This window comes from Penicillium expansum, assembly GCF_000769745.1.
Source record: "Penicillium expansum strain MD-8 chromosome Unknown contig370, whole genome shotgun sequence".
NCBI lineage: Eukaryota > Fungi > Ascomycota > Eurotiomycetes > Eurotiales > Aspergillaceae > Penicillium > Penicillium expansum.
In genome coordinates, this window is record NW_015971428.1 from 1 (window position 1) to 422,802 (window position 422,802).

Consider the following 422,802-nt stretch of genomic DNA (forward strand, 5'->3'; position numbering starts at 1 on the left):
GGGACTGAGCGATTTCAATGAATTTACAGGTCAGCTGAAACTCCGATCGGCCAAGGTTCTGCTCGTTGGAGCTGGGGGATTGGGATGTCCAGCTGCGCAATATCTCGCTGGCGCCGGCGTTGGCACTATTGGACTCATCGATGGGGATACAGTCGAGGTGTCGAATCTCCATCGACAAGTGCTACACCGAACGAAGAATGTGGGAAAGTACAAGGTGGACAGTGCAATTGAGTCCTTGAGAGAGTGAGTGGATCCGCATGGGAGTACTGAGCTGGCCGCTAACCATTCGTTGTGACACTCACCAGACTGAATCCGCATCCCACGTATATTGCCCATCGAACACACCTCACGCCCGAGGCGGCATCCGCAGTATTCCAGGACTATGATCTCATTCTCGATTGCACCGATAATCCGGCGACACGTTATCTGATCTCGGACACTGCAGTGCTTCTTGGAAAACCATTGGTCTCTGCGTCCGCCCTAAGAACCGAGGGCCAGCTGATGGTGTTGAACAACCCGCCCCGAGCACCGGGTGACAAGACTGGAGGGCCGTGCTATCGGTGTGTGTTCCCGAAACCACCACCAGCTGATAGCGTGGTTAGTTGTGCGGATGGTGGTATTATAGGGCCAGTTGTTGGGACGATGGGCGTATTGCAAGCCCTGGAGGCGATCAAAGTCATCACTGCACCTGAGATTAATGCAGGCTCCGATGCGACCACAGTTCGTCCACGGGAGCCTCCGTCATTGCATATCTTCTCTGCCTACTCATCACCGCTGGTCCGCACAATCCGCCTTCGTTCGCGCCGGGCCAATTGTGCCGTGTGCTCTGCTGAGGCAACTGTCACACTGGATACAATCAAATCAGGGTCAATGGACTATGTGTTCTTCTGTGGATCCACAAACTTGCCCTCGTTACTTGGTCCCGAGGAACGTATCTCTGCTCGAGAATACAACCAGAGACACCCAAATGTCACCTCTGATTTGCCACAACTCCATACGATAATTGATGTTCGAGACGAAGCTCAGTTTGGAATCTGCAGTCTGAATAATAGCATCAACATTCCTATCTCAAAGATACTTTCCTCGGGTTATGCTGCTAGGTTACATGGGGCCGATGATGCGCAACAAGCTGCTCAGGTACCTTCTTGGTTACCGTCTGAGGTTGCCTCCTCTGAGTCTACGAACCCAATCTACGTCGTCTGTCGTCTAGGAAACGACTCACAGATCGTCGTCAAGAAAATGAAAGAGCTAGGACTAGATCAGCATGGGAAGAGATTCATTGGTGACATTCGCGGAGGACTACGATCATGGAAAGAACAGGTGGATTCATCGTGGCCCGAATACTAGATGAATCAGACTGCTATATTCACACATGAAATGAGTGTCCGAAATACATTCCTTCCTTTTCCTATTGTTACCCATCAGCCAGCTTCCAGTGCCCACTTCACGGCCAATGACGCTGTGAGAGAGGATGACAAAATCCTGGCTCTATCTATATCCACCACCAATCGGTGTGAACTCGACCCTCATCGAGGTTACCGAGTGTCTCGAAAGCACCACGGCTGACGTCAATATCAAACTCCCCACATCCCTCACAACGATCTACCAGAGTGACATCTACTCCCCTACCACCCCGTTGGATGTGGATCAAACGTCCACAGAGTGGATTGTGGTTAGGGTTGCCGTCTACATTCGCCCGGTCAAAGACAACATGAGATACGGCGCATACGTGGTCCCAATCGTTGTTTAACCAGCCGCATGCTCCAAGCCCGGTGTTATACCAGGTTAGATCACCGCCGGTGGCCTGGCCTGTGACGGGACTGTGTGTATTGTTTGACTCGCTGGGACTGTGAGCAGAGTCAGCATGGGCCTCGATAGATCGTAGATACAGAAATAGGAAGAGGAATGAAAAGGGCATCCGAGTTCGTCTCTGTTTACTTACACGCTAGGATCACGTGAAGTGATGGTTTCGAGAGGATCCATGGGAGCACCAATAGCCAATCCCATGAAGAGGAATGCCATCCTGGCTATGACTTTGCACTCGAAGATCGCGTTGGAAACCATTATCAGGTCTGCTCTTTCTTGGATTTCAGCAAAGGCGATGGTTCTGATAGTTAATTTCAGGTCAAGGTTGGATTCGTTCGTTCTTTATATCATGTTTCCGTGAAGACCTTTTGTCCTTGAACGGTGTGTATTTACGCTCAACAAAATGCCGCGGAGTATCAGAAGCAATACCAAAGAACTAAATCGGAGTATCTGAAATGACCGGGGTGAATGCAGTGCATTGATCGAATTTTTGCGTTGTCGCTCTCTGTATGTTAGCAAGGATAGGAGAGCAGCACACATTTCCACAATCTTGTTCATTCAACCATATCCATAGCTTGGCATAATATTACGTTAGAATCACTTGGGAAAACTATAGTGCAGACCTTGGGGCACTGTCGAGTTTACAATGTACGAAAACTCGGAAAATCGGAGGAAGCGATATAACCCTAATAGGAAGGATACACTCCGCAATTCATTCGGTATACAATACACTCTGTATAACGAGTCCTTTTATCCGCAATATTCCTCGGCGAAGTCACTCTGAATAACTAGCACACATCCTGTGGGAGTTTCTTTAAGGTCATCACACTTTCCTTTACTCCGGAAAATGACTTCAAATTATGTAGGAAGCTATCCTTCCACATACTCACCTTGACATAGGCACTGTATCCTGTCCTAATGTACGATCAATGATATGCAAAGGAACTATTTATTCGAGAGAACTAGCCGTATCTTATTCTACCCTTTACCTTGGAATCAATACACCCCTCTCACGGCCATCCGTAGACTATCCGCAGGAAATGACAAGGGCAGCAGCCGATATGTTCATTACAAACGTGATGCAACGATTTCCAAATTGCGTCAAGATCCTCTCCCACGCTAGCGAAACACTTCCTTTCAAGTTCTCGGCTTGCTGTCACATCTCATGAAAGCCAGCGCATTATATAGACATATAGAAAGACATATGCTAATACCATAGATGATATCCGATCGTTCTATTACGGCATTACTTTGTGGAGCTCTCCTGCTGTGATGAAGCTTCTGTTAGAGCTTGTTCCCCATGATCACATAACCTAGTTCAGAGTTCGTAACAAATTAGAAAATACTCATGGGTTTCATTCAAGGCGGACTTTCCATACGCAGATTCCGACCAAATAAGTAGATTTCCAAAAAGCCTGCACAGCTTCCCAATGACTGAATCGGGGACTAGGATGCGCGAAATGACATACTTTCAGGACACTCTGCGATTTATCTAGCTAGTATACGATTGATTCACTCATTTGAGTTTTGTTTGGTATTATCGATTTTAGTTAACCTTATCGGCTACCCCCATATTTGAGATCAATAAATATAGCAATTTTCCATTGAGTCTATCAGACGAAAGAGTTGAGTTGTGAAGAGCTCTGAGTAGTTGGCCTGATTAATCAGGCTGAAACATGCGGATTTTATATGCGGAGAGCATTCCTCCCCACATACGGTAGCCAATCATTCAAGGGCGGGGTGTACTGCAAGCGTCCGCGATCGGGACTTGAATCCGACTTCTTTGCTCTTTCATATAATCCAACCAGCCCTGGATAGTTCTCTAAATCCGTCGCGTTCTTGCCCCTCTTGCAGATCCCGTCGTTCGAAGGTCACGTGGGTGATGCCGCTTCCCTGAAGATTCGGATATTTTGTGGCTGGGCCGAGGCACATCACTGTGAGATACCGGTGAATATGGCGCATATTCGATCCCATGAGTCGGGTTCATCCTTCGGGTCGTCGCCATCGCCACAAGATGCGCAAGATGATCCCAACAAGGAGAAAACATCGCTCGTCGGCTTCGTCAAAAAGACATGGCAGAAAACGGGCTTGGACAGACCCACCATCCTCTTGATGATGAAGTGAGTTCAAGGCCAAGCTTCCAATTTTCCACAATAGGAGATTTCTAACCACTACTGTAGGGGCGGTATTCCACCCACCATAGCCGTTTCTATGTGAGTTACCGACCTTGGAAATTCTCGGTCTCGGTCTATCAGAATCACCCTGACCCTTATCTAGCTACCAATCCAAACCTGTTGCCCACGAGTACACGACTTTGGGCTATCTCGTGGCCATTGTCTCTATCCTGGGCTTTGCGATCATGCCCCGCGCGAAGTTTATCCAGATGATGATCTTTGATGTTTTGGCTGTCTGCATAGCAGCATGTTTCGCCCTGTTGACCATGTTTTGCAGTGTTAGGGCGCGCCAACACACCGCTACTAACTCTGCCGATGCATACAATTCCTCCGCATCTGCTGTTAGTGGTCTATGGCTGTTCATCCAGATCTGGATGGTTCATACCTTCCGCGCCAAATACCCGCAGTTGCAATTCCCAGTAATTATTTACGCAATTTTCGCGAATATTTCTTCGATATATGCTCCGCAAATGAAGAACATGACAGCTTCATTTAAGATGGTGAACCAATTGCTTAAATCATGCCTTACTGGCCTCGGCATCTCAACAGCAACGTCACTATTCATCCTTCCGATGACATCACGGCAGGTCGTCTTCAAACAAATGGCAGGCTACATTGGCGGGCTTCGGTCAGCCTTGAACGCACATGCCTTGTATTTTCAATCATTGGAAAGAGACGACATGTTCGGTCGCACGGAGACATATGATGACGCCCGTGAGAAGTTTGGCAAGAAGGGAAAAGTCTATAGTCCCGAGGCAGAAGCCATCCGCGGTGCGGTCCGACAGATCACAGATATACATGCCAAACTCCATGGTGATCTGACATTTGCAAAGCGTGAGATTGCATTAGGGAAATTGGGACCTGATGATCTTCAGGCGATTTTCCGTCATCTTCGCCAGATCATGATCCCGGTTGTGGGTCTGAGCTTCGTGGTAGATATCTTTCAGCGCCTGTCAGACTATAATAGATGGAATCAGCCCATTGATCTCAACGAGCCTGTGGTTCCAGAGGACATCCGAGAGCGCGTTGTCCACGAGTGGAATGATATCATGAGGGCAGTACACGATCCCTTCGCGGTGATGATTCAAACTATTGATGAGGGATTGCTACATACGTCCTATGTTTTCGGGCTAACAAAGCCACCCAAACGCAAAGCTACAACGAAATCTTCAGCTAATAATTCAACGGAGGTGTGCGAAGATGTGGAGGCCACAGCCGAGAACACTGCTCCTGGAGAAAAAGCATTTACGGAACATTTTGAAAAGAAACTTGGCGAATTTCGAAGCGCAAAACGCCTTGCTTTGCAGACATGGGCTGAGGAGAAGGGTGTCACGCTCCCGCCCGACTTTTTCGATCACCCTGCTTCTGCTGAAATGTTGAACACTGACTTTTTGGACACCTCGGCTACACAAAAAGAGCGAAGCCGACGGCAGCTGTATCTATTTCTCTATGTAAGCCTTTGTCTACTGGTGAGTCAATATTATTGAAGCTAACATTACCTCAGATGGAACAATTGCTGTACTCGACCGGTCAAACCGTACTCAACTTTGTCCGTTATGCCAACCATGTTGAGGCTAAAGGGAAGCTACTGAAGACTCGACTAGTCATCCCCGGTGGCAAGCGATTGTGGAAGTGGGCCAAGTCCTTTTTGAGTGCTCAGGATAATGAAGACGATAATATGGGTGACATTCACACACAAAACAACATTCTTCAGCTTGGCGAGGCGTACAAGCTGCGCAAAGACCCCGAGCATCTACCACCGACTACCCTTTTTGAGAGGATGGGAGACAAAATTCGTGTCTTCCCGGGGTTCCTGCGCTCGTTTGAGTCGACCTACGGCTTCCGCGTCGCCTGTGCCACCATGACTATTGCAATCATTGGGTTCCTACGCGATACACAAACCTTCTTCACTGCGCAAAGATTAGTGTGGGCCTTGATCATGATCAATCTCAGCATGTCTCCCACCTCAGGACAAAGCATTTTCAGTTTCGTGTTGCGGATTTTGGGTACATTCCTTGCAATGGTAGCAAGTCTTCTGATCTGGTATATTCCAGGTGAAAAGACACCGGGTATCATCGTTTTCCTATTTATTTTTGTGTCCATTGCCTTCTACATCCCCATCAAGATGTTCCGCTTCCGAGCTGTCGGGATTATCAGCATCATCACTACAAGCATGATCATCGGTTATGAGCTCCAAGTTCGCCGAGTCGGTGAGGCAGTCGCGACATCCAATGGACAGCCCTTCTACCCCATCTACCTCTTGGCACCTTATCGACTCGCTGTTGTGGCGGGCGGTATTGCTGTCGCATTCATTTGGACGTTCTTCCCATATCCAATTTCTGAGCATTCAGTCCTCCGTCAGAGTCTAGGAGCATCGTTGTATCTTCTCGCAAACTACTACTCCATTATTCACGAGACGATCTCCGGTCGCATGCGTGGTGACGAGGGTGAATACCTGCTCAAAACCTCTTCTGGTCGGAAACTTGAGAAAGCGCGACACAAAGTGTTCTCAAAGCAGATGCTTATGCTAGCCGGTTTACGGACATACTCTGGGTTCCTTCGATGGGAGGTTCCGGTTGGTGGTCGGTTTCCCAAGAAGCAGTATGATTCGATTATTGTCTGTGTAGAAAAGTATGTCATGTTCTCCCACATCCCTTCCAGGTACTAACAGTGCTTACCTTTCTAGCATCGTGAACTATCTCAGCTTGCTAGGCTACGCATCCGATACCCTTATGTCTATCGGTGACGGCGAAGACCCAGCGGATACCGTCTGGATGACCGATTTCCGACGGTTGATCAATACTGCCAAAGTGACGACTCATGAGGTCACATCTTTGCTCTGCCTTCTCTCTGCTAGCATTACGAACCGACAACCTTTGCCGCCGTATCTCAAAGCACCTCGTCCGTACAGCTTCACGAAGCGCCTGATGGAGCTTGACAGTGATATTCTAAGCCTCCGGCACATCGCTGAGCCAGGATTCGCGGCATTTGCAGTTTTACAGATCTCAACCCGCTGTATTGTCGGTGATATGGATAGATTACTCCGGTACGATTTTAATACCCCTTCCGTTGTTAGGCCTGGTCGGGTTTGCTAATAGTGCTCTTCATTCTAGGCTCGTGAAAGGCTTGGTTGGCGAATTAGACTTCTCTTTCCACGCTGTAACTACGGGGGAGTCAATGGCCGAGTCGCGAATGCCCTCTCGGGCAGGATCAAGAGCTGATTTGAGCGAGTACGCATCATCGCAAGCTGGTGATCGGCGCAAGCACGATTGATTTACTGTCTTTCTTTCTGGTTTGTTCACGGTTGCCATCTTTCGTGTACATATTTTGACGTGGACTGTACATAATGAGATGACTGGCATCATTCTATCGTTGGCTTCATCTGCGGAGAGTTGTACAAATTACTGTGGTTAATTTCGCCATCAACAATACCCCGCAATATACTTCTCCGCAATTGGTCTATTTTCATAACTTAGCAACCAACCCTCGGTCTCCTTACCTCAAAACTTCCATCCGTCCAGTGTAAACCAACCAAAATGACCGAAGTCAAAGTCGACCAAGCTCTGTTCTCCCAATCCGTTGGTAAAACAGTCCTAATAACCGGTGCAGCACGCGGGATCGGCGCCGCAACCGCGATCCTATTCAACTCCCACGGTGCCAATGTCGTTCTCGCGGATCTCCCCCAGCTACGACACAGTGCCGAGGAAGTTATTCAGAAGCAGATAAACTTCCCAACCCGCGCAATATTTGTTCCAGCCGATATCGTGGATTGGGCAGAGCTAACAGCATGCTTCGAAGCGGCGATTACCACTTTTGGCAAGGTCGACATCGTCGTAGCCAATGCAGGTATTATGGAATCCGAGTCCGTCTTAGACATGACCAACGTGGATGCGAACGGACGTCTTCTCGAGAGTCTGGAGGCTGGAAGGGTTATTGATGTGAATCTAAAAGGAACATTGAACAGTGAGTTTCTCCATCATCTTCAACATTTAATTTCGAGTTGAATCTCTATTTCATCTCGCTTCTATACTGACAACGTGCCTATGCATCTATACAAAGCAGCTCTCCGTTTGGGATTACACTATACGCAACGCTCCACATCAACAACTACAGATCCCCAATCAACAAAGTCTATATTACTAGTTGCATCCACATCGAGCTATTTCGGCGGGACCGGTGTAACAGCCTACATCGCATCAAAGCACGGCGTGCTGGGTCTCCTACGTGCGTGTCAGGATGTTGCACGCTCACACGGTGTCCGGGTTAACGCTGTCGCGCCGTTTTTGACGCCGACTCATATCACGGCGGGCTTTGCCCACATGTGGGACGAGGCGGGTCTTGAAAAGAATAGCCCCGATCGAGTTGCGGAGGCTATTGCGCTTGTGGCTTTGGATGAGAAGCGGGAGGGGAATTGTGTTTTGGTGAGATATATCTATTGCAAGGAGTACGGGGTTGATATGGTGCTAACTCTCTTTTGATTTGGATAGGTTGCTGGTAAGTATCTCCGAGAGCTTGAGGAGCTTAGGGCAATGCTCTTGTCTTCGTGGTTGGGGGTAGATTTTACGGACTTTATGCGTCAGGCTATGCAGTTTTTTGTCAGGATCGGGGGATATGTCTTGCCTAAGAAGTATTAGGATGTATCTATTTAGCTTTCAGTCTTTGTCTTCATTGTAAAATGCCCGAACGCTATAGAGACATTTTCCAATGCGTTTCACATTGTGGTAACAGTGTCCATATCCCTACCGATGGGCCGTCGGCCTAGGGTAAGGGCCATTGGGCTTCAGTGGGGGCCAAACATTCCGAAAAACGGGGATTCTTAAATTACCATGTTTAGGCCTCGTTTTTAGCCCTTATATTAGGGTAATATATAATTCTTCTAATCAATTGAAAATCATTTATTAGCTGGGCTTTTATATCACGTTTAGAAACGCGAGAAAACGCGTTATTCATATACTTAATATATTAGAGGTTCACCTATTCCTACACAAATTCTAAATTCCGAATTTAAATTCGATACTATTAGTAGCAGATTAGAATATAGCGATTACAAGACGCCGGTTTATAAGCGCTAAGACCCCCGCGAATGGGCTGTGGGTTGGGTTGGGCTTTGTGGAGATCTACCTGAGGGCAACATAGACATGCTGTTTTTCGCTCGCAAGGGGTGGGTGACAGGTACACTTTGGAAGAGTTTCTTCCCACGGCGCAACAATGTAGGAATGTAAGAGAAGGCCAGAGTAAAACCTCTACAAATACTAATAATCGCAAGTTTACCAACACCTACCAAATGTTGATGGAAAATGCCGGATAGTAAATTTCCACTGACTAGCAATTCAATACAAAGTACTTAAGACCTCAATTTCGACGAGTGTTGAGGTGAGGGTGATTCGTGGTACGGGGGCTATCGCTTTAGGCTTCCTTTATCTGGTATCCCGTACAGAGTATAGATAAATAGCTAGGGGGCGGCCCACAAAGTGTTGATTGAAAGGTAAATGCACTCGCCAGCCGGAACAACTCAGCGAATCACTTGTGACAGAGTTCCGGCTCTATTCCGCGACCCCTATCCGCCACTTTTATAAAGTTATCCCATTAATCCGTTGTGTTTTATAACTTCTGTAATTTCAACAAATGGGAATCTTAGGATAGCAAATGCGGGGCTCAATCAACGTCGTCCCAGATATATGCTTCTTGCTCCATTCAGACTTAAAAGAGAGAGCATTTAATCGCGGGCCTAATGGGACCCAGCTCTCACTCTTCTACTTCTCTACTGCTCCAATATCTTCAGTTCTAGGGGATATCTTGGCTTCAACCCAGCTTCCCGTAGTTTAACGCGGCAAGCAACTACCATGATCCAGGAAACGGTAGCATTTTTAAAGGACCACTGGGTCTTGGTGCTTCTCTCGACTGTTACCACGCACCTTGTCTACAATTACGCCAGGAAGGGGCTTTGGAGAATACCAGGCCCATGGTTTAGAGGAATTTCTTCCCTTCCCCGTATCCTCTCGGTTTATAACAACAAGTCCCACGATGAAGACATTCAGCTGCATCAAAAATACGGCAATATCGTACGCCTAGCCCCAAATCTACTCTCTATCGCCGATCCCGTCGAGATCAACCAAATATACGGCATTGGGACCAAGTTTTATAAATCTGGGTTCTATAACCTCTCTTCAGCATACGATGATGAGGGCTTGGTTCCGGACACGTTTGTCCTGACTGACAAAGTAAATCTCCATCGCGTGGACCTGATAACTCATACTAACTGATAAGACTCTACACACGAGAATGAAAAGGAACGCATCTAATGCGTACTCGACAAACGGATTAGTGCAGATGGAGTCATGGATCGACCCAGTGACCGAGCGACTGCTAGGGAAATTGCATCGCCAAGCAGGGGAGCCCATCGAGATCTCAAGCATATTAAAAGACTATGCCATGGATGCCGTCTTTGCGGTCACGTTTGGGAGAGACTTCAACTACATTGAAAACGGCGATGTCCTGAAGATGTACGGCATTTTGGAAACTGTCGCAGACTACATGGCAATCGTAAGCCCCGGTCTTCTTTGCAACTATTCCTCCTTAAGGTGCACGGTTCTAACCTAATCTGCAACAGTTTGGACAAATCCCCTGGATCCATAAATTTCTTCTGGGTCGGCCATTTATAGCCTCGCTCATGTTTGGTAGTGGCGGCGGCGATAAGGAAATGATGCAGCTCGCTGTGTCCCAGGTCGAGTCCGCTAAGCAGAATCCATCCGAGGGCGGCCCTTTGACCTTTCTTCAGCGATTGCTCCTAAATCAGGCCAAGGATCCATCATCTATCAACGATCGAGAGATCATGACCCATGCATTTGGAAACATTTCCGCTGGGAGCGATACTACTGCCATTGCGTTACGTTCCATCCTGTATCATATCTTAAAGGACCGCCGGGTTTATGATAAACTCTACGACGAATTTCGTGCTCTGGAGGCTCCCGTTCAATTTGCCGACGCTAACAAGTTGCCGTATTTTGCCGCTGTCATTCAAGAGGCGCTCCGGTTACATCCTTCAGTCGGCATGATGCTTGCCCGCATAGTCCCCGCTGGAGGTGCAGATTTGTGCGGGTTCCATCTCGCCGAAGGCACGGAAGTTGGCATCAACCCGTGGGTGTTGCATCGCAACCCGGAAGTGTTTCCTAACCCTGACAGCTTTCGCCCTGAACGGTGGCTGCCATCGGAGACGGATGAGATCCAGCGTACGCTTATGAACAGGTCGTTTTTCGCCTTTGGTCATGGCGCACACACCTGCAGCGGGCGTTGGATTAGCTTGATGGAGATGAAAAAGGTGATTCCGTCTTTAATGCTGAGATTTGAGATGACGTTGGTAAGTGAGGAGAATTATGGGTTTAAGAATCGTTGGTTCACGCCGCAGCATGGTCTACATGTACAGTTTATTGAAAGGACGCGATAGATAGTTCATCCGAAAAGAATCCAAGTTGTATATTCATTCGACGAGCCAAGACAGGCATGGGAATCTCACCTCCACCACGGAAGAAAGGCCGGAGTAGACATTGATTATAAAAATCCTGTTCATGTAAAATCATGTACTGAAGAAGAGTTTGATATTATTTCTGAAATTACTACACGAACACTTTTTTCTTTTTCTTTTTGGAAATTCTTCGCCGAAGGTATCAGGACAGAAAAGAAGACACTTTAGATCGCAGCGCTACGGCCGGGATAATCTCTTTCTAATGTGACTAGGCCTATCTGAACAAGACAAGAAACAGGAACCGCTTTAAAGCTGTCAATGGTTCTGGTCAAGTTCTAAATCATCCAAGCCATATGCTAACCCTGCAAAGCTTCCATTAAACTGGATAGAAAAATCAACCAAGCCTTTCGGGATACTATGAATTAGATCCCCAATAATCCGCAACTCCGGTCGAAGGTGCGCAGGTTTAGAGAGCCGCACTCGAAGGCCCTTGACAGATCCATCGACTGTGACAGCGCATGTTCTTCTTTCCGTCCGGCTATGGAGTCTGCTAATCCCACCCGGTGTGAGGTGTGTGGCTTTCGAATCTTCCTTGAGACAGGTAGCACAGATGAACGAATTGTCAGATGGCAAGATTTCTAGCCCAATACACTTTTGGTGTTGCCATGTATGACATCTAATACAGCGTACACCCAAATTCTCTAATCCAGTTCGATCGCCGCAACATGGTATAGAAAGGTTCAGCCTTTGCACGGAAACATGCTTGAACTGAGGCACTGAATCGTAATACAATCGTTCAACTTTGAAGGAAGCTTGTGCAAACGACACTGCATCTCTTGGCTCCGAGTGATGGAGAATCTCTGATAAAATCTCTGGCGGCATAGAAGAAGGCCGCTTCTCTCTATGAACGCAGGTCTCTTTCCAGCAGTCAGTAGACAGAACCTGGGCTAATACCCGGAAGCCCGGGGTGCATTGTGATGCCGAGCGGTCGGCCAGCAGCGGGAGAACTTGACTACACGCAACGGTGTGCTGGAATAATTCAACAAAAGCGATATGGCCCGGTGAGATAAGAATGGAGCGAACTTTGCGAGTTGTGCGAGCAGAACTGCTGATAAACGCTTTGGCTCTGGTGATGGCCGTGCGAAGCATAGATTGCGACTCAAGATTCGGTTGCAGCATAATGAGGAATCCATGAAACCAATACAGTTCTTCTTCAGGAAACTTCCAGCCAGGAATCGAACTATGATTGATAGGCAGCGGTGGGTCGCAATCGTAAGATACCTCAAAATCCCATGAAGCGAGACATAGGATAGCTCTGGCAAATGCATTGAATACGCGGCTTCCATAACGCCAGGTCATAGGGTCGCCAATCCAGGAGCGCCATAGAAAGACGAAGTCCAAGAAGAATTGTTGTTGGAGCTCAAAAATAGCTGTAGGAAAACAAGTCTGAATATTCAATGGTTCGAGGCTGGCCGAGTTGGATTCTGGGTCCTGATCCTTTCCGGAATTAGGAATTGAGAGAAGAGGCGATGGTCGCAAAGAATTGACGGAAATACTGGAGGTTTCACATATATCGGCAAGACTAGCTTCAAGTGCTAGGGGCATCAGAATGCGATCAACACATGACCACGTTGAAAGAATAAAGGTGCCGGCATCCCGATCGATGGTATAAACAAAATCGAAGTATGCATCTAGCGGGCTTGGAAAGGAAACTCTCTCCCACTGCTCAAGATTGATGGTCTTGTCATGTATCTGCTTGACTCTGCGTAGTGTCTCGGCTGCTTCTGGTGGGCTCACTCGAATCCGTGGATGGCGGAGGCGATACCAACAGTCTGATTGAATCCATAAGCATGTCGAGATAAATAATCAAGCATTTTACCCACCGTCCACCTGTAAGTTCCACAATCCCCTAGTTCCCATTTCGGGAGATTCGGCAGGATGTCTCCCAGGGAGACAATGCACAGAAGAAATGAAATTGCTAGCTAGAGGTTTGGAGGAATCTGATTCTAGAAGCTACAAACACGAGTGTATCTTTCTTTGGAGAAGAGGGAGTTCCGTTTCCAGCGGTGAGTAGTCTACGAGACAAGCGTGGAAGTAGGTACTGTCAGCCGTGGGGATTATACACGCGACGTCAAAACGTGAGCGTGACGTGTAAAAAGGCATCACTTCTCTGCGCATTACTATTAAAATCACTATTGAATTATTAGGTCCTTTTTCAGATGTCGAAATCTACACCTTAACACAAAAATTGGAGTTTCGAAAATATTAGCTAGCTATTTCTTAAGAATATAAGCATACTACAAGTACCAAACAAGGAGCCGACAATCAATTCATAATTCTGCAATCTTCCAATATTCTTCTTCAAATTCGAACCCCCATAATGGCTCCCCAACTACGGAGTCGCATGGATCGGAGTAAAATATAGGGAATATGGGTGATAGTCGCGTGACTGGGGGTGATTCGTACCCTGATTCTCGCCCTATCTATACTACCTCCCTCCCACCCTCCAATCCTTTTGCACCTTATAACTCTTGCTCACACATAACATGATACATACGACCATAGGGTGTGGAAAACAGGGCTTCCCGTCCGCTCAGCCGTACTTAAGCCACACGCCGGTGAGTTAGTAGTTGGGTGGGTGACCACCAGCGAATCCTCACTGTTGTATGTTTTTAGTTGTGTTCTTTTTTGATTCGTTAGGAAATCCCCTCTTGCCGCCCTACTCTTTCTTCAGTCCCTTCAGCCTATTCACCTGAATGCCCTCATCGCCAGGCATATGGTACACCCGTTCCACTAGTGCTGCTTAGACCGTACAGCTTTAACTGGAACAATCGATATCCACTTGGTTCGGAAAATTATGCCACCGCTATCCGAAAATATACACCTGAAATGCCAAGCAAACGTAAACGTGGAGCACAGCTATTGGCCTAAGCTACAAGAGGCCTCGCCCTGCACCTGGAGGTCGATCTACTCCGTAGCCCCGCGTGAGATAGGTTTGAACTGACGTAACTCGAGGTATTTTTCAAATTGTCAAAAACCTGGGACATTACTATGATTCATGATGGACCCCTTATCTGCTCTTAGTCTTGCAACCTCGGTTATACAATTTGTCGACTTCGCGACGAAACTCATCTCCAAGGGCAAAGAGCTGTATCGGAGCACCGACGGCGTTCTGGCAGACCATGCCGAGAAGGCTGCCATCTCCTCAAAACTAAGTACTTTATCTAACGGGCTCCTATCCTCTCTAGATGGAATTTCAGCAACCCAAGGATTATCTGCCGCCCAGGAAGGCCTTCGAGATATTGCTAAGGAGAGTTCTGTGGTTGCGGAAGATTTCCTAGTGACGCTGGATGAGCTGAAGGTGGTGACGCCAGGGCGAAAATGGACGAGCTTCCGCCAGGCGCTAAAGACTGTGTGGAATAAGGATAAGCTTGAGGAAAGGATGACCACCCTGGATCGTCTTGGCCAGGTCGTCATCATACATCTGCTGTTGATCCTTAAGTATGAGTTACCCCTTCTCAGTTAATTTTAAGAAATCGGGCTTATCTGCTTCTAGTGAGGACCAGATAAAGTCTCTTGCTACAACAACCAATGAGATTCGAAGCATGGAAGGCAGGGTTCGAGACACCCTTTCCGAGTATAGAAATGAAGTAAAACAAGAGCTTGGACAGCTGCTGCAACAATTAAATAGCCTGGCCAACCAAGCGCGAACCCAATCGACTTCTGAGGACGATCGGAAGAGAGATATTGTTCGCGAGAGCCTCCTGAATGAATGGAGAAATGAGAACGACGAGGTTCTCGCGAAAATACTTCAGACTCTCCAACAAAAAGCTGACTATCAGAACCGAAGATCGTTCAAACGGATGTTTTTCGACACTTTATATTTCTCGAGAATGCGTGACCGGGAAAACATGATAGACAGCAAATATGATCTCACCCTTGGCTGGGTCTTTCGCACACCTACAGACATGGGATCCATGTGGTTTGACCTACCCAGTTGGCTCTGTGAACCTGGTGGTTTGTACTGGGTATCAGGCAAGGCCGGATCCGGGAAGTCTACCTTCATGAAGTGGCTCCTCCATGAGCCGCGGACTAGGGAGGCTCTTGACGTATGGGCCGGGGACAAGCAACTTCTAATAACATCCCACTTCATTTGGAGTTCTGGTACCGAGGAACAGAAATCAGTCTCTGGGATGCTGCGCTGTCTGTTATATGAATTGTTGATACAATGGCCAGATCCAATTTGGGAGCTCTCACCCTCCAGGTGGCGCTCCTGGGATCTTGAACTCGGGCATTTCCCGGCATGGTCTGACGATGAATTGATCCACACTTTACAATCTCTCCTCAGGCGCTCGGCTCACCATCACCGAATATGTTTGTTCATCGATGGGTTGGATGAACTTGCTGGAGACGACGATCGGCTTGAGAAGGTGTTCCACCTCTTACAAGAGTCATCTCAATATTCACATATCAAAATCTGTGTTTCTAGCCGGCCCTGGGAGTTACTCAAAAATAATTTCTCTTCATATCCGCATCTGCGGCTGGAGGATTTAACGTACTCTGACATTGAACTCTATATCAACACCAGACTCCAAGCAAACGAAAGATTCCGAGCCCTCCAGCAACAAGATCCTAGAATCTGTTTGCAACTGGTCTGTGAAATGATCGAGAAAGCAAAAGGTGTCTGGCTTTGGGTTATCCTAGTTAGTCGCTCACTCTTGCGAGGGTTGACGAACCATGATACAGCAACAGATTTACTCGACCGGTTAAGGGGGGTACCGGAGGAACTGGAAGCATATTTCCTCCAGATGTTCGCCAAAATCGAGTCATTTTATCGAGTCAAGTCCCTCAAGCTTCTCACCCTGGCTTTGTACAGTCCTGGTGGAGTTTCATTGATGACATGTTCCTTCCTGGACGAAGATCACACAGCATTTCTTTTACAAACAGCGACGCAGCCTTTTAGCGAGGAGGAGGTGATCCAACGGCTACAGAGGGCAAAGAGCCGTGTTAATATATTTTGCTTGGATTTACTCGAGACCACTGACTGGGGATCCGGAAGACACGTTTTCTACCGTCAGAGTGTTGAATTTATGCATCGGACAGCGCGGGATTTCCTTCTCGAAAATACCACCCAGCATCTTTTGCAGATGCATAACATGAAAGATTTTAACGTCAATCTTTTCACCTGCAGAGCGCTGCTAGCTCAAATGCAAATGCTAGAACAACCAACGCGGCTGCTCGTGGCTGATTTTATGAAGCATGCAGCACTGCTGGAGAAGGAGTCTCCAGAGGCACTTCTCCCTCTGACAGCTCATCTGGATAAACTACTTGACAGCCAGCGGAATAAACCGTGGTCGAGTGAGTCACTACCAGCCTGTCCAGTGAAGGGGTGGGATTGCAATACCCAAGGTTCGAAACCCCTGCTTTCTCTAGCCATCCAGCACGGACTCACAGGATACGTCCAAACCTGCCTAACCTCCAACCCGAACCTCGTTTTCAAGCAGCAAGGCCGGCCACTCCTAGACTATGCACTCCGCCGGAGAATACATTCACCGTTGGACGGGCAAGCCGAACAGCTCGATTATCCAGTCGGTGGCCCCCGCGACCAACCAAACCCTCGGCTTATCCTTCTGATCCTCCAGCAAGGCGGCAACCCTAATGAACGGCTCGGCAGCTCTACCCCCTGGAAACTTTACCTTGGATACCTCAGCACCTTTGCAAAAGAACTCAATCAGCTCGACAAAAGTAGCCTACAACCGTGGATACAAACAACAGAACTGCTCATCCAATATGGAGCTGCCCGGGTTCTAGAACGCCACACGGTTATACCACAGCAATCAATGGGGCGCACACGAGTGAAACTTTCTTACCGAGATATAACTGCCTGGGATAGTTTAGCTGCGGCTTTTGGAGCGACAGAGGCTGAAAGACTATATTCACTATCCTGGAAATTAGATGCTACAGGGCAATCTATGTTGTGGAACTCAGTTCGAACTATACGCAACTTTATGCGATGGGTTGGGTGAACTACTCTAGAAAACATATGTGTGAGAATGAATTCTAGATCATAGCCACGCGCCTCATACTTTCCTTTTGTATTGGTGAGATTAGTCTTCCGCACGACTTTGTAAAACCCAGATCCAACCATACCCAACCTAGTCTAGGTTGGGTGCTGGGCCGAGACCTTCGATCCAAAATGTCTCGTGCGGAATCCTACGTAAGATAGGCACTGAGGGCAGTTTTAGTATCTTGGGCGCGCTGGTAGGGTTTAGTTTGTGTACTAATAGAGACTTAGCAGAGTACCTAGGTAGGACTATGTGATCACATACCCCAATATGTATTCCTCTTATAACCCAATCGAGAAAAGCCCTATATATTATATATTCTGTTAACCAGCTGAACAATGGTCTATAAATATAATTTAACAAATCTAGGGATAAAAGTATGGTTTAGCGATTTACTTCTCTACCCCTAGGGCTAAAAATTACCCGTCGAGAATAAGTAACTTATAATTATAACTAGATTCCAGTCATTCGTGGTAGAATTACCCGCTAGATTTGATTATTGCTATACTCTATTGGCTATGTAATTTAATGTTAATCTATGCCTAGTACGTACCTTGCTTGTGATAAAACCAGGCTAGAGAGATGAAAGCGGAGGAAAGAATAAGGTAACTCACAGCCTTTTCGATCACAATGGGCAAATGTACCTTTTGCTATATGACCTGAATACTCAGGTAAAGAATATTTAGGTGGGTGAATATCCGCCCGGAGTTCCCTAAGGAGGTCTGAATAGAGCGGCGAGCCGCCTATGCCCGAACCGTGGGCGCTAGGTGACCATGACCTTGGACTCGCTGTTGTAAGTTTTTTTATTTTTGCTTCGGAATCATACTAGCTCATCCACTTTCTTCTATCACGTTTCTATCTCAATTTTTAATACAACTTGAAGATACCACCACAAGATGAGTGACATGAAGTTCACGCCCAAAACTCCTTACATCATGCACGGAATGCTCGATGTACCTACATCACGAGAGCCAACAAGGGGTGTGGACACTGGAATGTCAACGGGGGTCAGGCCCTGGCACCCTTTAACCCATCATTCCCAGGGGTCTGGCTCTAATATTCCCCGCGATAAAAGGTTTAAATAAGAATATCCAACTCCGGACCAATAGCAATGCAGTTACTATTATCCCTTCTTTTGTGGAATCTGCCTAAACGTCTCCTTTGCAGGTTTCCCGAGGACGAAGGGGCGGAGGGGGAACTCCTATTACACAGCTCTTCCATCCCACGTTGATGTGGGTAACCTTGTAGTGCTAGCTATGATATTTCTTCCGAGAATCGCTACTCAGTTTCGATCGATGCCGTAGTCGACCTTAGATACAACAATATCCCGATTCCCGTGACGAACGACAACCTAACGACAAGTATATAATATCTTGAGAAGGCTTTAGACGGCGAGGATCAACACAAATGAGACGCCATTCAATAGCCGAAGAAATTTACGATAATGAGTCTAAAATCAACTTCGGCGTACCGGACAGCGTCCGAAGCGTGGACGATGTGACACACAACCCAGCACTCGGGAGCTCAATTCAACTATTCGAGAGCGACCCCTCAACCGAAGAACAACAAAGACGGATCGAAGTGCGAGAATGGCTGGTCTTTATCTGTATCGTCATTCTGGCAATGATGGATTCGTTCAATGCGACCATTTTGATCCCAGCCTTACCCGTATGCCACATGCAACATCCCAAGTGTTATTTTATATCTATAACAGAGCTGACCAGAGACTCGATCTAGGACCTGGCAAACACATTCGCAAAGCCACTAGCAAGCACATTCTGGGTCAACACGATATACCTCCTTTTCGGCGCAAGCAGCCAACTTTACTTTACAATGATGAGCGAAGTCTTCAACCACGGACCCGTCTGGATTATCGCCGTGGTCCTCGCGACAATCGGCACAGGAATCTGCTGCGGCTCCATGAGTCTGGCGGAACTCATAATCGGCCGCATGATTCAGGGAATCGGCGGCGGCGGTGCGATGAGTCTTTGCTTCGTGATAATGACCGATACGGCGCCTGAAGTTATGCAGTCACGGTATTCATGCTATATCCTGCTGACGCGGATGTGTGGTAGCATCCTGGGGCCCGTCATCGGAGGCTTGTTTGTCGATAATGCTGACTGGAGATGGGTGTTTTATTTGAACTTTATTTTCTGCGCGCTTGGATTGCTGGCGATTCCATTTGCTGTGGATCTGCGCGCGTTGAAATATATCCCGATGCACAAATTGCGCGTTTTGGATTGGACAGGTACGACTTTAGCTTTTTTGGGCCTTGCAGCTATTCTGGTTGGTCTATCTTGTGGTGGGAGCTCGTATCGCTGGGGGGATTGGCAGACTATTGTTCCCCTTGCGGTAGGTACTGTGATTATTGTTGCACTTCTCTTTTACGAGTCCAAGTGGGCTGCGCATCCGCAGTTTGGGAGGAGGGTATTTCGGTCGAGGATGATGGCTATGACACATCTAGGGTGCTTTTTGCATGGCTTTGTGGTTAGTAGATATTTTCTCTTCGCATTTGGTTTGCGTTGTCTGACATACCAGTCTAGGTCTTTGCTCACTTGCAATTCTTCCCGTTATATTTCATTTCAACCCATTATATGTCCGCCACTTTGTCAGGAATCACCGTGCTAGCCATGGTTGGGCTTGCGATTGCACCAGCAACTGTTGTTGGTGTTATTCTCGCGAGAGAGTTAAGATGTACCCAGTGGATCATCTCTGGTGGTTGGGTTTTGACTGCCCTTGCGAGTGGATGCTCCATCCTCTTGGATAACTCCACGCCGACCGTAGCGTGGGTATTTTTGTTGTTCACAACAGGCCTCGGACATGGTCTATTGCTTTCGAGTTACAATGTTCGCATTCAGAATCTGCCCAAAGATGGGGATGGCTCTCTCTCGACTCTGCCAACAACCATGTCATACTACATGCGAGGTTGGGGTATGGCAGTTGCAGTCCCTGTCGGCGGAGTTGTGTTGTTGAATTGCTTCGGCAATGGACTTGCAAGAGTTGGACTGGGTCGAGACATAGTAAGCTCTACCAACGGATATCTCATTCTGATGAAGGATGTGAGCATGACAATGAATCAGAGAGAGACTATCACAGTTGTTTCTGTCGCGGCATTTCAAGGGGTTTGGGATCTCGTCACGGGTGTTGCTATCCTTGGGGGAGTTTCATCTGGTTTCCTGTGGCAAAAAAAATGAATGTTAATATTAAACGTGTCAGAATTCAAGGGCATTGGCGATTACTATGTTTGTCTTCAAGGTGCACGGTCAAATAGCCTGATATAGTATAAGGTCCTGACTAGCATTGCAAGGGTAAGAAGCTAAAGCATCTATTGAACTCTGGTAAGAATAACTCGGATTTCAGGCTAAAGGCTAATTTGACATAAGAATGAAAGTCGTTGTCTCGGCTAAGGTAATGGTCGTGGCAATCAGGCTGACATTGTCCCGTGATGTTCGCTAGTCTTTCTAGCTCTCACTCGATCCGCTTGTATCCTTCAGCCTCTCCGGAACAACAAACTCTCGCCTCCCCTTGATTTTCCAGCCGGACAGTCTGTCTTTGCCAAGCATCTCTAGCGTCTTCTTCTCAACGAGACTGTATTTGGATGGATCATCCCTGTCAAACTTGAAGGGCTGCTTCAACGCCACTGGTGGATTGGTGATAACTCGTGGATGTCTCAAGCTGTTGACAGAAATCGAGTGACACATCAGAGGATGGAGAAGAACCACATCGCCCACTTTCCCAGTCATCTGGTGGAAATCGTTGCAATTCTTAACAATATCCGAGTAAAACGGAGTCTCCGTGGGATCCCCAACGGGCTCTTGGCCACGGGGATACATATATGGTGTCACCCCCTCAGGATGCTTGTACTAGAAACATGAGTCAGAAAGACGTAAAAGTGGAACAAGAGGCTCAACCTACCAGATGTTGGGCAACATATTTCATCGCCTCAGGGCAGACCATAGTGCCACCTGCACGATCTTGGATATCGGTAAACAGGGGTATAACGAGCAGGGCCTGCTCAGGCGAATCAAGAAAATGGGTAAAGAAATCGCCATCAACATGCCACCCGGGCAGATCAGCAGGATGGGGCCATGTACCCTCGGACTCGGGTGAGCCGAGATTGACGATCAATGCGTCGTTCCAAGTAGCCGATTCCGGGGCTACACGGTCTTCGCCCCCGAGAAGCTCGCAGATGGCTGCCCAGGCCTTAGGGGAGAAGGTACTGACCGCCTCTTCCTTGGTGTCTCCCATGTGGGTAATTTCGGTTGTCCATGTTGACTTGTTCGTTGGTGATACACCAAGTCTAGTCCACACATCGCCTGCCCATTCGGCTGCTTTTTCCCGAGAGAAACAGTCTGGTAGACGCACGTACCCATATTTCATGAAGTGATCAATTTGCTCTTGTGAGAGCTTGTATTTGAGTTTGGCTGGCATTGTGTCGGGGTCCTCCTAAGTGGGGTTACAGGATGAGCCCACATTTTAAGAATGAGAGTCATGGAATCGTGCACTGGTGGCAGTCACTTACTTGGGGAAGGAAGGTAGCTGTTATGTGACCAGGTCCCTTATTCTGCGGGCAATTTGGATCCGACCAATGGGAGGCTGTTCTTTCCCGCTTTAACTGGAGGCGGTTATCAGCACTTGACTAAAAGAAGGAAGCGGTGAATTCGAGTATACACGTTCTCCTATTATTTGGATATTTGTATTTCCCTTCTCCAAAAGATGGCGTTTGCTTGGAGCCGAATAAGATTTCTTGTGTCATTAACAGCCTAATAAATGGCGTTGGCCAAGATGTGAATTCCGGCTAAACAGTCAAGTCTGGCCTAGTGGATGTCCCCCGCAAATGAAGATTTTCTCCCCAACTCCCCCCCGGGTTTCTTGGCATCACCACTCATACCACCCCATTTCATTTGCCTTCAGGTGGCGTCCAGGCTAAGATGGTTACTGAATTCGGCACGGGGCGTGTTATTTGGAGCCCGAACCTCTTTGGAATACAGAAACCCCTAACACGACTCACCCAAAACCTTGAACAGGAACAGACCCAAATGCTAAAACAGGTGACCTAGGCTTATACCTCAAATAAACACGGAGGAATGTCACTTATATGCTCTTTTCCTTCTCCAGTTTTATCCATTTGTGGGCCTCGGGCCGTCCAATCCACACGATTGTGGGGAAGAACAGCATTCGTCTCGTATCGGAGAAAGAATTCTAAACACACGGCACATACCCAAGTAAGGCGGGCTAATTGCGACCATGTGACTCGGCTGTTGTAGCCCATTTGACTACACCAATCACGACTCTGCCTGAAAGTTTGGAAGCCATGGGTTTAGCCTGGGCCTGATACCTCGTGGCCCTAAAACCCGGAGCTGGGACCTTTTTGCCCTACTAGCATCCCCTTTAAGGCAAGGCTGGTCTGACATTCCACCAATCCAGCTAGTCTGCGCATAAATAGGCATTTCTAGTGCCGGCGCTGCACGAAACCTGTCCTAGCGTCTCTGTAAATACTCGAATTCTTTATTTCTATTTTCCCCAATATGTGTTTCGATCGCGAAAACTGGGGAGAGCTGTCGACGCGAGCAAATCAGCCAAGACATCAAATCTCATTCACCGGTTAATATCGCAGCTTATTATCCCAGGATGGCAAATTTCAATTGCTTAAAAACTCCAGGGGAGCCCTCCTACCTCCACATTCCTTTGCTTTGTTGTGCTACAAGTTTGGTGGACATCTCAACTTTCTACCTAGATCCTTCATACATTGCGTTCATCTAAGCAGATTATCCAGGCAACATGGGTATTGCTGTGGGAGCTTCGACTCTACAGTCCGATTTGGACGCGACTCAAGCTGCAAAGCCTGAGTTGGAGAAGGTTAACTGGTGGCAAGACCCTGGTCTGCGCAAGCTCTATTGCTGGGCTGCTGTGCTTTGTGTCGCTTCTGCTACTACTGGATACGATGGGTATGGATCATAGCTCTGTGGTTAAATGCGGATAAAGCTGACGGAGCCTCGCGCAGAATGATGCTTAACACCTCGCAAAATTTGGATGCGTGGCAGGTGTACTTCGACGCACCCAGTGGCGGTAAGCTGGGATTGATGAATGCGATTTACCAGATTGGTAGTCTTGCCAGTTTCCCTTTTGTGTAAGTTATCCTGCACTAAATACCATGGAAGCTAGCTGACTTGAATAGGCCCTTCATCGCTGATCGATGGGGTCGCAAGATTCCCATCATGATCGGATGTGTCTTGATGATTCTCGGTGGCTTGCTCGGTGCATTCTGCACAAACTATGGAAGTAAGATTAACCATTTCATATCCTCCCGACGAGGTCTAATTATTATATTTACTAATTATATTTAGTGTATGTCGCCGGTCGATTTCTCCTCGGCTTCGGCAACAGTCTGGCCCAGATGGCATCCCCAGTCCTACTGACTGAAATCTGCCATCCCCAACACCGCGGAAAGGTCACTACTATTTATAATTGCTTGTGGAATTTGGGCGCACTAGGTACGCATCTTTCTAGTCACTCTCCGGATGCCGGTGTGCTGACTGAGTCTAGTTGTCGCATGGATCGCATGGGGAACAATGTATATCCCCAACGATTGGTCATGGCGCAGTCTGACTATCCTCCAAGTCTTCCCCGCTGTCATTCAGATCGTCTTCATTTGGTGTAAGTTCCCATTTTATCTCTCTTACTGGATTAGTTCTAGGTAGCTGATCATTATTAGGGGTCCCCGAATCTCCCCGTTGGCTCGTCTCCAAGGAGCGGTACGAGGAAGCATTGGACACACTCGCCTACTACCACGGAAATGGAGATAAGAACAACGCCACCGTTCAATTCGAGTACCGTGAGATCAAGGAGACTATCAGCTTGGAGATGCGGTTCCAGAAGAACAGCAGCTACTTGGACTTCATGAAGACCAAGGGTAACCGTTACCGTTTGGCACTTTTGGTTTCTCTGGGAATCATTTCGCAGTACAGTGGAAATGCCTTGTTCAGCAACTACACCAATTTGATCTACAACAGCATGGGTATCACCGAGCAAACCAAGAAGATTCCCGTTCGTGTCCCCCGACCTCCGTCAAAGGACCACTCGCTAACATTACATAGCTCAATGGTGGACAAACCCTACTCAGTCTAGTTGTCAGTATTTCAAGTGCATTCTTCGTTGACCGAGTCGGACGACGACCTCTTTTCCTGGTTTCCACGGTTGGTACGTGCTAGCATCCTCCGCAAAAAGGTGTCAATTTGCTGACTTTCTCTCAGGTATGGTTCTCATGTTCCTCGCATGGACTGTTGTTTCCTCCGTCTTCGAAAGAACCCAGGATGTCAACACTACCGGCTACCCTCAAGTCGTGTTCGTCTGGCTCTTCTCTGTGTTCTACGCCATTGCCTGGTCGGGTCTGCTCGTCGCCTACTCGCTCGAGATCTTACCCTACCGCCTGCGCGCCAAGGGTGTTATGATTATGAACTTGACGGTGCAGGCATCTCTGGTTCTTGGAAAGTAAGTTTTCAATACATGTACCCACTCTTTGAACCAAACTAAACATTCTAGTTACACCAACCCCATTGCATGGGAGAACCTTCCTCACCACTGGAACCTGTCGCTGATCTACACTATTTGGATCTTCATCGAGCTTTGCTTCGTCTATTTCTTCTACGTTGAGACCCGGGGTCCCACCCTCGAGGAGCTGGCTAAGATCTTCGATGGTGATGATGCCCAGGTAGCGCATGTTGATCTCCAGCAGGTTGAGAAGGAGATTCAAATCACGGAGAAGGAGTCGCCTGATCATAAGGAACATGCTTGATTGTGTCGTTGTGAAAAGATATCCATGGGGCATAGTTTGGTGCCGATTGTTGCCAGACAATAATATGTTTGCTTATTACTTACGAATTAATCTGATAACGCTTTTCTGAATATCCGTTGATTCCTGCAGACGAGATGGGTGTACATGGTACGGCAGATTATAACGTAACGCTGATCTATTTGGCATAGAATGATCTTTCGTACCTATTTAGAAAGCAGACAGAAAATACCCTTTAGAAAGAGTGTTTTCATTTATTTATTTGTAGACCACAACATGAATGATATTCGGGCTCTTCTCTTCCTATCCAATGTATACCACTGAGAACTACCACCATGTTCTTTGAATTCGTTTCTCTTATATCGCGCGCTATTGCCCAATATTTTTCTAGTGACAGACAACTTATCCATACATATTAGTATATGTCAATGATGAATATGGTGATTCTAGTTCATGCCTAGGATACATTGAACGTACTTGGCCCGCAGCGCAATGGACGGGGTCTACCCAGTGTAGATTGATTTGGTCTGACTTGAAAGAGCAACGAGCTGTATGTATAAATACACGTAATGTGTAAACACGTAGAGCGCCTTCCCTGGCTGTTCCTTCCTTTGCCACTCGCCTCAACTTCTCTCGACTTCCCCCTAACTTCGTAAGTTTGTAACTTCATCTTCCACTCTTTCAGACATAATCCACTCTGTTATCATACACCATCAATACCAGCGTCTCTCATTCAAAATACTCTTCTTAAAATCAATATGCGCTTTCACATTGCCGTCCTTCTGGGCGTGGTCTACTTGGCTTTTGCCGCTCCGTTTCCGAATGTGTCGACTCACCCTCTTCCGGATGGAATGCCTAATCCAAGCCCCAGTGAACTGGAAACGATTGAGTTGAATGCCCACGGAACTTTACCAAATGGACCTCCTCCTGTTGGTATCAGCGAAGGAGGGATCATCAACCTCAAGCTTGTCGCATTCAACGAACTCTTTGAAGTTGCCTTTTTCCACCAACTGATCACAAACATCACCGACAAGGTCTTGGGCTATCGCTTCACTGATGAAGAGGATTACGACTTTGTTTTGAAAGGCTTGAAGGTGATCCTGGCTGTATGAGATGACATTCCCATGAATATCGCTTAGTGATATTTACTAATTTGGCACAGCAAGAGGAGCTCCATGCCCTGGACGCCAACAACGCGTTGGCTTATGTTGGCGTTGACCCCATCGAGCCTTGCCAGTATACCTTCCCCGTCGATGACTTCGACTCGGCCCTTGTCCTCGCCACCACCTTCACTGACGTGGTTTTGGGTACTCTGCAGGACGTTGCGGAGAGATTTGCGCTCGGCGGTGACTTCGCTCTGACACGTGAGGTTTCCTCCATTATCGGCCAGGAGGGAGAACAGCAGGGATGGTTCCGCGTCATGCAGGGCAAGGTCCCTAGCGAACTGCCTTTCTTGACGACCAGTGATCTCAACTTTGCTTTCACTGCCATTCAGAGCTTCGTTGTGCCTGGCACTTGCCCCAATATTGACTCCATTCCGCTTAAAACTTTTGCAACTCTCAACGTCATCACAGCCCCGACTGCGAAGACCAAAAACATCAAGGTTTCCTTCGAAGTTCGCGACAAGGTTGATCGAGACGCGCTGTGGCTCACCTATATCAATCAGCAAAATCTGCCGATTGTGGAACCTCTCCGAGTTGTCTCGAAGGATAACAAAACGATTACTGCAGAGGCTTTGTTCCCCTATGAGGCGCATCAAATGAACGGGTTGACCATCGCTGCGGTGACCACAACCGAGGGGCCATTCCCAAATGCATACAGTGTGGCGAATGCAACTCTCGCTGGACCTGGCCTCTTTATCTTCAACTGATTCAACCATATCCTCAACGGCCTTTGGCAAATTACTCGCGACATACGCACATCATTATTATTAGCAGCACTATGACTTGAGCACAAGTTGTACATCTCGTCAACTCGAAATAATTCTAGTCTTACTGCTCTCTCTTGTCAATAAATCAAGCTCATGATTTCCTAAACAATAACGCTAGTAGATCACATAGGTAATGTATTATTTAAATGACAGACTATAATTACAACTCTCACCCACCAGAATCACCCCCTTGCTCTGGAGTCACCTCACCCTCTCCCCTTCCTAGGATTACATCACACTCAACCCCACTTCAAAGCTTACCCTGGCCAGCATTGGCAGTGACGCTGGAAACAACAGTGGTGTAAGCAGCAGCAGAGGCAATGTTCTTTCCAGCAAAGTTGGCCAAGAATCCAGTATCAGCGCGGCCACCGAGGTTTCCGGAAGACCCGAATCCGTTGACCTGGCAGGCACGACCAAGGTTAGAGCTGCAGACAGCATTGGTGGTGGTATCGGGCGAGGAGAACAGCTGTCCGGCAATGGGGGTCTCGACGGAAGCAACAATGTTCTGGAACACATTGCCCTCAGCGAGGACGTAACCGCCGGCACCGATCTCGAAGGCGTGGCCGGAGTTCTCGTACCAGTAGTTGTTGACCTGGAGAATATATGTTAGTTATATTTCCGCAAAGAGTTTATTGGGTGTTCCACTTACGGCGTGCAGAAGAGTGTTGCCCTGGACCTTGGGGGCACGTCCACTGGTGTGGTAGATGTAGTTGCCCTTGAGGGTAACGAGATCGCTGGATCCATCAAGGTAGATACCCCAGTAGTGGTATCCGTTGCAGGTAGCGGAGTAGTCGCTGGCACCGTTGATGAAGCTGTTGGAAATAGTGACACGCTTGGAGGCCTGGGTGCCGAGAACAATGTGCTGGCGAGAGATGCGGGCAGTGGTGACGTGGTCAATCCAGACCATGTCGGCGTTGTTGATGGTGATGGCATCACCGCCCCAGACGTACTTGGCGTTGATGTCGGTGATGGCAACGTTCCTGGGTGTAGTTGGTTAGTTTTGGGGTGGGGTTTTGTATAAAGTTTTTGCAGTAATATCTGCAGGCTGAGCTCTTACTGGATGATAACGTTGTTTGCGCCGCTGACAATACGGAGACCCTTGCCCTTGATGATACCGGCGCTGCCGGAGCCAACGATGGACTTGTTGGACTGGACGATTATGCCGAGGGTACCGGCGTTGTCGCTGGGAGCGGTCAATTAGTAATCGACTTCGGGAATTGATTGGAATGATCGGGGGTTGAGTTTGGAGGTTGTACATACTACTTGACAGGGGTGGAAGGAGCGTTGGGCTCGTAGTTCTTGCACCAGTTGTCCTGGTTGATTGCAACCTGGCAAGCAGCGGCAGTACCCCAAGGGGCGCAGCCGGTGCTGGTGGTGGTTCCCTCAGAGCCGGTGAAATCGAAGGTCTTGGTCAAGATGATCACGCGGGGGGAAGAGTCACCCAGGTACGAGACCAGCTCGGCTGTGGTGCTGGGGTAGACGGGGGTGGCAGAGCCACCGCCAGTGACGCCCTTGGCGAAACCCTCTGCGGCGCCGGAGACACCGACGGCGGCAGCTCGCACTGCGAGTGCTGCAAGGATGGCTGTGATCTTCATGTTGAGATCTGGTGAGTGTTAAAAGAATGGAATGGTTGGGAATGAAGAGTTGGAGAAGACATGTTGGGCGCGAGGGATGTGATCTTATATAGGAACAATAAGCAATCCAATATACATAGCTTTCCGAGCTAATCCGGGCTAAGACACAAGCATGTTTGACAATTATATCGCTCCACCCCGGGTAATCTCCGCCATGGCAGGCCGATATTGATTCGGTGAATAAAGACCGAAGCCCGAGGCGTCTTGGCTCTGGGATGGAAACGTGAGTGCCAAGTCTTGCAATGTGTTAAGGTTGTGCATAACCCACAATTTAGCGGAGAAAACAGCCAATACTATACAGGGAGTAGATGAAAAGGATCCGGAAGAATGCACATCCGACGTGTGTGCTTATGGGAGATGATAGTACACCAATAGAGGCGCATTCGAATAACTCGTATATTCGCATCCAAGTTCCTCGGTGGCGTTATGGTCAACAATTTCAGAAGTTAAAAGCCGAATAATCCCAGTCGTAAATCAAACCGGCATTGGAGAATTGGGTCCGGCGCTTGAAGTTGTTTCACATCAAGGATGTTCCCCACATTTGTAACTGCTTGGAGTAAGCTTGTCAACTTTGTGGCCGGACTCTTTACTCGGATGAGAACGGTCTCCGAGATCCAGTCAAAATATCTCTCCTTTTTACACAAATATCCCATGAATGGTCTGTGTTTCGGGTTTCTGATTTTTCCTTGCCCTGTGTTTATGTTTTATGTTGTAGACTGAAGTTGTGAAGGAGAATTTTTCTCCGTCTTGGCGAACATAGGGATTTTCCTCTGTCGATCTTTAACGGGGGAGGAGTTCGTTATTATCGCATCAATGAGAATCATATCCTAAATTGTAACTATGTGAAGACCAGCTACCTGTCATGATCTGAGTCTTACCCACCAGAGCTATCGGATGAGATCCACAAGTTCTTCCCTTCGACAAAATTTCGGGGATTTGATGGAGAAATATTAAAAGGAATATAGGCGTGTTTCACCTAGAGACGGAGAAATAAAAGGGATGAAAACTTATAAATCAATTCTAGAATTATATTCATTTAAATTGTAATCTATGTGATGATGTGTGTTATACAACAAAAAAGAACAAAAAATGTTCAGCTATAAATATCTCCAAAGTAGATCCACTCCAATATCTCCTCAAAGAACGGGGAGAGGACGCTCCAGGTAGCCACGCCACTGAGGAAGTGCACGGTCCCACTTAGCGCCTTGGTTCTTCTTCAGGTCCTCGATAGCACTGGCATACTTGATCAAGGTGGCCTCAGAGAAAGCAGTGTTCACAAGAGCAAGGCCAAAGGGCATACCGGAGACATCGCTGACGCCACCAGGCAGAGTGATGACAGGGTATCCAGCCTGGGCGGCGATCTCAACGCTCTGAGCGACATCGGGGGGAATAAGGAGACCGTCGAGAGTAACGTTACCCTGCTTCAGAGCAGCATCGATACCCTCCTCACGGGTAGTGCGACGGCAGAACTCCAAAGCCTGGAAGTAGGTCTCATCCATGATACCCTTGCTCTCGAGGGAAGCAAGGAGACCATCCTGGCCAGAGCCGAAGGCAGGGTGGATACCGGGAAGGCCACCCTCGGAGCCGTAGTTGTCGATGTTGTACTGGACGAGATCCTCGACGGTGCGGACGTTGGTGTTGTTGACCTCGGAGAGGTAGTCGCGCAGGTTGTTGTAGAAGTCGACCTTAATGTAGGAGTATGAGGACTCGTTGGAGTAGCCACGGGTGGTGCCGTAGTCCCAGTTCCAGCCATCGGGCGAGACAATCTCCTTGTAGTGAGGCAGCTCAGTGCCGTTGATGACAGTGGCACCGGCGGACTCGATCAACTCGACCAGCTCGAGAAGCTGGGCGATCTGGTCAGCGTCGCCGAGGGCCCAGAAAGACTCCCAGGGGATACCGAAAACGGCGCCCTGAAGAGCGGTCTGGTTAGTCAGGAATTGAGCGTATCCACCAACAGGGGTGAGACCCTCCTGGGCGGAGGTGTAGTTGTCGCGAGGGTCAATGCCGTAGATGGCATCAAGGGCGTAGACGGCATCACGGACGGTCTTGCCGAAGGTGCCGACGGTATCCTGGTGGGTGGACTCAGGGATGACACCGGCACGGGAGGTCAGACCAACGGTGGGCTTAATTCCAACAATGGAGTTACGCTGAGCAGGGTTAATGACAGAACCATCGGTCTCTGTTCCAAGAGCAATAGGAATCAGGTTAGCGGCAACAGCGACACCAGAGCCAGTGCTGCTGCCACCGGGGTTAACGGTGAAGTTGTAAGCACTGCGGCATTGACCACCACGGGCGCTGAAACCTTCGGAGTAGTTGTTGGAGCGCATGTCAGCCCACTCGCTGAGAGCAGCCTTACCGAGAAGCACAGCACCAGCCTTGCGCATGCCGTGAACGACGTGAGAATCACGGGGAACGACGTTGCCAAGCAGAGCCCAGCTGCCGGCAGTGGTCTCCAAACGATCCTTACTGGCGATGTTGTCCTTGACAATGAAGGGGATACCGTGGAGAGGACCACGGACATGGCCTTCAGTACGCTCAGCATCGAGCAACTTGGCAATGGTGTAAGCATCCGGGTTCACTTGCAGGATAGCACTAGTAAGGCTGTTAATTAAAAATTCTACGACACAGATTCAACATAAACATACTTCAAGTAAGGCTGGGTCTGGTAGACACGGTCCATGTAGCACTTCAGCAACTCGACGCTGGTGAAAGTGCCATTCGCCAGCTCAGTCTGGATCTGATCGACAGTAGCCTCCTCCAGCTGAAAGCCGTGACAGGTACGCATAGGGAACTGCGCAGCACCATCACCGCCCAGACGAGGGAAGTCATAGAGGTAGGGATCGGTGAGGATCTGCGAGTCGACCAAGTAGTCGGTCTCTTGAGCAATAACGGAGCTCGCCAAGGCGAGGCCGCTCACCAATGTCTGAATTAAAGGGGCCATGATGGAAATTAGATTGAAAACTTCCGCCACAAAACCATGTGGCAGAAATGCTAATATCTTGGGGGAGCTCGTGCTGTTATACTTCCGACAATAATATACCGTGGATCCTGGCTGCCCCTTCGGTGAGTGACTAATCGGACCCGATGAACCCGCATTCCCATGATGTTTTCATTTTTTTTTCTCCGCTGTTTTCAATAGTACACACTTGCTTTAGGCTTCTTCTTTTTCAATTCTATCTGCTTTAACCAGCTTCCATATTCGGTCTAATCACATTCTTTGTATTATCTTACCCAAACCATTGGAATTGGTGGCGTTTGTTCACCAACAAACCCTTCGTGAAAAATGTTCAAAATGACCAAAATGGCCTTTTAATTCACCTTGTAATCTACCCTCGGGTATTAATTTATCTATTAATCTATGGAAGACCTTGGTGACCAGCTATGGAACTGTCACCACCTGCCTAAAGCTGCATCTTTTACTGGAACCGAAGAATCTGCCGGACCCCATCGAGTACCACCGGAACCGAGTTACGCTCCGTTCGATCGATCCTGACCCACTTCGGAGGCATTTTGATTGGCTGCCTTGCGCGCGAAGGCCGCTTCGGTTCCAAAGATCTTACGACTAGGTCAGCTTAGCTCCTCTTAGCTCGGGCATTGCGCGTTATACGGACTAGTATTTTTATTGATACAAGGTGTAATATAGCGATGGAACCTATGAGATCACAGCATATCCAGAATACTAATGCGTATGGAAAAGGAAGTTCGCTTAGCGTCAAGTCGCATGCTAACCGATTTTTTCATCCACGTGGAAGAAGCAGATCGCATTAGTTCTGCAGACTTAGGGCTCTTAATTTGGATCTTATTTAATCTTATTTAGTACTCTATATTCTTAACAGGTGGCAGAGTACGGGCAAATATGGCATCTTAGGGTATATCTTAGGTTTATACTCCGTATACAGAGTCCCTTTATCACACTTTCCCATAAGCTTTGATTGTGCCCCCAATCCCGTGGTTCCGGAAGGCTCATATGTTTGGTACGGCACTCCCGTTGGCCACTGGCGTCGGGAGCCCTTGGAATTATTGAAAGTAAGACCCGCCGTTTCCACTTTCCTTTGAGAGAATTGAATTAGATCATTTGCCTTCGGGTTCCTTGGATAAGATGCCAGACCTTACTTATCCCACTGGGAGATCCTTTTTCCTTACACCCGTGATGTGCGAGGTCTCTACTATATCTTTCCTATCTCCGATAATGTCACTCATTTAAAATTCGCAATGACTATCCCCGACGATATCCTTGCTGCAAATGCAGCAGGGAGAATACCCAGCGGGGTCTCGCTCGAATATCTAGCAGGGTCCCGCGATAAGTCCGCCATTGCGGGAATCATTTTCATGGTATGCTTCACAGGCCTGTTGATGATTGTACGTCTTTTTGCCCGAGCATTCATTGTGAAGAAGATTGGTTTAGATGATGCATTGGCCGTCGTAACATTGGTAAGATCATCCACTTTTCACCCCAGATTCTGCACTGCACTAAATGTGCATGGACATCATAACGCAAAATTGGTGACAGATAGTTACAAAAATACATAATTAGCAACTAACAATGGCTCCCATTGCAGATGCTCTACATTGCCTTTGTCATCCTCTCCATCATCCTGATCAACTTGGGAAGTGGTCGCCACATTGAATACATCCAATATGTGCTATCCCTCCCCACGGTTCGCGACACCGAAGTCCTAGATTTCATTGCCCACATTCTTTACACAACGGCTCTATTTCTATGTCGTCTCTCCGGTCTAGCCTTCTACTACCGGCTCTCAGCCCGCTCAACAAAACTCCACCTGAGCATCATCATCGCCGCCCCGCTCCTTTTCGCCGCCTACCTACCTCAGATCTTCCTGTTGATCTTCCACTGCAAACCGGTAACAGGGTTGTGGCCCTACGAGTGGCAATCAGAGCCAAAGACCTACACATGTCTCTCATGGGGACTCGTGTACTCGGTGAACTCGGCGCTATCTCTCGCCTGTGACGTGATGATGTTCGCGCTCCCGGCAGCACTCATCAGGGGACTACACGTCTCCTTAGAAAAGAAGATCAAGCTATCGATTGTGATGTTCCCCGGTATCCTGTGAGTAGCCCAATTCCAAAAACACCAAGTCCACCCAAAACTAACATTATGTAGCGTAATCCTGATCTCCGCAGTCCGCATCTGGCTCGTTGTACAGGGTCAATGGGATCCCGACGGCAGCTGGGCCTACAACCCCATGTTGTGCGTTGAGAACGCTGAGATAGCTGCAACCCTAATTGCCCTCTCGGTGCCAGCGCTGAAACCAGTTTTCGGAAGCTTGTTCGCACGCTTGACCGAGTACACATCCAGCCACACGCGCTCACGCTCGACTAAAATAACCAGTCTTGGTCACTCTAAGACCATCGGCACTGGTGCGGTCTCCGGCAATCGGGATAGCAAGCGTCTCATTAATTGGTCGAAGATTGGGAAGGATGATTATGAGATGATGCCTTCTGAGGTCTCGATTTCGAGGGATGTTCGAGGCGGGTCGAGGGGGAGTGATCACAGTGGGGATGAGGGGAAGGATGGTCCGAGGAGTCCCGGCATTCGGGTTACGAATGAGGTTAATATTGTTCGAGACGATGAGAGTATTGTTAGGGTAGTAAAGCCTGGGTCTAGAGAGAGTTAGAGGTTTGTTTCTCTGTCTTTGTTCTAATAGATATAGATATATATATTAGACTACTTATATCACGTTAATGGTATTTCTTACGATATCCTACGCGCCCATGTGTGTGGCATTGACTGTGTCTTTCTCTTTTCTTCGTGAGCACTCGCTTCTATATCAACAGATATTGGCAGACAGGCCGTATAGAAACCTGGTCATTCACTCCTTTGTCGCTGTTGCTTTGGAGTGTTAGACATGAAACAAATAGTTGAACCATTATAGATGCAGCTTAGGTTTTCCTTGGCTGAAAAGGACCTCGATGTTTTAATATTTGAGAATGAAACTCGTGATGACTCGCGATGATTTGCTCGCAGCTGTCCAACATCTAAGCGCTACTGTTGGGTCGTTCTAATATCGATAATGTTATATAGACAATTAGTTGGGATAACAGTATCTGGGACTATATATAAATAAAGTGTTCTGTCTCGACAACTATGCATCTCACCATCTTCACTCTCTTTTGTTCCCATCTAAGTTTACTGGAAGTTATTAAACTCTTCAACTTCGATATCCACCTTGTCGTCGATACCATGGCTTCAAGATCTGATCCTACCAGCCAGGCACTTCTACCCGATACTCCACACCCGCATCTCAAAGTGGATCTAGATACACCCATATATGAACTCCTGTCCTGCTATGGTGAAAGTCACATCCACTTTCCAAAAAATCTCAAACAGTATTACGAGCTCAACTCGGCGACTCTCGACCGTCTGATCGTGTTTTTCTATCAATTCCGTCCCCAAACCACAGAAACTAGACGGTATCCCACGGCTGTTGATCCATGGCTTACGTACGATTACGAAGAGAAGATTTGGTATACATCGGCAATCGATATCGAAAGCAAGCGCTGCAGGTTCGGGGAATTTACCGGATTAACCAACGAGCTTGTGGACCCTAGTCTCCCTATCCGCGGAGATTGGATGTGGAGCATGACAAGCCGAAGGAATCATCTGGTAAAAGGCCCTCCGGCGCAGCCGTTGCGCAAAAACCCAAGATAAGGTGTGATAAACTAAAGCGTTTTTCCACATGGCTTGGTTTCGGGAATGCACGGCGTTGGTAATTTCTTTTTTTTTTGTCGCTGGAGGCTTAGTTTGTTTAGTGAGACATGAAACGGGGTTCTTTTCCCCTCTGGGTGGTATGATCCTTCGGTGAGATATTGCATTGTGGAGGTCACTCTACTCCATATGTGGATATGTAATTGCGTTAAAGGGAAGAATGCTGGAAGGCGAAGCTTTCTCAGTATCCTCCTACCCTTTATGTGAAAAATATCCCAGATCCACAGTTTAAAATGATAATTCCTGAATGATCTTACACTGCCGGATACTACCGGATTTCGAGGCTAGGCTTTGTATCTCGTGATGTGGTCAGTTTAGCTTCAAACTTGAATATAAAACCGGTTGGCGGTCCCTCGGACTGAACAAAACGCGAGGCCTCGGTCGTTCGGGTGTCACTATGACTAGAATTCCTGGTCCCAAGCTGGTCCTAAGCTGGCCCCAATGTTGGCCCCAAAGCGGAAACGTTGGCATTTGTCATAATGCATGACCCAACCGCTTTAGGGTGTAGTTCAAGCTGTTGAATAATCAATTCTGGTGCTTACCAACCTGGTCAATACTCGAGATGCTTCTAATGCAAAGCTGGTGACGATCATCGAATTGTCATCTAGCGAACATCTGAGGTATAAAGGAACAAGAACACCGAGTGTTCTAGAGAATAAAATATCTTTTCCATTCACTACAATTGACTTGTCTCAGTAATCCTTGACCAAGTACATTCAATTTCTACGATTCTACAGAATGACACTCAAATACCTCATCACAGGAGCGACTGGAGGCCTTGGTGCAGGAGCCCTATCCTACCTTGCTGCGAATGTTCCGGCATCAGAGTATGCTGCAGCGTCCTCAAGAGAGGAAAATCGCAAACAATTTGAAGACCGAGGGATCGCATTCCGAGTAGCGAGCTACGATGACCCCGAGACATTAGAGGCCGCATTCCAAGATGTGGAGAACCTCTTCTTCGTTAGCACCAACACCTTCGACATCGAGAAGCGGCGCAAGCAACACGAAAACTTCGTAGTTGCAGCGAAGAAGATGAACGTGAAACATGCAAGTCATCAAACTCCCCGCGCAACCATCCCAGCTAACACCAAAGTCGCAGGTATGGTATACATCTCTCGCATTTGGCGGGTATAATTCAGACTCCAAGGCGGCTGTCCAACAAGGCCATCTGATGACAGAGGAAATGTTGAAAAAGTAAGCCAAGCTCCGGTAGACAATCCACCCAGCCTCACTAACACCAGCCAGGGCCGATATCAACTTCACCTCCATCCGTGAGGGTTTATACACAGATGCCTTCCCAATCTTCATGGGCTGGTATCCGAGCACATCGACCGTCTATCTCCCCTCCGACGGGCCGATTGCCTTTACACTGCGGTCGGAGCTAGGCGAGGCAAATGCGCGATTGATGATTCAGGGTGGACACGATCGAGAGATCGTACTGCTCACTGCGCAGCAGACTATCACATTCTCTGAGATCGTGGATCTGATCAACGAGACGACCGGCCGAGATGTTCAATTCAAGCTTGTCTCGCCGGAGGAGTTTGTGCGATTGAAAACGGCCGACGACGAGGGCGGGAAGTCAGAAGGTTTCTTCCAGGCGTTGTTGTCTTGGTATGAGGATATTTCAAAGGGGGAGACGTCCACGATCGATCCACTCATGGCGCAGGTGCTAGACCGTCAACCCGTGCCACCGCGTGAGGCTATTCGGGCGTTTTTGACGGAGAATCGGGACTATGAATGGCATCAGAACTATGTTAATCGCGGTTAGTTGGTTAGTTGATTAGTGGTTGACTGTAATGGGTCAGAAATATATGTCGTGATGTGACAATGTGGTAGTTTCCAATGGTTGGCATGTGAGTCGACCGGAGTAGCCGTTATCCCGTCTCGGCAACCAGACCGGGAGTGGCCTTGTAACCTGAGGCATTCAATTTTGTGGGTTTTGACTGGGGAAATCACTGATCAACGGAGGTTGGAGTAGATAAGATGGAAGATGGATATATTTTATCAATCGCATCACATTGTAACTTCCAATTGACCTTCATTAACACATATATAATCATGTTGGAGTGTAGTATCGGCAGTAGACAAATCCCTGATTGTCCAAGTTGACGCCGTGTCCGCCCGAGGCTTGTAAACACCTTTGATCTAATTGGCCGAGACCCGCTGATGTCAGCATCTACACACCCGACCCGTCAAACCCGAGGTTACTAGCGAAGAGACTCCTTGGACTTCATTTCGTTGTTGAGGATCTTTGTTGGTTTGTGAAACTCGACTTCGTCGTCGCTACCTTCACATTTTGAAAACTCTCCCCTCTTATTTTGTCTCTCTGCTATCAATCTCATTCTCTCTACCCTCTCCACCCTCTCTTTCCTTTTCACCTCGGTGTTTTTCACATTTCCGATCACCCGCCATGGCCTCCCTCCGTACCACTTCGCGATTGCTCGCAGCATCGCGGCCGATGTTCCGCCCTGCCTTCGCTCGCACCTACGCGACCGTCGAGCCTACTCCCTCCGAGCAGCCCAAGATGAAGACCTTCAAGGTCTACCGTTGGAACCCGGACCAGCCCAGCGAGAAGCCCCAGATGCAGTCCTACGACCTCGACCTGAACAAGACCGGACCCATGATGCTCGATGCGCTCATCCGGATAAAGAACGAACTCGACCCTACCCTTACTTTCCGGAGATCTTGCCGTGAGGGTATTTGCGGTTCTTGCGCCATGAACATCGACGGTGTCAACACTCTCGCCTGCTTGTGTATGTACCCGGCCCCGCACACGGGCAATGTCGAAGCATCCGACAGCTTCCGAATGATAGCTAACACTTTGTCTGTATAGGCCGTATTCCCACCGATACCAAGTCCGAGTCTCGCATCTACCCTTTGCCTCACACCTACGTCGTCAAGGACTTGGTCCCTGATATGACCCACTTCTACAAGCAATACAAGTCTATCAAGCCATATCTCCAGCGCGACACTCCCACTGAAGACGTGAGTTATCTTATATGGCAGCATCACCTACAAAAACTAACAATTGCCAGGGTCTCGAATTCCGCCAATCCCCCGAGGATCGCAAGAAGCTCGACGGTCTCTACGAATGTATTCTCTGCGCCTGTTGCTCAACCTCCTGCCCATCCTACTGGTGGAACAGTGAGGAGTACCTCGGACCCGCCATCCTGCTCCAGTCCTTCCGTTGGTTGGCCGATTCCCGTGACGAGAAGACCGCCGAGCGCAAGGCCGCTCTCGACAACAGCATGAGCGTCTACCGCTGCCACACCATTCTCAACTGCACACGGACTTGCCCCAAGGGCCTGAACCCAGGTCGCGCAATTGCCGAGATCAAGAAGATGTTGGCTGTCTAGATTTGTGGATATAAAACGGAGTACCGCGGAAGTTTCTTTTCTGTCCAATGCCTTTCCAGTCGCCTTTCCTCTGTTTCTCTATTTCCTATTTTCTTCTACTTTTTTTTCCCGACTACTTCACGGATGTTTCTATAGGTGTAAATTGTGGACGTTTGTTTCTTACAGGAATGCACTGGTAGTCCATTCGGCTGCATGATGATAGCGCAACCTATACCTTTGTATTGTACCAATCTATCAATCTAAATGTCTGATATTTCCATATATATCTATATATCTGCAATCTATATTGGTCAACAGCATAGTGTTTCCCTCGTAACACATGCTAAGCGAATCCCAATACACTTACCCCTGTATAGGCTAGGCTCATTCGGCTATATATTCTGCCCACACCAAGACCACCACCACGCTAAAAAGGCCACCTGGACATTGCATCCACAAATCGTACTAGGGACTCCGGTGATTACTCAACTGGGCTGTTAGCACAGTTGGTAGTGCGCCCGCTTCGCATTATTGCGAGCGTGCGGGAGGTCCTGGTTTCGATTACCAGATAGTCCACTTTGTCTTACTTTTTTTGGGCTCAATTCCCTACATTTTTCTTAGATTTATTTGGTTTGTCCACATGTCATCTGCAGCTAAAAGTGGGCTATGAATCCAACACCAAACACCGTGATTCATTGGATCGTTCTAGCGGCCGGCTCGCACGGAGGTTGGGTATATCGGCCCAGTTATCGGCTGCGCAGCTGTACCTCGTCATCAACATATCACATTACAATCCTTTCAAATCAGGGGTGACCCCATTGTCCCGGGGCTTTTGGACAAAGAGGATTGCTCGACCCGACCCTAGCGTTCGATGCGCCTGCAGCTGCACGGTGGGCGAATTCGGATCGTACTTGACGAATGACAGCTCTATATACCTCCTTAGCGGCCCGTTGGGGCGTCATAATCCAAATATGGTTGCATTGTCTAAATAAGCGTGTTGAATAAGGAAAGAGTCGATTTTTGCACTAACTGCATATGTATGCACCATGCACTATCTATGCACTACCGGCCTCGTGGGTCGTCTCTGTCATCTCTCTCTTTTTTTTTATCTGGACCCTTGTCGTCGCCCCTCTATATATATTATACATGGCCGCCCTCGCTCTTCCTCCTCGCTATAAGTGAGATAGTTTGCCTAAAATGGATTCCTTGACACTATACGTGTCCGTGCTGGCCTTGCCGCTGGGACTACTAGCCTTGCGCACTGTGTACCATCTGTACTTCCATCCGCTGTCCAGGTTCCCTGGCCCAAAACTCGCTGCTGCAACATTTCTCTACGAGTTCTATTACGATGTGATAAAAAGCGGCATGTACATCTGGGAGATCGAGCGTATGCACGAGAAATACGGTGAGTATATAGATCGGATATCAACATCAAGCACCCACGCCAACAAAAACAACCCAGAATATACAAGTCACTAACACCTCATCCAGGTCCAATCGTGCGAATCAACCCACGAGAAATCCACATCAAAGACTCAGCCTACTACGACGAAATCCACGCCAGCGCCTCGCGCAAACGCTCCAAGGACCCTAAATATGCCATAGCCTTCGGCGCGCCCAACTCTCTCGTAGGAACAATAACCCACGACCACCACCGCTTCCGCCGTGGCCTGCTGAACAATTACTTCTCCAAGCGCTCGGTGGTAGACCTTGGCCCATCCATCCACGACAAAGTCGACAAGCTAGTCGCGCGCTTCGAGCAAGCCCACCAAGCCGGTGACGTGCTACATCTGGAACTAGCCTTCGCTGCGCTGACTGCAGACGTTATTACCGACTACTGCTACGGCTGGAGCTACGGCTACCTAGACGGCGAGAAGGGGTCGAAGAGTAACGACCTCGTCGATGCTGTTAATGGGCTGATGGTTATGTTCCACATTAACCGGTTCTTCCCGTTCCTTATTTCTGTTTTCAGGAATGCGCCGCCTAACCTGCTGCGCTGGCTTCAGCCACATATGGCGGATTTGTTTGATTTGAAGGCGAGGCTTAGACAGCAGGCGGATGATACTCTAAAGAAGCAGGGTTTGCGGAAGGTCGATCCTGAGGCGAGATTGAATATATTCGATGCGTTGACGAGTTTGGAGTTGCCGGAGAATGAGAGGACGCTTGATCGCCTGGAAGATGAGTCTGCGCTGTTGCTTGGCGCTGGTACCGAGACTACGGCTAGGTCCATTACTGTCGCGATGTTTTATCTCATCCACAGTAAGGAGATCATGGCGAAGCTGCGCGCGGAGTTGAAGACTGTGCTGGCTACACCGCTGTCTAAGGCTTCGTGGGTGGATTTGGAGAAATTGCCTTACTTGGTGGGTTAATTGTTTCTGGGCGCTTTCTTATTTTCGTTGTGGATTACTGATTTTCGTCGTTCCCTGAACTAGACGGGTGTCGTCAATGAAGGTCTGCGTCTCAGTCACGGCATGACAGCTCGGTTGGCTCGTGTTTCACCGAATGAACCCATGCTCTATCAGGATTGGGTTATCCCTGCAGGGGTAAGTGCACTGACTGACTGGGTGTAACAGTCCGGTTCGGGTCCCCTTTACTGGGGAAGTTGCTGATAATTGTGAATTATAGACTCCGGTCAGTCAGTCAAACTACTTCGTCCATATGGATCCCAAGCTCTTCCCCGAGCCGGAGAAATTTGACCCGGAGCGTTGGATTCGTGCCGCGGAGAAGGGGGAGTATCTGAGTCGGTATATTGTCTCGTTTACCAAGGGGAGCAGACAATGTCTGGGAATGAAGTGAGTTGCGCTTATGCATCACCAGCGATTTGATATACTAAGGCTTTATCTAGTCTTGCCTATGCGGAGGTCTACTTGTCTTTGGCACATATCGCTCGTCGCGTCGACTTTGCACTGCACGAGACTACCACTGATAATATCTGCGTTTATCGTGATATGGGTATTGGGTGCCCCAAGGTTGGTTTGTTCGGTGTTAAGGCTACGGTGGCGGGTCTTGTGGAAGAGTAAGGTTGTGTAGGGTATCTCTGTGATGACGATCGTGATGATTATGAGATGTATGGGAGTGGAGCTTGTACTTTTTTCGACATTAGGGTCTTTTGCAGTGCCTTTTGACGTGCGTTTTGGTTATGCAGGTAACCGTATTGTGTGGGGCATGTTGCACTTGATATGTACTCAAGGTACTCCATGGCTCGATGATGATGGATATTCATTCTGGGGGGTTTTGCGGTTTTTGGGGTTTTCAATTGAAACCTAATGAATGCACTTGTGAAAATGTTCATTGTGTATGTCGAGTCAACATCTTTTGCTTTGGTGACGATTTGGAGATATATCTATGTGCATCCATCACAGAGTGAGTTATATACAGTCATGTCCTTCCTATCACAGGGGGCCAACCCTGAGCAGCGATCCTAAAGGACAGAACAAGAAAGAGAGAAATAGCAAATACGACTATCTTGGCTACCAAAAAATTTATACATATATACACAAATCGATCCTTACAACCATAATACCTGGTGCATTTCGGAGTGACTAGAACGGGTAAAAAGTAAACCGGCGGCTTTACCTGCCTTGGAAAAGACCCCGTTAATCTGAAAGGATAGTCGGAAAAATGATATTTCCAAATTACAATGGTTTACCAAAAATATAAGGAATATTCCAATGAAGCCCTAGGATGCCACCGGAGGTGCCCCTGGAAAGTTTGTAAAACTGTGGAATTAGTCCCTGCTAGGCAGATCCACTTGAACTATATATGAGAAGAATAGTCGGCCCCGTTTGCGGCCTTGTGGCGTCTTTTTGAATGTCTTTTTCGGTGTCGTTTTTATAGATATTTTACCCGCCTTCTTCGAATTCATAGATATACAGCAGAAGAAGGCGGAGAAAGGCCGAGTTTGTGAAATGGAGTTTTCTCTATCTGACTAGGCTTACTATATGTTCCTTTTCCACACGTATCTCAGTACATACGACCATAGGGTGTGGAAAACAGGGCTTCCCGTCCGCTCAGCCGTACTTAAGCCACACGCCGGTGAGTTAGTAGTTGGGTGGGTGACCACCAGCGAATCCTCACTGTTGTATGTATTTTTCTTTTTGCTACTTTAGATCAACCGCGTTTGCAGTCTTGTGATGTCTTTTTAGGTGGTCTTTTTAGATGTGTATGAAGCCGATGCAAGCGAATTTCCTATGTATAACATGTGATGTAAGCGAGATTACCGGGGGAGCGCAATTTATTTAAATTATGAGCAAATTCATAAGGTGTGGTTATACTGGCAACCGTTATTAGCCATTTCGTTAATTGTAAGATTATATCCTTACGATTATATTAAGCTGTTTATTTAAGTTTTTTCTTTTTGTATACCGCTTTTTGGTACTAAGTGTTGTTATCAAAATTAACGTTCAATAAATAAAAAAAGTAATATATTACCAAAGTTTCAAAAATACAATTGGTGTTGAGCGTTCCATATGATTATCAGAACGGTTGTCTAACAGTTCTTTGGACTCCTATCCATCTCTGATGTAACTAAATGTGAGAGAAAGGATCCAGAGGATACTACAATATGTGGGGTACTCTGGAAAAGTCTCTGAACGCGTAAAGAAGAGAGAAACTATCTACAAGGTACTAGACCAATGTAATGGGAGAAACCAGAGAAGTCATATGACTATTAATAAAATAATCGTATCCTTTTATGATAAGTATACATCGTGGTGCTAACTTTTAGCCAAGCGTGATGAAGAGCTCAATTCGAAATAATGCCAAGAAACAGATGCATTATATTCACTCGTCTTTGATATTAGAATTGTTCACTTTTCATACAGAATAGATTAAAGAATACTAATTTATCCCTCATGTTGCCTACCTATGTACATATATATATATATATATATATATATTATAATAGAAATACACGAAACATTCATATATCATTGCAATATTGCTCGCTACTGCGGTCTCTTTTAAAATTGACTCTAGATGACCGACATTGGAAATCCGTCCCCACGTCCCCACGTCCCCAAGTGATGACTTGTTGAATTGAATATTCAATGAATTGAGCAGTATATGTAATATGTATCATTCAGTCTCTGCCAATATTAGGCAGGCCATAAAGCTAGTGTTATTAGCGGGATCATGCTCGATGCAACCCAACAGACCACAACACTGTATGCACGATCAAATCGAAAGATGCGGATCAGATCTGACGCGATCCTACGAATATGTGAGTACAATGCAGCAATAAGATAAGTCAATATAACCAGTCGCAATGCAAATTAAGCTCGTACATATTATAGTCCGATTGGCTAGCGCTGCAAGGGGTTGCTAGGGTTGCTAGGGGATACCTCCTGCGTGCCAGAACATCCCCTACACATTCATCGCCCTTTGAATCAAATTTTGATAGGATCTGATCGCATTTTGTGTACTCCGTACTTGGGCAAATGTACAAAGTAGACTTCCTGAAGGAAGACTTTGTTCTATACTTAGTGTAGTACTAGTATACAAGTAGTTTCTTCTTCTTCTTCTTCTTCTTTTCTTCTTTCTAAGGACCATAAACCAAACAAGATAGAGCCCGTGGGCCAACTTTAAACACAATCTAGTTACGAAAGAGAATCGCACCTAGTGATCCCGGCTGTAAAATTTACGTACTTTTGACTCTCATCCAGGAAGGATCTCAAAGAAGCTTTATGTGCATCACGATGTCACATTGCCTCCAATGTCATCAGCCGTTGAGTTTGAAAGCTTTCTCTACCTAAAATGTTGATCGTTAGATTTATCCTCCAGCATTTGACGCATTTGACAAGCTTTTCTCTTTCCTGGGCAGGTCCACGGGCGATCATTCCACAGGAATGGAGCATATGTGGTACATGGAGCCCTTTGCAATCCTCCGATAGGCATAGGCTCCCTGTTATGTGGTCGTCATCCCAGCCATGTTGATCCTTATCAATAAGAGCGCGAAGCATGGGAGACGCAAAAACAGCAATCACAACAGTCCATTCAGAGCCCTATGTCGCCTACATAAACGCCACTGTAACCCTTTCTCCGAACCACAGCCAGTCCTTCATTTGCTTTTTTGACCATCTATACTCTCATTTATTCCAAAAACCTAGGTCAATATACCAATAAAAATGCACGTCTCATACATCTCGCTGGCGTTCTTCGCCATCGGCACCATCGCCGCCCCCGCCGCCCCCGTCGCTCCTGCTGTCCCCAAGCCTAGCAACGACTTCGGAGACGTCATTGGCCGCTTCCCTTTCAACCCAACCGGCTCCTCCACCATCGATGACAACGATGATGGATTCGACGACTTCCCTTCCGCCCTCGACGCAATGCACCAGGCCTTGGCTGAGAAGCAAAAGTCCGCTGAGGCTGCTCAGCTCGCGTCGACCACCCACGCCGTGTTAGCCAAGCCCACTTCCACCCACGGAGTCACAAACTTCCCTGCCCCCGTCGTCTCCCAGGCCTCAACCCTCTCTCACCCCACCCCTTTCGCCTCGCAGCCTCCTGTCATTTCCAAGGCTGCCCCCACTGACCTCCCTACTCCATCCCACGGCGTCATCCCCACTCCCGTCGGCGGCAGCTCGGCTTCTCCTTCAAGCGCAACTCCCTCCCCTAGCGCACCTGCCGCAACTGCCGCCCCTGGCCCCCTTGGCCACCTTGTCGAGGGTCTTCCCCTTGTTGGAAATCTCGTTGCTGGTCCCATGGATCGCCTCGGTCTCCGTCGTTAAGACCAACATCTACCTGATGTGGTTTTAGTGCGGTGTGGACCCTTACCTTTATGTGTCAAATGTTCATGTCGGTCACTTCCGCTCTTTTTGTACTTCAGTATCCCTGAAAATGGATCTGTGGCGCTATTCGTTTTTTTTCTCTGGCAATCGTTCATATATCCAATGACTTTAATTTACTGAATCTCTTTTGGCACTTCAAACATTCTTGAATCTATGACATTGTAACACAGAATTGACCTCAACACATGAAACATAAAACACTCCAACATCATCTCCCTAACTCGACGGGTATCTCTCCCCAGATCCCAACCGATCAATGCATCCCTCAACAGCCTTCTGCATAGCATTGGTCGCCTCTTCCAACAACGTCGTTAAAGGCACCTTCCCAGCCATCTCCGCCTGCACCCTCACATACTCATTATTCAAGACCTTATTAATATTGATCTTGCTAACCCCACAATCAATACACTTCTTAAAGATCTCCTCGGTAAAAGGATCCGCCCCATGAAGCACAAGCCTAACCTCCCGACCAACAGCCTCGTTAATCGACTGCAGTCGCTCATACTCCAACTGAATACCTCTGGGCCCATACTCTCCATGCACATTCCCGAACGCAGGCGCAAGCCAATCAATGCCCGTATCCACAAACTCCCGACTCTCCTCCGGCGTAGTAAGCAATCCCTCAAGATCAGCCGTATCAGCAACACCATCCTCACCACCCTCAATCCGACCAGGCTCTGCCTCTGTGGCAATCCCCCGCGCATGGCAGTACTCCACCAGCTCGCGCGTCAGAGAAAGATTCTCTGCTTTCTCGTAGTGCGACATGTCAACCATGATACTGTCGAACCCGCCCAGGTCCGCCGCGTACCGGATTATCTCGGGTGTTTGCGCGTGGTCCATATGCACGGTTACGGGGACTGAGGCTTTGCGCGCGGCTTCGGCGGCTGCGTGGACGAGCAGGCCGTCGGCGTAGTGGATCGCCCATGGGAAGAGGAGGATCATGGCTGCGGAGCGCTTGGCTTCGGCGGCGCGGACGGTTGCTAAGATGCCTTCCACATTGTAGCAGCACATTGCGGGGATGCCGTAGTGGTTTTCGGAGGCATGGTCCAGGATGCGCAGGGCGCGGTTTTCTTGGAGGGTCATTTTTGGTTTGGGTGGGAGGGTGAAGGTGAGGGTGAGGGCGAGGAGCTGGTTTCGTGGGAAATGAGGGGTTTGAACTTTTGAGGTTTACTGTAGACCGGAGTCCGTAGTGTTATATAGTCGGAGTTGTTGTGTTGTCCGAGTTGGTCGCTTCACGTCCGAGTGTCGGAGTTGTTCCGGGGCTACGTCACTTTGAGCTATTCGCCAGGGCCGGGTAAATTTACTGTGGTATTAGCTCTAGAAGAATGATGGTGATGATTTTCATTTCTAGCAGATTAGATTACACTGGTCGTTCAAAACAGATGAGCTAATTGGTGATGCTAACCTTGAAATGAGGCAATAATGGGCGATTCCGCGTTTACACACCCGCTAACATAGAAATAGGTAGATAGAATCAGGGTTTCTTATTAGGTTTATTTTAGACGTTAAGCGTAAATAACTGATTCTATCAATAACACAAAACCCGGAGGCTCCCTTAATTAGCCATTCAAATAGTATAAAAAGTGATGTTTGGCGTGTGATGTCGGCCAGCTTCCGAACTTATCCCGAGGACTACTACTTCCAACAAGCACAGCAAGAACTAGAACCACCAAACTCACATCTACTAAACGGAAGAAACCATCAAGTTCTAATATCAGACCTTGGCAAAGCCATCAACTTCGGCAAAAGCCAAGGTAAACCCCTCGGACTTGCGCCGAACCATCCCGCGTTTCCCCAAACGTCTTCCCCTCATAAACCCCCACGCCGGCCGGGCGGGTTTATTTTATTTATACATTAACAATTGATATCTCTCCAGGAACTATTTTCCAGTGCCTATTCTATTCAATTGTATACATCATTTTCTCATTTTAACAACCATGTCTAAATCCTCAATCGGCTTCGTCGGCCTAGGCGCCATGGGCTTTGGAATGGCCACACATCTCGTGAAAGAGGGCTACCCAGTACACGGCTTCGATGTGTTCCCAGCCTCGGTAGAGCGCTTCAAGACCGCAGGCGGAGTCCCAGCATCATCACTTCAGGACTCAGCCAAGGATAAGGATTTCTATGTTTGCATGGTAGCCTCAGCGCCGCAAGTGCAGAGCGTCCTTTTCGGGGATGAGGGTATAGTTGCAAGTAAACAAACCACCACCCTAACACAGCCCAACCGCCAAACCAGAAATACAATTAAAAACTAATAAAAAAAAACTAACTCACAAATTCCATCCAGCCCTCCCCCAAAACGCAACCCTCCTTCTCTGCTCCACCGTCCCAGCATCCTACGCCCAATCCGTCGCCGCAGAGCTCGCCTCCCTCGGCAGAAGCGATATATCCTTCATCGATGCACCGGTGTCCGGTGGCGCGCTCCGCGCCGCAGCCGGCACTCTATCAATTATGGCCGGTGCACCGGACGCCGCGCTGGAGAAAGGCCGGTTCCTACTACAGGAGATGTCAGACGCGAATAAGCTGTACCTTGTCCCCGGCGGGATCGGCGCCGGTAGTAATATGAAGATGGTGCACCAGGTACTGGCGGGTATCCATATTCTTGGTGCTAGTGAAGCTCAAGGCTTTGCAGCGCAGCTGGGATTAGATGCTGTGAAGACGGCCGAGGCGATTAAGTCTAGTCCGGCTTGGAGTTGGATGCATGAGAATAGGTTGCAGCGCATGCTAGATGAGGATTGGCATCCTGGTGCTAGTGCTTTGACTATCATTCTTAAGGATGTGGTAAGGATCTTCGTGGGTTTGGGTTTTGTGGCTGAGTTGACTAATTGGGTTTTCCGATCAGGGGATTATCACAACTTCTGCGCGCCAAAGTCAATTCCCGACTCCACTTTGCTCCACTGCCGAGCAGGTTTATTTGTCGGCTTTGTTGCAGGGATATGGGCCTGTTGATGACTCGTCTATGGTGCGACAATACTTTGCTGAGCCGATTATGAAGGTCGCCTCTACGAAGTCTGAGGAGGAGATGGCGGAGGCGCTGCAGCTGGTGTTGGATTTGATGGAGGTGACGAACCTTGTTGCGGCTGCGGAAGCTATTTCATTTGCGCGCTATCTCAAGGTCGATTTGAAGCAGTTTTATACTCTTGTTGCTGATGCTGCTGGTGCTAGTCGGCAATTTATGACGAAGGGATTGGAGATTATTGAGGGGCTTGGAGAGGGTGCAAATGGGGAATCTGAAACTCTTGATGGGGCTAGTTCTCGTCTGGAGAAGGCTGTGCAGAAGGCGCGTGATCTGCACTGTCCTTTGAATCTTGGAAATGCTGCCTTAAGTGTGTTATTCCTGGCTAAGAAGTCTGGGTTAGGGGCTGAGGGGAGTGCTAGTGTGGTAAAAGCTTTTGAACAATAGTGTAATTTCAAAGAATGAGCGATGAGACATGAATGTTTATAGGTCCAAGTATCAATTTTATGCACAGCCAAACTCTATCTGGAATCTTTAATTGCTTTTTCGCGCCACAAGCGCAGCCAACTACCTATAGACTTGACCACATGTCACTCTAACTTGCTACCATACTAGGCAAAAGGACTAGTTTTTACAGCCACGTCTTTCCTAGTCTGATAAAAGAATGTCTTGATAATATTATCAATATGAAATATACATTGTGTGTGGGTATCCAGAGTATTATATCCAACCATAAGAACCAATTATTATGTACGGCCCAGGAGACCCCCAACAAGTGTAGGGATACCCAAAAGCCAGAGAAGAAAAAAAGAACAATAGACATCAAGTATAACAAAAGTCCCGACCCAAATCTTAAAACGACTTAAACTCATTTCGCATGCCACCCACAGTAAACATCTAAACCTCAATTCCGGGCTTCAAAGTGTCGATCGAACCGAGTGAACTCCTGCGGTGATCCTTAATAAACTTAGGCCAAGTATTCGTAAGCACAAGGTACTTAATACTAGCCTCAGCAGCATCAAAGATCGAAGACTCAAAGTCCGCAGGAATATCACCCCAGTACTGCACGCGGTCTTTAATCGACCCCGACATCTCCTCCCGCATAGTCTTTCCAGAGTCGACAGATGCTGGTGACGGCAGATCGAAAGTGAATTTATCAAAAGGACTAGTGGGATCACAGTCGCGTTCCTCGCCGTACAAAAGACGTGTCGGTTTCTCAAAAACGTCTTCCAGCTTCCGCAGGTCCTGGTGCGAGATGTTGACGGGGAACTCGGCATGGCGGACGCTGATAAACTCCGCATAGATGTGCAGAGCGCGGTTGAAGTGTTCGCGGACGATGTCGCGCTTGTTCTTTTCCTTCAGTGCGGTGCCGTCCTTGATGCATTGGGGTAGTCGACTGCGCCATTCCGCGACGCTGGTCAGGAAAACGATGTTCTCGCCGGAGAATTCGCGCAGAGCGGAGAATTCTTGTAGTGGTGCTGGGTTGCGCTCGAGAACGTGCTCGAGGGCGCCCATTGTCAGGATGCTGTCGCGGGAGTTGAACGTACTAGTCGAGCTGTTCGATTTCCAGCCTGACATTATCGAAGCTACCATTGTCATGTCGGAGTGCAGGGACTTTTCTTCGGAGTTGGTGGATTTGACTTTTAGTTCCCAGCGCGCGATCGATTCGAGGGTTTCTTGTCGGAGGGATTGGTGGCGCATTACTTCCCAGCAGGGGAGGAAGACTGTGAAGATTTCGATGAACATGATGGATAGGCAGATCCTATATTATAGTTGCGTTAGAAAAGTAGGTCTTTGTAGTTATGTTGGTTCTAGTACTTACCACTGAGGAGGAACGAAGACCTTGTTGACCGGGGCCATGGCGGGGACATAGAGGCCGATGAGCCACATTGGAGTAGCGTGAAGGCTGGAAATAGCGCAGCCAATGGTCTGCACTCGCCAGCCGTGGGTATCGTGGATGTTGCGAGACTTCCAGAGGACGACGGGGGCAACGATCCAAGACCAGAAAAACTGCGAGACCACACCAGGCCACCATTCCCATCCTGTGCCTTGTGCTGCGAGTATCTCTGCGGGGGTACCATGAACTTCGGTGCCAGGAATACCCCACGAGCTATGGTACTTGCGGGAGATTATCCACATGAGGATAGTGAGGAACACCTGCATGAGATCGCGAGTTAGATAAAATTTGTTATAGATATGAAAAAGTGTGAAGATATTCATACCTGAGCAAACATTGCGATGGCGACATAAATAAGAATCTTAGTTGTATATCCAAAGGCACGGAGCCGGTTAATCAACCCATTCTTGTGTTCCAAGGCAGGCGGTTCAGTAAAACGGTATCCATCCAGAGCATATTTTCTCTGGAGCTTTGCGACATGTTGGAAGCGAGTGTTAGAGCCATGGAAGAGCGCCATACCACAGGGCAGCAGGGTTCCCATAAGCCAATACGCGCAATCACCCGGCAGGATAGCGCCGATCATGGTTGCGAACTGGGTCGGCATCCAGTATAAATGAAGGATAGCGATCGAGGTCAACGACATGGCAAGGCCGCGAATGCGAAGCGTCGGCATATCACGGTGAGCGATCAGATAGGCCATGCCAGCCACGAGGGCAGAAGTCCAAACGCATGCCCAGACAGCCCACCAGATGGTGACGGGGCCGAGGTCAATTTGGGCCTTGGACTCGGCCGTAATACCATATTCTGACCCCATGTCGAAAAAATGCAAGTGCTTAAGGAATGTGAGTGAAGTTGGGTAGCGCTTGATCGTGTCCAGGTTGCCGGGTCGTCATCTTCTTATGTACAACATCGCATATCAATGAAACTGGAGGCACGGGGTAAGCACTTGCACGAGGAAGTGGGCCCCTAACCAGTTTTTTTCGGCGTCTGAATGTCGATCATTATGGCTGGGATATCCATTTCACTCCATAGTTCTGCTGGATAACATTACATTGTGGAGTGCTTCAGGCAATTGAGGTCAATAACCGCTCAGTTATGGTCTCGCTTGAGTTCCGTTACTCCATCAAAGTTGTGGCCCGTCTGGTCCCGTTCATGAATGGGGAATATCCACACTTGCTATTTGTCAATTGATCGGAGACTATGATTGGTTGAATAAGATGAAATTCGAGATCAAGATCTCTTGGCAGCACGAAGTCTCCCCTTTTTTATTGAATCCGCCCTCGACGCTATTGATTTTCTCAAAAACTGTGTTCCGTGAAGAGTCGATCGTAGCCCTAAGAGGCAGGCCTCTACAGTATGTGAATGACGTTGTAAATGTTCATTTACACATTGTGTATATAATAAGTGCAATTATTTCTGGCCTTTCTCTGCTCATTAATTCCCGCAAAATCCTAGAATGTTTCAGATGCAACCTCGTGCATATGTCAAATTAGAGACCTTCTCTACTATTGGCGGAGCTCCTAGTCCAGGATCACACTGGGATGCAAGATAGTAGCCTAGTCATTGATTTAGTTCAAAAACGCCCAGGATGTAACAGTATCCAAATTTAGACTAGCATATAAAACCCCAGGAGACTATCGTTTTTACAAAAAAATCAATTGCGATCAAATTTGAGTCCATTCTATTCTCGTTCTCGCTCTAAAACAGAGAAAATGGGCAAAAGGTAAAAAGGATCAGTTTATTCTCTGCCTCAATATACAAAGAAAGAAAGAAAGGAACGGAAAGGCGAGCAAAGAAAATACCATCTAAAAAGAAATCCTGTACTCCTTTATCGCCACTTAATACGTGAAGGCTCAAAAAGCCCCAATGCCTTCGCCTCATCCTCGGAGTCCGCCTGCAAATACCCAGAATACTTAATATCAAATCCAGGAACAAGCAGAGAATCCTTCAGGCCCCTATTCACAACCTCCTCCTCCGATCCCGCATACATATAACCGTAATACGTGTACTGCCCCGCCTCGGGGATTGACACATCGCTAACCTCGGTCTTCGCACAACAATCCCCGTCATGTTCAGGATCCTTCAATCCCATTTGAAAAGCCTCCAACTCACAATAAGCCTCCACATAGCCATGATACGTCCCACCATAGTAATCGCCACATTCCCCAGGAACAGGTTCCGCACCACAGAGGCCCATATGTCCAACCGCCTCCAGAGAGACCGCACACATAAACCCGGTGTACCGATGACGCACGCGCTCTGGCATAGTAAAAAGCCCATCCTTGCAACACCCCCATGGATGGCTGATATTAGTGAGACCCATTGCCCGGGCGTGTTGTAGATCATCCGCCCGCAGCAGCCCATAGAACCTTCCTTCTTCACCGGGAATCCGTCGGATATCCTCCAGCCAACGTTTTTCTGCATGCACCTCCGACGGTGCATGCATCACTCCGTAATAGAGATGGAAGTCGGCGCGTCGCTCCGCACAGCATCCTCGCACGTGGATTGGGTCAAGTAGACCCTGGTGGTTTGCGTCGTCTTCAGAGTCTGCTAGCATGAACCCTTCCCACTCACCGGAGTAATTGCCGTATGGCCTGACCTCGAGTAGACCTTGTTGGCGGGCGGATTCTTCGCTGGCGAACATGCTGCCCATGTAAATGTGCTTATTGGGTTGGGGCAGGGGGTCTGGGGTTGGTGAGGACCGTTGGTTCTCAGGGGATGTGCAGGTGCGTGGGGAGATGGGGATGCTGGCGTTAGCGGTGGTTTCAGTGGTGGAATCCTTTGCTTGCCACATTCGGTCGAGGGACTCTGTATCCCAGAGATGGGGGTCCTCTTCGATGCCAAGCTCGGCGTTACGCTCGCGCCGGTCGTCTTGGTCCTTCTTTAGAAGGGCGGTGTCTAGGAGCTTGGTGATGGCTACCTGTCGGGCTTCTTTTTCGTTGTTTTCTTCGATGCGCTTCAGAACGGTCGCTTCAATACGCTGCTGCACAAGGTCAATGTCAAGAGCGGGCTCGTCACATGAGTGATGGCCAACTTCAGGGTTATCAACTGGGCCCAGAGGAGGAGTGTCCTCCAGAGCAACATGGGGGTCATCTACATCAGCAAGGTAAATGTTCTCGTCCCTACCGGATGCGCCAGTATCCTGCTGCTTTTGGTCAGTGCCCACCTCCCGCTGTCGCTGCCGCTTCTCGAGATACTCGTCAATTCTCAGCTTAAGTACATTATACCTTATCAAAGAAGATCCGCAAAGCGAAGAGCCAGAACTGTCTGTGTCGCAGCTGCTTGCATCACTGGGGGATGTACATACAGCGCCCTCGGCGTCTAGCAATTCAGTCTCAACACTTTCCCTTTTATATCCTAATTCGCCGGCAACAGCACGCGAGCAGATCTGACCATTGTCGCTGTGGCCAGCACTGTCTGCGTCCCCATTACCTGAACTACCAACGGCAGCACCCAAGAAGACCTGACCATTGTCGCTGTGGTCAGTATTACTTGTGTCCCTGTCGTCGGGGGTGGAATCACTCACCATGCGCGCGTTAACTTCGATAATTTGGTTAGCATCCAAGCCCTCAATTGTCCGGTAAGAGTTTGAGGTTTGGGTCTGGTCGTCTCCGTGAGAGGAGAGGTTCTTGGCCCACTCGCTCTCACACTGCACACACATGCTGGGCTGGGAGGAGAGGAGAAGGTCATGGGAGGGTTTAATCTGGGCGCAGGATGCGCTGCGCTCTGGACCAGCCAGGCGGAGCTTGTTTGTGTATTCTTGGCAGCTGGTCATGCTCCAGTTGGAGATGTGGCCGCAGCTGGGATAGTGGTGATAGGTGTGATTACACATTTTTAAGGAACGGAGGGATGGAAATGATGGGTTGAAAATAGAGAAGTAGAGAGAATATATGAGATGAGATGAGCGAAGATGAGAGGAGTCCTCTGCTGTCATATTAGATCTGCGCGAGGATTGCACTTTATATATCCTTCCATCTAAACGTTAAGGGAGTCTCCGATGGGCGAGTACAAAGCCGAGTCGTGACAAAGGCAGGTAACATAACAAAGATAGGGTTAAGGGCATTGTCTTGGTATCATGATGAAACTCTTTGTTCAAAGTGTCTGTGAACAATTGTTTGTGTGTAAAACAATTTCCCAAGGATCTTTGGCCGATCAGAAGTGATGTTCCAACTATGCTCAAAGAGCCCACCTGGGCGACAATAACCATTGTATCCAACTCAGATGACTCAAACTGTAAGACATAGTAAGTTGACATCATGCTGGAATGGTTTTGATAGATCCATTTCCTAATCCAATAAAAATTGGTACCAAAAGCCATAGAGAGAAATAAATGAGCTGTAATATCCAAGATGTCCACAGGTTGTTGTCCTTTGATGTTAGGCCTTGCTGCCTCAGGCGGATAGAACCTCTACTGCTCACCACAGTTATTCCTCCTTCCTCTCTCGCTCTCTCCCTATTTCCCATATGTCTTTCTCTATTGCTCATATGTGTATCAATCTTGATGGCTTCATCTTTCTTCTTACTATACACACTATCGCAACCATGATTTCCAAAGCTACTACACTATTGGACAGACGGCCACTGAAAGTCGACTATGTGCGAGGGTTGAAGTGATCAGCTACATCAAACCGAGTTGAAAAACCCGACAATGGTCTTGGCCCCTATTCCCGACAATGCGACAATGCGACAATGCGGAAATCTCTACTAGTGCCTGGGCGATGAATTTTCATTGGTGTAAGCTTCCGGGACAGGAGCTCCTTCCCGAGACATAAGCCATGACGACGATACACCACGCGACCAAGCTTCAGGCGCTGGGAAGCGCAAGAGAAATGACAAAAGCGAACAGAAGGACGCTGTAATTGATTTTTATGACTTAAAGCACTGGGATGCCGCAATTATACGAAAGAACTAGACTCAAAAATGATCATGGCTTGGATCATCCATCTAGCTGCCCGAGATGTCTTATGTGGACCTTTTCCACCCCTTCGAGTCGGGACGTAGCATAGTCCAGCTCCCTTGAAGGCCATATTGTACATCATCAAATATATTATACTTAGAACACACTTTGCAGGCAAATCCACCCGTTACCATAGTACCAATATCTCTAAAGTATTATCTCATGCCATGTATCTCCAGGAAAAACCAGACGAAACAATTGAAAAAAATCACTCAACCCTCCAAATCCATCAAATATCTAACCCCAGAGTCGATCAACCACCAAGCCGCAGTCTCATGCATCCATCTCAAAACAGGTCTCTCCAATGGCATCTTCCTAGCCTCATCCGCTCTCTTCCACATAACAGTCTCACTACAAAACACAACCTCCCCGTCTTCCTCCTGACTACCACATTCCTCATAACTAATCGCCAACCTCCCCTGCACAAAATCCACCGCCTCCATCTTGATCTCAAATTCAACCCGATCCCTCCTCCGTGCCACAACGCGATAAACCCCACAAACCAAATCCCCAACCTCAAAATCCAGCGCGGCAAGATACCCCGCCTTGAAACTGTTCTTCTGCTCCGGTGTTTTACTAGCCATGGCAATTACAAGCGCCTGCGGGAACCGCGAGAAAGCGGTCATGTTGCGGCGCACGAGTCGTTTGAAGAGCAGGTCTGTGGTCTCATTGCTAGGGAGGGAGGCCCGCGGCACAGACTTTGAGGAATGGTCGTAGAGCGTAAAGTACTCATCACTGAGGACGGTTTCTGGGATTGATTCTATACTTGTTGGTTTTGTGGCCGTGGAGAGTGTTCCAATGTGCGATTTGTGCGCTATGCGTTTTGATAGCCGTTCATGGAAGATGTAGAAGTATATTGCCGAGGAGCTGGTTATTATAGCTGTTGCTGTGAAGATGAAGCGGATCATTTTGCTTTTGCTTTTGTCTGGGACGGTGAGACGTCTACAGAGTACAATTGTGATATTTGGGGATTTCTGTTGAGAAAAATGCACGTCAAGTGATCCGCATCATCGGATACGAGGTTTGGCTTGGCGCGTCACCTGTTCCTACGTCTATCATCACATCTGCCAGTTGAATATGAATTCCGCATGTTAAATCGTAAGTAGGTCAAACCTGTGACCATCACATCGAAAAAGAAAATAAGTCAAAAGTTGCACAATGCCAACCTAACACCCAACCGATGACGTCAAACACAAAGTGGTATCAATAGCAGAAAAACAACAGCGAAGTAATAAAACCCTCTCATTTCCTCGCCCCATTCTGCAGAACAGTTACACGCCCACTATTATGCCATTTCGCAAGCTTAGCACCACACTTCGCACAAGAATGCTCAACATCCTTAAGCGAGGACATCAAGTAAGGGATACATCCGAGACAGCAACAAAAGCAAAGAATAGCAGCCCAGCCACTATACAAAAAGTCAACCACACATCCAATATCTCACGGTCGCATTCGCGGACGGAATAAAACTTACTGCGTAGTCCCCCCGCTGATAGGCTCAACACTAGTCATTTCCCGCTCCCCACAAACCGGACAATCAACCGGACACGGCGCAGACTGGACACAGTGCAGCGGCACGGCCGTGAGATATCCACTAGGATGACCAGAAGGCGTGTAGAACTGCTGCGGGTGGCCCTGAAGTTGTGCCTGTGAATGCTGGGGAAGGGGCTGGCCTGGGTAAGACTTCTCGGGTGGAGCTGCCATTGATGTTGACACGTCGTAGGCTGGTGCTTGGCCGATAGAGTCAGGTTCGTGGGGGTATTGTTTTTCTGAGCCGTTTATTGGGGTTGGTGTGTAGCTGGAATGTAGGGTAGATGGGAGGGATTGTCCGGTGTGTGAATAGGTGACGGAGTATGGGCTAACAGGGCCTTGGTTTTGATGGTCTGGGGTGACGACTTCTGGAGCTTCGCTATATGTGGGGGCTGGTGCTGGGGTTGTTAGTTATTTGGTACTATAGGGGGAGAGTGGGAGTTTATGACGTACTGGGTGTTGGCTCGGGGCGTTCGGTGTGTTCCGGCATTGTTGCTGTTTTTGAAAGTCTAGGGAATGGGGACAGGTTGTTTGGTGGGGATGCGAGATGTTTCACTGGTGTAACGGGGGTGGGAAAGGGTTTAAGTGAAAACTGACAGAGCTTGCAGATAATACGATAAATGATAAAAATAGAGCGATCGATAAGATCGTCAAGGGTTAATATGCACAGTGCAGTTCGTATTATAGTGGATACCTGGGGATTCCTTGAGTGCACTGCCTTGGACGGACTTGCGGGATGCCAAGTCTAAGCCCCAGTTTTGTACTTCAGAACGAGGTTTGAAGTATACCTAGGTATGTGCGCATATTTCAATTAGAAGACTCGACAGTATAAGAGAAACTTGTCATGTTGATCTATTGATCTAGTTCTATATTCGCATCCCGTATTGACATGACTTGGGAGGCCTAGATCACAAGTATTATCTACAAAAAAGAGGTATATGGAGTATCGTAAAAGTCTCTTGGGGAATGCGGCTCATTTTGCGACCAATTTCCATTTGCAACAGATCCACATGAAGGGAAATACTCCGCCCGTACTGTAGCTTGCCTTGTGCAACATACTAGAGACGTAGAATTCCTATATTGACAGCGCATATCTTGTGAATATAATTCTGGTATATCGCAGCACATTCTACTTATTATTCCATAGTTCCTCTATGTTGAATACCCCAACAATAAATCAAAACCAAAATCAAACCCTTTTAGACCCCTGCCGGTTTTAAGATTATGACATCCGACGCAGGCATGGTCGTGAGCGCCAACCCAATCACACGGCGGGTTGCGGCTCCGCAGCCGATCAATACCTATCTAGTCACTCCTCTGTCAGCATTTGAAGGCTGAGTGGTAGGTAGGCTTAGATGCATGCTCCTTAATTATGCAGACACTCGTGGGGCTTCGGGATATTTGGCCCCCAAATACTATTCAGAATATGATGTATTCTTATTGCGAGCATTAATTTTGTCATTGTGTCTTGTCATGTACACAACACCAAGTATCTAATAAGTCTATTTTTATGGATAGGAATAGTATATATCTCTTTCTTTTAGGGGTACAAAGCTACATTTAGAACAAGATATAAGAATTCCCAATCCTAAAATAGGTCCTATATAAGAAGAACAAACATATCCCCATCTGCAAATTCATCTGGTTCGAACTGGAGCTGGGTGTGGATTTGCACCTCTCTTCTTTTTTCAGAAATGTTATTTCTCGATATCTCCCTCTATCTTCCCCTCCATATTGTGGTAAAAAATGTTGCTCCCTTGGCTTCATCATCGACTAAAGACAAACAGCAGACCTATCTGATGCCATATAGTGACTTTGAAACGCCAATTTACCAACCTGGATGCTTGTTCATCTAATTGTCAACCAGCACGGTCCTATCAGGTCTGCCCACAAAGATGAAGTACCCGCCTTTGTCTCCTTGTTCAAATAACCGACAAAGGATTTGTAAAGGATATTGCTTTTGTTCCTTTGTTCATTACAACGAAGGATGTCTTTGTCCCATCAACCCAGTCAACGACAACTGAAAAAGCATAAGTAGACGGAAGTTTCCGTGTTTGAGGGTTATCCTTCCATCATCTACAACCATCGAAGACTGTAGGTAAGCAGACCTACATCCATTCACCCTGCTAATCAAGCCCCCAGCCTATTTCTCACCACAGACAGTCACCATGGCCTCGAATAGATACCCCGGCACAAAAGAGGTTCGCAAGATGAACTACGAGAAGCGTTTCCTCACCGCATGCGCCTGCTTTAAGTCCTGTCTATACGAGGAGCTTCGATTTTTGAGTCTCGGGGACGGTCTCCGCTCCGAGATCCTTCCCGTCCTACGCAAGCTGGTAAAGCTGCTGAAGGCCATTTTTGTCCTTGGGGAGGAGATGGCACGGACATGTCCGGATTGTCGCACTGTCCGTAATAGGCCTACGGACCACTTCTTGGCTCAGTTCGAGCGTCTGTGTGCCGGTCGCATCATGGCCCCTTTGGAGCAGGCCATTGCTGATCTTGAAGCGGATGAGATGAAGCCAGAGCCGAAGCCGAGCGTTGACTTCTATGTATCTTCGGATTTGGATGATATTCGTCCGAATACTATTTTGCTCTCCAGAGAGCCGCTACCTCTATATATGACGGACGGTGCTCCGTTGCAGAGCCTTTCTCGCCCGTGAGCTTCTTTTAATTTCTCTATTCGCTTCATGGTTATTGAATAAATCGAGTATATTTTTCTGACTTCTTTTCCATTGTAGACCTCCAAATAAGATTAAGTAGATGTATTGTTTTATGTTTTGAATTCTGAATATATGTGCCAACCAAAGACAAAAGAAAGTAGATAGACTAATTGAGAGGATCTTTCATGTTGAAAATACATACGGAGGTTGGATTCTCGTGCCCCTTGCAGGCTACACGCATGGATCTATCTGATCTCAGATCGGATTCGAGCCATTCCCACTCTCTTCCCTATGTCGTGATAATTCCCCTAAATTGAGTCTAATTGAATCTCTTTGCTTTTTATTTCCTTGAAAAATATACATCACATCTCCCATGATATAATCAATCGAAATAAAATCGAACCCCTAATCGTCAAGTGGGGGCCAAAAATCGGCCGATGCAGCACGGCCCCCTCCAGATGAGCCCCCAATCACTTGGATGTCAGACTCAACACTCCAGGTCTAGTCCCATTGCTTATCCAAAATCCCAGCACCATGTCCTTATCGGCAGGTAGTCAGCTACCATGCCACCAAACAACCGCAATCCGCCTCCTAGCCGACTCCCTGTATGAGTCAACGCGCCGGTCAACGGGCCTAACGAACCAGGCCCAAAATGAGCTCGGCCTACTTCTGGCCGTGCTTAGCGCAACCGAGACGTATACTGCTTCTTTAGGCGCAGAATGCGTCCATTTTGCAGTCTTGAAAAAAAAATTGCACAGCTGTCATGTTGTCTTACTGGAATTGCAAAAACTATTGTTACATCCAGATGCACTTGGGGCTCAGAGTTTGACTTCTGATATTCGCGCGCGTCTCTCGTCGGTCATTTTTGGACTTACTGAGGTGAATTTAAACATGATGATGTGTGTTCACGATGTTCCGTGTGTGGGTTTGTGTGGGTTTTAACATTGATACAGATCATCGCAGAAGATTATTGAGCGCGCGCTGAGGTGTTTCGTCGATGACATTCGCGCTGGCAAGAGGGAGGCTTTGATTGTTTCTGATGCTTTGAAGGATTCTTCGAAGCTTGAGGAAGATGGTGTCTGGACTCGGCTGCAGGGAGAGTTACTCGCTACTGGTATTGCTTCGAATTTGTTGACGCTGAACCGGGACTTCGTTATATCGACTCTTCAAAAGATAGCAGATGGCTCACTGCCTGTTACTAAGGAGAACACAGCTCAAACAGAGAAAGCCCCCTATTTTATGGTACCAGAATCAGCCCTGGAACTGAAACAGCAGAGCAGCCTAGACGACAAAGACTGGCTAGCAAATGAACAACCTGGTCTTCCATTCCTCCCGCTCCCGCCAAAAGGCTTCTCACATTCAGACACGCGAAGCCCATTTTCAAGCCAAGAGCAGCCCTACCCTGAAAAAGAGACAATACGAGAAGAAAACTTCCCAATACCAGTGATATTGGACATGCAAGATTGCACAGATACACAGAAAGAAGCGCTACCAGTTGAAGACCTCTTCATCCCCGTTCTCACCGAGAGCAATTCACAAGAAAACGATGGCACGAACCTCCCAATACCAGTGACAGTACCTATCTCGCCCAAACCCCCACTAGATCTCGACGCATTCAAAGTATCAACGAAGTCCAAAAAGCCCCGCCGAATGAGCCGCCTTCTATGGGAGATAACCAGTTCAAAAACAGCCTTCATAGTCGCCATCAAATCCAACCAACACCAAACCGTGCAAACCCTCCTCTCCAAAGGCGCCGACGCCAACGCCCAAAAGACCGACGGTACAACAGCCCTAATGGCCGCCGTTTCCTTCGGCCACGAAGCCACAACCCGCGTGCTACTAGAATACGGCGCAGACATGAACGCACGGGCAGTAACAGGCGAGACAGCTCTCAATGTCGCCGCATCGCGCGGCTTCGACCGCATCGTGCGGATACTGATTGCCTCGGGCGCGAATATCGATTCAGGGAAGGGAACGGGCAAGACGGCGCTCTCGCAGGCTGCCGCGTACGGCCAGGACCGGATTGTGGAGTTGTTGTTGGACTGCGGGGCGGATATTGATGCTGTTAATAATACGGGGGAGACGGCGTTGGCGTCGGCGGCGTTGAATGGGAATATGAGGGTTGCGAGGCTGTTGCTTGATCGCGGTGCGGCGGTTGATCTTATGCGGTATCCTTGGCAGACGCCATTGTATAAGGCTGTTCAGTCGGATGTGTTATGTATGGTTAGGCTTTTGATGGAGCGTGGGGCGGATCCGTTTGTTAAGGGGGGCGCTGGGAGGATGGAGACTGTTTTTGGTTTTGCGAGGAGAATGCAGAGAAGAGAAATTTTGGAAGTTTTTGCGCAGTATGGGTATCATCCTGGGGGAGGGGGACCGGTTCGGTATCAGTATTTCTGATTGTTTGGGATCTATGGTCTGTATGTAGCATTTGGCATCTAGCGTGAAGCGATGTTGATCTTTATTTGGTTCTGCCTAGAATGGCACATTAGGTTCAGAAAATGTATTGTCTTCCTCAAACAAACTCAGAACTTAGGGAACAGTGTTTTTCTGTAGTTGCGAAGGTTCTTCTGGAGCTAAAACTTGAGAGAATGAGTGGAGCAGGTGTCTCTGGTTTCCCTGTTCCTGGGGGCCCTTGGATGATCTTTAGCCCGCCAGCTCCCTGGTATACTGTGAAAGCATCGAGTTGAAAGCCACAGATCAAATCTGGTCTATTTGATAATCTCCGACCGACAGGGAAAGGGGTGAGTGTTGCCAGAAGGTTACAGTCATTAATAGTCGACTGAAATAAAACACGCCTCTACTAATATATTAGTATAGGGATGGTCAAGTTACTATATTGACAACATTTAGAAGAAAATTCCATGGCACTAGTGCAGCGCAAACTCCAAATGGTTGTTTGACGACCACCACACGGCGATTAGTTGCAGACGGGATGCTGACCTCCCCACGAATTCGTTCAGCTTCACCGGCAACCCACCATATGAACCTCGATTTCGCCGTATGCCTCGCTCAGCGGCTTGTCGGTCTCGTACGTCAAAATAGTGGCCATGTCATCACGAGCATCCCAGATGAGCTGGTGCCACTTGAGCAGCAGTTCGGCCCGCGTTGTACTATGATGAGAGAAATCAGCGAACGCCAAGTTTTGAATATTCGACCGGGGTGAGAAGGGTAGGTGTGTTATAGGCAATATGAGAGGCAGAGATTAGGTGATACTGCCCTGTTATCTACATGTATGCCCATAGGCACTAAGGTACTAATGCAGGTCATTGCCAATCAGGCCCACGCGTTAGTCGCCCGCTCATGCAGCAGTACCCTGAACGAGGCTTGAGAGCCAACACAGCCATGACGAGGCACCTGGGCACTTCTGAAGCCTGATCCTGCTCTGATATTTTATGATCTCTGAGCCTAAAATTAAATACCTTCTACAACTATACCACCAAAGATCTGGACTTTTCAACACAAAACAGCCATGGACGGGTTGAGTGCTGGCGCAAGCGTCATAGCAGTTGTGTCGCTCGCCGCACAGCTCGCCGCAGGCACCCACACTCTAATCAAGTTTCTTGAGACAGTGTCGGATGCACCATCCGAAAAACAGCGCCTCGAAAGCCTTCTTGAACAGATCTACGCGATCGCGACATGTGCCCGGAACGCCCTCGAATACCAACAGAGACTTCACGGCGATAAGCATATTCTAGCGGACGGCATTCACACTTCATTGCTCAATTGTCAGAAAAAAGTTCAGAGGATTGAACAACTCGTCGATCGATTCAAAAAGACCGAGGAGGGGCGCACGGTGGTGAGTCGGAAATGGGCTTCAGTCAAGTTGGCTTTGAAGAAAGGAGATGTGCTTGAACTTGAGCGACAGCTTAGCCAGGCTCTCCAAATATTGAATCTCTCACTCACTACGCAGTCTTTGTAAGTAGGGCCTACACCATAGGGTATGGACAGTCCTTTAACGCGAACGGCTTAGGGCATCACAAACTCAAAATACCCTCCTATTGGTCCAAAAGATAGACTCCATCCCAGCCACAAATGATAAATCGAGAGGGTCTGATTCTGGACCGTCTTTCAGAACTACCGAGGAGACTCAATATGTTGCACTCCCGGGAAACAAGCTTAGAACTGCTACTAGGTTGTCTTTGAACACGTTCACACGCACTCATACCTTCCAATATTCTCATCACAACTTTGGAGTCTGCCGCATTACAGCCCAAAAGTCCACGAATACCGACTGCAGAGACTACCAAGACTCTCAATATCAATCAACATCAACAAAGACAACATATTCTATCAACCCATCCTTCTTGTCCATGGCTATAAATGTCTTCATTCGCAGCTCAGGAATGTCGGGTTCCAATATTAGCGCCACAATTGTTCCAAAAATCTCCCAAATGACGAAGATAAGGCTATTCGATCATTTACGACAGGGTGATATATCAGGCATTCAATATCTTCTGAGGAACAGGGATATATCAATATACAATGAAGACCTCGTGTTTGTGAGTGTACAAGTTGTTAATATTGAAACTCTACTTATTGTCTTGTAGCAGGTAGCTTGTTCAATTTGGCAATCCCCCTCCGATGAAAAACAGGAAATCTGTAAATTTCTCGTAAATCAGGGCTGCCAGGTAGGAACCAGTGATCTATTTTTCATAATGTAAGTCTCTACCTCTACGCCAGTACAACGCTGTAATAACCTGCGTACTCATATACAAATGCCTTTTGGTCAGACTTATGTTCAAGCGCAATCTGTCGAAGTATAAGTTTGACAGCATCTTCCAAACTTTCAAACTCTTGTGTCCTAAAATTGAATATGCAGAGGAGCCTATCGACACCTTTCTATGCTTTCCCGGCCACTCCTTCGATGCCCAGCTTATTAATTTAGTGGACTGGCTAGCTTTCACGGGCGTGCAAGTGACTACTCTGCCATCTGACTTCTACCTGGGGTCAGCGCTCTCATTCCTAATGACAACATGGAATAAACGAATGAGATATGAGCAGCGAGCAATGCATCGTGAGCTTGCCAGAAGGCTTGTTGCCGCCGGTGCAGACCTACACTACAGGAGCTGCCCCTTGTTAACACTACTTCAGACTCTTGTAGCGCATACCCCGATGCATATTGCGCATATCGAGCCTATTTCTGAGTGGCTAAACCTTCTCGTGAGCTGTGGGATTGATATTGAAGATTATATGCTCCATGAATCCCACTTCTCTCACCTCAAGCCATTCGTGATTGACCTCGTGTTCAACTTTGAAGCTATCGTTCCTTTGAAAGACCGTATGATGGCAGACCCGTACAGGTGTATTGACACGTGGACCATAAGGATTGAACCTGACAATACAGGCCACCTGAACATACAAACTGGGCGATGGGTGAACCCAGAAAGCTCGGTCACTTTGCTTTTGGAAGAATTCCAACTTTGGGCAAGCTCGATCATCATCCCTGGCGCTGATTGCAATCAGAATAGACATCTTCCCCCATCGTGGGAAGATAGTCCTCAGGATCTGAGAGACGTACCAGTCGGGGCATTGCACATGTTGGACAATATGGCCTGGGACTTCAAAAAGCCACAGAACGGTATTTCAATATTGCGTGCCGACCGAGACAATATCTGGATCCTGAACCAAAGTTCCACTCGATTCTCAGAAGGATTCCTACAGAATCTGGCGATGAACCCTGAAATTCTTATTTCGGCTTCTCCGCGACAGACTACACATCGATGCAGCGAAAGACTGCAAAGCATTTCCTACACTGGGGGAATGCCTCCCGCAGAGGACGCAAAGTCGGCCGAAACTTTCAAGCTATCTTTTAAAAGCTACAGTCAGAACCAGAAATTTTGTCACTGTGATGCCTTCGGGAATTATTTGGATCTATGGCCGTTCCATGGGAGTACACATACCCTTTGCCAGACTGGAAATAAGCTGCACCAACCATGTCTTGGATATGGGGATCCAGAGAAACACAGCGAAAGCTGGTGCCAGACACACAAATGCAAATTTAATCATGCAAGATTCGAGAGAAAACAGGCCCAAAAACATGCAAAGCGGTGCAAGTGCGAGGGAAAGAAGTTTGCTCAGTTTCCGATGCCAGGCGCCTGGCCAACTTGATCCATCTGTGAATCAATTATCGCTATACACATGAAATTCGCATACTGTTTCATTTATTCTCTTGTTTAGATGCTACATGTACACTTCTATCGAATTTCTAAAGTTACCTGTGACAAAAGATGTTCGTATACAAGTCTTATATACAAAAAAGACGTCAAGTAATATTCTTTGTCGGACACCCACAGCCCCTTACAAGCTCCGCATTAGGTGCAACCCCCTTAAACTTCTCTGCGTCATACCCCGCGTAATAATATCTATTCCAAACTCAGTCTATAGTTTTTTTTTTAGGCATGACTCTTGGAAAGGGTTTCTAGTTGATGATTGAATATGGCATGAACATGGGAGTTGGGTGATTGGCCGAATCACAGAGCCACACAGCAAAGTATACGGCAGTAGCTCGACCATACACTAGACAACTACTCTACGCTTGATATTTGAGGAAAGGATTCCTCCAAGACCCATTTTGGGCATTCTCCGAATTTATCCCCAACTCCAGCGGTATTACCCCAAAATATCAGCGAGTCTCCATTGGTTCGCCCCCAATCAGGGACCACACACCATGCATTGCAAAGGATTTTATGAAAAATGCACTAGAGTTACTGATCTGCCAAGTTGTGCAACAGCTACCTTCCGGGTCTGTTTGCAATTGCTAGCGCTGAATTCCTCAATATGGGTATCAAGGCAGGACTAGATCCCCGGGTTTTGTCTAGTGTCTTTGCAGCCGGCACGGCTCAGGATAATATCTGTGATCGCTTCAATCCTTGTCCTGGTGTTGTTCCAGATGCCCCCTCGAGCAATGGATACCAAGGTGGTTTCAAGGTTCAGTTGATGAAGAAGGATTTTGCACTTGCGGTGGATTTGGCTGGTAGTGTGGACGCTACACTTGCCTTGGGACAACGAGGGTTAGAGACATATCAGGCCGCGTCTAATGATCCTGAATGTTTTGACCGTGATTCGCGGGTGATTTTCCGTTATATCGGGGGTGATGAGAACTGGGCACAGAAGTTCCAGCAATGAAGCTTTGAAGTCGTTGTACATAGGTGGGCTGCTTCTTTAGAGAAGCAGCTATTAGTTCCTTTTACTATTATATCTATCTCCCGATACCTAAGGTTCCACACTAAAGTTTTATTAAATGATACATACATGTCTTTACACTATATTGATCTTCTTATATCTCCCCTAAGTTTATTGAGGGTTGGAATAATTAATATATTGCCCATGTATCTTTTGTATGGGTAGGCCATATAATAGATACCTAATTTCTAGATGTCCCGTTTGGTGAAAAAGTGATGTTTGATGGGGCATTGATAGGCCGTGCCGTGATAGCGGTGATGTTCCGTTCCGACAACGTCAGTCCTTCCCGCCCCGCTATCCTTCGTACCTAAATTCATAGCACAGATCTAGCCATGTTGTCAGACTTATTGACGAGTCAGTATCTGCAATACAAAACAGATACTGAAATTGTAGCCACATGGCTGGCGAGTACTGCAAAGCGGTGTGGACTCGACGTGAGCGAGGGAGACAATAATCAAGGGACTGGGAAAAGGGCAACAGGTCGCCTCAAAGGGAAAGCCAGAAAGACTGCTAAGGCTCCACCAAAGCCCATCCCAGCCAATGAGAACAGCAAAATTCTGAAGAAGTCAAAGTACACCATCACCGTCAAGCAATTCACGAGCTTTGCGGAACATATCGCCGGGTACGACAACCCCCCTGTTGGGCCTGTGGAGGTCTCCCGAGGCTTCAGTCTAGCCCTCGACCGTGCTATTTCTGCACGCCGCGAATTCAGAAAACATGGAATTGAGGAGGAGGATGAGGCTTCCCAGGAGAGCCATGGATTCTTCGTGGACGTCCTTGAGCGGGTCCGTGAAACCCTGCGCCCACTGATTCCCAAGAGGCAAGCGGATACTCCAGCAGTCGAAAAGGATGAAAAGTCACTGGCCAATAGGTTCGAGCATCTTGAATTGGAAGAACAATCGGAAGCCTTCCTCAATGCGCCTGATGCTCCTAAGCCAGCGGCACCAGAGAAATTCACAGATCCTTCAGCTCCCGATGTCAAAGCGGAAGCGGACCTCGAAGCTGAGGTTGATCTTGACCGCCGGGAGACCATTTTCATGTTCCACCTCTTGGTCCAGGATGCAAACGCCTTCATGGATATTATCGAAGAAACATGGAGGGGATACAAAGTTGGACGTGTGGACCTTGTATCGGCTTCTATGACTACTAACACCGCTATCGATCTCCTCCGACGCATGGAAGAGGAAATGAAGCCTTCCCTTGATAAATTTGGCGGTGGGGAAAAACTCATTGAGGCGTATTACTTTGCCCGATGTCGTCACTTTGGGGAAGATCCCGACTACAGAGAAAGGCCCAGTGATGGCTTTAACTTCAAAGTTTATGATCAAACGCAAGACATTTTCATCTCAGCCTGGCAGCTTCTCCGATCTTTCACGGCAATATGCGACCCGCACAACTCTCCATTTTATAAACCGGGCTTTTATGGAACCTACGACCCTGAAAGCGACCGCAAATCAAAGCCAGCAAGGGAGAGGTTTGCTGAAGATATGCAAATCTTAATGGAGGCATTTCCCGAATTTTACCTCCTTGGATTCTGTGCTCAGGGGAACCTTGCCGAAGATGAGTTGTCGCGTGGTCTAAAGGCGGCTTTCACTACTAAAGAACACCCATTCTGGCTGGTGTTTGCCGTCCAAGTCTTCTTAGACATACACCATGTCCTACGTGATCAGGTTTCTCGAGCATTCACCGAGCTACAGCGAAGCGCAATGACTATGGTCAATTCTATTGGGTCGACTCTTAAGATGCACGAAAAGCTCCGCATCGAGAACTGGCCTCTGGAAAATGATATGGCATTGCGACATCTCCAAGCGGAGATGAATTATTGGTGCGCAACAGATCCATTGCAGATCGAAAAGGCACGCCTAGGTCGACCTACTGGGGAGGCATTCCGTCTTTTCAAATGGCATCCTCTTTTCTGCGGCCTGTTACTCTACCGCTTCAAAATGGTGTATCAAGAGGCAGGGATTACTTTTGCTGGGGCCTGGGGTTCCGTGTTGTACTCGCTTCATCTGTATAACGCTCTAAGACAGGAGAAATTGTTGACAGCGCGATGGGCTGATCTGGACATGTTACAAGCGATACACCCGGAAAGCTGGATTGGTGGGCCTCCACGAACCCCAGATGATTACATCAAACGGTTTTCCCTCAGTATGGGATACTCAGCGGCAAACTTTGCCAAGAACCGTCGAGATCAACGTCCTCAGGCCTCGAAGAATGGACCCAAAAGCCTGACAGAACAGGGATCTGTTGCCTTGATGTTCAAGGAACGCTTTTGTCATGGCTCCAAACAAACTGACATGACACGTGCAGATCTACAGACTATTGTGGAGAAAGCCCAGTGGGGAGCAGATACTGATGGGGATAGACCCTATGACATGATGAAAGACGTTCCCGGGGACATTGTTAGGAATCCCACACAAAGGGGTCCGATCCATGAATCCCATGAATCTATGTCCGCGGAAACATTGCTTCGCAAACTCCGGCTCGCCTTACAAGGCGAGGGGCCAGAAATCACGTTCGACTATTTCGTGACCCACCGGACCTGTTGGCTGCTTCTGACTAAGATCAAAATGGCTTGTGCAGACCAGCTTCGCGTACTCTTCGGGACAGGCTGCATTGAGAAGGAGAATCAATTGCCCTGGATGATTGGCTATATTTTCCTTGCGGCAAGTGGTGTGGACCGTGCGGCAAATCTGGCTCCTAAGAAGCAGCCTGGCAAGGTGACATCCCAGCTAATGTTCACCGCTGCTAACGTTCTTGATTCCATGTTGGCTTCTGGAATGGGGGCTCTGACGTGTAGAATTTTGCGTGAGCGCCATGATATTCACATCAGCGAGGACTCTGATTCAGAATGAGGCGCGGAAACTGAGACTGCGAGGGAGGGCTGGGTTGAGTCGCCCATACTACGATGATAATGATTAAGCTATCTCCGTATCATCCTGCTCTACACAAGAGCTTGTCGTATTTATTGAGTTCGATGGTTCTTACCAGTGGATGAGTATGATCCATACATATTTGAAGGAAAAAGCAATATGATATTCTACTATTTTAAATGATATCAATCAAGTGAATACTCTTAATGCCCAGAGACTCCATTTAGTGACCTGGCTTACGGGCCGCTCGACTCTTACAGAATATGCCTAAATGATCTGTTCTGTTTATCCGACTGGTCGACGAAGATAACCTACCTAGAGTACTCCCTACTTTTATAACTACGTAGTATGGGAGAGACATCTAACTAGGATAAGCCGTATAGAGATTAACTACCTTTACTACTAGAGAAGTAGATAGCTATAGGTTAAGGGTAAGGTGGTAGCTAAATTCAGATATTAAGTAAAGAGACGAAGAAGTTTAACCGTGACGGTAGTAATTCATAAGTACATAACGGGGCTTATCACTGTCTAACGATGGCCTTATGTACGAATTCCTTGCCGTAGACGAGATCCAGAAAATCGCAGTTCTGGCTAAATAGAGGTTGTCCAACATGGACAGACCTATCAATTAGATCCAGTCCTGCACCTGAACGGGTACCTGCACGACATTGTGTAGCTTTTGACATAGTACTCTCCCGGTGAGAAAATACGATCAACGGGAAAGTGTCCTCCGAGGGCATAGTTGGTCTGGATAGCTTCCAAGACATTTCGAAATTTGCCACTACGTCATGAAGTTTTAGTTTTCGCGTGGTAGCACAACTCCTCCGAAACTAACACATATTCAGAAGAGCTTTGAAGCTATACAAATCAGTTCTCTAATATGTCCAACAAAAGAGATAAAATAGTACGTAGTATGTTAAGAGATGATATAAGTGCCTGAAAACAGCTATGTACCTGCGGATCCGTTCCCGTCGCTCCACATCCCCACTGGAGCTTGAAGTCCAGAATCCAAGCCCTGAAGGTTATGCATTTATTCAACAGGACTGGAATAGAAAAAGAATCAAAGCACAAAACTCCACTTTTAAAAAAAACAAGTAAAAAACCAAGAAGGACAAAGCGTTGAGGGGTTGATGTCACATGTTGAGGTCCCCCCGCTGGATTTCCTTGATCTGGACCCCCCAGTCTTCTCTCCACCTCTCCCCCAGCTCTCCCCACCAGATATGTCTTCTACCATTGACAGCTCCAATATTCCCACCGATGGCACAGGTAAGCTTCAAATTACTAGGATCTTCATATCTGTTTCCAATTCTAACAAAAAATAGGTGTTATCCAACTGGATCCTTGGTTGGAACCCCATCGCGATGTCTTGAAGCACAGATACCAGGTAGTCGAGGATTGGGCCAAGGCCATCAATGAAACAGAGGGTGGCTTGGACAAGTTCAGCAAGGTGAATTGCATCTGCATTGATTGTTGTTCTCCAAACTAATGCGCTTACCAGGGCTATGAAACCTTCGGACTACATGTACAACCTAACGGAGAGATCAAATACCAAGAATGGGCACCAAACGCACAAGAGGCTTCTTTGGTCGGCGAATTTAGTACGTTCTATGTACTGGCCATATTTGAGGAGCTTGACTGAGACTGGCAGACAACTGGGACGTCAATGCAAACCCCATGACGAAGAACAGCTTCGGCATCTGGAATGTAACGGTACCAGCGAAGAACGGTGCTGCCGCTATTCCCCACGACAGCAAGATCAAGGTAAGCACATCAGCCCTATGCATCAATAAAACACCTCACCAATAACCCTATAGATCTCAATGGTGCTCCCCAGCGGCGAGCGCATCTATCGACTCCCCGCTTGGATCAAGCGCGTGGTCCAAGATCTGAACGTGTCGCCTGCATACGATGCCGTTTTCTGGAACCCGCCCGCAGAAGATTTATACAAGTTCCAGCACGCGCGGCCCAAGAAGCCTGAGAGTCTGCGCATCTACGAGGCGCACGTCGGCATCTCGTCGCCGGAGACTAGGGTCGCTACGTACAAGGAGTTTACGAAGAACATGCTGCCCCGTATTAAGTATCTGGGATACAACGCCATTCAGCTAATGGCTATCATGGAGCATGCATACTACGCTAGCTTCGGGTACCAGGTGAACAACTTCTTCGCGGCGAGCAGTCGCTACGGATCCCCCGAAGATCTGAAGGAGCTTGTTGATACAGCCCACAGTATGGGGCTCGTTGTGCTACTTGATGTGGTTCACAGTCATGCTTCCAAGAACGTCATTGATGGACTCAATGAGTTCGATGGAACAGACCATCTCTACTTCCATGGTGGTGCGAAGGGCCGTCACGAGCTGTGGGACAGTCGTCTGTTCAATTATGGAAGCCATGAGGTGCTGCGTTTCCTTTTGAGTAATCTGCGCTTCTGGATGGAAGAGTATAAGTTCGATGGATACCGCTTCGATGGTGTGACTAGCATGCTCTATACGCACCATGGTATCGGAACGTACGTGCATTCCTCACTATATTTTATAACAGCCTGCTAATGAAAAGAAACAGTGGTTTCTCCGGTGGATACCACGAGTACTTCGGACCATCCGTTGACGAAGAGGGCGTCACATACCTCACCCTCGCCAACGAAATGTTGCACGAACTCTACCCAGAATGCATCACAGTCGCAGAGGATGTCTCCGGCATGCCTGCACTGTGTCTACCCCACAAACTAGGCGGCGCCGGCTTCGACTACCGCCTCGCAATGGCCGTCCCAGACATGTGGATCAAGCTCTTGAAAGAAAGCACAGACGACGAGTGGGACATGGCCAACATCTCCTTCACGCTCACCAACCGACGCCACGGCGAGAAGACCATTGCCTACGCCGAGAGCCACGACCAAGCGTAAGTCCAATCTTCCATCATCCCCCACCCCATCCATACACAATTAACCAACTAACACAAAACCCCACAGCCTCGTCGGCGACAAAACCCTAATGATGTGGCTCTGCGACAAAGAGATGTACACCCACATGTCCACACTAACCGAATTCACCCCCGTAATCGAGCGCGGGATGGCCCTCCACAAAATGATCCGTCTCGTAACCCACGCCCTCGGCGGCGAGGGCTACCTAAACTTCGAAGGCAACGAATTCGGCCACCCCGAATGGCTGGACTTCCCACGCGAAGGCAACGACAACTCCTTCTGGTACGCTCGACGCCAACTAAACCTAACCGAAGACCCGCTTCTGCGGTACCACTTCCTGAACGAGTTCGATCGCGGGATGCAGCTGGCCGAGCAGAAGTACGGATGGCTTTCTTCGTCGCAGGCGTATATCAGTCTCAAGAATGAGAGTGATAAGGTACTTGTCTTTGAGAGGGCTGGGTTGCTTTGGATCTTCAATTTCAATTCTAAGAAGAGCTTTACGGATTATCGGGTTGGTGTTGATGTTCCTGGGACGTATCGCATTGTGCTTGATACCGATGAGAAGGAGTTTGGTGGGCTTGGGAGGAATGTTAAGGAGACAAGGTTCTTTACTACTGATATGGGGTGGAATGGGAGGGGGAATTTTGTGCAGGTTTATATTCCTACGAGGACTGCTTTGGTATGTTGTCTGACTGTTTTTTTCCCCCCTCTCCTTCTGTCTTTGGTTCTTGTTTGCTGACTTTCTGTGTTCCTTGCAGGTCCTGGCTCTGGAAGAGACTCTGTAATGTGAACGCCTATTCATGTCCATGTCTATGTCTTACATGCAGCCGAGTCGGAGATTGAACATCTCGTGTCGGTTAGTCCCGGTATTGAGTGTTGTTCTTCGCTAGTACGGTTGGCGTGATTTGACCTGACTTCTTCATTGTGTAATGTCCTGCATTTTGTTTCTAATTACGGCTATCTATGTCTAGCAATGTCTCATATCATATACACTGTTTTTATCAACGCATTTTAAATTGTAGACTGGATAGAGAAAGATTTTAAGGGAAGTATTCTATTGGGTTCCTCTATAGGTGTAGAAAGATGATTCCGAGGCTAAGTCTCTGTTAATAGGGACCATAACCTAAACAAGGAGAGTGATCAGAACGAACTGGGATACATACAAACAAGAGCGGCCTAATGATGGAGTTGACTAGCCATATAAGAATGAGTGGACATCCCTCTCTAACCATCAACTACACCACATTACACCTACAATAACTACACCTACGCCTACTAGAGCAATATAACCAAAACCAGGACGCAATCACAAAGGAAATGATGTCGAGAATCAGGTTTTGAACTCTAAATACACAAAATAATGAAACACGCCGGTCGAGGGGGGGTTTGTGTAAGGTATCTCCAATCCAGACCGGCTTTAAAATCCCATCAGCTCGCTAAGATAGACGAACGCATCACCAACCTCCCCCCAACCACCATCATAACACCTCAACACCTCACCTCAACCCCAAACACCACGATTCAGCCGTCGGTCCATCACCAGACATTTCATATTCCCTTGCTCGGGTTCCTTTCGGATCGAGTCTAGAAAGAACACAATGAAGATTCCAACGTTGACGAGACGACCATGCACTGGAAATTGGAAGTGAAATCAAATCCCTTTCTTGTTGCATTTTGTTTTTCTCTTAGATCGGGTAATGTACATGGTAATATACACGCCTCGAAAAAGGGAAAATGATGTTGTCGCGTACAACGTTGGAACACTTTGAGTGTTCTGACAAAGGGAATTAAATGAAACCTGGGAGAACCAATAGAGAATAGGTGAGGGATAAGAGGAAAAAGGAGAGGAAGAGCTTGAAGATGGAAGGGGGAAGTTAAGACGGCGCTAGCTAGCAAATGACAAAATTACATTTAGGCCTTGTTCTCAAGCTCAGCGAGAATCTTCTCACCCTTGGCGCGAGCGGCGTTGATGTCACCAACCATGTAGAAGGCGGCCTCGGGGAGGTCGTCACCCTCACCAGCAATGATGGCCTTGAAGGAGGCAATGGTGTCCTTCAGGTCAACGAGGGTACCCTCGATACCAGTGAAAACCTGGGCGACGGCGAAGGGCTGGGACAGGAAACGCTGGAGCTTACGGGCACGCTCGACGGTGAGCTTATCAGCCTCGGACAACTCATCCATACCGAGAATGGCAATGATATCCTGGAGGGACTTGTACTCCTGGAGCATCTGCTGGACACGGGTGGCGGTAGCGTAGTGCTCGTCACCGATGATACGGGGGTCGAGCATACGGGACTTGGAGTCGAGGGGGTCGACAGCGGGGTAGATACCCAACTCGGAGATACCACGAGACAACACAGTGGTGGCGTCCAAGTGAGCGAAGGTGGTAGCGGGGGCAGGATCAGTCAGATCGTCAGCGGGCACGTAGACGGCCTGGACGGAGGTGATGGAACCCTTCTGGGTGGTGGTGATACGCTCCTGCATGACACCCATGTCAACAGCCAGGGTAGGCTGGTAACCGACGGCAGAGGGGATACGACCCAGAAGGGCAGACACCTCGGAACCGGCCTGGGTGAAACGGAAAATGTTGTCAATGAAGAGCAGCACGTCCTGACCCTCCTCGTCACGGAAGTACTCGGCAATGGTCAGACCTGTCAGGGCAACACGGGCACGGGCACCGGGGGGCTCGTTCATCTGACCGAACACAAGGGCGACCTTGGATTCACCCTCAAGCTGGATGACACCGGTCTCCTGCATCTCGTGGTACAGATCGTTACCCTCACGGGTACGCTCACCGACACCACAGAACACGGAGTAACCACCGTGGGCCTTGGCGATGTTGTTCTAAAAGGTCCAAATATAAGTATTTCATGAATTCTCAACTGGGAAAAGAAATGGGGAAATTCTTACAATCAGCTCCTGAATGAACACGGTCTTACCGACACCGGCACCACCGAACAGACCAATCTTACCACCACGGGCGTAGGGGGCGAGCAAGTCGACAACCTTGATACCAGTGACAAGAATCTCGGCAGAGGTGGACTGGTCGACGAACGCAGGGGGCTCGGCGTGAATGGGAGCGAACTTGGTGGCCTTGACGGGACCACGCTCGTCAATGGGGTCACCAGTAACGTTGATGATACGGCCGAGAGTGGCGGGACCAACGGGGATGGTGATGGGAGCACCAGTGTCGGTGGCGACGACACCACGGGAGAGACCCTCGGTACCTTTAGATGAGATTAGTTGAAGCTCCCATTTACAGCAGGGCCACACTCGGTGGGTCCCCCAATCGGGTAGGGAACGACACGGTGGCCCGAGAAAGGGGGAGGAAGGGGGTGAAGCTTACCGTCCATGGCAATAGTACGGACGACATTCTCACCCAAGTGTTGCTACAAGGGAATTGTTAGCTTTGTTGCGATTTGAATCAAGGTTCAGCCAATCAGATCACGTACAGCAACCTCCAGAACGAGCTTCTGGCCGTTGTTGGTGGTGGTAATGGCGTTGTAAATGGCAGGGAGCTTCTCGCCGCTGAACTTCACTGTAATATGGCGAATAGAAGGTCAGATACGGTTTTGTTGATGATTTTGGGGTTGATTGCGATGGTTTCGGTGATGAATTGGGTCCAGGGAAAAGATTTTCGCGTGGTCCCCAATTCCGTCAGGAGTCGACAACACGTACCGTCAACGACGGCACCAATGACCTGGTGAACCTTTCCAGTCAAGGCAGCATCGGAGCTAGCGAAACGGGCAGTGAGAGCCGGGAGAGCATTGGAGCGGATGGGCTGGAAGGCGCGGGCGACGGGGGTCGTCCGGGCAAAAGCAGCCCTCCCAAAGGACCGGGCGAGACCGCTAAAGAGAATAAAAAAATTAGTTTCAAAATGAAAAAGAGATGAAGATTGAATGGATGATCAATTCATACCTCTTGAACATAATGACGGTGTTGAAGAGCGAGATGTGATGAAAGGAAGAGGTGAGGTTGGAACGGGAAAAGAGGGAAGAAGAGGAAGGGAAGAGGTTGGTGGATGGGGACTGGTCGCCCTTAGCCTTTCCGGGGCGGTTTTGCCGACGATCCCGTGATGAACCGAGCACCAACTTGAGCTTTCTACAGGGAAAAGAGCTTAATTTTATTAAATAGAATGATTTTTTATATACAAATCTTCATCTCTATCGATTTTAAATATCCATTGTCATTAATATCGAGTGGTGAAGTGGTGACCGAGGGAAGCTCAGCCCGTTGCCCTGGAATTCGCGCACACACACCGGGGCTTGGCGGCCGGGTGCAGGGGAGCCACAAGTGTATTTTCTTTCTAAATGACATTCCCCCGAAGAACCTTGGAAATCTTCAAGATATTTAAAGAAAGGAAGCTAACAGAGTAAGTATTCCAATGGTATATATCATGAAAGTCAATGGCCCTTTGGTCCGAATATCGGAAAAACTCTGACGTGTTAGGTCAATACCGGGTAGAAAATATAGAATGGACCTTACGGAGTAGTTAGATATACACTAAAATTATATTCAAAGCTAAATATTAATGTCCATTATATTCAGTAGAAGTATAATTTATGATTTGGATTCATATTTATATATGTTTAGATGTTTATATTATCTCCATTTCACATCTCCATAGAAACTAACCCTTATTATTCCTCTGTTACCCTCGAAACCCGTGTTCCCGCAAGGATTCTCCGCACTTACGTGGGTTCCGAATCACTCCGTAGACCACGCCATTTCGGAGCGCAGGGCACATTTACACGCATTTTATATCCTAATAATCACACCAAAGCTCATGTTCTATGGCTACAAAAGAGATACATTGATTATAGCACAGTACGGGATACACGCATTTTCCAATGCTTGCCAAAAAAGATAGAATGGGGGAACGGTCGACGGCCGCGCGCACGGGCGGAGGCCCATCCTCCGATACAAAACACATGTCGAACATGGCTATGGAAAGAGTAGCTTGCAATAAAATCGACATCCAGGTCGTGCGATGGGTGCCGTCCGTCCTGCGTAGATATCAAATCATTCCCGGTTGGGTAACGAGTACACCTATGACTTCTCAGCAGGGGGGCTCTGGACGAAGCCCTTGCCTTCGTAACCCTCTTTGCTGATACCGTGGATGGGGTTGATCTTCTCTTTCTGTAGTCGGATAGGTTAGCATCGTCCAAATGGGCTGGGACAGAGACTTCTCCCGACTGTGGTCGGAAAGGGGCTGGGGGGATATGTACCAGAGCATATTCGTTGGAGGCCTCCTGCCACTCCTTGGACATAGTGCCGGGCTGCTTGCCGGCAAAGGCGTGAACGGCGTAGAAGAGGGCAACGGAGACAGCAATGAGCTGGGTCACCTTTGCGAACACGCGCAAGCCCTCACCCTTGGGGGCCTGGGCGCGGGGGCCGTGGGCGCCGAAGGCAATGTAGTAAGCTATAGCAAAGGAAGAATTGATGTTAGCGAAAAAATGACTACTTGTAAAGACAATTGTGGAGGTTCGAGGGGTCGGGCCATCCCGAGATAAATAACCTCGGAAGCCTCAGGGTAGTCGAAGCGAGAGGCTGTCTTTCAAGCCCACCCGTTCTAAGGGTAGCACGTACCGGCCTTCTTCTCCTGGAGGGTCATCTGGTGCCAGTCGACCTTCATGCGGTCACGGAGCTGCATCCAAAGCTCGGCCTGCTCCTGAGGGGGCATGACCTCCCAGCGCTTCTCGATGTTGGCGAGGGTAGGGTTGGGGATAGCATGGTCCGAAGCAGCGCGGGTCTGCAGAGCGTTCACAGAGGCAGTCGGGGCAGCACGGATGGCCGCGGTGCTGCGAGGGACAGCGCGAGAGACGGTGCGAAGAAACATTGTGCGGCAGGCGGGAGGTGGCAGCACCACGTCGAAATCGGGTTCAATTGAGGTAATTAGAGGGAGGTCGGAGGGTTGAAAGCCAGAGAGCACGCCAGGGCACGGCTTAGGAGAGAGTGGAGGAGGATCGTGGATGGAGTAATGACTTGAAGACGTTTCTTGTGGTTTGAGGTGGAAAGGCGAGGATCCGGTCGGGACTAGTGCGGTTTTGGTTTGGCCGTCTCCTCATTGGCTCATCGCCCAAACCGGCTCTCCCTACCAGTGAGCATCATCATCATTCTCAGCCATATGGCATGATGTTGATATTCTCTATGTGGCTTATGGACTTTTTTTTAATTTCGACCTTTATTATTCCTCTTATCGCAAATTTCCCCAGTTTTAGCCGATCGTTCAAGTCTTTTGACCATCGTCGGAATCTTTACCCGCCTATAAACTAGCCCAGTCAAGCAATAACTTTTGCAGGAAAAGCTAGGAGTTGTCCAGTTGCTTAACTATTCTACATTCAACACCATGCATCCCGAGGTCTTGTCACCCACCATGTGCAATATAACCAACAGGCAGCAAGATTCGGTGCCCAGTTAACCAAATACCCTCAATCTGAGGTGGAAATCCATTCAGAACGATTGGAACAAGCTGGAAGTGAAATCAAGACTCTTCAGGCCTCTCGCGAAATGAGAAACAAACACGGGCCAAGTCGTAACGGTCTTGCATTGCAACTAAGAAATTGGGAGAACGGTGTGCAGAGAAGGTTATGAATTGATCGTTCCGCGGCGCCGTCAGGGGCGCACCCCTATCAGTCGCGCAGCCCGGATCCAGCCGGCGCTATCATCTATGCCTTGCCACCGCTGGCCTCCTTCAGGACTGTCTTCCACTCGATATCGGACTTGTCATCGGCGTGGATGGAAGTGACGACGTTGAGGGCGTTCTTGAGAACCTCGCGGGTGCTGGCGTAGATCATGGACCACTGAAAATGAAATTAGTTATTGAGTCTGAGGCTGAGTTTGGACTCGGGGTCTGGTGGGAATCTTACGAGAGTGGGGGTCTCGCTAGGCACCCAGGAGATGAAGATAATCTTGGAGCTGTAAGAACAATCAAGTCAGCGTGGTGTCTGAGACCAATTGCAAACATGGGAATGCGCACCGCTTGCCCTCGCCGGTAATCTCGTACTCGACATCGTAGACGGCGTAACGGGGGGAGGCGCGGCCCTGGCTGTCCTTGGCATCGGCGAGCTCGTTGCGGAAGACCTCGTAGTCCTGGTCCTTGCCGACGGAGTCTACGACAACCGACTTCTTGTCGTCGGCGATCTTGTAAATGATGTACTTGGTCTTGCCGTGGCTCCGGCTGAAGTCTTGGAAGGCAGTGATGCAGTCATCCTGGATCTGAACACTGTAGGGGGGGGGAAATGTCAATAACTGGTGAAAGTGAGGGGAAACCGGTTGCGAGCGCGGGAACCGATGACGACTTACCCGGATGCGAGCTGCGCGATATCATAGTCAGTATTGAATATGGTATACCATGGATTTGGAGGTCAATACTAACCGACATGATGGCTTATGTAGATGAGGGAGACAAAAAAAGGACGGGGCTGTCTAGCGCTATGTTAGTGGCTGTGATGGCCAAACTCAGGGGGTCCCTCGAGCTTCTTGGGTTTGACATGAGAAGTCAAAGTAGTAATGCACTCCAATGACTTACAGGGATTGAAGGAGGCGGAGATCAAGCAACGGAGACGGATGAGACGGGGAAGATGGAGTTTGAGGGGTGAATTGTTTCCCAGGTGTTGCCATGGCCATAGTGGGGGTGGCTGCACGTGATATCAGACTTTTGATAATTCAAGTGCTCGGTACCTGTTTACCAGTTGAATGACGTGTAGGGAATTGATCTAATGGGTTTTGTCTTTAGGATTTTTAAGATTTCCGAGGCTGTTGAGGTTTTTGACTTGAAAATGACATATAGTGTCTGGTATGATCTGATAGTGAACGGTAATTGCGTCCTCACGAGTTTTTTCCTTTTACGTCCTCGAAGTACCAGGTACTCCTTACATTATGTACATTCGGGTTTGAAATCAGATCTTAGCCTATAGCTGCATAACATGTACAACATACGGAGTACATTCGAAGTGAGCCTCTCCAATGTGGGTGTCTGCGGGCTAAAATTGGCCGGCCTTCAACCATGGGACACGTCAGTGGCTATTTTTGTCCTGGCCCACTGCATACTCCGTATGTTCTACATATATTGAGAAGCAGATTTTACTTCCTATTGTTTTATTGTCTAATCATAAATATTTAATATGCATATATAACTAAGCGAGAGTAAAAATTTAACTTGGTAACAAATATATATACTAACATAAACCCCGCAGGAATATATGCATAGCTTCATACCAAACCGATATATATATCAGACCAAAAATATAAAAACACGCAAGTACCACATTTGACAAATTCATTTCTCATTCCTTAATCTAAACAACATTAACCAATTTAACCAACTACCTAAATATGTATGTAGGCATGTATCAACGCCCAACCCCAGTGCCTAGATACATACAAATGCAATGCAATGCAACCCAAACCTAAACCTTCGCTGCCGGCGCAAACCTAGCCCTCATCTTATCCGCAACCAGCTTCTCATCATAAATGAAATTAACACTCTCTTGAGCAATAGTCGCCTCAGCCCAACGCTTAAACCTGGGAGTCTGCTCCAGCAAAGTCGACAACTTCGCAGAAACAAGACCATGCTCCGGCTTAGCGAAGCTCAAAATCCGCAACAAGAACGAGCCGGACTGAACCTCCGCCAGCGTCAACTTCTCACTACCACCAAAGAACGGACCCTTGCCCTCGGTGTCTGCCAGAAGGGGCTCAACCTCCTTCACGATAGCAGCGACGAGCTGCTCGGCGGCGGCATCGCGCTCGGTCTCATCGGCAGCGCGGATACTGGCGAAGAATGAGGGGAGGACTTTGCTGAAGAAGGCGTCGACGAAGAAGTTGAGACGGGCGCGGTAGAGGGCGTTCTCGGTTGGTGAGGAGGGGGGCAGGAGGTGGGTTTGGTGGGCGTCTGCGAGGAACTGGGCGACAATGCCCGACTCGGTTATGATGGTTCCATTGTAGGAGATGGTGGGGACGAGACCGCGCTGTTGGGGATGTTAGTATACTAGTTGTATAGAAGGTGTAGTATGCAGTGTAGGTGGTGTGTAGATGGAAGAGTGGGTGTTGGGAAGAGCGCTTGTCACTTACTGGGTTGATCTCCAGATACCACGGCTCACGCGGCGTGCTCAGGTCGATTATGACTTCTTCATACTCAAGGCCAATTTCCTTAAGGGCGATGTGTGCGCGGTGAGCCCAAGGGCACAGGTGGTTGGTGTAGAGGATGATCTTTGGGGAGGACATGATGGATTGATATGATATGTTAATTGGGTAGGAGTATAGGGCTAGGAAGGAAGTTATATAGAGGAAGACAAAGACACGCCATTATAAAAGACATTGCGAAATGAGGGGTTGGATTAGTAAAAAGCAATTGTTAATCAATCGCGAAATCGACCGTTAACTCCGATTTCCCCGTTCCCCGTTCCCCGTTCTGAGATGTGGGGACCTGAAGAAATGGCATCAGGTAATATTTTTGGGTACTCCGTATATATCTAGGTAATAGAGAAATTATTGCACCTTAATTAAGGCCCTGTGATAAAATTGGTCTAATTATGTACATACATTAAAGCGTGCACTATATGTGTCCGATATCTTCTGACCAAACCACCTTCAGCGGCGCTCATCCATCGGGGTATAGAAAGTAGTCTCAAGTGGCAAACCGATGTGTAGTACGTAAAAAGACCGGAAATGTGCTCTAGGAGCAAAGAGCACATTGACCGAGCCCGATGCGCCAGCGACCGGTTCCACACGGATCAAGTGGAAGAAGATAACGAGAAAAATGTCAAAATAAGGAAAGGACGAGATGACCGTCTAAAATGGGGGGTATATCGAATACGAGTATAAAATGAGCATTGAGCTGATCGCTGAGATCGTGCGCGAGGATGACCAGCCAGGGCGTAAAAAGCACCGGAAGACGAAACAGAAGGATCAACACGCTGTCGTCAAGACGTAATTTTGCATGAAAACTGAGAATTGAGAACCGTGCTCAAACTTCCTCGTCTTCCTGGCCGCCGTCGATGATCTTGTGCCAGTGCTGCGGTAGACAGATACAGACCAAGGGGAAAGCCTTGATCTCGCCTGACAGCATGGGCGACGAACCACCATGCATACGCGAGCCACTCGAGACACCACTGTCCCGATGTTCTCGGTAATTCGTTTCTTGGTCCTCGGCGCGCTCGGGGAGTCGCACACCCGTCGCCCAGCCATCGTCCCAGATGCCAATTACCTTCAACATCTCACCTCGGTCGAGTTCGAATTCGTCGCCCGCGCGTGGTGAGTACGCCCAAAGAACGGCAACCTTGTCGCCAGCGTGAATCTCATCTTGGGAGTAGTAGTCGCGGAAATAAGACAGCTGCTCAGATCGACCACTGGTTACTCCTTCGGGAGAAGAGTATTGGTTCGTCAGGCCGGAGCGAGGCGAGCTGTCGCTTTCTAGTCCAGCCAGAACCGAGCTGCTCGACAGTGAGCCATGGCGTTTCCCCGTCACCGGTGGGATTCTCTTGGACATAGCTCCTGGACTGGCGCCCCTGCCTTCAGAGTCTGACGTGTCGCTGTATTTGGCTCCACCGCCGTACATCGCCGCGGAGGTACGGGAATAGGCGGGCGATGACGAACTGGGCATTTCGCGCAATGCAGACATCCGTGTGACTCGGCCTCCAGGGACCATGTTGTACGACGTTGGGCTTGGGGGCTGCTGCGTTAATGGCGATCCACCCTTCCTTTGTGGGTTTGGTTGGTTGAGAGCAGCTTCGTTTTGGGTCTCACGACGACGGCGGCGCATGCAAATGCAAAGGAAGGCGAGGAGGGCACCTAGAATGGCGGCTCCTACAACGGCGCCAATGACGATTCCAGCAATCGCGCCGCCGGACAAGCCATGGCTAGGAGTTCCAGTGGCGGAGGGCGAGGGGGTGAGAGGTGGTAGAGTAACAGTCGGTACTGCGACACCGTCACAGCGAGTCGTGGCGTTGGATTTCGTGCAGCAGCTATCGGTGCCGTTTGCACAATAAGTGCAGAGACCAATGGTATTTGTCGCAAAGCCACAGTTGTCAGGCTCATTCGCAGCTCCTTTGACACATTCTCCAGAAAGGGCGTTGGATGGTTTTTCGCAGATAGTCAATTCGGCGTAGATTAGGTCCGTGTAGTTCGTGTCGCTCTTGGTGCATAAGTTTGTATTTGCCATTATCTCCTGCTCACTCCGGGCCCAAAGTGCGCATGTATCGACGCAAATTGGTACCGAGTGAGCGGTGGAAAGTTTGCAGTCGGATATGGAGCTTTGCACGACACTGCTACACAATACACTGGTTGTATATTGGGCATAGTAGTCGTTGGGCGCGCTTGAATTCATACCTTGGCACCCCAGTAACTCATCATACCTGAGAGCTTCTGTTAGTGACTCTTTTCTCGATACGTTGGTGCCGAAACATACTTTGTTGTGACATATGATCCATTGACATAGTCCTTCAATGAATTATCGAAATCCGTCAGATTCGATACGCTTTTAAGGAAAGGGCTAGCAGCGCACTGTCAGCAATCGTTTCCCCCCATGCCTAATCATGTGTGATTCCACTCACAAGTCCGTGTATAGACTGGAACTGGTTGAAATGGACGAGCTACTCCAGGCAGGACAGGCACTTGACCCCTCGAGGGAAATGCATTTCGGCATGTCGGGCAAAATTGGCGGTCTGCCTTAGAAATGGACCCCTTGGGGTTATATCGGCGCGGAATGTGTCAAGTTGCGATCGAGAATGTTCCAGACGGGATGCAAATCGGGATATTCGAATGGGAGAATTGGATAGAACGGTCGACCCCAGGTCGAAACTCAAGCTTGAGAAGAAGAAGAAAAACGCGTGAAAGGCAGGTAAACGAGTGACTCGGGGTTCTACCCGGAAGGAAAGGTCAACCGAGCCCCGTAGGCCTGAGTTCGCAGAGGGAGAAGGAGATGACAAGACGAAGTTCTAAGATTGGAGAGACAAGATTAGGCCTTGAAGAGGGCCTGGGCTTGTGGGTAACAGGGGGGAGATGAACTGCTGGGAAAAAGGGCAATTATGAAACACGGGAAGCAGGCATAATCGGCTGTACAGGTTCAGAGACGCTAGGCTCAATCTTGCTATATTCTGTATGGAATAGAGACAGGACTCAGACGAAGTAGAAGACAATAATGTGATAAAAGGGGGTGGGGGGGGGGGAAGTAGAAGCTCCGCGTTGTTTACCTTTTTTTCCGTCTCTTTATTCTCTGGACTCTTTGGGTATCAAAATTCAATTGGGACTGAATTTCTACTTTGTACTTATATGGTACGATAAAATACAACAATGACAACGGTTATTAAAGTCAGTTATAATTGGCAATGGCTGTTGTCAAATTCTGACTCTGTTCCTCACCAGCCTCGCTAACCCGTTAGCGGCTCAGGTAAGACGATCGTTATCACCCTTCGTCTAAAAAAACTCCAAAAACTGGGGGATACTATTCGAAGCTTAACATTTATTTCCCGACTTTCCCTTACCTCCTGCACAGAATTTGGCAAAAGATGTAGCACATCTCAACGTTGTGAGGTATCAGTTGAGAATGCGAGGGACTGATATGCCGGAAAACGGAGTACAGGGTACCCTGTCTCAAGCAGCAGGTACCCGATAGCCGCATGTACCAGGTACTTACGAATTTAGTACGTGTTGGTCAACGCTGGTCCCCGCTTGGGCAGAGATCTGACGAGTCTAATTTGTATACGTTGTAGATCATCAGATCAGTAATACGTACACCTTACTTTGAAGTAATGAGAAAGTATGTATAGAAAGTCATACAATATCTAGCCATGCAGTCATGTATGCCATGTACAATGTAGGGCTCTGGCAAATTATCAGGTCATGTGACCATTGACATCATCTGATCTGGACCAGGCTGCCGTCAGACAATCTGCGACTCCAAACTGTGGGAACCCTCTTTGACCATTGCCACAGACTTCCAGTGTACAAGATACAACTCACATTTTCTATCAGATCTCAAAGATACCCTGAGCCATGTGTAGCTCCGACATTTTTCTAGCGGTACTCGCCGTCTTCTTCCCACCTATCGCAGGTAAGTCTAAACCCGTAATCCAACCCACCTAATACTCGATAGTCCCAATGCTAACCAAACCCTTGCATCAACAGTCTGGATCAAGACCGGATTCTGCACCGCAGACTCGATCATCAACATAACCCTCACCCTACTCTGCTTCTTCCCGGGGCTCATCCACGCATGGTACATCATCCTCAAGTATCCGGAACAGAACGATGACGATGTAGCCTACGAGCCCATCCCCGGTGGCGGGAGTCGGCGTCGCGATCTGGAGAACGGAAACGTTACCTACTACTACGTCTCACACCAGCCTATCCAACACCCCTCCCAGCGCGGATATGGCACAGTCAACCCTCAAGACCAGCAGGCGCCTGCTCCGGCGAACAAATCCCAAACCCAAACTGGAGATAGCGGGAATGCGGGGAGCAGCAGCGCGCCTCCACCACCTACTTATGCTGAGGCTGTAAAGGGTGACAACAAGCTGCAGAGTCAGGACTGAGAATGATGATCGACTCGTGGGCTGTGCTTGTGGGTGGCTACTCGACTAGCCATCCTCTCTCATCGCGTTACTTTGCTTCCGACCCGGTTGTACTATCCATACCCCTCCGCTTTGCTGTTCTTGTACACGCACTTCCTAAGAACTGCATCGTTATGTTATGACTTGACGAAGGAATGTGCTATGTAATTTTGAATTTTTGAATTTGTTACTGGATGTGTATCTTTCTCGATTGTATGTTTTTTTTTATAAGGCTCAGGATGCGTGATACTATGCCAATACCTTTTATCCTAGCCTTGGAGGCATCTAGTACTGATTGGGTCTCTGGTTTGACAAGTCCTAGATATAAATCATTTTAAAAACTCCACTCAAATAATTTCCGCGTTGACAAGCTGCTATCTGTTTTCTTTGGATGCCGAGATTGGGCATGCTTACCTCAAGTCGCTTAAAGGGTGGGATTGGTGTCTTTATCCTAGATGAGGTCAACCATGGTAGATAGATGTACATAGCCATGCAAAAGAACATGCAGGACATTATACGGCGCGAGTTTGCAGGATACACCGTTGTTATGATTAGCCATGGGCTGGACATGGTTGTGGATCCATCTTGACAAGGGTTTGGTAATGGATGAGGGCAGGCGCATAGAAGAGGGCGAGCCGATGCAATTGATTGACGAAGTGAGCAGTCGGCTCAGAGAACTGTGCATGATTGGGAAGCATCAAAGTATCTCGGCATCTGAGTAGGTTGTTTAGAGTACATGTGGCCTCTATTGTTTGCTCTCAGCTTGGCTTCGCTCTCAATAGATACTATATTGCTCTTTCCTACGCATATTTTTCCAGTACCTCAGTATTTTTGCTCTTATTGTCTTTGCATGTGGTTTGTAGCCGGAGCTATGGATGTTGGTGGCACACCAAATCCGAGGAAGTGGGATAACCCAGGAAAAACCAGTTGACTAGGTAAGTTGGAATACTATATACAATTGGGCAAATATAGTACAAAATAAAATATCTCAAGGTCATATTCATAGAATCTTGAGAAACTTGCTACGATGACCTACAATCTGATAAGGCTATCCGAGGCCAAGTCCCGTCCCGAGATGATCCTCAACCCTCTCTTTGCACCACCACCACTTCCTGCCACAACCCTGTGGCCCTCGTTTTGGCCATGCAGTCTATGCCACAGCTGCTTAGGCAATCACTCCGATCAAGCCTCCAACTCACAAGCACCTCCTCCCCCGTGCGAGCGCACTTCCGCCCTGCATTCTCCGTCACCAGATCGACTCCGCGGAGCTTCTCCGCCTGTGTACAATGTCAATTCCGCCGACAGCCAGGCTTATATTCGGCCTTCAATGACCGAGAGAAGTTCTCCGCCGATACCGAGAGGTTAATCAGGGAAAAGGAGAAGGAGCTGGCTGATCTGGAGCTCGCCTCGCGCGACCCGGTCCCGATCCCGGGTTTGGAGGCGGGCAGTTCTCTCGATTCGGTACCTCCTGTCACAGAGACCGATCAGACCACCGCACAACCACAAACAAAGGATAACGAGAAGGAGCAGTCAGCTTCGCAAGAGGAAGATGCTAGTGCTGCTGGCACGAGGAGCGGAGGCCTGCCCTCGTATTTGGAAAGCCGTCGGTCAAAATGGTCCAAGCAGTTCAGCACAGTGATGGACAATGTTCAATCCAATGTTTTCGTAGCTGGTCAACGTTTAAATGACCTGACTGGATACTCCAGCATCGAGGCTCTGAAGAACGACATCCAGTTCCACGGTATGTAGCATGGCACCACCGCCCAAACCTGATCCCGCAAAACCCAAGATATTAATCCCACAAAATTATACAGAGAGCCGACTCCGCACCGCCCGATCGAAGGTCAAGCAAGCAAAAGAAGAGTACGCCGCAGCGATTAACCGCCGCTCAACTTCCCAACGCGAAGTAAACGAGCTCCTCCAACGCAAGCACGCCTGGTCCTCAACAGACCTGGAGCGATTCACCCTCCTCTACCGCAACGACCACACAAACGAGGTCGCTGAGACCGAGACCTCGCACGCTCTATCGGCCGCAGAGCGCGAAGCCGAAGAGGCAGCTGGACAACTGAGCAAGAGCATCCTTTCGCGATACCACGAGGAGCAAGTCTGGTCCGACAAGATCCGTCGCATGTCGACATGGGGAACATGGGGACTAATGGGCGTGAACGTTCTCCTATTCCTTGTCTTCCAGATTCTCGTGGAGCCGTGGCGTCGGAAGCGACTCGTCAAGGGGTTCGAGGATAAGGTTGTTGAAGCGTTGGAGAAACAGAAGGCCCTGAACCAGGCGATGTTTGCCGAGAACGCTGTTTCGATCTCGGCCTTGCCGACTACCACTATTCTCCCCGAGGTTATTGATTCTACCGATGAGAGCTTGGTTGAGACTGCTCCTTCTCTTTTGATTGAGCCGAAGCTTGCTGCCGCGGAGACAGATGCGTCTACTACGGGATCTATTGTCTCGGTGACCGATGCTAATGCCTCCCAGTCTCTCCAGACTCGTCTCTCGAACATCAGCTCACCGGTTCTGTCGCTCGAGTACTGGAGGCAGGTGGCCAGTGAGTTCTTCAGTGATCGCAGCATTGCTGCCTCCCAATACGATCTCACTGCTGTGGCTCTCCAGAGTGCTGCAGCTGGTGCAGCTGTGACGGGCCTACTCTTCGCCCTGATCCAATCTCGGTAAAAAACACCTTTTCCTTTGAGCATGTTATATTGCATTACCAGCGAGAACTCAACATCTGGTTCATGTTTGGCCTTGTCATTTTGGTAATAACTTGCCCTTCTGCTTGGGGTGGTTATACTTGTACATACAATTGAGAAAAATAGATAAGCAGTTGGATATAACCTTGGAATCAAATTTAGTGTATGACTACTTGAGCATTGTCCGGAATGCGATTGTATATCCAAGTAACGAAGCATCGGCGTTACTTTACAAGAGAACTAATGAAGCTTTGATCTAAAACAAAGGAAATAACATGACTAGGTGATACACTAAATAAAGAAGATATGTACTTGAGGAGGCCATAAGACATCCTCTGAACTCCACAGCTCGTGTGTTTGCCATGGAGAAAGACCAAGATCCAGGAAGATAGGGACAAAGGAAGAAAGAGGCTCATTTTTTTGTCCATATTAAAACACAGGTCTCTTAATCTTGACAAGACACACGGCCGCTCTGTCTAAAAAAAGGGAAAAAACAACACACAAGCACAAGCACATACACAGATAGATAGGACACACAATCCGTCCATCTTATCTCATCGACACATCTAATGAGACAATCCGCCCGTTGGCGGCGATCAAAAAAAGGTGTATTCGAAATTCGCTTAACCGATAACCAGGGTCTCATCCTCGGGGAAGCTGTAGGTGGGAACCTCCAGGTTCAGAGGGGCAGGGCCCCTGCGAATACGGCCGGAGATATCGTAGTGGGAACCGTGGCAGGGGCAGAACCAGCCGCCGTAGTCACCGGCCTCACCGATGGGGACACAACCCAAGTGGGTGCAGACACCTGTAGAGAGGGAAGGAGAGTTAGAATGTTGTAGGTTGTTTGCGAATCACATGTTCACTTACCGAGCATGACGAGCCACTCGGGACGCTGGACGCGGTCCTCATCGGGCTGGGGATCACGGAAACCCTCCCACTTGACCTCACGGGCCTCATCGATCTCGCCCTGGGTGCGGTGACGGATGAAGACGGGCTTACCACGCCACTTGATGATGACCTGTTGGAAGGGGTGTTAGATAGGGATACCGGGGACTGAAATCTGTCGGATGAGACGACGAATGGAAACACGTACGTTCTTGCCCTCGGGGATGGCACCGAGAGAGATCTCGACCTTGGCCTGGGCCAGGACATCGGCGGAGGCGGACATGTTGACCAGGAAATCTGGAGAGAAAGAATAACATCAGTCGTGTGTTCGAAAGTCGTCCGAATTTCCCCGATTATTCAAGAATCTTGTTCAATCCCTGTATTCCATGCCAATGCTGTTTCCCATCTCTTTCTGATTCGAAGGGTGCACAAAAACCTACCCTGGACAGTAGCCTTGGCACCGACAGCGGTCGCCAGACCGAGGGAGCCGGCCATGAAGTAGGAGAAGACCTGGTTGGAGCGGGGCGAGTTGTTGGACTTGTACTTGCTGAAGTTGGGGATCTTCAGGGTCGAGCCACGCTCGTTAGCGCTGGCGAAGGGGGATTCGAAGGACGACTTCGCATCGGCAACTCCCCTCCGCTGCTGGCAGGAGGTGACGGCGGCGCGGGAAGTGGGCAGCTGCTGCCGAGCGACGGTGCGCAGCAGAGTGCTGGAAGCGGAGGAGAGCGACATTGTGAGGGCAATTGACCACGGAGGGAATTGAGCCGCGAGTGGTGGAGAGCGAGGTGAGGATAGAGGGTGGATGAAGTCGGAAGTTGAAGTTGGAGCCAGAGCTTTCGCTAGCGATCGGAATCACGGGGCCTGTCATTGGCTGATCAGTTCCCGTTCACTCCCTAACAAGAAAAACATTCTACATCTATCATAGTTGTATATAAGTATATTTCAAGTTATTTCTTTGATGATCTTGTTTAATTATTTGAGGTTTCAGCTAAAATTGGACTCGTCAATTGTTTACTATCTCATTTTCTTTCTTGGTAATATCTAACCCGACCCAATGCGACCATACAAATCCCAAAACCAATGCGCAGGGAAACCCATCAGAAAACTCCTATGCAAATAACAAGATTCAAAAGGCAAAAAGGGACCGTATAGCGCAATCAATCTTGCATTTCCACATCACGGTCATGGGTTGCCATGGGGTCGACTGTCCGGTCCGCAATCAACGCGCTTACAGGGACCATAGGCCGAGAAACCGACGGAGATGTTGCCTTTGAATCGTCTCCTTGTGGGGTGGCATCTCCTGTGCCTGTGCCATTTTCTGGTGCCGGGGGTGCACCGGTACCGTTGAGAGTACGTTGGCCCTTCTCCATGGCGTTTTGATTCGCCGCATCCTTCGCCTTCTTCTCCTTGAATTGTTTGTAGGTCGTAGTCTTAGGGATCACATCGGAAAGGAACTCGAGATTGTCGGTGTGTGATACCGCCGAAGCTATTGCACGTTAGTATGCTGTCCGATGTCTTGTCAACCGTAGGCGTGATAGGTATAACCAACCGAGATCTTTGTACTGGACGGTCTTCCGTGGTTTTCGCTCAGATTTGACCACGTTGTGTCCTTGCTCAGCAAGATATTGGATGAACATCTCCTAAATCTAGTATTAGCCAGTATTTGAGGTATTTAGGTAGAGGGTGTGGCGCACGGTAGCCATTGCGATGACGAAGGTCGCATTGTTCGAGCATTGTACGATGTCCTCGTCCAACTGGATAATCTTCTTAATTCGAGCAACTTTGGAGATGCGTTAGTATGTTAATGCAAAGTAAAGCAGTGTATGGGACGTACTCGGAAGTGCGCTCTGTCCGGTGATCTCATCCGGCTCTCCCACAGTCTTTGGAGCCATGGTGTTTGATTCTGGTGGAGTAAAGTATGGGCAGAACAAAAGTATACAATTTACAGTATGCGCTAGTCGAATATCCCCGTTGTAGAAGCAAGTGGGCGCGAGCGTGGAGTCGAGGAAGAGTAAAACGCGTGGCCGCGTTATCTCAGGAGGGCTCCCCGTTATCGATCGATGGATACTTGGCGACTTCGCTTTGTCACATCATCTACTTTTAAGAGCTCCATTCACCTCTTCTGAATTGTCGCTCATAAAGGTGTTGAACAGAAGCATCCCGAGGGGATCTGACTTCGAATTCGAGATTTCGTGCTCTCGCAGCGAATTGCGACGTCCATCGCGGACACAAGGCAGATCATCAACTCAACCTTAAATCGACTATGCTGACCCTACCTCCTCGATCAATGTTATGACCTCTCCACGCCCCTCCCCGGCCTTTGATAGGTCCCTTTCAGTTTCGAGAGAGCGGCGCAGCTCGCGACGGCCATCCGGTCGTTCTATTCCCTCCCCCATCGACCCAGAAGCCGATTCCGACAACCAAGAAGCACCCGCCATCTCAGAAGAGATCAGTGGGATCAAGCGCTATGAAGATTTCACCACAATAGACTGGGTCCAAGATGCAGTCTATGAGCAGTCAAGGCGGCGTGCGAAAAGGCGCAGTGGCACTGGGTTCTGGGATCAGGAAGGCATCCTTGGCTGGAGACGGAAAATGTACGAGTCCTACGATGCAGGTCAGGCATGGCTTGTTGTTACGCTTGTGGGCATGGCAATTGGATTAAACTCGGCTGTGCTCAATATCATCACGGAATGGCTCTCTGATATTAAGCTGGGCCATTGTACTACCGCATTCTACCTCAATGAGTCTTTCTGCTGCTGGGGTGCCGAGAATGGTATGTTCAGTAGGTCGCACAACACGCTTCTTATAAACTAACCCTATTCCTTGATAGGCTGCCCCGAGTGGAAACATTGGACTTCATTTTGGGTCTTAAATTATGTTTTCTATTTCTTTGGCGCGGTAAGACCTACCCCAGGCTAATACTCAACAAATTATGAATTCATAGGCTAATTTGGGAGATAGTTGCTACTTTCATCTATCGCCGCAGTCCTGGTCAAATCATTTGCGCCGTACGCCGCGGGCTCTGGTATTTCAGAGATCAAATGCATCATCGCTGGCTTCGTCATGAAGGGCTTCCTAGGTGCCTGGACTCTTATAATTAAATCAATTGCCCTTCCTTTAGCTATTGCGTCGGGCTTGTCTGTTGGAAAAGAGGGACCTAGCGTGCATTTTGCTGTGTGTACCGGAAACGTGATATCACGGTTCTTCGGTAAATACAAGCAAAATGCATCGAAGACGAGAGAAATCTTGACTGCCTCAGCGGCAGCTGGCGTGGCAGTCGCTTTTGGCAGTCCAATTGGAGGCGTGCTGTTCTCCCTGGAGGTGAGTTCAATGGCGCGCTAGCTCATAGGATGAAAGCTGACAGCTATTAGGAAATGGCAAACTATTTCCCCCTCAAGACTCTTTGGCGCAGCTATTTCTGTGCCTTGGTGGCAACCAGTGTGCTGGCGGTACGTTTCCCATCTTGTTCATTGATTCTAGGCCATATCTGATCCATTCTAGGCTGTCAATCCTTTCCGAACTGGTCAATTGGTCATGTTCCAAGTGGAGTATGATCGCACATGGCACTTTTTTGAGCTCATCTTCTTTATTGGCCTTGGTGTCTTCGGTGGACTCTATGGTGCATTCGTCATGAAATGGAATCTTCGAGTGGCCGCGTTCCGCAAAAAATACCTCTCACAGTGGCCTATAACCGAGTCAGTTGTTCTCGCGGGACTCACTGCCATACTGTGCTACCCCAACATGTTTTTGAAGATCAACATGACCGCAATGATGGAAATCTTGTTCCGCGAATGCGAGGGTGGCCATGACTATCAAGGACTATGCGAGTACGAATATACCCCTCTACATGCATGAGAGGACACTACTAACTCATTGCAGATCCCAGAACAGATGGTCGATGGTCTTCTCACTAGCTATTGCTACTGTTCTTCGGACTGGTTTGGTGATTATTTCCTACGGGTGCAAAGTGCCAGCCGGTATTTTCGTGCCTTCGATGGCCGTCGGGGCTTCATTCGGCCGCATGGTTGGAATCATGGTACATGCATTACATGAATCGTTCCCCCAATCGGCATTCTTCGCTTCGTGTGACCCGGATGTTCCTTGCATTACACCGGGAACATACGCGTTCCTGGGAGCCGGGGCAGCTCTCAGTGGAATCATGCATCTAACCATCTCTGTAACGGTCATCATGTTCGAGTTAACTGGTGCACTGACCTACATCCTACCGACCATGGTAAGTCTCCATTTCAGAAGGCATTGTCTCCTTTAACCATGCTAACTGTTCTTGTACAGATCGTGGTAGGCGTTACCAAAGCCGTTGGCGATCGATTCGGCAGCGGCGGTATCGCCGATCGAATGATTTGGTTCAATGGATTCCCATTCCTAGACAACAAGGAAGACCACGTCTTCAACGTACCTGTATCCCACGCAATGACCACAGGCCCGCTCTCTGTCCCCGCATCGGATTTCCCCGTCCGCGAAGCAGAACATCTCCTAAACGACAACAAATTTCAAGGCTTCCCTGTTGTGGAGGACCGCACTTCCAAGATCCTGGTCGGATACATCGGCCGAACCGAACTCCGATACGCCATCGACCGCGCTCGCAACCAGGGAATGGTCGCGCCAAACGCCCGGTGCGTGTTCACCAAAGATGCAGCCGATGCAGCCGTTGCGCGCAGGGCATCCGTCTCGCAAAGCTCTCGATCATCGGATACATTCGATGCAATCCAACGGAACGCAGGGGCTTCTTTCGTCGATTTCTCGCGATACGTCGACCACACACCGTTGACCGTTCACCCGCGCCACCCCCTCGAAACAGTCATGGAGATCTTCAAGAAGATGGGTCCGCGAGTTATTCTCGTCGAGCACCGCGGTAAACTCACCGGCTTGGTTACTGTCAAGGATTGTTTGAAGTATCAGTTTAAGGTCGAAGCCGAGGAACACACACTTGCAGCAACGAGTTCGTCTGAATTTGGCACACTTGGTGGACATCTGAACAACCCTGCTCCTGAAACACTGGAAGACCGCTTGTGGCGGCTCATTCAGAATGTGGCTGGGTTTGTGTCTGGTAAGGTCTCTCGCCGGCCGGCCCGGCCGCGTGACCGCACTGTGCCTAGACAACCGGAGCCGGCAGATATCCTTGAAGGGAGGGATGCTGATGCGGCGGTGGAATTGGAGGACAGAGAGGACCGGCCGATGATCCCATGAAAAGCGGGATCGCTATGTTGACATGTTTATACGTTACGTTGATAGATAGCTATTTGCTACAAACCAAGCGTTGCTCGCCTATCCATTTTTCGATCTATCTCAAGCTTTAATGTGTTCAAGCTGATGGAGGCAAGAACTGGAATTCCCATGTTTTACGAGAGTAAAAGGCGTCCAATAAATTTACATTAGCTCTATCGCACCTTGCGCCGGTTAAATACTTTGATACGGAGGTTACGGGGACTAGGATCGTTCACCTTGGAATCTTTGACGGCTATCTTCTTTTTAGGATGTCCTTTACAGTTCTTTTTAGAGGACTGTTCCCTCTTCTTAGCGTGTGTGAGTTGTTGCATTAAGGGTGACAACACTGTTAGCTTTTGAACCGCACAAGGCCGAAGGACAGGATCATCGCTTTTTATTTTTGCCAGCGTATCCGAAAAACTGAACCGTTTCGAACATTTCAGGACTAACCGTAGGAACTATTTTTCGACACTTTGTTGACCGCGGAGTGTGGCTTGGGGGATTACCTGACGTCAACGATTGCATACCCGGCTTCGAAAGAATACTTGGTAAACGGTAAGATCTCAACGATGATAAGAAAACGATCGCAAGACAATGCAAAAATTGACGTCCGCAACTGAGTGATGAAGTGGGGATATGGTGGGGACGTAGTGGATAATTTCCCCATCTTCGAGATTGTGATATTGTTGAATTCCCTCTGTGATTGTACAGATTTTCCAGCAGCCTCCATTAACATCCAGGTCATATTGATAGATCTGTTCCGAAATCTCCAAGCGCAATATGACCAGCGTGCTTGAGTTTATTATGTGCCATACTGTTGCATTTTCCGGCACCACGTTGTGGACGAATATAGGTAATGTTCGTAATTTTTTCTGGGTTGTGCAATATCCAGCAAACCCTATAATGGGTAGTTTGCGATTGACATCCGCCGAATCATCGAAATGGTCCGATTCATGTTGGAAAGTTGACCGGCTGGAGCGTCCAATAATTAGGACACCATTTCTGCTGGCTTTTGTCATAGAACATCTGTAGAACCATGCCAATTTCGGATTCCAAACTCGAGTAGAATGGTTAAAGAGATCGCAGGGATTTGACTCCCTTAATGAAGGCATCGATACGCCCTTCCATTTGCGGACAGCCACACGAGTCCAGCAACCCATAAACATGGGATGTCTGGAGCATTGCTGGAAACGGCATGGGGGAGCCAGCACGTAACTGTAAGCACAAGAAGTAAGAAAATAATCTGATAATCACCGTGACTTCACTCACTGGATAGCCTGTCTTCTCCATGACCCGAATAGGGCTTATCTCGCATGAGCGTGAGCTTGAAGAAAGCTTTTCAAAAAACGGGTGAGATCTTTCTTGAGTGTGTGAGAGATGAGAAGTGAAAAGTAAGAAGTAAGAGGTATCAAGCTTCCAAAAGTTGCCAAATCAGGAAATTGCATTTCCAATGTGGGAAGGTTCCTTCCAAAAGAATATACGATCCTCGTGACCACAGTCCAGTCCTCCAACATACCATCTCACATAACTTCTCACTATTCCCATCACCTTCAACTATGCCTCAGCCCAGGTAAGTGCTGTGTCTGGCTTCTTTGTCCTCGTAAGACACGATGAGTGGCACGAGCTAGCATCGACTGCGAAGCTCACTCAGCCAACCAACATGATACCTGCCACGGTCTTCGGATCACCAAGATACAAAACAACAAGGCTTTTGTTGCTTAAACAATGAGCAAGCAAAGGCCCCACAAAAATGAGCTTGATAGCTGCAAACAGGAGCAGCTCGGATACAAAGTTTAACGACACTGATAACTGCTATGCTCATCGGGGCACCACTAGCCCGGTCGACGAAGAACGAGCCCCGATAATAGAACAAACACCCTATCCGAGTGGAAAATCGGATACCATGAGCCTGAGTTTCCTGTGTTAGAAACTCTTCGCCATACTCTTTGCATCTCACAACTCTACTAAATGTCAATTGATGGGTTCGGACTACAAAGTTCTCCCAATAACACTTGGTCCCCATCAACGCAAGTCACGAGACCTTATTGTAAGCCCCACTGTGCTACGAGCCCGCCCCCAAGGTGTTGACATTTCCTGGATAGATTGAAAGCCAGGCCCCTTTGTCTGTTGTGTTATGATATGATGCTGGCTTGTGCAAATTGTCACTGGGACATACTGGAGCCACAAAGCCCAGGCCTGGCTCATCTGAATGACCGAGACCCTTAGGGGCACATTGCTCTGTGGGACCAGTGCATTAAAATGAATCTTGGGTATGAACTGAAATTGTTAAACTTATCATGAACACGTACTAATATGTATGTGTCAGCGTACCTATCCTCCAGACCATTCACCTTTGGCCCCGTCTGCCTCTCTAATTCAACCTTGGAAGCCATGATTGGACCTAATGATCGAAACCTGCCCAAGGTCCCTTGGAATCTTGGGCTCTTTCGATGCGCGTGCATGTGTAAATAAATCTCGCCCTTCATGTCATAACTCTTTTTGGTATTACGTGATCTCGTTTATAGTAGTACATAGTCCCTCCTCTTCCTTTCTTCTCTTATTCCCCCTGGATGAGCCTTGTCGATATATACAAATACAGTCATATCAATTTCTCTGCCGCTTGCACCCATGATTATTGATTCATGGTCAGCTTGCATGCGTTATTGCTTTTGTAGACTCATCATCCCCTGTATCACTTCCTTCTCTTCTCGAAAAAAGTGAGAGTGGAATAACACTTCTCGACTGATGTCGGCGTGGAGTACTTTGAATTCGATTATTTGAATGATAACCTCGGTAGCTCGCTGACTGCGATATGCCAGCGCTGCTGGGAAACAGCCTTGGAAACAGCTTGTTCACGATCGGCTTGGTTGCCGGGATGCTGGCAGCGATGATAGCGACAGCCAGTTCGACTCCTGACCAAACAGAAATCGAAAAGGTATCCCAGGAGGGGTCTGAGCTTCTCCAGAATTTCACAAGGTAGGCCATCCGCATGATGCTGGCTATACACGAACTTTTGTTCAGTTAGCATGCTTATCAACTCAGTAAAAGTCCTGCACATACAAGGAGCCTAATGATAGCAAAACAGCGACAACAAATCTTTTCCTAGTTTGAAGCTGAAGACCTGCAATTGATTAGAGTGATAGCTTAGACTTGGATCTGTAGTAAGCACAAACCTAGAACTGTTTTCAGTGGTAAGAGAAGAACCCAAATATCCGTCAACAGAAACAGCGCGGCGGTCGTATACCAAAATGGAATGGATGCAAAGCAAGTATAATGCTTATATTTATCTTGGTCGAAAACAGCATCGATCGGGGAGCACTGAAAGATGGTTGCAAGGATGATTGCAACACTCATGGCCGTGATGAATGCGATTGTTCCAAGTGAGATGAGTCGCATGTTAAGGAACACGCGCAGATATAGTAGACAGATTGATACCTTGATCAAACCGCTGATCAGAGTATAAAAGATGCGAGTCACATGTTCTAGCTAGATTGTCACATTGGTCAGCCCTCTTCTTTTGGTTATTGTTTTCTCCTATACCTTCGCTATAGGCAGCTCGTCTGCTTGGTTGAGATCCCATTTGTGCTTTCCTATTCCATGGCTGACCCCTATTAACGACACGGTAAGAGATGGGATAACCAAATAAGGAGTAGAAAGGCCTACCAAGCCCCTCAACCACCACATTCAAAATTGTGAAAATCGTCGCAACGACCATTATCCAGTCGTCCATGCCGACCATTTTCACAATGAAAGTCCTTGAGATCACACGAAGAATCACGATGATCGCTGCGATGCTGGCCACCGTGCCATTGATAATCATTAATAGAGGCCCACGGTTCTCGACCTAGATGGGATACTTAGAGATCGCCAAGATACTGTTTTACCTGGACCTTCACTTACATTGGATCGCGGCTGAAGAAAAGTCTCCATAATATATAGATGTCTGACTTAGAAGGATGAAGGACCATAAATCCAACCGCTATATGTTGTACAAGCCCCATATTAAATGATTTTCACCCCAGGAATTCGGTTAGGCCAAGGCGGCGATTCCGTAATTTTCAATGACGTTTCGAATGACCCCCTACCCCTTATACCCCATATACGAATTACAAAGTATAATATTTCGGTCTAGAACCCTCGGGAACCTCAAAATTAACTTCTATATATACCGCTGTGCCTCGGGTCTTTGGGGGATTGGTACGGAAGAAATAAAGATTGGCCCGAAGGTGCAAGGATATTCATTGGTTGAGTAGATCTGACATGATTGGATATAGATACCTTCCAAAGTTGCATTGAATACGGAGCATGCAGGGCCTACACCTATGCATTTCCCCATGGCCCCCAGAAGATAATGACAATATTGGAGCAGAGTCGATAAATAGTCCTGGTCTGGACTTTGAACCCTTCCCCGGTACTTAAATAGGGATTAAACTCCACCTTCCGCGCGTCTCCCAATATTGATTCGCTGCTGACCGGGGAAGGATCGGATACAAGAGATGCCCGAATCCTTCTAGAAATTAATATTTTAACTATGTTATTATACTCTCTACTCGTGGCAACCCCACCCCCTTGGATCACTATTTCGGCGAACCCTCGTCATTTTCACACTGCCACAATGCTTTGAAAGTATTCCAAATAAGTTGGTATCGCCAAAGAATCCCTCCTAAGCCAATCATATTAATGTCAAGTGAAATTTCGAAGTATTGGCGCCATACGAACCTATACGGGGTAGTCGTCCGTGCCTATGGTCGCCTGAAACTTTTCAACAGTCTAGTCAAACTCTCGAGCTTGTTTCAAAGTTAGTGTAAGCTTAAAAGGTACAATTCCCCGAGAATACACCGCCGGTATAGTCCACTTGATACGAAGGGTCTACAGCTCGGCATTCATTTCCCAATTTACTGCGGAAGACCGGTAGGGTGGTCCGAGGGGTCTATTACCACTAGAACAAAGCTTAACTATGCAAATTACTAGATTGTTTTGGAATAAAATGGCCATTTGAAGACCCCCTGTTACTATCGATCTATATAAACTTTCGAAATTTTGCGCCTAATACAGAGAAGTTGTAGAATGAAAGGTAAAGCATATGTGGTTTAGCTCAAAGGCATTTCCATTTATCAGCCACGAAATAAAAGTGATTAAAATAAGGTGAGAAGTGAGACTAAGATATCCAGGAGCCCCTAACCACAATCCATTACAATTCTACTCCGTACTTCGGGACTTGATACTTGAAAGGTTAGGGATTGGGTTTCTCATAGCGGCTTTGTCCAGAAGTGCTACAAAACAAACCCGAGCACGATTTCTACTTTTCTACTTCGGCTTTCCCCTCCCTCCTTTTACTAGACCGATATTTTAATTCTCAGTCGGGACCATCACTCTCATCCACCATAGATCCAGTAGATGGGATGACCCATGAGCTAGCCTCCACAGCTCAATGCCTTGACCTTTGGAGCATCTGGCATTTGACGGTACTAGTAGAGCGCCCCAGGTATAGCCGTAGTCTTGTATCAAATGCCCACAAGTGCAAATTGATCTGTATAAGAAGTACGTCCTGGCATGGTGTCTACATGAGGCCGTTTAGCGTTCTGACTTCCGCTGTCTGCCATACTACGGTTTCAACCACGAAGATTTAAGTAAGAACATATAAAGGCGATATTTTAAAAGGGTTTATTATAGGTAACAGTACTTCGTAGAGTGTAATCTGATAAGTGACTGACATGCAACTATATATTGCGGAACATTATTCCTCCGTGGCTTTGACCTTGCTCAGCACTTTGGTGCCCAATGTCTAGCTACTCACGAATCACTGTCATCACTTTGGGAACGCACTAATACGTTATAAATGGATCCTCTATCTCTATCCCTTGGGATTGCGGGCGTCCTGCCTCTAATTGCTAGCGCTGTTCTTACATCCAAAAAGTACGTACAGACTGTGAGGTCGGCGAGGACGTCAATTGCGGCCTTAATATTCGAGCTCGAAGCCCTTGGATCTACCGTAGAGGATCTGCAAGACCTCCTGAAGGGAGAGACACTTAAAGGTAGTGCTGTGCGATTCCACGGAAGTTCGGTTCTTTTAACCTGCTCCGCTGCGTGTGAGGCAAAGCTGCGAGCGCTCTGTAAGACGCTGGACCAAGAATCCAAGGGGAAAGCACGTCGGTTGCTGTGGCCTTTTACCGAGAAGGAGCACCAGAAGACGATACAGGACATACGCAACTTTACCAACTGGATGCAATTTGCCTTGTCGGTCGATGGCTGCCGGATTCTATCGCAGACGTCAAACGATGTTTTGAAGTTGATGGGACAGCAACTAGAACAGTTCAATACCATCCAGACTCTCGAGGCAGACACCCTTCGAATCTTAGACTTGGTTCAAGAACAGACGCACACAATTCAGGTTAATAGCAAGCGGGAGACTAGAAGGGAAATTTTGAACTGGATATCGAGCTTGAAACACCATCGAAAACATCAGCTAATCCAAGCGTCGAGGGCGCAAAATACTGGTACTTGGATCCTCAAAAAGAAAGAATTTATTCAGTGGCGAGATGGTAGTTCTCCGTCAAATGTTCTTATGTGCCATGGAATTCAAGGATCGGGCAAAACAAACCTTGCGTGAGACTCTCTATCTCGGCTTTCGGATTCCCAACTAATGATCCAGCTCTATCATTATCGACGACCTTCTCGACTCTAGATCCAGCGAGACTTCACCTGTCGCGTTTTTCTACTTCGATCACCAGGATCAATCTACTCAAGGTACATCGGCAGTTCTATGCTGCATCCTTAGACAACTTCTCGAGCAGCTACCGGAAATTCCGAGCCCGGTAGCCGAACTATATGAGAAAAGCGGCCACCAGGGTCAAATGCCTCTCCATGAGTGTGAACGACTACTCACAGGCCTTGTTTCGGGTCATAGGTGTGCGTATCTAGTGTTTGACGGACTCGACGAATCGGAACATAGGAAATCCTTTGTTCAGAGCATTCAGAATGTGGTTCGAAGTCGCCAAATCCGGTTGCTAGTCACGAGTCGGCCTCATATACGAGACCTCATAGATCTTTTTCAGCAGCATCCGAACCTCAAGATCGAGGCCCACGAGGAAGATCTCAGGACATATCTCTACCAAGGGCTCGAACAAGGAGGAATCCATGATATCGCGGATCAAAGCTTTGTGGACAGCCTGGTTGAGAATCTGATGGAGGGGGCAGATGGAATGTAGGTCTTCCCCGTAGTGTATTGTATCTGTCCACCTGTTTCGACATCAGAATAATCCCTGACAAGTATATATTATGCATATTAGGTTTCTACTTCCAGTTTTACGACTCCGCACCGTGCTCAAGGAGCCTACTCTCGGCGACATGGAGGACAGAATACAAGAACTGTCTCAAACTCTCAGCGAAGCATTTGCAGATACCATTTCCCGCATACAACGGCTTCCCGGGAGCTGCAGCCGGCTCGGCATGGGTGCTCTTATGTGGCTCAGTCACACAACTCGGACGTTGACAGAATCGGAGCTCAGCGACGTCTTGGCCATCCACAGTGTGCGTAATGCGGTCGATATTAAGTACCGCCCAGCTACAAAGACCATCATCGAATGCTGTCAAGGCCTTGCAACTATAGATGTGGAGGGTTACGTACGACTTGCGCATTATGCAATCCAAGAGTACTTAACAGAGCATTCGAAGGACCTCTTTCCACGAGCCAGAGCCAAGATCGCGGTGACTTGTCTTCGCTACCTTGCGTTTGAGAACTTCCAGGATGGGCCTTGGCCCACCAAGAAAGCAATCAAAAGTAGGATGGAAATGTACCCCTTCCTCCCATGGGCCGCAGTGAACTGGGGACGATTTGTCCGACAGACAGAAACCGACGAGGAAGTGTCGTCTGCGCTATTCGCATTCTTCTCCTCTGCTTCTGCTACGGCCGTGGCTAACCAAGTGCGACAGTGTTCAAAGGGCCTAAACAAGAAATACTGGAATGCAGATGAATGTCGCAGCTTCTCAGCACTCCACCATGCGTCGCGCCACGGACTCAAGCAAGCGACCACCCGGCTCCTTGATAGCGGCGACTACAGCGTTAACGATGTAACGCAGATGGGAACATCAGCTGTGATTCAGGCCGCTGCGGCCGGGCACGTGTTGATGACCCGGGACCTGTTAGCACGCGGCGCCAATCCACTCCTTTGTAACTGGTATGGCGACGCGCTGCACTGTGCTATGGAATCGAATAACCCGGGCACCGTGCGCGAGCTTGTCGGCTGGGGAATGCACCCCAATATTGTCAGGGAAAACGGGCGCACTTACCTCTCCTGCGCGATGGCAAATGACTCAGCCGACGCGTTTGCAGCGCTTGTTGAACTCGGCGCAGACATTGTGTTGCAGAGTGAGTCCGAACCTGACGGCCATATATTCTTCACTGCGGTACTCGATGGCTGCGACAAGATCATCAACCTGATGATAAAGCGGAAATGGGCCGACATTAATATGAGGGATCCCGCGGGGCTCACACCAGTGCACTATGCCGCTGCGGCGGGGAGTCGGAAGACTGTGATGAGCCTTCTCGATGCCGGGGCCAATATCGATGCGGTGGACAATGAGGGACGAACGGTTCTATATTACGCGGAGTTGAGAGGCAACAAGGCTGTGGCGAGACTCTTGCTAGACTCAGGGGCTAGACCTTCGCCTCAAACACAGACATGACACTCTTGCTACAACATAGATTATCAAGGTCTACTTTAGCTCGGCCGTATTCGCCCATTCAAATAATTTGTCCCTTCGATTATACATACGCCTGCTCAGTTTCACCCATCTGCGTTTATCTTGGAAAAATGCGACATTAATATAATACAACATAAGGGCAAAAGGGGTCATTTTTTTTATTTTTCATCTCCTAGCTCTCATTTCAAGTACTCATGCAAAGTACAGGAGAGCAGTTTTGATTATGCATTGGGTCCTCGCTTGCGGAGCAGGAGCCTGTAAGGGCCAAAAGAACTCCCCTCTCACTTATCCCCAATGATAATTTTGCTAAAGTGCATCTAACCAGGGGTGTCGCAAGATATCCTCAGCTGAAATCCGATCATCGGGATTAATTTTCATCATCGCATGCAAAAAAGAGGCGAACTCATCCCTAACACTTTGGTCAAGACCTGGTAGAAATGCTTCCGATGCCAGCTCCGGCCGGTTCATCGGCAGCGAGTCCTTGATCCGACCCTCATCATCAAAGATGGCGTGAAAAATATCCTTATTCCCTCTCTCTAAAAGCTCCTTGGGGAACGGCCCAAAAGAATGAAAGGAGCCATCCCTTACCCGTATGAATAACATTATGCTCGTGAGCAAAATCAAGCGTCAGTAAGATTTGAATGGTGAACCTGCGCGTTACCGAGTTCAGAAGTCTGCTTTCGACGAACCAAGCGCCAAAGCTCCGTAGCGTCTCACCCACCAGCTCAAACACTAGGCAGACGTGTGTCCCGTTAGGTCCGCTGTGCTCAAAATCATCCAGCAGATGACAGACGTGGTCGTAACCAATCTGATATTGGTCCCCGTCCCGAAGATGAGTCAAGATCTCTCGCTCGAAGATGGGGGCTTGCGTGCCATCATAACATTCGGCGCTGAGCACTTTTAAAGCTCGGAAGTCATTCTCAATACTAAGTCTGTTTGGGTGTGTTACCTCTATTTATTCCCTTTTTCTAAAAAGAACCTACTCACCCTGCCGACTGTAGATCTCTGACAAGCCAGACTGTTGAATAGACACCATGTCCGATCTTATTGAGGACTTTGTACCGGTCTTTAAACACATCACCGATATAAACAGGGTGAAATCCTCCTGGTTGTTATACCTGCGTGCCCTCTTCGATATCGCTATTGGTGGTATCGGACATATTGGAGGATCGGACTCAAGGAGAATGACTCGACGTTTTGCAAGTTCGTAGTGATGCTGAGGTTTGAAACGTTGGGCTCTATCTCGCAACGGGCGCCTATTGAGCTTTATAAGCGAAATCTCTGAACCCGTGATTACCATACATTCTACCAAGTCAAGATACGATAAAAAAGCACTGGAGGTTTCCTTTTTAACTGATCCTCAATAAGCGCTCTGTTGGCGACATTTGGATTATACGCTAGACTTTGGTGGGTCATGAGGGATATTGATATTGTTGGTTTAACTATGACTGCTTACATTGACACGAGACCAAAACACGAAAACAGACACATAGGACACCTTTCATCCGACTCATCTCAGTGTATCTCTGCAAGGGCAGCCGCTCTCTGTAAAACCTGTTGTAAAGCCGGACCCGAGTAGGAGAAGCCCTTATCCCTCGGATCAAAAAAGCAAAATTGGAACGGGCGATATATTCTTCTGTCTAGGGACTCTTCCACGAGTGGGTATTCTGGAATCTTCCGAAAGCTCAAAAAATCGTTAACTTCCAGTACACTATGCAGTGTCAAACTGTCGAGCTGGTACACATCTCCACTCAACTCGTGGAGAATGGACCGCCAGCCTCCAAACTCCAGTTTCACAAAAGATAAAGTTACACGGCGAAGAGTGCTCTGAATACTATAAAGAAAGATTCCCAAAGCAGCCGAAGATTGGAATGACATTCGCGAAAAGGTCAATTCTTCAATTTCCGGTAAGCATTCAACCGACGAAAGCTGGGCGAGAAGTGAAGTGGCCTCACACCTCCAGCTGAAAATGATCGTCAGGTTTCTGAGAGACTTGGCACATTGGATCATTTTCGCCATCCAATCTGTAGTCTGGCGCTCTGCATCCGGGAGCGCAAGGCACAGCTCTTTGAGGTGGGCAAAGGCCGGGATCCCAAATGTCGTGATAGCAAATTGCGTTAGCTTATCCTTATCCTGGTGAGATCTTTTTCTGTATTTTATAATGTCTATCGAGAAAGATTCCATCGGAATGTTCTCAGTAGCTATGGCTTCGAGAACAAGACCAGTGGCCTGGTCGAGCGTGATGCCATCGCTGCCGCAATCCGGTTTTGTATAGACTGAATTGCGCAGCTCGAAAGATCGGCAGTTAAACAGGCGTTTTATCACATTGCGCCACGCTTGAATATATGTTCCTTCTGATTTGAGATCAGGGGATAACGGTCCCAGGCAACCTTGTGAATTCCTGATGATCTCCAACTTGCGGACATAGGGGCAGAAGATGTCATCCTCGGCTGCTTTCTCGACCTGCGCAAGCGACCTTGGTGAAAGATTGGTCTTTAATGTGTGTAGAAAGGTTTTTGCAAAGTGGCAAAGGCTGCCCTGGTACATCGCTCGGCAGGTGAGCCGAAGAGCGCATAGATCGGGAGACTTGGTAAACTTGGCGATATTCGCTATTAGTTCAACGGGGAGGCTATGGATACCCGATTCGAGTGCTTTATGGGTGTCCATACTGAGAGGGTATGGGAGTTGATAAATAAAGGAAGTAGTTGGGACAAAAGATATTGGTATAGAACTTGTAGGAGGAGAATAAGATAGAGATGGATAAAATAAAAAAGGAAGAGATGGATGAGAGAAAGAAGAGAAGGATGGAAGAAAAAGAGGAGAAATAGTTGGATAGGAAGCTCCGGTGTTGTTTTGGGAAGAAGGTTTATCGACTAAAGCCAATATACAAGCAAAACACGGAATGCCACCGGTCAAACATCAAGGCCGCTCCTCTTTTTGTCTAGTCATAAGTCACATGGATTTGACTGTTCAGTATATAGATCCGTTACCAAACTATGACATACTGGAGCAATAACATATAATAGCCAATATGGAAGGAAGAGGGGGTACAGAAAGATATAAAAGAAGCTAGATGAACATAATCGTTTCCCCATTATGATTTTATACCAACATGATAATACAAAGTGATGAAAGGAAATTGAACAGTCTTTTTCCCACTGTGGAATTTCCAGTTGGTAAGGTCAAGATCTGGTTGATCCAGCAGCTGCCAGGTTTCCTTTGCGGTGCGGGTTCGAAGACAGGATATAAGCCCATCAACGAAGATAGTCAGAGGTGCCACGGGAAGAATGAACGTGAAGAAGAGATGGACCGGCGAGTCCCAGTACCAAACAAGAGTTACAAAGAAAGTCCAGAAGAAGACCAAAGGCGAGCATAGACAAGTCCAAAGATCGCGTGACGTGATTTCAAATATGCTGAAGAGTATCGAATTAGCTAGCGGGACAAATGATATTGATGGAATGATGACTTGCATAAATGAGTCAGCAGTCTCAATTGCGCTCTTCAGAATTCCAGCTGCATCTTCGTCTCCGAAGTGGTGGAAACAGATGTTGAAGATCCGACACTCTTTCCTCGACTTTGCTGCTAATCGAGGAACAGCTCGAGCATCCACCGGACTCTCGATATATGTGACGTTCTGCTGCTTCTTTGAGATTCGCTCCCACTCTTCAACGTGGGGATAAAGATCGCTCAAAACAAACTGAACAGGCCCCTTGCCCTCGGACTCAAGTTCTTTATTGAGCTCTAATTCAAGGACTGGGGTAGGACCGCCGGCACCAGCGCAGATATCCAGAACTGTGTATGAAGAAAGATCTTTAAGATTCTCTCTGAACACTGCACAGGCCTGTTTGGCGAGACTTCCATGGCTCCATCCGGGAACTTGAAGATTCCACAGTTGGGTGAGAACCAGTTGCTCGTGCTGGTGAAGCCACGATGGGCACCAGGTTTGATCACCGATCTCTAGAAGATGGGATCGAGGCCAAGAGAAGAGCTGCATTATGTTTGTTTGTAGATACTTGCGAGAAGAATTGTCTAGTGAAAGAACCCGAGATGGGCTGGGAAATCACCCAGTCACGTGCTGCCACACAGAATCTGGTGTTACTTTTCAAATAAAAACACAGTGACAACAGAATATCTCCTCTTGGTTGCTTGATGTCTCCGGAAGGTCGTCTCGCTTGGATATTAGCTGTGGCTGTATTAGGGGTAATCTGGCAATGTTTCCCTCAAATTCCACAACTCCTTCGGAATAAATGGCTGTCATCCCCAGATTGACAAGCAGGTCTTAACACACGGCATATTTATTTCATCTCCCACAAACTAAACCTGAAGGCCTATATATCCATCGATATATTGCCTGTATACGAAGTGCATGGTGGTCTGACTCGAAATCCCCACTAGTCCTAATCTGGAACCCAACGCAGTCCGGGGAACATCACTTTGACATCAACGGACATTATGAAGGTTTTTATTGTCGGCGGGGGTCTAGGCGGCCTAGCCTGTGCAATTGCCTGTCGCCGTGAAGGCATTGACGTGGAAATTCTCGAGCGGTCCCCCGAAGTCCGCGAAGTTGGAGCAGGCATCCAGATCCCACCAAATGGTGGTAGGATAATGCGCGACTTTGGCCTGCTTCCCCAACTAATCGAGCATGGAAGTCAGGTACAGCAAGTAGATTTCCGAAGGTACAAGGATGGCCGTCTTCTGCGATCAATGCCATTTGGGGATGATATCACAGAGGAGTTCGGGGTGCCGTGGATGTACGTGATTAGCCTGATCTTGATGGTTACAGACACCCTTAACCCATTTGCAGAATTATTCATCGAGTGGACTACCATCGCATCCTTCTTGATGAAGCAATCCGACTCGGTGCGGTCCTTCAACTCGGGGCAGAAGTAGAGGATATTCACACCGAGCAGCCAGCCGTTCTTCTCACTGATGGGAGATGCATATCAGCAGATGTTGTGATTGGCGCTGACGGTAAGTTGATATATCATTTGCTGGTGATGTCTTTGATTTTTTTTCTGACAAGAAAAGGCCAAATGTCTACCGTCCGAAGGGCTGTTCTTGGATCTCCTAATTCTCCAGTTCCCACGGGCGACATGGCCTACCGAGCAACCTTTTCACGAGAGCAGCTAGAGGCTCTAGGTGATGAGAAAGTAAACGAACTGTGTGAGAAAATTGCGGTCACAAGCTGGCTGGGACCGGAGAAGCATACCATTTTCTACCCTCTCCGTGGTGGAAAGGAGTTCAATCTTGTGCTCATGCGGCCCGATAACTTGTCACCAGACTCTCGCAAAGAGCAAGGAGATATTCATGAGATGCGAGAAAGCTATGCTGACTGGGATGAAACGTAAGGACTCATAGAATAGTCAACTTCAATTTCCCACTAATATGCCTCTCCTTTTCTAGATTGCAAAAGCTAGTTTCTTGTGTGCCGTCGGTATATAAATGGAAACTGACACATCTCTCCGAGCTGGAATCCTGGAGCAAGGTCGGTACACCACCGCGTCCTTCTAATTATAAACCCGCTAACTGGGTCTCACTAGGGATCTGTTGCGTTACTTGGTGATGCCTGCCATCCCACTCTGCCATATCAGGCACAAGGAGCTGCGATGGCCGTCGAAGATGGAGCAGTCATTGGCAAGCTTCTGGGCCTATTGCGAGCTCATTATCTGAACTTTACAAACTCCGGAGGCGATCCCTCGATATCAACGCGATCTTCAGCACAGGATCTCACAGCCAATGTGCTAACCCTCTACGAAAAATGCCGGAAAGCACGCACCGCCCGAAATGTTCAAGGAGCAATCATGAATCGGAAGCTTTTTCACATCGCAGATGGGCTTCTGCAAATGATTCGGGATTTTGTGTTGGGATATGCAGGAGTTACCCGGAAGAGCGATTGGACTTGGCTATCTTCATTCCGACAGGGGCAAACCCTTGGCCTAGATGTGCTGGAAGACTGTAAAAAGGTCTTTGAGGAGTGGAGATTGACACTTTAGTTGCACGTCATGTGGCAATTGGTATTGGCTATAAGTATGAGACTGTTTATAGGTATTTACTTCCGTTTTACTACTACAAAGCCGTCAACAATCCTCACCATCTGGCATGTGTGGTGGGTGATTGGAGATGGAATATTACAAGAACGGCGACTTTAGAAAGTGACCAGTGTAGTGCTTCCTCTTTCGCTTGATTTAGAATGATTCTTCTGATATCTATATGAGTTGCAAATTATGTATTTCAGCATCGAAAAAGAGGACCAAATATTACAAACACCCAAATCTATAAATCCATCTACAAATCCCCATGACTCTTCCATACATACTACCATAAAACCCAGCCCAATGCTCAAAGCCCATCAATATATCCAAAAAAATTCTAAATCAATTATAGCCCAACTATAGATCCAAACAACCTAAATATCTATATAGCACCTAACCTCAACCATATCCAAAATCTAAGCCCCCTCCCGCATCCCAACCAAAATACATCCAGCACCCATCATCGCTGCGCCCAACCACCAAAGGCCCCCAACAGCCTCCTGAAACACAATCATCCCGAACACCGCCGTCGCCAAGAAATTCGATGCCGTATTCGTGATGGAGACTTTGACCGTCGATGGGCCGGCTGTTAGCGCACGTGTGAAAAGTGCCCACATTATTATGTTGCAGAGGACGTTTAGGCCAAGGCAGGCCTAAAATAGATATGCGTTAGTATAATAGAAAACATAATTATTATATATAACACGTAGTTATACATGTATGTTTTAGCAGACGGGTAATGTTTCGACTCGGTTTGGAGAACATGGATAGTCCAGATGTAAGAACAGGGTGTAGACATACACCTCGAGTAAGCATCTCAATCACAGGCGATGACTCCAGACCGAAGAGGTGAGCGAGGGATTGCGCAAAGGCCGTTGTGTGGTCATCCGTGGTTCTGTGGAACGTTCTAAGGTTAACTTTGGCTCGAGTTACACGGATCGTATAGCCTATAGCTTATATCGGTAGCTTATATATATAGCATAGCATTTCTCCGATGTAAGTTATAGGGTGAATTGTTCACATACAATTTTGCGAAAACACCATTCAATGCGGCGAACGCGCCGCTCGTTATTGCGAGGATGATCCAGGGGGACGTGGAGGATTTGGGAGTTGATTGGGGCGTTGAGGTTGACATAGCTGCAGTTGAGATATAACTGTATATCTGGTGGTGTATCGGGCTCCTTTTTATAGGATTGCAGACTATATCCAAGTAGCGTAGGACTCAAGGGCTAGATGTTTTAAAGTGACGTTGAAGGAGTTCGAGTGCCAAGACTGATAGTGATAAGGATAAGGATAAGTAAGATATGTTGATATGGATGATCGACGCGAAACACCAGACATCCATAGATCGTAGCTCGAACAGCGATTGTTTAATAGAAAGGCTAAGTAAAATACCAGTAGATATGCAACGAATCTACATCTACCACTACGGCGACAACCTCTGAACCCGCCATTTAGCATCCTCCCCCTCCCCTTCAACACGCACATACCGGAACCGATCATGCAAACGACTCCGTCGTCCCTGCCAGAACTCTACAGACTCCGGCACGAGCCTAACACCACCCCAGAACGGTGGCAGCGGAATATCCTCAACACCCGCAAACCTCTCTTCCATCTCCTTAACCTTTGCCTCCAGCAACGCCCGGCCATCCTCAACATCCGTCTCATCAATATCCACCGGAACAAGCTCATCCCCATTGAACACCCCCTGTAACTTGGCCACACTCTTCCGTCTCTGATTCTCCTCCATCCTCACGGGCTCCGCAGACCACAAAACCCGACTCTGCCAACTCGCCCATCCCCCAATCCGACTCCCGCGCTCACGCGTCCGCCAATACATCTCGCTCTCTTCGCGACTCAGCGGCTCAAGCAAACCCTCAACACGGACCTGGCGCTCAACACTTGCCCAGCTAAATGTCAACGCGCCCCATTTATTTCCAGACCCGACTTCAGCAGTGACGGTAGCTGCCTCTGAGCCCGGTTCCGGTATGGCGTCGAGTATATCGGGGTTCTCGCCAAGTCCGAAAACTTGTCCGCCTTTGCCTTCTCGACTACCCCAGTTGCTGTACACGACCCAGCCGCGCTCGTCGAGTTCCTTGAGGTAGACCACGCGCGCGCTGACGCGGCCGGAGGGTAGTGAGGCGGTTGCGAGGGTGCATGTTTCTGGGGCGGAGGAGGCTGGGAGGCGAGGGTCCCGGAACCAGGTGTTGAATTGGTGGAGTGGGTTTGTGCCGTGGATTTGGGAGATGGTTAGAGGTGGGTTTGTGCCGAATTGGTGTGCACGTGCGGCGTTGGAGAGCACTTCGGTTTCTGTTGTGGAGTTTGGGGTTGAGGCTGAGGTGCGTAGGGCTTCTAGTACGGTTGCTGCTGGGAGTGCCGGGGGTTCTGGTTCCGGGGTGGGCTCATTGTAGGTTGGTGCAATGTCCCCTGGTGCGACTTTGGAGATTGGTGTGTTAGGCTGGAGGGTTGTATGGGTAGGGGAGAGCTTGGCCGGATATTTGTGTAGAGAGGATGGTTTGGCCTGTATACATACAGATTAGCTTCTTCGGACGCCGGTGGGCGTCTGTCTGATGTTCGTTTTGATCCATTGCTGGCTTAAGATTGCTGGGTTGGTTGGTTGAGGAATATCGAAGTTGGCGGGGTTGGCGGGGAACAGTGCAGAGGAATGAGTCAACGGCTGAACGGAAAGTGAAGGGTAAACGGGTCTGCATTAAAATTGTAGACAAAATAAGTGCAATACCCCAATTGCCAGGAATTTGAATTTAAAGAAGTAAACCCGAGTTCTAGGAAGATGTAAGTTCCGGATTAGGAATATCAAATGCCAAGGTGGATGTTTTGGTCTCAGCGGAAACTCCCGAGACGTCATGCCATTTTCTCGGAGAAACACCATGGAATACACAAAGTAATATATAAAGGATTACAGATTACAGAACAGATTTGACTCATTGACTTTTTTTCATTTTGATTTCTGCGTCTATGACGCAGTGGGAGAGTTGAGATGTGTCTATGGACAAAAAGAAATCACAATGGTATACAGTGCTTTAATGCACGCCCTTTTTTATCACCGAAATGAACGCCGAACCTTCGCTGGATGCCAATATATATAAATCAAAAACAAAAAGAATAGATATCCCACCAGGTATATCCAACTGCCGCCCTGCAGACGCCGAACCGGAAATCTCCCAAGACAGGGATCCAGCCCTGGCAGAGAGATTGTAGGGTGCAACACAAACATTAAATGGGTATCACCTGGTCACAAATATAGGCAAGAGAATTTAAAGAGAGGCGGAAGCTCCGCCGATGAGATCGACGATCTTGCCGGCCACCGCAGAAGGGTATCCGCGCGACATCATCTCCTGGACGATGGTGGCGGCACTGGCGCGATCCTCGGCGCTCAGGAACGCACGGGTCATCGCTTCGTAGGTGCTTGGCTCTCGCTTCTGAATGCCGATGCTGTCGTAGATGGACTTAGCCTTGGACACATTACCCTCGGCGGCCCAGCCGTGGATCAGAGTGTTGGCAATGTAGGCGGTCATCTCGACCTTGCGTGTGAACATGTTCTGAACGACTTCCTCGGTGTCGGTGACACGGTGGTTGGCGACCATAGACTCAAAGAGGGCTTGGTACAGGCATGGCTGGAGGCGCACACGACGGTCGGAGACGACGGCGTCGAAGACTTTGCGCGCGCCAGCAAGGTCGTGCAGGACGCAGCCCTTGGCGTGCACTAGCGAGGCGTAGTGCACGGCATCCGGCTGGTGGCCTGCAGCCTTCATGGATTCCAGCACGGCTTCGGCGGCGGCCATGTTCACTGGCTCCAGGGAGGCGTGTGCGTCAATGAGAAGCTTGTAGGTGTGAAGGGTGGGCTGGATGTTGCGGGCCTGCATGCGCTCGTAGTAGGCTAGGACTTTGCTGATGTCGCGCTTGGTGTTGAGGAAGTACTGGATCATGGAGTTGTAAGGTGCGGGGCGGGGCTTGTAGTTGGGCATAGACTCCATCTCTTCGAACATCTCCTCGGCGAAGCGCTCGTCGCTCACACGGCAGAGAGCATTCACAATGGTTCCGTAGGTGACACTCGTCGGGCGCACGTTGTTAGAACGCATCTCAGCGAAGTAGGCAAGACAGTCGTCAATGCGGCGGGCCTTGCCTAGCTTGCCGATCAGCGCGTTGTACAGGAAGGAAGTGGGCTCAACGCCTTCAGCGACGGCACGGTGGAAGACCTTGAGGGCCTCAGTAGCTTCGTCGAAGGTCTTGGTAGACTCCTTCAGGGTGGTGATGTACAAGCCGAAAGTGTTAGCCGAGGGTGCGGAACCGAGAGCGAGAAGGTCCTGGTGGTACTGAGCAGCCAGCTTGCGGTCGCCGAGGGTGAGGCAAGCAGCAACCATAGCATCAAGGATGGAGACCCACCCGTACTTGACAACGCTGAAGTTCATATCGAGGGGAACATCAGCCCGTGCCATGCTGTGAATGTCGTGAGCCAAGGTCATGCGACCAGCCTTAGCCGCGGCGGTGATCAGCTTAGCGTAGGTGATGTAGCGCGGGTGACGACCAGTGCGGCGCATGTTGTTCAGACGAGTCAGTGCTTCGTTGAGGTGAGTCTCGCTGCGTCCGCTAGTATTCTCAAGCTCCTCTGCGATGATGGCGGATCCGCGGAAGTCGGTCGCGTGAGCATAAGGATCAAACGATTCGGGGGTGGCAGAGGGAGTGGTGATCGAGGTCTCCGCCATAGAGACGGGGCTTTGACGATCAGACGAAAGGAACATCTGAGAAGGCGAAACAGAGGTCTGGGAGCCAGCCTCCAGATAATCTTGCCACTTCTTGACGACATCAGGGCGACTGACAAAGAGCTTGCCAACAGCCTGGTCGATGAGGCCAGTGGTATAGAGATCCAGAGGGAGGGCAGAAGACAGAGCAACATCGAGCATGTGCGCAAAGCGAACGGGATGAGCGACATCGAACAGCATGGAACCGCTGCTGACCAGCATGCCAGCCTGGACTTGGAGGGCCAGGGTGAGGTCGGCAGCCTTGAGCTGGGAGATACCGATGGGGCCAAGGTTGGCGACAGCGTGCTCAGCGAGAGGCGAAACTAGACCACCGTTCTCTAGCATCGACCACAACAGGGTCATAGATGATTGAGGAGAGAGAACCGCGGCCGACTGCATGAGGACACGACCGAAGAGATGAAGGGACTCGGTAATCTGTTCTCTGACGGGGTTGGCGACGGCAGCGTGTTGATCTTGGGTGGCGTTGCGGATACGCTTAAACATATTGCGGGCCTGGTGAAGACCTTCCTCAACATTTCCACTCTTGAGCAGAGCGACCGCATACATTGCGGTCGGCTGGACCAGATCCGGGGTTGCCTGACCCACCGTGGTCAGCATGATCCACAAGGAACGTGCAGCAGAAACATTGCCTCGGCGAACTTGAAGGGCCAGCAGTGAAATGGCAGGGTTCTGACGTACGTCAGGTGCGGTGGGCAGACTATCGTAAGCCTCAGAAGCGGTGGGGAGATCGCCCGCATCGGCTGCAGCAATACAGATGCGGGAAATGGCCTGATTCCGAGCTTCATCATGCAATTGATTCTTGGCCTGCTCCAATGCCTTGCTGTGGTTTCCCGTGTTGAGCGAGTGTTGCACAAGTGCATCCTCGACAATCACAGCTTCCACTGCAGACCATCGGTCCTGGCGACCTTCGGTGACCTCGTCAAACGAAGAACGAATCCGATCAAGGAACTGCGTGGCACCTTCCTCTTTGCCGCATGAAAGGTAAGCACGGATCAAAGCAGCATAGACCTGGCCGTCTTGGCGCTGAACGATACTGAAGACGCCGCTATCATCGGAGACTGCGAGTCCTCGATACTCGTTGTAGCATTCAACAGCACTCCGGAGATCGCCAGTGGAAGCAAATGCGGTGATCATAGACGGGAAGATGGTGGCATGCGGAGTCATCTTCTGCGATTCCATATGGGCGTAAATCCGAATCATATCCTCCACCTTACCTTCCTTGGCACAGGCAATGATAAGGTGACGGTACATCTCGAGCGGGAACACAAGTCGGTTGTGTCGTGCGATGGCGGTATCAAAGAGCTTGACAGCAATGGACAGGGAAGTATCCTCAGCGAGAAGGTCCCGCTCTAGTTCACTTGACTGAAGCATAAACTTGCCAGGCTCTTCCATACCACCGAATCGAACGCGTTCCTGCTCCAATGCCTCCTTGGCCTTGATGATGTCGTGGGACCGGGTGACCAGAAGCTGAACCAGAGTCTCATAGGTATCTTCATCGGGAATTACCCTTCGACGAAGCATGTCAGAGTAGACATCGAGGGCCTTGGGGATGGCCTGGGCGGCATCAGGGTGAAGACGGATGGCAGCGACCAACAGGGCATTATATGCCACGACAGTCGGAGTATATCCCTCTCGGAGCAGAGTTTCGAACGCAGCGGGGATTTCTGCGAATTTTTTGGAGTTGGCCAGTTGCACAATGCGATCCGAGGCAAGGTGGTTAGCTTCAGACACTTCCGAAACGACATCCTCAACCATCGGTTCAACATTCGCCTCTGCTCCCAGCGCAGCCTCCTCGGCCTGTGCCTGCTCCTCCTGAATCTGCATCTCACGAGCCACGGCCTCCTCCACTTGCGCACTAACATCCTCGTTCACGGCAGCCTTGGTAGGATGAGGCGGAGATAAATCGGACGCAGCCCGGTCTTCGTTAAAAGTGTCAGCCTCCTCCGTTGGCTTCCAGCCAATACGGCGCTTGAACTCGAACTGAGTCCAATCACTGTCATCTCCGGTCTGCTGCGCGTTCTGCCATGCGGCATAATAGGCCGCTAGACCGAGATCTCCATTTCCAGATCCTCCCTGACTTGTCTTGGCGCCAGCGCCGGACGAGCTGGACGCATTAGAGAAAGCATTCTGTAATTGGGTTGTGCGGGAGAATTTGGCGGGTTGGGCGAGGGGGTTGAAGGGGGTTGTCGACGCGTAGGATTGCGACGCGGCGACTACGGATTGAGCATAGCCGTGAGTAAAGGCTTTGGTGAAACTCTGGCGCGCGAGGTGGGTGAATGGCTTGAAAACCATTTATCTGATGGAGAACCTCTTTATTCTAAAGAGGTGATGCTGTGAGCCAAGTTAGTGTCGATAATTCATTCTCACGTGCGTTCGTTCCCATACCTTGCACTCAAGATAATATCGAAAGTGCAGGTTCATTTGACGACTGTTTGTCGCCAATGAACGCGCAAATGCAAGATTAAGAGAATAGTATTAAAAAAGGACCTGTTGACAGAGCCCGAAAAGTTGTGTAAAGGGAGAGAATGGTAGCCTGAAAAAAAAGAACGAGGGGGGCCAAGTCATAATATCCCGACGGACTTCTGGAAGGAGATGGAGTCTCACAGTGGAACAGTCTGTTAGGGCCGATCTTCTCCGGAGAATCCTCTTATTCTCTTGGTAACTCCGCTTGAACCTACTACGGAGTACTATGTACGTAGTTTTATTTTGTGACTGCTCCGCCTCATTCCTCCGATTTCTTATGTATCTCAAGTCTTTACGAGGCGTTTGTACTGGTACATAAAAACAATGTATCTGGCATATCAGATCCTCCCTATAGCGTGGGGGTTTCCCATCGGGTCATCTCGAGAATACATCAAGGGAAAGTATCTAGTACTGACGCACTGCCGTCCACGGGTCCGTCCCTCCGTCCATAGTAAGCTGAATACATAATGAGTGCTTTAAACGTCAAACAGGTCAGGTGGCTGAAAAAGTAAGACTAGACAGACACCAATCAGCATCAAGCCATTCCCTTGAAACCTTGGAAAAAAGGGGGGCGCCCTGGAAGTGAGTCACGTTTTCCTTCCGGTTCTTTTTCTTTGTTCTTCCTTTTCTCGGAACTTTCTCGTCTTCCCCGGCGATAACCCGGTCTTTCGGGACGCCGACTGCCCGACGCGGACTTAACGGCAGAATTAAAAAGTTTGTAAGCGGTCAAGCTGAGATCTGGCCTTTGATTTGATTTGTAACCTGCCAACTAACTAGGGGAGGCATTTTTCCCTGTCTTGAACAGGGGTTTTGCGCACCCTGCGCTTTCGCACATAGCATCTTGGGTTTATGATCATTGTCTTCGATACGACATAATTGACGTCAGACCAAGGTGGATTGGCTCCTTGTTTGGGTCTGAAAATGCCCAAAATCGGACTTCTTCGACTATTGAGATCTCACACAGATCTTACCCCCGTGGCTGAGCACCTATCGTAGCCACTATACATGAAACTCTGGTCCTTGTTGTGGCTTGGTAGTTGCCTGGTCCCTTCCGGGGTATTCCCCCGGGGTAACATTAGTCCTGGTAGCTTGATTTTGGGTGATTTTCAGGCTCAAACGACGAGCTAATCTACCTTGTTCGGAATGTTTCTGAGGGATCTTAATTACGAAAAAAGCGGGTCTGGAAAATCCGTGGCCATGGACAACATATCCCTAGATGTACATATTTGGTCAGGAGTACAACATCTGGAACCACATGGGCATGAATTGATCTATTCAGAATGTTATTTGTGCATAGATTACACCGATAATAGGGGAACTATCTATAAAAAAGACCTTGAAATTTCCGAGAAACATCTGAAAAGACTAGCAAACACACCTCTCTATTCTCGTAATATACACAGAAAGTGCAACGCGAACACACAAGGAGAGGATCCTACTTCTTTCCACTGCTCCTACTCCCACCCTCCTCATCCTCATTAACCCCAGGTTTCATCTTCACCCATCACAACTTTCAAATCTCTTGCTTTTTATCATCCCGAACCACAACCTACAAATATCTTGTCTCCACTCAAGCGGTAAACATATTGCATATGTATGCCACCTCCTCTTGATACTTGGCAGCTAAATACTAACCATGGAATTAGTCGAGATACCGGTGACCTTTGGCGAGCCTATCCGCTCCTAAGTTACTTATATCAAAAGAGAGAAACACTCCAGTATCACTCATCATCCCTTTACTATCCCGTTCGAAAGCCTCTTCTGCCGTCCATCGTCTATTCATAGGGAGAAAGACATTAAGTTCTCACAAGCACAACTCGAGCAAATCGCAGAGATGATTTTGGAGGCCCAGCAACATGGTAGAGAACAAAAAACAAATATTAATTCCAGAATTACACGATTGGCGAGCAGAGAAGACCTAGTGAAAGCATCCTGAAGCAATCCCTCCGTGCATTGCTAGAGTGGCTCTCACCATAGCGTTCTCGGGAGCGTGGCCCAAACGACGGTTAGGACTCGTCGGAGGCGCTTAGGTCATTGGACGGGTAATGAGGGCACCAGAGACCCCGTCGGAGGTGCTCAGTTGACCAGGACAGTTGCCAGCTGTGGCGTTGTCGGAGGGTAGGCGTATTTTGTCTACCAACAAGCTCGTTTGCCACACCTATCCAGGGACCAGGTTGTTGCGCTTTGTGATCAACTCACCCACATATAGAAGCTGGATACCACGGCCACCAGACTTGTCGTCCAGGAGGAAGCGGCTAAATCACGCCGCCAGTGTCGGACATTCCGATTGAGAATGATAGGAAGCAGGATGATATAGATTGGTCTGGGCTGTCATGAAAGGAGCTGGCGTATCTTCAATGAATTGCATTTTTACAATCTTCTTCTCTTTATTTGTATCCCAGCAATCCAACGCTAGTGGGTTTGGGCACAAGTGATAGTATGAAAGAGTTGCGGTCAATACTTGATTTTGTAGCAGATCCTAGTTTTGGATATGTAGAAGTGAGGTGAAAGTGAGATGAGACTGAAGCAAACCCACTGGAAAGTCAGGTAGGAGGTCAGATACATTGAAAAGTAAAGCACACCGTGGCTGAGGTTCGGCTGTTAGAGCCCATTGCTTGCCCCAATCCTCAAGATACGGTGGACGCCTTGGTCTAGCGGTTTGATAATTTGCAGTGTATTTCTTATTCCTCAAACCGCCGTCCAGGGTGTCTGCCTGCCTTCCGTGTCGTCTAGGCCTGGTGTGCCGTTCTGATCACCGGTCAATCCAGGCGATGACAATTTTTATTTCTTTCATATATGTCCCGACCCTCACTCTTCTACCAGAGGTGACCTCCACACCAATAGCTTTGCGCTTTCCAATACCTTTCTACAGAATTAGCCATACCCCAGTGTTCGCTTCGTCAATTAATCATATGCTGTATGCTTATTGTCAACATATACGTACCCAGTGAAAAACAATAAAATTGTAGAGCTATCTCACTATGACCTACGTAAAATACCTATATGATGTCAGCGGACACTTCTCTATTTAGGCTCAGTAAGCTAACCTAAGTAGGTAAGGGTCTATTAAACCCATTTTCTACCGACGTTAACGTATTCGGTAAGCGAGCTGGCCATGTAAGCGAGCTGGCCACCCAACCCAACTTACTAATTTCAAATGCATTTATCTCAACCAAAACGCCATTAAATTAAATTTAAAAAAATCATCATCTATCTGGGCATGTCTCTCTTCTATGTCCTGGCTTCCTACATATTCCATATGCTCGTCCGGCCTGGGGAGGCGGTTTTAAACCTTCCGAAACCTACTCACGATAGTTGTTGATACGCGCTACTTAGGCCTCAAATGGCTCCGAACGTAGCTTACGAACCTCCTAAACTGAGAGATCTCCTTCGTAGACTATCGTCCTTGTAGATTGAGTTCGCTTCTGCTTTTTCTTCTCGTTTTCAGCGCGTAAATCGCTTACTTCTTTCTCGAGTAATGCGGCGGATTGTATTGTGATCTGGTAGGCTTTTAAAACCTGGTTTATAGCGGAATTGAGCGGGCTCTGGGGGCTCCTTGATCTTGCACGAAGTAGTGCTTTTATTGAGGAGGCTTACTTTTGCAATTGTATATAGTTCGAAGGTGTTTTTGGATCCTAATCACTACCCCGGCTAGAAGGGGGGGTAAGGGTTCGAAGACGAATATCAAGCTTTGAAATCACTCTCTCTGGTATAAAAGGTATTAAACCAGCAGATTAGAAGCTATTTTTAATAGTCTCCGATTTAAAAGCCTCTATTCGTGTAAGGGGGTATACTTCGAGGAAATCAAGTTTATTAATATAATTTATCCTATTCCGTATTTTGAATTTAACTAGCCGGCCGTATATACGTTTTAATACCGTAAAATAGCCTATATCTAAAGGCTGTAAAAGGTAAGAGGAGTGCGGAGGTATATAGATTAGTATAATCTTATTTTCCTTATAGATTTTATCGAACTTTAGGGTTAAATAACTTCTGTAGCTGTCGAGTATTAAAAGCCGATACCCCCCCTTTATACGCGAAGAAGTAGTAGGAATAAAGAGCTTTTTAAGCTAGCGAAGTCTAATTTTATCAGAGGTCTATCTATTAGGACTAACCTCAAATCGCTAGTCTCCTAGGAGACTGTCGAACTAGGATTTAATAAAGACTTTATCTTTAAAAATCATACATAGAGGAAGTACCTAGCCAGAAGCATTTGTATACTCAATTACCGTCACCTATTCTCGATTTCTAGGTTATAAAAGTGCTCGCCGACTGTAGAAATCGCTTCTTAAAATCACTCTCGTAGTAGAAGTTAAGCCTATAGCAAAACCGGTCTTATCAAAGTTATAAACGTCGTCCGGGTTGATCCTAAATTATAGGATAGTTTTTTCAACAAGATTAAACCACTCCCCTATGATTTTCGGATCTTTATATTTCGCACGCTTATAGTTATACCGTTTCGAAAGCCGGGAGGATAAGAGAGGGTGCCGTTTCACAAAATTATATACCTATTTTTCGCCGACCGAAAGAACTAGGGTAGTTCCTCGCTTTTCGAGGAGAAGATTCGCTATTTCTCAGACGGTAGAGGGCCGGGGAGCTGATCCTCGAGAATCTATAGATAGAATCCATTTCTGAAGCGATTCCTCTTCAATATCTGTAAGCTTTTGTAAATTGGCGCGAGAAATCGCGCGATTTTGAACCCCATTAAGGCGCGTTGAAAGGGTTGATCTCGGCACGTTAAATCGGCGTGCTACCTCACGAATAGAGCTGATTTCTTTTTTCTGAATAGCCTGGATAGCTAATAAGATCCTGCCTTCTTGCTCTATTGAATTTTGAGAAGATCGAGAGCGAATTGGTGGCATGGTGGGTGGTTGAATTAACTAAGTACTAATTCATGGACGCGTTTTGGGTTGGGTGGCCAGCTCGCTTACCGAATACGTTATTTCATATTTGGCTACCTTAGGCGTAAACATATCGCCAAGCATATTAAAAGTACTATAACCGTATTCAAGTCTTATTCCAACTATAGGATCTTCCATAATTAGACATCCTCCAGATGCTTAAACAAAGATATGTTGAATATCACGAAGAAATGGATTTGTCTCATTGTACCCAATACTGCTATAAATCTTCAAGCAAAATCAGACTAAATATATTCCAGCACTCTGAGTTCCCTGATGAAGACATCCAAAGGCACATCCGACATAACGGCAGCGCCGTGTTTCTGTTGTCGAGTTGAATTGCCCAACTGAGAACTCATGGATGTTGAAAATTCCATCAATCTAGACCGCCTCGAGGTTCAACTTCAGCGAGTCTTCAAGAGAAGTCCAGCCTGGTCTTCCCAAAGCCTGAAGCAAAGCCAGGCCACGTCCGTTTGATATTTCGGAGATATCCTTCTGGCTTGGGTCCGTGAAATCATCTACCCATTGGTGGTTCGGTCGGAGTTCACGAAGATGCTTCAACACTTCACTGTCTAGGGGTTAGCTCTGGTTATGTTGCTGAGAAAGAGTGGTCAAACGTACTTCCAAGTGAAATGCTCGCCATATGCGATGATACGTTCATTTTTGACATCGGGGTTTGTCAAAGCAGCCACGTGCAGACGTGCGGAATCTTGCACGTCGACAAACCATTCTGTGAGCATAGTTAGCAAAGCGTCTCTCGTCAAGCCAACAGAATAAGGCATAAGTTTGAGAACATGAAAGGAAAATCGTCCATGCTAACTCTTCTCCACGGCTATGGAAAAAACTCACGATATTCGACTGTTTTGGCCCATTCAGAGTTTCCATTGAAGATCTGCTTCACAAGGTCTCCGGAACTGGATGGAATGGAAGGATCCAGAATTTTGCCAAAATTCACACCTAGGACAACAGAGCTAACGACGAAAGGCGCCTTGTTCTCAGTCGCGTACTTGAAAACAGCTTGCTCGGCCTGTGTTTTGCTCGCCGCATAGACCGACAAAGCACGATCCATTGTGTAAGGGGGAGGAGCCCACGCATTCTCAACAGCCTCCTCGTTGTAGGAAGTCTCATCTAGTTTTTGGGCAACATTGAACACCGCAGGCCCAAGAGCAGTTGTCGACGCGGTGTAGACGAAACTCTTAACTGACGGTGATTGCATCGCCGAATCAAGGATGGAGTGCGCAGAGGAGACAACCTCTGTTACAACAATGTTGGGATCGGGGTTGAAGCTCACATTGCTCGCAACATGAGCGATGCCAGAGACACCTATGAGTTGACGTTAGCGACTGTAGTAGAAAGCAGAGGACCATTATATTAAATAACCTTTGACTGCCTCATCAAAAGCCCCAGGCTCGGAGATGTTTTGGACAACCACCAACTCTACTTGCCCTGCGCCAAACTTGCTCTCCCAATGCTTGAGCAAACCCGCAGCCTTTTCGACATTTCTCACAGTTCCACGAACTTTGAAGCCCGCTTGGAGCAATTGGTCAGCAACGTGAGAGCCAATGTAGCCAGTAATGCCGGTAACCAGCACGGTCGAGCCCGAAGGTAGAGTAGAAGCCATTGTAAATATCTGGATAGAATTGTGCGAGAGTGCTTGCAATGTGTTCAAAGAGAGTTAAAGGAATTGAACTGAATGTGGGGTATGCAACCGGGTGACATCTGCTTTAACAGCCACGAGAAAACGCCCTGACAAACTTTAATAAATTAGGTATGAGCTTGCTGCTTTGTAATATCATTATTACAACTCACTATCAGTGGTTCGATGACAATCTATATGTGATTGGAAATACAAGATTGGAAGTGATTGGAAATACTTGATTAGCAATGCTTGGTTTAAAACACTTGGCTTGAAAGTTTATTGTCTCATAAATAGATGGAGATAGCGAAGCCGAAAGAGAGTCTGAGTACATAATGTCCTATCAGTCGGTGTGCCAGACATTGCTTTAGCCTGCAGAGAAAGGAATAAGGTATCCGAACGTGGCAATGGAAGGCGGAAGTAACTCTTCTTGGACTGTGACCCGCTCTACTGTGCTTACCAAGTCCGAGACTACTATTCCTACACCTGGTCCGAGCCAGGTGCTTGTTCGTGTCAATGCCGTCTCACTTAACCATCGTGACCATACCGTTCTGCATCATACCTACCCTCTGCCAACGAAAGCGAATCTTGTCCCATGCAGTGATGGCGCAGGTACCGTGGTTGGTGCAGGACCAGGCTCATCCTGGGCTACCCGCAGTGGAGAGGTAGTTATCTTGCATCCAAACACTTGGCTGGAAGGAGACCTGCGCAATTTTGATGTGGAGAGCGTGCTAGGGGGAGGTGATGCACATGGTACTTTGACGGAGCATATCGTGCTAGATGATGTGCAAATTCAGGAAGCGCCGACAAATTTGACTGTGGAGGAAGCTTCTACGTTGCCAACGGCTGCCTTGACTGCTTGGAATGCGCTGTTCATGGGGCCTATCCCATGCGGACCTGGCATTTCAATTTTGACGCAAGGGACTGGCGGTGTAAGCAGTTTTGCAATACAGGTATGGATGGAATTACCTCTCGTGCTTTTGATACCCTTGTTTTACGTTGTGCTCCATATTATTATGAAGGGCCGACCTCTGACCATGTGTTGTTCCGAAATAGCTAGCTGCCGCTGCGGGAGCCACCGTGATCGCAACGTCCTCCTCTGATGAGAAGCTTGAAGTTACTAAGCTGCTAGGTGCCACTCACTTGATAAATTATCGCAAAATACCGAATTGGTCGGAAGAGGTCCTTCGTATTACAAGTGGTCGCGGGGTTGATCATGTAGTTAATGTCGCTGGCTCAGGCACAATGGAGGAATCACTTCGCAGCGTGCGGCAGGGCGGGGTTGTGTCAGTCCTAGGTATGCTTTCAGGATCGAAGAAAACAGATCTGGTGCCGATGCTTATGATGGGAGGGAAAACCCGTGAGTGGAGCTGGCTGCTTGCAAAGCTGACTTAACTAACGCATGGATAGTCCGCGGCGTTCTTGGAGCAGGAAATAAAGAGATGCATGAGCAGCTGGTGAAGTTCATTGGACATCATGATATACATCCTACTATTGCGCGTGTTTTTGAATTTGACCAGGCTGTTGATGCGTTCGCATATATGGAAAAGCACAGCGAGGTCGGAAAGATCATCATCAGAGCCGATAGACTTATCACTAGGGAAAATGTATGAAATTATATAATTGGGGTGGATGTCCAGGTGGGCCAGTCTCTTAATAAACTGCCAAACAATAAATAGACCAAAGCGTTGAAAGCCTGGAACAGTTCGGATAGAACTGGCCCCCACCCTTCCGACAGGTATGAATGTCTTCTTGAAGCTTTCACCAATCAAATATTCCACCTGAATCCATCGGTAAAAAAGTGATTATTTAAAACCAGGGCAATGATGCAACCTATTGTTATTTTTCACGCGACTGCAGTGCTTGCCATCTCCGCGGGTCTGGGTTTTACTAGGTCGTGCGGAAGACTACCTATAGGTATCCTATTAAAGTCCTATAGGACCGGACTAGTACCTCACTCCTATCTCCAAGCACTCCTATAGGACCATATAGGAGTCCTATCTAGTCCTATGGGAGTGGTCCTATTGGATCAAATGGTGGGAGTTGGCAAGGTCTAGGAATCAGTCATAGTAGGGCCTGCTGATGAGCATAGGCGACATAGAAGGCTACACATCATATGAACTGGCTCTTCGTGCTACTTCTATTTTAGTCCAATCGTTCCAGGCCCAGACCGGTCCTGAGATGGTCTAGAGGTGACTATATGGGTTGCGGCGATTAAGTGAGGACTAATTTCATTGGATGATCAGCTTGCTATAGCAGCGGGTCTGCAGTGGCTTTCATTAGAAGTCATTATGGCAGCGCTCTGGGAACGTTAGACAGTACCCTATTAGGTATAATTCACCCTGAATTGCGAAAATATCTTCGGCAATCTCGTCAATAAAAAAAAATTACAGAACCTGGAACAGCTCCAGTGATGCAACCATATTTTGAATGACACGTGGTAGCTTAGTTATTCGACATATGCATGTCGAGAACACGTCGCACACTACCCTGCACCTGCATGCATGAACCGCATCACCATTCCTTCCCCTCATCTTAAGACTTAGTTTGTTGGCTTTGAAACCGAACTACGCAAATACAAAAGCCCTGTCTTCTCCGACAAAAATTGGAGGCCGATCAGTTTTTCGGACCTTCTAGACACCCTCAAGCCAGTGTACCAAAGCCCTATTTTGTTATGTCTCCGATCGATGAATCATCCTTGGACTCAGGCAAGCATGATCTCTTGCCTTTGGTCAATAGTGGAAGCCTAGAAGGCTTTATCAAATATATGGGTATACTGGCGTCAAGCTCTGAATCTCAATTCGCATCTGCCGTGCTTGGCGAGATCACCCAACAGCGTGAGCAGAATCACCTTCAAGATGAAGAGCTGAAAAAACTTCGAAAGGATATTCTTGATATCAAGGAAACAAAAAGAACTACGATCGAAGATATGTTTGCTGCCAATGAGAACGAAAAGGCAAAGCAGAGAGACTCCTTGGCGCAAATCGAAACTCTTCGCGCTACCGTCGACGAAAAGGAAAGTAAGGTTACCGAGTCTGCTAAGAATCTCGGAACTTTGCAGCAGAAAATAGCAAAGTTGGAATCGAATCTCTCGCAGGAGGTCGCTAAAGTCTTACAATCCGCCAAAGATATTACTACACTGCAAACCAATTTGAAAGAGAAAGATAAGATGGTAGACCAAATGAAGACAGCTGGGTCAAAACTAAAATCAATTTTATCATCGGAGCAGAAGAAGAACGAAGAGCTAGCAGCTGCTAATGCCTCAATGAACACAGAGCTCCAGGCAGTGAAGGCTTATATCCAGAGGCTGGAAGAGTTTCCTGTCCAATCTTCGGGCATTGATGAAAATTCCGTGTAAGTCAGGCGAGAAAAGGTACAACTATCAGTGTATTAACTGTTCCTGTGTCATTGACAGAGTCACGAAATTCACAAGCCTTTGGACCTCTGCTACAAGCGAGTTATCTCCATTACTATACCAAGATGTTCTAGAAGAAACTTTAAAGGTTCGTCCTCGGGCACCTTTCCTCACGTTCATCACTAATAGGACCAAAAGGAGAAGGCTATCTGGGAGAGACTTAAAAAGGCAGACAAGATACTCCTACCGCCAAGCTTTCCTCTTATTGCTTCAAACTCCTCGGGTGCTAAAGCTGTACGATTTGCATTGATTCTAGCTGTTCTGTTCAGAGAGATCGACCGACGTATATTCAAACCGAGTTATTTTCTTTCGGAGAGCAATAGTCTTCGTGAGGCTCTCGGTCATCTTGCAGTGAAAAATAGCGAGAAAGAAACTTTTTGCCGTCGCATACTTCTCTCCATCGACCCGCATGCGGAACAGGTAACTCTTAAAGCTGAGATTCAAGCTGTGGTCCAGAGAATGTCTTCGTATGCAGATGGCCTATTTCCTGAAGTGCAGCACGATTTGTTTTGTACAAAAATACAATCAATAGTCCAGAACGCGGTCGAATTTTGGCTTCCAACTCAGCGATCGCAACAGAAATTCGAGACAGATTTCGAAGAACTCTTTGATCCCGACGACAAGGACAGGGATCTCTTTCCTTTCGCTGGTGAAAATACAACACTGGTAGCACAAGACCATGGCCCTTATCTTCTCAATGTCTTCCCGTCCATCTCCTTGGTGGAAGACGGCTACCATAATCCATTGACCAAGATCATTCAACTCCGCAGTTCCCAGGAATTATACTTGGCCGCGCAGCATGAAGCCACTCAAATAACATCATCTGTCACCACCAGACGATCTCATACCCGCCCTAGAAGAAAATCAACTGCAGCCTCAAATGGGAAACCTTTTTTAGGTGGAAATCTAACCAATGGCAAACCGATGGGTTCTGGAGAAGGGGTTGGAAACGCTAGCAGCCCTGGAGACTGAAAGGGAGTGTAATGGATATTAGAATGGCATTTTATAATTATCAGCAGTGATGCTCTATATGAACATTTTTGGGTCATACTCTTCCCACTGTTTTCATTCCCCTGTGTGAAATGATGTCTTAGGTCGCCTCCAGCTGTATCTTTGCGAAATGTCGCAATTATCTTCGCAGATCTTATGTTAAGAAATAAATTAGCATTAGAGCACTAGCGGGCCAAGACACTGATGAAAAGGCGGTATATGTGCTGGCAGGTGGGACAGCGACAGTAACTCTATATCGCCTGTGATAAACCCCTTACCGATCTAACAGCTACTGGTTTTTCCCTCTGGTTTAAAGTTACTGTGCTAATTTTGATCAGAGATTTCCGCTGGATTAAATCTGCTTTAGCCTAGCAACATTGATCTTGAACAGGTGGTTCTTGGTTTGGGCTTCTATGGCCACTCATTTACCCTGGAGGATGCATCCTGCAATACACCTGGTTGTCGCTTCTCGGGTGGTGGTAAAGCAGGAGAATGCACAGGCACCACTGAAATTCTCTCGGATAATGAGATCAATCGTGTGCTCAAGGAATACGATCTCCCCATTCAATATGACGAGGCCGCGGGTGTGAATTGGATGATATGGAACACAAATCAATGGTAAGTCATCGGTCACATCTACTGCTTCCACAATACTCAATTTTTCATTTCAGGGTGTCCTTCAACAATGCGTGGATATTGAAACAGAAAGCCGATTTTGCCAATTCAAATGTCTAGGTCTGTTTTCTTGTGCATTAGACCTTGGTGGCCCCGGTTCGACCACAAACCCCAACGATCTCTCTATAGCCCTATGGTAATCGACATTCGTCCATTCCATATGCCAGTCAAAAAGGCCTGAGCTACGACAGTTACACGCACCACCTCAGGGGTCACAACAGTTACAACTACGGTCACGCGGACCGTGAAGACCACGACCCTCCGACCTTCCGCTATCACAACAAATAGGTCGGTGTGAAACTGGAACATGTCCACGTCGACAAAAGGAACTGCACTTTCATACACTTTGTATCCTAGTATTCTACTGTCTCCTATTGTCACCACTGACAGCCTGAACCCCGGTTCGAGTTATGGAGCGGGTCATGTCCCCGTGACAAGAACCTTCACCATTCCTCCATGGCCGTGGTCTAGTGATGTCTCAAGCTTTCCCTTCACTGTACCCATGGTCACCTGGAATGTGGGCCCTCCTTCTCCTACATGCACATCTGGCTGTGGTAGTATGTGCAACTCATTCTGCAGTGGCCCATGCTCACTAGATTGTGATGGTGGAAACACTGACGACTGGGCTGATCCCGCATATTTTGATCTTCCTTCCCATGCAAGCTGCGCAGGACCAGATTGTGTCGATGGACAATGCACAGGAAATCTACGCATCCTGGTAGGCTGCGAAGGATCCGACTGTGACAATGATATCTGCGTGGGCTCCAGTTGTCATGAAACTGGCTGTTCAGGTATCCTAAATTGTGTAAAAGAACTAAAGTTTGACCGCCATTCGGACTTAGAAATATCCCGAAACGGGCAGAATCATGAGCTAACCTGAGCCCAGAAATCAAGTTCCCGCCTTAATCGGTTTCGCTCGTCCACGTTCACGTCCTGGAACCGTGTCAGTGACATGAATACATAATGTCAATGTCAGCTGCGTCGAACAAGGTCATCATCCTGATTGCGCAGCAATTGCAATCGCAGGCAGATCTTGCTACGCTAGTTCAGGTCAACTCCCGCCTCAATCACCTCATAAAGCATATCTTGTATCGATACAACCTACAACACCGGCACAGGCATGGTATTCTCCGGGCAGCCAGACTGGGATTAACCACTGCGGTAGTCCAATTTATCAAAGAGGGATACCCTGTGGAAGACCGACCAATCCATACCGAGGAACACCCACCACGACCTGGATTTCTACCATGGGACCCGTGCTCATGCCGACTAGAGCACCCTATTCTTTGTGCTGCAGAATATGGACATTCGGAGCTTGTGAAATATCTTCTACGCGTAGGTTCCGGGCCAGACTTTGAGAACAACCTAGGCGAAACGCCTATGCATCTAGCAGCGAAAAATGGGTTCCTCTCTGTTATCAAGGTTCTGCTCGAAAAAGGCTGCTCTATACCATTCCTTATAGATAACGACACCAAATTCACGTTGGCTCCTATCAAAGAGGCTGCTTTAAAGGGACATACGCATGTGGTTGAACATTTATTGTCCTATGCTCCAAGCCCCCGTGACTATGCTTCTTCGACCCTTCCATTTGCCGCTATCTCGGGTAATATAGCATTGGTCTCTATGCTCCTTGGTCATGGGGCAGATATTGACTACAAGTACATTGAACTCTATGCTCCTAGGATAGCTCTATGCCCACATGACGAACGATGGCACGGATCGATTGCTTTGTCAGTGGCAGCCAGACTCGGATATCTAGATCTAGTGACCTTTTTGCTTGCTAATGACTCTGATGTTAAAGCCACAACGCCTAGTCTCCGGGAGACTGCCTTGTACCTAGCAATTGCGAACGGCCATGAAGAGGTTATTGAGATGCTTTTGGCTCACGGTGCTGATGTGGAAGGTGGACATATCAGTACTGCTATTGAGCAACGCAACAAGAAATCGTTAGAGATGCTCATAATCAAGTACGGAACTGAAAACCGCCAGACCAATTTCCTGGAGCTCGCAGCAGAGGCTGGTGACACGGAAATATTCCAGATCTTATTTGATAAAGGCTTCAAAGACCAAGAAAAGGCTTTCCTGAAAGCAATTGAATACGGTCAAGAGGAAATCGTCGTCCTTCTCCTGTCACGAGGAACAGATCCTGATTTACCAACCATCGGTGAGTGTGCAATCGGCAAAGCAATCGTCCATCGTGATGTCGACATCATTGAATTACTATTGTGCCATGGGGCTCACATTTATCCTGAAACCTTACGAAGCGCAAAAACCTTTGCCCCTGGGCACATAGCAAAGTTGGCAGAACAGTTTCCTGTGCATCCCCTCGAAAAGAAGGCCATGTATCCGTCTATCTATCAGCCCTCAAAGCAGGGGGGGCGATGGGATAATGATTTGGGCTCTGCCCAGAGGAGACTTTGGTGAAAGCAACCGGATACCCTGTGATGACAAGAGATTCTCGACAGACAGAACCCCCTCGTTCCGTGAGGGCGAAAGAAAAATATATAAAATAAAATAAAATAGAAATCCAACTACACGATGTAACAAACTATCCACATTTAATTCTACAATTACCTCCCTTGGTAGCTTGAAATACTACACCTCGAACGTAGGGATGAAGTACAGCGAGCCCACTTGGATCAGCCACCGAGTGGGGCTGTGGATTGCAATGGTTGGCTCTCGGAGATTCCGAGCTCCCTCTTGTCTTGGCATGGATGAACTCCTCCGGGGGAGGACTCCACCATATACGGAGTAAAGCCTCCCATTTCCCTGAATCAATTTGCTAATACCTTGGTCTCTCTTCTCCCTTTGCTGATAATCAAGCAAGTTGATATCCTCATCAATCCTCGTCAAATTTGAGATGGAGGAGGGACTCATACTGAAGCGGGCGACCTGTTGCCAGACGTTGACTAGGATTGAGAACCTGATCAAGCAAACCCCAAGCCAGCATATCGAGTCCTCTGATCTGAAAGCGGCAGGTATCCGCCACCTCCCCTTGTCCCTTGGAGAAGATGCCCAACATCATCCACGCTTCTTCAAGCCATACCAAGAAGAACTGCCTCTCCCGCCAAAGGGGAGTGAGGACAGGCTCCTGAAATTTAAGCCTAACCCAAATCATATCATGTGGGAGACTCGCGCAATGCAGCTCCTTTTCACTGACCACTTTTATGATTGCTGGGACTATGCATTGGAGAAACACCCCAATAACCCTCCGCCCTCTGGCTCATATCGAGAGTACGTTACCTCTCACAGCTACCTTGTCTTGCCTGCTGACCGTTATTCATGATAGAATTGGAGATTACAGATTTGGCCAACTGCTAGAGTGTATAGATTTCAACTGGTATGCCGTGTCAGTAGCCGATTATCCCGCGGGAAACTACCCACACTTCAAGGTCATCGTGGAAAGTGATGTGAACGGGGATGATCGACTGCTTCGCGGAGAAATCATGACCATCACCAATATCATGGCTGCTCGTCTACGGACCAAGTCGCTGCGCCCTCATATTGTTGCCCCGGTAAGACCTCCCATGGTGAATTGTAAATGATGTACTAATCTTGTTCCGCTAGTTGCTGGTCCTGTCTCTCATGGGTCCTCGTCATGCTCGCGTCCTGGAGGCTGATCTTGATGGAGAGATCCTTAATATACGCGCTTCTAGGTTGTACGATTTTACACAAAGGAACACCGATGTCGCGCAATTGTTGACGCGGTATTGGCTCGGTGACGCGTGCGGTCAGACTACGATGGAAAGGTCTTAGTTCGGTGGAGAAGTTTGTTTAAGATGGACACTGCGGTATGGTTCTGTCTGGTAATAGAAATGTAGCTCTTAGGATGTATGATAATGAAATTGGTGGACGAGCGTCGTTCCGGCAACGACGGCTAAAACTTGAATTATTGGAGGTTTGCATGCGGGACACAAAACAAATTCAATGAATTGATAGCTGACGAGCAGAATGCGCTGTATTTCATATTCTAGTAGCTCCAAGGCTCCTATCTCAGTATGGGGATGGTCCTGCTCCCGCCGCGATTCATTATTTTGTTCGCGGCAATGCAGGGATATTGCGATCCGCGGCTCTGGTTGGTCAGCATTCGATCTCTTTCGCAGCTGGCATTGAGCCTCGCCTATATATAGATTGCTATTAGCCTACCACTGGTGCATGTCCAATTGGTCATACTACTAGATAGCTATTGCTAAGAACGTATCGATCATGATAGTGCATGGGATAGAGCATGTTACGAATCTGATCATATCATTGGACTCAAGAGACCCCCATGTTGTACGGGCTTTCTCGGCTCACCGTGATACCTGATATCCAATCACCAGGTCATGTCTGGAAGAATGTAGCCCACCGAGTCCTCTGCGGTTCTGGAAGAACACGCATGCACCAAGCTGATAGCCCACCCTCAAACGTAAAATCCGCGGTCTCCCATTTCTCTGCAAGCCTATCCTTCCATTCTTCTATCCTGATGATTTCTTTTGCCCCATCAGAAGAAATCAAGGGCACCATGCCTTTGGGCACGCGTTCAGAAGGCCGAAGAAGCGGGCCAGTATAGAAGAATTTGTGCTCAGGATCGCAGATACCAGGGATCTTGGATAGATCACCCGACTCACACTGGCGGTAACATCGCCAACAAAGTGTCGACAACGCGCAAGAGCGGCAGAAATACCAGTGGTGGACGGACCCAATTTCCCGCTTACAGCTCGAACACTCGGTACAGAGGTCGCATACGATGCCAGTATACAAGGCATCGTCTATATGATCGTCGGTGCCACCATCCAAACATTGATCCTCGTCAGCTGTCAATTGTACATTTTGGAGTGTGCTGGAAACTTCAAGCTGCGCATCATCGTCTGATAATTCGGTAGCAACTGTCCTGTTGTAAGCCACTCTCCTTCGTGGCTCTGTGTGTTGCTTGATCAAGTATAACGCTGCCCCAAGGTCTTCATCGCTATGAGTAACGGCAAGGGATACCCTGAAAAGTCTCACAAAGGCATTGATGTCATTTGAAGGATCATCGTCTGATAGCAACGAGAAACACTCTTTGACACACCAGCGGAGAACATCTCTGGCATTTGTGATATCCCTACGTGCCCGGAGCCAGCTCGAGAGGACCAGACATATGTCGCCGAGTTCGCTATTTTCGTTCAGAATCAATGCAGGCCGTTCCCAGAAAGGAATATCGGCATCTTCCAGGCACAAGGCAGTTATTTTGGCTATTGACCGCTTTCTACAGGCCTTGTTCCGCACACTGGGGGAGACTGAAGAGAGAGAGGCAGTCTCATACCAACCCTGTACCCCTACATCTCTTCGCCCCTTTTCAAATAATGCTGTTGCGAGGAGAAATCTGAGTTCTTCGGGCCTATAAGGTTGAGTGTCGATTTTTTTCAAGGCTCCGGTGGTAAGATCAAGATAATCCTGATCTTGGGGGGTTAGGGCATAGTGAATGACCCTATATATTATGCGAGGATTCATCACGGAACACCCGAGGATGAAGCGCTCAAAATCCGGAAATAAACCTCTGCTGTCGGCTGTCTCCTCAAAATGAGTGAAAGCAAGGTCAAGCACGGACCGCAGACGGTGCGTTTGGTTCAGTTCCAGGAAGATCGAGAGGAAGGGGAAAAAGTCGTCATCGTGCTTGCCTCTCCTTTCCAGCAACAGATTCCAGGCTTCCTCTGCGGTTGCGATTGCATCATCTGTCAATTTTGCATGGTGTTTCATTTGCGCTTTATTTAGCAAGCCATCGATAAGATCATCGCGGGAATCATCCTCCTCGAAGGTGCTCCGCAGGGACTCTGATAATTCAAGGTGCTCTAATGCCTCTTTGTGCATCACGAGCTGGGTATATGCACGAGCCATGTCTCTGTGGATGACAAACAGGGACTGTGTGCTGAATGTAGGAGTTGCGTGATTTTTGTCAAGCGAAACTTGAAAATGCTCAAGCGCTTGCACAAAGCAATTTTTCAGGAGCAGCGCCTGAGCAACTCGCGCATGCCACATGGCTGTCTGCTGAAGCTTTTGTGATTGGGCAGGAATCAAGACCTTGGTAGGATCTCTGTCATTCCACATTACGTCTGATACCTTTGATGTTAGACTGCCCGCATCAGACTCCTTTATTCCTTTTTCCATCGTATTGTATACTGTCAAAATGGCGGGGGCGACAGCAGGCAATCCATCATCATGCTTGATTTCTTCTGGCTCTAGCCAGCGTTGGATCCAGCGCGCTACCATGAGTGAGAAGAGAACCGTGAAAGGACATGCATCACTTGTCATCGCTGACGCTCGGGCTTGATCCACAAAGCTCTGTTTTGAATCTGGAAGAAGCCAATGGAGTACAGCCTCAGCCCTCTTGTTTGCAGTATCCTGATCGTGAGCGTCAAGCCAGTAGGAACCGAGCTCTGATACATCGCACGATGGGTAGGTCGAATACGAGGCAGACCCCTGGACATCCACTTCTCGAAGAGACCACTCCCTATCTTGCTCGTTTCTGAACAGACTCGCAAGCAAAGTGGAGATATCTTCTCGTAGATTTCCCGCCTTTTCGGGATTTGCACGGGTGAGGTGTGATGGTATGAACTTCTCAGCATATTCCCACAGGTATCCTATCCATATATTAGAATATGGCGTCTGGTTCTCTTTGAGGGAATAGAGAAAAACATATAGGAAGTTCACTTCCGCTTGATCGACATTGACGTGGATTGGTGCGGACTCCGCAGACGTCCTAAAAAATTCATAAAAGGAGCTATGCCGAAGAGTTACAACGTCACCTTCTTCATCAAAATTGTCTTCGTCGTTGGCTCTGATGTAAAATAGAGAGGAGTAAAGCGTGCGGATATCATCTTCAAGGCCCATGAACTCCTCCTTCAGGATAAGCTCAAGAATGATTTCAAGCTGACGCACGGTCAGTGGTTTTTGAGCCAACGCGACAAATGAGAGCAAGATGTTCAACTGCTGAATCTGTGAAGCAGGCTCGTCCCGCTCTGATGCCTCATCGCCAGACAATTCTTCCCACTCAGACAGTTCTTTGCTCAGACGCTGCAGTTCTTCACGAAGCATGGCGCTGATCCCTCGCGGCATTGTCCTGATCACCTTCCGGATCTGCTCTTTGGTTCGACAGCGCAAAACAGCCCTGATGACAAGGGTGGCCCATTCCCACATGCCCTCGGCTTCCTGGCTGATCTCCTCGATAGTTTCTTCGAGTAAATGAGGGTACCCACGAAACAGCTTGGTCTTCTGTAGTTTCTGAGAGACGTATTCGTGGAGATCTTCCTTGTTCTCGTTATTGCCGACTTCAATCTCCGGAATCCAGCTCAACGAATGCTCGTCGAGCATGGAGCGCACGGAATCCCTGCTAAGGAGCACGATTCGTAAAGGGGAGGTTCGGCTGATATCGTCTTCCGCTAAGAAGCTACTCTCCAGCAGACTGAAAAGAACATCTTGTTCTTCCGTTTCAGCCTCATCAATGCCGTCAATCACCAAACATGCTGTAGTTACTGGTGGATCGTCGGTAAAGTAGTTTAAGAAGAGTTTCTCCCAAAGGACGTAGTTGTTTTCCGGGTCTTCTTTCATGCAGAAATCCTCGGCATGCACCGCAAAGCTAGATTGTTGCGTGGCCAGCTGCCATGCTATGGTTCGCAGAGCTTTATTGAGGGAGCGTAAGTCGACATCGTTGTTCCTGTGAAAGAAAGAGGCAACCACAGGCGCAGGGGTCGCGGATGACTCGTTTGAAAATTCGGTGATGATTTTGGATGCCAGGTGGGATTTACCTACTCCAGGGCCACCGTGAATCCAGAGGAGCGGTTGCGATCCTTGCCACCAGGACCGGAGCCTATCTTCAACCCAGCTGCCGGATCCCGGTATGCGATTCTGAGTGATGGAAGAGAAGACCTGGCCCGATGCAGAAACTGGGTCTAATGCTGCTTTGATCCTTTCCAGCCTCTCGCGGTTTTTTCTATCATCGTCTCTATTGAGCAGTTCCTCAGTATTTCGCAGAGCTTGATGGGTGAGATTGAGCCCATGAGCAGAAACCATCATATGTTCCTGGTTTGTCAACTCCTCTAGATTATCTAGCAAAGAGCTAATTGACGTATCCTCAACAAGTATATTCTTCGCCCACTTGGAAAATCTTGCCTTGAGTGAACCGTGGCTCAAGAGCTTTTGTGACGCCGCGCAAACTCTCAGGAAATTAACCAACACTTTCACAATGATTATTTTCATCCCCTCACTGGGGGTGACTCCCTTGTATGAGTCCAGACGCAGAGCAATGTTGCCCAGCTTCTGAAATAGGTCGACGATCACGTTGAATGCGTCACTAACTCTGCGTGCCGCCCGGATCATAAGGAGCATCGCACCCATGATCGATGATGCTGGAGGGAAAGCTGCAGCGGCAGCACCAGCGATCAGGTCACCCCAGCTTTCAAAGGGCGCCAGAACCATCTGCATTGCATGTAAAAGGGGCCGTTTTTTCATTCGAAAATCTTCAAAGTTGTCCCTTTCGGATTCTAGCTGGCGAGACAGGTCCTCAGGCCCCTGAACTTTGGGGAAACGCTCATCTGTTAACGAAATTCCGGTTTCTCTGCCATAATCCTGGCAGGCGCTATGCCAGAGGGACGGCAGACTGCTATCGGAAGGTTCCCTCGCAGTCACGACCATGGTGGTGAGCGGGCGATGAATTTCTGATCTGGAGATAGGAAAAGAGGGAATTATATATATATATATATATATATACGTATATACATATGTAATAAATATAGAAAATTAGATCTCGTGAATTCAGTATTCTAAGCCCCCTCAGTTGTGGGTGTCACGTTAAGGAGTTTCCTCATCAGGAAAAGTTAGATGCAGTAAACCCTGAGCCTCTAGTATTAGCAGTGATTGATTGGACACCTCCATAAGAATTATCCCGTGTAGAACCCATTTCTGCTAGTAAGCGAGTTCCTGGTGCTTGGCGGGGTATACGTAGAGAGGGGCTCTCTATACTCCGTAGGTGTGGGTTTCAACCAGCCACCTCTAGGGGATACCAGTAAAAACCGACCTACCTGACTAGGAAGAAGGCTCAGCCAATCAAGAAGCGTTAAACTTATTTTATATCCTCGCTACAGCGTTATATGCTCTATTAGGGCCCCATTAGGATCAGGGATTGGGGATATCTAGGGGGCTAGTTTCTTTGAGGATGTTGGAATTTCGGGGTCTACCCGAACTTTTAACAAGTCCCCCCGATCTCTCAGCCTCATCCTTTATATAAATATAACGTGTGTATTAAGAGCTTAAGCACGGTCAAAATCCTAAAAGAAATACTCCGCCATAGCTTTTATTTCCCCCACCTCCGGATTTAAATATGGAACCACCCTTGTTACTAGATTTGAATGTAAAAACCAGTCGGATCCACCATGATATCGGATATTAAAGACTGTATGATTGTTGAAGAGGAGTGAAGAGAGAGGACACACCCCGCAATCGATGATGTTGAAGGGTGTATGAGGGACAGACTTGATATATATATATCATGAGCATATTTTTACCACAATTTTAATAGGTACCGATAGTTACAATATTTACAGCCTTTCATGTCGAAATATATCATCAAATGGCGCTTCATCCAGAACTACTTAGCAGGTGACTGTAGCTGACCGAATTATAAGAATACTCGCTTGATGAATGGCAAGAGGAAGAGCATCTTGGGAGCGGATGGCCGATCAGATACCGTGGACGTAGGGGATCTCCATAATGACGGTAAGTCACGAAGTATGTAATCAGATGTACCGGGAAGTGGTGGGGTGGTAATTATCCATTAACACCCGTTTATTTTTCTTCTGCATCTATCATACTATACTCCGTGCATAGTATACCTTTGTAGTAAGCTGAAGTCTGAGCCCATTTCCACTTTCATCTTAGCGTCTCGGCACGTGTGGGCTAATCGCCGTTTTGTCCAAAAAAGGCAGCTCGGGACCAAAAGGAAATTCATACGGAATAGATAGTAAAAAGGTGATTTCTCCAAGTTGGGTTCAGAAACCTGAAATGCTTATTTGATCTACATATACAGCTTTCAACTGCCCACTTTTTAAAAGCCTTTTTTTTGTATTTAATTCCAGTCTGTCTCCTCACTTGATACTCGTATCTGCCCACGGGGTTGGTACATACAACACAGTACTTTGTTATCCACTAACCATGCACGGCTTGAACTATGACGTGACAATAATAAATGATATTCATTATGACTCACACCATAGACTTGCCGTTTCCCTTATGCTACCTTGGCTCTACATAAGAATGCCTAACCTCTCAATATAACATACATTTCGGCTGCGCCGGAGATAGAAGCAATGCCAAGTATTCTTCATAGGAACATAATACTCCATCTGGACTCCACGTGACCGGGCAATACGGGAATACGGGAAACGCCAGGGTCTCTCGGGCTCGGAGGCTCGGAGGTTGCTTGGGTTTTCGCCCGGACGATCCATGTGGGTCTCCAATATCAAGTCCCTCATACCTTGTTCAATCACATTCACAGTTTCTGTTGGGCTTATTTTTCTTTGTTTTTGCTTTTTGTTGGTAATCAAAGCAATAAAACGAAAGGCTTAAGTTTTGGAATACTTCAAACGTTGTATAACACGGGAGAAAGTTCCGGGACCATGGGTGGTTGAACGGCTAATCGGAAGCTTTTATGTAGTCTTCGGAGGTTGGAGCTGTATGGTGGACTTTTTATACTATCTCCGGCATCCCACATTGGGGTTAACATGTACGAAGATGTTGACTCACCGATTATCATATAATCAGATACCTATGTAGAATACAGTATTCAAACTATAGAAGTGGGCCTAGATCGCCGTTCCAATGATGATGCTCATTTCCTTTCAGCCCGCGTCATCCGCGCCTGGACATGTTATGGTATAGTTACTCCGTGCGCAACAGCCTCATATTTCCTCTGCCACAACTAGGTCTCGGAATTCGGCGATAGAACGGAAGGCCCCAGAGAAGGATGGCAAACACTGAAGCAATTGGGAAATATGGTTCTTGGTTATCCGAAAGAAAAATTCCATTCTTCGGGTCTCTGCCGTCTTAAACGGATCAAACCATTATTGCCGGGATAACCGGTCAGAGCTTCCACGTCTGGTGACGAAATCCACTAAGTGGCTACGGACCATACATCTGTCTTGGCGAATGATTTTTCGTATTGGTCCTGGACAAAGGGATTGACACTGGTGCTTATAAATCGCACCATATCCCCTACAGGGCTGAGGCAGCTGATTCCTATACATCCCCCATTCCTCCGCCTGGGCAATCATACCTAATACATAGTTCTTCTATATTGTTAATAGCTTGTACAAAGCTCCTACATCATGACACAAACACTCTTGGCGACACCGCACCACCCCGGGCGCAGCGGACGAGGTTCAGAGAGTGATAGCTCGCTCGATGAGATCGCGCAGGAGAAGCAGAATGCGCTGGCGGCAACACTTGGGCATCATGGAAAGGACCTCGACAATTCGGCATCCCCGAAACGGTGGAAGAGTTTCTGGACGGCATTTCGACACCTGGCGCACTTGACCCCGAAACAAGTTGACGATTTCATGGCGTCATATGTCATCTATAACCTGGACTGGTCCGACGAAAAACAAATGACCGAGTCGCTGGGCCCCAACTACCAAGAGAAAGTCGGCGATTGCTTGAAATCCTATTACGGAGTCCTGAACCACCTGTGCGCACTGGGCGATGTCGAAAAAATGTACATCCCGCCATGGATGAGCCCCAAGTCCAGCGTACTGGAGAACCAGATCCTATACGAGCGCTCAATCGCACAAGATATCGGCCTAGGGCCAGGAAAGAAGGTGCTGGATCTGGGCTGCGGCCGCGGGCGCGTCGCTGCCCACATGGCGCAACATACCGGCGCGCAGGTAACGGGCCTCAACATCGACCCGAACCAGGTCGAGCAGGCGACGACCTTCAACAAGGAGCACGGACTCCAGAATAACTTCGTCACGCAAGATTTCAACGATCTCCCTCTGCCCTTCGCCGACGAGAGCTTCGATGCGTTCTACCAGATTCAAGCATTGAGCCTGTGCAAAGATCTACCCGCCCTGTTCCGCGAGATCTTCCGTGTCGTCAAGCCGGGCTCGAAAATCTCCCTGTTGGACTGGATCAGCTTGCCGGATTACGACGCTAGTAATCCGGAACACGCGGAGCTCATGCGCCGTGTCAAGCCGCTCATTGGTGCTGTCGGTACACCCACGCAGGAAAGTCTCGAGGCGGCGTTGAAGGAGGCTGGGTTTGAGGTCGTGCGGTCGGAGAATGCTAGTATCGATGGTCTCCAAGCCCCACTTATCGATACCGTCGATGTATATTTCCGCACCCTCCGCCAGGCGATCCTTGCGCTCGTCAAGGTGCATGTGCTGCCAAAACACTTCAAGACTTTGATTAATCGTCTTTGTTTGGATGGTCAGGCTTTTGTTAAGATGGATCGCATGCGACTGGCTACAACGAGTTATAGTATCATCGCACAGAAGCCCAAGGCTTAGGCTTGGATCACGGTTTCTCGGCGGCACTCGAGGTATGAGGAAGTTGGATGGAATTCAACAATTTCCTGATATCGGACTCTGTGGAGATCAAGTCGAATCAGCATCCAGATCACACCCCCTCTCCACCTCGACGCCATTGTCGCCCCTCAGAATCGATTGGACATCTGGACACACATACCCTGTACATTTATAATCAACGGATTAGAAGGTTGTCGGATTTGACGCATGGGGGAGTTTCGGTTATTTATTCTATTTTTTTTTATCTGTTTGTCTTTTTTTTGGAGTGGTTTCTTGAGCAATAAGGAGTTTCATGAAGGGAATTACTTGCTATGGATTACCGTACATAGTTCACAATAAATACTACATTCAAGGATATCTTGTTTTAAGTAAATATCGCCTCAAAAAAACAACAAGCATAAAAACGAAAGAAAAATAAACAGATAATAGCATAATTATTTATGAACAATAAAAAGCAAAAGAAAAAAGAAAGGTCCTGCCCGGGATCGAACCGGGATTGCTGGTATCAGAAACCAGAGTGATGACCATTACACTACAGAACCCAATTGTTGAAGAGAGCTGCCCTTTTTATAGACAAGACACTACTTGGCTTTTATCTACATATTGCACACTGCACTCCGTCCACAGCTGTCCTGCAACATCCCCGCTATTCCCTATTAGGAGAATTCCATACACCCTTGTACCCCCCCTCTAGAATCTTGGAAATGTTCAAGTCTCCTTTGAGCTGCATCTGCATGGCAGCGTAAGCCCAGCACATCTTATCTGCAATATTTGAACCTGCTCCTTCCCTCCCAACCACCCCCGTGACCGTGGGGCAATCCCTCCATAATCTCCAAGCGCCCCGTAGATCCCGGCTTTTTTCTCCACCACAACAACCATATCTCCAATCTACCAGTACTCCATGTCTCCTTTACCGTCTTCCGTCACGGCACTATCTGCGCCGGGCAAAGTGCTCTTAACCGGTGGCTATCTCGTTCTAGACCGCGGCTACACGGGTACTGTGTTTGCGCTCGATGCCCGCATTCATGTTATTGTCCAACAACTGAGGAGGGGTCATCGCCGCGGGGCATCAGGATCTGGGCCCGCTGTTAGTGCCGAGGCGCTGTCTAATTCGGGCGCCGAGGATCAAGACGGGCAGGATACCGTCGTTGTGCGTTCCCCGCAGTTTGTTGATGCGGTGTGGGAATATGGTGTGCAGCGATGCGGGAATGGTGGGGGTGTCAAGGTCATCCAGAAAGGAGATGGGTATGCTTGGCTATCGCACTCTCTTTGCGCGAATATTAATTGACTAATATCACCTTGTTTCTCTTTAGACCACGAAACCTCTTTGTCGAGACCTCTCTCAGCTATGCATTGACTTATATCAGCTACGTTGCTGACTCTAAGGACTTCGGGTCCCTGTCGGTCACCATCATGGCTGACAGCGACTACTACTCGGAAACCGCTGCCTCCAGGGGTCCGGCGTCGCAGGGACGTGGTGGACGCTTTGTCAATTTCGGCGTTCCTCTTTTCGAAGCCCACAAGACAGGATTGGGCTCTTCAGCTGCTCTCGTTACTGCGCTTGTCTCCGCCTTGGTCATTCACCGCACCATGCAGCCGGAGGACCTCGGTGCCGGTCGAGATAAACTCCACAATCTCGCTCAAGCGGCCCACTGCGCAGCCCAGGGGAAGGTCGGATCTGGATTCGACGTTGCTAGCGCTGTCTACGGTTCGTGCCTCTACCGACGTTTCTCGCCGTCAATCCTGGAGTCTCTCGGTGATGTAGGCTCGGCTGGTTTCGAGGAGCGCCTGTTCCCCATTGTGGAGGACTCGGACCCCGAGCATCCATGGGACACCGAGTGTGTTGACTTTGGCATGCAGCTCCCCCGCGGGATGCAGCTGGTTCTGTGCGACGTGGACTGTGGTTCCCAGACCCCTTCGATGGTCAAGAAGGTTCTCGAATGGCGAAATAACAACCGCAAAGAAGCAGATATTCTCTGGGCTAGCCTCCAGAACAACAATGAGCGACTGCGTCAAGAGCTCAAGCGCCAGGCTCAACACCCCGATGCCAATCCCGAAGGCGACTTTTCTGATATTCGTACCCTTATTCAGCGAACACGCCAGCATATTCGCACATTGACCCGCCGGACGGGTGTCCCCATTGAACCGAGCGTACAAACCGAGCTGTTAGACAGTGTTTCAGAGATCGAAGGTGTCATTGGCGGCGTCGTCCCGGGGGCTGGAGGATACGATGCCATCGCGCTTCTAATCCAGGATGATCCCACTGTAATTGCGCGTCTGAGAGATCATCTTGTGAACTGGACGAGCACGATCGAGGATGACTTTGGAGGCAAGATCGGCAACGTACGACTGCTAGGCGTGCAGCACGGATCCGAAGGTGCGAAAAATGAAATGCTGGAGCAATATGCCGGTTGGGTCTAGGTTGCTCTCTGGTTTTGAAACAAGGCAACCAGTGTCCCAGCCCACCATGACTTATCAACAACGTGTTTCGGCTACCAGCTTAGCCTCTTTCCCTTATTGCATCCTAGGCCGGACCCTCCAGAAAATAAACAGGCCTGTAGGATAATTAATTGCATGAATCACGGCTGAAATATCGACATTGACTCGAATGTGTTTCCTATCTTTCACCTCTCCACCCCATGCGCTCCATCAGTACCTACCTATCTGTGTCTCTATCTTCAGACTTATCCCCCTGCATATGCACCACGAGCGAGTCCTATGCTTGACCGAAGACTGCTCGTTTTTTTTTTTTTTACCCGACATCCCCCTGTGTGTGACCATGTCTGTTTGCCAGTCTATTTCAATATAGACTGGACTGCTCTCAAGGAAACGGACTGCGCAGGTCGATATTCTTCAGCTTCATGATACCTAGCATATGAGATATTGAATACACATAGAATCCACTTGCATTTCATGGTGACAGTGAAACGATGAAACAGTCACAGCTGCATGTATCTTTCGTATTATAGTCATGAGATCCTAACCGTCGTACAGAGAGTACAGAGCTACAGATGTGGAGAAAATGACCTGTCTGTATGCAATTACAAGAATAGTTGGCCGGTTATGCGGCCTTATGATGTCCTTTTAGTTGGTATTTCTATGAAGTAGATGTCTTTCTAGTATATATGTATGAAGGCGGTAAAAAGAAGCATACTTTGTACCTTACTATAACTAGGGATTTATGCAACTATCCAGACATCCATAGATGTCCAGATCTGCATAGTATGAACGATGTAGCATACAAACAAGACTTATCTTGGCCTAACTAATTTCCCCGGATCTTCAATTGATATTCTCTATATATTTATGATGACATTAAAGTACTAGAGTATTCATTTATTCCCAGGTTTGTTTTTTTCCCCTTTGACCCAAAAATAGGGGGAAATAATTTGGGTGCAGTTTCAAAGCCCGTTCAACCAGGGTCAAGAAGTCTGTTAGCTTGCAGATCCCATTTTGCCTTCTTTCTTCCTCTTCAACCTATTCAAATACAATCGAATCTCATTTGGAGGGGGTACATATATGTACAGCCATTCCATTCCACACTAGTTGAGGTATTATCCTACGCCTCCCGCTTAATCTTGACTCCTCACATTTGCATCTCTCCCTCTATCTCCTCCCATTCCAGCTCTCACGGAATACCCTTCCTTTCCAAACCCACCCCGTTGACAGTTCCCCTTTTCCAACGGGGAGAAGTCAATCGTTATCTGCCATCGGGGCATCCTGAAATGTCTACAACCGATCAACCGGAGTCGGGGCCAACCTCCAACAGAGATATCAACCAACCCCCAGTCACAACTTCTCCGCAGGATCAACAGACCACAGCACCAACCACAGAGCTCCAGGCCCAAGCAGACCCCGTCGCTGATACGTCCATTTCATCTGTCCATGATCAAACACCCGCGAACCAGACCCAAGTCCACCCCGCAACTGGTCCCAGTGGCGAAACTGAATCCGCCCCCGTGACAGCACCACCTACAACCATCAACCCCCCTCAAACTTTCGACAACGCACCTGCTGTCGCGCTGGCACAACAAACTACACCGCCTTCAATGGATGCCGAAGAGCCAAAGACCGCGCCCGGGACGTCGACGGAGCACTCCGACGACGGCTCTGGGAAGGAAGTCGAGGAAGATACTGATGCTGGTCCGTCGCTGGTGATTACGCTGCTGTTGACGACAGGGTCGCGACACCCGTTTACTATTGATGGAAAATATTTAAAGAAGCGGTCGGTAAATGTTGAGAACTCTGATCCGTTCTTGATGAGCGTCTACACGCTTAAGGAGTTAATCTGGCGCGAATGGAGATCTGGTAAGAGTTTATCCCCGACCTAGACCTCTACGTGGGCATCAGATGGACAGAACACATCTTGATGTGTGATATCGTGGAATAAGAATCGCTAAGCTAACGCCGTTATCGATGCAGATTGGGAGACCCGTCCTTCGTCACCGAGCTCTATCCGTCTTATATCATTTGGGAAGTTGTTGGATGATAAGTCGCCTGTTTCTGGTATGTTCCCATCATGATCGCATGGTTGCTATGGTTATAGACCTTGATACTAACAACCCAACTAGACTCCAAGTTCAGCAAGGAACATCCAAACGTCGTCCATATGACCGTCAAGCCACAAGAAGTCGTCGATGAGGAAGACGCAAAGGGAGCAAAGGCACAGTACAGCCGGGACGGCGAAGCCAGTGAGCGCAGTCCTGGATGTCGATGCGTGATTCTATAATCTCGCTGCCCTAGCTACGGGTCTCAAGTGTGGACGGCCTGCTTCCGGCAAGGCTGTTGTCTGCTGCTTACATCCTTCCATCCTAATACCCAACCTTTCCTCCCTTGTCCGTCTTCTGCCAAGTCCTCCACCCTCTATCTACCTGCTATTGCGGCGATATGCCTAATTCTGCCTGGACGCAGAATCAACATCCCTGTTTTGCCGCGCCAACATGGGCGCTCTGGAAGCGGCGTTTGGACATTCCCTTCCTCTGACTGGACCTCTATCCTAGGAATATGGATTTCGACTTATCCCTCTTATCTCTGTGCCATGTTTGGGCCGTCCCCTTATTCTCTCATCGCCATATCGTCTACATGCGGGCCTCATTCATCTATTCATGGATCTTCTCTACTGGAGTGCTTCGGGGATTTTTCGACTGTGTCTTCCGAGGGCTCGATCTGAGATTCATTCTTTGCTTTTATCGCATTGCTGTCACCATTATTCTTACCCCGATTTCTCGATATATACCCCCTCCAATCCGACTTTCCTTTGCTTTGTGCTCTATCATTTCCCCTGTATGGTTCCTTCCCCCATTGACTTTCGTGTACTTACGACTTTGACCCCCTACTTTCTCTCTGTCCCTCTTTTCCTTGCGTTTGATTGCTTTCGCTTGCTTTTATAACTGCCTAGGGTGGTTAGTCGTAGTGTATAGGGTGTTTTTGGAGAAGACCCCGGGTTGATATATTCCTTTGTCATATATTAAATAACTTTTTTTTAAAGTGTCTATATGTTTCCACGGTCTTTGTTAGAACTGCTAGAAAGGGACTCGAGGTCGACGATCGATTTGGAGTAGCGTACTATTCGTTTATACCGTAGAAATATATATTATTATAGCTGAAGGTGGTTCTGCAAGACTACTGGGTAGAAATAGACCATGGATTGATTCAATATATCGAGAGTACTGCACTGCCCTGATAACAGACAGACAAACAGCCCGAAAACCCACCGAGTCCAGTGATCTATCATTCTATTTGACGACATGAGGTAGGAGTATGACGAGGGACGTAAGAGGAGAATAGTAGAACACATCGACATAGAAAAGCAGAGAAACAAAAGAACACCATATCATCAAAGCCATTAGAAGTCCATCTTGAGCCTCTTCTCCATCTCGTCATGGAAAGCAGGCGGCTCACGGAGGTCATCACCTAAAGCAACCAAGTTAGCCAAAACACATCCAAACTCAACATCAAGAACCACCCAAATCTAAACCGTAACATACCGTGGTAAATATCCTCCCACTGAACCTCACTATCCCGACCTCCAATAACAAGAATATCCTCATGAACATTTCCACCCCGCACACCGCCAAGCACAGCAGGCCGGAAAGTCCCATCCCGAACGATCTTTAGCTCCATCCCGCGACGAACGGGCTCCGCAATACCATACGCCCGACGCAGTCCCTCCATCTTCAAGGCGTCCTGTGTAGCCCGCCACGCGATAAGTCGTGCCTCGAGAGGGTGCGTAGATGATGGAATCTCGCCGCTGGAGTTCGTGGACGACGCGTGTGCGGTCGCGGCCTGCGTGAGCTTGTTGCGGAGAGTATCCGGGAGACCGGGAGCGGAGGGAGCACCTTTGGATGGGCGGGGTGCTTGGAGGCCTGCTTGTTGCCGGGTTGTGAGGTTGCTCGTTTGTGTTGCGTTGCCGCTTGGGGGGGCGATGCGGAGGGACTGGGGGGGTTTTTTTGTTAGTTTTATTTATTTGAAATTGGGACCAGAGGTGGATTGGAGGGTTCAAGGATCGGGGTTTGGTGATGGTGATGGTGCTTCTAGATGCTTGCTTATAGGCTGGACTCCAGGGTGATGTCCCGGGTCCGTAGCTTGATAACGTACCATGATGACGGGTGGATAATGCTAGGTTTTCGGGTTCAAGGTTCGAGATCGCAGATTGAACAAGTCTAGGTGTGTATTTAAAGCTCGGAAAGGAGATAGAAAAGTAGAAACAAGGGTAAAGGGAGGATGCAAGATGACAACCACCGATGATGCTTCAGGCAGAGAGAAGCAGCGCGGCCAGCTCCTACGACAGACGAGAAGAACCAACAAGGCAACTCCCCCAACACCATCCAATCACGTGCCCTCCACTTCCGCCGGGCCAACTCAATTCTATCGCGATATTCTCCAGCGAAAGGGGAACCAAATCTCACACCTCACACCACCCAACATGACTCAATTATTCTCCCCAATAGCCCTTCGGGCCCTACGGACTCTCATCCACCGTCCTGCGATCTCCTCCCCCCTCTGCCGCACCATCACCACATCACCCGCTATCTCCTTCGCCTCGAAACAATCCCCCATCACCTCCCGCCTCAACTTCCACCCCGTCTTCCGCACAGCCGCTGCCGGCTTCTCCGCTGTGCCGAAGCGGCAATTCTCTAGCTCGCCGATCATCCGCGCTACGTACAACCAGGTCCGCCGCGGTATTCGTACTGGACAGCGGGCTCGTCGCGGTGGTTCGCCTGCGCTGAAGGGTACACCTGGTTTGAAGGGTGTTTGTCTTAAGACCGGTGTTACCAAGCCCAAGAAGCCTAACTCTGGCGAGAGGAAGGTTGCAAGAGTACGATTGAGTTCTGGGAAGGTTATTACTGCTTATATTCCTGGTGAAGGTAAGATTTACTTGCAATTGGATTGGATTGGTGCTTGGAATGAGATTCTATGAATTCTGTTCCGGTGCTGTTTTTTGTTACGGGATTTTTGGCTAATTTTATTGTACAGGCCACAATATCCAGCAACACAGTGTTGTCCAGGTCCGTGGTGGACGTGCTCAGGATTGTCCCGGTGTGAAGTATACCCTTGTTCGTGGTGCGATGGATTTGGTAAGTCCTTCTTTTGCTTCCGATTGTATACACCCGCTTTCGGGGTGTATGTGTTCCAAGATCTTTTACTGATTGTATGCTACTAGGGTGGTGTTGGAAGCCGTATGACGAGTCGCTCGAAGTACGGTGCGAAGAAGCCGAAGACCAACTAAGATGGAGTCAGGAATACAGGTTGATCGATTGACCTGCTGTGAGATTATACAATTTGGCCTTGTTTGATCAGCTGCTGTATAAGAGATAGCCTTATTGGGCTACTTGGATTTGGCTTTTTGTGCTCTTCGCTGAGCAACTTCTGTTCATATTTGCATGTAACACTACGATACGGATTGCGACTGTTTATTATCATATTATCTCTTTCGATATCAAATCTCTTTAAGTCAAGTGTATTGATATCTTTCAAATTTTAGAGGTATAGAAAATGGTTCCGGGAATATCAATTTACTCCGGACCCATGCAACAAAATAAACCACAAGGACGAACGCTCGAAAACCCATAGTAACACATGTCTGACATCGAAGGAAAACCTCTTGCGGGTAACGCGATATTGGGAATCAAAATGAAACAGTTGAAAGTTAAACGTGCAGCTTTTTGCCCAAGCGTGGTAAAAATCGAATAGCATATTGCTTCATCCAGGTGAGATATCCACCACAAGAGGAGCAGTGGGCAAGGTGCACGGTAATTTTACCGAGGTTTATAGTTGCCGCGCAAATGGGTGACACTGCCAGCCTCCAAAAAGCGCAGCGCTTCGTATCCAGGCGAGACAACCGACCCGCGCATTGTCGCCAATAAGGAAACGACTGGGCTATCCGTGGATATACCCAGAGGGACCGTGAACGATATGAGTGAATCAGTCGTATTTCTTGTCCCATCCGTTGGGCTTCTCCATCTTGGTAATATCGAACCAACGCTTGGTGCCTGTATCGCAGTTAGTGTTGTACTATAGGTATAGATCGGAGGGTTATGGACATACAAGAGTAATCCTTCCAGTCGAAGTTATCCTTCGGTTGGCAAGAACACCTCAAGTCTAGACGTTTCTTCTCATCCGAGGGGCAATGCGTGAATGGGACATGGTAGTAGGCGATGTCATCCCAGAAGTGAATTTCCTCTTTCTTCAACATCAGAGAAGCGGCGATGGAGTGAACCGGTGCGTCGCCCCATCGCTCATAGAAGAAACCACCGTCCTTGTCCAAAGATGTGAAATAGTCAATGTATGCGTCGGATCGCAGCCACTCCAAGCTGCCAATTTCAAAGTTTGACCACTGGCAGAAATGTTAGCGAGATTCAAGTTTAACTCAATTGGAAGTGCTTACGAAGTGGCAGTTGTTGTAGGTTTCTCCACCGTCATTGCTGATGAATTCCATGCCATTACCCTCGGAAACATACTCGGGGTGATTGCCTGTGAACTTCTTCACGCTATCCCACAGGGTAGGAATGGTCGCCACATACTCGTACAGACTGATGACAAAGCTGTACTTCTTGTTGTTCACCTTCATGAAGCGGAATGGATCGGAGTCGATATCGCAGTAGAGCTCAATGCTAGGCTCAACGCGCCAGTAGTACTCGAAGTTCATCATGAGGGGGTGGCGGAAGAAGAACCCGGACTCATAACGGCACATATGACGGTAACTCTCCGATCCACCGTAAATGATCTTCTTGCGGTCCATCTCCTGTCGCGCTTCCTTGGCCTTGTCCTGGTCGATCCACTCTGGGTATGACCAGTGTTCTTCGGGGATGACACCATAATGAGTTTTGCCCGAGACCAGTGCGGTGGTCAATTTCTTGAACTCCTCATCGAACTCCTCATCGTTCAGGAATACCCAGTCATAGTTGTAGTTGTGGTTGAAACGGTCTTCGACAGCTCGAATGGACTTGACCATGTCCCAAAGGTCGGAATTACGCGCGAGGGTGACAAAGGTGGCGTTTACACGTTCGGCATGGTGTGCGCCGATAACTTGCGGTTTTTGCGACTTGACTGAATCGTATGTGGGGGCCTTGGGTGTAGGAGTAGTTAACCCGGTGGTAGGCATCGGGATGGAGGACTTTGAGACGAAGAAGAAGACCGCCAATGCCTACTCAACGTTAACGACTGAACTTCGTAAGCATGAAGAAAAGACTCACCATGACGGCAAAGAGTAGGTAGCGCGCATATCGAATATTGATAGACATGGTGATGTGGGGGGGGGGGGGGGGGGAAAANGGAACAATGATGATTCCCCGTTAAGTGGCAAGGCAACAACAGAGGTCAGACCGGCGCAGTTAGTACCAATCCAGATTAGAAAGCGAGCGACATCAATGGAGAATAGGACGAAATTAAAATTGAGGAACAGCCAGTGAAAATCCCGAAGGTTTTTTAGGGGGGAGGAGGGGAGATTAAAGGTGGAAAAGATGAAAGGCCGCGCAAGACAATGACAACCGCTTTCAGCCACTTGGGGTGTCACCCAATTTGAGACATTCTAATGCTCAGGGGATATTATTAGAGTACTGGTGCGTGGGTTAGTAAGATCCATGTTTATTCGATCTTGGAGATGATATCAAATCCACTTATAAAAGATAAGGAAAGGGGAAATAATCCTCGTTGCTATACAAGTTCAAGGTAACTATCTCTTGTCGACTCTGTTATTGTTACTATCTGAGTATGTACATTATTTTGTGTATATACATATGTAGTTAATAGGGTCAAAGTATTACCAGGTAGACTCTAAAGGCCTTCAAATAGCCCTGCAGCATCTTATCTCCTCTTAATCTTTGACAATTCTTTACATATCAAAAGGTGAAAGCTGCACATCTGAAGACAAGATCGACGATTGTGGCTTGGCAAAAAGCACCGTTTCTGCCTGAGGCATCCGCACTCCAGAACTTCCCGTCCATCGATCGCACCTTTCCTCAACTTCCCCCCCACTAAGCTATTCACCTCCCCACCTCTTTCTCATCCTTCCTCATCCAGAGGATGGCTTTCTTTGGATTTGATACAACCCTACCCAGGGACCGTGATGGTTCAGGGCCCAAAGGGTTCTTCGAGAACCCAGATCCCTTTGCCGACATTGCTCGAGCTAATGCGCTGGGAGATGACGACGTGTGAGCTTATCTTTTTTAATGGCTTGGAATGAGCCATTGTACTCACCATCATTTAGGATTGATTTCGAGGATACCTACGATGGTCTTGGAGACCAGCTTCCCGACGACCAGGACGAGTTCAACGATGACACGTTTGGCGGAGCCGGCCCCGATACATCCGTTGGCAGAGACTTTGATTTCTTTGGAAAGACTGCCCAGGTTTCTGACGCCATTGGCGAGGAGCAGGTTCGGTTTAGCCTACAAAATCCCAATGCAGGTCGAGTCGCTCCCCAGCCCGCCCAAGTTCCTGTTCAGCCGGCCGCCCCCCAGCAGACTACCAAGCGCTCAGGCTATGAGAAGTACTCGGATCCCGGTTATATTCCAGACTTGCAAGCCAAATCTAGTGTTTGGGGTGTCTCACAGAAGAAAGCCGAACCCGCCGCTGCTGCTGCCCCGAGCCGGAAGATGATGAGCTTGGAAGAGGTCGAAGCACAGATGCGTTATCATGGCCATACTACCGCGACCCCAGCCGCAGAAGCTTTCCTGCGTTCCATGGTGGAGCAGCCTCACTATCTACCCCAGCTCCAGCATCTTCAGACGCTTCCTGATGGGTTCCCTCCGGTGCCCCCAGAGTTCATCCAAGCACAGATGAAACAGGGCCACCTACCCCCGCAAATGCCGCACCCACCGCCTGGTATGCCAGAGCTCTACGGTGGCCATGGACATATGCCACCTGGTGCGCCGTTGCACATGATGCAGAACGCCAACCTCCCCCCGCAAAATATGCCGCCTCCTGGCCCGCGCCATGGTGGTCCACCCCAGGCCCAGGCCCAGCGCCCTCAGCAACCCCAGCAGCCCCAGCAGCTTCCTCAACATCAGCAAGGGCCGCCGCCTAGCCGGGGCTCCAACAATGGAATGCCGGTGATCACTAATCCGCAGCAACTCATGCATCTCACAGAAGAGCAGCGTAACGCTTATTTGGTGGAGGATGCTAAGCGGGCAAAGCGCAACCACAAGATTTTCCTCCTGTCCCGAGGAAATGGTCTGATGACCCCGCAGGACAAGAATTTCATCACCCGTATCCAGTTGCAACAGCTGGTCGCGGCTGCTGGAAATGTCGCAGATTCAGATCCCGAGGCCGTGCTGGCGGAGGACTTCTACTACCAAGTCTACAGCCAGATTCGTGGTGCACCACGCCAGCACCCCCACCAACCCCTTGGTCACTTTGCCCAGACTTATCTGCTCCAGACCGGTAACCGGCTCGGCGGGCATCGTCGGGGCAATTTCCAGAGTGCCGACAACCACATGCAGCGAATGCAGCAGCAGGTCCAGCGCGCTGTAGAGGCGGCCAAGGCCAAGCCCAAGAACAAGCAGCTTATTATTGAGGGTAGCTTGGGCAAGATCTCATTTAGCAATGCCAAGGCTCCCAAGCCGATGCTGAACATTAAGCGCCCTGATAGCTCAGAGGGACCTAAGCCCAAGAAGCAGTCGGATCTGAGTCTCAGTGACCGCAAATCAATTCTTACGAATCTCGAAGGTGTTTACAGTGCATTGATGGCAATGGAAGACATGGAGCGCACGATGCCGCCACCCCCCGAAGAAGGCGACGCCGAGGCAATCCAAGAACACCTGGAATGGAGACAGAAGCTTCACTCGCTCAACCAGAAGTTGTGGCGATCATTGAAGGTGATGGAACCTATTGTGCCCAACTCGACGACACCACACCCCTTTATCGCATTCTTGTCATACCCTAAGGGCAAGAAGGCTATTCCTCGCATCTTCCGTCACATCGACCAGGAACAACGTGTCACTATCCTCACCATGATTGTCGTCCACCTGGATAGCCTGGACGTGGTCCGCCTTGCTCAGCCTGTGCCGGGCGAGGCCCAGCCATCGCTCGGTGTGCGCGAAGCCATTGACCTGTTCTCGCTGGCTGTCATGCCCTGCCTTTTGGGATACGTGAACGAGGCGCCATTCAACATTATCATTGGTCTTTTGGGATTGGTCATCAACCAAACCCATGTGCAGACCCTGGCTCGCACCAAGGTTGGCTTGGGCATTTTGACCATGTTGCTCAGTCGTGCTGAGATCGTCAAGGAGGCCGGTCAGGCCTCTGAGCACGATTGGCAGCAGTGGGTTGAGAAGTTCAATGTGCTGTTTGATACATTGGAACTCGGGTTGAATGACATTTTCCCGGGATCAATCAGCTCCGGTGACGATATGTATGTGTGGCAGTTCCTTGCCGCCGTAGGCATTGGCGCCAGTCCTGAACAGCAGCAGCGTCTGGTTATTGCCGTTAAGTGAGTTTTCCGTTTCGACCTAGCGATACCCAGGAATTGTGCTAATTAATTTTTTATAGGGACCGTGTTATGGAAACCGTGGGATACAGCAAGACCCTTCCTGCCGATATGGGCAGTCAGCGTCTGAACAATGTCAACCTTTTCATGCGGGCCATTGGTCTGGATGTTGAGCTCCTCGGTTAAATAGGCTAATTTAAATTTGAGCCTCCTCGGGTATATGCCCGGGCCTTTTAACCACTTCAGAGTCTGAGCTCATCCAGACTTGATTCAATGAGAATGAGCACTGGTCTCGAGACAATGTTGCGAGAATGCAACACACTATCTACCATACCTACAGGGAAATACAGGGCCCTGCCAAAAATCGGGTTATATTATTTTACCTGAACCCGGTTTATTTTACGTTTTTTTTTTTCAATACCAATTTCACTTCAATGTTCTATATTCAAAATGAAGAGTAAATAATATTTGGCCGAGAGTTCACCGGGAACGGACTGGGCCTGGGCCGACTGGACCCCCTTGCATACGTCCTTATTCGGCCCGGTTAAACAACGTTGTTTGCAGGCAATTTGGGAGATTCAGGGGATGCCGGGAAATTCGAGGGATTTGAGGGATTTGAGGAATTTCTCTTTGCGTCTTTGCACATCTTTGCACATCTTCGCATATCCTTGCCCGTTTCGAGACTGAGGGCTGTTTTCACCTCCACCAAACTCGGTCATAACACACATACCTTGATGTACATTATGTTTGCATCAACAATCCGACAATAGTACAATAACCTCAATCAGGAGATAAAAGGAAATTAAAGGTATAAGCATGTAGATCAATGGGAAATTAAACACCAAACAAGAAACAAGAAACAAGAATATCAAAATCAAATCAAACCACCCGGCCGCATCATCACATATCCACGTGGGGAGACGGCCCAGGTCCCCCCCACCTCTAATTTCCCCTTAAAACCTGCCCCTCGTCCGCTTTTTACTCCGGACTCTGCGTACTCTCCATCTTTCTACTAATCATTATACGGAATTTAATCATGTCTGCTGGTTCAGTTCTTGTTGCTGGGTAAGTGGTAAAATTTCCCTATTTGGGATCTTATATTGGAACTACAACTAATTCCCCACAAGTGGCACGGGCTACATTGGCTCCTTCACTGCCCTCGCCCTCCTCGAGGCTGGTTACAAGGTCGTCGTTGCTGATAACCTCTACAATTCTTCACGTGAGGCTCTCAACCGTGTTGAGCTTATCTGTGGCAAGAAGCCCGAGTTCTACGAGCTCGATGTCACCGTGGAGAATAGCTTCGACCAGGTGTTCGAGGCCCACCCCGACATTGACAGTGTTATCCACTTCGCTGCTCTGAAGGTATGTATCCGATGAAATAAGAGAAAAATAAACCGCATAGTATAATCCAGTAGCTAATTCAATTGTCCCAATCCAGGCTGTCGGCGAGTCCGGCGAGAAGCCCCTGGACTACTACTTCGTCAACGTCTACGGCACCATCAACCTCCTGCGCTCCATGGTCAAGCACAATGTCACCAACATTGTCTTCTCCAGCTCCGCCACCGTCTACGGTGATGCCACCCGCTTCCCCAACATGATCCCCATCCCCGAGGACTGCCCTCTGGGCCCCACCAACCCCTACGGCAACACCAAGTTCGCCGTCGAGACCGCCATCACCGATCTGATCAACGCCCAGCGCAACAACGCTATCAATGCCGGTAACGAGGCCGAGGCTAAGAAGTGGAACGGCGCTTTGCTCCGCTACTTCAACCCTGCTGGTGCCCACCCCAGCGGTATTATGGGCGAGGACCCCCAGGGTGTCCCCTACAACCTGCTTCCTCTGCTTGCCCAGGTTGCCACTGGCAAGCGCGAGAAGTTGATGGTCTTCGGTGATGGTATGCAACCTTTCCTCCCCTCTAGTTCCCATTACCAAAGCCCCTAATCTAACACTTTGCCCTAGACTACGCTTCCCACGACGGTACCGCCATCCGCGATTACATTCACATCCTGGATCTCGCAGACGGCCACCTCAAGGCCTTGAAATACCTCCGCGCCAACAGCCCCGGTGTCCGCGCCTGGAACTTGGGTACCGGAAAGGGCAGCACCGTCTACGAGATGGTCCGCGCGTTCTCCACCGCCGTCGGAAAGGACCAGCCCTACGAGGTTGCTCCCCGTCGCGCTGGTGATGTCCTCAACCTCACTGCCAACCCCTCCCGCGCCCACACCGAGCTCGGCTGGAAGGCTGAGCGTACCCTCGAGCAGGCTTGCGAGGACCTCTGGCTTTGGACTAAGAACAACCCCCAGGGTTACCGCCAGGAGCCCCCTGCTGAGCTGCTTGCTCAGCTCAAGAAGTAAATTTACTTCGGCTTCTGATGTAATCGTGTTTGGTGGCTTGTAATGATCTTGCCGTTGTTGATATAGAAATCCTGGGTCTGTTTGGTAGAATACATGAAACGAATTTCCTTTTTTTGTGATGCTTGGTCTATAAATTTGAGCTTGTTCTCTTTGTAATTGTAGAGTACAGTTTTTTTCAACTCCGTCTATATAATCATATCATACTATACATATGTACCTATACCTATAAAACAGGGATACATATACATATCTTCACTATTTCTGACCCTTCCGACTCCTCCTCGACCCATCAGTCTTCTTCCCCTTCTTCTCAGCCGCCTCCTTCGCCGCCTTCTCGGCTTCAAGCTTCTGCTTCTCAACCTCGACCTCCTTCCTCTCCAAAGCCCTCATAACAGCACTCTCCTTCTCCGCCTCCTCAACCATCTTCCCACTAAACTCCCAAAGCTTCTTCCCAACCTCATCATTCCGCACATCAGTCCGCGCATAATCCATCTCCCGACACTCCTTAATCAACCACCCACCCCCACCCCGTCCATACTGCTGCTCCATCGCCGCATACAGAATACTCTGCGCACCCTGCACAGGCGACTTCAAAAACAGCCACCAGATAGGCCAAGTAAGCAAGTACAATGCAAGACCCCACAACGACCCACCAGTCAACCACCGCCGCATACCCGGGGTCCGCGTCAGACCAGGATCAACAACGATAACCCGCGTACAAGGTGGCAAACCGTCCGGTCTCTCGTAAGCATTCAAATGCCGCTGGAACGAGTGTGCGAAGATAGTCAAAGCAAGCTTGCTGAGCGCGTACACGCCCTTGGGCTGTTCGTACAGAGCCGGAGAAGTCTTCGTCCGCTTCTTGACCACCTTCTGCTTGCCGCGTGCCACGGAATCCAGATTGCTGAATTCGCCGCCGATGTAGCTCGAGCATGTTGCGAAGATGACGCGTACGTCGCGGTGTGCGGGCTGTGCGCGGAGCGCTGGGCTGAGGATGCTGAGGAGGTGGAAGTTTGCAAGGTAGTTTGTTTGCCATTCCTGGTCAACGCCGTCTATTGTTAGGGTGCGGGGTGTGGAGGGCTCGGCTGTGCCGCCGGCGAGGATTATGCAGTCTATTCGGCGGGGTGGGATGTTGTCGATCCATTTTGTTGCGAAGGTGCGGATTGAGTGCAGGGAGGAGAGGTCAACTTGTTCGGCGTAGATTAGAGGATTTTTGGTGCTGGTGCGCAGGTCGTCGATGTATTCGGAGAGGTAGAGGTCGGAGGGTGGTTGGCGCGTTAGGAGGATCACTTGGGCGCCGCGAGTTGCGAGATGGCGGACTACTTCTGCGCCTATCCCGGAGGTTCCGCCCTAATGGTTTTGATGTTTGTTAGCTTGGGTAAGGTAATTGGATGGTTGTGCGGTGCTTGAGGGGTGTCTTACCGTCACCATTATCACTTTTGATCGCATCAGTCGCTCGGAGCCGTTGCGGGCTCCTTCGAAATAGTATTTCAGTGCTGCGAGGGCTAGCAACCATGGTGCTATGCGGAGGATTGTCCAGGCATGTGGGATGGACGAGATGCCATCCCGGATACCCTGGGCAATGATGGGGATGGGCATAATTTAATTGAGATTTGAAGATGGGAAGAGAAAGGACAGGTGTGTCCAAAGGGATTTCTCCCAACGTACACGTCCACATCTCCGCTTATCTCTTATCGCCACCATTTAATTCCGCTCCGCCCCCCCGATCTTCGTTCTTTTTCTTCCTTTCCCTGCATTCACAGCTCTACTATTCTCAACCATGGCCTCCGAAGACGAAGACTACTTCCTCCCACCGGAGCAACAGAGACCCTTCAGCTCCGGTGTCCGCCGCAAACGCGTGCAGTTCGTGCGCTCCTCCGATCTAGACACAACAACTGCCCCAACTCCCTCCTCCTCCGGCACCAGCATCGCAGACACATACCTTTCCATTGTGATGAAACAACCAGCTGCGAGTACATCACCGAGTACACCAACTCAGCGCGCACCATCACCACCAATCCGCACACAGTCCGCGCCACCAGCCCAAGACATCATTCCCCCGCCTCCACCCACAGCGGTGCCCGCGGCCCCAGAGTACTGCGACGTGTGCAGCCTACCTCTCCCACCACAAGCCACAGCAGATGCAACGGATCAAAAGGCCCGCCCGCACGAAGCCTCCCTCGCGCACCAGATCTGTCTCACTCACTCCCACCCGCCGTCGCACCTCGACCGCACGCGCTCAGGTCTCCGATACCTGTCTACCTACGGCTGGGATCCTGATAGTAGGCTAGGGCTCGGCGCATCGGGTCGTGAGGGTATTCGTGAACCTATCAAACCTCGCGTCAAGCATGGTACTGCTGGGCTAGGGACTGGGCTTGATCGGGATGGAGATCCGTTGCCGCCTCGACCGGCGCCGCCGGTGAAGGTGCAGAAGCTTAATCCTAAGCAGTTGCGGAATAAGATTGCGGAGGATAAGAAAAGGGCGGAGAGGATGAGGAAGGCTTTTTATCAGAATGATGAGGTACTGAAGTATCTTGGGGAGGGGGTTTAGGTGGATGGATGGATGGTGGAGAGTTGGATATGCTTCTTTTTTTGTTTTGTTTGCGTTTGATGATACCCCCCATTTGTTATTTTATGCTGTGGTTTTATGTGGATATGAGTTTCAAATAAAAATGCAACACTTGTTTCTGTTTGAGTGCTTGACTTGAATATTGACTATGTACTAGGTACTGTAACTTGAAACTAGTGTCCAGATTCTACCTAAAATAAATTGTAGTGCAGTGAAAACATTCCCATGACTTAAACCTTTATAGGACTCAACTTAGGAAAGAAATAAAAAACCGCTGAGAATAGCGCCTTGAATGCTCGGGACCAGACCAGACCAACAGAAATACAAGGAAAAGAATGGTATCACAAAAGCGCTGGACGGGGACAGCAGGACACAGGAGGCAGGGTGGGATCAAGAGAAGTAGAAATGGAGAAAGCTACTTGAAGAAACGGTATTTTTTCTCCTTCTTCTCCTTTTTCTCTTTGTCTTTTTTGTCTTTCTTGTCGTGCTTCCCGCTGCCAGATGAGGCAGGGCTGCTTCCGCTTCCGTTTGAGTTTATTGACATACCAGCCATTAGCGCCTCTGGCGGAGCTGGGGGGTTGAGGTGTGCTGTTGAAACCGGCTTCTTCTGTGGCGGCGGATTGGGAGCTGGTGGGGCCTCGCGCTCGAAGAGATGGGCCGGGGCAGTAGGTTTGGGGCGCTCGGAGGGGAGGTCCAGACGACGACGGTCAACACCGAGGTCGCTTACCTGGCGGAGGAAGAGACCCGGGGTCAGCATGTGCGTAGTGGCAAGGTAGACGTCCCGGTTGTATGCCGCTGAGACTTCGCAGCAAGCTCGGGACTCGCCGTAGGTTGCACCACCGGCCATGAAGACGATTATGCGCTGCCGAGGCTGGTCGATGGATCGTGTACGTGCCCAGGTAGGCTTTGCGCTGCGTAAAGAGGCCTGCTGTGATTGCATTTCTTGTGCAGCTATGGCACCGTCCGTCTCGGTGTGCGGGCGTGTGAAGGGGAAAGAAGTCGGGTCCAGATTGCCCTGGATCTGGTCTTCGAGCATCTGCTTGATAGCTAGCTCGTACCGGCTCAGGCTGAGCTCCGCTGATTCAGGTGGTGGGTTTCGTCGGGTGAACAGAGGATGCACTGGTGGCTTTTCGTCCTTGAGAGGCTTCTCGATACGAACTCCGAGGAGTTCAAGGTTGGCAATCACCCCGCCGTCTTTTGGTGGGAGTCCAGCGTGCGCCATTAGTTTGCGAATGTCACCGCCTAACAATCCACCACGATACATGATGTACAGAAGTATGAGTCGAAGCCGGTCTGGTTGTACGACTGAGTCGTCATCGAGGAGCTGCACGAGCTGCGCTGCTAGGTTCTTTGCCTTTTTGTAGTTCTCATCCAAACCCGTGGCGAATGACTGCTCGGTGGAGCTCACTTCCAAGAGTTTGCGAGACTGGAAGTAGTTCATACACTCTTGCGCCATGTTGAGGTGCAGTGTATAGGCATCCTTACCCTCTTGGAATTCTGTCAGTCCACCCAACATATCCTTGATGGTGTTCACATTAGATTTGTCGTTACTAAAATCCCAATTTAGCAATCCGACTCCGGTATAGGGATGGTCTGTTGAAACTCACTCGTCTGCGAACTGAGGGTTTGCTGCTCGGAATTTGGCAAAGTCCTCGCCCAGTTTCCCAAGCACATCCTTCATATGCATATGACGGTAGTCCACCCAGACTCGATCACTCTCGCCAATCTCCATCTCCTTGACCTCCTCATTTTTGGCGCCCTGGTTTACAACTGTTTTGTAGGTGACCTTGTCTCCATCTGTGACAGGAAGAAGGTCATGGACCATGGCCTGGTATGTAAATTCGTGAAGAAGGGGAGCGAACAAGTCCATGGAGCGGTCTACTACGAGTAGTACGCCTCGAGGGCGGTTTGTTTGAGGCGGGAAGTCACGCTGATGCTGCGCGAACTGATCCAATTCATTTTGAATGAAACGTGCCAAGTGAGAGCACATAACTGCGGCCTCGTGGGTCGGAGATCGGGGCCGGTAGTACCGAATTACAGGGTATTCGCCTAGGGAAGCGCAAAGAGAGACGACCTTGATCCAACGTCAGCAAGCTCAATTGGAATACTTGGAGGGTATATCTTACCTTTTGGGCTAATTCTTCCAAATGACGTCGAATCAAATTGTTGCAACCCGGGTGGAAGAGCACCGGGAAGCTCCACGGATCCCGGAATGTGATCAAGCGTGATTCTCTGGGGTAGAAATTGATGTTCATGGTGTAAAAGTCCGCAATGCGGTCGCGCGCCATCTGAGACCGCTCAATCCGAGATCGCTGTTGCGGGTCAAGGGCTATAAGCTGTGTGAGCGGAATGACGTCGCAAAGGCCTCGGGTTCACCAGCCCACTAACATGAAGTCCACACCAAGAATGCCTTTCTGTATCGGCCCACCTCGAAATCTGCCATTAGACAATCGACCACGTACGATTCCGCGGACAATATGTACAGCGCGTCCATATCAGGATTGGACGGTCGTCGATGTTCGAGCTGCTCGACATCTGCGGTGTGGCATTAGTGAAATTGCTCGAGTCGCAAAGCACAAGACGAGCTCACTGGAAACATTGAGGTTGAGAATTTCCTCTTCCTTCACAGCTCCGTCAATCAATTTCTTGCTGGTCTCATCCACCACCAAAACTTTCCACTTTTAGGGGGAGGGTGCCGTCAGTATCCGCGGTAGAGGGGTTGATCGGAGGGGTTGGGCTCACCTCATGGCCACCGGTATTGCGGATTGTGTTTAGTATAACTATTGCAGAAAGTTCAAGGTCAGCCAGGGGTGCTTGCAGGAGGTAGTAGGAGTAGTCACCCACAGTCGCGTTGAATGTTAATTATCGAGGAGCCCATGATGGCGGGCAGCCCACAACTTGGGGCTTCGGGGTGAGGACTAGAACAAAAAAGAAAGAGCAAAAAAAAGCTGGCAGATAGTAAGGAAGATTGACTAGATGTTTAGTTTCAAGGCCCTGGGGAGGAGGAGTTGTTAGGTGGCCGTCTGAGGTATATGAAGGGAAGATGATTTTCCCCACCATTGGAGCTTTAAAGTGGATCAGGTCGATAAGGGAACTTTTTGGTTTCTCCTATGTCCTTTCTTTTTCTCTCTACCCTTCTCTTTGTTAGAACTGTTCAACTGTTCAATTTTCTTTGTTCTCGAATTGTTCTTCTCTACGGGATTGGAGTCCCCATCCTCCAGGAATGCAGCCATGGACTGGCGGTAGTCGCTCTCTCTGCGCTTTGCGACCCTTGACTCGTTTCGCCGTACGACCCTTCACCACAACCTCGATTTTGCAGCGATCGAAAAAGGTCAAACCCGAGATCTCCCCGGACAGAAAATCGGACGCAAAAAGAAGCAAAACAGCTATTGGGGCTTCCGCCGGAAGAGCCGCCCGACAGGATATTGCGGCCGCACGAGATTTCAACGAACTGGTGGAAGCAACCCTGCGCGATGTATACAGCAAGCTGAACAAATCAGGAGAATCACTAGAAGGATGGACTCAATTCGAACGCCAAATAAAAAACGCCTGCAAATCAGATGATAACAAGGCATCTGCACAATGGGGACCCCTTCGGCATATCAAGGTAGCGCTGCAAAAGGCCTACCTCGCCTCCGGAATTCAGGGTCTGCGAGAGGAGGTGGAATATATGCAGTATTCGGAAAATATCACTGCCCGATTTTCGGCACCTATCCTAGAAGCACAGCAGGAAGTGACCGACCTTCGATGGCCAGCCGAGTGGTATCCGCGCGCACGATCGATGCAGAGAACAATTCATCTCCATGTTGGGCCGACAAATTCTGGAAAGACCTACCATGCATTGCAAAGGCTAGCGAAAAGCAAGAATGGGTTCTACGCAGGTCCGTTGAGATTGCTAGCGCAAGAAGTATATCATCGATTCAAGGCAGATGGGGTTCCTTGTAGTCTCGTCACTGGTGACGATGTCAAATTTCCCGAAGATGATCAAGTGCCGCGCATTACCAGCAATACTGTCGAAATGGTCAGCCTGGGGCAGGAATATGATGTTGGCGTGATTGACGAGATCCAAATGATTGCCAACTCATCAAGAGGATGGGCATGGACTCGAGCTTTCCTTGGTGCCCAGGCAGCCGAACTGCACCTGTGCGGTGAAACCCGCGCCGTACCATTGATTCGGGAGCTATGTGCACTCACGGGAGATAATTTGGAGGTTCACCGCTACGAACGTCTGAATGGCCTGGAAGTGATGCCGCACAGTTTAAAGGGTAATCTCAAGAGCCTGGAAAGGGGTGACTGTGTAGTCGTCTTCTCCCGGAAAGGTATACACACCATGAAGGCGGACATCGAGAAGACCACTGGAAGACGCGCGGCCATCGTTTATGGCGGTCTGCCTGCAGAGATTCGGACCCAACAGGCGAATCTGTTCAATGACCCAGACAATGACTATGACTTCCTCGTGGCGAGTGACGCGATTGGCATGGGTCTTAATTTGTGAGTTCTGCCCTCACTGGTTATATTTGCGCTTCCATACTAACCCACAACAGGAGCTGCAAGCGTGTTATCTTTGACACCCTCGTCAAGCGTGGCCCGACTGGACTTCAACGGCTTACTGTTCCTGAAATCAAACAAATTGGCGGGCGTGCTGGTCGATATCGTCCAGCCAATGCCACTGAAAGCACAAATGAGGAGCCTAACGTGGGCCTGATCTCCTGTCTCGAAGAGGTTGACCTTCCATATATCCAACAGGCTATGAAGTTGGAGCCCCCACCGCTGAGTGCGGCGGGCATCTTTCCTCCAGAATCTGTTTTCCGGAAATTCGCTGCCTACTTCCCACCAGGTGTACCTTTTGAATATCTGATCAAGCGGGCTTTGGAAATTGCCAAGGTCAATCCTTTGTTCTTCTTGTGTGACCCTGCCAGCCAATTGGAAAACGCTGAAATTATCGACACTGTGAAAGGACTACCGTTCGAGGACCAGTTAAAGTTTATGGTTTCTCCAATGGATCGTAAAAGCTCCGGCTCGCGTGATGTTACTGGTGCTATGGCGGACTGCGTAGCTGAACACCATGAAGGACGGCTTTTGGACATCGCCTCTCTCAACCTGGAAGTCATCGAACAGCCCGTTTCTGGCAGCAACAGCTATTTGCATGATCTGGAGAGTCTTCACAAGGCTGTTATCTTATACCTGTGGCTCAGTTTCCGATTCGGTGGTGTCTTCACTGACCGAACTCTGGCAAGTCATGTTAAGGAACTTGTTGAAGAGCGGATGGTTCGGGCATTGACTGAATTCTCCGCTAACAAGAGGCTGCGGCAGGGTGCTTCTCTGAAGCGCCAGATTGCGCTGCAGAAACAGTTGTTGGAGCAGGAACGTATGGGAGTGGCTGGAGACTGGATGAAACCTTCGGGTGAAGGAGAGCAGATGGAAATCAATCTGCCCGCAGAAGCTGCTTCGGAGGTTGCGCAGGCTGCAGAAGGTGAACCGTCCAACGACGAACTCTCATTATTTGAGCCATCACCGGAGGCACAGGGCGAGGAAGAGGGCTCATCCCCCGACTTGGACGACTCGGAAACTGACCCAACAGAGTCATACTATGACACAGAAGTCCCTAAAGAGTGATGAATATGTACAACAAAAAATATGTATATTAGATGTATAAAACCAATCTCCAATGCTCAATACCTAATACTTAACGACTTCTTTGCTATTACTTTTGGATCTATTGTGTGTCTCTTTCGGCTTGCATTCATTTTCAATTGAACAGATTTGAATATTTTCGATATTTACTGTCATAATGTCACCATAAATCGATAATGAAGTCTCACTGATTGTAGTTAAGTGCTAGTGACTACATACAGCTCGGTTCATCGATGAACTCGGTGCTAAAAATCGTGTGTACCGCCTTATCTTATCGGTGGCAACTTCGGCCACACTAATTTTCCGCCAAGATCCCGAACTGCGACAGGCCTCCGAAGAGCTACAGAGTAGCAGTGTTTTGCGCACTCGCCAATTTACACGTCACCTATCCAGCTTTGCTGGCTTTATCTTTTATTTGGTTGGATCTCTTTTGCTCCACCACCCATCATGGATGACCTCGAGTCTCTGGAGCTGTTCTCGCTCGTCTCGCGCGTGACGAACGAGTTCGAGAACCACCTGGGAATCGCCGACAAGACTCTCGCAGAGTTCGTGATCGATCAGCACCTCAAATGCAATGGCAAGTTTTCTGATTTCAAGAAATTTTTCGACGATATGGGCGGCGAATTCCCGCAGAGTCTCTTGGAGAGCGTCGACCGCATGGTGCTCACGATGCACCCCAAGTACAAGGGAAAGAAAGCGGAGAAGGACAACGGAGCTTCTGATGCGAACGACGACATGGCCTTGCTTGATGCCCTGGAGCAAAAGTCTCGCGTGTTCAAGGGCCTTGCGGTCCCCGATACAGAGAAGCGCTGGGCGGAAGAAGACTACACAGATCGCCAAGTGGCAGACGAGGCCGATGCACAAGCGGATGCGATGGACGACACTTTCGCCATGCTGGAGGGCTTGGCAGGAAAAGCGAAGGAGGACAAACCACATGCATCGAGAAACGATCGCGGGACCAGGAAGCGGAGCCGCAGCCCCGAGAACAACGATTACGACCGTGGACGGCGCAGAGACAAATACCGCTCGCGATCAAGGTCTCGAAGTGCCCAGCGGTATAACAAAAACGACGATCTCGTGGACGAGTTCGGTAGATCGATTGGAAAATACGGCAACAGGGAAGACAGCCGTCGCAACGGCCATAGCGACCGTCGGAGACATCGTGATCGCGACGAGGATAATGATTTCCGCCGCCCTCCGCCTGTCGAGCTGGATGACCACCCCGTTCTTTTCAAGATCTATGATGGAACCGTGACGGGTGTGAAAGATTTCGGTGCTTTCGTGAATCTGAAGGGCGTCAAGGGGAAGGTGGATGGTCTTGTTCACGTTTCAGCAATGCAAGAAGGAGCACGAGTGAATCACCCCTCGGATTTGGTATCGCGCGGACAACCGGTCAAAGTCAAAGTGGCTAGCATCGACGGCACTCGCATTGGACTGTCCATGAAAGAGGTGGATCAAGTGACAGGCATGGATCTTGTTCCCCAGAAGCGCCTCGCTTCTGGTGCAAATATGGAACGTCTCGATGGTGGATTCGCAGATGACAGGTACGGCAGCCTTGGCTCCGATGTGCCCGTGATTGAAGGGTCCGGAGGTCGGCCAATGAGGAACCGAAAGCGCATGACTTCGCCAGAGCGCTGGGAGATCAGACAATTGATCGCCTCCGGTGTTGCCTCTGCAGCAGATTATCCCGATATTGACGAGGAATATAATGCAACGCTCACCGGCGAAGGCACTTTCGAAGAGGAGGAAGATGTCGACATCGAGGTCAAAGACGAGGAGCCTCCTTTCTTGGCTGGCCAGACGAAGCAATCCCTTGAACTTTCTCCTATTCGTGTTGTCAAGGCTCCCGATGGTTCAATGAATCGTTCTGCAATGGCAGGCACTAACCTTGCCAAGGAGAGACGCGAATTGAAGCAGCAGGAAGCACAGGACAAGGCGGCTGAAAAGGCGGCAGATGTCGATCTCAATGCACAATGGCAGGATCCCATGGTTGCACCGGAAGAGCGAAAGTTTGCTGCTGATCTTCGGAGTGCTCAACAGCCCAAGCAGGATGAGGCTGTGCCGGAGTGGAAGAGAGCAACGATGGGCAAGAACGCATCTTTTGGAAAGCGCACGACCATGTCCATGAAACAACAACGCGAGAGTCTGCCCGTCTACAAGTTCCGGAAGCAATTGTTGGATGCAGTTAAGGACAATCAAATGATGATTGTCGTTGGAGATACAGGTTCTGGAAAGACCACGCAGTTGACGCAGTACCTGGCCGAGGGCGGATATGGAAACAACGGAATGATTGGTTGCACCCAACCTCGTCGTGTTGCTGCTATGTCAGTGGCCAAACGTGTGGCTGAGGAAGTTGGTTGCAAGCTCGGAGCAGAGGTTGGATATACCATCCGTTTCGAGGACTGTACCAGCCCAGATACCAAGATCAAGTACATGACCGATGGAATGCTTCAGAGAGAAATTCTTCTGGATCCAGACCTCAAGAGATATTCCGTTATCATGCTTGACGAAGCGCACGAGCGGACAATCGCAACTGATATCCTGTTTGGATTGTTGAAAAAGACAGTCAAACGACGACCCGATCTCAGGCTGATTATCACGTCCGCCACACTAGATGCTGAAAAGTTCTCCGAATACTTCCACGGCTGTCCCATTTTCTCCATTCCCGGCCGAACTTTCCCTGTCGAAGTCATGTACTCCAAGGAGCCCGAATCTGATTACCTGGATGCCGCGCTCATCACTGTTATGCAAATTCACTTGACAGAACCGCAAGGTGACATTCTGCTCTTCTTAACGGGCCAAGAAGAGATTGATACGGCATGTGAGATCTTATTCGAGCGCATGAAAGCTTTGGGACCTACTGTTCCTGAATTGGTCGTCTTACCTGTCTATTCTGCACTACCTAGTGAGATGCAGAGTAGAATTTTCGATCCGGCACCTCCAGGCGGACGTAAAGTCGTCATTGCAACCAATATTGCGGAGACCTCGATCACAATTGATCAGATTTACTACGTCATCGATCCCGGCTTCGTGAAGCAGAATGCCTACGATCCGAAGCTCGGCATGGATTCCCTTGTGGTGACTCCGATTTCCCAAGCGCAAGCTAAGCAAAGAGCTGGCCGTGCCGGAAGAACAGGACCTGGAAAGTGTTTCCGATTGTATACAGAGGCTGCCTATCAGTCTGAAATGCTTCCAACAACCATCCCCGAAATTCAGCGTCAGAACCTGTCACACACCATTCTCATGCTCAAGGCAATGGGTATCAACGACCTTCTCCACTTCGATTTCATGGACCCACCGCCTACCAACACTATGTTGACAGCCCTCGAAGAATTATATGCCTTGTCGGCACTTGATGATGAGGGTCTTTTGACTCGACTCGGACGAAAGATGGCCGATTTCCCAATGGAGCCTGCACTTGCCAAGGTGCTTATTGCATCTGTGGATTCGGGCTGCTCCGATGAAATGCTTAGCATTGTCGCCATGCTGTCAATCCAGTCTGTATTCTACCGCCCCAAAGAAAAGCAGCAACAAGCAGACCAGAAGAAGTCCAAGTTCCACGATCCCCACGGCGACCATCTGACCCTCCTGAATGTCTACAATGGGTGGAAGAACGCTGGCTTCAACAACTCCTGGTGTTTCGAGAACTTCATCCAAGCACGACAGATCAAGCGCGCACAAGATGTGCGGCAGCAGCTGATGGGCATTATGAACCGCTATAAGCACCGCATCGTCTCTTGCGGCCGGGATACCATGAAAGTGCGACAGTCCCTGTGCACTGGCTTCTTCCGTAACGCAGCGCGCAAAGACCCCCAGGAAGGATACAAGACCCTGGTCGAAGGAACGCCCGTGTACATGCACCCCAGTTCCGCAATGTTCGGCAAACCGGCCGAGCACGTCATCTACCACACCTTGGTCCTCACCACCAAGGAGTACATGCATTGTACTACTGCTATTGAGCCGAAATGGCTCGTGGAGGCGGCGCCTACTTTCTTCAAGGTTGCACCTACGGATCGATTGTCGAAGCGCAAGAAGGCGGAGCGCATCCAGCCTCTGCACAACCGCTTTGCTGGCGAAGACGATTGGCGTATTTCTGCCCAGCGGCGGCAGGGCAGAGGTGGTGGTGGTGGAACTTGGGGTTGATTTATGTTGTTTTTCCAGTATACCAGCCACGGTTGTAATCGTGCTTTTCTTTCTTGCGTCTTATATCTCTCTACCATTGTGCTTTTGCATGAATCACTTAGCTCAAAATACCGGAGTTACTTATTTTGGATCTAGTTCTTGTATGATATCTAGATGGGAATATTACTGGTTGTTCCATTCACCACTAAACAGCCCTCGGTGATGCTGGTAGTTTAAAATTCACCCAGCATCCTGCAGCAAACCCCCCTCCCCTCTTCGTCGTAAGTACATCATGTCTTCCAAATTTTCAACCTATTTAGATTACGCATCCAAGTGCAAAAGCACCGGAGGTATTGAATCTGATGTTTGGTTGGGCGCACCAACACCAGGTATGTATATTAGGCGCTTAGGACGATTATTGTAGCAAAGTTGTGTATTGTGTCATTGTTTGAAAAAGCTCAGAGAGCTAACAGAGGTAAGAATAACTTCTAGACCTTGCTCCCCCCCCAGGCGTCGCTTGAGATATGTGCCAACTGATCAGGTGGGATTTCAATGCCATGCTCGGGCGGGACTGGTTGGCGACAAAACAATTCCTCAAACTCGATTGTCAAGGCTACTGCTGGGCTAGTGGTAACCTGTGCGCCGCGGCGGGAATGTCGTAATGGACTGCCGTATAGTTGGGACGTAGCGGGGCCGCTGGTGTCGCAAGGAGCTGATGTACAGTCTCAAACTTGATTTTGGGTGTCGTTCATTTGATATGATTACAAGATTCACATCGCCCTTCGAGTTCGTGGGCCACCATTCTGCATCTGCCTTCAACTTTCAAGGACTCAGAGATTCCAACTTCGACCACAACAGTCGGCTATCTTGCATTCGCCCTGGAACAGGTTGGGTAGGGACCCACGACTCATCGGCCTCCTTTGAAGAAGACATACCTCGGACGCGTTTAGACCCTACCGGGCGAATCGACCGATGCAGTCTCATATCGCGTAGCACATTTTACACTTCACAAAACAGGCCGCGTGAAGCTGTTTCATGTACGGGCGACTATTGGGACCACCGATACATAACTCTCTCACTGGATACACTTTAGAATAGTATAACTGTGTATATAGTTTTAGTAAGTATTGGATAACCTTGGAAGGTTTGTAGAATGAGTCATCCTTACCTTATCAATCGGATGGAGATTGGAGGTGATCGGCACTGTACCAGTTGGCAAGACGATGGCAATGGTGCTTGTTCATCGATTAGGATGATTGGCACATTGTGCCAGTGGGGATGACAATGGTGATCGTTCTCGTCGACGACGAAGAGAAAAAGAACAGTCGATGAGGATGATCGTCACACCATGTTAGAGGGCGAGAAAAGTGAAAGAAGAGATGAAGAGATGAAGAGATGAAGAAAGAAGAGAGAGGGGATGGGAGGGGAGAAAATAATGGAAAGAGATGTCAGAGATGTCGGATGGGGAAGGAGCAGGGGGGACTTTAAGGAAAAGCCGCTCTTAAGAGATGCTACTCCTTAGGTATTATAATTTGATTCATTTAGCTTAAGATGGTATTAGGGTATGGCGGTAATAACTGATACACGAGTATTCGCCATGACGTGAAGAACAAGCCTCATTTTATACATAAGAGAGGATATATAGATATGCGATTCGGGATCATTTTCGTAGGGCTCAGCATCATAACAGATGTTACTCGTCAACTTTTCATTATCTATCCTGTGTTATCTCACGCACCGACGGACTCTATCTGGGATGGCTCGCGAACAAGGAAATACTCCACCATGGGCTCCGTTCCACCATAATGGGAGTAGTCCACGGTTACCGTATCTACCAATTTAAAGCCAAGGTTGAGATATAGCTTCAGTGCAGCCGGTTCCGACATCACATATGTCTTCACTCCTTGCTGATCTGCGATCTCAAGTCCGCTTTGCACGAGCATGCTTCCGATGCCTCGGCGCCAGAACGAAGGGTCTGTCGTCAAATAATCAAGAGCTGGAGAGTACTATCAGTCATCCGCCTAGTAGTGATATATCGATGTGCATCGTACTCAGAAAGGGTCCATCTGACATAATTCGAGCATCCGCTTCTTCGAGCGGTGCACTTCGAAAACGCATCATCTCCCCGGGGTTTAAGCCTATAGGCTGTCCATTCCGGGTATTCTCTTGATACCGTTTCTCATACACTATGCGGTCGGCGGGAGTTCCTTCGGCTACCTGCGCCTCCAGCCAAACATCGCCCTTCTTTACCAAAATTGGAGGGAGTGACCATCGCGCATACCCCACCACTTGACCGGTCTCGACATCGATAACCTTCTGATGCCGCTTGGTTTCTGTGCCGGTCACCAGATTCCAAGGAAGGCGCTCGATGGCCCCAGGGATAATTCTTTCAGCAGATGGGTCATCCCATAGACATTTCCAGTGATGGTCGGTGAGACGAGCACCCATCATGGTCGCTGCGAGACCCGGAGCATCTTCCGGGAAACAGGGCTGAATAATAAATGGCATAATGGAGAATGGGGAGAAGGTTTGATGGGCTTCAGCTTCTGGCCGGGGGGATGCGGTGGTTGATATAAAGAGGGAGCATCTTGACACGTTTCAATTTGGGTAGTAATGGGGGTAAGATAGATTACTAGGCTAATCTGGAACAAAAGCTCTGAGGCAACAGTCAGATACTACGTCATATGCCTCGAACTAGCCGAGTTTAAGCAGCGTGACCGAGTTGATTGTGTAGGACTCGTGTATACAAGCTAATGATGGTCTGCGTTAGACATAGAAACGAAGAGCCTGTTAGCTTTGCTGATGCCACTGGACTCCGATAAGCACGTTGTATGTATCTGGGCGATTAATATCACATCAATAGATGATTCAGTGTTATTTCCGCGCAGGACTATTTCTACTACCCTGGTCAAGCCATTATTTCAAAGATATTGTATAAAGGATGGAGAGGAATCGACAATTACATCTGTTCATAGCAAAACGAGGGAGATGATGTTGTCTCCACTTATTGAAGGCTAATGGCACACCGCCTTCATATTCATCCGACAGAAAGAGGCGGTGTATCCACAGTTTTGTACCGGGCGGGGAGACCTTGACCAATCAACGAGCTGGAAATGTCGATGGTATCGGAACATCGATAAAAAAAAATAAGTTACAACACCAACCCATCAAATCATGTCGCACATCACAGAGCATCCCTGTCGGGCGAAGAGAAGAAAGCTTGATGATCCTAAGCCAGAGAAGCAGATCGTTACATCCAATATCAAGTCTGCTGCCTCATTGCGCGACCTGCTCTCTGTCCAGCAAAATGCCCCGTTGGCAAAGCAAGGTGAGGCAGATTGCAAGGCTTCAAAGCTACACCAAAACTGACTAATAGATAGGTATAATCAAGTTTAAAGAGTTCTTGGTGTCAATTGCGCACACAGAAAAAGATAGCGACAAAGCAGAGAAATTGCGTGTCCTCAAGGAGTATTGCGATAAGCAAATCACCAACTCCGGAAAGGAGGATGAAACCTCAGTTTGCTTTGCGGACATCATCCAATCTTGGTCATTTGGCGATAGCAATAACAACGAGCCTTTACTGACCAGTGTCCCTTCTGTTCTTGCGATCTTCCTTAAGACGATTTCATCGGAACTGGAGTTCCGGGAATTCGGAATCGCCCTGTGCAAGCACCTGCTGCAGAAAGACCAGCTGAGATTGTTTAACCGCGGTCTGACGGCAACCAAGTCTAAAGAGCACTTGATCTCACCATGTCTGCGTTTGCTTACCGAGATCGTGACTTTTGACGGTGGAGCAGTTGCACGACAGCTGTACCTTCGCCGGTACATTACCTTTAAGCGACTGGAGGTCTTCTTGACCCCCAACAAATCACAGGAGATCTCAGAGGATGAGTCCAACAAGTCGACCCTCAGACGCAATGCTCAGCGATACCTGCTAGCGAATCTGAGAGTTCAGCATGCTTCCGAGAAGAATGATATCATCGAACAGCACAAGATTACCAGGTCTTTCCTCGAATATATCCGGAAGGATCCGCGGGATACTGTACTAGAAATTATCAAGGCTATCGAGAGGGACGTGGTACAAGATTCCGCTCTGTCCCGCAAATCGAAGAGCAAATTTTTCAACAGACATAACCTCGAACGACTGGTGACACTATATGGCTATGACCGAGAGTCAGATGAACCTAATGCTGGAGGAGTTGTCATTGCCAATGAGATCCACCGAGTCATGATGAATGTGTGCAAAACTGCCGGGCTCGGCGTTCTCTTGCCCGAGACCGGCTGGTATCCCGTCGGAACCGATCCAGAGACATTGGCTGTTGATGACGATGCATGCATTGAATTGGGCCTTGATTCCCCTATCTACGTCGACAAATACCGCGAGTCTGTCCCCGTGCGGAACGGTTCCCTTTCATTCCTCATTCAGTGCCTTCGGCCTGATGTTGATAGTCTTCAAATTGAACTGCTGGTGTCAATCTTCAGGGTGGCACCAGAGCTCATTGCCGATTACTTCTCGAGGAAAACCATGTTCATTTCAGACCCGAAGGCTACTCCTTCATGGATGGCTGAGTCCGCTTTCCTTTTCTCAACTGTGCAGTTGCCTGTCCCTGCAAACTGTGGCTGGAAGGATAAGCAGCCCATCCTGCCGCCGCCGGTTTCTATCGTCATTGAAAATATTCTCCCTCGCCCCCTTGGCCAAAAGATCATGACCCGCTGCCTCAACCAGAATGCGGAGATTATTACTCTATTCGCTGTGCGAATCCTGACTCTTGCGTTCACTAAGCTGCGCGCTGTCCTCAAAATCTTCCAGGCGGATCACGGCCAAGGTCAGCTTTTCTGGAATCAGGCTTCTGCCAAGTTGCTGGCAGAGTTCTCCCGCCGTTGCCCTGCTGTCAAGGATGTTGTTGTCCTGTTCCGAAGAACAGAAAAGGATGACCTGACCCAGCAGGAGGCTGTTGCAGAACTCTTGACCTGTTACTATGAAGTGATGCCGGACATTGCTCTAGAGGAAAACTTTGACGTCTCACTGGTCTTGGTGGATGTCCTCAAGCGACTGGAAGCCCCAGACGTCAGCACGGATGATTCCGAATCGCTTTTGAGTCAACTTCAGAGTATCCTCCAGATCGCACAGCAATCCGCTTCATTGCGTTGGTGGCAAAAGCCGGCATCCATGCAATATTCGCCCTTCACCTCAATTCTCAAGGTTCTGATGGATACTTCGGATAAGGACTCTTCGCGCAGTATCTCCACCCTGCTCAAGACTGTTCTGGTTGATAACTCTGTTCTGCAAAGCTCCCCACACGCATTCGCATCTGTCTTATCAAGCCTTGAGAATTCCGAGGCTGACGCTTTGCACCAACAGCTGGTCTTCTTTGATAATTGTGTCTCACGTGTCGCCAAGAAGCCCGTTCACTACCAGGATCTGCTACAGTCATTGTCCGAGGATGTGTCTAGAACTACTAGCGCGCTTGTCGCTGCTATTGTTGAGCAATGGCCATTTGTGGTCAAGAGTGGAGATGCATCCACAGAAGCTGCCGTTGGAGCCTGGATCGCAAGTCTTCTGGGTAACCTGAAGCAGGCGGGTGAGAGCACCAAGGTTCTCAAAGCTGCTCGGGATGCTCTGGTTGAAGCAACCGAGACCAAGAAAATTAAGTCTCTTCTTAAGAAGTCCCTGAAGGAGGTAGATGATGCCGACAATGAGGACAAGATGGACATTGACTCTGGCTTCAACGTGCCTACTTCATCCAACAAGGCCTCTGCCGTTGACCTCGACGAGATCTTTGGATCCCTGCCTACCGAAGGCACGACCCACAATGCCCTGAACAAATGGGAAAGAGAGGACATTGCAGAAGCAGTGGACCAGGGTCACGTCTCCGAGTTGATGCTCTGCCTTTGTTCGCAGCACGAAGAAGTCCGGAGACAGGCCTTCGCCAACATTATTCGCTTCATGGCCAAACTCAAGGAGTCTACCTATGCAGAATGGCGCACAGTGTTTACTCTAGCTGGTGAGCTCCTCGAGACAGTCAACAACATTGGCATGGAGAAGCCCGTTCCTTGGATTGTTGGCGAATGCGCCTCGAACTGCCTGGAGGTTCTCACAGACCCCCTCCATAAGGTCTACGGCAAAGTCAACAAGTTCCTGCAAAAAGCACCATCCTGGGAAGTTGAGAAGATCCCAACTTACTGGGTCGACAAAATTCTCCTACACGAGCCCGAGTTGGATGATGGGTATTTCGAAGAGATCGACTGGCTCCTGAACCTGTTTATCAAGGCACTCCGCACCGAGGCTGTAAGTTGCTACCTTCCCGGTTTTACACTCTAAAATCACAATTGCTAACACATCAAATCTAGGATATGGAGGTTTACCGTCGAGCCAATGTCTTCGAGCGCATTCTTTCCCTCTACCAGTCCCCAACTCTCGGCCCAGGAGCTCGAAAAAAGATCCTGCATATTGTGTACCGCGCCGCCCAGGTCGGTGGCAGTACTACTTTGATCACCCGTTCCGGTGTCATCAGTTGGATCCAGATCCAAGCTGCAGAGGCTGATGCGAAGGAAGCTGCTCAGCTTGCGGCACTTGCTCGTGCTTTGTATGAGAAGTGTGATCGTGAGCGAGTTGATGGCTGGAGTAATGGGACTCTTGGGCGGGTCGTTGACGAGATTCAGGCGCAGGTTTGAGGGATTGGAATTTGTACAATAGCAGATTGGATCATTGGCGTTCTTGCCTTTCTGGTCATATGTAGTTAGGTAAAATTAACTCTGTTAGATATCCATCCCCCGTGTCTATCTTCTACAATATACCTAGGTACTATCAATCATATCATCCCTTTCTTGTAAGGTTCTCCAAAACCCGACCATCAGGCATACAAGAATTCTGTGGGGCAAGGCCAAAAGCTGCAGGCAGACACCCGCGCAAAAGCCAAAAACCGACCCGACTGCCGACTAAAATTGTGTCAGCCAATGACCTTCTTAGTTCTTCGTTGCGCTGAACTTAATTTACGAGCCTCGAGCTATTGTGACTCTTAAAGTAGTCGCTATATATATCCCGACATCTTTCTCCTTCGGTGTCTATAGTCTCCTACGACTACAGTTATCCCTCAGCCCTTATCTAACATCGATCTTTGCCCACGATGGCTACGTCCCTCGAGTCAGCCCCCACCATTACCGTTTTCCGGGGCTTCCCCGAAAAAGGCTGCTACACCTGGTCGCCATTTGTCACTAAGCTGGAGGCCCGCTTACGTTTTGGCAATATCAGCTACAATGTCGACATGGGCTCGCCCCCGAAAGGCCCTAGGGGCAAGGTACCCTACATCACTCTCGAACGCGATGGCCAGTCTCAATCTCTCTCCGACTCCACCTTGATCGCAAAGTCATTTATTGAGTCTGGACACCTGGAGGATCTCAACCGCAGACTGTCCCCCGTGGAGAAGGCCCAGGACCTTTCCCTCAAGGCCCTGTTCGAAGATAAGCTCTGTTTCTACCAGAGATACGAGCGGTGGGTCGTAAATTACTACGCCATGCGTTCCAAGATCCTCGCCGGCGTCCCCTGGCCTGTGCAGGTGATTGTCGGCAACATAATCTACAATAAGAACGTTCGCAGCCTGCAGGGCCAAGGGACGGGTGGCTTTTCCGGCGAGGAAATAGCCACATTCCAGCAAGAAATCTGGGAATCTGTTAATGGGCTTGTATCGGCTGCGCATGCCAAGCATCGGGATCGGGATGGGCCGTTTTGGGTGTGGGGTGGCGATGCCCCCACCGAGGCTGATTCGGTGCTGTTTGGCTTTGTCGTGTCGGGTTTGGTCTGTGAAGCGTAAGTACACTTTTCTGAGACATGTCTTGGGACGTACACTTGATGATAAATTGTGCTGACCTTTTGCAAGGGCTCCGGAAACCAAGCAGATTTTACATAGTTACCCAGCGCTGGTGGAGTATGCTCGGAGGATTCACGACAAGTATTTCCCGGATTATCAGCTTTGGGAGTAACAGTATCGGGGTAAAATAATATCATTGCATGTAGTCATTTGAACAGTGTCTACCTCTAGTATTATCCATGTAGATCGTTACTTTACTCTTAGCCTTCCTTCCCGACCCATTCATCCCCGAGCCATTCATCTCCGAAACCATTCCTCTCCGAAGCCATTACCCCCCAGTAGTTAACATGTTTGCCCCGTGTATATATAATATATTTCTATGGACCCAGCTAATAAGGCCATTTTACTTTGTATCCCAAAGGATCACCCAAATCGTCTTTTTATTATCACAATGTCAGCCGGTCCTGAGCTTGACAATGCCACTGTGTTAGAGTGGCTACAAGCTGTGAGGCTATTTCTTCTACCAAAGTAGGACAACAAGCTTACATCAATACTTAGTTCCACCGAGCGAGTGCTACTCTTAACACCGACCACTGGCTTGATGAATTCATGACCGAGGATGTGGAGATGCAATATGCAAATAATCCTGTGATCAAGGGCAGCGAAGTGCGGCAGATGTTCAAAACCGTCCTCGGCAAACTAGACATGATGATCCACGATATCCGCTACTTTGACTATGTCGCCCCTCGTATCTATCAAGCCGCGACCATCCGGTATCTTGTCAAAGGAGACAACCTAAACACCGACGAGATTACTATTCCCGGTTTTGCTGTGTTCTCTGTCCGGAAGGATGATGCTGGGCGCGTGAAGTGCTATCGGGCAGAGACCTTCCTAGAGCCGTCGGCGGTGTTTCAACGTATTGCTGAAAAATCAAGCCAACCATGAAGATTCATGGTAGGTATATTCATATTGGCTGAAGTGATGGACCAATTGGCTAACACTAAAGAGCCGTCTATAGGAATAGAAAGGGATTTCTCTCTACGAGGGTGGATTTCTACGTCTCTTAGGTTTGTTCGTTTCATTCTCGATAGCAATTGATGGACATCTTTAGTATTGGGCATAGAATGAATCGGGACCTCAGCCCAAGAAGTGAATTCAGGAATGTGCAGGAGCATATATTGTTAAGCCGTAACTACCTGCTACTTGTATCCTTCAGGCCTCAATGCTTTCATAATAAAATCACGAAAAAATAATGAAAGGAAAAGTATGGCTAAAACGTAAGGAGGGCCTGGTCCCGCACTACACTATTTAATTTATTGCGAGAATATGCAACTAGCAGTATATTTTTTATTTTCCCCAAACATATGACATAATACAGGGCGGCTGGCCTAATGGTAAGGCGTCTGATTTCGGCTGAGCAGTGCTCAAAAATCTCAGAAGACTTGCAGGTTCGATCCCTGCGTCGCTCATTATTATTTTTTTCTTTTTGTTTTTTGATAAATTCCTTTTCTTGCACATTGTTTTAGTCATGAGGTACAGTGATAAAGCAAAAGTTTTAGCAACCCCTTCTACTCCCGCCTTTCTAAATTGGTATACCAACCGTTGTCCCTTGATTTTTTATTGAGTTTGACAGGGATTCGGGTAAATTGCCGGTGTCACTATGGACTATATGATTCATTTAGGTAGCGCCTACCTGTAGATATTTTTTTAATTATGTGGTATATGGAGGGATAGAGGGATGGATAAGCATCTACAACATAATCATTTTAACAATTACAATCGGCCTATGAAAGCAAGCGACGGTCCGTATTTTTTATTAAGAATATATATATATATATTACTGACCAGCAGTTGACTATTTACTTCACAAATCAAAATTCAACAATGAAGGGCGGCTGGCCTAATGGTAAGGCGTCTGATTTCGGCTGAGCATTGCTCAAAAATCTCAGAAGACTTGCAGGTTCGATCCCTGCGTCGCTCATTCAATTTTTTTGTCGTTCGTAAATAATACCTACTCATGTATTTATTTTTATTCATTTTAACAATTACATTTATTTTATTTTACTTTTAGTAACTACTATTTAGTTACCGTGGTTCTTACTATATATAATATAGTCATTATATCTTTCTTGAATGAAACTTTTATTTACTACCCACCGTTGCGGCGGACCTTTTACTGATCCTCAACACTGCCCCACTTTGGGATAGGGTTATGACACCAGCAGCGGCTCCAGAAGATGCATCTTGTAGTTCAGATGATACAGAAGCAGTGGAGTATTCTATTCCTTGGAATGATGTCATCTCCTAGGGAACGGAAACATAGGCAAGTAGAATAACACAACTAACGTATTCCACATGCCCACAAGCGAGCTGCGCAGCTGAAATGGTAAATGCGATATACTCTACGTCTATATCTCGACAGCCACCTTTTTATTTAAGCTCTTTTTTCATTGGTGGTCATCAATGTGACATATTAACACTATACTTCAATTTCGAGGATAGTAGAGTGCTATATTATCATCAGTTCGAACCTACTGGAAATTACATTACTACAACTAGAATATATATATCGGTATCATGAAGTTAGGATTTGTTTTTATTCCTCAAACTCCCTCTATGACAATTTGTTGAATAAAAAGTATTAGACCACAAGAGAAATCTCATTTAGACATGCATTGTTGAGACATCTAGTTGTAATCTATCGCATTTACTATAGTGTTTCAACTGCGCAGCTCGCTTGTATGCATGTGGAATACGTTAATATCTCTCCCACGATATGATATAATATATAGGAACAATAAAGAAACGCCGCCAAATACCAACGGTCGTGAAGTCGAACGAACCTTACTCCTTGAGGAAAATTTCGATCGTGAATAGGCCTCGGAAGAGTTACTGTTGACCAAAAGCTAGTATCTCTGATCGCGCTCTAGTCGATTTGCCGCTGGACTCAAATGACAAAACTCTCCATTCGACTACGTCTAGTAATAGGAGAACCGCTCTCCTAATGATTAACCACGTGGAGATCAAAGCATAGACGTCATATAAATCACCTAATAGTATTAACAAGCCTACGAGTCTCTGACATAGGATTCCTCGCGATGAGACAAAAACGCCATGTTAAAATCTCAACCCTGGCCTAGTTAGGCATATGTAGCCTCCAAATGGCAGTAGTTGACAATTTAGTAATGGTAGAGTCTGAAATAATATGTAAGAAAATACATCTATATTTTCTTGAATCTCTTAGATTGACAGCAACTGAAATACTAAATGCCATTGTTGGGAGATGGGATGGCAATGAGTCAGGAGGATGGGTAGGAACGCCATAATTATATGATTACGAGACCGCTGGTTGTTTGCTGGTTTGATACAGCTTCATCATATCTTTTCTCCCGACAGATAGATAGTGTTTTTCTCTCCTAAGATCATGAATTACGCCTGCTTGTTTTTTTTTTAAAAAAAAGAACAAACAGCTTCTTCCTCTGTCAATTCACAGCTCCTATTCCTTCACATATTCTACCACAACTGTCCCGCTCCTTTATTTCTAGCCTGGTATTCAACACCACCTATTATTTTCTAGTGCTTTACATTGCATCAGTATCTATCTTTCGTGTTTGTCCAGCTCCTCCTAATGTCAGGCTTACGTGATAGAGCCATCAAGGCTTTCAAGCACCGCCTGCCTGTTTTTTATCAGCAATGCAGGCCCCTGGTTGACCCTTTGATATCACTCCTCTCAGAGCGAATATATCTCGATATCGACAACATTGATCTTCCTCTTTGGAGGGACCAAGAAATCAAACAACAGATGGAACTTCGAAGTAAGATTGTTGGACATCTAATAAACGAGCTGCGGCAGGCGCATATCGAGGAAGTTCAGTTTGACGATGATCGCGAGGATGATATCTTTACCATTGTCCTATACTGGTATCTCAAGGACAACTCAGCCAAATTCCTTCTGGAAAGGCAAAAGGCAAGAGAACATATATGGTCCACGACCCTCTTCTCGGGGTTTGAGAGACGCTCTTCCCGGTCAATCGCACATACCACCGAGCGAGCTTTAGAGTACTGCTCGCCACTTGCCCCTCGTTTTATTAGACGCGAGTCACTTTGCGCGCCCAACTCATTCTATGGAGAAAGAGATGTGAGTAAGGAGGCTTATTGGAAGATGATGCGTGAATATACTAATTGAAGTTGTATTCTAGCCTCAGACAGGACAACTCAACCAGCCTTATGACTACTCGGATGATGAAGGCCAGCCCACCGACCTTGAAGATGACACCAATGGTGGATTCATTACGGAAGAGGATAAAAGCGAGACAGAGGGGTACTTGCAAGAGGAGCTGTCGAAGATGTATCTCCCTTACGTTGAGAAGCCCATGAAGTACGGCAAGCGTGCCAACCGCGACGATGATTCTGGTGATAAACATGCCAAGAAAGATAATAGCGAGACAAAGATGCCCTCGCAAGAGGAGATGTCGAAAAGGTATCTCGCTCGTGCTCAGAAACAAATGAGTTACGGCCAGCGCGCTAGGCCAGATATCAATTCACAAGAAGAATCCATCTTGCTAGAGGAACCTCTCCAAAACATCGCAAAGATACATACCACACAGGCTCTTATTCATTTGCTTGAAAGGACAAATGAAGAATTTCATGAAAGATATGGAAACATTCTAAGCCGCATTGGAATGCTGTCGGTGAAAGAAATCCTACAGGATGCTTTTACCCCGGAAATAAGGTCATTGTTTTCGGCCCTAGAGTCAGGCTCCATTGGGCTAGATGAGTAATTTAAATGTTTAGATATGATTTCTGAACTCGAGATTAATCTTTCTTAGATTACGGCAACTTGGTGGACACCCAGAAGAAGACGATTGCCCAGGAGTCTATCTTCACATTATGTGGACTCGGCAAGGGAAATTCTGGCTCTACGTTGGCCAATCGATGAGTATGCGAGTGCGAATTTTGAAGCACTGTGATCAAAAACACCGAGTAAGGAACCCGTCTCTACACTACAGTGTTTGGGATTCCCAAGATGTTGTTGGCGATATTTGGGTCACGCTATCCCGCTTTCCCGATTTTAAACTCCCCAAGACGAGTATATCTTGCCACCAACTGGAGGATCGCGCCCTACTTCTGAATCTTGAGGAAATGTTTATGTCATGTGTGCTTCAAACTCTCCGGCGTCATCACTTGGAGTGCTACTTGCCCAAGGGGACCTCAATTCCATGGGCAGGCTCACATTTGAACATTGCGCTTCCACTATGGCAGGGGTTCTCTACTCAATCAGGAGAGGTAGTTACGCGGCAAACATTCATCGATGCCATGCATAGCTCTGACAAAGCAGTTCGCGAATGGGCAGCGTCTTGGAGAAACTCCTACAATTCCCTCCGATATTCTTCTGACCCCTTACTCCGTGGATACTGGGCTCAACAGATGGCAACTATGAGGAACTCGGACCTATCAGCCGCAATGGAAGGTGTATAGCGGGCAAAAAAGGAAAGATATCAAGAACTGCTGAAGTCCGGAAGTACTGTTAAAGTTTATCAAGACTCACGCAGCCCTAGGATGTTTTTCCTTTGGGGTCATCATAGATTTATCTTTCCTCTTTTAAAGGCTGTCCGGGAAAACTTTCCCTGTAGGCCTAACGAGGAGTTATATTTCCGCCCACTTCTATTTCAAGCCCCCCAGAGATTCCCTTTCGCACGTCAAGCCCTAGCTACAGATCCCGCTAGCAGGCTGATAGTTGCAGTGAGACTTAAGAGAGGGGACACATATTACTGGGGCTGGCCATACACTAAAGGAAAGATGGCAGTCTTCCATATGAATCACTTCGTCGATTGCCTTGAAGGATTATCTCTCACGCAATCCCGGCAACTGCCACGACGATCACCAAGCCTTAAAGATGGTCGAAAAAGCATTGAGATAACTGATTCGGAGGATCTTCCCGAAAACGCTGTTCCTGATTCTCTCTTCCAAGAGATTGTATCGCATGATTTTCTTCCCTAGTATCTGATTTTTTTCTCCTTTTTTTCTCCACTTTTTATTTTTGAACCTTAGAACGATCCGTCGAGGAAATAATTTCGAGCTCTGAGAGTGACAACCCTTGTTTAGTTGTGTTATTGTTAGGACTTTCGTTGTCGCTGTTGTCGTCATTGTCACCCTTGCCACCCTTCTCGCCCTTCTCACCCTTGAGGCTCTGATCACCCTTTGGTCCTGGTTCACCTTATCTCCTTTAGGCCCAGGATGACATTCCTTGTAATTATTATTTGGTAGTCGAGGCCAATTAGGATTTGGTTGGGAAGACCCCTGTCCTTGATGTGCAAGGAAATGAAACCACAGATCATAGTGGCTCCAACCGGAGTATCCCGATCCTAGATGATTGAGTTAGCATCTTACACTTGGTGGTGGATCGAGAAGGACTCTGCGTACTGAAGGGATCTTCAAACTCGGGAGAGTAGAAGGGAGGTCTCAAGCTAAAATGGCTAAATATATTCTCAGCTCTCGATGGTGAATAAGAATGGTAGCCGGGTTGAAGAGGGATCCGATAGCGGGGCGAATAATGGTAAAATTGATTCGCTGGGCCACGATAGTACCCCGGTGGATATAATTCAGCAACAATTCGATGCGTTAGCTGCAAAGGGATTTCAGCCGCTCATCTAAAGAGTAGGAGTGGAGTCAAGAACGTGCGTGACGCGGGGATTTGAGTCGATAGTGTAAACCAGATAAAGCATGTTGAAGAGACTGTCACTACAACACTATACCAATGCAATCTCCAGAGTGATATGAATGACATTAAGAACAAACATCTTTCTATATCAGAGATATACTATATGGTATGAAATTTTTCACCTGATGAAATAGATCAGTTTGCCTACTTAGTAGACCAACTATTTATTGTCAAGTCTTCAATGTCATTGATACAGAGACTGAATATTATATGCTATTACTCATGGACTAGCTGCGCTACATGCTTAACTACTCTTGTTCATATATTATTCTAACAAAGCAAGCCATATAAAGAATAAAAATTGTGTTAATGTATTCCTATAATGCACGTAATATTGTTTCAAAATACCCAACTACTATTCATATCTTGAGCGCAAGAACTAATAGCAACTCATTAAGGAAAGCTCGTCGGTTCACTCGGGATCATCCTTGTCCTCCAGCGCATGATGTAAACAATAAAAACAGGGTACGTCTGCGTCGCGTGTATAGAGCGATCTCGCTCCTCTCTTTTGTGAATCGCATCGAGCGCCGCGGGCTGAAGGAATTCTTGCACTAGCTGAGTTACCTCAACATTGCCTATCTGTAGCTGTGCCAGGCTCGAGCTTAGGGAATCATTCCGTAGCTTGCGGATTCGTGTCTCAACGTCGTCGAGGAAGCTGTCGGCAGTCTCGCCATCTCCAACGTGAAGTGTGACCGCGCCGATCTGCTCGCGCGCCTGCTCTGTGGCTCCGCCGTGTCGGAAGGTGGTGGTGGAAGCTGGGGTTGTGAGGCTGAAGCGTTCGATGGTGTCGTTCTCAGGTAGTAGATGAAGAATATGGATTGTGGCACCAAATTTACCAATAATAAGGAGCGCAGAAGGAGTGGTGGAGGTAGTGAATGAGTTTTTAGAACGGGCAAGCATTATGTGAGTTGAAAATAGTTAAATGAAGAGATATTGATTCTTGATTTATTTGTGACTTGCCAAATGCGACGAAAGAAACCTACAGAGCACACTCATGTGAATTGAATGAGGCAAATAGCGCTAACCTAGAAGGACGCGCGTGGTCCAACGCCAACTACTATCTCATTACTAGTATACCAGCTTGGAATTGCAATGCTGCCCAAACAAAAAGCCAGCTTCTATTATGAGACAGAGGACTAAATGCAGTATACTCTTGCAGGCATCCTACCTGAAGGGGAAATGAATTTTTGTCAATTAGTGATCAAATAACGTGCGTGATAAGCGGGTGAGACACCAAATCGCCGCAACGCGATCACCAACATTCAACCGCGTTTTCCCTCAACAACAAAAATGGAATTGTCAAGAAAAGAAACCTAAGTAATGTGACCTTTCTAAGCTGACCCAAAACGACCCAAATCTAAGTGCCTGAGCTACCGCAAATATCTACTTCATGCAACTCTGAGTCGGCGGCTCAAAGGAATGGCATCACAGCGCGATCTCAAGCCTAAATCGCGGGGATTCACTAATAACTAGCCCAATTACCGAGGCTAGGGGATTCTTCTTATATAGGTCAGCGTGTGCGCATATTTAAATACTCAATCACTTATGTCGGAAATCACCGGTACAGCAATGTATGTTCAAAATGACTGAGGTGTATGACTCTAACTAACTAAAATGATAACAGCCCACTATTTGACAATCTGTTTGGGCATAACTGACTAAGCTTAATATGCAATTTGTATGGGGCCCACTATCACAGCGGCCCGTGTATTTTCCGAGGTGTTGAATACTCGGGTTCCCAGTCATGTATGGTAACATAGCTTTCGACAACTTATTCTAGTCCCTTCCAAGACCTCACTCGTCCTTACCAAAACCAGAAAAGAGAGACTGAACCCCAGCATACAGACTAATTTTCTGCTTGACGATTCAGAAAATCTTAAAAACAAAAAAACATACAACAGTGAGGATTCGCTGGTGGTCACCCACCCAACTACTAACTCACCGGCGTGTGGCTTAAGTACGGCTGAGCGGACGGGAAGCCCTGTTTTCCACACCCTATGGTCGTATGTATCAGGTTACGTGTGGAAGGGGATGATATGATACAAAGGGATGAAAGGGTGAGTGGCTTATTGACAGGGTTAGAAGCACCCTAGTCGTCTGGATTCGAGTGCGCACAACATGGAATTTTTCCTCTTCCAGATCTGTTTAATTGAGATAAACTATGTGAGAGTAATAATGATTTTAACTTCACATAGCTTTGTTGGTGACCGTCCGAATCAGCACCTTCACCTTCTCCTGGCTCCATTCTTCCAGTCCGACAAGGGCATTATCATCTCTTGCCCAGGGGTGTGCCAGCGCTTTGGTAGCCAGGCAGTACTGGATCTGGACCACAAAGGTTGAATCACTAATGTTGCCTGACTGAAGATCCGCTAACGCGTTTTGGAAAAGAGGTTCCATGTCATTATATGTGGCCGTCCACCCCTTGTTACCCAATGCCTCTTTTGCTGCGTCGAAAAGTTGATTTTGCGACATGAACACGGAGTGGACATAAACAGGCCGATTCAGAGTTTCTTGCGGATGCAAAAGCACATTTGCAGTTGCTTTGCCAACATCCTCCAATGTCGTCCATGGAACAACGTTGCTTCCATCGCCGAAGATCCAAGCTGTCTTTTCTTGGAAGTTCAGACCGGCAAAACCAGTGGAGAGACCCCAGTCAAGAAAGGCACCACACGCTACTAGAGTGTAGGTTAAGCGGTTATCAGCCGCCTGTTTCTTCACGGCCTCATAAGAAACTTTCTTCCGGCTGAAAACGGGAATATCATGAACACCTAGTAAGTCCGGATCGAGCCCAAAGTCGCTAGTTATACTGATAATGCAAAAAATAAGCGATTAGTAAAAGATAAAAGGGTGTAATTCTCATAGGTTTACAAACAAGCGATAAACTCCAGCCTTAGCAGCTGCTTCAATAAGTCGGAGGGGTGTGTCAACCTCAGGTGAAAAGGTAGTATCGATGACTGCGTCCTGTCCGGCGATAGCAGCAGACAAGTCCTCTACTGAAGTGAAATCAACGACCTTCACGCAAGCACCGGTTGGAAATGATTTAGAATTGCGGCTAAGCACTGTCACATTGAACTTGAGATCAAGTAATGCATCGAGTACCCGAGCTCCGACATTTCCACTAGCCTATCAGCTTGTCAACTTGAACAATATGACGTTTTGAATTATACCCTTACCCCGGCAAGAGCCACATTCTTGATTGCGTGTGACATTTCTTTTTGGAAGGTTCATTTGAAGTCAGGTATTTGATGAGAAGAGAAAATTGGGAAGAGGAAGTAGTAAATGATGAGCGATAATCACTGAAGTTGATCTCCCATTTAATATCTACCCTCTAGGAGGGTTAGAGCGAGACAGACTTCACCGGAGATCGAGGATGGATATTCGGCTTTATTCATATTCCCGATTATATAAAACTACGGAGACCGCTTATCTCCGTATTCCCTTACAGAAGTATTTGGGGCTGGAAAGGAAAGCTTGACTAGATCGTGTATGATGAAATCATAAAGGCTGTCCTCCTTTTTTAATAGGAGCATTGTACAAGAAGAGTCGGCCGCCTATGCAGTCTTGTCATGGTATTTTTGGTAGTCCTTTGAGGATTCTTTTTAGATATATGTTTAGATGTACCCTGCCGTGCCAGCTCGGTCGAGAACAATAGTAATGCTTCGACAAATGCGATATGATAGGTGTGATGTGATAGATGTGATATAAATTGCCATGCATATTGCCAGCCAATTACTGTCCATTATCGCCTCACTTCGTGTTGGCAGTGAAACAGCAATTTGATGGACACCCTGGTCGAGTTCATACACAATACACATACATAAAAAGAGGCCCACAAGCCCACAGATTGAGCACAGCGAAGCTCGCTCTACTTATTGATCCTTTTTAAACCAGTCCCGCGGAGCACCCAGAAATTAACTCACATCTGATCTCTTTCTATCGCCCACTACGGAGTAAGGGTTTTTCTAATTTGTTCATCGTTATGGACCAAGGTCAGCAGAAATTTGGCGTTATTGTGATACCTATGTCTAAAGTTTCCAGGTGTCACGATGTGCACTTCTTTCTACATACAGTATACCTGTGGGTGCAAGAAAGAAACGGAGTTCGTTCAATGCACCGAGCATCAAGGAACAAATTTGAAATGCAAGTCTATTAAGAAAGAGCCAGGCAAAGAGTCTACAAACTACTGTAGCGGGCATTTTGTCTATCCTGACCCCCCTCAGAAGTAATTTTCGGACGAGGAGTTACAGGATTGAACAGCCAGGTTTAAGATATGAAAGGCAATATCTCCTATTGGGGCCAGTGTACAATCCACATCAACCCGATGTTTTGCGGAAAGTCCTCATCAAAGTACTGGACTTCTTCGTCCCCTCGTTGGCCGTGTTGCTACCCGATGTGGCGCCGCATATGGTGATACTTGGACATGGTGAAACCCACCACCACTGTGGATCCTTATCTGGTTTCCCCTGCCACCACCAAAAACAATTAATCCAAAGATAAAAAACGGGTGAGGTGACAAAACAGGCAGTGGGGGGAGGGCAGGGGGCAGAAGTCTTACAATAGAGGAGGAACCCAACTTGATGCAGGCACTAGAACCTACAGGGGATCTCATTCTCCGGGTGGGGTTGCGCTTTTGTTATATTGATGTTTCAATTAGTTTGGGGATTTAGGCTGAAAAGCAGGATGTTCATTGATTCATGTGTAGTTCATTAAACAATAATGTATATCGAGGGCGTCATTCTTGACGGAAAGATGTCATATCCATTCAGTGTTTCCAATTACTCCTACATGTTGGGCATGTGGAAGCATGATTTGTTTCTAGCCATTGGTCGATGCATTTCTTGTGGAAGTTGACTCCACAACGTGCCTTGCACCAAACCAATTCTTCGGGGTGTTCTTCATCATCCGTATCGTCGTCGTCATCGTCATCTTGATCATCATCAGCGTGGTCTTCACCACCACTGTTTTCGCTCTCCTCTTCTTCGTCCCAGTCTTCATCTTGCGAACTATGCAAATTGCACAAACAGATACCACATTCTCCTTCAATCTCCCGGCGATTGGGCTGGGAAATTCTACGCTGGCTGTCCGTGTTGCCAATTCTACCGGAGGCGCGAGCGACAGTTGGTGTGTTCACAGGTCTTGGGCTCGAAATAGAAACAGATGTTGTTCGACGACTGGTTTGAACTTGAACTGGCCGAGGTACATTGGTTGTTTGACGACTGGCTTGAGCTTGGACTGGTCGAGGTACATTGGTTGTTTGACGACTGGCTTGAGCTTGAACTGGCTGAGGTGCATTGGTTGTTTGACGACTGGCTTGAGCTTGAACTGGCCGAGGTACATTGATTGTTGACTGATTGGCTTGAGCTTGGACTGGTCGGGGTACATTGGTTGTTTGACGAGTGGCTTGAGCTTGGACTGGTCGAGGTACATTGGTTGTTTGACGACTGGCTTGAGCTTGAACTGGTCGAGGTACATTGATTGTTGACTGATTGGTAGAAGATTCTGTCAAATCTCTTCTCAATGTTTCGTTGACACGATTTACTGGAGGGTTTCCGCTCGATGCGCGGCCCGCGGTGCTGGAATAACCGACTGCGCTCATGTTTCTACCCTCGCGATGAGAGGGGTTTGTAGTAACTGGTAGGCCAGATTGAGCGACCTTGAGGCGCCTGACCTCTTCCTTAGCCTCACGAAGTCTTTGTTGAAGAACGGCAATTCTCTCCTCCATATTCGCCTCGGCAGTCTGTGAGATAACTCGGGATGGTGTTCGCACTGGCCGTGTATATCTCGTTGAAACAACCTGCGAATCGAGATATGTACGGACTTGTCTTTTCCAACGACGCGCGAGATCCCAAGCTTGGCTCTGGTGGAACCTTGTGCATAAAACATAAGGAGCTAAATCCTCCAGCAGTGTATCGATGTTCCGACCGGCTCGAAGGTCTTTGGTACCCTCGTTGAGAAGCATCATTGCAGTACTACGACCGCGTGCATTTGTGCGGGCGTGACAACGACGGCCCTGTGAAGGAGCATAACCAGCACACCAAGGCTCTTCTTCCGGTTCGAGCTCGATGATCTCGGATAGAGAAGCCATGGGTGAAGTTACGACGTGGGAATATCGGGAAGGCATCGTAAGTTTATGGAATTCAGGGCGTTGAGAAACAATCAATCGTAATATACTGGTGAGTATGAAAGATTTTTGCTCGATTGCTTTATAGTAGCTGTAGCAGAACCATTTGTATTAATTGTTTCAGGCTGCACGTTGAGCCTTGGAAGTATCCTAGTAGACATGGTAGGCTGTTCTGCCACATTGGCGTGGCGCAGCCCCCGAAATCAAAATTAGACAGCACTAAAGGATTGAATGATAGGTGCCTGAGGACGGATAGCATTGAGAGTTGACACTCTGAGGCATGGTAAAGAACTATCTCGGGGCTGTGTTTGCATCAAAAAGAGGGGTTATCAGCCCTCTTGTTTTTCAGCGGCTTTTGATAGGCTCCGAGTGACAGATCTACATGGGAACTTTTGTCATGTGCAGTGACACTAAATTAAGTACCCCGTACCGTCGTCGTTATTCGCTACTAATATAGTTTTACGGCTGCCTTCGGGAAGAGCATGGAAATGAGAGCCAATGGCTATTATCGCCTTCTCCACTATCTATAGCGCACATATTTTTTTTTATCTACGGTCCATTTTCGCTTCGGTTCCAGAAGATCTTTTTGGACTATTTCAAGTACATACGACCATCGTAGTCTCGAAAAGAGAATCAGCGTCTGTTGCGCGACGACTAATCCTCCTGGCTAACGCGGAGCATGATATAATCGCATGTTATACCCGTGGACATAGAAAAGTCTCGTGCACAAAGTATTCTTTTTTTACCGCCTTCACCTACAACCAAAGAGACCTATAAAAAGACCCGCTAGAAAGACATACCAAAAAGACACCACAAAGCCGCAAACGCGGGTGACTATTCTTGTTCGATTATAATTCGAGCCTGAAATATTTACGCTTAAAGAAATTGTTATCTTGCCGTACCTATCCCTATCTATATCCGTTGGTCCATCCCATGGATGGCTTTCCAGGGTATAAATACTCTGGCTTTGCTAGTTTGAATAAGTCATGATTTTTCTTCCTCTCTCTCCTTGCTTGTTGCAGTCCACGAATATCCTTATTTTGATACCTAGTCCGCCAAGAGAAGAATTAAAGCGCACTCCGATTCAGAGTGGGTTATTATGGGCGGAGTGATCGTAGAAACTAAGAGGTATGGGACAAAGACAGGATAAAATCTAGGATTATAGAGGCCTAGCAGAACAACGAGAGAATCATAATCAAGAAAGTGCGGCGCGGGGAACTTAGTAGATAGCCTAAATTTCACGACTTGAAGCAATGTGGGTTAACATCCCCAAAGGCGGTTATTCCATTACAAACCTCCATCTCTATAGTATAGTAAGATGGGGTAGAGGTAGTTTGAGTGCCTACAATTACTTAATAGATGGCTAGAATTCCGTCTGCAATGCTCAGTTAAAAGAAGGCTTAGTCCATGTTGCACGAATGTAAGCAAAAGAGGTTCAACGTGTGTTCCTCTTTTCCCTTGGAGTTCGAGCAGGTATTAGATTTTTGAACTAGGAGGGTATGTTTCTTCATCACTATCATCACTCCAATCGCCCTTGCCAGTCTCATGAAAGTCAGGATGATTTTCGTAATGATCCGGAGATTGCTTTGGTATATCGAGTTTGGGGAATGGATAGCGCGTTGTTGGGAAGGGCACATGTGCCTGGGACGGTCTGAAAAGTGTAAAGCTGTCTGTGTCGAGTGACTGATATGGCTGGTGCTGTCTGATAAATGTATGCCGCTCCATGTATGAATCTTGGTTTTCACGGTTATCCATGGGTAGATTCGATTCAATCAAGCGTGAAGGAGGGTTGTACTCTAGGATTGGATACGCAGGAAGATTGAAAAGATCTGAGTTGGACATATCCCAAGGTGGTTCTGGCGATTCCAAACCCCAAGGTTCAATCAAGCTTGGAGGAGGGTTGTGCTCTGGGGCTGGATATGCAGGAAGATTGATGGGAGCTGAGTTGGACATGTCCCAAGGTGGCTCTAGCGATCCAAAACCCCAAGGATTGCCAGGATAATTAGGTGCCGAAATGAGGCCAAGAGGTTCGGCCGATATCGAATTGTGTGAGAAATTACTTTCAGGTTCGTCCATATCGTCTGGAAAGAGGAATGCCAGCCGCCTAGCCTCGAGTCTTTCTGGTATCTGCGCCAGAATTTTCGTCCGCTGGTCTGATGGAGCTTGCTCACACTCTGCAATGACATTATCAAAAAAGTTCCAGACTTCCACAAACTTGTGAACACTTTCTACACCAGTTCCAATAGCCCGGAAGACGTCTTTCATATCCTGGTGCGGAAGGTCACCCGTAGCCCACTGAGGCCACTTCCCTTCACTAGACTCAGAATTGAAAAGGTGTCCACAGCTTAGAATCAATGCTGCTAAGCCAGTAGCAAAAGCTGTTGCCACCGACGGCCCAGATCTCTGGAAGAAAGACAAGTCTTTAATACCCAAGTCCGCGGAGTCCGTCTGCATGAGAAAATATCCGGGGAACAGAAAGTCGACGTTATCAAAGTATAACCCTGGTTGTGTTGTGCTAAAATCTTCAACAGCTCCAATTCTGAAACATTCCGAGTGGTGCGCAGATACAGCGTAGATACGGTTGTCCCATTCCCTCAAGTTCCTAGTAGAGGAAAATATGAGAATCCCCGCATCTAGGGCTTCATCCACCGCGTTATTGAGATCTGTTGCTTCTTTCTTCAACTCCGGGCGCTCAATTGCTTCAGGCAAACAAATGATTGAGGCCCGGTGGGAGGTTGCCCATCTCACTGCCCTGGATACGCTTTTTGCTGTGCAGAGAATAATTCCCCTGCTAGCACTGTAGTGCGAATCTAACCCGGCCAGGAGGAAACCTGCTTGTGGACACATCATAGATATTGCTTGGGTAATCCTTCCTCTGTTACTGAAGGTCATAGGTTTCAAAGAAGGATCGCGCGTTCTGAAATTTCTTTGGTGGAGGATTTTGTCTCCAAAAAATTGGACATCACTTCCCCAGTCATAATCATCGCCAAGGATGGCCACGCGGAAGTGCGCGAGATCCATAATGGAATTTCCGTTTTCCAGGGTATCGCTTAGGATGCGGGAAATTTTTATCATGCAATCGACCCACCTTGAAGACGGATCCATATCTTGTATGGCTATATGATTAGGATTGTACCATGACGAATCTGCCGGGCGTCTTTCTGGATTATTATCACGATCCCTCACAGAAGCAAGAGCCGTCATGTTCCGTATTACTGGATCAAAGGCAAGGGGATCTGGTTGGACAAAGTTCAAGATAGGTCCCCATTCAAATTTCCAGCGGTCATGTTCTGGAATCCCATCAAACTCTGATTCGTCAACAAAGAAGGTTGAATTATTCATATCGTAGTTCAATTGCGAATCTTGCCCTTGACTGCCCAAGATGGTAGTATCAATGCTCATTTGGTCGGAACCACCACGTTCTCCCTCTGAAGCTGGGATGCTTTTACCACGACTGGCGTCATCAGTATCTGATGGCTGATAGACATCATCATCATGCTCGTATGGAGGGAGAGATTTCACAGCAAGCAATCTCAAATGGCCAACAACATGAGCCACAAGGCTATCATAGTTGACATCTACCTTCCCACACAATGGGCATGAGTTAAATACGCGACTTATTTTCCGAGTGCTTCTGTCGGCGAGAATATCAAGTTGCGATCTAGTACATGAGCTTGGGTGTATCTCCTTTATGTGGGCGAGATAAGCATCTCTGGAGGTGAACCGCTGCACGCCGTGTGATTTAGAGTTGCATTGCCAGCGCAAATTATGTCCTCTCATGTGTTCAAGCCAATCATTGCTGTGGCTGAAAAGCTCTTCTGGGGTTTCACATTCCTCAAAAAGACAAACATATGGATCAAGGTCTTTCTTTACATGCGAACTAAAAAGCATGATCAGTGGCAATCAATGAATAGCGGGTTTGAGTTACCTACTGCCATTTTTCAATATTGGCCATCTCATTCGCTGGAAAGGCGTGGAAACAATAAGGACAGGTTACTTCCGGCATAGAGCGCAGAAGGTTCTCCCAATCCATAGCCACAGCCTTCTTGAGTTTTGCTTGGGCGCTTTTGATTTCCACCTGGTATGCCAATGAAGCCTCAATAGGTCGTGGTGTCCCCAAAGTATGCAGCCTCTCAGAAAGTTGCAACAGAAACCTCTTGTAATCTTCATTATACGAGGCCTGTATCTCTTTGTATCTTCTGTTTAAATTGCCGACCGGAGGAGGAGGGAACATTATTTCTTCATGTTGTTCCAAAAGAACGGTCTTACTTTCTGAAACAACCGATTGGACCGCTGTTCTTTTAAATTGACTCGGAGTTAGAGTCGTCGCACTCATCCTCGTCCGAGAAGGTGTAGTGGTTTCAACAACACTTTGCGCAAGGCCCTGGGATGGCTCAGACTGCTGCTCTCGGGATTCTCTTTTTGTGGGGCATAGACCTGCGGTTTCCCAATTGTCGGCGGATAATAATCTAGTTGAGGTTTAAGTTTGATTGGGGGTTTCCCGTATCGAGTACGTCGATATAGAATTCGTTTCCGACGAATCAAAATTGTAGCGGCAAGACGATCTCGCATCCCTGCTGTTATTCCAGGAAATTTGTCCTGGATGTATTTGGCAAACTGTGTTTGGAGGAACGGCTCGACATCGTTACCTTCATCATCTTGGATGTTGTATGACTCGGCCGCTTTTCGATTAGAAGACTCTCGACCAGCTTTCCGAACTGTATTAGACAGCTTGTTTAGAAGGTCTATCTCTTTACTAGCAGCTGCCAAAAACTTTTCAAGCCTTTCGGAAGTTGGAACGGGTTCATTGACTTTCTACCGCTTGCTCTTCCAGATCTCCTCAGCCGGGTACCCATCGCAGAGGAACGCATCTTTCTGGCAGTTGTGACAACTGGAACTCGTCAATGACACTGAACATACCAACACATGAATTTACCAAACATAATCACTCACATAGGCCTTGTTTCATCGCATTTTTTATTCCGGCGGCGACAGGCTCTGCATGGAGTTCTTGTACGTGTGCGAGAAAGTGGAACCATGGCAGGAGCAATCTGATTGTCTGTCGCATTTGACTGTTCACTTCATTGAAGGGTCAGTCGAAGGCGAGGTGATGAACATGCCATGCCTATCTCGTGAATCGGTCGATGCGCTAGCGCCGGTGCTGTTCGTAGATGTAGAACCTTGGACCAGAGAGTTGAAACAAGACAAACCTTGAGTATAATCAGTACACTTTGTCGTTGGAACAAATGGTGAGTACCTTACAACTTTGCAGGTGGTCATCTAGCGCTTCCAGTAAGCCTTTCACAACTTCCGCAACTTCTGGTGCCTCTCTAAGTCGATGATCTAGTGAAACGCGAGTAGGACCAAAGACTGCATTGTTTGAAGTCCAAATTGAGAACCTTGCATTTTGGTTCTCCAGGAGCGAGAACTCCCGCGGTGGGATGAATGTTGATAGTTGAGAGCATAGTTGGAAGCTATGAAAGCATTGTTGTGCGACCTCAATAATTCTCAAAGACGGTTCTGAGGCCATTTCTCCCGACAGTGTAGGGACTGGAAATATTTTATCTCCAAATTTGTGGGAGACAATACTATCCTCACAGTGGGAGAGGAACAGGAGATGCTCCTACAGCAGAACCCAATGCGGGGGTTTGGCCCCTGCTTTCGAAAACACGGTCGCCTCCAACAGAGCAACCTTTCCAACTGGATGAGATAGTAAGCAGTGGGAAGTTCAAGAAGTATTAAATCAATAAGACGATCTGCGATGAGGCAAAATGAAAATGGAAACACATTTGAGTTGGCTATGACCGAGCCATCTTGGAACCCTCAACCCTCAAGACCACGACCAATCACGAAACCCCTCAGCCTCAGCCTCGGCGTCAGCCTTAGCAGCATTTAGCCCTTTTGTGTTCCCCTCGAACAGAATCTCCTGCCAGAGACTCTTTCACGAGTCAAAGCCCGAACGATGAATCTGGCACCTTCCGATGCCTGGTCATATAACAGGATACCTTTGTCTCTGCTGCAGGAGACAGTTGAGACATTTCGAGAAGTAGCCGAGCTTCTAAAACGGTCGGAGACAACCCCCCGGGCGCATTTCTACACTCATCTATGGGCCCATTATATCCTCATTCGCGAGCATCTACATCGCATTGAATTTGTTGTTGAAGAGGACAACCCGCATGTGGTTCAAATTTTGAATATCCTAGAGACGAGGGTCCAGGCCGAAATACTCTCGCAGGGAACAGCTTTACGAAAATTTCCCGGTCGCAGATACAATCGACTACTGTTGCTAAGCAAGCTATGGCAAGAAATCAAGGCTCATAACACAGACGCGAAGTTTGAATTTGTCAAGAAATATATCGACCTACAACCAGATCGTGAAAGCTCCAACGAATTTGTCGAGTATTTGGAGGAGTGGGAAAACATTATTGTGGCGCAATATCCCGAGAATTCCTCGAATCAGTCCCGTCGTCAATCTGGATCTCGAAGACGAAAGAGAAGGAACCCCTCGGACGATGTATGGGATGCAGCTGAGTCTCTTTTCGATGCTCTTCTACGGTCAAAGGATTGTGGGTGTCGTCCCGTACATGACTTCGGTATGAGGCTCCGCGTCGGCACATATCGCAGACCACCGGGCATAAAAGACAATGCTTACTCAAATCGCGCATGTTTATATCAATGGAACAAGAATGGCATGAGGCTCATGTACGGATTGACGAGAAGCAAAGAGGGAAAATCATACAGTTTGCCACGGAACCAGAAATTCCAGGACCAAAAAGACAAAAAACCAGCAGATACATGAAAATAACGCAGTTGTGTCAGCCGATTCGCAAGAGCCGACCGTCTGAGCGCCGTCTTCAACTCAGAGTCGATGGTCAGGGCCGACTTCTTAAATTGGTATCTAACAAGTGTTGCTTTGCGGTCGATAAACCTCCCATCTCGCTCCAGGAATTTATGCTATTTCGATCTCGATCATTTACGGATAAAACAAAGCGAATATTGGCAGTCCTGCTCAGTTATCCCGTTCTGCATCTGTATGGCACTACGTGGCTTGCATCCCACTGGGATCCTTCAAACGTGTATTTCTTTACGACAACTACCGCAAAGATTCCTCTTCAACCTTTTATCCAAGCTTCCTTGGCTGCCAGATCTGATACTTCCTCTCTTTTAGCCAGCAGCCTGAATTGTGACACGGATGAACAAGATCCCGATGACATAGATCCCGATGATCTTCTGGTTCATCAGTGTCCAACTCTTGTTTCTTTAGGTGTTATGTTGCTGGAATTGTTCTTGGCAACACCTTTTGAAATCTTGGCCCAGCAATCTGGTGTGTATCCTGCTAATCGTATGAATTTCACCGATGCGGATACAGTGTTTCAGAACTACAAAGCCGAGATTCCTCGGAATTCTCAATTCTACTATGCAGTAGAGAAATGCCTTGACCCGAGTCAACCGATCCAAAGAGAGCAAGAGGAACCCTATTCCACAAATTCGCAACGTGAACATACTCACCAACCCTCACATTCCTATCCTAATGCCGATGATGCCGATGACAAAACATTGGAACTTTTTGGCGATGAAAATATTTCGGATATACATACTACTGAAGCGTTAGTACAAAGGAGCCCTATTTCCACCCCAAGAGATATCTCTGATTTGAGGCCAATCTCCTAACGTTTGATTGAAACGCAGATGCCGTAACTATGAAATTTGGGAATCAAGGTATAGGGCAGTTTATGAAAAATTCATCAAGAATCCTCCCGACAACCCCGTCAAGATTGCGATTCTTGATACTGGTGTTGATGAGACACATCCTGATATCGACGCATGTGGTGAGCAGATCAAGGGCAGGCACAACTGGACCGATGGACCCCCCGATAAACGGGTGAATGACAACACGGGACACGGTACCTTTGTTGCAGCTCTGCTGTTAAAATATGCAACAGATGCTGAGGTCTACATTGCTAAGGTTTGTGATACAAGGCAGTGCAGCCCTCGAACAATCGCAAAGGTGGGATCCTATAAAGTGCGAATGTGCAATCCTCCAGGAGCTGATTTGATTTTGGTATAGGCAATTGACTATGCGGTCAATGAATGGAAGGTCGATATTATCACCATGTCGTTTGGCTTTTCTACTAGAGAGATTGATGGATACAGTGAGCTGGAAAACGCAATTGACCGGGCACACTTCAAAAATGTGCTGTTACTTGCTGCCGCTTCAAATAGCGGTGCGAACAATGATCGAGCATACCCAGCCGGGGAAGAAAAGGTTATATGTGTTCACTCCACCGATTCCAACGGAAATCGGTCACATTTTAGCCCTACTGCCCGTGCAGATGCAATCAATATTGGAACAATTGGCGAGGCAGTCACCTCTGCCTGGCCTATGCATCTGAGCTCCAGTTTGACTCTGCCGGTAAAGCAAAAGTCCGGCACATCTTTTTCGACGGCTATAGCGGCAGGTATCATTGGATTTCTGCTACAGTATGTAAGGCTGTATATGCCAGGGCACGCAGAAAAGATGAAACGAAAGGCAAAGATGGAAGCTGTTCTCCGAAAAATCGCTCAGAAGACCGCATCTTCTAGACCAAGAGATGACTACCACTACTTCTCCTTGAGCCAACACCCAAGTAATCTCTTTGGGAAACAACAATATTTTGTTAATGACACTCTTCGTGATATACTTGACCATGCTTAGAAGATACCCAATCGCGATTTTTCTTTCCGCCTTCAATACCACTAAGATTTCTTACCAGTTTCTCAAGTAAATCAATTCATGGTTTCCCAATTTGTATGCCTAGTCTTGGATGCTGAACCTCCGTGATGCACTATATGGGGCAGTGCCCAAATTTCCCGCCTGAACTACGACCACAATTCGTACTGGAGGCTTTAGAATCAATCACTTTCTGACCAATTAATCACAAAAATGTGGGGTATTTGTGGCTGTGTTGAAATCACCCCTCTTATAAGCGACAGATTCTCAAATACTTCCTTGCTTCTCCATGTTCAACCTGCTCTGATGGCAAACCGCAAACAATACTTCTTCTACGCCCCGAGCTGGGACTACCCACCACCACCCGCTGGTCCTATTAGACTAGGAAATGTCATAACATCCCTAACGAGCCCCGAAAGGCCCTTACATACCGCTGTGCCAACCGAATCGGAAGTCTTCTCGGTGAGAAAATCAAGCGTTGAGACTTCTATACTAAAGGCGCGATGCTAGAAGCTGATTCTCAGAGGATATCAGATGATGTGGTTGATATATCTGAGGATGAGCTGTTCGAATTAGAAGATCAAGACTGGGAGATGATAAGTGTGTTGGAAGGGGAGGAGACTATTGATCTAGCCATTCCCAAGTTAAGACAGCATTAGTTCTTATATCAGAGCATGGAAAATCCAGTTCACGACAGTTAGTCAAAGCCTTTTCGCTCCAAAGCTCGTTGGCACAAACATGTCGAACTCAGGATTTGGCCGCCTCTTTCCAATCAATCCATCGTCACTCTTCTCATATTCATTGTAAGATATATGCAGGCGAGAGTGGCTTGACAAAGTGGCTTTAATATAGCCCTCGGACCGCATGGTATATTTTCTACTTGTCACAATATCCTAACTCGGAGTGCAAATATCATTATATATGTTACATGATGTCAAATAGAAAGAAATAGCCTCGTTGCAATGGTCCAAAAGTAAAGTTACTTAAAGGACTTCTTACATGGTCAAAGTTCCTATTCGTGCCATCGATATTTTAATCTAAATATCTACTTTGGAAGCAGTACAAAGGAGAAATGAACCAACAATTCTTTTGATATTTATTTAACCTTTCTGCAAATTTTTATGTCGCTCTCCCTCTATCTAACAGCTTCTTGAAGAAAGTTATGATCATCCATTCTAGATTGGTTTATTCGGAATGTGGGCAAATTCTAGCCAGCACGCAAGTGGGGCGGGCATCAGTAGCTAGTTGAGTGAGCAATGTCCTTCGCTTTCAGTAAGTTGCCCTGCAGGTTCTCGATTTTGGTTTGGAACCGTTTATAGCAATCCGAGCCAAGTGGCAAGCGAAACAGGTCTCCTTTCCCAGCACCCATGCCGGTATTATCTACGACTTCCAGAACTCTCTGGGCACATTTAACAGCATCCCCGGGCTGAGCTCCTGTATTTGACTTGAATACCTGGAGAACATGTTCCAATGGGGTCCCAGTATAGTCTTGGTTCATGCCAGCGCTAGGCTCGACATAGGCTGACCAAAAGTTGGTCCGGAGTGATCCCGGCTCGACAACAAGCACCCGAATATTGAATGGTGCTAGCTCTCTCGAGAGGCTTTCAGACATACCTGCTCATTTTGGGTTAGCATGCCTATCCTCTAGATAGATACCTATCTTAGGATAGGAAGCTTTTGTAGAGCAACGTAAACTCACCTTCAAGAGCAAACTTCGTCCCGGCATACATCGCGCATGCGGGTAGTGCATCAACCCCGGCACTGCTACTAATATTAACAACAGTGCCAGACTTCCTCGCCCGCATAAAAGGAAGAACACCCTTCAACACACGAACAGGACCGTAAACATTTGTGTTGAATTGAGCCTCAATTTCAGCTTCGCTCATATCTTCGATACTGCCTAGCAACGAATACCCGGCATTATTAATAACCACGTCGACAACACCACCATACTCATTGACTGCATCTTCCACGACTTTCATGGTGCCAGAGCTCGTCACATCAAGTTCCATCCAGATCCCGCCGAGGTTTGAGATCTGGGGATTGGCTTCGGCTGCTTTAGTGGGGTTGCGGGCGGTGGCGATCACTTTATGACCGGCTTGGAGAGCTGCCTCTGCGATTGCGGCTCCGAGACCAGAAGAAGCACCAGTGACAAGCCAGGTTTTGGATGCCATCTCAAGTATAGTGAGCTCGATTGGAGTGGCGTTGCTGAAATGTAGTGTGTGGGAATTCAGTATAACTGACCGTTTGGGATGCAAAGGGGGCGTTGGTCGAAACTTAAGGCTAAATATCGCTGCTATTCGGAGGTAAGCGGAGCGGAGTTTGGCTACTAATACCGCTAAAGCCGGTAGTATGCTAACAAAGAAGTAGACAGAAAAAGCGTGGGTGTATCTAGAAGCCCGCATCATCTGCGTCTTCATCCTACTTTCTTTTGATATTCTATATATTCGGAAGGAAAAGGAAACAGGAAGGACCGTTCGCTAGATCATTTCCAACACACTTGAACGTTTGTGGTATTTAGTGATAACTACTGGGCATGTGGTACTTTAAAATGATTCATTGAGTGCTGATCTGGTAGGGTCTGGTTACGGAGTAACACAATAAGGACTAGGGCTTTACTACACCACCTAGGTCATATTTTGTATCATACCTCGTCTCAAAATCTGGCCAGATAGCTAGCTAACTGGGCTATTGCCCCTTCCATTTGAATTTGCAGAAAATTTGAGCAGCCGTAAGGCGCAGCAGTATAGCACGCATCAGTAGCTCGCTCCTTCAGAGGGTCACGCGTTTCAATCTGATTTGAACTTTTTGTTTTCATTGTCGAAGGGAGCTAAAGAGGCTTCGTCTAAATAAAGCTCACGGCCGAAGGGATTCTCAACACATTTGCGAAGATCGGAGAGGCTAATACCTTCAGGGAGCTCGTGAGCCTGGATCGACATGACACCACCGAGGCTGTTGCGCCCATCGGTGGCAGCGGAATCGTGAACAGTAACAGAGAAGGCTATGGTGGCACAGGTGGCCAACAATATGATGCACTTGGTCATTCGCATCTTGAAGATCTATCATTCCAGTCAGTATCTCAGTTCAACTTGTCACAAAAGAAAACTCTTTATACATGCGAACCAATTCTAGGGAGGAAAGGTGTTATTTAAGAATGTCGTGAAACAAGTGGTTGATATATAGAATATTTATTTCAACAATGACAGAAGCCTCCTTCTTATATGCTTTACTCTCTCGGCTCTGTCGAGCCCTTAGCTAACCCGAGACCCTTGTGTGCGCGATTTTCTTCGCAAGGCCACATTACACCTTTCATTGGCCTATATATATGTCCCTGGGATATTGAGACAGCTGCTTTGAGGGCTAATGCCGAATGAGCGGGAGCAATAATATAATCTCTATAGGTGTCCTTTATATATGGGCCATGGAAAAAGCTTTGCCAATGCTGTATCAGCAAAGTCGGGTCCGATTGGCTTCATCCCCAAGACCCTTTTCTTGGCAAAGACATCCAATTGGCCATGGCTTATCTTAAATCGGAAATGGTTCATGTTTAGCTGCGGGCCGGAGATTCCTAGGTCTAGGCTCAAGGCTTAGGCAACGACTATTTCGCAGGTTACACATAGAAAGGTCCCTTGTACAAAGTATGGTTTTTAAACCGCCTTTCTATACATTTGAACAGACCAGCTACAGCGCCATCTAGAAGGCCATTTTGAACCGAGCCATCCTGATTAAGTCGATATTATATAAAATGGCTCTCACTTTCGTGTTCCAAAATTCAGGAGTTTGCCGATAACATATACCCTTTGGTGGGATATCGTAACAGTGGTCCAGGGCAACTCTTATGCCAATTATATTGACTGACTACCAGCTACGCTCAGCCCATGTCTCTTTTTCCAATTTTGAGGATTTTTAATATAATCTTCTTCTACACATAAGCTGATACATACGACCATAGGGTGTGGAAAACAGGGCTTCCCGTCCGCTCAGCCGTACTTAAGCCACACGCCGGTGAGTTAGTAGTTGGGTGGGTGACCACCAGCGAATCCTCACTGTTGTATGTTTTTTTGGCTTTTTGGGGTGTTGAAACATTCATCCTATCTTATTATTAACTAGTGGTAGGACAGCAAAACTAGAAAAGATACAATTTTGTTATTTACTCTTCCTTGCCATTGCTATGATCGTCTCAACAATTTATTTCAAAGATATTATCAAAAGCTGCGAGTGTAATTTCAGTGTTCTAATTTAAGAGAAATGATTTGGATGGGAACTAAAGGCCATGAAGCCAGTTCCTTCAGCACATCCAACATATTCACAATCCATCTCACAAGATTTCAAAACAGTCGTTTCTACCCTGAGCGAAATCTTACCGCTCACCATCTCTCCTTCGGGGCCATATGCCTCAAGGAACTGCTTCCGCAAATCAACATGGCCTTTATTTTGCCGTCCAATCTGCTCCATTTCGCGTAGATCTTGGAAGTAGAACAACTGTACTTTCTTGTTATAGCTCAGCGCCTTGGGCTCTCCCTCGCGGAATAAGCCACTCTCAGGATCATAACATATCCGTCCATCAAGAATCCCTGACTCAGGTCCTGCCTCCATGAGATCTTTCATCCAATGAGTGACCGAGTCATCAAAATTCCCCACCCAGTATTGTTGTTCTTCTGCTGTAATGGCGGAATGGTCTTGCCCTTCGACAACGAAACAGATGTTGTCTGGAAACTGCGTCAGATGAACCCGAGCAGGGCGAGTATCAAGACCCGATCTCTCCGCTGACGAACTGCATAAAGGTCGATGAGGCTCCAATTTCTCTTTCACCGGAGACACCATTTTATCAGAAGTGTGATCAGACATTCGATGGCGGTAGCATCCCCAATAGGCTGCCTTGTGGCCAATATCAAATCTTTCGCCCAAGTGTCCGAGGCCGGAGGGCTCTGTCTGGTTGGCTCCATATTGACTTCGTCGAGGGGATGGTGTCAGGACTTCTCTCCACATTCCCGCGTCAATAGGAAGATCTGCCCAGAATTGAGACACATTGTCTCGAGCCCACCACCTCTGGTAGTCCGTGCTGGACTTCCAGTACGCGAGCCAGATGTGCGACTTCCCAGTGAATGGCGTGGCGCAGCCGTCTTGCGCCAGTCTCTCAATATGTACCGCATGGCCGGAAATAAGACCGTCAAACTCCTCTGTAAGATCTTTCTGGGATTTTGTGGGATTTCCGGTTGGATACTGGATTCCGAAAATTGAATAAACGAAAGGCTTGTCGGCCAGTTTCACACTCCACATTGTGCTTTATCTTTCTTGGTGCAGATTTGAGTAAGAAGAGGGCTACCAGTGGAGGAGATAAATGATTTTTCTGGGTCACTAACAGCAACTTTATAACTCAAGCTACAAGTCATGACTTCTACGCAACTGCAGACCACACTGGGACCCACCTGTCGGACTTCATTGCAACCGCAAATGCAACCCGCGAGAGTAAATGAGTTCCGATACCTTGTAGCTGATATGATTGTCAAATAATTTTACTAGAAATCCCAGATAGCAATCGGATCAGCGATTACCCCGGTGTTTGCGGCGATAGTTCCGCCCGCAGATGTGCCTATCTTTTGTATCTACCGAGACCTCTCCTATCAGTGACCAATTGGAATACTATCGATTGTTGAATTGAAAATTGCGGAATGGTGGCTCCGAGATAAACAGGCCATTTTGGGTTGCGGAGGTTTTACCGCCGCAGCTCTTATCACAAATGCGGGGAAGACTATGATCTATACTCAAAACATAAATATGGCATCCAAACTCTTATTTGCTTTCGTTGAACTCAGCATAATAACCTTTAATTGATTCCATCACATCTTCGTGTCTTCCACAATGTCTTCGGGCCCCGTTCGTGTCGCTGTCACCCAAGCCGAGCCGGCATGGCTGGACTTGACCGCTGGTGTCACTAAAACCTGCGAATTAATCGCAGAAGCGGCGCAGAATAAGGCACAGCTCATCGCTTTTCCTGAATGCTGGATTCCTGGTTATCCATGCTGGATCTGGTATGTCTGGCGCAAATATCCTTTTAGAAGCATACTAAGGTTTACAAGGAGCCGTTTGCTTGACGTTGAAATGAACGTCGCATATATCAAGAACTCACTTCGTCTCGACTCTCCGGAGATGATGCAAATCCAGTCATGTGCAAAGACTCACGCAATCGCTGTCTCGTTGGGATTTTCAGAAAACGACAACAACTCCATCTACATTGCCCAAGTGTGCATTGGGCCTGATGGAGAGATCAAATCTCACCGCCGTAAAATGAAGCCCACTCATATGGAGCGTACTATCTTTGGTGATGCGTCTGGAGAATGTTTCTCTAGCGTTGCGGAGCTTCCGTTTGGTCGAGTTGGACACTTGTCTTGCTGGGAACATATCCAGCCGCTGCTAAAGTATTTCACATTCTCTCAGAAGGAAGATATTCATGTCTCCGCATGGCCTAGTCTTACACCTCATTCTGGGAAGAGTGATCTCTGGTCCATGTCCGCTGAAGGTACGTCAGATCGTGTTTCATAGGTGATTTTCGAGATATTAATTTATAATTAGGCTGCCACAGTCTTTCCCAGACTTATGCGGTAGAGTCACAGGCTTTTGTCTTGCATTGCACGGCTTTGATTACCGAAAAGGGTGTGGAAGAAATGGGCACAGGTAGTGGTGCTTTGATGTCTTCTCCTGGGGGTGGTAGCTCTGCAGTCTTTGGGCCCGATGGAAGACGGCTGACAGAGCCAGTTGATAGTACGACGGAGACTATCATCTTCGCAGATTTGGACATGGACCAGATAATTGCTACTAAATTGTTCGCCGATGCCACCGGGCATTATAGTCGCCCTGATCTCATGACACTCAATGTCACGAAAAAGGTCAAGAAGATGGTTCAATCTGATGGCGAGCCTGTGATTGTAAAAGCTATGGAGGAGGCTTAAGAGAAATTATTTGTTCCTTTTTTAATATGTACCTGATTGTGTGGGTTGCACATTTGTGCACAGAATAACATTATATTAGAAAGCATAGTTTCATATTATTAGAGGCTAGTTGATGAAACTCATACTAGGTAACAAATTTGTATCGTGAGATACAGCATAATGATTTACGAGAATAATTTCATTCAATAATGTTGGAAGACAATGGCTTATCATGACACTCGTAGACCCGCGAAGAAAGGTTCGGAGATCCATGGATGGCCCGTGGGACCCACTTTATAAGATCTCCGGCGAATCACATGATACCTAGGCAATCGCAACTCCCTAGACGTCTTCCCTAGTCAGTCTTCTTGTTAGGAACCGAGAAACATCAAAAGCCAAACTTCTTTTTTGGACATGATATGTAATTGAGCAATGTCAAGCCAGCCTGGAAAGCCAGTTCTTTTTGCATGCCGTCAATGTCGGGCCTCAAAACGCCGAGTACGTCATGCCCCAGGAGACGTGGGGCTGATCGCTGATACATTTGACAGTGCGATGGTGTCAAACCACAATGCTCATATTGTCAACGAACGGCGAAAGAATGTGAATATGCGGACGAGAAAAAAGTTAGAAAGTATCAGCCCACCCTTCACTGCAGCGAAACTCATGGGGTTAACACGATGGACAGACGAAAGTATTGGGATGAGAACTATGTTAAGTCCCTCGAGAACCAAGTTCAGGCTTTGCTAGCTCTTCAAAACAGCAGTACCATCAATACAATACCGCATATTGTACCAAGACGATCCGCCAGTACCATCTTAGACTCGTCTCTTCACCTAGCTCCGCTGGGGAAGTCACACCAATATGAACATTGCGCTCCTTTGAATTATGTGGCTGACGATGAAACTTCTCATCAGTCTCAAACTGCCATGGAGGAATTGAGCGTCATGATGTGGAGAACGAATCTTGCAGATGCTGTGGCCCCTGAGGAGAAACAATCAACCAAAAACCCTCCAACAAGGGGGAACATTCTTCAACCCGAGGCCCCACCTCAAGTACCGCCTCAAATTCTGAACATATGCGGGAAAGTCACTCGTATTTATGAGGTCGCTGCTCTGTTCCTCAAATGCATCAACGAAGACCATCAATTCACGCAGTATGAAAGTTCGGACTTTTTCCTCCAGTTTCCCAACCAATCTCCGGATCGCCTCTTCCTTCATACAGCTATGTTAGCGGCTGGAGCAACATTTGAAAACAAGAAAGACTCCCTCAAGATTAGCGACGAACTTGCAGAATTAAGTGAAGCCCTCGTCTTCAAATGTTTTCGCCAGTCCCCGTCAATATACGTTATTCAAGGTCTGATTATCTTATCATGGCGTTCCCTCGCCTTGGGCTGTGATCACTTTGGCTGGACATTCCTCTCTATGGCTGCAGGAATGGCTGTTCACTTGCGGCTTCACGTATTGGCACTTGATGAATTTGACACTATCTCGAATACTGGTACCGGACTTGCAGATGTGCAGACCTTTTGGTCATTCTACATGACCGATAGAACTTCTATCTCAATCCTAGGAAGAAACTGCATGCTACCTTGGCGACGTGTGAATGTTCCCGCAATTGAAACTTTCTTCCCTAACGAGGGGACAAGTCTGGCACAGGTATCTTTTACGTGGCAATGCAAGCTATGGTACATGCATGATCAAAACATGGATAAAATGTACACATCAACCCCCAACTCATAATCCACTGGCAAATGCACTCACTAACAATCCCCAGCTTTTCTTCTACCTTCGAAACACTTACCACAACCGAGCAAGTCAGCCTATTGATAGCAACACATGAAAATCTCAGCCATTTTTTCAAGTCACGAGATCAACGACTCGCAATAAAGCGAGGCGCAACTGAAAAACCTGTGCTTCTCTTCCATATGGCATACCGAATGGCGATTCTAGTAACAATGCCACCGTTTCTCCGATTATTCTCAAAGATGCGAAACGAGAATCCAAATACGTCGCAACTAATGCCCGTCGTGTTACAATCTCTCACGGCGGCAGCAACAGCGATGGTCAGACTTGTCTCAGATTATTACAAAATCTACGGCTTTCAAAAATCCAATCCGCTCCTCATTCACCATCTATTGAGTGCGTGTATTGTCCATTTGATGAATACAACTACCAAATCATTCACCCTACGGCGATTTAGTACACGTTCAGTTCGCAAGTGTCTCGCTCTTCTCGCTGGAATAAAAATCTTTTGGCCCTCTCGCTCGCAGAAGAGTGTTGATTTGATAAAGGTCCTAGCCCGAAGATGGGATGTTGAATTTGCCTTGCCGGAGGATACCAACTTAATTCTCGAGATGGGATTCACTAGCGATTTTGATCCTCCGGGCAAAAGGCAGTCTCATCAAGATTTTCCAGAAAAAGGCACTGGATCAAATGTGTCTCTTTATGACACTTCAGAAAATACAATGGGCCCATTTGACTCTCTTTTCGAGGAAGAGAATGATCGCGCATTAAAAGACCTCTTATACGGCGAAGACGGCCAAAATGTCTTTCCTATGAACAATTCGCTTCTCGATCATGGATGTCCGGATATGTTTCCGATGTTTCAAGATTTTGGGCACTTTGGGGACAATCTTGTTGATTTGCCATAATTGATCCCCAGGTATCTTTAGCCAGCACTCGCATGTATATGTTGGACAAAACCTAATTCTGGGTCAAAAATTTCATAAAATGGACTTCAAACCCTAGAACATATTGAGCTATATATTAACCTGCGATACGACAAGGCACACTTTTTGATGCAAACACAACATCTTCGACTTGTACCTTTTCAGTTTGTCTGTAAAGACACAGCTCAAAAAGGCTGCCTTCCACTAACAGCTCAAATCCTCACTTTTGCATGTTGCTAGAGAGACCAACTATGGAATCGGACCAATATTGGGAAGGGATCGCTAAGAGCCGTTAGAAAGCGCACTTGAAATGATCTCTTACACAGAGCACCTTCCATTGGACAGTAGTACTGCTTTCTCAGAGTAGTATTGATTTGTTTTGCAGGAATCTCGTTATCCCCCCAGTAGTTATACAATCCACTCTAGAATTTCATCCCATTTGTTGGAGCTTGTGCTAGTGCCAATCTAGCAGACTATAAGGATGATGAATTGAAACTATTATAGCATATCTGGCCCCCTAATAACCCTATTTGACCTAGAGGGCAAATTCTGCTCTCCCTTCACTTCGACTGAATGGTTTTCATCGAACTACTATTTGAAACTGAGATAAATAAAACCTAAATAATTTCACATGTTCTTATCCTGGAGACAGCCCGGCTTTTTAGCACCTACCTCATATATGTTATTTAGGTGTATCTTTATAAATATGCTCTAGATACCGAAGTATTTACTACACAAAGTGTGGAATTTACATCGATATCTATATGCATGAGTCCTTGTCATAGAATTTATAATCCACGAGCTAATTATTATTCAAAGTCCAGAGAATATTAAACACACAATACGGGTACTGTCAAAGGTCAAATCTCACGAACGTACGGTAGACTATGAGTTTCAAAGCACTAAAAGGACTAGTCGCATAGTGCTTCTAGTTGTAGTTACGTGCAGATGTCAAGATACTGAGCGTTTTAGGGGAAACAGTACGATCTAATAACATTCTGCCGTGGTTTGGCCAAAGGGGTCAATATAGTGATCGCGCGACTCGGGTGATTCTCGCCCTACCCTCATCACCCTATAACCACCCAACCAACCACTTCAATACTTTTACTCTATAACTATATATTTATCTTCTACACGTAAACTGATACATACGACCATAGGGTGTGGAAAACAGGGCTTCCCGTCCGCTCAGCCGTACTTAAGCCACACGCCGGTGAGTTAGTAGTTGGGTGGGTGACCACCAGCGAATCCTCACTGTTGTATGTTTTTGTTTTTTTGTCCTTGTGGATGGCAGGCAGTGGTCGAGTTGATTGTCATGTGTGTGTATCGTGGCGGATGAAACTGATTGTTGGTCAGAAATGTATTTTTCTAGTGTTGGATGTCCGGGTGAAGCATCATTATAAACCTGTCCGTTAGTGACTTAAGCTTGGATCTAAGAAGCCTGCGCCTATGTGCTCTTGCTCCATATGAAACTGATATGAAAGAAGATGTAAGATATTGTGAACAATCGCATCCATTGCAAGTGTCGACAAGTGGTAATGTATTTCCAGCCAGGTACCCGTATGTTCGAAACAAGTATTCCGTACTCCGTATAGCTTAAACACAGCATTTAGGTTCTCACCGGAGCTCAACGCCCCGGTAGTCACCCGTGAACATATCCCAGGGTTCCACAGGTATCGTTCCACTGGTTCTCTGGGTGGTACGTTAGTCTGAAACCACGTGGAAATCAACTTTCGGCCGAACCGGCAATATCTCGGAACCGACCGGCCCCGGCAGTTCAAGTGCCATGACCCTAGGCACATCTACGGAGGACGGAGTAGATATTTACATAACGATCGGCAGAGGTCTTAGCTCGTCTGAAACAATTTCTCCTAAAACTCAGTGCTTTGCCGAAATCTCGTTGCAACTTGGCATCCTTTTTGTTCCCAATACCTCTCCCAGGAATATCTCCGGAGCATTCTACAACACTACTTACTCACCCTTTGAGGCAGCATGAGCGAAACACCGCTTAAGGGGCTGGCTACTGAGCCTCTCAAGGCAGACTATATACCTAGCCTTCAACAGGCAACACCGCAAGTTCTGTGGATTGGATGCTGTGATAGTAATGCCAAAGAATGCACTGTGCTTAATATTCTTGACGACGAGTTGTTCGTGCTCAGAAACCTCGGAAATATGATCATTAATGGTGACCTTTCCTGCGAGACTACCATAAAACACGCCGTTATTGACCTTCAGGTTGGCCTTGGTCCTAAATATATTGCTGGTTTGTTCTGTCTTACGTTATTCAGGTGAAACACATCGTTGTTTGCGGACATTACGGATGTCGAATTGTCAAAGCATTTTCGAGAGATGGGTTGAATGGTCCATGGTTGAGGTAAGTCCCTCTATGCAACGTTCCCGTGGGGTTACTAATAGTGGTTATATAGCAAGCTCAATGATCTTTATTCAGCGCACGAAGAAGATATTAATCAACTTTCAGTGTCGGAGCAAGATCGCTATTTTGTTGAGTTGAATATTCTTGATCAGATGCGTTCGCTACGCAAATTTCCCGAAGTCACCGATGCAATTACGCTAGGGCGCTTACATATCCATGGGATTGTGTATGATTTGGAGACCGAAAAGGCCTATCGATTATTGAAAGGGCAGCAGAAGTACTAGGACAGGTGTCAAGCCAGTCTTTCTCTCTTCCTCTCATGATGAATCGCTCGATTTATTCCATAGCTTTCTTTCTCATTTCCCTTCTCTGCAACAGGATGGAGATTCTTTAATTTCGCATGGTGTTATTACTACGTGATGCGCATGGTATCTATAGCATGCAAAGAGAAAGAAACAAGAAGCAGAACTGATCGATAAAAAAGGAAAACCCGACCATGACAGAGACCACTCACTGCCATGAAGCCATACAGACGGCTTCATGGAGATGGGGGAAACAGCCCAAAAGACAAGTCAGAGAGATACATGCTGATCAATGACAAACCGAACCCTTGAGTCGCGACCGGCAGTTGAGGACCATGATTGTGATCACTCAATGTTCCGAACTGGAACCCGGGGACAGACAGTATATTTTCTGCACATCCGCCAACTCAGCTTCGAAATCGACCTTGAGGTCTTTCAGCAGACCGTCGCCGAGATCGAAAACCCATCCATGAACGATAGGGTACTGATTCTCTTGGTAGCTTTGCTGGACAGCCGCGGTCTTGATGATGTTCCTACAGGATTCCATCACATTGAGTTCAATCAAACGATTGTATCTCGCGTGCTCCTCGGGGATTCCGTCGAGTTCCTTCTCGTGCAAGCGATAAACGTCGCGGATGTTTCGGAGCCATGGGTTAAGCAAACCCAAGTCAGCAGGTGTCAAGGCCGCCTTAACCCCTCCACAGTTGTAGTGGCCGCACACGATGATGTGCTTGACCTTCAAGTGCCGCACAGCATAGTTGATCACGGACATGACGTTGAGGTCGACATTGGGCACCAGATTGGCGATATTACGGTGAACGAAGACCTCGCCAGCCTCCAGGCCCATAATCTCGTTGGCGGGGACACGGCTATCGCTACATCCGATGTACCTGATTGCCGTTAGACGCGCTCCGATACGAAAATTTTGACGAGAACGAAGCCATATCGGCTATGTTTCTTACAGGTAGTCTGGTGATTGTCCAGCAGAAAGCTTGTCGAAGAAGGTGGCGTCTGTTTCTTTCTTCGATGAGACCCATTTCTTGTTGTTCTGGAAGATGTGGTCAAGCGACTGCTTGAGATAGCGATTGATATTGGGTTTGGTGGCCATTTTGTTAGGAGTTGCAAAGGCTTGCGAAATGTGAATAGCGATTTTGAGGTTCTGGTCGTCTCACACGGGGCAGTAAGCAGATATTCCGAATTCGTTGAAACCTGTCGACCTCGGAGGGGTTGTGCTTATATAAGCGCCCGCCAAGACATCTGCAGATCAATTTAAAGGTCTGCAGCTCTAATGACGGACATTTCCACCAAAATAATTATTTACTGCCATCTCAATTTATCATTTGAATCCCAAACATAATTTTTAAATTCATTTTGAAGGGATCTTTCTACAAGCCTAAAGCAAACAATGTCCAATAGTACCAACTGCGTGGTGTATCTAAAAATGATGTCTGCACAACTCTTTGTGTGATACTACTACTATTACCCTCATAATGTCAATTTACATCAGCCTCGTGTACCCTGACATCCTCAAACAGTAAATTTTACCGGCTGCTCGTAGGTCTCCAGTTTCAGTGGCTAATACCCCTCGCCAAGCATTCCTCCATTGAACATCCCCACAGCCAACACATTACACCGGCACCGCCGCTGAAAACCGCTGCCGTCGCCGACAGAGGAAATCTGCAGAATTTTGGCCAGGTAGTGACTAGACCACGGTACGCGGAAACCCGTGGACCCTTGAGCAGCTTACCTGGGCTCGCGAGGCTAAGGATACTCTTGCCATCCTGCATAGAGGCTAGTTGGGTGATGTCTGGTAGATGGCCCGGCAGACATGCCGTCCAAGGGATACCGTCCATCTGCGCGTGGAAGAGGGACGCTTTGGATGTGTCACCAAAGTGTAGGCCAGCAAAAAGCCACCCGTCGGGAGACCACGCCAGCGATCCCTAGATCTGGACGGTGGACAGGTAGCGTATAGTTCCACAATATCGACCCTGGGCGTGGAATCGAGGCCCTTGTTCGCACCGACAAGTGGATTGTGGCAGATAGCTGTCCCACAAGTGCTTTCGTGCTTGAATTGGGGATCTGTTGCTGATTATTTGGCTTTCCTTCAACTTCGGCCCATCGAGAATCGGGGTGCTGTGAACAGGAAGGCTCACATGGCAGCGAGTTTGAAGAGGGAGCAGCGGCTGCGGGTCTCAGGATGAACACGAACAATTGAATATTTACGATAGAATGACATTTAGGACATGGTTGCTCAATTTTTATGATTAAGTGTTGCTTTCTATTGGTGATGTTGAATTCCGACTGAAGCGGAACGACAGTTAAACGAACATAGAGATATGAAATCAGTCGTGGAAAGTTTTGGAAACTTTCCAGTATTGAAAGGAGCGATGATAATATGGTGAGCGGTATGGCAGACTTTTTTTTCTAAACGAAACAAGACTCAGTTGCTCCAGCCAGGACAGGTAGTATAATCGGATTGATCAGCCTAAAGCTGCTAGCAATCCGAAAATACCACCCGCAAGTGGGAAAAGCGAGCGAACGGTATTGAGACTTGCCCATTTGTTGATCAGCGAAGTCAATCGCGCTCCATCCCGTGGTGTGTTTTCCGACGAGTCTTTCATATTTGCAAACTCGAATATCTTGTTGTTCGTTTGTAGCATGAAAAGAATGGTCCATGGAACGATAGAAATGTTGAGAATTGCAGCCCCCCAGTACAACGAGCAATGCGACTTCAAAGCCAACCAAATAAAGCCCCCTGCTCCTAGTATGGCGAAAGGCGGGCCCAATGAATGCCCCTTATGGTAGAATGCGGCCCATTGTTTTGCTGCCAAATGCGGGGAGGTTGGAATGGCCGTTAAGACTGCGGGCACTGCACCCCAAGAGTAGGTAAATATTTCACCTGTTTTATTGACATGCTTAGTATCCCGCGCTTTCCTTGTTCAAGATAGATAGACAAATACCTGACAGCCAAAAGGAGGACGAGATTGCAACAATTTGTGTTAGAGCGTAAGAGTTCATGTTGACGGTACAAGAGCTTCTCTTCCAATTTCTCACAAAATGTTTAATTGGAATCGCTTCAGACTTTATATGGTGAGAGAAAAACCCAGAAGCTCGAATTGAAACTCATTGCAACAGAAACCGACAATACCGAATCCACATTTCTCGCCATTCCAGATATCGGGTTTAGGAGTTGTATCAAGTCTATTTCGGTCGCGCCAAAGCCCGCCAAAACCCGGTGATGCGACGTCCGCGGGTATTGTAGCGGGACATTATATAAGCCCCAGCCCAGGCCGCCTGCCAAACCGGCAGTGGACCACCTGCCTAAATGGGTAGGTGATGGAATACAATTTACGCATCGTGCAAGAGTTGACTTGATGCGTGCCATATATCCTCAAGAGAAATAACAGGGCTTTCGGAGCAATCAGTATACAAGACCGGCCCGGTGCTACTTCTCATAGTTGTGACTGCACTGGAGTTGGGCAATGAAAATTATATTTCCGATGAACAACGTCAAACCTAAGCAGACGAGATTCAGGGTGTTATCGAATTCGAGCTGTCCAAATACTGGCAGCGAGACCATGGGATTAAACTTGTTGAATCGACCTTTCCAAGCTCGATAACGTTACTCAAGGAGTTAGCGCCGCGGAGATAGGAGCTTAGCTATATAGGAATCTTGAGTATACTTTTGTCTGTGATGTCGGAGAGGCTGATGAGGATGACCCTAAGGGAGTTTCTACTGAGCTCCTTGAGTTCGTTTTATAGCTTGTGTTGCCTTGACCAATGAATTCTGACGCTGGATGTCTAGGGGCTTCGCTTACTTTAGTCACATCAACCCTATATATAGATCATCTATCAACGTAGCTAGTTGAAGGTCCTTACGCTAAAGCAAAGGAATGATAAATTTAAAAAAAATAAAACATACAACAGCATGTGTATGACCGTGGTCACCTAGCGCCCACGGTTCGGGCGTGGGCGGCTCGCCGCTCTATTCAGGGCACTCAGGGCAGATATTCACCCACCTGAATATTTTTCACCCGAATATTCAGCCCGCGCAGCAAAAGGTACATTTCTCATCATGACCAAAATNGTGTGATAAATAGACACAAGATGAACTATCTTGATGTCGTGAAAAGGGGCTATTAAGAGGCTAGGAAGTCGGAGGGCGATTAGCCGCATCAGGATATAACATCATGAGGATATGGAGAAGACAGACCAAGTAAATAAGTGTAAAACACCACATTGAACGAGAGACGACAGATAATTAGGGACCATCGGAAGTAATATATATAAATTTCATAGGAACCATCAAAACTTCTAAAAATGGACCTACCCAAACATTCATTTTTCTGGTTTCTCTTTGAAATATATCCTCCACCAAAGGTAAAATATCTACAATCAAAGAGAAAAAGTCCTATCTCTCTAATGTGGTCAACGTTAGTACACTAGGTTTCCTGGTTCACCAGGGTCCTCACTACCTTTGTGAACGCTATAGAGATACAGGGGGGCCGTGTTTCTTGATAAACCCCAAAGCAATAAAGTAAGATGTTTGAATTTCTGGATGGTCTGGGTAATCCAAAACTCGCGCACATCTCAAATACCCGCCAGCCGTGCAGCATCGCGATTCACTGCTACCACGAAGTCCCCCGCACCACAACCATGGAATGGGGCGTCAGAAACTCTCTTGAGCCAGGAAGGATCGAGTCTCGGGTGAGTATTGCATGGTCTGTCTGAATTTAGTGATTGTTGTGTGAGACGAGAGAATTCTCAGCTAAACTGATTGAAAACAGTTGAGGCGAGGAGGGTGGAAGATGGGACACGTACGTGACGGGAAATCAGCAATATTTGACGTGGATAGGACATCGGGAGCGCGGTGGGTTGTTAAAGGAAGAGGTGCTTGATGGGAAGTTCAAGTGAGGATGCGGTGAAAGTGCGGTCAGATGGAAGTTGTTTTTATTGTCAAAATTTCCCCGCAAGAATCCCGTGAAAGACCTTCCTGTAAAAAGTTGAGAAATACATATCTCTCCAACAAGGAGGGCAAATCAAATGGCGAAGCGATCTTGACAAGATCACGACAGGTGGGAGCCTACCTTAGATCGTCAACAATACATGTGGGTTTGGGGTCTGAGGGCATGAGTGCTGGTATAGGGACGAAGGAAGGAGCCAGAGCGGGAATTTTCAAATAAAATGCAAGGTCTATCGGATTTTATATCTGAAAATTCAGTCTCATGTACAATCGAGTTTGCTGATCTTTGACTTCTTATAATTCGTGTGAGGTCAAGGGAAAGAAAGCCCAGAAAGAGGTAAAATTTATCTCCACAATGTTGACTAGGAGTAAGTCATCATGATAGAGATTCATATTTATATAGTTAAGAGTAGAATGGGAGTGATTTTATCATCAAGTCTTCATGTTAAATTGAAAAATAAAAGTGAAGAATGGCCAAAGGCTTATAATGATAGAGGCATCTACATTTATATCTGCTAGCGGCCGAAAGTAGAATGTGATACGTAGGACGGAAATATAAGTAGAGCAAGCAAGCAAGCAAGCATGCTAGGCATGCTCAGCTCGTCAACTAACTAAAATGTGTAATGTGATTTATGTTCACAGACGCACAGAGCTTCCGATAGTGACGTGACATTCGGATTGTGGGTTTAAACCAACCAAAACGGGCCAATTTTGGCATAACCAACTATACACTGAATTTCAGACCACGCGTGATGGCTTTCCCTTTCCGCTTTAGTGTTTACCTCTCACCACTTTTTGCTTAGTAAAACCGAGCATGCCTGCCCAGGTGATCCCTGAGTGTTACATAATCATTGAACTCGCACACGGGTGGAGCATCATCTGATCATTATGTAGGCTCCACCCCTGTAGGTCGGGGTAACCCCGTTTATATGCAAACTTTCACCAGCGCGAACTGTGGGGGAAATTACGGCCCAGAACGATTTACTGCAATTATCCAGGAGGGGCCATGAAATCCTGTGTGCAATGTCGAGAGACCAAGCGCAAATGTTTGCCCAGCAAGGGCAGTGATTCATCACCTTCCTGTATACGCTGCCTAAGGCATGATCTTGAATGTTCACATTCTCAGGCTAGACGACTGGTGCGCACTCGGCTTGAGGCCTGTCAGCACTCTGGGCTATCAGCAGAACTCCAGACTAGTACAACGAGAGTAGAAGTTTTCCTTTCCCATGATGAGTCTGTTGTGACACTGGTCCACGAATATCTGTCTAAGATTCACGGTCGGCCCCATAGTATTTTTCATGCAGGGACATTGTGGAAGGACATTCACGTCCGGCGAGCCAGCAAAGCTTTGGTTCTGGCGATCTGCGCAATGGGCGCTCACGTTTCAACCCAGCCAACTCTACGATCACTGGAGCCTCTGCTCACTGCAGAGTCTAAACGGCTACTTCAGATTGACCTTGAGCGAGTGTCTCTGGAAAATATTCAAACCTGCATTCTAGTGGCAAATCTATGCGTGGCACATGCAAACCCATCGTCGGAGTTCCTGTTCTTTCGTAAGTTTCTTTTACCTTTTTACCCTTTTGATTCCTGGATTCGACAGCTCATACATGAGTCTATGTATGCCCGCCGCCAGTGCCTGTATGTGTAGATACTCATGTTAGACGATATGATAGGAACAGCAATTGCAATGATGCAATTGATGGAAACCCGTACGACACAAGCCAATGACAACGCAGTCTCTCATGAGCTCCGGATCCGAATTTGGTGGGCGCTTTTTGCAGCGGACAGTTGGTGCTCTTCGAGCCTGGGCTTGCCCCGCCAGATGAAGGACTGGCCTCGACCAGCTCGGTTACCCATGGATGAGCGTTTGTTTGCCGACATGAATATAGATGAGCCATTAAACGACCCGAAGGGGCCATGCAAGAGCCCTGGTCTGTGGGCACATATGGCCACGCTTATCGAATTGTTCAGCCCAATCCAGGAACTTAATTGGCGCGCAGCCAACAGTGAAGGACTGCAACCGGATCAAATTGAGCAGGACACGGATCGCCTCGCCCGACTGCTGGATCACTGGGAAATTGCACTTCCACACGATTTGCAATTGACGGAGTCGAACCTCATAGAGCACAGCGAACGGGGCACGGGTGGCATCTTCATGGGCCTCCATCTGGGCTTTCACCACTACGCCGTCTTACTCTTCTACCAATATCTTGATACACGATCCATGTTGAGCACGCGTGCTCGGCAATTTGCAACTCGATGTAAACACCATGCTCTCAGTTATAGCACATGGCTCGCCCGGGGGAGACAGCAATCGGGATGCGAGGCCGTGTATCCAACTGTCGCGCATATGGCGACCGTCTCATCTTCCGTCCTTCTTCATACCCTGCTTTTTGGAGAAGAAAATGAACTTCCGCAGTCACGTCACTGCCTCGGAGCAAACTTTGAGGCATTGCTTGAGTTGGAAGAGTACTGGCCCATTGTCAGAACCATGGTGCGTATTCCCTTCCCTTGAGAAATAGTATTCCACTCTCACTCTGGCTGACTCTTTACCGAAGATTAATCGATTGATGGAATTTCAGAACAGCTGCCTGCTTCTCTCTCACTGTTACCAAACCCATCGTTTGGATCGTTGGATGGTGCGGTTTCTCTTTGAATACGCTCTACCGCTTGAGGACAAGGCTATCACTCCACACACGACGTTAGAAATGAGTATTATCTCCACACAGGCTCATATCTTCTCCCAAAAAGGTCGTTTGTCTACATTTGGGGCCAGCTAGCCTGTTTTACCAATTGGAATCAGACTCTAGGCATTGTCGCCTTACCTAGCAATCTTTTGTTCTACCCCGAACATGGCAATTTGAATCCTGATTATTGGAAATAACAGGCGCCACTTCAATACCTGAATTGGGAGTCATTTGGTTGTTCTAGTCTGTAGCCACGTGTGACTAGTAAGCTTAGCTTGTTAGCTAGGAGGAAAGGGGAAGAGAATAATATCATATTGTGTGGCTGCGGCAGGCACCTGGAGAGGGCCCCCCGGTCATGTGCTGCTATACTAGATACATACATGGTGACAAAGCTCTACCTCTTGTATCTGCAATGTCACCGGAAGAGAAGTAGTCCGCTTCGACTACACTGGAAGACAGTCACCTTTTGTCCTGCAATCCGTCACGCAGGCTTATCTAAACGACCAATATAGCAATCTCATATGGCTTGCTGAAGCTGATGGAGAAGCTGCCAGCAGACCCAGACAAGGTCGTGGTAGTTATGACGCTGCTCTCACCTCCCAATGAAGGCAAATTGTTGACACTCGTGGAACTTGGAGCAGTCAAGGTGATCAGAGTGGCAATGTCCTTCGACGAACCTTCGACGTTGACCTGCACAGCGTTGGACGAACCGGTTTGACCATTATAATTCACGAGCTTGAGGATAGTGGACGAACTGCTTGCTGTTGCCGACCAGTAGACGGGGCCGAATTCCCCGTCCGTGGCAGTAACGGGCAGAGTTCTGGTGCCCATGTGGTCGGCGAAAAGCTTCTGGACGTAGTAGCTGATGGTGTATAGAACCTCGTTTTCAGTGTGCTTTATAACAGCTACTGTGTCGGGCGCTTCGTTGTAGTTCTTGATTAAGGCACCGTAGGCAGAGCCGACAATAACGTCCGAGTTCCTTTCGCAGCCCAAGAGGAAGATGGCTTCTGCGCAGGACATGCCTAGAGTCTGCGCTCCCACCTGGCCATTGTTGTTAGAGCCAGTGTTGGTCGCTGCGTACTCGTTGACGAAGACGGGATAGCTGCGACTAGCTTGGTCAAAGGTGTTGAAAAGAGAGACAAAATAGTTCTCATTGCCGTAGATATGGAGGTCCAGAGAGCTACCGTTAGAGGTGACTGGGTTTGGGTTGATGGCGGAGACAAGATTGATAGATGGATAGACAGCGTGGATGGCGTCGTAGAAGGCCATAAATCGGTATGAATAGTAGGAGTTCGTTCCCCCGTTGAGGTAGTCTTCATTGCCAATCTCAATCCAATTGATGGTGAAAGGTGAAGAGAATCCCAGAGCAGCTCGCTTGGCCCCATATGTGGTAGATTCATCCCCCTGGTCATGTTAGCAATATTTTCGCGTTTATAGTCTTCGTTATGCATGCATAGACACTAGCATTCATAATGATACCAGGGGAGGCAGGCATGGGGCCAACCTACTAGAAGAAACTCCAACTCATTCATGACTGAATCCACGTATGGCTGTAAATTGGCCTGAGAGACGATCTCGCCATCCAGGTACAGTCCAGCCCAGATTCCAAGAATTACCTCAAGGTCTAGATCTTTTGCCATCTGCATCATCTCCAGGAGACCAAATCCATCGGTATTGATATCACCCCAGGTACCTGGACGACCGGGACGATCTGTGAGAGGGCCGATGGTTTCGTTCCATTTCCATTCATACGGGGAGCCGTTGCCCTCCATATTGTTTCCACCAGGCAACCGGATATATTTCTGATTCATATTGAGCAATGCCTCGGCCAGGTCCTCGCGCACACCATTGTTCCGGTTATCGAATGTCTGCTTGAACAAACTCAAAACATTGAAATAAACACTTTCTCCAGCGAGCTTTGATCCATCAAAAGTGAAATAAAACGTGTTGTTGCCGTCGGTGCCAGTTTTGCTCGGCTGGAACGTCGCAGAGTAGCTCTGCACCCAACCCGCAGATGATGTCTGATCGATGTTCATAACCGTGGATCCGAGTAATTCATCCGCCGTGGTGCTATTGAAGTAACAGTTGACTGCGCCTGAATAATTGCCGCGCATGTAGAAACTAGCGATGTACTGCTTGGTTGAATCCACGTCGAAACCCCAGAAGCCTTCATTGTAGAATCCTACAGTCCCCGTAGTCCCCGCAGGTATGTCCATTCTCATCTGATATGGCAAGCTGGATGAGAGGGCGGGAGAAGATTGGTCGATGGCCAGTGTGACTCCTCCAACAGGATTCCAATAATCCATGTTACGTGCTAGACTGGCAGTGCCAGCGGATGAGGATCCTTGGAAGGCTCGGTTCCGCAACATCTCCCCATAGAGACCGCCATCGCCAGAGTGGTATATATCCTGACAGTCATCGGTTATTATTGCAGCTTTGGAGAAACGAAGAAGAATCACCGACTTACCTCGTACAAAAGCCCATATAGGAGGGAACTGGATTGATTGCCACCAGACGAGGCGATGTCAAGGGTCAGCGCTGCCGCACTGGCAACGAGAGATAACACGACCGAAAGAATCATGATTTCCTAATTTTAGACAAGCTCCTTATGGATCAAGATGATTGATATCTTGGTCTGATCTGGTGAGCTTAGGAGACAGGCCAGAGAGACGGCCCTTTATATATACACATGCGACACTAACCAGCGTTCCCCGCGTTCTCAAAATCCGACACGAAATCTACAGACCCCGGAGGTTTAATCCAAGGATGAGCCAATAAACTTAGCACTCTATGATTGTCCAAGCATTCGGTGAGAGTTACACCGACGAAGCTGCCATCAAGTGAAATCCCCCACCATGAATTGGGCCCAGTATCAGGGGCATGGACGAGTTACAATGCAAATAAAAAGCAGGGGCTAGTCCCAAAACTGCAATTCACCGAGAGGGTTCAACTGTTTTGGCTAGCAGCTCGAATAGACTCGTAAGCTGCCTGTGTAGAAAGCCTCGCATACATAACTGCAATATCATTAAACCTGAACTAGAATCCCTAAAATGCCCAAATCTCACATCCCGATAGCCCCCTCATAAAAATCATCTCAAAATAAATGGCCCTAATGAAGGATATAGCGTTGTTGGGGTGATATCAACACTAGTGTCTTCTGTTTTAGGTCTACCGAAACCTCTTTGGAGTATGCCTGAGCTGGAAACAAGTAACTTCTTCTTGCAAAATCTTGAACCAGATTGACTTGATCCGATACGGACTAGCCGGGGCGAGGCTGAGCAAAAAGTCATAAATACTGTCAATTAATCTTTGGCGTGTCATACTGATAAACGGGTCTCGATACACCGTGTCTTCTATCTAAAAAGCTATTTCACACCTTGCCCTGGATTTGTTATGAATGGTGCAGTCGCCTGGGGCGGCCATGGCAAAGGATATAAGGGGATGCTCCACTGATGCTTTCCAGATCCCACATTCTCCTCCAGATTGTTGGAACCATCTTTAGCGCCCTTGACCTTGACCACTGCTTGGCAGTTTGGTGGGACTGTCAGATCCAAACAGAATTTCAGTGCTCCGTCTCGATCGGTATCGTGACCGATGCTCCACTGGCAGCTCCACCTGCCGTAGATACTCTCATACGACACTGCAGAGTGCGTTAAAGAGCCTCCTGGCTGAGGAAACACCAATGCAGTCTTCCAACCAGGTTCAAGCGGCCGCAACCCGCCCACAGTCTCATGAAGCCAATTGACAACAGAGCCCAGGGCGTAATGATTGAAAGAAGTCATTTCACCTGGGTTGATAGAACCGTTTGGCAGCATACTGTCCCAGCGTTCCCAGATGGTGGTAGCGCCCATAGAGATAGGGTACAGCCATGATGGGCAGCGGTCTTCGAGGAGCATCCGGTAGGCCAAAGAAAGATTCCCGGTATCGTTGAGAGCCCTCAAAACCAGAGGGGTACCGGCAAACCCGGTTGCTACGCGAAACTTTGCCATTCGGACACGCATAGCAAGTTGATACCTCGCCGTGGCCAGCTGCTGCTGTGTGGATAAGAGCCCGAAGACGATTGCCAAGGAGTAGGCTGTTTGGGAGTCCCCGACTATGAGGCCGGATAGCGTAATGTACTTGTCTTGGAAAAGGGCACGGAGACGCTTAGCTTTGCAGCTGTAATGTGTAATATCTGTCTCTCGCTCGAGGATCGAGGCAATCTTAGCCATAAGAGATGTGACGTGCACAAGGTATGCGTCTGCTACTAGCGTGCCGCTCGTTCGGCAATCACCAGGCTCGTCGGGCGGCGCTTGGGGGTCGAGCCAGTCACCCAATTGCCATAACTCAGGATCCCATAGTCCGTCTTCGCCTCGACATACTCCCTCATTTAGCCACAAGGTCATACTGGGATACTGTCGACGTAAAATATCGGCATCACCCGATGATTGATATAGTATCCAGGGAAGTATTATCACCACATCGCCCCACAGAGCTTGGGGAATGGATGGCCACACGTGGTCTAGAATATTGGGTACAACCAGAGGGGGAACGCCGTGGTGATCTGATTGCTCGCAAGCCACATCTTCCATCCACTCTGAAAGCATGCTAATGGAGTCATAAAGGAATGTCGCAGATGGGCCGAAAACCTGGATGTCTCCCGTCCAACCCAATCGTTCGTCTCGCTGGGGGCAATCTGTGGGGATGGATAAAAAGTTCCCACGCATACTCCAGCAGGCGTTTTGATGTAATTGATTGATGGCCGGGTTAGAACACTCAAATCGCCCCGTCCGCTTGAAGTCGGTATGAATTACCAGCGCCCGAATGTTGCTCTGCCAGGACGGCTCCGTCCGAGGGTCCCATCCATCGACTTGCACGAATCGAAAACCGTGGAATGTGAATTTCGGAGACCAATCAATAAACGACTGCCCGGATGAGATAATCGTATCGACGCATTGCGCACCACGAAGGGGTCGTGTTCCCAATTCACCGTTGTCGTCCATGACCTCAGCGTGAGTGAAGCTCACCGTTGCGTTCAATGGGAGGGTCATCGAATGTATTAGAAGCTTTCCAACCAGATTCTGGCCAAAGTCGAGGATATTACGGCCGGATGGGGTGGTAATTATCTTCCGGGGGGTCAATATCTCCGTTGTTCGTGCTGGGGGCGCGTTTGGAGCGTATAATCTTGCCCGGGGAAAGTCCAAAACGGAGACGTCCTCCCAGTCGGTGTCACAATAACGAGGGCCATGTTGGTGCCAGTCGGCGACTTCCGCCCGCGCATCATACAACTCGCCGTTGTAGATTTCACTCTTCACAATGGGACTTGGGTGGCACTTCCAGCTGGTATCTGACACCACCTGGAATCGTCCACCTGCGAGCCCACCTACCTCCAACTGAGCCATGACTGCCATCCGATCTCCGTATATATGCCGTTTGCCACCGCCAAAGCCCAGACGGCCCGCATACCAGCCTTCGGCGACCTCGACACTCAGCACGTTACTGCCATGTTGGTATACCAATGAATCGACGTCAAAAACTTGATATGCAAGTCGATTGTGGTAACTTGTCCATCCAGGCGCCATTTCATGATCCCCGATTCGTGAACCATTGAGATACGCCCGGTAGACCCCAAACGCCGTAATATATAGTCGGGCCCGTCGCACAGAGCTAACCCCGCCAGGCAACACAAATTCCTTTCGAAAAAGTAAAGGCCTCAGTGGTTCGTCTTTGTGGCTCATTGGAACGGATGGGCTGGAAATAGGTATTGCAGTCCAATCCTGCGGACTAAGAAGACTGCATTCCACTACTGCCCAAGACGACCAGGCAGACCAATCCGAATGTGTGCCACTGTTTGGCCTATCCTTCCAGCTACCATACACTCGAACTCGCACCTGGGCTTGTTCTCGCGACAGCAGTGGCGTGCTCGGCCAAGGGACCATTGATGAATTGGGACTTTTAATACTGAAGTTAGATGGAGATCCAGCTTCATGGCGCACGGAAATCTCATACTGGGACTGCGTCCAGTCGGAAATGGACTCATCGACAGCGGAGAAGGTCCAGGAGATGCGAGGCAAAGAGCAATTTACGCCTAGTCCTGAGGGATGCTGTTCGAAGCGTATTGCCATAATCTCGACCATTTCTGATGATGTGGTCCAATTATACTCTGCTGTCTGACGAAAAAGAGAGAAGGAAAAAAAAAGAAGAATAGAAGCTAGGGATAAAGTGGAGGACAGAGAAAAGAATTTCCAAGTTGGCGGCTATCTCCCTGCAGTCATCCTGTATCGTCTGACCTCGCTTTCTATTCTACCGAGCAGTCGATTATGTCTCGCAAACTTGGCCATATCCTATACCCCATACCGAAATATGTACCTATATGTACCATCCATGGATGTGGAGTGGCTGCGGAATCCCTTCATTATGATTGGTCTATTTTCCGCAAGCGTTCGTAAGCCCACCGGGAGGTTTCCTAGTCAGGGAATTAGTGGGTCTTACCGAGCTCCACCCTTGGTTCCTTCCTCCACGCTCGTCAAAATAGAGTTAACCAGCTTGGGCCACCCCCGCATCGTGTACTGGTTGAATTGCACATCGTGCCCCTGTGAAGTCAGTGTCGCTCTGGTGCCAAGAATATGCCGAGCTCCCCCCAATGGAGATCTGCATAGCTTAAAAGCTGGGGATATCCTTCCAATAGTTCTGGGCATACAGCGAGATCTTCATTATTTAAATATAATTAGGATCATTTCAACGCACTCGAATAGAGGATGAGGTTTCCTCCCAAGGTTTACCAGTTCCTGGTGGGCACTTTTGCTGCACTTGGATCTTTCCTCTACGGATATGACCTTACTATCGTGGCCGAGGGTAAGCTAGCCAACGTAGAGTTCGCCCCATAATTTGTTCGCAGGGACTGACGAAGTTGTATCTCTCTTGATCAGTGGTGTCTAGCGGTTCATTCCTGAACTACTTTAGCCCAACCACCAGTGAAATAGGTCTGGTCGCGTCGCTGCTCACAGCTGGAGCTTTCGTCGGCGCTGGGTTAGCGTACCCGTGCTCAGATCACTTTGGCCGCCGAGCAACCATCTTAACTGGCGGATTGATCTTCTGCCTCGGTGGTGGACTACAGACCGGTGCTCAAAACTATGGCTACATCTTAGGAGGTCGTTTCATCTCGGGCGTCTCGTGAGCTTCCACTGCCAAACTCTTTCCCGAGTTTGTGACCTACGCCTAACTTGATTAACTAACAATCCATAGGATCGGTGTCCTCACTATGATCATTCCAATTTATCAGGCAGAATTGGTCCACCCCGATATCCGAGGCTTGGTGACTGGACTGCAGCAGTTCATGGTCGGCATTGGTGGAGTTTGTGGAAGTTGGATCAGCTACGGCACCTATGTCAGCTTCTCAGATAACAGGCAATGGCGCATACCATTGGGTATTCAGATTGTACCGGCTGCTCTTTTGTCCAGCCTGATTTTCTTCTTCCCCGAATCACCTCGGTGGCTCATTAGCCAGGGCCAGCAAGAGAGGGGTCTACAGACCCTCGCACGACTACATGCTAACGGTAACACATCCGATCCTTGGATTCTCGCCGAGTTTGAACAAATCAAAGCCCAAATTGCTACAGAAAATGAGCATAGCCAGGTCACATTATATCAGTCGATCAGCGATAAATCAAACTTCCGGCGTATTCTGCTGGCTTGCGCCATGCAAGCTGCCACGCAAATGACGGGAGTCTCCGCTATTCAATATTACTCGGTCACCATCTTCGTAAGCCTTCCTGAACTCCACAGCCTCTTTTTCTTCAGATTGCTGACTGTGACTCCAAACTAGAAACAAATTGGCATCGATGGAACTGACACCCTGCGCTATCAAGCCATTAACTCAATCATTGGCCTTATTGGTGAACTGCTCCTCATGCTGATCGTCGATAAAATAGGTCGTCGTAAGCTTGTGGTGGGTGGAAATCTTGCCATGTGTCTCACATACGTGATCAGCACAATTCTTCTCGCCCAATTCCCTCCCGAGATGAACAACGCGGGCGCGCATTGGGGCTTCGTTATCATGACATGGGTTTATAATTTCTGCTTCGCAAGTATGGGATCACTGTGTATGTTCAACCTACCTTCCATTTTCATCATTCCTTTACCCAGCCCTAAAACTCGTCCCTAACGTCTATTTAGCTTGGATGATCCCCGCCGAGATTTTTGATACAGCAACCCGAGCCAAGGGTGTAGCTTTGGGTTGCATGGTATCATTCGCATTTAAGTTTGTCTTCCAGTCATCTCTATCTTTCACCCTAAAAGAGGTTCAATATTGACCTTTATTTCCTTCTCATAGCACAATGATTGGTCAAGTGACACCCATTGGAATGGCAACCTCCGGGTGGAAGTTCTACATCCTTTTTGTGGTCAGTACCCATCAAATAACTCTCCTGACCTTTCCTTTGCCTTCCGCACTGTAATAGTACATCCTTTGGGAGGACTCCACCATAGCTGACAGCGTTTAACTAGGTCTGCAATTTCACCAATGCCGTCTTCTTTTGGGCCATGCTCCCTGAGACAAAACAGTTGCCTTTGGAGGAGATGAAGAAACTCTTCACCGAGACTCCCTGGTTCGTCGGCAACAGGACTACAAGCGACCACCGGATCACAGAAACCAGTATGCTGGCGGAGCGAATCAAGGAGCAAGGACTAGGGAATAAGAATGGCATGGCTGAGCATGAGGAGTTTACCGCTTGATCAGAGTCGGGTGCGGGAGCAAGGTGTTGGGGGCGCATTTCAAAGGCTTGATCGATCCTGAAGCAACAGGACAGTATGTTTGGTCTTCCTCGACATATAGGTTGTTGTAGCTTGCACATCGTTCGCCAAATTGGATATTGTGTTACTTTATATATTTGGGAAAAATTTCTATAGGAACCATCCATTCTATCCTATTCTATAGGTTGCGACTAGTTAGCTTATAATATCTGCTTCTCTTCGCATGTTTGATAGTGGCCGATCAAGATCAGCTAATAGGGCGAGTTGATAAGCCGGTGCTAGACCAGCAGAACTTACCTCTTGGTTGTGCCTCAGAGCTTCTGAATATTTAGTAAATCTTAAATCCTCAAGCTGGAGACTGATTGTTGATTTAATCTCCCTGGCAAATCCCTAGCACTCGATATTACGTGGCAGCAGCTTACGCAAGTATCTTCGCCTCTACGCTGATAAGTCAAGTCAAAGATCGAGACCTAGCATTGCGTGAGCTGATACTGACTGGAGCAAGAATTGCCAATGCCCTCACACAAAAGTTTAGGGCCGCTCCGCTCAGCAGGAGGGAAAGTGAAGAGCATATTGTTCATACTTTAAATGAGGCGGTTGAAACGGCCAATCCATTCGCTTCGGGACTACGCTGTCAAAAGATTTGTGAAACTGGAGAGTAGTGCCAGGATTATTTGTTGTGGCCACTGAGATGTTGAAAATTACTCCAAGACCATCGTTTATAGGTTGATTGCTGAGAGCAAGCTGAAGTTATACCGAGCGATGCCTGCAGAAGCGAGAAGTTTCTTCACAACACTATTCGACCAGTGTGAATAAAGTGAAATTGGAAGTCAACTTTGGAACGAATATTATATATCCTGTTGACCATTCTCTTTTGAATTTTCACTCGTGCAGGTGTGGTCCTTGTGTGGCAGGTCATATCACCGCGGCTATATCTGGGATGGCAAGGTGATAAAAGCGCAGACTCCATATCATGTCGGTCATTCGTTTTCAATGCTTTTTGATATCTAAATCACTTAGGCTGAATATTTGAAGTTATACCTATACTTAGTGGTCTTGGCTCTTTAGTATGAAGGCGGCCGTGGCAATAAGTGTGCTGAGCCGTGAATTATTGAAGGAAGAGAAGGCACTTTGGTTTTGAATAGCTAGCCGCTTATGCGACTTTTTGATGTCTTTTTAGCTAGTCATCTTTTTATATTAAAAGGAGATGACATTGAAAGTCTCGAAATGGGTTGGATACACGTTGATAGCTTATTTTAGAAACAGCGAAACAGCAACACCCAAAACTTATCCTCTTCGCTTGTTGAAACTCTACTTTCAAAAGCATTCTCGTGTTTCCCAACGCTAGGTCTTGTGTTAATCAATATCATTCTAAAACTCTTAAATGATCACATCTAATATATATTCAAAGTGACAGCGGGTGGTATGGATCCGTACATTAATCTGGCAGACATGGAAGCCACATATTGGAAAGCGAAGCAACATTGAATGGTGCCCAGCTTAGCGACTGCCATAGTACGAAAGCACGGGGCTAAGGCCCTGAGCAGTCCCGATAGAAGTCTCAAACTGGAGTCTCCACCACTCAACCAACTCACGGTTTTCCATGAAGGTCGCAAACTGAGTCAGGGACGAGAATTTATCGTCCCACACACTTCCCGCCTTCGAAGTCAAGTCCTTCCGTACCAAGTAGCTCTCACCGTCGACGAATTGCTGCTGGTATTCGTCGCTAAGCAACCAGCTCATGAACAATTTCGCACTTTCGGGGCGAGGAGTAGAGGCAAAAATAGCACCAGTCTGTGGCCAGAATAGATGAGTGTCTTCGGGCGTTTTGCTAGCGAGGTTTTTAGCTCCGCTCAAGCCAGTGGTGAAAGATAACGACCGAGTTGAATTGGCTTCAGCAAGATAGTCAGCTGGCTCGCCAGTTCCCCGAACCCATTGTACGTCCTGTTCAATGAGTGATTCGAACCATTCCCAGCCATATTTGTCGATGATGACAGAGAAGAGATATGTGATAGCGTCGTCGTCGTTGGGATACGTCAACGTGAGTTTGCTTTTCCACTCCGGGCGTACAAATTCACCATAGGAGGATGGGACATTAGACTCATTCACCAGTCCGGTGTTGTAAATGAGATCTCCGAATCCATCTAATCCACGAATAATAGAGTAAGTTAGCCTAAGAAAATTTTTCTGAAGGGAGGAAGATAGGATCATGTTGCTCACAAATAAATGCGCCCACAAAGGCACCTTGAGGATCCTTGATAGCGGTATAAATGTCCTCCCATTTCAACGGCTTGTAGGGTAACAGCCGTCCCTCCCTCTTCCAGCGACCGAAATCCTGGACCGTCTGCAACACCGCAATGTCTGCGCCGTCGGTTCCATTGCGCTGGAACTGACGATTGACTCGGCTGTCATGATATTTTGAAACATCTACAGTCAGATTGAGCTTGATTTCAGGGAATCGTGCTTGCCATGCTGCAATCGTTGATTCGCCCTGGCTAACAGCTGTTCAACCGTGTAAGTAAGAGTTCCTCTGGAATTTGAGGGTGAAATTGTTACCATCTCCTCCCCAAAGAACAATCAGGTCCCCCGTCTCCTGTTTAGCAGACTCGTAGATTTCGTCCAGAGTGCGGTTCTCAATAGCAGGATCGTGGCCAGGGTAGGAGTTCCATTTGGGCAGCACGTTGCAGCGAGCAAGGTCCACCAGGCCCAGAAGGCTGAGGATAAGTGGCTGTCTGGCGATTTTCATAGCAGCTTCAAGCGGATTGGAGTTTAATTGTTGAGGATACTTGATAAAGGTGTGCTGTAATGAATGTCAATCAATGACACGTACGGAGCAATATATAGTTATATGTGTTATGTATTATTTGTAAACGGAATTATCCCGCGATTATGTAAAATTAAGTTATTCAAACGTTGGAAGGTTATTTAAGGTTATTACAAAGCGATATTTAAGGGGGGAAAAAGGGGGTGGGAGAGGAGAGGAAGTTGGCCGCATTCCGATGTCGTGATGGTCCTTCGCAGGCACATTACCAACCTGGCCCAGGTGGAGCAACTTGGCTTTGAGCCAAGTACTCCGTAAGTTGATTTATAATCTAAAACATTTCGGCCTTTTCATTTTCTGAGGTCTCCAATATGCTCTTTCTTGGTAGGTACAATCTGCCAAAACACAGCACTTCTGTGAAAAAAAGAGGCAAATCCTATCAATCAGATAAGAACTACTTACTCCGTAGATGCCGTTGAAGAATTCATGTGGAACGACAGTATCAATGCCAAGACCTAGTTAAATTAGTATCGTCGGATTTTCGGCCGTGTTTCAGTTAGCCCATCCTTCTGGTTATTCATGCGGAGAATACATTTCAATTCGGGCATCTTCCCCGTCTTACTGCCCAGATTCTGGTTCAGGAACAACCCTCGTTGCATCCAATCCTACTCCGTACTTTGTAAATCCTTATGCGTGAGGGTATTGACAAAGACGGTTATTTTTAGCCGGGTATTTATTTTCGCACGTTTACATGAATAATAGATACTTTGATTTGGCGGACTATGAGGGAGGTGATAGGGGCATTATTAGACAGGGCGGAGGCAGATGAGCGAGAGTAAATATTCTGGAGGACTTTGGGTATATTCCAGGTTTTAGACCGCATTGCGCTTATTTGATGTTACTTATTGTTTTATTTCTTCTAGACAAAGATGTATGACCATGCTAAAGTTGTACGCGAAAGCTGACAGGCTAGTCCTTAGGTTGGCGCGATGGACTCTGGAACCTGCCGTAGTTGGGGCCGTAATTACGTGAGCCCCCACAACTGAGGCCCCGCCCCATATTCCTTCACGACTCCACGTACAACATCGAGCTATCGAGCTATCGAGCTAGCACTATGGGACGCTCTTGCTGTGGAGCCACGCCCTCTCAGGCAGATACAATCAACAAATTTGTGCCAAAAAACTCAGAGACGTCCAGTCGAGAGAACTCTTGTGGAAACGGCGATATCCAAAACAATGATGACAACAATACAGATTCCTCTGCTAAAGCCACAGACACCTGCTACCAAGAGCCTACCGATTCTTGCAAGGGTAAGGCTCGGCCTGCGGCTTGCGAGGGAGGCTGCTGCGACCAGTCTAGCGAGGCTATTGGTGAAAAGGATGTCCCTTCTTTGGGTGCTTCTACCTCTAAGGAAGCTTGTTGTGCAGAAGATTCTACCATCAAGGCTGGAATGCTAAGCCCCAGTGTTTCCTGTCCTGGTACCCCATGGTTGAGCAAACCTGCTACTTCGGTTGAACCTACCGTGGCAGAGTGCTGCCAGGGCAAGCCTTCGCCCTGCTGTGATGAAACCTGCCTCGACCGTCTGGCTTTACGTGAGTGTGATACCGGGTCAAGCACCCATCGCATGGAAACAGCTGGATACTGTATGTTGAAATGAAATCTCTTATTGTCATATTACTCTACTAACGTTGGATGCGATGCAGCTTGTTCCTCGATATCTACACCGGCGGAAGGTGCGAAGATCAACCGCGGAGCGTGCGACCGTCACTATCGCTCAGTTAGAGAGCAGTATGCTGCTAGGCTTACGGCACTCGGATGTATCTGCCGTGCCCTTCTTGCCCTTGGCAAGGAATCATGCTGCGAGCCTCGAAAGCGCTCTTCGCTGGGTAAGGGGCGATGCTCCGAACGACCATTGAAACAGTCTCTCTCTCGCGTTTCGGTTGAATCTCGCCGCACATGTGGAATGCCTAGAAGTCGATCGCCCGGCCGAAGTATCAACCACGGCGGAACGTACAAAATTGCAGGTGGTGTTCAAAAGAGTGCCAGCCAAGGTTGCTCTGCTAACTCTTGCTGCAAACCCAATACTACCACATTCAGTGATAACTGTGTCGATCCCTGCGCCCCCGAAGCAGACGGAAGGAAAATCAAGTCAGCAGATAGCTCCTGCGCTGATATTTGCTGCACCCCCAAAAAGCTATCCTTACCCAAAGACAAGAAGAGTGGGACCGTCAGCATCACCCCCGATCTAGAGGGCCAAGCCATAGGCGTTGAGCACGCTGTTCTCTCGATATCTGGTATGACCTGCACTGGGTGCGAGACGAAACTCAACAGAACCCTCGCGACAGTGGCAGGCATTAAGAATCTGAGGACCAGTCTAGTTCTCTCTCGAGCTGAATTTGATTTGGATCTCAATCTCTCAACTATGGACTTTGTTATGAAGCACTTGGAACGGACTACAGAGTTCAAATGTGAGATCATCACCAGTAATGGGTCAACTATGGATATGATTGTTTCTGGGGATCCATTCTTGATCGTCAACCAGGCTTGGCCAGATGGCGTGAGTGACATATCGCTTGTCGAGAAGAGTACTATTCGCGTTTCTTTTGACCCCGAAGTGGTCGGGGCACGAGATCTCATTGAAAAACACTGGGGCGAGATTGCAAAGCTTGCACCCATTTGCGCTGACCCAGCACTCGCAGCTGGAAGCAAGCATGTCCGCCATTCCGGCTTCATGACTCTCTTATCTGCAGTCCTCACGATCCCAGTGTTGGTCATGTCATGGGCCCCCATCCCTAAGAGAGAAATTGCCTATAGCTCTGCCTCACTGGCTTTAGCTACTGTCATTCAGGTTGTGATAGCAGGGCCTTTTTATCCTACAGCTTTGAAGGCCCTTCTCTTCTCGCGAGTCATTGAGATGGATCTTCTTATCGTCTTGAGTACTAGCGCGGCATACATTTTCTCTGTGGTCTCTTTCGGCTTTCTCGTTGCTGGTAACCCTCTATCCACTAGCCAGTTCTTCGAGACAAGTACCCTTCTGGTTACATTGATCATGTTCGGACGATATATCGCCACTCTTGCGCGACAAAAAGCAGTGGAGTCAATCTCCATTCGATCACTTCAGGCCCAAACTGCCCTTCTTGTGAACCCTTCAAACTCTTCGGAGGCTCAAGAAATTGACGTTAGGCTACTGCAATATGGAGACACATTCAAAGTCCTGCCTGATGTGAGAATCCCCACCGATGGAACTGTTACATCTGGTTCATCAGAAGTAAACGAGTCGATGCTCACTGGAGAGTCCCGTCCTGTCGAAAAAAATCCCAAATCCCGTGTTATTGCAGGGACTATCAACGGATCGGGAAGTCTAGTTGTTAGGCTAACTCGCCTCCCGGGTGACAATGCCATTAACACTATCGCCGCCATGGTCGATGAAGCCAAGCTTTCTAAGCCAAAGATCCAGGAACTCGCGGACAAGGCGGCTTCCTATTTTGTTCCAGTCATTGTGGGTTTGACTATCGTCACATTTGTTATTTGGGTTGCTGTTGGCATAGCAATACAAGGCAAGACCGGTTCCGAAGCAACCGTCCAGGCTGTCACCTACGCCATCACCGTGCTTATTGTCTCCTGCCCTTGCGCCATTGGTCTCGCCGTACCGATGGTGGTTGTAATCTGCAGCGGTATTGTGGCGGAGCGAGGTGTGATATTCAAGTCCGCACATTCCATCGAAGTCGCACATAGGGCCTCTCACGTGGTCCTTGACAAGACAGGAACCCTAACTCGGGGAAAGCTCAGCGTAGCCGTTGAACACTACCTTGAAAATGGAGAATCATGCCTGTCACTTCTTTTGGGCCTGGTTGGCGACAGCAAGCACCCGGTTTCGGTTGCTGTTGTTAATCATCTTAGACATAAGGGGATTTTTGCAACAACTGTCCCCGACGTTAAAAGCTTAACTGGCCGAGGTGTGGAAGCAAAGCTTGCTAATCAATCACTACAAGCTGGAAATTCTCGCTGGCTAGAGCTTTCCACCCACCCGCTGGTACAGCCGGTGCTTACACAAGGCTACACCGCGTTCTGCTTTACCATAGACGGTGCACTACTTGCAGTCTTCGGTCTCGAGGACTCTCTCCGAGCTGATGCAACCCATGTGGTCAAGGCTCTACAGAAACGCGGGGTCTCCGTTCATGTGGTATCAGGCGATGATGAAGGCGCCGTGCAAAACGTAGCCACAAAGTTAGGAATCCCCGAGGGCAACGTTCATGCTCGGAGCTCTCCGGCAGATAAACAAGTCTATATCAAAAGTCTCCTAGGCAATTCTTCAGATGGTAAGGTGCCGATTGTCATATTTTGTGGGGATGGCACTAATGATGCCGTGGCTCTCGCGCAAGCTACCATTGGCGTTCACATGAACGAAGGTAGCGACGTTGCCCAGTCTGCAGCTGATGTTGTGCTTATGCGTCCAGATTTGTCTGGTCTCCTCACCGTGATGAATGCTAGCAAGGTCTCTGTGAGACGCATCAAATTCAACTTCGTTTGGAGCTTTGTTTACAACACATTTGCTGTGCTCCTTGCGGCCGGGGCCTTTGTGAATTCCAGAATTCCACCCCAGTTTGCGGGACTGGGGGAGCTAATTAGCGTACTGCCTGTCATCATCGCTGCTGTGCTCTTGCGCTGGTCCAAGATCTAGCTTGTGGGTGAAACAATGATTATAGTATCTTGAAATTTTCCTCTCATAAGAGAAGATGATCCTATTCAACTAAATATTGACTGTTCTTTTGATGTGTCAGAGCGACTTTGTGACCTAACAAATGGAACGCAATGTGGTTCGGATGGTTGTTTTCAACAAGCAATCGTTCACTTCCTTTAGCAAAATCAAGCATTTTTCTTTCATATCGCTTCTCTGTATGGCTAGGAGAATACGTTGTAATACCGTGAGTTGAGAGGAGAGAAGATGATATGATTATAGATGGCACCGGGCATTTGGGAAATTTTCTATTTACTCTACTTGTTTGTAGTATAATACATAAAACATAGCCCACCGCATTTGCAGCCTTGCTCCATCTTTTTATAGGTCTTTTTAGTAGTCTTTTTAGTGGTCTTGTTTAGATTACCCCCCTTGTAGTGTTGTATCTAGAGTATAGGTGATAAGACCGGTTTAATTTGTGAACAGGACTTTTCTAGGATTGAGCTCTACTACATGAGCTGATCTATGTACAACCAACCGTTCATTCGATGGAAGAAACACACTTGCATTGGGGTATCTCTTGTTTGCACTATTGTATGATGCTGTAGCGTTTGACCTAGCAAGACTGAAGGAAATATAGATTTTTAAGACATAAAGATAAAAAGCAACTCAATTTTTTAGGACACGCATCTACCATCTTTACCATTAGCTTTCTTCTTAGGCATAAAGATCAAACGCGACCAAATTATATAAGATATGTACTATCATAGATCGCATCTAGCGTTCAATATTAACCTTTAGATTCGTTTTTGAAGATAAGGATAAAAAGCGATCTAACTGTATAGGACTTGTATTGCTATGGATCGTATATACCATTTAATTTTTATTAACAGATTTGGTCTTGAACATGAAAACAAAACCCGTTCTAAATGTACATGATAGATCAAGTTCATGAGCACCAACTGGCAAGTGGAAAGTTGGCTCCCGAGACTCTGGTCACCGCCATCGCCACAAGGTGGCTTGTGTGTGCTTCTCCTCATCCATCCTCTTTTCCCATGACCACCCAACGCTGCCTGCTTCCTACTTCCTACTCACCATATTTTGCTTGAAATATTCCGTACCTTCACATATCCTCTTTGATTCCTCTATCTAGTTTTTCTACTCCTTCAACCAATGAACCGATCATCACCGTGAAGAAGAACACGCACACACAACCTCACAGACCGAGCCGCCATGGCGCGACGGTACGAGATCGATGAGCTGATATGGCTCCGCGGCTCGCCCCTCGTCGCAAAGCCTCCTGGACTACCTCCAATTGAAGAATGGATGTATGTTGGCTCTAATGCTTGCAATTCTTCGGCTGTCCCGCACTGTCGACGTCAAGACTGACCGCAACCTCTAGGCCTCAACCTGACCCAACAACCACACAACGCAAAACCCATGGCACCCGTGATGCCAATAATCCGGCTGAAACGACTGGCACAAACAGAAGGCCTAGCTTTTTTGAACCTAAACATATCTCTCGGGGGTCCAATTCTGGTATTATTATCTCCCTTTCTGTCGATCACCAAGCATCCTGATCGGTCTACAATGGAGGCACTTGCTAATGTGGATTTCTTCTACCTCCAGAGGACATTGTACTCGGCCCCCCGAAAACTGCCTTCGCTTCATCGCGCATTGGCGGCAAAGGCTCGTTCGATTTGACAGACCGACCAGCGGCGCGGCCAAACGACTCGGATGAAACGAAGAATGACCGATTCAACTTCAGAGACAAATTTTTCAAGGACCGCGATGCCCCAGAGAAAGAGTTAGATCGACGGGAGGCCAAGCCAGGGCCACTGACTGCCCGGCGTGGGGAGAGAGAAGACTGGAACGCCGGGCGCCCACGTCGCACATTCGGCCCGGATGAGCAGGAGCGCAAGCCCAGGCGAAACGGCGAGTTTGACCGATGGGAAAGCAAAGAAGGACCTCGCGATCCCAATGCTGAACGGGTGCCGCGTGACAAAGATGGCCGGTTCCCAATTCGGAAAGAAGGACAACCCCCACGATCCAAATATGAAGGAAGCTGGTTCCGCGAGGAACAGGCCCAAGAGGCCGCTGATGCTGATGACGATAAACCGCCGTTGCGCAACCGAGAATGGCGCCAAAACCAGACCCGACACGGCACCGAACGTGAGTGGAACCGCGGCGCCAAATTTGAACAAGAACCTGAATGGCTGGATGCCAATGAACGAGACGAACCACGACGAGCACACACTCAGGAGGACTTTGAGCGGTGGAAGGAGCGTATGAAGGCTGGATCTGGATCATCCGCACAACCCCCGGCACATACCGAGGAGAAGAGAGAAGCGCACATTGAAGAGCAAAAGCCGGAATCCCGCCGTACTGATGGTGAGATCTTCAGCAATTCTGGCGCTCAGTTCATGTCCGACGAGTCAATGGAACGATTCTTCGGGCTCTTGGGTGATTCGAAGGCCCAGCCTCAGACCCCAGAGGTCAGTACTCCTATCGCTGCCGATCCAGTCGTCAAAAAGGAACCTTCCCCCTTTCCCGGAAAGCCTGGAAAGTCATCTCGTTTTGCAGGTCTCTTTAGCCCCATGCCGGAGAGCCCTGCCAGAGAGCCCGAGCCGATGCCTTATTTCAGTGCCCCGCCCCAGCCCCAGCATTATCAACAGCCCCAGCCGGCGCCCGAGAGTATGCCTTTCCCATCCCACAGTGCGGACCAAGAAGGCTTTCAGCGCATTCTGCAGATGCTTGGTGGACAACGCTCGGAGAATTCTACGCCCCACGAGATGGGTTTGCCTCCGCAGCAACGGAATATCTCCATGATGCACGCCGAGCAGCAACATGCCGCGCTATCTATGTCATCTCCTTCCAGGGAACACCCCCACCGATCCGATTACATGGGCGCTGGCCCCGAGAATCCCATGGCCCAAGCTGGCCCCAAGGATCCTCAGGCGCTGGAGAGGGCGCACTTGCTTCGTTTGATGCAGCAAGTCCGAGTCGGTCCACCACCTGCGGGTCATCTCCCCCAGCAGTCCCCGAACCCGGGAATTGCCCCTCCTCCAGGTCTCATGCCAGAAGGCATGCCACAAGGCATGCCACGTCCTCCGCCAGGGCTTTCTGCTCAAAAGACACCCACTTTCCTCGATGACCCTGCAATTGCAAACATGCAGCGACCAGATAGCGAGCACCTCCGTCGGCGACCTGCAAATGGTCCGCCTATGGGATTCTTTGACGATATGCCGTTCCCTCAGGGTAATCAAGGCCCTATGACCCCGGGTGGTCCCATTACTCCGGGTGGCTCGCGGCCTCCTCAAGGCGCAAATCAGCCTCCCATGCCGCTTCAGCGACCCCCGGGTCTTGAGCATCTGCCACCCCCTGGATGGACTGGTCAGCCTGTCCCGCAGCAAGGAAATGTACCAAACCCTATGGGCCCCCCTCCTGGAATATCCACACCGGGCCGCGGCATGAACCCCAACTTCCCTCCTGGCATGCTTCCTATGCCCGGCAACGCGCCTCCAATGAATGAGCGCCAAGGCTTCCCTCGCGGCCTGCCTCCAGGCATGATGCCTCCTCCGGGTTATATGAACGGCCCTCCCCCAGGCTTCCCTCCCATGCCGCCAAACCCCGAGGCTATGATGGGACTTGGTCCTGGTGCCCAGGGTCCCTTTGGACCTGGCAACCCTGGCCCACAGGGCCCTCCCCCCTCGTCTAGACACCTTCTGGAGATGTTCGGCCAGTCCAACGGCGGTGATATCCGTGGTGGCATGGTCGGTCCCGGCCAGTTCAGATAATCAGAGATTATTGGAAATGAATTTCTATCGTCTCCATTACATTTACGCACCATTTACCACTGCCCAATGACCATTTATGATTATCTACGCTAGCTTGGTGAAGCCGATGTACATGGGCACGTGATCTTCTTTTTCCATTTTCCATCCACCCAGATCCCACGGCAACGTCGCACTTCCTTTTGAGAGAACAAAATACCCATTTTCTTGTTTTTCTTTCTTTCCTCGATGTATTTGCTCATGCCTTTTCGGCAAAATGATGCCCGTGTTCAATAACTGACCCCTACTCCGCGTTTGAGCCTTTGCTGCGTTGGCTTTGGCTTCTCTGGTGTGATTTTGCTGCATCTGTTACCGGGCCTTATCTTTTCCTCTCCCCTTCATATCTTTCCGGTGTTCTTGAAATCTCTCAAGGGGCGATGTGTCTGTGCGGTGTCTTTTGGTGTTGGATCTGATGAGTATAGTCGTGATGACTACAACTGAGGATTGACAATATGTGTCGATAAGGTGGTGGATGGATGGTCTTTAACTATGATTCCATTGGGTCTCCGTTCTTACCTAGTTGCCGGTAGACCCATTATTTGTTTCCACAGATAGCTGACCAACCTCAATTTATCCATCACTTGTTCGAGACTAGGATCACTGTGAAATATTTCATAATAAATGATGTCCATCGATGAATGGCTAGTAGGTACTATGTCTCGGCCCGATCTGTCCTTGACAGACTATATTCTGTGGTTATTGTATTAACTAAACAAGTGACATTATCCCTCCCAGCTTAGGAGCAATGCCTTACTACGTATGTACTACTCCCCCCTCCCGCTGTTGTTAACAAGCCAGCGTATTGCTCCCCTCCATGCCGTACTAACTGAGTTATTTGCTATAGTGGTTCCAGCATGTTCCTTTTCTAACTACATATCAGCTCTGATGTACTCGCTCTCGTTGCATTCTTTAGACTCTTTATTGATAATGTTTGTATCCGATATGTCTTCGGGTGTTCCTTGTAGTCTTCTTAGTCTTGTGAGAATGCCACATTGTGGAACTTGTCGGATGCGATTGCCACTATGCAGGCATCGTATATAAGTCTACAAAAAGGTATTTGTGCTTCCTTCCCCCTGTTATAGCGTGACTCAAAATATCCCAATCCAGATTCGGTCCCACCAACCAGCATGATACTTAATGTATATTCTGGATGTATCGCACCGTGAGGAGGTTAAAACTTCATATCAGCACTAGACTATTTGGTGGCATATCTATTCAACATGCATAGTGTGATTTTTGAAGCTGAATTGCTATCTATGACCATATTCAAGCTACTCAGGCCGTTCCTTTCGTCCCTAACCCCTTCTGGAGTTTAGGCGTTGGGCACTGGGTATTTGCTGCGGAACTGTATGACCAGATCACCTGCTACATAAGTTTGGTTGAAACCTTTGTACCTTGAATTAAGGCATAGAAAATTACGATAATTATCGATAATGATTTCAGTGCTGCCACTTTCAGAACACATTGATTTGATTCCCGCGAGAAAAGATGATACAGTTGGAATTAGCAGTGCGAGAGCTGATTAGGCCAGTCACGTGACTACACGTGATATTCCTTGCCCCCATCGATTTGTGAAAATGAAGTATGAAATGACCAGGTAGCTTTATGGATCATATATTACCACTTATGACAATTGAAATTCTTAATAATTAGAGCATAAAAGGAGTAGATTTCGATGTTCAAATACCTCCCGGACTAGATCCAAGCAATATAAAGTCAACTACCCATTCTAACATCGTTGAGGTTACTTACCTTCAGCCTTGGAGGTACTGGCCGACGACTAAGCGGGACTTATTCGACGACTAAGCATAGCAAACGCCCATCGTATGAACTGTGTTGTATATTTCCATGTATAGTGATTTGATCTCAATCTTGTCGTCACCCGACACAACGCCGGCGATATCTTGTACACAAACCTGTGCAGGGCTCGGCCACTGAGTATCGAGGATACATCCTGATACTTCCTCAAGTTACCTCATACTTTAATTCAAACAGCCAAGTATATACCCGTGTTAACCTCAGCCTTTGGAGTGTTGTCGAGTCCCATGCTAACATTCTCAACCCATAGGCAGGACGGTTGAGCCAACCGGCGAGCTCCAGTACCTCATCATTTGAATCAAGAATATTGAAACATGTGTTTCTCTAAGGTAAGATCTCACTTCAAAGATTTTGCCAGTCAGAAAAATTGGTTGGCTAGAGACCTCCGCGATAGAAAGACTTGCATCGCAAGGGCATTGTGCGCTAATTGAATGGCTGAGTAGTCCTCCAACATGGATCCTGCGGATGTGGATATCAGTCTTCAAGTGGACGATAATAGGGTAAGTCAATGTCTCGGCGCTTTCCCTATTCGCGCGCGCGTTATCTATTTGTGTCCCACCAAGCTAATGTTTGACGCTCTCCGTGTTCACCACCTAGGTCGCCCACATCCAGACTGAATCTGCACTTCCCCACATTCGACCTTCGGTAGAAGACTACTTTGACGAACGCCCTGTCACTGTGTCCATCTCTACGGGGGTGAAGCGCAAGCGTGTCACTACTCCAACCCGCGTGCAAGCACCTCCAGCTGCCGAGAGCCCTGACCCTCTTCCTTGGTACCTAGATCCTGCCTACGCCAACTCGCTAGACTCTTCACCTGCAATCGATGAGTCTCGTCTGACTCGGCTTGGTAAGTCTCTCCCTTTGATCTCATCTTGTGTTTCTTCCCAAATGATTGGACGAGGAACTCATTATTCCGAATCTAGGAACCGAGGACCTTGAAGAGTCTGTGTGGTCCCCACCCCCCAAGCGTAAGCTTTATCTCGGCGCAATGGCTCCCCTGGAGCCCTCGGAGCTGCCTGACCTTCCGCCCATGACCAACCCCAGCTCGCGTGTTTGGGAATCTCACCGTCCCTCTGGATTGGACTTTACCATTTATGAAGACCCACAGGACCAGGAGAGCCCCAAGGTCAGTCCTTTGCAAGAAGGCTTCCACACTATCGAAGAGGATAAAGAGAACATCTTCCTCACTAGCTCTGACTATGGTACCTCTGACGAAGAAGAGGAGAATACTCGGCCCAACCTCGCTTGGAATGAAGCTTCCACCGGCCCACGCGATGCCTTCGGTCTGCCACTCAACCGCGAAATGTCTGATTTTGTCCGACCTCACTCCACTCCACTCCCAAAGCTCCACATGCGCCGTGGTCGAGAGGTCCTGCGAACCCTCTGGGCTGATGAGACACAAGTCCCCGAGGAAGGCAATGATCGGTTGCGTGATGAAATTCTGACGGACGCCCAGCTACGGGAGGTTGAGCATACTGAAGAGGGTTTCCAACAAGGTCGAACTATGCTCCGCCCTAACCGCCCCTCTGCTATCCGTGAGAATACCCCCGTTCAGGCTCCGGGCAACTTTGACCGAGATGTTCGCCGCGTTCTTGATTTCCACCAACACGAGGGTCGTCCTGCCACCCCTGAGGGAAATGAAGGTCGTCGCTCTGTCACTCTCGAGGAAAGCGAGGTGCAGCCCCAACAGCCCCAGCCGGAGCAGGAGCAGTAGCAGTAATCTGGGAAGAGATGGCTTCTTGCTCTCGGATTGTTTGCCACCTGGCGCTGTTCTGGCCTAACAATCTGGGACCTTCAGATTTGTGTCCTTTCTTCGAATGCGCTTTTATGATTCACGGCATGTATGACTAGCTTATTGATAGCCGATGAATCTTTGCTGTTATTTTCCAACAAAAATGCATTCTGTGTAAATGCTCTCGTAAATTTAATCATAGAGATGGCTTTAAGCATAGAAACATTTTATTTCTACATAGCGGCATAGCGGCGGATGGGAAAGATTGCCCAAATTCAACAAGTATTCTTGCCTACATAGATTATATGAAGTATATGATATCTCAAGCATCTTTTAGATGTATTTTTAGATGTATTTTTAGATGTATTTTTAGATGTATTTTTAGATGTATTTTTAGATGTCTTTTTAGATGTCTTTTCAGATACCTATCAATGTCTATTTGAAATACTCAGCCGCATACTAATCCACAATTCCTTCAAAATGAAGTTTCCCTATATGATCCAAATACGATAGACATAGCTAGCATATCTTGTGCCCTATTTGTATAAGTGGACTAGGCCTACTGTGATATTAGGCATCATTCATGCTGGCCGGCAAAAATTTGGCGTCGCTTCTGCTTTGTAAATACACTGAGTGTCCTAAAAAGGACTTCCTCCACTAAGAATAAATGCCCATCTCAGCCATAAGCAGTTCATCTCAAACCCATCCTGCGACACGCAATGCCATGATCCACATCATTGATTGTTTTTGTGGGTTTTTGCTTTTCATTCTTTTTTTAATGCCTCGCTGTATACCTCGGGACTGATCGTATTTCTGTCTTTTTTTTCGTTTTTGGTGCTTTTCTCTCCATCTTCTCGCTCATGCTTCCGCCGTAAAAACGCCAGCAGGCTAACTCCGTTTCTTAGCAGGCGCAGACCGAGTAGTAAATCCTGCGGAAGTGGCCCTGGAAGTGGCTTTTGGCACGTTCGACGCAGCTTTGGATGCATCCTTGGAGGTTAAATACACCCTAAAACCATTCCTTGAGTCATCAGTAACTGTGCCAAACATCTGGAGCAGTTCTTTGAGTGTGTTTCGGTCCATGAGCACATTCTGACTCAAGACCTCGCTGATCTCTTTGGCTTTGCGCTTCTGTGTCTTCTCCATCCAATCGTCAATGGACCATTTGACCATGAGCATGATGCATTCGACATTTCGTTGTTGACCAAGACGCCAAAGACGAAAGAATGCCTATTATTTCACGAGTTAGAACACCTGTAGCTCTATTTTCGTTCACGCGCGTCCACTTACCTGGTCTTGGACAGCCTCATTCCACCATAGATCAACCAGGATACACTTGTTGGCCACGGAGAAATCAAGGCCAAGACCACCCGTTTTAATCGAAGCAATCATGATCTTGGTTTCATTGTCATTCTGGAAACTGTCTAGGTGAATTTCTCGCGACCTGTTGGCCATTCGACCAGTAATCTAGTGAAGGCATGTTAGATATGAGCTCTATCGGTTCGTTGTTTTGGGGAACTTGCTTGAGAAAATTTCCAGTCATTTATTTCACACAGGTACTTCAAAAGCCTGGTGCTGTTGACGTACTGCGTGAAAATCACGATTTTGGCTGTGCTGTCTTCTTCGAGCCACTTTTTGACTTGAGCCGTAATTGCATCAAATTTGGCGCCCGGCATGGATCTCCCAAAATCTGCTATCCAATCTTGCTCTTTGTCAACCTCTTCCTCGCACGGAACATCACCCTCATCGGGGTTTTGGTCTTCCGCTCCGTCTTCGCTCTCAGACTCGCTTTCGTCTCCAGCTGAAATTAGGTTTCCGTCGGCCAATAACCATTCTGAGAATGTGTGACCAGAGTCTCTACCCTTTCGGCGTTTCCTGGGTTGTGCTTCTCTATCTGCGCTTGTCTCCGGTGTGGCTGGTCGCTTTTGCTGACCCGCTGATCCAAGAGAAGAAGACTCTGCATCTTCCAGTGGAGGTGTGTCGAAGTCATCGTAAATTCCGTAGAATGCAGCCTTTTTGATGGGAATTCTGCAACTACAGCACAATCGAGTGACACCATCTGTTTTTCTTTCTTCGTCAGCGAGTGCGTCGAAGCAGTCTTCGCAATAAAGGTGTTGACAGTCCGTGATAATAGCCCTTGATGGGAGCCCGTCACAGCCAGGACAGAACCAGGTGCGATGATCACTCTCATAGTAAGCTTCTTCCCTGATGAGTTCTTTGATTTTCATCTCGAACTTTGAAACAAGCTTTGCGCAATTGCCGGGCGGCCGTGGTCGAAGGTTTTCGCTTGGTGTTTGAGGCCTCAGAGGGGCCGTAGGCATTCCAGTTTGGTATTTACCTGCAAGACAGCACTTTGCAATTTTGCTTGATGGAGATGGACTTCCTGGGCTTGTTTCATCCTTTACCCAACCCTTTAGCTTTGTAACCAATCCGTTGTTGAAATTGCACACTCGCTTGAGGTAATCTTCTGCAGTAAGTGGATGGCTAGCGAACATCTGCAGCTTTAAGATCATCGTCAAAATGCATTTTCTCTGCTTTTTCTTTTCGGTGACTGTAGCCTTTTTAGTATTTAATCCAATCGATTACAACTTGGAGGGCTTCCAAGCTCACCATTGACTTTCTCGACGAACTTCTCCGCGATTGCAGTGTAGATTTGCTTTTCAACCGGGTAGAAATCAATCTTGACCTCCTTCAGATCAAATCTCTTGAGCTCGATAAGAGGTCTCCCCATATGACGGCTCTCGTGTGTCTTGCGATGGATGACGGCGCGAAGCGTATTGATCAAACGGTTTTTAGTAAGATCGGTCCCCTAGATTGGGAAAAGATGGTTAAATGTGCATTTTCCCGGACCAATGCAGAACTTACATCGCAGAAGTTATGCATGAACACGTCATATGGGTGGCTGTGGGGGACATCAATGAATGCAAATAGAGCATAAAGTTCATCAACGGAGCTATGTTCGAAAGTCAGCTTGAAATTATTTTCGAATTCATTTCAAGATGGCCTGTACTCACTTGTGCAAAGGTGTCCCGGTTAAAGCCCATTTGAAATTCCCACTCAGAGAGCGAACTGCAATCGATGTTCTGGTCATCCTGTTCCTGATAATGTGTGCTTCTGTAGACTTTACTTAGTAACAGTCTTCTTTGCTTTTTGTTTTCGAGCATGATTCACTTACCATCGAGAATGATTCTGTGCCAGTGGATTTGATGAAAGACACCTGATTTCTCCTCATATTCCCGATTCCACCACTCTTTGATATCATCATCAGTCTTGAGTTCAGGGGGCAACTTTAGGTCAGGATAGGAGGAAGATATCTCCGAGTATGTTGTCAACCTAGCAAAAATTAGCAATGCTATAGGGTGTCTCTGGTTGGAAGCAGCACTTACACAATGCCTCGTTGTTTAAGATCGTGAGCGAGGTTATCAGTTATCACATGTGCACCAGAGCAATGTGCAATGACGCTGCCGGCTGCCCCGAGCTCACAATGGAGCCGAATCTGCAACATCCTGCGCAATTCAGCGTTTAGATATGATGCTTAGTATGGTTAGTATGACTGAAGGAGAGGCCGTACCAGGTATCTATCAAACTTCTCGGGGCAACAATCAGAGTCGGACCTTCTGGCTCAGATGGCAACCTTCTGTTCACGATGCACGCTAGAAACCATCAGTTCTCTATTTATTTTGCCGCAGTCACCTCGCTGCATTTCTCTTACCTAGTGCCGACAGGGTCTTTCCAAAGCCCATCACATCACAAAGTAAGCCACCATTGGGCTTGCTCGAAGAGGTTTCGCGTTTGCACTACATTGATCAGTAAATTTGAGGTTCGAAAGAAGAAATGAACTCACCATCCAAGAGGCAGCCAATACCTGCTCTAAATATCAGTCTTTCATTTGATAAAAATGAATGTAGAAGTGAACACAAACCTGGTTTACCATAAGGCTTGCTTTCAGCCCTCTGACCTTCCATTTTCCTTTCCCGTCTGACCTTGCTGAAGGATTGAAAGTCTGTGTGGCTTCGTTCAGAATGGATATGTCTTCACGTGCTCCCGCCTGTTCTGCAACTGGGATGCTGGCGAGCATCTCTCTGAAGGCCTTTTGTTTGTTTTTCTCCGTAGAGACAAACCCAGGGGGTAACGGATCCTTTGCTTTTTTACGACCACCATCGTTTTTGAAAATGCTGCGAATTTCTTCCTTTGATAATATCGTGGGGTGGTGTCGATGTTTTTTCCGATTTCCTTTGGTGACAGATGCTTGCTCCGTTTCAGGCTCAGGTTCGTTGGCCGTACTATGCTTTTTAGCCCCTTCCTTTGAAAGCAACTGAGCAAGGCCAACATCTTTAGCCTTTTGGATTCCCGCTTTTGAGACTCGCGTAACCGGTCGCTTGACTCTAGCAGGCTTTGTCAAGTCTGCCTCAATTTTCTCTTCTGGTTGAGGGTCTTTGGGTTGAGGCTGTTCTTTCAATGCAGAAGAGATATTCTCGTCCTCGGTCCCTCCTTCCGGTTCTGCTTGGACAGTCAAGTCACAAATCTTGTCATTCTTGAACTTTCTCCCTCGTTCGAGCTCTTTCTCTCTCTGCTTTTCGAACTCAATCTGCTGTTCCATGGAGGGGGATTGCAGGGTTTGGAATTGTCTCTGGTATTCATTAAATCTAGGCTCGTTAGATCATTATCCTCATGAGGCTTCCTTAAAACTTACCCAGAAATATCATTTTCACCTAACTCAAGGAGTGGGTTGCTGGTATTGGAGGAGATAGAGCGTGAGGAATCATCGTCTCGCACGAACAAGCTTTCAACTGGTTGTTCAACGCTTTCAATTGACTTTTTCGTAGCCTTGTGGTGCTTTTGGGCGGACATCAATAAATTGGCACGCGGCATTGGCCGTTGAGTTGGCAAATCGTCGTCCTCTTCTGTGAGGTCAATGACGAGACGGCCTTGAAATTGCGGAGCATTGTTGAACTCTTGTGGTTCCATCTTGATTCCTGGTTCCTGTTTGATGTTGGGTGGTTGTTTGATGGTCAATTGACTGGATCTGCACCAGGTTTTGATACCCTGCTCATTCTCATTGGGGAACTCTTTCTTGATCCGCGGATATTTCAATCCACCAGAAGTAGATTGGTCGTTACCCGAGCTCCGCGCTGCCGGGTATATCGTGCTTTGAGACATGTACTGGATCCCCTCATGGGGTCCGAAAGTGAGGTGGCAATCGCTCAGTTTGAACTGGGACTGACCCATTTCAGGAGCCCTGTTCTTGCGGGGTTCTCCCTTGTCAGAGGATTGCATCTTGCTGGTTTCAAGAATGTAAGGATGAAAATATAAGGAGGTTAATTGAAAAACAACAAGGTATTAGCTCGTTCGTGTCTGTTGTAAAAAGAAATTGTTTCGAAATGGGAGTGTGAAGGAGAAAGGAAGAATAGGTAGTTTGGAGCAAACAAGGGCCTTTTATAGCCACTACCTAGGGAGACGAAGTTTTGTAATAGGAGTGTAAAGGAGAAATAAAGAATTAGTAGTATAGAGTAAACGAGGGCCTTTTATAGCTACCACCTAGGGAGATGAAGCAATTAGATAATGACTTTCTCGGAAAGCTTTTTATTTCGTAATGGGAGTGTAAAGGAGAAAGAATAAATAGATGGTATGAAGGAAACAAAGGCCTTTATAACCACTACACCGAGGGGTTGAGATGCATTCTAGGGAGACGCACCTAGCTAATAACTGGCTCGGATTTAGTTTGGTAGTTTAGGCGATAGGGTTAGTCGTTATTGCGGAAAACACAGTCGCAAAGTAAATCTGAAGGAAGATAGGTGATAGATATATGGTGCGAAGAAAAGAAACCCTTTTATAACCACTACTATGCCTAGGGCTTGGGATAGAACCTAAGAGACGAAAAAATTCGGATGGCGACTAGCTAGGATCTCCTTGAGCTATAGACGATAGTATAAAAGCTAGAATATAAAGGGGGAGAGATGGTAGGATGTATGGTGTGAAGGATGCAAAAGCCCTCTATAACCACCACGCCTAGAGTTTTTAGATGGGACATAGGGACTAGCTCTCGTTTGGTCAAAAGATGATGGGGGTTTTAGCAAATGGCGCAGTATCGGACTATAAAAAGATCTTCAAATCCGATCTTTAGAAAGGGCCTTAATATCATTCTTAATATGGATATAGATGAAGCTCGAGGGATCATCTTAGTGATCCATCACGGCAACCCATACATTAGGGCTATCATCCTTGTCACTATCTTCATTGCCTGCCCTTTCATATTATTTGTTCTTCGATCAATATGGCCCTAAGGTGCCTAACCTAATTTATCTATTTCATCGTATTTATTTATTTTTGCATATTTTCGACTTGAAAAGCTGAATTGACCGATTATGCGACCTCCATCCTTAATAAGACCTCTACTATATGATGTATCCATCTACCTATATCGGTGAGATCTTTTCTAGTTAAGAGAGGAAGCGAAAAGACATTCCTAGGACATCGATAGGTATTCTAACAGGGATATCAAGAAAGACATCAAACAGAATGTCAAAATGGAGTGTCAAAGAAGAGATCAGAAAAGAGATCAGAAAAGATGTCAAACGAAAATGTCTAAAAACTTTTTTATAAGAACTACAGCTAAAAAAATATACTAGAGATATTCCAATCATCCAAGTACCTCAATACCAAATCTCCAATTAACAATGTCAACTCCTTCGAATATATCACTTCACCCGCATTGCCGTCCCAAAAGTTAGCACTTAATCCTTCTATAAATATTTGCGAACAGAATAAGACAAGACCAAGAACCGTGTGCTAACAAAAGTTCGTATCTTTCAACATCGCTGCTTGATCAACGTGATCTTCATCAACTCTATTTAACCAAGTTCGAACATCTCACTAGGGCAGGGCATCTTATCTCTTCTCGTCTTCTCCTCGCTCATTCTCCTTTAACCATCTCTTCATCTCCTCTGACACATAGCCATCCTCAAGCCTCAAGTTGTTTCTATTCTCTTTCATTCTATCAACGTATATTTCATCTTTGTCATATTCGCAGTCTCCACCAGTCCCTTACTCAGTATTTCTTTACTCGGTTCCCAATACGTGCCTCTTATTCCTTCACTCTGACTCTGTGATCTTCAGCTATCATTCTCTCGCCGTCCTCTGTTTTGATCCACTCAACTCAACTCTTTTCTTCGCAACCTCCAGGTGTGTTGCTACAGTCAAATTCTTGCTTCATACTTGCGACAACCCACCAAGGCCCTTTGCCTCGTCCCCGATTTTGAGTTCGTACACCTACGGGTTCTCTCTCTACTCAACCTTCTGTTCCCTTCATTACAACTCTATCCAAAAGCACGATCTGTGTTTTTCTTGGGCCTCATCTCTGGTCCACTGCTCTGCATTCCGGTACCACCCCATCTTGCGACTTCAACATACAAGAGCAGGTCAAAATGGACCAACAAACTGAGAATACTGTGGACCCAAAGGAGGAGACCTCACAAGAGGTCCCGAAAGAGGCCTCGAAAGAGGCCCCGAAAGAGGGCCCGAAAGAGTGTCCAATTCCTGCCAATAATATGGAGGTAAAATCTGAGCCAGAAAGTCTGGCGGAAAGTCTGACCAAGGTGCCAGACGTTGAAATTCGCATCCCAGGTCCCAAGCCAAACGAGACACTGCGCACATTCCTCAGTTCAAAATTGCAGGGAAATGGTAACCCCGAACCAGAGGATTCGCCTAACAATCCCGAGAAGGAACCGCTGTATGACACTGACTCGAACTCTAAGGACGAGCAATCATCTGACGAGGATTTCCAATGTGCCTCGGAAGAGGAGTCAGACAGTGCCTCGGATGAGGAGTCAGACAGTGCCTCCGATGCGGAATCGTCTTCAGATGAAAACGCTGATTACGATCCCACACTGCCAAGGCCAAGAAAGAAAGGACCCCCAAGAGAGCGAAAGAAGAAGGCGAAAACATCGGCAGCCTTGACTGAGAAGGTCAAGGGCTTGATGACCAGCAACATCTTGAGCACTGCAAATGTTAATGCAAATGCAAATGCAAGCAATATTCCTGTGTCCCAGAAAAGGGACAAGGCAAAAGCGCTCGCGGAAGAAATATCGAAGCTTCCAACGGACAACCAACCGCAGGCCAAAAAAGATATGTTTTCATTGATCGAGAGCTCGAAGAGGTTTACGCCTTCCGCAAAAGTCGTAAACATGAACTGGCAGGTTAAGGGTCTCAACACTTTGCTGAAGCATCATCAGGTTTGAATCATGATCTATCAAACTCAATTTGTGATTTGTGACTAACCATTGAAACAGCTTAAGGCAGCTGCGTGGATGGTAAGCTTGGCATTCTAGTTGCTATGACATGATGTTTAACTGACCTGCATAGATCGATCGCGAACATTCAAACGAGGAGCCAAATGGAGGCTTACTCTGCGATGAGATGGGCCTCGGAAAAACACTTACAGTTCTCGGTAAGAACGAAAGATATGGGACCATCTTGTCAGAAAGCTTACCTTTTTCAGCAATTATCGCGAACGAAAAGATCACACGTCGTTTCAATGCTCCTACCCTACTCGTGGTCCCGAGAAGCTTGATTGCACAGTGGTATGTCTCACTTTTCGACTCAAAGACAAGGGGTGTGTTCCTTAACTCGACTGTTACAGGCTCGATCAAATTACTGTCCATTGCGCGGAAAAGATAAGCAAAGACGTTATCGAGTATTACACCGGTTCGCACACGAGCTATTCCAATGTTGTGAGAGTGATGGAAAAAAGGCGTATCGTGTAAGACAACATTTGAAGCCGGTTACTGCTTATTTCATGTCCACTGACCAAATAGGATCACCACATATGAGCAAGTCTGCACTTCATATCCGAAGCTAAAGCCACCAGTGACGATCAAGACTCCTGAAGAGCTGGAGGCCTGGCGGGAAGGGGAATATACTCGCAGAGCTGGACCTCTCCACAAGGTTGAGTGGCACCGGATCGTCCTTGATGGTATGTACATGGCGTTGCTATAAGGACATCTATTGCTGTTGATACTGACTCAGTCTCGCAGAAGCCCATTCTATCAAGAACAAAGATTCCGCGACCTCTATCGCTATCCGAGCTCTGAATGGCAGATTCAAATGGGCTTTGAGTGGAACACCTTTGCATAAGTAAGTATTATCTACTATGGCAAGCTTTGAACTGACTGAAATCTTCATACTGACTATCTTTTCCAGTGGCGTGGAAGAGCTTTATCCATACCTCCATTTCATCTTTACATTAGAAAGAATGGAGTATGAGACCTTCTTGAAGAAGTACTCTAATGTTGGTCTCGTGGAGCCTTTGCTTCAAAAACCAAAACTAACATTCTACTCAGGGACTGCACGAAATTCTTGAGACCGTATTGCACCGCAGTACATACAGTACCCGGCTACTTGGCAAGCCTATTGTCACACTTCCCGGCATTAACAACCGAGTCGTGGAGGTCGAGCTTTGCCAAGCTGAAAAGCACCTTTACCGCGAGATTCAAGATCTTGGCATTGCGATGCTCAATGGTAGGTCTAGCAATACCAGTGAGGAAGAGATTAAACGCTAACATAACCCACAAGGCTTAGCTGAAACAAAGGAACGGCAAACAAGATGCATCTTGGCCGTTATCACAATGCTGAGAATGTTTGTGAGCCACCCGCTCCTCGCTCAAAAGTTCCTCAAAGTCATTCTCACTCAAGGTGTAATCAAAGGGCTGAAAGCCATGGCACAAGAAAAAGGTGTGACTGAGACCTCATCTGGAATCATTCTTAATTTGATTCTCGCTGTCGGAGACAAGGTTGCTCCCCGACCAAGGCTTCCAGGAGACTTTTCCGAGCTTCATGGAATATATCACAACAAAATTTTGCAGGTCCGACAATACAAGGATAAGTTCCAGGAATTTCTACTCAGGTGTTGCCCTTGTTGCGAGGAATTGATACAGGGAGAAATTTCATTTGTGGTCACATCCTGCCAACACCTTTACTGCAAAGGTTGTTTTGACCAACTTCCCGACCAAAATGGAAAGACCGATACCATCACCCGAGTGTGCAAGTCCTGCGAAAAACCCATCGAGGAGGCTGGATACTCTGATGATTCACCCGAAAATTCACCCAAGAAGAGCTCACCCAAGAAGAGAAAGCAGTCCAAGCCCAGTCCAAAGGGGAAGAAAATTTTCGCGAAGCGGTCTTGCCCCTCATTCAAGAAGCATGTTCTATACAGAGATCCATCAGATGATGAGTGGAATGAGCCCATTGAGAATGAGGATGACTGGATCTCACGTGTTGGCAACCGCATGCCTTCGGCGAAAACCACAGCAGTCAGAGACCTAGTCGCAAACTGGGTGAAAGAGGATGAGGACGTGAAGATCGTCATTTTCGTTCAGTTCCTGAAGACGGCTCAAATTTTACAGTTCATGTTCGATGAAGAGAACTGGAAATATGCACTTGTACGTCAAGACTGGGAGAGAAGAAAAAAAAAGCACGCACCGTTTCACATAACTAACAATGTCAATATAGATTACAGGGAAGGTATCTCCAACCTCGCGCGATAAGCAAATCGAGCTATTCGGCAAGGATAAAGACGTCAAGATCATGATTTCTTCCCTGAAGACTGGTGGCGTTGGTCTCAACTTGACGATGGCAAACAAGTGCATCCTCGTGGATCCTTGGTGGAATGAGGCAATTCAAGACCAAGTAAGGAGTCAAAATTGAGATCTCAGAAGGGTTGAAAGGCCATTTTTAAGCTAACATTAACTTGCTAGGCGTACTGTCGTCTGTACCGCATTGGACAGCCGCGTGTTGTGGAATACGTTCAAGTTGTGGCTAAAGGATCAATCGACACATGGATGATCAATCTCCAGAAACAGAAGGCCCACAATATACACCAGCTCTTTAGTACGGACTCTCTCAAAGAGATCCTCGGTCTCTCTGGGGACATCTATGAAAAGCCAGAGGGTGGATTCTCCATTTTCAATAGCAGGGGAGACAAGCATGCCCAGACCTGGGTACAGGCTGTTGAATCAGTGGTCCTTAACGAGGGGAATTATTCGGAAGAAGACTAGGAGTTTATCCAGCAAGCAAAGAAGAAAAGCCAAAAAAGAGATGGGGAAGAGGTAAAGCGGGCAGATCGATGGATTTGAGCAGCAGTTTGTTTCAGCTGCGGGGGCATTTATTCTTATGGTTGCGCTGCCCAGATGGTTTTCCCGGGCAGGCATATACACACTCATTTGACTGCGAAAAATTTACACTCATTTTTAATAAATAGTCTGCATATAGCATGAGATTGCAATAGATTAGAAAGGGTAGTCGGCTACTTATACGGCCACTGTAAGACTTCAATGACCCGATGCATCCACTTGGCGTTAGATGGTATTAGGGACGTTATACGTAAGAACATACCAATGTGTTTACTCGTTCTTTTGAGATGGTCTTTTGAGATGGTCTTTTAGATGGCTATAAACTCAGTAGAAAGAATGATCAGGCAAAACCTAAACTAGTATAAATCGAATGTAAGAAAGCCCAAGTCCTCAATTCCTACCTCGTCTCTCGGCTTTTATCGTAACAGGCACCTCATTGTAGGCCTCTAGAAACATCTACTGGGACATAGAGCAAGGGACTACGTAGGAGGAAGAGACAATAGAGGAAAAATGATTCATATCATTCACAGCCCTAACCAAAAGTGGCCAGGTGAATATAATACATCATGCAATAAATACTCAAAATCAAGAATCATAAAGCATGGTCAAGATTTCCAATTTCATGGACAAGATCCTCGCAACATAGATTGACATGAGACGTGAACGAGCACCACCGATTGATTACTTTAAAGATTATAGAAAGGAAAAGCGAAAGGCCTGGTGATTGCGTAAGCTCCAGACCAATCTTAGATGAGGACAAATATAACAAAATGCCCGAGTTAGAGCCAGCCAGTCAAGTGGACTAGCCGGCTGGGTATCACAGAAGAAACAGGGTCGACGATGGTATGTCTGTATACAGAGCATATGAACAGGGTGCATTCGCCGGCCGGTGAGACAGATCATTGACCAGACACTCGAACGAGAGCTAGACCGCAATCAAGGATGCAGAGAAGGCGCTTAGTAGGCAATCTTCTCCTCGTAGATGGGGGGCTCGCCCTTCTCCTCGTTCCATTGGATCTTGCAGTTCTCGTCGAGGTAGGCGTCCTCGTCCGTGATGGGGATGACGCGCGAGGTGTGCGCGACTTCCTGGGAGCTGACTCCAAGAGCGTCGCGGGGAATCCAGAGAAGAGGAGGCTGCGAGGTGATGGCCGGGTGGCAGTAGGCGTCACGCTCAACTTCGGCGGGGTAAGTAGGGATCTCCGAGGAGCTGGGGACCAACTTGCGCAGCTGGTGGTAGTTGTGGTACAGGTCCGGACGCAGGAACTTGGTGAACACGTTCGGCTTAGGTGCTGGCGACGAGGTCTCGGTGAGACCCTTCTCGGCTGAGTCGACGCTGCCGAGGCCGTTGTCCACGTTGCCGACACCGCTGTCGCGGGGGCCGGAGATGGAGCCGCTAGCGCCGTTCAGGTCCTCGGTCTTGGACTTCTCGTTCAAGGTACCGATGTTAGTGTTCTCAGCGGCGAGCAAGCTCTCCTCCTCTGCCTCGAGGTTCTTGGGCAAGTAGTTAAGAAGGGGCTCCATGGCGGTGTTCATCGAGAGGTGGAACAGGATGACAAAGATCAGGAGGAGGATCATGAGGATCAGGGGACCGAGAGCCATCCTGTTGGCGCCGGAGCCAATGGCGAACAGACCAATCAGACAAACCATAGACAGATAGCAGCCGACAGTGAGCTGCTGCAGAGCACGGGTGTAGCTCCGACCCTGGGTGTCAATGGTTGCGTTCGACACATACAACAGGTTGTACCGGAAGGCGAAATAGAACAGGTAAAGACCAATGGTACCGAAGCCCATGACAAGCGGCGCAATGCAAGAGTAGACAATTGCTACAACAAAAGTTAGTATCGTAATCAAATAAATTGATCATGGGTTTTAACATACCGACAACGGTCAAAAAAGTGAAGGCAGGGTAAACAGTGCCCCATCCGAGACCAGCCAAGCTTGACCAACGAGTGTACATCTTGCGAGGGGTGCTATCCAGCAACCTGCCCAGGATCTTTCCGAGAATAAGGCCGGCAATCTGGAGCAAAGCACCAGCGCTGAAAGACAATCCCTGCAAAATGATGTAGGAGATATAGAAGTTGGACGCGGTAGGAATCTTCTGGGCCAACAGCGAGGCAGCCGAAGAGGGGTTATCAATGATACTACTGACGACACTGGTGGCAGATGACGCAACGGTCACGACCAGGAAGACCTGAACAACTTGGAAAGCGAAGAACCAGTTCTGGACGGTCAGTTCAACGGCAGCTAGACTGGGAGCACCACCCAACTTGGCCATGAGGCGAAGGATGATAGGGACTAGTGCCATGAGAATGGCCATCATAACAGTAGGCAGAAGACCGGTAATAACACCCTTAATCCATGACGGAACACTGTCGATAAACTTCAGGAAAGGAACGATCTTGGTCAAAGAGTCAATGTTGGAGATAGCACCAACGACTGCAGTGGGAATGGCCCAGAAGATGATCATAGCGCAAACAAAAGCAAGGGTGGCAGCGTAGCGACCGAGGCGTTCCCACCACTTGATGCGGAGGTTGGACCAGATAACCTGAGTAGGGTCTAAACCAATGTAGCGAGGGCTCATGTGAAGGGGGAGATTGTGGGCCACAGACTGGAAGGCAGCCTGGGCATCGGACTGATTGTAGAACTCGACAAAGACGGAGGAGACCAGCTTAGTTTCTCCGGCGCGGTGCTTGGCCTGCAATTCCTCGATTTCGGGGGAGAGACGCTCGATTTCCGAACGGGCCCAGTTGATAGTGTCGACCTTCTTGCCAATGAGCATCTTGAGACGGTGCGTGGGACGTTTTTTAGCCTCCACCCAACGAGCAGCAACGGAGCCAGACTCATCATCAAACTGGCCATCACCAATGTCAGTCTCGGGGTTCTCAGCCGAGCCTTGCTTCTTGAGAGCCTTGCTGCGCGCCTTGTTAGCAAGCACAATGAGCTTAGTCTCCGCACCCTCAAGCTTCATCGCAGCAGCATCGCGCTCCTTGACCTTCTCCTCAAGCTCCTTAGTATCGGTTGCGATCCAGACATTCTTGACCTTGTCGCGGCCAAACATAGTGCGAAGCTTGTCTTTGTTCAAGAGGTCCTCGGTAACAGTTGTAAACAAAACGGTACGAGATGAGAGGCGGCTAGCGTAGGCGGGCGAGAAAAGGTACGCCTGGCGCAGGTTGATATAGAAGAGGTGCTCGCGGGTGATCATGAAGAAGATGAAGGCGACAAAGATCCAGGCGAGGAAGCAATGGGCGTAGTAACGACCGTATTGAGTCTCGTGAATATTCGAAATGCTCAGCATGTTCAGTTGGATCTTTCCACCACCACCAGTGGCATTGACAGGCCACAAGATGGGGAAAGTGATACAGCAGCCCACAAACAAAATGACGGAGCAGAGTTTGAGGAAACGAAGCATCAGGTAGGCGTCCATCGAGTGGTGCTGCAGGACGTAGGTGTCGGGTAGCTGGTACATGGCCTTGATCCAGTCCCAAGTTCCGGTCGGAGAGTCGGGGGTGCGCTGCCAGGGACGGAGGTATCCAATGTAGGTTCGGGGCATGTACATTCTGCGATTGCTCTTACGCAGGATGATGAAGAGCAACACCATCACAACGAAGGAGATGAGGGCGGGGATTAGAGTGGTGAGCAGGCCAGACAGCGTCGGCGTGGTGTCTTGCGGATCATCGCTCTAGTATCATGGTATCGTTAGTAAACAACCAGGTACCTAGGTCTGCGACAGGGCTTACCGAGTCCCTGGCAACCAGCCAGTGAACGGCATCGTTGGCCATTTCGAAGGTATTCACAATGGTATATCCAAAGTATCCAAAACACAATTCAATTTCACGTGTGTGAAAGGGTAAAAGGAAAGGAGGGGAGAGGGGTTTAAGTCTCCCCAGGTGTGAGAGAAAAATAAAAGATAAGAGGGAAAAAAAGAGAGAAGCTTAAAGTTTAGGAAGGACCCATGGACAACAGGAAGGAGAGGGGCTACGATCTTCGATCTGTCTACGTAATTGGAGCACCTCAGATTGTGTTTTCGTGTTATTTGGGTTCATTTCCTATTTTGGAATTTTTGGGATTTATTTTTCTTTATTTTCTTTTTTTTTCCCCTACTTTTTCCTGCAAAATTGAACCTTTTGGAACTTTGTATCACATCTAGCGCTGGTAAATCCATGGGTGGCAATAGGACAATCCAGACTTTTGTCCACAGTGGTCGAGATGCAACTAAAGATCCTCTTCGTCGCAATCAATGACCCCCATCCACGGGTGGCCCCATTCTCTCATTCAATCACATGGAGTCATTTCATTTCATTTTTTTTTTTTGATGGGTTCAATTAAATTTTCCAGCCTTCAACACGGAGATGTCCGCCACACCACCCCAGCCACATCTCCATTGTACAACCTAAATGAGCTACTCGAGGTACTTCCACTCGATGACGATCATGACGCTCAATTAACAAGGATGTTTGTTAATTATGTTGTAACTGCGCAAGGGATGCTGTAAGACAAAACAAACTCTTTGGAATACTCCGTAGATACAGATACCTCGGTCGCACATATTCGGAATTGGTGCAAGCCCTAGAGAATTTATCTATCGGCCCTTAGAGAATCCAGGGGTATTTTATTCGTACTCCGTACTATGGTGTCTCCACAGATCAAAGTCCTCAGAAGGACACGAGGTTGTCTTTTATGTACTCCGTATGTTAATGCTTTTTTGCTATTGCTTTTTACCTTTTACTTTGTTTGTGGACTATGAACAAACATCATTGCAGTCTGCGGTGTCATTGCATACCCATTCCCGCCAAGTCATGAGGTGATCGTCAAATGATAATCTCATACGAAGTACCGAGTACGGAGCACCTGAGCTGGATCCAATAACTCTCGTACAGATCGGGATTTGTCGCCACAGAGAGCGCTAAGGCTAGCTAGCGGGCTACACTATTGACTCGGATCTGTATGTTCAGTGGGGCCAAGATTTGCATGAAACCCCTTCGCGTGTCAAAGTTGGTATCCATTTGTGTTGTACTCCGTATGTTGTAGGTAAAGTTAGCGAGCCCTAAGACGGTTTGACATTCCCACAACTTGAAACCTCAGCTGCGCCCCTAGGCAACAAGCGCTGCATTTACTACTCCGTACGCCTCCATGAGAAAAAAAAAATTAGCTTTCATATTAGATTCCAGAGCTCTATCATGAACCGTGGGTGATGAATTGATCCATTACTGTAATGAGGTACCTACATTGTAACGTTAGAGTCACAGCAAATTGCACGACGATCGATCTCACAAGTCACGGTGGATGGAGGCGACGCGAAACGCCGACGGATGGTACATACGTATTTGGTTAGCGCCAGGTCGGTTTTACCGTGGAGGTACTTCGGTGTTACGCATGCGCTCGGTACTCATGGAGACCCGATCTGCTAAGTGGTGAGGTAACCTCTGAAGGATCATGGTTTTTTTTTTCCTTTCTTTTTTTCCCCTACATCGATATACCATGCAGAGAATATCAAATCATCTGGAAATCTGGAACCGAGGGGCAACCAGTCCTAGAGCTTCCAAGGTTACCCCTTAGTCTCCACTGGGGTGAACTCAATGACGCTTAGACTTATCCTGGTACTCGGGTCATCCAGGACTGCCAAGACATTCCACTCGTGCCTGACTTGTGTGTTGATGCTATGGTTGTATTCCGTATAGAACAGCTATGTGGAGTTGAAATCAAAGAATTTGTCATTGAGAACTATGTGCACTATGTCGAAGCTCCTCTTCAAATGCAGTGACCCCACGGATAGGGGTCTGAAAAGATAAGAAACTCATGAGAATCTCATTAAACTGGAATTGGAGGTCGGGCCGTAGCCGTTTGTGCGCCCTGAGCAACTCGCCAGTGGACCATCCACGTTCGGGGTCTTGTAAATCGGTTTCATGTCCTTCCTCCAGCAGCAACCACAGAAGGGTTTCGCAAGCTGGATCCCGATCGAGGTGGTGCTGTTTCGCCACGGTACACAAGAAGTGAAGGAACCGGTCGGTCTTATTGGGGGACTCTTGGAAATCCCACAGTGCAGCCGTAATATAAATGAGCGCCGCCGTTCGGGTGACCTCTTGGGTATGTGCATCGCGGACGACATACACACGCGACTCATGCGGCACCTGGGAGGGCCGTGGTCCACTAGACAGCAGGGAAAATAGAGGACATTCCATCTCAAAAGCCTTGAGTCTGTGGGGTGCTTGAAGAAGGTATTCGGGGGAGCTGTGTTGCCGCATGAGATCTTCGGCCCCGCGCAGGAAAGTGAGTAGCCATTGCTGCTCGGTCAAACTGATCGGGGGGCCTTCTGGCATCATAAGGTATCGGACGTAGTGGATAAATACTTCCACGGGCCTGTTGGTTCCTGTTCTCGGTCGCATGACCTGGACCGCCTGGTCAACATACATTTGGGCCCGTTGCTTGTTCCCGAAGCGCCCTTCGTGCAAGGCCATTCCACCCAAGGCCATTGCAAGGTCATCCGCTCTAAGTAGCGCCGAGCCTGACGTAGCGTTATCGATAAGTTTCGCGGCTTCACCAACATGGCGCCGAATCTCGGGGCTGTCAGACATGCCGTACAGTTGTGCTTTCCACCGCGCGCAGTATGACAGGACTACTGCCTTGAATGAAAGAGGATTTCCCATAGCTGTGCGGAAAATCTGGTTTTTTACGTGAAGGTTTTGTCCGGACCAGTACGTCAACTTGTTCCTCCAATAGTCAGCCAATTCAATATCCAGGTTGTCATATTCAATTGGGAGACTGGCAAACGGATCCCTTCGCGAAGCATCGAGTATCGTGATTGGCGAGCCAATGTGTGGTAGCGCGGATGTATGAGGTTGTGGTTTCATATTTGAGAATCTGATTTGTAGCTGCAACACACCATGGAATTAGCATTTAGATCCATCATCTTTGCAGCTAAGCCTACTCCTAGATATGCCTTGGCCGTAGCCTAGATACTTGACTTAAGGAGAGTGATTACCATACCGAGGTTTCTCCGTTGGGAGGGTTTTGCACAGCTGTCGAGGACGACTCCAGTCGTGTCTTTTCAACATCTCCTGCCTCTTTCTTCGCCGGATATGAGGTATAATCTAGAGTTTTCTCTGTAGGAGATGTCCCACGCGACATTTTGCGCTGTTTCCTTTTTTCCTGTACATGGTGGCGCATAACATGAGCGCGCTTTTCTTTGGATGACGAGTTTTGATCAACAAAGTAGAAGTGTTGGTTCTTGGGAGGTGTGCTTGTCGATTCAGCGGCACGTCGTCGCCTTCCAGGTTTGGCCGTTTGAGGGACATGCCCAGAGGCAGAGGGTGCTGTTTAATAAGCTTTAGCTGATTTGTGCATACAAGTTGAAAGGTTAGCTTGTAACGACGGGCGGGAAGGCGTACCCGATGCATCCATGTCAGACGGGCCCAACGGTGGGACAGCGCTGGGCCTGGTTAGTGTCGATACTAACCGTCGTTCGTTCTCAGACATGTCGAGCTGCGAGAAGATAGATTTCCTTTGACGAGACAATAAAGCAGTCAAGACTGCATAACCAACATATGGTCACCAAGATTCCTCCAGCCAAGGACTCGGGATTTGGAAGAAACCACCATCGCAAGACATACAAGTCCTATGTAATGAAAGTGTCAGAGGGTCACGGAGAATATGCCCGGAGGAAAGGGTGATGAAGAAATCACGCTAGCACGGAATAGTCTAACTTACGAGGCAATACAACGCGAGGGGAATATAATTCCCCGGTAGGGAATAATGGGATGGTTTCAGATGCTCAAGTGCGGGCACCCCGGGGAGGAGAAGCTCTTATATAAGCGCCAAGCATCAACCATTTACCCAATGGATAAACCGGCAGATGATTAATTTCAAGCCCACGGAGTATATGCACACATACGGAGTAGTGGTAGATCAGAACCAACATTGCTTTATTGACCTGTTCGCTGTCGTACTTGATGCTTCAAATGATCTCATATTTACATTTAGAGTACGGGGTATTTCATTTTAAACATATATTATTATGCTGTACTCCCCAAATGAGAAATAGTAGTACCTGGGATTTGGGATATATCATTTAAAGTGGGTTTCTGGTTGAGGGGCTCACCGGTCCTATATCCATATTTGTCACATATTCAGTGAAAAGGGGTCTTGCTTTACGACTCTCATGTTAGAATTGACAAATAATTCGGGTCAAATAGGCCAAACTGACAAGCGTTGCAGTTTTCCCAAGACTATGCTACCCTACTTGGCCTTTGATTCTTAGGTATGTATAAGATGAACATGTTTCGGTGTTTGAAGACCAGAAGTTAGGCCGTGACCTCGGGAAACTCGGGAGCTAACATTTGTGCGCCTCATATGAACGATAGTGGGGGCGCTAAGCAGAAGACTCAATGTTATTTGCAGTCAAGATGAAGAGGACCTACTGCCTATATGGGTTAGCGTGGATACTTACATAAGTAAACCACTTAACGCGTCGGTTTGGGATCAACTATTTTTCCGAACACGCGTTCGCGTCGCGCCTTAGTTGCCCAAGGAGACCCGCGAAGGAGACCCACGAAAAACTAAGATAGCAAACTGAGTCTACGATATCATCTCTCCACATTTCCTTTTTCCCCCTCAAGACGTGGGAGCTTAGTACCCTTTTTTTTACATTGGGCACTTTCAGGCCATCAGCTCTTTGCCATGTCTTCCCTTTTCGATGCCGTGATCCAGTCCGAGCTAGGCTCTGCGCTTTCTCGTGACCAAAACCTCCGATCCGACAATCTGCCCAGCTCCCGACGCTCAGAGAGCAATGGCCCTATGAGTGATATGAATGCCTTCCCCGATGACCAAGTCGTCGGAGCGGGAAGCTCAGCAGTCAGCCGTATGCGGAATCCATATGCCCCTGGCCCCCCGCCGGTGGTCGATGAGGCAGCAGAGAAAGTCCAGCAAGCATTTGAAGAGCTGCTTGAGTCATACATCGATGCGCCCTCATCTTCTGCGCCGCCCTCATCAGGAGAGTTTCTTAGCGACAAGTATTATATCGCTCAGATCAAGGGGATGAAAAAATTCGAGCTGTCAACTCTCTACGTTGATTTTACACACATCCTTAATCCCGTCTTGGCAGATGCCATTGCCGGCCAATACTATCGATTCCAACCCTTCCTCACCAAGGGACTTCACAATCTCATCGCCAAGTACGAACCAGAATACTTCGTCTCCCACCGAATGACTGCCAGCGCTTCTTCGCGAGCCAGTACATCAGTTGCCTCAGCATATGCGGGCGTTTCAGATAACCCCGACCTCGAGCGTCAGATCCGCGAGAAGACTCGCCACCAGCAAACTGACAAATTGTTCGCGCTTGCATTTTACAACCTGCCTTTGGTTTCTAGACTGCGACAACTTCGGACGAATCAGATCGGAAAATTGCTTTCCGTCTCTGGAACTGTCACAAGAACTTCAGAGGTTAGACCAGAATTGTCATTGGGAACTTTTATTTGCGAAGGTTGCAAGACTGTCGTCCCAAATGTTGAGCAGACCTTCAAGTATACGGAGCCAACGGAGTGCCCCAATAATACCTGCGGCAACCGCGTGGGATGGCGCCTGGATATCGGAAAGAGTACATTTGTCGATTGGCAAAAGGTCAAGCTCCAGGAATCGTCGCACGAAATCCCGACTGGTAGTATGCCTCGCACAATGGATGTGATCTTGCGTGGTGAGATGGTTGATCGCGCCAAGGCCGGTGAACGCTGTGTCTTTACGGGTACCTTGATTGTCGTTCCTGATGTCAGTCAATTGGGTCTTCCCGGTGTGCGTCCCGAGGCCGTCCGCGATAACAATTCCTTCCGGGGTAACGAGGTCGGTGGTAGCGGAGTCTCTGGATTGAAGTCTCTGGGTGTGCGCGATCTGACTTACCGATTGGCCTTCCTTTCTTGCATGGTAACCCCAGACACAACGACTCCCGGCCAGAAGCCGGAGCAGCAGCTGAGTGGCCAGTCAAATAATATCCTGGCTTCCTTGAACCAGAACCAGGAGGCTGATATCGGGGATGAATCAGCCCAAGAAGCTTTCCTGCAAAGTCTTACCCCGGCTGAAGTCCAGGATCTCAAGCGACTGGTGCACTCCGAATATATTTACTCCCGTCTTGTGGACTCGATTGCCCCCATGATCTGGGGTCATCGTCAGATCAAGAAGGGTCTGCTTCTGCAGTTGATTGGTGGTGTTGGCAAGTCGACATCGATTGAGAGTCTGAAACTTCGTGGTGATATCAACATCTGTATTGTTGGTGATCCATCCACCAGTAAGAGTCAGTTCTTGAAGTAAGTTTTGCCAACCTCTCACACGGAGACATTGGTCACTGACATTGTTCCTCAGATACGTCTGCTCATTGCACCCTCGTGCAGTATACACCAGTGGTAAAGCCTCTTCGGCAGCTGGTTTGACTGCTTCGGTGGTGAAGGATCCCGAGACAGGGGAGTTCACCATTGAAGCAGGTGCCCTGATGCTTGCGGTATGTTCCAAATGTGGCTTCAATTTAGTGTGGGTTCATCGCTGACATTTTCCTTTTAGAACGGTGGTGGTATTTGTGCCATTGACGAGTTTGACAAGATGGATATCGCCGACCAGGTCGCTATTCACGAAGCCATGGAACAGCAGACAATCTCCATTGCAAAGGCTGGTATCCATACTACTCTCAATGCCCGCGCGTCCATCCTCGCTGCTGCTAACCCCGTTAATGGTCGCTACGACCCGAAGCAAACTCTCCGGAACAACTTGAACTTCAGCGCTCCCATTATGAGTCGTTTCGATGTGTTCTTTGTTATCCGCGATGATCCAAAAGAGTCCGTTGACCGCAGTTTGGCTGAGCATATTGTCAACGTACACATGAATCGCGATGAGGCTGTTGAACCCGAGCTGAGCACAGAACAACTGCAACGCTATATTCGTTTCGCACGCACATTCCGCCCGGTATTCACTGACGAGGCGAAGACACTGCTGGTCGAGAAATACAAGGAGCTGCGCTCCAATGACGCCCAGGGAGGTGTGGGCCGCTCTTCATACCGTATCACCGTTCGTCAGCTCGAGTCTTTGATCCGTCTGTCCGAGGCTGTGGCCAAGGCCAACTGTGTCGAGGAGGTCATTCCCAAGTTCGTCATCGAGGCATACGATCTTCTCCGCCAGAGTATCGTGACTGTTGAGAAAGATGATGTTGAGATTGAAGATGATGTGCCTACTCACGCCAACGGCGCTGATGAAGACCAGGAGATGGCCGATGGCGATAACGAGGGTGACAGCCCCATGCGTGATGTCGCAGAGCCTGCTCAAGCTCCTGCCCAGCCGGAACGCCAGAAGACCAAGATCACTTACGACAAGTACGCCAAGATCCTGAACCAGCTCGTCCGACGCGTACACGAGGACGAGGTGAACTCTGGCGAAGGTGTCGAGCAAGAAGATCTCGTACTATGGTACTTGGAACAAATTGAGGGTGAACTCAACACCGAAGATGATTACGAGCGCGAGCGCGAGTTGGCAGGCAAGGTCTTGAAACGCATGGTTAAGGTTAGTCGCTCTTCCTTTGCTATGGCAATATCTATAAATTTCCACCAAGCACATATCACTAACAAAGTTATTCTATAGGACAAAATCCTGCTGCGTATCTCGGGGTCTGGCCTCACAGATGGAACTGATGATGACGCTCAGCAAAATGACGGGAAAGTTCTTTTCGTCATGCATCCCGATTGTGCTTACGAGGAGATGTGAGACGAAATTGTGCTTTTTGTCTTTTGATTATGTTGTTATTTTCTTTGTTTCGTGCTGTCTGTATTCCAGGGCTGGGCTATGTTGGGCATTTTCAATGGGTTAAATAGAAGGAGCAAAGGGGTTATGAGTGATGATATCCGTTTAGTTGCGTCTTATGTTCAATAAGGCATGAATGATACTGAATTCTATTAAGTCCAAATTACACAACCTTAATTGAGCATAACTCGGCCCATGGCTACCTTGAATCCGTTTCAAGCCCTATAACTAATGAAAAGTAAGTTCAAAATATTTGATATCAGAAAAAGGAAATTGGACAAGTCTAAGGGAAACTTTATAAAATGTGATATCAGACTATCTCCTTCGAGAACAGAGTAGGTGCATGTTTCGAACCCCAGCACGAAGAATGAGCTCGTTCCGACTTTCCATTTTATACGAAGTATACCTATTAGATCACGTAAAAGACCCGACTTCATTCGGGTTCCCTATACTCCGCACGGAGTAGTTGGTGTATAAATACATCTACGCAGACACGAAATATCTGTAAAAAAAAAGGTTACTTAGTCTAGGCATCTGAATCATTCCCAGGCTAATATCAAGAGAACAGAATCGAGGTCTAAAAATGTACATCAAGCTTTCCTATCTGTCGATAATAGGAATCCCCTTCTTCATTGATTGATCAGAATTATCTGATCACTATCAAATGAGTTGTTCCGGGCCAAGTCTGGACAGTATCCCAGAGTTGGATCTGTACATTTTATCATCGAAACGATTGATTGGCTAAGATGGTGCTTATTTCTGGCCCTTGCAAGCGGCGTTGTCAGCAGCACACTGAGCTTGGTTGGCGTCGGGGCCACTGCGGCAGGTATCGAAGGCATCGGAACAGCATTGAGCGTGATTGGCGGAGCACTGAGCTTGGTTGGCATCCGCGCCGACACGGCAGGAGTTGAATTCCTTCTGGCACTGAGAGTTGGTGGTGGCCAGAGAAACAGTGGCAAGAGCCAGGGTGAAGAGGGCAGAGAGGCGGACCATTGTGAGGTTTGTGGGAGTGTTTTTGGCTTGGATGAAAGTGGGATAGATGTTTGATGCTTCTCTAGAAATGATTTGAGCCCCCTTTTATATCCTCAAGTTCAGTATCGACGACAAGAGTATTCTAGCGGTAAGGCTAGGGGTCACATAAGTGGGGAAGATCGTCTGAATCATTGTCTCTCAATTCTCAAAAAAGCAAGTTGTTGAGGGTTGCATAGCATAACTATAGCAAAGTTTTTAATATATTGTACAGATGGTTGAAGATCGACTGAAACACTATCGTTTGAAGAATGGTCCCAAGAATAAGTACATCTACCAGGTGGGTCTGTGGACGAAGAATTGTTCACGTATGTTGTAAAGCCCAATGGGTGTACTTGTGCAAGTCCATATTCTACAAATGGAGAAAAAAAGATCTTTCTATTATACCCCAGATTTACTCTATCAAGGATGATTATAATTTCGTGAAGGCGTGATCCCGAAAGCTTCAATACCCCAAGTGTGAGTGGAACTAGTTCTCCACTCCTCGTCTTTTAAATCAACTATTGATGATCGTCGTAGCTGGAAGTTAAGACATTTTTGAAAACGTGTCCAAGAGTGTTATTTATAGCTTTGCACAGTAGTAACGGACCAGAATGTGTGTCATATATTCGGATGTAATTGGCCGGGATACTATGTCGGCGTTATTTCAATCAGCTTCAACCCTCATGAGATCATCTTCCAGAGCGGGGCCCGGGAATAGAGATATGGAATCATTAAACCGGTTTATGTCGAGTTAGGATCTAGATTGCTATTGGGTATACGGAGTACTTAGATATGTCTTTTAAAAGACGACTTCCTTCATTTAAACCAAACCGTAAGGCCCTAGGATATCGAAGATATCAGTGAGTCCTTCGAGGGTGAAAGAGCTAGTAAGTAGCTGGGAACGGCATCTTCATTTAAATGGAGGCTAAACCCGTTGGCCTTGGTTTTCCGATAAGTTGTGCCGTATGAATTATTGCTCTTATACATATTTTTGCTCAGTAGAAATCGATTGCAATTGCGCTTCCTCGTTTCTCGGCGCACTTGGTGCAACGGTGGCGTTGATGACAAGTGTTTCTCCCGGGCGCTCAGCATTTCTCTCCATCGTGATCTTACTCCACAGGGTCTTTTTATGAGCTCCAGCCATATTGTAGCCTTCCCATTGAATTTGTAGTCCGTTCATAACGTCCTCGATTCCATCGTGGTGGATGATAGCAGCACCGAATGCCCCCACAGACAATCATCTTGGGCCTTATTCTTTGTATCTCGCGCAATAGATACCCATCCCCTTTAATCTTGGGTTTTCCATCCGCTCCCTTCTCAACATCGCAGTCACCATATAGAGCCGGAGGGCCATGCACCAGGATATCAGTATCATCGGGGGATCCGCCCTGTCCACACGTCGCGGATCGAAGGATACTGAAAGGCCCAAAAGCAAAATTCCGAGCGTCATTGGAGACCCGTATATTTTCACTGCTAGGGACTGGCAGTTCCAGCGTCACTGCTTCATCTTGCAAATAATGAATCCCGATCCAATCCAATTCCTTCCGCTTTGCAGAACTAATTCCCTCACGCGTAAGAAACTTCATGTTACTCGCTTCATCAAGAATAAGATCATGGTTCCCCGCGATGAAAATCTTATGCGTATGTGGCCGAGAAGATAGCCAGTAGAGCTGCGCTTGCACCTCGTCAAAGGTGCCATAGGCTGTTAAGTCACCTGCGTGGACTATAATGTCACCTGGTGGTAGATTAGGGGTTGTATTGTGTGTGTCTGAGATGCACATTATGCGGATTGAAGGGAAATTTAGGTCATTTTGAAGAGGAATGGGCGTTGCTGATGGTTTTGGTGCGGACTGCGTTAGTCCTCCTGATAGAACATCCCAGAGCGGTTGTACTATGCGCTCCAGCCATGTTGGTGGTCGTGATAGGTTATATGGGAAGGGAAGTAGATGGTTGTTCATTTAGGTTTCCTAATTCCAGCTCCGTTCCAAATGAAGGATGATAATTCAAACTCCAAGGAGTCACAACATGTTATTAGATGACACAACCAATAAGAAGCTTTGGTAGTTCAGTGGTAGAATACTACTCTTCCATAGCACTTCATCTGAAGTGTTGATAAGTAGTGGCCGGGGTTCGATTCCCCGTCAATGCATTAACTTTTATCTTTTTGATCTTTTAATTTGTTTTCATTCAAGAGATTAATACTTTTTTGCATTAGAAAATAACTTTTACATAACTATTAACTGTAAAAGCTGAGCACTAGCATTGCAAAACCAACAGATTCCGATCGATGACATTCATGGATATCAATCCTGGGAAGTTACTAACTCCCATGATCAGGCTCGAGCTGTGACTCAATAACATATGTTTGGAACTGAACAGTCCTTATTATACCATCTAGAATATTACTGTAATAGCACTTGGAGACTATAGAACTTGACTATCAAGCTTTATCTCCTGGCCTTGTAAATAAGTTTATATAGTATTGTGAGGTTCCTCATCTTTTAGGTATGTTATATATATTTTTCAATACTCTACTCCGTATGTACATCATAGATGGGTTATTGAGTATTGCAAACCACTAACTGAGTGGTGCAGTCACTGGATTGGAAAGTATCAGTCAATCAGTCATCTAACCCTCTAGTACTGAGGCATCCTCGAGTTTATTGCTAACTATGGAGTACATCGTGGACACCCCAATTATAGATACGATCATTGTTCTTCCATACTTTACAACAGTATACAGCCTGTACAGAGTACATATGTGACATGTTACTAGGTACTTTTGTCGAGACCGAGGTCATTGATACAGCTAGTCCGAGGCTGTCAACACTCGTATTTAATCCATAAAGCATAGAGTCAAACCACCCCATTCCACTGCAAGTAAGCTTCTTTTGAGTGGATTTTACCTTTTGACAATCAAATACCCGCACAAAGTTTATGCTGTGTATCATCACACCACGTATGGAGTACCGAGTACACTTGCAAGCGAGATTTGATTCTGCCACAATTTAGATATCACATCCAGAAGTACTCCGTACCGACATTTCCCCTGAAACAATTGTAATAATAAAAGCTAGCAGAATATTCCCTGCTAGCAAGCTAGTAGAATCCTGTGACCCTCCTGCCTAGGTGGGCAGGAGGTTATCATGGGATATGTACTCCGTACGGAGTACTCCGTACCTCGTCTACATCCTTGTTGCGAATTTAGCACTAAGTAATATCGAAAGGGCCACTGCCGTCAAGCGTCATGGAAGAGATCCTTGTTTTCCGGGTTTAACTGGGCCCCCCTCCGGTAGGATACCGCGGTGGCGTACTTGGCTTGCTATGTTCTTTGACACCTGTCAATTCTGGCTAGCGGGAGTGGGGCCGATAATATCAATTTGAAATGAAATCTTTTTCTTTGTAATTGTGCTTGTTTTTCATTATGTCAGATACGTTGTACAACATGGACTGCAAATGCATCATGGCATCTCCTATTCAGGGGTAGGACATATTTCTGTATGTGCGGAGAAAGTATATGTTATATTTCGCACAGTAGAACATCCAAAAACAATTATATTATGTAGAATGGCTCAGATTTGTCCCCCCTCTCCTGCATCGTACTTTTTATCCCGAAAACATAACTAGAATAGTGATCCGTGCCACCCAAAAGGGGAAGAGGAAGTTTACAGCGAGTCGATCGGCATAAGAGACGAGCGGGGGTGTTCAATACTCAATACATACTAAATTACTAGGTATACTGTATTAACATCATAAGATCTTAAAGTCAGCTTTTGATGCTAAGCATCTTCCCTAATATAGTTTATCTTTCTATTAGATTGATTAAATTGAGATCTTCTAATATAGAGCCTGTGCTTAAGGGGAGACACCGACTATCTCCCAAGGGGGCCTTGTATAACTAGAGACTCCCGAGGTAGAAGGAGGAGGGAGTACGGAGTATATATAATACAGATTGTACTCTGTACTCCGTACTCCGTACGTACTTTGTATATTCGAGAAGCAAGATCCCTGCACTTGCATGCTGCCAGGTGGAAGCTACCCATATATTATTATTATTATTATTATTTTTATTATTTCTATCATTATTATTTCTGCCACATCATGATCGACCGACGGAATATGTATCTAGACCATGCATGGGTAATATCATATCCACGCACCGGAGGCTAGATAACTACAACATACAACATATGTTGTAGGCGCTTTTTTTTTAGCACGTAGCATGGAGAGTATGTATGTTGTATGTCTTAGTTAGATTTCCTCTTAATAACTAAATATAAAAACATGTGTACAATGTAATTCCCACTTTGCAGTAAAACAATAAAACAAGGCTTTGCTGTAAGCATGAAGTAGGCATCTTTAATGGGTCGCATAATGTACTTTGTACTTCCCACTCTACAGCAGCATGTGCTATGCATGCTTACGTGTAAATCCTTCAAAAGATAACAATTTTGAAAGTGAAACCTAAGGAAAGTAGGAAATTACCGCCTCAGCCCTCGTGGCTGCCGTGGGGAAACGATAATGATCTGAGCGGCAACTTACACGGGTGAGATTCTGTTATATGGAGTACAACGTTTATATTCCATACAGTCCTCTGTATTGGACAAAGAATTGAAGTTTACCCTAAGGTTTTCCCCACTTGTAATGATTGTCTCCACGCTAAAGCTATATTACCAGACTGTTTACTTAATTAGGAAGGTTGAATTTCAATCACCCAATGGCTCCCGGACCCCACAACGGAGTCCATCCCTGTGGTGACTTCGCTTGCTTGGCGAATCATTGACTAAAAGACATGCATGTCGTTGCCTGTCGCCCCATATCGAGACAGGGGACGGCAACGGTCATGCATTGGGACGTTGCCGAGCTACGTTCAGGATTATTACAAGGAAGTCAAGGTTGATAAGGAGAACCAAAATTCATTTGTACATTTCACATTGTTGGTGGAAACTTGACTCAATTGGTCATGGAATGCCGGGGCCATTGCGCCTTCAATGTACGGAGTACGGAGTACTCCGTCCTGCGTAAAATTCTTTGTATGTTGTAGAGTATCCTATATGCATGTAAACCTAAACCTGACAATGAAGCTAGAAAGTCCATGAGGAAAAAGTCAAATTCCTGCCGTAAATATGTACTGAAGGATGAACTGATGTAATGAACGCAGAGAGGCCCAGGAAACTCAATGGGCAAGGACAGAAGCAGAAGCATAAATAATAATCAAAGCGCCGATTCCAACGCCGTGCTCCCTTGGGAATGAGTCATGAGCTGATGCAAGAGACAGGCAGGAGATATGTACCCCAAACAAGAACAGCAATATTGGAAAAATCAAAGACAGTAAGAAGGTGCAGTAAAATATGAATCGCAAATAAAAGAATGAGTGGTGTAATTGGTATGCGCGCCCCCCCGTAACTGCAAAATCAGATCGCAATCAAAGATGCAGAAAGGCAAATAGAAAGAAAGCCAATCAAAGAGAAAGAGATGATCTCAAACAGATCAAAGGTATCAACTGGCTGGAATGGTTTTGCTGTAAGGGTTTCAACACACGCTAAATCGCTAATATGAGGTCAAGTGTTCGCTGTGCCAGTAATTACACTCGGATCCGGGAGGATCGGAATGCAGAGATGTCAATCGACTCAGCCGAGAGAGACGAGTTATCATCGACTTCAATGGCGCCTCCCGTGGTCATTGAGGGCTTGTTCGCAGCAATGGCAGCAACCATTGCGAGTCGCGCCGCAGAGGGGGTAGGCGGTGGCTTGGGAGGTCCTTCCGCGGTCCCTTCTTGTTGTTTTTGCTCGTGTTCTTCTTGTTGTTTCTTTTCTGCCATGAGACGGTCGACCTCGTTGATCGCCCCCTCAAGTAGCATCTTGAATTTCTCCTCCACGCCGTCCAGTTCCGTCCCACAGTCGCCGGATCGAAGGACTTGGTAAGCTGCCGTCTCGCAAAGCGAATGGGCAAGTTCCAGTTGCTTGTCTGCGAAGTCAAAAGGGGAATCTTTCCGGAGTGTGCTGGTCCCCGAGATACCGACAACTCCCGATGTGGTCCGGGTGCTGCGAACACAAGAGAGTGGCCCTGTCTGTCCTAGTCCACTTGGCATATTCATCATGCCTTTGCTCAACAAGCCCGAGCGCAGTCCTGTGCGCGGCATCAATGACATCTGTCCTCGGCGGAGGTTGTTCCTGGCCACCCCGATATCGCGTACAATTGTCTCGAGTGTCTGCTGTGTATGACCATCATATTCAATGATGATATTGTGCCGTGTGCTTACCAACATGTTGTATGCTTCGTCGGACTCGACTGATGGGGCCTCATCTATAGTGCGCTTGCGTCCTGAACGTTGGCTTTGCTCGGGCGCATCCTGTGGTGTCTCAACCGCCACAGGTTCTGGGCTGGGAACCTTTCTTTGTGCGATCGGGACGAGGTCATTGGTGTGAATGGAGCAAACAGAGCTGTTTTTGCGTCGGCGGGGCTTGAAGTTTACGTGGCGTCTGTAAGCATCGGAGTATTCATCGTGTCTCTTGTGGGTGTGTGTAGCAAGCTCTGAGACGCGAGTGATCCATGCAGGAATATTGTCTTTCATGTGGGTGAAGGCCCCTAGTGCATCCATTGATGCCATGGGCATGATAGCAAATTGTTCGATTGTTGAGTCCCCAGGGGTTGCCACACTTCCACCGGTCGATATCCAAAGAATCGATAGTCAAAGTATTATATTCGAGTAGGTGTGTCCAGTCTTCGTTTCGTCGTAAATCGTGAGTTCGACCAGAATCGCAAGGGTTCGCGAAGAGATAAGAGGTGACGGAGACGGAGAAGGTAGATCGCGGTGGAAGAGAAGGATTTCTTTGGTAACCCCTCAATGAGTACGTTGGATAGGATCTGCAGTTTAAAAATGCAAGTGACGGTGAAGCAGAGGAGGAGGGGAAGTTGAACAGGCACAAGAAATAAGAGAACCTTGGAATTCGAGAAATCGACTGGAATTGGTATTGGTATGGTAAATACTTGGTTTGATGGGTAATGAATTTGGTATTCATTTATATGGGGCTAGCCAGGTTTGGTACGGAAAGAACAAGACAAACCCTGTGTGATGTATTTGATAGTCGGAATCCTGCACATCCAAAGGGCCAACTGCATCTGCAACTTCTTGTTTTTTTTCCCCTGAACTTGTAGGTGATTGGACCACTTGTACCATAATGCTTCAAGCGGTGAGGTGGATTGCTGCATGTGTCAGTGTCAGTTTATGCAGACTAGAGACTAGAGCAGTGTTGCCCTAGGGGACTGAGTGTACGGAGTACTCCGTACACTAATCCCTACACTACTGTAGCTTGCTCTATGTAGTTAACCATTAGACGTAGTAATAAGTCTTGCATACTTTGTAGGCTCCAAAAAAGTTCATGATGCTCAGTTTGACAGAAGATCATGATCCAAAGAAACGCATCTAAGCCACCCATTCCTCGGAGAACCAAGTCTCCCAGCAACGGAAGACATGGGGAGATTCCTAATTGTTGAAACAGGCCAGTCGAAAGTCGAACAAAAAAGACTGACAATTTTGACAAGAACCCTGTAGATATCAACACACGCCTTTCCTAAGAGAGGTTTGACACGTAAACGGTTCGGGGACCAGAAACCGGGGACTCGGGGATCACGGGGAATACGAGGAGACTGTGTAATGTGAAAGTCAAATACCAAAAATTGGAGATTTCTGGCACACTATTGGGGAGCCGGACGATCCCTCCCGCGGAACTCCCGGGAGAGTCCCTGGTTGGATGCCGGGGGGGGGGGGGGTCCCACAATTTTTTNTGGTTGGCTGATCGGTGGAAACTGAGGGTCAGGGATTGGTGGTATCATAAACTTTCCCTAATGAGCATTCGCCAATACAAATGTAGTACTGGGTACTTCCCTGTACTCATATCTGGTGCCCAACCCTCCAGACTCGCTTTCAAATAATATTTTAAAGACTAGTACATTGAAGTTTCTAGGTCTAGGCTTTACACGTGATATAACACAAATCTTGAAAGGGGTGACTTCTAGTCTCGAAGATTGGGCTTTGCAAATCATTACAACCTACAACTACGGAGCATACATGTCGACTTTACAGGGTTTTATTTCTACAGGGGACGATTCGACTTCGAATAATCCATGGATTAGGGTGTCCAGGAACGGCACACTCTCGAAAACAAAACAAACCAAATCCATGGGTGCCGGCTAGGCTCACGTGGCTTGAAGCCACGTGAAGTATCCAAACCTGGTCGCGCACATCCCATATCAGGGAAGAATTTCCTCTCAGACAAAAACCAGTAAAATCCCACCCAATAACATCTCAACCGACCGCAAATATCCATCCAAACACATAAGAACGAAAGAAATCAGGACCGAGGCGCTGGAAAGGTGCAATGATGAAGGTTGAGAATGCTTAACGACCAGAGACGGCCCAAGTCTGAATCCAGCCTTCGACAGTACGCTCGATAGCCTGGGCAGCGGCGATGGTATCACCGTGAGCCTCGTTGAAGGCCTGCATGCTCCTCTGAAGTTCCTGGAGGTCATCCTCAAGCTGGCGGGCCCAGACGCGGTGGACGGACATGGTGGAAGCGGCCTGAATATTATCGGCGGAGAGGTTGAGGGCCCCGGGCTGGGGCTCGGCAGCGGGCTTAGCACGACGACTACGCTTGGTGGATTTGTTGACCACCGACTTCTGCTCGGCCTCGGAGGGCACGGAAGAAAGCTCGTCGCTGGAGTCGGCGGGAGCGGGACTCATCTCCAACATCCATGTATTAGCTTTGCCAGAAAGCGAAAGAGAAGTCAGAGGTTGATGTTACTTACCTTGGCCTTGGCCTCAGCGGCCTTGCGGCGTCCTCTGGTGGCAGCACCGGGAGAAGCGACAGGCGCTGTGACAGACGCCGGGGGGGGAGCAGGGGTCGGGACGGGAGGGGGAGTGGGATCGGAGGGGGAAGGCATGTTGACTGGGACGGCTTCAGCCTCAGTGACCTTCACAGGTTGGTTACGGTGGATGCACCGCTTCTTCTTGGCTTTACAGTCAGCACAGGCAGGGTTATCGTTGGGCATCTCGGTATCAGACACTGTTTGAACGTGTCGGTGGTCAGTATTATGTTGGAATAAGGCGGGTCAAGAGATCAGTTTTGAGGGAAGTCACTTTTGTTAATGAAATAGGATGAAACGAGAAGTGAGAGGTAATTGTCATGCGTGTGACGCGTGTTAATCGCTGCGGTCGAGTTGCGACAAGTCGGCAGAAGTGAAGATTCTTTCAGACGTGCGACAGCAGGAAACCAAAACGACAACGTCAAACCATGCAAATCAAGCACATGTAACAATCCCAGTCATTCCCAGTCATTCCCAGTCATTCGACGCAGCTTCTAACAAACACCCACGGAAACTACCAACATTTTGCTTGATTTTTCTACCATATGTTCGATCAAAGCGTATAGATACGAGCCATACAACCTAAGATGAAAACATCCAATCTAGGTAGCGCAAGCCATGTAAATATCAAAATAAGGCAGCGTGATACATTATTCGGATACAAATTTATCCAAATGTGTAGAAAATAAACAACTTTACAGTACTGGCAAGATCACGGCCATAACTCAACCTCATTCCACCGGGAACCATCGTTTCCGTCAGTCAATGTCCAGTTCCATCTTTTGCCGTTCTCTTGATCAGTAAGATCTAGACGCTCAACCTCCTCGGGTCGAATGACGACAACTCGGAAATTTGCCCGTGCAACAGGGTCATGGAGGTCCAGAACCTGTTGACCCAGTTTGAGATCTAGTTGGCTGGGAGTTGAGGATCTAGGTTGTCCAGGGGGAGGGTTTCGGAAAGAACCTAGATTCCCATTCAGTATGAGCTGAAGATGACAGGCAAAGAGGGCTTTTCAATATGGCATAAAAGCAATGTAGGAATAAAACACCTGAATCCAAGAACCAATATAGATACAACATACCTCTTGCAATAGGAGAGTGGTTTGCAAAGTACTTTGTGACAGCCTTTTCCCATGTCCACTTCGCAATGTCGCTGTCAGTACCACCCTTCGCCCTCAATTCCTTTCTTATCTCTGTTCGAGATATCTTCTCTTCTGCATCTTCTCCGCTTGGGTTGCCAATTGCATATGCCGTCCCCTTGATGCGCCACTGAGTCATGAGACCCTTCAGCCAGAACACGGCCTCAATCGCATGACCCGAGGACTCCAGTTGAGGAAGCTTGTCCATTCGAGCATCAGTGGTAAATGATATCAGATCGCTTTCGAATACGGGTGGATTACCACCGCCTTCCACTTGCTGATCCATAGCTTCCTGGCCCTTAGGGTGAAGCTCAAGCTCTGGGAAGAAACCACGACAGCCGCAAGTCCGCAGGCGAGGCACAGGACGTTGTTGAGCATTGTAGCCGATTGTTGCTACTGTGAATTCATATCCAGGTGTTTGTTCAAGATGAGAGTCAAGGAGATCGCGCCATGGGGCACGTGGGTTCTCGGACGGTGTGATCATTGTGGCTGCCTTTGTTGAGAGACTCAAAGAACTGCCGGAAGTACTTCTACTGTATGCTTTGATTGCACTAAGGCGCCGAAGGGCCACTTGTAGAGAGCTTGAATGACCGACTGAAGCCGAAGCTGGAACCATACGTTAGTACGAAGGTATTGGCTTTTTTTGCTTGCAAACGCCGACGATCGGATTGATGAGGGGGAAAACCGAGTTCTAATATCGCATTCAGCCTGAAAGATCAGATAGTAATACGGAGAGAATGCCGATTGCGTTTTGCGTGTACATATGTTGTACGAAGCAAACCTGCAGTAGAATTAGAGATAAGCGCAAAAAGAAGAGTGACATGGACCACGGTTGATCGAGATGGGTGACATCACGTTTAGATGGTCCGTGCGTAGCTGTGTGCATTTGGCCAGCATCTGTTGTGGAGACTCGCAATCGCCAACCAAAAGGCCTGGCCACATGGAATGATTGAAAGAAGTTGCAATGCATCGATTTCAAAGAATATGCATTTGGAAAAGATTTGTGAATGAACGCCCATTTGACATGATATTGGCTGTTAGTCGGCCGATCTTCTCATTCCATGTCTACTCGATAGACAAATTGGTCAGGCGGTACTCAACAGCACAAAATGTCCCTTGCAAGGTTCCAGCAAGACAACTAGAATCCAAAACCCATCCACTAGGATGGGAACGAATCCAAGCTCAGGTTGAGCCTTATTTCGGCAACAATTGGAATTTTGCCAACGAGAAGGACAGAAAGGGGTTCCTTCATCTTGGGGTATCCCGCGCCTTTAGTCACTTTTTCCCATTGACGCAAGATGATCGCATTGATGTGACATGCAAGATGCTTTATTTGTCTTTCCTCATTGATGGTAAGTTCTCATGGCTGGGAGTTGGGCTTAGAAATATATTGACCTTCGAGATAGATCAACTCGAAAAAATGAGTTTTACACAAATGCTACCGTATCGGGACCGGGTCATGAAAATTGCCCTTGGAACAGCGAGCCCCGACAGAAGTGTCTGCCTTGAGTGGATGCTTCACGATACTGTCATGGCCATGCGAAGTGTGGATGAGGTTCTGGCAAATGATGTTACCCAGGGATTTTGTCAACTTCTGCAGGCCCAGACATCTCAGGAGAGGACCACTATCAAAACTCTCGGATCATACCTCAAATCCAGGGAGATAGATATGGGCAGAACGTATGTATTGTCGCTGTTATCCATTTTTGGATTTTATTATTGAATACTGACAACCATTTAGACTCTACACAGCTCTCATTAGATTCGGTGCCAAGCTAGATCTCACTACCGTTGAACTCGAAAAGACCGCCGCGCTAGAAAGCACCGCATTTCGGCACGTCGGTGTAATGAATGATATATATAGCTGGGAGCGAGAATGGAATGTATACCAGGCAAACTTAGCCGATGGGGCCCAGCCATTCTCCGCCATCTACATTCTTGCCAACGAGACAGGACTACCATATGCAGCCTGCAAGCGATTGATGTATAGCTACTGTCGTGAATTGGAGCTCGCTCTCAAGCAATCCACAGATGAAATTCGACACAACAGCATGGACAGCTTGACACATAAACTCGAGATGTACATCAAAGGTCTGGAATACTTTATGTGCGGCATCGAGTTATGGAGTCAGTGGACTCCGCGATATCGACAATGAGGTCTTGTATTTTCCAAATCAGGCCTATCTTGACGCAGGTTCCATTAGTAATCGGATCCTTCGCCTCTATCTATATGAGTGTCTGTTTGAATATGAGATTGACCAGGCCGTGTATCGTCTGTAACTACGTACCAAGAGGGACATTCATTAATTACACCAATCCGATGGCATTCAACCTGATGATAGATGGGATGAAATTGTCCTGAGTAAGTTGAGATAGCTCGTAGGGTACGCATAATCCAAGCAGATTCGAGTTGAGGCTGTGGAACTAGCATGAATTTGACTCAGAATCACACGCCTCTAATATATTCCAACATCTATTTTCTTTCAGGTCAATCCATCACCGCTTCTCTTCACCTTTCTTCACATCACTCCGCTTCCACATCAACTCTCTTCACCTCAACACCCAAACCACAAGCTGAGATTCTAGCGGGCAATGCGTTGCATGTTATCTAGTCGTCATGGCACTAAACATACCCAAGGAGAATATTGAGAAGCCAGGTACGAGCTCTAAAGCAACGAACCGAGATCATGAGAGGTGAATTCGCTGAAAAGAAGATCTGACGAGTTTCAGTCCTGCCCACCAACAGCGAGCCACCAGACAGCATTCATGAGAATGCGGAAGCAGCCGATAAAGGCTCGAAAAGCCGAATCAAGAATCCAAGCATCGGACTGGACTCGGGACAAGCGCCAGGATACTGGGCACGGCGAATCAACGCGCGCCCTTGGTCGAAAGGAATCCATGATTATGCGACACGAGGAACCCTGCTCAACAACATGACACAAATGAAACATCTCAGAGAGCCTGTCCTTCGCATTTCCAAGACTTGGAATGGCAATCAGCTTGATGCTATTATCTGCTACAAGAAACCCAACATTGAGGCAATTCACGCGCAGGTAGTGGGGCCCGAGCTTGATGATAAAGAATGCTGCAGTAGCTGCAGAAAAGGACACGGCCCCTTCTTGGCCTGTGTCAAGGTCCCCAAATCTCCAGACGAACCACAAGTTTGCGCAAATTGCCAGTTCGGAGTACAGGACAAACGTTGTGATTTAAGCAAGCTTCAGCCAAAGCAAGAGATTGGTGCAGACGAGGAAAACCCCGGAAAGCCCAGCACATCCAATGAGCCGAATATTTATAAGACTATCGAAGCACAAAAGGAGGTACTGGAAACACAACTTCCACAGGCAACAGTGAACTCTCCTACCCAGACTGTGCAAGGATTACCAGAGGGACAGAAACTTCTCATGATCACGTATTTTCAACGTCAACTTAGACACTTCGATGCCAATATCATATCTCTCGCCACATTGCTTAATGACATGAAGATACAGCGGGAGGTAGCTGCGAGAATACTCGAGGACCTGAAGGGAACGGGGACAAAGGACCGAGCTGGGTGACACACGCCAAGGGGGCGAAAAGACAGTCATGCAGCTGGCTGGGCACGACAATATTCTTGAGAAATGAAAATTTAGCTCAATTAATTCCATGCAGACTCTTCTTGTCCAAGTCCCTTGGGGTGTAGCATGTTTACGGAAAGAGATAATCATTTAGGGAAAAGAGAATGATATTGATAACTCGAAATTATTCGAAATAATCTAAAAGGCAAGTAAACATTATCAGACTGATAATCTTGTTTCCAGCTAAAGAACAAGAGATTTTTACTAAAAAGTTTCGCTTAATTGACCAATTTGTTGATTTTGATTTTTGAGATAATATAAAATTAAATATTAGGTACATTTAGTCGATAACTTATTCCTGAGCTTCCTCGTTCTTGGCTTTCACCGACTCTCTCTCATCTCGATACCCCTTAATTGCGTAGATCGCACTAAGGAACATCCCTAACCCCCCAAGTCCAACAGCCAAATATAACGCGCCCCTATATCCTTTCAGAACATCGTCAGGAGTGTGACCTCCATTGTTGACGTGAACTTCCACAGTACCGGCGAGTCCCAAACTCAGTGAGATACTGTAGTTCACGATAGTAGTCACCAGTGATGCAGCGACACCTTGATGCTTGCGCTCGACGGCATTCGACAACATCAGAGTCGCTGCTGGGAATGACATATCCATACCCCAAGGGATAACTAACAAGCACACGAATGTCAGGGCCCAATAGGTTTGGTGCACCGGAGCAATCGCCATCAAAACATTGCCCAAAGTGAAGGCAGTCATCGACAACACCATGATCAGTCCGGGGCGTATACGGCCCATTAGCCACCCGGTGGCAACACAGGCGATGATACCCATCGGGCCCACGGGAGCAAACTGGGCAGATGCCATGAGAGGAGTCACCTGACGGAATTTCTCTTCGAATCGCCAGAAATAATAGATCCAGATTCCGAATGAACCCCAACCGCAGGCAACACAGCCAAGAACAAACGAGACATCACGACTGAATGCGTGGAACGGAATGAGGGGGTGTTCAGCGACTCGAAATTCGATGTAGAAGAACGAGGCGATCAACAAAATTCCAATGAGCAAAAGGACGTAGACGTAGGGCTCGCTCCATCCCACGATGGGCGCCTGGTTCCATGCTATGTTCACCAGAACTAGGCCACCGATACCGCAAGCTCCACCAAGTGCATCGAGAGCTTTAAGCAGGCCCAAGAAGGATTTGTCGAAGGGAGTGTCGTGGTGGATGGACGGAATCACGAGAAGGCCTAGTCCAGCGCAAGCGAGAGCAACGATAGCCTGGGTCCAATATGTCCAGGGCCACCAAGCTAACTGAGAGAAGATTGCACCGAAGACCGATCCTAAGAGGGCACTATTTGGGGCAGCCGCACCGAAGATGGCGAAAATCATATTCTTTCTCTTTCCTGGTTGGTAAGTGGCTCCAAGCAGAGCTAATGCGTTGGGCATCAGCAATGCGCCACCGATGCCTTGGAAAACACGCGCAAAGATAAAGAGGATGGAGTTCGAATAGACGCTAAGACCTGCAACAAGAGACCAGAGCGCAACCCAGCAGAATCCGATGATGAATATTCGACGATAACCGAATAGATCGCCGCACCGGCCAGACACCAAGATGAATGTGCCAACAGTCAAGGAGTACCCAGCCATGAACCAGCTCAAAATGCCAGGGTCATCGATACCAAAGCTATCACCCACAATATCGAGGGGCGAAAGACATACTCCGACATTGGTTTGTGTCATAAATTGACCCATGCAAACAATGGCAATGAAAAAGACCTCGTGGATGGGCGAGAAAGTCGAAGCGAGTGACCGTGCCGACTCGACTGGCTTTAGATTCATGTTTTCGTCCCCCATGATCAATCAAAATCATATATTCAACCTCTCCAGGTGGTTGGAAAAAGAGTGAAAGGGAAAGGTATGAAGTGGAAGATTTGAGGCGCCGGTAGTCCTCTTGAATCCATCTCCCGAGAGAGGAGGGGGGGGGGNGGGGGGGGGGGGGGGGGTTAGCCATTAGCCCTATGGCGTGAAGAGGAAAAGAATTGGGTCTTTCAGGTCTTTTCAGGAGAGGTGGGAATAGTGTTGCCGCTGATTATTGCTTGTCCTGTTAAATTTCACAACCAACACTCTTTTGTGGGCCACATTGTGAATTTGATCCACCGGGAACCGTGAGACGTTCGACTTCGGAGTTGACTTCAATCATATCAGCAAGATGAAACTAGACTCTCACCAAAAATGAGGAGTGTAATGTTGATCATTATGATATTTCTATGATATTCGAATGTGGGGAAGATGGGGAGTCACTCTTCATTCGAAGGCGGGTGTGTCGATATTTCAAAGAATCTTATATCCGACAAGTCGGATATCCGGCAATACGTTCTACGCGACTATAATGCACAACGCTTCCCTGGATTTTATCTTTTACGTATCAGAAGGTACGTGTTTCAAACGATGGTTCTCTATTGAATCACTTAAAAGCCTTGTTCACAAACTGACGGCATAGGACAAGTCCGGACTATTGATGAGAACATCAGGGATGACTTCTCGTTGGAGGTGCGATAAGTCTTAACACTTTATCGTACTTCTAAGAGATTAACTAGAACATCCAGTCGTGACCACATGAACACTCGCCCAGTTAAATTAACCTCAATATCTTTATAGTCCTGATAGAATAGTCCTGATAGAATAGTCCTGATAGAATAGTCCTGATAGAGACCAATCTTTACTACGGAGTAGTTATGCTGACATTGATAGAGCGAAATAAAGGAAAGTGAATCCCACATATACAAGCCAAAAGGAGCGAAGAAAAGAAGCAAGTAAAAAACCTTCACAATGGCGTTTACACATTCCCTGTTAAGAACGAAGTCTTTCTATCTGCATCAATCAGTTTCAACCTAATGAGAAGGGGCTGTAACCATGAATTCTACCTTGAATTGAAAGACGTTCGTCTGATATAATAAGACATAGCCCGGGTTACAAGCGAGGGTTGATCATAAGTATGGGGAGATGCTAAAAGTGGTGCAGTGATTCATAGAGGGCTGCTTGGTAGGGGAGTTGCGTGGAATCTGCAAAGAGATAACGCATTGGGTATAATGCCACACAGATTGAGGGACGATGGATCTGCTCCAGCATCTATGGTAAACTATTCTGAAACCGTCTTTTTCGAAAACTTATCACTTATCAGTGTCATAGCTAGAAGTATGAGAAAAACCATAGAGTTAAAAAGGTTTCTAGGTTTATATATAGAAATGTCTCTTGTATAAAGCACGTTTTTTCCTACTACTTTCACATACATCTAAAAAGACATCTACAAAGACTAACTAAAAAGAGGTCATAAGGCCACATAAGCGACTAATTCTCTTTTTGAGTCTTGAAAATGGCATATAAATGGCATATAAATGGCATATCTATACTACCAAGCTCGTCATCTTAGAAACCAATCACTTGATATTGGCTAATCGCCTCTCTTTCCTGCCCGATAAGGTATCTACCAATATTTAGCCAATCAAAGTCCTTCAAGTCAAAAAGGAGTTGGATCTCCACTGATTATCAATCAATGCGGGGGGTTCAACCGGGAGTTCCGATCAAAAAACATCTTGACTTTTCTAAATATTTTCAGACCTCAGTTACTCAGTTACTCAGTTACTTACTTTTTTTATCTTCAATAATTGCTTTTCCCCCTCATAGTCAATACCCTGTCACCTGTAAGAGTCACCTGCAAAACCGTTAGATCAGCAATGACAGCTCCACCATTGGATCTATCGCACCACTTGTCTTACGCGACCAAGAACAAGAAACCCAGCAGTGTCAAGGGTTTCTATAAATATTTCCAGATACCCGGAATTGCTAATTTCGCTGGAGGTAAAAGATCATTCCAAAATTGACTTTCTGCATATAACTCACTCGACTAGGGTTGCCACATGTATCCTATTTCCCTTACGATACACTCGAAGCAAAAGTCGCTCTACCTCACCGCTTCGAATCTACCGCCAAAGATACCGCAGATGCAAATTCTGTCCGAGTAACAGTCCCAAAGGAGAGCCCTATACCAGATGTCACTCGCAAAATCGACTTAGCAACCGCCCTTCAATATGGAACCGCCGAAGGATACCCTCCTCTAAGTACCTTTCTGCGCTCGTTCACTAGAGACCATCTCCATCCAAATGTACCTTATGCGGGTGGTCCTGAGGTGTTGTTGACCTGTGGATCGACCGATGGCTTTGCCAAAGTCGTTGAAGCATTCACGAATGTATGGAACCCCGACCGGGATTGGATCCAGCAGCGGGAGGGTGTCTTGTGTGAGGAATTTGCTTATATGAATGCTATTCAGACGGCATTGCCCCGTGGCTTGAATGTCGCTGGTGTCGTGATGGATGGTCAGGGTATGCTTGCTAGTGGGAAAGGCGGGTTACAGGATGTGTTGGAGAATTGGGATTTCCGGCGTGGCAGACGGCCTCATTTGATGTATACTGTGACGTGAGTATACATCCTTTGCAAAGAAACGGAAAAAGTAGGAAAAAAAGGATGATGGGAATATGTGCTGACGAAATGATAGAACTGGTCAAAATCCCACTGGTGGAACACTCTCCGTCGAACGCCGAAAGGAGATCTACGCCCTCTGCCAGAAATATGATGTTATTATCGTCGAGGACGAGCCATACTGGAACTTGCAATTCCCATCCGCTTATGAAAAGACGGTTCATTACCGTGGCTCATCCTCAGAACCAAATCTATACACCAAGAACTACAACGCAGAGGGAAAGTCCTCAGGCTATGCTTTCCTGGACTCACTAGTCCCCTCATATCTATCCATCGACACAGAGGGTCGAGTAGTGCGACTCGACACATTCTCCAAGACTGTTGCACCGGGTAGTCGTCTTGGCTGGATCACAGCACAGCCGGCTATCATCGAACGTCTCACTCGCATAACAGAAGTGTCAACTCAACAACCATCCGGATTTGTTCAATCCCTAATAGCGGAAATGATCGTGGGCCAACAGGATAATAAGTCTGGGAAATCATCTAAACAGATCGCTACGGGCTGGCACATGGATGGTTGGGTACGGTGGTTGGAAGGGTTACGCGCCGGGTATGAAACGCGCATGCTGGCTATGTGCACGATTCTAGAGGAGAATAAGTATCTCTTCCATGGATCGAGTGAAGATCACGTCGATGCCTGGGAAGTCGTTGATCGAGTGCAGATGTATGATTTTGTCTGGCCGATGGGTGGCATGTTCGCGTGGATTGAGATTCGGGTTGATACTCATCCCTTGCGCTCACAATATTCTCCCGAGCGACTTGCACAAGCGCTTTGGATTCATCTGACCAAGAAGCCTCATCTTTGTCTTGTTGGTCCTGGATCGATGTTCGCTGCGACACCGACGTCTGCCCAGAAAGCTCATCGGTATATCCGTGTTGCTTTTGCCCCTATGGAGGTTAACGAGGTGGCGCCTTTCACCCAGAGATTGGTGGAGGGATTCCGGTCGTTTTGGCTGCGGAAGGATCTTGATGGTCTGAGTGATGAGGATGCAGTGGATGCTTTGAATTTACCGGGTGTCAACTTTTTAGGGAACGGATGCTGATAGACTGGATCTGTTTTGGACATATGGTGTATCGTCGTGCAGCGTAGGACAAGTAATGGTAGATACTTCAAAGGGATCAAAACTGAACAATACAGGCCCATGAGCATCTCTAGATCGAAGATATTGGATGCCTGACCTCTTTTTCATCTGTTCTTGATTTTTGGTATTTAGGATACTTCTGCTTTCTTGCTGCTCTTTTGCTAGGGATAGGTGCCACGACCACTCAGAAAAATCGGTCGCGCTACCGCAAATTGCGTGATCCCATAAATCTAGGAACTCACTGGCTTAATACCTGCATCGTCTCTTGCCTAAGCGCGAATATAAGATTTGTCTCTTATTACTGCTATCCATATCGTGATTCTTGATTTTATTGCACTCGCCCTATTCCGGCTATATTGAAGGGTACGGTTGGCCTTTGATACGAATTTCTGGTATATGTCACGGAACCCTATTCACGTCTGAGATATGCCAAAGTGCTAACAACCGATATAGGGAGTCCCACAATGAATGTGATATTAATTAATACACATGACTGCGTCTATTATCTGAACAGCTGATGTTTCAAGTTGGGAATAGATATGCAGCAATCGTACCGACCTTTTAGGACATAAGCAATCTGCATACTAGATGTAGTAAGAGCTGGAGCCTAGTTGATTCCAAGGGGGTACCCAGAATCTCTCTGATAAAAACTGTTTTCTCTACGGAGTACTTTGTGTAATCACGGCATTGTACTTTTGGCAGCTCCGTCATTATCATAAATCTCCACATTGTATCCACAAGTGACGCCACTCGGGTGCTCTCTAACATGTCAAGGGTCTAGAAGAACCTAGTTTGCCATCCCGGTTTATCAGATCAAAAGTGTACCCAAAGTTTGCAAAGAAAAAGAAAGAAACCAATTAGAGAGGTAGTTACAATGGTTACCTAGATATAGGAGAGTGGCATTGCATATCCTGATTGCACAGCCCCCGGGATAATTTGATCCCATTCTACTCCGTAGAATAGCTTATACATGAGTGAAACATCGAACCGGCCTCCGGTTATCTTTGTGTTTTAGGCATGCCGAAAGTGCAGGATGTGGAGATTCGGCATGGCACCAATTCCGAAATGAATACGATCGGCATGCCATTATTATTAATCCCGAGTCTTCCAAGGTGGGTACTTAGGTACTTTTCTTCCTGACTAAAGATGAGTAAGACTCGCTGCGGCCATTTTCCGCAGAGTGGATCTATGGAAAGGATTATGGCATCAGCAAATAGGGATTATCGAGTAGAGACATAGAGACACTCCAAGAACTTTAAATTCCTTACCGGCGCTATAACGGGAAAACAACGGAGATTTGAGGTGTCAGGATTGTCCGTTATATCCACAATTGCAACCATAGAAGGATCTACTTCTAATTTGGGCTTACTTACGCTGGGCTTACTCTGGGCTTACGCTTGGCTATGTATCCGATCTCTGGACGAATAGAATACCTGGTAGATAGTGGTAGATAGTGGGTTTTTCTGTTTTCCCCTTTGCTACGGACTAACGTTTGCTACGGAGTACGGAGCAACGGGTAGGTAGATCGCGTGTTGAGGGATTAGTCTGATGTGACAAAATATTCCGCCATGTTCCTGAATCTAAGGTGGATAGCTATGCTTGCAAATCATATTGGGAGCCTGGGGTATAAAGTATGCTTCTAGCCTCGAGGGAAATCATTAGGAAACCAACAAATTCTGTTATATCCCTTGGGCTACTTTCTTTATTGAACTCTCGCGCTCAGCAACCAAATTATATCAATCATGCGCAGCCTCATTGGCCTTGCACTGCTTCCACTAGCAGTTGCAGTCCCCCATACCTCACACAAGTCAGACTCGACTTACGACTACATCATTGTTGGAGGTGGCACCAGTGGCCTCGTCGTTGCAAACCGATTGTCCGAGCGAAAGGACACCACCGTCCTCGTGATCGAAGCCGGCGGCTCCGTATATAACAACCCAAATGTGACCGACACTCTGGGATACGGCAAAGCATTTGGTACAGACATTGACTGGGCCTACGAGACAACAGCCCAAGAATATGCTGGTGGATTCTCACAAGTAGTCCGTGCCGGAAAGGCACTTGGAGGAACATCGACCATCAACGGCATGGCCTACCTCCGTGCCCAGGCAGCCCAGATTGACGCATGGGAGACCATCGGCAACAAGGGCTGGAACTGGAAGACTCTCCTCCCCTACTTCAAGAAGAGCGAGCAGTTCCAAGATCCAGCAAAGTACCCATTCTTGGATGGGTCGGGTGTTGCCTTTGATCCGGCCTACCACGGCTTTACTGGGCCCCTGAAGGTTGGCTGGTCTTCAACACAGTTGAACGATGGTCTCGCTCAGACGTTGAACGCTACCTACCAGAACCTCGATGTTCCTGTTCCGTACAACCAGGACGCCAATAGCGGAGACATGGTTGGATACACTGTGTATCCTAAGACAGTTAATGCTGATCTCAACATTCGTGAGGATGCTGCTCGTGCCTTCTATTATCCTTTCCAGAACAGAACCAACCTCCATGTCTGGCTCAACACACACGCCAATAAGATTACCTGGAAGAAGGGCCACGATGCCATTGCAAATGGTGTTGAAGTCACTCTTTCCAACGGTGAAAAGACCGTGGTGAAGGCTACTCGTGAAGTGATTCTCGCTGCTGGCGCGTTGAAATCACCCGTCCTGCTCGAGCTTTCTGGCGTCGGAAACCCAGAGTAAGCATAACACTGCCCCGGTTGAATATTTGAGGATTGCTAACCAAAACCCCCTTAGTATTCTTTCCAAGCACGGAATCGCCACCAAGATTAACCTGCCAACTGTCGGTGAAAACTTGCAGGACCAAATGAACAACGGCCTTCAGTTCGAGTCAAAGAAGACCTACCCCAGCGGCAAGAGTGCTAGCTACGTCGCCTACCCCTCAGCTGACCAGCTCTTCCCCAACTCCACCGCACTGGGAGCCGAGCTTCTTCGCAAGCTTCCCGCTTATGCTGCCCAGGTTGCATCCGCCAACGGCAACATCACCAAAGCGCGCGACATCTACCGCTTCTTCAAGATCCAGTGGGATCTGATCTTTAAGGATGAAATTCCTGTCGCAGAGATCCTGCTCTCGGCCTCCGGAGCTTCATACAGCAGCGAGTACTGGGGTTCTGTCCCATTCTCTCGCGGCAGCATTCACCTTTCTTCCGCAGACCCCACGGCGGCCCCTATCGTTGACCCCAAGTACTTCATGCTGGACTTTGATCTTCACGCTCAGGCGGAGGCGGCGCGGTTCATTCGTGAGATCTTCAAGACTGAGCCATTTGCTGATCTGACTGGTGCTGAAACCACCCCCGGTCTTTCTACTGTTGCTGCTGGTGCTGATGACGAGGCCTGGTCTAAATTCATCTACAGTAAATGTACGTTTATCATTCGATTTGCTGAGAGATGTTTGGAGGGTTTTCCATTGCTAACATTTCATTTCACTAGATCGGTCAAACTTCCACCCGATCACTACAGCTGGCATGCTGCCTAAGGAGCTTGGCGGTGTTGTCGATACCTCACTGAAGGTGTACGGAACCTCCAACGTTCGTGTTGTGGATGCTTCCGTTCTGCCTTTCCAGGTCTGCGGTCACCTTCAGAGCACCGTGTATGCGGTTGCTGAGCGCGCGGCCGATATTATCAAGGGGGAGTTGTAATCTGACATCCTGCTCCTGAGCGGAAATATTGTATGCATAGTGTTCGAACAACTGTTTGTATTGTGAACGACAATAATGGACCGTTTCTGTAACCTTTATCCTTGAACAAGCAGGTCTTTAGTAGTCGGATATATTTGGCTCTGGATTAACGGGATATTTATATTAGCATTGTTATTTTGGAATGTCTATTCAGATAATTTCGTGTTGTTATGCACTTTGCTTTTCTGATGCTATACTTTATATAAGGAGAATTGTGTTGTTGCTGATTGACTTCACTTGTGTAACGTTGCTGCTGCGGAATTATTTCATGAACCAAATCAATATTCAATTATCATACATGTGATGTCCGTTGGTTGTAGCGCACATTAACCATGAACTTTAGGCATGTCCAGGAGGCACGTAGGCCAACCCCACACCTTGTCCATGTACAGTTGGTTACGGCGCCATCCCGCCATCCTTTCCATGGAAAGATCGATAACGCAATATAATGAAAAAAGGCTAAGCAAACTTAACCATAGATAAGCGACAGCTAGTAAGGATATAGCGAGTTGGTGCGCTCTTAGCGTTCGTGATGGTGAACTTCATCTTGAAAGGTTTTGTATAATCTTAGCAGCCCTGAGGCAAATATTTGACATCACCTAGCCATATCTATACGGTATACCCATCACTATGTTATGAATTTTATGGTTTGCCAATAAACCTAGAGAAATGTTTTCTACATCATGCTGGGACGCATTGGGTACTTAGTGCTACGCCAAGTTACGGCCCCCGATGTATCATTGGTGTCTTCGGTCCAAGTTTGAAGAGTTATACAACAAAGCAGTACAAGTCATATTAACTAAGCTCCGAGAAAGACTTTCCGAGACAGATATACGCAGTCAATTACCATACATATCGGAATTGTCGGTCCTGTTTATCCGTGATATCTGTCTGTGGCAATCCATTTTCGTCCAGTTTGACCTCCTGGTCCACGCTAATGTCACCTGAACTGGCAGCCTGTTCATCACGCTGCTTATTGTCCCAGATACACAAGAAGCGGAATAAAATCACCACCATGAAAAGCAGACACCATGTCACAATGGATGTTATCACACCAGACGTATAACGAGGGCTGTGAGTCCATAGTTGAGGTGAGGCAATGCAGGCAGCACAGTAACCGATGAAAAACATGCCGTTTACAACAGCGCGCTTTGTATTTCCTTTAAAATTTGATGCCGCAAGTGAGAGAAGTGGGGTCATAGAGGCGGTAATGCATGAAGACTAAAAGGAACGGAGGTTAACAACGGAAAGATAGCCCAAAAAGAGAAGATACACACCAGCCAGGAGGCAACAATAAGGCCCCATTGAGCAGTCACGTCCAACTTCATCAAGAAGACAGTCCCAATCAGGGGCGGGATAATCAGAACAAGAACGACCAGCGTTCGCTGATTGGGGAAGATAAACACTAGACCGACACCAATCCACAATAGAGTAACTTGCACAGCTCCCGATGGAGCCGTATATAGCATAGTCTCAAGGTTGGTATAGCCGATCGACTTGATCACAAGAGATGCAAAAGTCAAAACCGGCGACTGCATGCATACTAAAACACCAAACCAAAAGACAACCCATGCCTTGGGATCCATTATTGCCTCTTTGAGCTGGGCAAAAGAAAAAGAGGCCTTGTCACCACCATCTCGGTCCTGTGCCATGCGTAGCGACAGGACTTCCCTCTCACGGGCATTCAAGAACCATGCATCTTTGGGCCCATTTGGCATAAGGAAAAAGAACGCCACACCTGCAGCGGAAGTTATCGCGCCGCAAATGATAAATAGTACACGCCAGGGCGCAATTGGAAGTGAGTTATTTTTGCCAATGCCATACATCAGGAAACAGCCTAGAACCTGTGCCAGGCCATTCATGGAGATCCATAATGCCGTGCGAACATTGTGCTCTTTCTTTCGGTACCAAATACTGGTGATTGTCACGAAGGCAGGAGAGACGGCACCTTCGCTGAAGCCGAGAAGGAAGCGAACGGTGGCGAATCCGGCAAAGTTTTTCGGCGCTGCGAGGCACATGCATATGATTCCCCAGACAATTCTGTATTGGTGTTTAGCACATGATGGTGACCGGCATAGTAACATGGCAAGAGTAAACTTACACAGTTGCACCGACGAATTTGGTCAATGGGAGCCGGCTCATGAGATAGATGAATGGATACTCGGCGACCAGTTGGCCAACATAGAAAATCGAGCTTGACCATGAATATTGCGAGCTGGTCATGTTGAGGTCTTGGATGAGACCGAAGACACCAGCATAGCTAAGACTCTGCTTGTCAAGGTATTGCAGGAAAAAGACGAAACACATCTAGAAATATGCGTCATTAGCCTGAAAAACAAAGGAGACAGTTTGAACCCCTTACAAAAGGCAAAATGACCAAGTCAATTTTGCGAAGGACGGCTTTCTCTTCCTCCTCGGTGTAACTTCCACGAAGCTCAATCATTTCACCTTTCGTTGGATCGGCATTTTCGCTGCTCGCAGCATGCTTCTCCAAATTTTCCATGGAATTGATGCCCCTTGATATACCAATTTTGAAGATTTGGGATTTGGGCAAGCTCAGACTTGACTCAACAAAACACTGAAAGATGAAGATGTTCGAATTTTCAAGAAAAACGAGCTGGTATGCCCCGGACTCCCCTGCTATAAAAGGGAGGCTTATCTCCAAGTGCCGGGAAGATATGCGGAGAAGGTACATCGGTCCGATGGCGTCGGGAATCTGTCGACCAATTTGCCGAAAATTACTCTCCCTTGTCTTCTTTCTGCTTTCTTTTTTAGTATTTAATCTCGATATTTTGGTCTTATCCAGTATTTTTCTATCCTACCATATCTCACAAGTCCATCATGTCACAAACCACCCTGCCTGGCTCAGACATCAAGCCATGGACCCGCCCCGCACCGCAGGGATATAAATTCACCAACGCCAACATCGTCGATGTCGAATCAGGCACAATCAAAGAAAACATAACACTCATAACCAGCGAGGGTAAAATTACCTATGTTGGCTCAGAATCATCCATCCCAGCCTCACAAACCAACCTTGAAACAGTAGACTGCCAAGGCGAATATCTCTGCCCCGGTCTATTCGATGCCCATGTACATCTATGCGCAGTCCCAGGCTTCAGCGATTTATCTAAAGCCTTCGGAAACCCAAATGATGTCCACCTCTTGCGCCAGCCCTACACAGCCTCGCAGATGCTACATCGCGGTTTCACCAGCATCCGTGACTGTGGCGGTGCCCAGCTCGCCCTGAAAGAGGCAATTGAAGATGGTGTCTTCCCTGGCCCGCGTGTCTTTATTGCAGGCCATGCCCTCTCCCAATTTGGTGGACATGGGGATCTGCGCGGTCCGCATGAGGCTACGGAATGCTGCGGTGGTACCCACAGCAATAATCACCTGGGCCGTATGTGCAACGGCGTGCCAGAGTGCATGGCGGCTGTCCGTGAGGAGATTCGCTGTGGTGCGGACTTTATTAAGATCATGGGATCTGGTGGTGTGGCGTCGCCAACGGATAAGCTAGAGCATCTGCAGTTTACCGCGGCGGAGATTCAAGCTATGGTGGAATGTGCCGATAATGCTGGGACTTTTGTCACGGCGCATGCATATACTGTCAAGGCTATCCGGCATTGTATCGATAATGGTGTCCGTGGTATTGAGCACGGGAACTTCGTTGATCCACCCACTGCTAAGCTGATGGCTGAGAAAGGGGTTTACTTGACGCCTACGCTCATCGCGTATGCTCAGATGGCTTCCGAGCGGTGGAAGAATTATCTGCCTATTGAATCTCAGACAAAGAATTCGATTGTGTTAAAGTCTGGTCTTGAGGCTTTGAGAGTTGCCTCGGAAGCTGGTGTGACTATGTGCTATGGCTCTGATTTGCTGGGTCCGCTGGGCTCTGCGCAGACCCATGAATTTGCGCTAAGGTCGCAGGTTCTGTCGTCGCTGGAGATCCTGCGTAGTGCTACTGTGAATCCAGCAAAGATGATGGGATGCGCGGATGAGCTGGGTCAAATCAAGGTGGGCTTCCATGCCGACGTTGTGATTCTAAATAAGAATCCGCTCGAGGATGTGACCGTCTTTGATAAGCCTGATGCACATGTGCTTGGTGTGATGAAGGATGGCCGTGTCTATAAAAGTAGATGGGATGCGTTGCTAGAAGATGGTCAGATTCCTGTGAGAGTACAATGATTAGGTTGTTGCGTATTGAATTGCATTGCATGGCGATTGGTGTTGTGAATATTACATATTACGATGGAAATAAATAAACATATCCAGGTCAAAGATGTTGTTTTGGTAATTTATGTAAACCCAGAGAAATCTAGGACATCAAGCCCAGTCAACCCCATGAGAAAAGTTTGATCATCACTCTGGAGTCCCGACAAAAGGTCGCACTCGATAGACTGGAATTCCCGCAAAATGGTTGAGTCATGTGCTAGATTTTGCGGGAGTGAGCTTTCCGATATATACTGTTCACCAGCCGTCCTCCAATCAGTCGTATTCTGGTTTGACTGTGATGGGTGCAGTGCAGTATGTGAAAATGGCACATCGGGCTCTACCTCATGGATCACTCTTTGCTCCAGTATTTGGGAGCGTTCCAACCTGGTAAGCCATTCAGCCCATTGGTTGTAATCCGATCCAGCCGAGGTTTGCACATTCTGCGTTTCATTGACCATGGAAGATGCTCGATGGAGCTTCTCCGCAGCCTCGTTTGTTATCGACTGCACGGCCTCAACAAACTTCACCCCCAGTTTGGCTGTTGTGTTGCCAGTTGCCATTCTCCGAAGGCAATCTAGACCAAATTTCACTCGAGCATTGTATCCTGAATCGCGTTCCGTGATTCCAGCCACTAGTGTCACGATCGTCGCAATACTGCATCCCTGGAAGTCCGTGAAGGAGAAGCGAGTGATGTTGCGAGTTTGCGTCAGATTCTCAAACAATAGGAGAAGTTTTCTGCCTGCCTTTGCACAATACCGGGATTGTCTCAAGGTGGCCTCGCTTGGGTCAGGAGGGCGCGACGTAGGAAACATATGACAGCGAAGGCTCGTTCGAGCAACGGTTACAAGGGCGACTTTTCCCATGGTTATCCACGCGTAGTAATAATTCAAATAGAGATGGAAGATCGTGCGGTATCTTGAGTCTTTTGGGTTGATGTTATCAAGTTTGAAGTCTGGTGGTAAGGACTTCTTCCACTGTCGAAGATCGGAAGCCAGACCTTTGGATTCTGACTGCTCTTCTGCTTCGGTGACAGCACTGCTCGAATAAAATATAAGTTTGTTTGTTCTATTGGAGTGGAGGCAACATACTCCGGTTCTGCAACTCGATCCAGGATCTTGATTAAACGAGTGTACGCCATCTGGAACTGAATGTTGTTGTATGTTTGTAGGCGATCCAGTGCTGGAAGAGGCGATGGATGTGGCACTTTCACTACATTGACATCAATAGAGCGAGGCCTGCTTAATTTAACCGTGGTACACCTGAAAGTGGTCAGTGAGGTTGGCTTTTACAATGGGCGTGTCACCTACCTCTCGAGAGAATAGATTGACCACCATAACCGACATCGGACTTCTCTCTCCCGGTCATCGACTGCTTGATCCTCTGGGTTGAGATGAAGATCAAATGCCAACGCTTTGCGCAAAGCCAAACCCATATAGATATAGGATGATCCAATGGCACTTGCTGGCATTAGGTAGACACCTAACAAGAAAGGCGCTTGAATGGATCGGAGACAGGGCCGGTCAATCAGGTCGGGAATAAGCGTTTTGGCGTAAGTATAGAATACCTGACCTAAATCATCATTTTCTCGATGCAAGCTGACTGCAAATTCATCTGGTCTTTCTAGTGGCGTCCATTGACTGCCTAGCGCAAATGTCGCCATTACCAGACAGACAAAGCTCAAGTCAGATCTCAATGGTGAGGTGGTGTCCATGTAGAATTGGTCAATCTCGGATAATATTTGGTCCTGGTCAAAGTAGAAGAATGTATCCGTTGCATGTTTAATGAATACCGAAAGCAAAAAGTCGGCGATATGCCGTGGGGGAAATGCGTCAATCGCTGCATGCAAACGTGCCACCTCGGATGGATGAAGCGCCTTTGGACGCGTCATATTCTTGGATTCGTTAGTTGGCATGAGCTCTGAATCACAATATCGATATAACTCACGGCTTGCATTATGCCCATGTCCCTTTCCTCGGGAGCAGCATCTGGATCTAGCGAGAAAGCCTCCCTCAGACGGGAGAGGATGTTTGGCCAGGGGACCCTTTTGGATTGACCTGCAACAACATGTTCGGCGAGCCTTTGGGACAAAACCGATGCTGGAGATAGCGGATCATTGTGACTGACATCATCTTGCAATACTTGGGATTGACTGTTGCTTGATGCACCGGCTATACCAGGTTCAGTGAGGTCACTTGACGCAGTATCTTGAACAGAAGCCGATTTCTCCCTGTCTCATGTTAGAGAGATGTCATTCTCAATGCCGATGGACTCGGTACCTTCTAAACCTGCAGGCTAAATTACTCGCAAAACACCGCTGACATCTTCCCGGTGTCGCCTCAACACACTTGCTTTTCCTCGCCTTGCAGCGATCGCATCTAGGGCCCAGTTAGCAGATACGCGACATGTCAGATAAATCAAGCATACGCTCGGGGTGCCCTTTTGCGATTCTCGTCGGCAACTCGTCTTCTCCGTCGTCGTTTCGAGGCAAAGTCCATAATCGATTTTTGACAGTGATCCGATGGCCCATAAAGGGAGTGGACCGAAGAATAAGAAAAAGGACAATTTCCCGAAACTCGGCAATTTGGCCCGTTATCTACCCCACACTCGATATCTCAGGTGAAGAGATTAAAAATACGAGATTAACCAAGGGACGATTGATATCACAGGAGACAGGAGTTTGAATCACTGATATCTGGATAATGGGTGGATCAGGATTCAGCTGTTAGTAAATCTAGGGAGGATTCTACCGATTGGAGACTGTAGGCATCTGATATTCTTTCCCACTATTTGCTCATTCATTTCCTTTTCGTGCTTCAATGATTGCAAGTTGGGATGCTGTTCGAGTTGACAATCCTTTCATCCTCCTTGTTGTCTCCATCTCAGCTCCTAGCCGAGTAGGAGTGTTGCGCATTGTCATCCCTCTGGATCCCACTGATCCCCATAGAATCATGATACCATAACCAGAGCATATCCTGTTGTTCCCGATCCAAGGCAAAGAATTGCGTACACAGTTGAGTCTCGGCCAAGCTGCGTAGTTCTAACAACCGCAATTCCTCGTCCCGACTTTCTCGCATCAGTCGTTGGATAGACGGCAGCCCCAAAAAGACATTGGTAATGTTCGCCTCCACTCCACGTACCCGGGCGAGTGCACGGTGGAGATTTTCAATGTCAAATAGCAAAACCTGGAATTCCTTGATAGGGGAGGCAGTACGCGACAGGTCCGGAGGAATGTCGATTTCAAGGTAGAAACTGAGATCTTCTCCATAGTACTGTATCAAGCCGTGTTGATTTTCAGTAGATAGAGCTTCGAATGTCGTTTGGGATTTTTGTACGGCCTGAGCAGCGCTCTCGTCCTGATCGCGAGCAAACCGAGCCACTTTTTCGACAGCTCTCTGGATCTCTGAGTGTTGGGTACCGAGTTTTGGAAACGAGTCCAGAAAACGAGAGGTAGTCATACAGCAATTTGCTGAATGGACAGCCATTTTCAAGTCATCAAGAGCCTGGCGAAGCTCTGGAGCTAGGCATTGCTCATCAGGTCTTGACTGGGTGATAGAAAAGAGATGTTAGCGTAATCATCCCAAGGTTATCTGAATAGTTAGCCTCATATATACTCACTTCAGCCATCTCTGTGCAAGATTAAAAGACAGTCCAAGCTAGAGGGGAAATGAAGATAAAGATGAAGTGCCTGGAGATCTGGAGGCTTTCAGACACCTTTTTGCTCAGGCCAAAGAGGATATTCTCAAAAGATGCAGTAAAACATAAAACTGCATTGCACGTAATCTCTGGGCTTTCACTTTACTTCATCATTTCCCCTTTTCTTTTGTTTGATCTTTGAAAGTCAAAAGATATTCCTCGGATGGTCGTGAAGTGATGTAATTTCCTCTGCAGGTGACTTCTTAAGGTTGTGGCTGCCCAAAGTTCACATCTTCCAATATCCTAACTTCCCCCTCTACTCTCCTCTCACAACACTCCATCTTCAACCATGGGGTTAGTATATCTTTTACCCAAAAAGTACAACTTGCTAACAAGAGACAGTTACACGCACTACTACGCCATCCTTGGCTGGGATACTCCTGAATGGCAAAAGGCCTGGACCCAGCTCATCCAAGATGTCCCCAATATCATCAAAGAAGCACGTGTTCCTCTCAGTGGCCCAACCGAGGATGAAGACAAGATCACACCGGTGGTCATAGACTCTGAACAAGGCATAGACCTGAACGGGGTTAGAGGAAATGCCCACGAACCATTCATACTGCGCAAGCCGGGCGCGTGGACTTTCTGCAAGACTGCCCAAAAGCCATACGATGTGGTCGTTACGTCCATCCTTCTCAGGATTTGGATTCTGGCACCGAAGAACCTTGATCTTGGGTATGCTAAATATGACATCCGTTCAGATGATCTATTCTAATGATGTATAGCTCCGATGGTGGTTATGAAGACTGGGCCGATGCGCGGGACCTCTGTGCCACCTTGTGGCCTGCTGAGCCTACCGACGGCCTGTGGCCACAGGGCAATGAGGGAAATGATGCGGAGGCCGAAGATGAAAGCGACCAGGTCAATTGAATGCATGGGTTCCCCTTTTTAGCGGCCATCGAGCTTGTTTATGTTGTACTCGGTGCCCTGTGTGGCTCACATTGCTGCCCTTGACGTGTGCACGCACGAGCTCGTGAACTTGCTCTCCATTTTCTATTTCAACACACCTCGTATGTAGCAAAGTTATTGAAATTCTGTGGTCATCCGGAAGTGAGCATAACACTGGCTTATATCTTGCTTAAAATACATTCTAGAGCTCGTCCGGCCAGTCTTCGCACTATCAATGTCTCAGACACAGCACCATGACTCATTTTGTGCGAACTACATGAAGCACCGAGAGGTTTTGAGCTCTATCATGCAGAGGTAGCTGGGGTCATTGAATTCGTTCCATTCGCATATTTAAACACACTCGAAAATTATGACAAGAATGTTGTCACTTCGGAAATTTGGTATGCATGGCTCAAACTATTCATTCACTCAGACCAACATTACATCCAGTTAACCAACAATCCATTCACGGTCTTGTCGGTCATCCCAGGCAACTGGTACCAGATACCCTCTGTCTGGCCATTGTAGAAAGCTGGCGATAGATTTGATTTCCCCCACGGTTTCAAATTGTGCATAATGGACTGAATCCTCCGTGGTGCGCAGTGACACCACTGCACACGTTCTCAATACTCCAGACTGAGTGCCCTCTGACCCGAAGACAATAATCCCGTAAGTCCCATTTGGCTCGAAAATAACGGGGGTTTTAGTCTTTAGCAGACAGACACTGGACATGTTGTCGGTGTTTTCAAGATTTTGCTCTTTGATCCACCGCTCCCAGGCCCGTTGCCCCTGATTTGGGTCAAGGCCAATGAACCGTCGTTGCATGCATTGTGCCTAAAAGCTTTGCTTTCCATATCCAAACGACTGCCTTCTTCTACCCTGACTAATTCTACGCGACTACGCATGCCGATATTGTTGGGTTCAAGTCTTAGAATGCCACAATGTAGGAAGCGTAACATATCAAACCACAAAATTACTACTTGAATCTTGCCTGAGATTTACTAGATAATAAATACTGGGGCAAAAGAGGCCGAATCTGAATATGGAAAGCATGAATTCTAGAAGGAAGGTAAGTCAAGCAGATGAGCAGTAAACGAAACGACGTGGAGAGCAAATACGAGCACTTCTTGGCACGGGAACCGACCAGTACGAGACTAGCGTTTTAGGGCTATGCTGACGCGGGGCTTTATTTGACTGAAAAAGTGCAACTCTCAAAGTCCCTTGGTCAATCACAATGGCGGAGCATGTGTTCTTCCCTGATAAACCCCCAAAGCCTCTTCAGATCAAGTACGACGGCTTGCTATATGATGGAGGCAATTGGGATCAGTTCCCGATTCGCTATGGCTGGAAATTGGAAACAGGAGCTGAAAAGTTCCCTCGACGGGCAATCCCGAAGAAATTCCATTCTGGTATAGCAAGCTGGCTCTACTTTGGCATGCTTCACTATGTGTTCGGGGACAAGCTGGACCAGTCCGATTTTCTTCTGTGCAGGGAAGAAGGCCCCCAGCAGTACATAACGACAAAGCATCTTCATAAATATATCGACGACGCCAAGGAATGGAAGAAGAAGAAACTTGGCGAGCGAGCCGTTGACATTGTCAAGAAAGTCTGCGAGCAACTTTCAGTATACGGCAATTATTATGTGCAGGATGACATGTCATTGGCCATTCGGTTGGTCTGCTATGTGCTCTGGGACATTGCAGTCAAGCGAGACGGTCCTCAGACCCAGACCTCTCATGTTAGGCTATGGATGTTCACCGGAGAAAATGAGACCAAGCGGATGGTCGCAGAGGGATGGTGCCCCTTGGATGCAGCGAAGTGTCGCGTGGCCGGTGGCGGAGTGGACACCCCGGCGTATCTGCTTCAGTTGATGCGTGTCAAGGCCGAGTGGAACACGATAACGCATGAGTCCTGCACGAATACGGAATGTGTGGCAAACAACGTCGATGAGAGCGACTATGTTACTCGACACGTACAGGAGGATTGCACTTGTTCGCACCTCCAGTCAAATGTCGAACAGCTGCATACAATTCTCCGGGATGGGGGGGTTCCCCTTTTGATGATCACACCTAGTGGCGAGGACAAGCTCGGCGACCAGACGTTCAAGATCGAGATCGTGAGAAAGCGCGTTGGCAAGCAATACTTGGCCATCTCACATGTGTGGTCCGATGGTTTGGGCAACACGCAGGGCAACAGTCTCCCGCACTGCCAATTAAAACTCCTCTATGAGGAGGCAAGGCGTGTCCTCACTGGTGGTGAGTATGTCCCTCGCTATGAGGGTGGTCCATTTGGACCACTACACACTGGCGCGGCTCGACTTGCCCATTTCGCGGGCAGCCAAGCTCTGCGTAGAGATGATTCAGTACTGTTATGGATTGATACCTTGTGCATACCACATCAGCCCGACGTTCGGAGCCTGGCAATTCAGCGCATTCGTGAAGTATACGTGGATGGTTAGTGCAAGCTGTTAACAAACCACTGGACGTTCTTAGATGGTAGCCTAACCGATTGCAGCATATCGAACGATGATTCTTGATTCGGAGATGAGGCATGTGAGTACCAGCTCTACCACTCACCTAGAACTTCTTCTGAGGGTGCTACACTGTTCGGGCTGGATGCGCCGGTTATGGACGCTCCAAGAAGGGCTGGCCGCTAAGAGCCGGCTGTACGTGCTGTTCTCTGACAAGGCAGTCAACATTGCCACTATTGCTGATGAGCTCCTGACCAAGCTTGACCGAGGAAAACTCCCCATCATGCAGGAGAGGATTGCCAACTTTGCCATGGGTGTTTGGTTCACTTTCTTTAAACATACCATTGACTCCACATCCAAATTTGAACGCTTCGTCAGCTTGGTTGCTAGTCCTTTCGAGAAAAGCGACATTACAAAAGATCAACTAATTAGATGGAATTGGTTTAATGTAGCCACGCGAGCCACCAGCAAGGCAGCCGATCGCCCAATCATTCTCGCGGGCATCCTCAATCTCGATGTGAAGGTAATCCTCGAGGTCAAGGGCTCCGATGAGCGGATGCGGAAATTCTACAGCCTGATTGACAATTTTCCGCAAGGCGTGCTGTTCCAACCCGGGCCACGGTTTGAAGAAGAGGGAATGCGCTGGGCGATGAAGGTGTGTCAATATACCAAAGAAATCCAATACCTCTCGGGCGGCCCCGGAAAGATTACACCGCGAGGACTTCAGATCACACTCTATCCGTCATGGTTGTTCTCATCCCGTATAGTGTTCGACATCGGCCTCTTTGACGTTGACTTCGACCAAAGCAGAAAAGTACCAAATTGTCATCCCGCAAGAGAGACTAACCCTCCGCGGTTGAAAACTGCCATATTCTGCGGTATTATATGGCTCTTTTCACCCAGCCTGCGTCCTGCGCATCTGTTTGTTAAATTCTTTTTCTTTCGCCGCCCGTAGTAGCTGGCGTCGAACGTCCGGTTCATTGCTGGACCACCACTTTTCCTCCCAAGATTGTAGGCCGCCACCTCCAGGGAAGAACTCCGGGAGCAGAGCTCGACCAGCCCCCTTGAAGTCCAACTCGAGCTCCATCAGCGTATGCATGACCTTAAATTCGGCGAACACCATTGGTATCGGACTTGCTTCGTTCCTCGAATTCGAACGCATAGCCAGCCGAATCGGTATTCCCAACATCTCCGGCTGACGCGGAGCCCCGGCCGTGATGAGATTTTGCATCATGCCAATGCCGCCCACCGCAAGTAGATACCACGCATGGGCCTGAATCCCCGTGCTGCTAAGGAGAAGCATGAACCACAACACCGTTAACAGGAACGTCATCATGCGCGTAGTATTGCTAGGAGTCATCAGTCGCATCAATGGACCCCGACGTGCCCCGTCTCTCCTCTTCGCTTGGCACCTGTCCCCCAGCCATGTCTTCCAAGTCCAACCCACCCTTCGCCCCCAGCACCACGATCACATGCTGCATCCCATTGCCGAGTGTCAACGCAATGTCTTTGCGCTTGTCCAACGTTCGACACGCCCATTTCTCCTTCCGCCACTGCGGCAGCGCGCCGGACGCGTAGGCCAGAATAGTCCCGGCCACCGTCACCAGGAAGATACTCCAGTCTCCATGGAGAGCAAACGGTATCGCGCTGATGCCTATTTGAAACACCGTCACGATGATTCCCAGCCAATGCACCCAGTCATAACCGGGTTGCGCCACAGGATAGCGTCCGTCCAGCGCCCACTCGTAAACAGCGACGCAGAGGCGCGCCTGGTGGGGGCTCACATATTTACGAGAATTGGGGTATGTTTCTGTCGTTCCCGTGGCCTTCTCTGACATCTCTGTGTCTGCGATCCAGGCTTCCTCATCTTGGTACAAGACCGGGTGGTTTTGCAGTTGCTGTTCTACTTCTGCCGGCATCCAGTATTCGTAATTCTGAAACACCCGCCCTAAAGTCCAGGACCGGTTGAACCGCGTATACCCTGTGCTTAGGTTGATCACTCGGGGCGAAGAGTCAGGGCTCGGAGGCATCAGGCGGTCCTCGCTTTGGGCAGTTAGTAGCGCTGAGATAGCGTACGACACCCATCCGAAAGATAAGGTGGCGGGGGTGATAGGGCCACCGGCGAGGGCTGCCAGAGCGAGGCCAATGACATCCCCACCAATGATTAAGAGGATTGAGAATAAGTCTGATGGACTGACCCACTGTGCACGGAAGCTGGCTGCTGCTTCATCCATGCTGACGGAAAAGTTGGAATTCTACGAATTCGGTCAGTATTAATGAGAGAAAAACACTTCAGCCTGCGGGTGAACTTCGCTTACACTGTCTCAACGTCCAGAATACGAGGGTATCCACAATTCAGCACTGACCACATGTATACTCTGACAACCACGTTGGCGGCCTTGTGATATTTTTTTGCTTCATCTTTTTGGCTGTCTTTTTGAACGTCTTTTTAAATGTCTTTGTTTTGAATATATTTTGCTGCTTATCTGAGTTTTATAGATGAACGGCAGAAAAAGGCGGAGAAAGGCTTATTTGTGAAATGGACTCTTCTTTGTATAACTTTGGATGGATGTATAGATATATGGATATATAAGCAGCAATCCAAGTCACCGGAAAAGAAAAGCAGCACGAACAACACGTCGAACGACATATGGCTAGGTGGATAGGGCAAAGGACCGAAGCCTGAGACTACAGGAACAGGTCAAATTGAAACCTGTAGCTGTAGCTCATAGGTTGATATGATTGTAATATAGCCCTCGCCAGATAAGGGCACCTCTGTTCACAAAAAAAAGGAACCTCATGATGATACTCATGATATTGATGAGATTGATGAGATATGAACGGTGTGGTGGACAAGAACAAAAAGCCTCACACGTGCAATTGCGATTTGCTTAGTCATGCAATCAACAATTGGAAGGCCACAATGGCCTCATATCGACGAAGAATTTGCAATGTGTCTCGACTTTGTTTCTCAAGCAAAATTCTATTCTTTCGGCCATACTTCTTGCCTACACTCTACACTCAAGTTCGAACTGTATCCAAAGCCGCAAGAATGCCAATCACTAAATATTTCACATTGCCAAGTTCGGTGAAAGAGCTAGCACTGAGCCCAGACTCGAAATTATTCATTGCCTTCATATCTTCATCAGATCCAATTACCAAGCAACCTTGGTGCCCAGACGTACGAGATGCCTTGCCACATATCAACAAGGCATTTGCCGGAGATGATGCACCGGAATTAGCTATTATCGAGGTTGGACAAAAGCCTGAGTAAGTTTTACCATCGTGTGTGAACAAATATTTTGTTTCCAAATTACATTCAAAACGAGTCCTTCGATGCATTAAGCTGATATCTATCAGATGGAGTAACCCTCGGAATGTCTACCGAACAACGTGGGGCACTAAAAACATTCCCGCGCTCGTACGCTACGAGCAAGTCAATGGGAAAGTCACTGAGACGGGGAGATTGGTGGAAGGGGAAATCCTCAACAAGAAAAGACTCCTGAACTTCATCGTCTAATTGTATCAGGATCTTGTCATCATGTACCCCCTCTTTACTCTGCTCATACCAAATTGCGACATCTATCTCTAAGATACTGGTCAGTTGGTTCGCTATCAACAAATGCCAGTTGCATCATCACGCGAAACATGGGTTTATCATTCTCTGGAAATCTTGGAGTATTGTGAAACGGGCATAAATCCTGCCGGTAGATGTTCTATGTACATATTTTGTCCATCCATAGGAAGTGTCATACAAATCCCAAGGATTTCCTAAACCTTGAATCCACCGGGCATAAGGGTCTGAAAGACACCCTGGGGATCATACTTCTTCGCAATATCGCGGAGTTTTTGATGGTTCTCAGCACCATAGCCAGGGAAGATAGACTGGAATCCAGCAGCATCACCAATGTAGTTGAAAGCCTCGTAGAGACCGGCCTTCTGGGTAGCATTGTTAATCTTGTACGTCGTCTCTTCGACCCAGGAAGCGACAACATCATCATAAGCCGAGCCAATCCACTCAACCACCTCCGCGTAACAGAGATAAATTTGCGAGGAGTCCAAGCCGAGAGCGTTTCCGCCATGAGCCTCGGAGGCCTTCATCCAGTCCGCACCGATAGGTTGCCAGTCCAGTTGGATAGTGGAGATGTTGGCGGTAGGGATCTGCGCGTACAGCTTAGGGAGCTCGTTGAAGAAGGTTTGATTGATGATGCTGATGCCGCTGAGGAGCTCCTTGTAGCTTGTGCCCTTAACGGTTCCGGCGACGAATACGTCACTAAGTCTGGTTAGTCACAAGGTCATGGCTTTCTGAGCGACGGATCGTACTTGATGCCATCAACCACCACTGCGGCTGTTTCAGCGGCAAACTCGGCGACCGTCTTGAAGCCAAGGATGCTGCTGATAGCTGGGATATCGGTGAACGGTTTAAATATATCAGGGTAGCTGATGGTGTCACTATCGTAGAACAAAATTACCGAGGCGAGATTAGGCTCTCCGAACACAAGAGCCGGTACAATGTGCGTCTTGGGGTCGTGGATGTCAGATGCGTAGGTCGCCGCAGCCTGATGAAACTAATTAGTGACCAATAATAGAGCAATCAAAGACATCAATATGACATACTGCCAGGAACTGATCGATGTACTCAGCAGATACAGTGTGAGAACCAGCCCAGACCTTGGGTGACTTGATAGTCTCCAGGTCGAATCGGGTGACGATGCCGAAGTTACTGCTTCCACCCTTTAGGGCCCAGAACAGATCTGGATAGCTCGCCTTGTTGGCTTCCACGATCGAGCCATCGGCAAGGATAATTTCGTAGTTGACAATGGTATCACAACTGAAGCCAACCTGGTTACCGTAGAAGTTGACACCTCCAGCGAGGAGCAATCCCGGCACACCGACAGGGCCGAGACGACCACCGGCAGCGGTCAGTTCGAACTTCTGCAGATATTCGTAGACATCGCTCCATCTAAACAGAGGTAAGTAAAGACCACCATCAGTACAAAGAAAACAAAACAAAAAAAATAACTGACCGGTAAGAAGGACCAATGGACACAATAGACTGACTGATCCTTGGACAATTCCAAAGTGGTCAGGTTCGACATGACAATCAAGACACCACCATTGATATTGTTCGAGCCCTGCGACCGTCAGAATTGGGTCAACTCAACATAATATTACTTTTTTACTAGTAACTTTGAGACCAAAAACCCACCCGAATACCCATGTGTCCACCGCCCCGAACAGCGAACTGAGCATTGGCATTGCCCAGCGCCACAATGCCCTCCGCGAGCTGTGCACTGGACTGCGGTCGGAAAACACAGCCAGGAGCCATCAGCTCCGTGTTCGACCAAAAGTTTGCCGCCTCGTACTTGTAAACGCTGCTGCTGACGAAAAACAGCGAATTCTCAAGGAGCGTCTGCAGTGCCCTGCAGCCTGCCGAGACATTGGGCGCTGCAGTGGCCATCGATGCTGCGACTATGCCGGCTAGCGAGAACATGGGTGATATTACACGCATGGTGAGTGAGTGTACCTGGGTAGTATATATACAACTTCGGAGCCCTGGTCAACAGAGAGCAGAGTGGAACGAAAGGGACGTTAGACTTGGCTATTCACTCCCCGGGGTATTACTGGATTTGAGTCAGGTTCTAAATAGTTCTGAAGCTTCTCCGGCTTCTCTAGCTTCTTTAGTTCGTTCCCCAGCCGGGTTCGTTTGGATTGTTCCGGGTGGAGATTTCATGAATTTCATCCACTTGGCGTATAAAGTGGAACCATTTTGCCGAAATTGTGATGGACATTGCAGCTGTTTTAGGATAACACATAGGATTACCCCCAATGGGCGAATCTATTGTAGATTATAGTCCATGCAAACCGTATACAATTGAATACCATTTTCTTAAAGTCATTCAGAGGGCTGAAAGTCTCCGACCCACCTGAATTTATAGAACCTGGACATAATTGGACTAAACATACAGTTGGAAAGCATACTTTGTGTAAGAGACTTTTCTATGTATAACCTTGTACGCTATTATTTGTTTACGTGGGGTGTTGTAGGGTATCCATCTTCACTATCTCTTTTGCCCATCTTACAACCTCATCCCACTCTTCACTTTTGTGCACGAGATGCTCAGCAAGGCTTTGTACTATTTTCTTTCCAGCAACCCTAGCCCACCACATTCCCTCGAGACGACCCAGCAGAGCTCCCCAGCAAATGTAGATAAGCAATGCTAACGGCTCTTTGCTTTGAACTTGTTCGACAAAATCTCCACCGGCCATAGCTATCCACGGGATCACCATCCCTTCGGCTAGAGCACAGTGCTCAAGTGTATCGATAGCGTGTTCGTAGATCTTCTGTGATGGCCCGTCGATACCACAGCAAAGCTTCCTTAACACTGGAGGATAGGTGCCATCTTCCGCAGACAAAAACGTTGGATCTGCCCCCGACCAGGGTTGAATGATAAAATGGAATGGCCCTTCATTAAGTGAAGGGCGGGCCTGTTCAATGATGGAATGAATCCCTTTTACCAAATGGAAAAGAGATCTTAGATCAGTGGGCACCCCCACTCTAGTCACTAGCTTGGCATCGGTGTTGCTTTCCAGTGACGGGGAAGCAACAGTGCACGCCATCATTATCACCGAACACGCAAAAAGAGCATCGCAGTTTATCGGTGACACATTTTCTAATTCTATACGGAAGGCAGGCAATGTTCTGCTCTGGTATTGTAGGGCATCACCCAGATATTCTGCCTTTTCTGAACTGTGTATAGGGAGTTCAGCGGCGATATGGAATGATGTAAGGGCTAACAGTGCGTCCACCAGGAATGGGTAATGAAGTGCTTGTTCTACCACGTATGTTTGGAAAACTTCTCTCAGTATTGGCGAGAAGCTACTGCATGTTCTGAGCGTCCAATGATGCATCAGTTGCAATTCCCGTGTGCGTGAAACCGATGTCGTGCTTGAAGCATTCCGGGCAAATCCAGGATGGGGTTTTTGGTGTGAGTGTTCAGGCACCGTCTTCTGTGACTGCCTACTTGCTGGTGGATGTTTTTCTTCTTCATATATCTCAGTCCAGCTTGAAGGTCGAAAGGTGTCACTGGTATATTCACACACTGCATTTCGAGCTTTGCAGGTCGAGCAAGGAGGTCCACTTTCGTCGCATTTTATCCGTCGTTTCTTACATCGGCTGCAACCATCCCGGGATTTGGTATGAGGGCGTCTCTGAGGCATATCACGGTGAACTTATGAATTTTGCGCAGACATGAGGTTGAATAGAAAGCCAATCAGCATTCCAAGGCGAAATATTAATCCGTCGCTATATCAAGGGCGGTGAGGTTCCCTATCTCTCATATTCTTGAAGGCACACATAATTCAATCGATTCTCTCATGATCCCTCTCATTTGTTACATATATACGGCATCCTTCCAACCCATTTCCCTTGAATCGCTTCATCCAAGACCCATCTTGCAACGCTAGCTCTACTAATCCACGTGTTATCCACCCCACTACCTAGGTAGGTTGCATCAACAGGTGCCTCATTTCCGTTTATGAGCCCACCAACTCTGAATAATCCCCATTGGATACCATCTTTGTCGGATAGGGAAGAAACTGCTGTTCCGACACCTATCATCTCCTGATATTGACCAGAACTAAACATCTTCATGAACCATTCCCCTGTACGCCATTTCCACGTTACAACATCAGATTCGCCTCTGAAAGATGGAGTGCAGAGGATGAGAACACGGGTGATGTTTTGCGAGGCGAGTTTTGGGATGAGGAGTTTGTAGCCATCTGCCAAAGGCTAGAAAATCCGTTAAAACCCAATCGAGACGCTAAAATGATTGTAGGATAAGCTCATACTGTGCCCTGTGCTCCAAATGCTGGTCCTGCAAAAGAGACAAAGATGTCTGCTCCACATCTTGCGGCTTCTTCCAAGTCCGGATCGGCCTCAAGTGTGCCTACAATGATCTGTGTTCCTTTACTCAGGCGGATGTGCTCGGGAACTTTGTTGGCATTTCGCACAAAGAGTGTAAGTTTATGCCCTTCCTTAAGAGCGATATCACAGAATAGGCAGCCGATAGCACCTAGGTCACATCCAAGTTAGAAATTCAGCATAAAATCGAATGATAGAGTCATGAATACCGGAAGCCCCTAGAACAAGAATGTGCATTTTCACGAGATTCTGCAAGCCTTTGAGCTTTGAATTAGATATTGGAAAATCTCTGGCGATGCAGGGCATTTTATACTGCGTCAGTAGTAGTGGACTATAGATGATGCCAAGCATTGGCCCCACTAGAATACGCATCTGGTTTGCCCTAAATGGCAATTTATACGCAGTCTGCCATTATGGCAAATCTCCGAATATCAGGCCAATCAGCACCCTGTATGAGGAACATTTTGAGAATCTGACACTAAAAGGTCTTGGGTTGTATTGACATTTTTGTTAAAAACTTAGTGGAACGACTCGTGGTGGAATTAGGCCAATATTTCTAAAGACAAATCGAGTAAAGCTAGACCTTGTAGGCCAGAATGTACCCATCTCCATCATACTCAGTGACAGTATAGTTTCAGCTTGCGGTAGCGTTGCTCTTATCGTCGGTGTGTAGCCGCCGGGTCGTATCATTCAAACTGTAATACAGTGGATAGGAACCCTGCTTGCCAAACCCATCCCGCCCTAATGTTAGCCCCAATCTATAAATGTAAGTATACCATCATTTTAATTCTCTGCAAAACTTACTTGAATCTCTTCCAAGGAGTTGACGTCAAAAATGAGGTCCACAGCCTACATACTGTACGAGTTGTTGATCCCACCAGATCTAGAATAATTATCCCCATCTTAGTTCGTATTATTGACAGAACACGCGAGCTTCACGAGTGTCATCTACCTAATACTTGTATGGTGAAGCATTTTTCCGATTGTATTGATAGCATTATACCGTCGAAGCTTGAGGAAGATATAAATCTATGAAGTCCCTCGTCGTCTATTTTCTTCCCTGTGACTTGTTCCTTAGTGGTATATCATCCCTCTATTAGCACCGCAATAATACATTTTTCAAAGCTACCTTCCTCGCTCTCTCCGTTGCCATCTGGCTGTTACTAGCCAGCACTCCAAGTCTTTTCGGGTCTTCCCACGAGATGCTTCCAAATGGAACAAAGACGCCATTCACTGGACTTTCACTGCCGACCTGAAGCCATGGCCCTGGCAAAAGGACGTTTTGGCTGACCTTTCTGAAGTCAAAATCCGCAAGACAGCTGACCGGGGTCTGGCTGCCCTAGTCGCCGCGTCAGGGAGCAAAATTGGCATGATCGATATCAAATCGGGACAAAAGTCCACGGCGATAGACGACGTCGTCTGGTCAGCAACAACTGATGTCATTGCGCATTTTCTCGAACGAATCTCTTATCTAGGAGCATTTGTTGCCGCAAGCTCGACCTTCCATGGGCCGACACTGTATGTTCCAACTGATGCGTCAGATGTCAACAATCAGAAAAAGATCAAAGACAGCCATGAATATACTGTTTTAAAGGGCTCATGGGGTTCTCTGGCACGGTGGCAATTCATGGGCCATTGGGGAGGAGCATCTTCACAAATATGATGTGGTGGAAATTGGGAAGAGCATCGGGCTGAAGAGGGATGACAAACCAATTCCTTTGCCTAAGGTGAAAGGCAAAGCGAGCAATGGTCATGAGCTTTCTGCCAGTTAGAAAGATGATGACATCCTGCTGTTGACACATACCGCTGCTGCGTATAAATACAACATAACCAGTGGGCACTTTGGCCTCATTGAGGTTGATAAGCGCAAGTCTCTGGTTCAGCATTCTTCTGGTGAGTATGCCTGGGTGCGCGGGCAAAAGGTGATATGGGGCAGTATGTGTCGTTTAATGATGAGAGCGCACCTCAAACTGTAACAGGCAAGAGAGGGTGGAATGATGCTGGATTCTACAGGGTGAGGGTCTTTGATCCTGGGTATGAATGATCTCCGGGCACGGTGTCGAATTGGTGTATATGTCTGCGGCTGAAGCAAAGTTGTATTTGAGGATATATCTGACATGTATCATATAGTTTTGCCGCATTGAGAGTAGATCTTGCTCTTTTAAACGTAGACTCAATACCCAATACTTCACAGAATTGAAGCTATATAAGACAGCAGTAGTGAAGTGTGAAATAGAGACAACCTCGCCTTTATATACTGGGGACCGATGAGCAACGAAACCGCCCTTGATCGATAGATGCATCGTCAGGCAAAGGATAGCCAGCAAGGGGAACATCTAGGCTCAATGTTGTTTAGCGTACCTCGGCGATTGCTACTCCAGATGCAGCTTGATTGACAAACACGATATTTTCTGTTGGAGCACCAAATGTTCTTTTCAATTCGATATGCTCACAATTCATAGCTGGGATCTTTTCCCAATCCCAAACTAGGGGCACATGAATAAATGAATACCCAAATACGATACACACTAAACCCCACCCGGTCAGAAAAGAAACCCAGAAAGCTAAGCTCCAGAGAAGAAAAGGAAGACAACAAAACGTGATTGCATGTTCATGATCCGCGACACAACCCAGCAGAGAGATCCAAATTCCATCTCTCACATCTCCATGGCCTCATCACCATCGGCATCCGCTCCACCGGGTATCCGTCCCTCGTTAAGCTCTTTCTCCAACTTGGTAATCTCCTGCAGACTCTTCGCGTCGCGAATCAACTGCTCAACGCGCTTGCGCTCCTTTTCAGTGAGCTGTACTCGGACACCCTTTTCGGCGGGGGTGCGTTCAGCCGGGGCGGAGACGTCGAAAGTGCGGGATTTGACCCCCATAATCTTGGATGCGAGGGACGAGGGTTCCTCGTAAGTGCCAAAAAGCTCTTTAGCAGTGGCGCGCTCGGCATCAGTTACTTTCTGGAAGTCAAGGAAGCGGACGGAGGGAATGCGCCAAATGGTCCAGTAGCGATAGTTCTGCAGGATACAATTAGCTTAGCTTTCAACCGAGTCCAGACCATATCATATGAGCCAAATCTAACTAGTATATAGGTGGGAGACTAGACAAACCTCTTTGCGTGTGACCGGGTTTTGGAGCAGGCACAAGTGTGTCAGCCGTCCCAAGGTCCGCAGCGGATCTAGGTCGGCAAGTTCAGACACATTGTTATCAGTCAAGACCAGAGTTGTCAGGTTAGGCACTGAAGTTGGGAGTGCCGGTTGGATGTGGTTGATACGGTTGCGAGCGAGGAGGAGGGTGCGGAGGCGAGGGAAGTGGGGGAAGTTCCCAAGGGAAGAGATGTCATTATCGGTGAAGTCGATCGCATCTTGATCCTAGGAGCTGTCAACATTGGACTCGCAAAGGGATGACTGGTTTGAGTGCGGACTCAGAGATTGGTCTAGCAGCAATATGGAGAGACATCAGAGACACATCTGCCTCGAGAATCGAAAGAAACACAGCACTTACTTTGGCAATACCCAAGTTCTCAATTGTGGGGATCTTGTGACCTACACGACCACACAAAAAGACGATATCAATCCAGCTCTTTAATCAAAAGTGTAGCACCTGTTCTTTTCAGGCAGGTGTGTAGTGGGTGAACGCACCTCGGAGATCCAGCTCACGATCTGTGAGCGGATTGATATATGTTAGGGAACTTTGAATGAGCTCAGCGGTCAAGCGCATGGTGGCGGTGGTGGCGGTTACCGAGAGTAGGAAGTGTATGGTATGGTGAGTTTTATGGCGACGGCATAGGTGGAGTGCTATGGAAGAGAAAATTGAACAAGCTTGGTGATTCAATGCAACGAGTGAATCGGAAGCTACTTGCGCCAGTTTCTCTCTACATCATTTTTGCCAGGCGGTGACAAAATTGTCACATGATAATGTATTGCCTGAAAATACTGGCATCAATATAGCTGCTCTGGCATGTAGTTATCTAACTGCCTACCTCCAGGGCTACCAGGTAGCCTAGTCAATTGATGAAGCTATGTCCATTAGTATTAGAGTGTATAGTTTCAATGCAGATTGAACCTCGGCAATGTATTAATCTATATTCAGGGAAAACATTCTCAACCACTAATAGTACACACCTCATTACGTGTAAATCACTAGCCTGAGATCATAAGCACCGCAACCAACCAACAACAAAAGGTACTCCAGAGCACAGTGTTGAAATATGATATGAAGAATCGAAATCAGCCTGCCACAACAAACGCAACTCGATGAAAAGATGAACTCCCTTTGCATTAAAAAAAAAAGGACAGCGCCGAAGCGATTCGACGCTTGTCAAACAATCAAACTCCAAGTGAAAATGCAATGCAGTGTAAGTAATTATGCATAATTCGGATCAGGTGTATATGTCGCATTAGTCGTCCGCCAGGGGTGTCATGCTGGGTGATTTTTGGTGAGATCTTGTGGGACTGCCAGCTCTTGATCGACGGCCGTTGGTTGTAGGGCCTAGAGCAATGGGAGCCAGATGGTCCCTGCTCTCCGTCCTCACTACCAAGCCTGCTCGATCCATAGCAATGCCCGACCCACCACCACCACCGCTAATCCCAAGACCAATCGTCCCAGTCGAACTATTATCCAACGCGTATTTGAAACTGGGAGTGTTGGTGTTGCTGCCCCAGCTCGATGCTCGCTTCGGTGGTTCCAGTCTAGCCGAGTCTGCCTCGGAAAGACGTCCACCATCTTCGCTCCCGTCGGACTCGATGGCACCAAGCTCGTAATCTGGAACACCATCCTCGAGAACTCGCTCGTAAGAGGGGGAGCTTCGACTTATGAATGGCAACATCGACTTGAGTCCCTTTCGTTTCTTCGGGTGATTGGGGTGTGATGGCCCACCACGGCGTAACACGTTACTCACGCGGTTAAAGATCCGCGATCGACGGCTGCGTCCGCACAAGAAAAAGCCGGCCATGACAACAATAAGCATGAAGAGAACGAAGCCTGGGATCCGGCGCGGGGAATCACCGTCAAACAATGCATCATGCCAGTGCTCACTGTGGAAGCTGTCGGAATCTGGTAGTAGTTGAACACTGGGATACTGGAAGTCGGCCGGGATACCAGGGGCGTTGCTGCCAAAGCCTACTGGGAGACCTTCTTCAATCTCCAAAGGCACCTGAGAAGATGCATACAAGACGATCTTACCCAAGGTCCAACTGACTTCAGTCGAGTCAATCTTGTTGACCGCCTGGAAAGCATCAAGATAGCCCTTTTCTTTTCCGTGGGCCAAGACTTCTTTTGTGCCGTTGTGCGAAGAGCCAGTTGTATCCTCCAAGCCCACGCGAGGGACTCCAATACCATCATGTAGCATATTGATGATCCATGATGCCTTGAAGCATACTTCGTGGGCCTTTTGATGATCAACCTTCTTTCCCCATTTGTGCTGTTCAAGGCCGTACTCAATGGAATCCCAGTCCTGCGAGCAGAACATTTGGACCCGTTCTTGATACGTGTTGAAGTCGTATGCTTTGTCCTTATAACCCATTTCGAAGATCTCGTGAGTCGTGTGCCAGTACTCGCTGATCCCAATAAAATGGTTAACATCAAAGTCAATAGCTGGAACGTGGATACCGTTTAACAAGCACGGTTCATCCGCACACGGCGCATCCTTGTCCAGCAATGGGAATGTCTGACGGAGACATTCATCGAATTTGCCTGTGCCTAGCAGATAGGTTTCCGTCTCGATCGCCGATATGGCTTTGCCGTCGAGGGCAGTCCGCAATCCACTAGGAAGACAAGGGTCGGGCAACTCTTTGATATCTGGCCCAATGGCCGTCTGTAAAGCATCTAGATATCGTCGTCGTGCTTCGTGTACGCCGAATTCCAACCACGAAGTGACAAACACCCTGTGCTCTTGAACCGATCCATCAATGTTCCGCAATCGCAACAATTTGAGGTCCTCGGCATGCTTCTCGGTCTCCGTAACATTCGGAGCGAACGCAATTTGGGCCGATGCGCCACCCATATCAAGGAATCCGTAGGTGTTGTGTCCCTTTCCGTGGTCGTGTTTTTCCGGGGCATCAAAAGATCCCATCAGGTAATTTGTCGCAATCCATCCGTATAGTCCCTCGGTCACTCCCGGTATCACCTGGATGTGAACACCACAGTCCGGAAGCAAAAAATCCGAGTTGTCACGAGCATAAGAACAGATCTGATCCAGAAGCAATTGTCGCTCAAGGTTTCCTAGCAGTCGCATGCCCGCAGTGGCGAGGAGAAATATGGGAGTATCCTTGGCATCCTCGGCAGGAATTATTCCCTTGGCGTGGTCTAACAGTTGAGCAAGATGGTCTGATCCAACTAATTCGGGTCTATTGGCGAATGAAGAAACACCTGTTGCGCAGGTGGGTTAGTGTCGGGTTGTTGGTGAGTTGGGATTGGCTCGAGCAGGGCTCACCAGGGTGAATCTTCTTTGTCCATTTCTCCTTGGTTTTGATTTCTGGTAGCGATTTCAACTCCTTCACATGGGCTTGCTTTCGTGCAGCGGCATTTCGTAGCCATCGGTAAACGTGTACGCGAGTCCCCTATGTGGTTGATTAGTGGCATGACTCGAAGTCTTTGAAACTAGGTCGACATACAGACGAGCCCGCGTCCAGGACAACACCATAACGCCCTAATAGAAAAGGTCAATTTCCGACATCGTGGAAGTTGGGGTGGAACTACATACATTTGCCCATTTGGACTTTTGATTATTCGCAGATCATGACAGACTTGTCTAAAGTAAGCAGAGGATAAGTTTTCAACTTGAAGAGCAAGAATATGGGGTAAACGAATGACAGGAAGTAAAGAAGACTTGAGAGAGAAGAGAGAGGAGAGAGAGACGCAGAAAGATAAGGAGACTGCCAAAAGCGGCCTGGACGCGACGACTCCGGAGCGGTACAAAACATAACGGGCCGGACTAGGAATTTAAGTGGCAACAAGGGCCCAGATTGGTCTAAATTGGGGAAAGTGGGGTAATTTAAGGGTAATGTAACTTTCTGTGACCAAATAATCCAATTTTTCTATTTTCTTTTTTCTTTTTTCTTCTTTTTTGTAGTTTATTTTCAATTTCATCGTATTTTGTACAACATCTATACAATGGTAACATAATATAGTAACATAGTAACATATATCGTATAGCATATAACATATAACATATAACATTTTATATAATCTCTAATGTACTACCTTCATTTTACTCCTGCAGATGTGTCCACGTCTCACTGCGGTATGCAGACTCAACGTTGTTTTAATCTTGACAGGGACAGTTCCACTTGGATCTTGACTATCTCAACTTCAATATTTATGATAGTATTATAGTATTATAGTATTATAGTATTATAGTATTATAGTATTATAGCATTATAGTATTATAGTACATTGAGCACATTGTAATCGGATATGTATTCCAGCGTCATCATGGAATGGGAAAAGGACCCTCGCACAGGGCTCGCACTAGCCAGGGAGAGGGGAGAGAGTATACGTCAGCCCCTCCCTTCCCCGGCCTTGGAAGCCGGAGATTCGTTGCGTCACTCTTGGTAATGTCTTGGCCAAGGCTTCATTACAATTTATATGGCCAGAATTATAAAGATAATTCCGACCATAGTAAAAGATATCTTTTTCATGTATAAAGTATGAATGACTACCACTTGGTATATAGGATCAAGTTTAGTCACACTAATTACAACTCACAAGCATTTTTCTTAGACATCTCTCGCGAAAATAAATATATATGTATTATGCATGCAAGAGAGATGACAAAAAAAAGTAAAAATTAAAATTAGAAACATTCAAGTCATTTGATCCGAGACAGGTTACATGTTCTACATACAATTCTGGACTTCGAAGTCACGAGATAAAGCTGTGACCGTCACTTCTTCGTTTCCTGAGAGCCCACCACTACAGGAACTTGCCCATCAAGCACACTTGCAGGTGATGAAGGCCCGCGTAGATCGTCGAGCAGCACCCGCTCACCAATCTGCTCGTCGAAAAACTGCGCGCGGTCCAGGCCAATCATTTCCGCCTCCTCATGCACCCGCAACTGCATCCCCGGTATGAACTTGAGAATGTAGAGCAAGATACACGAGACAACGAAAGAATATGCCGAGATAGCACACACCTCGGCCAATTGTTTCCCAACTTGCACTCCGTTGCCGTCAATACCCCCAGTAGCTTCGGTCACGCCATCCAACGCCGCAATAGACTGCGACGCAAAGATCCCGGTGAGGAACGCCCCCACCATCCCGCCGATACCGTGCAGCTTGAATACATCCATACCCTCGTCTATGTGTAACCACTCGTTGATGTCTTGGAGAAGGGCGCAGACGATGCTCGTGAGGAATCCGATAAGAGCAGCAAGCCACACAGACACAAATCCAGCGGCCGGTGTGATGCCAACTAGCCCTGCGATTGCGCCTTCACACGCTCCTACTACCGAGAACTTCCCGCGGTGCTTAATGTAGTCGACCAGCACCCATCCTAGTACTCCCGTGCAAGCCGCAGTGTTGGTGTTAAATGCCGCTAGCATTGCCCGCACGCTGGCATTGAGAGCCGAGCCGCCCTAAGAAATAACTGCCGTCAGGTTTGAGTTTAGACAAAAAAGGGCACAGGTGTGACGTACGTTGAATCCAAACCATCCAAACCAGATCAAGGCCGTCCCCAAGAAGACTAAGGTGGTGTTGTGGGGTTTCGCCTGTGAAGGCTGGTCGATATTCTTGCGCTTCCCCAGAACAAAGGCATATGCCAATGCCGACCAGCCCGATGCGATGTGGACCGGGCCACCGCCAGCGAAATCAAGAGAGGGGAGGTTATACAGCCACCCGTTGCTGTTCCAGGTCCAACAGGCTAGGGGACAGTAGACGACAGTCGCCCAGCAGAAGCTGAAGATCAACGAAGGGACCATGTTGCCTCGTTCGAATGCTCCGCCGACAACGATCATGACCTGCCACAAGATTCCATTAGCTTTTGATCGAGACGTTGAGTTGACAGGTGCTGCTTACCGTGCACGCGCAGAATAGAAGCTGATAAAAGCAGAATACAATCTCTGGGAGATCGGCCGAGCCTGGTGATGGTGCTACCATCACGCCTCTCAGGCCGAAGTTCTTAAGGGTTCCAATGAATGGACTTGCATCCCGGGCATAGGCTAGCGAGTAACCCCAGAACATCCATTGAAATGTTGTTCTGGTGGGATCTTTGTCAGTACGATAAACGCGTGGGTTTTGAAGCAGACCTCAACATACACAGCCACTACCATGAACGCCTGGAAGAGTAATGCCAGCGCTGATTTTCTCCGTGCAAGGCCACTGTAGAGAAGACCGATCCCGGGGATGATCAACCAAACAATGAACGAGCAGAAGATGATATAGGTATAGTTCCACTCAACGCCTACATATTGGGCATTTACATCGACCTTGAGTGGATCTCCACCTGTTGGGGTAGACGCATTGTACACTGGCTATATCATATGGCTGTGTCAGTAGTGTGCCAGTGTCATTTCAACCACTAGACTTACACCGTCGGCCATGATGAGAGCTATGATGGATCGCAGTCCTGAATCCTTGGTTCAGGGGTCCACGGCACATATATCCTCTAGTAGAGGTGGACCTTCACATGGCTCATAAAAGCTAAGACAACGACTTCCAATTATCTTATCTATTTTATGACAGCAGCCAAGACTCCATTGCATCCATAGGGATCTTTGAATCTATAGTAGTCGCCCACAGTTCATGAGAAAATCCTGGAGTCCCCTCAATTTCTATGACTGTCAGATCAATTGTTTTTGATAAGAGGACTTGATCCGATCTGATCTAAGATAAGGATCCGAGAGAACGTGTCTCATAGAGTTTCAATCATCCAATTACGTCTTGTTCTCGTACTAACCCCCGGATCTTACATCCCTCTAGGGCTTAGGCTGTTCTTGAACGCCTATCTTATCTGGGGGAATGGTCTTGGCGTGTGTCCATTTGAATACATCCCGATAATTATACGAAGTGGTCTTTGTTGTAAAGTAAAGGACGTATTACAACATCGGAGTGAGGGCCCAAATTTCCAGGTAGTATAAATACCTTCATAGTCCCATCCTCACAATGTCCCCAATAGTTTCATCCTTTCCAATGTTGATCTCGGTAACCAAACTGTGCACGGCGCCACTGCCAGAACAAACCCCATGATTCCCTATCAGCTTATTACTCTTTTTATATCTTTACACTTTACTTCATAGGATATGAATCTATGAATCTTGTGGTTAGAATAAAAGCTGTGGGGCTTTCTTATTATTGAGGCTGAGTAGTTACTGCGGGGCATGTCATGGAAGAACTAAGACACAGACACCAGCCAGTAGTCCAAATCTAGAATTGAACTAATAATCAGTTCAACCTGTCATTTGTCGCATAGATGTGTGATCGTGATTAGTCGTTACATCTTTGGCTGAAGGGACTTCAACGTTCATCAGTATGAATACTTAGCAGGAGTCAAAGGTTACATATAGAAGTCTCTTATACAAAGGGTGATTTTTTTTTTTACTGCCCATGCATCTAAAAATACTTTTAAAGATACTGTTGAAAGGACTTTTGAAAAGACCAGCTGAAAATACATCACAGGGCCGCATAGGCGATCAACTATTCTTGTTTAAAGCTATATTAAGGATTATTGCAGTTTTGTCGACAACTATGTAAGAATCTGAAATTATATGTTAGCGTATTTATCGAGGGGGGGGGGCTTATAAGCCTTGTTTATAAATATAGTAGTGGGCGCGTAGAGAAAGGTCTACTATTACGCCTCGTTTATGGATGTTGGTCAGATATATAGATAAGATATATAGATAGAACATGAGGATATAAATTCGACATAACACGGTTCATGAGCAACATCGCTCCGTTGAACATTGAAGGGCAGATTCACTTCATTAAGCCATCTCATCCAATGATTTCAGCCCTATAATCTTCTGATGGACCGGGAGGCTGAGTCTAAAGCGGGAGAGGATAAGAATAGAAAAGAATACTGTGGCTAGGGCGCCTACAACAATAAACCTAGTACTTACTCCGTAGGTACTCCATAGGTACTCCATACTCCGTATATGTGAATGATGTAAAGAGGGAATGCAACTTGCACAGCCACTCAGTGAGGCTCCGTAACAAAAAAAAAAGCGGAGCATTTTTGATTCCTGTTTCTTCCTTGAACAAGGCTGACCGGCATTGCCTGTGCCACAGTCTAAGAATTAATATTTGAGTCTTATTGGTTTTATTCTTCTTAGCCCTGCATAAAATCATAAGTGGAGGGATGCGCCCGGCGCTTGTTCAGCTGTCCCCCTCATCTCCGACTGATCTTCGGCCCCCATCGCTTCTTCTTCTTTTTTTTCTTTGGCTTTCCTCCTTCATTTACTCTTTGATTCTTGATTTTGAACTTCAACCTCAACTATTTGGGGCTTCGTCTGTTCAGTCCTAGTCTGCACTACCTTATGTACTTGGGTGCGTCAAAGATCATACTAGGACATCAGGACATCAGGGCAGGACAACAGGAGACCAAACACAACTGGGCAAACTCCAATATAATCACAGAACTGCTTGCATAGATTGAACCGCACACACCCACTCGATGCTTTTTTAATCAGCTTAATTTGATACATCCCGTTTTCGCGGTCAATCTTAGGCTAATTGACCGCCATTTGAATATGTCGCGCGCCTCCCCACTCAGCGCTCAGGGGCAATCGCCAGATGCGATCCAAGATCGATATGCTCCGGATCCTTACCTGTCAGCCGCATCCGACCCGGAGGAAGTCCTCTTTCAGGCCAGTGCCATTCGACTAACGCCAACGCCATCGTGGGGGAGTCCTGGACACAGTGCGGGACCTGGGTCATCCCCTCATGAGGACGCTCGGGTCGACTCCACAATCCAGGGCTATTTGAACCCAAGAACAAATGATTATACGGACCGAAGCACCTGCACCTCCCCCATTTCTGACACAAGTGTCTTCGTGGAACCAAAAGATATCGAACTGGCTAGTGGTTCGACCTGGCAAAATGAAACCCTGCCATCGTATAGGATCGGGGAGGACAATGTGCCCGTCGATCCAGCATGGGGTTCTTCCATGGCACCGAATGTCTTTCAGTGGACGAGCTCGGGCCACAACCCGAACTCGAATCCATCATCCACGCTGGCAGGTCTAGAGCCTCACGGCAATTCTAGCACACAGCGATCAATCCCTACCTCGTATCAGTCTGGCCTCGGTGTCTTTAACACAGCCGCCGAGCCATCGAAACTCAGTGTCTTGACCAACGAGGGGCTGATCACCGAGCCAGCATCGAGCGTAACCAGAGGAAGGAGCCCCGTCGTCAAGATCACAACCTTCACTCGAGGCGATTCGCCCGAGGAACGCAGCACGTCACCTCACGGAGGTTTCAGCCAGTCCTTTGCACACCTATCTGCTAACCCAAGCGAGCTGGAAGACGACGACGACAACGATGATGATGATGATGATGGCTATTGTCACTCGGTCTCATCTGTTCCCGTGAAGCGATCTAAGGACGGCGGATGGATTCCAAACCCATCAACCCATCTAGCCGGCATTGATCCAAGGTCCCGTGGAGACGAGTTTGTGCCAAGTCCTAACGATATCCATATTCAGCGAGAAAGGAACGAGAAAAACGAGGACATTTCCCACTGGTCTGTTTCTGTGAGCGCAGCCAATAGTGACGCGGGTGAGAACTCGCCTAGTCCACCGCGTCCACGCCCGCACCATGTATCCAGGAGACTTCGAGCGAGGAGTACCGGCGATCACCCTTTGAAACAAGAAGACTATTTTAACCTAAAATCTCGCACTCGAGATGCATCATTCCCTGGACCCGGGGTACTAGTCCATGAAAGCAGCGACGACCTCAGCGAAGATGAAGCAAGCATTGGCATATACTCCGATGAGCCCTCCGCCGATGTAGACGAACCTGGCAGATATGATCGCGGCACCCCCGAGATCTATTCATCTTTTTCACCGACCAAAGCTGAAGAAAGTATTCATCTTTACCCCTGGCACGATCCCCCTCGCGATTCGACACCTAGGTCGCAAGCGATGCAGCCGGACAGCTCTACCGACGCTATGATAGCCTTTAACAGACGTGTGCGCGATCTCGAAACGGCATCGCTCGCAGCAACAATTGATAACAATAGCATCATCAATGTCGGTGCAGCTCTCGAGAACTTTTCCTTTACCGAACAACCCAAGAAACGTACTAGTCTGTTTAAGCGTCAATTTATGCAGGCATCCTCGGTTCTGAAGCGACAAGCATCGGATCTTTCCATTGGTCAATCTAATAGCTACCCCGGGCTTCCGCAGCGTGACACAGAGAGTTCACCGGCAAAACCGAGTTACTCGCCACGAAATGGGTTCTTGCACCGTCGTCATTCGCGATCGCCAAGCTTGAGCGATGCACTTCTTTCAATGACCAGTCAAATGGCCGCTGTCGGGGGTAGTCAGCCCATCCGAGCAGTGCCGCCTGCACCCTCACCGAATCCGGAGAGGAGTTCATTGAACATCCAATTCAAGGGCCGAGGTCGAAGCAGAAGCGAGCTCCCTCAACCAAGTAAACCTGGGCTAATAAATCTAATGACCGCTCATGGTGGACCACCAGTTCCAAACATCACATCGCCTCGAGTCAGTTCGGACGCCGACCAAACACCCAGAAGTACACCTGTGGGCCCTGAAACCGGATGCGCTGAAGATGAGAATGATGTTGACACCATCAGCAACAAAGGCGTGGTTATGGATTTTCCTGCTGTCCAGAGTCTCCCAGTGCCAACAATCGAAGGCTTCAAATCGCAGATCATGCAGCTGAATCCAAGGCTTGAACCGGCTTTGATTCACCGCCTAGCACATGAGCAAAACCGTCGATACAAGATCTTGGTTGATTTGCAGCAGAAGCATTCTATTGCAGCTGCCAACCACACGTGTAAATCTGGCAACTTTTGTATTGTTCAGGGAGGGCAACCAACTCTGTTGCAGGACCCCAAGGCCCCCAACGATCCCGAGGCAGGACATTCTCAGTTCCAAGTGACAGGTTTCTGTTACGGACACGAGCAACAGTATTCTCCGGGGGATGGCACGGGGGCCGCGTCGCAGTTCCCTCCCGGGGTGCCCCTTCCGCCAGTCACTCGTCTTCCCGCCCGGTTTGAGTGTCCCATTTGCTTCGAAGTAAAAACGTTCCAAAAACCGTCCGACTGGTCCAAACACGTTCACGAAGATGTGCAGCCATTTACTTGCACATTCCCCCACTGCACCGAGCCCAAATCATTCAAGCGTAAAGCAGACTGGGTTCGCCATGAGAACGAGAAACACCGGCACCTGGAGTGGTGGACATGTACATTCCCCGAGTGCAACCACAAATGCTTCCGTAAGGACAATTTCGTTCAGCATTTGGTACGGGAACACAAAATGCCAGAGCCCAAGATCAAGAAGACGGGCAAAACCTCTAGCACTGTGGATGCTGAGGCTGTGCCGAATAGCCGAAGGGAGCAGGAGCTTGATCGATTATGGAAAATGGTCGAAGAATGTCGGCATGACACTGCGCAAACCCCCCAGCAGGAGCCATGCCGCTTCTGCGGGAATGTCTGTAGCGAGTGGAGAAAGTTGTCAGTCCACCTTGGCAAACACCTGGAGCAACTAGCCCTGCCCGTTTTGCGATTAGCGAAGCCGAGCAACGCTCCAACCTATGTCATCAACCCCAGCCAAGTGGAGACGAATCGCGGATCATCGGCTGCAACCTATCCCTCTGTCGCGCCGTATCACCCTGGACACGAAGGACCTAAAACGGCCTCCACCCATCTGCAGCCGCAGTATGCGATCCGAAACACTAGCACGCCCACCAACCCTGCGTTCTCAATCAACAACGTTCCGCTGACAAATTATTCCACCATCTCCGGCGGCGAACTTTCCATGGAGCCCGAGTCCATGACGGATTCTCTTACCCCTGATCAGTTCTCGGCATACTCACACACGACAGACCAATTTGGCCAAACTACGCTCCATCCCGCTCAGGCCCAGGCCTATCCCCTGCATCAGAACTCGGTAACGTACCCACCGCCTTATAACGCCGTTCCGAGATCGAGATCCCCCGAGGCAGATCTCATGCAGCCCTCGTATCCTCTCGCTCAGTTTCTCCCTCATCCCGCTCTGTACCCCGATGGGAATTACCCGGCTTACCAACCCATGGATTCCAGCATCCCCTACACTTCTGCGACATACTCTTCTGGATGTCCCTCCCAAATGTGATTATAGATCCGATACTCCCTTGAGATGGTCTTCTCCCCCTTTTTTTGTTACTGCCTATTCCCCTTCTCCGTTCTGCAGTCAATTCTTCCACATCAGCTGCATCTTAATAGGTGGCGCGTGATTACTAGAAGGAATTCCTGTACCTTTTTTTTTTTCAGCATCAGGAGAGCTATGCAAGCAGGTTCCAATCTTATGCATTTCTGGAATGATGACTATGATGATGATTTAACACACTCCAATTATTTTTCGACATGTGCTCTTAATATCTCTGTACATATCTCGGATGCTCAGGAATTCCGTTTCAGACCGAATGGCGTAATTTTGCTAAACGGCGATGTGCATGGCATATGAGAGATCAGATTTATGTTTTGGCTTTTCCTCTTCTGTACTAGGCTGTTCCCACTTAGGACATGGTTCCACGGTTCACAGCAACATAAAGTACCCTATGGACATGTGGGGATCAAATGGCAATCCAAGACTGTACGAGACATACGAGACATACAAGACATACGAGAGAGATACGGAGTATATCCCTCAGGTCAACATCATAAATTCAAATACTTGTCGCGTTTCAAAGTTAGACAGCCCCCTTGACTCCTAAATCCGAAACTGCACAACATGTACCGCGTATAAACGTGCGCATTTATCTTATTTATCCCTTGCCGCACGAACATGGCAAGCGAATATCGTCGTCGATCAGCTATGCCGATCGTCTGTCCTGTCACAGCCCAATCCGGTCCTTACTTCCTTGCAGCCCCCTCGTCCCCTTTGGAGACTTATCTTAAGATCTCCATGAGGGGCTGGATTTGTCTTGCATGCCTCGTGCAGGAGGACTAACGACATTTTCTGTGTGCGTGGGAAGGTAGGTGTGTGATACGTGTAAGCTGTGGATTTATCTGACATTTTGTTAGAGAAGTGGGCTGAATCAACCCCGGGAACCCAGGGTGATGAGAGGGGAGTGTCGCCGATCGTGAATCGGACCTGGGTTAAGGTGATCTTGGTCCATTATTGGATGTTAGCATATCAGCCTCATGTTAAGGAGGATATTATCCCAAATTACCATACAACATAGCCTACAACATAGAAATTAATATTTACCCGGGCGAAGGGGCTGTGCAATCAAGGGATGACATGTTGCATTCCACGCTGGCAACACGCGAGGGTGAACTTTGTCTTGGCTTTTTACTTCTCAAATTTCAGTATTGCTTTTTTTTTAAAAAAAAAAGAAAATTCAAATTATGTAGATTCTTTTCGAATATATTCCTAATCATCTTCGCTTAACACATTCCAACCCTTGAATCACCTATCGCGTGGTGAAGTCAACCGGCTCGGGGCGAGGGTGTGGAGCTTGCGTGTGTCTCTCGCGTGTAGGGTTTGGCATTTGCATGCATCTTCAGCCTTTTTAATACGGTGCCCCTCCCATTTAACTGAGAGCTTATCCTCTCTCAACTTTACGAAATTTATCACGTTCTTTATATTACCATATCATATATAGCCATGGAGGTTCGTGCCCTGCTTACTCTGTACCCCTCCAAACGAATCAATCATAATCTAACTCCACCCCCAGGAAACACAGCTGGACTGGAATGACTCCACAGATATCCTCCAAGGCATCATGGTTGGACACGAAGGACATGATCTGTCCGATCCTAAATCCTCAAATCTCCCCTTCGATGCCGCAAACCCACTTCAAGACCTCCAATTCGGATCTTTCGATCCGACCCTTAACCACTCACTCCTCAGCCAATGTTTTTCAACTCCCCGAGACCTATGTTACTCTCAATGCACTCACTCCCGTCTGGCAGGCGACCAAGATGCCTGGAATCCGCTGCTGGCCACCGGTGTCCCGGCCACTTCTTCCATTTCGCATATGAACATGCCTGTCCAGATACCCGACCAAGACTGCTGCTTCTCGCAACATCCCTATAGCGAGCCCTCTGAGAACGGGAGTCAGTATATGGATAGCTATCACTCTGCTGATTCAGGGTACGGCGGGACCAGCTGTGCAACCCAATCCGTTGTTGCTTCTTCGTACGGCGTGGATTCCTCGAGCCCGCAGATCGACATGACAGAGAACATGTCTACCGAGTCGGGGCCTTCGTTTGATCGTCCCCAGTATGGATCTGTGTCTGAGCCATCGTACACCTCGGAGTTCATGGGCTCGCCGTCACAGTTGACTGATGCCTCTATGCGATGCGAGCACCCATCGTGCAACTGGGTTGGGAAATGTCCTTCGGACAAAAGGTATGTCTTTTTGTTTGAAATTTGTGATGGGAGGAAACTAACTTCCACAGGAAACACGAGGCTCGCCACAAGAAGCTGTTCAAATGCGACGTGCCAAATTGCCCTCGCAAGGACGGTTTTGGCACCATCAATGATCTTGCCCGTCATAAGAAATGCGTTCACAATAAAGAGCCCGAGCGTGGACCCAAGATGATGTACATGTGTTTTGGGGCAAACTGCCCGCGACCGACCAAGAGGTGGCCGCGTCTCGATAACTTCAAACAACACCTGAACCGGATGCACCATGAAGAGGACGGGGAGGCCCTTTTGAAAAAGTGAGTTTCAACATGAGACATCCAATGTTCCAAGCATTAATTTGTGAACAGGTCCATGGATTGGTACGAGAAAGTGATCCTCCACCAGCCAGAACAGAGCTTCGACGAGCATAGCTCAAGAGATGAGTCAGTATTAGAGGTGGAAGAAGACGAGGCGTCCGTTCAGTCGACCACCGATCTTGAGCCAGAATACGGTTCCATGTCCCAACAGAGGACTGATATCTTCACGTTTGGTGCTGCCACACCGAGACCCCCTCAGTATGGTACGCCGCCACTTGCAGACTCGACATCCTCTCAATTCCCCGTTTTTGGCTCCTTGGGTCTGTCAACAACGAGTCTAGATTCGTCCGCTGAACGGGGCATCACAAGACCCGATGGATCGGTTGCAGACGCAGCTGATAACTTAATCAACGCTATGACGAAGGTGTTGAATAACCGCGGACGGAGATCAAGTCAGAATATCGACGAGGGAATTGGCCTTGAAACCGACGCTGCTCAGCTCTCCCATCCCCAGCGGCAAATGCTGCAGAAAGTGTTTTCAGTGGCCCTGGAACGGTTGTCCAGTGACAACGAAGTCGCCGTACAAGATCCTGATAGTGAGAAACGTGGCTGGTTCCAATGTGACGCGTGCCCAAAGCAGACCCGGCTTCGCTGTGAAATGAAGTAAGTCACCCCGAACCCTTCCGTGTTCTTATCAGGGTATTAACCACAAACGTCATCAGGAAACACCAGAAGCGTCACGAACGACCATACGGTTGTACATTCCCCCACTGCGCCAAGTCCTTTGGCAGCAAAGCCGACTGGAAGCGCCACGAGAGCTCCCAGCATCTCGGTGTGCCAAGTTGGTTCTGCACAGAACACGACATGCAAACAGGCGCCTCATGTGAGCGGCTTTTCTACCGAGCCGACATATATACCCACCACCTGCGTCAGCATGGGATTCATGAATATCACGTCACAGCTTCGGCTGGCAATAACCGGCTCGATTTGGCTGGCCAGTCGCATTTCTGGTGTGGGTTCTGTAACCACAGAGTCCCACTAAAGAGCCATGGCCCTGAGGCCCTGGATGAAAGGTTCAATCATATTGATATTGAGCATTTCAAGAAAGGGGAGAGGGGTCAGGACTGGCGGTTCCCGTCTTCGTCGTTCAAAGGAGACGAGATGGATCAGGCCAAGGATGTTCCCATACAGACGTTTGACCACAGCCGAAAGGCTGCAACGACTGGTGAGCGGAAGCGCAAGTATGTTGCGGCATGACGTGTCGGGGTTTTTAAATCCTGGAATCCTAACCCCGTAATATAATAAGAATATTCTGCATTGTTTGGTTTATTGGGATCATCAAGACAATGTATCTCCAAGTCTAGAATTGTCATGACATTATTGAAAGCCACAATATAATATGGTGCTGAGCATCAATGAAACATAATATGGTACAGGTTTTCTCATGAATTTTCTCGAGACCGGATTCATTTCTGGGTGCTAGTAATCTCCCGAGCCTCTTTCTCTAGCACAGCTACTTGTTCTGCGGAAAGGGTAAGCAACATGCATGATAGGGTAATGCATTGATTTTCGTTGGTCTCACCATTCTTTGCCACTTTGGTCTCATCCATCTCCAACTTCAACCAGGTCCAATAAAGGACTTGATAAACGAACACGCCCCCCAAGAACACCTTGGCGAACGGGCCAGTGAAGGTTCGATATTGGTTCATCTAGATCTAAAATTAGAACCTTGGAATTCAATTCTGCGGTCCTAAAGAAAAACATATACATACCCCTTCCTTGTATGCACTTGGCTTCTGTGATGAGTTGAATATAGCTTGTGTGGAGGTGAAGGTGCGTCGGCTTATGGGAGCTCGAGCGGATAGAGAAGACGCTACAGCCGGTATCAACCGACGAACTGACTGTGAAAACATATTGTGATGTCAAAGAAAGTTGCTTTCTCTCTCGTTGATATCCGGGGAGATGAGCCAGGGTGATGTTGAAGTTCGTGTTCCATTTCGGGTATAGCGGTCTTGGCGTTTATTCCTCAGGTGTCAATTACATCGTCTCTTGTGTAGTCCTCTCTCGCGCCCTCTCATATGTATATGAGTTATATCCTCAAACCAAATCAAGATAAATGGTTAATAGATGGTTTTGAACTAGCTCAGATCTGCTAGAAATGGGGTTGAAAGAATCCGTACTAGGGTTACCCTCTAGGGCTCGACTCTCCCAACATTGGAAGGGTGCTTATATCGATGGTCAAGTAGTTGAAAGATTTTTTTCATACCTAATTTCGATTTCTTCCAGGGCTATTCAATTATGAGAGTTGATATTTCTGGGCGCGTCGGCGCTTGACCACCGAATGATGTGATATTTACATAATGTGCGAGTTACGACGTTGGGAGGTTAGTAGGTAGGTAACTTGCTGCACATCTGATTCATCTCCAAAAACATCTCCTCCAGTATGGTCTGCGAAACAGATTCTTTGTAGATTAAAACCACTAGAGAACTATAAACAACCCGGATGTCCATAGCAATCCAAATTCGTGTTCAGCAAAGGCAACAACAAAGCTTGCTGTCAGCTTGATCTCTTCGTGGGTGCTGTGATAAATACGAGCCTACTCCCTGACGAAACATAGGATCCGAGCACTGCACCACTTGTTGCGCATACTGCTTGAGCTTTCGAGAATGTGAGCTCACTATAAGAGAAAAGAAAAAGGTTAGAGATACACTGAGAGCGACTCTCTAGTACTCGGATAGAATTTATCTCCTCATATTGTCGTGCGCTTACTTAGTAAGAGACAAGAAGGTCGAGAAGAAGGCCGAGCATATTAACTCGACGCTGAAGCAGTCCAAATGGAGGAGGATTGTTGAAAGGAAGTAAATGGTTACTTGTGAAATGATGCCTTTGACACTTTTGCTTAAAGTTGAAGATTCAACGGTTGGGCTATGTATATATTTAACGAAATCCATTGCTATTGTAAAAGGACCTATTCAGAGGGGAAAATAAATACTCTCCTAGAATGTGATAATGGCAACACAAGGGGCCTTACCAGGGTATATATATTGAAGAGTCTTTATGGCCTTTATCGGCACTTTGGTACAACATAAGTGAAATTATGTCAAAATGAATGTCAATATACCAAAGCATGAGATCAAGAATGAGACAAATTTCATGAGAAGGACAGCAATATATTATTAATTGGCGTGGATGGGTTAGATGAGTATTGAGTAGTTATCGTTGTCTTGTAGATCTTCAAGGCAGCACGAGCCACTGCTGAGTCATCGGCACATGATATCAGGTCCGGTCAAAAGCGTCGCAGAAAAAAAGACAACCAAAAGGAAAAAACAAAGGGCCCTATTCTCGTCTTCTTCATGTCCCAAATTGCCTTCTGACACCTCCTGTCATCATTGTATCATGTCATTCCCTCACACCTCCGGCGATCCTGAATGTGCCGTATTAGGGCATCAAAATGGCCGAAAGAATCCATTTAGCTAATTCAGGAGGAGAATGGAGGACTACAATAGCTCGATTCATGGGGGCTTGATTCATGGGCTGAAGGGTGACAATGGCTATTGAAGCAATTCCCCCCATTGAGGGAGGGTGGCACGTGCGCTTTGTTGACTAATTGAGGCGCCACAATAAGTGGCTGATGCATTCAGGCTGTCAGCCCCAATGAGCGCGAGTCCTTTCCGCCCTTCTTCCCTGAAGTCTTTGTTCCTCGAATTCCCATCGTCTTTTACTTTCTCTTACTTTCAACAATTCTTCCTGTGTACTGCGCATTTGTCTTGGTGGCTGATAGCTTTCCAACACTTGTTTTCCCACGCGTTCCCGAGTCCGTGAGACCCTTCCACCTCTGCCCCAATTGCGCTCCACCACCGTGCCGTCTCCGCTAACATTATTGATCAGCAATTGTCGGGAAGAAAGTGTCAAGGTTGCTGTTGTGACAGGCAGATTCTTTCCTTTCGATCGAGTGGTCCGGCTGTTGCTGGCGACAACTGAACCATTCGTAAGTGGTGTCCCTCCTGCCCGCATCGCGCAACGTTGGCAATCTGCCTTTTACATCTTTGTATCTTCCTTGTTATCTGGGAAAAAAAGCCCATTAGGCTGTGTCTTCATTGTACTTCCCAAATTGGAGCGGTTTGTGCTGACTTTGTGGTTTCAAAGTGATCCCCTAATCACCAAAAACTGCGCCATGGCTCGTGGCGCAAAGCGTACTCTGGACGAGGTCGCCAACAAGTCCGACTCTGACGACGAGGACTACAGCGACCACGCTCACTACTCGCGTTCAACCGGCAGGAAATCGAAGGCCAGCCCCAAGAAAAAGTCGCGACGGGCCCCCAAGAAGAGACGGCGCGGCTCAGACGACGACGGTCTCACCTCGGACGAGGAAGACATATCCGAGGATTTTGAATTTGATGAGGTGGAAGAAGAATCGGAGGAGGAGGAAGAAGAAGAAGAAGAAGAAGAAGAAGTTGAACGCAATGTCAGAGGAACGGCACGTCGACGAACCACCCAGAGCCGTCGCCCGCACTACGAGGAACCAGATTCGGAGGAAGAGCTGCTCAACGATGATGGTGAGAAGGAGACTCGAGCTTCTCCACGCAAGAGCACCGTCATCAAGTTGAAGCTTCCGCCCAACTATTTGGCTTTTTCTAAACGTGTAACCCGCCGTACCCGTGACGCTTCAGAGGATATCTACGCTCTTACCAACTCTGGTCGTCACATACATACCGTTGAGCGAGGTACACATACTCCGGAAGCCGAGATTCCCTCCCCATCTCGCCGCAATGCCAGAGTCGACCGCATAGCCAAGCGCACGATCATCGATGAAGAGGATGAAGACGCTGAAGGATATGAGGATGCTGAAGATGTAATCAATGAAACGACTATTCAGGGCTCGCAAATGGAGGTACTGGAAAGTGATGTGCCTCAAGGCGGCGCTGAAGGTGATACACTGCCAGTAAATGATGGATACCACGACCCAATTGACGAAGAAATGCCGGATGAAGATGTCGTCCCTGAATCAGAAAATGGTGATGCGAAGAATAACCACTCCGAACACACTGATGAACTTTCAACAACTCGGCGACGAGGCAGGCTCTCCCACGAGCAACCTCACGAGGAGAATGCCACGCAAGATGCAGAGACGAATGAAGAATCGCAGCTACGTCGATCCAGCCGTAAGCAGCCGTCTCGAAGCTCGCAGCGGAAAAGCAAAAACGAAGAAAGTGATTTCGAGCCAGAGGAGGAGCCATCGAATGATGAGGAGGAAGACTCGGAGCCTGAATCGCGTGCTTCACCTCGCAAAGAAATTCAAGCTCGCGAGGAAGCCGAGGACAGCTCTGCCAGTCGGCGCCCTGGCCTACGCCAACGGCCTTCTCGAACCCGCGCACCCTCAGAAGAGGCGGAAGAACTCGCTGAAGAATTAGAAGATCTTACTGGTCGTGCCCGTCGCCGTGTGAAGCAAACGGTTGTGTATGAGAAACCGCGCCGCAATCGAAAGGATGTTGATTATCGCATCATTCGACCTGAAATGCTTCAACCTAATGAAGACACCGACAACGAAGTGACAGGTTCTCCATCCCGGCGTGGCCGTGGAGGTGGAGGCTGGCAGCGCACTTTGTTCTCCACGTTGGGCCCATTCGGTGGTGGTGGTAATTCAGCAATTCTCGGTGTTCCTGGTGGCCCTACTGCAGTCGGAGGAGCGGACAGCGATAGCAGTGACGATGAAGGTGCCCAACAGCCAAATCGTGCTCCTGGTGTTGCGGTTGCAGCCACCCACAACCAGTCGGCGGATCCTGGTCAGAACTCGGCCGGTACGCCTGCAAACCTTGGCAAGTTCAATAACAAGCAGGCTTTGGCTGACGCGGATCCCCTGGGGGTTGACATGAATGTCAACTTTGACCATGTTGGTGGTTTGCAAGGGCACATTGACCAGCTTAAGGAAATGGTTTCTTTGCCGCTACTGTACCCGGAAATCTTCCAGCGTTTCAAAATCACTCCCCCTCGCGGTGTTTTATTCCACGGTCCTCCCGGTACCGGAAAGACGCTCATGGCTCGTGCTTTAGCCAACAGCGTCAGCTCAGAAGGACGCAAGGTCACATTCTACATGAGAAAGGGTGCGGATGCATTGAGTAAATGGGTCGGTGAGGCCGAGCGACAACTTCGGCTTCTTTTCGAAGAAGCTCGCAAGAACCAGCCCAGTATCATCTTCTTTGATGAGATTGACGGTAAGACAAGCCCCTCTGAACGCATGGTTGACAATCGCTAATATTCTATACCAGGTTTGGCTCCTGTGAGATCGAGCAAACAAGAACAAATCCATGCCTCGATTGTTTCAACCCTACTTGCATTGATGGACGGCATGGATGGTCGTGGTCAAGTGGTTGTCATCGGTGCTACCAATCGACCTGACTCTGTTGATCCTGCTCTTCGCCGCCCCGGTCGTTTTGACCGTGAATTTTATTTTTCGCTGCCTAATATCGAGGCACGTCGTGCTATTCTCGACATCCACACCAAGGAATGGGATCCTCCTCTTCCAAGCAACATCAAAGATGAACTGGCCGATATGACCAAGGGTTATGGCGGTGCTGACTTGCGAGCGCTTTGTACCGAGGCTGCAATCAATGCTGTACAAAGAAGATACCCCCAAATCTACAAATCAGACCAAAAGCTCGTGATTGATCCGAAGACAATCGATGTCGCCCCCAAAGATTTCATGCTGGCAATCAAGAAGATGGTGCCCTCTTCAGAGCGGTCTACCTCATCTGGTGCAACTGCCCTCCCTCCGAACATCGAACCCCTGCTTCGTCATCCATTATCCGAGATCAAATCTTTGCTGTCCGAGATTCTTCCACAGCGAAAGAAACTTACTGCTCTCGAGGAGGCTCAATATGAGGAGCCTGATGACGGTGCAGGCTTCACCCGAGAACTCCTTTTGCAAGAATTTGATCGTTCGCGTGTCTTCCGACCCCGACTGCTCCTTCGGGGCCCCCACGGCATGGGCCAGCAATACCTCGCGGCCGCGCTACTGCATGTGTTTGAGGGCCTGCACGTGCAGGCCTTTGATCTCCCCACTTTGCTGAGTGACTCAACCCGCTCCCCGGAGGCAGCTGTCATCCAGCTATTTACGGAGGTCAAGCGACACAAGCCCAGTGTCATTTACATCCCCAACATTCAACTGTGGTTCCAGACTGTCGGGCCTACTGTGATTTCTACCTTCACGAGTCTTTTGCGGTCGGTGCCACCTTCTGATCCAGTTCTTTTGCTTGGTATTCTTGAATCACAAGAAGAGGAAGTGGATGATGGTCTACTGAAGAACATGTTCGGGTTTTCCAAGAAGAACCTATATGATCTATCTGCTCCAAATCAAGATGCGCGTCGTGAATTCTTCAGCAAAATCATTGAATTCGTCAAGACTCCTCCGAAAGGATTCCCGAACCCCGAAAATCGCAAACTTCGTCAGCTGGAACAGCTGGAGATCGCACCACCTCCGCCTCCCAAGCCCGAGGTAGAACTCACAAAGGAGGAAATCAAGGCTCAGAGGAAGAAAGATTACATATCCTTGAATCTTTTGAAAACCAGAATTCAACCTATCATGGATCAGGTCAAGAGGTACAAGCGTTTCAGATCGGGTGTGATCGATGAATCCCAAATCCGATACTTGTGGGAGGAAGAAAATCCCAACATCGTTACCAGTGATCTTCCCCGGGATCAGCAAAACACCTTCCGGCCCTATGAGAAAGCATACGACAAACATGGTGTGTTGGGTCTCCGTGAAACTGCCACTGGGAAGTTCTACTACAACCTTGAGATTGTGACAATTGAAAAACGCCTTGCAAACGGATACTACAAACGCGCCATCGACTTTGTTGCAGATGTCAAGCGAATGGTCAAGGATGCTCGTCAGACTGGTGACCCGGAACGCATCTTACGGTCAAGTGAACTTTTGACTAATGTCGAAGTTGATATCGCCGGTGTTTTGGTAGCCGAACCAGCTCTTATGGCAGAATGTGAGCAGGTCTATCTGCGTGAGATGGCTCGCGAAAAGGAGGCCGCGGAGCGTGAGAAGCGTGCCCAGGCGGAGAACGCAGCTTCTCCCATTCTTGAGCCGACCAATGTGTCGCACGGCAACGCTGAATCGGACCTATTAACTGGTCCAATTCAACTCGGCGAGGAGTTCCCCGACAATGGGGATGATAGAAAAGCCGCTTCGCGCCCCGTGACCCCCATGTCCCATTTCAAGAGTTTCGCCAATGGAGATCACCACGGCGGTGGTTCAGACCTCAATGAGTTTGGTTCCCATGCTGTCGGCGCGAGCAATGGTACCCATGGAGATGGAGACGGCGACGTTTTCATGTCCAATTCTGACGATCAATCGGGTAGCAAGGACACCCAGGGAAGCTCATTTGGGCCATCTGCACAGCCGAAGCCTCCTTATTCCCACACTGCGCCTTCTCAACAGATTCGTCGAGAATCTGGTCTTTCCAGCTTCTCTCAGCGAGGCCCCATGACTCCAATGGCGCCGGGATCCCAGCCAGCTGATTACACCAATGAAGCATCCACTACTCAGACAACTTCTGATAAGAAGTCCTCTGAGCATCTGTCGAATCAAAACTATCACACTCAAAGCCCTCATGTCTCAAGAACCGAATACCCTGACCTTACTCAATACCCCGATCGCGTGTCGCAGGAAGACCACTTGCCCGACACCCAGCAAAACGACAGCAGCCAGCCTTCTCCCAATCCCCGGGACTCTTTGCTTAGCAATGCAGACACCCAGGAAAACAGTGGTTTGAATGGAAGCCAGTCGCAGTCGAAGCCGCAACCCCCGCTGTTCGATGCACCCAACATACCAGCAACCAATGCTTCGGCTAACTTGCAATCGATTCTAAGCGAAGAAGCCCATGAGCCATTTGTCCTCGATCTTGAGGTTGCTGAGCGTTTACACACACAGCTTACTCTGTCAACCAGCGGATTCTCCGTGGAGCAGCTGGAGCAAATCAACACCAATTTGATGGACTACGTGTGGCAAATGCGTGGAGAATGGAACCGTACTCGGGTCGCCGATGGTCTCGGCAAAACATATAATGCAGTCTTGGAAGACATGCAGGAGATGCAGGAGATCGCACCCATCAGCCAACAGACCAAGGATATCTTGGCCAACCTGAGTTTCCAGTGAGAGCTGACTGATGGGTATGGAATACCCTCACTTTTTCTTTCTTTTTTTGTCCCTTTTCTTACTTTGTCAATATGTTGACTCGGTTCATATTCCCCTTTGATCTGGCGATGGTTTTTCTGCTTTTTTTCCTCTTTTTTTTTCTCTTCCCTTGCGTTTGCGGCGAGATGGATAGGGGGAGCAAATGTGTCAATTACCCAATTTTCTTAATTGTTTATGCAAAAATTAGTTCTAGCGGATCCTTCGACATGAGCAATGTACGTAGACTATGAGAATAATAGTCTCCAATGTTGCTTCTCTTCGTAATTGTAAATCTTGACTCTTTTGACTCCTATGAGATCTACACTTTTTGTTTTTATACTTGGGGAATGAACATGTGACGTGACCCACTAAACACCCTGGCCTTTCGAGCTTGACCACCACATTTCACACTTCAGGACCCTTCTTTTCTTGATTTCAACCTCACACTCATAAATGACAGTCTGACCATTTATATCTCATCTTCTTTCCCAGACCTCTCCAATCCCTCCTTATATCCCTGCCCCAAAAACCACATCGCCGCAATGTTCGACGTGGACTGGCTCAGTCTCGCCGTCCCAATTGCCTACCTAGGCATTCTCTTGGGATCGCTTGCTACATTCTCTTCCCTCTACCGCAAGCGCAAGTCCCGTATGTGAAATATCCCTAGAAACCCTCGACCTCTCAACATCCAACGATTTCGCGCGCCGGCGTGTCCAATTGTCCTTGGAGGCTAATATATGATTTGTGAATCGTTATAGACAAGGCAGCGTCTCTAGAGCCATGGTTCCCTGCCCACCTTCAGCGCGATATCTACTTCTCTCTCCTCCACCTTGAACCCTCAGCAAACTCTACAAAAGAGAAGAAGACACCCGCCATCCCAGACTCGATCTTCAAGGCTTCTCTTCTCCGTCGTGCAGCTGAAGACATTCGTCGCATTATGACGCTGCGCAGCCAGAAGCAAGCTCTCACAACACTCGTTCAACGTGGTAGTGTCGGTGATGATCTCTGGCAGCGATTCCAGCGCGCGGAGAAGGAGATGGAAGACGAGGTCAAGGATGTGGTTTCAGAGGTATGATAAGCTCTGCTCTCCGTCGCCAAGAAACCATTGTTCTCGGCGAACAAATGATTGTACATGCTTTGTGCTTTGCTAATCAAAATCAAACAGGCAAACGCCTATGTCCCCGGCTGGGGCCAGACTATCTTCCAGTCCGCCAATGAAATGATGAATAATGATATCTACCGCAGGCGCATGGATGATCAACAAAAGAAATTGGAAGAGGAGCGCCAGTGGTGGAACAAGAAGAAGACGAGTATCCAGGAGGGATTCATGAAGGAGTTGAATGAGGGCTCGGCTGCTCCTACCAACGAGGCCAAGACTACCGACACCATAACCAAGTCCTTTGAGGCTGCACCCACGACCCCTGCCGCCGGTACTTCTGTCCAGGGCAGTGATGACGATGCTGTTCTTGTGGAGGCGGAAACCTCCTCGAATACACCTGCTTCTCCGCCAAGTGCCAAGAATAAGAAGGGCAAGGGCAAGAAATAGATATGAGTTGTTTTTTTCTTTCTGTTATTTGTACTTTTATCTGGGGTTCAAAATACACTTTCATTGCTAGGTGTTTTTGGGCTACGGGTTTTGCATGAATTACACTTTTATACCAGTTATAGTTATGGGGTGAGGTTGAATACTCAGAAAACCTATCAATATACCACGAACTAGCCAATTCAAGGCCACATTCAATTCAATCACGACCTATCGTCTGGGTTGACGCGAGAGAGGGAGATAGAGAGAGGAGAGGTAAGAAGGGTCAACCAAATTTAGTCCCGAGGAGATATTGGTAGATGGTAGACCTACAGCGAATGTAAGTACATTATATGTCTTAAATACAAAAAAGATAATATACACAACCCTAGTAATTTGGGTCGAAAACAAAGCGTGAAACCGCCAAACGCCATGATTTCCCAAATGCAATGGAATAGCTTGGTGACTGACATGGGTGACATGGTCAATCACAGAAGCTTGCTATCGTCTGCCCCCAAGGGTACCCCCAAGTCGATATGTTCGGCCAACATCTCCTTCGCCGCTACCTCGAGTTTATTTTCGACTTGAACTGGATCCAAAGCATCTGCTCGGCTCATCACGATCCGTAAGAGACTAGCCATGATCTCTAGTTGATACTGTTCCATCTCCCGTGGATCCAGCTGTTCAAGACTCAACCCTTGCAATCGCAGGTTTTCAGCTTTGCGGTCACCCAACAGCTCTAGTAAACGGCTGACTTGGCCGATATTCTCTTTGCTTCGTGGTGTCGAAGACAAGCGGCGGAGGCGCCGTTTGGGAGTGTCGGCCGGTACACCAGCCAGTCGCGCAATTTGAAGTACTATCATGCGGGCGGTGGTTTCATCAGGTGCGAAGCCGAAGGCTGAATGCATCGAGTGTAGGACGACCAATGTGCCGGAGAGGTCCTTCGATAGACAGAAACATCGTACAATCTGATCAAATAGAGCTCTAGGAATCTGCGCTTGGGTGTTTTTTTGGGCACGAGGAGATAGCTGTGAGTACCAGGATATCATGTTGGCATAGAGTTGACGCGCTGATGGAAAGCCCGCATCGAAGGCAGTACGCCCGCGGTCGTATTGGAGCTTGGCACAGTCCCAGAGGCAGGCATATGTTTCCACGTCAGGCCGGATGGCGGTAGACATTGTCTGGAACTTGGTCCATAGTTTTTTCACGTCTTGCTTTCGGAGCTCTGCATAGAGAAGGTGGTTCATGAAGTAAGAGTTTGGCTTGATATGTGCATCCCCAAGACACTTGACCAAGTATTTGACCATGTCGTCATCGCCTCGGCGTGTGTAATGAAGAAGAAGGATAGAGAAGGTCTCGATGCTCGCAGGCGGGACCTCTCTCTGCATGAACTGGGGCATACGTACAGACTCTGTCTCCCCAGATCTGACTCGAAGCTGAGGGGTAGTCTCGGCTGGCTGGTATCGTCTCCATACAACATCGATACGCTTCTGGATCATGGCCCAGCCAAGTCGCTCTGCCTTGTCGCGTGCACTTGTGTTCCCGTCGCGGAGCCAGCCCGCAATGATTCCATTCAAGTGCTTGCTATCAGGTTTGACACACCGTTCGTACATAAGTTCAATGACCAGAGCAGCAGAGTCGACCTCGCCCATACCAATGAGCTTCTTCATCCAACTTGCATAGAAGAACCGATTCTGGAACTGGCGGGGTAACACCTTGAGTGCCGACAAAGATACCTTGTTCACTTCGTTTTCATTGATGCTCGATGCATGAAGATTACCCGCCAGACCCAGCGCGGCTTTGTACAAAGAAGTCGAGTCATTAGCCGGGTCTTTGCCGGTCACCATCATATCCTTGAAGATTGCAACTGCAGTATCCAATCGACCAGCCGTGAGAAGGGCAATGCTGATTTGATCATAGTCTTCCATTGTCATATCTGAGCCCAAGAATGTCTTCAGCTGTAGATAAAGTGCCCAAGCCTTTACTTCAGCTTCCTTTCCGGGCAGCCTTCCCCATGCTGTGATGACAGGAATGAGTACACGCGGCTGACGAGTTCGGTCGTTTGCCAGGAAAGCCAAAGCAATATCTTGAGCTCGTTGTGGGTTGTTGTCTGCAGCAAATAATCGTACTCCAAGCTTCCAGTATTCTTCCAAATCCTCCTTCTTCTGCGACAGCTCTGCTTGATATGCCTCCCATTGTTCCAGTGCAAGGTTGGTAGAGCCACTTTCATGCAGAGTTGTGATGTAAACCAGGATTTGAGGCGTGGCCAGTTCCTGGCCGATGGATTTAGCGTCCTGGACTAGAATTTGCAAATGTGTTAAACGTGTAGCCTGGTCGGACTCTCCTATTGCTTGTGCATCCCATATGGTTTCGAGTGCCCTCTCAGGCATTATTGTTAAAAAGCCTGGGATAGTCTGCTTGCATCGTCGGTACCACTTCCATAAGTCTTGTCGAGCCCGCTCGTCTGACATCTTTCCTTGGAGTTGTCGTAGGGAATTGTTAAACTTTATAGCATAAGGATGAGACTCTGCCCCTGCACGCTTTGCTGCGGCAGATCGTCTAGCAGCTAGTCTTCGCCGACTCTTGACGCCATCCTCCCAGTTCTCTTCTTCCATCGCGAGGCCTTCAAACTCCTCTCGTAGCATATCATCAAGCTCTTTGTCGAAGACTTGATGCAACCCAGGCTCATCTGCGGGCTTAGGATTTTCCTCATCAAATTTTCTCAGAGCTTCTAGGGCAATCTTGCGGTCCTCTTCTGGCAAACTTTTCATGAAAGGGCTGTTGGGAGCGAAAGGTCCCTCCTCCAAAACCTTCAATTCATCCTCGAGCTTCGCGAGCTCCTTTTTGACCTCATCTCGCTCCTCAATATCTTCGGCTTCTGGATCGATTCTGCGTCGTGTTTTGCTCTCGGAGGATTCTTGTTCGTAGAATGTGACTTTGTCGTTCGGTCCGCCAAAATTAAGACGCCGCGGAGCTACGGCGGAGAAGACCCGGCGTGGAGCGCGTGTCGATGGGCTGCGGGCCACATGCTGACACCATCGGGCTCCTTGAATAGCCTGGCGCAGCATGAAGTCTGAAGTCAATCGGTCATCGAATGCGACCAGAAAAGTGGGAGAAGTGAAGAAGTGAAGAAGTTCAAGTTCGGGAGAGAACCAATTATCGCCTGATTAGGTTTAGCGCGTTGTCGCGCTTCCGCCCTTGAAGCCATCCCCATTGCGACAACCAAGCCCTTTCGAGCAGCAGCATGGATGCTGATGGATTGAACGATGCCTTGGGCTTGTCAAATGACAAGTCCCAAAACCTGGTTTGTCTTGAGATTCGGTGTGGTCCTTGGAGTTGCGCGCTAACAAATCATCACAGGGTGCGTACATCTACCAACCGCCCAAACATGGAAAATCAGCAGGTGAGCGACCTTCGAAGCGCCGCAAAGTCTCGTCAACCGCCGGAAAGGACGAGCAGATTGATCGACAGCGCTTTGTGCCCCTTTTGAACGGAGACGAGAACCCCGAGTCCATTCAATTGCGATATGATGCATATCAGGAGCTCTGGTCGAAGCAAGAACACAAGATCCAGGTCAGTCAGGCAAATTAATGGGTGGTCATAAAGATAAATTGCTCACCAGGATTCAAGAGTATCCTCGAGGATGTCGATGCTGGAGTTTTGACGGATGTGTTGTCCTTTGTCAGAGACACCTCACCTCAGACGTACGTCCCTATCCCGATGCGATTCACGAACGTGCTCTAACTAGGGCTATAGATGTGATGGATGTATTCCTACAGCTTTGGTGACAGTTGGTTCAAATGTGTCTTCGCTCAGCAGATTGCTATCACGGCTTAATGGCCAATTGATATCAACCGAAGAAGGCAGTGTCGTGGTATTGGAATCAGGCGATGCTCCCAATCTAAAGACAACGCTGAAGAACATTATCCGAGCTGCCGTTACAAATACAGATGGCAACGATGGATATCAAAAGTTCCTTACAGATCGTGCTGTATGTAATCGCATCAAAAACATCGGACTATTATACTAATTATTCACCAGGGTCCTCGACTTCTCGGTTATGATTTAGACCTTCTTCACGACTACGTGCAGAGAAAGGGTACCAAGAAATTGGTTCTAGCCCTTCGAGATAGTGAGGCTTTTGACCCTGGCCTTTTGACCGATCTTTTGTCTCTATTCAAGTGCGATTGACATTCCAGACTTTGGTCGATCTCCTAACTGACCTTCTACTAGATCGTGGCTTGACCGTATACCATTCACAGTATTACTGGGTATATCTACTTCGGTAGAGCTGTTCGAAGGTAGACTACCTCGCTCATGTGTCGCTCTTCTTCAAGGAAAGCATTTCGAGGTTCAAGAAGCCGGCAACTGCGTCGACCGCATCTATGAAACTCTCCAGACCAATCTAGACACCAACCTTTGGCTGGGTCGTAATGTTACCAACACTCTGTTTGAGAACACAAGTGACTATTTCCAAAGTCCGGAGGCATTCAGTCGCATGGTCAAGGTGAGAATTATCTCCAATGGCATTAAAAACAGACTTCTAATTCATACAGTATGCATATATGTCTCATTTCTTCGCAAATCCTCTGGCAGTACTGTTAGCCAACCCAGATTCCACGGTTCTCGCCCAAAGCAAGCTTTGTGAGGCTGTCAGAAACCTGCCATCATTCCGAATGTAGGTGTCTCCGATTCTCAAGTCACATCTCAACTAATGTGGTTCAAGGTTCTGCGAGGATCTCGCCGAAGAAGGCTCCATCAAGCAAGTCCGAGATATGCTAGAAGATGACGAATATCTTATCCAAGAGGCGCCCAAGTACCTGGATGCAAACCAGCAAAGAATGCGAAACATGTTCCAGGCAGTCCGCGTCGTACATACCTGCCTTCAATACACACAGAGCGCAAAGAAAACCAATGTGTCGGACCTTTCCATTCGCGCACTCTCTGGCGAACTGTCTGAGTCCACTATTGTGGAAGAAATGGTTGCCACGGCGAAGACTCTAGATTCTGACAAACTGGATGAACTCCTTGTGCGTCTCCAGGGAGTTTTAATTAGTCCAGAAGCCGATGCGATCCAAGAAGATCTTAGGATTTTATTGGAAACGTGCTCGGACTCCGGTCCACTGCGCAGTGGATACAATATCAACAGCACCGTCACAAAAACCACTGTCGTCCAGCAGCGTATCCGACTCAGCAAAGGGCAGGCCGATCTCTCGGAACAAGCCGTGGAATATACCAACATCGTCGACCGACTGGTTGCTCTTTTGCAAGTGCATCTCACAGAAACCCTTATCAACCCACAGGATCTGTTTCTACATGAAGCTTTCTTGTTTGATCTGCGAAACCCATTGAAGGAAACATTTGCCCCTCGGCCGCGCTTTGCAATCGAGCGCGCCCTGGCTACTCCCTTTGATTACCTGCTTTCCTCGTCGGATGTCACTATGACCAAAGTCTCAGCCAAGCAACCTGCCACCGCGATTCTTTATCAGTTGTATCTTGATTCGGGCGCTCTTGTGAATGTTCATGATCTGTGGCAGGCTTTCTATGGTGTATTTGAAACTGAAGACGGCGATGGCTGCGATGACCGAGTCGTAATGTCTTTGTTCTATGGCGCTCTCTCGGAATTGAAGGCGTTCGGTGTGATCAAGAACAGTCGGAAGAAGACTGACCACTTGGCCAAATCAGCGTGGATGGGGCTTTAGGTTTATATTGAGGTTCCATTGAGGTTCCAATTAAATTCATTGCATATCATATTTCTGGCGTGGGGTATCATGGACATAAAAATACAGTAGCTGACGAGCTAGTTTTGAGACATGGTTGTCTGGTGTAGACACATTGAAGATCATAAAGAGCACGAACTCACCGTGATCAATCAATAGGCCGTTGGATTATGTCGTCATTTCCAATTGGTCGTCCACCGTCGCTCAAAACCATAGCTTCTCTCCTGCGTCGGCGAAGTGCTTGCTCTTCGGCACTCCCCTCCTGAAGTCTGCGCGAAGGAGTTCGTCCAAAGGAGCCCCCTGCCTCATCCGCATCCACCATCCATACATCACTATCCGCGTCATCCTCATCGTCGTGGTCATTTTCTTCAATCATGCTGCCCATCAGGCCATATTTTCGCAGCTGCTTGATCCCATCCGGGTGCGAGGAAAGCGCGCTGAAGATCGCGCTCATAATTACGTCATCTGACCACCATGTTTTCATGAGGATCACCACGTCCCGCCGGCGAGAAGGCTCGGCTATTGCACACGGAAATGGATACCTGCAGAGCCATCGACTGACGACCCCCGCTTCCAGTGCGTCGGGTATGTTCTCTGGCAACAAGACATTCAGAATGTTCAGTGCCTTCTTCTCTCCCATCGGCCGTGTCTTTGGCAGAATGGGCGAATTGGTTGTAGATGTCTTCTCCACATGTTCTTCTAGCAGGTTGCAAAGGCAGTTGATAATGGCGGTAAAGGTGGACACGTCGGCGAGTCGAGTGCAAATCGAGGTTCGAGTAACTGTAAGATAATATGAACATTCATATACTGTCAAAATGAGGCGGATTGGGTGGCATACGGGCTCGGTTGGAAACTAAGAAGTTCATTGCATTCAGAGCTCGTCGTTGGTGAACTTTGTTCCTAGATGCCAGTTCCTCCAACAGTAAATCACGAGTGTCTCCCTTGGTAGATCGTTCTGAAATGATGCGCAAAGCCCTGGAAAGTATTAGCGGGCGCACAAAGTAGTTCGAGATAATATTGTTTTAGCGTACGCAGCTCGGAGGTCATGGCTTGTGCTTTGAGAGAGCTTCAAGAGGGTGTCTAACTTGAGAGCTATAGGATTCGTTAGTACAGTAACATTTTGGATATAGATATCTGTGTACCTTCTTCTGTTCCCTCGCTGATGATCTTGTCTTCCTTCTCAACATGTTTGATTTCTGTAAGATCGACGACTTGACGAAGGTCTCTGGCGATACCGCGGACGGCAAAGAACAGTGAGACGCCTAGATAAGTTAATCAACCAAGCCAGTCTCAATTCGCCAAGCGAATGCGTACATACCGAGACATAGCCATAGCACACCGTCCCCAGAAAAGGGAGCCATAGTGGTTGTGAGAGTTGGAGAGATGCGGAGAACACAAGCGGCAGAATCTTGATCGGCGCAGGCCGCGGAGGCGGTGTACCTGATTTTTTTGATGAGAATCACGACGGGGAAAAAAATTCCCAACTCTCGAATTCAAACTCAACCACACAAAATGCCGCCTTCTCAGCTCAAACAGCTGAAGGCTTCACTCCGTGAAAATGGAGTTCTTGGTCCTCAGAAGTCCAAGAAAGAAAAACGGCAAAATGCGAAGACCGGAGTCGGTGCGAAGAATCGCAACCAGCGCGAGATCGCCTTGCAAGCCATTCGAGACCGGTTCAACCCTTTCGAGATTAAGACGATAAATAAATCCAGCAAATTCGATGTCACAACCAGAGATGGCAACACGACCGCTGGAGGTGGCGCTCGCCCAGGTGTAACCAAATCACTGGGTGAAGAAAGAGTAGGTCTATCTGCTTTCCTCGAGTATTACGATTATATTGCTGACTTTATTTAGCGACGCGCCACTCTTCTGAAAGAGATGAACAGCCGAAATAAGATCGGCGGACTTATCGATCGTCGGTTCGGTGAGAATGATCCCACCATGACACCCGAGGAACGGGCCGCCGAGAGATTTGCGCGAGAGAGCCAGAGAAAGATGCGGAAGGAGTCCATGTTCAACCTCGAGGACGATGATGATGAGATGCAGCTTACTCACATGGGTCAATCTTTGTCGTTCGATGGACCGAACCAAGACGACTTCGAGGCCGGAGACTTGGATGATGCGGAATCCGACGAGGAAGCGTCGCGGAAACGGAAGCGGTTCCCCGATGGCGATGAAACCCAGGATCAGGATCAGGACCAGGAGGACTTCATCGACTATGGAGACGAAGAACAGCCGGGGCGCAAAAAGACCAAGGCCGAGGTCATGAAAGAAGTCATTGCCAAGTCTAAGTTCTACAAAGCGGAACGGCAACAGGCCAAAGACGATGATGAAGATCTGCGGGAAGCATTGGATAAGGAACTTCCTGATCTTTTCGAGGCTCTGCGGAGCATCAAGCCTGCAGCCAAGGCGGCCAAGCCAGAGGCACCGAAGCAGGATTTCTCGGATATGAACCCAGAGCGTGCTGCCATGCTGGAAGAGTCGCAAAACAGCAAAGATCCAGAGAAAGAATACGATCAGCGCCTCAGGCAGATGACATTCGATCAGCGATCCAAACCCACAGATCGCACGAAGACTGAAGAGGAGAAGGTGGAGGAAGAGGCCGAGCGACTCAAGAAACTTGAGAACGATCGTCTTCGACGTATGCGTGGAGAGCAGCTCACTGATGACGAGGAGGACAATATGGATCAGGATGAAATGCCCGAGGATGACGAGTCGGAAATTGATGATGCTATGCATTTCGGCCTTCCATCTTACCCTACTGAAACACGCCCTGAACTCGGCGTTGAAGATGAAGATGATTTCATCATCGACGAAGACCTAGTCGAGACAGATTCAAATGCCAGCCTCGACATGGGTGATAGTGACATGGAAGAGGAGGAAGATGAGTCGAGCGATGAGTCCGACGGGCCAGATGGGGAGGACGAGCACATCAACGGAATGACGCTACCGACAGAGGATTCTGCTGCCGCTTCGACTGCTGCCGAGGTTAACAAGGAAGCAAATGGAAAGCTCGCATTCACGTATCCTTGTCCAAAGGACCACGAAAGCTTCCTGAGTATCACAAAGAACGTGCCTGTCGAGGAAATCCCAACAGTCATCCAGCGCATTCGAGCATTGCATCATCCCCGTCTTAGGCCTGGCAACAAGGACAAGCTTGGCCGATTTGCTGAAGTTCTTGTTGAACATGTTTCTTACATGGGTAACAAGACCGAGCAGCCTCCATTTGCCATCTTGGAGAATATCATTCGTCACATCCATTCTTTGGCTAAAACGCATCCTTTGAATGTGACAATCGCATGCCGAGCGCAACTTCGTGAAATTGGCAAGGAACGCCCACTCAATCTCCTGCCCGGCGACCTCATCTTGCTTACCGGCCTCTCAACCTTCTTCCCCACATCCGATCACTTCCATACCACAGCCACACCCGCTCATCTCTGCCTGGCGCGATACCTGGGCCAGTGCACCACCACCTCGCTCACAGACCTTGCAAGTGGTACATTTGCCGCAAGTCTTTGCCTCCAATACCAAAAGGCTTCGAAGAGATATATGCCCGAGTTTATCAACTACACTCTAAATGCTCTCTGCAATCTTGCTCCTACAGAACCGACTGTCAAGTTTGGATCTTTCCCCTACAGAAAGTCACAGGAATCTGTTCAGCTCGTGCCTTCCAAGAAGGTCACACCTCGCAAGCTGCAATTCCGCGATGTGACCACTTCTCCTTCTGACCCTCAGGCACAGGAGGAGCTCAAGATCTCCCTTCTCACTACTCTTGTGTCTCTCCTTGGTTCCGCTTCCGATATTTGGGTCGAGAAATCTGCTTTCACTGAGATCTTCTCACCGGTCCGTGCCGTTCTGCAGTACCTCCGCCAATCCCTCAAGGGTAAGGTATACGCAGCAGCCCGGGAGCCCATCCAGAGCACCTTAGGCAAGATCGATTCCCATCTCGCACAGGCTCGTCTCGTTCGTCGCCCGCTGTTCCTGCACGACCACAAACCCCTGGCCATCAAGACAGCCATTCCGAAGTTCGAGGAGAACTTCAACCCAGACAAGCACTACGATCCAGACCGCGAGCGTGCCGAGTCCAACCGTCTCAAGAAGGAGTTCAAACGCGAGCGCAAGGGCGCCATGCGCGAGCTCCGCAAGGACGCCAGCTTTGTTGCTCGCGAGCAGCTGCGCGAGAAGAAGGAGCGCGACTCCGAGTACGAGAAGAAGTACAAGCGTCTTGTTGCGGAGATTCAGAGTCAGGAGGGCCGTGCCGCCAACGAGTACGAGCGGGCGCGTGGCAGGCGGTAATCTTGCTTTTCGCAATTTGTATTTTGAGTTCTGTTCCACGTCTGTTTTTCATATATCACACTTGGTTGTACATCCTGTTGGGCTGGTATATACCTCATTGTTCATCTAGCGTAAGGCTGGGAATAAAAGTCAAGTTCATCGAGATCCACGATATCTACAAAATCCGCTAGTCCATATTTCGTAAAGAATCGATTGGTTCAAGGTTATTCACAGTTTCATTTCCTTCCATGGGGTATATACATTATTTACTGCTTCAAATCAAGACCAATACTAGTCAAATATTTACATCGGTTTCTCTGTCCCTGTGGCACCGTCTCCATTCTAGTCTCGTTGGTTCGAATGAAAATCCGCTGGTATGCATCACCACCTTGACCCCAAGTCTGCCAATTTGGACTCGAAGGAAGGCGTTTGGTGTTGGGGTCCAGGGATGTAATGAAACTTGTCCAGTAACCCTGCATCACAGGCACGATGCCTGCGTTGGTGGTATAGTACGAAGCTGGGGCTTTGTGACCAGTGTTGGCCGGACCCCAGATTGCGTTCACTTCGACGGTGTGCGGTGTGCCCAATCCCGAGTTCTCGTTGGCGGGATCCTGAACTGCGTAGTGGTAGTTCCAGCTTGGGACACCTGCCGCTGCGTAGACAGAAGACATGTCAATTCCAGGACAGATGTAGCGTATTTCGCCGTACGCCGTGCTTGCCGGCCGCCAGTAGGACCCAGCGTCAGGGAATTCCTCCGTCTGGTTTGGGGTAAGATATATACTGTTGATTCTGGCAAGATGGGTCTGTTTGATTGCAGGAAATTGGTTCTGGATGAACGTATCTGCCTCTTCGACACTGGAGGTGCTCTTGGTAACGAATCTCGTGCCCTCATTGGTGTCATCACCAAATATCACTGGTACCTTGATGAATTTTCCTTCATGGAAGAGCCGGTAAGTGTAGTCTGGCACCAGGTCCTCGTCGATCGTGGGACCGTACAGGTATAACGGCTTCCCCTGTGCTCCTGGGTAGGGTCTTTCAACGTTTTTCTGCTGCAAAGCACTGACGTCGAGGTTGCGCAGACATGCCAGGGTATTTTCACTACTGTTACATGCAGTCGCAGTTACCAGGGCATCGTATGCAAATTGACTTTCGGTAACATTGAGCATCTGGGCAAAGCTCTGGGACTCTGCAGCAGCCCCGATGAACAGGCCTTCGTCTCTGCCACCATACGCCGAGAGCATGAGAGTCACCGAGGCAGCACCTGCACTATCACCACCAATGACAACATGCTTGGGGTCTCCGCCAAACTAAAGACAGAGTCAACACCAGTTCAAACAACGAAACCACGAGAAGAACGAGGAATAATGACTTGACCTACTTTACTAATATGCTGCTGAACCCACTTCAGAGCCTTGCGTTGATCCTTCAAACCATTGTTCAGACTGGCTCCTTTTTCAATCTCTTCTCCGGCAAGGAATCCGTAGGGTCCAACTCGATAGTTGAAAGTGACCACTACCATGTTGTTTCCAGATGCCTTGATCAATCCAGTGCCGTTATAGTTGGCGTTTGAATTGACTGCAAAGCCTCCTCCTTGGATCCAAAAGAAGACAGGTAGTTTCTTTGACCCTTTCACTGCGGCCGTGGGAGCATATATATCAAGGAACAGGCAATCCTCTGAAGTTCCTAGTGGGACTGCCCGGCCTTCACTTGCTGCTGTGGGGATGCATATACTTCCATGCTATTAGTGCATAGTTAGTAGCCATCTATGGGTAACCGAATACAACAAGAGATACATACTTCGGTTGCCTGCTGTATTCCCTCGACAGACAAAGGATCTTGGGGAGCAGCAAATCGCAGATCTCCTACAGGAGGAGCAGCAAACCGCATACCAAGCCACTGTGTGACTCCGGTGGATTGTGTACGACCCTCATAGCTAGCATAGCCCAGATCTACCACTGTAGAAGCTGATGCTATAGATAGCAAGGAACAGATAGCAAAAAGAATAGCCATGGTGCCTGACAGTCTGATTGTGAACCGGTCGATGCCATGGCTTATAAAGGGCCCCGCGGACATAAAAGAAAAGCCGACCCTTGTCCATCGAAGTCACGGTGACAACGCACAGAGCTCAGCTGTTGGAGGGTGATACGAGGACAAAGCCCTTGCGCCACTGTTGCTTCATTGAGATATGCATACTCGACGCTTGCGGGGATGTGTCACATGTGCAGCAAGGGAGCTCTCCAGGGAAGAACAGCGTCCATAAAAGACATAATATATAGGGGTTTTCTGGGGATCAGCAGACTATTCGGCCTCAGAAGTAGGTGAGAGGAGTAAAATTTCATGATTTAGATGTTCCTCGAAGTCATTCTGCTACAGGAGGAACTAACTATGTAGTCCTATACACACTATCCCAGCCATTTTTTAGGGTAAGAAGGATAGTGAGACATTTAAAGACATCTGAAACCATCCAGTCTGTGTCTAAACAAAGACAGACAAGTTCTAGAGGGGTTTTCCTCGGCATAGATACCTAAATAGCTTCTTTGTTTATGTCTAATAACATATATATTCTTTCAAATCCAGCCTTCTACATTTGTTGCCCAATAGAAAGTCCAAAGAAATGATTTTAAATCCAATTTACTCTATGTTAAATACCATTAATCCCATTATATATACGATATAGTGTAGATAATGGTGTGTAATAGTGTATAACAGTGTATAATAGAGATAATAGAGCCCCAAGCTGAATTAAGTAATTCCGAGGGTCCACCGTAGTTCCCCGCAAAACCCAAAGCGTTTTCTTCCGTCTGCGGATCTCTTCCTCTTCACCTGGGCACTTACTTGAGCTTCTAGACCATACCTTGACTCTTGGCAACAATGGCTTCGGAAGATGAAGATGACTACATGAATATGGTTATTGAGGAGCCCACTCAGAAGGAGACCTTCACTCAAAAAAAGCGCCGCGAACTACGAGAGGTACCGTATCTTCCACATTCTAAAACGCCATATCTGTCTCCGGCTAAATTCCAAACCAATTCTAACATTCTTTTCCATATGCAGGCCGAAGCCCGAGGCCGAGTCCCATCCAAAGCCGAACGCGCCGCTCGGGAAGCCGTCCGCCGAGAGGAAGCCTTGGCCACAAGCACCCTCAACCCCACCAACAAAGGATTCCAAATGATGGCAAAGCTTGGGTTCAAGCCTGGTGGTGTACTTGGCAAACCTGTTACCACCAGCGACTCTGACACTACCGACACTGCCGACTCTTTCCTCAAAGCGCGCGCTGAACCGCTGAACCTAACATTGAAAGAAAACCGCGGCGGAATCGGGCTGGACACGGAGAAAAAGCGCAAGCTCCGCGAGGAAGCAGAAGAAGCAGCAAAGAAAATAAAACATGAAGAGGGGAGTTACCGAGATCGTGTTCGTGAAGAGCGCGAGTTGAAACGTATCGAAGCGCAAGTGCGCGCTGCACAGAAAGTTGCAGAGAGGCTGGATGCGGAATCCGAGAGTGGGGCTGCCACCGACGAAGACAAAGAACAAGGAACAGGGTCCTCGGCCACATCCAACAAAGAAGGTGTTGACTCCACAGATCCTTGTCAACCACGCGACGGACCCGACGTAGCTACGAAGAAGAAGAAGAAGAAGCCAATCAAACTCACGTCCCAAATTAACGTTCTCTACCGCGGTCTTATCCGTGAGCGCGAAAGGAACGACAGTGACCGCCAAACACGCCATGCTCTCCTATCCTCACTCCCCTCATCATTTTTTCCCAGAGCACGTCTACCTGAATACGATGACCCGACTATGGACCGGGAGGACAAAAAGGCCCTTAACGGCGATCTGGATCAAGATACCTCTACATTGGAAATAGAGCTGGAAGAAGACGACGAGGAGCTCGATGCCTTCAATGCGCTAGAGCCAGCTGAGCGACTACACAAGCTGGTTCTCTTTCTGCGCGAGACATATCGTTATTGCTTCTGGTGTAAATACGCCTACGAAACGGATCTTGAGCTGGAAGGGTGTCCTGGCCTGACCGAAGAGGATCACGATTGATCAGAGTCGTTTGTACCATATGGGAATGCTCTTGACACAGCAATGAGCTGACAGTTTGGCATCATACTTAGCACATGGCCCAACCTATTAACGAAATGTATCTCTACGAAATGCTACACTTATGTCATGAATGTCAAAAAGAAAAAATTATTCATTATAAACATGCAGCTTCAGTTCTCCTGGTTGAACCATAATATATACGTGGTCCTTGGTATCATAAAAAAAAGGTATACAGATAAGAAGGGGGGAAAAAAAGAAAACGTAACTAACAGCCTTGACAGGACCTGTACTTCCTGCGCAAGTGATTATGCAATATATGCTCTCGAGATCATTCATATCCACACCTCAAAATGAGAAGGATGTCAACAAATCAGGCGACGATTTGATCAACCAACTCCTCCACGGAACGATTCTTGCATTTCTGCAGGATCTGGTAGCATGACTCGCAGATGCGCAGGCAGCAGAACACGCAGCGATGCCGGATCTCAATGTCAAATTTCTGACAGGTCATGCACGGCATCGGGCACCACGTATTCTGTGCCACGGGCATGGCGCGGTGCTGTTGGTAGCATGTTAGGTGGATCTCATTCAACTTCGGTGCCACGGGTTCAACATCCGGAGGCACGAAGGGTGAGGGAGCTAGCTCCTCGCGTGGCAGCTCTGGCACTGCTAGGGGCGGTTCGGCGCTGTCTGGGGTCGGGATGAAGTCTTCCGGCTGAGGAGAGTTGGCCTCGTCAATGGGAGCTGGAGCTGGAGCTGGAACCGGAACTTGGGGCGGGGGAGAGTATGTCACTGGAGTTGGCTGTTGTTGAGGCGCGTGAAAATCGGGCTGTGATTTCTTGCTGCGCATGCCTGTCATCCGAGGTGGAGGAGACTGCGTTGGAACGGGGACCCGTTCAACTGGGCGTCGTTCTGGGATTGCATTTCCGGAGGGGATCGGAGGGAAGTATGGGTTGTTGGATGAGGCTGCTGGAATGTTCACTTTCGGGGGAAGTGGAAGTTCCTTGTTCGGCGGAGGGGCCGGCTTTGGTGGTGGAGGGGCAGGGAAGGCTGCCGGATTAGGCGAGGTTGACTCGTCGGACGGCACAGAATCGGGTGATTTCTTTTGGAAAGCTGAAGACTTCAGTGCTGCGAGAGAGGGCACACGAAGGCCGCGAGAGCGCTTCTCAGAGTCGAAGATTGCCATATTCGGAATTCCAGTATATACTCTATGTTGTATACCAAAATGAACGCCACCAGTTCCAATATGGGGTATGAAAATGGATACTCCTGAAAGACCTAAAAGAAGGGAGACGAGACAATTTAAGGAGGAAAAAATCGAAAAATGAGATTAAAAAATTCTGAATATCCACTCGAATTAGCCCAGTTAGCCGATCCAGTGTGCATTTGCATGGTATATACTCCGTAAGGGGATCCTCAATGCCTATTAAACCACATTCCCTCCAAACTGATCGGATCTATTGGTTGAGGGTCCTCCAATCTACCCTGTTTCAGATAGTGGGGATTGGATCTGTGGTAATCTCAAGGCGCTAAGAAAAATAGATCTATCTACGGAGCACGGAGTATGGGTTATCCGTTCGGAGTATACGAGGAGATTATAGGGGATTATAGGGGATTATACGAGGAGACTATACGAGATAAGTACTTATGTTTTACAGATACCCCTGAGTTTACACCCAGGGAGTCCTTAATGTACATTAGTATACTTAATATACTGACGCCAGGTAATCATTTCTGGATCTATCATATGTCGATCTCGAATCCTCAATGTCATCATTCTTACAAGTCTAATCTCTTGGATTTGTAGGCTCTTTGCTAGCCTTATGTTGTATAGGTTGTATTTTAATATGTCAAATCATTTCATATCATTTCATATTTAGCGATCGGGTTCAGCAACGGGTATATACGACCTGCGTTCTCGTGCAGCCTAAATCAAGTTAGTCAGTTTCCCACAGATATACTCAGTCCAGAGTTGGCATTGGCCTACCTCGACATATCGCTCAATCCATGGCTTGCAGGCAGCCCAAGCTAGTAGTCCACCTGTAGCAAAAATAAAAATAAACACCACCGCCTCGTCTTTCCGTGAATCACGCTCTGAGATCACAGACCCCGTCAGCACATCTGTTATCGCATCCAATTCGGTTTCTCTCTTAGCTGGTCCATTGGTCCGATAAATCACTTACGGAAGCAAGTCGTGTACACATCTTCCTCCTTAGCGCCTTTGCATGTCGGTAGCTCGTAGTCGAGACAGAACTTGCGATTACAATCATTACAATTCAGGGATCGGTATTTCTGAGCTCGTTTGATGTATTCATCGGTATGCGCAACCTCGGAGCTGAGCGAGTCGCGCTCGTTAAAGCGGAGGACGTGGTCGATGCCGGAGGAGGTTTCGGACTTGGCAGGGTTGAGGGGGATGATCGTACTATTAGAGAAACAGGTGCATTTGCAGAAGGAAGTTGGCGCTGTAAGCATGGGGTATTAGTATCACACAAATATCGACGCGAAGCTGGTAGCTTTTCGATCGCCCACTCGGCGCTATGAGGCACCGGAGAAGAAATGCTAGCACTTACTGGATGCTGCTACCAATGATGTGAGAGACAAAAATGTGAAGAGCAGCAGCAGCAGCTGTATGCTGCGCTGTGAGGACCAGGTAGAAAACATCCTGGGCACGCAGTGGACGATGCGACATGTCCTGGTTTGGCTGGGTTTAATGACGATGGATGCTGGTCACATGACTGCGTACGCAATCCACCAAAAGTCCCCAGCCCTAGAGCGGCGAAAGATTTCTTAGGGGTTTTAATATATTTATATTTATTTACATGTGACCGACCATGGAGAAATGCAGTTGGCTTGAATTACATGATATTTGTGTCGTTGGAAGGCTGCTGGCGACTCGTTTATGTATAAGCACCACATTAGAGTTCTAGATACACATCATTCTCAACTTCCTAGAAAACTGGGTCTCGGATTTATGACTTTCCCTTGATTCCCTTCTTCCGGTTGTCTCTCTGTCTCTGTTCCTTAGCAGCGTCACGTCGCCTCTTCTTCCAGGCGCGATTGTTGTCACCGCGATTCTCCCAAAACCACTTCGCGAATTCGGTTTCTTCCATGGTTGCACCGGCTTCCGCGCGAGCCTTTGTGACAGGACTGTCGATCGAAACGTCATCATCCGAGTCCTCACTTTCATTCCATGTCATATGGCGGGTGGCAGCAGTAGTGTCCGGGGTGGGAGCTGCGCTGCGCTGACCTCGGTTTTGTAGGTCGTGCTTCGTGAAGGGTGTGAAAGGTGTCTGCGGCTCAGCTATTTGAGGTTCATCCTCGGATTCAATGTCATTACCAAAGAAGCTGAATCCAGCCTCAGCCTCGGGAGCTGGCTGGTTATCGGATGCTGTCGGGGCGGCCCGCTTGAAAAGAGCCTCAAGGGGGTGGACTTCCTTGGCAGATGAATCTTGTTCCACCTCTTGCGCAGCCTCCGTGGGTATCTCATCCGAGTCTGACTGGGTGGATGTATTAGCATCACCGTCGTTAGGCTCTGCAGATTTGGTCTCTTCTTGGGACTGCGGCTTGACATCCTCCTCGTCAGATGCAGATGAATCTTCAGGGTTCTCATCGGCCTTGTTCTCATCCACCTCGCTCTCCGAGTCACTATCCTCTGAAGATGAACCACTCGATGAGGTATAATCTTCAGACTCGGAAGATTCCTCTGGGGTCTTTGCTTTGCGTGAGCGCTTTTTTGCGTCTTTGCCGGCCGATTTGGCAGCTCGGCGCTTCTCCTTGGCTCCTGGAATCTGGCCAGGCCGATAATTATCCTTCGAGATCTTCTCACTAGCAGGTTCTCTCAGATTCCCGGTGGAATCCACCCAGCCTTTTCCATCTTCAAATGTAGCCGTAGGCGCTGCACTTTCCTCCGCGGTGCGTAGGAAACTTGGCTGGGTCACCGTTTTCTCAAATTCATGGATGACATTATCCTTGGACTTCTTCTTTTTCTTTGCTTTCTTATCATCGGAATTTGTGTCGGACGCTCGGTTGGGTGGGATCGTTGCTCGGAACAGGCATTCGGACTTGTCGGTGTACTTGGACTTGGGTTGCAATTTTTCCTCCTTGCTCTTCTTCTCTTTCTTCTCCGACTTTCGTCTTTCCTGCTTGGCATCACTGGACTCGGTCCAGCCTCGTTTCACTTTGCGGTCTGTGGGAAGCTCAAAGCCTTCCACTACACCGTCCTCGGACGCTTGCTTCTTGGACTTTTTGGACTTCTTCTTGGCACTGGAGGGGGCTTCGGGTACCACATCCTCTTCCTCCCGGTGTCTCTTTTGAGGGCGGGCCGCCTCGACTTTGAACTTCTTGCCCTTGAGGATGGAGCCGTTCAACTTCTTCTTGATCTTCTCTGCTTCCATGTTTGGCAGAGTCACGTATCCGTAGTTATTCTCTGGAAAGGTAGAAATCTCGTGGAAAGAAATTTCTGTGGCCAAGTTGCGAATAGATGCTGGCAGCACAGACGGAAGGATATCCTGGGTGAAAGGCGTGATATGCAATCTGGTCGTTTCAGTCATTGCCAGAGTTTTCTTGGTAGGGGATAAGAATGAGTAGGGCTATCACTAATGCATGACCTGTGGGAGCATGTCAAAGTTTCGAAGTAATTTTTTGGGGAAAGATTCCAAAGCTTCAACACCGCTCTTCCGCTCTTCCATATTTTTTTTTTTTTGCCAAAAATAATGTACAGCTGATTTTATGCCACCGCCTTTTAAATATGGATTATCATTGGCTAAGAGTGTTCCGAGGTTGACGATCAGATGTTGGCCTGAATTTGGCTGTAACTGCCTGTTTCTGCCTGAAATCCCCTCAGTGAGTCCATGGACAACATGCAATAACCCAATTCATATGGTTGCTTAGGTAATACTTTGAGATCTGCAAAGTGCAGCATCTTTGGGCCTATGATGTATGCATCGCACTATTAAAAGTAGAAGTGGAGTGTAATCTACTCATGACTTGACGATGACGATGGATTGGTGATCCTGGGTTGAGAATTAGTCAAAAGCTTGCTATTTACCTAGGTAACCTGTTTATATATTTACATCATGTACAGAATGTAGATCATGTATAGCTTTGTACACATTCTACCTAGATATACGGAGTAATGTAATGCTTGTTTTATAAGAATCTATTATATAGTAATTCACATAGTAATTCACATAGTCTAGGCCTTCCAATAAGATAAACAAGTATACTTGCCCAATGAAAAAGAAAAATTAAAAACAAAAAAAAATACCATCCGCCACATCCGATATTTCTATCTTTGCTTTTCAATTTCAATAATGAATCTGTAAACATCTTTGAACGTTGAATTAGGGGGGGAAGTGTAGTAAATTCCTCACCGATCTCACTTCCCCAGTTACTCCGGACAGATCACTACCCCCCGCTCTGGAAGTTACTCCTCTTACCTCCACTCTCTCCCTCTCTCTCTGTCTCTCTCTCTCTTCCTCTTTACTATTAGCCTTTCAACTTTCTGGCCTTAACCTTCTTCCCTTTACCCTTCCCCATTTCAACTGCCCACCAATACAACCCCCCCCTTGGGGGCCCTTTCCGTCATATCCGATTCGGAGTTATCATACTTGTCGAACCTGTGGATTAACCCCATATCTTGTCCTTCCCCTCACATCCATCGGGGCTCTAATATGGGAAACTCCCAAACCAAGGAGTCACGCTCCACAGCCCCGTCAAGTCGTCGAAGTCAATTATCCCCGGGCGCTTCCGATGCCTCAAGTCGACCGTATCATGGTTCTCGGTCAGCAAGAGGCAGTAGGCCTGACCTTTCGATTCTGGGAATCGGCAGTCATGACCGAGAGGTGGTCACGTTAGAAAATCGGCGAGAAACAAAACAAGAGCGCGAGGCCCGCCGCTTGGAGAAGGAACGGGTGGCTCGTCTCAAAGAGAGGGAGCGCAGTATGAAGGAGGAGCATGTCGATGGAGGCTATCTCGTGACACAGGGCGTGTATGTGGGGACAGAAGACTACAATAAGGTAGTGGTGCGCCAACTGATGGTACGTTTCCCTGGAATCCCCCTCGATACGAAGTAGCCAATACTGACACCGGGTCTAGATTGAACGCAGACTAGCTCCCTTCTGGAGAGGTCTTAATGACTTCTCGGAGTCGTGGGCTGAGCATCAGATTATGGCGGCTGCACGTGGCATGCCCATTCCCCTGCCCGATGAGATTCCGCCCGAGCTAGAGTACAAATTATCCAAGATCACAGACAAATCATCTGTGGATCCAACAAATATTCAGCATCTGACAGTGCCGATCACGTCCAGATCGCAATCTTATAACTCAGATGCTTCGCAGTCCTCCAACCCCCCTCAATCATTACCCTCCGCATCTCCGATTGCATCCGGAACATCCACCTCCCCTCTTTTCCGAACAAGAGCGAAGACCTTGGCTGCTTTGACCACCTCCAAGCACAACTCACAAACAGATCTAACCCCCCGGGAACTGCAGCTTCCCAAGGACCCATTTGTCAACGGGCAACCGATCGAAGTTAATTTGTACAAAGACGCAAGCGAATGTCCTATCTGTTTCCTCTACTATCCGCCGTACTTAAACCGTACCCGATGCTGTGATCAACCCATCTGCTCCGAGTGCTTCGTGCAGATCAAGCGCCCGGACCCGCACCCCCCAGAGCATGGAGAGCCCAACGCGAATGCGCCTTCAGTCGAGGGAGAGCAGCCTGAGTCGACCGAGTCACAATTGGTCTCTGAGCCCTCGGCATGCCCCTTCTGTGTCCAGCCGGAGTTCGGAGTCACCTACGCACCACCATCGTTCCGACGGGGCCTGACTTATGCTGCAGACCCCGGCGCCCGACTCTCACCCAACTTCACTTCTCCTGTATCCTCCACCTCCTCTTTATCGTCTGCCACTGCAGCTGTGCCAGGTCGCCGCCGTGCGACCTCACTATCGGCCACTGACCCCACAGTGGTCACCACGGATAGGATTCGGCCGGACTGGGCGACCAAATTATCGAATGCACGAGCCCATGCGGCACGTCGATCTGCAGCTGCGACTGCTCTTCACACCGCGGCGTATTTGATCAACCCTAGTGCATCTGGGAGTGACTCGCGCGGGTTTGGCATCGGACGGCGCGGAATGCGAAGAGCCACCGGCGGAGAAGGGTATAGCGGCCGGACCGTTTCACCCGCTCTCAATGCATTGGCTTTCTTGACGGAGCGTACAGGTGCTGATCGGACGCCTCGAGCAGCTGGACAAGACACCGATTCTGCTTCTGCCGAGGAAGGAGCCGGCCACCCCGCTGGTCGATCAAGCTCGAGGCGCAATCGAATTGACGATCTTGAGGAAATGATGATGATGGAAGCTATCCGACTGAGCTTGGCTAGCGAAGACGAGCGCCTCAAACGGGAGGAGAAAGAGGCCAGAAAAGAGGCCAAAAGGAGGGAGAAGGAGAAGGAGAAAGAAGCTAAAAAGGCGGATAAGGTGGCTCGCAAGACTGGCTTGTACAGCAATAATGCTAGCGCCTCCGCTTTGGACGTTCTTGCCGAGTCCAGTTTAGGTAGGGAGACTAGTAGCTCATCCTCTGTTATAGGCGAGGATGTCATTGGTGAAGAAATTACTGCTAGTAGCAAAGGCAAGGGAGTTGACCGTCTATTGCCATCGACCGCAGAAGAAACGAACTGCCCTACGCTGCTTGATCCAGCAGCACCGGCAGGCCAATCGGTGGATCAGTCCGAGCCGTCGCGGCAATCCCACCTACGACAGGTCTCCAGCGCCTCTTCGTCGTTCTCCTCTGTCATGGAAACCACCCCAGAGGATGGCGTAGGCGGTCCCGCTGCTGGAGAGGGCAACACCAGCTCTCTTGAGCCAATGTTCAATTTCCGCAGTCTAGCTGCTGTGATTGGAGATGAGGAGAAAGTGGATGACTCTACGGAACACGTCGAGGATACCTCCAACAAGCCACAAACTGAGGGCTCTTCCTCAAGTGCCACTCCGTCGGTCCACCAGCCTTTCCCAGAGGTGAATCCTGAATCGGCGCCTATCGTTGAGTCTCACGCAGAGTCTCTTGATCACGCTGGTACCCTTCCTAAAGAACTTGAGTCTCGGTCTGTCGAGATCACCGGTTCCCCCACGCATCCGGAGGCTACTTTGTGAATTATTTGATTTTTCTTTTTCTTTTCTGTTTCTTTTTTTTTTCCAGTTTGGCTTTCTTTGTTTGGTATCTAGATACAATCCGGACCGCATGGTATGTGTGGATAAGCCGGCGCAGGGGATTGGTCATCGGTGAAAGCATCTCTGCTTATCTTTTCTATGCTCATTGTTTTTCTTTTTTTACCTTTTCTCTTACATTGGGCCTTCCATATCATCATTTCTTACTTTCTGGTCAAGGATAGAAATTCTTTGTGCTTAGCATTCAGATCGGTGAATAGTGAGAATTCTGATTTCTTAATATATCTATTTAAGGTATATGTTTACGGATAAATAAGATATGCAATAATGATAACTATGTATCCAAAGTTATACATAAAGTCCTTTTTACAAATTAAGCCTTTCTCTGCCTTTTTTGCCGTTTATCTATACAACTGAGATGAGCAGCAAAATATATACAAAACAAAGGCAACCAAACAGACAACCAAACAGACAACCAAACAGACAACCAAACAGACAACCAAACAGACAACCAAACAGACAACCAAACAGACAACCAAACAGACAACCAAACAGACAACCAAACAGACAACCAAACAGACAACCAAACAGACAACCAAACAGACAACCAAACAGACAACCAAACAGACAACCAAACAGACAACCAAACAGACAACCAAACAGACAACCAAACAGACAACCAAACAGACAACCAAACAGACAACCAAACAGACAACCAAACAGACAACCAAACAGACAACCAAACAGACAACCAAACAGACAACCAAACAGACAACCAAACAGACAACCAAACAGACAACCAAACAGACAACCAAACAGACAACCAAACAGACAACCAAACAGACAACCAAACAGACAACCAAACAGACAACCAAACAGACAACCAAACAGACAACCAAACAGATTAACTAGAAAAATATCACAAGGTCGCAAATGCAGCCGAATATTCTTGTATACTATGACTTTAAATAATCGGCTGCATGCGGCCTCTGTCCTTGACGACGTATTTAAATAATCTGATTCATCTGGCATAAGATAATGCGAGGGGCATTATATTTAGTTACCTTTCTTCAATATATGTTGTATATCCTTTTGCAAAGCTTTTCTCTTTGTATTATACAATGTGCAAAACAGTGAAAGTGCATGTGCTGTATGCGGCTGATCTGCGGGTCCAACTCAAATTATTCTCTGGCCTGTGATTGGCTGAGAAGAGTTTAAGAAAGCGGAGTGGGGAAACCTTGGGACTTTGATGTTTATTTTTTTTCCAAGGGTATCACCTGGGCAGGTATCAGTTATCATCTTACGTATACAATAGTATTACATATCTATTATATCATATCATATTATGCTATGTTTGAAATGTTATCAATTTGATAGCTAATTATTATTGCACAATATCCAAGATCCAAGATCATTGCCGGAATACCCGAACACAATATGGTTCGCCACCCAAAAGAAATTTTATAACATGGGAAGAGGTACAAAACTACATGTGCAATACAATATTCTCAAAGGCTAGGCTATATATATTTATATCTATTTATATGGCTATTTATAAAGGATCAAGAATCCTAAATCGCTTTAGGTAGGGATCTGGGTCAGATATTGTCCGTTCTCGGCTGTGCAAAATAAATTCTCTTTCCAAGGTTCTCCCACTTCGACCTTCCAACATCACTCCTTATTCGGCCTTGTTTTCTGTTTATATCTCCAAGAAAACATAGAAGCTGACTGTCCTGGGGTTAAAACAAGAAAGCAAACCTCCCACTCCGCTCATAAGGTACGAGCAGTGCAGTGGATTACAGGATCAACTCGACACTGCCGGGGTGGATTGCCGTAAGATCTTAACTGCATCTAAAGAACTATGGCATTAACACCACAGGCAAGATCTCATTCGTCGCCCGACAGCTTTCCAACAACGCAGCTTTTCCTCCTAGGTAAACTATGCCCCGGATTTACACTTGGCAACGACTAACATAACAACAGCAATATGCCGAGTTGCAGAGCCTATCGCCTTGACTTCTATCTTCCCCTATTCGTGGGTGATGGTCAAGGACTTCCACGTGGATAATGGCAACAATGCCTCCTTCTATGCTGGTGTTCTGATTTCGGCATTCTCGCTTGCGGAGGCTCTGACCGGTATGTTTTGGGGTGCTCTTTCAGACCGCGTGGGCCGGAAGCCTGTCCTTATATCCGGCTGCGTTGGCACTATGGCCTCTTTGATTTTAGTGGGGATGGCCCCGAACTTCTGGGTCGCGCTTGCCGGTCGAGCTCTTGGTGGAGCCCTAAATGGAAATATTGGAGTAATTCAGACAATGGTTGGTGAACTTGTCAAGCGGCCTGAACATGAACGTAAGTCTATCGCCATTTTGTCATATCTAGCGGGATTAGAGATTAATCTTGTATACAGCTCGTGCGTATGCCGTCATGCCTTTTGTTTGGTCAATTGGAACGATTATCGGCCCAGGTACGTATATTCTCCGTCTTCCCTTGATGAAATCTTACTGCAAATTCTAATTCCATTCAGCCATTGGAGGCTTACTAGCAAAGCCCGCTGAAGGGTTTCCCTCCCTGTTCCCAGCCGATGGCCCCTTTGGAAAATTCCCCTACCTTTTGCCCAACCTCGTTTGCTGTGTCTTGCTTCTCCTTAGTATTATCGGCAGCTGGCTGTTTCTGCAAGAGACCCATCCGGACATGCAACCTGGCGAGGCCCATGAACATTTCGACCAGGCAGCTGAGCAGCTGCTGCTGGTTACATCTAGTGCAACTGCCAATGCCGGTGTGGACCTGCGAGCGGAGTCTTACGGGACTTTTAATCGAGTTCACTTGCATAATGATAAGAGCTGGAATGTGCAAGCTGATGGCTCCTCGCCCACATGGAAGAAGTTACCAAAGGCCAAAGCTTTCACCTGGCGAGTTACCATGCTTGTAGTTGCGTTAGCTATCTTTACTTATCATTCGATGACATACGACCATCTCTTACCCATCTTCTTACAGGATAAGGACCCCCAAGGGTCGTCACATTCGCATCACTCGCCCTTTGACATCCCGGGCGGAGTCGGTCTTTCAACTCGAACTGTGGGTGTGATCATGTCCACCGATGGCATCATCGCCCTTGCAATTCAGAGCATCATTTTCCCCGTGCTGGCACATTACCTGGGAATCTGGCGGCTCTTTGTCATAGTTACGATACTCCATCCGCTCGCATACTTCATGGTGCCCTTCCTAGTATTCTTGCCAAGCCAGCTCCTCTATGTCGGTGTTTATTCTTGTTTGATTGTGCGCAATATTCTGTCCATCATCGACTATCCTATCCTCTTGATTCTTATCAAGCAAGCTAGCCCGTCAGACTCCGTCATGGGAAAAATCAATGGCCTCGCTGCTTCCGCTGGGGCTGCATCTCGAACTCTTGCTCCTCCAATTGCTGGCTTGCTTTACAGCTCTGGGGCTGAGATTGGCTGCACCGCTCTTGCCTGGTGGGGGAGTAGTCTTGTTGCGTTAATCGGCGCTTTACAGCTGTGGTTTATTCAGCGCGACAAATGTTCATCAGCAACCGTGGAACCGGCAGCTGTTTGTCATTATGTTGCTCTTCAAGAGCAACCACACGTCGACATCGTTCATATCATTGTCAATGGAGATGATGCGCACTCAGAAGCAGTGATAGTGTCGAATTAGGAAACCAACGTCGAATATGCTTTTTACTAGAGTTCTAGACTCGTAGAATCACAACTTTCATAATATGATCCACAAAGAAATTGTCTGGGTATTGTCCTCTCTTATAGGATCTTACAAGTTATCCAAGTAGGAATCATGCTTTCTATCGATTCTATGTTGCTTCTAATCAGTATCATTCTTGCCATAAGATCGATAAGCAACTAAGTTTAAAAAGACATGTAAAAAGAATCTAGAGACATCCACAAAATATGTCGGAGTAATATCTTGTATATAACGTCTCTAATATAACCTTGGAACTGACCTACGTCGTCAAGGACAGAGGCTATGTGTTGTATAGTCCGAGGCTCTGATTAGATAGTGTGGATGCACTATTCTCAACTAGGCCTAGCTTTGTTTACCCAGCAACGTCAACACGGCAACTCTTTTTGTATACACAAACTCTGCCTTGCTCTGCCTTCTTCTTGTCCAACCGAACTGGTTCTGAAAACAGACCAGAGACGACTTTTTACGACTAACCCTTTCCCATTCCTTTCTCCAGGGATTATCTTGTTTTCATAATGTCAAATCCACTCTCACCCCTCTCATTCTCTTACCAGAACGCGCGCGCCCAATCTCAAATGGCGAATTCTTCGCCCTTCCTTCACAAGACTCTTGACCAGCCCTCGGAACATGCTGTTCCCTCCAGCCCATTGAAGAAAGGATGGACAAGCCACGCCGCGCCGAGTCCGAATGCCTATGATGAAAATGAACCCTACTACCATAACGAACCCGAGAACGAGAATGACGATTTTAACGATGCCGAGTCATATCAACAAGGTGCTAGCTCACCGTTTCAATTTGATGGACGCGAAGACACCGTGGATTTCCAGAAGCTGCGCGAAATGCGAAAGACCTCGTCCCAATCACACCTACAACTTGAACCGCTAGAGGAGGAGAGCCCTGTAAGCTCTCCCTTCCGTCCACATGCGACAGAGGATACAGTTGATTTCCGGGGGTTGCGTGAGGTTGATCCCATGTCACCTGGCTTGGACAAGCGGCTGGCTCTAGGGGAGCCAATGAGCTCTCCCTTCCGTCCAAATGCCAGTGAAGATACAGTGGATTTCCAAAATATGCAGCAAGAGCAACAGTCGTCCCCTCTGCCATACCCACAACTTGAGCCATTGGAGGAGGAGAGCCCCGAAAGTTCTCCGTTCCGACCTCACGTTCGAGAAGAGACAGAGGGTTTTCAAAAACTGCGCGAGGTCCAGCCTATGTCTCCTGGATTGGGAAGGCGGCTAGCTCTAGAGGAGCCGGCGAGCTCGCCATTCCGCCCCGATGTGCGGGAAGAGACGGTTGACTTTGATCTCTTGCGTGAAATGCAGAATGACTCGCCAATTCCTAAAGCGCGGCCATTGCCTGATCCCGCTAGCCCGCCTTTCCGCCGTGAGGCAAGAAGCGTGACAGTCGATCCATCGGAATCACATAAAGTGCAAGAAAATTCACCAAAGGTGTCTAAGTATTCTTCGCCTACTGTGGCACCGAGTTCGCCCATCCGCCCGGAAGTACTAGAGACGGCGGCTGATTCACCGAAGCTACGTGAGTTAAAGCAAGACTCACCGATGGCACCTAAACGTTCATCCTTTGTTGCCGAATCAAACTTGCCCGTACACGACGAAGCACTGGAGACAGTTGATTCTCCCGGGGAAAATGCGCATGTGGAGTCACCAGGAGCATCCAAATCCTCTTCCCCTATTCCAGTACCTACTTCATCTTTCAGGCTGAGTCCTAGGGAAAACACCCTTGATCTTCATAAGTCGCGCCGGATTTCTCGTGCATCCCTTGGGCTGGGTGACCAGCGCTCAGTTGCAGCAACTCCGCGCAAAAGATCCTACGACCAAACACCCCAAGATCTGGAGGACGATTTACAGATGAACGAGCGCCATAAAAAGGGCATGGTGAGCCGACCGGATGCACCAGCGATTCACATCGATGCCGAAGAGGAGCCTAGTGTACTCCATGATCAGAGCGTCCTTTCCGCTGCAAGTACCGTGTACGATCGATCAGCAATCGGCAACAGCATGATAGAGGACAGACACAACGAAGGGATGAGCACCGTACTTCATGAAGATGGCGACAAGGAGAATATCTCACATGAGAACTCGATGGTCGACGACTCAATGGATGAGACTTGCTTGAGCACATTTTCCGCCATGCCTGATATGACTTCGTTTGCAAAACTCCGCGCCCAGTCGCCGATGAAGTCAATGCGAGGCAGTGTCGCCCCCAGTCCAGCTCCCACTATTGACGGGCATCGACACAGTGTTGATCCGACCACTCCGGGCACAGGGCGCAGGGCATACAGAGCGAGCGCCTACCTAGAGGCAAATTCACCAATGGGATCGCCTACGCCGAGACCCAGAGGCCCTCGGGATATGGCTCATCCAGTTGACTCTGCCAATCTGCTTGATTTCACTGACCAAATGAATTTCTTCCCTCGTCAGTCCTTGCAAAGTGCCCGTTTCTCCCCCTCGCGGCGTTCGCCCATGCGATCGGCCCGGCAATCCATTCGATCTCCTGGAAAGATGTCGACCCTGTTGGACTTTGATATTCCGGCTGCGCCTACCCCTCGATCAATTCCCACGGTCACTCCCCGTGAATTGGAGTCATTGAAGTCCGGCTTCTTGTCTGACATATCTTCGCTCAAAGCCACTCTCAGTGGCAAAGAGGCCGAGGTTGCCAGCCTAAAGCAAGCAGTAGCAGACGCGGAGAGACGTGTTGGCGAAGCTCTGGAAGAGGTACGCAACGAAGCTGCCGGAAAAGAGGTACTGGAGATGGAACAGGTCGAGTGGGAACGTCGAGTCAATGAGATGGAAACTGTTCTGCGGTCCGCTCGCTCTGAATTAGTGGAGGGAGAGCGCGAGCGCGACCGCCTGTCTCGAAAGGCGGAAGAGGCCGAAAAAAGCAAGGAGACTTTAGAACACAAAGTTGTCGAGCTCGAAAGCCAGCTTTCCGCTGCACGTGCCGCGGCTGTTTCTAGCACTGGTCAAGCTAGCTCATCTCGCCAGTCTTCCAACTCGGCTGAAGATACTGCTCGAGAGGTTCAGGATGCCGTTGAGAAGGTCGCTCGCGAGCTTCATGTGCTCTACAAGGGCAAGCATGAGACCAAGGTTGCGGCCTTGAAGAAAAGTTACGAGTCTCGCTGGGAGAAACGTTTGCGTGAGGCGGAGAAGAAGCTCACTGCGGCACGCGAGGAAAATGAACATCTCCGTGTCGAACGTGATACTGCGCAAACCGATGCAATGGCCGCGGCTAACACCAGTTCCTTCGCTCGCGAGAATGACGAGCACGAGGCCGAAAAGCGTGTCATGGAGGCCCAGATCAAGGGTCTGCAGCGAGAAATGGCTGCTCTGAAGGACAACACCGAGCGAATGCGCGCAAACCTGGAGTCTGAACGCGCCGAGAAGGGCGAACTTGTTGCTGCTGTTGATGAGTGGCTAGCCATGCAGCAGGCGCCAGCCCCATCTCAGCCTCGAGACCGCGAGCCCTCTGTGGCATCTTCTGTGCACAACGACCACATTGACGAGCCAGCTCAGCCATCTCGCGAAGTCACCCCCGATAACTTCCGTCGCAGTGTCAGTCGTTCTGTGTCTGGAAGCATCCGGCCCCCTGCCACTTCGGAAAAGAGAATCCCTAGATTCGGTGCCCCCGGTGGTCATTCTCGTGGTAATAGCGGTGGCAGATCTGGCATTGCGATGCCTACTCCCGGCCGAGGTGGGATCATGAGTTCAATCGAGAGGATGGGCCGTGGTGGCGTTTAGAGGTCTGGTCGATTTGACTTCGATTCTTTTTTTTTTTTTTTTTTTTTTTTTTTTTNTTGTTTCTTTTTTCTTCATGGGTCATTCCCATCTTGATTCCCCGGCAGCAGATGTGATTTTCGGTTTACTTACATTTGGTTTATGATGTTTATGTCTACTTCTATTTCTCGGCGTCTGTCAAGACTGGTCCACGGAGGGGGGTTGGTTTATTGGAATTGGATTACCCAGCAGTGATATGACATGATGTAACGATTCCAAAGATCCCATTTTATGATTTTCAAGGTCACTCTAGGCAGTGAGTAAGCGGGTGTAGTCTTGCTGTGTCGTTAGGGAGCCTATGCTCATTCCGATGGCGAGAGTACATTGGTTATTTTTCCAAGCACCGTCCCATATTCTTACTTCATATGTACACAAGGAATCAGCATCGAAATATAGCTAGCTCATACATGAATAGCTGAGACACCCAGAGATGAGATAATGGGGCCAGCGGCTATCCATAGGCTATGAGGCCTACGAAACGGACACTTGCATGAAGTAACATGCACGTCCAATGACATATGTTAGGACAACCAACATATACCATCTTCTTCTCCTTCTGCTTCTCCTCCTCCTCCACCTTCACCTCTGCCCGCTTCCACTGTGTTCTATCAATGATATGTATCCTCTCGGCATCTTCATTGCTAGCTCGAATTTCACTCAAGCAGCGACCTTTAGCGCAGGGCTCCATCGCTTCGTTGTCGGCTGTTCCTTAGTTATTGCCAGCGCAGAGCGTTTCTGGGATCAGTGGTCGACAAATATCCTGCAATGGCTCTCCCGTCCTGGTAACACCTAGCTAGCCCATTTACGGAAGGGCCTCGCTGACCAGTCGCAGACATCCTGGCCGCCATCACAGCGTGGTGGATCACTTTCACCCTCGTCATGGCGCTCCTCATGTTTCTTGGGTTTGGACCGGTGGGGATTGTTGCAGGTCTGCTGTGCCAGTTTCTTTGTGAGGCTCATATGTCTGTAGGGTCTTTGGCGGCTGGGTTTCAGTCGTTCATGTATGGTGGATTTACCCCGGCGGGTGGCATATTCGCAACTTTAACCAGTATGGCGATGTTAGGTACACTCACACCTCCGGGTGTGCTCGTGGCTTCTATTCTTGCAACGGGTGTTGCAGTTGTGGTGTGGAAAGTGGCATCCTAAGACAATTATTCTGTTTCAATACGGAAGGAATGAATACCGGAAGATACAATGTATAACCATGGAATCGTTGCCACCCGTACCAACAAAAGTATTAAATAAAATAGAAAATAGAAAATAAATAAATAAATAAAATAAAATATTATGTATCTTCCCCGGAAATGGCGATTTCTCGCGGGGTGACCTAAATTAAATCTGGTTACGGGGCACTTGGACCCGGCCCCTTTGGTCATGCGCAAGAAATATACCCCATACAACACACAATGATAATAGGGTTATCTCTCAAATCCTCCAGAGCCAATTTACGCTCATTGGAGTTTCCTTTTCCTATTTCCCCCGCATTTGGAGGGGCAAGTACGCCATGACCCCCGACTTTGATGGGAAGATACGATCTAAGCTGACATACTTTCAGCCTGTGGCTGAGACTCGGCTTTCCCCCGGACTAGGAAAACGTGGGGTGAAATCATGCCGGACTGCCGTCTTGGTCGTTCCCTGTTGGCTACTGGAGTATCGACTGGTTGGCAATTTGACTATATATCTCAATCATTTGAGTTATTTAACCTGTCAATCATTATTAACGGTGACATGTCCGAGGGGGACATCCATTCTCCGCAATCCTGCAGCCATGATTCTATTGAGTTGCATTCGCGCAAGTTTCGCAGGAATATATGTAATATACAACATAGGAGCTTGCATCCCGCTTTTCCGGAACTAAATATCCAAATCGGTATTGGACCGAGCCCAGATGTAAGCCATCTACGCCTACTTTAAGCGCTGGATCGGATTCAGAGACTAGATCTATTATCGCAGGGTTTGAAGCCCTGCTATTTAGAAGAAAAAAAAGACTATTGTACTTATGTACTTATGTACATAACCTGGTCACCTACCTTCCAAGGTTGGAACCGAGCGGTTCCGATTCGGATGGCAGAGTCGGCAATGTATCGGAGTCAGCTTTTAACTTTGGTTTTCAACCTTTTCCGGAAATTCAAAAGAGGAACCAGGTCACGATCTATAGAGTTTTTGATACCCTCTACCCCAGGATCTGATTCATTGAACGGAATATGCCGGGCAGAAATAGAATTTCCAAAGGGAAGATCCGGTAACGACAAAATAGAATAAAATCAAGTCCAGCATTGACCTTTGCCATGTTCATGATTGGCGTCCCACAAGATCCGCTCTCGGCCTAAGAGAAGTTCTCCATTTCTTCATATTTCTCTGCATTGGACTTGAAATCCCAGTTGGGAAGGGTTGGGAGTATGCCGTCATTGTATTTGAACATTTTGCATGTTTTGAATGGAATGGACAGTAAAAATAAAAAGTAAAGAATGGGAGTACGGAGTACTCTGTACATAATAAATGTACCCAGTACTTCAAGAATGTTACTTGCGTTCTTCCGGAAATCGGCACTTTTTTGGTCCACGTGAGAGTGAAATCGGCAGGCCGGATGAAACACGGTGCGGGATATAAATGCATTTTTGGCCTCAGGGGTGCTCCATGATCCCGGGTTCATTGTCATTATTCCGTTAGATGTTGGATGTGGATTGTGGGTAGTACAATCCAATCTGTAGAGTTATTTCCGAGTATATTTTGCCATGTAAAACTATAAATGCAATCCAGAGCGCAGAGTACAGAGTACTGTAAAACACATATTGTCTAATGTACGGAGTACGTACAAAGTACAATCATTTAATTGTCTCACAATATTGGAAGAAAAACGGCGTTCCACTATACAAGGCCTGGACTCGAAGATTAATAATACCATAAACACAGCTGCGTCAAAATGGAGCCCTTAGGACCGTGCTATTACGTAGGTATAGCTGGGTTATGGATTACATGTAAGGAATCAATGATTGAAATTCTATGGATTCAGGCATAGATTGATACGTCGACCCTAGATTGATCTATCTTGTATGGAGTATATATCTATGTATATATAGTATTGGATATAGTCCAGAATATGGATGTCCAACATATATCGACATTCAAAAAATGCTGAAACCAAGAGGATTGATCGTATTACTCATCGGTCCAGACGTTCAGACATCTCAAAAGGGCTAAAATCCCTCCACATGGGCTCCGCTTGTCGGAGACTGGAGAACTTACTCCAGTCTCTCTCCAGTCTTGGCTGAAAAGACTGGGTCGGGGGAATGTGCGAAAATCCTGAAAAACTCTCCCCTTTTTTTCCCACGTTAACCCGCAGTTTAGGATCTTCACGGCTTTTTTTATTTTTATTTATTTTTGTTGGTCGGTGTTTCTCGGAGGATGCGAGGCCCACTTTGCAAGGGCAAAAAAAAAGAATAACAGGGAAATAGATGAAGACATTTCATATGAATTGTAACAGAAAATCTAACATTTATACGACATGAGCATGAGTAAATAGCCGACTTAGGCAATACAGTATAAGATATAGCCGACTTAGGTAGAAGTAGTTGTACAACATATAGGAGTAGAGAAAAAGGTGTTTGAAGAGAATGATATCATAGACCGATAGACTTTCACATGGAGTCCTAAGAGTCCTAAGACACGTAACGTGACCGGGCCGAGGGACGGTACAGATCAAACAAGGGCCAACCAAAGGCCAAACAAAGGCCGCGATGGCGTCCAGCGTTCCCCAGTTTCACGGTCTTAGCCCTGGGTTAGTGGCATATTACCTAACTAGGTAATTCTTGTAATGCTTGTAATACATGGGGGAAACGGTAATTTATTTCCCAGCGGATCTATTCCCCTCAAACCTTGGCTGTTTGTGGGCTCAACCATGGTAAGAGAAACTGTGGGAACCTGGGGCATACTTAAACCTTGGATTAAATAATTTTTTAAAAAAAAAGGATCCCTCTCTCTCTATTTCTGCTTTTGAGTTCCTTTTTCCTTCTCTCTCTTTCCCATTTCACATGTGAACACATCGTGACATTCCCTATTCGGCTCTTTATCACATGCTCAGTGTCTCTATATAACTCGAATGTCCCCCATTCGCCCCCGGACGCAATAACACAACATGACTGATACAGAATCTGGGAAACGAAAGGCCTCCACGGCTGGACTCTCCGGTCATAATCGTCCCGTGAAGAGACGCGCCTCAAAAGCCTGCTGCTGTTGCCGTGCCCGTAAAGTGCGCTGTGATGTGGTCGAGAATGGCTCTCCATGCACGAATTGCCGTTTAGACCAGGTTGAGTGCGTGGTCACGGAGAGTAAACGCAGAAAGTTGGTGCAATTGAAAATGAGTTGACCTATATAGCTCACTAACATGTGATCCAGGAAATCTCGCGTTGAGATAGAGAACCACTCCGAATCTCCGGAAGCCTCAGAGGAGAATCCTTTCCATCGACTCAGTGATCTTTCAGGGTTGGCCGATTTGGTGCCAACGTCTCCCTCACAGGCCTCGGTGGATTTTGATCAGGGTCAACATATGCCTCATCTGTTATGTTCGTCAATTCCCTCAGAACTCCCAGGCATTTTATTTGGCTGACAAGCGAGCAAAAAAAACAGATCAAAACCAGGCTCAACGCATCGGCTCCGATGACCACTATCGACGCCGCATGGCCCCGAACCCAGCAGTTCCTGCTTCTATGCCATTAGCCAATGTGACCTCGCAAATCCAACAACTATTAGACCCCAATTTTGGCAATACACGATCTGCCAGTGGGTTCCTCCCGGATTACATCCGAGGACTCCCCGCACGACTCCAAAAAGAGGATATTGACTACTTGGCCGTCAAGGGTGCCTTGACCATCCCCGACGTGACACTACGGAACGAACTGTTGAAGAGCTACATCCACTATGTTCACACCTATATGCCATTGCTCGATCTAGAGGAATTCTTGCAGAACATCGTCCAGAACGATGGAATCCACCGAATTAGTCTGCTACTCTTTCAGGCCGTCATGTTCGCCGGTGTGGCCTTCATTGATATGAAGCATCTGCAGGCCGCCGGCTACCAGACCCGCAAGGTCGCCCGGAAGGTCTTCTTCCAGCGTGCCCGTCTTCTGTACGATTTCGACTACGAGGTGGACCGCATCTCGCTCGTGCAGTCGCTTCTGCTGATGACCTACTGGTACGAGACTCCCGATGACCAAAAGGACACCTGGCATTGGATGGGTGTCAGTCTGTCTTTGGCCCACACGATCGGCCTGCATCGGGATCCCGGAAACTCGCGGATGGATGTGCGTCGTCAACGGATGTGGAAGCGGATCTGGTGGAGCACCTACACCCGTGACCGACTGATCGCCCTGGGCATGCGACGGCCCATGCGTGTCAAGGATGACGACTGTGATGTGCCCATGCTGAGTCTCGATGACTTTGAATTCCACCCTTTCTCTCCCGAGATCGTGGCTATCGTTGGCAACTCGGAGATTCTCCAGAATGTCAGTCACCAGCGCGAGCTCGCGTTGATGTTCATCGAGAAAGCGAAACTCTGTCTCTGCGTCAGCCATGTATTGTCTGCCCAGTACTCGGTCCTCAGCCATAAGTTTGGCGGCACTATGGAGACCACAATGATGCTTGTCCCGAAGAAATCCACTGCAGAGACCTTCGAGGTACGAAGTTGTGACCAGGAATTGGAGGACTGGCTGGTCAACCTCCCTGTCGAAACCCAATATGCAGCGTCTAGTGGATCGAAGCTATCCGAAGCAGAGGAAGTGCTTCACTCCCACCGTGCCTTATTGAAGATGGTATATCTCACCACATCCAGTGCTCTGCACCGCCCACAAGTCCTCCCCGCCATTCCCTACCCATCCACCGACGCCGAACTCCAAGACATGTCCCGAAACAAGGTGCGATTCGCCGCAGTTGAGATCACCGCCATCGCCCAAGACCTGCATTGCCTCGACCTGACACGGTACTACCCCACTACCGGCGTCACAGTCCTCCTACCAGCAGTCATTATCCATCTCCTCGACATCAAGTCCACTGACCCAAGCATCCGCATGACGAGCCTCCAACGATTCTATCAATGCATGCGAATCCTCCAGCGCCTGCGCGAGATTTACGCTTCCGCAGACTTCGCCACCTCCTTCCTCGAAGCCGCAATCCGCAAAGCAGGCATCCAGCTCACCGTCTCCCCCCAGGACGTTCAGTCTTCTTCTGCCTCATCACATCCCCGCGACCAACCTACCACATCCTCAGACCCCTTCGACTCCACCGCCGCCGCCACCATCCCTTCCCGCCTGCACACCCTGACACCCCCGCCGGATTCACTCGCTCAGAAGATCCCGGACCTTACATACCCCAAACTCACCGGTCCTTCCGCGGGCGGACGATCCACCGGAGACCTTTTTGCTTCAACACCACCACACTCCGATGGAAGCGAAAACGGCAGCACAAATAACCTCAATTTAAATGCCAACCGCAACAAGGATCGCGATGCCTTTGCTATGCCCTCTGAAATGAGTCTCACCGAACTCATGGATCTAGCGAACGATGCTGAGGTTACCCAGAATGACTTTGATGCCCTCATTAACTTTGATGATCCGGGCAATACCGATTTCTTTGTTGATGACAATGCCCAACAAAACGGTGCAAACGGTGCCCCGGCTCAGGAGAAGGGGTTTGATTTTGATGTTGATAACGTGAACATGATGGGCTTTGATACTGATCCTAAGACTGTTGATTTCGCCCATCTGGCGGACAGCAGCCTTTCAGACTGAATACCATATTCGAGAGGCAACTCGGGCTTGGACACAGTCAGTCTCCGAACTGTAAATACGACGAATGGCTTCTCGTGTGCCCCGGGTATATTTTTCACCTACTGGAAGGTTGCACAGGTGAATGGCCCCCCGGCATTAAAATTTATGCTGCATCATGTATAGTTTCTTTTTGATTTTGATTTTGATTTTTTTTTTTCATACACAGTATATATTTATATTTATAATGATGATGATTATGACTGCGGATCATTTGTTTGCCCTTGAGTCTCCATAAAAATAGGATCCCAGAAATGGGTGGGTAGAGAGATATCTAGGAACTCTCCAAACAGTGTGTCAATGTCTGCAAACCCCTCTTGCATAGATGTATCCAGATCGCCCAGTGGAGCTTGAAGGACGTCCATTGCGATTTCCGGCGCCGGAGATACAGCTGCTATCTCATGGCTGTTATTGCACTGCCTTTTGGCTCGGGGGGAATCATTGCCTTGGGGAGCAGTAACGATCTTCTCTAGCCCCCCTGATACCGAGCTGTCGGTGTCGATTTGTTTGTGCGAGGACTCTGCTACATGCTGTGGAACCATAGCGTTTGTCCGAGAGGATTGGGGCTTCCCTTGAATCTGGTGCAGGGCTTTTTGGCCCAGCCGGGCCATCGCCTCGGCGGAATACCAGTAGAGACTAAGATTTTCTAAAATAGAACGACACGCCTCCAGACTAGCTTTCGCTCGGTCGACGTGCGTGATAAGTCTGCTCGAGCGGAGTTGGCGGTACGAGACACCCATCGACAAGGTGACAGAGTATGGTACGATTGGGAGAGGTGGTAGGTCATCTACACACTCCGATGCGACGATGGAGTGGATTCGAACAGCTGCTAGTCCTTGCCTGACCGACGAGAGCCTGGTGCTATCAATATTCTCAGTGGGTTTATACCGACAGGACAGTATAGCAACAGAATGGTAATAAAGCTCCAAGAATCCTGCTCGCGGTTAGTTCGAAGCCCCGATGACACAGCAGAGATCTCCATAATAGACATACCTAGGGTAGCAAAATCCAGATCACCTCGGGTGTTCTCCCCCACAATATCCTCAAATGCAGGGAACCCCTCCTCCCACCCGCTAGTGGTTTCTGCGGAAGGTCGGTAGAACGATATCACAGTTGCGAGCAGATCTGACACAGCAAGCCACACCTCAAAAGCCCCTCGCGACGTCTGAGCGCTCACATTGGGTTTCACGATCCCGATATCGCGGTCAGCTAGAAGAACCGGCCGCCCACCAATACTTGCATGCATCTTGTCCAATGTCCATAGACACCAGAAGAGTTTAGTCAGGGAATCTGTGGATGATTGATTCGGTCGGCCAAGATGCAATCCTATTGTCTGGGCCTGGTGGATAGCTTGACAGAGGTGTAGAGATGCCGCCTCAGCCCCTTCAAGGCCCTCACAGTGCAAGGACATTAGTGCAAGAATGCGGATGCGTGTCAACCGATCCGGTTCTAGCTCTGCGTCCATAGCGACAACCAGTCCCTTGTAAATCTCGGAACAGAATTGGCGTGACGGTAGGATTGGGCCGTTTGATACAAGGCGTAAGTGGGGATTGGCCGCGCGGGTCTTTGCAGCGGCGAGACATATGGCTTTTTCAAGAAACACCGACGCCAAACCTTCTGCTTGAGCTTGGGAAAATTCCTGGTCGACTATTGGCACAATGTGATTCACCTTGGAGAAGTAGATAGCGGACAAATGGTGCCGCGTCGCGAGGGGTAGTTGTTCGCATGCTTGCATCCCCGCGGCAAACCGTTGTTGAAGTAACGATGCAATAGCTTGGCCATAAATTGGCCTTTGTGCAGGGGTATTAGCTGCATATTTGTTCGCTTCTTCGGCTGTGGCTTGTTCTCTCTGTACGCCCCGAGGTTTCGCTTTCTGCGCAGCTGGGGAGTTGATCCAGAGCCCGATACGATCCCGGAGAGGGCTCCCAGTCGGTTCATCTAATCTTTCACGAATCAAGGATTCTGGATTGAGATCGCCCACGAATCGCTCGGTGGCAGGGGCCGAAAACGAAGGTGGAGTATCGGATGTTGTCTGCGCTCGATCTATGTGCGCGGATGTAGGAAGCTGTTCGCGATTGGAGTCATCTCCGTGGATGGGCCTCCCAGGGCCATGGTTCAATTGGGGTGGTGACTGTCGATTCACATCATTGGAGGGCTCCCATTTGGGGATTAAATGTCGGCACCGTTTCTGTTGCAAGATTAGATGGATTGCTTCAATGTTCCCATCGTGTGCGCACCTTTGATCGTTGGCACGTGGGACAAGCTCGCAAGGCTCGAGTGCGACTCCGCGACTGAGGGATATCTGGAAGCCAAGTGAGTTCCATCTAGGAAAACCATTTACATGGGGTGGTTTTATAGGAGAGATTTCTCAGCAGAAGGGGAGATCGAGATAGGCTTATCGATAAGGAGCTTCCAAGATTGGGAACCAATGAGCTTAAGCTTACATCGTGTACACGGGAAGTAGATATCCACCATGGATGCATGGATTTTACTACACAGACACATCAATAGATTCAAAATGACAATTAGTTGGTGTACATGTGCAAATGGGTCCGAAATATCGATCTGACATCCAATGGATGCGCCCACTTCTTTTAACTCCTTAGATATCCCCCGGCTGAAACAACATGGAAAACAAACATAACCAAAGCAGGACTTTTCTAAGGGAATGTGACGGCAGGTGTGCATGCAGCTGAAGAAGCCTAAACTGGATTTGAAGAATTTGCTGCTTCAGCCGCCACTAGGGCTTCAATAGCATCATCATCATCAAATTCATCAACCTTGCTAGGCTGGAATTTGACATCCTCAGTCTTGGCAGATTGAGGCTCAACTGGCACCTTGTTGGCCAAAGCAGTCGAATCTTCCTTGTCAGAGACGCAAGGAGCCAACAGAGACTTTTTGGATGGCACTAAGCTCCAGTCAATGATTTCGTCTTCTCCGTACCGCAAAGCAAGCCAATCATTGCACTTCTTGAAGTGTCCGTTTTTGAACTATATATCAATCCTGTTAGCAAAGAAGGGGGTTCAAAAACAAGTCCCTAGAAGATGGTCTACTCACAAAGCCATTATGCGCACTCAGAGGACTGGGATGCACAGATTGTAGAATGCAATGCTTCTCTTTGTTGATTTTTGCGACTCTAGTTCCGGCAGGCCGGCCCCAAGCAAGGAACACGACGCCGTTGGTTCGGACCCGAGCAACGAGATCGATAACCTTCTGTGTGAATTTCTCCCAGCCCTTGTTGGAATGACTGTTGGCCTGGTGGGCACGAACAGTAAGGCACGTGTTGAGCATCAGGATGCCACGCTCAGCCCAAGGTATGAGCAGCCCTCCCTTATCGGGCGGTGACTCGAAATCAGGATAGTCGATCTTAATACCCTTGTAGATATTAAGCAATGACGGCGGGGCTCGCACGGGGGCCCTGACGGAGAAACATAGCCCATGAGCTTGGTTGTGATTATGATACGGATCTTGGCCAATGATGACCACTTTGACGTTGTGGAGAGGTGTGTGTCGAGACCTACGGTCGGATCAGCACACGGATTTGGCCCAAACAGAGATCCAATTTACCAAGAATAGACATCCTCCTCTGGTGGAAAGACCTTAACATTGGAATCTTTCTCCTTCTTCAGGAATCGCTTCAAGTTTAAGAATTCAGTGCTGACCACTTCATCCTTCAGGTGAGCGAGCCAGCTCTCATCCAAGGTATCAATTTCCAACTGCAATAGTTCCTTTTGTTCTGGGGTCAGGGTAGCTACCCATTTCGCCTTGTTAAAGCTGCTTGGCCGTGGGGTTGGGGTTGAAGTTGAAGTTGCTTGATTGCTTAGGGGTTTCGGCTTTGGAGCTCCAAAGAATGCAGTGATGCTTCCACCTTTGGGTTTTTTCGAGTCAGGGCCGGAAAGATGCTCCGATTTTCGTTTAATGGCAGGGCTAACCATGATGGGCAGAGATGAAGATTGAAGAGATGTCAGAACGTTGGAAGTTGTCGGGAGCTCCGGGACGATAAGAGATCGACGCGATTCACGCGACGCGATGGATCTGCAAGGCTGAGACTTGGGGAAATCGACTCCCGTACGGAGTATAGGGGGTAGAATTTATAGAATGTTATAGAGTAAATAGAGTAGAAGTTACAAAGTTTGTAGAAGTCATAGAATAATTTATTGATTTACCTATTTTACTATTTACAGCTCTACTACATACCAAACACTACAAGTCTAGACTTTTAACGTAACAATATTGGAAGCTACGGGGGAATAAATGGCATCGAATATAATCCGAGTTCAGACAAAGAATACAACATATGAAGTTACACATTCAACAGGCGAGTAAGCGCTTAAAGCTCATCGTGGATATCCTTCTCATCGGATGCGGGAGACTCGGTGGCCTTGGGGACCGCAGTGACCTCGGCATGCTCCTCAGGCTTCTTGGCACCATCGGCCAGGCCGTCCACTTGATACTTGCCGTTCTCCTTGATGAAAGTGACCAGATCCTCAACGGTACGAGAACCGGCGTACTCAATAGGGGAGTCCTTAGCACCAGCGGGGTAGAGCTTGATAGTGGGGAAGCCAGTGATGGAATCGGGCACATCGTTGGCAGTGGCGTCAACCTTGGCGACAGTGACCTTCTCATTAAACTCGGGAACATCGGCGTACAGCGCAGCAAGCTCCTCGTACTTGGGAGCAAGACTGGTGATAATGAGTTAGAGATGCGACAGATAGCAGGTGGGGTGTATGGAAGACTTACGACTTGCAGTGTCCGCACCAGGGAGCGTAAAACTCGACCAGGACATCCTTCTCGTTGTCAATGACAACCTCTTGGTAGTTGCGGCCAACAATCACAGTAACAGAGCCCTCCTGAGTCTCGGGAATGGGCTCGGACTTGAGGCTAGGGTCAACCTTGCCGTCAAGGACGTCCTTGATGAACTTGCCGACATCCTTGGCATCAACCTTCTTGTTCTGGTCGTAAGGGTACTTGGCGTTCTTGTTAGTGTCCTGGATAGCGAAAGCAGGGAACTTCTCGGGCTCCAGGTTGAGGTTGCCAGCGTGAGCGCCGAAGAGCTTAGCGTCGAGGGTAACAATGTTGATAGCTCCACGGTGAGCCTCAGCGATGGGACGGAAATCGGCAGCGAACTGCTCACGCTCCTCGGGAGTCTCGGCGAAGATGTAAGCCAGAGGAATACCGGCCTAAATAGTTATAGAAAGTCAGTTTCTTTCAATCTTTTTTTTCTTGCTCGAATACAGGACAGAAGAAGCTAGACATACCGCCATGTACTTGGAGTAGGTCTCGGGGCCAAGCTCGCCAACAAGAGGAGTGCTCGCGGTCTTAACCCACTCGAGGATGGCTTCATCCTCCAACTTTCCGTCGTATACGGCCTTCTTCTCATCAAAGTCCTTGTAGAGGACAATCGAGGGCTGCTTGGCACCCTCGGCCTTGGCGAGAGCAGCGTCGTTGGAGGCAGCGAAGAGGAAGTTGTCGCGCTGAGATTCAGCGAACGAAGTGAAGCTCTCGTTGGCGGCCTTGTCATCGGAAGCCACGTATCCGATAATCACAATCTTGTCCAAGGCCTTGAATTCCTCCAGGTTCTCCTCGTTCACGTTTGAGACGGCGGGCATGGACTGCTTGGTCATGTATGAAACGATTCTATTGAAAAGGCGTGTTAATTTCCAAAGCACAATAACCAGGAATCGAGAATGACTTACGCGTCGGACTTGCGGGCACCAGCGTAGGGCTTGTGTGAATCGGGGCCGCGGAAGACCTTCAGAGTAGGGTAGCCATCAACTTCGTAGGTTCGGCACAGCTCCTCCTCCACGGTGCAGTCCACCTTGACCACGGGGATATCCTTGGCCTTCAGCTCTGTGGCAGCCTCTTCATACTTGGGGGCAAGGGCCTTGCAATGACCGCACCAAGGCGCATAGAACTCAGCAAGCACCAAAGGGTGCTCCTTGACGAAGTCATCAAAGGTATCAGTTGTCAAGGTGACGACATTGGCATCAGCGTCAACAACTTCAGGCTCAGCAGCGTGAACGGCCGCAGTAGCTCCAAGGAGGCTCAGGACCAGAGGGGCGAAAGACCGCATAATGAAGAGATCTCAATCAAACAAAAGCCCAAAAGCCCAAAATGGTTGGAAAGAAAGTAGAAACAAGCTTAAAAGATCCAAGAGAGGGAAGGTTTTATTTGGGGAATGGGAACTTGAGGACAGTTTGTTCACTAAAGGTGGAGCTTCGTGACTGGGCTATGCAGGGCTGCAAGGGCGGACCCGTGGACCTCTTCCTTCGACCTTTCCTTCTTGTACCTGGTACCTCAACTGTCAGTGTAATTTGTATGTAAATTAGAGGTATATAGTACCTATCCCTACAAGGTACAGGTACAAAATAGTACAAGATAGTCCAATTTAATTCAATTTAGTCCACATAGTCCACATAGTCTATAATAGTAACGGAGACATGCCCTTGATATTTACCGTATATATGGATTGTTGACAAGTGGCCTTTACTTAATGTAGTTACTATAACTATTCCCTAAAATGTCAATCTATGGCAATACCATTATATCCCTTATATTTGCTTCTAGTCCAAGATGGAAAATAGCTTACCAATATAGACGCTCTCTCTCTCTCTCTCTTTCTCTCTCTCTTTCAAAAAAAAAAAAAAAAAAAAANATCACACTCACACATACGGTGTACTCCGTACTTTAATATTCACTCAACACATCTTCGGTGGTCTGACCGTCAGATATGGCCCCATATTCAGATCCTTGCGGTATGCCATCCAATTCGGCCCCCAACGCTAAGGCATCTCGTTTCCCACGGTCAACATCCACCAAAAGCATAAGTGGGAGTGGCACAATAATTAAAACCGCCAAGAACACAAACGCTGGTCGAATCTCACCGTAGCGATCCGTAATGGCGCCAACAATGGCGGGCCCAAAAATACTAGACCCTTTATCGGTAATTGCATAAAGGGCATAGAAAGCCGCTTCGTAACCGGGGGGAATGAGTTGCCCAAAGAAACTGCGACAGTATGATGATAGTCCACCCATGACAAGGCCATAAACGGCCCCCAAAGGATACATTTCCCAAGGCTGATGGAGACCAAGCCCCACGCGTTGCACAGCCGGGATGAACCCAAGAAGACCATACAGCGGAATAAGCTCAAACAGGATAATGCAAGCAATGATTGTCTGTGAGGCTCGTAGATTGAAAAAATTCGATATGTAGCTCCAAGAGAATGCACCGAATACTCCTGCAAGCATGACGATCACATTGATCAGTCCCAGGGCAGCAGGCTTCATGTTTAGTTGGGTTTTTGCAAACAGTACAGCAGTGCCACTGACGGTGGCAATTCCATCACTGAGAAGGAACCAGGCAGCAAGGAAGATCACGATATCTTTTAGTTGCCGCGCCCGTGTCACGGTTTTTCCAAGAGATTTCCAAGCATATGCCATGTATCCAATCCACGAATGGAGCGGTTTGCCGTCACTACCCAGTAAAGGCGGGCCGGGCCGAGTGCGCAGCCACAAGGCTGCAGGGATGGTAAAAATAAACCACCATACTCCAATCAAGAAGAGCACGAGGCGCAATGAGAATGTCGGTGGACGCACGACCACAACAACCAAGATAGAAAACATCTGTAGAATCACTGCACCGATATAGCCTATACCGATCCCATTGGACGAGATTCTGGTGGAGAGTCTAAGCTCCAGGGAAGTGATAGTGGCAGCAGATGTCTTTGTGGCTTCCCTGGTAGGCCTGAGTAGCGGCGTGGAGTCATCCACGTTTGTTCGGTCAATATCTCCGGCCGAAGACGATAAAGAGCTGCCTCTGGGGCTTGTCGCATTATCACCTGACAGCCTCGGCTCTTCACTTTCCTTAAGCGATGGGTGGTGGCGGACCAGAACAGGTAAAAACGAATTTAAAAGGACAAAAGACGCACCAAAGCAAGTATTTGAAATGATAGCAAGGAGTCCACCTAGGAGGTAAACTTTGGGGACCACAACCAAAAACAACATGGTCGCAATCGAGCCAATGAAAGCAAAAACAATCAAGAGTTTCTTGCGATAGGTTCCATGGTCAGCGGCTCCTGACATTGAAATGATCAGGATTGCCTGAACCAAGACGCTCAATGAAAAAGTATACAGGGCAAAGCTTGCCGTGTTGATTTCAGCACCGAGGAAGTAGATGATGCACTGGCCGCCATCTGACACCTGAGGAAGATAGACCGGTGCATCCGAGCCTGGTGGTGGCAGTGAGGGGCTCCAAGTTGCGCTGCATGGTGTAGTTCTGTCGGACAACAGAACGCCCTGATCCCGAGCCATCTGCTCCAGCGTTATCGGAAGAAATGAACCTTTCTCGGATCAGATAAAGTCTAGGATGAAGATCCAAAAGAAAGGATCCATGACGGTAGAATCACACTTACCCATGGCACATACTACAAAAACTTCGGCAGCCCAGCCATAGCAATACCAGCCAGCAAGCTCCCTCTTGCTAGTCGGTCGGGTGTCATCACCAGGATATTGAGGAAGAGACTCGACATTCTCCTGTATACTCATGGCTGGCAAGGGGAAGCCAAATTCATGGCCAGAAATGAATCAAACAAGAAGGCATACGGTAGTCACTTGAGTTAACAATGCCCAGGTGGTAGTGTTGATGGTTTTAAAGAGTGAGGTCATATGACTGACTTTCTAGGGGTGAGGTCTCTTACAAGGTATGGTACCAAAAAAGTCACTGAGAACTTCAGGGTCAGTGTAAAATTGTACTGTAGTGGTTGTAGCAGTACTTTCAATAATACAGAGTTTATTACCATACTGCGCGAAGTGATACAACACGGTACCAACAGTACCAGGAATCAAGGCACCAAGGCATTCAGGCATCAAATGGAAGGCGGTAGGGTAAATGCATGCGCATCGCGCTTTCATCAAATCATCTTGGGCTTGAGATATCATTAACCCAGTCCTCTTCTGGGCACTCATTTCTTCCTAGGTGCTTCTTTTCCAGACTATCTATGAAATCTTTTAATTCGCCTCAGTCACTTTGACGGTTACTCTGCCCTTCGTTTCCTGCCAGCCCACCAGATTGTTTTGCTGCGTTTCTCGCATTGCGACAACCCTGCTATCATCCTTGAAATATCTAGATCCCCGATCACACCTCTCGTCACAGCTAGTTGCTAGACAGGTCGAAGTTGAAACCTGTGCGATCCGGAGCATTTTTCACTGTTTCCAATCCCGATCCGTTGCCATCTCTCTCGCCCGAGCCTCGACCGACCGTTTTGAGGCCCATTTGAACCCAAAGCTGTGCGCCAAGCTCCTCCGATTATGAGCGTGGCCTTCTGTTTGCACGGCCCGTGAAACGCATGGCATCAGATTGAGGACCTACCTGTGGCCTTATCTTTGATTTCGGCTTCCCTTCCTACCCCAGCGCCGACTGGATCGAGCCCGGAACAGTGCCTGTGTCGCGTTGCTTGTTCTGCGCCGTGCAGAGGGCTGAGAAGGGGAAAGCTTCGACGGACACTCACAAGGCAGCTAGGCTGTGCTTCCAGAAATGCCCGGTGTCGTCATGGACAATGTCAACATCGAGGGATCTGTCCGCCGGCCAGGTCTCAATGAGGCCAGAAATGGTGCACCTAATGCCTTTGATAATGCCGATAAGTCTGGTCATCTCTCCGGCATGAATGGATCAGCCTATGTCAATGGCGCATCGAGCGGGATTGCTGCTTCGAATCAACATCCAAGAGCGCTCGTAGATAAGGCAGTAGAAAACGTGCCGACATCACCATTTAAACTGCCACATATAACACAAGGGTTCTTTCCGTTCGGTACATTGGTCAATCGCTCAGTACAGGAATGTTGGAATGAGCTCTCGGAGTTGATTACAGAATTGGCTACAATACAAGTGCCAACCTCGGGTGGTTCGATACCAACCAATGGAAAACCAGCCGGCAACCAGTCATCGGAGAATGTGCATAAGAAATTACGACTCTTGGATTTCGCTCATGCCAAGAGAGCCGAGTTCATCAAACTCCTAGTCCTCTCGCAATGGAGTCGACAAGCTGCAGATGTCAGCAGACTCATTGACATCCAAGGGTTCATTCGCACACGACACCAGTCATACGACGCAGCTCTCCAGTATGTCGGTGAAGTGAAACGAGATCTTGTTCGGGCACAGGTCGCCAACCCGGATTTAAAAACAGCGGTGGAGGTATTATCAAAAGGACGAGTGGCCTCTTTGCCCGATGTGAGTGTCCCTAGTGGATTCATAACCTGTAATAATCTAACATCTTCACTTAGCTCGGTTACAAACCTCCCAGGCCACTGACAGCACGAGCAACACTTAAAAAGCTACTTAAACTCAACCGAATCATCAGCGTGCGGTTGGCATTACACGATTTAGTGCCGCCGCCACTGCGAAATTACCGGGTCCATGATGGCCGGGTGACATTCACAATTTCTGGTGAATTTGAACTTGACCTCTCAGTCGCGGAAGAGTCAAACACATCACAGTTTTTCTTCGTGGACATTCGCTTCCTTTTCTCACCATCATCACCTATCCCAAAAGGTCGAATATTCAATGAACTTGATGGTAAAATTAACGATCTACTCCGTGATGATGGTTTGATGGGATGTTTCCAATTTCTCCATGGTCTCGTTCTTACGAACAAAATCAACATTCTCTTCAAGCAAGCCGTGGAACTTTCTCGGGGCCTCTGGGCAGATGCGTTGCGTATCGAGCTACTACATCGAACGCTTGTCGTTCAGTATTGGCCTCAACGATCGGGGCCGAAGAGCTGGCTCGAAATCGGAGTCAAGAGTGGTCACCGCGATGGCAGTTTTAGTGACCCGAAACCTGGGATATCTCATCTCGGCTTCCGATGGATGCGTGACGGCCAGCAGGTCAGCAGCGATGCCATTAGGTTTAACCCAAGTGATCTATCTATGGAGCTTATTCTAAGGAGCGTCATCGCATTACACACGTCACATCTTCTCTCTACCGCATTTACCACCCTCAAAAAGCATGTTCTTTTCTCGAATCACACACTATCACTACGGGCTCAACTATCACCTACAGAACCTGGAGATTGTCGCCTTGATGTACAACTCACAGCCTCACGTTCTCTTCGGGTTTCTATCGAACCTATGTCAGGGTCCATTACCCTGTGGGGGACACCACATGTGCTGGAACGTCTCGATGGTGACCGAGGGCTCTATAAATCATCGATAGAGGAGATATTATCTCGTGTTGCTCGCCTGCGGTGTATCACTGCGGTCGATGAGATTGACTCTGGCACAAAGGCACTCGGTCTCGAACCTGTGAACCAAAGAGTACTTGGGCTTGATCCCCGCAAGCTTTTCCCTCCCGGTGTAATGCGGACCGCTTTCTTCACCCATCGGCTTTGGAACCGGCACTGGGTCGCTGCAGCAACCAGTAGTATGGATGGTGACCGCTGGTGGCTTGTTCAACTTCGACCAACCGAGGCCGCGAAAATGGGTCCATTTCATAGTATTGGCGATCATAGCATGGGTATTCCGCAAGCCAACGTTGTCAGTGAAACTCTCGTTCCTCCGCAGAGACGACTCAACTACACAACGTGCGCCGAGCTGGTCCATGGGCTCACTGGAATCCTGGCGATCCACGCCAATGCGCGTTATCTAGCAGACTTGCCAGCCATGCATTTCTGGCCATCATTGAAAGAATTGCACCTGGGAACGGATCTCACAGTACCGGATCTCTTATTCAACTATAGTTCGTCCGCACTTCCACCTGCTTTCCAGGTCACCTTGCCCTTCGGGACAAAGAAGCAGTCGCAATTCAAAGAAATGGTTCGACTAGTTTTCCATGGAATTGACAGCCAGAGCCGCTCTGTCATAATGATGGCTCACGGCGCTTTGAAAACCCGCGTCAAATCATTGGTCCCACTCGTCTCAAATATGGATGCTTCGTTGATCATTGAAGACAAGGGTGCTGGCTTCGCGCTTCGTTTACTTGTTCCAGCTGGACATTCGGTTGTCGCTTGTCTGTTTGAACGCTTACAGCGACTCGAGTGTGTTCTCTCTATTCTCCAGTCCCTCATCCGGAAGGGAATGGAGCCCAAATCTTTGTCCTTGTCACGAATTGAATTTGGCTACGGACCCGAGAATAAATTTTCTGCTTTCTTTGATATCAGCGCCGAGGGGCCTTCTTTGTCTGACTACGTTGACGTTGCAGATGCTGTCTCGAAGACTAAGCCTCTTTTCCAACTGAAACTGGGCATCAAATTCGAAAGCTCCAGCCCTCATCGCCGGATTCAGGAGCCCCTCACCGTGGCTTTGAACCAGCGGTTCACTGAAGCTGGTGTTGAGTCAACCCTCCAGCTCTTAGCTACCACGCTGCCTCTGCTGCGGTCATTAGATCAGATTACTCCTCAGTCGAATCAGACGGATCTGTCAATTGTGCAAATCATCGCGCGCAAACCGACTGTATACCTGATCCACTATCCTCGGCTGAAGTCTCGTTTCCACTTGAGTGCAGTGATGCACCAGGACCGCTTGGTCTGGATGTTAAGGGATGCCAACGGAATGGACCAGTCTGGTCGGGTCCAGGTCGCAGCTTTTATACAAGAAAAACTCTATCAGTCGAAAGGCGATGGTTGGAATGGCCTTGGAGATGGAGCGGTAGCGAGTATCAACAAGGTTGGGAATCTCATACTCGAGCTGCACGAGTGCCTTAATGCTCCCCATCTTCAACTCGATGGAGAAGTGGAAGCCAAACCCGAGCAAATCTTGAACCAATTGCACATCAAAGGCTCGACATCTGCCGCTCCACAAGCCATAGGAAATACCGATGTCATCACCATTGATTAAGCATTGTGACCATTCATCCATTCATCAATGGTTCCCATCCCCGTCGTCTCCAGGGCTTCGGTGTAGCTCAATACTTGTTTTTGAGCCTTTTCCATTCTAATGCAAGAGCAACTACAATGTTCTCTTCACGATGTATTCCTAGGTCTCGATATGACATAGCATCTAAATGTATTTCTGTTCATGATGCGTGAAATTTAATTAAATCGTTCCTACTAGGTTAACAGCGCTCTTCCCTGATCTTCCCTCGGTTGCGTAACACATCGTACTCGACCCATCTGACCATGGGAGCACCACCCTCTGGTAGCAAGCGCCCGGGGTTCATGACATGACAGCCCTCATAGGTCATGCAAAACGGTGCGGCCTCGGGGTCTGCAAGTACCAATGCGGTTGGCAGTGGGTACAACTGTAGGGCTGAAGCATGGTCCCATAAGACGGGCCGCAATGGTAGCGGAAATGGGGAGATTGTTCCTTGGTCCAGGATGGTCTTAACGAGTCTGCGGGCCATTGACGCTCCAGACGAGGCGGTTTCAGCCTTGGTGCCCTGTTGCTGGCCCATGTCTTCGATCTGGCTCTCACCCACAGCCAAGACAGTAGCACCAGTAGCACTGTTCGAGGGTTCATGCATTGTAACATCTGATTCGTTGTCAAGGGTGGTGTTGACAGCGCTGCGTCTCAGCCTTCCCGAGATATCATCTCGAAAGATGGCAATGTCATGCACAGGCCCGAACCACGAAAGACGTGCTGGATTTGAAGTCCAAATTGCATCACCGGCGGGTGCAGGGGTTTGTGACCTATTCAACTCTGAGTTTGCTGTTGCAAATGCACGTCTGACTCGAGAGGTGAACAATTCCGGAATGGGTTGTCGTGGTACTGTTGAGGCTGCACCAGCAGAGAATGCCGATGCCCAAGGGTCATTATCGCCTGGCACAAAGACAAAGGTCGAGTGCTGTAGCAACGCTGGGAAATCAGATAAAACCAGCGCTAATGAGTCGAAGTATTCCTTGTATTCGATACTCCCGGCTCGACCACCTCCACTGATGATAGCTTTCTGCGCGAAATTACCGATCAAGATAAAGGCTTGTGGGCGTTCAGGAAGAGATAGATCATTGTAGGTGCTGAAGACTTTCTTCAGGGCGTCAAGTGCCTTCATGTTGTCTAGATTGACCTCACTCATGATGGCGACTTTGAGCCTAATAGTTTCTGGCGCTTCCTGGTCTCCTCGTAGGCATTTTTCCTGGATTCTTCTCATTCGTGCACCCTGGGCACGTTCACTTCCCAATCCGACAAAGTCAACCCACCCAAATCCACCACTAGAGCTCAGCTGTCCGCTGCCGTGGCGGTTGCTTGTTCCTAGCGAGATATCACGTCGCTCGCAGGGAGGTCCGCAGATTGATATACCGACAAACTGACCTCCGATTGCACCCCCAATTCCTGTGTTCCCTCCCAATGCAGCACCTTTTACCATCTCTTCCTCTTCATAGATTCCATCGACAAGCACAATCATGCCTGGCGCAAACCACGCGCCATCTTCAGGTATCATTCGGGCATGGCTCAAGTCCAATGCTACACTTCCAGTCAGGTCCACCAGGGACAAGTCTCCAGTAGGAGAAATTGCAAGCAATCCTAACAGTAGATGCGAGGTTCCACTTCTGCCCAACAAATTTGCAATTGGCGTCAGTTTATAGGATTGTCGGTGGGCTAGGTTGGACGATGAGCGTTGCAGTGAAGGAACACCAGCGACACCCAATGAGCTCTGGAAAGATTCATTGCGGAGTAATCGTTGATATACAAGATTGTATCGATCTCGGAATAGTGCAGTTTTGTAAGATGGTGATGGAAACAAGGATGGCTTTGACTTCATGGCTTCGAAGTATTTCTTGTCGACGTTATACGTCAAGCGCGGAAGATCAAAGGCGTCAATCACCTTGAGCCAATGTCTTGGGTGAAGTGGCAGTTGTGTGTCCTCTTCCTCGGCATTCCCTTGTTTTGAGGTGTCACCCGCTGTTTCAACCCGCCCATCATCTACACCTAGGGTGGATGCCTTCAAGGAACCATCTTGGGAAGTCGTTTTCCCAACAATAACCCTTCCACCACTCATACTGCCCTCGAGGGTTTGCAGTATTGTCTTTAGGGACGCTCCTTTCCCTTCCTCGACAATCACGCCTCCGCCGGCTCTTTTCCATATTTTGGCAACCTCATCTAGGACTCGCTCTGCTAGGCCTTCCTCGCGCCACCCCGAGCCACAGTTCTTGCCCACAAATACTGCTAGTGTTTGAAGCGCGGACGATGATATTGTGAGGTTATGTTTGCGAGTGAAGGTTCGAAAAGCTACTGGGCGTAGGGTTGATGGAGGGAGTAGGATTGGCAAAATTGAAGTTTTGGGGGGAGGCGCATTTCCCTTGGGTATCCGAAATGGACGTGCCGGTGTCCCAAATGCAGGCGAGGACGAAGGAATAGGGTCCTCTGTCGCCATTCTGAAGCGATCAGGATGTCGCGGTGTTGAGGCGTCCATATTGTCAAGATTTCAGGAAACGCGACAAAGACTTATAGATTTGGTATCGGTTCAGAAGCTTAAGGGAGAATCAATTCAGAATAGAAAAGGCTCTGATAAAAATTCCAAGTAGATGCATAATAAGAGGGGAGAAGGGGGGAGAGAGAGAGAGAGAGAGAGAGAGAGAGATCCAGAATTCAATTAAATCAAAGACGCGTGACGCGCGCCGGAGCTAAAGCTTCTTCATCCGATCTCTTTCTTTCTCTCTCTCTCTCTCTCTTTTTCACTTCTCTCGACTCTCCTACTTTTTAGTCTTATTCTTAATTCTCAAAAAGACTATCCTTTTCATTTTTCGATTTGTTTCTTCCTTTTTTTTCACTACTCTTCACTAAAATCGCATTCACCATGGCTGATCCACAAGACGTTCCATCTACCATCTCGGAGCAAGAGAAACGAACCCAACTCGAGGACCTGATCGCACGGGCTGCTGCAAAAGATGCGACCAAAGACCATGACTCTGCTTCCGAACTATACTCCCAAGCTACCGAGCTTCAGGCCGAACTCAACGGCGAATTGTCCCCCGAGAATGCCGATTTACTCTATGCCTACGGAAAGTCATTGTACAACGTCGCTGTGAGTAAAAGCGATGTCCTTGGCTCCAAGGTAGCCGGCGAGCAGCAGCCGCAATCCAGCACTACATCTTCAACAAATACATCTTCCGCTGGATCGAAATCTACCAGTGATTCTCTCATTCAAGGCGCGATCGCCAATTCTATGGCGGATAAGTCGTCTTCCACCAAGCGCGCAGACAGAGAACCAGAGCCCACAGAATCCAAGCCATTCTTCCAGTTTACAGGAGACGAGAACTTTATTGACTCCGAGGACGAGGATGAGGAAACTGCTGAGCAAGCCGAGGATGATGAAGAAGACGACGATTTCGCCAATGCCTTTGAGGTCCTGGATCTTGCCCGTGTGCTGTACCTCAAGAAGCTGAGTGTTGCAGAGGAAAATGACAAGGGCAAAGGAAAATCGGCTGTAGTGTCCTCGGACATAAAGCACATCAAAGAAAGAATCGCAGACACACATGATCTTCAAGCTGAAATTTCACTAGAAGCAGAAAGATTCAGTGAAGCGGTTACTGACTTGAGAACTGTTCTCGAATTGAGAAACTCGCTATATCCTCTAGAAGATCCCTCTGTTGCTGAGTGCCATTACAAGCTCTCCCTCGCCCTAGAATTCGCATCGGCTCAACAAGGCGATGAGGAGGATGGAAACGACAAACCCAAAGTTGATGAAGAGATGAGGAAAGAATCTGCCACCCAGATGGAACATGCCATTGCGAGCTGCAAGGTTCGAATGGCCCAGGAGGAGCAGAAACTTAAGGCCGAGAAAGATGGGGATGAGGATAAGGCAACTGCGACAAAGCGAAAGATCGCCAATGTCAAGGAGATCGTCACTGAGATGGAGCAAAGGGTAAGTGTTTTCTCTTTTATCTGTCCTTTCTATATATTGTTCGAACTCGTTAATAATGAACTAAATCAGCTTGTTGACCTGCGCCGACCACCAGTCTCAATTGAGCAAAACGACCAAGCCAACGAGGCTATGCTAAAGGGAGTTCTGGGTCAGATTATTGGTCAGTCCGCAACGGACCAGAAAGCTCAGCTTGATGCAGCTAGCAAGGGAGCAACAGATCTGTCTGCCTTTGTCAAGCGTAAGCCTACAAAGCAGCCATCCCAACAACCTGAAACTGCCGCAAAAAGACCTGCCGAGGAACCTGCGGGGAATGGCTCCAAGCGGTCTCGCGTTGAAGATGCTTCCGCGTGAACAAGGTGATCTTGTGTCTAACTGAATCAAAATTTTCTTTCTATTTTATAAATGTTAGAACCCATCTAAATTACCAGGGTGTTAATGAATTCAATGAATCAAAATCCCGTGCGAAATGCCGGCATTCCCAAAAAGAAAGAAAGAAAGAAAGAAAATCATAAATCGCAAGGTCGTGTTGGCTGAGATTATAGTGGATTTGCATGCAATAAAAAAAGGCAATACAACAAGGTTGTCAAAAAAGGGTATCATGTCACATTATGCAATGACCTCATTCCACAAGGTCCCTCCCCAGGATTTCCTGCAGCTTATGAGATTCCCCACATCGCAGGACGACGTTTGATCTCACGGTTTCTTCGACGTGCAGCAAGTCCAGGGCTCCAGATTCCGGCAAACAGGTCCTCACACTCATCTTCATCCTGGCTGTCAAACTCTGTATCTGCTGGGCCAGACTCGATTTCATATGGGTGATCGGCTTGCATAGTCCGATCCACACCGGGGGGGGATTCCCAGCATGAAGAGGCGGCGATTTTCTTGGTTTCCAGAATGAACTTGCCAACCTTGTACCGCTGTGATTCTTCTTCGGCTGCAACATACTTCCAGCCCAGGACACTGTCACAGAACGTGCAGCTAACATCACTGACTGTATGTGCCCCTGTAACAAGCTGGCGAGGAACTGGACGCTGCAGTATCGTATTGGGAAGTGAGGCTGTAGGCGAAGACGACGCGCTGACCGACACAGCAGTGGCTACTGGCTCCGCCGACACAAGATAGGCACGGCCATGGCGACCTGTAAACCCTTTGCTAATAATTTGGGAAGTCCAGCAAAGATGTGAGGCACAGCCTGCACAGCGTAGATAGGAAACATGGCCGTCGAGATACTTCTCGGTCTTCGTGTTTTGCGGTCTATGGTCTGTTGGAGAAAGCCCCGCACTGGGTTTGGTGGAAAACACAGAGGGAAGGAGGAATTTGGGGAACTGGAGAGTTTTGACGCGATCCTTAGACATTCTGGGAGATGTTTTAAACAAGAAGCTTTACTCTGAGAGAGGACCTTAAAGGCTTCTCAAGGTTGGAAGGGATGTCCAAGTGAATGAAGGTGAAGGTGATTGTAGCCCTGGAGGTGAGGTCATCTTATGACTTATCTCTTATCTTATCCGTGCGGCGTTTTTTTCCGCCAAAACAAATGCAAAAGCGGGGGAAAGTGACATTCTCTCATTAGAACAGTAATACAATGCAACTATTCATCGATGTAACAAATACGCATGAAAATAAATGAAAACGGTCAAGCAATACTTGATACTCGGAATAAAAGGCAAAGTCGCCTCGCACAACAGCTCATCAAGACATATAAACAGGATCCATGACTCCAATCCAAACGATAGAAAAGGATCACGCAATGATGTTATCAATGATATTATCGCTAGACCTCAGCGACCAAGAAAAGCCATTTATTACTAAGGCACGGCCCTTGGTCACCGCGTGAGATCCAAGGTGCCAAGGTGGTGAGACTGAATCCACACCATCCTAGACTTCGCACGAGCTCCATCTCATCTGTGGGCTGGGATCGATTGACACAAGCAACTATTTGCGAGCACCCAAAGGTGGCAATATCGGCAAGTTCAAATAGAGCGATCAAGCTGAGGGGTGCGAAGGTCAGCAGGTGAATCAAAGACACATGGAGGACTGTCACCAAAGAAAAGGGGAGACCCTTGACTTTTCCAGGGAAACACAAGGGGCGTACATACCCTGACTTGAGGCCGTGTTCAAGTGCACGGTCCTCGAAGAAGACAAACAATGTCCGCTCCTTATTGTGTTCAGCCACAAATCCGCGGTAGATAGCATCACTAGAGTAATCCCACACTTCTATCCATCGCTGGATTCGATCATGCTGGTGCCTGATTTGGTTTGACTGGATGTTTTGGTACACATCCATCCCCAGTGACTCCTGTCGCACGGAATTCCTCTCACCCAGGAATGTCGCAGACAGTTTGTCACAGAAGAGTCTCTCACACTCTTCCGGGATGTTATGCGTTGCCTCCCCCTTGTACTCTGGCCTATTTCCAGGCCAGGTTCGTTCCGCGCGGGAATCGAGGATGTCGTGGGGAGGACTTAAAAGAGACGATTTAGTCCCCGAAGGGACCTCAGGGATACCACTGTACCCCTACATTTTGAAGATTAGATCTCGAGCAACATAGATGCAATTTGAGGTTACGAGATACTTACCGGCGCCCAGGGTAGTGCAGTAGTGGAAGCCGTGGACCTTGGAGGTCGACGGCTCAACACTGTAGCAAGTAGCTAGAACAGTGCTCTGGGAGTCTTGGTCGAGGAAACGCTGCATTTGATTGCAATTACTACTGTGGTTATTCATATATTTCGCCATGATAGTCGATCTTTCAGGTAATTGTTCTGGGAGGGATTTGATGCACGGTGTAGGTCAAGATATCGAATTAGATCGAAATTTGATATTTGAAATAAGTAGAGAAGACACGATGAAGACGGTTGGTGTTTTGATGAGGAAGAATTCGAGGTCTGATTGATGTTGAACGGGGCAGGTAGACGGTGTACACGGGGGGTGCGGATGTGGAAGTAAAGACGGTGTGAATGGGGAGTGTTTTTCCCCAGTCACATGACCATGTCTCTCTCTACGGTTGTATGGAATTATTTTTGGGCGAGGATAGTATATAAATCCTCACTTTTCTTCCTTTACTTGGTTAGTTTTATTGTTATATGTCATCAATTCAATTTTTTTCACGTCTTATATATGATTTCTGGCTGTCGTTCAATTCTATAAAGAGGGGACGATCAAAGCCAAGTTACAAAGTGATCGAAGTATTAATGCCCAACGGTAATACTTGTATTAATTGAACAGCTAATGCCCAGCATTAATGCCTAAACCCTGGAAAGTTCTTAAGAGGTGGGAGATAATCAGGTATTGGATTATTCTTATTGCGGCTATGGTAGTAGTACACATTCTGAAGGTAAAATAGAAACCTCTCCAGGATGACATGAGAGAATGCGAAAGAGACATAAGAAGAAAGGGAGAAGAAAAAAACCGCTCTAAATAATATGCATATACACAGTGTACTGGGAAAGCCATAATGCAAATCCATATAAGCCATAGCCAGCACTTCTTTATTCAGAGCTCCCTGTAATCACTAGGCCGAACTCGTCGGTTTCTAGCCTGATGGCGTTGGGGATTCACGGGTTGACGGAAGTATGGCGAATCTTCTTCCCGGGAGTACGGTGTGCTGAAAGCTGTTCGCTGTTGATTTGAGAAGTTGTTCATCCCAGAGCTTGGTCCCTGAAAACCATTCTGGGGCATGGGGAACATCATTGAAGGGTCTCCATTGAACATGTTAGGGAATCCGTTGGGCATGCCACCATTGCTTGGATCGAACATTCCAGCCTGCAGAGGATTGAAGGGCATGTTCATGGGGTTCCATCCTGGGCCCATGCCACTAGGAAAACCATTGGCAGACGCCATCGCCATGGGATTCATAAACCCCATGGCTTCATTACCGAATCCAGGGGCCGAGAAAGGCATCATAGGCATGCTTTGCATTGGTCCAAAGCCGTTGAAGGGCATATCCTGAGTATTAAAATTTGCTGGGGGAACAGCAGGCGCACCGTCTTGGACGCTATTAGCCTGGGTCGGACCGTCGGAATGACTGTCATCTGCCTTCTGTTTCTTTGGAACATTACCCGGCTCGGAGTTTGCAGCTTCACTCCAGTTGGTAGGCTCGTCCTCGGCAGATCTCTTCTTGGATTGTGCGGGCGCAGTCTCTTGGATTTGATTGGGCGGGCTCTGCTCTTTCTTGGCGGAAGACTCCTTGAGCTCCGTTTCGGAGACTTCGGGGACAGGAGTACCATCCGGGCCTGCAGGGATCTTTTCCTTCTCTTTCTTGGCTTCAGCCTTGTCGGCTTCATATTCCTTAATTTTTGATGCAGATTCATCATCGGGAGTGAGGTTATCAAGTAAAACCCCCTCTGTAGCACATCCCGGGCAAACAAAGTCACTTTCAATCAAGGCATTTGAAATACAATCATTGCAATATGTCCTCTGGCAACATGGAGTCTTTGTTGGTTCTAAAAACATCCTCTTGTCAATGGGGCACTCCAGACCTCGAGCTTGCAATGCTTTGCTCTCCTCGGCAGCTGCTGCTTCGGCTGCTGCTGCCGCCGATGCCTTCGCCTTTTCTTGGTACAGTTCCCACGCTGCCTTGTCTGGCTTTGCAATGACAAAGTCACCATCAGCATTCACCATGACGCCTGTATTCCTCGAATCTTCAGTGGAGCCATCGGGGGCCAGAGATTCTGGTTTGTCAACTTTGGTTTGAAGTGAACGTGGTATGCCAGTTGATCGCTTGACTCGATATTTGCCGTCAAATTTGGGGTCGTTATTCGTAGGGCATGCTTGGATCCAGTGGCCTGTGTTGTACAAAGGTTAGCGGTCTGTGGGTATGGTCATGTAGCCAGAGGTGCATACCTTTTTCCCGGCAACGATAGCAAAGATACCCTGGAGGCGGAGGGTGGTCAGGTACATTGACGGGTTTCCCTCTGCCACGACCAAATGGTACGGGTGTTGCGCTAAATTAAATCAATATCTCCAACATAATCAAAAACCCGGTGAGAGTGTCTCTTACTTTGCCATTTCCTGTTGTTGCTCCTGCCATTGGCTAGCCTGCAGGTTGAACAGAGCGTTGATCTTCTCTTCTTCTGTCTGGGCATTATTGAGTTCAAGAACGTTGTTGTTCACAGATTGTCCCGTTCCGGGTGTTACTCGGCTCATCGAGGGTTCGTTGCGAGGGGCACTGCGAGCATTGACTGGCATCTTGCCCGAGACATAACGAGCAGCACCGCCCTTGCCAGGACGCGCCGCTGGCAATCGGCGGGCGATCACGGAAGTCGACCGAGGGATTATGGTAGTGTCATCGTCGTATTCTGTTGGATGTCAGAAGAGTTCCTGTTAATCAGGAGCAAATGGAGCGTATTGGAACAAGTAACATACCCTCTCTGGTGTCCTCATTGTAGATCGACAGCTCAAAATCACTCCCATCGCCCAATCTACTTTGGCTGATAATCTCTCTTTTGAGCTCAAAGACCGAAATACCAGTGCCATCGAAGGTGACCCTTGAGGGTTCTTTCTGGGACTTGAATTTGAAATGAACGGACGATGACATTGTATTCAATTTGGGAGGGGATGTGATGCAACAAAGATGGCTGTGAGTGTATTAAGACCCAGATTTAGGGGCACCGCCGCCGTGTACAGTGAGCAATAGGTGATAATAGAGAGCAAAGAGAAAGTCGCGAGATGAAGTGAGAATGGTGTATCACCAGTCACAACAACAACAACAAAAAAGGGTCGGGGAACAGATGTTATCTGTTCAAATCACAGAGAAAGCACGAGATATTTTTTTAAAAAAAAGAAAGCAGGGATCAGTAGACCACTGAGACAATGGAATGTGTGAATGAATCTTTTTGAATGCTGAATGGTGAGTGTTCAGGTCACTGCATACAAATGGAGATCAAAGGATTGATGAATACGATGATCAAACGAACACTGGCGCTGAATAAAAAAAAAAGGTGTATTCAAGAGAGATTTGATGGTCTGCCCCGTCCTTCAAGTGATTCGCAGAGCCACCCTAGCACCCTGACCTGTGTGATCGGACCTGTCTAGAGATCCTTGCAGACGCCGAATCCAAGTTATAGAGAGACCTATTAGGAATGAGCAATTTGACTGTCAAATGACCGAGACCGAGGTGTCGCAGTTGTTAGGTGATGTGATTTGTCACGGTAAGACACAGTAACATGAAAGAGTGAAATAGTGGACCGAAGTTTAGCAATTTAGCGTAAGAGAGAAGTTAGGAGAGATAATGGGCGCGCGGGGATGGTGAGGTTGGAACTTGTTCGTAGCACCGCAGGTAGTGACTGAGGAGAGGAGAAGGTGAAGTGGCGAGTGAGGAAAAGTCAGATGATTTGAGCCTACTTTCCACCGCTTTTCAGACCGCTTTTGATCAATGGTTAACATTGCCACGTGACCTTCTAGACCCCACCAATAACTATACATTTATATGAAACGAAGAGGTATCTCAACTGTTTAATCATCATTACCTTGCTGCCTACTATTCCCCGAGCTGCTGAAGGCCTTCAGCTATTCAGGTCATTGAATCCATTATCTATATTGAACTGTTTTCTTTTATGTGCTTCATTTGAACTGTACAGTATCTTGGTTGATGGGCTCGGCCCTCGTGGTCTCTATTCTCTATTCTCGTATAAAAACATAAAAATTGCAAAAGATGCCCATGTGAAAATATCATACCTTTGACGCAGCCGAATCTTTAGATCTCAGCCTCAAATTGGCGGACCAAGAACCCCTCAGTTTGAAGGTGATCTTTCACTTGAGTCACGGTATATTCACCTCGGTGGAACTGGGACATGGTCAGAAACTCTGTTGTGAGAGGAGGAAAAAAAACATATATAATTGGAAGAATACAAACTTACCATTCCTGCTCCCAATGCTGCATCAGTGGTGGTTTTGTTGAAGACCTCTGCAAAGTGGGCAGGTACGCCAGCCCCACTTGAAGCGATGACTGGAATTTTGATCGAAGCTTTGACATCTCTGATCAATTCCAGATCAAATCCACTGTTGCTTCCATCTTTATCAATGCAATTCAGAAGAATTTCACCAGCTCCCATGGCCTCAACGGCCTGCACAAGTTGTCGCACATCGATATCGCGAGTTTCTCTGCCACCTTTGACAGTGCACTGGTACCAGCAGAAAGTTTGCCCATTTGAATTGGGGAATTGGGTCTTGATTGTGTGGTGGTGGGTGTCTTCTGGCTTATCCACATATACCCGCTTGGGGTCGACGCTCACCACAACAGCCTGCTTTCCGTAGGCCTTTGATATCGTCTCAATTGCGGTTTGGCCACTCAACTTCTTACCGGCGTGAATATAGTCCTCAGCGGCAAAGACAGAATCAGAGCCAACGCTGACTTTATCGGCTCCAGATTTGAAATACATCGTTGCCACGTCCAGAGCAGGGACCCGGGTACCATCAGTGTCGACGGTGTCTTTGATTCCTCCACCAATGGTCAAAGGCACAAAGACCGTCTCCGATGTTCGTCGCAGGATTTCAAGCATAGGCGTATCAGCAATGGGGCAGTTTCGGAAGGATGTGATGTTCAAAAAGGTCACTTCATCTGCTCCTTGCTCGTAATATTTCTTAGCCATGTCAACAGGCTTGCCGAGGTTACGAACGCTGCCGCCGGCGTCTGCTCCACTCTTCTCTCGGACATCATATTGGTCACCCTTGGTGACAACCAGGTCACCAGAGTCGTTTGTCCGAACATCAAGGCAAGCAATAACGCGACGAGTGAGCCCATTTTCTTTGCCGGTGATCAGGTCCTGTGGGAGCGACTGGAATTGATCGCCGTTCAAGAATGCACGTATGGCCCTTAGCCCAGCCACGCCACTCTTCTCCGGGTGAAATTGGGCGCCAAAAATGTTACCCCGACTGATAGCACCGATGAATTCTTCTTCGCCATATTTGGCTGTAGCCACAGACCAGCCGTCACTTTCCAATACACCCGGGTTGTAGGGGGCCGCATAGGAGTGGACGTAATAATACTTGCTGGTCGGCCTCAGACCATAAAAGCTTTCATGTTTTGTCCCATCGGATCCAGTGTTGATTGCAGAATTCCATCCAATGTGCGGTACACTCTTCGATGTGTCGTCGAATTTTTGAATGCGCATAGGAATCACGCCAAGCCCTGGAACGTCGTTGTCCTCCTCTGAGCCCTGGAAAAGGGCTTGCAGACCAACACAGATCCCCATAAAAGGCTTCCCCGCTTCGATGTGCTGTCGGATGGGCTCCAAAAATCCTCCTTTGTCCAGTTGAGAGAGACAATGGCCAAAATGGCCAACGCCAGGGAGTATCAGTTTCTAGAATCGCTGTTGTTAGCAACGGCACGATCGTGAGCCAACCACGGTGAAGTTGGTTCGGGGCATTTGGCTAACATCAGCATTCTTCACATCCTCTGGGGATTTAACCCATTCCACATCATATCCGACTTGGTTAATCGCATTAACCAAGGAACGGATGTTTCCCGCAACGTAGTCTAGCAAGTGGACGGTAGGCATGGTTGTAGGGGTTTAGGCCAAAATCACAACGGTGATCACAGCTGGAAGCGGGCAAGGTGTTGGACTGTCGAGGTTGAGCTACCAACACAATAAAGAATCTAGCTATAAAGACCATCGGGGGTTTCCCTTGAGGACCCCGCCAAAATTCGCACGCTGAGTCATACTTTCTTTTTTTCTGCCAGACAAAATGCGGAGGAAAAAAAGGTACATTGCGGTACCTGATTAACACGTATAGTTACTACGGAATCTAAGTCCTTTTTGTACTTCGTAAGTACCTGTGAGTCACACATCGAATGTGCATACTACTCCGTACATAACCCTCGAATTGTTTTCTTTATAATAGCCTTAGGATATTTAGCTTCCATCAAGAAACTCTTTGATTGCAATGTTATCTGGATGAGTTACTTTATACAATAACTTTGACATAGCCCCATGGTGCAGATCTTTACTAATGCAGGTGCATATTTCTCTTCACTATCATATTGTAGGTTATTGGTCCTCGCTTGTGGGTCTCTCGGGTGCCTGGAGGTAGATGAGGCCATTTGTAGGCTGTAGGTTTATGGTCAGTTATGTATGAAAAGGGTCAGAGTGTAAGAGGAAGATTAGCTACCGGGTGGAATTGCCGTAGCCGGACGCCTGCTTCTTGTAAGATAGCTGCACTCTGTATATATTCGAATTAAATTAATTAGGTTAATTAAACCCCTTGAAACGGACAAGCATTGACTTACGTCGTTATCCATGTTGTACCCTTGAGAATAAACGACCTCCGAAATTCCAACTTGGGCTATTTTGACAGTGCATGTCAGGCAAGGGCATCTGCAATCCATAGTGAGATTTTTTTGGTCTTTGACATGGTTCAGTGAAGAATGAAGTAGACTTACGTATCACAATAGAGGATCGCCCCCTCTCGAATCCTCTCGCGGCCTGCTTCCAGTAATGCATTTTCTTCGGCATGAAGGCAAAGACAGGTTGACAGACCGACTCCTCCTCCATCTCCGCGATTGCACCGTGGACCTATAATAATTTATGGTGAGCCAAATGAACAATAGGGCCAATGGGGTTATTCAGTTCTGGCCTGCATCGTACATCCACCTTGGTTGCAGTTCTGGAGATGCCGTGGTGTGCCATTATATCCTGTGCTGATGACACGACTCTCTCGAACGAGCACACATCCCACTCTTCTTTTCATGCAGTTGCTTCTTTGAGCGGCAAGAGATGCCAACTGCATGAAGTACTGGTCCCAGTTTGGCCTCAACCGTTGTTCGTCTGCCAGGTCGAGGGTCTGCAAAGCCGAGTGTAGCTCTTCGAGGGACGACGAGGAGTTGAATAGGCGCAATTGAGCTTTGTCGGTCAAGTATACACGTCCAATATCCTTATCGTAAAGATTATGGTCGTTCCACATTACGAACTTTTCAAGCTCAGGCGGATCCAGTTGTCTTCTCCAACACCTTTTTTTTATAAAAGTAAAACAGTCAGCTCTCGGGCTTCCGTCGCATGCATCATCACGAACCTGTCGGCAAATCGTTTCCATCGGAGGCTAACTGGTGCATCGACACTCACGAGGAGGAAGAAGGGGCGCAATAGGAATCGATCTAGGGTAGTTGCATCTGAAATGTCTGTGGTAACCCAGCGTTCTTGCCATCTTTTTGTCGCAAAGTCGAGTAAAGAGTCGGCATCTTGAAATGTAAGTTCTGACGACTTAGGGTCCTCTTTCTTTCTGATTTCCGACGCTTGGAGTCGCAGATCATCTCCCGACTCGGTGATATGGGATTGGGGTTTGCTAGCGAGTTCAAGAAGTTGAAACCCTTGCTGGATCAGATACTCGGCAATCGCATGTTTGCCAGCGCAAATGCCTTTTTGACGTATATCTTCGTTAGTTCATCCGGTGTGAGAGTGAAGGATTGATTTGCGACAATTATCTGCTAACCTCCACATAAGCCGATGAGCATTTTCAGGTGTTGAATACTTGTAGAGTGGAAAAGAGGAAAGGAAAAGAAGCAGTGGGGCAGAGAGCAAAGTGAAAGTCGCGACGCGATCTTATCGGCCTGATCTTATCGGCCTAATAGGGAATGTTGGAATTTCAAGGTTGGGCTGAAGAAATAGTATGTATTGTGTATTATGTCCTATGTATCCATCATATTCTGTACCTTAGTTAATGTATAGAGTATATTTACATACCCTATATGAATATATATCCATGGATATGTTTGTGTAGATCCCGTGTTTAGCACAAGTCAGCTGTTACTCTCACGAGATATGGGTGATTATAGCCTGGTGATCCAAGACTTACCAATGTACGAGGATAATACGTATAATATAGATATATATATAATCCATATACATATATCTATATGTATGTTTCTAAAATCCAGAAAAAGGAAAGTAAAGAAGGCAACCTTGGAACCTTCCGAGAATGGATATTATCGATAAGCCCCTCTCTCGTGACATCAGACCCCTTTCACCTCCTTTTACACCTTTCTCTCTTCCTCTTTCCAACCTTCCAAGTCTGTATCACTCACTGTTTCTTCTTCTCTTTATCTTCTCCCCCGTTCCTTCAAGATGCAGTATACACCATTTGCCTCCGACATCGAATTACCTTTCTATACTTCACTAGCTTCCCATAAGATCAACCATGACAAGCTAGATGACTCCGCCCGGCCCGTTCTAGGATTATATGAGATCCGTCCTTCTGATCCAGAGGCTGCGTCATGTCGAATCCAAATTCATGGAAACGCGCTCGCCGGCAGCGAGTAAGATATGAACCGAACTGTTTCTAGAAGCCCTGCTAACCAACCCAGGGCCCCAGCTGGCTATTACAGAGCAGAGGGTATGATTAAGAATGTCAATACCATTGAGGAATACCGAAATATGGACAGATCCCAGCTACTCCATCAAGCTGGACAAATGGTAAGAATAACCATAACCAGTTGCCTCGGAGAAAGAGAGATACATATAAATATATATACTAATGAATATACTAAGATATGGGATGCCATCCACGACGGAACAATACTTTCATGCCCCTCCTTACTTTGCAATTTTGTGATTGTATCTTTTGCAGACCTCAAAAAATACAAGTTTCACTACTGGTTTGCTTTCCCAGCAATTCATTCAGATCCTCAATGGGTCCCCGTGCGATCAACAGATCAACTATCCCAGCCACACCAGGATCTTGATATTGACAATTTGAAGGGAACACACTTATCATCACATGAGAGCACTGCCTTAGTGGAAGCGGTACAAACATGGTCATATATTGTGGATCATCGACAACGAGGGTTTTTTTTGGCTCGAAAAGCCAAACAGCATTCCGATAACGCATCATCAAGCGATTCCGAGATAGAGAATGCCGAACCAGACGATTCATCAAATAGCAACTGGCAGATAGCATCACTTTCCGAATATGAAAATGGGTTTTTCAAGAATGTCGCTGCTGAAGACCGCTATTTCTGTTTCTCGGACCCATCCAATTATGAACAGGCTCCAGGGTGGATGTTACGAAACCTGCTCGTTTTGATCAAGCAGCGATGGGGCATCGAACGAGTACAATTGATACGCTATCGCGACGTGCACGCGAAGCGTGATCAGGGGCGCAGTACAGTAATTCAGCTGGAGTCAGGTTCAAAACAAGAGGCGCAGACCCCGAAATCACTGCAAAGTCAAGGGTCGTTGCCGCTGCCAAAGGTGACTGGCTGGGAACGTAACTCAACTGGGAAATTGGCCGGAAGAATTGTCAATCTTACAGAGTACATGGATCCCAAAAGGTATGGCGTTTATTTGGAGGTATCCAACCCGAAGATCTGATCAAGGAAGCTAATTTTTTTCCCTAAAGATTAGCAGATCAGTCGGTCGATCTTAACCTCAAACTTATCAAATGGCGGATCAGCCCCACGCTCGATCTTGAGAAAATTAAGCACACGACATGTCTCTTGCTAGGAGCTGGTACATTAGGTAGCTACGTCTCCCGGAATCTGCTGGTATGTAGATGTCGACTTCCGTGCTCCAAAAGAATTTTTCTAATTATCATCTATACAGGGCTGGGGCGTGAAGAAGATCACCTTCGTTGACAACGGAACCGTTTCTTTTTCTAACCCTGTTCGGCAGCCACTTTTCAATTTTGAAGATTGCTTGAACGGCGGTGTCCGAAAAGCACATCGGGCATCCGAAGCCCTAACCCAAATTTACCCGGGAGTAGAGACGACAGGTCATGCGCTCTCGGTGCCCATGGCAGGTCATCCTATTGTGGACGAAGGGGTGACAAGGGCCGATTTTGATCGCCTCAAAACACTGATCGACGAGCATGATGCTATCTTCCTCCTTATGGATACCCGAGAATCACGATGGCTGCCCACGGTGATGGGGAAGGCGGCAGGGAAAATCGTGATGAATGCAGCCCTAGGGTTTGATTCCTTCGTGGTAATGCGGCATGGTATCACGGAGGATGAAAATCCAGCCGAGCTTGGGTGCTATTTTTGCAACGATGTGGTAGCACCAGCTAACGTAAGATTATCAAAAGGAGAGACCTGCTTTGTACAATACTGACTTCGAGATAGTCTATCAAAGATCAAACTCTCGACCAGCAGTGTACAGTGACCCGCCCTGGAGTGGCTCCTATAGCCTCTGCACTTTTGGTGGAGCTTTTCGTGTCACTCCTCCAGCACCCCCAAGGTGCTGCCGCACCGGCCCCCATAGCCCGCAATACCGAGCGTGATAGTCATCCCTTGGGCATTGTGCCCCATCAAATACGAGGATTCCTCTCCAATTTCGAGAACTTGTCTGTCACTGGCAAAAGTTATCCGAGCTGCAGTGCATGCTCAGATAAAGTTGTCAGTGCATACCGCGACCAGGGTTGGGACTTTGTGCGAAGAGCCTTGAATGAACATGGCTATGTCGAAGAATTAAGTGGACTAAAAGAGGTCAGTAAGTGCATATAAAACAACTCAATCCCAAACTGACATATAGGAAGGTTCACGAGAAGGCGGAAGCAGCACTAGCCGATATTGACTGGGACGAGGCATCTGATAATGAGGACATTGAGATCCTTTAGACAAATAGCATGGTTCGGCTCTTCGGCTACCGTGTGATCTGCCGACATGTAAGCCCGAAATAGCTTTGGTTTCACGATTTTCGTTCCAAGCCAACGAAAAAGGCCTCCTTTGATTCCTGCCAATTGCTTTAGTCGACGAGTATGTATAAATTGGACAAGGCAGATCGTACACTGCGAGATGACTCGGGTTTCAGACGGTGAACCTTTTTGAATAATTCCTTCAGCTGCTGCTCCAGCTCTTTGTCTTCGGCGCCTTGGTAGAATTTGCAGACGAAATGACCACCTGCCTTCAAAACATCCGAACTGAAGCGCAAAGCCGCATGGCAAAGATCCTGCGTAAAGTCAGAAGGTTTTCACACTTATTAATTTAGTAACAAGAATTCATACCATGCTTCCAGCATGATCTCTGAAACTGACGCCGCTGGTGTTCATCATCCTATTATAAGGAGCACTTAGACTTCGTTTCCAGAAACCGGAGGTCTGGTGCCAGGGAGCAGACATATCGCTGAGAACCACATCTACCGTTCTTTCAAGTATCTTATCGCCCCTCATATTCGTCTTCTCGGCCTTGGGAGTGCGTTCGATATCCGGATTCGGTTCTAATAGACTGACACTAGAATCGTTCAGAAAGCCGGGTTGGCGCGGCCTGCCTCTGTCTGGACTGCGGAGAAAGTCACGGATGTATGTTTGAATTTCGGGTGCGAGGAAATTGCCTTGGATTGTAGACACTCCTTTCGGTGGTTGGGCTGGAATGATATCGACACCGAGGACTCGGCCATGCGGTTGGGTACGGCTTGCAGCAACCTTCTCTGGCAGTTAATTACGGCCCGTTTGACAGTAAAGGGGGAGGGGATAAGTCAAAGGTAAATGAGAAATGGTCGACATACCTGAGACCACGACCCCGGAGCATAGCCCTAATTGCAGCAAATTAAGCAATGATCCGAGTTCAGGTGGAACGACTAGCATACCAAGTCAACCACTGTCTGCCCAGCCTTGAAGATTCGATATTTCTCATCGATCTAGCCATAGGTACCAACCAGTATGTCAGATCGATCCAGGGAAATGGAGTAATATCGGTGCTGGATTACCTGCAACAATTTGAAGGCAGCACGGCTTTTCAGCCCTTGGACAGCTGCCTCTCTGGTGAACTGATCCTTTTGTTGCCGAGCTTGCCAGCGCTTAGATGATGCATGCCTTGCTTGACCAATTGCCTGCTGATGACAGGCATTCCGCCAAAATCGAATTGAATGCAAAGTAAACATAACGCGAATTGATTGATATCAGGGGAAATAATTGGACTCCTGGGAGCATGGAGAAGCTTTTTATTTTCTGCCGGCAAAACTGATAGGACCGCCGAATCCTCAAGGCGGACGGCTCGTATCGCATCCATAGTTAACTAACTACATGGTTATATTGTACATATTAAAACCGCTTAAAGTCTGTGTGCCGATCAAAATAATATGCCGGATCTTCTGATTTGTGTCCATTAAAATCGTCTGCGGTCTTTTTTCAAGGGAGAGAATCCCATGGGTGCTGCCCCAAGCCCTAGCACCCGTGGTAGGCCGGTACTAGATTGTGGTTTACTCCCCAACGCTGAAGCCCGACCATTTCCTATTGCAAGTTTTCGCCCAAATTTCTTGGTCGGGTGAGCCTCTTCTTCATCCTCCTCCTCAAACAAACTCCGATCCCGCTGGCCTCCAAGTTTGCGTTTTTTCGGCTTGGCATGTTCATGCTCAAACTGCTCATGTAATTCATCGGTCTCAGTGGGTGGCACCCTGCGATCTAAGCGATACGTTGGTTTCTTGACCTCGTTTTCTGGTGCTGACATAGGCATTGCCCCATCACGTGCCCTTGATTTAGTGGATTTTGTGATTGGAAGGCGGTCTTCTGTTGGAGATAGTTGGCGCCGGAGAGCAGAACCGATACGCCTTGGTTCCCCAAAAGTGCTCGGCTTGCTAAGTAGTCCATGAGGAGTGTCGGTATCTCCAAGAATATCGTCTTCGTCTCCGACTGAGCTCATTGGCGAATCCGAAGGTGCCCCTGTGCGGTTCAAGAATGGAGTGATGGAGAACGCCGACTTATCTCCAGGCACAGCTGAATCCCTCTTTAATTTCTCTTGGACACGAACAGCCCCGGGAGTCGCAATCGTCACGCCAGCATGGCCACTCGGGCCAGGTCGCTGAAGCGGGACTGTTCGAGAACTGGATTCAGATTCATTTACTGCGTGTGATTTGAGGCTTCGTCGCTGCTGTATTTCAACCTGGGCTTCCTGGAGCTTGTCCTTGGTTGACCGCAATTGTTGTTTGAGTGAATCAATCTTTCCTTCAAACGTCGCCCGCTGATTAGCCCATGCTGAGTTCTGATTGTGGTTGTCCCGTTCCTGCTGCTGTTTGGCTCGCAATTTTCCCGCTAGTTCATTCCGCAACTCTTCAACTCGAGCAGAAAGCTGGGTAATCTCTGTCATTTGCTGTGATCCCTTGGCCTGAGTACGTTCATGGGCATGTTTTTCATTGTCAAGTTGAAGCTCTAGAGAGCTTATTTGCCGTTCCATCTCATGTTTCTCGGAAATGATGGCTTGATATGATGCGTTTTGCGCTCTGAGCTGCTCAAGCTCTGACTGTAGCGTTGAAAAATTTCTAGAGAGATGAAGTTTCTCTGCAAGAACAGTATTGTAACTGGTCAAATTATTTTTCTGGGCCGAGAGTTCTTCCTGTTGCTGTCAACATAACGGATTATACATCCAGTCCCTGGTTGAGTTGAGACTTACTTTGAGTCGGTTAATCTCGCTCGAGGATGCCTGTGCTTGAAGCTCCAAATGATCAATTTCCTGGCAAGCCTCCTGCAGTTGAGCACATGCCTCTGAATCAGCACTCGTGAATCCCAAAAGATGCCCATTTGCTTCCTCTAGCTGCGATCGGAGAGCTTCATTCTCGAATTTCGAGAGCAAGAGCTCCATGCGTCGTACGCGATCCCTCTCGCCATCCAGAAGGCGAGCGGAATCCGAAAGAGTCTTCTCATACTCCTTCTCTAGATGCATAGTCCTCATGGACATTTCAAACTGCATGACTAAATTAGCATTTTGAGCATATCTCCATCAATCCAGGGAAGCCACATACATCTAAGGCGCATGCTTCTTGGGCCATTGCCATGACGACAGTGTCCGGAAAAAGACAGGAGCCCTTCGAAATAAGAAAATAGAACGGAAAAGCCTATAAATTGAAGAATTTCTGCACAGAGCAAAAGAAATACGTATGTAAAGATATGTGGTGTTATATCCAATGCTTTCAAAATATGATATCCAAATCATCAAAAAGGAAGACGCGCCGGTGTTTTGGCGTCGGGGCCCGGGATATATTAAGTAAGCCGATATGCCCGATTACGTTGATAGTGGACACCTGGACTTTATCACTCAACGTGTTCTAACATCTTCAATTGCAACCGATTGATAGTTTTTCAATCAATTGCACTTTATAACTAACCTATTTCAAGCTGTCCAGCTCCTTGTCATGCCAAAATGAAGCTCTGGACAGCCATTTTCCTCCTTTTCTCGGTCGTGTCCGGTGTTCTGTCTGCGAGTTCAACACCGGACAAGTTTGCAAGATATCAATCCTTGTCTCGTTCGGGGCCTGTTGATCTAGACAGTGCAACATATGAAGACCTCACCTCTACGCCTCGAGATTACTATGCTGTGGTTATCCTGACTGCCACGGATCCTCGCTTTGGCTGCCTCCTATGCCGCGACTTCGAATCAGAATGGAACCTGATCGCCCGAAGCTGGACTAAGGGCACCAAGCCTGATGACCTCAAGGTAGTCTTTGGAACACTGGACTTTGATAATGGCAAGGCTGTTTTCCAAAAGGTAGGGCATCTTTACTCCAGACCGAGCTGTATGACATTCGACTAATCCGAGCAGCTCATGCTTCAAACTGCACCCGTACTCCTTGTCTTCCCTCCTACCATCGGTCCCTTTGCCAAGGTTGAAGGGAATCCCCTCCGGTTTGATTTCACTGGGTATGTTTCTCTACCAAAGCTTTTGCGCCCAGCCCCTATCTCACTAACACATCAATCCCAAACAGCCCGATCTCAGCCGACCAGGTCTACTCTTGGATTGGACGTCAGTTGCCTGAAGGCCCTAAGCCTCAACTAGTTCGACCCATCAACTACATGCGGATTGTATCTGCGATCACAATCCTGATGGCAGTTGTGACTGCGATTGCGGTCCTTTCTCCCTACCTGCTGCCAATTATCCAGAACCGAAACCTTTGGGCTGCAATCAGCCTTATCGCTATTCTTCTGTTCACAAGTGGTCAAATGTTCAACCACATCCGCAAGGTTCCATATGTTGCTGGTGATGGCAAAGGTGGTATTAGCTATTTTGCCGGTGGATTCCAGAACCAGTTCGGGATGGAGACTCAAATTGTGGCTGCCATCTGTAAGTGATGATTATGAGCCTCATTCATACTGAGCATCGTTTCTATGTCAAAGTTCTTAGGTTAACATTTTGCTCGCACAGACGCTGTTCTCTCCTTCGCTACGATTGCACTCGCACTGAAGGTTCCCCGGATGGAAGATGTCAAGGGTCAACAGCTGGCTGTCTTGATCTGGGCAACTGTTCTTTTTGCAACATACAGCTTCCTTCTCAGTGTCTTCAAAACCAAGAATGGTGGATATCCATTCTATCTGCCTCCGTTCTAGAGCATTCAAGAATCTACTTGACCAACAGCTCTCAAGATGGCAACGCCTGGAAACATATTGATCTATAGACGATCATTGATATCCCAGTGGCTAGATCTCTTCGGGGCTTCCTTTATATGACAAACAGAAGTTGAGATGGATCAGGACCACTTGGCGGAAGTACGGTGCTTTGCGGATTTTGACCCATAGTGCCTCTTTTCCTTTACCATGAAAATTTTGCATACTAAAGACATCACAAAGGGTTCTCTTAGAAGAAATTTCACACTTAGCATTTAGGCATATTTAACCATACCTGGCCCTAAGAGGTAACCTGAGGTTGAGACCTCAGGGATTTCAGGGGACTTTGGGGGCTACACGTAAGCAAGTATCCCCGGGGCCCCAGGAAGGACCAAGTGGAATTTCCAAGTAGATTTATATAGATTTACATAGATTGTAGATATATAATATGCCTTCTTATAGGTATTTCATCAGCTGAAGATAGTGTTTCTTTTCCTTTCTTTTCCTTTCTTCATTTCACCTGCCAAATATCTTCCATCCCTTAAAAGCCTAAACAAAAAAAAAGGTCAGGCCCGTAGGCCCTATAGTAGGCCCCACCTGGGTGTTCGCATCCTTTTCCTTAACAGCCCCTTCCCATATGACCATATGAACCCCTACACTCCCCCAGGTCGGTTTTGAAGTCTTGCTGACTTCCTTAATTTGAGCACACTCAATTGCACTGTCATAGCTGGGTTCAATCACGGACATGGCAAAACCTGACGATGTCCGTATGGGCAATATTCTGGCGTCATCAGCCACGGGCACAAGCTTTTTGATTTTGATTCAGTTAGCATCCAGGGTCTTTACGTTTGCCTCGAACCAATTGATTCTGCGCACCCTTTCACCGGTCGTGCTGGGAATAGCAGCACAACTGGAGCTCTTTCAGGTTTCGATCCTGTATTTCTCAAGGGAAAGTATTCGGATGGCCATTCAAAGGCAGCCTATTCTATCTTCGCCTGACAACCCAAAAAGTTCCCTTGAAGCAGATTCTGCAGCGACGGATTCGCAATCTGTAGCATCTCAAGCAGTAGTGAACGTGTCTTACCTGAGCCTTGCCATTGGGATTCCTGCCAGTCTTCTGTTCACTATGCTTTACCAGTGTTTTGTCCCAGAGGAAGCATCAGAGACCGCCTTCTTCTACCACAGTGTCATCTTGATCGGGGCTGCATCTCTCATGGAACTCAGCATCGAGCCCTTTTTCTCGATAGTGCAACAACAGATGCTTTACGAGAAACGCGCTGCTGTTGAAATGCCCGCGGCATTTTTGAGAAGTGCGGTGACATCCTCTGCCTTTATATATGCTTCTCAAGTCAACTATGACCTCGGTGTGCTACCATTTGCTCTTGGTCACCTCAGTTACTCGCTGGCACTCATCGGTGGCTACTCGCTGGCCCTACTCAGGAGAACCAACACAACCCGGTTCTCTTTCTTATTGACACGTATACAATCCAGGTAAGATTGACCTTATCTCATCCAAGCCATAGCACGAAGAACGACACGGTAACCATTTACAGGGACCCCTCAAACTACTTTCTGGGACGGTTCTCACGCCAATTAACGTCGCTTGCTGCGAATGTCTTTTTCCAATCTTTGGTGAAGCATCTTCTCACGCAGGGCGACACTATGATGCTCGCAGCCCTTTCAGGGTTAGAAGATCAGGGCATATATTCTCTTGCGTCAAACTATGGCGGGCTCATTGCGCGGATCATCTTCCAGCCGCTGGAGGAGAGCAGCCGGAACTTATTCTCAGCCCTATTGAGCCGCGATGAGGATGGGAAACCAAAGAATATCCATATCCGCACTGCCAAAGATCACCTTGTAGATATTCTACGCTCGTACCAGTTGATGTCAATCTTGATATTTCCGTTGGGCCCAATGATGGTTCCTCAGTTGCTACATATCCTGGGAGGCCGTCAATGGGCTTCCCCCAAAATTGGGGACCTGCTCTCCGTCTATTGCTACTATATCCCATTTTTGGCATTCAATGGGATCACCGAAGCGTTCGTGTCATCTGCAGCAAATTCGCAACAGATACGGAAGCAGACGGCATGGATGGGTGCCTTTTCCACCTGTTATGCCTTGGCCGCCTATATGTTCCTAGAAGTAGGGAACTTGGGTGCGTATGGATTGGTGCTGGCCAACATTGTGAATATGGTGGTTCGAACCATTTGGAGTTACAGTTTTATCAAATCGTACCTCCATCGAAATGGATGTAGCCTGCACACGAGTGAAGTGGCAATTCGACCTGCCAGCTTCATTCTGTGTGCTCTGGCGAGTTTGTTCTTGGGCGGATTTGGCCTGGAATTGGGATTTATCAAAGCATGCGCCTTAAGTGGCAGCTATGCTCTCCTCATGTGAGTACTGCGCTGATCTGGTGTTGATTTGTTCCTAACGCCTAATAAAAACATAATAGAGTCTATATAGAAAGGGAATATTTGATGGGTCAATTGACAAGGCTTCGTCACATGTTATCCTCCAGATCCTCCAGCAAAGGTACCAAGTCGCAATGAACCCAATTAATCGTCAAATGTGATTTTTGTGGCTGTCTTGTCCATATCAACGTCCTTGTAAAAGGCACCGTAAACATCATGCTGCTTCTTCTTGACTGTTGTGCCAAATTTCAACAGCGCCTCTGGCACATCTTGCTTAGCTGCCTTGAGAACATTGATCAATCTATTCACAATTAGCATTGTCCTGAAGATCTTTGGTCAAGGATATTAGAATTATGAGTAACATACCCGCCGGATAGTCCCTTGTCAGTTTCAGTAAACATGGTGATGGCAAGACCCTCAGCCCCAGCACGTCCAGTTCTTCCAATCCGGTGCACGTAGTCCTCAACGGTAAGAGGGAAAGTAACATTAATCACCAGTTTCACGTTCGGGATATCAAGGCCACGCGCCGCCACATCGGTTGCAACAAGAACGGTAGCATTGCCGTTCTTGAAAGCATCAAGATTTCGGAATCTATCTGATTGGTTCAAATCACCGTGAATACCGGCGACAGCGAATCCCTTGTTTCTGATGAGATTCTCAATGCGCATAGCCTCCTTCTTGTAGAGGCAGAAGACCAGGACTTTCTCGGGCGATTGATGACCACGCTGGGATTTGGTGAGCAGTTGCACGAGTCGGCCCTCCTTGTCCCGACCATCAACAACCTCGATGACTTGCTTGATCCTTGTGTTGGCTCGGGGATCCGCAGATGGGTCTCCGCCAATGGTAACAGTTACCGGTGTCTTCATAAAGGTTGCTGCGAGATCTCGAACTGACCGGGGCCATGTTGCCGTAAACATGACAGTCTGTCTCCTGGAGACGGGCATTGGCTTGACAATGTCCTTGATATCCTGCTCAAATCCTTTGTCAAGCATGCGATCTGCCTCATCCAAGACGAGATAGGTGACCTTTCCAAGGTCAATCGAACCGTCATTTTGGAGATCCTTGAGACGGCCAGGGGTGGCAACCACAATGGCGGCCTTTTGAAGAGCCCGACGCTGTTCATCTTTGCCCACACCACCGTAAATGCATGTCACTTGAGTCTTCTCAGTGCCGCCGAATTTAACAAGCTGGTCATAAATCTGCATTGCAAGCTCTCGCGTTGGTGAAATAATCACTGCCTTGGGTTGACAAGGCTTGCTTGACTTGCCGTCAATCAATTTCTTCAGACACGGCAACCCAAAACCCAGGGTCTTTCCACTTCCAGTCTCCGCGATACCAATCACATCACGGCCAGCAAAAAGAAGCGGCCAGGTAGTGGACTGAATCGGCGTTGGCGCAGGGAAAGACTTCAATTGAGCGTATAGACCAGCATCACATTCAGGTAGGTGATCAAACGAAAGGATTGGGCGGAATTGGGAGGCGTCAGGTGAGGAAGGATCAGAGATTTTAATCACGTTCTCAGTCAAGAAACTATCAATGTCTGATTGAGGGATCTTGGATAGAGCAGACGCATCAGAGTAAGATGTAGTCTTCTCATCTCCATTTTCCTGCTTATCTTTAGAAGCTTTTGCGGGCTTCTCGGACTTGGACTTTTTCTTCGGTCGCTGCTCCGTTGGCTCGAGATGGCTTCGCTTACCCATGACGAGTATTCTAGAAAGAGGATGTAAAAAAGATTATTGGAATCAAAGATAAAGAGAAACACGAGAGTGAATTCTCTGCCTGGATTGTTCCAGCAGAAAAACAGAAAGAAAAAAAAGAACGAAAAAGAAAAAGCGATAGTGTATTGCCATTAATTTCCGCCTTCGTTGGCTTACCGCCTTGTAACTATATTCTCACTACTCCGTACTCCGTACCTACCGAGTACATAATTAACTAGTTATGGAGAACAGCATGTGCATGTAGTATTCTCATTCTAGAACCCCTGTAGTGATGCTCGGCCTAGGTGTGGAGTGATAACCCAGATTGCAGATTGCAAATTTCTCATAAATAAGAGGATGATGAGGAAAAATTACTAGTTAAGTTTTTTTTTTAAGTATTGGATAGGCGAGAAAAAAATGTCAAGGTAAGAAGCCATAAGTGGATGATTATGGCGCAGCTCGAGCAACATAAAAGTATACATGAAAACATTGGTGAAAAGCCCTGAGTGTATGTAGAAGTAGTAAAGCTAGCACAAAGCTGGACAAAAATATTTCCTCGTTTTGCCTGTACTTACTCAATACTGTAGGAGTCAATGATATCGGCAAGGCGAGAGGCTTCATCCGAGTAATTGATTGCCTGGGAGGATGAGACCTGATATCTCACACTAGATGGAATAATTAGCATGATGTTCACATCCTTGGAATTATTGCTATTCCATGATTCTTACCGCTGCTGGTCGCCGAAATTGTCTATCTTGGCTCGGCACCTGAAGCTCCAAGTTTGGCAATTGGCTCCCTGGAAGACTTCACCAAAAGCACTTGGATCGTCTTCGCGAAGTTGCATTAGTTCATCGGCAGACATGCCCATGATGTTTCTTCCAGTGTCGTCAAAACAGCTGAGCCAAAGCTGGCCAGTATGGTCGCTGACACTAATAGGCATGATGAAGCGGTACTCTGGCTTGGGGTGGGTCTTGTCACACATTTCGCACCGCCACTGTCCTGGATCAAGTTCTGTTACCTTCTTGTTGCAGTTCTCAGAAAGGCAGGCAGGGTAGCACCAGGTGGAATCCTGCTTGATATAGATCACAGTGGCTTTCAGGGAGAAATAATCCGGAGTTTCAGACATGCCAAGCTGCTCCTCGCGAATTTGCGCGACAGTTTTGAACCGATCCGTTTTGCCCGTGGAGTTGGTCGCATTTGACAATGAAGCATGGGATGTGAAGTTCTCCGACCTTCCTTGAGCGTCATACCAACCTCTGAGTCGGTGGGCCTCCCCAATGTCAGGGTCGACAGTCATTGAGCCCGAACTCAGAAGACTCAGACTTCTTCCGCCAAAGTCAGAAACCTTGACTCCCTTGAAAGCAATAACAGACTCGGGTGCCACACTAAAATTGTTTGCAGATGCACCCCAGATTGTCAAGCGGACAGAAAATCCTGTGTTATCGACCAGCGTAAGCTCACGTTTGTCATAGGGTTTGCCGGTGCTTTTTGATGTAATCTGGGATGTCTCCCCAACATCCTTCAGGACGGCAATGACATCAGTGGTCGTGTCTTTTTCAACAGTCTGCAAATCAGCAACGGTGGTGAAGTTGAATCGAATCTGAGGGACATCATTTTGCTCCTCGGCCTATCATAAAATGTGAGCGACGCATTTGGTATATAAAGAAAGAAATATCACCTTCTCAACGATGGTATCTCTCTCAAATGTGAGTTCATAATCGTTGTTAAGATTTGTGAACTGTTTCTTGGCAATTTGGACCCGACATGGACTCGAAATGTAATAAACACTGCCCTCCTGGAAGAGTTCATAGAGCATGTCACACTGATCATTGAAACCAGTTGCACGAATTTCACCACTGTCGTCCAGCAAATTCACACTGAACAATTTACCCTCACCATTCTTGTTATGCCATGTTTTGATGCTGGACTTGCTCGTGCATCGCGCTTTTATCGTCCATTTGTTGGAATACGGGGAGATGGCCTCAATCGGAAAGATTGTGGCATGGGCGGAGGAAGTAGACATAGGGACAGGCATTGGCTGAACTCGGCTATTTGGCTGAGCCTGCGCGCCCTCCATCTTGGAGCCGTAAAACCCATTGCTGGATATTGTTGTCGGTTGACTCACTTCTTCTTCCTCGGCTTTGACTTCAAGTGGTTTAGGTTCACCGATTTTTTCGGCCTCGCCCAGTTCCTTTAAAACTTCAAGGTCCAAGATGATGAGAATTCTATAATAGTTAGCACAATCAAAATTGATAGAATTCCCTCACATACTTCTTTCCCTTGACAGAGTTTGATTGAAATGACTTGAGTCGCACGAAAGAACCCTTCCGGAGAGATCCATCGGTCACCACCGAGTTAGCTTCTTAAAGCAGCCAGTAAGCTTAATGAGTTATAAAGAGTACCGAAAGGACACCACATACGAGTAGCAAGCATGGTTTGAACATAGTTTGCAATATCACTGAAAACAGCTCGGTAACGTTCTGGTTGGTTCGGCTGAGCTGGCAATGCCTTGATCTGAACGCATTGAACAATCGGCTCTCGTACTTGGGGTTTGGTTTCATCAAAGATGGCACTGTTAACACGCGGTTAACATCTATAATGCCATACAGGACATTTGTATCAAGTAAATACAAACCTTAGAGCCCCAATAGTGACTTGGGATGCTGCCTCAGAAGCCATGATATGATGAGTTCAAATTTCAGTTATTGACAGTTTAGAAAGAAGTATTGGAAAAAGACTGAAGAGGATGGTATGAAGGGATGGATCGAGGAAACAAGAAGAGGAAGTAGAAGTAGAAGCAGAGAAGCAAAGAAGACTGAAATTGACAAAGCAAGTCCAGATCAAGTTGCAGAGTAGTAGGACAAAGGTTGGGACGCGTGTTGAGAAAAATAACGCGTTAAGTGGCACAACCGCCCCCCCCACATGACTTTGTGCCTCAGGACAACATTGATAACAGCACGTGCAGGCGGTGAGGAGCAACCCCACGCATCGTAGCTTTGGCTTGATCTGCGGTATCTGATATTCTCTCTTTTGTCCATCTTTGATTTCAATGGGATACTGTCACGTCTTCTGAAGTCTCTGTCAGAAGCCAAGAAGTCTTTGTTGGCACTTCGTTGAATCCCCGAGATATCCTCTCTGGATATGGCCTCTTGTGTCCATACTGGTGCTACGGGTTTGTGACATCACCTTGATTATCAGAGGGTAAATTGAGCTAATGGAGAACACTCCTTTATAGATCTGAATCCACCAGTATCCTCCCAGGCTGTCTATCGAGAAGATTGCACTCAGTGCTTTGATTCTATTGTATGCCAGCCACCTTGGTCCCTATACTACTCTACTGACTCTGACCTTGCAAGGACGATGTTGCTGGTCTAAATGTCTGTCTCCATTGCTTCAATGGTGGATGTGCTGGAAATAGAGATCACGCCCTACTTCATTACAAGAGATTTGGCCATTCATTGGCTTTGAACATCCGAAGGACCCCCAAACAAGTGCAGGTACAGCCTCCAAACACTTACTGAACTTGTGACCAATGATTCTCACCTCTAAATTATAGCGCGACGAGCCTCCGCCGAAGATTTCAAAGCTATCCATCGCAGCCGAAACAGAAGAGGATAGATATGACATTGCTACGTCAGTGGTGTGCTATTCGTGCTCTCATGACAATGTGGACAAAGCCAGTGGCAAGCTTCCTGCTGTCATTGAAGGTGTTATGACTGCAATGACTTTCTCAACAAGAGAAGAGGTCAAAGCCTGGGAGCAAGAGTTTGTCCCTTGCGAGCATACCCTCTGTCTGGTTCAACAGGACAAAACGCAAGCCGTGCTAACGGGTACTGATTCCCTGCAACACTCAACTGGGGCCGGTGCTAATGAAATTGCAAATTCAAATCATTGCTCAGAGTGTGATTTGGGCGAGAACCTGTGGCTGTGTTTAGAATGTGGGAACAAGGGTTGTGGGCGAAGTCAATTCGGTGGAACCAAGGGAAACTCACATGGGCTCACTCATGCAGACTCAACATCACATGCTGTGGCTGTTAAGCTCGGCTCCATTACAGCAGAAGGTTCCGCTGACGTCTACTGCTATAAGTGCAACGAAGAGAGAGTAGACCCAGAACTGGCGACCCACCTTGCACACTGGGGAATCTACTTAGCTGGACGTGAGAAGACAGAGAAGAGTCTGATGGAGATGCAGGTTGAGCACAATCTAAAATGGGAATTTTCCATGACAACCGAAGATGGCCGGGAGCTGGCTCCAGTCTTTGGGCCTGCATTTACAGGCCTAGCGAATCTTGGAAACAGCTGCTATCTCTCCAGTATCATGCAATGCATATTTTCTGTGGCTGGATTTCGTGAGCGATACTATCAGCTGTCAGAGGAACCACCACTCTGCCAAGCACCAGCACAGGACCTTGAAACACAATTACGAAAGCTTGCCGACGGTTTACTCTCAGGCCGGTACTCTCAACCTGACTCTCGCGTTATGTTGTCCGCAGACATCCCAGAAGTCGCCCATCAGAAAGGTTTAGCACCAGCAATGTTCAAGTATCTTATTGGGCAAGGTCATGAGGAGTTCGCAACCATGCGACAGCAAGATGCATTTGAGTTCCTTCTTCATCTATTCAAGTCTGTCAGTCTATCGAAACACACCAGTCCGCAGATTAACCCGGTACAGGACTTTCGCTTCCAGGTTGAGCAGCGTCTTCAGTGTTTGCATTGCAAAAAGGTCCGCTATAAAGTGGATGAGCAAGATAACATTTCGGTTGCTGTTCCCGCACGTCCTGCTACCACTTCCGACGAAACAGGAAGGCAATACGAACCCGTGAATCTATCAGAGTGTCTAGACATCTTTACTTCGGCAGAGGTCGTCGAGCTTACATGCCCTGCTTGTGGTAGCCAGGATGGCTTTTCGAAACAGTCGTCTTTCAAAACATTGCCTCGGGAATTGGTGGTCAATGCTCGTCGGTTTGAGCTCGTCAACTGGGTTCCTACAAAGTTGGATATCCCTGTGCTGGTCGACGATAAGCCACTGGATTTCAGCTCCTACCTTGCTGGTGAGCATGATACAGATGAGGAGCAACTTCCAGATATTGAAGAATCCACCGCATTTGTCCCGAATCCGGAAGCGCTCGAACAACTAATGGGCATGGGGTTCCCTGCTGTGAGGTGTGAGAAAGCTCTGCATGCCACTGGTAACCTGGATCCGGAAACTGCCATGAATTGGCTGTTTGCCCACATGGAAGATCCAGGCATCGATGAACCACTGGCCCTTGATCAAGTCGGCACCTCTGGTTCTACTGAGCAAGACGCGACAAAAATTGCCCAACTAGGAGATATGGGTATTGAGGCATCTCGTGCCCAGCGAGCATTGGCGGCGACCGACGGGGACGTTAACAGGGCACTTGATTGGGTTTTCACTCACCCGGATGATGTAGTGGAAAAGGAAGAGCCAAGTGTCGGCGACCACAACGCACAGTCTCATAGTGGCTCAGTTGGGCTCACCGGCTTACCTGCTCGCTATGAATTAAGGTCAATTGTATGCCACAAAGGCACATCTGTTCACGCAGGGTGAGTGGCTTGATATGTCTCCGTGCTCATTTCCTTGGGTTAGACTAACACATGATAGGCATTATGTTGCCGTGATTCGCAAAACATTGTCGGGTCAAAGTGGCCTGTCATGGGTGATGTTCAATGATGAAAAGGTTGTCAAGTTCGAAGATGTTGAAGCGATGAAGAAAACCGCATATCTTTATTTCTTCACACGGGTCTAGTGGTGTTCTAGAGTCCCTGGGTGTACAACCCGGGTGCATTTATGTTGTTCAATTGGGATATTAGCAGGTGATGGGGTGGATAAATTAGATATCTTTGCTTTGTTCAATCTCTATCCTAAATAGGTACTTTTGGGACGGCCTTATGCTATGGTTTTCTCAGTCCCAATATTGTATCAATTAATGTAGAATCCATGTGGGTGAGAGTGCCTTGCTCACACTCAGAGTCGGGCAGCTTCGTTCGTACTGTTGCAACAAGCTCATGACGGCTTGCCGGTTGCTCAGGCTTTCGTAAGTCAAAAGGAAATTGACAAGATGACTAGTGCTAAGGTCGATGGCTTGCTATGGTGGTTCGCTTGGGAGGAGGCTGACTTGGAGCATTAGTATCTCATCGCGATACAGTAAAAGCGAGCGTTTCGAAGAGTTTGTTGGAGGTTCACCGACTTAAGGATATTACCTGTGCAATAGTGTAAATTAATGTCCATTAGAACGTATGCTCGGTATCTCACAAGTCTCCACATATTTGAGACCTTCTATTTCGCAAGTTACGCGTGCTTTATCGGCTAACGTCTTTGGATGCTTAACTGACCCCTACCAGTCTCGAAATTTCGGAATCGTTTCAAGGTAGGTCTTGGTGCCTAGCTCGGTTGTTGCCACAAAAGAGCAGCACAGGGCAAAGATTGAGGAGGTGAGACTCGAGATTTTCAATCAGTTTTCCCGTGCTGGAACATGTAGAGCTCTTCTTGTCATTAAGGAGCTTGAAGAATCCGTCCGTGGGGCAATGCATTAACCTCAAATTGATGGCTTTCCTTGGCCCGAGTCCGTTTGCGAATTGGGTCACAATTCAAGAGTATCGGGCACGACTTGTCACGGCTGGCTATGCACGAGAGAGAGAGAGAGAGAGAGCATTGAGATCCGCGACTTTTAGAAAACGTGTTCAGGCAGTTGGCCAGATTCTTGAGGGAAACGAAATTTGAAGTGGAACAGCATGGCTTGTCAATTAGTCACTTTCAGTACGCGGCGAGAATGTTCAATTGGTGGTGCAGAACAGGTGTGGTCAGAAGCTACATCGCCGTGGCAAGGAAGAAGAGCCAAGTTTCAAGAAGAGCATTCCTCTCACTCTTTCTTTGGACAATCTAGCAAGAATCAATGAAAGACCAACCATACGCACAAACTGATCCAGCAATCCACTTTGTCGTGCACAGCTAATCTTAACTGAATGGCCCCACCAGAGAAAGTGTCAAACTATAGCAAATTGTACAAATTCATCAGTAGATGAGTCCATCATCCTCATGAACCTCATCGCGGCGCGCTAGCTATCTTAAAACAAGCAAAAGCAGCGACAGCCAGTGCCACCGCGCTCAAAAATGCATCTGCACCAGTCCCGATACGACTCGAGAGTAAGTCGTCGTTTACCGTATCGCGCGGTATTATATTGAACGTTGTTGCAGTTGCCGACCATCCTACAATCGCCGGAACAACCAATGTATCGGCCATTCCAAAGAAATACTCGAATGGAAGTTTTGAAGTCGACGACAGGGCGAAAGTTAAAGTGAGAGAGTACAACTCTAGAAGGCGATGCCGGCGTCCAGACCCAAAGCACGGCAATGTCAAGAGAACGAATCGATAGCATGCGTGTGCAAATATCCACGATTTGCTGACGGCAGTGAACACGAACAAGTTATCGTGAACTATGACTGTCTTCCATCCAACGCGGTGTCCTTTTTGGACGATCCAAACGAAGAGGGCAACGCAAGCGATTTTGCTGCACATTCCCCGAAGGGTGCCGCCTGCGGGAGTCCCGACCATCATGCCAATGTTTGCGTACACCGCAAAATTAACATAGGTCGTAAAGGCGGGCAGAAATCTTGTCTGCAAAGACCGATCCGCAACGAGGAACGTTAGGACAGAGCCGAGGCCGAGGGGAAGCACACACATAGTTTTGGTCATTTCGCCAAGAGTAGCCGTTGTGTTAAATGCGAAGATAGTCGCGCTGACCCCAAGGACAATGAGCAAAAGCAGGCCCGGGTTTCGAAGAGCACACCCATAGGTGAGAATGAGGATGATGGTGAGCCATACGTTGAATGGGATATCAACGTACGGTTCAAACGCCGTAAGTAGTAGTGAGAAAGCCATGAGATGAGCCGCGTAGTGCTATCCGGAGCTTTGACTTGAGCCTCCCCAGCTGTCGTGCGGCCCACGCCTAATTGGGCTCTCGGTAGCTTGAAATAGCCGGTTGGATTTTCCAAAACGTGGGGACAATTTAACCCAAGAAGAGTTTACTGAGATGCATAGTTGAAAAAATTGTGCTGTAAATCAAGAAGTGGTCTAGTGTTGAACAGCCAGCAATATCGAAGCCCTGGAGCTGGAAGCTGATGACTAACGGCGCTAGGTGGGTGCAAAATAGCGGTGTCCTGGTCGCCATTCCAGGTGACCAGGTAGGCGGTAAGGACCGGTATTATCGGTCCTATAAATACCTTCCGAGTCTCCTTTCCATTCTTGTGGTTTTTACCTAGTGAATTAAGCCATTATTTATAAAAACCTGATTCCTAATAATTGTTCCCGTTTAGTACTTTATAACCTTAGTCGACCGCTTATTCTATTCGGATTCTTTAGAAAGGTCTTTACTTTTTTATAGTTAAATATATTAAGATATACTTCTAATTTAAGAGGGATTCTTAATTAATCTAGGTATAAATATTCTCTATCTTTATCTAGAAGCTATATTTCTTTAGATATTTTAATAAGAGTATCGATAACTATTATATTCTATATTACCTTAATAAACTAATAAGATCTTAAGAGTTTAAAACTATTAATACTAAACTACTATTTATCTATACTTAGGTATAAGATAATATTAAATTTATTAATAAAGGTTTAAGATAAGAGTATTAAGCTTCCTTTTAGATATAGATCCCTATTAATTCTAATATAAGGTTATTTTACTATCTTTTTAGTATCTCTAAAAACCTTAATAGTAAAAGAGACCTAGTATACTCTATAAGTTCTAAGTCGCTCTAGGGATACTCCTTTTAAAAAAGGGGAAGAAAATAGTATAGTAGAGAGTTTATTATTAATTATGAACTTTTTACTAACTATATACCTTTCCCTTTTTAGTTTCTACAACCCTTTAATCCTTTATATCCTCCTTGAAAAGGAAAGCTTATTATTATAGAGGTATTAGTTTACTACTAATTTAATATTAGGTTATAATAGTTTCCTTTTTTTCTCTTTTTTAGATTCTAGACTAAGTAATCCTTTCTCTTTTAAAGTATAAAATATATATAGAAAAGGGTTACTATAAGTTTTAATATCTTATCTTATATAATTAGTAGAATTTTATTATTAGTAGTAATTATAATATCCCTAAGTAGTTTTTAAAGCTTTATAAATAAGGTTTAAGCCCTTTACTCTTTAGTTTATTCTAATAGGTAATTCTCTAATAATTTAAAGTAGGTTTTAAATATATATAGATCTTAGAATACTTATATTTCTACTTAGACCTGGCAGTGACCCTCCATTTGGACCCGCCAAGACGCTAAGGAGGGTCCAAAGTCCGGATTCTGGACCCGCCAAGGAAATTATGCATGCATAACCTATCCTAATTAGGAAATAATATGCTTATAAACCATGATTTATATATATTTATGTCAAAATTTAGGTCTTGGCGGGTCGCTGGACCCTCGGAGGGTCCAAGGTCATGGACCACCCGGAGGGTCACTGCCAGGTCTATTTCTACTTATTAGAAAAGAATAAGGATATTAGTAATGATATTATAAGAATTTTATAGTAAGGTTTTTATCTATTCTTTAAATAGATTCTAATTATTAGTATTTTTAAAGTATTTTTATTTGTAAGATATCTACTTTCTTTTATAAGTAGTATAGAGATAGTTAGTAGTAGTAAGGATTTTTTATATCTTAGAGATATATTTCTTTAGTACTCCTTTAAATAGGGCTTTTACGTTATTTAACTAATCCTCTCTTTATTTAATCCTAAAGTCTTCTTTAAATCTCTTTATATATCTTTTAATTTTTTCTTTTTAAGTTAGCTTACTTTCTAATAATAAATTATAGGTATTTTAAGACTAATATATAGTATTATCTCTATTATAGCCTTTAAGTTTTTCTTAATTTAACTTAATAAGTTCTTAAGCTATAATAATCTATTATTGAAGAGTTACTTTAGCCTTTAGAGCTTAAAGTATTTCTTCTATATATTAGGTATTTTCTATAATTATCTTTAGATTTAATCTAGTCTCTTATAGGTCTTTAATATTTTCTTAGATTTAATTCTTAGATCAGTTTAGTTCTTAAACTTATAAAGTTAGTTCTATTTTAGTACTAATAAGGGAAAGATTCTTCATATTTTTAGTAGTACTATAAGAGTGCTAGTAAGTAGAGGGAGCTATTATATCTTAAGTAGTTAAAAAAGAAGAATTAGAATTATAATAATATATTATTTTAGGTATATAGCCTATTAACTAAGTAAGATAAAATAGTAAAGAAGGATTAAGATATATTATCTCTAGTTAGCTAAGACTAATTCTTACTAGAATTAATAGAGATCTAGGAGATTCTAGACTATAAGGAACTGTCCTTAGATACTAACTAAATTAAATTAATACTAGATATATCCTTAACTTTTAAATAAATAGTAGCTATATATATCTTTATTTAATACCTCTTTAGTATAGATCCGATATTATTATATAATCCCTGATTCTAAGTTATAAGGATCTTTATCTATTATACTTTCTATATAAAATAGAGTATTTAAAGAAGTAATTAATCCTAAATTAGATATATTACTTTAAATAATAAGGTTATTTCTTAAAAGTTTCTTTACCTTATTAGTAGAGAGTGTAGTATTTTGATATAGAAACTATAATAGGGGAAAATAATAGTATATTATTTAAATATTTATACTATAATTTATATAGAAACTAGGTCGAACTAGGGCTATACTAGGTTTTCTGGGGCTTTAGTCACTAGGTTTGGATTAGGCCTAGGTTATCAGGTTTCGACCTAGACTTAGACTAGGTTAGGTTCTAGGTCGAGACCTTCGACCTAGACTGCGACATCGCCTGTCCATGGGCACCTAGGAGGTGCCTAAGGCCCGTCCATAGTGGGCCTTAGGCTATTTGGATTTTCGAGTGCCTGTCTATAACGCCTAAGGCTTATAGGTATACCTATAGTAGGCATACCTACAATACCTACTATTATATAAAGTCACCTAAAATAGATATATAACTCGCTGACTTTATATA

General features: G+C 47.9%; 152 protein-coding genes across 152 annotated transcripts; 75 read left to right on the forward strand and 77 right to left on the reverse strand.

Annotated features, from left to right (window-relative positions):
• Positions 1-1,492: 1,492 nt before the first annotated feature.
• On the reverse strand, positions 1,493-2,022 carry PEX2_107130 (RlpA-like double-psi beta-barrel domain-containing protein; the record flags this gene model as incomplete). The annotated part of the gene is made up of 2 exons (XM_016747981.1): positions 1,493-1,847; positions 1,943-2,022. 2 exons carry the CDS (start codon positions 2,020-2,022, stop codon positions 1,493-1,495), a joined length of 435 nt encoding a protein of 144 aa, XP_016594823.1.
• Positions 2,023-3,759: 1,737 nt separating this feature from the next.
• PEX2_107140 (uncharacterized protein) lies at positions 3,760-7,253 on the forward strand (the record flags this gene model as incomplete). Its single annotated transcript, XM_016747982.1, has 6 exons — positions 3,760-3,926; positions 3,987-4,019; positions 4,084-5,431; positions 5,485-6,611; positions 6,667-7,026; positions 7,094-7,253. The coding sequence occupies 6 exons, from the start codon at positions 3,760-3,762 to the stop codon at positions 7,251-7,253; spliced, it is 3,195 nt and encodes a 1,064-aa protein (XP_016594824.1).
• Positions 7,254-7,516: 263 nt separating this feature from the next.
• Positions 7,517-8,614, forward strand: PEX2_107150 (SDR family NAD(P)-dependent oxidoreductase; the record flags this gene model as incomplete). Its single annotated transcript, XM_016747983.1, has 3 exons — positions 7,517-7,943; positions 8,124-8,401; positions 8,468-8,614. 3 exons carry the CDS (start codon positions 7,517-7,519, stop codon positions 8,612-8,614), a joined length of 852 nt encoding a protein of 283 aa, XP_016594825.1.
• Positions 8,615-9,823: 1,209 nt separating this feature from the next.
• PEX2_107160 (cytochrome P450) lies at positions 9,824-11,424 on the forward strand (the record flags this gene model as incomplete). Its single annotated transcript, XM_016747984.1, has 3 exons — positions 9,824-10,201; positions 10,248-10,523; positions 10,591-11,424. 3 exons carry the CDS (start codon positions 9,824-9,826, stop codon positions 11,422-11,424), a joined length of 1,488 nt encoding a protein of 495 aa, XP_016594826.1.
• Positions 11,425-11,757: 333 nt separating this feature from the next.
• Positions 11,758-13,362, reverse strand: PEX2_107170 (PHD finger domain-containing protein; the record flags this gene model as incomplete). Its single annotated transcript, XM_016747985.1, has 2 exons — positions 11,758-13,274; positions 13,326-13,362. 2 exons carry the CDS (start codon positions 13,360-13,362, stop codon positions 11,758-11,760), a joined length of 1,554 nt encoding a protein of 517 aa, XP_016594827.1.
• Positions 13,363-14,503: 1,141 nt separating this feature from the next.
• On the forward strand, positions 14,504-17,468 carry PEX2_107180 (uncharacterized protein; the record flags this gene model as incomplete). The annotated part of the gene is made up of 2 exons (XM_016747986.1): positions 14,504-14,943; positions 14,999-17,468. 2 exons carry the CDS (start codon positions 14,504-14,506, stop codon positions 17,466-17,468), a joined length of 2,910 nt encoding a protein of 969 aa, XP_016594828.1.
• Positions 17,469-18,914: 1,446 nt separating this feature from the next.
• Positions 18,915-20,701, forward strand: PEX2_107190 (Major facilitator superfamily domain, general substrate transporter; the record flags this gene model as incomplete). Its single annotated transcript, XM_016747987.1, has 3 exons — positions 18,915-19,175; positions 19,245-19,994; positions 20,051-20,701. 3 exons carry the CDS (start codon positions 18,915-18,917, stop codon positions 20,699-20,701), a joined length of 1,662 nt encoding a protein of 553 aa, XP_016594829.1.
• Positions 20,702-20,968: 267 nt separating this feature from the next.
• Positions 20,969-21,938, reverse strand: PEX2_107200 (uncharacterized protein; the record flags this gene model as incomplete). Its single annotated transcript, XM_016747988.1, has 2 exons — positions 20,969-21,370; positions 21,423-21,938. The coding sequence occupies 2 exons, from the start codon at positions 21,936-21,938 to the stop codon at positions 20,969-20,971; spliced, it is 918 nt and encodes a 305-aa protein (XP_016594830.1).
• Positions 21,939-23,288: 1,350 nt separating this feature from the next.
• On the forward strand, positions 23,289-25,302 carry PEX2_107210 (putative MFS hexose transporter; the record flags this gene model as incomplete). The annotated part of the gene is made up of 9 exons (XM_016747989.1): positions 23,289-23,455; positions 23,512-23,637; positions 23,686-23,789; positions 23,855-24,001; positions 24,054-24,164; positions 24,223-24,554; positions 24,605-24,707; positions 24,761-24,998; positions 25,050-25,302. 9 exons carry the CDS (start codon positions 23,289-23,291, stop codon positions 25,300-25,302), a joined length of 1,581 nt encoding a protein of 526 aa, XP_016594831.1.
• A 755-nt stretch (positions 25,303-26,057) lies between these two features.
• Positions 26,058-27,169, forward strand: PEX2_107220 (putative sexual development protein (LsdA); the record flags this gene model as incomplete). Its single annotated transcript, XM_016747990.1, has 2 exons — positions 26,058-26,405; positions 26,462-27,169. The coding sequence occupies 2 exons, from the start codon at positions 26,058-26,060 to the stop codon at positions 27,167-27,169; spliced, it is 1,056 nt and encodes a 351-aa protein (XP_016594832.1).
• Positions 27,170-27,479: 310 nt separating this feature from the next.
• PEX2_107230 (polysaccharide lyase family 1 protein) lies at positions 27,480-28,824 on the reverse strand (the record flags this gene model as incomplete). The annotated part of the gene is made up of 4 exons (XM_016747991.1): positions 27,480-27,821; positions 27,879-28,209; positions 28,287-28,412; positions 28,490-28,824. 4 exons carry the CDS (start codon positions 28,822-28,824, stop codon positions 27,480-27,482), a joined length of 1,134 nt encoding a protein of 377 aa, XP_016594833.1.
• Positions 28,825-29,999: 1,175 nt separating this feature from the next.
• Positions 30,000-31,804, reverse strand: PEX2_107240 (putative amidase; the record flags this gene model as incomplete). Its single annotated transcript, XM_016747992.1, has 2 exons — positions 30,000-31,455; positions 31,509-31,804. The coding sequence occupies 2 exons, from the start codon at positions 31,802-31,804 to the stop codon at positions 30,000-30,002; spliced, it is 1,752 nt and encodes a 583-aa protein (XP_016594834.1).
• A 1,271-nt stretch (positions 31,805-33,075) lies between these two features.
• PEX2_107250 (uncharacterized protein) lies at positions 33,076-34,499 on the forward strand (the record flags this gene model as incomplete). The annotated part of the gene is made up of 3 exons (XM_016747993.1): positions 33,076-33,294; positions 33,423-33,931; positions 33,986-34,499. The coding sequence occupies 3 exons, from the start codon at positions 33,076-33,078 to the stop codon at positions 34,497-34,499; spliced, it is 1,242 nt and encodes a 413-aa protein (XP_016594835.1).
• A 1,829-nt stretch (positions 34,500-36,328) lies between these two features.
• PEX2_107260 (uncharacterized protein) lies at positions 36,329-37,358 on the forward strand (the record flags this gene model as incomplete). Its single annotated transcript, XM_016747994.1, has 3 exons — positions 36,329-36,628; positions 36,690-36,784; positions 36,836-37,358. 3 exons carry the CDS (start codon positions 36,329-36,331, stop codon positions 37,356-37,358), a joined length of 918 nt encoding a protein of 305 aa, XP_016594836.1.
• Positions 37,359-38,000: 642 nt separating this feature from the next.
• sdh2 (succinate dehydrogenase iron-sulfur protein subunit SDH2) lies at positions 38,001-38,946 on the forward strand (the record flags this gene model as incomplete). The annotated part of the gene is made up of 3 exons (XM_016747995.1): positions 38,001-38,343; positions 38,424-38,575; positions 38,626-38,946. The coding sequence occupies 3 exons, from the start codon at positions 38,001-38,003 to the stop codon at positions 38,944-38,946; spliced, it is 816 nt and encodes a 271-aa protein (XP_016594837.1).
• Positions 38,947-40,122: 1,176 nt separating this feature from the next.
• Positions 40,123-41,945, forward strand: PEX2_107280 (cytochrome P450; the record flags this gene model as incomplete). Its single annotated transcript, XM_016747996.1, has 5 exons — positions 40,123-40,330; positions 40,417-41,285; positions 41,358-41,468; positions 41,551-41,717; positions 41,771-41,945. The coding sequence occupies 5 exons, from the start codon at positions 40,123-40,125 to the stop codon at positions 41,943-41,945; spliced, it is 1,530 nt and encodes a 509-aa protein (XP_016594838.1).
• Positions 41,946-45,050: 3,105 nt separating this feature from the next.
• PEX2_107290 (uncharacterized protein) lies at positions 45,051-45,650 on the forward strand (the record flags this gene model as incomplete). Its single annotated transcript, XM_016747997.1, has 1 exon — positions 45,051-45,650. One exon carries the CDS (start codon positions 45,051-45,053, stop codon positions 45,648-45,650), a length of 600 nt encoding a protein of 199 aa, XP_016594839.1.
• A 276-nt stretch (positions 45,651-45,926) lies between these two features.
• PEX2_107300 (class II fructose-bisphosphate aldolase) lies at positions 45,927-46,793 on the reverse strand (the record flags this gene model as incomplete). Its single annotated transcript, XM_016747998.1, has 1 exon — positions 45,927-46,793. The coding sequence occupies one exon, from the start codon at positions 46,791-46,793 to the stop codon at positions 45,927-45,929; it is 867 nt and encodes a 288-aa protein (XP_016594840.1).
• An 854-nt stretch (positions 46,794-47,647) lies between these two features.
• PEX2_107310 (NAD(P)-dependent oxidoreductase) lies at positions 47,648-49,113 on the forward strand (the record flags this gene model as incomplete). The annotated part of the gene is made up of 3 exons (XM_016747999.1): positions 47,648-47,891; positions 47,998-48,491; positions 48,553-49,113. 3 exons carry the CDS (start codon positions 47,648-47,650, stop codon positions 49,111-49,113), a joined length of 1,299 nt encoding a protein of 432 aa, XP_016594841.1.
• Positions 49,114-49,563: 450 nt separating this feature from the next.
• PEX2_107320 (Regulator of G protein signaling superfamily) lies at positions 49,564-51,377 on the reverse strand (the record flags this gene model as incomplete). The annotated part of the gene is made up of 3 exons (XM_016748000.1): positions 49,564-50,428; positions 50,489-50,823; positions 50,889-51,377. 3 exons carry the CDS (start codon positions 51,375-51,377, stop codon positions 49,564-49,566), a joined length of 1,689 nt encoding a protein of 562 aa, XP_016594842.1.
• Positions 51,378-52,391: 1,014 nt separating this feature from the next.
• Positions 52,392-54,395, reverse strand: PEX2_107330 (uncharacterized protein; the record flags this gene model as incomplete). The annotated part of the gene is made up of 1 exon (XM_016748001.1): positions 52,392-54,395. One exon carries the CDS (start codon positions 54,393-54,395, stop codon positions 52,392-52,394), a length of 2,004 nt encoding a protein of 667 aa, XP_016594843.1.
• A 1,337-nt stretch (positions 54,396-55,732) lies between these two features.
• Positions 55,733-56,428, reverse strand: PEX2_107340 (uncharacterized protein; the record flags this gene model as incomplete). The annotated part of the gene is made up of 1 exon (XM_016748002.1): positions 55,733-56,428. One exon carries the CDS (start codon positions 56,426-56,428, stop codon positions 55,733-55,735), a length of 696 nt encoding a protein of 231 aa, XP_016594844.1.
• A 562-nt stretch (positions 56,429-56,990) lies between these two features.
• On the reverse strand, positions 56,991-57,540 carry PEX2_107350 (uncharacterized protein; the record flags this gene model as incomplete). The annotated part of the gene is made up of 2 exons (XM_016748003.1): positions 56,991-57,448; positions 57,504-57,540. 2 exons carry the CDS (start codon positions 57,538-57,540, stop codon positions 56,991-56,993), a joined length of 495 nt encoding a protein of 164 aa, XP_016594845.1.
• A 1,678-nt stretch (positions 57,541-59,218) lies between these two features.
• On the forward strand, positions 59,219-59,710 carry PEX2_107360 (uncharacterized protein; the record flags this gene model as incomplete). The annotated part of the gene is made up of 1 exon (XM_016748004.1): positions 59,219-59,710. The coding sequence occupies one exon, from the start codon at positions 59,219-59,221 to the stop codon at positions 59,708-59,710; it is 492 nt and encodes a 163-aa protein (XP_016594846.1).
• A 534-nt stretch (positions 59,711-60,244) lies between these two features.
• Positions 60,245-62,107, forward strand: PEX2_107370 (ankyrin repeat domain-containing protein; the record flags this gene model as incomplete). The annotated part of the gene is made up of 2 exons (XM_016748005.1): positions 60,245-60,609; positions 60,664-62,107. 2 exons carry the CDS (start codon positions 60,245-60,247, stop codon positions 62,105-62,107), a joined length of 1,809 nt encoding a protein of 602 aa, XP_016594847.1.
• A 1,072-nt stretch (positions 62,108-63,179) lies between these two features.
• On the forward strand, positions 63,180-63,629 carry PEX2_107380 (uncharacterized protein; the record flags this gene model as incomplete). Its single annotated transcript, XM_016748006.1, has 1 exon — positions 63,180-63,629. The coding sequence occupies one exon, from the start codon at positions 63,180-63,182 to the stop codon at positions 63,627-63,629; it is 450 nt and encodes a 149-aa protein (XP_016594848.1).
• A 2,858-nt stretch (positions 63,630-66,487) lies between these two features.
• PEX2_107390 (Dehydrogenase, multihelical) lies at positions 66,488-66,835 on the forward strand (the record flags this gene model as incomplete). Its single annotated transcript, XM_016748007.1, has 1 exon — positions 66,488-66,835. The coding sequence occupies one exon, from the start codon at positions 66,488-66,490 to the stop codon at positions 66,833-66,835; it is 348 nt and encodes a 115-aa protein (XP_016594849.1).
• Positions 66,836-67,224: 389 nt separating this feature from the next.
• PEX2_107400 (uncharacterized protein) lies at positions 67,225-69,747 on the forward strand (the record flags this gene model as incomplete). The annotated part of the gene is made up of 1 exon (XM_016748008.1): positions 67,225-69,747. One exon carries the CDS (start codon positions 67,225-67,227, stop codon positions 69,745-69,747), a length of 2,523 nt encoding a protein of 840 aa, XP_016594850.1.
• Positions 69,748-70,985: 1,238 nt separating this feature from the next.
• On the forward strand, positions 70,986-73,467 carry PEX2_107410 (1,4-alpha-glucan branching enzyme GLC3; the record flags this gene model as incomplete). The annotated part of the gene is made up of 8 exons (XM_016748009.1): positions 70,986-71,031; positions 71,088-71,212; positions 71,264-71,363; positions 71,414-71,526; positions 71,580-72,271; positions 72,325-72,660; positions 72,731-73,361; positions 73,441-73,467. The coding sequence occupies 8 exons, from the start codon at positions 70,986-70,988 to the stop codon at positions 73,465-73,467; spliced, it is 2,070 nt and encodes a 689-aa protein (XP_016594851.1).
• Positions 73,468-74,593: 1,126 nt separating this feature from the next.
• On the reverse strand, positions 74,594-76,611 carry PEX2_107420 (F1F0 ATP synthase subunit beta; the record flags this gene model as incomplete). Its single annotated transcript, XM_016748010.1, has 6 exons — positions 74,594-75,526; positions 75,593-75,909; positions 76,029-76,071; positions 76,135-76,220; positions 76,361-76,530; positions 76,601-76,611. 6 exons carry the CDS (start codon positions 76,609-76,611, stop codon positions 74,594-74,596), a joined length of 1,560 nt encoding a protein of 519 aa, XP_016594852.1.
• A 1,120-nt stretch (positions 76,612-77,731) lies between these two features.
• PEX2_107430 (cytochrome c oxidase subunit IV family protein) lies at positions 77,732-78,521 on the reverse strand (the record flags this gene model as incomplete). Its single annotated transcript, XM_016748011.1, has 3 exons — positions 77,732-77,821; positions 77,911-78,104; positions 78,272-78,521. The coding sequence occupies 3 exons, from the start codon at positions 78,519-78,521 to the stop codon at positions 77,732-77,734; spliced, it is 534 nt and encodes a 177-aa protein (XP_016594853.1).
• An 829-nt stretch (positions 78,522-79,350) lies between these two features.
• On the reverse strand, positions 79,351-80,066 carry PEX2_107440 (actin-binding ADF family protein; the record flags this gene model as incomplete). Its single annotated transcript, XM_016748012.1, has 5 exons — positions 79,351-79,485; positions 79,552-79,600; positions 79,662-79,907; positions 79,988-79,998; positions 80,061-80,066. 5 exons carry the CDS (start codon positions 80,064-80,066, stop codon positions 79,351-79,353), a joined length of 447 nt encoding a protein of 148 aa, XP_016594854.1.
• Positions 80,067-81,093: 1,027 nt separating this feature from the next.
• Positions 81,094-81,907, reverse strand: PEX2_107450 (glutathione S-transferase family protein; the record flags this gene model as incomplete). The annotated part of the gene is made up of 2 exons (XM_016748013.1): positions 81,094-81,651; positions 81,755-81,907. The coding sequence occupies 2 exons, from the start codon at positions 81,905-81,907 to the stop codon at positions 81,094-81,096; spliced, it is 711 nt and encodes a 236-aa protein (XP_016594855.1).
• A 742-nt stretch (positions 81,908-82,649) lies between these two features.
• PEX2_107460 (SH3 domain protein) lies at positions 82,650-83,843 on the reverse strand (the record flags this gene model as incomplete). Its single annotated transcript, XM_016748014.1, has 1 exon — positions 82,650-83,843. One exon carries the CDS (start codon positions 83,841-83,843, stop codon positions 82,650-82,652), a length of 1,194 nt encoding a protein of 397 aa, XP_016594856.1.
• A 1,832-nt stretch (positions 83,844-85,675) lies between these two features.
• Positions 85,676-86,214, forward strand: PEX2_107470 (putative stress response RCI peptide; the record flags this gene model as incomplete). Its single annotated transcript, XM_016748015.1, has 2 exons — positions 85,676-85,733; positions 85,808-86,214. 2 exons carry the CDS (start codon positions 85,676-85,678, stop codon positions 86,212-86,214), a joined length of 465 nt encoding a protein of 154 aa, XP_016594857.1.
• Positions 86,215-87,375: 1,161 nt separating this feature from the next.
• she9 (putative mitochondrion biogenesis protein (She9)) lies at positions 87,376-88,909 on the forward strand (the record flags this gene model as incomplete). The annotated part of the gene is made up of 2 exons (XM_016748016.1): positions 87,376-87,973; positions 88,047-88,909. 2 exons carry the CDS (start codon positions 87,376-87,378, stop codon positions 88,907-88,909), a joined length of 1,461 nt encoding a protein of 486 aa, XP_016594858.1.
• A 640-nt stretch (positions 88,910-89,549) lies between these two features.
• rip1 (ubiquinol--cytochrome-c reductase catalytic subunit RIP1) lies at positions 89,550-90,543 on the reverse strand (the record flags this gene model as incomplete). Its single annotated transcript, XM_016748017.1, has 4 exons — positions 89,550-89,731; positions 89,794-89,944; positions 90,020-90,108; positions 90,252-90,543. 4 exons carry the CDS (start codon positions 90,541-90,543, stop codon positions 89,550-89,552), a joined length of 714 nt encoding a protein of 237 aa, XP_016594859.1.
• A 425-nt stretch (positions 90,544-90,968) lies between these two features.
• Positions 90,969-91,703, reverse strand: PEX2_107500 (histone-fold domain-containing protein; the record flags this gene model as incomplete). Its single annotated transcript, XM_016748018.1, has 4 exons — positions 90,969-91,297; positions 91,361-91,451; positions 91,506-91,591; positions 91,646-91,703. 4 exons carry the CDS (start codon positions 91,701-91,703, stop codon positions 90,969-90,971), a joined length of 564 nt encoding a protein of 187 aa, XP_016594860.1.
• A 400-nt stretch (positions 91,704-92,103) lies between these two features.
• PEX2_107510 (chloride channel protein) lies at positions 92,104-95,019 on the forward strand (the record flags this gene model as incomplete). Its single annotated transcript, XM_016748019.1, has 7 exons — positions 92,104-92,584; positions 92,642-92,709; positions 92,773-93,132; positions 93,183-93,260; positions 93,313-93,638; positions 93,691-94,045; positions 94,105-95,019. 7 exons carry the CDS (start codon positions 92,104-92,106, stop codon positions 95,017-95,019), a joined length of 2,583 nt encoding a protein of 860 aa, XP_016594861.1.
• A 5,857-nt stretch (positions 95,020-100,876) lies between these two features.
• PEX2_107520 (uncharacterized protein) lies at positions 100,877-103,722 on the forward strand (the record flags this gene model as incomplete). Its single annotated transcript, XM_016748020.1, has 3 exons — positions 100,877-101,643; positions 101,690-102,241; positions 102,327-103,722. 3 exons carry the CDS (start codon positions 100,877-100,879, stop codon positions 103,720-103,722), a joined length of 2,715 nt encoding a protein of 904 aa, XP_016594862.1.
• Positions 103,723-104,046: 324 nt separating this feature from the next.
• PEX2_107530 (uncharacterized protein) lies at positions 104,047-104,776 on the reverse strand (the record flags this gene model as incomplete). Its single annotated transcript, XM_016748021.1, has 3 exons — positions 104,047-104,276; positions 104,329-104,672; positions 104,724-104,776. 3 exons carry the CDS (start codon positions 104,774-104,776, stop codon positions 104,047-104,049), a joined length of 627 nt encoding a protein of 208 aa, XP_016594863.1.
• A 479-nt stretch (positions 104,777-105,255) lies between these two features.
• PEX2_107540 (F-box protein) lies at positions 105,256-106,407 on the reverse strand (the record flags this gene model as incomplete). Its single annotated transcript, XM_016748022.1, has 1 exon — positions 105,256-106,407. The coding sequence occupies one exon, from the start codon at positions 106,405-106,407 to the stop codon at positions 105,256-105,258; it is 1,152 nt and encodes a 383-aa protein (XP_016594864.1).
• A 427-nt stretch (positions 106,408-106,834) lies between these two features.
• PEX2_107550 (uncharacterized protein) lies at positions 106,835-107,734 on the reverse strand (the record flags this gene model as incomplete). Its single annotated transcript, XM_016748023.1, has 1 exon — positions 106,835-107,734. One exon carries the CDS (start codon positions 107,732-107,734, stop codon positions 106,835-106,837), a length of 900 nt encoding a protein of 299 aa, XP_016594865.1.
• A 458-nt stretch (positions 107,735-108,192) lies between these two features.
• Positions 108,193-109,733, forward strand: PEX2_107560 (putative salicylate hydroxylase; the record flags this gene model as incomplete). The annotated part of the gene is made up of 5 exons (XM_016748024.1): positions 108,193-108,491; positions 108,545-108,711; positions 108,769-109,084; positions 109,144-109,225; positions 109,281-109,733. The coding sequence occupies 5 exons, from the start codon at positions 108,193-108,195 to the stop codon at positions 109,731-109,733; spliced, it is 1,317 nt and encodes a 438-aa protein (XP_016594866.1).
• Positions 109,734-110,188: 455 nt separating this feature from the next.
• Positions 110,189-112,360, reverse strand: PEX2_107570 (pyridoxamine-phosphate oxidase PDX3; the record flags this gene model as incomplete). The annotated part of the gene is made up of 5 exons (XM_016748025.1): positions 110,189-110,425; positions 110,574-110,667; positions 110,798-110,926; positions 111,263-112,208; positions 112,306-112,360. The coding sequence occupies 5 exons, from the start codon at positions 112,358-112,360 to the stop codon at positions 110,189-110,191; spliced, it is 1,461 nt and encodes a 486-aa protein (XP_016594867.1).
• Positions 112,361-113,047: 687 nt separating this feature from the next.
• On the reverse strand, positions 113,048-116,845 carry PEX2_107580 (pentatricopeptide repeat protein; the record flags this gene model as incomplete). Its single annotated transcript, XM_016748026.1, has 1 exon — positions 113,048-116,845. The coding sequence occupies one exon, from the start codon at positions 116,843-116,845 to the stop codon at positions 113,048-113,050; it is 3,798 nt and encodes a 1,265-aa protein (XP_016594868.1).
• A 4,745-nt stretch (positions 116,846-121,590) lies between these two features.
• On the reverse strand, positions 121,591-121,878 carry PEX2_107590 (DNA binding HTH domain, Psq-type; the record flags this gene model as incomplete). The annotated part of the gene is made up of 1 exon (XM_016748027.1): positions 121,591-121,878. The coding sequence occupies one exon, from the start codon at positions 121,876-121,878 to the stop codon at positions 121,591-121,593; it is 288 nt and encodes a 95-aa protein (XP_016594869.1).
• A 420-nt stretch (positions 121,879-122,298) lies between these two features.
• Positions 122,299-123,538, reverse strand: PEX2_107600 (NAD-dependent epimerase/dehydratase; the record flags this gene model as incomplete). Its single annotated transcript, XM_016748028.1, has 4 exons — positions 122,299-122,485; positions 122,539-122,647; positions 122,767-123,240; positions 123,298-123,538. 4 exons carry the CDS (start codon positions 123,536-123,538, stop codon positions 122,299-122,301), a joined length of 1,011 nt encoding a protein of 336 aa, XP_016594870.1.
• Positions 123,539-123,960: 422 nt separating this feature from the next.
• PEX2_107610 (zinc-dependent alcohol dehydrogenase family protein) lies at positions 123,961-125,166 on the forward strand (the record flags this gene model as incomplete). The annotated part of the gene is made up of 3 exons (XM_016748029.1): positions 123,961-124,485; positions 124,610-124,913; positions 124,964-125,166. The coding sequence occupies 3 exons, from the start codon at positions 123,961-123,963 to the stop codon at positions 125,164-125,166; spliced, it is 1,032 nt and encodes a 343-aa protein (XP_016594871.1).
• A 1,154-nt stretch (positions 125,167-126,320) lies between these two features.
• PEX2_107620 (uncharacterized protein) lies at positions 126,321-128,693 on the forward strand (the record flags this gene model as incomplete). Its single annotated transcript, XM_016748030.1, has 5 exons — positions 126,321-126,907; positions 126,969-127,056; positions 127,107-127,910; positions 128,326-128,576; positions 128,630-128,693. 5 exons carry the CDS (start codon positions 126,321-126,323, stop codon positions 128,691-128,693), a joined length of 1,794 nt encoding a protein of 597 aa, XP_016594872.1.
• A 909-nt stretch (positions 128,694-129,602) lies between these two features.
• Positions 129,603-131,057, forward strand: PEX2_107630 (ankyrin repeat domain-containing protein; the record flags this gene model as incomplete). Its single annotated transcript, XM_016748031.1, has 1 exon — positions 129,603-131,057. The coding sequence occupies one exon, from the start codon at positions 129,603-129,605 to the stop codon at positions 131,055-131,057; it is 1,455 nt and encodes a 484-aa protein (XP_016594873.1).
• A 436-nt stretch (positions 131,058-131,493) lies between these two features.
• Positions 131,494-132,389, forward strand: PEX2_107640 (uncharacterized protein; the record flags this gene model as incomplete). Its single annotated transcript, XM_016748032.1, has 3 exons — positions 131,494-131,867; positions 131,923-132,148; positions 132,201-132,389. 3 exons carry the CDS (start codon positions 131,494-131,496, stop codon positions 132,387-132,389), a joined length of 789 nt encoding a protein of 262 aa, XP_016594874.1.
• Positions 132,390-132,956: 567 nt separating this feature from the next.
• PEX2_107650 (NACHT domain protein) lies at positions 132,957-137,282 on the reverse strand (the record flags this gene model as incomplete). Its single annotated transcript, XM_016748033.1, has 1 exon — positions 132,957-137,282. The coding sequence occupies one exon, from the start codon at positions 137,280-137,282 to the stop codon at positions 132,957-132,959; it is 4,326 nt and encodes a 1,441-aa protein (XP_016594875.1).
• Positions 137,283-139,969: 2,687 nt separating this feature from the next.
• PEX2_107660 (class I SAM-dependent methyltransferase) lies at positions 139,970-141,145 on the forward strand (the record flags this gene model as incomplete). Its single annotated transcript, XM_016748034.1, has 1 exon — positions 139,970-141,145. One exon carries the CDS (start codon positions 139,970-139,972, stop codon positions 141,143-141,145), a length of 1,176 nt encoding a protein of 391 aa, XP_016594876.1.
• Positions 141,146-142,064: 919 nt separating this feature from the next.
• erg8 (phosphomevalonate kinase) lies at positions 142,065-143,584 on the forward strand (the record flags this gene model as incomplete). Its single annotated transcript, XM_016748035.1, has 2 exons — positions 142,065-142,408; positions 142,477-143,584. The coding sequence occupies 2 exons, from the start codon at positions 142,065-142,067 to the stop codon at positions 143,582-143,584; spliced, it is 1,452 nt and encodes a 483-aa protein (XP_016594877.1).
• Positions 143,585-144,888: 1,304 nt separating this feature from the next.
• Positions 144,889-146,058, forward strand: PEX2_107680 (uncharacterized protein; the record flags this gene model as incomplete). Its single annotated transcript, XM_016748036.1, has 4 exons — positions 144,889-145,471; positions 145,586-145,669; positions 145,735-145,854; positions 145,907-146,058. The coding sequence occupies 4 exons, from the start codon at positions 144,889-144,891 to the stop codon at positions 146,056-146,058; spliced, it is 939 nt and encodes a 312-aa protein (XP_016594878.1).
• A 950-nt stretch (positions 146,059-147,008) lies between these two features.
• On the reverse strand, positions 147,009-147,763 carry PEX2_107690 (proteasome maturation protein; the record flags this gene model as incomplete). The annotated part of the gene is made up of 3 exons (XM_016748037.1): positions 147,009-147,076; positions 147,151-147,598; positions 147,761-147,763. The coding sequence occupies 3 exons, from the start codon at positions 147,761-147,763 to the stop codon at positions 147,009-147,011; spliced, it is 519 nt and encodes a 172-aa protein (XP_016594879.1).
• Positions 147,764-148,088: 325 nt separating this feature from the next.
• PEX2_107700 (mitochondrial 37S ribosomal protein uS12m) lies at positions 148,089-148,892 on the forward strand (the record flags this gene model as incomplete). The annotated part of the gene is made up of 3 exons (XM_016748038.1): positions 148,089-148,530; positions 148,640-148,740; positions 148,827-148,892. 3 exons carry the CDS (start codon positions 148,089-148,091, stop codon positions 148,890-148,892), a joined length of 609 nt encoding a protein of 202 aa, XP_016594880.1.
• A 695-nt stretch (positions 148,893-149,587) lies between these two features.
• Positions 149,588-150,906, reverse strand: PEX2_107710 (glycosyltransferase family 15 protein; the record flags this gene model as incomplete). The annotated part of the gene is made up of 4 exons (XM_016748039.1): positions 149,588-149,655; positions 149,711-149,999; positions 150,051-150,809; positions 150,859-150,906. 4 exons carry the CDS (start codon positions 150,904-150,906, stop codon positions 149,588-149,590), a joined length of 1,164 nt encoding a protein of 387 aa, XP_016594881.1.
• Positions 150,907-151,687: 781 nt separating this feature from the next.
• PEX2_107720 (deadenylation-dependent mRNA-decapping factor PAT1) lies at positions 151,688-154,277 on the forward strand (the record flags this gene model as incomplete). The annotated part of the gene is made up of 3 exons (XM_016748040.1): positions 151,688-151,815; positions 151,872-154,094; positions 154,154-154,277. The coding sequence occupies 3 exons, from the start codon at positions 151,688-151,690 to the stop codon at positions 154,275-154,277; spliced, it is 2,475 nt and encodes an 824-aa protein (XP_016594882.1).
• Positions 154,278-155,127: 850 nt separating this feature from the next.
• On the forward strand, positions 155,128-156,446 carry PEX2_107730 (NAD-dependent epimerase/dehydratase family protein; the record flags this gene model as incomplete). The annotated part of the gene is made up of 4 exons (XM_016748041.1): positions 155,128-155,156; positions 155,219-155,453; positions 155,530-155,986; positions 156,052-156,446. 4 exons carry the CDS (start codon positions 155,128-155,130, stop codon positions 156,444-156,446), a joined length of 1,116 nt encoding a protein of 371 aa, XP_016594883.1.
• Positions 156,447-156,701: 255 nt separating this feature from the next.
• Positions 156,702-158,042, reverse strand: PEX2_107740 (putative oxidoreductase; the record flags this gene model as incomplete). The annotated part of the gene is made up of 2 exons (XM_016748042.1): positions 156,702-157,793; positions 157,866-158,042. 2 exons carry the CDS (start codon positions 158,040-158,042, stop codon positions 156,702-156,704), a joined length of 1,269 nt encoding a protein of 422 aa, XP_016594884.1.
• A 181-nt stretch (positions 158,043-158,223) lies between these two features.
• PEX2_107750 (putative G-patch domain protein) lies at positions 158,224-158,994 on the forward strand (the record flags this gene model as incomplete). The annotated part of the gene is made up of 1 exon (XM_016748043.1): positions 158,224-158,994. The coding sequence occupies one exon, from the start codon at positions 158,224-158,226 to the stop codon at positions 158,992-158,994; it is 771 nt and encodes a 256-aa protein (XP_016594885.1).
• A 433-nt stretch (positions 158,995-159,427) lies between these two features.
• Positions 159,428-161,890, reverse strand: PEX2_107760 (Sec1 family protein; the record flags this gene model as incomplete). Its single annotated transcript, XM_016748044.1, has 7 exons — positions 159,428-160,562; positions 160,620-161,086; positions 161,139-161,341; positions 161,401-161,547; positions 161,603-161,690; positions 161,755-161,792; positions 161,857-161,890. The coding sequence occupies 7 exons, from the start codon at positions 161,888-161,890 to the stop codon at positions 159,428-159,430; spliced, it is 2,112 nt and encodes a 703-aa protein (XP_016594886.1).
• A 345-nt stretch (positions 161,891-162,235) lies between these two features.
• Positions 162,236-164,628, forward strand: PEX2_107770 (ATP-dependent RNA helicase SUV3; the record flags this gene model as incomplete). The annotated part of the gene is made up of 2 exons (XM_016748045.1): positions 162,236-163,503; positions 163,557-164,628. The coding sequence occupies 2 exons, from the start codon at positions 162,236-162,238 to the stop codon at positions 164,626-164,628; spliced, it is 2,340 nt and encodes a 779-aa protein (XP_016594887.1).
• Positions 164,629-165,093: 465 nt separating this feature from the next.
• On the forward strand, positions 165,094-168,789 carry PEX2_107780 (uncharacterized protein; the record flags this gene model as incomplete). Its single annotated transcript, XM_016748046.1, has 1 exon — positions 165,094-168,789. One exon carries the CDS (start codon positions 165,094-165,096, stop codon positions 168,787-168,789), a length of 3,696 nt encoding a protein of 1,231 aa, XP_016594888.1.
• Positions 168,790-170,498: 1,709 nt separating this feature from the next.
• Positions 170,499-171,276, reverse strand: PEX2_107790 (GNAT family N-acetyltransferase; the record flags this gene model as incomplete). Its single annotated transcript, XM_016748047.1, has 2 exons — positions 170,499-170,764; positions 170,820-171,276. The coding sequence occupies 2 exons, from the start codon at positions 171,274-171,276 to the stop codon at positions 170,499-170,501; spliced, it is 723 nt and encodes a 240-aa protein (XP_016594889.1).
• A 666-nt stretch (positions 171,277-171,942) lies between these two features.
• On the forward strand, positions 171,943-175,443 carry PEX2_107800 (NPA1/URB1 family protein; the record flags this gene model as incomplete). Its single annotated transcript, XM_016748048.1, has 3 exons — positions 171,943-172,096; positions 172,149-175,057; positions 175,120-175,443. 3 exons carry the CDS (start codon positions 171,943-171,945, stop codon positions 175,441-175,443), a joined length of 3,387 nt encoding a protein of 1,128 aa, XP_016594890.1.
• Positions 175,444-175,895: 452 nt separating this feature from the next.
• On the forward strand, positions 175,896-176,748 carry PEX2_107810 (glutathione S-transferase family protein; the record flags this gene model as incomplete). Its single annotated transcript, XM_016748049.1, has 2 exons — positions 175,896-176,575; positions 176,646-176,748. The coding sequence occupies 2 exons, from the start codon at positions 175,896-175,898 to the stop codon at positions 176,746-176,748; spliced, it is 783 nt and encodes a 260-aa protein (XP_016594891.1).
• A 279-nt stretch (positions 176,749-177,027) lies between these two features.
• PEX2_107820 (uncharacterized protein) lies at positions 177,028-177,521 on the forward strand (the record flags this gene model as incomplete). The annotated part of the gene is made up of 2 exons (XM_016748050.1): positions 177,028-177,081; positions 177,135-177,521. 2 exons carry the CDS (start codon positions 177,028-177,030, stop codon positions 177,519-177,521), a joined length of 441 nt encoding a protein of 146 aa, XP_016594892.1.
• A 2,857-nt stretch (positions 177,522-180,378) lies between these two features.
• Positions 180,379-181,357, forward strand: PEX2_107830 (uncharacterized protein; the record flags this gene model as incomplete). The annotated part of the gene is made up of 2 exons (XM_016748051.1): positions 180,379-180,714; positions 180,776-181,357. The coding sequence occupies 2 exons, from the start codon at positions 180,379-180,381 to the stop codon at positions 181,355-181,357; spliced, it is 918 nt and encodes a 305-aa protein (XP_016594893.1).
• A 2,333-nt stretch (positions 181,358-183,690) lies between these two features.
• PEX2_107840 (uncharacterized protein) lies at positions 183,691-184,197 on the reverse strand (the record flags this gene model as incomplete). The annotated part of the gene is made up of 1 exon (XM_016748052.1): positions 183,691-184,197. One exon carries the CDS (start codon positions 184,195-184,197, stop codon positions 183,691-183,693), a length of 507 nt encoding a protein of 168 aa, XP_016594894.1.
• Positions 184,198-185,484: 1,287 nt separating this feature from the next.
• Positions 185,485-186,506, reverse strand: PEX2_107850 (aromatic alcohol reductase; the record flags this gene model as incomplete). The annotated part of the gene is made up of 3 exons (XM_016748053.1): positions 185,485-186,103; positions 186,170-186,420; positions 186,471-186,506. The coding sequence occupies 3 exons, from the start codon at positions 186,504-186,506 to the stop codon at positions 185,485-185,487; spliced, it is 906 nt and encodes a 301-aa protein (XP_016594895.1).
• Positions 186,507-188,059: 1,553 nt separating this feature from the next.
• Positions 188,060-189,382, reverse strand: PEX2_107860 (uncharacterized protein; the record flags this gene model as incomplete). Its single annotated transcript, XM_016748054.1, has 3 exons — positions 188,060-188,300; positions 188,429-188,754; positions 188,837-189,382. The coding sequence occupies 3 exons, from the start codon at positions 189,380-189,382 to the stop codon at positions 188,060-188,062; spliced, it is 1,113 nt and encodes a 370-aa protein (XP_016594896.1).
• A 1,512-nt stretch (positions 189,383-190,894) lies between these two features.
• On the reverse strand, positions 190,895-193,652 carry PEX2_107870 (Peptidase S8/S53, subtilisin/kexin/sedolisin; the record flags this gene model as incomplete). The annotated part of the gene is made up of 2 exons (XM_016748055.1): positions 190,895-193,298; positions 193,351-193,652. 2 exons carry the CDS (start codon positions 193,650-193,652, stop codon positions 190,895-190,897), a joined length of 2,706 nt encoding a protein of 901 aa, XP_016594897.1.
• A 1,728-nt stretch (positions 193,653-195,380) lies between these two features.
• Positions 195,381-198,113, forward strand: PEX2_107880 (S8 family peptidase; the record flags this gene model as incomplete). Its single annotated transcript, XM_016748056.1, has 4 exons — positions 195,381-196,011; positions 196,587-197,025; positions 197,108-197,384; positions 197,487-198,113. The coding sequence occupies 4 exons, from the start codon at positions 195,381-195,383 to the stop codon at positions 198,111-198,113; spliced, it is 1,974 nt and encodes a 657-aa protein (XP_016594898.1).
• Positions 198,114-199,362: 1,249 nt separating this feature from the next.
• On the reverse strand, positions 199,363-200,302 carry PEX2_107890 (putative short chain oxidoreductase/dehydrogenase; the record flags this gene model as incomplete). Its single annotated transcript, XM_016748057.1, has 2 exons — positions 199,363-199,742; positions 199,828-200,302. The coding sequence occupies 2 exons, from the start codon at positions 200,300-200,302 to the stop codon at positions 199,363-199,365; spliced, it is 855 nt and encodes a 284-aa protein (XP_016594899.1).
• A 615-nt stretch (positions 200,303-200,917) lies between these two features.
• PEX2_107900 (uncharacterized protein) lies at positions 200,918-201,178 on the reverse strand (the record flags this gene model as incomplete). Its single annotated transcript, XM_016748058.1, has 1 exon — positions 200,918-201,178. One exon carries the CDS (start codon positions 201,176-201,178, stop codon positions 200,918-200,920), a length of 261 nt encoding a protein of 86 aa, XP_016594900.1.
• A 1,189-nt stretch (positions 201,179-202,367) lies between these two features.
• On the reverse strand, positions 202,368-203,408 carry PEX2_107910 (phenylacetaldoxime dehydratase family protein; the record flags this gene model as incomplete). Its single annotated transcript, XM_016748059.1, has 1 exon — positions 202,368-203,408. One exon carries the CDS (start codon positions 203,406-203,408, stop codon positions 202,368-202,370), a length of 1,041 nt encoding a protein of 346 aa, XP_016594901.1.
• A 582-nt stretch (positions 203,409-203,990) lies between these two features.
• PEX2_107920 (carbon-nitrogen hydrolase family protein) lies at positions 203,991-205,078 on the forward strand (the record flags this gene model as incomplete). Its single annotated transcript, XM_016748060.1, has 3 exons — positions 203,991-204,160; positions 204,209-204,648; positions 204,702-205,078. The coding sequence occupies 3 exons, from the start codon at positions 203,991-203,993 to the stop codon at positions 205,076-205,078; spliced, it is 987 nt and encodes a 328-aa protein (XP_016594902.1).
• Positions 205,079-205,734: 656 nt separating this feature from the next.
• PEX2_107930 (fungal specific transcription factor domain-containing protein) lies at positions 205,735-207,707 on the forward strand (the record flags this gene model as incomplete). The annotated part of the gene is made up of 2 exons (XM_016748061.1): positions 205,735-206,741; positions 206,831-207,707. 2 exons carry the CDS (start codon positions 205,735-205,737, stop codon positions 207,705-207,707), a joined length of 1,884 nt encoding a protein of 627 aa, XP_016594903.1.
• A 3,043-nt stretch (positions 207,708-210,750) lies between these two features.
• Positions 210,751-211,509, reverse strand: PEX2_107940 (carbonic anhydrase; the record flags this gene model as incomplete). The annotated part of the gene is made up of 2 exons (XM_016748062.1): positions 210,751-211,291; positions 211,364-211,509. The coding sequence occupies 2 exons, from the start codon at positions 211,507-211,509 to the stop codon at positions 210,751-210,753; spliced, it is 687 nt and encodes a 228-aa protein (XP_016594904.1).
• Positions 211,510-216,733: 5,224 nt separating this feature from the next.
• On the forward strand, positions 216,734-217,879 carry PEX2_107950 (fungal specific transcription factor domain-containing protein; the record flags this gene model as incomplete). The annotated part of the gene is made up of 2 exons (XM_016748063.1): positions 216,734-216,917; positions 217,038-217,879. 2 exons carry the CDS (start codon positions 216,734-216,736, stop codon positions 217,877-217,879), a joined length of 1,026 nt encoding a protein of 341 aa, XP_016594905.1.
• Positions 217,880-218,546: 667 nt separating this feature from the next.
• Positions 218,547-220,632, reverse strand: PEX2_107960 (Glycoside hydrolase, superfamily; the record flags this gene model as incomplete). The annotated part of the gene is made up of 3 exons (XM_016748064.1): positions 218,547-219,455; positions 219,560-220,459; positions 220,519-220,632. The coding sequence occupies 3 exons, from the start codon at positions 220,630-220,632 to the stop codon at positions 218,547-218,549; spliced, it is 1,923 nt and encodes a 640-aa protein (XP_016594906.1).
• A 784-nt stretch (positions 220,633-221,416) lies between these two features.
• PEX2_107970 (alpha-L-rhamnosidase) lies at positions 221,417-224,167 on the reverse strand (the record flags this gene model as incomplete). Its single annotated transcript, XM_016748065.1, has 1 exon — positions 221,417-224,167. One exon carries the CDS (start codon positions 224,165-224,167, stop codon positions 221,417-221,419), a length of 2,751 nt encoding a protein of 916 aa, XP_016594907.1.
• A 621-nt stretch (positions 224,168-224,788) lies between these two features.
• On the forward strand, positions 224,789-226,763 carry PEX2_107980 (Major facilitator superfamily domain, general substrate transporter; the record flags this gene model as incomplete). The annotated part of the gene is made up of 7 exons (XM_016748066.1): positions 224,789-224,885; positions 224,960-225,203; positions 225,276-225,792; positions 225,856-226,132; positions 226,206-226,290; positions 226,363-226,432; positions 226,536-226,763. The coding sequence occupies 7 exons, from the start codon at positions 224,789-224,791 to the stop codon at positions 226,761-226,763; spliced, it is 1,518 nt and encodes a 505-aa protein (XP_016594908.1).
• Positions 226,764-228,281: 1,518 nt separating this feature from the next.
• On the reverse strand, positions 228,282-229,527 carry PEX2_107990 (ABC transporter substrate-binding protein; the record flags this gene model as incomplete). The annotated part of the gene is made up of 3 exons (XM_016748067.1): positions 228,282-228,925; positions 229,002-229,283; positions 229,338-229,527. 3 exons carry the CDS (start codon positions 229,525-229,527, stop codon positions 228,282-228,284), a joined length of 1,116 nt encoding a protein of 371 aa, XP_016594909.1.
• A 1,129-nt stretch (positions 229,528-230,656) lies between these two features.
• PEX2_108000 (cation-transporting P-type ATPase PCA1) lies at positions 230,657-234,223 on the forward strand (the record flags this gene model as incomplete). Its single annotated transcript, XM_016748068.1, has 2 exons — positions 230,657-231,185; positions 231,246-234,223. 2 exons carry the CDS (start codon positions 230,657-230,659, stop codon positions 234,221-234,223), a joined length of 3,507 nt encoding a protein of 1,168 aa, XP_016594910.1.
• A 1,230-nt stretch (positions 234,224-235,453) lies between these two features.
• PEX2_108010 (uncharacterized protein) lies at positions 235,454-238,017 on the forward strand (the record flags this gene model as incomplete). The annotated part of the gene is made up of 3 exons (XM_016748069.1): positions 235,454-235,548; positions 235,623-235,759; positions 235,850-238,017. 3 exons carry the CDS (start codon positions 235,454-235,456, stop codon positions 238,015-238,017), a joined length of 2,400 nt encoding a protein of 799 aa, XP_016594911.1.
• A 2,306-nt stretch (positions 238,018-240,323) lies between these two features.
• PEX2_108020 (uncharacterized protein) lies at positions 240,324-241,585 on the forward strand (the record flags this gene model as incomplete). Its single annotated transcript, XM_016748070.1, has 3 exons — positions 240,324-240,371; positions 240,469-240,718; positions 240,795-241,585. 3 exons carry the CDS (start codon positions 240,324-240,326, stop codon positions 241,583-241,585), a joined length of 1,089 nt encoding a protein of 362 aa, XP_016594912.1.
• Positions 241,586-242,491: 906 nt separating this feature from the next.
• On the reverse strand, positions 242,492-246,877 carry PEX2_108030 (DEAD/DEAH box helicase; the record flags this gene model as incomplete). The annotated part of the gene is made up of 12 exons (XM_016748071.1): positions 242,492-242,830; positions 242,891-243,044; positions 243,188-244,151; positions 244,211-244,409; positions 244,466-244,553; positions 244,615-244,714; positions 244,776-244,933; positions 244,987-245,106; positions 245,172-245,253; positions 245,313-245,397; positions 245,523-246,246; positions 246,294-246,877. The coding sequence occupies 12 exons, from the start codon at positions 246,875-246,877 to the stop codon at positions 242,492-242,494; spliced, it is 3,597 nt and encodes a 1,198-aa protein (XP_016594913.1).
• A 2,147-nt stretch (positions 246,878-249,024) lies between these two features.
• PEX2_108040 (DEAD/DEAH box helicase) lies at positions 249,025-252,651 on the forward strand (the record flags this gene model as incomplete). The annotated part of the gene is made up of 12 exons (XM_016748072.1): positions 249,025-249,831; positions 249,889-249,909; positions 249,962-250,046; positions 250,098-250,179; positions 250,239-250,358; positions 250,414-250,571; positions 250,633-250,732; positions 250,799-250,886; positions 250,939-251,116; positions 251,171-252,036; positions 252,107-252,283; positions 252,352-252,651. 12 exons carry the CDS (start codon positions 249,025-249,027, stop codon positions 252,649-252,651), a joined length of 2,982 nt encoding a protein of 993 aa, XP_016594914.1.
• Positions 252,652-253,683: 1,032 nt separating this feature from the next.
• Positions 253,684-256,505, reverse strand: PEX2_108050 (uncharacterized protein; the record flags this gene model as incomplete). The annotated part of the gene is made up of 3 exons (XM_016748073.1): positions 253,684-254,549; positions 254,605-256,405; positions 256,464-256,505. The coding sequence occupies 3 exons, from the start codon at positions 256,503-256,505 to the stop codon at positions 253,684-253,686; spliced, it is 2,709 nt and encodes a 902-aa protein (XP_016594915.1).
• Positions 256,506-258,437: 1,932 nt separating this feature from the next.
• On the reverse strand, positions 258,438-260,199 carry PEX2_108060 (uncharacterized protein; the record flags this gene model as incomplete). Its single annotated transcript, XM_016748074.1, has 3 exons — positions 258,438-259,595; positions 259,711-260,036; positions 260,112-260,199. The coding sequence occupies 3 exons, from the start codon at positions 260,197-260,199 to the stop codon at positions 258,438-258,440; spliced, it is 1,572 nt and encodes a 523-aa protein (XP_016594916.1).
• Positions 260,200-261,399: 1,200 nt separating this feature from the next.
• PEX2_108070 (MCM DNA helicase complex subunit MCM6) lies at positions 261,400-264,456 on the forward strand (the record flags this gene model as incomplete). The annotated part of the gene is made up of 4 exons (XM_016748075.1): positions 261,400-263,015; positions 263,071-263,206; positions 263,266-264,255; positions 264,334-264,456. 4 exons carry the CDS (start codon positions 261,400-261,402, stop codon positions 264,454-264,456), a joined length of 2,865 nt encoding a protein of 954 aa, XP_016594917.1.
• A 789-nt stretch (positions 264,457-265,245) lies between these two features.
• PEX2_108080 (uncharacterized protein) lies at positions 265,246-265,485 on the reverse strand (the record flags this gene model as incomplete). The annotated part of the gene is made up of 1 exon (XM_016748076.1): positions 265,246-265,485. The coding sequence occupies one exon, from the start codon at positions 265,483-265,485 to the stop codon at positions 265,246-265,248; it is 240 nt and encodes a 79-aa protein (XP_016594918.1).
• A 5,602-nt stretch (positions 265,486-271,087) lies between these two features.
• On the reverse strand, positions 271,088-272,119 carry PEX2_108090 (uncharacterized protein; the record flags this gene model as incomplete). Its single annotated transcript, XM_016748077.1, has 1 exon — positions 271,088-272,119. The coding sequence occupies one exon, from the start codon at positions 272,117-272,119 to the stop codon at positions 271,088-271,090; it is 1,032 nt and encodes a 343-aa protein (XP_016594919.1).
• A 1,785-nt stretch (positions 272,120-273,904) lies between these two features.
• Positions 273,905-274,554, reverse strand: PEX2_108100 (uncharacterized protein; the record flags this gene model as incomplete). Its single annotated transcript, XM_016748078.1, has 2 exons — positions 273,905-274,246; positions 274,312-274,554. 2 exons carry the CDS (start codon positions 274,552-274,554, stop codon positions 273,905-273,907), a joined length of 585 nt encoding a protein of 194 aa, XP_016594920.1.
• Positions 274,555-275,080: 526 nt separating this feature from the next.
• On the reverse strand, positions 275,081-275,990 carry PEX2_108110 (uncharacterized protein; the record flags this gene model as incomplete). Its single annotated transcript, XM_016748079.1, has 2 exons — positions 275,081-275,331; positions 275,450-275,990. 2 exons carry the CDS (start codon positions 275,988-275,990, stop codon positions 275,081-275,083), a joined length of 792 nt encoding a protein of 263 aa, XP_016594921.1.
• A 951-nt stretch (positions 275,991-276,941) lies between these two features.
• PEX2_108120 (Terpenoid synthase) lies at positions 276,942-279,060 on the forward strand (the record flags this gene model as incomplete). Its single annotated transcript, XM_016748080.1, has 4 exons — positions 276,942-277,186; positions 277,248-277,633; positions 278,119-278,163; positions 278,237-279,060. 4 exons carry the CDS (start codon positions 276,942-276,944, stop codon positions 279,058-279,060), a joined length of 1,500 nt encoding a protein of 499 aa, XP_016594922.1.
• A 352-nt stretch (positions 279,061-279,412) lies between these two features.
• PEX2_108130 (MFS transporter) lies at positions 279,413-280,930 on the reverse strand (the record flags this gene model as incomplete). Its single annotated transcript, XM_016748081.1, has 1 exon — positions 279,413-280,930. One exon carries the CDS (start codon positions 280,928-280,930, stop codon positions 279,413-279,415), a length of 1,518 nt encoding a protein of 505 aa, XP_016594923.1.
• A 1,880-nt stretch (positions 280,931-282,810) lies between these two features.
• Positions 282,811-284,655, forward strand: PEX2_108140 (putative aromatic amino acid aminotransferase; the record flags this gene model as incomplete). The annotated part of the gene is made up of 3 exons (XM_016748082.1): positions 282,811-282,934; positions 282,985-283,549; positions 283,629-284,655. The coding sequence occupies 3 exons, from the start codon at positions 282,811-282,813 to the stop codon at positions 284,653-284,655; spliced, it is 1,716 nt and encodes a 571-aa protein (XP_016594924.1).
• A 1,781-nt stretch (positions 284,656-286,436) lies between these two features.
• On the forward strand, positions 286,437-288,343 carry PEX2_108150 (GMC family oxidoreductase; the record flags this gene model as incomplete). Its single annotated transcript, XM_016748083.1, has 3 exons — positions 286,437-287,383; positions 287,442-288,064; positions 288,135-288,343. The coding sequence occupies 3 exons, from the start codon at positions 286,437-286,439 to the stop codon at positions 288,341-288,343; spliced, it is 1,779 nt and encodes a 592-aa protein (XP_016594925.1).
• Positions 288,344-289,225: 882 nt separating this feature from the next.
• On the reverse strand, positions 289,226-291,077 carry PEX2_108160 (Major facilitator superfamily domain, general substrate transporter; the record flags this gene model as incomplete). Its single annotated transcript, XM_016748084.1, has 4 exons — positions 289,226-289,603; positions 289,660-290,422; positions 290,484-290,689; positions 290,745-291,077. 4 exons carry the CDS (start codon positions 291,075-291,077, stop codon positions 289,226-289,228), a joined length of 1,680 nt encoding a protein of 559 aa, XP_016594926.1.
• A 146-nt stretch (positions 291,078-291,223) lies between these two features.
• Positions 291,224-292,567, forward strand: PEX2_108170 (metal-dependent hydrolase family protein; the record flags this gene model as incomplete). The annotated part of the gene is made up of 1 exon (XM_016748085.1): positions 291,224-292,567. The coding sequence occupies one exon, from the start codon at positions 291,224-291,226 to the stop codon at positions 292,565-292,567; it is 1,344 nt and encodes a 447-aa protein (XP_016594927.1).
• A 110-nt stretch (positions 292,568-292,677) lies between these two features.
• Positions 292,678-295,089, reverse strand: PEX2_108180 (fungal specific transcription factor domain-containing protein; the record flags this gene model as incomplete). The annotated part of the gene is made up of 6 exons (XM_016748086.1): positions 292,678-293,629; positions 293,683-293,853; positions 293,902-294,485; positions 294,539-294,821; positions 294,940-294,969; positions 295,019-295,089. 6 exons carry the CDS (start codon positions 295,087-295,089, stop codon positions 292,678-292,680), a joined length of 2,091 nt encoding a protein of 696 aa, XP_016594928.1.
• A 384-nt stretch (positions 295,090-295,473) lies between these two features.
• PEX2_108190 (uncharacterized protein) lies at positions 295,474-296,049 on the reverse strand (the record flags this gene model as incomplete). The annotated part of the gene is made up of 1 exon (XM_016748087.1): positions 295,474-296,049. The coding sequence occupies one exon, from the start codon at positions 296,047-296,049 to the stop codon at positions 295,474-295,476; it is 576 nt and encodes a 191-aa protein (XP_016594929.1).
• Positions 296,050-296,576: 527 nt separating this feature from the next.
• Positions 296,577-297,157, forward strand: PEX2_108200 (uncharacterized protein; the record flags this gene model as incomplete). The annotated part of the gene is made up of 3 exons (XM_016748088.1): positions 296,577-296,581; positions 296,630-296,962; positions 297,013-297,157. The coding sequence occupies 3 exons, from the start codon at positions 296,577-296,579 to the stop codon at positions 297,155-297,157; spliced, it is 483 nt and encodes a 160-aa protein (XP_016594930.1).
• A 468-nt stretch (positions 297,158-297,625) lies between these two features.
• Positions 297,626-297,907, reverse strand: PEX2_108210 (uncharacterized protein; the record flags this gene model as incomplete). Its single annotated transcript, XM_016748089.1, has 1 exon — positions 297,626-297,907. One exon carries the CDS (start codon positions 297,905-297,907, stop codon positions 297,626-297,628), a length of 282 nt encoding a protein of 93 aa, XP_016594931.1.
• A 502-nt stretch (positions 297,908-298,409) lies between these two features.
• Positions 298,410-300,505, forward strand: PEX2_108220 (Heterokaryon incompatibility; the record flags this gene model as incomplete). Its single annotated transcript, XM_016748090.1, has 3 exons — positions 298,410-299,628; positions 299,690-300,406; positions 300,456-300,505. The coding sequence occupies 3 exons, from the start codon at positions 298,410-298,412 to the stop codon at positions 300,503-300,505; spliced, it is 1,986 nt and encodes a 661-aa protein (XP_016594932.1).
• A 35-nt stretch (positions 300,506-300,540) lies between these two features.
• PEX2_108230 (uncharacterized protein) lies at positions 300,541-301,879 on the reverse strand (the record flags this gene model as incomplete). Its single annotated transcript, XM_016748091.1, has 2 exons — positions 300,541-300,994; positions 301,089-301,879. 2 exons carry the CDS (start codon positions 301,877-301,879, stop codon positions 300,541-300,543), a joined length of 1,245 nt encoding a protein of 414 aa, XP_016594933.1.
• Positions 301,880-302,697: 818 nt separating this feature from the next.
• Positions 302,698-303,165, forward strand: PEX2_108240 (uncharacterized protein; the record flags this gene model as incomplete). Its single annotated transcript, XM_016748092.1, has 2 exons — positions 302,698-302,915; positions 303,006-303,165. 2 exons carry the CDS (start codon positions 302,698-302,700, stop codon positions 303,163-303,165), a joined length of 378 nt encoding a protein of 125 aa, XP_016594934.1.
• Positions 303,166-303,416: 251 nt separating this feature from the next.
• On the reverse strand, positions 303,417-305,157 carry PEX2_108250 (FAD-binding oxidoreductase; the record flags this gene model as incomplete). Its single annotated transcript, XM_016748093.1, has 5 exons — positions 303,417-303,918; positions 303,969-304,204; positions 304,263-304,608; positions 304,707-304,780; positions 304,855-305,157. The coding sequence occupies 5 exons, from the start codon at positions 305,155-305,157 to the stop codon at positions 303,417-303,419; spliced, it is 1,461 nt and encodes a 486-aa protein (XP_016594935.1).
• Positions 305,158-307,032: 1,875 nt separating this feature from the next.
• On the reverse strand, positions 307,033-307,806 carry PEX2_108260 (NAD(P)-dependent oxidoreductase; the record flags this gene model as incomplete). The annotated part of the gene is made up of 3 exons (XM_016748094.1): positions 307,033-307,437; positions 307,497-307,720; positions 307,779-307,806. The coding sequence occupies 3 exons, from the start codon at positions 307,804-307,806 to the stop codon at positions 307,033-307,035; spliced, it is 657 nt and encodes a 218-aa protein (XP_016594936.1).
• A 2,420-nt stretch (positions 307,807-310,226) lies between these two features.
• Positions 310,227-311,292, reverse strand: lea1 (U2 snRNP complex subunit LEA1; the record flags this gene model as incomplete). Its single annotated transcript, XM_016748095.1, has 4 exons — positions 310,227-310,589; positions 310,683-310,943; positions 311,077-311,117; positions 311,214-311,292. 4 exons carry the CDS (start codon positions 311,290-311,292, stop codon positions 310,227-310,229), a joined length of 744 nt encoding a protein of 247 aa, XP_016594937.1.
• Positions 311,293-311,971: 679 nt separating this feature from the next.
• On the reverse strand, positions 311,972-314,285 carry PEX2_108280 (putative nucleoside diphosphatase (Ynd1); the record flags this gene model as incomplete). Its single annotated transcript, XM_016748096.1, has 4 exons — positions 311,972-313,941; positions 314,006-314,132; positions 314,187-314,221; positions 314,276-314,285. The coding sequence occupies 4 exons, from the start codon at positions 314,283-314,285 to the stop codon at positions 311,972-311,974; spliced, it is 2,142 nt and encodes a 713-aa protein (XP_016594938.1).
• A 1,172-nt stretch (positions 314,286-315,457) lies between these two features.
• On the reverse strand, positions 315,458-317,110 carry PEX2_108290 (ammonium transporter; the record flags this gene model as incomplete). Its single annotated transcript, XM_016748097.1, has 5 exons — positions 315,458-316,147; positions 316,208-316,528; positions 316,587-316,767; positions 316,827-317,041; positions 317,099-317,110. 5 exons carry the CDS (start codon positions 317,108-317,110, stop codon positions 315,458-315,460), a joined length of 1,419 nt encoding a protein of 472 aa, XP_016594939.1.
• Positions 317,111-319,255: 2,145 nt separating this feature from the next.
• PEX2_108300 (putative C2H2 finger domain protein) lies at positions 319,256-322,843 on the forward strand (the record flags this gene model as incomplete). The annotated part of the gene is made up of 1 exon (XM_016748098.1): positions 319,256-322,843. The coding sequence occupies one exon, from the start codon at positions 319,256-319,258 to the stop codon at positions 322,841-322,843; it is 3,588 nt and encodes a 1,195-aa protein (XP_016594940.1).
• Positions 322,844-324,340: 1,497 nt separating this feature from the next.
• PEX2_108310 (putative C2H2 finger domain protein) lies at positions 324,341-326,658 on the forward strand (the record flags this gene model as incomplete). The annotated part of the gene is made up of 5 exons (XM_016748099.1): positions 324,341-324,346; positions 324,411-325,087; positions 325,138-325,401; positions 325,453-326,064; positions 326,124-326,658. The coding sequence occupies 5 exons, from the start codon at positions 324,341-324,343 to the stop codon at positions 326,656-326,658; spliced, it is 2,094 nt and encodes a 697-aa protein (XP_016594941.1).
• Positions 326,659-326,867: 209 nt separating this feature from the next.
• Positions 326,868-327,314, reverse strand: PEX2_108320 (uncharacterized protein; the record flags this gene model as incomplete). Its single annotated transcript, XM_016748100.1, has 2 exons — positions 326,868-327,110; positions 327,174-327,314. The coding sequence occupies 2 exons, from the start codon at positions 327,312-327,314 to the stop codon at positions 326,868-326,870; spliced, it is 384 nt and encodes a 127-aa protein (XP_016594942.1).
• Positions 327,315-329,576: 2,262 nt separating this feature from the next.
• PEX2_108330 (chromatin segregase YTA7) lies at positions 329,577-334,565 on the forward strand (the record flags this gene model as incomplete). Its single annotated transcript, XM_016748101.1, has 2 exons — positions 329,577-331,614; positions 331,669-334,565. The coding sequence occupies 2 exons, from the start codon at positions 329,577-329,579 to the stop codon at positions 334,563-334,565; spliced, it is 4,935 nt and encodes a 1,644-aa protein (XP_016594943.1).
• Positions 334,566-335,125: 560 nt separating this feature from the next.
• PEX2_108340 (Sec63 complex subunit SEC66) lies at positions 335,126-336,129 on the forward strand (the record flags this gene model as incomplete). Its single annotated transcript, XM_016748102.1, has 3 exons — positions 335,126-335,231; positions 335,342-335,652; positions 335,749-336,129. The coding sequence occupies 3 exons, from the start codon at positions 335,126-335,128 to the stop codon at positions 336,127-336,129; spliced, it is 798 nt and encodes a 265-aa protein (XP_016594944.1).
• Positions 336,130-336,593: 464 nt separating this feature from the next.
• Positions 336,594-339,173, reverse strand: PEX2_108350 (pentatricopeptide repeat protein; the record flags this gene model as incomplete). Its single annotated transcript, XM_016748103.1, has 1 exon — positions 336,594-339,173. One exon carries the CDS (start codon positions 339,171-339,173, stop codon positions 336,594-336,596), a length of 2,580 nt encoding a protein of 859 aa, XP_016594945.1.
• Positions 339,174-339,349: 176 nt separating this feature from the next.
• Positions 339,350-341,807, forward strand: PEX2_108360 (uncharacterized protein; the record flags this gene model as incomplete). The annotated part of the gene is made up of 8 exons (XM_016748104.1): positions 339,350-339,409; positions 339,466-339,678; positions 339,736-339,809; positions 339,862-340,096; positions 340,147-340,286; positions 340,339-340,612; positions 340,662-340,783; positions 340,832-341,807. 8 exons carry the CDS (start codon positions 339,350-339,352, stop codon positions 341,805-341,807), a joined length of 2,094 nt encoding a protein of 697 aa, XP_016594946.1.
• A 166-nt stretch (positions 341,808-341,973) lies between these two features.
• Positions 341,974-343,186, reverse strand: PEX2_108370 (uncharacterized protein; the record flags this gene model as incomplete). Its single annotated transcript, XM_016748105.1, has 5 exons — positions 341,974-342,605; positions 342,664-342,800; positions 342,857-342,917; positions 342,968-343,087; positions 343,144-343,186. 5 exons carry the CDS (start codon positions 343,184-343,186, stop codon positions 341,974-341,976), a joined length of 993 nt encoding a protein of 330 aa, XP_016594947.1.
• A 151-nt stretch (positions 343,187-343,337) lies between these two features.
• PEX2_108380 (snoRNA-binding rRNA-processing protein NOP14) lies at positions 343,338-346,121 on the forward strand (the record flags this gene model as incomplete). The annotated part of the gene is made up of 2 exons (XM_016748106.1): positions 343,338-343,625; positions 343,680-346,121. The coding sequence occupies 2 exons, from the start codon at positions 343,338-343,340 to the stop codon at positions 346,119-346,121; spliced, it is 2,730 nt and encodes a 909-aa protein (XP_016594948.1).
• A 245-nt stretch (positions 346,122-346,366) lies between these two features.
• PEX2_108390 (uncharacterized protein) lies at positions 346,367-348,110 on the reverse strand (the record flags this gene model as incomplete). The annotated part of the gene is made up of 3 exons (XM_016748107.1): positions 346,367-347,407; positions 347,479-347,838; positions 347,898-348,110. The coding sequence occupies 3 exons, from the start codon at positions 348,108-348,110 to the stop codon at positions 346,367-346,369; spliced, it is 1,614 nt and encodes a 537-aa protein (XP_016594949.1).
• Positions 348,111-348,971: 861 nt separating this feature from the next.
• On the forward strand, positions 348,972-350,144 carry PEX2_108400 (putative G-patch domain protein; the record flags this gene model as incomplete). Its single annotated transcript, XM_016748108.1, has 1 exon — positions 348,972-350,144. The coding sequence occupies one exon, from the start codon at positions 348,972-348,974 to the stop codon at positions 350,142-350,144; it is 1,173 nt and encodes a 390-aa protein (XP_016594950.1).
• Positions 350,145-350,514: 370 nt separating this feature from the next.
• PEX2_108410 (uncharacterized protein) lies at positions 350,515-351,330 on the reverse strand (the record flags this gene model as incomplete). The annotated part of the gene is made up of 1 exon (XM_016748109.1): positions 350,515-351,330. One exon carries the CDS (start codon positions 351,328-351,330, stop codon positions 350,515-350,517), a length of 816 nt encoding a protein of 271 aa, XP_016594951.1.
• Positions 351,331-352,020: 690 nt separating this feature from the next.
• Positions 352,021-352,833, reverse strand: PEX2_108420 (uncharacterized protein; the record flags this gene model as incomplete). Its single annotated transcript, XM_016748110.1, has 4 exons — positions 352,021-352,071; positions 352,132-352,265; positions 352,328-352,566; positions 352,715-352,833. The coding sequence occupies 4 exons, from the start codon at positions 352,831-352,833 to the stop codon at positions 352,021-352,023; spliced, it is 543 nt and encodes a 180-aa protein (XP_016594952.1).
• A 280-nt stretch (positions 352,834-353,113) lies between these two features.
• Positions 353,114-354,694, reverse strand: PEX2_108430 (uncharacterized protein; the record flags this gene model as incomplete). The annotated part of the gene is made up of 1 exon (XM_016748111.1): positions 353,114-354,694. One exon carries the CDS (start codon positions 354,692-354,694, stop codon positions 353,114-353,116), a length of 1,581 nt encoding a protein of 526 aa, XP_016594953.1.
• Positions 354,695-355,816: 1,122 nt separating this feature from the next.
• sip5 (Sip5p) lies at positions 355,817-358,298 on the forward strand (the record flags this gene model as incomplete). Its single annotated transcript, XM_016748112.1, has 2 exons — positions 355,817-356,182; positions 356,241-358,298. The coding sequence occupies 2 exons, from the start codon at positions 355,817-355,819 to the stop codon at positions 358,296-358,298; spliced, it is 2,424 nt and encodes an 807-aa protein (XP_016594954.1).
• A 1,876-nt stretch (positions 358,299-360,174) lies between these two features.
• Positions 360,175-361,985, forward strand: PEX2_108450 (MFS transporter; the record flags this gene model as incomplete). Its single annotated transcript, XM_016748113.1, has 4 exons — positions 360,175-360,247; positions 360,297-360,662; positions 360,721-360,777; positions 360,838-361,985. The coding sequence occupies 4 exons, from the start codon at positions 360,175-360,177 to the stop codon at positions 361,983-361,985; spliced, it is 1,644 nt and encodes a 547-aa protein (XP_016594955.1).
• A 617-nt stretch (positions 361,986-362,602) lies between these two features.
• PEX2_108460 (uncharacterized protein) lies at positions 362,603-365,782 on the forward strand (the record flags this gene model as incomplete). Its single annotated transcript, XM_016748114.1, has 1 exon — positions 362,603-365,782. The coding sequence occupies one exon, from the start codon at positions 362,603-362,605 to the stop codon at positions 365,780-365,782; it is 3,180 nt and encodes a 1,059-aa protein (XP_016594956.1).
• Positions 365,783-370,494: 4,712 nt separating this feature from the next.
• farB1 (putative C6 transcription factor (Ctf1B)) lies at positions 370,495-372,600 on the forward strand (the record flags this gene model as incomplete). The annotated part of the gene is made up of 1 exon (XM_016748115.1): positions 370,495-372,600. The coding sequence occupies one exon, from the start codon at positions 370,495-370,497 to the stop codon at positions 372,598-372,600; it is 2,106 nt and encodes a 701-aa protein (XP_016594957.1).
• Positions 372,601-372,833: 233 nt separating this feature from the next.
• Positions 372,834-376,571, reverse strand: PEX2_108480 (Uracil-DNA glycosylase; the record flags this gene model as incomplete). Its single annotated transcript, XM_016748116.1, has 5 exons — positions 372,834-373,570; positions 373,630-374,824; positions 375,345-375,626; positions 375,694-376,153; positions 376,204-376,571. 5 exons carry the CDS (start codon positions 376,569-376,571, stop codon positions 372,834-372,836), a joined length of 3,042 nt encoding a protein of 1,013 aa, XP_016594958.1.
• Positions 376,572-376,966: 395 nt separating this feature from the next.
• Positions 376,967-378,709, reverse strand: pdiA (protein disulfide isomerase PDI1; the record flags this gene model as incomplete). The annotated part of the gene is made up of 4 exons (XM_016748117.1): positions 376,967-377,318; positions 377,377-377,816; positions 377,895-378,273; positions 378,333-378,709. The coding sequence occupies 4 exons, from the start codon at positions 378,707-378,709 to the stop codon at positions 376,967-376,969; spliced, it is 1,548 nt and encodes a 515-aa protein (XP_016594959.1).
• Positions 378,710-379,323: 614 nt separating this feature from the next.
• On the reverse strand, positions 379,324-380,946 carry atg22-1 (putative autophagy protein Atg22; the record flags this gene model as incomplete). The annotated part of the gene is made up of 1 exon (XM_016748118.1): positions 379,324-380,946. One exon carries the CDS (start codon positions 380,944-380,946, stop codon positions 379,324-379,326), a length of 1,623 nt encoding a protein of 540 aa, XP_016594960.1.
• A 1,222-nt stretch (positions 380,947-382,168) lies between these two features.
• PEX2_108510 (mediator of RNA polymerase II transcription subunit 14) lies at positions 382,169-385,464 on the forward strand (the record flags this gene model as incomplete). Its single annotated transcript, XM_016748119.1, has 2 exons — positions 382,169-382,861; positions 382,915-385,464. 2 exons carry the CDS (start codon positions 382,169-382,171, stop codon positions 385,462-385,464), a joined length of 3,243 nt encoding a protein of 1,080 aa, XP_016594961.1.
• A 217-nt stretch (positions 385,465-385,681) lies between these two features.
• PEX2_108520 (DNA polymerase epsilon noncatalytic subunit) lies at positions 385,682-387,976 on the reverse strand (the record flags this gene model as incomplete). The annotated part of the gene is made up of 1 exon (XM_016748120.1): positions 385,682-387,976. The coding sequence occupies one exon, from the start codon at positions 387,974-387,976 to the stop codon at positions 385,682-385,684; it is 2,295 nt and encodes a 764-aa protein (XP_016594962.1).
• Positions 387,977-388,360: 384 nt separating this feature from the next.
• On the forward strand, positions 388,361-389,779 carry PEX2_108530 (SHNi-TPR domain-containing protein; the record flags this gene model as incomplete). The annotated part of the gene is made up of 2 exons (XM_016748121.1): positions 388,361-389,428; positions 389,498-389,779. The coding sequence occupies 2 exons, from the start codon at positions 388,361-388,363 to the stop codon at positions 389,777-389,779; spliced, it is 1,350 nt and encodes a 449-aa protein (XP_016594963.1).
• A 305-nt stretch (positions 389,780-390,084) lies between these two features.
• PEX2_108540 (Yippee-like protein) lies at positions 390,085-392,114 on the reverse strand (the record flags this gene model as incomplete). The annotated part of the gene is made up of 4 exons (XM_016748122.1): positions 390,085-390,784; positions 390,828-390,890; positions 391,522-391,937; positions 391,989-392,114. The coding sequence occupies 4 exons, from the start codon at positions 392,112-392,114 to the stop codon at positions 390,085-390,087; spliced, it is 1,305 nt and encodes a 434-aa protein (XP_016594964.1).
• A 798-nt stretch (positions 392,115-392,912) lies between these two features.
• Positions 392,913-394,956, reverse strand: PEX2_108550 (cleavage polyadenylation factor subunit MPE1; the record flags this gene model as incomplete). The annotated part of the gene is made up of 4 exons (XM_016748123.1): positions 392,913-394,204; positions 394,263-394,363; positions 394,420-394,717; positions 394,785-394,956. The coding sequence occupies 4 exons, from the start codon at positions 394,954-394,956 to the stop codon at positions 392,913-392,915; spliced, it is 1,863 nt and encodes a 620-aa protein (XP_016594965.1).
• A 1,158-nt stretch (positions 394,957-396,114) lies between these two features.
• Positions 396,115-397,918, reverse strand: PEX2_108560 (imidazoleglycerol-phosphate synthase; the record flags this gene model as incomplete). The annotated part of the gene is made up of 3 exons (XM_016748124.1): positions 396,115-396,204; positions 396,278-397,720; positions 397,763-397,918. 3 exons carry the CDS (start codon positions 397,916-397,918, stop codon positions 396,115-396,117), a joined length of 1,689 nt encoding a protein of 562 aa, XP_016594966.1.
• Positions 397,919-398,407: 489 nt separating this feature from the next.
• Positions 398,408-399,867, reverse strand: PEX2_108570 (deoxycytidine monophosphate deaminase; the record flags this gene model as incomplete). Its single annotated transcript, XM_016748125.1, has 7 exons — positions 398,408-398,467; positions 398,529-398,579; positions 398,647-398,702; positions 398,800-398,932; positions 399,096-399,366; positions 399,429-399,771; positions 399,846-399,867. 7 exons carry the CDS (start codon positions 399,865-399,867, stop codon positions 398,408-398,410), a joined length of 936 nt encoding a protein of 311 aa, XP_016594967.1.
• A 610-nt stretch (positions 399,868-400,477) lies between these two features.
• On the forward strand, positions 400,478-402,965 carry PEX2_108580 (putative autophagy ubiquitin-activating enzyme ApgG; the record flags this gene model as incomplete). Its single annotated transcript, XM_016748126.1, has 7 exons — positions 400,478-400,668; positions 400,717-400,745; positions 400,980-401,682; positions 401,751-401,895; positions 401,954-402,418; positions 402,472-402,834; positions 402,885-402,965. 7 exons carry the CDS (start codon positions 400,478-400,480, stop codon positions 402,963-402,965), a joined length of 1,977 nt encoding a protein of 658 aa, XP_016594968.1.
• A 71-nt stretch (positions 402,966-403,036) lies between these two features.
• On the reverse strand, positions 403,037-406,114 carry PEX2_108590 (Ribosomal RNA large subunit methyltransferase E; the record flags this gene model as incomplete). The annotated part of the gene is made up of 7 exons (XM_016748127.1): positions 403,037-403,081; positions 403,136-403,297; positions 403,353-403,774; positions 403,853-403,879; positions 404,550-405,675; positions 405,733-406,023; positions 406,082-406,114. 7 exons carry the CDS (start codon positions 406,112-406,114, stop codon positions 403,037-403,039), a joined length of 2,106 nt encoding a protein of 701 aa, XP_016594969.1.
• Positions 406,115-406,479: 365 nt separating this feature from the next.
• On the forward strand, positions 406,480-407,660 carry PEX2_108600 (OST3/OST6 family protein; the record flags this gene model as incomplete). The annotated part of the gene is made up of 4 exons (XM_016748128.1): positions 406,480-406,824; positions 406,879-406,976; positions 407,042-407,397; positions 407,479-407,660. 4 exons carry the CDS (start codon positions 406,480-406,482, stop codon positions 407,658-407,660), a joined length of 981 nt encoding a protein of 326 aa, XP_016594970.1.
• Positions 407,661-408,402: 742 nt separating this feature from the next.
• Positions 408,403-410,054, forward strand: PEX2_108610 (oligosaccharide translocation protein RFT1; the record flags this gene model as incomplete). Its single annotated transcript, XM_016748129.1, has 2 exons — positions 408,403-409,148; positions 409,211-410,054. 2 exons carry the CDS (start codon positions 408,403-408,405, stop codon positions 410,052-410,054), a joined length of 1,590 nt encoding a protein of 529 aa, XP_016594971.1.
• A 158-nt stretch (positions 410,055-410,212) lies between these two features.
• PEX2_108620 (Nucleic acid-binding, OB-fold) lies at positions 410,213-414,444 on the reverse strand (the record flags this gene model as incomplete). The annotated part of the gene is made up of 8 exons (XM_016748130.1): positions 410,213-410,369; positions 410,435-411,778; positions 412,341-412,430; positions 412,494-413,392; positions 413,444-413,990; positions 414,037-414,127; positions 414,186-414,337; positions 414,401-414,444. The coding sequence occupies 8 exons, from the start codon at positions 414,442-414,444 to the stop codon at positions 410,213-410,215; spliced, it is 3,324 nt and encodes a 1,107-aa protein (XP_016594972.1).
• Positions 414,445-414,906: 462 nt separating this feature from the next.
• PEX2_108630 (ubiquitin-specific protease UBP14) lies at positions 414,907-417,533 on the forward strand (the record flags this gene model as incomplete). The annotated part of the gene is made up of 5 exons (XM_016748131.1): positions 414,907-414,937; positions 415,001-415,068; positions 415,122-415,262; positions 415,322-417,330; positions 417,389-417,533. 5 exons carry the CDS (start codon positions 414,907-414,909, stop codon positions 417,531-417,533), a joined length of 2,394 nt encoding a protein of 797 aa, XP_016594973.1.
• A 1,296-nt stretch (positions 417,534-418,829) lies between these two features.
• On the reverse strand, positions 418,830-419,666 carry PEX2_108640 (uncharacterized protein; the record flags this gene model as incomplete). The annotated part of the gene is made up of 1 exon (XM_016748132.1): positions 418,830-419,666. The coding sequence occupies one exon, from the start codon at positions 419,664-419,666 to the stop codon at positions 418,830-418,832; it is 837 nt and encodes a 278-aa protein (XP_016594974.1).
• Positions 419,667-422,802: the final 3,136 nt, after the last annotated feature.